We start from the raw sequence: 546,736 nt of genomic DNA, 5'->3' as shown, positions 1-546,736 counted from the left end.
CAAGCTGCTCCTTACTCATGGGCTTCCTTAGGAGTAATGTCTGCTCTGGTTTCCTGCTGTTCCCTTTCCCTCTTCTTTTTTTTTTTTTTTTTCCCCTTCTTTTTTACTTTTTTTCTTTTTTTAATCCCTGTGTTCTCACAATGTCATGGGGAAGGAGATGAGAGATGTTGGAGTAAGTTACATGGCTAGAGTATGAAACTATTTGTGAAGTCATGGGGAATACTGAAGGTATCAGTCACCAGAACTGGGAACACATGCACACGCCTGTGTGAAATGAGCTCAGCTGCCAGGAATCCATATTGTAGGAAAGTTGACACGAAGTCAACATAGGTTTTGGGCTGTAGAGCTGGAGCCAGACTAAGGGTTCCCCAAAGGGTCAAGGATGACAGAGGAGATGAGGGAGAGCCTATGGGAGGCTTTTTCTAAATGCGTTTGCCTTGGTATGGCTCAAGGAAAAAGCAGTAATTCTGGGCGGCATGGCAACTACAAGCAAATATACCAAAGGACACAGGAGCATCATCTCTTAATATCTATCTCCTCTGGGACTCGGGCATGGAGGAGTCCCCGTTTGATCTCCTGCACACAAGTCTTCTCTAAGGGGAGTGCCTCCAGGATTTCCTGCCTCTAGAAGGGCTTTCCCATTACACTGGTGTACAGAGGCATCCAGCCTCAATTTTGTCAAACCAGCTCCTTTGGCAGCATATACCTCCTCCGCCCCCTCCCAAAAAAAGGCTAACGGGAGGATATGTTCTTGCTTGCCTCCTGCCAACCTGAAGTGCTCCCTAAGCTCCTGTTTGCTGACAGCGCCCTTCGGAAAGGCTTAATATTGCTTGTCTGCAAATGCTGGTGGAGAGGCCAGGCCTCCCACTTGATTTTCTCCCAGCACTGTCTGATTGCAACTGCCTTAATCATCATTAGCTACCAGACCCTGGAATGTCCACAGCAGTTACTGTAACTTGGTTTTGAAGGATAATATTGCACAGCAGAGCAAACTGTTTTCTACCATTCTTCTAGATGTGGGAGGTCAAATTCTACCACATTGACATGGAAATTATGTTTTTCCCAACATCCTCATCTTGTTTTAGATCACTTCACATAGGGAATTTCCCCTCCTTCTGAAACAGGCTCACTCTCCCTCCACCCTACAATGCCCTGACCTTGTGATGTGAGTGAGAGATCTGTGTGTTACCACAGGGCATGCAGAGTCCTGCTGGAAGAGAGATCACCCATTCCTTTTGCAAGAAAGGTTTGTGAGGGTCATCTGCACCAAAACCTCTTCCATCAGGATCAGCATACAACCCAATGATGTTTTTAGTGTGTACAAGAATTAAAAGAGCTCCCCATTCTTTTTTGCCTGTCCCCTTCCCAGGATGTGAGACTGATCTCTGGACTTTCCTCATGGTCACATTTCTTGGTGATTGAAGAACTGGCTACTCTCTCCAGACAGCATGTGTGGGTAGCCTGGTCTTTTTACATGGAGGGGAGACCCCGTCTGAGACAGAAAAAGCAAGAAAAAGCTTTCTTTTTGGCAAGAAAAAGCCCAAAGGAGTGACCTGAATATATCATGCTAGAGATGTGAGTTGTCCAATGAAGGCTTTTGGTGTTTTTTTCTTTCACTTTTTAAATTTGGTCTAGAACCTGGAGGAACACTGTAGAAATTCTGCAGCCAATGGAAAGAATAAGCGTGTGTTAAATCTGAAGAAATCTTAATGGCAAGCAGAGCTGGAGTGGGAGTGTGGGGGAAAGGAGAGCATCCAGAATGCTGGTTCAAAGTGATGTTTCCACTATCATGTGGGAAGGATGTGACAGAGAAAAACAGTGACATAGTTATTGCATCAGATACTCCAAAGTGGAAAAAATGACGCATTTAAAAAAAAACCCCAAACCCATACTATATGGTCCTACTCCTACTGATGTCTGTGTCTCCTGAAATTTCATGTTGTCATAACAAGAGTTTTCTGCACTAGTGAAGCAGTGCTTGGCCAGTGTCAGGACAGTGGACAATGCAGATGGATTATCAGCCTGGGTGGAAGCTGCCGGCACCCTCTTATAAGGCTGAGGTTTAAACAAAGGCTTTTCATGCATGTTCCAGTGAGTGAGATCCAGGACACTGCAGGAAGGTTTGCCTTGATGAAGACAGGACAAGGCTGGGAGGAGAGGCTGAGAGAGCTGGGATCATTTGGCTTTGAGAAAAGAAGACTCAGGGAGAATCTTACTCAAGTGTGTGAATACCTGATGGGGGTAGGGAGCAAAGGAGATGCGATCAGACTCTTCCCAGTAGTACCAAGTGACAGGATGAGAGGCAATGCTCACAATTTACAATAGGGGACATGAAAATAACTTTTTCATTGTGAAGGTGGTTAAACACTGGCATAGGTTGACCAGGGAAGTTTGTGGAGTCTTCATTCTTGAAGACATTCAAAACATGACTGGACACAGCTTTCAGCACTCTGCTCTAACTGACCCCACTTGAGCAGAGGGGTGGACTAGACACTCTCCCATGGTGCCTTCCAACCTCAACCATTCTGCATTTCTGCTTTTGATTACACAGAGTCCTGAAGGACTATATTGCGAGCATATTTCTTTCCCCCTTGCATTGCTATCTCATTTGAACTCTAGAATTCCTTTGTACTAAATATCAGCCTTTTTGATGCTGGCTATGCAAGGTCAAACAGATAAGGATTAAGCTGGGAGGAGGATGTCATGGCAGACAAGAATGTAAACTGTTCATCCTGCTGCAGTGTGAGTCTCAGATTTCCCTTTTTATGCTCCATTCCACAGACTAGCATGGGGGAAGAGAGGGAGACAGGCCTTAAATGGCTGTAATCTAGATCCTGCATCCCCCAAATGACTGTGCAACTCTGCAAGTTCACAGGCAGTGCTAGGAACTGTTGCCTACTTGCTTTTTTCAGGCTCTCCTACCATTTTTCCTCTCTTAGACAGAAGTTGTTTTTCAAGTTCCCTGGAAAGGTAAGTAAGGATATACTGCTGATGATCCCAGGTGAGCTCGTGGGTCAGGCACCATCCATCAGCTGAGCAAAGACATCCCCCTGGCTCCTCATCCCCTTTCTGTAACCCTGATTGGGCTCCCAGACTCAGGTATATTCATCAGTGGCTCCCCATGATGACATACACTCCTGCTAGTGATTAGTGATGTGAGCAACCACAGCAGGAGATGCTGGGTTTGGGCAAGGAGAAGAAATAGGTCAGTTCTTTTCCTTTGGGTAGATCAAGTTATTCAAGCACTGGATGCTCTAATTCGCTAAATCCTGTCTCAGTTGCTTACGTCAAAGTACCACTCTGAAATGTTCTTCACTTAGTTTTGAAACTGTTTGTCTCATGTTAATGAGGATACAGCAGCAGATGCCAGCCTGTGGGCTTAAAAGAAAACTTACATGCCAGAGGCCCATGAATGTCTCTATTAATCCAAGGGGAAAGGTGAGCTCATGACCCCTCCACATCTAAGACTGCCCCCTGGTCTAGCCAGGCACAGCCCTGTCCTGACGCCTCAAAGCCAGGGCTTGGGGTGGGACATCAGCACCAGCAGCAAACAGCACCATAGCCTTGTGCAGCAGCAGTCAGCAGCTGTAGCCTTTGTTCCAGGCCAATGATGGCTTAGAAAGCTGCAAACCTCTGCTCCTCCCTGGCTGCTACAGGTCACAGGAGTGATGGGAGATGTTGGCTGCCTTTTGTAGCCTCCAACTGAACATTGTGTTTGGGAGCCACAAGGACTGTGATTAAATCTCTACTCTGAGCAGTGTTCTGAGGCCATACTGGTATCTAATTACATTCCTCACCTCTGGCAGCTGGGGAAATGAAGAACTGCCTGTGACACTGCCTGTGGTAAAAGGGAGGGAATAGGAAAGGAGAGTGATGCCTTCAAAACATCAGCTTCAGGTGCTTCCCTTGACCTTGGGTGTCCTCTTCTGTCAGCACCTGCAGCTGGGATGGGTGTTCATCCTGGGGTGATTTTCCTCCCCCCCGCTCTTGTTGTCCTGGTGGAGGTGGGGGCTTTGCAGAGGCTGCAGTTGCTTGTGGCCAGGCTGTTCCCAGGCGGCTGCAAGGAACAAAGTTGTACTGTGGTGACACAGAGCAGGAGCTGTACAGTGAAGGTCTTGGCAACTTGAAGTCCTCAAAGACACATCTGACTGTAGCAGGTCCCTGATTGCATGGACCTGCCTGTCCTAGAGGATCCTCCTGGGGAATTGCTCCTGTAAGTGTGGCTGGCTGCCTTGGTAGGGTAGGTCTATCCTCCACCCCTGGTGACTGGTTCCAATTTTGTTTTTCTTTACTCACATGGCCCCAACTCTTGATTTCCCCGTACAGCTGCTGCCATTTCTCTGTTCCCCAGGACCAGCAGCTGCTCCACAGGCACGTTCCTGGTGACAGGGAGGGAGGCAGATGGTTTCCACCACAGGGCTGTACAAAGGACTGAATCCTGTGACCCGGTGCCATAGGGAAGAAAGTCATTACTAATCCCTACCATACAGCAGCTCTGCCTGCCCAGCAGGATCAATGGCGCCATCTCGGCCCCATTATGTTGACTCTGAATCAGCAAGGAACGCCAAGGAGCTGGGAGGAGAGGGCTCCTCCCTGTGTGGGGTACTACTGCCTGCCTGTGGGACAGTCAGGTCCTCCTTTCCTCACCCATGATTTTGGAAGCGGTGGTGAAGCACTCAGTGCTGCTTAGGCCCACAGTCTAGCCCAGACCCTACAGGAGAACAAGCAGGGCAGAGACCCTGCTGGGATGCATGCCAGGCTCACTAGCCCCAGGATCATGGGGTGAGAACAGGAGCCATACACCCTCCTGGCTGAGGCCAACCAGTTCTTCTGGAAGGTAGAGGAGGTGGATCTTGGAGTCATTTTCAGGGAACAAGCTGGTGCTGGGGAAAGCAGGGATGCTGCAGCTGCCTCCTTGCCCCCAAGTTCACACAAGGCTGGGAGTCCAGCATTTAGAAAAGGGTCCCAGTGAGAACTCACCCATTCATCCCTGTGCTGCTTGCAAAGACGAAAGGCAATGGCTTTTCAGACTATGCCATTTAAGGAGTTCCCCAGCTCAGTGAACCTCAGTTGACCTTAGGGTATACTGAGTTTCCAGCTCAGCAGAGCAGCATTTCAGTTGAAAGCACGCTGCCCAAAACTTCCCTCCTCGCATCTGGGGGAAGGGGGGGCTGCAGGAGGGTGGGCAGCAAATGAGGGCACACAGGAAAAAATATCTAATCTTCATTACTGACTCTCATCAGATCCCTTCCTAGGACAGATGTTACAGTCCAACAGGACCATCTTGAATGTGAAGCAGCTTCAGTAGCTTTTGGCAGGCCCTGGGTCAAGGGAGATGGGAGGGTGGCAGGCCCACAGCACCACTGGCTGCTGCATGTTGGGGCTCAGGAGCATCGCCCCAGCAATGCAATGTTTACAAAGTTGAAAAACATTAATAACATGCGCTATGCTCCTCCTGTTGTTTCAACAAGATCAAGGTGTGTACAGGAGAGTGTGTGTGTATATACATGTGCACACACACGCACTCGCTGCGGCTGGCGTGGGATATCGTGCAGTGCAGGATTATTCCAGCCAGGCTGCAGTCAATACTGACAAATACAGTATACGTCCTGTCTTGCCCACAGCAGAGAGGGAGCTGTGGCAGGCCTAACGCTTTCCTCCCTCTTGTGAAAGACCTGGGGTGTTTTGAGCAGTATGGGGAGCTCAGGTCCCAATTGCCTCAGGTCCCAGCAGCGCATGGTCTTGCTGCTGCACCAAGCCAGTTGGAGGGGAGCGAATCCCAGCCAAGCGCCTTCCTTGCCGCCAGTTCACCCCTCCATGCTCTGCCCGCTCAATGTGCTGCAGGAGACAGGGGTTCAGTGTAAGAAGAAAAAAAAAAAGAAGAAGAAAAAAAAATAGCATGTGAGATCATATAATTAAAGATGGTATCAGAATGTCTAATTAGGATGACTGAGAGAACTTGGCTGGGAGACGCAGCCAAGAGCTGAGTTAGTGTGTTTGCCAGTCCAAAGCTCCTTAACAGTAATTAATCCTTAAATGTCCAATTGTTCAGAGTTCAAGGAAACACCTCCTACTACTGTACTTTGTGTTCCTGTTAAGCAAGGAGACACAGCAGGGCGTGTGCCCTTATTCTGTAAGAGCGACACGCCTAGGGGTGTTGTTAGGAACTAGACCGAAGGTTGAGTATAATTATTAACTACCTAAGAGTTCCCAGCATTGCACAATTACCCAGCCCGCCTTGCAGCTGTGTGCTCGCCCCATTTGGGTTTTTGTTGTTTTTATTTTTTTCTTTTTTCTTTTTAAATAGAAATGCTGAGCTTTAGTGGTGCATATGCAAAAATTACACTGCTCCCCTTCCAGTGTCTGTCATGCCATTGGATGCATGTAGCAGAGGGGGATGAGGACAACATATATACCTGTATACATACTGTATGGCAGTCAGTCAGTGCTCTTCACTGAAACTCAATAGGCTTATTTACATCAGTTGCAAATTTGACCCAGAGATTTTCCCTTTGTTTTGATGCTGTCAGCGACTCTTGCATTAGCATAAAAGCCTTGACTATTTACTCTTGTGGGGGTTTTCATTCTGTTTGCATTTTTGAGGTGAGTTGTGTTGGGTTTTTTCCTTTGTTGATATTAAGAGAGGGGAAAACTTGGAGGAAAGAAATGTGGGTTTGACATGGTAGGTGAATTGATCTGCTCGTCCTGCTACAGGTCTTCTGCTGTTGTTGCACCCTGATCCAGGGGGTCACTGGGATGGTTTAGAAAGGGTCCTCAGGTGTGGGCAGCTGGCACTGCCTGTGGAAGGCAGGTGGGCTTAGAGGTGCCACTGTTTGATGCCTTCAGGAAAGCCCAACTCAGCAGAGGCATCACAGCTCACTGGCAGATAGGAGGGGGTATTTGTCATTTCCTCAGGTGCAGCATCATCTTTTAAGTTGTTTCTGTGTTTTTTATCCTCTCCCATCTTTTTTTAATTGACCCTTTCTGGTGGGCGTGGCAAGGGCCCAGCTGGGAGCTGGCTGGCCAAAGTCGCTTCTGCAGGGGATCATTAACTCGGGCGTCAGCCAAGGCCATTTAGTGTTTATAAAACGCAGACAATTAAACACTGTCGCAGCCCTGCAATGCTATAATTGGAAAGCAGACTGTGACGATGTCCACCAAGAGGGACTGGCTCCCCAGCATTGAGGCGGGCAGGGCCGTGCCATCCTGCCAGCCCAGCCAGACTCCAACAGAGCCACTCTGTGCAAACGCCCAGCCGGGAGGGTCCTGGCCCTACATGCTATGGATGTGAAAACAAAAGCTTGGGAGGGAAAAAGAGGAAGAAAGGGATTTGCCCAAAGTCTGGGGAGGGAAACAGAGGAAGAAAAGTACTTGACTGAGGCCACCCAACAACAAGGAGCTAGCTTGAGTGCCTGCCTGGGTCTTTGGGTTCAGGCTGCACTGTGCCTCTGTGGGGCCATGGTGGGGATAAAAACGTTGCTCCCACAGGCATTTTTCAGGGCATGAAGGCCCTCCCCTGCCAGGCCGCCCTTTTGGGAGGGCGAAGGGACTTGTCTTGTCCTGTGGTTGCCACTTAGGGATTTGGAAATAATCATTAACTGAGCCACGGGCCCCAGGGCAGCTTTGGGGTCACAGTCAGTGGGGAGTGGGGTGGTTTGAGCTCTTCCCAGGTAATACAGTACTCCTGCAACCCAGGCTCCACCCTTAGCTGGTCTGGGTACCACAGTACCAAACACCATTAATGGTTGTTTCCCACTGGAGGCTGAATGGCCATTGGGAGCTGCATCACGCAGCTGTTGAACTTGCTCTCCAGGCAGATACAGGTCTTCCAAAAACTCTGTCAAGTGGAGGAGATGCTGAGTACTGGATTGGGATCGCCATAACCCTGCTCCAAGCTCTGCAACTGACTCACTGTTGCACCATGAGCACATCACTTCACCTTTTTGTGACTCAGAATTTTCATCTATCAATTAGGGATTTATGAGGTTTAATTAAGGTCTGTGAATCCCTTTGAGATCCTTGCTTGAAAGATGCTGTACAGGCATAAAGTGCTGTACGCAATGAAGAAAACAAGAGAAATTAAATGCTCCAGACGAGAGAGAAGAGAGGGCAGGTTTCTCACTGCTTGGTCTCCCAATTACATGCTCCTTGTTTGGATGGCAACCTCACTTTAACCTGTGGACAAACGAACTTGTTCACCCCTTCTTGCAGCAGACAGGCGATGACGTGCAGCAGTGTCTTACTCATTGGTTAGCCTTCAGTCATCTTTCCAGAAGTATGAGCAAACTGGGAAGGGGGAAGGGAGCAAGGGCGGGTGAGGAGTATGAATTCCAGAGAAAAGGGAAGTATCAGAAAGCAAGCTAGGATGTGCAAGGGCCTTTATCACTGCTGTTGAGATCTAGCTCTGCATAGTAACAAACAGGAATAGATTTCATCTGTCCCTAGAGGTACGTGCCCCGGAGCAGGAAAGAGTTGATGAGTTACAGCAGAGAGGAAGCAAGAGAGTCTTCTTATGCAAGGCATCTATTTCAGCATCAGAGAGGTGGTAGACTCAAGGAGTCTGAGGAAAATGTTTGAGTTTAGCTAAACGAAAAGTTGTTTCGTCTATGTTTTCTAAAGTAAAGGCCTTGTTTGCCGAAGTCCCGGAACACACTCAGTTTGAAGCTTGTGCTTAAATGTAAGCATAAGCTTAAGGCCTTTGCTGATTGGGGACATGACCAAATTTCCTTAGGTACTTGGTGGAAACAAGTCTAAGAGGTGGGAATCTAACAGCTGCTGTGAGATTAGCAGGACCACAGAGGTCCCCAGGAGCAACAGAAAGCAGTAATAAGTGAACAGCTGTGTTATGCTATTCATAAGGTCAGGTTGACCTGGGGAGGAGTGGGCAAAAAGGAAGCTCCATCTCCAATCTTTATTTTCTCCTTTGCTTGCTGTACAAACAAACCTGTGGAAGCTGGCTCCAGTAGGTGTGGTCTGTGTATGCACTCTTGGGTGTGTTGCTTTGTTGTGTTAAGAGGACCATTCCTCACCTGAAAGCAAATTTCCAGGTTGTCACAGGCAGTCACATCAAAACTCATGACTCCTCCCATCCCCCACCTGCATACCTTCCCTCTTACATAAGAAAAACAGAACTGCCTGTTGAGATGAAACCCAAACTAGTCCCAGGTCTTGTGTCTGCCTTTTTTCCACACTGGGACCACTCTGCCTGTCTTTCTTCTGAGTTGCCAGGGAAAACAGATGCATGGTAATTGCTGCTGGCTAGAACAACCTCCTGCATTCAGAGTGGCCGTCCTCACTCTCCTCTTTCTATCCTGGAAAAAGCTCACCCAGCCTATCCAGCTTTCCCCAGGGTTTCTTAATCTTCCTGTTGAGCTAGCTGGTCTGCTCTAAACTCCCTCTTTCTGAAAGCACTAGTGCCCCGAATTTGGCACAATGTTTAGCATCAGTGAGCACTCTTTCGGAATAAAGCATATTAATGACCTTCTGTGACATACTTATGACACTCCATTAACAAATCTCAAAAGAAATGTTTGTTTTTGTTGCAACTGCAGCATACTGTTGACTCATTATGTGATCCACTCTAATTCCTCCAGATCCTTTTGTGTAGTACTGCTGGTTAACCAATTATTCCAAGTTGTCCATTTTTGCACTTAATTTCTCCTTCCCAACATTGCTGTGTTTTTGTTGAATTTTATCCAGTTGATTCTGAGCAGCTTTTGCCATTTATTGAGATGACTTGAAATAATAACATGCAGATTAATTGTTCAGAAAATCCTATGCACAGGCCCATGCCTGCACTCATAGCTGGTTCCAGAGCCCAGCCTTTCCATCTCAAAAACAAAGGCCTCTAGCACTTGATGGGATTCTTGCAATATTCAGCTGAAATGTCAGAATGAAGCCTGGCAGAGCTGTGAGTTTTGGAAGGCTCTTTCAATGGGAATAAGAGCATCTGTTCAACTGGCAATGGCTTTTGGTCTCCGACCATCTAGCATTGGTTTGAATCAGTTATTTTCTGTATTATTACCGGTCTTCAAAGCATGCAGTCACTGAAAATATGCAAGCTTGAAATTGCCTCTGACTGTAAAGGAGGAGGCAGAGCTAGTGTTGTGTGATGGTACACCTGGATAACCACAGGTCACGTCAAGAACTTTCCCTCCTAAGGACTGGTGGTATAGCTCAATTGCCATTCCATTTTTTTCCCCCACTCTCAGCCAAAGGGTCAGGATACTCGTCGTGTTCAGGAGTGAAAATGTAGGAATTTAGTGTCCTCTGGTGGCAACTGTGAGAGTTACAGCTGGCAAAATCAGGCGTGATCCTCCTCATGCAGTTTGCCACTCAGGCCAACTGGCCATGTGCTCCAGGCAGAGCACTGATACTCTTTTCCACCCTGCACTATAAATATTCCTATTCCAGTCTCGCCTCTGTAGTTTCTGTATGCTCACCACTCCTATTTATTTTATGCCTGTTTACCTGCTTCCCTTCCTGGAGTGCTGAGCTGTGTGTGACTTGGGGTTTAAGACTGACTTGATGATATTTGCTTGTCGTTCCCCCGTGATTTCTTTGCCTCACGAAAGGAAATTGCCTTCTGTAAGCATTTCTTCACAGTTAGTAAAGACTTTATCTGCTTACCCTTGCTTGGTCCCTTAGTAAAATAAGTGTGTCTGTGTCCAAAGGCCTTTTAACCCACTCCTCTAAGCACTGAATCTGATACCCTCAGGCTTGCCTCAATGCGGTTCCACTCAGAACTTATGAGCAAGAAGACACAGAGCACCTGGACAGCCCGTGTTTGACTCTTTCAGCCACAAAACAGGTGAGAGCAGCTCAGAGCATTGCATAGATGGTGAACACTATGGTGGGAGGACGTGTTTGGCACAGTTTGTGGTGTGTAAAGTATGTGAAGGGAGCATGCCGAGCCATACGTTCCTGGCACCAGGTGCTTCTTTCTGCTGGCAATGGACAAAAACTGAGCAACCTCAAGGGCCTTGAAGCATAAAGGTCCATAAGAGTTAGGTGAAACAGCAGCCAGAAGAGTCAAACAGCCTCGTCCCTTAAGAGGAAAAGCAGCCTTACCCCTTCTCCCCATCTCAACCAGTATGCTACCACTTGAGAGTCTTCTCTTTTTCAAGAGCAGCACAAGTATTAATGATGAAAAAGGAATATAGCACAACTGAGGCTGGCTCATTGAGGTCAAAGGGATGTGTTTTCTGACATGTAGAGGCAGGCTGAGAAACGAACTTCTGCAGGGAAGTCTGGTAAACAGAGGATTTTTGGGGTGTGCATAGATGGACTAGCCAGTCTGGTACACCATGGCACCTAGACAGGTTGACCCCACAGAGTCTGTGTATTGCACCTTCATGTGGGAAGAGCTTCAGAGAGCACAGGAGCGTCAGGAGCTTTCCACATGGCTGCTGCAATTTCAACACTGGCTGAAAACAGAGCCCCTTTGTGGTGTGAACACAAACAGCAAAAAGCTGGCACTGCTTTGGCACTGCATTTGGAATTTTATAGCTTAATGGAAAAGAATTGGAGAAAGGGAATACTCGTGTTTTCACTTTACAGAGAATCAGAACACTTTGAGACTTGGGCTTTAATCCACAGAGGCATTTATTTAGGTGCCTGATTTTCATGCAAATCTTTGAGAATTAGGTATTTTGGATGTGAACGTCAATGAACTCACCCAGAGACTCATGGAAAGGGAGCATGTATTTTCTGGTGCCTACAGTCAAATGCCATCACTGTCTATCAGAGGCAGGCAGACTGCTTCCCTTTGCTATCTGCCTTCCTGCCAGCACCACTCTCTTAAGGCTGTGGTAGTGGTGGTGAGCCCTCTGAAGTCTGTGGGTGTAAACAGGGCTCCCCAGAAATGAGCTTTATCTCCTGATCTGATAACCGAGGGGCCAGCTTATGACGAGGCTGCAGGAAGTATCTGGTCTCCAGCTTCTTGCTGTTTACAGACTCAAACTAATCCTCACGCTACAGAAAAGTCGGTAAAAAGTCTTTAGCAGAGGATCTTTAAATCGTGGCTTCTGCTCTCCGGATGTTCAGAGCCCTCAGCTGCCTTGCAGCCATCATCAGGCTTCAGAGCTCCTGCCCCTGGCAGAGCAGGGAGGATTTCAGCCTATGGCATGATCTGCATCTTGCCTGTGTCAGAGGCCTGGAAGCCACTAGAATAGGCAGTGAGGAGCAGTTTCAGCTTTTGCTGCAAAGGATACACCATGTTTTTGTGACAGGTAACGGGGAATGAGGGACCTGTGGCAGGTATGCAAGCTGCAAAGGTAGGCTGGGCACCACCAGCCTCTCAGCGGCACCGAGCACGGTCTGTGGAGGTGGACTTTGTGCTGTATTTTGCCTCAGGTCAGTGGCTGCAGGGCTTGTGCCCTTGCCAAGCAATTAAACAATCTCTGTGGGAGGTTGTGCCCTCCTGCAGGCCCAAGGAAGAAATTTTGAGGTTTTTTCACTTATTAACATTGGACTGGGGTGTTTGCACATAGGTGTTTGCAGAAGACTGCTGCTTCATAGCTCATCCAAGACCTGGGTGTAACTGCAGCAGTGACCTTGCTTATTTACTTGTCACCATAGCTCAGGTCTCTATAGCAGCTCTGCCCATCTCAAATATCCAGGTGAAGGCTCCAGTCACTGCTGAGCTCAGAAAAATTTAAAGTGTTTTTGAGACTTTGTGTTTGCATTTGTTTCTACAAGCATTTTTTAAAGCCATTCTAGAAACAATTTATATTCTCTTCGCCTGCAACTCCAGAAGCTTGGGTTTTTTTCAGGAGGGCACCAAGTACGCAAGCAAGGCCGTTTGCCCACTTTCAGTAACCTGACCATACACAGAGCGCTGCTTTCCCGTTCTGTATTGGCATCTGTGTTCTTTTCCTTGGAGGATTTGCGCTCTCTCCAGCAGGTGGTAGCAGCCTCCTTCAAGCCGTGCAGCTCTCCTGCTTGCTGCCGCAGAATTGCTGCCCTTGTCCCTGGCTGCCCTTGGCCTCACTTCATCTCCTCACCCTCCACTGCAGGCCTGAACATTCCCGTGGAGGAAGTTCTGCTGTTTAGGTCCAGAGTCTGCACTACATTTACCAGCAGAGTGAATCACAACAACAGGAGGTGATGGCACAATATCACAAGGACACGTGAAATGTCTCACTGTTGTATATGATTTACTCCCACCACTTTCACAGCACTATCATGTTCTACACATTATGGAGGGGCGTCTCATAGTGGAACAATTCAGGAATATCCTTCCCAAATACAAAATTCAAGACCTAAGGCCTTGTCTAGGCAATAGGATTAGCTGAAGCAGTGACAGGTCACAGACAGGCTGTATCTTCAAAGGAAATAGAAAATCAGTCTACTTTGTATTTCCACAAGAAGTCCTCTGCTATGCCAGTGTAATGTGACTGATAATGCAATAGCATTATCCTCTGATATATATGGCCTCTGCTTGTTAGCAGCCAAGTGAGCTACTTTCCTAACTTATTCAATAAAAGGTTGTGCTTATAGTGACAAACATCTTGGGTTTAATTGGGAGTGGTTGAGTGCTATGGGATTTTTTTGTCTGCTTGTTTTTTTTTTTTTTCTTTTAATATGCAGCCATACCTTCATTATTTGTATTTTAAAACACTAGTCCTACAGGTGAGGACCTAGGTCAGTTGAAAGAGTTTCTGGTTTTCCATATTCTGTATAAGTAAAAGGACTGCAGGAAAGAGCTCTGTTTAACTGAGCAGATAAGACAGAAAAATTCCATTGCTTTCCAAGCTATAGCTCCCATACCAGGTATAAAAGGTGAAGATTTAGATACATTATAAGCCACCTAAAAATTTAGCAAGGGGCCAAGGAATTTGGCTAATATGTTTCAACACATGTTTGAGTACCCATTTGGGTGTTGTTTACTTTAAAACTCTAACTGTGACTTCTGTTTTTGTTGGTTTGCACTGTTGGGTGTAGTCCTGTGTAACAGGTCCTTTGCACGAGAACATGGCAAGGCACAAAACTTCTGCTCCTCACCACCAACTCTACACAAAGCATTTCTGTGTCAGTTGTGTTATGAGCCCTCTCCACCCAGGGCAGGTGACAAGAAGACTCTCATAATTCAGGCAGGCTTTACTATGAGATCCAGCTGTCTCCTTGTCCCACCTGAGCAGCAGCAGACACTTTAGGGAAGACAAAAGATTTTCTGTGTTGATCATTAGGTAATCAGCTACATGGCTGCAGTTCCCTAGGTTATTCCTAAATACCATCAGCTGGGGTTTGGCTTGTGGCCAGGAACTCTTCATGCCTTCTTAGCTGCGTCTAGCTTTGCTCTTGAGGTGATGCAAAAGCTTTCATTTTTCTCTGACACCTTCTATATCTAATAGAAAATTCCCTTTGCAAACTTCTCTAATCTTTTCTACCTCTTGCTATTTGCTATTCAATCTAGGAGCTATTTTGATGCTTGGGTGGTGGGAAGGAGTGTGTACAGGAGATTTACAAGCCATGAAGTTAATGCTGTTTTGCTTCTGGAGCATGTCACAGTGTTTAAAGGCTAAACTCTTACTTTGGAGCTGTGTTTTATGGCAAATGTATGAATTAATGCTATCTTCTTTTCCTTGTTTTTCTTTGCGTACAATGAGGAGGAGACTTTCTGTGATTTCCAGCTCTTCAAGAAGGCTGTTTCTCAGACTTTCAATAATAAAAACTTTCCTTTGAGGAGTGAAGCAACCACAAACTCTTGTATGGAATGACAAAACCCACCAAAGGTAACTCCCATCCATGCTGAGACTGTTCAATGCCACCTTGACTGAGAGGTGATAATGACCCTGACCAGCTTCACCTGAGACCTCTCTCATCCTGTCCACATGCCCGGGAGCTCCACTGCAGCTCAGCCCAGGCAGGGGAGCTGCTGGCTGGTGTGGTGCTGTGCCCTGACAGTGAGTAACCTTTTAAATTTTCATTATTTTACTGTCAAAAGAGCCTGGGTGTCAAACTGTGTTTCAGGTTGTGAGACCCCCAAGCAGAATGAGCTCATCCCTCTCAGGTTTGAACATGCTGATGTGTCTGAGGTGAGCAGCCCCTTGTTCTGGTGAGGCCTATGGTATGTTTTTGCAGAGTTGAGTATGGAGCCTCGGGGGGTGGAGGAATGCTTTCCCCTATGAAGATTCCTCCTTGTATGTTGCTCTGCACAAAAATTGTTCATGTTCAGAATTAATGTAACATTCCTGGTTTTTGAAAAGTGAAGCAAACATAAGATTTACCTCCAATATTTACCTTCAAAGAATGTGAAATTTCTATTGTGAAACAACAGAAAGCCAAAATAAACAAAACCCCCTTTGAAGGATGAGTTAGACTCCCTGAGTTGGGAGTGTTAGTGGCTTATTTAAGCATTTAAAGCTATTTACTTAAGCAGACTCCAATTATTCATGTAAGAGCTCTATCTGGGTGTCAACGGGCTCAGAAGAGACCAAAGGTCAGGCTGCTGTTTTGTGTGAGGACAGCAGGCTGCTCTTCAGAGGTTTGATCCTGACAGTGTAATTGAGGCATAGTGGAGTCTCACTGAGGAGTGTTGTATCACAGTCTAGCTGGCATTTCTGCACACTCTTTGACTCTGCAATAGTGACTGGGCTACTGTGATAGCCTTGTAGCTAGGGGTTTGGAGACCTGTGCAGAATGAGGGCAGACTTACTGATCCTGCTTGTCAGCCAGTGCTCTGCCTTGACAGATACCAGTGAGGCATAACCCAGTGAAGGAAAATCCACCAGAAGGGGAACTGCCTCCATCCCATGGGCTGAAGCTGGAGGGGTGTTCTTTAACCTGCTGCCAGGACCAGTGATACTCAAAGGTTTGTGTTACTTCCTCAGTGCCTCTGCTTCTTCTCTTGCTCTTAAGGGACTTTATGGTCTGAGGTGACCCATCCCTCATGTTGCCTTACTTTAGAACAGGGTTTCACAGCATACCCCTCTGGCAGCCAATTTAGGCTTTTGGAGTTTCGGTGAGTTGACAGCTCTGGAGTTAGAAGAAAAGAGACAGGCATGAGTCCAGCTGAAGGTAAGGAAGGAGCAGAGGTAGGGAAGGAAATAAAACAAAGAGCACAACCTTTGCTACCCAGAGCATCATCTCTGGGTAGGTGTGGGCTGCTACATAGGGTTCAATTGCCCTTTTTGCCTCAGGAGCAGAGGCTCCTTCCCTGCCTGATAGAGGCAGCCTAACGCCAAATTAATGTGTTATGTATTGCCTGGAAGAGCCTTGACCCTGCTGGAAGCTGACTCATGTGATCTTGGTCCTTAGATTTGCTGAGAGTTGCCCTGCAAAATGGCCAGCTGCCTCTGAACAAGTGAGAGAAGCTGTGACACTTCTTTGACCCTTGGATGGGCAATGAAGTGTCATTGTCGCTTTGCTTTCCAAAGGTAGAGGCTAATAGGTTTTATGGCTGCTGAGTTATCAATTTTTAGGATATAAAGGTGAAAAAAGAAGACAATTTCTTTCTTCACAGTCTAAAGACCTAACAAACAGCACTACAGGATTATCAATTCGTTCAGGTTCTTACCATGAAGCTATTGTTAGGCGCATTGTTCCTTTGGTTGCTCTCCTCAGAAGGTAAGTTTCTAAAGGCTCTTTGAAAATTGGAGTTGTGCAGTATTTGGGAATCTCTATTTTTAGTTATTGCAAGGTGGGTGTATAGCAGGAGTTTTAGAAGGAGGATTAAGAAAATCTGTGAGTGAAACTGTGATCTTACATGTGATTTTGCGTATGTTTGATAATTTTTTTGACAAAGATGCATGCATTGGTTTACGCTGTTCTGGGGATGAACTGTGTCTTAGGCAGGCACTAAAACTTTCTGGTGAGAAAAACATCATCAAATAATTAGGCTGTGAGATCTGTGCCAAAATGATGCAGAAATCTAAGCAAAGGACAGAGGTTTTCTCTGAATTTATAACTATGATCATCTTCTCTTTAGTGATAGAGGATTGTCTGAATGGTTAGGCAGCATCCTGTCATTCAAGGCATTGTTGTTCAGATTGCTGCAAGTTTCAGGGTAGGGGGAGCCTTTTTTCCCTATACTGGGTCTCCAAAGTCCATGTTTGGTGCCAGATGCCAGTTTTGTAGGACTGAAAATATTGTGTATGTTTTGGCTTTATTGGCTTTATGCTTCAGCTCTCTGCCTGTAAGAAAATAATGATAAATAGTAATAGTGCTTAGCCTTAACAGTAGGCTGGGATGATAAATATCTTCAGATATCAGGTGCTCTGATAACTGTTAGGATGCTTTGGTTCCTTAAGTAATGAGAAGAAATTATCATATCTGAGCTTTTTAATTTATGGAAAAAGATGCATAGTGGCTGCAGTTCCTCTGAAAACTTAATTCAGGAAAAAATGTGGATTGATAGCAGCCTGTAAGAATTATTTGTTGAAACAGATTAATTTTAAGAGCAAGGGAGGAAGAAATTAGAACATCTCTCCCAAATTTTGGGGAAATTTTCAGAAAAACAATTTGGTTTTGTTGAGAAAATTGAAAATACAAGCTAGAAATATTCAACGGTAGAGTAAGGGAGTAACTATAATATTGGGAGCTGCAGGAGTTTAAAAAGTCATCCTGTGGAAAGCATAAATCCAAAACAAACTAAGAAAACTGAATAGGTTAAAACATAATTAGCCAAGCCAAAAGTTAATCTGAGGGGAAACAATGAAGGAGTGAAAACCAATAAATCCTTTTTCAAATTCATCTGAAATATGGAGTCTGCAGGGCTGACTGTTGTATAAAAAAAGGCTGAAACCTGACAATTTCTTTTTTTAATGTTCTCTGCATAACAGCTTAAAAAAGGTCGTGCACTCAGAGCCTTTCAGCACAGGGGGCAAGAGGAGTAGCAGTTAAATCCTTGAACAAACTGATGGAAAATAGTAAAAGAACTGCCAGAATTAGATGGTATCCACTCAAGGGAGTGAGCCAAGTAGAAATATGAACATGTCCGTTGTAGTAGCTGTGATGCTCACATTGATCTGGATTGTCATGTGGGCTCTCCACATATATCAGAGCTGATCTGGATAAGGGGGCATTCTAGCTTGCTGATGCAAAACTATTCAGGATGCTCAGAATGAGAACTTAGTATAAGTTTTCTCCTTATATATTACTTTTATCTATGTGTAAACAATGATGAATTCTAAATAGGATCATGGAATCAACCGGGTTGGAAAAGACCTCCGAGATCATCAAGTCCAACCCTTGATCCAACACTGCTGCAGTTACTAGACCAGGGCACTAAGTGCTACATCCAATCTCATCTTAAAAACCTCCAGGGATGGAGAATCCACCACCTCCCTGGGCAGCCCGTTCCAGTGCCTGATTACTCTCTCTGTAAAAAATTTCTTCATAATATCCAACCTAAACCTCCCCTGGCACAGCTTAAGACCATGCCCTCTTGTCTTACTGATAGTTGCCTGGGAGAACAGACCAACCCCCACCTGGCTACACCCTCCTTTCAGGGAGTTGTAGAGAGTGATGAGGTCTCCTCTGAGCCTCCTCTTCTCCAGGCTAAACAACCCCAGCTCCCTCAGCCTTTCCTCACAGGACTTGTGCTTGAGTCCCTTCACCAGCCTTGCTGCTCTTCTCTGGACCTGCTCCAGCACCTCAATATCCTTCCTGAACTGAGGGGCCCAGAGCTGGACACAGTACTCCAGGTGTGGCCTCACCAATGCAGAGTACAGGGGAAGGATCACTTTTCTGGACCTGTTGACCACACTGTTCCTGATCCAGGCCAGGATGCCATTGGCCTTCTTGGCCACCTGGGCACACTGCTGGCTCATGTTCAGCTTCCTGTCAATCCAGACCCCCAGGTCCCTTTCTGCCTGGCAACTCTCCAGCCACTCTGTGCCCAGCCTGTAGCACTGCTTGGGGTTGTTGTGGTCAAAGTGTAGGACCCGGCACTTGACCTTGTTGAACCTCATCCCATTGGAATCAGACCATCTCTCCAGCTTGTCCAGGTCCCTCTGAAGAGCCCTCCTGCCTTCCAGCAGGTCGACACTCCCCCCCAACTTAGTGTCATCTGCAAATTTGCTAATGGTGGACTCAATCCCTTCATCCAGATCATCAATAAAGATATTAAACAGAACTGGCCCCAACACTGATCCCTGGGGGACACCACTAGTGACCGGCTGCCAACTGGATGCAGCACCGTTCACCACCACTCTCTGGGTCCGGCCCTCCAGCCAGTTCCTAACCCAGCAGAGAGTGCCCCTGTCCAAGCCGTGGGCTGCCAGCTTTTTCAGGAGTGTGCTGTGGGAGATGGTGTCAAAGGCTTTACTGAAGTCCAGGTAGACACATCCACAGCCTTCCCCTCATCCACCAGGTGGGTCACCTGATCATAAAAGGAGATGAGGTTGGTCAAACAGGACCTGCCCTTCCTAAACCCGTGCTGGCTGGGTCTGATCCCTTGTCCATCCTGTAGGTGCTGTGTGATTGCACTTAGGATGATCTGCTCCATAACCTTACCAGGCACTGAGGTCAGGCTGATGGGCCTGTAGTTTCCCAGGTCCTCCTTGCAGCCCTTTTTATGGATCAGCGTGACGTTTGCTAACTTTCAATCATCTGGGACCTCCCCAGTGAGCCAGGACTGTTGGTAGATGATGGAGAGCGGCTTGGCGAGCTCTTCCGCCAGCTCCCTCATCACTCTAGGATGGATTCCATCTGATCTCATAGACTTGTGAGGATCCAAGTGGCTCAGCAGGTCACTGACTGTTTCCTCCTGGATTACAGGGGGGCTATTCGGCTTCCTGTCTCTGTCTACCAGTTCCGGAAGCCAGTTGTCCTGGGGACAACCTGCCTTACTGTTGAAAACTGAGGCAAAGAAGGTGATAAGTACCTCAGCCTTTTCCTCATCTTTGGTAACTCTGTCCCCCCCCCGTCCAACAAAGAATGGAGGTTTTCCTTGCTCCTCCTTTTGCTATTGCTGTGTTTGTAGAAGCACTTCTTGTTATCCCCAGCAGAAGTGGCTAGATTGAGTTCAGATTGCGCCTTTGTCTCTCTAATTTTCTTTCTATATGACCTAACTATATTCCCAAATTCTTCATGAGTAGCCAGACCTTTTTTCCATAGTCGGTAAGTTCTCTTTTTTCCCCTAATTTCCTTCAAAATCTCCCTGTTCAACCAGGTAGGCCATCTTCCCCTCCAGCTTGCCTTTCAGCACGCTGGGACAGCCTGCTCTTGTGCATTCAAGACTTCCTCCTTGAAGCACATCCATCCCTCCTGGACCCCTTTGTTTTCAAGGGCTGTTTCCCAAGGTACCCTCTGAACCAGTCTTCTGAATAGGCCAAAAAGATAGATACTGCTTGATCCCAGAACACAGCTGTCTGAAAACATCAGTGCTAGCCACGGTCAGAGAGACAAATAATTTCATGAGTCAGGGAGAGAACAGCATAAAACTCATGTTGCTGCTGCTGTGTACAGGGCCATAGTTCACCCGCATCTTGACAGCTGTCTAGACTTTTCATCTCAAAAAAAGATGTGGAAAAACCTAGGAGGAGGATAAAGGGGAAGAGTGGTCAGACTTATGAAACCACTTCTACATGAGATCAAAGAGACTGACTCTTCAGCCTGGAAGAATGGATAGGTATATGATAAAGACGTACAGGCACATGCAAAATGGTAAATTTTGCAGAAATAGGGAAACGACTACTCTTTACAAGAACAACAAGTAAACAAATGATGTTATTAACATGTGAGAAGTACTTTTTTCCCAATAATTAAATGATAAAACACCCTTGCCAAAAGTGTGAAAGTGTTAGAAAAACAAATCGGCAGATCCATGGAAGAAGGGTCTCAGGGAGTTCTTCAACATTAAGTAATTCCTTTCTCAGGGAGCACAATAGCACAGATAGTTAGGAGGACAGTTATAGAATATAACTGCTGTTATATGGAAGTATATCTGTTTTCCTTATTCTCTGCCTAAGTATCTACATTTGGATGTTGTCAGAGGCAGAACTCCAGATTAGATGGACTTTCAGTCTTACATAGTAAAACTGTTCCCCCAACTCCCTGAATCCTGGAAATTGGAATTGGATCCTGTTTCTCCCTCGGTGTAACCTGTGGAAGTATTTTAAAATACAGTTGAAATTAGTGTTAAAATTCTCTAAGATACTGAGCTTCTGCAATAGATTTGTGTGATGCAAGCAAGTCCCTCATTGCTCGTGCCTCCAGTATCTCAAACAGAGCTGGGTTCTGGTTATTGTCCTGAGTAAAGCCTCATCAAAAAACACAGATTGAACAGGCAGAAATTTTAAATAAGATGTCCCACAACAGTCAGGCAGCAACTGTCTCAATCTTCTACCAACCACAATAAAAATAATATAAATTTGCAAATAGCTCATGGTTGAAACCTAAGTGGCAAAAATAATCTCCATATGGAAGTTGCTGACAGTTATCGAATAGGTCACGTAGTGTGGCACAGGAGAGACAGGCTGAGGTGGTCATGGGGAGCAGTATGGCTTCTGTCACCACACTGACCTCTGTATGCACCCATGTCCACAGAGGCTGCCCAGAGCTCTCTGCTTGTGCCAGGCACATCACCTCCTTGCAGTGGGATCACTGCTGGCTCCACTATACCTGCTGGGCTGAGCTGGCTCTGCATCTACTGTGTCACTGACATGGAAAAAAAAGATGTACAAGCCAGAAGTACTCAGCAAGGCTAAATATTCCGGAAATAGCTCCTGGATGTTAAAGGGCAATTATTCTAAGCACAGCAAGACCCTTCATGCTTTGAAGTTCAGCTGACCTAGGCCTTGTGACCATCTTTGTGGAAATTTTAGGATAAACCAAAATCTATGTGTGTAAATTCAAGTGTAATCTCAAGGGAAGAGAATAATGTTTACTGAAATAGCTATAGGCCCAACTTTTGGCACCACAGGCTATTTTGTCTGCTAACGCTCTCCACCAAGTGAAGAAATCGCAGCTGTTTCTGTATCACTATGGCAAGCTCACAAAGGTGTGATGCTCCCTGATTATGGAAGATGTAGATTAATGTGAATTGCTCCTTTCTAAGGACTTTCACCTTGCGCATGTTCAAATTACCCTAAATTTGGACAGAATAAGACTACATCAATATATTAAATGTGCTGAAGGGGAAAACAGTCAGAGAAGACCTGTGGAGGATAGAGTTGGTTGAGGAGATCTGCAAGCAGTTCATCACCTGTGCCTATGAATTCATTGCATTCCACTAATTTCAACAGGTTTCATCTGCTTATGATAACTAAAAGGTTATTCTAGCATAGCAAAACCAAAGAAAATTTATTTGGTTGTTGGGATGAGCCTCAACTTGGGAAAGTAGGGCAGATGAGAAAGGTGCCTCCTCTCAGGATTCTGTGGTTTTAGGTATATTTAGTCTTCTGAAACTTTTTTTCCTACAGTAAAAAAATATAATTCATTCTTTTAATGTTTTTAAGGTAATGCAGATGATCTGGAAGAATATGGGAAACTAGAGGTAAAGTATGAGTACAGCTTCCTTTTTTTTACTATTTTTGACACCTATCATTGCTTCTCAGGCTGTTGCTTCCTCTGAGTCAGGCAGAAGAAGAAAAGATACAGCCTGGTGCCCTAAACTGCTTCTGCAAAGAATAAATGCTAAGTGAATGAGTTGGCAATGTGATAGTACAGCTGCAAGATTACAGTACCTAGTCAGGAAATAAGGTTTTCTCTGAGCAATGTTTGTTATTAGGTTGTGCCTCCTGTATGTTGGTCGACTGTGGTTAGCACTTCTTCCTAGATGCTCTGTTGCTCTCCTACAAACAACAAGACTAAACCTTTCCTTGCTCTATAATGGTGCAAAGTATGTGCACCATTAAAGTCCATCAGCTGGGCAGTAGGGAGTGTGTGGGGACTGTGGTGGCCCCTGTCACAATACAGATTTCACCTTTATGTGGTGATGATGGTCAGCTGGCCAGACATGGCCATAGTAACCCGGGGGCAAGGGGTTGTCTTTCATATCTCCATTTAAAGCACTAGATGTTGGGCTATACCTACAGTAAGGATGTAGGATGGCACTGAATAATGTTCCTAGTGGTACTGAGCTGTGTCTCATGCTGATTGAATAGTATCACTTGCATCCTTGCCTTCTCTGATCACCTGGCCAGGTGTTGCCAGTTATTAAGGAGCCAGAATTGGTTCATTTTGCTTTTCCTGTTGCATATTGAAGATGTAACTTTTTCCAAAATTAGGTGCCCTTTGGCACATGAAGATGTGGGCAACAGCTGTCCTTATGACCTCTTCCAGATTAAGCACTCACTGTTTGCAGCAATCAGTTAACAGCATGTGTTCAGCACATTTCATTGTTTGCTCAGGCCCAGTTCTGTGGCAGTTGGTAAGAAAACGGAGCAGAAAGTGTTGTTTTGGAACAGTGGATTGAAAACACAGCTGTCTGGATCTGTGTTCCCATGTATCCCTAACAGAGGTGTAATTGTTCTTTAAAATTGTTTACACGAGTAAAATCTTGGTTCTGTGTGAGAATGGAGCCATAGGACCCCTTTTTCCACAAATTTCCTGGTTAGATTGAAGAAGTTAACTGTATTTGTTTGTTTATGTCAAAGGCTCTAAGAAGCTTGCAGTTTTCATGTGAGCAGGCGACATTCCCTGAGACCCTTTCATCTTCAGGTTTGTGTTTGATATTGTCCTTGCTGAGGCTTTCCCTCTCAAAATTATTTGTGAATGGGCTGGGGCAGAAATCAGCTGTTCCAGGAGATGCATATGTTTGGGATGTGACTAAAGTGGAGATAGGCTCTGTAAAGTCCTTTACCTTTTTGTTGTATTCATGATTTCTTTTCTGCTTCACTTTCTTCAGCTGGTAATTGGGGATGCCACTTACTTAAATAATTCACAATAGTGTTTGTTTTATCTTCTCTTGCTTGATGGTTGAACATTTCAGTGCCCCTAAATATCCAAGGTATTTACTGAATACCCAAGTAAAATTTCTCATCCTCTCTGATGAATTTAAAGCCTGAAATCAAAATTATCATGATGAGTATAAACTTCTTACATTTTAGTCAATTTTGTTATGTTTTAGTATCCTGGTGAATGTAACTTTCTCTCAAGATTACTGTTCATTTTTGGTGGTATTTTTTTTAACCTGAAGTTGTCTTCTTTTCCTCAGTTCATGCTCTAAGGCCAGCTGACATTAAAACAGTCACTGCAATAGGAAATTTTCAAAGAGTAAGTACAAGCAGGAAGTGTGCTGAACGTGACCCATTTCCTCCACCATGATGATGAAGCAAGGTGATGCAGTTTGGGGTCCCAGTTAGGACATTCTGGACCTGAATCTTTCCACGAGCATCAAAGACTTCTGGTGAAAAAATGACTGGAAATACCTGTTGTTCAGTGTTCCAGTATACCCTGAGTCTAAAAATAGCCAGCTGACTTCATGCAGGAGGAAATGTGATCACAGTACTCCTGCAGAGAACCATGATATTTGATTAGAGTGCTTGGATGTTCCTAACAAAGAGTATAACAGATTGGATAACTGGAAGAAAAAGCTGGGAAAATTCAAACTGGAAAAAGTACAAATTGTTGAGAAACGTGGTAGATTTTCCATCTCATTGAGTGTTTTCTATAGAGACTGGTTTCCTATCTAGAAGGCAGAAGGTCTACAAGGATCACAAAGATTTGCTTCTGATGTATAGATCACTGGGTAAAGTTTTCCTGCTGTTCTAATCTAATCTGCAGCCAGAACTGGATGATCTTTACTTGTCTTAATAGTTGAAAGCCAAATTAAAAACATTTAACCACAATTCTCAGGCTTTGAGGAAGTGTAGAAATGCCTGTGGAGCAAAAATTGATAGCTATTGCCAGGGCTGCAGCTATGAAAAATAGGGGAGATTCTCCCTTATCACTAAACAACTTTCAGCTTTGAGATGGTATTCATCAAGACATCATACTTTTCTTTTAGAAAATCAGCACTCCTGGACTCCTTGTGAATACTGCTTTTGAAGAAAATAATTGTTCTGAATGCCAAGGTGCTTCATCTCTATCAGATGCATGGCCCTTTAGAGCAAGGGCTAATGTCTTTGTTGCTAGTGGATGGTGCCATAGAAAAGCATAAATGATCTTCTTTACAGGAATGTCTGCTTTCCTAGAGCAAACATATGTAATTGTCTCCTCTTCAAACTCTCTGAAATCAGTGAAGTTCCTCTGTTGATGTCAAGGGTTGTTTTTTTTAACAGACACCATTCTGACTGAGTGCCATGTAAATTATCTAAATGACTTCAGGTCATGTCTTTTGTTGAAAAAGAGTAGAACTAGCTGCAGAGAAATTTGGTTTAGAACAGCATTTCATTTGATGGCATTTGATTTCAGCTATTTAAACTTTATTTGAAGCCATATGTAAAAAAAAAATTAATGAAAGCAGAGACTAAGAAAGGATTACAAGAATATGAAAATACACTGTAATAGGGAAGCTTTGGAAAATAATTTAAATCTGTGACTGATTACAACACAGTGATGAAGAATATGTAGAAAACAATACTATCTATAACAGGAGTGGAACACGATAGGGGAACAGCATATGTAGGTCTAGTTTACACTTTGTTGCTTAATGTTATTCTTATGGCTTCTTTGTTCACAGACACCAGGATCTGTTGAGGATTTACTCCAAAGGTAACAATAAACTGTTAGTATTTACAAGTGTCATTATACTAATCTATACAGTATCACAGTGCAGGAATTAGGCCCAAGCAATTCTTATTATTGTTTTCTAGAGAGGAGGAGAAAATCTATTTAAAATATAAAGGATTTTGAGACACTGTAACTTTCCCTGACCATAGGTAACAGAAATTCTTTGTACTTATGCAAGATATAGAACTAACTCAGGGTTGCAATAACCTTGATTAAGAATCATTGCTACATGATGAATCCTAGGTAATAAATATCATAATTCACTAGTTAGAGACCAGAAAGTAGGGATTTATCAAAGCAAAGAAAGAACCCAGAAGTCCTGATACCCTGACCTCTGTTTGACTGATTCCCAGTGCTTCATGGACAAGCATTACCCTGTTTTCTTCCATGCCCCCTTAACAGATCTAAATCAATGAATGAACATAATGCTAAACCTTGTAGTTGAAAGTCTGTGTAGCTCTTGAGTCACAGCATTCCAGATGAGGATTTAGCCATGCCCAGATAAACTTTAAAAGGCTAATTTTTCTTATGATTGCATAAACATCTGTGTCCACTTGTAGCTGGGTGTACACAGAGAGGTCCCTGCATCACTTGTACTTATGCATGAGCACAAGTACTGCAACATGCAGAGCTCAGAGAGACACAAAAAAAATGAGCTCTAAGACAGTGTTCTTACTCAGCAGTAGCTGATGACATGACAGTTTTCGGGAAAGAAAGGCCCCATTCTTACTTCCAGCAGCTGCCATGAATACACACTCTGAGATGGAGCATAAGTAATAAGAAATTGCGGCTGTGCTGTAATAGAATTTTTCTTTGAGAAATGGAATAACAGGAACTTCCTGTTTTCTCTCCCCTTTCTATAGCACAGGAAAGAGCTTCCTTGAAGTAAGCGTGAAAACTTTAGCAGGTGCGTCTTTCTGTCACACTTAAAACTTGAGCAAATTGATTTAACAGCTCACTGGCGGGAGCTCCAGGCTCTGCTGGGCTGCAGAGCAGGTGCAGCACAAGCACACTGCAGGGGAGTAAGGGACACTTGAGGGATGGTGTAGCTGGGGGACATGAGTACAGTCATCCTGGGTTACCCATGCTGGCTTCAGAGAGACCATCTGGGTAGGCAAATAGCAGTGAAGAAGGCATGCCACAGGCTGCTGCAAGATTCTTAAATGCCCAACTGGGGGTTTTGGGCTGCTATTACTACCCATGATACAGTCTCTTCAGGTGTGTGCTTGCTGCCCATGCTAGCTCAGTGAAATCTTGTGTGAGTTTGCCTGTCCAGTGCTGCCATGCGTTTAGGATTTACACTGGGGCTGCCAAAGATGCACCACATCTCTGAATTCATCACCTATCAGCTGGTTCCAGCTGGCTCTGAAGGCAGCCTTTACTTGTTTGAAGGGCAGTGCAAGTAAAACCTTCAGGTCCACTGAAATGCTGAGTAACATATATTTCCATGATGCTTCTCTCAAAATCATCTTCCTAGTGTCTTAACTCTTCGACATCATCTCTATTTCCCTGTGAAAGGGGTTTGAAACCTGGCAACTCATCAGTTCTTCAGGAGGTTGCCTCTGTAGCCCTTTCCAGTACCTTCATCTCTATAGCTGCCTGTATTTAAGTCCACCTACACTACTTGAGAGATGAGAATGGAGGTTTCTGCCCTGTGTCTGGAGGCAAACTCAGACATGAAGCCTTCACTTCTAAAGGTGAAGAGCAAAACCAGGAAGAACAGCTGCAGAGGGCCTTGGGCATACCTCTCATGTCTGCCAAAAGATCACCAGACTTTACGTGTCTGGCTGTTCTAGTTCTGTTGGGTTTATAATGAAACAGCAGAGTAGCAGTCCGTTGGATGCAGAAATCACCTAACCTGTGTTTTGTCATTCAGTTCTCATTAGCAGTTTTAATCCCACGGTCCTACACCTGTCCCCTCTGCCGGACACAATGGGAGCAACGTCAGGCAGTCAAGCCGTGTAAGTCTGAGGGGCTTTTGGCTGGGCAGTTTTACAGGTGATTTACAGATTTACAGCTGGAAATGTGGAGGATGGAAACCTTTGATGCTGGAGCACTTCAATGGACACAGAATATGTTCAGTACCAGCAGAGGCTGCATAAACAGTCCAGGGACAGACCCTGCCACTGTCGCTCAATTTCCACCTCTCAGAATCAGGACGAACAAAGCCCAGTGTGTGCTTTGGGGTCTGGATCACCTGCCTTAACATCATGTCTCCTCTTTACACTGCAAAACAAATTTTTGGCTCAAATAGAGTTAGAGGTGTGCCTACCAAGCTGTGTCTGCTGTTTTCTCCTAAGTGCACATGTCTAAAAGTGAGATACTTGAATATGAGCTAATCACCCCAGGCTCTCTGTGTAGCACAGATGTCTAATCTTAACACATTTAGGAGAGAAAAGATTAATCCAACCTGAAGCCTTAAATGTCATTTGATTTAATGGTAAAAAATCAGCCTAAGCTTTACCCTTACTGACGTTTTCATAGTTTCTCTCTTCCTTTCTGCTTTACAGAGACCTCCTACATCAAGCTAAAGAAATAGTGGAGCTCATGAAAGAGAATCAGGTTTGTTTAAAGCACAGGACAATTCAGAAAGCATGGTGTTGAAGCAGAAAAAGGCAGAAAAGTGATTTAATGCTTTAAACAGCACTCAAAAATCTTTTCAAAACAGAGAATGCTGTTTCTTGAGGTTAATAGACTTCGGTCTTTCTGTGCCTTTCAAGTAAAGAGTTTTGTTCTTGAAAGTATCCTACCTTGTTTACATTTGTAAGAGTGGCTGAAGAGTTTGGTAGGGAAGCCAATATGTTTATTTTCTGCTGGCTAAGGATGTGAGATCTCTGCTAGCTACACTCTGTAACCGTGCCAGTGTTTCTGAGAAGCCAACCCAAAATAATAATTCTTAGTATTTGTCTCTTCAGTTCTTTTTTGGTCTTTTAAGAACATGTTTTCAAAAAGGACAGTAAAGGCCTAGATATGCTTTGACTGATGCTGGTGAGAGCTTGAATTATCACTCATGGCTGAGTGCTTTGTAAATCCCATCCTGGAGTTTTAAGCATTCATTTTTCTTTTATTCGTAACCACAAGGCATGTTATTTTGTAAAATGGTCTTGAAATAATGGGAAAATGTAATTGCCAAGGCATTTCTGCTGCTGGCTCTTCACTCTACAGGGAGCCCATCACACTGTTTGTATGTGGACTTGGCATACATTTTTGTGGAACTGTGTGGTTCTAACCAGTGCTCTTCAAGAGTGTTGAGAATTGACTAATAAATATAGCACAAGCAAACAGGGCTCTAGCTCTCAGATTTTTAACTCCAGTCTATATCCCACTGATGTGATCCATTCTCAGCAGTTCAGGAACCTTAACCCTACTGGTAAGCTGCAACAGTGATGGAAAGAAGCAACATCATGCTGTTCATGCCCATTTTTCCAATAGAGTCTCCACTGGCAACAGTAATTTCAGGCTCTATCCTGAGCTCTTTGTAGATGTGCATTCAGCAGCATCTGATGATTGCAGCACTTGCTGCCTAACCATCCATTTACTGACTCCTCTAGGGAAAAGCTGGATGGATTGTCGAATGGAAAGGATTGAGATGGCCAGGGATGGGCTGTGGGCTACTGCTTGGTCTTACTGATTTAAAGCTAAAGCATGTCATGTGTGAGAAAGGAAAATAGCAAATAGATCTGCTATCCTCCTATTCCTTTATTCTTTTTTCCCTTCCAGTTGATGGACTTCCAAAATGACTGGAAACTAATCACAGTGTTTTTTAGTGCTGAAAATCCATGTTCCTCCTGTGCTTCCACAAAACTGGTAAGCGTTTAGTTGGGTGGTTTAGCAGTCAAGGCAGATGGTTAAGATACTTTCCCATACTCTGCTGTCTGCCACAGTGAACTAAAGGAGTAGATAGGTCTGGGATGCTGGAATGGTTCTATCCGGTGATGTAAGCTCCTGACACACTGTGGTTTGTATTTATATACATCTATATTTAATTTGTCATCTCAAGTCTGAGATGCCTTAGCGGAACAACTGTTTTCCACCTTCAAGTAGAAAGTTACTTTTTTTCACATCCCTGTCTTTTTTTATATATATGTCAGGTTGTCTATTTGTAGGCAGTTAAATTAGTTCCATGTTATTGTTGTTGGCTAAGGCTGAGTTCTGACTGTAGTGGTTCTTAATAGCCCTTCAGTACACAGCTCAACACACAGGGTTTGTGACTTATAGACAATGGATAACTTTGTTTTTTCTACTAGTTTTGATAGCATTTCTCCTCTCATTTACAGAAGAACTGCACATTGGAAAACCTGGAACAACTTCAAGCTGTCTTGGATTTCTTGTATAAGAAGGTAAGATGTATTCATCAACCCTGAATAGCTGAATCCTTTGTGTATTTTTCCAGTCTCCCTTACTAGACTAGGGCTGGTACCACTCTTCACGTGGCTTAGAACACCCGTTTCATTGACTCCAACTCACTGGACTTGTTTGTTTTCACTAAGTGTGTTACTCATGTTTTTAAAAACCTGATACATGCAAACAGAAAGAAGGGATGGGTAACTGCTCTATTTTGCAACACAAATTGACATTACCACTCAATCTTTCTTTAAGTGATTTTTAAGTACTTACATTTTTAAGTAATTTTTAAAGTAATTTTAAAGTAATGTCTATGAAAAATGGAGTACATCTGTCTAGGCCTGAAAGTCATGCTTAACAGGACTGTTGGTGAAAATAACTGATAGCTAATTACTGGATGTGTGGAACAGGTAGGCAGTGTACAGGCAGCTAACTACATAGTGATGACTTTTACAGACCAGGGAAAACACGTATTAAAATAAGTATAATGGATCTTTTTTTCCTATTGTGTGTCCATTTTAAGATCTCAGCCTTTCTAAAGATTTTCCAGCTGGCTGAGAAAAGAATTATCTGCTTATCTAGGATGGTTTCTGGGAAGCATTCTGTGGTGTGTCTTGGTCTGCTAACAAATAGTACACTAGACAAGGATAGATCACTACTAAAGCAGACTATAAACTGTTTATCTGAATTATTTCAATAGTATTTTCCAATAATTTTGTTTTGCTGCATTGAAGGCCTACAGTGTATTCTAAACCTGTTACAGTTTGATTGCATCAGGCCACAAGCACTTGTTTTTCTCCAACTGACTTCAACAAATGCTGTGCATGGGTGAAGTTCCACCCACGTATTCTCTTCAGATTCTCTCCACTATTATTTCCAGAATTTGTTTATGAGCACTTGTAAAAGTGAAATATCATTATGTAAACAAAAAGCTGCTTTCTGCTTGGGGGAGAGGTGAGGTGGGTTGCATGAGTGCTTGTGCTATTGTACAGCATGTTTCATCCCCAGCTTTGCATTGGTATGTTGCCACATAAATAATAGTTCCTAGTTCATTTGAGTTTAAATTAGTTGGCTGTTGGCCATTTTGGTTATGTAAAATTAATTACTGTGTCTCAGTCAAGAAGTCATGGTCCCAAGTACTTCATAAATGATGATCCTAGATGGCAGGCACAGGAGCAGGATTCAGGGCAGAATTGGCAAAGATCATTGATTTTATGCAGGCAGAATCCCAGGCTTGGGAAGCTGTAGACATGATCTACTGTTATTGCTACTTACTGATCTTTAATTGCAAAAATAGCATGATTAATTTTTACTTTATTACTGCAGGTTCCCAAGGCCTTTGTAAATCTAGTGGATTCCACTGAGCTCGCAACTGCCTCTCCTGCATGCCAAGATTACAGCAATGCCAGGTAGCAGGTTTCTTTAAATTCTGTCTCCTGCTGGTGTTCAACATATAGCTATGTATATGTATTGATTTCATAACTGAGCTAGAGTCTTCTGAACAGTTTTTCTGCCCTTAATACAAAAGTATGTAAAAGATTTTAAATCTTCACTTTGTTTCTGATAAATTCTTTCAGAAAGTTTTTTTTTTTACTAGGAAGAGTAGGTGCTTTTAATCCTGTCAAGTTGGATAGCATGTTTAAATAGTGAGTCAAAGTGAGCGGAAAAAGAGAAAGCCTTGATGCTGTACAAACTCTGTTCACCAAGAGCTAAAGCATTGGTGTGTTATCAACAGTTTTAGCCACAAATCCAAAACACAGTATGGTCTGCTATGAAGAAAGTTAACTCCATCTCAGCCAGACTCAGTACTGAGATTATGGCCATGAGGGTGCACAGTCTAGCTACCCTCAGTTCTTTATTCACTATATATATACTATTTCTGTTCTGCAGTTCTCAAGTAAAAAACACTGTAGGCACTTCAGAAGTTTAAGTTTCTAGATATCAGTGTTCACAAAATGAGTAACTGACCTTACAGGACATTGTTAGGCTATTGGAAAGCTACTACTTGAGCTCAGGATATGGTAGGATGGATAACATCCAACTTGTCAGTTCCTTATGATAACTGCATCCATCTCTCTTCTTTTCTCAGTACTTTGTAACAAGCGTGTGAGTAGTTTGTCCTGATTTAGTGTGGAGTAGGAGTGTGCACATGGGCTGTTATGGTGGAGTAGTTTACAGCTGATGAGATTACACTCCATCTTACTCCACAGTAATTTTTTTTCCTGTGCTCATGGCATAAGACACCATACATACAAATATAATCATCCTGAAGTGTTTCACAAGCTTTGCATGTGTACAATCTCGGAGACTTTCTGGTGGAAAGGGGGAAGAGGTCTGTCTGCCATGTAACCGTGTACTTAACAACAAGTACAAGCAGAGGAGAAGCTTTCCTTGTTAAAAGTGACTACATGGAACACTCTACTTATTTCTCCTGCACAGGCATTAGAGGGAAAAATGTGAGAAAGGTGGAAAAGATGGATTTAGGAATACAGGCCTTGCCATATACTGAAGGTTTTAAAAATAAAATTAAATAAATCTGTTTTTTCCTCTGAGAAATTTTTATATTTCCCTTTTTATTTAAGGCAATTTGCTTTCTCATTGTCAGCATGCTGTGTTCATAGCTGTGTTTATCTGGTTGAACAGTTCCACCAGTTTGCAAGTCTTGTGCTTTATTGTTTGGTAAACTTAGCCTCCGGCACAGAACTTCTCCCAGATAAGATCCTCAGCTTTTGACCACTAAGTCCTCATTTTGAACTGTGCTTTGAGAAAAAAGCATAAGCCCATACAAAAATATGAAATTTCAGGAGTCCAAGAGGATATCAGTGGTTGACACTCCCAGTCCCATGTCAGTACTGAACTTTAGGCATTGAAGTGTGGGACACAATAATGATTTAAAGTTCCTTTCCTTATTAGTTTCTTACTAACTAGAAGTGTCTGCACTAAAAGTAATGCATGAACCCTGTTTTTAGTCCTTCTGTTAGGCTTGGGTAAGATTCTAGTCCTGAGTTGATAATTCTTTCACTCACAAGTATTGATAATAGCACTTTAACAGAAAACTCTCATTTTATGGTTTTAGCTAGAGTTCTGGGAAAAAATGAGAATCTGATCCTGGCACGTACTTATTGCTTATATCTGCAAACCCTATAAAAAATTTCTCAAATCCCAGTCCATTCAGGAATTTTCAACTGAGTATATCTTTGCTGGAACCTGGCTAATCTTACATGTATCTCATGTATCTTATATTGTTCCTGTCTACAGCCTTGGGAGCTCTAAGAGTTCTCCAACCAGCTGCAAAAATATGCAGTATGCACATCTCACCTTGCAGGTCAGAAATCTGACTGAGACTGGTTAGCTGCCCGACAGTGCATAAATCCTTTAGCGTATACAACCTTCAGTGACATCGAGCTTCCATCCACATTTCGAGACACAAAATACTAAGGAAACTCGATGCCAAATACAAAGGAAAAAGTTCCTGTGGGAGTATTTTGATTTTTTTTTTTCAATTTTACTCTGTGACTATAGAGAGGGAAATGTTTGAAAACTAGTGTAGCTGCTATTTTAAGTTTGAGCATGCTGCTAGCTTGTGAGACCCTGTGCTAATCAAAGTCTGGCATACTTGTCATCGGACTAGGCTTTCAAATCAAGAAGTGATTCAAAGCTCTGGACATGGAAATATATATCATTCTATGTTTATATCAAAAAAATCAGTGTGTTCCATGTAGCTTTCTCAACATATGCAACAAATTAATCTTCAATATGTGCATGTCAGTGGTTTAAAAGAGTTCATACTATCTGTCTTGTTTATTGAAATTTCATAATGTCTTTAATGTTCTTCATTCTTTTCTGCAGCAATCCAGACAAGAATCAGTGCAATTGTGTTGGTGAATGCTCCACATTAGATGATAACATATTGAGGTGGTCCTATCAGGTATGGCATCTTCTGAGTTGTTTGGCTCTCAAAGTGCTAGACACATCTATTCATTTTCCAGATTGGACTAAAATGAGGAGTTAAGGGAGGAATAGCAGTGAGGAAGTTGAGTAGCAGTTTTTTTACCACATATCCATAATAATCCTGATCCCTTTTCTTACATCAGGAATATTGATGGTAAGTTCTCTCTATACCTGTGTAATCTTAGTGTCTCTTGAAGAGGCAAACTTTCTGTTAAGACAGAGACAGTTCTGCTGGAGTTCTTTTTAAACATGTCAGGGAGGTAAAAAATGTGACATTTCATTGCCTTGCTAAGCTTGCTGCCCTTTCAAAGAAAATTATGGTAAACCAATGTATCTTTCTCACTGTTACAAGGATTTTCTAGTTGTTGTATAAGTAGACTTCATTAAATTACTGTCTTTGTTCTCGATTACACAATTTTATTTTTGTGTTTTATTAGGGATGGGGATAATTTCAATTTACTTTAAGCCCTGATGAGTTGCACATATATTAGGCTCTATCTGATAGCACTCATCTGATTAAATGTTGTATATTTAGGATGCTTGGGAAAAACTACTGGAATCTGAGAGGTTTAATCAGAGGGATGACTTCACTGTTGTTCTTCAGCCTTCTCTCCAAGAAAGAAATCTGCTGCTCAGACTGGTGAGTAAACTCAAGTTGTTCCTTTCTTTCTGCTTTGTGTCTGCTGAGACTGGATGCAATATTTAGCTGATTTTCCTGTCTATGCTGTGTGTAATGCTAGAAGACAATGGTAGTGAGGCACAGGAAAAACACACATCAGGATCAGATACAGAGGTCCTGAGAGTGGAACTTGCTTCAAACAGCTCCAGCCAGAGATCCTGTGTTTTTTTGAATGCTATGTTCCTGGAGAAATCAAGTTATGGGCCTCTGTAGCCTAGGTCACAAGAGTCTGGAAATTGTCAGTGCTGCTAATCACTGATCATGCTCATGTGTTTGGCAACGAAGGCAAAAAGTGGGTAATGTGAACTATTTAAAAAGGGTTAGAGGGCCAAAAGATAAAGGCATTTGTAAGCTGTGTTAGAAAGTACGGTTATTTCCCTGCAGTGAGATTAATGCAGCTTGGGAACTTGGGAATTGATTTTTTTCTGGTATAGCCAGTGGGGAATGAGTATAGCTAGTGTTGCCTGGGATGTCAGGCATGATTTTGTCATGAGTGACCTTTAAAGGGAAGTTCAAAGGTAAAGGCTTTCTAAGGTCTGGCAATGAAGAAGGAAAATATTACTTTCTAGATAACAGTTCACTTAGAGTGATGTATCAAAATCCAACACATCAGGTGATTATTTGTAAAACAGGTTAATGGTGAGTCATGCTCTGGTTTCTGAGCATCATAATAGCTCCTTGAATTTGAGGTAATTCCATTGCTCCCCTCAGCTCAGTATCAGAACAAAGTGAACTGGAAGAAGAAATTTGTCGTCCAGGAAGGGTACAGTCTGCTATGTTGCAAACATGTGTCTTCTTGCTGCTGGGTCATCTTTCACCAGGCTTGTTTTGTTGGTGGCTGATCCATATGCAAATGGCAGACTTCTAACTTTCATGGCATTATTTTTTCTCTTACTGAATTACTCTGTTATTTCTTTAGATGCCATTGTATGTCATAGGAGGATTCTTTATTTCTTCTGATTTGTGATATGGCTGCAGGCCACCATGTGTAACCTTCCAAACTCTTCCAACAATTACGTTTACTTTAAAATTGAGCATGTTCTCTTAAGGCAAATTCTGCATATTTGCACTATTTAAATGCATGTGTTAGCTAGAAAAAGTGTTGCTTATTCCAAATCATTCAAATGATCACACCTGTGTGTCTTTCTGCTCTACTGTATGTCACTATTGTGATCATGCTGTGTTGTTGCTGTGGTCTTCTTGTCCTGTTGATGTGCAACAATCATTTACAAAAACAGCATCTTTCTGTTTTGACACACCAGTAGTAACTGAGATCACTAATAAGTGGCTTAAAGAGAATACAAGAGATTGATTTTCTTGTGAATATGAATATTATTTTATAGATTAAAAATGTTTGTGGCTGAATATTTCATTTTTCCATACTCTTAATTCTTTTCTCATGCTCAAAATACTTTCTCTTTCAGGGCAAGGACAGTTTGACTACCACATCAAAGACACAAGTGAAAACTCTGGAAGACTATATTTTCATGGCTGTGGGCCTCTGGAACAACATGGTAAGCAGTACCACAGACACTGTTTCTTACTGGACTTAGTATGGCTGCCTGGTAGCAACTCCACACCAGCCAGGCTTTGAGTAGCAAGGAGGTGGGGGAAGAATGTAAGAATTATCCCATGACTTCTATCCTCAGCTGTGCAGAGAGACTGCTCTTAAATAAAGCTAAATGTCCTATGCTCCCAAGACTAATCTCGGTCTTTTCAGTGGCTGCTACTTAGGATGGAGAACTTTTTAGAAACGTTTTCAAAGTAGCCCTTTGGGAAGACTCATGGAGTAAATGAGCTGTGACAGACCCTTCTTTTGATAGTCCTACCTCTGTGACAGCACAGCACAGGACAACTGAGGCTCATCCTAACCTGGGATTATAGCGATTATACTCCTCTCTACTCTGTCCTCTCTCTATCCTGCATCCCCTGGCACCCTTTACTAATGAGTCTCATACTGTTGTCTCCTCCTCAGCCATTACTTTTCTGCTGATGATGCTCATAGTAAAAAGGTGATAGACAACCTTGAGGAGCTCTTTTTACTTCCTCAGGGGTTGGATGTCCTGTCCAGCTGAGGAAAGCCAACAAATGGTGCCTTCTACTAGATGGGAGAGATTGTCTGAAAGAGACACGGACTTTCTGACCCACTCAACCTTGAACACAATGATCAGTTCTATAGGAGGCTGTTTCCCACTGCAGACTTGAGCTGCTGACACACAGCATTTATGTGTGTGATTAAGTGGGTGCATATACAGCTAGAGGTGTTTCATTTTAAAATTAATGGTAGGGGCAAGTGAAGAAATGTGCATTGCTTTTCAATGTAAATGAGACAAAAAGGCAGGCATTTGGAGTTGAACTCAGCAGACCAAAGGAAGATATCGTTGCTTAGTGTATATGCCCTGATATCAGTTGTTTTGGATAAGATATTGATTTTTCTATTCCTTCTTCGAAAGGTTCAACATTTTAAGCTTTTTTTTCTAATAAATTTATAACACATCTCTTTTTTATTAAAAAGAATCTATAATGGTCAATTAAGCTTGATTAAATATAAAAGACTTTTTGCTTGTTTTGCAGTCCACGTGTAATAAGATTTTATTCTGAGAGCCGCTGCTATTCCTGTGTCTGTCTAAATTATCCTAAGCATGAAGGAAAATGACTGTACTGCAACTGCCTTTTAGTAAACCACATTTAAAAATAAATTCTTGCAGTTTGGCAAGTTCTTGTTTCCTTTTATGCTAATTCTAGCAGTAGTAATGCTGTTGTAGCCCTGATCAATTGAAGAATCAGGATTTGCAGGAAGAGGCTTCTATTCAACCAGACGATATATCTAGAAAAATGGTAGTCACTTTAATAAAAGATGTTATCTTATAGTTAAAGTTAATATGACTTTAGTTAGTTAGTAGGAGGCCTTGGAACACCCACGCTGGCTCCAGTTATCTCCTTTGCTGTTATCTGTGATATTCCTTGTGATAATGTCAAAGTTCTTACCTCAGTTCTTCTATCATAAAATAGATTCATGATAGATGCATATTGGCACCTTTATTGTTGTTCTACCTTAGTCCCACTAGGCAATTAGTTTTACTAGTTGAATGAGCAAAGCAAATGCTGAAGGTGAGGTTCCTGAAGTGTCAATTAAACATTTTCTCTGTTTCTGGCAGTTCTCTGTAAAGAAACTGAGTTACTTCACCTGCCTATGTCTGTCCACATCAGCATTGGAGATATTTATCTGGATCACACAATTACAGTCACCCAAACATGACCTATAGGACACTAGAAAGCAATGGCATATCCTCAGATACTAACCATCGTAAATATTGAAGCTAGGTGGGAGCAATCCACTCTAAGTATGAACATTCAGTTTGCTGTGAAAAGTGGTCCTTTACATCTGCTTAGCATGGTTTTTCCATCAGCAAATTTTTGAAATGAAATGCTGAATATATTTTCGGCTAGACCAGAAAAGGAATGGTTCTGACTGGAAAGGAACCGCAGTGCCACCAGTTTGCCAGCCCATTTTGTGCCTCTCCAGCAGGAATTGTTTGGGGCCAGTTCAATTCTGTGTTGGATTCTAAGATCCATCTAAATGTGACAACAGATCAGGGCTTGTCAGTGGTAAGCTGACCTCCAACTTTGAGTCATGTCCCTTTCTGTTACCAGACTGCAATTAGCAGGCTTCAGGTGCTTCTAATGGGCTTTGCTTTCATTTTTTTTCCAAGTCTAGACTATAGCATATTTTTTTCTTTTTTTCCTTATGACCTCTTTCTGTCCAGCTTTTAGATTTCAATTCATGCAGAATCCAATACTAGGCATCTTGAATAGTCTTTATAAGGAGTTGTGAAAGTATCATCCCCATCTGAAACAAGTGTGTTTGCTCCGCCAAATCCAGGCTCTGTAGAAGGGGAGAGGGCCAGGATTTATGTTCTGAAGTTCAATAACTTGTGCAGACATAGTCAGTCAACTCAGTCCTGGTTTTCTGCCCTCTCAAATTCTTATACTAAGATTGCAACAAATTCTTTCTGTCCCTTCAGGTGACATTTTTTTATTTGCATCTTCTGCCAGCAGAAGAGCCTTCCTCTTTCCCTCTGCTTCATTTTTCTGTCTCTAAACCTTTTCTGCATAGACTTTATTTGTCCTCCTGTGCTCTGTCCTTGAGCAAGCCATCCTTTGGCATGTTACTCTATTCTTGTCACTTTAATTGTTAGGAGCATTTTGTGTAAACAGCAGAGATGAAAAACCATAAGCAAAATGAAGTGGTGCTTTTAAGGATGGTTGCATTAGGGCCAGTAATCCAGATTCAAGTAGTGAGCCTGCTGTGGAGCCACCAGAACCAGAGCACTGTCATAAAGGAGACAAATACCAAATTTGCTTTATTTCAGAGTTTTTCTTCAGTGTGAGGTGATTCTTCTAGTGAGGAGACAGCGTAGGTGATCTGGAGGAAGAGCAAAATGGGGCAAACCCACATCTTGCCACCGGTGTGAGGGAAGACAATACGAATGGCAGCATTCCCCTCAACTCATTTTCCCATCTGTTTTCCTGACTCCTCTTTGATTTAGTGGAATATTTGTAGTACAGCTGGCAGTCATCAGAAAGGGATGTCTGTGGGTTGATTTCTTGTTTGCCTGTGATGGTATTCTGCTGTGATGTAAAGGCAGATACGAAAGATGCTTTCAGCATAAAAAGCACTGGCAGGTGGCCTCACCTGATAAAGGCGACTCCAGTTCTACTGGAAAGTCCAGCTAACAGTTTATGCTGACTTCTTTAAAAACTAAAGAAAAACCAAGCCATAATGCAGTCTTGGGAACTGATAGGAAGTCAAGATCATGACTTGTGTAGCAGAAACACAGCAGAATGAAACTCTTCCTGCTGTCTGCCAGGCTGCCTTTACCTTCCTTGTTTTGCAGCTTGATATCAGCCTCTTTCCTGGAATAAATATCTGATTATTGGCCAAAGGGCAAAATCTTGAAAATCTAGTGGCAATTGGCCATAGGGCTACACTTCAGCCTATCTGAGAAGAAGCTGAGCTAGCAGGGGCTATGGGCTTGTCCTAGGCAGGGCTGGATATTTTACCAAAACAGTTTGAGCTCTCCAGGAGCGGTGCAATTCATAGGCTAAGCACGCCAGAGACCAGTCAGCTAAATGACATTGGGCAGCTTGGAAAAGCTGAGGGAGGTTGGCTGTTTACTTGGACAGCTTTGATGTTTACCACAGAGAGGCTGATTGATTAATTTTGGTGAATGCCTACCATTTTACCTGCGGATGTATATCTGGGGCAAAGCTCCTTTCATGTGTGTTAAGAGCTTCATGTCTTTTACCATTCTTTTGTGTATCAAACAACCAAAAACCAAAACAATCCTATCCTGCAAGCAAGAGAGAAAATGAAACCAGGCAAGGAACTGGATGGGAGAGAACAGCACCAGGAGGCTGCCTCTGCCTCTCTTCTGTGTTCAGGGATTTACACTGACTTAGAACCTGCTGCAGTACCAGAGCAGACTGGCACACCAACCAGCCTGCACAATAGATGTGCTGGAATCCAAGGGAGGTTTTGTCTGGCCACAGTACAGACTTGGCATCCCATTTCCCAATCAGGACCTTGCACTGTGCTGCACAGGAGCTGTCAGTCTTTGCTGGAAGAACAGTGTGTCTGAGCCATCTGGAACTTACTGCCTTCTGGAGAAATTTGTTCTCGTCACCCAAATCCCAACAACATACACGTGTCTAATACTTGTTTGAAATTGATTTCCAGCCAAGAAATACCCCACTGACCTGTGTTCCGCGTGATGATTCTGTGCTGGAAGTATATATTTTCTTTCAAGAATGTAATTAAATAGCTGTTATTCTTCTTATTCCTTTTATTCTCCTCTCTCTCTCTCTCTCGCATACACAGTAAAGCACAGACTGTTTCTTTAATGCTTCTCTAGAAGAATATAAACTCTGAATTTTCTCATTATTTTCATTGATGCAACAACCCAAATAGAATATAACATTCCTGCCCAGAGTGTATTGGTAACATCAAGCCTGCTACTCTTGTATTTTCCAGTCCTTTCCATCCTGTTTATTACGTAGTCTGCTGCTTCTGGCAGCTGCTGTGGTGCCAAACTGAGCAGACATACACTGAGGGATCTAAACCCTAAGCCAATTCCTCTGTGTGTGATTGCAATTTAATTAGCACCCAGCAAGCTTCCTGAGCAGGTGAAGTGATTCTTTGTGGTATTTGCCCCTTTGTACTGTCAGTGTTGAGTTTTGAATCATTCCATAATTTTTCATTACAATCTCTTTTCCATCTTGTTACAAGAAGGCCAATAAATGTAAATGCTATTAAGCCTCTATGTGGAGCTGGAGTGCACCTTTTGATGTTGCCTAACATGTATGAAAATGTAGATAATGAAACAGTTCTGGAAGGTAGGATAAATGAGCAGCACTTACAGGGTCAGCATTCCCAAAAGCAGAGTTAATGTGTGGATGGAAGTTTTAATGATGATGGGAGGACAGTCTGCACATGTGATGAGATGCTTTGTTTTCAGCTCCTTGCTTTTGTAGGTATACATGTGATATGTTATGCATAGATAAATGTTTATCATAAGCAAAAGAAATTTTTAAATATATATGTTTAAACATATATATATATGAACCTGATGGAAGACTCCAGGCATTAGAGCCTTTGCATTGCTGCTGCTCTCCCTTCTCTCCCACACAGAGCATGTGTACAATTTCCCTGTTCTCTCCCTTTCCAGATGCAGCCAGTTGGACAGAAGCAGCCTTATGGTGTCACAAACATTGTTCAGGTCCAATGTCCGTCTCAGGTAAAAGGGCTTCCATATTATTTTGAGATTTTATTCACTCTGCAGAATTTCCAAGTTTCCAAATATTATTTTTGTTTTCTGAAATTCTTGGGAATACAAACATGCCCAAGATATTGTGCTGTTAAAAACTGAGTGTTCTTAAACTTTGTTGACACAGACTCTTTATTTTATACAGATGAAACTGAAAACAAGAACTTTTGAAAAAAAACCAGTTAAATCATCTGTGTCAGCTTTTTAAATTCAAAATATACCTAGCTAATCTGAATTTAATAATTGCATGTATGAGATGCATTATCAGTATTAAAACATATGTCACCAATAAAATTGAATCCATGTATTTTGTATAAGCTAGATTTTCTGTGATTTGACTCTGCTGCCAGGTTTACCTATTTTAGTTCCTGGAGCTGTCAATAATCCAGTAATATCTTCAGGATCTGAGCATGTCAGGTTCAAAGAAGAGGTTCTTGAATGTTTTTGCATTTAAGCTCTGACTTTAATAATTGGATAATGATAAAATATTACTGGCATCCAAAAGCTTCTAAACAGCAATTAAAACATCAAGGAAATTGAATTATGTGTTTTATTTGATATTAGGTTTAAGGCAAGAGGTGGTGCTGTGCCTAGAGCATACCTAGGGCAAGGCTTCCGACCAGGGCTTAACTTTCAGGTCTAACCTGGTTTACTTCACTAATGCAATGTTCATTCAAAAATTAATACTGTAAAGATTATTTTTTTCTCTTTGAAAATGTAGCCAGAATGCTTTAACATCAGCTGACTCTGTTTCCGCTAGTGTTGGTAAACATACTCTCTTCACTCTGCAGGAAAATCCGTATTTGTTTACATATAGAAATAGTAACTATTCATCTTCCCTGAAGACATCAAACACCAAAGAAACATCTCAGGTACAGTAGGACTGTTTGCATCTGATGGACTGAGTGTATTCCAGGGAATGGGGCAGGTGGGTGAGAGTGTGTTATAGCCTAAATAAACAGTGCTACCTGGGAAAACTAAATACAAAGTTCCAGCTCTTTGTTCCCATGCTTTACTAAATAGTCAGATGCTTAATAGCACATTTTCTCCTTGGTGGGTTTTATAAAGTAGATGTGTTCAGCCACCCTAAAGTAAGTAAGTTTTGCCTTCACTGTTAAGAACCTATGTTAAACATCTGCATAATAATGTTATTTTCCCTGGGATAAGAAGATAGTGGAAATGGAGCTGTTTAGTCCTACCATGGAGAAAACTAGATCAGATCTGACCAGTGTGTGGGTCTGATTTAGTCTCATTTACACTATAGTAAAACTGAAGACTAATGGATTTTTCTTTTTTTTTTTCCCTGAGGTAGTTTCAGATTAGATGTGTGGAGAAAAACAGCCACGATTGTATTTTTTAAGTAGTAGTACTCTGATTCTGAGCAGAACTTGATGTTCCCAAGCAGCTACAGATAATGTTCATTTTAATGCCTCAGAACACAGTGTCTAGACCATATCTGCACTCAAAATGGCCTGTTCATCATTGGAATTGTAATAAACATTTCCTTTTATTTTAACATAATGCCATCTGTTTTGTTACTTGCTTGGGGTGTATGGACCTCTCCACAGGGCAGCGGTATCTACCACTCTGATTTTTGAAAGTAGCTGTAGTGTGGGAGGCGTTAAGGAGGCAAGAAGCAACACTGTTGTGTTTGTGATTATTTGGTTAGGGGTAGTTAATAAAAAATTAAAAGCCCAAACCAGAACAATGGGACAAGACACACAAGTATCTTTTCCTTAGGCAAGTTAGCCTATGTAAGGAGTTCTGCCGAGAAATTTGGAGCAAAAATGTATCTTTGGGTCTTATTTGATGGTTTCCTCTGGTATACTGATCGTCAGCCTTCACTAACAGTAGACCTTGGGAGTGTTTCTCTCAGTAGGCTCAACCCAAGAGCCAGGAGGCAAATCCCTGGCCACACATACAGGGCTGCATACAGAGAAGGCAGGCTCATGACCTGCTGGCAAAGGTACAGTTTTGTGCTGGGATATTCAAACACTTTCTTGCAACAAGATGTTCAGAGTATGGGCACACAAAATGTTGCATAGCTCAGCACAGCATGGCACAGAATTTGAAACAACTGGCTGTGCCGTGTTAGTAAGGCCGTACAAGTTCTGAGCAGGCTGAGCTTGTGTCTGCCTTCAAAAAGCACAGACTGAGGACAGGATGAGCTGGGTAGTTGGATACAAAGTACGTGGGAATTTCATTAATTTGATGGTCTGACACATAAATGGTTTATCACGGCCGGAGTATAGTGAGACTGATGTGAAATCTTGCCCTGTCTGTCTTTGCAGGAGAGAAGTTATGGAACAAATATTCCCTGTACTGACTGGGAACCCTCTGATACGATTCCGGTTTCAGGTAAAGTCCTATGCATTTTTATCATAGGGCTACTTCACTTTATGATAGAGGGACAACAGGAACTGGGTTCCTGTCCAGTCAGGAGAGGAATTCTTTTCTTTGGAATAGTGGTCTCTGTTGACTGTGACTTTTAAGATCCTTTTCGGAACAATGTCAGTAATTGTATAGCGAGATGCAAGTTCTCCCTCAAGGATTGTGAGAGCTTATGCAACTACACTTTCCATGTACAAACAAAGAAGTGACGGTGGAAAAGACAGGAGGCAGTCAAGTACTTCATTTGCAGAGTGGTAAAACTGTAGGGGCTCTTGTTAGTGCACTCTGAGATGGAAAAAGCCACATGGAGTTCTGTCCTTGAGTCAGTTTTGTCTTACCTGAGAATCTGTAATTGTCCCCAGATATCCGTTCTGTGCTGGCACCAGAGCTGCACCTGCTTTTCAGCAATTTTTGCCAGCTAAAAGGAATCTAAGTAACAACAGATGCAAGACTGAAACCTTTCTGTCTCCTTTGTCACCGTAGCTATGGCCCAGATGTGATACCAAGAATCATTTCTGGTTTGGTGCCTATCAGTGTCTGTGATTCCGAGTTAATGCTGACATTAATGTTAAAAATGCTGTCTTTACAATGCTTTATTATGCTTATCCTGAGGAAAACTTCTTATAACCATCACAATTTGCAGTTTTCTTTCTTTCCTTTTTCCCTTACACCCTTTATTTTTTATTTGTTAGTTCATAATTTGAAACCGGCAGATATCCAGGTGATTGCTGCAGTGGGAGATTCACTCACAGTAAGTAAAGATCACTGGATAACCATCAATAAAACTAGTAATGAAAAAACATTTCTGAATTTTTAACACAGGAAACAGAATACATTCTGTTACACTCTATTGAGCCAAACACGTTTTTCATATCATCTTTTCCATGCTCCGCCTTGGCTGGCTGATAGGTAATCAGATTACGAGTCTAATCTGAGTGCACAGTTCCCAGTTAAAGTCCACAAGAGTGCCACACAAGGAAGAGATGCAAGACTAGATTGTGCAGTGGCAAAACCAGTCTGATAGAGTGGACTTACAACGACTGCTCTCATTTATAGATTCTAGGCGGCTCCCAAGGTATTGGCCTTGAAACCTGTTAGTAAGCAGCATGAACAGAAAGAAAAAGTTCTGCAGCTACTTGTGTATATCTGTGTATCTATATGATTTGATAAGTATTTATGTGATAATATCAAAGCCTATAAAGCCATAGTAATTTATGCTAACTAAATATTTGATTAAAATTGCATTAGAACATCAGGTGTGTCAAGTGTAACTTACCTTGAGATTTTTTTTTTTAAGATTATTCCTGGAACTATGTAAACCTTATATCCCTAGACTGGATGTTATTCTCCAATTAGTGATGACTGCTTCTCTGCTCATATTATAATTCATGTTTCTTATGTGTTCTGTGCTAATTATCACATTAAATCTGTGTAGTCTTCTTTCTTGGGGAAACTGGGAGAGGGAAGACGTGAAATCACTGTACCACTTTTTATTGTGAGGAACATTTAATAAATTATTCATTTAGAACAATTGCTATCTTATTTCTTCCTTATGTAAGTTTAGAATTATATGAATATTTTGAACATTCTCTACCAATTTTTCCCCACTCGATCTAATCACAAAGTTGATAGAAGAGAGTAATTCACTGAAATAGAGTGAATAAAATACCCTAAGCCCTTGATCTTGAAAACAAGGATCTGTTCTATTTTGGGAGGATGATGTAGCTTGCTTGGTTAATATGCTTTTTAATTCTTTTCACTACGATCAGTGAGAGAACTAGTTACTGTAGCAAAGTTTATTTTCTGAAGATGAACTCCTCTTCTGCTTCCAGGCAGCTAATGGGGCAGGATCCAGACCCCATGATGTTCTGAATGTCCTGGTTCAGTACCGAGGTCTTTCTTGGAGGTGAGTCACAGGAACTTCCCCACAGTGGGAGGAAATCCGTTTTCTTATGGTTTGATTTGTATAGTTGGTTTTTGTACCAAATGGAGGCTTGCAGAGAACGAATTTGACTTCACATTTTGTGTGGAGACACAGGGCTGTGCTGTTAGTCATGATAAATAAAATATTCAAACTAGTGGCTATCTAGAGTACAATGTAGCATGGCTGGAGTAGACCTGGGATCTTTGGTAAGATGTTTTTTTCTCCTCTCAGAATTGTAGCTATTGCAAAGGGGACTTCAGACCCCAATGCCATTGCAGCACTTGCTCATTCTGTGTTTCTGTCCCTGCTCTTTCTATATCCTGTCTGCTCTTGCCCAGTGTGGCCTACAGCACCCATTTGTCTCATTTAAAATTAGTGGTCTACAAAAAGCCAAATGGGATCTTTTTTTACTGCTGCTTTGTACACAATATTTATTTTCTTGACTCTTTCCCAGTATTGCTTACATTATGCGGGACAGTTTAATTATGAGTCAATACTTTTACTTTTATGAGTCAAAGACTTTTACATAAGCAGCATGTTGTTAAACGTGTCAAAAAGACACTCTGAAGAAAGGCAATCGTTCATTTGTTATTCTGCAACTGTAAGATTTAACACCAAACCTATCAGGCTGTTTTCTGTTCATCATTTCTTACCAACCTAAACCACTGCAGCTCTAGAAGTTTAAACAGTGACCTTAAAGACCATCTAGTTCCAACCCTCATGCCATGGACAGGGACAGTTTTCATGAGACCAGGTTGCCCAGAACCCCATCCAACCCGGCCTTAAACACTTTCAGGGATTATTCTAGTGCACTTCAAAATATTCTATTTCAGATTAAATGGATACTATAGAGGTGTTCTAAGTCAAACATTGTATATTTTGATCTTTAATAGTAATATACTGAAATTTTTGGGGAAAAAATATGTACTAGTATATTCTATTCTACAGCATGAAGGAGAGCAAAGAGCACAAAGACCTAATGGTGAATATTACCAGTCTAGTAGTATTCTTCCAGCTGAGTCAAAACAGGGCAAGGGGAGGCAAAGGTATTGATTATACTTATCACTCTGAAATATATGCTGCCAGAACTTTTTGTTATGGGCACATAAGTTTTGTTAACTGAAAGTAGAAGTAATAAGTATTTTAATAGGTGCAACAACAGCAAAGAGAACAGTTTAAAAAAAAAATAAATAATTTCTTTCAGCTAGGTTTGAACATATGCCAAAATACGTGAAAGAGCTGAGAGGACAGCTAGTGTACAGGGCTGCTAATATGATGATGACAGTGTCTCTGATGTCTGCTTCGGTTTAGCACAACCACGAGAGTGTGCTGTGTACATGTGCAGAACCCCCAAAAGGGGGCGATCTCTTACCTAGCCCGCTGCCTTACCGAGTCCATCCTACCTTGGAACACTTTTTTCCTGTTCTTTTTAACAGTGTTGGAGGAAATGAAAACATAAGCACGGTCACGACACTAGCAAGTAAGTGACTTTCTCCATAAATTTGATAAATATCTGGAGCTGTTTATTATTAAAACATCTGCTATTATAAAAGGAGACACAGGAAAGAGTTACAATTTGTAGCATGACACAACCAATCCCTTTGTGTTTAATGTCCAATGCTGAGTAAAAGTTGCATAACAACCAGACTATAGTATGCTGTCCATGACTTAACTATGTATTTTGTAATTCCTAGGGTTTGGTTGCTTCAGTATTCTTCTGTCTAATATATGTTTGGGGTCAATGAAACAAAAATCTTAGCGCACAGCCTAAAGAAACTATTTTGACTGTATGGGAAAGTTGTTTCAGGCAGGAGCAGAATCACATTACAAGATCAGATTTTACATGCTTTTTAAAGGTCAGGACATTTTAGATTGGAGGTGTTTGTAAGGCTGGTTTGTAACCTAAGATCTAGAAGGGAATCTGGGGTCTTTGGGGTTAATACATCTGGGGAGATTGGGCTAAGGGATTTGATTCCAAACCATTTGCAGTTAGAGCATGATGGCATGAGAATCTCCTGCTTGAGTGTAGGGTTACCCAGCCTCATTTACCAGGCAAAATGGCATTGCTAGCCAAGATGATTGTGTTAGGTGATCAGATATCTGAATTCATGAAATTCAGAGATCTTGAAGGCTGGGAAATAGTTGTATGGTGATGAATCTCCATGTTTGTTATACTTAAAGATGTCTGGGTGTTTTTTTTAAGGTTTCTCCTAAAGCTTTTTAATGGTCTTTTGCTAAGGTCTAATCTTTATAGCCTCATTTGCTACCTGCTGCAGGAAGCAACATTACAGGGTGCTGTCTTTTCTGCAGATATTCTTCGTGAGTTCAACCCATCCTTGACAGGGTATTCCACTGGCACTGGAACGCAGAATTCAGAAAATGCTGCACTCAACCAAGCTGTGGCAGGAGCTCGTGCAGAGTAAGAGGAAAACTCTTTTAATTACTAGAAATTTGATTTTTTTTCTGTAAAACTCTTTTGTGACTAAAAAAGGCCCAAATCCTGGACTTTAGCAGGAGCACAATAAGTCAGATAGGCGAACCCAAAGAGGTTTCTTTAGCCCAGCTCTAGCATGAAGGCCAAGAAATGTGATGAGCACTTTGCGGTGTTTCTAATCTATGTCAAATAAATTAGCAACAAAAGCAATACTTTCTCCAGTATTTTCAACCAAGAAAGCCAAAGCACTTTACAGGCACTGATCATTAAGCTTCACATCCCTGTCCTGTTATGAGTCAGAGAAAAGATATCCCCATTTTATAGGAGGTATATTCAAATGCTCTTGTCAGCAGGACCAAGAGTTTGTGTAGAGACACTAAGAGAAAATTGTGGATTGTTTAATTCCTGGTCTGGCAGAGCTAGGAATTAACTAGAGATCACTATGCTCAGTCCTCAGTGCAATTTTTATCCTATTTTTTTCCATTGGAAACGCTTCTTATAAGACAAATTTCAGTGGCTTGAGGCCTTATAATAACATTGATATATGCACAGATGTTTCAGTGATATGTGTACTGTCTGATGCTGGGAAGGAGAAAAGTGCATTTCCTGTATAGCTTGTAAAGGTGTAACTGTGCAGCATTTGCAAAGTGGTCGAGTGCCTGTTGGATGCTAATTATTTTATCTTTTTTTTTTTTTTTCTTTTTCCATCACTATCTCAAAATATAGCCTATTTTGGGTATCATATATTCCAATCAATGAGAATTCAACTTTCTCAGGCGTTTTTAGCCATTATATGAGGGTTGTCCATTCATCAGCTTTCCTCCTTGCCCTGCTGTCTATGCAGGATTCCTTTTTTATTTTCATTATTTTACTTTTGTGATTTTACTTTTATTTTTAGGGATGTTCCTCAACAGGTTAGAAAACTGGTGGACCGCATGAAGAACGATACTGTGAGTTTAACATGTCATTAATATCTCTATAATGAAGTTACATGGCTTCATGATTTCTAACAGACCAACAGCAGATGCCAAGAGTGAATGCCAAACATTAAAGCTGTAGGTACAGCAGTGTAATCCTTCCCAGTAAGGAGTGTGAGTCAGCACAAAATAAGCTATAACTTTCTCTTAAATGAATTTGTACCAGCATGTGATAGTTACTATCAAACACAGATAATTGTAACCTTCTTATCATTGTTACTGGAAGTGGCCATAAATTCAGTGCTGTTGCTTCCCCTCCCAACCTTTGTCACACTGTCAGATGATAGAGCTTTTTCTCTGTGAGGATTTTGCTGTGTTGCTATTAATTATCTTGTAAGCAGATGGTTTTACCAGCAATAATGATATATGCTAGGATGTTGAGGGCAAGCTTTTCAAGTAGCAAATCATGTGGAGTGAACATGTGAAGTGAGGAAGGGACTTGTTTTCTTTAAAAATATTTTAGTCCCTTCTTTCATCTAGTCATCAGCTGATTTTTGACTTACATGTTTGTTGTTAGGAATTATTTGATTAATGGTCTGTAAAACACACATTAAGCTGAGGATTGCTTGCATATTTTTCACCTCAGCTCGTGTTTGAATGTTTGCTATTTGTAATTTGACAAATGTGCTATGCAATCACTGACCTAAGTTACATTATAATAGTTTGGCTTTCCAATTGTGCATTTGGAAAGCAGCCAAAAAACCTTCAAGATAACTCTGTGTGCATGTCTAGTGTAAATACTCTGGTGCATACATATTGGCAAAAATATTTGCAGTACCTTTCTTTTCGGTTCACTTTCTTGTAAACAAGATTTCGATCTGATGGCTGTATCTGAAAAGAGATTAAAAGGAATAGCAACTAACAATGAAGGGTTGGATAGTTTTCATTCTAACAATTCATGCCCTCTAAGCACTATTCTGTCATATTTATCAGCCTGAGAATGTTATACAACAGAAATACCTTTTATTTAAATAGGAAACATTTTTATTTAACTAATAAACTTTCTGGTAGAGGTCATATACCTTTGATTTAAGAGTTCCTTTTTTTCCACTCTTTTTAGAACACCTGTTTTTTAAAAGGAGGAAAATTTTCCCCTCTTGTAATTTGGATAAGTACGTTTTGACACCAAACTACTGAACAGCATGTTTACTAGCTGGGATATGTTGCCTCCTGAGTTTGAAGAAAGATGTTTTTAAGCCACTTGAGGCTGATGTTCTATTGCTGCTTTTCTTACTACTGTTTTGCAGTGAAATTAAAGCATTAGGATACTGAGCACAACCACCACTACATGGTACTAAGCATATCTGAACCTTTCCTCAAAGCTAAGAAGGTGTTTATTTACAGTAGAATAATTACCTTGATTTAGTTATCTATCCCTTTGCAAAATCTGTCCAGAAGAAAAAAGTGCTGTAATTTTTTACCATTACTGTTAGAGTTAATATTGCCCCACTATTCTTTGCAGTTTGTCTCACAGCAAGACTAAAATATATTGCCCTCCAGGGTTTTCCAGCAGGATAGCTGCATTATTTATGACACAGTAAACCACATACCATAATTTTTGCAGTGAAGATATATTTCTAGAACTGCAGGAAGAGTCACTCTGTATACACAAGATATTACTAAGAAAAGCATATAGACAGATTTTGAGCAACAGTTTTCTGAAGCAAATAATTTTACATGATGCCACTGATATTGTAAACCTGGTTTAGGTCATAGTACTTTGTACATCTTCAGTCATGACTACCAACTTCTTTTTGTTCTGGATGCTTAGAGGATGATAGCCAGGTACCCTGAGAAATGGGGAAATTGTATTTAGCGTGTTGCCTGCCTCTTCCTTCTTTTCTTTTTTTTAATTAATAACTTTCATTCCATCTCCTTCTGTGTGCAGAGAATAAATTTTCAGACTGACTGGAAGCTCATAACACTTTTCATAGGAGGAAATGACCTATGCAGATTGTGCGAGGATCCAGTAAGTTCCCTGCTGCCTACAGCATGAACTAGGCATAGAATTTTTATGCATTGCAGGGGTGAGAGGGAGGAACTCAGTGGGTGAGACCAAAATAATTTAGGTCTTTATTGTGCAGCTCTGGAATGTAATTCAGCTCTGGAATGTAATTGTACTGAGACCTTCAGATTGTCCAACCCAATGTTTTGATAAAGTTAGCGATATCTTTAGAACGCCTGTAAATTACATAATTGTTGCTACTTTGTTTTGCTGTTAACTAAGGTTAGCTTTTTGTTACATAGCCACTTTACTTCCTGTGGATAAAAGGTTAAGAGTTTTTGCTCCTCTCTGCCTTGTGCACAGTCACACTCCTAAGTCTTACTCGATGCTCTCTTACCATTTTCAGTACTATGGGAAAGGTTCTAACCACAGCTCATGCTAATGTAATTATATATAATATAGTATATATTGTAGATGTATATAATATACATACTGTATCTACCCTTTGATATGTGTGATTACAGAGGAGGTGAAAGGCTGTGGCAGACTCCTCACTTAGGGATGAAGGTTACCTACTTATAAGCAGTTGAGCACATACTTTTCATTTTGCATGATTAATTTCAAATCAGGAAAAGCAGCAAAGCAGCACAGTAAGATGGTTGCAAAACAAGGAGGGAGAAAATTAAACATTCCTACCTTCTGCTCCTGACCCAAGCACAAAATGGTAGTTGCACATAACTGGGGTGGATGGAAAGAGATAATGTCTCCATCCAAAGATCACACTGACCTTTATGTTGCACAAGTACAAATAGCACCAACCACAGTGCTCTTGGTGAGCTGTGGTTTAGGAAATGAATGAGATCTGAGCTGTCTAGTTCCGTAGAGTTGGCAAGTGGGGCTCGTAAGGAACTTCTCCTTGAAATTAAATGAGAGAGAAATAAGGCTGACAATCAGACAAGTGCTTCTCATAAGAAAGTTTATTTGACTGTTGAATAGTTCCTCAAATGAAAAAATAAATGTTGGATTACCTGAGACAATAAAATCAGAGGGCTTAAACCAATAAAATGGAACAAGGAAATTTTGGCAATAAAAGTATTTGAAGTCATTTCATTCTCAGATAAACACCTAAGTTTTGCCAGTTGCTTTTTGTGGGAGGCAGGGAGCATACGGGAAACATGTTCTTATATTCCATATAGCAGAAGCAAACTTACTTTTACATAAAGTGTTCTCTCCAAAATGTGGTCCCTATTAGTGAGTTGTTAGCCATGCTTTAAAGACCAGCCCAAGCAAGCCTGGGGATTGAGGATGCTGTGATATCTGATAATATCCCCTGAATTTTCACCCTCACTGGTATCCAGTGACTGCTAGATCTTTTCTTCCAAGTGAGAGAGCTGTGATGGGAAGGAAGAAAAGCAGAGGCAGGACAGTTTTGCCTATGACTCTGTTGACCCAAGAGTTAGAAACATCAACACTGCTGTGAGAGACTCTAGCTAGTCACTGTTGTGCCTATCTCTGTAAACTGGTAATAAAATTCAACCCTCTTGCTTTAACAGGCTCACCATTCTCCTGAAAACTACACCTATAATATACAAATAGCTTTGGACTTACTTCACGAAGAGGTAAATCAAACTTTTCTAGTATGTGGGAGCAGGGGTTGTGTTCTGTTTCCAAAGCAGTCACTGATTATTGATTAAGAATTTGTTTTGTTGGTTTCATCTGCAGAGCACTGCTGTATGCAGAAGTGCTTGCTTGCAGGAAAATCTTCATGAAAGGCAAAAAAGGCTAGAGAAGTATTTTACCAAAAATATTTACAAAGGCTGGAGAAGTATTTGGTTCTAGCTGATGTGCTGTGGATAAGTAATGTAAAAAGTATTGTAAAAAAAAGTGTTGTAAAAAAGTTGAACAAACATATTATTCATTGACTAGAAAATGCTTTGCTTGTTCATTAAACTGCAAATAAATATGTTTTTGTGGTCATTAAGAGAGAGATTTTGATATTCCACATAAGGGTAAGAATGATGAGAGTACCTGAAGAATTTGCAGGTGTCTGAGTCATGCTGAGACCTACAACAACTTGTTTGGCCCTTTTTGAAGCCATCATTTTCAAGTGACCAGCCATCAACATTTAAAATAGAACTAGGTAGTGCAGGCAGAGGCTGTAATTTAGTATTGCATGTGTAGGGGATTAATTATTGAGAAAGTACTTTTGGACACCTCTGTTATAAATAATGCAAGCTGCTTGAATCAGCAGGCTGCTGCCCAAGGTTTGCTGTGGCTGTGCAGGAGCAGAGGCAGCACTCTGTGCTCCAGGAGTTTGCTCTGAGTTTGCTTATTCTCTTGGCAGGTTCCACGGGCATATGTGAACCTGGTGACGATACTGCCCATTGCAAGCCTCCGGGAGCTGCATGCATGGACAAACAATAGCTGCCCCAAGCGGCTTATGAGGTTTGAAGGCTATTTATGTTGCAGCTCTCATTTTTGCTCACAGAAGGCTGCAAGGTCTTCTTGGGAAACTTTTTTCTTAAAGAGAAAAGGTTCTAGTATTTCAGACCACCAACCACTCTGTGCATGTGCATGTACCTACATTTTTATTTCAACACAGCATTTAGAAATACCTGTCTGCCTGACGCTGTCTCTGTGTCTGAGCCCTGCTGTTACCACTTTTAGTGGAGGTGCCATTTTAATGACTCACCACTTACCCTGCAAGTGAGTTCAAGCCAGAGCAGAAAGAGCTCAACTGTGCACTCTTTGGCAAAGATAGAGAAGACACTAAGACACAAGGTTTTCTTGTTTTATTTGCAGATTTACCTTTCTGCAGTCTTTAAACTCTCCCTCTTGCTTCTGTAGTTTTCAATCTCTGTAATCTCATTGCTGATTATTAGTTTTATTGCTAATCAGTCTCTCAAGTAGATGTCAGGGATGCTTAATCATGCCACCTGTTGCATTATGGCTCAGCAGTCCTCCCAGGTCAGTGTGAGTCCACCACTGAAGTGGCAGGTCTGCACCCTCAGTGGACTTTAGGTCACTCAGGTAGGGTCCTGCATGTTCCCACAGACTTGTTCTGGCAGGACTTGCTTGGTTTCAGAAAAGCAAATCTCTGCTTTTCTGGACAGACAGAGAGAATAACTTCATCCTGTGAATGTAGACAGCCATTGAAGGTGGTTTTACAGGAGGAACATGTATGCAACCCTCTTGCTCTGATTTAAGGGCTCTCTCGTGGCTGTCAGTGGAAAATCAGTTTTGAAACTCAAACTGCTGGTGATCCTGATAACCATTTGTAGTTTTGCTTTTTAGCAAAAGCTCCTGGCTAGAGCACACAAGTATCTGAAGGCCCTAATCATTGGACAAGGGTAGTTAGTGGAGCCTTTAATATTAGATTATCTCATGATAATTGTAACCTTTCCCCATCATTTCAGGTGCCATGCTGAATTTAACATTTGTTTGTCTGGCAGCAAGCTGAATTTACAGGGTAATAAGCAGACCCTGTGTGGGATGATAAATGCCATTCTATCAAGTTGAAGAAGGACCTGAAGGAGGCTTTTGATCTTGAAAGCTTGTTTCTTTTTCTCTGAGAATAGCAAATAGCCTAAAAAGAAGCTATGTATGTCTCTGATAATTTTGCCTTGCTTATGTTACTGAAACTTCTGAAAACACAATTTAGATTTGTATTGCCTTTCATATGGATGTACTATGGAAGTTAAATCTTTTGTTAGTTGCTCTCCATTAAGACAAGTTTGGAGGTAGTAGGGATCTGTGTATGCTTTACATGTATCAACCGCATCTCTATAGAAGATGTTTCTCTAAGAGCTCTCTCAGGGATGCTTTACTGTGGTCATATGTCAGGATTTTTTAAAGGAGTCCTTTTTCTTGATTGAATTTCTCAAGTAGTAATGCGGCATGCCCAGGAAGAGCAAGAAAAATATTCATGTGCTGGAAAGTTAAAAATTTCAGGGAGGGATAAAGGTGGCCAATACGAATTCGTAGAATCTTAAAATTGTTCAGGTTAGAATAGCTCTGTAAGGATGGAGATTCCAGCATCAGTCTCGATGACTCCCCATGAAACGTCCTGTTATCTCTGACTCTCTCAGTTGATTAGAATGGATTCGTGAGAATTCAATCTTGAAGGATGCTTGCATAGTTCTGCTGAAGCAAACCATGTTGCGCAGGTACACCTGTGAACAGTTTTTGTGGTGGGTTCGCCCCAGATGCCAGCCAAGTACTCAGTACAGCCCCTCACCCCAAGGATTGTGAGCTAGAAAATTCATGAGTTACACTAAAGACAAGTAAGCCACTTACCAAGTATCATCAGAGGCAAAACAGACTTGATTTGGAGAACTTAATTGTAGTTATTGTCCATGATTATAAGTGTTTATTTAGCAATTCAGGTATTGGGAAATAAACAAACGAGTTAGGCAGTTAAAGCTCCTATCCTCCCTCTTTCTCAGGTTCAGCTTTGTTACAAGCACTTCTCCCTCCACCCTTGTTACTGCCATAGGGTACCCCCAGTCCCTTCAGTGAGGCATGGGTAGCACAGGGGCTTGGGGTTTGGATCTCCTTCCTGCTCACTCTTGTCCTGTGCTCTGAAATGAGTCCTTCAGAGGTGTGTGTCCGCTGGTTGTGGTTCCTTCCAGGAGTGCCTGCTCTGCCATGGAGCACCTCCTCCTCACCCCTGCTGTTCTCTCCTCCTCTCCCTCTCTGGTGTTTTCTGCTGTTTCTTAAGTAGGTTTTCACAGAGGCACCACCATCCTGGCTGAGAGGCTCAGCCATGCCCTGTGGTTGGTTTGTTGAAGCTGTGTCCAGCAGTCAGTGCTGGCCTCTCCTCACAGAGGTCACTCCTCATGCTGAAACCTTGCCGTGGGTACCCAGTACAGTTTTTGCTTTGGAGACTTTTCCTCTCTTTATCTTCATTAATTTATCCCTAATAAATGTGTTTCTGCTCAAGAACTGAGACTGTGCAGTAACTCTAATGAGATCTAATATTCTCATTGAGTGGCCTTTCAGAGAAATCCCTCTCAGAGCTTTTAATCCTGTAGCTTGTCAGCTTGGGAAGAGGGGGGGAAAAAAGAAGAGCAGATCTCAGCACCATGCTCTTATCCCGCAGGATCCTGTGCCCTTGTGTCATAACCCCTGAGGACAACTCCAATGATTTAAAGATGTTGATCTACTTTAACAGAAGGTATCAGGTAAGGCACATGGCATTTGTTACAAGTTCAGTGTCATCCTCCCATTGATCAAGGGACCACAGATAGGCTAATATTTGGAAGTGGAGGACAGTTGCCTCTCATTTTAATGATATATTTGTAGTTGTGATTAAAAAAAACGAGCGGGAAATAGGAGTAGGCTCAAAATCTTTGCAACTCTATTACCCTAAACCAACAAAACAGATGAAAAGAAAGCCATAGAAAGCCTTTACAGAGCCATAGAAAGTAGAGTATGACAGACAGTGAGCAGTTTTTTTATCATTTCTGTTATTGGAGATCAGATGAAGTCAAACAACATGTTAACTCAGGAACAAGCTTTCAGACACGGCATGTCAGGCAAACCAAAAATGCTTTGGTGGTTCTGGAAGATCTTTTTGACAGAAAACCTAATTACTGAGCAGGCTGCCAGTCCTTGTCAGCCAGTCAGCCATTCCTGGGCTGTCTCTCTGCAAAGAAGCCCAGGGTGCATGTCAAAAAAAGGCAGCTGCACTGACTGCCTGGGGCAAGCCAGAAACTGTGGCCACATCTGGGAGTGGGAAATCCTGGGTGAGATGTAAATGGATGGAATGACTTGATGAGATGAACATAGAAAAAGGAATGATGACAACTTTTCTTTGACTCTTTAGGAGAGAACCCGCCAGTTAGTGGAGAGTGGAAGGTATGACACTAAGGATGATTTCACAGTGGTTATGCAGCCATTTCTGACTAATATGGACATGCCAAAAACACAGGTAAAAACAACCAAAAATACACACCCAAAATTAAATCCTAGTGCAATTCCCCTGAGTTGTCAATATAGTCTTAGCAGGTTTTTTTACCTAATAATAATCATTACATTCAGTTAACATTCGAAATTGCAGAAAATGTTTATGGCATAATGGAGATAATAGGCAACAGAAATAGAGACCTTATAGACACAATTTAGGGCACTGCAATTTAGTTCAAAGTTTTCATCAGGGAGTACTTGCTCTATATTCCCTATGCATCAACAAGTCCTTTCCAGTACTTTGATAAATGACTTTTGGTAGGAAAACCCACATGTTTCAAAACACTGTAATGTGTGATTCTCAAGGAAAGTAAAGAATACAATCAATATCTGTGCCAAGGTATTCTGTACTCGAAGCCACAGTGATCTCTATTCCTTATTACTTTGGAAATCCTATATTAAAAAGCTTTAAAAGGCTTCTTAGTTCTGAGTTACTAATGTTCTTATGCCTGGTTTAATTCTCTTGGCCTCAGAGGCCTTTGTGGCTACTTTGATTAGAAGTCAACTGATATCTCGCTGAAAGAGAGAGGGCATAATGCACAGCTTGTTGCATATTTACTGTCTCTGTGACAGCACCCATCTTATTCTCTAGGAGGGGTGGCCAGATGATTCATATTTTGCCCCAGATTGTTTCCACTTCAGCCAGAAGACTCATTCCCAGGCTGCACGTGCTTTGTGGAACAACATGGTAAGATTTTTAAAGGTTGTGTTGGTCTCGCCCTGTTTACTCCATCCTGCCCTTGGCAGCAAAACAACCCCCAGGGAGCTACTAGGTAACTAGCCATTTCTCTTCTCAATTCTGTTTACAAAGGCAAAGAGTGATCATATGAAGAAAGGTCACCTGAATTGTTAAACCAGTCATATCAAACCAGTAAATCTCGGGGTATGTTAAGGCTGGGGTTGTTGGGACTTCCCTCAGGGAGATGCCTGTCAGGCACATTGATCAGCAGGTCACATTCACGAGTATATGGGAATTAGCCCTTTCAGCACTCAAAGAAGCAGTGCATGGAGGCAGCATTGGTGCATTGCAACCACAATGGTCTTGCTGTGCTGCAGAGGTGGTTCCCAGTGGTTGGCAACACATTGCTCTCTGACACTCATCTGCTTTTCTTCTGTGCACCCTGCTTTTTCCCACAGGTGGAGCCCTTAGGGGAGAAGACAGATAATCTGCGCATAGAGGATGAGATCGTTCTCAAATGTCCAAATGCAGTAAGTTATGAGGGTGTCTGTGTTTATATGGGGGTGCTAGGGGTGGCTGGGAATCTGTGTGAGCCTTTACCAACTGCCTGCAGTGCTGTCTCTGTGAGCGGGCTCTGCTCTTCCCCATATAGTTTGTGCCACTGCCACCAAGAGCAGTATGAACACTCCCCCATGAGTTGGAGGGCAAGCTCATCCCAGGAGTAAGCTTCCTCACAGTCACACGTCACAGTTGGCCAAAACACAAGGGAATGGTGTTTGGCCTACCTAGTCAAGATTGTTAAGTATCCACACTGACTGACAGAGCTTCAATGGGGGGAATAGAGCAATGATGACACCAGTCAGCACAGCTCTGTAGTTGTCACTGGGGCTGCCTTGCAGTGGGACCACAAGCTTCTTGTTAACCACACACGGAAGGGTGCTGTGCAAATTGTCTAATTTCTAGCTGTATAAAAATATAGCCATAGGTTTATACTGTTGTTACAAGGATTTTTAAAAGGCCATTTATTTTCTTTCTCTCTTTTTTTTTTTATTTTAAATCTTTTTATTTGTTTTAAATCTATTTATTTGTTTGCACCAAGCTACTAATCATATACAGACATCTGAGAAATGAAGTTTGGAGAATGGAAATCTCCATGCATCTCTGATGCTTTGCATTGACTCAGATTGCCTTGTTTTGTAGGGTGTGCCGTTCCTGAGGACGTATAAGAACAGTAATTACACATACCCTAACCAAACTCCAGTAAGTGCTAACGTCACCATCCCACTGTTACTCTGCTGCATCTGTTCCTGTATGGTAACCAAATGAATCATTTTCTGCAGCACAGGTGAAATCAGTCTTTGGCCGAAGGGGCTTGGGAGGCTGAGTGCATGGTGCAGAACAGGGATGCACTCCCTGGGTTAGACAAAATGCATCCAGAAACTCCTGTAAGAACACGTGCTCAGACAGCAGTTATCAGTTATCAGTCCAGGATGCTATGCTGTTCTGAGCAACACTGAATATGACTATTGAATTGAGCAACCAAGACCTGTCTAGGTTAATTACATGCTAAAGAGGCTCTGGTTTATCCACCTGGCCTCTGCTGGGAAGATCCTAGTTAGTACTGACTGTATTTGTTAGCCAAATGCTATTCAGCTTTCTTCTTCTCTTTAGAATTATGGAAGCCAGCTGCCATGTGAGGACAGGTCTCCATCCTCCCCTCCTGCAACTTCAGGTAGTCTTGCCTGTTTTATGTTAAGAGATTGAATTACTTCCAACTGTTCTTCAAGATGAGTGTTAATTTTTGCTGAAATGACTGCTGGACTGTGAAAAACACTGCTCAGAAAGGATATGAGGTTTCTCAGCAGCTACTTAACAGATACAATGCCATGCTGTCACATAAGGTAGCTGTCTGACTAAGTAGCTCTACTGAACTCACAGCCAGCAGAGAACTTCAACGTATCTTGTGATAAAACCCAAATTTGAGTGCTGACATAGCCTATAAGTGATACCACCTAAATCTCATGGAAAGAAACTGTAAATCCAACTTCATGCATGTTAGTGCAGTATTCAGTTTTTCAAATAACTTCATATTGTCTTCTCTTTAGTCCTCTTATGTCTTCTTGCAACTTTAATATACTATTCCTGCTTTGTGTAATTCTGCTTTATTTTACTGTCACCTTGGTGCTGGATGTTGTTTGCCACTTACTGTTATTTGCTCCTTGCTCTTCTGTCTTTTCAGTAGAAATGTTAACCATTGACATATTGAATAATATGCATATGTTGCTGCTACAATCACATGAGATGAGCTGGAAAGAGCTCCTGATTTATCACTTGGGTATTGCAAAAGCAACGTGACAGAGCATCACAAGGCACAAAGGCATATTTTACAACACAAAGTAGCGGAAAAGAATAGCTATTTCCTATCCAGGTTCAACTGCATCTCTTTCCTTTGCAGTGCATTCCCTAAAGCCAGCTGATGTGAAAATTATAGCAGCCCTTGGGGATTCTTTGACGGTAAGAAGATAGTGTTTTTACTATTCCCTTGCTAAAACTACAAACATGTGCCTGCTCTGGTGGAGAGGAAATAGCTGTTATGTCTATAAGCAAAGATCAATTCATTCACGGATGACAATAAATCTAGCAGCTAGAACAAGAAAGAAGGTGTCAGTCTTCCAGCACTCTATTCCCCCCCCCCACATATTCACATGCTTTTGAACTTATGCTAAGACAAACACAAATCCTTTGAAGAGGTGCCTATGTAGTTTGCTGAATTGGAGACAGAAGAGATCAGATGCTGTTGAAACTAATGGGACATAACACAAGGCTTAGGTTACTGTGCTTTTCAAAGACTTTTCTAAATAGGAATGGACTGATGAACCTGCTCTTCTGCCTCTGTTCTTTCAGGAACAGAATGCAGAGGTGTTGAATAATAGCATTTTATTTATTTGAGCATTAATGAGTTAAGGATGTATGGAGTGAGACCCCTCTGACTTCATGCATTTCAGAAGATACTTAGTCTGATTTTCTTTATCAAGATGTAGTTCTTACTGATGATGATTATTTTTGGTAGCCAGGAAGGAATATGTCTCAAAATCCAGACATTCTGTGTTCCAGTTATGTCTTTCTGTCTAATGTTTTCGTACTGGTCAAGGACTGAAATTCTACAGCCAGGTTAAAGGAAACACTGGACAGAAAGATACAATTGGAACATAGGTTTCTCTGAATCTGAGCCTTAACAACAAAGACATTGTTTGTATAAACCATGAAGCCTTTACAACAATCTTGCAGACATATTGTCACAACTCCTATGCACAGGAAGCTACTGAAATAAATAGAAGCACTTGAATGCAAACCTGCAATATCAACAAATAAAAGATATTCCCTACTTGGTTGTGGTTGCCATATTGTAATATCCAGAACCCGGCAGCTGTTTCTGCTTCTAAGTATAGTCTATAGGAACTGGGAATAAAATCTGCTTTCATAGAATGTGCAGTGATGTATTGCTGTCTGAGAGCTGCATTTGGCCTGTGTGTGGTTATTCTGATCACCAATATTCTCTTAACTCAATAAAGCTTATATATATATAAGAAAATGTAATAGTGTGGTTTAATCTGAGGTAGTAGCAAATAGTCTACCTGGTCTTGTGCTGTACTGAAGTACAGACCTGTACCCAAATTTAGAATGAAATTACAGAATCACAGCTGATAGGAAATACTCTCCTTCTGAATTCTGAGGTGTTTTAGGAGGGATGCATCTGCTAGCTTGCCTCTTTCTTCAGGATGAGTGTAGAGAGTGCTTCCTCCTTTCTCTAGTACTGCTTTAAGTCTTTCCATTTAGCACAACACTTTTCAAAGTGGTATGTAGGTATTATGGTGCTTCTTTCTGATATATGTTTTTTTTTCTCTTGTGAGTTCATATAGTGTTTCTTATCATTAGCTGAAAAGTTTCATCTGTTTGATTTAGATGTCTTCATCATTGTTGAGTAATGCAACCATAAAAGAGTTATTTAGCTCATCTAGACCCATAAGAAGAAAGTCTTTGTTCCACAGCTCCATCATACGTTTTGTGTGTCATATATACAATATGATGCTTGTAAATAATTACAAAAGGTATTGTTGTGCTCTTCAGGAGAAAGGTTGGGGAAAAGCCGGATGCCTTCTAAAGCTTCAAAAGTAAACAAAACAACTATGTAATTCTATTTAAATTAGTAAATTGTATTTGTTACATGTTTGTATTACAAATTACTATTGCATTAGTAATTGTGTTTTAATTTCATTTGGTTAATGAAAAATAATGTCCAGGCTGGTGCAGGAATTGCCTCAGATACTCTTGAGGATTTAGCCACTCAATACCGGGGACTGTCTTGGAGGTAAGTCTTCAGCCAAGGTGATGAAGAGATGTGTATTCTTTCCTGTAAATAATGCTATTCTCTTCTGCACGTTTTGGGTCTTTCAGCTGTTAGAAAGTTGAAAAAAAAGGTTGCTTCTCAGGCTGGAGTTTCTTGAGAACATGCATCAAGATCCAGGATTTGTCAAAAAGGTGGCTTCACAGAAAATGTTTTCAGTAGTGGATTTTAAGCTAGCCTTTTGATTTCTCTCATGCTTTCGTTTTTGGCTCTTTGCAACAGTTTGTATTTCTGTGTCAGAATTTCAAGTTGGAAATCTACAAAACTGCTGAAAAATCACTGAAACAAACAAGTCAGATCTAGTAGGTTTTGGAACTTCTCAAGTTTTCTATTTCTGAACCTTTTATAGTACCATGGAAAACAGTTTGTTTAACCAGAAGACTTTTACCATATGCTGCATATAGTTGTAAAAGACTTAAGTTGTTTCATTGTAGTGATGTAGCTCAGTTGATGCTGATTGAAGCAGCTCTGCGCTGTACTAATACTTCTCTGTAAGGGTGTGGCCTCAGCATGTCCTCAGTCAATAGGAAAGCTGGCGAGAACATATCCATCCGCAGGAAGAAGGAAAAGAGAGTGAGGAGCTGCTGTTTAAGCTCTCTTGTCACCCAGGGGCTGTCTGGTTTTGGTGTTGCCTTAAAGTGCCTTCGTGAGGCTGGAGTTGGCCTCAAAGCTGACCTACTAATTTACAGTACTTAAGGGCTTGATCTTTTGAGTATGCACCTATCTCAGGTATTTTTCTGCCACTTGGTGAATGATTGACCATACCCTTCAACATCTGCGAGATCATGCAATCCTTCTGACAAGCATCTTCACCACTGAAACTGCAGCCATTCTACCCAGTAGCATTTCCACTTTTGTCCTCTCCATGTATTCTGATATATTGATAGTTACCAAATTAATCACTCTTTGCTTCTTCCCATGATTTGTGGTAGGTTTTCGCTTTGCTTATTGTCTGTGTCCAGATAAGAGATGAATGACCAAGGTTTCTCTTTCTCATTTTAGTATTGGAGGAGATGAGTTGTTAAAGAACGTGACAACCCTACCTAGTAAGTAATTGCTTTGCCCAATATAACTGGCAAAATTGAAGAAACACAATGGACTGATTTCTGACATGTTTACAGAGACCTCTTAAGTATCTCAAAGCTGGTTTAGTGTAATTAACAAGAACTACTTTTAAAAGAAACAATATTCTAGGACTAAGGAATAAAATGTTGCCTTCATCAGTGAAGCTGACAGGAAGCAGCTAGAAATTCCCTTACTTTCTTTTCCCTTTTCCTTTTCAACTGCTTGGAGAGTGTTATTTGAATTTCTAAATAAGCTTGCTATGTCCATGCTTGTGATGCACTTAACATTTGCTTTTAATAAATATTCCATCACAGTTTTTTCCAAAAGAAATGTTTGCATAGAGTAGGCCTCTTTGGTAAATAAAGCTGCCTACTCATACATGTAACCTGAAGGGAATAACTGTAACTTTCTCTTCACTGAAACATGCAACTTTTCATAGCTCAGTCTATTGTTAATGTAAAGCCACTTGAGCTTCAGTTTGGATCAGCTGTAATAATAAAATCCCATTTGAAGAGGACCAGTAAACTGTCCTTTTATGTGTTGACCATTATTTTCAGCAGAATGTAACAAGAATATAATTAGAATAAACAATTAATTGATTCATTGGGTCTTATTAGATTTGACAAAGCCTTCATTAAAATATGATTAAATTCAGAGATTAAGATAGTTTTATAGTGTACAATACGGTCATGTTCACTCTCAACTATGAATTTTCCTGCCAACTTCCTTTTGGAAACTGCTATGGAGAACGTGGTAGAACTTCATCAGAATCACGCATCTGAGGCTTTGTTCTTCGCATTTGTCAGTAGTATAAGATTTTGCACAGCTGTGAAGCAGACCCAGATCTTTTAGCTGAAAACAAGTTCCTGTTGGGCTGAAGGACCCTTCAGGCTTGCTTCACAAAGTCAACATTGTATGACTGAGAATTTTATTTTAGGCTTTAACCACTACAGCGTGAGAGATAACTGCAGACAATAGTCCTCAATTCTGCTCATCTTGTCCGCTGGTGACAGTGCAGGGCACTGCAAGCACGCTGCTGTCTGAGTCACTGCCAGCTGGTGATCCCTCTCACCAGCTTGGTGAATCCATCTAGTTGACTGGCAGCTGCAGCAGCTGTGCTGTGCTGTCAGAGAGCAAAACTATGGCAGTGCTGCTGTGTGCTAGTCCCTGTAGGCAGAGAGCAGATGTAGTCATTTTCCCTTCATTGCCATCTTTGTTTTTCAGACATCTTTCGAGAGTTCAATGTTACAATCATGGGCTATTCAACTGGCACCGGGAGTGAGAATGATTCCAACGCATTCCTTAACCAGGCAGTTCCTGGAGCAGAGGCTGAGTATGTAGCTTTTTGTTTTACATTTGTAGGTGATGGATGCTTCATCTAATTGCCTTTCAGCTGTCTCGTGTGCTGTCACAACTTGCTCTGAAGAGCAAGCAAAACCAGTCTAGTTGAAAATTGTCTCAAAACCTGTTAAATGTATGGGTTTATTTCATAGCAGAACTTTCAAATGAAACCAACAGTCCTGGTTATGAAATCCACAAACAAGAAACAGGCAGAAACTGTTTGGTGGTTTCTACTCTTCCTCTTCAACATCTATTAATTTATCCATTTATCTGTCAATAAATTCCTGAGAACATGAATGTTTTCAGAAATTGAGCATGTAGTGAATTGATAAGGAGAAACTAGGAGTAAAAGTGGATTAAATCTTCCATAATTCTGGCTTCAGGTTTCTGGATAAGGAAGCAACAGTGAACAAGAGAGAAGCGAGGAAAAAACAGCCTCAGTCTAGAATATTAAGAGAATTGCTAATGGTCATACATGGGTTTTGGTGCATTGCAGACCTGGTGCAGTTGCAGCCAGTTCTGCCACTATAAAAGGGATTGTAATGTCTTGCAGTCATTTGACTTTGGCTCTTTGCTTTTAGTCACACCTGAGAGGCTGTATAGTTGTTTTCCTATACTGCTTATCCTAGAAATCCCTGGATACTTATTGAAAGTCAGTGCTGTTTAATTAACAAAACAGATGGCTGCTTGAATTCAGTCATAGTTTGGGCACAGGTTCTGGCAGACCATGCCCGGATTTGACATTGTGAATTGATATTATCCAGACCTTAATTTGTTAGTTTAAAGAAAAATTCATCTTGCTTCCCGAAGGGGTCTTGGAACTGAAGTTCAGAAGCCAAGCGAGGTGTTTGACTTCGCTGTATCTAAGCAAAGATTGTTAGGATTTGTCAGGGGTTTTTATTGCTCTCTTGTAGGCCTTGAGCAACTTCTGACTCATTTGAGCAATTTCAGTAAATGCTTGGATTTCCTGTCAGAAATAGTGTGCTAGGTGCCCTGCTATATCCTCCTGCCCCCATAACTGAGGGAAGGCATTTTGTTTCCTGGTGATGACTAAACGTATCTGTGTATGTCAGTGAGATGTGCATCAGCCATTAATGAGAATTTATTAACATACTTCTGTATGCAGCATATATCCAGATTACCTTGAAAGAATGAGATAGGTGCCTGTCTTGTATTCTGTATCAGTTAAATCCTAAACAGGCTTTTTGGAGTGATGGGAGGACTTGAAACAGGACACACAGCCCCTTAAGTCACCATTATGACTTAAAGCAACTTGCATCAACAGCAACTGAGGCATTAGTATTAAATAGTTATTTGTTAGCTGTATGAAATGAGTCGATGGATGTTAGTCTAATGATGAATTGCCTACTTCATCTATAACAATTAGTCTTCTCTCTTCCCGTGCAAGCAACTGGACTGGATAAACATAATGAACTGGAGCTATCCTTGTTTTGTAACCGTATTTTGTAAATATTCAGCAAGGAGATAGAGACAACAATTGTGCCAGATTTCTGCTTGTCTTCTATTGTTTCTCTGTCTCATAACTCTCTGTAGAACGCTCTGAGATGCTTCTTTTGGGGGTTCTGTTCTGTCGTATTTTGGCTCTTGAGGTACCCGAGAAGAAGAATGTGTCCTCGTTGACTATTGAAATGTATTGCAAGATACGGAAATGTTTCTCCTGCTTTAGGTATTTGGCCCTGGAATGATGATGATGCAATTCAGCATTTATTCTTCAGCAGCCAAAAATATCCATTTTCTAAGGATTCATAGGGCAAAAAAGTCCACCAGCTAATGCTGGTATTTAAGAGTTGTTAGCTGGCCTGTCTTGCTTTATGGTGCTAATCTGGAAGGTGCTTTCCAGAGGTGCTGGAACCTTTCTGAAATCAGATAATTTTGCAGCCTTACCAGCTTTTGGAAACCCCTTTGGTATAAGGGTTTCTTAAAATAAAATCCATGGCTGCTATGAAGAGCTCTTTAGTGAACTTGATGGCAACATAATAATGCAGGTCCCATTCAGCAAAATATTCCGAAGTCCATCTGCATTCATTGCTAAAGGGTTTAAGTACATGATAGAGTTAAGGATAGATGTGAAGAATGTTGCTGAAACAAAGCCTATCTGAAACCTCTGATTTCATATGAAAAAAAAGGAAGTTAAGGAGAAAACCAGTGACAGGAACTGTGAATATCTGTATTTCCCATTAGAAAACTGCTTCCATTGATCAAGTTCTAAATTTGGTTGAAACTGCAGTTCAAAGATGGGTGATTGCTGGCACTATTTCATTCAAGATGTTGTTAGATCTTACTGACTGCATTGGCCCAGGATACATCAGCACCTCACTGACTGCATGAGAAATCAAAGATGTTGTGGACTGTCAGATCAAAAAGTGGTGTTTTCCTCTGGATCAATATTGAAGTCAATGCCCTAGATTAGGGGTTTCCACAGTAAGAACAGAAGGAAATTGTGACCACTTGTGGCTTGTGATAGGTTTGGAATATAAATAAGTTATGACATTGGACAAGGGTAACTGTGATCAGAACTATTACATGCATACAGTGTCTGTGTCACAAGTAGGTGTACGACAGGGCTCATTCCCCAGTAGATACCCTTATGTCAGTGTTAGATCAGTGTCCAGCTGGAGGAGGGTGGTGAGAGGTATCTCTTTTTTTCTACGGTAAACAAAGTATTGCAAAGGAGAGCTAGACTCTGGTTGCCATACAAAACAAGTGCCACATTTATTGATGTCAGCTGATATGCTCCCAGAAATGATAGACCGTCAGTGAGAGCCTGGAGGGAGATGCAGCTCATTGCATACTACAGAGCTGCCTGGAAGGCCAAAGCTTTCTGACCACATTCCCTTTATGCACATTTGAGGATCGAAGTGTAAGGGCAGTCAAAGTAAGTTGAAGTGCTCAGCCTAGGTAACCCAAAATTCATTGCACTTGGGATATATATCTGTGTGTGTATATATATAAAAAAGAGAGAGAGAGACTGCCTATCTGGCTATTGAAAAACAGCGAGTCTGTCAGCTTGCCTGAGTAATCTTGAAAGTTTCTTGGATTTTTAATTACCCTGGAAAAGTTGTGTGCACAGAGCTGTTACACATAATGGAAAATTAAGTATTGAGTCTGGGTGTGGGCTACAGAAATGAGGGAGGGGTGCACAATGAACTCTGAAACACCTAAGCTTTGCAGGGGGATGTTGCTGAAGAGGTCAGCTAAATATTGGGACTGGGCATTCCCTTGTTTTAGTCTACAAGGAATAGGTTGATAGCAGCCTAGTTGTAAACAGGTCATCTGCTTACAAACATTACCATGTCTGGGTTTTCAGCTGTTTTAGGTGCTAAGCACTGTAATAGGAGCTAAACTTATGGTTCCAGATTAATTACTGAACTTGAGTAAAATCAGTGTTCAAGTTCGATGTTGATTTTCTCACCAAAATGTGATTTGATCAAGTAATTTGTTCACAGCAACATAAGTATTGTACTGTCTCCTCACTCAACATTTCTGGTATCTGCAACTTGATTTAAGGTGTCTGAAGAATGCTAATGTTGATCTCTCAATACGGGTGTTTCTTTCACTCACTAGTTGTCCTTCTTTACAGGCACTTACCAGCCCAAGCAAGAAATCTCCTGAGACTTATGAAAACTGATGATGTAAGTTGTTTGGAACTCATTTAATCTTACAGCATGAATAGAAATAGGTGTTGATCGCATGAAGGATCCACCTGCAATGACACCTCATGCATATCATAAAGTCAGAGAAATTCAGGCTCAATTTTTTCTTCTTTATTGCACAGAGAATTGACTTCAGTGCTGACTGGAAGATCATAACTGTGTTTATTGGAGTCAATGATTTGTGCAACTCTTGCAAAGACCCTGTGAGTAGTAGAACTGGTTAACTGAAACTGTAGTGGGACTGTAGTGCCAATGTAGAAACACATGAAGGGAAATCTATGGATCCTTAGCAGCCTTCACAGAGATAACGTGAGTTATATATGGGCTGCTGTATGTTTTGATGGGGGTTGTTGCTGACAGTACCGTGATATAAAATGTTACCAGCAAGAGAGTAGGATGGTTTTGTTTTCTCTGGCTTACTCCAGGGTCAGAACCACTGTCTTTGCTCCTGTCTTTTGACATGAGCAAAAAATGGAAGGGAAGAAAAGCTTCACTCCTCTGATGCGAAAATTGCTCTGCTGCTAGCATGGCCTCTTTAGACATCCAAGAATGGCAGTGGTAGTTCAAAGCAGTACAATCCTACAGTTGTCATCACCCCATAACTCACAGCTAGGGACATGCTAGGAACAGGTAAAGGTATGTATAAGAGGACTTGCTGCAGTGCTCAGTCTTACTTGAAGTTTATGCTTCTGTGGATTGTGGAGAAGCCTTTAGGGCTGCCATAAGGAGATCATGGGAGTTGAGTGGGCAGGTGGCAGGGAGAGGCCACCTTTCACTGCCAGCTCTCACTTTCTTGCCTTTAATGCTAACTTCTCATGAGCATTTTCAATTCTCCTGCAACCCCTTCTGCTTGCAAAATTTTCTACTTCTGCACAAGCCTTGCTAGGCATCTTTGCTGCTGCTGCCAAGTTTTGTAGCTTTATTTATAGCTATGACCTTGACTAGCAATGATTTCACCTAATTTTATGAAAGCTTATCAGCTGACTGTGAGCACACTTATGGGGGCTTGGTTTATGCTGTTCAGCATGCATTCAGATTGGGTTCCTTCCTGCATTTTTACGTGAAGGGCCCAGTGGAGTTGGGTTAAATATACTGCTGCTCAAGAAAGTTTATTTTAAATCGAAAATTTCACCAAACTTTTCTACATTTTAGATTGATATGCTTAAAATCCCTGATCTCTAGAAAGAAGCAAGAACATTCTACTAACCATAGTGTTGTATGGCAGAAAAGGAAGTGAATTACTGTGATTCTCCAGCCTCCCAACCTAAATGCCTTAGCAGTAATCTCTTCTATTTCTATCAGGAACACTACTCAGCTGAGAATTACATCAAAAGGATCCAAGAAACTCTTGATATTCTGCACAAGGAGGCAAGTGCTGACTGACTGATGTTTGTTTGATTTTGTGTTTGTTTTTTTTTTCCATTCTGGTACCAAACATACACCACTGACTTCTACTAAAACATTTTGTTTTGTCTTGTCTGTCTGCAAGTAGTGAGTGCAATCTGAAATGACAATAACACTGAACCATGGTGTAGGAAAAGGATCAAAAGCTGAGCTGGGGGATTGTGGTGGTGTGTGTGGGAGGTTGTTGATTTTTCATTCTTTTTAATTATTTTTTTTTCCTTCTAACAGTGGAGAAAGGGAAGGGGTGTCAAATGGTTCGACTTCAGGGTAAAATAAATGCACTGTGGGCTTTGTAACCAGTTTCTTCTAAGCTAAAGTCTGACTTACCTTTCAGGTTCCAAAAGCTCTAGTGAGTCTGGTTGACGTGGTGGATGTCCTCTCTCTGAGACAGTTATTTGTGGATTCTCAAGTTCAGTGCCCAACTTACTTAGCAGAGTAAGGCTTATTTAACTTCCTTTTGTTCCTGAGCTTACTGCTCGTGATGATAAATCATGTTCTTATTCTATACTTCTCTCATGATTTGAATTAATGTTCAAAGGTAGCAGCACAGTGCTATGGACTTCCCATGCTGTGCTTACATCATGACCCTGCCTGATGGCATTTCCTTCTCTTGGCTTTGACCCAAGTGTTGTCAGAAGAGCTGTGTATTTTTCGTATCTAGAACTGTCCATAATGTACACCTCACTGAGCTAGGATTAAATTTTCTGATACAGGGTTCTTCAAGATGGGGTTGAAGCCCACAAACATTTGCATTTGCATGCCTTCTGTGGGAACCTGAAATATTTGCAGGGTAGACAGGTTTCTCCTGTTTCAGAGGCTTTAGTGCAATGGGTAATTTGCATTATTTGCTGACCTTTTAGACAGGGACAAATTCTGTGTCTTGGGAATGCAAAAGAAATTGTTGATTGGAAAGGTATCAGCTCAGAGGTAACAGAGACAGTACATTTCAAAGACCTGTTTTCTAGTTCCAGGGGGACTGATGAGCAGCTCTGTCAGTCTGCAGGGCCTTTGGATTCCAGGGTGTAATTAATGCAACAAACTATCCTCTGTGCCACGTGCATTACTTTGATATAACTGGGTGTGAACAAAAATTACTTAGAGTAGTATCATTGATGTGACACAGAAGATAAGACTAAGGGTTGAAATCACAATAGCAAGAACAATAAGATTTTTTCACAGAAACATGACTGTATGGGTTTCCTTATTACTCCCATGACATGAGGGCATTGGGTGGCAAAGGGAGACATCTGCATTATCAGATGTCTAACTCTCTCTATTCTCATTTTCTCTCCCACAGTTATCTGTGTAGCTGTGTTTTCACAGGAGAAGAAAACTCAGAAAATTTAACGATGGTGAGGGAAGCCACCAGAGCTTACCAGGTATGTTTACCAAGAGTGATACAGTTACTTTATTTCCAGTTGAGATGAGATCTTGATTACCAAGCAACATATCATATCAGTATTTTACACAAATGAGCCCTATGAACTAAGCAGGAGGTTATTTGAAGTTATCCAAAATGCCATGTGACCAAAACTAGCAGCAGAACTCTTCAGGAAAATTCAGTTTCCTAGTAGAGAAATGAATAGGTGCGAGTTTAGCCACCAAAATCCTGTCCCTGACAAACTGTTGCAGTATTGTGTTCCAGCCTTCTCAGCCACTTTGCAAGGCACACCTTTTACCAACATCTGTGGCTATTTCAGTTTACAAAAACTTCCTTTTTATTCTCAGGCTTTCAAAAAACCAAACCAAACAAACCAGTTATGATGCAGATATGTTGCTGGAGTATTGATTGTGGTTTTTTGTTTCTTGCAGCTTGGCATTCAGAGACTAATAGAGTCTGGCAGATATGACACTCATGAAAATTTCACGGTGGTCATCCAACCTTTCCTCCAAAATGTGGAGATTCCTCTCGGTCAGGTATGGTATAAAGTGACTTCTCCGTTTAAAGGACTAAGTGTGAATATCTAACCTGTAGAGACTATATGCAAAATAGTGCTTTTCTTATTAGAACTTGTTGCTTTTAGTATAGTACAACAGATTTCTTCATATCAGTTCTTAGTTTTACATATTATGCTGTTGAGATCAATTACTGTTTTGGAAAATGAATCAAAACTTGATTTAAGAGGTTTGTTTGTGTATGTTCTTAAGGATGCATAAATATTTTTCTTTCTGAAAATGCAATATATTTAATAAAAAACAGAGTTATTAAGTTACAGTACTTATAGCAACATAGCGGAATTACTCAGTGGAGACTACATCATCAGCTCCCCTTCATGTCTCATAACTCATTCTTCTGTGTCTGACAGAAAGAGAAGTTTGCCTATGATCTGATGGCAAAAAAAAGTTTTATGTAGTTCATATGTGTATGTTTAGGTATGTTTCAGTTCCTTGAATGGCAAGTTCCAGTAAACTATAAATCTAGTAAAAGTCCCAAACGTTCTCTAAAATTGAAACTGCATTTGCTAAGTTTCATATTCACCTGCACTTCCTCATCTCACGTGGAACTAAGAGCAGGTGGGACATAATACTGAGCAGGGATTACTCTGGTATAATTGAACTGGACTAATCCTGAAAATGTTCAGATGCTGCTACAGACAAATTTGGAAAACTGACTGAAAGCTTCACAGGAAAAAACAGGCCTTTTTTCTTTTTTTTTTTTGTGTGTGTGTGAAGCTGGTGCCTGTGAAAAAAGTCATCCCTAGGGATTTTGGTACTGAGCATAGGGAACACAGAAATAAAAACAGAAGAAGCAAAATATTTGTGAACTTTTTTATAGTCTCACAAGCATTAGTTCAGGTTTTAAGAAAGTTCAAGATGCTGTTTTTCCTTTTTATCTCACGCAATGTTCAGATGTTCCTGAACTGAAAACTCTGTCTCCAAACTTGGCAAAAGATATGATATAGATGCAGATTTTGGCAGTAGGTCTCTAAAAAGCAAATCCAACCACCACAAATCAAGACCTGCTCAAGTTTTGAGGAAGGACTGCTCTGACCAAAAAAGTTATGTCAGTCATCTCTGGCCCTAATCTCAGTACTTGTGTGAAAACCAAGATATTTGTGTTAAAGTACAGCTTTGCTCAGAATGGAGACTGCACTGGTGTGCTCCATCAGTCTGGCTGCCCTCCATTGAACAATTACTTGCTTCTTGCTCCTTTCAAAACTCACAGCTGTGTAAAAGCATTTGGGCTCTGTTCCTTCTGCTAAAGTCTCATAACATGCTTGTTACCACATAAAGGCACTGCAGAGCATAATGGTGCCTGTTGCCTGTGGTGCCAGTTCTGATGACATGCAGAGGAGAGAAACCCATCCTTATTTCAGAACCTGAGGAGGAATTGCACACGTAACTGAAAATGGTGGGTTTGCTGCTTCTGGGTGGATCTGCCCATGGAGGCACATAATTATCTCTAGCTAAGTGTTTCTGTAGCTCATGGAGCTGCTGAAGTACAGTTTGTATCACCAGATAATCATGGGCCTTTCTGCAATGGAGCAAGGAGAACAAGTAGGATTAATGTCTCATTGCTGACTCTTGTTCAGTCTCAGCAATCCCAAGCTGGAACTATGTGGATTCTTCTACACTCCAATGTCCTTTATGCTTTCATTTGTAGGATGGGCATCCAGATGTCTCCTACTTTTCACCTGACTGCTTCCATCCAAGCCAGAAAGGCCATTCTCAGCTTGCCAAGGCTCTCTGGAATGCCATGGTAAGGTGACAGGCTCTGCACACAACGAGGTCTTTACCGAGACCTGACTGCCATTAAAATGATCTCTGCAATAGGCATTGCAATTAAGGCCTGGATAGCACTGAACCTGGTGTTTGTGTCTTCTTAGCTAGTCAAATACCCTCTGCTTTTGACACTGCTCTCAGCCTAGAATCTCCTGGTTCTTAAAGTGTATGGGGAGGAGAGGGGTGCTGTAAATGCATGATCACAGTCATTTGTGACTTCAGCTGAGCAACTTCAAGTCTACTTCACCAGCTGTCATGAAAGGCAGGATAGCATTTAATAAGAATGATGTTTCTATGGGCTGGGATGCGAAACCACCAAATAAAGAATTGTAACTGCATACGTCAGTTTAAAATGGGTTACTTCGAAGTTTGTTTTAAATCTATGTGTTGTGAATGTCTCATTAAGAATTGAAGTGGCTTTAATTCAGTTCAGTTTTACTACTTTTGGAAATGAGTAAAGCCCCATAAAAATAAGTTGTTAAAGGTTGCTTAAGCAAACCCATTTTAGTTAGCATTGCAGTGCAGGGGGATGACACATGCAGTTGGAGGCAGTATCTTAGATCCTGAATATAATTTCTATATACTTTGGGGTAATATCTTAACAGCTGACATGATTGCTTGCAATCATCAAGCAGTACCTCTAATTAGATTTGGTTTTATCTTCTACACATAAACAGCCTTTTGTTGGAGATGCCATCATGCAGCTTAGCTATAAAAAAATGAGGCACTCTTAACCATCTTTTTTGCAAGAGAAGAGAGTTTACGACCTTGCTTCCTGGCGAAATTCCAAGGTACTTCATGTGCCTGCCAAAATCCTCCAGGAGTTTAAACTGATCCCACTGTAGCTTTCCACTTCCCATTTTAAGCTTCTTTCTAGAGTTGCTCTTTTGTTATGCAGTTGCCATGTTCTTTCTGAGAAGTAGTTGCATTTCAGCCTTGGGTAAATCAAAGTATGTAAATATAGACAGCTTTATATAGATGTGACAGGTATATTTAGTTTGGTTTGGATTGGAATTGTTATACAAATTTAAGATGAGCTGACACAGTTGTAGAATAGGTTCTTTTGTCTTTGTTTCCAGTTACAGCCTGTAGGCCAGAAAGCTGACTCATTTGATTTTGCGGCTGACATCGTCCTTGGCTGTCCAGCTCAGGTAAATATACCCACATCATGGAAGCTGGCTATCAGGAGGCTGTGCGTGCTTGTACTTGCTGCAGAGAGCAGAGGTTTGGTATATCTGGAACAAGTTTACTTAAAGCTTTTTTTCTCTGCTTACCTCTGAGTGGCAGGTGCTCTCATGTACCTGCTTTGGTGTCCTGTTGCCCTTTTGTTGTGCCATGAATACTGATTGATAACATGCTGATTTGTGTGTTTTCAGTTGTAGCAGAGGTGGTGTTTTGTTGTTTGTGAAATACAGAGGTAACTCAAGCAGCAAAAATGAGAATATGCTGCATTAACTTTCCTATCCAAATCAATGGGGTTTGGGCACCACAGCAGCTTTGAAAAATCCAGATTTTGTTATCTCTTGAATTAGTAGCAGGTTGGTTTTCCCGGTCTGATCCATAGCAGGGATACTTCAGACTCTTTGGAAGCTGCTTCTGTAGTTACAAAACAAGCTGCTGAACTCGCAGTACAGTTGCTAGGTATCGGTACATGGAAATGACCACTGCAGGCAGCGATAATTGGCTCCCTTTCTTCAGCAGTTTCAACAAGGAAGCTGAAGAACTGAATAGATCAGGGAGCTGAGTTGCTCTCTCAGTTCTGGAGACAGGTGTTCAAGATATATGGGAGGATTTTGTCCATATTGTGTCCATCCTGTCAGAAAAGGATTATCTACTGAGTTATTAATCAGCATGTTTCAGAAGTCCTCATATTCACTCAAATTGATCACACTTCCTTTACCCAGTAATCTTTCCAGGTAGCTTAAATTGTAAGCAACTTCTTCAGTGCCAATAATGTGGATTTTATACTTCTTTCCCTTCATCCACTCTTATTCAAAGATGTTGCTGTTCAGAAGTAGGCAAAGAAAAGTTTTATATCCCTTGAAAAGCTATACCCCTATGAAAAGCCATTGTTTGCAGAAATGGTAAGATCACAGTGCTTTAAAAAAGTCATTGATAGAAGTGCCAGTAGCTATGGAAATTTATTTGTTTGAGGCAACTTCACGTACAATAAAAGCTTGCCCTGTAATTTTAGTGATTTTTAAGATGTCCTTATGCAGACACTGGAATTTTTCTTAATTGCGATAAGTGGGTATCCAGGTGAGATTTTTTAGCCTATACAATGTACATGTCTTCCTCAATGCATGCTGCGTTGGTAGGGCAAAAAAATAACTAAGCAATCTCTACAGCCTCTCTTAGAGGAAAGAATGATCTTTTCAGTAAGTAATCTTTCATCTCCCTTCTGCTGACACGGAAGATCTGCCCAGGTTTGTCTAGACTTTACATCAATGTCTCTTGAAAGGACTAAACAACCTTTAAAGTCTAATTGTGGAAGGTTAGGAGAGGAAAATGTTAAACTGCAGTTGGCATCTGGCATATGTAATTTTTGCCATAAGGTTCTAAACACAAATTTTGCGAGTTTTAAGGAAAGAGCATGGTTTCAAAATCCAGATTCCAATTTTGCAACTCAGGCAGTTACTTTCTTGGTGATATGATGACTTGATATCACTTGCTATGGTTTGTGCTATGTGCTTATTGCCTAATTTCTCTTATTTCTCTTATTTTTATTTCCTCTTTCTCCAGGACAAGCCATTCCTGGGAACATACAAGAATAGCAACTACACACTTGTGGAGCCCACTAGTGAGCCAATAGAGGTGATTGTTGCATCTTTTGCTACATTTTAGGCAAACTGTGCAAAGCTGCATCTGGTGGCTGTTAACACATCATACTGAATTTATAGATTACATAAACTATTACCAATTTTTGAAAAGGAAAATCTGTCTTGCATTGCGCTTTTTCCTTTGTAAACAAATGTTTACCTAAAAGCTAAACAAAATTAATCATATCAGTGGTGCAGTTGTATAGGTAAGTAACCTGGAATGCATCATTAATTCAGATAGCAAGTTCCACACCTTATGGAGAAGTTAGCCTAGACTCCTAAACCCCAAACAGAGTTCAGGAGGTGTGTGAATCATACTCTCAGGCATGTGGTGTAACTAAATCTTAGGGATGGTTCTGTGCAGGATCAGAAGTTGGACTCGATGATCTTTGTGGATCCCTTCCAACCCAGCATATTCTGTGATTCTGTGATCTGAGCAAGGTTTAGGTATTCTGTTCTTGAGCCACTGTACTTCCATATACTCAAGTAAGCTTAACCTGTAGAGGGCAGTCACCTTTACATATTGAAAATGTGGCTGAATACAAAGGTGAGAGGAATCCCATTTTCAAAGGGACTCAATTTCCACCATGACTGAGCAACTACCACGAGGTAGATTAAACAAGCTGCAGAAACAAACTTTGTGTGTAGGACTTGAAGAAATGGAGCCATTCTTTATTGGCAGTCAAAATGGGCTGGGATAGTTTGGCTTACTGGGTGTCCTCATGACTAGCCCAATTATCAAAATCTCTGTGTGCCTTGAGGGTTACAAAGAGCAACAGTTACTGTTTTAGCAAGCTATAGTTTGCAGGATTGCAATGGGATTTTTATCTGTAGAGCTAGAGTTATACTTTTAGTGGGTTATTCTTGCACTTCCACTGAATCTCAACAGCAACAGCTTTTGAAGTGATAAAGGAAAGGAACAGCAGAGAAGGAGTAAAGGAACAGTTTCCTCTCTGATCTAAAAATAAGCCCAGCTGTCTTTTCTAGCCTCTGCAACCAGACTTCAGTGGCTGACAGAGGAGACTATTACACCATTTTTTGCAAGAATAGATGAATTTGTTGTGATTTTTTTTACCCAAACCATGCTTTCTGGTCCATGTAGTTTTACTCTGAATGGCAGAATTGTGCAATCACAGAATAATTGAGGTTGGAAGGGGCCTCAGGACATCCCTTGTCTGACCTCCTGCTTCAAGCAGGGCTGGCCCTTAGATCACTGTAAGCAGCTGTCTTTGCTCTTGCAGGGACTGGCCATTATAACAATTGTAGTTTTTCCCTTGCTGCCTTCTTAGCTAGTATTGTTCTCATTACCAAAAAGCACGGGTGGCACATTTCTCTGCTATCTCTGCTGGTGAACCAAGATGTTCTGCCATGTGTGGTTGATTCAATTTCTTCGGTTGGTGGAATACACATAATAACTATTATATCACCTATATAAATGTACGGTAAAGTACAATTATTTAGAGCCTGACAGTTTTCTTTACTGAAACTTTTAAAGCTTCAAAGTTTTTTCAGGGAAAGCAAGCCCTTTTTGAAAGTTTCTGGGAAAAGAATATGTTCCTAGCAAAGTACATGGGGAATGATAATATAGTAATAAGATTGGAAAAGACAACCAAGATCATCAAGTTCAAACTTTTACCATGCCCACTAAACCATATTGCAAAGTTCCAGGTCTACTTTGTTTTTTGGACACTTCTGGGGATAGTGACTCCACCACTTCCCTGGGGAGACTGTTACAGTGCTTCAGCACTCTTTCAGTGAAGAAATTTTTCCTAATATCCAACCTAAACCTGGTGCAACTTAAGGCCATTTGCCCTTGTCCTTTCGCATGTTACCTGGGAGAAGAGGCCAACTCCCACCTCATCACAATCTTCTTTCAGGTATTTGTAAAGAGCATTAAGGTTTCTCCTGAGCCTCCTTTTCTCCAGACTAAACAACCCCAGTTCTCTCAGCCACACCTCATAGGACTTAAGTTTCAGTCCCTTCACTGGCTAATATAATAATACATTAATAATATAGCACATTAATATAACATTATAACTTTGCAGAGAATTTTTTTGTTTGTTTGTTTTTTGGTATTTTGTTGGGGTTTTTTTTTGCATCTGATATCTTTCAAGACAAAGCAAGACTTCAAACCTGGAGACCCTACCTTCTAGGTCATGGTCAAAATCTCCAGACTGTAGAGAGAAGAAAAAAATAATCCTCCTTATGGAACTTTGTCATAAGCAATATTTGGTGATGAAGTGTTTTGCCTTTGGAAAAAATTTTATGCTTTGGCTAGAAAATGTCAGCAAAAGTAATTATTGTTTGGATAGTATTCCACTAAGAGGAAGAAAAGACTGTTGAGCTATATAGGCACCAAACTGGGATCTGTGTCTTAACTCGGTTTTGCCCTTCACTGTACAACTAAATCATATATGAATTCTGTACTATCTTTTAACCACAAGGTGAAACAATTTTGTAACTTGCCATTTCAGAATTGGGGCAGTGAGCTATCATGTCCTGAACAGTCTCCATCTAGTCGTGTCCCAACATCAGGTGAGAAAGAACTCCTAAGCTAAAATCAAAAACAGGAAAGATTTAATCTTTTGTTTTTAAAAACAGTAAGATGTTGAAATGGCACATCCTAGGTGGAAAGTAAACAATAAAAGCTGGTATATTTAGCAGCAAAGGAAGAAAGTCTGTCTTGCCATACACAGTAAGTTCTGCATGACAGCAGGTGTGCTCTGTGGATAAATGTGATCACATTTATCATACTCATGTATCATTTATCATACAGCAACATGGCAGATTAAAATTACCTAGGAAGGTTAGTGGCTCAGCTAGCTGGAAATGTTGCATGTATTTGGAAGGTTTTACAGGGAGATTTTTAATTAAAATACATTGATCTATGACCCAAACATGTAGGCCAGTTAAAAGAGATGAAATGTATGCATCTGCAAACATATCTAAACTGTTTCCATTTTTTCCTAAGCTCTTTTAAATTCCAGCTTTCCATGTTAGTTCAGTACACTGATGCAAGCAAAGACAAGAAGGCATAAGCCTTTTGCCTAGCTGACAGACAGAACTTGAACCTCATTCTCCCTAAAAATGCCATCAGATTGGAACCTAAGACTTGCATCTTTATTCTGTTAAACAGTATCTCGTCAGTTGTCAATAATCCTGCTTTTATTCTCCTACTGTTTTTCAGTACATGAGCTACGACCTGCTGACATCAGAGTCATAGGAGCACTGGGAGATTCCCTGACTGTGAGTACTGCAGCATTCCCATGTTTAGAATGGAAAGAGCAATTGTCAGTTTCTGCCTAGATGTTGTCACATCAGGCATCAGCAGATAGAAAGCAAATTGCTTTGGCTTGGCAAAGCAAAACTCATCTACCTGGTTCCCTTTGCAAAGAAATAGCCTGAAGGGATATGAGTGACACTGGCAATTGTGAAATCTGGTAATGAATAATTCAGGCCAGGGCAGAAATGGGATCCCATTCTCTATTGCACACAGTTTATTCAAGTGTTTTTGAAAAGGGAAGTGGCTGCCTTATAGGAATAGTCTTTTCTGACATAAAAAAAAAAGACGGAAGCAATTGGAATTTTTTGTGCAATGAGAGATTTTGCTGAAAATTCCCATGAAAATAATTGATTGCAGAATGAAGTGCTTCTCACTTGAGATAATTCTAAAACCTCTATATTTCAGAATTTTGCTTTCAGATGTTGCTTGCTAGATTAGAAATCTTCTAATCTAAATCTTCTAAATCTAAATCTTCCACTTAAAGCTCTGATGTATTTCAAGTGCCAAGGAATGCAAACTGAAAAGAAAAAATTAGGCACCAAAAGAAAAAAAAAAAACCAACAACAACAAAAAGCCCCAGAAAAGAATAGCAGGGAATACGGCAGATCTGCACTGAAGTTTTCTGAGAAAAAGTTCCAGAATTACACAGCACTACAGAACTGTTCTGGCATGGGATGAAAGCAAACATTTGTGTCAACAGTTCCCATGAATTTTAACTCCTGAGCTAAACTGATGCTCATTCTAGCAGCTTCAGCTCCTGTTGAGCTCAGAGGGAGTTGAAGGGACTGAAGCCCTTAAATGATCAGGCTTATTTTCCAGGCTGGTGTCCATGTCTTCATTATGCATCATGGACCTCTTCATTAGCTTTGAAACTGATTTTGTCTGACCTGATGTAATCCTGGGTTTCCCCCCTGCTGCTGAGCTTTGAGCTTTTCTTAGAAGACCTCAGTAAAGACCTACCACTCTCCCTCCTATCCATTGCAATGACTCTTAAATTTAATTGCTTTATTTCCTCCCCCACATCTAGTGCTAGACATGTGCACTAGCACATACCTCTTATTTTAAGAATTTAAATTCTTTTAGTAAGGGCCACACTATGATGCTGGAGGTCTCTGCCTCGAGCTGAGCAAGGCAGAGTCTCATATTGCCATTATTCATGCAGTTCCTATTATTTGCCATTGCCACAGCAAGGTGTGATTAGGGGTTTTATTAAGTGACTTATCTGGGAGGCCAGAAAAAATGACAGAGCATTTCCCACATGGGTACACATGCACACACTTCCTGCACACAAAGTACATCAGCAGCATTGTGTGGTTTTTAGTGCATAACCATCCCTGGCACAGAAAGACTGCAGCAGCAAAGTCCACTAAGGCATTGATTTTCCTCCTGGTATTTCCCACCAGGTCTCTGAATGCAGTAAGTGTCTATGGCTGAGTTGGTAGCATGGCTTTTTGAAGAATACAAAATCAAGTGAAACCACTAATAAACAATAAAGCTATAGAAGAACCCCTTGATGGAGGTCTGTCCCAGTCCTGTGAGCTACTCAAATTCATCACAAAGGTCTTTGTTCTGATGGTTTTATGTATTTATTTGTTTAATTTTGAAAGATAATAAAAGTTCATAGTACAGGAAGGAAGGCTGTTCTCAGTCTGGATGCACTTGGGAGATTAATGAAACTTTGAGCAATTTAGTCATGTCACTGGCTAGAATGCATCTGTTTGACTTCTTAGCACCAATGCACAGTGAAAGCAACAGATACGCCAACATGCTTATCTATGTTGGCAAAAAAAGACCTGTCATCAAGCCCTCACCAAGACTGTATGTTAGACTAGCAGGCTGGATCCAGGAGAGAAAAAATGGATTTTACACCAAAGATTTGTTTTCTTGGCAGATTAAAAAGCATCTCCTCTGATTTATGTACAGCTAAAACTGGCTGGGAATTTTTCATCAGTGTTTAGGGCTTTTTTTCCTGGATTATTAAGTCTCTCAGAATCATCTTTCTTTGGGAAATGCCAAGATGAAGCATTTTCCATCAGAAAAGTCCAGACAAATACAAAGCAGTTGATGTTAATCTGGGTCCCAATGGGTTGCTAAAATAGTTGTTTTAAAGCCTTCTGTCCTTGACCTTACACTCTGATCTCCTCCGATGCTCTGTGGTCTACCATCTGGATGAGTTGCTTTTGCATATGAGGGGAAGCCTGCGAAACTGAAGCATGAGAGATGCAGGGCTGCCCAGAGGCCAGTGTGTGGTGATGAATAAGGACACGGAGCATTTATTCTAAAACTGGGATATTGCAAAAGCTTGGCTGCTTGCAGAGTAATGTTACCAAAATTGTTCAGCACTTTCAAAATTTGATGTGTGTCTTGCCTAAATTTGTAGGACATTTTCCTATTACCATTTTGTAATTGTTCTTTCCGTTTTTTCCAGACTGCAGAAGGAGCCAAAGCACCTGACCTAGAAACAGACTGGAGGGGACTTTCCTGGAGGTGAGAATGCTCATTTTTGTCTTTCTCTATTTTTGTCCACACAGTTAAAAGTGTGTGGGTCACCTGGTGAAAATGAAGGGGTAGGATGCTGACAGCAAGTATTGCTTGGTGAGGATTGGAGGAGTCAGGACTGGAAGAGATTCTTGTGGGCTTTTTTGGTGTTTGTTTTTGCAATTGCAAAGTGGACAAAGACCATGCGCATCAGAGAGTATGAATCTCAATATCCATGCTAGAGTGGAAGGAAATTGCCTGCTTCATATGGGCAGGCATATGGCTTATAAGCCTTTGCATGTGTAGATATTCTTTTCTACGTTCTTTCTTCCCCCCTTCGTATTTATCTGCAGACATAGATTATTTTTGGGAGGGGCTGCCAGAAGTGGTGTAATGGTGTAGTGGCTACACACACAGACAGCTTTTAAATAGTAGAGGCAGAGGATCTTTTCATAATCAGCATTGCAGAATTGCAGATAGATGGTTAATGAGCATTTCATGCGGTCTCTTCTATGCATAACTGCACATAAATGTAGTTTCAGCAAGGTACTGTGTAGCAACTTTAGTGAGGAAATATGCTCTTGTATGGTGAGCATCCCAGCATTTTCATGTGAAAAATCAGTTCTCCAAGTATGCTCTCTTCCCAGCCTGAAGGCATAGCTTCTATCCTAGCTGATGCCCTGCTTTATTTAATGTGAAATATCCTTTCACTACTTTCCCTGAATTCTTGTGGTTTATCTCCTTATTATTTGAAATTAGTGTTTTTGGTGGAGGTTGAATCTTCCTTCTTGGGCTGCTGTAACAACATATGGTGACAATAGGACAGATGGTTGCAGGATTAACTCTACTTGGTGATCTTGTTTTTTCCCTTTGTAGTATTGGAGGTGACGAGACCCTGGAGATCCAGGCTACTTTACCTAGTGAGTATCATGGAAAATAAGCATGAGAAAAGCAGAAATTGAGTATTACACTGCAAGTCTTTTAAGTGGGTACTAGGAAACACCTGGAAATGGTCATTCTTTCCTTGCAAACAGTGGGGATATCCATCTTTTGTAGATATGAGCAGTTCATATGAGTCACAGCTGAAACCCAGACTGACCTGATTAGCTATAGAGTCGATTCATCAGGACATGCATGTGATTGTATCATCCTTTTGACCAAAATTATTAGGAATAAATATGCTGAAGGTGACAGAAGTTCATGGCAGTCCTACTCCTCCCTTATTTTGTGCTTTCCAGTGATTGACTGTAATGGCTGTGTGCAAATGAAGGGTTATGAGACAATTAGCAGTCCATCTAGGCAGGGTTGGTGACAAGGCTATACTTCTTCCTGATGATTTCAGGTTTCTACGTAGCACTGAAAAAAAATCTAAAAATACCATAAATTTCTTGCCCTGGTGTTCTATGTAATTGGTCCCTGTAGTTGCCATAGAAACCATTAAGTGGTCAGTGTGAAAATAAATTGGAAAGGACTTGATTTACAATGGTTGATCTATTTGTATGTGATCCATGCTGTGAAGCAGTTTGACAATACCTGACACTGTTGGTAATAAAATCTGATATGCTTTGTCTTGTGCCATGCACTGTGTTCAAAGAAAAACAGAAGGCGCAATTCATTTATGCATTATAAATGAGACTCTATAAAGAGGTTTCAGACATCACTACAGGCACAGTAACAAAAACAGTGCTCAGGCATCATGCTTCCCCACTGAGGGTTTCAGTGAAATCTAGAAAAGTGAATAAAATTCATTCTCTACCATAAATATTATTATCTGGGAGAAGTGAGGCGTAGATGACCATTTTCAGAGTGTTTGCTTCTGGTATATGAAAGAAAGTAACCACGAATACTCTTTATTACAAATACACTTGAATTCAAGACTGGTGAGTTGCCCGGGACCTCTGCATCCCCTGGGCCACCAGACCCCAATTCCTCAAGTCCATGGAGAGAAATAGTTTCAGTGATGAAATTAAGGCAGTAACTAGAGTCTCCAAAGCAGGTGTGCCTGTAGCTTCTATAAAGTCACAGTGAATAAGGAGAACACTCAGGTCCATATTCTCACCACTCAACTGGCTTGTCCTGCAGGAGGCAATGCTGCTGTTTGTGCTGTGAATGGTTAAACACTGTGTTTTTTCTTTTTAAGATATCTTGAAGAAATTCAGTCCAAACCTCTTTGGCTTCTCCACTGGCATTTCTAAGGAAACAGCTGGATTCAACGTTGCAGAGAGAAATGCCACAGCGCGGTAAGCACAATCACAAATGAGAAAGGGCAAAGGAGTGAGAACTGATGTAGTGGCAGGTTACCTTTGAGACACATGTCAAGGTTGAGTTAATACTGATGATCTGCTTGTACCGAGCATATTTCTGTGATCTCATATTTTTGATTGTGGGTTTAATTTTTTTTTTAAATGCAATTCAGTGTTTGGGGGATTTATGCGCCTATTTTTCTAAATCAGAGACAAACTTTCTTTATTTATTTGATTTCTGCCCATAATTTCTGAGCCAATGCCTTAGTTATGCTTCTAATTCTACCAGTACCTTTTTCTGCCCAGTCTTCAGTTTGCAAGTCCCTGATTCACTGCCCCAGGCAATATCTGTAATGAGAAAAAATTCATGTGCATCTCTCATTTATTCCTTGATTTCTGGGAAATGTGGCTCAAACTAACAAATAGAAGGCCACTGCTACACTAATGGCATTAAAAACTATCTCTGTTTGCAGTGCAAAGGAAAATAACAGAATGAGCATCTAGGAATTAATTCCTTTGTCCTCCCAAACTAAAAATCTACTAGTCTGTTAAGAACCAAAATGTGTAAGAGTTTGTATGACTGTGCAAGGGTTTGTATACACTGTGCCTGCTCCATGGATACTCATGCAATTTGTTTCCAGGACTTTTTGTGACACCTTTAACAGCCCTTAGATTAGCTGCAAGAGAATTTTAGGATAGCTAGCAAAGCCTGTGTAGCTACTAAATATTTCACGGGTGCCCCAAGCAAAGCTGACTCAGCATGATCAATATGGTTCTGGGAATCCAAATAATGTAACTGCATTTGTGTGAGTGCTGGAGAGAGGAAGGGCTTATTAGCTCAAGCATAGTCTTCTTCTGGTACATCAGGAGCTCGTTTCCAGCTGGTGTCTCAGCATGGTTTGTGCTTTGGCCTGTGGACATTGCATCCTGCCCAGAGCTGGACTGGGACTCTCTAGCCTGGCAGTCCCACAATAAAAGCAATATCTTTCAGCCATAAAACAAGACATAGGAATTTAAGGCCGGATCAGAAAGGCTGGTTACGTGCCCAGCTTCTGTGTAAGCACCAAACTGCCCCACTAGGTTTTGAAGGGACTAAACTAAATGTCTCTGTGCATCTGAGTGTTAGTGCTTTTTTCCAAACAAAATGCACTTAAGCCAACTCTGAGATGGGAAGAACTCATACCAGTTGCCTGCCATTTGGCAGCCATCCCAGCTGAAGTCCTTTCAGATCAGATTATTCACTTGTGCAGCTTGGTCCTTCAATGTTTGCTCATCCTTTTGAGGCATCACTTTCCTTATACTGACTTCTGCTGATCCTAAAATTCCCTGAAATGAGGAGTGGGAGATCAAGAAGATGATGTGTTTTTGGAGCACACATATAAAATCTTCTGTCCTCTCCCTCTAGCAATATGCCAGCCCAAGCACGTGAATTAGTGGAGCTAATGAGAAGCAGCTCGGTAAGTGGAATTTGGGCAAACCTTCAGTGGTTCCGTGGTCTCTGGGAAATGATTTTAATTGATGGGATGCTCGAGTCATGAAGAGTGCTTTATTGATGAAAGAAAAGTCAGTGTCCTTGTCTCTGCTGTGCTTTCCAAGGTGAATGTGCCAGATGAATTAGCCTTTAGTAGATTATAATTTACCTATACAAATCCATGCAGATAAGATGCAAACACACAAGGCAGAGACTAATGCAGGGTGCAGTGCAACCAGAAGATGTAAGGATGGGAGTGAGGAAGAGAAGTCTGAAGGTTCTGGTGAGATCACAGGACTGCTTAGTTGAGCAGCAACATTCAAAGTGGAGGTCATAAAGTCTGAATGTAAAATTGGTGGAGCAGGTACCTGCAGACCAATATGAATCACACTATTCACAATACTGGGAAGAGGGACTACTGAAGTCTTTGCGGGAGGATAAGCCATCTGAAACTCTGGTTTTGAGTAGGTAAATAATTAATCAGTGACCAGAAACCTCAGAGTTGGATGAATCCCTGTCACATCACAATCTCAATCTTTTAAGGAATTAGTAGGGGATCTAGTATTGTGGACCACTCTGCTGTGCCAACTCCATTGAGGGCTACGAAGGGCACCAAAAGAGTGACTTGCTTTAATTCAGTGGCTGCTGCTGCAGTGTGGGGTGGGGGGAAGAAATCTGTGAAAAACCCAAGGTTGCCCTGCGCCAAGTGTTGGCTGAATTTGTGTGGATGACTGCCTGGGTGTGAGCTCTTGGTTCAGGGAGAGCATTCCTTCTAAGAGAATAGGAGTGCCTGGTGCTCCTTGGCTCAGACTGAATGGGAAAGGAAGGTACTGAATAAGCAGGGTTTGTCAGAGCATGTGTTTCTCCATGCCAGCATTCTTGATGGATGCTGCATGCTCACCCCACTGTCAGTTACTCTGCATTACCAATTGTTTGGCAGAGTGAAGGGAGCTGGCGTAGATCTTCAATAGAATAGAAGAGGATCTAGAGCTTTGTTTTATTCACAGCTTTTTATGCATTAAAAAAAGGGGGGAGGGGGTGTGTCCCTTCCCCACTGCCTCTTCACTAAAGGCTTTCCAAGCAAAGTGCTTGTTTAAAGAGGAGAATTCAGACCTGTGGGTGATTCCCAGGCCCTCCCTCTATTTGTGGGATCCTTTCGCAGATGTTTGTTATGTAAATGCACCACACTAAAAATAGTTGCCTTTGATTCCTTTCTTTGTACTGAACGTTACAAAATGTTTTGATGCGATCCAGCTCTCAGCAGTGCCTATTGTTAGCTTGTGGTGACGTGGATGCTGCAGCTGCCCTTATATGAGCTCAGTGAAGTCACCAGCCTCCTGGACTCTTCTATTTTAATACAGCTGTCTATTCCCCGGGGCACCCCTCGCCCCTCCTGGCCATGAGGTAGTACTTGCCCAGCTGGCAGGGATCCCCAGCAGCTCCAGTTCCACAGCTTCATGAGTCACTCCAGCCTCCACTCCCACACTGCTTTATCCCCACGCTGCCTGCAGTGTTCAGCCATGGCTGGCAAATCTCTGCTGTCCATCCCTGTCCTGAAGGTAACTTTCATTTAGGGACGCTTGCTGTCACAGACACATTTCCATGCTTGGTTACACTGACAGATCTTGTCTGCTGAAGGGAATTTTCTCAGAAAAACCAAGGTGAATTGCAGTAGACTAGCAAACAGTTCACTCTTTTCCCCTGGAGAGATGCTTTTCTTTTGCCCACTTAGCTCAGCATACCTCTGTTTTACCCTGCTGTCTGTGCCCCATTTAGCCCCATCTGTGAATGTTACCTCTTTATGCCTAAGCAATGGATGCTACAATCTGTTTGTTTTATGTGCCACTAGAAAATTAACTTCAAGGAAGACTGGAAGCTGATCACTGTCCTTGTTGGAGGCAGCGACCTGTGCCAGTACTGCTTGGACAAGGTTTGTATCTCTGAATTAGGCATGCTTATCCAGGTATTTGGCAGGTGACCAGCCCTGGAAATATAACCTTTCTCTCTCTCAGGGAGCCAAAGTTCCTGTTTGTTTAAAAAGCACTTAAAGTCCAGCTCCTTTCATTTGTATTGTATCAGAAACAAGTGCACAGCTTTTAATACTGGGGCACTGCAGCTCTGGAGAAACGCATTATTTAAAAATAGGAACCTGCCCTATATCGAACAAAATACCAAGAATAAACTCCCTGCTTAACTGGACAAAGCAATCAATGTGATGTCTTAGGAATGTTTTTGTGGGACACAAATGAAGTTTTCTGGAAAGCATCTCCACACAATAATTACTAGGAACGCTTCAGAGTGACACCAAAAGAAATAATATCAGTTTATAGAGAAAAAGATGTCTTTTCTCTAGCTATCTGTGGTCATTCCCTCTGAAACAGTCTATGTGACACAGACTGGATGTCTGGACCCCAGCTTACTGAAATGACCAGGCACTGTTCTCTGTTTTGCTCTTTTTCTTTTACAGGCTGCTGCCTGAAGCCTTTGTCCCCTCAACTTCACCTCTATAACTATAGTTACAAAGTTGTTTTGCTTATGGGTTTTGTGGGGCCTGACTGCCTTCATCTCAATTTCCCCAGATTGGCAGTTTGGGAAAAAAGGTATCATTCTATTCATAAGGCAATCAAATCTGTTCTGGGTCACGTAAAAGACAACACAAAATCCAAAGATGTGATCTATATAGTCATTCTTTAGGGAAAGATTCTGCCAAGGTAATTTAGGATTTTCTGCAGGGATTAGGAGAATATATTAGTGACATAGAAACACAAGCACTATATAACCTCTGTACATGTGGCAATAAATTTCTTGATCTGAAAATACATTTGCCAAAAAATGAAAAAGGAACATTGAGTTGATATATCTTCTCATAGACCACCTTCTTGGTTCCTGAAAAAAAGACTGATCCAATTTTTTTTTCTTTCTTTTTAACATAGGAAACCAATTCAGTGCAAAAGTATGTAAAGCACCTTCAGGACACTCTGGATATTTTCTATGAGGAGGTAAGCTTTTAAGATATCCTAGCAAGCTATGTTCCTGGCAAGCACACTGACGTTTTTTCCACCTCTGGTAGACTGTCAGTGATTATGTTTCATACAAGGTCATCTTTCAAATAGCTGGAGTCAGACTGCTCCTCAGTGCTGCATTTCAACAACTGTATTAGCTAATGCCCTGAGAAAGCAGGCTGCAGTTTCAGGAAAAGTGTGTTTCACGGTACTTGTTCTGTGAACAAAACATACATGATCCTACTGCCAGTTTTGGTGACTAAACCAACCCTTACACAGTTTCATCTGCCTTTGAGCAAATGGAAATGTCCCAGGGAGTGAAGCAGCATTTCAGCTAGTTTGTACTAGCTGCTGGAATTTTTTTTTGGCTGACATCCACTGTATGTGCCCCTCCCCTTCTCTTTATGCATCATCCTTTCACATGCCATTGGCTGCAGTCAGTGCAGTTTGCACTGACTCCCTGACCTACGGATGGCACTTCTTGCTCCCTTTGTAGTGGTATCATGTTCTGTTATTTGGTATGTCTGGTTATTATAATCCTTGCAGCTCCCAAGAGTCTTTATCAACATGGTGGAGATGCTAGAGTTTTCTGGACTGCGTCAGATCACAGCAAGCTCTTCAGGGTGTGCTTTGACAGCAAAGTAAGTGAGCAAAACAGGTCTTTGTCTTTAAAGTGATAATTCTTTGGCTCAATCTCAATTTCTACAGTAGGTATCCACACTGAACTTTCCAAGTTACTTGCATTGCAGCCTTTACCTGATGCACTAGTTCCCATCAACTTCCTATGACTTCTTCCAATACTTCACCTAAAAGGCATGCACCTGTAGATAGTGGAGTTATCACTTCTCAGCTCTAAGGCAGCATGTCACAGCACAAGTCAACATATAACTGTTGTACCACTGAATTTCAAAGCCTTTTTTGCCCAGCCATTCTCTGGTCAGCAGCATAGGCTGACATCCCTGATGCCTCTCCTTGTACCCAGTGCTGCATTACCTATGGGACAGGCTGGGCTGCACACAGCAGAGTGCACAACAGGGAACAGCTTTTCACACCTAATGGAGGACACCAAAATCCTACCTCAAAGAAGGTTGAGGGTCTCATTTTGGAAAGCAGCAGTGCCTTTACAGGAGCCAGAACGGACATGAAAAGGCTCTTTAATCTAGCAGAGAAAGGTACAACAAAGGCCAGTAGTTGGAAGCTGATGCCGAATGAATTCAGATGAAGTTAGGCACAGATTTTTAATAATAAAAGTGATTAACTACTGGAACACACTAGAAGGGAAAATAACAAATTGACTGTCTTGCTTGATGTCTTCATATTCATTCCAAGCACATTCTTAGAGGATGTGTTTCAGTGAAGCACAAGTTATTACCTCTTAATATAGGAGTAACAAAATAAAACACAGTGATGCAAGGACTCAGACTACATGAACAGTTTGTCTTTTTCAGCTTTAAACTTCGACATCTGAAGATCTGCTGTAAGCTTATTTGTAGGGTGTGGTTTTTTTAACATCCTAACACATGTGATTTCCTGCTAATATGTGGCATACTACACACTTTTGTGTTTGACTCAGGAATTGTGGATCTCACAGCTTTTACCAGCTGTGACGGGTGTTCATTTTGAACAGTCAGTAGGGATTTTTTTCTGAAATATCTGTCCATTTCTAAGCCAATGAGGTGGTTCTCCCTCTGCATGTGAGCTTTGAGCACCCATCTTGAGCTTCTTGATGTGAAGCACACACTGCTGAAGAACTGCAAATAAGCTATTCAAGATTGACTTTTAATTCTAGTATTTCTTTCATTGAAGGAAAATTTGTCCATGTTTCTTAAACCCTGAGGAAAATTCTCCTGAACTACAAGAAATTAAAAGAGTTAACAGAGATTTTCAGGTAATACTTTGATTCTGTAACTGGTCATCTTCACTTGTGTCTCTTTATATTGCTTCTCTCACTACCCTTCCTCTCATGCATATCCTCAGCAGGATAGAGAGAGGTAACCTGGAAATAGCTTGGATACAGCCTAATCAAAACTCTACCCAGATAACCAGATAGTAGCAGTCCAAGTCTTTTTACGTTTCCTAATGATTTGTCCTCGGTTCTGAGCTGGATGCAGATCAAGACCATTCATGTTTCCAGCTGCTGTTTCAACAGCTGAGGAGTTAGTGATGATGGCTGCTTTGCTGATATGTGTTTGCCTGTTACGAACCCAAAGAATAGCTCACATGAATTAACATGTCATTGCAAGAGTGACAAATTACCCTGCATCAGTTGCTTTGTGGTTACCTTTAGCAGAAAAAAATAACTAAACCAACCATGGGTCAGCTTGCTATCTGAGAGTAACTGTTCACGGCCTCAGGCATGAGATTGACTCAAAATTAAGAGGCTATAAATAGCTATTGGAGTGGAAGCTTTTTCCATTGATGTTCTATGAATACAGGAATCACTGTATCAGATCACATTGAGTTATCCAGTCCTCCATTCTGGCTCTGGCAGCGGATGTTGTCCAGTGAATCTGACAAAGCTCAAAAAATTCAAAAAAAATGGATAGTGCTAGTATAAGCCTACTAGAGGGGTCATTTTCCTTAACTATGGAAGTGGGATCAGGAATGTTTTGAGAAATGATCAGGAGCATTACAGTTTATACCCATAAGATGGCAAGTAATAATGAGATGGGGTTTTTTGTCCATCTCAATGTCTGTGACCATAGTTTTTGAAAGTGGTAGGTAATTCTTCAATGTTTAAGTTTTATTTTAATTCAAGCACACCTTTCTGGAAAATCAAATGCACTTCAGCCTCAAGTTGCCATTCTGAACTCATTTGTCACATCTAAAAATTTTGGTCTTATTCCTTTTTTATAATTCTTTGTAAATTTTAATCTCATTACAATTATGTAGCATTGGTTTCTATGAGTAAGGATTGAATACCTTTTTTCCTTTTTTTTCTTTTAATTAAGCAGCTTTATTAATTTTTTTATTTTTATATTTGTTTGAATTAACTCAGCTTCTGTGCATTTTCCTCATGAAAATCTCTTAATGAACCAAATTGTTTTCTTAGCCATTTTCTCGACTGCTTTATAACATTTAACTGGATTTACACTAATAATTCACGGCTTCCTACACTGAAAGAAGTGTAATATGCATGTTTTTGATGGCTGACAAATCCTAGATGAGCCTTGCAAGTAACTTTTCTGTTTCCAATAATTACACTCCGTACAGGCTGAAGCCTTGCAGCTGATCAACAGTGGTCGGTATGAAAACCGTGAGGACTTTGCTGTTGTCACACAGCCGTTTTTCCGAAACACCTTGTTGCCCCTGGATAGCGTGAGTCCTGTTTTTCTTTCCCATTATGTAAGGGCCAGTGTCTTGATTTCTTTTAAGTCAGTAAGATCCATGCCACAAGGACTATGTTTTCTTCTCTTTGCACAGTCTAGCAGCACAGGGTGGAACCTGTGATAAGAGGTGACAGAGGAGAAGACAAGGAAAGACTGTGCTGCCTGTGAATCAAAATAGCTTTAGGAAACATTCATAGTTGTGTACACATTAAACCTAGGCACTCTGTCTCCCTCTAAACTGCATGTTGCTTCCCCTGTTGAGGGGGTTGATTGGCACTCAATTTTCTTCTCATCTAGGTTATGGAATATGTTCAGGATTTCTCCAAATGGAGACCAGCACTTGAATGCCTGACTCGTTCCAACCTGGAAACAGGAAACAGCCTTTGAAACCAAACACTGATTCTCCTTCTTTTCTCCAGCCTTAGTATTACGTATGCTGAGTAGTTAAGGATACAAATGTTCAGCATGAATCCTGGTCAAAACCACCCAGTTTTGCATAATACTGATCTTTTTGTCATACCATCCCCGTTTTTTTCTGTCAGCCTTCAAGTTTGAACAATGGTCACCATACAGGTATTGATGAGGTGAGGCAAATTCCTCCTAAGACATACATTTGCCACAGCTGGATAAGCCCACCATTTTTATTGTTGCCTGAAATTCAGCAGAAATTTCAACACCTGAAAGGTTGTAAGTCTGAGTTATGGAAGTTTAAAAAGCCATAATAAGTAGTTTTCTATCAGTTCTGTACAAAGTGGAGTGTGGGTCAATGGCAGTGTAACAGCTGTGACTGTTGTTTAAAGAGAAGTTTAGTTTTGCTATGAAAATTGCTGTGTGAAATTGAGCAAGCTGTGTTACACAGGAGGTCTCAAGGTGCAGTAATCATCCCTCAGTTAGGACTACCTAAGTTGATTTGCAGTGTCAAAATATGAACATATTGCCTTTAGGAAGATAATCAAAATTGTGAAGAGGGAATACCAAGTACAGTACAATATGAGATATAATATGGCAGATCTCAAAGATTGAAATGTGCTGAGAAATACATTTTTGCTTTTATTGCAGACCAGCAGGCCAGATCTGAGTTTCTTTGCTGCAGACTGCTTTCATTTCAGCGTAAGAGGCTATGCTGAGATGGCCATGGCTCTCTGGAATAATATGGTAAGAGGCTACAACCCAGTTCCCTATGTGATTGTGGTAGCAGTCCCTACAAAGATCATGATAAAGGTGTTTGAAACAAAAGAGCAAGGAAGACATAAAATTTATATCCGAACAAGGGGGGGCTGCTCAATTTTAAAACTCTTTTCAGTCTGCATTGCTTAGGAACACAATCCAAAGTGATCATGTTGCATGAAACAGTGTAGGTCTTTGCTCATTCAAAATGAGAAATCCTGAGAGTCTTAAGGTAAGAAAAAATTCCTTTGTGATTTGGTAAATAACTTCTATTGAAGCAAAAAATCAGCCTAGATAAACATTCGGTCCTGTAGGTTTTCTGAAAATGTCTGTTCAATGAGCTTGCCCTTCTTCAGTGAATTCTGTAACATTTAACAGGAAAACATATATGTGACTGAATATTTGCTGCCATTAATAGTGTGGACATGTTGTACCACCCACTCTAGTATCTGAGATAACTCTAGTAGAGTCACTGAAACTAACGGGGAGCTCATCAAAACTAGGATGCCTCTGCTTGTAGTCACATTCCTTCCGTCATTTTGGGGAAAATGATAGCTTTTTAACAGCATTGGAAGAGTGTGTAAGAGGCACATGCTAGACTTGATAACTCCAAGATCACAGTTGCTTTCAGAAACATAATGTTTCCCCATGCTGGAAGGAAGACTATGGTGTTTTCATGCCACAGCAACATTTACTCCTCTTGTTTCATAAACACCAGTACCCAAATACATCATGCAAGCAGAAATCCTGTATCCTGGTTTGTACAAGAAACAACCATAAATGGAGGGGAATTTTTTTCCATTGAAGTAAAAGTTTTAGCAAGATAAGAAACTTACAGGATACCCCAGAATAAGCTGGAGCATAAGGACTGGGAAACACAGGGCAGAAATCTTGCAGTTGCCCAGTATGGCATAAGGAGCTGTAGGCTCAGGGTTATAGAAAGCAGTGGACATACAATGCACACATGCACTCGGAATAATCGATTTGTGCACATGCAGCAAATCTGCCTGTTTTCCATCAGCCTTCCCTGTATGGGACTCCAGATGACAGCAGGGTGGTAGGCTTCACTGTGTTTCATAGCTTAAACAGGGCTAATGGTGGCCCAGAAACCCCAGGCAAATGTAGAAAAAAAATTCAAATTGAGTATGGCTGAAGGTTTCAAGAAGAAAAAAGATGATATCTGGACATATGGTAGCCTTAAATTGGGTTTCTGTTGCCATGTGGTATTCCTATTGGCCATTACTCATTCCTGAATCACCATCAGTCTTTTTTTCTCTATGCCATCGGAGTTTTATTCTGTCCAGACTGTCACTCAATTCCTACGCATGTAAGGATATTGACAGAAGGCTTTCTACTGCAGGAGGGATCAGTGTCCTACTGATGTGAAGCATAACTATTCCCTCCCGCAGGGATCTGTTGGTGTATGCCAACTGAAGACATTACTGTTTACTATTTAAATCTGGTTCTTGTAACACATCCCTGCTTTTCACTTGCAGTCCATGTACGGAAAGGCTGTGCAAGCTTACAGTAAGGCTGTATCGTTTCCCTGTTCCCTGAAAAGCTCAGCAGGCTGTAGCCTTATGGCCAAATGACATGGGTTCTTGTTAGTGCACATAAAGGGCCAAACTGTGCCTGGCCACTGTGTGGGTGTACAGGGATTGGGATGGCTTAAGGAGTCTGTCCCTCACCATGATGTTCTTTGCCCCTTTTGCTTTGTGCAAAGCCAAGCGTGCTCCTGCTCTCTGAAGTCAGAGGACTCTCCAGTCCTAAGGGGCTTCCACTGGTCCCAAATCCACCTCTTCAGTTCTCTGGCCCAGGTGAAGAGCACATGGACTCTGTGTGTTTAGCTCGTGTTCTGCCTCCATGCTTGGCACGTGCTCTAGAGGAGCTGTGTGTTTCTTCTAGAAGTTGTCCTGACCGCTCGTGGACTTGGGGTTACTGTCATCTTCAAAGCTCAGAAGCTAATGCTCCTGAAGAACAGATTGCATAGAGATGAAGTAAGCATGGATGGTTGCAGAATTTTGCACTTTATCATCTTTCATCTGGGCTCTGTGCCAGAATCCTTACCAAGTGCCCTGGCAAGGGAAGTGTTACAATTATCTACAAATAACCAGTCTCACTGCAGGCAGAATGCTACAAGACATGAGCCACACATCTTACCAACAACCACATCAGAATCTGAGCTGTTCTCTTTAAGATGAAACAAAACTAGCAGTTTCAGTCTTCACTACCTTAGCTGGTGGGCTGGCCAAGGGATTAGGACTCCCTTACATCACTAGACAAGTGATGTAAAAGTCCAGCAGGAACTCATAACCACCAGCAAAATCTGGCATTCTGTTTTGCTTCTCATCTTCTCTTCACCAGTTAGCTTTCTTCCCTTCCCTAGTCATATTTTAATGTGGTTCATCTTTTTTTTTTTTTAACTGAACTAGAGAGAGGAGGTATTCCCAGTATTTCCATATGGGAATCCTATGGATAGAAATTGGTTTTTTCCATGTTGTGTTGGGCTTGTTGCAGTATTGTTTCTTTTCAGCATACAGTTGACACTTTAATCCCTTGAGGACAGTAAATGCCTGTATGGACAATAGCAGAAGCAACAGCAGTCCTCTGTGCTATATTCCCTGAAGTGCTGGATGACAACTCTGCAGCTTCCTATGGGCCAGTCTTGAAGTCATTACTTCAGGCATGTCCATACAACAATTGTAAACACTTCAGTTAACATGACTGAGCAAGCCTGTACTCGTTAGTTTAACGATGGTAACTGGTGGTATGTGCACTCCTAGCCAACCACAACTGCTCTGCTATTAGCCTGGACATATTTTATGTTGAGTTTGAAATGGACTTGAGGTAAGCCTATAGTCAGCTATTGCAACTTAGCTGACAACAGATAATATAAAAGGCTCTATTTAACTCACTTCTTGCAATCTTGTGAACCCAGCCTCAGCTATAACTCCCAGGGAATTTCTTGTCTGAGTGAAGACTGCAAAGGTTGGCACCATCTCATTCTGTCTCTGCAACTCTACGTCATTTCTGAAGTCACTCACATAGCCATGACACCTAGGCATCTTTCTTTAAGTAATGTGCTAAGTAACATGCCTAACATCTATCATGTGGGGTTTTTTTCATTGTGGTTTATACTGCCATTTGAGATGTGCACACAGGAGAACCAGATAGATAGTAAACCACCTTGTTTAGCAGAATATTTATGTGGTATTCAGAGTGATGCAAAAGGAGGAAAGGCTTCTCCTATTCCTTGCTTCCAAGGGAGTTTTTCTGCAGCCAGTACATCAGATTCTCAATGTCTTCAGTTCATGAGGGTTAAAATGTTTGTGAACATTCCCATGCACTTTCTACCACATTTCTTCATTATTGCAAGCACCAAAAGATTGGATAAGAAGTTGTAACTGCCTAAGTTAAGAGAGTCTGAGAAGGAAAAAAATTCATCGTTGTTTACTGTTGCTTTTCTCTTCTTCAGTTGGAGCCAGTTGGTGAAAAGCAGACTTACAACAACTTTACCTATGACAGATCAAAACTCAAGTGTCCAAACCCAGTAAGTAAAGGCCAAGGTGTCCTCTCCATTAATTACTTCTACTTTTCTCCTTTCTTCTCTTTAGTAAAGCTCTTTAAGAGAGTATGTTTGTGAAGGCTTTAAATAGCTGAAATATACTCCTATTTTGTTAGAGACAGAGAAATCTACTTAAGATTTAAGACCAAAAAATTATCCTCATTGCAGTGGAAAACCTCTCATTTAAGTCAGTTCTAATGAGTCTGTGTATTTCCATTTGGTTGTCTGCAACAAGCAAATTAGGAAATGATGCCATCACTCCTGATTCTGAGATGGCTCCTTTTTTTTTGTACTAGAAACTTTCAGGCAATAGAGCAGGAAAGAGTTTGTTCTAAGATAGAGAGAAGGCAGCAACAGCTGATTGTCTAAAGATCAACAATTCCTTTCTGGGAAGGTGTAGTGGCATATTGTTGGAATGCTGCCTGTTGAGTGATCTGTGGTCAATAAAACCTTTGCTCTCCCTTTGTAGGAGAAACCTTTTCTTTTCACACGGAGAAATAGTGGATTTGGAAATTCAGACCTCAGCTTGGAGAAATCTGAACCTTCAGTCCCCTACTGGGCTGTCATTGTGGCTGCAATAGCCGGAGTCCTGTTGGGTTCTTTACTTGTCTGCATTGTGTCTCGAAGAAGAACCAAGAAGCCCCAACGTAAGACTGACATAGAAAAGAACATTAAAACAACCCCTCTATAACACAAGTCGAACAAACATCTTTTTCTGGCTGCTCGTTGCTGTGACACAGAGTAGCAGAATAAAAAACCTGTTGGATATGAATGAAGCTTCTTGGTTGCCCAGGGATTTTTGGGCCCAATAATCTTAGTAAGAAATGTACTATAGAGTTAGCTTCTGCAGATCAGTCAGGTGGAGGATGAAGTTCTAAGTACATTGTGGTCTAACTCCAGCTGGCAAATAAGTACCACACAGCTGCTTGCTCACTGCCCCCACTCCCCCTCAGTGGGATGAAGAGGAGAACTGTAAAAAGGGTTATCTCAACACACAGGTTGAGATAAGAACAGTTTAATAACTGAAATAAAGTGAAATATAATAATAATAACTGTGGTGAAATGGGAAATAACAAAAAAGAGGGAGGAGAATAAAACCCAAGAAAAACAAGTGACGCACAATACAATTGTCATCACTCGCTGACTGATGCCCATCCCATCCCCAGTCAGTCATCGGCTCCTCCTGCCCTTCTTCCCCAAGTTGATACTAAAGGTGATGAATTATGGTATGGAATATTCATTTGGCCAGTTCAGGTCAGCTGTCCTGGCCTGGTTCCCTCCCAGCTTCTTGTGCTGGCAGAGCATGGGAAATTGGAAAGTCCTTGATTTAGAGTGAGCACTACTTAGCAACAACTAAAATATCGGTGTGTTATCAACATTATTCTTGTACTAAATCCAAGATGCAGCACTGAACCAGCTGCTAGGAAGATTATTAACTCTATCCCAGCTGAAACCAGGACAAAGTCTTAAAGCTTTTTCATTCTGGGGTGCAATTCTCTGTTTTATGAATATTACTCAGGATGTCAATCGCTTGCACAAAGCAAGAAAACTTGTTAATGCATCTTGGCACCTTTATTATGCATCTGTCCTTTTGTCTTTTAAAACTATATTTAACATGTTAGATCCAAGTCCATGATTGCAACCTGGTATTCCTCAACAGCAAGATGTGAGATAAATAGCAGCTGCAATTTCACATTAGATTCCAGCAAGACCGTTGAGCTGAAGGTGCTAAGGTGATTCTACAGGGGCAAGTGTAATGCCTTTGAAACATCTTTAAGCCAGCTTCTGAGCAACTTGGATCATCCCACATGGCATCCCTGGTGCAGTGCTGGGCAGCACAGATAAAATAACTGCACCCTCTCCACTGCCTTGGACTCCAGGCTCCATCCATCTGGGACTGGGTGTGAAACTGGGCCATGCCCATCACTTCTTCTCCTGGGGTAAACAGCCGAGGGGCAGTCCTGTACCTTGCTGCCCACCACTGTATGGCAGCTGGTTCCAGAACGACTTTTTCTATGATAAAGGAATTTCTTCACTGGCATGCAGTACAGGGTCTAAGCAAAAATGAGATACCTGCTTAGCTAGCCTCGCTTAGCATTTGTGTTCTGCTCAGGTCTCCCAGGTGGGAGACTCCATGGCTGTTCTCCAAGGAAGAACTTGCAAAGTTGGTTTTTTTGGTGGGGTTTTTTTTGGTTTGTTTTTTTTTTTTTTTAAATTCTGATCAGGAGTTCAGAGAGCATCTTTCCTGGAAATTAGATTTTATTTGTTTTATATCTGCAGTGCAATTAATATAATCTGTTAGTACAAAAGATACTTCACAAGTTCCATGTGATCTTCTTTTCCAATATCTTTCTTATTTTCTGTGTCAAATACTTTACATTTCACTTTTATTGAAGCCAAAGTGTGGTTTGCACTGGTGCAGTTTTTTTGTGAAGTGCAATACATTTCCACTCCAAAAATACAAATGAACAGAAATTTAAAATGTTTCCTAGAAGAAAGTGTTCTGGGGTTCCTAAATCTACTCATTTTGCATACAGAAGGTATTTAGACTCCTCTTTTTCCATTTCACTCCTGTCATTGTCCTTGCTAAGATAAAAAGACGTGGGTAGAGTACAAGTTATATAGTCAGGTTTCAGCAGCTGTAGCTCCATTCACCTCTTCTTTGATCTGCTCTCAAAGGTTGGGCTATTAATAGTAGGACTTTTATTTACCTAAGTCTTATCCACAGATGTGTGCCTGGGAGATCTATGTGCAGCCAAAAATGCAAAACAGAACCGCTTTGCATCTTTTTCCAGTGCAGCACAGGCTGCTCTTCCTGTCTCTGTCTTCACTGTAGGTCATTAACTATCTCCCTGATCTCCCAACTGATGATAATTATTTTGCTCAGTAAATGAAAACAAACACAGCCTCCAACTTGCAGGAGACAAGATTTACTGTGCTCCAGTCTGTTCTACAGCATCTATGCCTCAGACACATTGGAAAATAAAAGCCTCACAAGTGAGGAATCTGAGCAAATATCCAGTGGATCAAGAAGGCTACAATCTCCTCTCATCCTTAAATGTTGTTCTTGTAACTCCTCTTCCCTACTGGGAGCTTGGATAGCCACTGCTCATACCGCTCTTGGCTTGGGAAGAAGTAAAAAGATAATAGTTCTCTGCAGAACCTTTCACCAGTACTAGATGTTTCAAAGGAAACTAAAACCGTAGTTCAGTGCTGATTGACCTTTTAAATCATGTGTGTATGCAGGAAGTGGGGTAGGGGTCCTGGAGCATGAGTTAGAGCTACTGCAGTCTCTCACATCAGGTTTGTCCTGCCTAGAGATCGGTACAAGTGCATCCTGGGTTTCAGGTGGTGCCCCCTGCTAGAATAACTAAACATACTCTTTCCTCACTTAGAAAGCTAAATTTTGTTCTGAGCTTCTAAAAGCTAAAACATAAGTGCAGTCAGTTGAGAAGTGAGACGAAAGATGGCTCTTAGCTTAGTCACTATTCTGAAGGATTCTAGGGTGGAAATAATTCTTGTGCAGAAGCCTGGGTGATTCTGCTTTGGACTGTATATAATTAGTTCCCTGTAGTATGTAGCCCTGTAAGAAATGCTGCTTTTACTGATGCTTTTGGGAACTGAGAAGCCATCAAACTTAAATTATATTGGCCCTGTTCTGCTAATGTGACAGGAGACTTTTCCCCTAGTTTCTCTAGTTGTGGTGTAGCTTTAATGCAGTAGTACAGCAGGAGCTGGAGCAGGAACTGACGGGCTATGATTTAGTCTATGGAAGTATCTTCTGGCATCTTTCTTCTGTAGACTGACGTATGTGATGAACTGCACTGACACCTAAGAAAAAAAAAATCGAGAATCACGCAGTTTGCAGCTGCTCCACGAGCAAAAATATTTCCCTGAAGATGTTCCTGCTGAGCATTCCCTCCATGCTTATTAAGCATAAGTAACATTAACCTGGAGTGAATGACAAATGATTAGGTCTGGATCTTTGACTGCATTCAGTATCACATTAAATCAAGAAGTAATCTCTACATCTTATCTGTCAGTTGTCCATTCCTCCTTTTTTTCTGCCCTTGATTTCAAATGCCCTTATGGCATTTTGCCTCAGTGGACTGCTGCATAGGCCAGATTGCCTACTGATGCACAAAAGAAGAGAGGCTTAGAAGGAACTTCAAGTTTGTAGGGAAAAATGCATGAAACAGATGCCATCTTAGCCCAGGATTTTGCTTTGGCCAGTAGTGGTCTTGCCCGTCACTGAGAAGCACCTCTTCTGTGTAAAGAGATTTTCTAACATTCTGAGAGAACAAGCTTTGTGAATGCTTCCTCTGGAGAAAAGCCACAGCTCAGCCTGCATGAGTGGTCACTGTCTAAAGGACCTTTGGGGGTTGTGGCCTTGCTATCCAGCTCAGGTTGTCACAAAGGATGTTGCGGGTAAGTTTTGTGCTGTTCCCTGGCCTTAAGAAATAATCTGTTCTTCAAACAGGGAAATGATGGAGCCTGACAAGTGTTGGCAAACATTTGCCTGCAGCTTCAGCAGTTCTGGAGCTTAAGTTCTGGCTGCCTTTTTTGCTGCTGATGGACTTTCTTCTTGACATGGTAGAGTGTCTGTGTTTTGCTTTGTAAGGCCTAGGATCAGTTTGCCCCAAAATCCAGTTTAGGTGCCCAGAGAACTTAAGGAAAAGTGGAAAAATTCAGAAATCTGCGAGAATTTTGTGTGGCTTTGGAGATTGTTAAATATTTCCTCCAACCACCTTCTAGATGGTGAGATGTGCTAATGACAAATTACGTCATTTTAACAGCTAGACAGTATGTAATTTCCTGGGACATCTGGGCAAGAATTTTGTTACTTTAAGAGGTATTTGGCTAAAATATTGAGGTGAAACAACCCCACCTGAAAAGAGGGGTATGGAAAAGCTCTGGATTTTTACAATTCTGAATTTGTGTGATTCATATTCCCTGAGGTATTTAAAAAATTTGCTATTGGAGGATCATGCGTTTGCAATGTTTGCTCTTTCCCCTCCCTTTTTTTAGAAGGAAGGTATCTGGGATTTTGGGACAAGCAAGACAAAAATCTATTCATAAAGTAGTTCATAAATTACTTAAATGAAACAAGTTTTTTGGGTATTATAGATCTTTGAGCATGACAGGAAGGGATGATTGTGTTAAAACTAATTCTGTCCCAAGTTTGCTGCACCAGGGACCTGAGAAGCATCTCTAGCACTAGGAGTTTGTAACAAAAAGGACTAGTGGAAGAAGGGAAAAAGGCTGGCACATATTAACCTAGAATATTCTCGGTATCTTCCTTGTACTTGCCATCACTTTGCTTTGGTGGACATCAGAAGTTCCTCCATCTGAGATCAGTAGATTTCCCTTTTGCATTTTGAAACTCAACACTTTAAACACACACCTGACTAAGATTATTAACTTTAGCTGCTTTTCATGATACTCCTAGCACAAAGCAAAAATTGTTTGGGTTTGACTATTGGAGAGAACAGTAGGCCAAGGGAAAAGACAGAAAAAGCCCAGAGCTTGAGCAGTTTTAGAAAACAAATCAAATAAAACACAGATGAGCTTATTTAAGGGGTAGTTGGAACTACTCACTGGCTAAAAGTTGGAGGAAATTTCCCTGTCTTTCCATTTCTCTGTAACTGTCATTCATGACAAGGTTATAACTACATTAAGTTACATGGATTTTACTGAGAAAATTTCATTTGCTGAACTGTCTGGGGTTTCCCTTATTGCAGGCCTTCAGCAGGATTTTTAGAAGTTGGGTATGGAAATGTGCAAATGTCCTTCGGATGAAGTATGGGATCCATGAATGTGTTTCTGGGGTAGGGTGTTTGTAGTTTCCAGGCCTTCTGCTTCCTTACAAGGATTTAATAGTCCCTTTGGACTAGTGGTGCTGCAGGGACGAGGCTCACTGAGAGACAGTCAGGAATTTCTGCCACTGATCCATAGGCTGATCATGGAGTGAGTTATTTCAGCTGGAGAAACCAATTTCCAAACCTCTAAGAGTGCTTTCTCATTGGTGTAAAATGATTATGGCTGTTAAGAAAAGGGGCCTGAGATCTTCAAAGTGTCTCTATCATAACCATCAAGGATTTTATAAAAATTCCTTTCAATGTTAAAAATTAGCCATGAAGGAAAACCCTGTAGCTACCGTTTGTGTTGCTTAGGTGACTGGAAACACCACCTGAAGGACCCAATGGGCTTTGGTTGTGACAGGAGATAATCTCCAAAGTGACAGTGGCCAAGGGTGCTCAGCCAGGTAGTTCAGTTTAACAACAGCAGGGGAGCTGGGCCTTGGGCATTCCAGAACAGTATGTTTAACACCTTCACAGTGTGTGGATGAGGCAGAAAAGTACTTCCTGTGTTCTTGCACCAACTCAGTTTTGCAGTCAGTACCTATGGTTAAAGACACAGGAATTGACTGGTTCAGCAGCTTTCCACCCACAAGGGATTTACCTGCACTTTCCAGGTTGCCCACAGGTATCCTCTGAATCAGCTTTCAGATCAAAGTAAAACACAGGAGTTAGGAATAAGTGGGGAGGACACAGCTTCTCTTGTAGATTAGACAACAGAAATTATGGGTGCATCTTCTGAAAGTTTCCAAGACTGTCTTTCTGCTTGGCTCTCTCAGCAACCACCTTGTATAGCACAGACTTCAGCATAGACTTTGGGACCCTCAGAAAGATTACCTGTCTGCAAGTAGAGCCTCAGGGGCCTGGAGTGCAGCAGCTACTTAACATCTCACAGCAAAACTGAGTGACTTTATCAATCATCTAGTATCCCTGAGTATTTGTCCCAGACCATCTGGGGATCTGAGGTGCTGACATACCTAGGCTGTGAATCCCAGACAGCCTCAGGTGGAAGGCAGACAGTGAGATGCTCACCATAGGCAAGAAAAAAAAATACATCTGGGTAGGGGTAAAAGCAGAACTTCAGGTGCTTTTTAAGTCCAAAACCAGAGTTCAGCATGTACTCTGAAGGAATGATATGGGACTTTGTGGAAGATAGTTAACAGGATTAGACATCCGTATTGCATCACTGCGTCATCTACATAAGCTTCTTGTGCATCTGGGCTGAAAATGATACAAATGCCACTCAGCCTTTGACATAACATTTATCTATCACATACTTGTTTTGTGGCATGAGCTGACCTTTTCCTGCTGCTGCTCCTACTGCAGTAGTCAAACAATCTCTTCACCCTTTCCCCTATCTGAGACACCCTTTTGGTACAGCTGCCAGAAATCTCTGGTACAAGTTAAGTAAATAAGCCAGCATGGCAATTAGATCATTCCCCTGGCTGTAACTTATTCAACGACTAAATACTTATTGCCTTTGTTGAAGCATCATCTGAAGTATTTTACAAATATTTATGAGGGTTACTTGTGTCTCCTTACATTCTTGTGAGATAGCCTTATTACCCTCCAACTAAAGATGATGAAATTTATGTGCAGAAAGGTGAAATTATGTTCTCCAGGCTATGTGATGAGTCAGTGACCGAGCAGGAGATTAAACCCAGCAACCCTGGCTCCACAGACACAGCCCAGTTGTGTAACCACTGTTCAATTTACCACTCAATCACTAACACAGAGAGACTAGTGACTGTGCCAACTTTACTCCTGTTTTCCACCTTACCTTGAATGCAAATACAGCAAAACATCAGCAGTGTGTCCAAGGGGGGAGAGAGGGTTGGGGAGCAGCGAACTCTGCAGTGTGCAGGTCACTGGGGTCTGCCCTGGTGCTCCATTTACACAAGGGGCACTGAGCACTTGGCAGTGCTATGGTGGAGGCCCAGGCCGGGATTATCACAGGGTGGGGAATGGAGAGGAAAGGGAAATTCACCGCTCTCCCATCATGCTCCCACTTGCATTACCCACACCCAGTAATTAGCTCACCACGTTCCACCTCCAGCCTGCAAGGTGCAACGCTGCAGGTTGCACCCTCTCCTCACCTACTTCTGAAGGGATCCTTGCACATTGAACAGAATAGGAAGAGGCAGCACTTTCTGGGATCTAATCTCAGGTCTGTTTACATAGTGATGGTATGTCATTTAGAACAGAAGAAAAAAAGATCCTATTGAGACGAAATTAGGTTGCCAAAACGGAAATTTTGTCTTGTGTTGATTGTCTGTTTATCTTTCATTTTTTACTTGATGGAAGACAAATTATGGGGTAAAGTGGACCTAAAGTGAAAATTTTCATTTCAGAATGTTATTTCAAAGGCTGTTTAGTTTCAGAATATTCAGCAATGCAGGATGTCTGACTTTTGGCTTATTTTCCAGCTGAAAGCATATAGTTGAAAAATATCAGTGATTTGGAAACTTTTGATTTTTTTATATTGCCATCCTGACTTTTGAAATGAGAACTAACACTAAATCATGTCTGAGGAGAAAGAAAAGTTGTTTCTTTTGAATAGTTCCAGTAAATTCAAAATTGTTATTTCAGTGCTTGCGAGGCAGCTTCACTGCGGAGCTAACTCCTGTATTGATCAACATGAGCTGTCTGTACCAAATAACTTTGCCAGCTATGGGAGTGACCACAGACCAAAGCCACTGTTCTGCACAGTCATCATCCATGCTGCTTGACTGTACCAGTGTCGAGCTCTAAAAACAGATTATCAGCAGCCATCTTCAGTAAGAAACCCTGCTGTGTAATTGTTGTAGCAGTTGCAGCATGTGTGTGACCACAGTGATTGGGTAAGCCTTTCCCACTGACTCCAACTGTAGTCCAGAATAAAAAAAAAAAAGGTATTTTTCCACATAGGGCTGCCTCACAGCAGCCACCATCTCCAGCCAGGATGTTCACAGCTGACACCTTCAACAAAGTGCTTGACCTAACTGGCACTGCCACTGCTGGAAAGGGATAAGAAGTTAAGGAAAAGGGGAGCCTGCGGCACTTCCTGTAATGGTCCAGCCCAGGGAAGGGAGATCTGCTTCAGTAGGAAGCCTAGTACTGGCCCTGCTTATCCTCTACCCTGAGAATAACACCATGAAGTTGGGGAACTGCTCTTGGGCATTTTCCCATCCAGAACATTTTTAGCAGAAACCTGTAGCTTCCTCCTGTAGCTTTTTTGAGTTTTGAATCATCATGACTTTATATGAAAGCAATTGTGAGCTGGAATGAATCCTCTTGATAGGAAACAAGTTATTGAATCCTGAGATGATGATTTACCCTTGCACTCTCGTTTGGTCCTCCTTGGAGCTGCTCCAGCAGACTGTTTGCTGTGACAATCTAATTATGACTTAGTTTGGCCGCGAGCACCAGCTGCCTTCGGCTTCTTTTAACTCACTGAACTGGGCCAGCAGAAGTTAGATGTCTCAGAGCCTGCTCCCCGCATAAAACTGAAGGAATTCAGAAGTGTATTAGAAAGGCATTAGCTTCTCCTTTTCCCTCTTTTTTTTTTTTCCACTGGAGCCCATCCAGATGGAGCACAAACAAGGAAAGGATAAATGCAAAGTGCTCTGCCACCCTGAAAGCACGCGCTGACGTCAGCTTTCATGAACTGGCACTTTAATCATTGCATGGGGAATGTTTCTCTCTCTCTCTCTCTCTGCAGCCTCCCTTTGGATTTCTCAGTGCACCAACATTAGCATTTATGGCAAGGAAGATTTAGTTTCTTTGCTGGTTAAAAGAATAGTAAATTCAGAATGCTTTCACAAGCTGCTAGATGGAGAGCCCTGGAGACTCAAAAGCCTACAGGCTCAGACTAGGTTCATCAAGGGTAGCAAAAGGGAAAGCTTCTTCCTAGATGTATTTCCAGTTGTATTAACAGCTAAGCTGAAAAGCAGGGGGCTAGTCCATCAGCATACGCAGAGAAGTTGTCAGCTTCTCCAAGCCAAACTGCACAAAATACTGTGGGGGAGGAAAAAAGTAGATGGCACCAGACAGGAGAGACAGATGGATCAGGGACCTCCAAAGGTCTTTTTGAGGCATGTAAGCTAAATTTTTCAGAATTAAGCACTGTAAATTAGCAGACTCATTTTCTGTTCATGTGTCATGCCTCAAAGAAGCAACTTGCTCTCTTCCTCTATCCCAGTCTTCCTGAGTGGACTACAGGTAATTGGATTTTGACCCCTTCTCAGAAGAGCCAGGACTGATGAATTCATTTAAGTGTGTGAGAAGCATTGTAAGCCTGGTGAGGAAGAGCTCTATGGAAGTGCCTTTCATTTGTTGTTACCTTTCTGCTGGGATTGAGCATAGTCTACTCCTCTGCATCTACTACTGCCTACTCGTATTTTCTCTATTTCCTGCATGTCCTTCACACGTGAGGGAGCATGTGTGAAGCAGGAGTAGGATACAGCCATCCCTTCTTGGCTGTTTGCCATAGGTGGGCCCAGAGGTGAAATTCTCCTCCCCACTCCCAACATACTGGCCATCACAGCACAGGAGTAGGGGACAGTCCTCAGCAGAGCAATTTACTAAGGATTTTGGTCATTATAGTGTGGGCAGATTACCTCACTCTATACATGCAGAGATGTGCTGGGGCGGGGGGAAAAAATGAAGACAGATATTAATGATGCTAGCAGGCTATTGTCGATATAGACGCAGTCAGCTGGTCTCATCAGCTGCTTTCATTAGACTGCCTGCTTTACAATGAAGTGGTTTCCTAATTACAGCCTTCACTTCACACTGTGTCCTGTATAGTCCTGCGTCATCAGGTGCTGCTGTTTCCTTTATGCTTGCTGGAGCACTCTGCAGCACAGAGCTGTCTCGGCGTTAAGGCCCCACTCACCCGTGTAATTAAAGGAGGATTAAAGATGGATTTGTGGCAGCTACATCCTTATTTTGTAACTCTTGCATGTTGTGGCTCTTGCTTCTTACAAGGCAAGGTGACTAAAGGGTTGCAGACATTTAAAACACACATATATGGATATACATGAATATATACACACACGTGTATGTGTATATATACCTCAGTTAGTGATGCATTTCCCAGGTATCCAAAAACTTCTGTAGTGGTATGTAAGAAATGCAGACAAAGAGATAGTGAGCAAGTAAAGACTGTCATTAAAGATTTAGCTAGGATCCACTTTTAGTCTTTCTCCTAGCTCCATCCCTCACACACAAGAAAAGCCAGCATGAAAACTACAGCTATTCCTTCCTGTCAGCCACACAGCCACCATATTTTACTCTCTTATCTTTAAAAACAGATACTCCCTCTTAGTCAGCTCTCCCTCAAGAAAACCAAATTTTCACCAGTTGAGCAGCCAGCAGCTATCAGCTCAACTCAGACCATCACACTACATGAGCTATCTGCTGGAAAACCCTGAGAGTTTTGGAGGGGTTAATAATTAGTTTGATGTGCCTTTTTCTTTTCTTTTTTTTTTTCATTTGGAGTGCTTATTTAATGGTAAATTTTAAAGCAATTACAGAGTTGCCGGAGCAAGGGCTGTAGAAAACAGCACCAAATATTGTGAAATTAATGATGTAATCATCCCTATGTTCCTGATGTCAATCCACAATTTGACTTGCTAATACTGGAACCCTGGTTTTGTTTTCCTGGTCTCTCTCAGCCTGCTGCTTGCTCAGCCATTTCAAAATGCAAAGTTGCTCAAAAGGACCACTCTGCCCCAATCTAATATTTTGATATTGTCCACTGCTTACTAGAAGGGACTTGATGGTATAGCTCTTCCTGCAGTTCTAGCATAGGCTCAACTGGTGCCTACCAGCCTTTTGCTGCTCTCCAATATCAGCCCCTCCCAAAGTGAAATAAACTACATTTATCAACTTCATTCTTTTGTCATTAGAAATACATTATAAGTACATTTTTGCTGATATAATGCGATATAATTTTTCAGCACACCCTGTTAGACATTGTTACACTGATTAGAATTGGATAGAAGGACAATAAGCAATTACAGCCATTGCAGGCCAGTAAAAAAAAACGAGAGTTCCACAGTAATTCAGGTTTTGTAAATTTTCAATGGTGATGGTTTCCTGCTTTTACTTTTGGGGACTTTTTAGAATACGTTTCCTTTTTCCACATGAAAACTTTGTTTTCATAACAACACAAAAACTCCATAGGCAGATTAAAAAACATTGCTTCTGCATTATGAACAATCCTAAACAATTATTTTTCAGGGTTTTGCAACATTCAGATTTATTAGAGTGTGAAAAGAAAATGCATTTCCAACTCACCATTCACACAATACAGGTCTTACCCTCTAGGAAGCTCTATTGGTGGCAAATATTCATGATAAACTGGTACCATTTGGTCAGAGCTGGTAGCAGCAGAAGCACTGATGATGGCAGAAGACCTGATACAATTGAGATCATTGAATGTTTGGGTTGGAAGGGACCTCTGAAGTTTGGACCTAGTCCAACTGCTTTGCAATGAGCAGGAATATCTTCATCCAGACCAGGCTGCTCAGAGCCCTGTCCAACCCAACTTTGGATGTGTCCAGTGATGGGGCATCTACCGACCTCTCTGGGCATCCTGCTCCAGTGTTTAATCACCCTCGTCACAAAAGAGACATTTGCAGTGTCACAATTCTCCCCCACTGTTCAAGCTGTTTAGATCAAAGGCTGCCAATACGTGGGTTGCTAGCACCCAAAGCAGCTTCTGCTTCTGTGCTGCGCCCTTGACACTTCCACGGGGTTCATGGCACCCTGTGGGACCCAGGCCATGGTTACGGAGCTCAGGTGGGTTTTTTATTTGTTTTTTCTGCAGTACTAAGTAACCTCAGAAACACTTGATGACTCCGTTGCAGGAAGATGTTACTGTATAAACAGTGTCCTGAAATACCCACCTCTTGGTCCAGGGAAACAGTCATACTCTATGGCTCTGCAACACTATATAATCAAAAGAACTACCTGGCATGTGACAAGCATGGTGGCTGCTGGTGTCTTGTGGATCTAAATAGTCATCACTAGAAAGCAGTGGAGAAGTGACTGTCAGCATTTCTTCCCTTACTGACTCCTGCTGGGTAGCTGATCCTCCAGGGTGACCTCATGTAATCATTCTAAGCTGACCATGCCAACTTTATTGGCATCTACATGCTGGCAACTTTTATTTCAGAGGCAATAGCAGCTATTCAGCCAGAGCTGCAGATGAGCTGGTAGCTCATCCTGCTGAAGCTGGATTCAGATCTCTCCTAACCTCTTTCTAGAAATGAATGTCTGAAACCTTTGCATCAACCCTATTGTCTGCCTCATTTGTGTTCCATGCTATAGGAGAGAAATCTTTGTTCCCTTCTCCTCACTTTGGCTGTTCTGGATGAAAGAACACAAGGAAGAATGGGACCAAACAGAAGTGAGTCTCGCTGTACATGCAGCTGTCTGTATACTCCTTGCACCTGTTTGCCCTCTCTATTTCTGGCTGTAAAAAATCCTAGGAATTCTTCATCAAAGGTTTTTTTCATTAGCTATCTCCTAACAGCAGCCAAGACGGCCATCTGTTCATCCAGAGGGAAAAGAAAGCTGGGTATGGTGTTTTCCTTTGTACTAGGGGCTTCTTGCTGCTCCCTGATCTGTGGCCAGAGCTCTTTCTGAAAGTGTCCCCAGCTTCTTTGATCTGGGCCACTGCTTGCAGGTTACTGCTCAGGCTCTGCTCTGCGTCATTCCATGTGACACAGTGACCTACATACCTGTCCTTGCCAGTAATGGGTCATATCCTGGCTTTTCTGACCCTCCCTTTTCCAAGAGTGATAAGGAGAGATCTTTAAGTATTTGGTGGTTTCCACCCACCAGTCCCCAAGTTAAATGTGCTGCTGTCCTCCACCCTTGTTTTTGTGTTTTTGAGTAAGAACTAGCTAACCTAAAGGGTTTCCATCCACCCATCTCTGTGGAGTCTTAAATTTTAATCCGTTCACAATCTTAACTAATTGGATTTGTTTGTAGAAGAAAGCTGCCTACGGTTTGACTTTCTGCAGAACAGTTAACAAAAAAAAGGAGGGAGTGAGGGGGAAATAGAAACAAATTACATTAATGAAGGAAAAGCAAACTGCTTTACAGCTTACCCTGTAGCACAATAGGTATAGACATTACTTAAACTTGCAGTGGAGGTTTTGCATGCATAAGAAAATCAGTGGCCTACATGATGCTTAATATTCCTCTGCCTTTGTAGATTAGTTGTGCAGGGAATAAGCAGAAGCATTCCTGCAACAAGTTACACTAACTTATGCCTTATTTCTGCTTCTAGCACCATTGCTCTACTAAAACTCAGAATGTAAAATAATTCTTCTCTTGAGAACAGCTTGTAAGTGCTATCTTATCTTTTCAGACAGCACTAATGAATTGGTAAATGCAAATAATAATACGAGTAGCCAGGGAAACCCAAACTCAAGAGGTTAAATAACTAATTTTAGACTTAAGAGTCAAAATCAGGACAACTGTGATAGCTGTGCCTATCACACTGTTAGTATACTAGTACTGCCTGCTGCTATTCCTAAGTCCTAGGCTATGGGATCTCTGCTAGAGCTGCATGAATTAGGTTCAGATGACCAAAAAGCAAGTGTTCACCCAAGGAACTGCACCCCTGCGAGCACTCCAACACGACCTAAAATGCCATCACATCAAGAATGAAAAATGCTGCTTACAGCTCATTTGGGAAGGTCTGTAGTTCACATATGTTTTCTGTTTTGTGCCTCAGACTTCCCCCAGGCTGGAGGCAAGTGGCGGGCACCCAGCTGTGCCCAGTTATGGTCAGAGAGAGGGAGGGGGGAAGTTGGAGTTTAAAAAGAGAGTAAGAGGTCAGCTGTTTGCCTTGGCTTAGAGATAGGGCTATGCTCTGGTTTTTTTTTACTGGTCTAGCCTATTCTACACACCAGTTCTTTGTGCACTGATGTTATGCCACTGAATCTTGATCTCATGAAGGTAAGCCCTGCTCCCTGTAACACAAAGGGTTAGTCTGAGGTTGCTTCCTGCTGTCTCTGTTCCTCTCTGTGAAGGATACCAGCAACAGGCACTGAGCCTCAGTGCAAATCAAGCCCTGCTGAGCATCGGAGACCTATTTGAAACCATGAGATTTAGGTGAGGGCTATAATGATATCATTTTTCTGAGCTGTTTTTAGGAGTCTGGAAGAACACTGGTCTTTAAATGAACCTCAATTTAATGCATTTAGGACCTCTGTGATTGGTAGTGTCTATAAATACCACTTAAGCACACAATAGAATTTTTAACATACCATTTTCAGCAGGCAGTGAGCCAGGCTGGCTGCCTCACTCCTGCAGCAGCTTCCCTTGGCTCTGGGGTGACCCTCTGGGTGGCATGTCCTTGGCACCAGGGACATACAGCTGAGGGGTTCCTCAGCATCCCCTCCCCCCTTCATTTTAGCAAAATTTTTGTCTAAATAGCATGCTGGGCAAGTGAGGTACACAGGACTACTGGGGAGGGGATTTCTGTGCTCGGAGGACAACTCTAAGTCATGGAGGAAATAACCCAGAGGGCAGCACAGGCAAATGGGGAAAGTGCCTCCAAGGAAATAGTCATGGGAGGCACATAACAGGACAGGGTGAGTGAAGAAAGAGGTAAAATCTCTTGTCCTCACCCCCCTCCATCCTCCTGCACATATTTCTCAGAGATCTTGGTGGCATTATTTATAATATTAATGCTTTTCTTGGGGTGGGGGAGAGCAGGGAGAAGCATTTAATAGGAATCTGATTATATGTTTCTATATTTAAGAAGGGAAGTTTTTTGATGTTAAAGTAGAAAAAAATAGTGGCAAGTACTTAGCATAATCTAGTGATTAAAGCAGTCTTTTACTGGTATGCTTGTAAATCATAAATTCCCATTGCAGAATGGCTCCTGTGGCATTTTGCCAATTAACCTTTGCGTGCTTTGATCTTGCTTTGACTCCAGAAGTTCAGGCTGTTCCCTGGCTTGTTTAGCGGTTGCTGTTAACAAAACACTTGCTGTTTGAAATACACAGTGCTTAGCATCCATGTATTTTTTAGCATTCAGGTCTCTGAGCACATGCAATATTGATGTTTTGTGGATCATAGAAAAAGCCTGACTCATTAGTGAAGAGATATTAAATAAACATCCCCAAAGAAAGCAAACAAACTCAGCCATTACGAAGACTATTTTTCAGCCTGAACTGCACTAGCAGAGGCATAGGAAATGAGAGTTTAGTGAACTGGAGAGAGGAATCGTGTTATGTTCACACAGAGCCAAGCTATGTATCCCCTGCCTGCCTTGCAGACTGACACGGCAGTCAGCCGTGAGGTGCAGCTGGGAAAACTGGGGACCTGCTCTGCTTGCTATCCTGCCTTTCCCAGAGGTCAGATGGTGAGGATAGGGCTTGCAGGAAATCTTCATGCCTGGTGTCTGGCAACAAGCAGCCAGTAAACACAGCATTTCTCCAAAGCCCTGCAACCGTGATGGCTGATGTGTGCACAAGACCATCCTCATTCCTCCTGGGTCTCATCCAAGTTCTGCCTTTGGCTTACTCCCTCTCTTGTCTTTACCTTTTAGGAGTATAACGTGTAATATTGACCTTTCTCCTTCCCTTCCATAGGCAGTTCTGTGGCCAATGGCTGAAAACACTAGTTAAAACCAAAAATACTTTAAAATAAAAAAATTGCCACAAGCATTAAGTATTCTTAAATAGGTTGGATATATATTTTGCAAGCTATGTGACATTTATTACTTATAACTAATGACTATCTGACAGTTGAGAAATATGAAAGAGAATTTTCTCTCCATGTTCAGGGACTCTCAGTTCACATGAGTCAGTCTCAGTCTGAAGTCTAAAAAAGGTCACTTTGCAATCTGTAAGTAGCTTTAAAGCCTTCACGGGCCCTAAAGCATCAGGCTTAGCCAGTGAGTAAAAAAAACCCTCCTGGAACAAGGTAGCTCTGACAGCAGAGAGCTGGAGAAGGGAAAGAGCTGATAAGACTGCCATCTCCTGCTCTTGATGCAGGTAGAGGAAGGACAGCAGAAGGTTTTCTAGAGGAAAAGCATATGTCTGATTTGTCACAGCTTCAGCTAATAATTCTCACATTTATCTATTCCAGGCTCGTCTCCAATTGACCAAATGGAAAACTTGACATTGCCTTATGGATACATGAAACAGTCAAACCTGTGAGTAGTCCTAGCTCCACAGAACCTCATAGCCTCTCCTGTCTTTTGTTGTCATTGTGGCCTATGTATCCTACCACTCAGCCACCAGCACCTGTTTTCTGCTGCTCCCCGTTAGACCGACATCAGCCAAACTACACCACAGAATTTCTTTACATTCAGATTTAAATTCAGGTTTTCTTTCCATCCAAACCTCCAGTACCTACCTGTGAGGAAAGCGAGAGCCCAGATGTCTCCCGTAACACAGAAAATACCAGAAACACATTGAGATGTCTCTCAACGCACATTAATTTCCTTTCCCTTCCTCATAAAACCCAAGCATTATGCTTTTGTAAAGATGGCACCTAAAAACACAGTCCCTCCTCAAGACCAGTTTCCCTGTGGGGGAGATGGACAGACACCCCTTTTGCAAAGACTGGAAAAAGTTACTGTGTCTCTTGACTTCCCACAGGAGCAGCTCTCCACCTGTTCATGTCTGTAAGCTTCCCCCTGCTCCATTTGAGCTGAGGCAGCAGCAGTGTTTCCTTGAGCTTCTCAGCTGGAAGATGAGCCCCCAGGCCAGGTCACATGTGAACAGCAAGCCATGGGGCAAGGCTGGAAGCAGGTCATTCTCCTTCGATCAGCATTTGGATCTGGGGCTAAACAGCTTGTCCCTGCTTATTTGCCATAACCACCTTTGCTTGCCCACCTCCTAATAATTAACTTCTCGAGTGGAGTTTCCCCCTCTGGCACTGTACACATATAAGATGATCTGGGACAAAACCCCATCTTGCCACCTCCCTCCTGACTGCCCATCCTTCCTTTAAATGCCTTGCCAGGCTGCAAAGCTGGTGCCAGCTGTTAGCATTGGACTGTGACTAAGGTTCATTTTCTTGCACAATAGAATGCTTGGGTTCTTATTACCTAATTTCAGCCTTTCTGCCATCTACTTCACTTCTCATTTTCACATTTAGTTCGTACACCCATTGGAAGTGATTAGCTCTTAGAAGTAGGAATTGCTAGTCTGGTTTCCTCAGGAAATAAGGTGATCATGTTCTGTACATCCTCAGATAACTGTTGAATACACCGGTTGATTTAATTTGGCTGCTGGAAAGCAGGCTCAAAGCTAATTGAATTTCTGAAAGTTTTGTGTAAGTACACAGCTAACTGGAGCAGGGAGGAACCCTGAAGTCACACACCAGAAAGAAAAGTATCAGATAAATTTGCACCTCAGTAGATACCAAAAAATTCATAAGTAGTTAAGTGTCAAAAAAAAAGTGCCTCAGTTTGTACCTGCAAATAACCACAAGAGACAAACCCATAAGAAATCTGGACTCTTCTAGTGCTTGTTGAACTACATTTAAGTTGCTTGCACTATGATTGGGACAATAGTTTTAGATCCCTGTGAGGGGCTTCTAGTGTTACTACAGATCATGAAAAAAAGAACTGTAATAATAGTGATAAAGGCAGATAAAGGAGATCTAATCACCAAAGGTTTAACAGACACCTGCAGGGCACAAAATCTCACCCACAATTTTGTTGTTTTTTTGCTGGCAGTAGATCCTAAGTCCTCACCCTCCCCCCATTCCCCTTCCAGGGGCAACCTTAAAAGTAGCCATATGACATGTAGACATGTGTAACCCTACTTGCAAATGGCAAGTGACCAATCTAAACCTATCTCCAGGTTTCCAGCTCCTGACTGCTTACATAGCAAAGGTGGTAAGCACAGTACTGAAATCAGTGTGAGGTTTTGCATGGTGACACGTCTGCCCAGAAGTGGACAAAAGGGATAATTTAACCACAGATTAATTCTATTTTTTCTGTAAAAAAAGGCACTTTTCCACTATGAGCCAATTCCATAAAAAAAAAAATTTAAAAAATGCTTATGCAGCAGTTTTGCTGACATGTTTCATGCAGTAGTGCCATGCTACAGACATAAACATCAGTGCTTAACTTACAGATTGTCTCAACACCTGGAAGGCTGTTATAGAGACAGGTTTAATAATTAATTGCTATTTCTCTGAGACAATGTACCCTGAATCTCGTAAGGTGCATATTGCACTCGAGGTAACAGGAGGAGTAGGCAAAAGAGACAAAAGCATCAGGAAAGATAAAAAGACAGATCAAATAACATTATTCCTCATGTCATAGTGGAAATGGGGCTGTATCAGCTGATCCTGCATGGAGGTTGCCTGGAAGTGGTTCAAAGTACTTGAGGTCAAAATACTTGTATTCCAAAGTTGCTTTTAAGTAAATGATATACGGCTGATGGCAGGAAAGATGGGAGCAAATCAATTCCTTGATGTAACTATGTTGGGTTTATGTCATGTCACCCTGCACAGCTAGGGATATGGAGAGGTTGTTTGATAATCAGAAAAATATAGTATCTGAAAATGATGTTGAAAGGTCCCTACAGGAAGTGTTTTCTGTATGTGCTATATATTTTTCTCATCCATGTTTAGCACTACATTTTTCTGTGAAAGCTATAAGCCTAACAAAATTGAATGCTACAATGAAGTGAGAAATAAGAAAAAATGTTAGTCTGCTGTTCTCCTTAGTGACCATGACCCAAAATATAAATGTGGCCTGTATTCTGACAGCAGAGGAGCATTAGCACCAATTTCTATTGGTGTCTCGAGCACCTTCCCATGTCAGTTGCCATCACTTACCACCTTAGAGGGGGCCTGTGTGTTACGATGGGGGTACTTAGAACACAGCTAATGCCTCTGTGCACACATGTACTGGGGTGAAGGTTGGGATCCTGTGAAGGAGGGTGGCAGGCAGGAGGTGAAGTGTGAGTGTAGACCAATCCAGGCCTGGAGTACAAGTGGACTTCTGTCAGGGTGGACAAATGGCATGTTTCAAGGTGCCGTGGATAAAAGCATCAGATGTGTGTGTAGGGAAGGAAAGACCCCCAGAGACCTGTCAGCTGCACTTTCTCCAACTAATGCTTATGTTTTTTAAATAACTGCAAATGCATAAGGGATTTCAGCTGTAGGGATATTAATGTGCACCGCCTTAATTCAAACCTGAGCACAGGTACAAACACTGGGAGGAAAGGGTATCTGATAAAGTGGATGAGCAGCACACAACAGCTGATGGCACAGAGCTGCACATTCTGCACTGTTTTGCAAACTCCAGTACTGAGTGTAATCTTACCATAAAAGCTTATTTGTCCAAATGCATATGTTTACTGGTGTGAACATTCTGATCTTAATGGAATTGATTAAATGAGTGAAATTATGAACACATTTAAGATATCTACAAGGATAGGACTAGCTGATGGATGCCTGCCGAGCTGGGTTTAGGCTGCTGATGATCAGTGTGTCTTTTGTCATTGAGCAGATCATCATGGGCAAGATGCAAATCCTCTTTTTCTCATGGTTTGTATTGCTGAGGAGGATCTTGATTTTCGTGGGTCAGATAATGTCCTTTGGTAAATGTGTCGGCTCAGATGCCTTTGAAAAATATGTTTCCTTATGAATTGAAGTTGGGTCTCAAGCTTCTTTGACAAGCAAAATGCACAAATTGAAATACTAATCATGGATCTGTGTTGTTAAATTACTGGTACAGATGAGTCTGATGCTGTTGGGCTCATTTTCCCAGTGCTGCTGCAAAAGGAAGGAACTCCTAAACTATAAGAGGGATTTAATAGGGGAAATTATTTGGGATTGCACTAACCTCTGTATGATAGATAGTTGCTGAGGAAAAGCTCTGTTAGCAAGCTTCCTCTTGTATCCAGATCCTCAAAGTATAAGTCACCCTAAGCCAACAAGTTACTTTTATGCTACCTGAGTTTCTTACCCTGTGCTTTATAATTTTGGTAGCTTTCCTCTGTTAATCTGCAATGGAAAACCGGCCTATGCTGAAGCACAGAATTTATCAAACAAGTCTGTAAATCTCTCCTCCATAAGACTTTTGAACTAATTCATTGTGCCTGGTGTAGATATTTTAAAATATGTAATGGCAAGTTGCACGTGAAGAAGCAGTAGGAGCAAGATTGAAGTGTGTTTGTGGAGATGAGGGAGTCACTCTCTTGATTGTGAAAAGCAGCAAATAACTTGTGTGACTTCACAATGTCTGCGGTTTTAAGCAAGTTCTGGAACATGCAATTGTGAAACTATAACTGGCTAGTAAGGATTTAACCCATTTCAATTTTTGTTCCGTCTCAATAAAACAGATTTTTTTCCCTATCTCTCCCTTAGTGAAAAGTGCTGGCACTATTACTATCCACAACTGTTCCAGCACTGGTGATACCATTCAGCATTTGCCGAGTACTTTACATACTTCCAGTGTTAGAAAAACATTGGCTTATTAAATCTTCCAGTATTTCTGTAATAAGAGCAGTCATTAAAATTGTCTTTACTTTATGGGCAGGAATGGAGAGTTTAATTGACCTAACCATAGCAAATTAGTGGCAAAATTTGGATGGTGCTATTGGTTTCTGCATATCCTCTAAAGACTCATGAAAATTATATTTCTTACTCATTCAGCTGAATAAACTTGAACTTTCTCTTAAAAAAAAAAAAAGATAAATCAAAAGGACTAGTGTTGACCTGGATCCAGTAGCTAGTGGGATTTCAAGTTTCTAGCATGGATTTTTTTTTTTCTTCAAAACTTCTTGATACTAACTGTGAGACACTGGAAAATTTTTAAGGCTGTTGGGTTTTCATGTCGTACTTTGCTAACTCTTAAATGGAGTAGTAAATCCATACCAGAAGGAGTTAGGGGACTTTGCACATCAGTGTTTGTAAAGCACACCATTCCTGATGTAGCCATGGAGGAAGCTGCCCAGTGCTCTGGCCACTTTGCCATTGAGTCACGCAGTGTGTGTGCTGTGCCAAGTGGCGCTAACAGCATGGGAAGGGGAGTATGGTCCTCCTCAGGCCTGGCAAATCTACTCCTATACAGAGCTTCATGGATGGGAGGGCTTAGGACAAATCACCCTTATTTAAGTCACAGTTGCCCTGGGTAGGTTCCTTCTTGCACCCTGAAACAACTGCAAACTACATTAAAACAAAAAATACTTCAAAGTGTGGGAGCACTTCCAAATCAATACAACCTTTTCCAACTACCCATCTTAATGTTTTCTGTGAAACATGGACTTTTAAACTTTGATTGCCACTCCAAGGCCATTTGTATTTCTCACTGAGGCCTGTACAATTATTCACTTTTTACTACATTGCCACTGCTAAGAATGGATCATCTTTAGAATTCGATTTTCTCTGTGGAGTTTTCTAGGAGCTAGAAGTTGGGTGATTAATTTTATTGGGACAATAAATTTTAAAGAAAAGAGTATGTCATTCTTCAATGATACTTCTTTCTGAGATGACAGCACAATAAATTATAGGCATACAGCAAATTCCTAAATGCAGTCAGTTGACTTGTGCTGGGTGGATGGAATAAGAGCAATGCCAGTGAGTTGGGTCACTGAAGTTATGTGGAAGTTTTACCACTGCTTTAAGTCAACTTTGGGCGATCTACTTTTGATAAAGAGTTGAACCTAAAACTTCACACTGAAAAAATTTTCTTTTGTCAAAGTCAACTACTCTGCATGTTGCTGACAAATATCTCCTAATGTACCATAGTTTAAAAATTAGGGTTTGCCTTTCTAGATCAAGCCATTAGTCACTTAAGATTTTCATCTTTTTAGCAATAGGACAAGGGGGAATGGCTTTGAACTAAAACAGGGTAGATTTACATTAGATATTAGGAGGAAGTGTTTTACTGTGAGGGAGGTGAGGCACTGGAACAAGTTGACCAGAGAAGGTGTGGCTGTCCCATCCCTGGAAGTGTTCAAGGCCAGGTCGGATGGGGCTCTGAGCAATCTGGTCTAGTGTGAGGTGTCTCTTCCCATAGCAGGGGGGTTGGAACTAAGTGATATTTAAGGTCCTTTCCAACCCAAACCATTCTGTGATTCAGACTTGAATAATGGTCAATGTCTGAGGCTTCGAAGCAAAGAAAGGAAAAACATTAGGAAAAAAAGATAGCACAAGAAATCCCAAATGTCTGCTACTTATGCAATGATAGGGACAGGAAACATCTGTTCTGGCCCCCTTGATTTTCAGCTTCCTTCTTGAAGATTTGCTTATTCATGACCAAAATGCAAATATTCTTGAATAATAAAATCATGTAGCCTCTTCTGTTGCTTTTCAATGCCCTGTACCCCAGCATCAATGTATTGATGGTATATTTCATCAGGGATGCAATGTGGGCAGTAAACTGCTATGGCTTGGGAGGGGCTTCATAAGGGGGGCAGGAGATGGAATCAGTAATCACATGAGCTGTCCCACTGCATTTATCCCTTCTCCTACCTTAATTCATGGATACTCTTAGGCACCTGGTGTGCCTCTTGGGGATGGTCCTGTGCAGGGCTAACAGTCACACTCAGCAATCCTTGTGGGTCCCTTCCAACTCAGCATATTTGGTGATTCTGTGATATTATGTCCATCAGGGACTGTTAGGATCCCCTACGCTGAAGTGCTTGTGTTGTACAGTTTAACCTTGTAATTCCTGCATTGGACCAAACAACCTGTGACCTTACGAGTTTGTATTTTTAGAAACACCATTAATCCTGATTTAATCATTTCACATCATGGAGAATTCTGAAAAAAAAACCTTGGCAAGCATTCACTGGATTTTCCTAAATGTAGCCAGGGTGATCTGCTCAGGGTGATGCTAGAAGTTGCTAGCTAAGGCCAGGGAATAGAACCAGATGAGTGCGCTCCCAGCCCATGCCGTCAGTATAAGAAATCCTTCCACTCCAACATCCATAAAATGTTCTCAGTCAAATTGAAATACACAATTTGTCCTTCTAAAGCCATCAGGTGTTAGTTTCATTAGTGCCCCTGTATGTGAGATTCCGCTGTGGGATCTCTTACCGTTTTGGACTGTGTTCTAAGGTGAAAAGATGCTCTTCACAAAACTGACAGCAAAAGTAAGACTAGGGTTCAGAAATGCTTGACTGTTTTTGGTTCTTTATATGACTGAACAATTAAGTACCTGAGATGCAGTCTTCTGTAACATGAGGCATTCTGGACCTGAGGAGGCAGAGGACACAGCTGCTGGCTTCTAGGACCCCCTAGCTTGTACTATTCATACTTTTGACAGAATTAACCAACATAAGGCTACAGAAGCAGCTGTATGCAAGTGCTGAATGCAAGGCAGGTACTGATAAGAAAAACCAGAAATCTATTGGTACTCTTGCTCTTACTCAGGCAGATTTCCACTGTTTCTTATGCAAATGCATCATAATTTAGCTCATCAGCTCTGCTTTTTAAACAAACATAAACATGTCCTCTGTCCTTTTAGGGAGCATAATGTGTGTTCTTAAGAATGTGGGCCACCGGTTTTGAAAAGAAAATCTGCTTAGTGGCCCAGATATTCATAAAGCTGCTAGTAAACATAGAGATGAACAACAGATGTGCAGATGCAGTTAGGAGGAATTGTTACAGGCGTGAGTTGTTGTTTGTTGCTGGCATGTGCTCCCCTGCTCACTCACCCCACTTGCAGTGTGCCCTTTGTAAGGTATTTGCTGTTCTGTGGTTTTGTTTTTCTGGCAATGTCCTAGAGAATCCTGCTTTAGGAGTGCTGTTGTTGTTGAGGAGGGAATGAATCCTGTTCCCTCGGGTTCCATGGGGGCTGGATGCATTTATTCTTCAGACCTAGTAACAAGTGTTATAGGGTGAAGGTCTTTGATACCAAAGCTAATAAGAAAAGGAAGGAGGAAGAAAAGTAAGAAGGGGGTATCAAAGACTCCATTTACTTATTATAATCCTAGCTTGAGAACCACTGAACCGGAGCCTTCCCTAAACCCTGTCAGAGAGGTTTCCTTGACAGAGCTACAGAAGCAGCCAACATGATATGGTTGTGGGCACTTAGTTTCTCTGAGACTCAGGCAGTTTTTGCTGTCTAAAGGCACGTACAGTATCTTAGCAATTTAACAAAACGAAAAAAACAAAAAACAAAAAACAACTAAACTTGGGATTTTTCTAATTTGATTGTTGATTAAATGTCTTTGTCCAAAGCACCAGCTCAGGGACTCATTATCCACTTAAAACCTCAAATCTTTTTCACACTTATGAATTTGAGTCTAGACTAGCCCACAATTTTGTGTATATAGTCAAGGTTCCTGAAATAATTTTTTAACCTCTATGTTCACCCCATTGAAGTACATATTGTTTCTTTATGCCAACTTTATCTTCAGATAATAATCCTGACATACTCTCTTCACAATCTTTGAGTGTTTGCTGCAGAGAAACTTATTCTTTCTCCTTGTTGGCTTCTATATGGTTATTTATTAAGTAGGTTATTTAACCTTATAAAGGTTAAATCATAAGAGAAAAAAATCTCTTCCATACTTAATGGACTTTGATGAGCCATAAATTTACACTCACCTCATGCTTTCAATGTATTGAGAGTGAGGACTCATATGGGCTTGGGACTGTGAGCCACAGATTTCCTTTGCCTGAGTTAATAGTGATAGTAATATAAAGATCACTATTCAAAAAATAAACATTCTAAAAAGTGAGTCATCATACAGAATACATATATTCCTATGAAATAACACTAAATCAGTTACATCAGGCTCTATAAAATGGTTTGGTTTTTGTTCAGAGACAGCCTCCAGACAGCATAAAGCATTCATTGTATTTCTCTGATCACCATTCTCTCCAGGAGCAAGTAATTTATTGTATTGTAAATCTGGCCACCTACCAGCAGTGAAAACCTGTGCTTAAGAGTAACCTAGCTTTCTAAAGGACTAAAAAGCTGAGCTAGCATGCTAGCTTTGACAAGGGTAGACTATTAGTCCTTCTTTGGAATTAGACCATATGATCAAATTTTGTTGTTGTTTCATTTGATGAAGCAAAATATAGCACAAAGATTGTAAAGCAAGTGTGTTTAATAATTTAATAAGCTGTAAATGTATTTTAGGGTTTGATCCAAAGCCCATCGAAGTCCATGGAGAAGAATGGTTTCTCAAACACAGCTTGAATGAGAGAGAGAGGGAGAAGGAAAAATAGTGGAGAACTTTGGGAAAAGAAGAACAAAGGAAAAAAAACAGAATAAAGGGATGGGCTAATCAGCATTATGTCACAGCTCTTCCTCGTTAATGCCCCTGTATGTTTGCCACTATTCATATTATTTCTTCATATATTCTCTATGGTAAGGCCACAGCTAGAACCCTGTTTCTGGAAGAGGAGCTCCCTTGTCCAGCAGTAAGGTTCTTTTGTTGACACCAAACCTTGAAAGAAGATCTCCTTTTCCCCTACCTCAGACTGCCCTTGACAGGTCTTTGCTTCTCTTGGGACCTGCTCCTCTGTCAGTCCCCTCCCAGGACTGTAGGCTCTTCATTCATGTGCTGTTGTGCTGTAAAATCCCCCTTTTGTCCTCTTCTCATTGCGAATTTGGTTGTGGCTCAGAAACAGAGAAAGCCAACTGCAACCACTTTCTCCATGAGTTCACAATGAATCTTAACATAATATGTTGGCACCAAAGAAATTAACTTCTTTTGAATGAGACTGAATAAAAATTAATGTGAATCTTACCCGATAAAGTACTTTTCTGTTTCTGGAATTGTTCTTCAGGTCTTGGCATGTTTTCGATTTGCCCTTCTTCCAAGCTCAAATTCAACCCAGGTGAAATATTACATTATGATCATAAAACTTTTACTTCAGTAAACTTTCTTCCTTGAAGCCAGAGTTGTTTCTATGGTTCAGCCCATTTTATTCTCAACTCCAGTCAAAAGCACCAAGTCTTCTTAAAGTACACAGAACATATATTTGTTCCAGTGTGAAGCCAGAGTCACTAATGATCATGGAACTGTTCATTGACAAGATGGGTGTTTGCAAGAGAAAGCACTATTTGGAAAAGTTGTGTTTTACTTGAGTAAACCCCCCATCAGGAGATCAGGCTGCTAAGCCACTGGAAAAGTAGGGTACTCAGCAACAGATAAGCTTTTGGGAGGCTAACTGTAATCAGTCTATTTGACACTGAAGATCAATAGTAGATCAATAGGTCCCTGCACCTTTTTCCCAGAAAAACAGTTCTTTGTTGAAAAAATACCAAGTAAATGGTAAGAAACTGCATACTGCTGTGCCTGGGATGAGATGCTTTGTGATTTTATTTCATGTTTTGTGTGTTAAAGGCTCTAGGTGGGTGAGAAAATGTCTGGCACCACATTAATATGAAATAGTAATGGCAGGTGCAATGATGGAAAAGGGACACTGGAACATCTTGTTTAAGAATATCAAAAGTCAAACATGGTGCTGTTTACCACTCTGACTTCTGCTGTTCAGGTTGATCCCAGCACGGCCCACAAGCCAGCCCTGAGCCATGGCCCCCACGCCGGATCTGTCATCACCCCACATTCTCCAAGGGGAGATGCAAATCCTCTGCTTGCCCAGGCTCTTTCCCCAGCTTGTCCTCAGGTGTCTTACAGCACTGAAAACACACCCACACCTCTGTTGGCATGCATGCTCCAGAGGTGTGCCACAAATGGGGAGTTTGGCCAGCAGCCTCATTCACGTGGGTTTTGTGTCCTCTCCTCCCGCCCACACTGGAGCAGACTTGAACCACTGGGGCATTACGGCTCACATCCAGAAACTCAGGGCAGGGAAACACGGAGTTTTATTCACGTTTGGAGGAGTTTGGGTTTTTTTAATCTGTTGTTCAAACATTCAGTGAACATTCATAAAGCTCATACTCTCAAAATTATTTATTATTACTTTTTATTAATAAATAATTCCCATTCCTTTGTCATATGGGAAGTAAACTGCTTGGACAACCTAAATACTCGAATCGGGTTGCAGAACGTTTTAATTAATTAATTTCATTAATCACACAGCCTGTTGTTGTTTGCGAGCTGAGGAGGAGTAAAAATGGCTGTTCTTAGCAATGAGACTGCACCTGTACTTTTTCCTTCAAGACAGTTAAAAAGGTGTTCTGTCCATGTCTCGTAATATGTAATGACAGGTGTACTTTTTATTAGGTTTTTGTCTTACAGTTTAACATCATTAATATCTGGTATATCATTTGTTGGGGACACATACCTTACACTAGCAGGAGAATGTCTTATATGATTTATAGAGGCAAGTTAAAAGTTTGCAGTGAAATGGGAATTCTGTGACTACTGTGGTATGCCCTGTTCTTATCTATCAAAGGTTAAGAAGGACAGAAATATCTGAATTTCAGAGTGGATTAATGAATTCACACACAGAAGAAAAAAAAAGAAAAGAAAAAACTCCACCCAACTTTGAAAGTACTTTCCCAGCAAAAACACCATAAAGCACTATAAAAAAAATCCAAACCCATGTGTTTTACTCCAATGTGCTGTAAATTTAATGTGGAAGTTTGAAATCTGGTGTAGTAAAAAAGTGGAAAAATCCAGCGCAATTAATTTGAGAAGCATATTTTTAACTTTAAAAGATGGAAGATTTAATCTATAGTAGTCATATTTAAGAAATATACGTAGTGCTCATAAAAATCTTCAGGCTTACATCAATGTATATAAACCTGTTGGGATACCTCCTCTGTAGTGTATGCAGTGGTAATTGCTCTGAAATCAATGACCCAAACTCTGACAATTTGCACTGGCTGCAGGTCTGTCTGAGCTCATTTGTCATACCACAGGTACAGAATGGGCAATGGTAAGACTACTTCCCGTGCAGGACAATTGAGTCTCCACCCTAATCAAAAGGGATTATTCCCACAACAGAGTCAAAAGAGATGATTAATCTGTGCACATTGTTTAGTCCAGGGTCTTTGTACTGTGGTCAGCAGCCCATCAAAAACCTGAGTGGGACACACCACCTCTTCTCCCCTTGGCTGCCAGATAACAACTTTTAGGCACTACTCGCCTGGTCCAGATTCACACAGTAACCTGGAGATAAAAGATACATAACCACTAATGAATCTGGAATTGCCTAGTTCCCACTTCTACAGTTCAATTATACTTGTTAAGGCTATTTACCAAAATTACACAGTATTCTTTGAAGACAAAAATTTCTACTTTTCACAGGCATCATTCCTTATGCCCTCTCTTGGAAAATTGCAGGTGCATTATATAACTGCTATGGGTGTTATTTATTATTATCTCCACTGGGAAATCAATTGGTGCTGCAGCGGATAATAGCAAACACTTAAAGCAAAGAGGAGATTATATTCTCCCGTGGTGATACTGATGACACTGATAGATGGTAAATAGATGGTCAGAGAAACCCTACTGTTAGCTTGGCAGGATTGACCTTAAACAGTTATGTAGGCTCATATACATTTTGCTTTCAGTCTGCCACCAAAGCAAAAGCAATGGGTGCAGTAGACATGGAGGCCACATGACAGCATTGATATAGCATTGGCATCTCTTCTGTTTGTGTTTAGAAAAAATGCTCTTGGGTCTGTTTGCTTGAGTAGTGAAGCAAGAATTTCATTATTTCAATGTGAGGCTCTGGCCTGAAGTGGAATAGCAGCTGCTAGTTCTTCTCTGTTTTTGCAGGCAAAAAACAATACTAAAATATATCAAACTGTCTGACCTCTCCCCTGGTCCTCTGAAAATGTCAGCCACTATGTCTGTTGAGTATCCCATGACCAAAAGCATGTGCCAAGGCTCCACTGCACTCCTGGTTCCTGGTTTGGCCATTCAGTTTGTCCTTTCCATAGCTTTCAGTGCTGGTGTGATCTCTCCAAGGATTATCTTTACATAAAGCCCTTCAGAGGTCACAGTAACACGACAGACTTTCTTTGCCTGACACAGTACAAATGTATCACGAGCCATAATATCTGACTAGGATGAAGCACAAGTCCTATCTGTGGCAAGTAGGAATCCCCTGGTATTTTCTGTAATAAAGATGCAATGCCCTAATTTAATTCCATCTCGACTAATTACATTGTCTAGTCGCATTTGCCAGTGCCATCACCAGGATGTAGCATTGTGCATTTACTGCTTTGATTGTTGCTAACAAATTGTTTAGCTGTCACACTGTTGGCTAGTGGTAACACAGGATGATCATGGACATTCACGTATCTGTAAAATAAGTAGAGCTGATTGAACAAGTTCATATCACACTGCAGAATTAATTGCATCTCAGAGAAAAATTAGGTTTCTCCTTTATTTAGTATAGGCCTGAATCTACTTCCTCTGAATTCAGTAGCAAACTGTGAGTAATTCCAGGGCAAATCTGGTTCCAGTCCTTCATTAGCAGATGGACTTTGGATATCAGTGAGTGAAATTTGAACTGTATATGGAAGATAGTATTGTCTTTCTGTGGGATCTAATAAACAACTTTCTGTGACTTCTTCAGGTCCTAGCCTTGCCAATTATAAAACCTTATGTCATTGTTTTCTGAGGAGCAGCATTTTCATTTTTGAGGAAAGCTAGCAACATTCATGTGCAAGACAATTAAAACATGGTAGACTATTATAAATGCAAGATTGAATTACTGTCCTTTGGGGGAAATTTATCTGAGTGTGCCTGATGACATCCTTTAGCAAATGACACTCAGCTGAAAAGATATATTGTCATTTGTATTGATAATCTACTATGTTAATGTTTGAAAATAGTTTAAAATAAACAATTAAAAAAATGTAGGGAGTCTGAATTTAAAGATCCAGTGGAGTATCCATCAAAGTGACAGACATTTCTTTCTCATTGGTGTCTCAGATATGTTTACTGTTCATGGTATCAAAAAAAAATGGAAAAAGCCTAAAAGGAAGAATGACTCAACACACTTGAGATCACAACCAAAGTAACAGGTGTCAGAATAAGTATGTCAAAAAGCCAGTGAAAAATCAACTGACATAAAGCAAATTTCACTCTGCCACTATTAAAATTAGATATAGGCAAGTTGAATGATCCTTGTCCAACCACAGCTATGCAAAAGTCAAATTCGATTATACCACTCCACATACATGGTTCGTTAATATGTTGCTAAATGGGATTTAACTTCGTCTCTGATGACTATTCAGTTGTGGTCAGCATGTTTTAACAAATCTACCTTGATTTTCCATAACTGTATTTAAAGCACAGTAACATCTGGCTGGGTAGACAAGTTTTCAGTTTGCACTTGAAGGCTTTGTGTTGTGTAGGGTGATTTTTATGACATAACTACTTCAAGAAAAGCCCTACAGTAGACACAATTACACTGGAGAGGGGCGAAGTGGTTTTGATGTTATGGCTTATATTGCTTGCCAAACTGGAATGCATTTTACAGGCAAAAAGCACTCTAATTATGTGGGAGGAGTTTACTGGCAGAACTCTACATGACAAAATTTTCAAATGTAAATGGTAGCTAGGTGCTTATTTAATTCACTGTGTCTTCTAACCACTTAACAAAGTATAATTTGTTTTCCAAAACCTCCTCTTCCCCAGCCATGCACTGGGTGTGACTCTTACCCAGTTCAGAAGTCAGCAGCAGGATGCCAGCCCATCTGAGAGGGAGGATCAGGCCTGCTCCTTTAGAGAAAGGCTGCACTATTGGCATTCCCCCACTAGCAGACGGTGGTATAACAAGAAAAGCAACACCCTGGGAAATACAAAAACGTGCAAAAAATTAGTCCTTGTCCTACACTCTTCTCTGCATAACTGACAGCTCTAACTTCCTTACTAATCAGTGTATGGGTGCACCTGGGACAAAAGGGATTTAAGAAAAGTGTGTGAAATGTTACCCGGACACCAGGCAGGCTGCACACTGCAGAGGGTGCAGAGAGCAGGTTCTGCCTCACACCACAGAGCCGCCAGCTCTGGCTGCCATAACCAGCCACAGGAGACTTTTTTCATGTCTGTGGATGGGCTGCTGGACTAGACTGCATCTGTGTGATGCTGTGGAAGGAAGCCTTACCAGCACAGGTTGTTGAGAGCTTGGCTCATTCTTCCAATTCACAGTGCAGATTTGCCCAGGAAGGCTGGGCAGGAGGTCAGGTTTAAAGGATTACAGCAACTGGACTTTACTGTACCTGCCTTTTATTTTTTTGACTGTTGTCATCACTATTTCAATAAGCTCTGCATTTACCTTTTCTGCTCTCCCCTAACCAAAAGAATCCAACATCAAGTCAGATGTGGAAACACCTGTTTTGTACTTTTTCTTGCATTTGGGTTGAAAAGGGCAAAGTTTAAAAAAAAAAAAAAGAGAGAGAGACAGAGAGAGAGAGAAAACTGTAAGATCACGTTCCAGAAATATTTTGGAAATCCACAGGCTTAATGAGAGAAAAGAACTAAACGCATGAATGTTGTCACTGGCAAGCCATCTGGAACATGGAAGCAAAAAATGCTTTCAAAATCTTGAAAGTAAATGATCATGCAAGGCACAGATAGTCTGTTCTTGAGGTAAAAGGTGTTTAATTAGAGTGGGAAAAGTCTTTGTTCTAAGTAATTAAAGGTAAAATTCCACAGTAGATGAGAGAAATCCAAACTCCTTAAACATTTGACAGTTTTAAAGAGAAATCTGAAAGGGTTCAGGCATAAACCTGCAAAAGTAGAGGTAGAGGAGGAGCCCAGACTGCCTGCTTAGGCAGCTCTGCTAAGACATTGCAAGGGCTGAGAAGTCAGTTCCTGCCCATGTAGGGTGATTCAAAGCACTCCAGTCAGGCTCTAGGCATTCCCGACAACCACAGAGTAGAATAAGCAGCCTCCAAAGTGTGATGAAAAATCCCACATGCTGACCAGGGAGCTGCCTTGAACTAGTTGGGCAGTCCTTCCTCTCAGAGCTATTAATGGATTTTATATTAGGTGGCATCTTCTTTACATAGGACACAAATAATTCTGGCATCAGGGACAACTAATGCAGCCAAAGGAATGGTAAGCTCAAGGATCCTCATGAAACAGATGTTGAGGTATCAGTACTGACCGTGCAGGACCACCCCTGGACACGCTCAGAAATAGGACTGCAAGCACATGGAGGACATCTCAAATCTGAGATTTACCAACCAAAGCCTTCATTTGGAGGTTGATAGGGCAATTATGGGCATCACAGTTTTGGAATTTGGCATTGTCAGAAGGAACTGTTTAGGAGTGAGACACCTCCACAATTTTGGAGGTCTAACTATCAAGATGTACACAGTACAGGGACTGTTTTACATGACAAAAGGTTTTAGATGATAAGGTTCAATCTCCTAAGTGAAAAAACCAACCAACCAACCAAAATCCTAGGAAAAATCCTCAGTGTGCTGAAAATGTTCTTTTTTCTTTTTCATTTGTTATGGGTACAACAAAGTCAGGTATTAATAGTACAATCTTTTTATTCCAATTGTTTCCAATAAAATCCATACTTCACAACAAGTTTTGCTGAATGAAAGTCATGACTAAGCTTCAATAAGTTGGATTCTACTACAATTTTTAATAGCATTTTCCAGTTTATACTTTCTCTGTTCTCTGTAATGGTTATCATTATAAGATTATATGCAGATTTCCCAACAAGAGGATTTCTTACCACTCAGAGCTTTCCTACGGAGACACTCATCAATATTAGCAACATTTTTTGAATTATACTTTTGACACAATTATACAGCTACCAAGTGTGCTGCATTTCTCCTCATTAACAAGCACACTGATGTTTGTTAAAATTTGTTTCATTTGGTTTATGAATATAAGAGAGGACACTGTCAAAAGCTCTGTCTTTTCTCAGTGCTGGCCAAGCCAAAGCTTTAAGATCCCGTTCCAGCTTCTCACCAGCATGTGGGAACAGATTCATCATTATCTGCACAGAAGCCTAAACCATTTCCTAGCTCATTATTTTAAAAGGCTTTCCACAAGTGGAAGTGTGATTACCTAGGACTATGTAGTGAAAGCTAATCAACTAAAGCAGGTATCAAATGGTATGAAAAAAACACAGATGGTTACCAGAAATCTTTCTTTCCTGGTGGAACAGAAGAGCTAATTTATATGTTAGCAAACAGCAAGTCATATCACTGCTGTCTGAAGAAAAAAGACAAATGTTGAGTCTTATCAAAGATATTGCAGCAATATTTCTGACCCTTGGGAAAGAGTTAAACCTACCTGGTGGTAGCTGAAAACAGCCAATTACAGTTTGCTCTGATCAGAAAAGGCTCTTTTGGAGATCCCTAAAGGGGTAGAGGACTGCAATGCCTGTCACCCTTTTGACTTTGGACCGTACACAAAATGCAGCCTTGTCCTTTTACTTCTGCTCCTGTGAAAGTCATGGAAGTGTTTGTAAGAAAATGTTTTCTTTTCCAGTTGTGATAGAGCCTTGGTAGATCAGCTGAAATTGCCTGCATGTTCTAAGCTTATAAGCATCATCCCACTAGAGATGTGTTCTTGAATGTTAAATTTAGGCTAATTGGAGGCATATCCTTTAATTTAGCAAGCTGAGGTTACTAATACAGATCAAGAGCTAAAAATTAACTGTGGAACTGATGTATGCTAAATGCTTAAGTGATATCTTAACCTATAATTATACAAGTTCTGTTAATAGTGAATAATTCAAATCTTCAGGGATTTCAATAGTCTAATGGGTTGTAGTTATTTTGAATTTACATTATGGTTGCTAGGTTTCATTAAAATGAGCAAAAGGCTGTGTAGCATAGCAGAGGAAAATTGGTGTTTGAAGTTATCACCCAGAAATCAAAACACAAAATTTAAATTAGAAGGTGTCCAAGCAACACAATGACACCAAAGCTGAGTGCTGATAATGCAAGTAGGAAGACAGTGAGTTTGCAGGGAATATTGAAGAGAGATGGCACTACTAGCAGCACACTCTGTAACAGCTATGCCTTGAATTCTGCACTACTGTACGTAAGGAGTCCAAAACATATTACAATTAAGCCTTACAATTACGATTAAGCCTTGCTATGTTCTTCTGAATTATTTAAATTTTGTTATCACTGATTTGCAGGTGGCAGGCTGAGGCACGAAAAAGCACATGGCTTATCTGGAGTCATGCAATGACTCAGTAGGATGCGAGAGCCACAGCTGGGTGGCTGCAGCCTCCTCACTGACGGGTACAGTTACACCACACTATGGCTTTAGAGGCTCAGAGAGCCCCCTCCACCAGTGGCCACTGCCAGTTTCAGCCTCATGCTGCAGTCTTCAGCTGAACTGAGACACGTGTCTTTGGGAGATGTGCTGTATGTCATATCACTCAAAGCAACACGGGCTAAAGCCTGTGCTTTCCGGAGAGCCAGAGGGAGTCGTTATTCATATGGATCACTGCGGACATCTGACTTGCAAGGCAGCCCCACAAACACATCAGCACGATGGCAAGGCATTGTCATGGAGTGGAGGGACAGCAGGAACTTGGAATGACCACCTTCAGCCAGTGCTGCCACCAAAGAAATCGCTGTGTGGCCAGCCAGGGCCACATGTGTTTCTACAGACCTGTGGCACACTTTTGGGGGCCATGGTGTACATCCCCCAAACTGAAATGACAGCTAATGGCCTCCTCTGAGCCAAGCCCACCGAGGCTTTGAGAGTAAGTCTAGGTTTTGCTGACTCAAGACTTAAACCTGTCAGTGTGACTCATTGCTACTAGTCACAGTGATGTCGTTTCTCTCAGCTCCTGCTCTTCTGAGCCATACTGTATGCAAACGAACTATTTTTGGAACAAGAGGGATAAATTAGATTACTTGATAGATAATAAAAATACCACGTAAGTTAAAAGGAATGAGCAGCACTTGTTACAATTTGGTGGAAGTCAAGCTGTCTGACATGTTTTGATATCTAAATTTGACTTTAAATTTCTTTTTCATTCTTCTGGAGTGTACTGTAAATATATAGTGTCTCTGTTTCTTATGAGCAGAGTAACAACTAAAATAAATGTTCTTTTCTACCTAAAGATTAGCTATTTCCCTAACATTTAGTTAGTTGTTCTTGCTACTTTACCTAAATTCAAGTTCAAATTCCACATTTGTATATCATTTCAGTTTCTGAATCTAAATTTAAATATCTGAATTTCTCTAAAAAGGCAGAAATGGTGTTTTGGTATTGCTCTTTTTGGGTTTCTTGGGGGGAGGTTTTTTGTTTGATATTTTGTTGAGGTTTTTTAAATTTAAACACATTGAAGCTCTGCAGTTTCCATGTTAGTGAATAAGCCATGAGATGAAAAGTTATAAGTAGTTCTTTCTTTTACAAAATAGGTCTTCGCGACAGCTCCTTTTTATTTTATTCTGAATCAAAGTAACATCTTACATCTCAGTCTGAAATACATGTATCCATTTTGCAATATGTTGCTAAATCTCTCTAATTTACATAAGAAGCAACAGCAAAACTCCACGTACGTTGTGTTAGTTAAATTATTATTATTATGTAATTACATAATGAAGAAATAGCAAATTCAAACTCTTAAAATGCTGATCATGAAGTATATTAAATTATAGCATTGCCTCAACTGCAGGGCAGGTGTGCTCAGTGGCACACCCTCCATCATGCAGAGAATGGGACAAACCAGAGCACAACACAGCTCTTCTCTGGGAAACTGAAGGAGATATTGCAGGCCTCTGCTGTGTCCTGCAACCAGGACTAGAGGTGCTTTAGGACTTACATTTGTAGGTCTTAGAAGAAGAAATACCTAGTGATTCACAGTAAATAATACATTTCACTAAGTGATCCAGAAAATTGATGTGCTTCTGTGGGAAGGTTCACTCTGAAATTGCAAGTAAATAGAGATCCTTCCTAAGCCTACTTTTATATGCTGCAGATGACAAGGAGTCAGCAGGGTCAGATTTGGCTTTGGAACATGTACTGCAGACATCAGTGACTACAAGGCCCAAAGCCCCTGTAGCCTTGCCCTCCAAGCTGACTACCTCATCAACCTCCCAGTAGTCCAACAAGACACTTTACCTATCAGAATCACATACTTTAATAATTCATTGGTTGAAAACCACTTCCAGATTGATAGATGCCTTGTTACTACAGTCATGTTAAGCAATAACAACACAAATCAATAAAAATCATCAAATAATTCAGTCACTTAACACCCGTTGCAACTGCCATTAGCAAGAGGTTTGAGAGCTGTTCATAAATCTCTTTAGCATATTATAAATTCCCCAGAGAGCACTCAGGTGCCCCAGCTATGGTGATAAATGGTGCACACACTCCAATCCTGCCCCTGTACTATTAACTGTAATAGTTTCACATTTAAAAATTGTGTCCTGGGAATATGGCTGAGGACACAGCACACTGGAGACAAGTTAACAAGAAAAGACACGGATGGTCAGAGCACACAGGAGACCAGACCATGACTCACCACATAACCCTGAGGAACTTATTTACTTTCTCATTTTAAGTGTAAGCCTCTCTGATAAATGTATATCAAAATGTAATCACTTCATGGGCTTTTATGTAGTCTGATTAATGATATTTAGAGAGCACTTGGAGATCCCTGGGTGGAGGTTGGGGGGTTTTGTCAATTTGTCATTACTGCCTTCAGAGCTTTAATTTCTTGTGTCAGGTCCCTCAATTTAGAGAAGTTCTTTCTAATGCTCTGCATGTACTTTGTGAAACTGACTGCTGGTGTCAAATGCCAGCATATTCACAGGGCGTAAACCATCTGGTTTTGCTGAAACTAAATATTCCCATGTTTACTGAGGAAAATAGATGCGGACACTTTCAATTCTTGCAGCTGTTCCTTCCTGACAAACAGGAGGAGAAGATTTTTTTCTCTCCAAAGCAGAGGAATAGTAAGCTTGATTGACATTCTGCAAACTGCAGATCCTGCAGGGCCAAAGTATTTACCTTGTTTTGCTTCAGAAGTCCTGCCCCCTTCCTCACTTGGGAGTAACACTTCAGCAGGTGTTGTGTATTTCTGATAGTTTGTGGGCAGTAGGACAGGCTGTCAGGGGAACTGAGATTGTATCACATGCCAACAAATATAATCTAAAGAAAAAAAAAACAACTCTTCTCACACTTTTAAATAGTTCTGATATGGAGAGATGAAGTAACCTGTGATACAAACCCCTGATTATGTCTCACCTTGTCCTTATTTTGCATGTGGCTCCTGGAGGGCTCTCTCCTGCCTTCCAGGCAGTGCCTGTCTCGCCCAGGCTCTCTAACCCAGCTGGGAGCTGTCAGGATAGGGCAGGGGGAGCTGCTCTTTTCAAAAAAAAAAGATTTTCGAGTCACACTTACTGGATTGAAATATTTATTCTATTTTATTAACTGTTTCAGCACTGGTTCTTGACATCAACAATCTGTTTTCTTATTTTAATTCCAAATACAGGAACATCTAGACCTGCCTTGTCCTGCCCTGCCTTTTAAGTAGGCATAAAAGGCAATGATAGCATAACTACATTTACAGGAATCAAGGGTCAGTATTAATCTACAAAAAAATCTTGTTCTTCAGAAAATACTATTAACAAAGCTTTGATGAGTACAGCATGTGTATTTGTGTATCAACCAAAGATCTCATAATGTGTTTCAAATAATAGCTACATCAAGAGAGATGGACCAGCACTACTGCTGAATGACTGGGGCATTCACGTGGCAGAGATCCATAATTGAGTCCCTGGCCCAGTGGATATTTAATTGTTTATACAAAGTGTTTCAGCTCCAAACAGTGATACCAAGAGAGCCGGTATGGATACAGCAGTTCAGAAGAAGATACACTCTTCTCTGTCTATCTTAGGTATGTGCCTTCAAATCCAAACCACTGGCTAGTTTGGGACTTTTCTCCTTCTTTTATTTCTCAGGAATGTTGAGAAAGTCTTGGTTTTATCCCAGTGTAGAAGATAATTATTTATTTTTACATCTTAAAAGGATATAACCCAAACCAACTATTTACCCAGTTTTAGTGCAAATACTGACAAATGATAAAGGGTCATAAGGTACTACGCAGTGGGATCTGTTGGGTGTTCTCCACCTATCTATGAATCTAAACTTTTGGGACAAAATAGAGATAATTTATCTGCAGTCTTTGTTAAATTTTGAGATTACCTTGATACAGTTTCCTGCCATTTCTGATTAAAGAAGCAGGATCTGTAAGTATTTTTGTAAACAAACTCTCCTAAGAAAATACATTGGTGATTTGGATCAGTAATTTCTGCTTCAAGTAAGAAACTGGAGAATAACACTGAGGAGGCAGCAGTGGTTCAGCTATTGCCTCCTAGGGAGAAACTGCTCCTAATTACATGATGGAAAACGAACCACATGGCTCCTACTGGCCTCTCCCTCCCATCCACACCAGAACTGCAGTCAGCCCAAGTTACAGTTTGCAAAGGTTATAAAGTACACTAGAAACAAGCTGTAGTGACAGGATAATGTAAAATACTGCCATGTGCTATCTAGTAGATAACTGATGACAGACCTAGAAGGGCAATGTAGCTGAGGCCACGGTTTTTGAAAGTTACAATGGCATAATAAATAACTTAAAAGTGCATGTAGTGCACTAAATTTAAAGTGCAGTGAATAACAGAAGTATTGTTTAAACCAACATAAGGTTACTAGGAAAGAGTAGGTAACAGAGAGATGCTGAGTCAGTGCTCTGTAGCTGGGGAAGCAACTGTTTCAAATTTGCAGCAGCAGACAAAGTGAGAACTCATGTCTAGAGAGCCACAGTTTAGGGAATGGCATTAAGTAACATATAATTGTTTTGCCATCTTCTTTGGAAATTTCTGCCCTGCAGAGCTGACAAACTCAGCAGAAGAACACTACAAATTAAAGGACACCTTGAGACAGCATGTGGACGAAGAGAGGAAAAGTGACATACAGGGTATTAACAGTAAATGAGGGTGAGACCACGTAGGGCAAAGTTAAAAGAAAAGCCATGTTGGTGGATATGAGAGGAAACTTCAAAATGACTGAAAGGCAATTTAGAAAGGTGAGCATTACTAATGGGATTTTGACAGAGGCATCAGTGACGCTCAGCTGCCCTTGCTACTTGAATTGCCAGTTAGGTATCTTTGGCCTGTATCTGTGTACCATATAATGCCAAAAATTACTAAACATCTCCCCTTGATCAAAGAAAATTCACTCATTCCACATTAACTGTTTCTTTCTGAATCACAGAAGACAATGAACCTCATTCTCTGATCTTTTAATTCTGTTTACTGTACTTGGATTATGCCAACATGAAAAACGGGACCTGTCAAGTTTTACCCACTGAGGGGGAAACTCATGTACTTGTTTCCCTGTTCAAGCTATGAAGAAAGGGGGGGGCAAACTTTACAGGATTATGCAGCACAGTGAGGTGACCTTCCGACTGCTTGACAACGCACGTACAGCTGGGGAGTAACAGTCACCCAGCCATGTTCCCAATAAAATAAGACACTGGCACAGAATCTACAAGGAAATTAGTGAGGTATTTTTTGTAGCTTGTTCTGTTTCACAGCATCTCTGCTAATTAAATTATTTTGTTGTTTTGATATGCTGCTGAATTGTTTCAGGAACACGCTGACATGCCTAGTAAAAAACAGTTCTTAGAGAATTATGTTTTGCTCAGTGTATCTGAAACTTTAGCATCTTCTGGAGTTTTGGAAGATATTAATTGTATTGTTATGCCACAGTAAAAGATAATTTCATATCCCCATTTAATTGTCAATGCAGAATGTTCTGTGATAATATGATAAATAATTATGTCTGAACCTGATGTTGTGATGGCTTAAAATAACCCTCAGGGCAGTTTGGTTGTGTGAAACAAAATTGGGACAATTCCTAAATGCTCAAGAGGGACTGCGGATCTATTAGTTTTGGCAGCAATAAAGTAACTGGGATAAGAAAGAATCTTTTAAAAGACAAATAATTATTTTTCTTACTTAATAAAAAATGAAAGAAAAATATTTTAAGATATCTTTTTTTATTTAGATCACAGAATTTGAAAAATAAGAAAGAATAGCTGTATGTGCTTTCAGCAGATGAAATTATATTTCCATATATCCTGTCTACCTGTGTAAGTATTTCAAAAGGGTGTTCTTTTATTTGACTGTCTGGACACCTGGCATCATCTGATGTCTAATCATAGCCCCACCTTGTCCTAATTGCTTTTGTTTTGCTCATACTCCCTTTATTCTAATCAAGAGATAAAAAACTAGGTTTCGAAATTATGTAAGGTGACAGGATTTTGCTGGCTTGTATGAACTGATGGAAAAAATTCAAGTTCAAGCTCACAGAGATAAGTTTCTCCATCGACGTCTATATTTAGGCATATAAAGAAGTGGTCTGTTTTTTTCTAGAACATCTGCACTTTGTTACTTTGTCAGCGTACATGTATTTGTGTGCTGTCCCAGCTCACAGTAAGTTTTCACCACCTCCATTTTAAAGCACTTCTCTGTCCAATCGAGGCGAGCATCTGTTGACAGAAGTATGTAAACACGTCTTTAGAGAGCTCATCTTAAAGAAAAAAAAAAAAAGGTTCAGAAATCACCAAAAAAGTACTCTTAGCAGATCTAGCCGCGATGAAACACAGCGGTTACGAGTTTTTTCTGACAACTGCGCGAGAAAAGAGCACAACTCGTCACTCCGGTCATGACAGAATTTTTTTAATCAGCTGCGAGATTTCACAGGTGCAGCCTTAGCACAGGAAGGGGTGACACGCGGCCTCCTCGGACTGGTTTCCCAGCCTTTTGCCCATAACGGAGGCTGCCAACGCCCCCGATCCCGGGGGTTCCCGGGACACCCGCGGGGACGGGGCACCGTGGGAAGGAGCGGTGGCTCCGCGCACGCGCCGCGCTCTCGGGCGGGCTCCGCGGCGCCTGCGCGGTGGCGGAGCGCGGAGCGGCGGCGGCGGGCGAGGCGGCACATGCGCCCTGGCGGCTCCTGGGGCGGGGAGGAGGCGCGGGGAGGAGCGGCGGCACTTCCCCTGTTTTAGCTGCGAGACAGCGGGCGCAGGAGAAGCCGGGCGGCCGCCGGGGACCGCCGGAGGGGGGTGGGGGGAGTGCCACTGTCGCTGCGGCCGCCGCTCCCTGCTCCTCCTCCTCCTCCGCGGAGCGCCCTCCACCCCGCCCTCTCCCCGCCCGGGACCGAGTCTGGTGGCCACAAAATGGCGGACGGGGAGCTGAACGTGGACAGCCTCATCACCCGGCTGCTGGAAGGTGAGCGGGCCGCCGGGCAGCCTCTCCCGCCCGCCGCAGAGGGCACGGCCGCCGCCGCCCCCTGGGACAAGGCGAGGCTGCTGGCGAGGTGTGGGGGGAGCGAGGGCAGCGCCCTGCCCGCCCCGCCGGGCCCGGGGTGGCGGCCGGGAGCGGGCTCGGCGCGTCCCGCCGGTGCCCCGAGCCCCGGCCCGGCCCCGCAGCCCCACGGAGGGAGGAGGTGCTGGTGTGCGCGGGGGGTGCAACCACCTTGTCGGGGTGAAGGGGCTGCCTTCCTATTTAAAAGGAAAAAAAAATTATAAAAAAGCCTAATTTTCCGTCTTCACTTTTTTCACCTGGCTGCAGCTGCCTGGCTAAGGGGCGAGCTGGGGACCCACCTCTAGCCGAGCTGAGGACGGCCTTTTCCCCCCCCTCCCTCTGGTCGCGTTGGTAGTCGCAGTACTCCGTGTGTAAAATTACGTCTGCGAGCAGCGCTAGGTGTGGAGTTGTGTGTACGTGAGTGTCGGCGGGAGCAGGGGGATTTAGTGCGCTGACATTCCTCAGCCTGCCTACGGGGCAGTCTCCAGAAGTGGCTCTCATGGGTGGCTGATAAAGGCTAGAAGCTCCTTTTGGAGAAGCCGAGGAACTATTGCGAGCATTTTCTTTTTATTTAAGTTAATGTTCTAAATGTTAAGTCTTCTTGGGTCTCTTCTCCCATTAATCTTGCATTCCATATTCGACAAATACCTGGTATGCTGGAAATGAGAGTACTTGCATGGGTATGTTCTGTTCATTTATTTGGTTGCTGTACTCCTCAGATGGTTGGATCACATTGCAGAAGGCTTATAGAAAGGAATTCATGGAGTATGTAGAGTTTTAGAAGTGAAACGAGTTTTGTAAGGCTGAAAGTTTTTTGTAACTACAAAGCAGAGTTTTTAGGTCTTTGAGGCTATTTTAATACCTGCTATCTGTTCTTTTTTCAATGTCAAAATTATGAACAGAAAAATCAGTATTTTAAAATACAAAAAGGCTTTGGGCAGTTGTATTTATGTTTGTGATTTAAGGCATGCAGTTTAGTATGAAGAAACAAGTATTATCAGTAGATCACTATTTCAGATAAAACTCCCTTTTTCTGGATGTTGAAACAGATTATTAAGTAGGTTGTTAAGACAGACCACAGAGTAACCTAGTAAACGTTTACTCTGTACGGCAAATTTTCTTTTTGGACATCAAAATGCAAATATAATTGTGGTGGTGGATTTTTTTGAGAAATGCTTTAAATAATATATTTGAAGGATACTTGTTGCTCATCAGTGGAGCTATTTAAATATAGATTGCCTCAAGAGGAGGGGATTCTGCAGTGTTTTGGTATGCAACTTAGATTGTTCTGTTCCCTCCTAAATATTACTCTGCTTATCCTTCTTTTTTTTACAAGGTCTTTTAAAATACATGTTCCATGCCTTTTACATAAACCATAAATACTTGTGTTGCAACTTTGTAGCTTTTTGGGTTATGATCGGGTACCTTGTTTTGGAGCAACCTAACCTGTGCTTTTTGTCTTCTGTAGTACTTTAATCTTTGGGGATATGATGTGCAACTTCTGAACCAAGCCTTGTGTATAATTTTTCACCTCTTTTCTCAGTCTGTTTTTCCCTCTGAGCAGAGGTTAGGAGGATTAAGGGAAATGTGTTTTCTCTCTGCTTGTCATCTACTAACAGAAGTGCCTTGTACATCATCTTGTACCTGAAACGTAATAGAATCTTAAGGGTTTTATTTGAAAAAACACAAGATTAAAAGATTGCATTGCATATGCATTATCTTTCCTTCCATTTAACATCCTTTATTTATAGCACTGCTAGCTATAGTATTCTAAGCTGTGGTTCCAATAGTAATGTTTCACAATGAAGCTTTTTTTTTTGTGTGTACAATTGGCAGCTCACATTCTGGAGCTCATGCTGTTGCTTAGCTGACCTGTTCTGGTAAAGTGAGTGTGAATCCTCCCCACGCTGGTTGCGCAGAAAAAATTCTGTTGACTCTTATCTGCAGTTAAATCGTTTAAAGCAAGTTTTTTGGCTCCATTGCTCCCTCTTCAACTTTGATTTAAAGGATAAGGAAATGTGGCTTTTGAGCTTTCACTGTAAGCACAGTGAAATAATAAAAGGACACTTTCATAAAATGTTGTCGTGCAGTATATATTTAGTCCTTTAAGTGAAATGGATGGCTTTAAGTTTGAATAATAGTCTACAATTATCTCTCAGTAGGTGCTGCACAAATTTTTCAAGGGTAGCAAATACGTATCAAAATCCACAGCAAAAGGAAGCTTCCCTGCTGTCATTGGGTTGCTGGGTGGTGACATCTGTTTCCAGGCTGTGATATTAACTGTCAGGAGTTCTTGCTCTTTAATTAGGCTACTCTACCTGATTTTATTGTTATTGGGTTTGGGTTATATGACATGTTAACTTACCTTTTAACTGGGTTTACCTACTTAGATTGTCTCACTTTCCACGTGTTCCATTTTGGTTTTTTTCTGGTTTTTCTGAGATACCAGTATGACGTGGCCTATAGCCGGGCTGTTGGGAGGATTCATCAAGAACATCTTCCCAATCCTCGGCGAGCGTGCACGCCTGCTTATCTTGAATGTATACTTATTCTGGAGATCTTCTGAGTGCTGAAAGCCAGATTGATTAACTCTTGAGTTAAATTGGAAATAGTTTTCATAAAGACTCAACTGAACCATGGTGTAATGCGTGTTGATAGTCTTCCAGGATATTAGCTTTTAATTTCCATGTTCTTTTGCATATACTAAGTTCTTATCCTCTACTCATTGGTCAAGTGGTGAATTTAGGAATGGTAAGAGTTCATTTTGAATTAACTCTCTCTTGAAATGTGTCTAGTACTTTGTCACTAATTAGTGATACCTTATAAATAACTTCTGTTTGAAGGAAAGTAAAACTAAAGTGTATGCTCTAGGCATAAAGTCTGAACATAGCAAGGCTTTCTCTTACTTGTTTGACCTCTACCAAGTACCTTCTGTCATTCCTGTTTCTTTACTAGAAGAGTGAGGGAGATGCTGGTGCTCTTACACATGTACCTCGCTGTCTTGGAGCTACTTTGAGTTTTATTATGGGATTTCTCACAGGAGTGAATCTGCAAAGATTTGCAGGTCATATAAAGACAAAATTCCATGGCTTTGCTAAAATCCTTTTGTACTGGTATGTGACCGTGAAAGTGAGTAATCCAAATCCTTCTTGCCCTGGTAGTCAGAATCTTGGGTCAGGCTTAGCTATGTTATGGGACACAAAGATGATAGCCTTATTTTTGCTTCAGTGTATGTGCTTTTTGCATGTTTTTATTTTTTTTTCTTCCTACCTTCCCAGCTATGCCATCTGGTGGATAGATTTTTCCCAGCCCATTCTAGCTGTGGACAACACAGGAGTATGCAGACACACGAGACTGCCATGAGTACAGCAGATGTGGAACACAGAATCATGGAATGGTTTGGGTTGGAAGGAACCATTAAAGGTCACATAGTCTAACCTCTCTCCAGTGAGCAGGGTCATCTTCAACTAGATCAGGTTGCTCAGAACCCTGTCCACTTGACCTTGAATGTTTCCAGGGATGGGGCATCCACCACCTCTTTAGGGAACCCGTTCTGGTGTATCACCACTGTCATTTTAAAAAATTTTCATCCTCATATCTAGTCTGAATCTACCTTTTTTTAGTTTAAAACTGTTATTCCTTGTCCTATTGCAACAGGCCTTACTAAAAAGTCTGTCCCCATCTGTCTTTATAAGCCCCCTTTAAGCACTGGAAGGCAGCAGTAGTGTCTCCCCGAAGCCTTCTTTTTTCCAGTGTGAACAGAGTTTTTCTGCTTTCAACATAGTTTTTCTTCCTAGTCCCTGCAGCTGCTACTTGTGTTTTGCTTCATCTTGGAACACCATGTATCCCTATGGAGGAAATGCCCTGATATTTGCAACAATGCTGAGCTGAGTGGGTACGTCAGTCTTACATTTAAGCCAGATTCTAAGCCAATTTAAGCTTTGGCGATGTGTGGAAAAAGTTCCCTCAATATCAAAGCAAGGAGACTGGAGTAGGGTGACCTTACTAGTAAAAAGTGCTGTGCAAGGTGTTAAGTAAGGCTGCCATATTACTGTCCAGGTGTTGGGCTTCCTGTTCCTGTGCAGTCTCTTAAAATTTCTGGATATAAGGCAGCCCAGCTGGACTGGATTTCTGCTCTTTTAAATGTATGGGTGTCTTGGTGAATTCTAAGAAGTTTACTGTGTGGCAGAGAGCGTGTACTTAGGGAAACACAGACATATAGTAACCTTAAATACAAGATGGCTTTCTGGAGTTTGGGTTCATGTATATTGCTGTACAAAAAAATTTGCCTTGTCTAGGGAAGACTCCTTGCTTGCCTAAATTGGCTAACCTATTTAAAATTAACAATGTAAATTAATTTGATGGAGCTTAATGTGGATCTTCTCTAAAACAAAATTGTATTTGGTGAGGCTGAGGGCTACTGGTTCTGGTGGTACCAATCCACCAAGAAAGCTGGGAAATAGTTCTCCAAGAAGATAAGTGTCAGGCTGCCAGTAGTTGTGGAGAATGCTTACTGCTTCCATGTTCAGCTCAAAGTGTGACTTTTTTTTTTTTTTTTCTGATTGCTGCCTTAAAGCTGGTTGCATATTGTTCTTGCTGTGTTGTGTGATGTCTTCTAAGAAAGCTACAAGCTTCATTTTCTTCTGATTCCAGAGTTCTTACAGGTTGACTTAAAGATAGAAATTTCAATATTACTTGATTTTTCACATGAAAGTTGGATTTTAAATGCTTATGAAATAATTGGAATTTTCTTTATTACTTTTAAATGGTATAGAGCTACTGGTCTAATGTATTATGGTCAATAACATATTTCTTGTTTGGTTAGTGTCTTAACTAACTAACATATCCAGCCACCCAGGTGGTATTAGGATATGGTAGTAGTGCCTGGAGTTCCAGGCTCTGTAACTGATGCTGAAAAAGAGAGGCCATTATAGAGAAGAAAAATAGACCTTAATGATCTGTTGCAAAACAGTACAAACAAACCATGGAGGTGAATCTTGAATAAACAGGAGTTGTTACCTGGTTTGGTGTGAAATCATTGGATAATCTGCTATTAGAAAAAATAAACAAGGAGAACTCTAAGAGGAGTTTTTTGCCAAAGATCAAATGATTTTTTTTTTCCTTTAAATAGTCTTTAAAAAGAGAAAAAAAATAGGCAGTTTTTATATGTTTCTAGGAGGGTAGGTATTGTATTAACCAGGGAGAAGGGGTAGAAGAGTGAAGTTTGTTTCTGGGTTTGTGTGGCAGGGCAGATATGAGCCAGTTCATCTTTAGCTTTATAAGTGCGTGACAAATGAAATGGTTGAAAAAATTGCACTGAAGGCCAAGAGCTCGGCATCAGGTAGCGTGTGCTGGTGTTCCTTTGTTCCGTCTATTTGGTCACTTGAAGGTTACATGATTCAGTAACTGTTTCATTTAGATACTCTGTGGCACAGGCTTTGCTTGAGTCATTCAATGTCTTGCTCATAATACAGCTAAATCATGGTATAAAAGGAGAAAAATGCTCTTCTTATTTAATGTAGATAAGAGGATTTTTAATTCTTTACAGTTGCTGTTAAATACTCATTAGTTACCACTAAATGTAGGTATGTAACTTTTTAAGAAGTAAAACCCCGCCACGGTCTGTGGTCTAGCAGTGTGAAGGCAAGCATACTATATTTGGCTATTACTCAGTAAGGTCAGATGCTGTACTTGGTGAAGGGGAGTGTGTAGGGGAATCCACTCTTAACTGCAGCCTGAGGCACTTCTAATGCGACCTGTATCTAGTTCCTAACTTGAACATTGAAATTAACCTGTTTACTGCCTTCTCTTCCTGTTGGGATTTGTCTTAGTACATCAGCTAGGTTGTCTTAGTGTCACAGTACCATCTTTTCTGTGTCGTGTTGGGTTCTTTTAATACCAAGCTCAATACAAAACTTTTGTGTGTATATCCCACGTTAGTTAAGTACCTGAGACACTGATGTGCAGAAGTCATGTTAAACTCAGCTTTTTGTATTATAACTTCAGTAACTTCTCTCCTTGTTACTTCTTAGGAGTTACTTCATAACTTTGTAATTTGCTTTTGCCTTCCTTGAGTTTTAGGAATTTTTTTAGCACTGCTGTAGAGGAAGAGAAAGTCAGCTTTTGAGAAATAAGCTGAAATTTTTTGTTTCATGGAATTTTTATGCTAGATTAATCTTCCAAGTAGACTAGAACAGGAATTGTTACTGGTCTGTATATGCGGCATGATGAGAAGCTTCTACCTTTACTCTGCTGGTTGGCTTGAGTTTTAGCTTCAGGTGTAATTAAGCAACCAGTAAATATAGAACAATAACAGAGATTAGAGTTATACATTTTGTTTACGGAATGGAGTAATTCGTGTGATCTTGTCCTTGAACCTTGAATTCAGCAATTCTGGGAACCGTGTATGATACAGAATGACTGAGACATCAGTTACTTTATAGAACTCTGTATAAAGAAGCAAGTGGTCCCTAAAAGTTGGTGTAGGTAGACGTGCATGTTTTCCTGGGCTTATTTGAATATCCCCTGAAGCAGGTTTATGGACTAGTTTCTAAAAAAGCTCCTCCTCCACAAGCATTGATTCCGCTGGATAGCGTATGTATTAAGAACATAAATTCAAATTTGGGTAAAAGAACACCACTTCCTTGTTTGGGTTTTTTTCCTAGTTGAAAATTAAAGGTTTGGGCAGTCTGTTACTCTGCAGTGGATTTGTGTTTGATGGTAGTAAGTCCTGCTAAAATGAGTCTGCAAGCAATCACTGTCCTTCAGCAAAACACTTAATATCAAGGGCATCCAGTGAAGAAATTTTATAAAGATTTTAAGGTTACTTGGATATAAAAGCACAGTTCTTCAGGAAAAAACTCCTTGGGAGACTGATTCTTCTATTTTTAGTGGGAAGTTTGGGTGAGGTACCCTTGGGAAGGTACAGGTCTTTGCTGTGTACACTGTGTGGAAGAGCTGTACGCTCAGCAATATGTTCTTGCTGAATTGAGCAAAGCTCTAGCAGAGGTTCATTTATATTATTGTTGTCCACCAGTGTAACACATGGATGAAAGCCATTCTAAGCTTAGTTCTGTTACAGCAGTTCTGAAACTTTGAAAACTTATGTTGCTGGCTTAACTCTGTTTTGCTGCAAGATAGGGAGTCGTTGCTTCTGGATAGCAGCTGAACAAGTTAAATAACAGAAAATACTTTGAGGGAGTAGAAATTCTGCTTTCCAAAATGAAAGATGCATTTAAAATCCAGTGTAGGATTCCTGACTTAAGCTCATGAAAATATGTAACTTGGATTTAAAAAATACTGAGAGCAGATAACTTCAGAACGTATTTCCAAAATCAGTGTAAGGATTGGGGTTTTTTTCCAAGTCGTAGGTGACACCACCTTTGGCTTTCAAATCCATTCTGCTCCTGCTTGTGACAGGCTGTTCAGGATTCACCAAATACTCAGAAATACTCTGAAGTACAAAAAATAAATAGTTAAATGTAGTAGTGTTTAATCACCAGTGATTAAACATCCCACAGAGTGTGGGGGGAGTGTAAGCTTGTAGGAATTGCTTATGTGCAATTTGTAAAATTGCATGCTTGCAGTCTCGTGTTGTAGTTTTGGAATTTTTTTAGATATACTCTGGCAAAATAGATCTGTAAAGCCATAATTTCAGAAATAAGCTTGGCTGGAGCTACTGTGAAAAGAAGCAGAAACAGCTGCTTATTCTTTCACTAGTCCTAGCCCAAGCTCACAGAGGATGCATTCTTCGGCTTGGGGAACTATTTAGAATATGTTTTTGATTTGTTTTATCTTTGTACTAGAAAGAAAATACCAGTTTGCTGACACAGTTTACTGTGTGGCCACATAAATGCATATGTCTGCAAAAAAAGAGTGCTTCTTAGCAGTAATGCTGACCTAATTTTTTATGAGGCTTCGGTGAAGTCTGTCTCGGTTTTAATGTTATGATAAAACCATGAGTGTTAAGTCCAGTAAACAAGACGTGTGATGTTGGAGAACAACACTATGTAAATGCTTAGGACAGCTGTGCATACCACAGCTGACTTAGTAATTGAAGAAACTTGTATTAGTGATGCCACAAAATGAGCAGCTTAGTTGCTTAGAGAGGCACACCAGAAGCAGTGTGACAGAAGAGGTTAAATGTATTTTCTCCATTTCATGAAAGACTGTGGCAAAAAGGGATGCACACAGAACCTCCAACAGCCAATTCTTGACGCACTTTCCTTAGTGTTACTTATTTTCTTCCTTTCCACTATTGCCCTGTGCTATCTGCTACTCTCTGGCATGAACTTGGAGGGAATAAAAAAAATTATTATTCTGACCTGCCACTGTGCAACTCATGTCTTAGATTACTAGTTACCATTAGTAAACTTGTTAAAGTTGCTTATCCAAGACTGTGTAGATGCAGAGACCATTTTAATATCAATTAGAGCAGCTTATGGATTACTATCAGCTCTGTCGTGCTTCCCAGTGTACCACATATATATTTGCTTTTATTTCTCCTTATTCCCTGCTACATCACTCTGCTTGAAACCCCTTGCAGCAAAGGCTTGTTCTCTTAAAGCACTATGCACGTATGATTGTGTATACAACAGGAATTGCTGTCCCTACCGAAAGGCTAATTTATGTAAATCAAAGATTGTTTACAGCATCTGCATTTTAGATTAAAGAGAATTAATTTACCTCTAATGTCAAGACGCTGTTTCTGCTCTGGGTAAATGACAGCCATTAAAAATGATGGTTTTCCCAATACTGTTAAAGGCTTTTTGCGAGCTAAAGATTTTGCAATGCATGAAGCTATGACTTGCATGTTTTAACAGTGGTTAGCTATAGTAATTCATAAATGAGTCTGGAAAAATCACGCTCTTGATCTCATTCTTATAACCTCCTCTTCAATCTGTTCTTGAGGATTTGGCTTTTGAAAAACTAAATGCGGTGTTGTTTACAATCCGTATAGGGCTCAGCTGAGTCAAGAGAACTTGAACAAAATTCTAGTTGTAAGCTGGTGAAATAAGTGCTTAGTCTTGCTTGTGTACTTGTACTACAGCTGTGGCACATCTGTTCCGGATGACTACTTGGCAAACCTTTCAGTGCCTTTGTGAATCCAGTGAAGTGCTGAGGCTTTCAGGATGGGTCACAATAGCTTCTCATTTTCAATATGTTCTACTCTTATTGATGATCAGGGAACTGTGGGAGGAAACTGCTTTTCTCTTAACTCTATTACTGATGATTATTCCTCATGAAACCCTAGGCTTTGTACTACTTCAAATGTAACTGAACTTACGTGTTTACTACGTGGAGCTGTGGACTGTTTGGATGGAGGGTGGAGGGTACATTTGCAAAGGTGCAAAGGCTCAGATACGCACCCTTCCCAGGGGCTGGAAGTGATTGCAATCATGAGGTGTGTGTGTTCTCCTCATCTGAGAGTGATATACTTGCCATAGTTGTAGAAATGTCCTACCTGGAAAATCTGCAGTGTGGTAATAAGTTACTGCCTGGTTTCTCTGTTAAGAACTTGCAGCATTTAGAGCTTTACTTGAAAAAGTAAAGAACTAATATCAAGGCACTGGAGGCACTGGCTCTGGCTGGTTAACTATGAAGTCAGAAGCTGTATGTTCACCACATCTTCTCATGCAAGAATCCAGCAACACTTAAAGCATCAATCTTATAAAGCAAATGTTCCAAGTTTAAACCTCCATGTGAGTTTCAAAAGGAGTTAAAGGCCAGTGTTTTAAGAAATATTGTTTGGATCCAAGTTATTTTGAGTGTTATGGGTGCCCTCCTTGAACTGGTATCTCAGTTTTGGCCTCTGCTTAGTCTGGGGCTGCTTCTCATAACATGAATGTTGCATATGGTGGACTTTCCTGGGTTTGAGTTCCAAAACTAGAGTGTATGTATTAAGTGCAGTTAAGCCATTTCTTGTGTTTGCTCTCTGTGAAATGGCTTAACTCTGGTGTTGCAAAATGCTATGAAAGTAGGTAAATACAGAGGGGAATTTCATTGCTAAGCAAAACAGGTTGAAAGAATGCACAGTTTTTAGTGGGAGAATGGCTCTGGAGATATAGTTGTGCTGCATGGAGCTTTGGTGTGACTATTGCAAACTATGGATTTAAAATACATAAATTGTTTAAATAAAATTATAGCCATTGTAATATGAAGACTGGTTGTGTGGGTGGAAACTTTCTTTCATATAATCACAGTTTATTGTGCCCATCAGAAGGAGTTCTTGGTCTCTGAAAGGCATCATTATATAATCTATTGGAATGCAAGCATTTGAAACTGAGATTATTAGAGCATCTTGGTACCTCACAAGTTGGATAGTCCTGTGCAAAGCTGTGAAGCCTGAGATTTATTTTTTTTTCTTTAATAACAGGGCTGAAGATATATCTGTAAGAACATCACTTAGATGTTTGTGATGGGATGAAATGGAAGCCCGCAGGCTTATATTGTTTGCTAGTCACCTTGATTGTGTCTAATGTCTGCCTTTGTATTCTTCTAGTATGTAAGCCAATGTCTTAGTGCCTGAAGAACAACACAAAAAGTGTTCCTAAAAAGCTGTTTGCTTTCTCAAGTATAGTTGAAATCTTAATTAGCAAAAGGAATGTGACTTACCATATGGTAAGTATCACCTGGTACTGATTCAGAGCTTCACTGAAAGAAGTCCTGTATGCAGCAGCCTTTTTCTCGAGGCGTTCTAATGGGCTAAGTAATTCCAATGTATCCTCAGCTGCAGATAGGCTATCCCTCTTGCTATTTTGGCTCTCAAACTGGCTGTCCCAGGATCTAGTTTCCTGTCTCTTCCCTGTTTTTGAAAACCACTTTTAGGTTCTGCCTTCTCATGTATTCCTGTGATTGCTTCCTAACCTCAGTTTAACAAGTGTCTGGTGTTTATTAAAAATAGATATTCATAGCACAGTGTTGGAATGGTCAGATATGCAGTTACACTGGGACAATTATGCAGTGATAACCAGAGCAGAGCTTTTTGAGCTTAACACTGTGGACTGTAGTACTAGGTGACATAGGACAAACTGTTATCCCTCACATCCTTTTTTTTCCCCATTGCACAGTGTAGTTAATACTAGATGTAATGATACTGATCTTCTTTATAAAGTAGGTTTTCTAGGAAATAAGCAGAAATAAAAGAAAAGGGAACTTATATTAATTAATTTTTAAAAAGTTGCAAGCTTTCTCTTCTGTTTTGGAGGGGGGAAGCAGGTGACCTAGGAAGTATGAAGAATTAGTTTCTGCTCTTCTGTTTACAAATCTTATTAAACTTAGTGAAGTTGCAGCTAAAAGTTTGCAAAGTAGTCTGTTACAATGCTTGAATTTGAAAGCATTTGGATTTGAGCTGCTAAAGTTCCATACCACCTTCCCTTGTAGGTACTGCTGTGATTCAGTGCTGAACATTGCTTTCATCTGAAACAGATGGCAGGACAGGATGTTCGCCTGTTGTACACACTGATACATCCTGGCTTATTAGTTTGAACTCTGAAGTTTGGTTTATGCTGAGATGCAAGACTGAACTGGATCAGCCAAAGTGCAGACACATTTGTTCTATTTTGCTGCCTCATTAAAGACACATTAAAGCCTCTGACAGAGGAATCATGCAGATATTTGTAGAAAGAAGCAGCTGCAGATAAACTTGCCAGAGGATGTTGGTTGGAGTGCAATGACATGCAAATGCTTTTGAAAACTTAGTGCTAAATATAGGTCTGAGTACCTGACTTACAGGTTTCGTGAATTCAATTTCATTCTAATTAGAATATCCTTGGCTGTAAAGGTTTCAGTAACTTAAGAGCCATTATATATGATTGAAAATTTCATCAAACTATCATAGTTTTTTGTGTGATGTTTCTAATATGGCAGTTTCAGCTGCCAAAAATGTAAGAAAACGTGCCTATGGTTTTTCTGTGGTATTTACTAGCCCTGTTGAACGTAACAATCCTGAAGAAATTTATTTTGTGCTAATATGGAAGTGTTTCCAGGTTTGGGATTCCCAGGTTGTTTTTTTACTATGGTGAATACTCTAGCATAATGGGATTGTTAAATTTAAAAACTTTCTGAAGTTGCTATTTATTCAAATATGGACAAAAACAAGAATTAAATTGTTTTCTTCTGAGAACCTGATTTAAGAGGAAGGCATACAGACTTTAAAGCACAGAATACCACACTGTCAGAGATTAATTTTAGAATTCATTGGACTACATACTTCCAGGGCATTTGGTAAATATGTGGAATGTGCTGCTCGCTTTTTGTCAAATATAGGTTTCAAATACAGATCATTTGGACTTTGCTGTATATCTGTGTGATAGTGACCTTCAAATGTTAAATATCTCATTTCAGTACGAGGATGTCGTCCTGGGAAGATCGTTCAGATGACAGAAGCAGAAGTTCGGGGCTTGTGCATAAAATCACGAGAAATATTTCTTAGCCAGCCTATTCTCTTGGAACTAGAGGCACCTCTGAAAATTTGTGGTATGTCAAATTGATATGTGTTTTATGTAGATGTTTTAATCTAGTTGTGTGCTAGGTGGGTTGGAAGAATACTGAGATGGGCGAATGAGCATGAGTTGGGATTGGAGTGAGGTCTTCAAAATCTTAAATGTAATTTTCAATTTAGATTGGATTAAGTGAAGAAAAAGCAGCTAGCTGTTGGTAGATTGCTGATGCTCCTGGTACTATTTGAGAGCAAGTTCCCTTGGTGAAAAGGGGTGCTTGTACCCTCATCTAGTGTAGATTTTGCAACCTGTCCCTTGCTTGCACAGAGCTGCTACTCTTTAGATCACTATTTCAGAAAGAAGTTAGCTGCTTTTAAAAAAAACACATGCATGTTGTAGTTGCTCACTTCAAAGCATAAGCAAAAGAAAGACCTTGTGAAATGGAACACTTGAAAAACAGAAAGCATTGGTAATCTTTCAACTGAGAAGGTAAAATGCAGACTGTTTAATTAGGCTTAGTTGCCATGTAACAAATTCCTTGAGCTTTACAACAAGTTTTGACAAACATCATTATTACTGTGAAACACGAATAAAACTGAAATGTGTGTGTTCTTTACCTCTCTAAGCCTGTATAAGATGCTAGACTTCTTCCAAAGTACACTCTTGTTAATAGGTATGTGAGCTTGTAAAAAAACTTAACTGAAGTATTGTAAATACTGGATTGTAATCACCCTTCAACTTATTTATTAACAATAGGCATTGTCTTGAAATGCATAAAATTCCTTGAGTTAGGCTTGCTAAAGTGTCATAGTATTAAAGTGGAAGCAGTCTCTGACTTTGTTATTACTTGCATGCTCAAAAGATACATTAGTCTTCCTGGCAGAGCTAATGTAGCAGTGTTTCTTACATTGAGAGGATGTTACCAATTTAAAAAACACCCTACAAAACAGCCAAACCCACAGACAAACCACTAAGGGCAAAGTCATTTTTAAATGACTAATTGCTTGGAAGGGTGGGGAGGAAAAACCAGACTAGCTTTCCTACTGACATAAAGTTGAAGGTAAATCCAGCTTTATCACATCATGTTCACTTGAGTCTTTTCAGCGTGGTACAGTCTCATCGTATTCCGAGATAAAGAAAACACAGAAGCTCAGGTAGATTGAGCATAAGTCAAAGTCTGCAAAGAATAATTAGCCTACTTCAAAGTTAGTTTTTTCTCGTTTGCTTGAATTGAGACAGTTGAAAGCACAGTTAGATGAACAGTAATAGGGTGGCTAATGCACAGTTAACTAAGGCATTTGTTATTTTTAAATCTGATTCCAAACACAGTGAAAGCACCAGGAAGTGTCAGGTGCATCTGAATTTAATATTAGAGCAATTGTCACAGATGCATTTAGATAAAAGTGAAAGGAAGATGATCTCTTTCACCAAAAGCAAAATATGCAGCTGGTACAGCTTTGAACTGTTATTTTAGTGTGCTCAGGCAATGCCTGAGGAACCATTATAGGATTGTCTTGTCTTACAGTCAAGGCAGTTCAAAATCAGCTCTTACATCTTGAATGGCTGTTTTATAATGTAAGATGAAAGAAACTCTTATGTAAATGTCCATTTTAAAATAGATGTGGCTTTTACTCTTAAGGCTTTGTATCTGGTAGACTTCAATTCAACCTGTGCTCATATTAAGCTGTATTTTAAAATGCTGAATACCTTGAATGGAACAGTAAATGCTTTGGTCCCTCTACAAAATTGTTTCTATAAAATGTTCTTTTACCCACTAAGTGCATTGCTTCCTCATGTGTGGGCTCGTATGTAACTGAAAATCGTTCAAGGCTATGAGCACAATAATAATATTTTCTCAGTATGCTTACTTGGTAGGTAATTCTGTTAGTGTTGAAGTCTGGGGAATGTATTGCTAATGTGATTCTGGAGTACTACACTCAACATAGAAATGACTTTTTGGGGAGTCTGTTTTCTTTGGATTGCAACCTGGAGACTTCTAAATATTACTTAAAATAGGAATCATTCTTGTTGCAACATACACAAAAAAGATTTTAGCCAGTGAAACTTCAGGTTGTGTCTGGAATTGGGTAGTGGATAATAGTCACGTTTATTAGATGAAAATTGGAAGGTTATTCTTCTCCCTGAGTGAGAAATAGTTATGGAAGAATGCTGCCTGAAGAAGGAAATATTGCATTTCTCATGGAAAGTGTAAAGAGGAATGAAATATAACATGTATTCTTACCACTGTATGCTTTAAGAATTGAACTGGAGAGCATACAGGTCTGGGAACCTTTTTTAGGATGGAGAAAGTTGTGTGGGTTTTTTTTTCCTCTTTTGAGGCCATAGGAGAAATTGAGGCCATTGAGGCTCTGCTAGAGAATAACTGTGCTGAGCAAAGTCAGTATTTTGCCACTGAACAAGCAGCAAAAGTGAAAATGCATTTATGTAATGCTTTGTGTATGGGACCAGGAGGTACTAAGTTTAAATAGCATACAGCTTGCACTGAAGGCTTTTTGCATATCTTTTTTGCATTCAGTCACTCTGGTGATGAGTCCTGCAGTCAGCTGGAGTACAGTGCATGTGTTCTACAAGTTACCATAGAGCAGCTTTGATATCTTCAACCGTATGGACAACACATGGATAGTTGGCTTTGACTAGTATGTGGTGATGTAATTGCTGCACAGAGCTGTTCCATGGAAAACCTACTTAATTTTAAAGCTGGCAGTGTGATGAGTAACATGACAGTTATTTTTCCTAAGAACAACCTGCAGGGTTGAATATCTTGTAAGAAATATCAGTCTTTGAGTCTTTGTATTGTTTTTACGTGAATAATTGCATCAAAGGAGGAACTAGTCTAAATGCTGGGGGGTGGGAATCTTAGTACAGGGAGCTGACCTTTAAAGTAAGTTCTCTTTGCCAACACAATGTTCAGTTTCTCTCCAGTCTGTTTGAATTCTTGACTGATCTGTTTTTGCAGTAAATAATGTGACTTTTTCTTAATACATTTGCTTCCTGGTTGTATACCTGTTTAATTAGAGGTTGTCTTTCTGACCTTGTAATTTGAACAAATTAAAGGTTGGTCGGAAAGCTTATGCTTAATTGTTTGAACTAGCTTTTAGTTTTCATATTGGATTCATACCTGACATAGCAGTTCTGCAGATAGTATGAGCTATTTATATTTAGTGAGTACTTCAGTTTTTAATATTAGCATAGTTCTTACTTTTCTGATTAATATTGCCAGTTTTAAAAGGCAATATTAATGCCTTTTTTGAAATCAATGAATAGAAAGTAATTGGCTTAAGTTCTTGACTTGTGTAGTCTTTGTTGTTGCACTAATCCTTGGTAAACATTTTTTTATTCAGGTGATATTCATGGTCAGTATACAGACTTACTTCGATTATTTGAATATGGAGGATTCCCACCAGAAGCTAATTATCTTTTCCTTGGAGATTACGTAGACAGAGGCAAACAGTCTCTGGAAACAATTTGCCTATTACTGGCATATAAAATCAAGTACCCAGAAAACTTCTTTCTCCTCAGAGGAAATCACGAGTGTGCTAGCATCAATCGGATCTATGGATTTTATGATGAATGTAAGCAAAACCCATTACTTTTGAAAGATTGTAACAGACTAATATTGTGTTTTGAAGATGCTTCTAGTACTGACTCATGCTGCAAGGGTTTCAACATTCTGTGAAGCTACTTTGAAACTTTCTAAAAATACATTTCAAACCAAGGTTAAAGTCACTCAAGAGCATTACTGTTTTCTGCTGTCCTTGAAATGCTATTGTAAGAGATTGAGACTTAACTATGCTAACAGAAATAAGACCCTATGAAGACAGTTTGCTAACATTTTTGGTCAGGTTGTGATATGTATTACTGGTTGGCTTTAAAAAACCAGCCTTCTCTTCCTAATGCCACGCACTGTTCTCGCAGGCAAGCGGAGATTTAACATCAAGCTGTGGAAGACCTTCACAGACTGTTTTAACTGTCTGCCTATTGCAGCCATTGTGGATGAGAAGATCTTCTGTTGTCATGGAGGTAAGCTGATGGCTGCTTTTAAAACTGTGTCTACACTGATCTTTGGGTTAATGCTATACCAAATGGGGTGTGGATGAGCATACCTGATATTCAGCTGGAGATGTTTAACCTTGTATTGTCTGTAAAGGTCACTTTTATGCCTTGAGCTTTCCTATGCACTTGGCAGTAGACAGATGTCATTCTTACCTGATATTCATGGCCCTCTCATTCCTGAGGGAGAAGTGCCTCTGTAAATATTCCCTCAGTGTATCCCTCTCTGAAAAATACTGAATGCTAGAATTATTGCCTAATTTGCCACCTGACTTTTTGCTGTTACTATTAGCCTTAGCTAATGTTAGCATCCTTAGCAGTGAAGAAAACTTTCACAAGCAAAGAGAGCTCTACAGTCTTGATGTCTTTAGCTGTTTTCATAACATGTTGGTGGAAGGGACTTCTAAGGTTACACAGTCAAGCCTGGGGCTTCAAGCAAGACATTTGTTAACATTGGAGCGGGTCAGCCATGGCTTGCATGGACTCCAGAAAGCCTTTGTTATTAGAAAATCTACATTCTGTGGGCACCTGTCTCAGTGTTGCTCTATTCTTGTACTGAAAAAAATGCTTGGTATTGATCTGACTGAGGGTTGTGACTTGTCTGAATCTGGGAACTTACCTGGGCTCTCTTCTTTGTAGAACGGGCCCCCCATGACTTTACAGGCAATGATGCTTAACAGATTTCCAGGAGCTTGCAGTGTCAAAACAGTTGACAAGAATTTAAAATTACTTGTAATAAGAGCCATCCTGCCTTTTGCAGCTGTCTTTGCAACTGCCTCCCTTAATAAGCAACTTGATGCCTTGCACTGAATGATCTAGAAATGTTTTGGTAGGTGTCACACCTGTGTTGTCAGTGAGATGGAAATTAGTGGAAGTGAAAGCGCTGCAGAAACCTCTAGTTGGAACAGATCCATTTGGAATTAAGAACTGTGTGATCCAGAACTCCTGAGGAGAATCTTTGAGGTTGTATTGCTGGGTTCCATCCTGCCTTTATTAGTTGCAAGAGCTCTGCCTATATAGGATGTGCTATTAAGATGATGCAGGGTGTTCTTGCATCTTGTTTTCTTACAGGTCATCTTTTAATCTTGTTCTCATCAGTATGGTGCTTTTTTTTTCAAGAACTATCTTATGAGCTGGATCAAGTTTTAAAAATGTGAGATACAAAAATCACTTCTGCACCGAGGTAGCCAATTATCAGTGTCTAAAAACACTTGTAATAAATTTGTCTCCAAAGAAAGGATGTGAAAGAATTACTCTCTTACTATCATCCTACCTTTTTGAATTTTGTGTTTTTTGGGAATGAATGGTGACAAAAATATTGGACTTTTTCAGGCAAACAATTAAGTTTAGGTGGAGGGTAATCGAAGCAGTTTAGGAGGTGGAGTGGAATGCTGTGACAAAACTGGTAGTTTTGTGTGTGCAATTGAGACTCAAATTACGAGAAAGAAGCTTAGAACGGTGTTTTTCAAGAAAAAAGATTTAAAGTTTTATTGTAAATGGGGAGGGAGAGAATTAAAATTTTCCTACTTGATTAAGCAAGAAGTTATTTTGTATGTAGTGTGCTTTAAGGATCCTCTTAGGAAAAGCAGTATTTACTGATTGCTAATTGCCCCTTAAACTTGTATGGGCTTCATCTGTAACCGAAATTACTATCACTCACAACTGATCTGCAGCTGTGAAATAAAGCAAAAAGATTACTAATGTGCTGTGTGCTCCTAATAAATGGAAATGGACGTTCAGCACGTGAATAAGTTTTGCCCTTTTTCCGCTCTTCTCCAGTCCTATCCAAACTGCATTCCAGATCCAATGAAGTAATGGACTGTCAACGCCTTTTCATGATGATACTACTGTAATAAACACTGAGGCAGCAACACAAACCATTCAACTCTGCTGGAGGTTGAAGCTAGCATGTAGTATCAGGTAGGTGCCTTTTTTACTATATTGCGCATTTTTGCATAGTTTATTTTAAAAATACTGTCCTCTGGGATATATAATAAAACTTTGCAAAACCGCATAACATAGTAAAACAAAAGGCACCTAACTTAACTCCAGTAGGCTATCTACAGTAACTTAAGATACTGAGTTATGTTTTTTTATCTAGAGTTTTCTGGGCATGTGTTGTGAGTTTTTTTATCTCACAGTATAAGTCAAAACACTCTTGCTATCCCTGTTTTTAAATGTTCGTGCTGCTGAAAGGATCTTATATTGTATCCTTCCCATTGCCTCTCTCTCCATTCCCACTCTTTCTACATTGCTCATACCTGTCATAATTTGTCCTTTTTTTGGCTGTCCTCTCAATTGACTTCTCACTTTGCTCTTTATCTCACTTCATTGAAGCTTATTCTGTAACTTTCCAACTTTTTCATTTTTCTCTGCTTTGTATTCTCTACAGTTTTCCCCTTTTACCTGTGACACCATTGTCTAGTCCTAATCTTTGGAGAACTTACATGATTACTTTCAAGTTTTTATAAATTAAGTCCATGTTGTAGTGTCATGTTGATGAAATATATTCGTCTGATGTTGGATTTAAGCTCTGAGATGGGAGTTGTGTTAGTTTAATAAAATACTGCATTTATATACTATTTTCAGGCTCTGGAATTCTGTTTTTCTTGTGACATTAATGACAATGAAATGTATGTTGAAGTTTAAGTCTGCCAGCAGTAATGACAATTCTTTGTCTTCTCTTATGGGAGAGGAGGTCTTACACTTCAGAAAGATAGTGTACTGAAAGATACTTTTTCTGTGCTTAGCTGTATGTTACAAGAAAGCTTAATGGTGTACTTTTAGTACATTGTAGGTGGCAGCAGCTTGACAGTGAGCTTTAGCCTGTGTTTGCATTCTTATTTCCTTCATTTAATACTGATCATGTGTAACTTTTATCTATAGATAGGAATTTGAGGCATGAGGTATTTCTTTTTGTGCAGGAGGAGTTAGGAAAATACTTGTAAAAAGAAGACCTCTTGGGTGGTTACAAAGAGATCTACAAATGTGTAGGCAGTTTTGTGGGATTTAACTATTTTACACTAGTGTAAAATAGCACAAAAATTAACAGCCATGGGGTTCAGATGTGTTTTTTGATAAGATTTCCTTTTAAAGAATCATAGAATGGTTTGAGTTGGAAGGGATCTTAAAGATCGCCTAGTTTCAACTCCCTGTTTGTGAGCTGGGAACCTTCCACTAGACCAGGACGCTCAGAGTCCCATCCAGCCTGGCCTTGAACACTCCCAGGGGCGAAAGATGTTTTGGGTGCAACCTGAAATGCTGAGAGCTGTAACTTCATAGAAGGTCACAAACTGGTTGTGCTTATTTCACCGAGCTTGTCCATTGCTCTCAAAGTGTGGTGCTGAGTGCTAATGTAATGTGTACACAAATAGAGCAGATCTGGGGAAGGGGAAGTGGTAGGTTGGTCAGTTTAAAAGCTGATTATCTACTTGAATTTATATTAGTATTCCTGTATTGTTTTTTAAGTAGACTTGCCTAAAACTCCTTTCGTAAGCTGTTTAATGTAAGACTTCTGCCCTCTCTTACAACCTCAAGGTAGCATCATGAAGACAGCTTTAACAAGCTGGTGATGATGATAAAAGGCTTTTATTGCAAAAGTGCTTCAACAAAAATAATCTACCACTTGGAGGAAAAGTTCCTCAAGTCTTTGTATCCAATTGAAGAGCGTTGACGTTGTTGCTCCTGTAACACACACATTGCCACTGTGCAAACTCTGTTACCTGAAATTATTGTACATGGTAACTCCTTTCCAATGATAAGTTTTCTTCTGTCTTGTTCAGAGTTCTGGACTGACTCAAATGGATATGGCTTGTTAATATAAAATATGTTTCATCACAAATTGGGTCTTGATGTTCTAAAGTTTGCAATTCTCTTAATTAGCTAATTTGGCCTAAGTCATTTCTGTCCTTAAATAAGGGTCCTAAGTGACTTGTTAAGATTCTAGAGCGTATCTTTCATGCCTGTGTTCCTCCAGTAGAGAAGCTTTAAACTGTTTAAACTGCTCAAAGGGTGGCTTTGGAATCCCATGCTTAAGGTTGTAATTGCATGTTAATGGCAAAACTTCAGAAAAATAACTGTGGCATTATTGTGATTTTTTTTTTGAGTAATTGAAGTACTGTGGTTTTACAAATGACTGAGCAGCTGGGCTATAGTAGATGACCACCTCTGTGGTCCTTAACTATTGCAGTTGCACAGTCTAGTGTTTGTTTACAGAATCCAGTGAGTGCTGCTTGGCTGTTGTGTGGTAAAACTGTGCCATTCAGATCTGACTTATGATTCTAGTTACACTTCCAGGCTACTTTGTCTTGTAGTCTTTCAGACCTTGGCAGGGGATTTTCCTTTAGCTTTTATAAAGGAAGGTGGTTGTAAGGAAAGCTGTCTGCACCCAGTTTGTGTTCAATAATGGGAATGCTATCCTTCACTGGTTCTCTGTAGTGTCCTTGGCAGTGTTAGGTTAATGGTTGGACTCAGTGATCGCAGAGGTCTTTCCTAACCTAACTGATTTTTATGGTTGTAAGCTGTTTAAGATAATGTCCTTAACTGTAGAGGTCTGTGCCGCGTGGCTAAAAGGATGATAATTAAAACCCCTTGCTAATTTCACTTGCGTTAGTATCTGTCCCTCTTTTCAACAACTTGTCTTACAGCAAACTGCCTTTTGTTTATATTGCAGTGGAAACAATGGATGCTGTATGATTTTGAACCTGAAATTTTGTGTTCTCTGGAACTTTTTTGCAGGTAAAATACATATATAAGTCACTTGTTTTCTTGTACTTTTACAGGACTGTCTCCAGATCTCCAGTCAATGGAGCAGATCCGGAGAATTATGAGACCTACAGATGTTCCTGACACAGGTGAGTGGCATGGAATTTACTGTAAATAGATCTTAATGATGGAACAGGTTTAATCAATTTGTGTGCAGGCAGTATGGTGACTTAACACTACCTTTGTTCACAGTACAATATTCCTGATGCCTGTGTAGGGTGTGAGTCTTGTTCCTCCTGATGGCTACTTTATCTGATACTTTTAGAGGTTATTGCACTTTGACCAAGATTGTTATTGCCTGTTATAACAGAGTAGGATACATTATTCAAGTTTGGATACATTTTTCACAAGTTGCCCTTAAACAGCTGGGAAATCTAATGAAAGATAAAGGAAACTGAACAGCTAGTTCTTTTTCTTGCCTTAGTTAGGCACACGCAAACAAATCTTTTAGTCTATCAAAGAACATAACTGTTCAAAGATTCCAGAGTGTTAAAGTATTTGGGCTTCTCTCTACTTGAGACCTTGTCTCCTTTATTTGAGAATACAGCTCCTACTTCACTGCAGATTTCAATTGCATCTATCAATGTGATAGTTGTGAAATTTTCTTCCAATGTTTAGAAATTTTGGATGCAAGTTGCCAGTGCTTTCTGTACAATGTTCTTTTGAATGGTTCAACTAATAATACTCAGTGTCCCATTTATTACAAATTTTTTTACTAGTGGATTGAAAAGACTAGCAGTACAATGGGATAGTTTTTAGTGTTGATTTCGACAGTGGTCTGAATTAACTTTCAGAGGAAATACGAGATCTAAACCTTTTTTAAAACGTAAACTACAATTACAATTAAACCTTGGAATAGAAGAATTCTGCTTCATGTAATTTTCCTCAGTGCTGATGCATGGCAATAATTAAGGGACTAATTAATATATCTACTGTCCCTTAAACAACCACACTTGTATGCAAGCTAGTGTAAATACGCACTTGACACCGAGAAGTGTTATAGACTAGTGAATGAGTGTTTCTGTAGTATAAATTACTACATTGTTCTTCCTTTTATGCTACTTATTCACTCAGTGCATAACCAAATAAATGTCAGTACAAATGAGTCAATCTTTACGTTTATCAGAGCTCTCAGGAAAGATAGTTCTGTTCAACAGACGATTAGTGCTGTTTTAGCCACCCCCACTTCAGGAATGCCCTTTCAGAATGTAATTCTGGTTTCCATGGACACTCCACTGTAGTCATATGTCTTCTTAATACCTCCTAAAAATAAGTGTAGAGGGTTTTTTTTAAAAAGGCTTTTGTTTTGTGTAGTGTTTTGTAGTCTTAATGCTATTGCTTGTGAAAGTAAAATTATGTGTACTGTCAGAGGGAAAATGAAACATACCATGTGTGCATATGATACAGTGACATAGAAGGTCTTGGCCTTTTGGATTTACTTAAGGAAACCAGTATTACATAATGGAAGTAAATCTTGTGGAAAATGAAAAATAAACTGAAGTAGTCTCACTTCCATGAAAGTCACAAGCCCTTAAAAGCTATCCCTTTGTGGAGAGGTGTCACTTGGTGAATGTGTAGATATAGAAGTTTTTAGTAGATGTTTGTGAGGCTGTGCAAAGATTAGATCATCATGAGGGTTTCTTTTAACCTGATGGAAAAAAAGCCTTTTTAATTTGAACTGCAATTTAAAGACCTCTTACTTAGGTGGCATTTTTGTGTGGTTTGGAAGCTGTTTTCTCAAATCTGACTTTTTATTCCAACTTAAATCACTTGCCTTTGATAAATGCTGGACTACTTGCATTTTGTGAAGGCCAGGACATAAGTTATGTGTTTTGGTCAGCATTGCCAACCATTTGCTTATTAGGAGATTGTAACTCCCTGTTTTGTGTAATCTTGAATGCCTTGTATCAGCCAAATTATGGTGTGCTCTTGGTCAACCTAAGCTATTGCAATGGTAGATGTTGCATATTAAAATATAAACCTACCTGGGCAGCACAGTTTGGACAAACTTGTTGCAGGGTTCTTTTATACCACTGCTAACGATTCTAGCCTATTGCTCTGTATAAGCCTAAAGATTGTTTGATTTTTGGGGAGAGAATAGAAGAGGAAGCACTTCCTAACCAGCTGAGACAAGCAGCTTCTGTCACTTACTGGAAATTCATGGTAAGAAACCATTAGGGATTGCAGTGCAACTGTTGTTTTGAAAAACAAGTTACTCAATATAGAACTAAATTTCAGTAAAGCTAAGCTTTTTTCATATGCTGTCTGTATTCAGTAGTGTATTTCTAGGGAGAAATTGTATCTAAGATGCAGTTGTGCTTGTTCTGTTCTTTGTCTTCTAAAAGCAAATAAAATTTTAGCTTCTCTTAGAGAGCAGCTGTGTCTGGCGCCAAAGACCATTTGTTAACTGTATTAAATATAAAATGGTCTAGTTGTGCAATAGGTTTCAGACATTGGTTTGCTTGACTACAGCTTGAAGTATCTCCTGTTTAAGAAATAATGTCTTCAATATTTTGTTCAGCAAATAACCAGGTGTAAATCAAACTTCTGAGTGCTTGAATGAAGGATAAAGGAGCCTGTTGACATATCTTTCAGATTATGACAATGGTCTTAAGTATTTAAATGTCTATGGGTTAGTCATCACAGGTAAAGAAAGTACAGTTTCATGGCAAGCTATGAAATGCCTTTTGAATGTTTTTGTGTTTGTCTGTGTTATAGTTAAATTGGCCTGGTTCTTTCCCATGTGAAAACTCATTGAAAATTCTATGTATAAAGGCATTGCAGTTGATCTAGAGAAATCTTTTTTTAGTACCCAGTTTTAACTCCAGAGTTAGCTGACCTTTTGTTGGCAGGAGAAAAAAAGATCTTGCTAAAACACCAGAGAGGCTTATTGTTCCAGCTTAGATTCCAGAGTGGTTGTCATGAGGCTTTTTGAAAAGTCAACAGCGGTCGGAACAAACTGACAGTGCTACCTGAAACAATATATCAGCATTTTGCTGTTACGTTTTGATTTAGTCAACTAAGGTTCTTCATGTACGGTGAGAAAGGTAAGAATCAAAGCTGTTCCATGTTCAGAAGCTTATGGTACAAGTCTATTTGCTGTATTTATGACAGGCCTTGCACAGCATGTTTTAATTTACTGCAGCTTTCAAACCAAACTTTCTTGGTGTGCTGCAAAATTGATGGTTGCCTTTTAATACCCATGCATTTCAGTGTTTTTAAACTCCTCAAACACCGTGAGTATTACAATTAAATATTATTTCAGAGAACTGTTTGGCTCTGACTTTTTTCATCTCAAGGTGTTGTCATTGGTGAGGAGGAACAATCTCCAGACTTACACACAACATACCCTTTGAGTTGCAGTGTAAAATGTTGCTGCATTTGTTGTTAAAACTTATTTTCTTTAGCAGAATTGCTCTGTTAATTACGATAGAACTGTTTTACATTATAAAGTGATACTTCTGAAGACTAGCATCTTCACTTGTGTTATCTTTCAAAGGTTTGCTCTGTGACTTGCTGTGGTCTGACCCAGACAAAGATGTGCAAGGTTGGGGTGAAAATGATCGTGGGGTCTCTTTCACTTTTGGTGCTGATGTGGTCAGTAAATTTCTGAATCGTCATGATCTGGATTTGATCTGTCGAGCTCATCAGGTAGGAACTTTGCTACTGTTGCTTCTTAAAACCTCTCCTAGTCTTTCTGCCTCTTTGGTGCTCCTTATAAGCAGGATATATTTGAAACTTAATTTGCATTGTGTTACTTCTAGAGAAAAAAAGATCTTCCTAATAAAGGGACTGTACGGCTGTGTCTGTTGACTCATGTTGAACTGCGTGTCTAATGTCAGTGAAGTAGAATACTAACACTAGATATCTCCATTGATCTTTTCCTTTTGTACTGTCTGCTAAATGTTAGATTGATGTATGTAAACATCAGAGGTACAGTGTCCAGCTTAAAGTGGCGAAGTGACTTGAATTTGAGATTTACACTGAAGTTTCAGAGTTCTTCCATTTCAGTAGTAGACAGTTGGTAGTTGTGGCTTACACTACTTCTGCTTCACTTTGTCAAAGTATTAAATGCATTTTGAATATTTCTGAAACAAGTCTGTACATATAATCTTTCAGTCTTGCCTTTGTTTCAACTGTGTAGAATACTTTGGCATAGACTGTTTTGCTTTCTGCACATTTCAGTAAATCAGGTTGGTTTTGGCATTGTCCACTTTTAGTGCACCTTTTTTATTAAGTTATTTTAAGCAAGAGTCCTACCTAGGTGGACATCAGGTTTCAGTTTCCTGTATAATATTTCAATTTCATTATTTAGTCAATTTTAAAAGCTTTTTCCTGCTGTGAAACAAAAATAGGCTCTTTATTCTGTGTCACTGTTAGGCTTAGGTACACTATCAGAACACTTAAATATTTATCTTTGTAATTTTACCGCTAAAACATTACAGAAGATTTAATATTCATTCCACACACTGGCTAGATTTCTTAACTGCTGATCAAAATTGCTACCAATTTCCTGTACTCATATAGTCACTTCAGTTCTTTGTAAAAGAAGTATGTCTTTTAAAAGATCGTGGTGATTGCACCAAAGTGAGCAATCGATGCACTGGTTTCACTATGTTGTAACATGAGGCTTCTATTTTGGGGAAGAGGGAACATCCTTAGCTGATGCATCGTACTACTTGCATGACTTTAAAGATGTGTTATGCTCTTAGGCAAAATATGTCAGCCCCACTTTGCTTTTGGAGCATCAAAATTATAAAAAAGCCTACACTTGAGATTTGTAGGATCAGCACCAGTGTAAGTGAAACTTGATTGTGACAAGTTGCAATGAAATGGTATCCAGGTTTTGTGGGCTCCACACTAATTAGGTCAAACATCCACATGCTGTGTGTAAACCATAAAATGCTGGGAATACTTAAACTAGCAGTGCATAATTGGACTTCAGCTATGAAAATACTGAACAGTTAAGCTGATGAATGTTTAATATTGGAAGTGTCAGACACAGGGTATGCTACTTGGCTTGGCATTCAGTGTCAGGTAAGACAAAATGAATGAACCTGTCCTGCCTGTCTGAAAGTCAAGATATAAAATACTGTTTTGATGAGTTCTTGTCATCTTTCTAATATAAAGTCCTGTTGGCCTCAAGATTAGCTTTTTTTCTTCAAAATTTGTCTTTTCTTATGTAAGCTATATTGATTTCTCTGATGTTGACAGGTGGTTGAAGATGGATATGAATTCTTTGCAAAACGGCAGTTGGTCACCCTATTTTCAGCTCCAAATTATTGTGGAGAGTTTGACAATGCAGGGGGCATGATGAGTGTGGATGAAACTCTGATGTGTTCCTTTCAGGTATGATATATTTGTGCATTAAGTATTACTGTAGGTGTTGGGCTGTATGGACCAAGTTAGTCTTCTTGTTGCGCTCATGGTTAGTGTAGAGCAATATACTTGAGCTACAGAAAGGACTGTGCAGGAGGCTGGTGTTAGTGAACAAGTGAACTGCAAACCAACTGTTCTCCAGACAACTGGGATTTGATGTTTTCCAAACTACTGCATAATAAGTTATTCGCTCTATTCAGATGCTCATTTCAAAGTTTAACTGGGTGGTTATTTTTAGTCGTACCTAGTGACTGGTATGCGATTGGTGTGTGACCCGATTATGCGAACTAATAGACTCTAAGGGACCCTTTTATTATGGTTACTCTGATCAGATTTTAGTCCCTATTCCCTCTTGGACATGTTTTCAGCCCCTTTTCTTTCCTGTTCCCACCCGATTGTAGTGGTAGCACTGGAAGGATGTAGAAGTAGTATTATTGTTGTATGCAGAATTAAGAAATCTGTAGGATTGTGTTGTGATTTCCCCCCTACCATCCTCAACCCTCTTGTTCCTGCAGAACAAGGTTTCATGTTGGCTTAACAGTATTTGAAATGTTCTTAGTTGTTGCTGACTCAAAGGAACTTCTTTATTTTCTCTAAGATATTGAAACCATCTGAAAAGAAAGCCAAGTACCAGTATGGTGGACTGAATTCTGGGCGTCCAGTCACTCCACCTCGCACAGCTAATCCACCGAAGAAGAGGTGAAGAAAGGAAATAATGTAGAAAACACCATCAGATCTGTCAAGGACAAAACTCCATATTACAGTATATAATAAGTGTGCACTGTAAAACCATCCAGCCATTTGACACCCTTTATGATGTCACACGTTTAACTTAAAGAGACGGGTAAAGGATCTTTATTAATTTTTTCTAGTAGAAAGATGTGCGACACTGTATTGTAACAAGCATAGCTCCAAGTTCTAATATCCAGCATAGAGTGAAAAGAAAAATTAGGAGGAAAACTATTGCAACTTACATACTCACATTTACCACGGTTTTTAAAGTTGACCAACATCCCAGTTAAAACTTGATGTAATAGTTAAACCAGATGAGAGCATGATGTTCCATTTGTGTAATGTGGTCTTATTGTTGCTTGATTGCTTTTACTTTGGTTATTTTGTAGCTAGAATGATGCGAATACAGTATCTAGTCTTATTTCCTGGCTCTGTGAAATTGAAATGAGGAAGGGGCGTTTTAGAACAGCCATTGATCTCTTATCCTCCCCCTAATCCCTCGTTTCTCATAATAATGCCGCCCAAATGTGTGCCCTATTATAAGGCAAAGTTTATAGTACAGTAGTGATTAAAAGACAAACTAAATCCCAAATGCCCAGACTGGACATCTTGACAGCCAACATATATTGAGACAGAAAAACCTGTCCTGACATTTTAGCTTAAACTGCCACACAATGGATTTGTGCACTACACTATTTTAAATTATTGACGTTACACTGTGCGATGGCACTTCATTTAACTTAGATAGGACAAAAATGGTATTGCCTACTAGTTGGTAACTTGATTAAGTGGTACCTTGGCTTTAGTTTTATTAGCATGAAACACCTTTGGCATGCTTAGCTTCCAGGTAACTCCCTACCTGCATCGAAATTCATTTTACATAGTTCCACAGAACATGAAGATCCTTATTTGCTAAGCCTTTAAAAGCTGACATTCTTTTTCATAAAGAGGGTGTGTTTAAATGGATGTTCATCACTGTAAAATAGGCTAGATGATGAGTGATGAGCTGAAAATGCTACAGGAATGTCCAACTTCATAGTAAGGCTTATGTCACTAAAGATTATATCATTTGGATTTTCATGATCAAATTTCATGTACTATTGTATAGACTTCTGCTTTGTAGTGTACTATAGTAGCAATAATTTCTGTACGTGATCAAGAGTTACGCAGTATTTCTTTTCACTTCTCTCCTTTCTTAAAAGAGTTAACATTGGCAAACGGCAAGATATAGAGAAGATACAGACTATAGTAGGATAAATGAAAGGCACAGATTTGTGATGCTTTAGGATGCAATACTTATTGGACATAACTACAAAAGCTTTTACTGAATATTGTCAAATTTGTAAGATTCTTTGGGGGAAGGCTGCAGATTTATACCATTCTAAATGTGCATCAGTAGATGTAAAACTCTTGACTTCAGTATTGTCTTTGAAAATGTTAAATTGAGGATTCTGGTAACTTCCGTTTTATGAACTGGCACATTATATAGTGCAAGAGATATATTGATTTCTGACACTGAGCAAGTTCTTTAAAATGGATTTCAGTCTCTTTTCTAATTCCATTTTGTTTTAAATGCATATTTTAAATGTAGGTTTTTTCATTTAGTAAAAGTTGTCTAATTCATTTGAATGAAGTCTGACTGGTTATTTTAACATACCTTACTGTTACTCAAAAAGTGTGGAGTTGGTTGTTTTTTAAAAAAAGGAAAACTTACAAAATATATATCTGTTACTGATTTATATTGGATTGGTCTGTGGTTTTGAACAATGGTTTATTTTACCCCACCTTGGAGCAAACACCAGTTTCAATGCTTAGAATAAAATGTAGAAGTAGATTCCTTTTGATACTGTTTGAAGACACTTGTTCTTGAAAGTCAGTGATGAGAGCTGTGTGAGAGTAACTTCAGTTTGTGACAAGGCAATTAATGAAATCTAATCTGTAAGCCTTGACATGGTAACTTCCTGCTCTAAGTCATTGCTTACTTGAGGTTTAATTCTACAAGTTTTGAAAATGCTGGGTTTTACCAAGCACCAGCCTTTATGTTACCAAACATCTGGATTAACACTTTCACGTTTTTTTTTTAGTTTCTGGAACAATGTCTTCTGTATCATGAAATGTCCAGGTGTAAAACTGTATGTTGTGTGAGTACCTAACATGCTCGCTTGTGTTACAGATGCTATGTCAAAAGAAAAATAAAGTCTTTGGGCCTTCTTCTGTGTCCTAAAGAAATAGGAAATTTTCAGTTTATTTTATGGCACTAGAAAGCCAGATCTGGTGGTGGTATTCTGAAGAATTGGTACTTTTATGTAGCAGCAACCACTTGAAAAGTATTTGAATGGTGTTTTGATTTCTGGAGATCTGAGATGTCTGCTAACATCCTTCATCACCCTATATTGTGGAAAATATACATGATTTAATAATCTTACCATAGATTCCATACTAAATAGATATTCCATACTAAAAGCAACTCAGATACATAATAGAACTCGCCACTTCAGCTTAGGTTTACAGTGTTGATATAGATCTCTATTTTTAATATTATCCATTCTGAAAGAGGTAGAAAAGAGAACCTGAATCTAATTCTACTCAGATAAAATCAACTTTCTTCCATGGAAATTGCTAGTGGTCTGATTGCTAAGAATTTTTTCCACGTAAACGTCTTGTCTATACAAACCTTAAATGCTGTTAAATAGCACAGTGTGGTGTGCTAGGAATTAACAGGAGGATTCTCAAATGAGCTGTGAGAGGCATATAAAACATTACACTATTTGAGATACATTTTTGTATATTCTCCCCCACACACCCCTTTATCTGACAGTAATACTCATTCCTGATTTCATCGTAGAGTACACCATGGCACTTGTTTCCTTCTGGTTGCTGACCATTTTGTGATTCCCAAACACTAATTTAAAGTGTGCTGCAAGCAGTGCTTCCTTGGTCTGTTCTCTGTTGAGAACAATCTGATCTGAGATTCTTGTTTTACAGCTTTTTTTTTTTTTTTTGTATACTTCATAGTTTTTTATGCATGGAATATTTATGATTGATGCTTTAAAGGAGGAAAAAGTGTTTCATGCAGTTGTGGTTGTGCTGCTCTAATACCTTTAACACTATTTCTGTTTAGGTAGCATTGTTTGTACTGAGCTGATGTATTTCCAAAAGATACTGTAGAAATAGTCTCACTGAAAACACTGTAAAGGTTTACACTAGTGGCCTGTATTTGGTTTGCTGCATGTAGGCACATAGAAATACTTGTGGCCACTGAAGTCTGAGTTGATCTTTTTGCTTCTGAGTTTAGAGTGCAAGTGTGCTGCTGCCAGGCATCAACAAGCTTCATGATCCTGTTGTGAAGGTAAATCTGCATTTGTACTGCGCTCTCTGAGAGAGGAGCATCTCAACAGATGTGTCACACCTATGTAGGTGTGACACAGCTTGTAACACCCTAGTGCTGTCGGTGCTGTGTACTTACTTGCCTGGGAAAGAGATGGAAATTCTTCAGATCTGAGGAAGGAAATTGCTTTTGTTGTCAATAACCTACATCTCTGTGGTAAACTTGTTTGAACATAGAGATCCACCTTGCCATGTTTCTACCAAACTTGGAGTTGATGAGCAAAAAGGTATCTCTTATATGAAGAAGTGTTTCTCTCTGTGGCTTATCTTTTGATAAGTGCAAGAGGATCTTGCCATCATACTGTGGAAACTGTTAGATTTAATTGCTGGAGCTCTATGTGGTTAGTTTGGGGTTGGAAGACCCATTTTTGCTTTGTTGTAATAGAAGTATAAAAGACAGAGATTACTGTTTTGTATGGTTAAACTGAAGGTGACCTGAGAGTAACTGTTATGGATAGCTGGAATTATCAGAATATGGCGATGACAAACACAAATATTTCGTGCTTGGCCTCTAGTGTAAAGCTCAGAGGTTAACAGAAGAGGGAATCTGCTTTGTAGAGGCTTATGGACATAATAGTTGTAAAAACCTAGTCTTTAACCAGGTGCTGAACTTCTTCCTGGCAGACTGTTGGTGTTGTATCCATGGCTGGTGTTTCTGGGACTGTCCTTGATGTCAGGTTTGTTGGAGATGAAGATGCCTTAAACAAACCTGACAGGTAACATGACAGCTTAGTAAAGAGCAGAGACAGCAATACTGTCAATGCATTGTTGCTTTTGAACTTATTTGAGTTGTAGCTTGATTCCATGATTAACATCCATCTGCTTTGTAATGTACATTAGGATAAAAATGGACATTTGATTTCAAATGAACTGTGAAAAAAGCAAGGACAAAAGAATATCTCCTTATTCTGGAGCAGAGATGACTACAGCACAGTCAAATGTCTCTGAGTCCACGAGGGCTAATATTCTTTAATAAACAGCAAGGGGTTTTTAATACAAACCAGAGTTGCAGTGAAGTTCATGCACATAGCCATTCTTGTCAATAAAAAGGAACTCAATCAATACCAGGGTTGGGATATTTAGGCCAAGCCCTGGATGTTTTTTCTCTACTGTCATCTGTTTCTGCTAATTAGGAATAGAAGCTCTCAAGCTCACTCTCAGTGGAGCTGTGTACTTTTTGCTCCTGGATCATACACTGATTTGCTTGCCTTGTTCCAAAGGCTTATCAAGGTTTTGGGGACAGCATCTAACCAGGTGGCTGCATGCAACTCATGTTGTGTGTACCAGATGATGAAAGCTGAAGGAACCTCAGGCCACATTGGACTGAATATTGGAAAACCATGTGGCAGTAAGTCAGTGTTGGGACAACAAGTAAGTTTTATGCAGGTAAGACACAGGATTGGGTACTTGTTTTAGGCTTGCCAGATTCTCATCTTCCATGGATTTCTGGAACTGGTAGTACCTGAGCATCTTCCCTGCAGATCCCTTGAGCTGTTGGGAAACCAGCAAAACTGTCTGGTTACTTGTTATGTATCTTAGTGTGCCTTGTTAAAATAAATAATAATGTTAATTGGTAATAAGGACATTTCGTTCTCTTCCCCAGTATCCCATTTCAACTCATATTAATCTCTGCATCTGTATGTCCCAAGAAGTGAGAATTTAAGAACAATTCAAAACAACTGTTTGCCACAAACTCTTGCCAATACATGGCTCTAATCTTTTCCAAGAAAAGCATACTGCTGCCTGAAACAGTCAAAACAGGTGGAGCTTTCAACAGGGAATACGTATTGCATGTGGCCTAGCACAGCTCCTTTCCTGGGTTCTGCTGCCTTAGTTAACAGAATCTGCTGCCCAAGCTTCCTTTTAGTCTGCTGCAGACAGTCTTAGAAGCAACCATATCAGAAAACAGGTAAATAACTAGATAACTAGCTATTTTGTATCTTCAGGTAAGCTTTATGTTAAAGATGAGAAAAGCTCCTAGGCAGAGCTGTATAAATGAGCACCACCAAATCCTCTTTAAATAGGATAGACATGCCCAGATATTGAGTTTCAGTGCTTTAACTTCACCTGAGTTGCTGTTAAATGGAGGAAGTAGGCAGGATAATAGTTAGTCTACTCTTACAGAGAGCTGGTTTTCAAAAATTCAAAATGTATTTGCAGAGAGCAAAATATAAAGCTACTGATTTTTCTCCTTGGTAGAGAGTTCTGCCTGCTCCTGTTGTTTTAAAGGTTTGATTTTTTCAGGATGCAAGAGAGAATGCTGTGGATGGATCCAATTAATTACTTAAAAGGCTTAGCCAGAAAAAAAACCTGGTATCTTGAGAACAAAACTGTTGCAGCTCATGACATGAAGCAGAGGAGCGCACAACATCGATGAATGCAGAGGATAAGTGTAGCTAGTAAATATATTCCAGTGTAAGTTTTTTCTCCATTGTTTTTAAGTCCCAACAAACATAATGTGAAAATAATCCCACCTATTTCGCATTATTCCCTCTGGCTACTTCCAAGCAGCATTTCTGCAGTTCCTCATTGTCTTGTCAAATTTCTGACCATGTATAAATTAGTAATTTTCCACTAGCTGGAATATTTATATTTCAGATTCTGTTCCTCAGTGGCTTCTTGCAACTTCCCCAAAGACAGAATGTATATCATTACTGGGGAATGCTGGGAGAGGGAACATGTTAGGAAAACTACATTTTTATAGATACCTCAACTGCACCTTAATTGCATCTAGTTTCCATGAGGCTAAGTTAAGAAAATGAGCTAAAAGATGTAATGCCCCTTTCTGTTGAATCAATAATGGAGAAGAAACATTTATTTCTTTCCTACTTAAGGCTCTTTACCTAAAGGTACAACAAACAATTGACTTGCTAGGCTTAGAGGCTCTCTCTTTGCCTTTACCACCTAGAGTAAGAAGACAGATATTCTTTTCCTTGGTCTGACTTGTTTAAAACAATACTATACGAGGATTTAACACAGTTAATGAAAAAGATGCAATCCAGTTGACATAATTTTTTCGTGTTAGAATTAGTCTGGCATGCAGATGCCATCTAGTGGTCGAAGTGCAGTGAATGGAAAGCTGTTCTTGCAGCTGCAGAATTGACATTTTATTGCATGTTTATCCTGCACTTGTCTCACATGGAAACGTTATTCCTTGGTGAGTACTGAAATATATCCGTAGTGCATGACTTCGTAACGACTCAGATCTTGCTCCTTTGAAACTAGGCTTACCTCAGATAGATGTACAAATTTATTTCCCTTAAGTTTTGCAGACTTTGTGAAGTCTCTTGACTTACCTGAGGATTCTGAAGGGCTGGGGGGCAGAAATCGGAGCTGCCATGAAAAGTGTAAAAAAGTGAAGCTTTGTCTTAGGTGAAGGTTTCTGGGTTTATTCTCTAGGCTAGAATCTTCTGTTTCCAAGTTTAGCTAAGTAAGGTGGGATTATTTGTATTAATTTCCAGTGATTAGATGAAGACTGGTGGCAAATATGTAAGAAAAAATATGAAGTGTGTTTAGGTCTGGTATAAATCAACACTACATAAAAGGAAAAAAAATGGGTTTGGCTGAGATGGGGAGATGCTATCAGAATAGGGCTGGTATTAAATTTTAATATCTAACCAAATATTGCATGACTTTTGTTGTTTTTGATTAGACAGTTCTTCTCTGCTCTACTTATGGGCTTGGTATTACAGACATGTGCTATTGAAAAGAGATTTGTACAGTTTAGACCCAATTTGAGGGAATCATTGTTTAGCCACATTTCACTAGTCGTCTACAATGAGTTGCTCTTGAAAAGCTGTATCTACACTAGTGTGTTAGTTCAGAGCAGTGATGTGGTATTGAAGTGAATCTTTCTGATTGTCTCCATGTACTGGTGTTGACTGCAGAACTCGTGCTGTTGTATGCAAATTATATTTTTCAGTTCAGTTTCGTTAAGCAGAAGTTTGTTCCTAGTGTATGGCCGTGGTGTCAGGGATCCAAACTACTGAATAGGCCATATGGCTGTGAAATCCCTCAGCAAGGATGGATGTTACTTAGGTCCATCAACAGATAGAATGGAATCAAAGTGTGAAGAGCTTATGTGACACAGAAGTGTCACAGTGCTGCGTGACGTCAAATTGACATCTGCTCTTCTGACACTGTCAAGAGTCACACTGCTGTTCTACAATATACCCAGCATTTTCCTCAGAAGGCCTTTCCATTCCTTCTGTCGTACTTTCTGTTGCTCTGATTTTTTCTTTATTGTCTTTCTTCTGGCTTTTTCTACCCAATGATGGCAAAGTCTCTTTGGCTTCCCAGGTGCTCCAATATGGTGGCACCTTAGGCTGCAAGGAAATACTCATTTTTCAGTCTGTTGTGAGGACTGAAATTTTTGGTGCCTGGATAACCTCTCAGCAGTAGGCAGAGGCTATGCCCCTCAATAGTCACCAACTACCAGAAGAGCAGCAATTGAGGGATGTGTACAGTTCAGAAAGGTTGAAAAAGTCTTAAGACCAGGGCAACAAACATTTTAAGGTGTCATAGCATGTGTCTACTACAACAATACTGAAGAAATCTCTTTGGAAGTATTCAGCCTTTTGTGCTTGTTGCTACTAATATTCAACCCAAGCAAACCTACTGTTTTCCTATACACCTTGTTAAAATGGACGAGGGGGACAGGCACGTGAGGCTTCAGGTGGAACTAGTGCATGGGCCTGAGTGTGTGGACAGGCAATGAGTTGCTAATCTGAACAGGAGGGCTGTTTAGGCCTCTAAAAGCAATTTGATATGGCTGAGAGCTGCAGGAGAAATCTGCCATGGAATAATTTTGTCTCAGAGTGCTGGTTTCCTGCCATGTGAGGTCTGTCCAGTGAACTGCACCAACTGCACACAAGGATAAGGTGTTTGTGTAACCTTCCTCAACTTCAAGAGACAATACAGCATTTCCCCCTCTATAAATGCTGAAGGGTATGAGCTGATGACACTGCACACAACCCTACGAGCAGTAGCAGTGACAAATACTGGTTGAGGTGTCAGTTTACTTAGAATGAAAGGCTGACCCTGTAGTAATGCTTTTTCTCTTCCACATTCCTGAAGAATTTCATGGCTGCCCTTCCTTAGTCAGGCCCTGGGAGCAACAGCATGAAGTTTGTTTTAGAGGAGATGCCTTGTACTGCTGTGTGGTCACTTCAGGATCAGAGACTTGGATATCAGGTACAGAGCTGTTATTTCAGTAGGCAGCCTGCAGTCATGGATTGGTTTTGTCCAACTGCCCCTGGGGTGGCAGGAGAAAAAGGATGTGTTGTCCTGCTTGCTGACATGATTTTGCTCCAGATATGTAGGAGTCCAGTGGAAGGTAGACAAGCCGGTGTCACAAGAATTTCAGGTGGTTGGTTATGAAGGGTAGGCCATGCTGGAAGGTGTGCTGTTCACAGCTGCAGTCTAAGGCAAAAGTGAGAAGGGAATAGAGAAGGAAGAACTTGTAGACAGCCATGGTCCTATCTACCTAGAACTTGTAGCAGGCCTGACAGCAGTTCTTGGGCAGCCTGTGTGCCAGACACTAAAGTTCAGGAGACTGGAAAGGTGGTAGGAAGACCAGTATCTTCAAGAAGCATTTGATTTCCATCCAGAGTTTGGACATCCAGCTCTTTGATAGCGAGTCACGGGCCAGCTACAGAAAGAAAGGAAAGTGAAGGTCAGCCTGATCATTCAAGAAGCTTTCATACACTTCTGATCATCAGATACCCTCTCTGCTCATGTAGGTGAGCATGAGGTAATGTGGTGTGGAAGTGCACTCTATACAGAATGCTTACTGGTCCTTCAATCTTCCTCAAAACTGGGAATGTGATACTTGCCCATTACATGAAGCTGCACCGTTGAGTTTGGGCTGTTAGTCCCCATATTGAACCCCTAAGAGAAGTTTGTATTGACCCACTCATTCCTATCTGTACTTTCTCTATCCCTTCTGACCACTCCTATTTTTGTGTTTCCACCTCAAATTACCTGACTTGCTGACTTGTCGTTTTCTAGAGTGTGGGCTGAGCCACGCATAAAGCTGGAAGGACATGATAACTCCAGAAAGGATGTTTCAGCAAAGACTAGGCTCAGAATAACTGGATGCCTTCAGCCTTCTGCATGGGATGAGTATAGCATGTACTTGTTTTGGCTATAAAATATGTTCAGCTCTTCTAGTAGTATGTGGTAGTTCAGAACAACAAATAACTTATGCCCTCAGGGCTGTGCAGTGTTGAACTGAGGAAATGAAGAAGCTCTGAAGCTTGTGGCCTGCATGTGGAGATGGGATTGAACATGCCTCACTGGGTACTTCTGGTAATCGTGCAAGAGCTTGTTTGTGACATAGTTGTCAGGCATCAGTTTGTTCCCATACAGTGCTGCATATTCTTTTTTTAGGTGAAAATAGAGAAATCTTAAGTATTTTTGCACTCAGCTGAACTGCTTAAAAAAAAAAAAAAAAGCACTAAACAAAATTCAGTAGTAGATGCAGGAGTTGGAGTTATTAAAATGGCCAGGCGGTGGCATTAGTGCACTGCAAATAAGCATTTGAACCTCACTTAAAGAGAGACCAGGGCTTGCTTAGTCACCCACGTCTGTACAAGTAGGCTTTGTTAGGTAGGTGAGGTGCAGCATTTTTATGTAACTTAACTAATTATTTGCAGGAGATTATGGTCAGCTATTTTTCAGGGTGTTTGGATGTAATTTTTGTACACAGTTACTCAAACTGTACTTGTGTGGTTACCAATTTGTGCATGTAGGTTTGTTATAGTGATTTCTTCAGTCACTGGTTTTGGTATCCTAGTCTTCAAACTGAAGAAGATGTGGGTGGCTGAAGTTTATAATGTTAATGCTTTATGAACATGGAATGTTTGCTCTCTGCTGCAAACATAACTCATTCCTATCCCTCTTTCATGTTAAAGTAGTCTATAATCCACAAACATCTGAGCAATAGATCTGCTTCACAACCTTTAAGGTAGATAAGTATGATGGTAGAAACTAGAAATATCAAAGGATTTTTTTGACAGTAGAGTGATAGTGAGGATTAGAGTGAAGATGTGAGAGTTCTTGACTCTGGCCTACAGTCAGGGTTAGATTTCTGCTTAAAGACAGCAATAGTGTCCTGTGTACAGTACTGGTAATGCTAACCAGCATTTCCTAATAAAGGGTTGTGGTTTTTTGCTTGGTACAAAACCAACACTTTGGTTCTTCCTCAGTCTTTGTTTTATCTTTTTATTTCTTTCTTCATTTTTACCTATTCAAAGAAAGCAGTAAGAAAAATCTTCTCCACCTATATCAGACACTGCTGTGTTCTTGTCTTTTTGCTGTCCCACAAATAGCACTTCTAAGCAGTAGCTGAAGCAAACACTGCAGTTCCTCCTTCACAAGTGTCATATTGACAGTAGCACTGACCTGCTGCAGTGTTAATGTGCAATGTTCTAATTGCCTTAGATTGTTGTCTTCTCATCTTCCTATGCTGATTGCTGCTAGTTTGTCCTTGGAACTGATGCCTGCAATTCTTAGAATCAGTTCAACAGAGGAAGAAGCATTGCGAGACAAAAGGAAAAAAAATTGTGATCCTTGCTCAGCTTTATCACTAGCACATCTTAGAGGATGTCAGGCTGATTGTTTGGCACTTCAGTGATCTTGCATGTGGCTTTGATAGATAATTACTACAAAGACTGGGGAGGAAAGCATCTGTCTGCATTCTTCCCATTGGAACCATATGTTGATTCCTGTGGAAGATTCCATGTCATCATGCTGTCAGTGATGTAGGAGTTGGACTTCCGCAACTTCATGAGACGCTTCTCGGTGTTTCTGTCCACAAACTTCAAGTGTCTGTAATTCTCTAAAACCCAGTTTTGCATTTGTTTTGCATATGTCCCCATTTCTTAGAAAACCAGCATGTATACTTACATTTACATGGTATTAGCCTGTGATATCAAGTTATTGTACATCTGTCCATGTAGGAGATTGTACCCAGCAACATGTACTATTTACAAGAGAAACAAGAGCAAGTGAAACAAAAGGAGACCATTGGAGTGATACATATGCTGCTTTGAAATAGGCATCTGAGCCTACTGCTAGCTTTTACTGGAAACCACTCAAAATTCTTCTCTGAAATAATATTTGGAAGTCAACTGGTTTTATACATTTTCCTATAGGAAAAACAAAAGTGGTGTGTGCTGCAATTGATGTTTACCTCTTGTTTCAGAAAGACTGCCTTTTTTATTTTCCAAGAAAATTGTCCACATATGACTGCAACCAGCTTTAGTTATTTCCTTTCTGGGAGTACTAAGCATTGTAGGCCTGGTGGGAAATAAGGTACTTGTTTCTCACCCACTTATGGTGGTCTTTATGTATTCACTTTCTCCTGTCTGAAAATCTGCCTGTATTTCTGTTACCTCTGCTCCATGTTTATTAGTTTGTAGCTTCTGCTGATATCCTTTCTTATAGGTACGTGTTTGTGTGTGGTTATATATACATTTTCAATTATCACAGAAGATTGTAAGATCACATAATCACAATATTCGGAGTTGGAAGGGACCCACAAGGATCATTGAGTCCAACTCTTAAGTGAATGGCCCATATGGGGATTGAACCCACAAACCTAGGTGTTATTAACACCAGACTCTAACCAACTGAGCTAATGTCAGGGTCATCTTCTGCCTTCTTTGGCTGGAGTAGAAAATTGGAATGGCCAGCTTGAGAGTTTGTTACCCCTAAATCCCCCTAGACACCCAAGCTCATTAAAAACAGTTAAAATAAGCAGTTTAATTGTAGTTGCAAAAAGTAAAGGTAATATACTCTGCTGAAGTGTTTATATCACAGATTATGCTGCGTTGGAAGGGACCCACAAGGATCATCGAGTCTAACTCCAGGCCCTATCCCCAAGACTCCCACCATGTGCCTGAGAGTATCATCCAAACACTTCTTGAACTCTGTCAGGCTTGGTGCTGTGACCACTGTCCTGGGGAACCTGTTCCAGTGCCCAACCACCCACCTTTTTCTTATATCCAACTTAAACCTCCCCTGACACAACTTCAGACCCTTCCCTTGGATTCTGTCACTGGTCACCACAGAAGAGATCAATGTCTGCCTCTTCCCCTCATGAGGAAGTTGTAGCCTGTGATGAGGTCTCCCCTCAGTCTCCTCCAGGCTGAACAGACCAAGTGACCTCAGCCACTCCTCATATGGCTTCCCCTCAATGCCCTTCACCATTTTTGTAGCCCTCCTTTAGATGCTCCCTGATAGCTTAATATCTTTCTTATATTGCGGTGCCCAAAACTGCACACAATATTCAAGGTGAGGCCACCGCAGAGCAGAGCAGGACAATCCTCCCCCATTGACTGGCTGGTGATGCTTTGCCTGATGCCCCCCAGGACACAGTTGTTCCTCCTGGCAGCCAGGACACTGCTGACTCATATTCAACTTACCAGGGACCGGGACCCCCAGGTTCCTTTCTGTGGCACTGCTTTCCAGCATCTCATTCCCCAGTCTGTCCGTACATCCAGGGTTGCCCCCTCGCAGGTGCAGAATCTGGCACTTTCCCTTGTTGAACTTCATATGGTTGGTGATTGCCCAGCCCTCAGATTTGTTGAGGCCGCTCGAGGGAGTCAAAAGCTCCTCCCAGTTTTGTGTCATCTCTAAACTTGCTTAGTGTCCCTTCCAGTCATGCATCCAAGTCATTTATGAAGGTGTTGAAGAGCACAGGGCCTAAGATGGACCTCTGTGGAACCCCAGTAGTGACAGGTTGCCAGTCTGATATAACCCTCTGTGCTTGAACAGTCCAGAAGGACACATGTTCTGTGCTGCTTTAGCAAATGTTTTCCTGGTATCCAAGCTACCTATTTTATGACTCTTCAGCTGCAGGTGGTTATGATTGGTAATACTGTTTTATAAACAATATAGCTCAGTGTGAACAACTCTAAGAACAAATATATCTTTGAAATGTGTGATGCTGCTGGCCAAAAGAGTAGACAAAGTGGCCTTTCATACAAAGTTAGAGATATGCATTTACTCTCTTGAATTTGATCTGCAGATATTTAGGAAAAAAGCATCCAGGTGTTTCTGTTGCTACCTGAAAGAATTCTCTAGCTGAGTTCTGTAATCGTCAGCAAAGATAGTGATAGAATTTATATCATGCCTCATTGATCATTTACCACAGGGAAAGACTTTATCTGGCAAAATGATGACCTCTTATACTACCAGTTAGTACTTCCCAAGAATTCAGTGTCCTTCAGCAATAGTCACTTGTATAAGAATGCCTAGATACAGAAAAAAAAATGGAAAAATGGCTGTTTTCAGTGGCAGGACATCCATATATCAAACACTTTTCTTCCTCCTGACATGATGTTCTTAAGGACTATGGAGATGCTGCAGGGAGATTGGAGGATTGAACCGCAAGCCTAAACACCTAGAGTTTGGTCTGTGTGTCCTGGACCTAGTGTATTTCTAAACATCCTTGACTTCCAAAGAGTTGAACTCTTTAGGATGTTAACCCCTCATGCTTCTGTTGGAACAGTTCACACTCTGTTTATGACACAAGGTAATACGAGACTGTCTTTTTTTGAGAACTCCAAACTGTCACAGATTGGAACATTAACTGCAGTCATGTACCATCTGTTGTTGTCTCATGGCCAGTCGCGCATATGAGCATGTTCCTGAATGTCCCCAGTGTCAATATCCCATGTATGATAGGTAGAGAGATTTAACTGTTTTTTGACAAAGCATTAGTGTATTAATATATTTTTAAAGCAAGTGACTGTCTTGCATTAAAAGGAGATTTCCCTGTATCACATGCTGCTTTGTCTCAAACCATTGTTACAGTAGATATTTTGGACAAAAAACTTGTATTTTGCCAGGCATGTTAAATGTTCATTGATTTCAAATTCATAAAACTCACATAGTTACAGAATATAGCTGTATCCACAACCAATGTATTTCTGTAGTTTATGACTTTTTTGAAATGGTATTTCACTAATAAGAGCAAATGTTGTTCCATAAAAAGCAAGAAGCTTATGTTGATCCCTGTAATTACTTTTTAAGCAGATGGAACATACATGTCCAGCTCATTTCAGGAGCCCCAGGCACAGCAGTCTTGCAGTTATGAGAAATCAGTCTCACTTCCATGAAAAGGAATGGCAGTAAATATAACTTGTTAACTCTTCTTGATCCTTACCATACAGCCAAGTGTATTATTGAAAGGACATGGAAAGCCTTGGAAAATAGCTAAAGAGAAATGAATGCTGCACAAGGTGCCCTGGGCGCTGAAAAATGCTTGTTTTCAATGTCAGCCATTCCCAGCGTGAAGCTTTCATTGCTGTGATAGTTATATTTTTGAGGCAGGCCAGCCCTGGTGAGTCAGCTTTTCTGGCCAGAATGCTGCATGGATCATTAGCAAGTAATATCCAAAAAAACCAGGGGGGCAAAGGTTTCATCTCACATTGTACAAAAGCCGTTTATTTGGGCTCAAGTTTTATCTACTGCTGCATGGAATCAGCCTTTTATTGAGCATAAAAGTCTCATTTGAAGCTTCTCTGATGATTAATAGCTGCAAATTGTCTTTTCTTGGATCCCAACAAAAAACCTGTCAGGTCATATATTAATTGAAGCATGACAACCAACTGTTTTTTCTCATGGATAATGGCAAAAAAGCAACAATGTAAAGTTGCTAATTTGAAACTAAACTAAACTAAAAGATAGGATCTGGATTTCTTTTTTTTTGGCTTGTACTTTAACACTGGGATTTCTGAAAGCAGCTGGAACTTCTGTTAAACAGAAACAAGGTCTGGCTGGCTTCAGCTGATGAGATGTGTGTTGTACTGCCTGTGCCAGCTGAGCCCCACGTCCCAGAGGAAGAGTTCCGCCCTGTGGGAGTGCACATGGTGGTAGCGCCTCCTGTCCTCCTCCTGGCTCAGCCAGAGCAAATCCCAGCTCTGTGGGAGTCCAGGAGATGATGCCCAGAACCTTTGCACTCTGTTGTTGCCCTGGTAATAGCATCTTCCTTTCTGAGCTGCCTCTCTGCCACAGCTACTGTTGCATACCCCAAGGCTGCAGCTACCTTTTGCTATGTTCTTTCTGTCTGTGTTTCCAGTGATGCAAATCAGGTTATGCAAGACATAACCTTGCTGGTGAAAAGGTCAGTGTTCTCTTGCATATATTCACCTCCCACTTGTTCTGGTGAGACAGCATATCCAAGAGAAGAGCTAACACTACTTAAGGATTGGATTTGGTGATCTTGGAGGTCTTTTCCAATCTAAATGATTCTATGATTCCACATAACCATGAAATGAGAAACTAAATTTACTAGCTGGTTCCTGTAATATGTGTGTGTACATAATAACTCTCTTCAGATCAAGCACTCACCTCAATCTGTTTCTGTTGTCTTAGGCGTTTTGTTAAATATTTACAAAAGAATGTCTGTAGTGAGATGTAGCAAGTCCAGATATGTTCTGCCCTCTCACTCTATAATAGAAGTTCTTGTGCATTGCCAAATCTTTCTTCTGCAATGTGGAAATGGTACATTTGGATGTTGTGTGTAAATGGCATTTTGACATGGGTGTGTCAAAATTTGTGCTAAAAATTGAATAATACAGCAGCTGTATGACAGTGCTTGGACCCAATCTCAGGCCCTCTCTTGTTTACTCCTACAGACTCTGTGAGTCCTGCAAGACTAATGAATGCATCCAGAAGGGAGCTGCATAATGTGACCTATGCAACCTCTTTAGTCATAAATTGTCAGTAAGTTGCAACCTCAATGAAGCCCTTTCCAATTGCTCCTCTCATTGTAGTCATCCTGTTAGGTATCTAATGACTGTACAACTTGAATTCCAGGAAAGTTGCTCCAAAGCTGAATCCTATATTTATGGAAAAAAGGTGACCTGGAAACCTCAGAAACCTGAAGATTCATTTAGGTTTATCTCAAGACTGTTAGTAAGGCAGAGACAGCTGCCTCCTGAGAGGAAAAGGTCTTCATTGAAGGGAAAATGGCTTTGGACAGGTGCCATGCAATAGAGCTGAGCTAGTGGAAGTAGGAACTGCACTTGGAGATTGTGTATATGATGTTGTGTAACCCTCTGCTGGTATGGGAAGAGCAGTGTCTGCCTCTTTACCTCTCGGGAAAGTGGCTTGGAAGTGTTTGAGATAAGCTGCTCGCATTCCCAGGGACTGTGTTAGATGCTGGAACCTGTGTAAGGTGTATGAGGAAGAGGAAGATTATGCCATGGGAGCTCCACATCAACACAGCCTTAAGAAACTGAATTCTCACTCAAGCAGTCAATTGGCTACTCCCTTGTGAGATTGTTCTCTAAGGAAGAGAAAAAAATCTCATGATAAACCTGACTGCCTTCAAGTTGCTGACCTGTCCCAGGAAGATGCTTTATTATGCTGAAGATGAAATAAGGTGATATTGCTTCCTCTCTCCTTATGATGTTTCCAATAGAGGCCAGATCTTCTTCATCTGCCTTTCAGTAATCACAGGGTTTGGAACTTTGTAATTGTTGGTGAAAAAGTATTGTAGCCTTTTCCACATATGGACTTTGGCTTTGCAGAGTCTGCAGACAGTAGTACCTGTCACTTGTTCAGATAGATTTGTTTAATCAGATTAGCTTGTGCGAGCAAGAGGACAGGCCTTTCCTTCCACTTGGGTAATCAACCTCTATGAAATAATTTGCATGCCAAGAGGAATAGTATATAATTTAAGATTTGAAGTAGTATATAATTAAGGATTTGCTGTATATGCATTCTTCTCTAGTGTGTAAGATGTTACAAAAAAGAAGGCTTTGTGCAAATGTGAGAATTAACTGGAGATGAAAGTGAAACCAGAAACATCTGTCATTTCACATGGTACTACCATCCTGTGATGTGAGTGCTGCTTCTAAAGCCAATAGGCCTTGCTCATGTTAGGGTTCAGTTGGTTTTGCTTTATCTTTTGGTACTTTTGCACTATTGAAATGTAGTGTAGAACAGTATAGAAATTAGCCTTTCACATTGATTTATTCAATCAGATTCTTCAAGTATGTAACCTAGAAGGAAGCTTTTGTATGGATTAGCATTCCTTAATCCTTTTAAACACTGATTCTGTGGAGAACCTAAGTGTGTATTTAATTAAACACAGAGCTAGTTCCCTTTCGGTCATTAGGACTATTTGTGTACTGAACTTTATGGAAGTGTTCAATCACTTATCCAGATCAGGATCATAAACAGGAGCAAAGTACAGTAATGCCAGCTCTAATCTTGCCTTAACTGTTTCACATGCTTTCTCCAGTCAGTAACTAGAGCTTCTACATGTCTGATCTTGAGAAGTTTCCTGGTCCTTTAGGGTTAGCAAAGCGGTGTTTTGTCACGCATTCCACACGTCTCTTCTTATTAAAAGTAAATAACCATCTTTTTTCCAGTGTTCTTTGACCTCAGCAAAATTACATGGTTGCATTTCAAAGCAGAATGTGGCTTTTGACCTACTATTTCATCCCCCAAGTTATGCCATTAGTTTTAATTTCATATATATACTGTGCTAGAGGAATAGAAAGCTCTTCCATCTGGTGTACCCCTAGTTATGAATCAACACCAAATAGGAACCAGATGTTCACCAAAGCTTATGACGTCTGTGTTCTATAGACAAGTCTCCCCAGTCCTTTCCCATATATTCTCAGAATCACAGAATGGTTTGGGTTGGAAGGGACCTTAAAGATGATCTAGTTCCAACCCTCTTGCCATGGGCAGAGACACCTTCTACTAGTCCAGGTTGCTCAAAGCCCCATTCAGCCTGGCCTTGAACACGTTCGGAAAAGGAGTAGGATACTGCATCTCTCACATGAGCTTCTTGCAGTGCTGGCACATGTAGAGCCCTGGCTGCCAGTGAAGCATAGGTCATGGTTAGCAGAGAGCCCCTAGAATCACATACTGTTAACTTTAGCTACTGTTCCCAAAGTGGTTGTGGGTCTCTGGGGTCCAAACAGACCTAACACCATTGCATCAAAGATGACCAGCCTTTAAACAGATATGGTCTGGCATCGTATATCTCATGCTGCATTTGAAGACAAGATGTTTTGCGGTGCCCCAAATCAGTTTACATGAACGAGGGTAACCCCTGCGCATTTCTGACCATTATCTGTCTGACTGATCAATCTTTTAATCCTTCCTAATGCTAACTTTTGACATAATTTCCCACATTTTTACAAGTTGTGATTGGAAGGAAGGAGATGGCAGAGATGGTACCACAGTATGTCAGAGCCCAAGCAGCTGTGGCCAGCCCATCCAGGCACCAACTCCAGCTCCTGGGGCCAAGGCGACAAATCCTCCACAAAGAGATGGGGAATTGCCCATGCTAGGGCACTCTTTCCCCAGAGCCACATCCTAGACTCCAGAGAAACTTTCTTCAATTTTCAAAGCCTGTTCTTATTCGCAGGATTATTTTTATATGGGCAAAATACATTTTTAACATCATCCAGAAAAATTGTTGAAGTGGGATTGTTTGCTAAGAAGGCAAAAAACGTCACCCTGCAAAAACCTAAACCCAACTGGTATCTAAAGAGTTAACACTGGGGTAATTAGCAGTCATCCACCTGCGTGTCTGTATACTATAGATGCAGTTTAAGATCAGAAGCAGGTCTTAAAAAAGACCTATACCGTTTCTTGAACATATTTACTGCAGTAATTTGGTATTATACTGAAAATCTCACAGAATCATGGTTCTCACTAGCATTTGTGCATTTGCCTGCAGGCTCTCTTCTACAGTTTTTTTTCCCAGGATTTCCCATAACTCAAATGCCTCATTAAGTTGCTGTTTGTCATTTTCATGAGTTTCGTAAGTTGAATGCAGACCTTAAAAAAAAAATAAATAAAGAAAAGAAATTGAATGCCTCAGGCCATTTGAGAGCTGTAATTATGTTCTCCTTTCTTTGAAGGGATAGCAACTCATGCAGGAAACTTGATCCAAAGTTTAGAGAGGGTGGTAGAAAGGCGAGGAATCTTGTTAGCATTGTATGAGATATATGCAGGTGCGGATTTATCTCTGGGTCAGTACCTTGCCCATGCAGTGTCCATGTGTTGCAGCCTTAACATAGAATTTTACTCTCCCTTAAATATAGCTGCATGCAGAGGTATTGAAGAAACTTTAAGAATGAAATTAGAAGCAATAGTAAATGCTGGTGTCACAAACTGTTCGCAGAGGAGGCTTTCAAGTCCTTTGGAGTGATTTGAATGTCCAATTCCTCTCCTTTCTAATGGGAAGTACATGTATACCCAAGAGGCATCGAGAATCTCAGTCTCTGTTTATACTTAGGTGTAGCCTCTGTATGTGTGACAATATGTGTTACATATGCAGTCTTTCACAGGTGCATGTTGCCAAGCTAAAATTGTCACGTTGTGGTACTGTTCCCTCCCATCATTGTGATGTCTGTTTTATTTTGGGAGGGGGGAGGGCTGTGGTATCTAACTAAATAATGCATCTTGTTTATTGCCCCTGAAAATATCTTGTTTTCTATAGTAAGTGATTTTGTTTGCATCAACAGCAGAGTCAAGAGAAGAAACACAGTGTATCTTAGCCAGCTTCAGTAAATTTAGTCTTGTTGATGTTTGAGTAGTAAAGGGAAAGAATGCAGAAGAAAATGAATGAAGGAAAATGTTCAAGTTTTGCTGTATAAGCCTGTAGCTTTGTAAAAGTATCTGTAAGTTACAAAGCTTTAAAGGAACATCAAGAACTACTGGAAAAAGAGCTGAAAGCAATTCTGTGTATATGGATCAACTTGCAAAGAGACATCAGTATTGCATTGTGACCAGCATTCTTTGTTATCTGTTACCTAAGTGATATTGCTGTCTTACATTGAGATAATGAATTAAGACTATTTTTGTTTTTTCCTTTTTAAATGTATATAAACCACTTAGCTTGTACAGTCAAAGCAAACCCTTTTACTGCTAGAAAAATTTGGTGTGTTTCTGGTGCTGTAGTGATTGTACAGAGCAAAAGAGGCTCCAGGCAGCTTCACTGGAGCATTTTGTTAGGGAGACTTAGCAGTAATTTAGTACAGTCCAGGTCAACATCTGGGAAGTTCTAAAGTAGAAGGGAAAAAAAAAACCAAAATTGTACAGGGAAGGCTATCCATTGGAACTGCAAATATATATAATAATAACATAATATATAATAATCCAGAATGCAGAGCCTCATAAAAATATACCAAGAAGTGATCAGCCTGTGGTCCATTTTCTGTGTGTGTATGGGCAGTGTGTATCCACTTAAAAAATTAAAAGCAGCAAAAAGAAACCAAAGCCTATGGTTTCTAGCTGTCTTGTTCCACTCCCCGCAGTTTTAATACAGTCTGAATGTAACGCCCAGTGTGCACGTCAAGCTGTCGTGCTTGGTGCTTCCTTGTCAGGAGTTCTATAAGCATGTTACAGCAGAGGGCAGTAGGAACCTATCTCTGCTTAAAGTTGTTTTGGATCTCAAGCATGCAAAGTACCTGTTTTCTCCTCATTCCTCTTCCCTGCTGTAATGATGTTCAAGGACCAGATAAAGCTTACAGAGGGGACCTGCCTCAACTGTTGTCACTGTAGTTGTCACAGCAAATGCAAGGTCTGTGTTTGTAGATCCATTTCTAGTCAGTGAACTGGTTCTCTACATTCGATGGATGCTGCAAAGAATCCAGGCCCAAGCTGGTGGCAGAAACTGGGCAGTTTTTGTCTCAATTCAGAATCCTCTAGCAGTTTGCAGAAGAGAAATGATGTGGCAAACTATACAGCTTATCCTCAACTCTATTTTCCTGATAGTTGCTGAAATATCTTAATCTTCTCCTGGAAGGCTCTTTCTTAATTTCCCAGTACAATATCTAGGATCTGAATACGAGAGACTTTTAAAAGTGCATGCATTTAGGGAGGGGGAAAAAGCTGCAAAGCAGCTTCTGCTTGGCACCTTTCGGATCCACAAAGCATGATGATGTCAACAGCAGTGCCTGGATTACCTCCCCTCTGTGCATCTTCTCCTTTAGTCTTTGCTCCCCCTCAGCATCTTCTGCCAGTGCTTGGAAGCCACTGCAGTTCGCTTGGGCTTGGTTGCCATTGTCTCCTGTCAGTTCAAGTTAGTGTTCCAGTACTGCAAGCCCCTTGAGTAGGTTTGGGGGTTCCCTCCCATCTTGTTTTTATTTCCTGAAGGGGGGCATGCTCGTACACCTTCTTCTCTGGCTCAGCAGACTTCGTGTCTCGGCAGCAAGCACAGTCATCTCTGAGCATAATGCCAGTTCATAGCAGAGATCAGCAGAGGCTTTGAACTTGCTCCCTCCTTTATTTGGAAGTAGCCTGGATCCGATGAGCTTCCAGACAACATCGCAAAGCTCAGCTTTCCCCCGCCCCCGGCTTCTCCAGGCGTGTGAGAGTGTAGGTGTGTGGGAAGGAGGGAGTTGTCATTGTGAAGAATTGTTCAGGAGAGTGGGGGATTACTCATTTCCTAGTTTTACTGGTGAGGATCTGCCTGATGTATTGCTACACCTAGATGTATTTTTAACTTTCCTGTGGTAACTATAGCATGCGTACAGATGGATTTACTGAAGGATGGATAAAACATACTACGAATTACACAGACTGTGCATAGGGATACTAGTAATGTGGCTGGCTGTAAAAGTACCTAGCTCTTGCAGTCACTTACATTTTTTAAACTGAGACAATATTAGATAGTTGGGTTTCTTTTTTGCCTTTTTTCTCTTCCTTTGTCTATATGCTGTAAAGGACAGGTTGAAATCAGGACTCACATAGCAGAGCTATTCACAAAGTGGGTTGCTTCTGAGGCCAGACCAGTCCCATCTGTAAAGGACAAAGGCTGCTCACAGCATGGTTGTTCAGAGCCATTCAAGGATGGAAAACACAAGGAATCATAGAGGTGAGCTGCAACTTCCAAAGATCTCTTATATCTTGTTCTGGTGCTTTTCTTTCCCTATTACTCAGATTAAGCCCATACTAGGTGAAGACCCATTTTGGGCAGAGAACTGTCTTGTAGGATAAGCAGTAGAAGGAGAGACAGGGAAATGAGTTATTAAAGTATTTTGCTTTAGTGATGTCTGCAGCTTGTCACATTAACTCTAGCACTGCACTATTGCAGCTCCATGTTCAGAGAGTTATGCCCTGCTCTGATACAGGAAATGTCCGCTAGGTACTGGGTGGGGAACACTCTTCTCTCTAGGCTATATATACTTTCAAAGCTTAATATTCCTGCAAAATTCCTTTTAGACGCTTGTTTCAATATGTATAGCTATAGAGATTGCTTTTACAAACCTATATTTAAAAAAAAGCACTCAAAATTGACCTACACACAATCATTGAAATTATTGTAACGAAGATACTCATTTAATGATTGTTCCCCTAAAATTTAATCAGGTGGACAGATAAATATGTATTGAAAATATGTGTAATTTTAAATTTCAGTACTTAAAGTTTAAGGAACATCAAAGGGCATAAAACAGACCTGTACAGTTTATTAAGTCCTTAAATAGGCCTTGTGTGATATAGTATCACAGTTTCACCATGAACTGTGAAGAATGCAGCTTGAACCTCTGTTCTCAGTCCAGCCTCTTGGACAGATGGATGTCAAAAGGCTGTTTTCTTCTGTGGGCATCAGAAGGCTGAATGATTTGTCATGTAAAATGTACCAGGACTACAAAGACAAAAAGCATAGCTGGTTAAATATAAAACTTCCCTTTAAATTTGAACATGCTGTTTTGTCAATGTGATTTTTAGTGTGAACTCTTGCACCAGTCTTTTTGAGAGAAACCAGAATCACTGAAACTCTGGGTGGAGAAGCTAAACCACACTATTCTTATCTAATTCAGAACCCTCAATATGCTGTGTGATACCAGTGAGGTAACTCCTCTCCCATCAAGTCATGCTGCAGTGGTTAACTTGTTTATGTTTAATTATGTGCTGCTTATTAACTGCAAATTGTGAAAACAATCAGCTGTTCAGAGGACAGGAGAAAAAGTACTAAAGCAAAACAGCTGAAAATTTTCAAGCAAACAGGTTTGGTGTTAGAAATTGCTGGTTAAGTAAAATAGAAGTATTTCACATACACAGACACATTCTGTTTAAAATTTCAAGGAAAGCTTTTGAACCTTTTTTAAATTTGACAAGCCAAAAGCATCTCATTCCAATTATAATATTAGATGTTGCATACAATCTAAGTTGGTACAAAGCACTTTGAAAAACAATTTCAGTATTTTATTTTGCCATTTTTTGTATTTTTAATTTTAAAGCAAACTAGAATGTTTTGACATCTTCCAGAGAGGATGGAAAGTCTATTTTTGAAGTTGATACTGCCTGCGGTTGGTCAGTATCTTATGCAGATGTGAGATAAGCACCCTACATAGTTGGGTGGAGGAATTAGATTGCAGGACTTAAGAGAAAATAGAGAAACAAATATTCACATTGAAGCTGCACAGCCTGTCTATTTTAAGCTTGGTTAGATTTTAAGGGGTGGCTGTTCAAATGTGACTACCTCTAGCTGCATCTGAACCAGAGGGATGTTAGAAATGTTAAAATTCCTAGCGTAGGGTCTTAGGACTCCATCATCATTGGACTTCTCCACATTATGGAAGTTTTGATCAGCTTTTACTATACAGAAATTTGAGGAAAGATTCAAAGTGGTCTCAAAAAAAATCAAGATTTATTCACTACACAGGGAAAAGCACTTGATGAAGTAGAGCACCCAACTGTTGAGCATCAGCTAGTATGATGGTATTGGCTTCATTATATATGCTTAAAATACAGTAACCTAGAGGAAATAATCCTGTTTCTACAAAAGGAGAGGAGTGCTCTATTATCTTATAGGTCTTCTGGTTTTCAGTGTCTGAGATCCACAGTCAGCCCTCCTCAAAGTGGCAGGTGATGAAAAAGGAAGAGAAAAGCTGGAATGGTTCCTCTACTACCTGACTCCTCCTACTGAGCATGAATTGAGAGGAATTTGGGCACTGTCACTCTTTGGGGACTAAACTGCTAAAAAGTATACTCTGTGTTCTAGTTCATTCTCTGGTCTGCTCCTGGCAGAATGCTGAAATGTTGCTGACTGGATTTGTGACCGCACAGTTGTGGCAGTGCCCATAAGGAAAAGCACTGAGGCAGTAATTTGTCACACAGGTCTCTTGAATATCCTTAATAAGAAGCTTCTAGCACATGATTAAGAGAGAAGAAAGCAGCAGTACAATTGCTTCTTTATATTCAACTGTTGTTTCCCAAACTAAGTAGTAAATTCTTAAGACTTACACCTTGAGCTAATCTCCCCTGGAATAGCACTCTCTGCTATCTCAGAATAGTTATGATTATTACTATTGCATGAATATATAGATGCGCTGAGGATCAAGGTGTGCAGCATATAGAGCAAGAGGGGCCACCTGATGATAAGACATTCAACCTAAACAGAGTGGCCAATATCCCAGAGTGCTGTTCAGCTCTCCGGAAGGACCTTGACAGGTTGGATAGGTGAGCAGAGAAGAACTATCTGAAATTCAACAAAGGGAAATGCAGGGTCCTGCACCCCAGGCACCAGTACAGGCTGGGGGCAAACCTGCTGGAAGGTAGCTCTTTGGAGAAGGACCTGGGAGTCCTGGTGGACAGCAAGCTGTCTACAAGCCAGCAGTGTGCCTTTGTGGCCAATAAAGCCCATGGGGTCCTGGGGTGCATTAGGAAGAGCATTGCCAGCAGGTTGAAGGAGGTGATCCTGCCCCTTTACTCAGCCTTGGTGACACCACAACTGGAGTGCTGTGTCCAGCAGCTGGGCTCCTCAGTACAAGAGAGACATGGAGCTCCTGGAGCGGGTCCAGTGGAAGGCAACAAAGATGATTAGGAATCTGGAGCATCTCTGTTACAAGGAAAGGCTGAGGAAGCTGGGCCTGTTCAGCTTTGAGAAGAGGCAACTGAGAGGGGACCTCATCAATGTGTATAACTGTCTGAAGGGAAGGTGTCAAGAGGATGGATCCAGGCTCTTCTCAGAGGTGCCAAGCAATAGGACAAGAGGCAATGAGCAGAAACAGGAACACAGGAAGTTTCACCTCAGCGTAAGGAAGGACTTCTTTACTGTGTGGGTGACCATGCACTGGAATAGATTGCCCAAAGAGATTATGGAGTCTCTCTCACTGGAGATACTCAAGAATTCTGTGCAGTGTGCTTTAGGATGACCCTGCTTGAACAGGGAGATTTGAACCACGGTAGTGCCTTCCAACCTTACCCATTTTGTGATTTTGTGATTCTGTAAATGGAAAGACAGATGAAGGAAAGCATATCAGTATGCTTGAGTCATGTATTATCTCACTGGCATTTGATTAACAGGCCTTACTGTGAAATACAGTTTTTGCTTTGCACCACTTCCAAATTCTTTAAAAAATCCTTTTAGAAAAAATTAGGCAGAGGTTAATAGTGGCTTTACTTTGAAATCTGCTTATGCTTTACATAACATAAAAGCCTGCCTGTCTAGGTTAGATGTCTGCTTAGTTCTGTGCCACCTTGTATGAACATAACAAGTAAGACTCAGTCTTAAACAACAGAAGGTCAACTGAATTCCAGTTAATCCATTTCTTTCAACTGGGAGAAAGAGGGGGAGAAAAAAAAAAATCTGTGCAGAATAGAATGACACTCAAATGGTGAACTTCTCATATAAATTCAGAGTTCAAACAGAGGTAAATTTAGCCTGTTCATCCACAATCTCTGCTTTGGGATCAAGCACAGCCTTTTTATATTCCAAAGAAGAGAGTTCACCTCATTGAGAACACCACTGTGGCCAGCAGACAGCATCTAGCAGATCTTCTAACAGCTATCAAGAACACTTCAGCTCTTCAAGTGAGTGCAACCACCCATGACAGTCTGTACAGATGATTCCTGGGTGTTGGTGTTTTTTTCCCACAGCCTTTCGTTCAGCAGCTGGGAAAGCTCATGGAGACCTGCATGGTAGCTGAAAATCAGTCAGTCTGGGTTTTGCCAGCACGCAGTTCTGCTGGCCACGCTCGCAAGCTGCTCTGATGCTGCCTGCTACTGAGGTAAAACATTCTGCTCCTCTGAGATCAAATGGGGTGCCAAGCAAACATGGCCATAGAGGTTTTGGTTACACAACTACCTCTTTTAGAGCTAGCCTGGATCACTTGGCACAGCACCACGTCATGTATGCATATGTGTTTGCAGCCCAAAATATATTAGCTGGCATAGCTGCCAAACTGCATGACATAGTCATACCTAGCTAGCTCCCTCCTTTCACTTCTACTTAATTTTCATTATTGTTGTTTTTCTGATTTATTTCTGGGCTTAGAGGAGCATCTGCAGCTTCGTTTCCTGCAGAGAAAATGCTAGTTTGAATACTTCTCACTTAAGAAATATGTAAAGCATCACTGAGTCAAGGGCTTTCTACACTGAATTCAAGAGACTTCAGGTGAGGTCCTAAATCTGCTTGTGTTCCATTTTCTTTCTACTTTAACCACGCTTATATTACTTCCCTTGTAATATTTCTTGGCCCTTGGTAGCACTTGAGAAAACTTCCCCTTTAATACTGTACATGACCATCATTATTGTGTCAATGACTGTCTTACATATCACCGAGGGAGGATGCTGAGAAAGATGCCTGGAGACGTCCTCCTCTTTTCATATTTCAGATTCATATTTATTTATACTCTGTTTAGGGAGATCTTAGTTCACATGACCTGCCTCATATCTGAGATATTGTTTGCTGGGAGTATGTCTAAAATGAAAGAAACAGCAGCAATATCAGCAACTGAAATAACCCAAAGATTTGTGCTTTAGAGACCCAAACAGTAGATTAGTCTTACTTCTCTCTGTATGCCTATAGGTACTTTTTTTGCCTCTCAGAATTTGTTCCTTTTTATTTTATTGGCAATAGATGCCATCATTACTGCCACAGAGCAGAGCTCGGCAATTTTTCAAGGATGCTTTGCTATATTGCATTTTCTTTCCCAAGATGGAAGTCAAATGTGCTGGCAGAAATTTAGGAGAACCCAAGAGACACTTCCTCATGAAGAAATAAGATGCAGCCAGACAGCTTAGCAAAGGTGGTGGTCTAGCTCTGGCTGAGTCCAGTGCTCAAAGAGCACTAAGAGCCATTGCCTTTCATTGAGGTTTCCATAGGTGCTGTAGTTCCCAGTTCCTTGCACATGGTTCAGTATTTGTCCATGTGAGATATTTGGTATCTAAGTGTGGTGGAATGGCCATAGCTTGCAGCCAAACTCCCAGCAGCTGCTGGCTCGCTCTCCCCCTCAACAGGGGTAGAGAATAGGAAGGTCAAGAATGAGAAAGATTATGTGTTGAAATGAAGACAGAGAGATCACTTTCAGTGACCATCACAGGCAAAACAGGCTGGACTTGAGGAAAATTGACTTAATATATTTCCAATTATTTATGTATTTAATGATTTGGGTATTGGAAAGCAAAAAGACAAACACTAAAACACTTCGAGAAAACACCTTTTCTTCCCCCTTTCCCAGGCTCAGTTTTGCTCCTTCACCCTGAGTCCTCTCTTCACCCTTGTTATCACCACAGGTTGTGTGTGATCGGTCCCTTCAGCAAAGCAAAGGGGAGTGGACTTAGGATCAGTACATCGCAGTTCCTCTCTGCTGCTTCTTTCTTGTCATGGTCCTCCACTCTGCTGCGGGTCCTACCAAGGCTGCCATGAATATCGCTTCCCCAAATCATCAACTGATACAGGATTCGGTATTCCAAACACCCAGGGCTCACCACTTTGCCTGTTGCTGGGTCAGGTCTCCTAGAAGTGGTGGCACTGCTGAGTGCCACACAAAGCAGCAACGTCAGGAGGAGACATGAGGATGCTCCATGGCTGGGAGGCCTGCGCTGGCCCTTGTCTCCATGTCCATGGGTGAGTGGGAAGGTGCTCAGCACATTCCAGCATAAGGCTATCAATAATAAACCATTTTAAATATCTCAAAAGCAGTGCTGTGATGACAACCCAAGTAATTAATTGCATTACTTTTAATAGACCCTTCATATACTGCCAAGTCAGTGACATCTGCTGCAGTGTGGAAGTACCTTCAGTGAAGAACATTTTTAATACAGTGATATCTCAAAAGGCAGGCCATAGATAGATAGGGTGAAAATGGCCATGCAGGGGATAAAATGCTTTAACAAACTGTTAAGCTTCCCTGCTTTTATTGCTCAGCCAAAACAATGACCATTTACCCACTTACTGGTGGATGATTTAATTGCAACCTATTTCTAAAAACACGTAACCTTTCTGCCTAAGATGCACTCTGCCCTTCTTGGATAGCGCCATGTTCTCCTGCACCTTATTTCTGTTTTGTATCAGTATTACTATTCCTCATTTTAGCATAGTTGTCTTTGACACCAATCCAGGGGAGGCCTCATCCTCAGCTGATGCAAAGAGGCTTGTCCCAGAGCAATTAAGAGCACTGATTAGCAGCAGCAGAGTATGTGGAGCTGGAGTTTTCATACAAACACAAATTCACTCGCTGCTCTGGTTCTCTTGGGGGAACAATGCAAAAGAAGTTATTAAAATAGGGTTTGTTTATTGACCTTCTCTAATTTCTATGTTCATAAAATAATCTTGTTTATTAACAAGTAATCTTTAGCTGAGATGGAGTGTGTTTCCTGAAACATCTTCTGCAGAATTCATGGATGGAAGCTGGAGAAACTGAATACCAGGGAATTAATTTCAGAGGATATGATCTCATGATCTCACTATTTATCTCTGGAGATGGAGAGATTTTGGCTGGCAGCTGCAACCCTAGAGATAAGTGCATTTAAAGGAAATGGAACCTTTTAAAAAAATATATTTACTGTTACATTTTTATGCTTGTGTCAAGTCTCAGGGTTTGGATTAAAGGCCAGGCTTGTTCTTGTTTTAGTGCTTGTACCTGGCCTACTCTTATTCAGTGGAGGGATTTAATGTGGCAATAAATAGCGACCTAACTTTATTATCCTGCTCCAGTGAATCTCAGGAGGACTGGCAGAAATGCAGTTTCCTAGGGTCTCTTTTCAAGCCCTCATGACTCTCTCTGTACCAAGAAGTGTGTGCTGCAGTGGCAGTGCAGGGCTGGTGGAGTTGGCTTTATGTCTCATAGTAGCGGTCTTGTACATCTTTTTTTTTTTTTTCTGCAGCCATTCTGCAGCCCCTTCATTCTGTACACATAGCAGTGGTGAATCACAGATCCTACTGTGCTTCAGAAATGCACAGAGGGAGAGTGACAGTGTCCCATGCCAGGTGGAAGTTTTTTATTGTTTAAAAATGTCACCATGTAGAAAATATCGGAAAAGTTGTGTAAAAGCAGCATAGAGGCAGGGGAGGACTGTTCAGTGGAGCTTTGTTATCTCTGTGGAATGGAAATAGAGAACTGGCAACAGTGTTTCAGTGACTGGAAATCTCCAAGGCAATTTCCAAGATTTGCTGATAGCTAACATGGAAATTGGACAAATAATTTTACAAAATAGTACTTCCCAGTTAATTCCTCTTCTCTGTATGCTGTTTCCTCAGTAAATGGCTGTTTTATTGCCAAGATTTAGTTATTTGGCTGCATTTTTTGTGCAATCTTCCTTTACACATTATGTGCCTAAATTTTCAGACAATTCCAAAGGACTCATGATTTCCCCTGACATTAGCTAAACCTGCTGGAGTTCAGTATCTGAAAAAGGCTGCTTGCCACGGTCCTTTAAAGCAGCAACCAAAAAACTGAGCCTCCAGCATTTGAATCCAGAGCCAAAGCTAGATCACATCAGCTCTGATGCAGTTAAGCATTTAGGTAGGTGAGTAGGCAATGTCACTACTTTGATTCCTAGGGGCTGTTCTCATGTTTCAAGTTAAGCATGTCTATCTGCTTTGCTGAGCTGCAGCCAATGTCCCGGAAGCTTGGGTGGAATGAGCATTTCTATGCCGATGGACCAAACCAGCAAATGTGCCAACCATCCTGTCATGTGGTGAGCTGGACCCCTCAGAGGAACAGGAGTTCAACCTTAATTCTGTTTTACTCATCCTACGTGAAGGGAGTGGACACAAACTCACATGAGGAGGGAAATAGTCTTGCTGGGAGATACAGGACATCCATAGGAATTAAGACTGAAGATCTGATAGTGAGGACTCTGTTAAGGAAGAGAGGCCCTTGTTACAAGGGCATGAAAGCCTTAGGCTGCTTGTAGGTAGAAGTTTTGGGGAGAGACATTAGGGAACAGTGCGAAAATGGGAATTGCAGAGCCTGATGCTTTAGAAACAATGGCTCCTAGGGTCTGCAATGTGTGGGAGTTACATAATGCTGCTGATGCTGGTTTGCTTGCCAGGAAGGGGGAAAAGTCTTCAACTGGGTTGAAGACTCAGGGGTTGGTTTGTTGGGGTTTTTTTCTCTTTCTTGGACTTTGGTTCTGGAAGCTGTGGAACAATATTATCTCATGACTCTGTGATGACAGAATCTGATATAAATGAGCCTATGGCTAAACTGAATAATACCCTGCTTGAGTAAAACTTGTTCCTGTTCAGTGTAGTAGTAGTAGGCTATGTTTTACTAAGTCCGGTGGAAGTAGTCACCTTGCTCTGCACTCACTGCTATGTGAACTATCCCACCATCTAACATATCCAAAGTTATGACAAACTAAGTGGGAACAAAAATATTTTCATAATGTGATGAGGAAACAGCACTAAAAAAAAAATGTAAGCCACCTTGAAATGCTGATCTTCTGCTGAGGTATTTTGCATGTTGTAAATTGTAATTATATTTTCAGAAGTGGGAGAAGAAAGAGCAGCCTCAGAAGAACACTTGCAAGAAGGGCTGTGACAGACGCTGAATGTGTTCTCCTTCACAGGCACACCATGAGTGAGAAGTGTTGCATGAGATTGCAGGATGAAAAGCAATAGGTATTAAAAGAGCAGAGATAATTAAACCCCCTTTTTGCTACAAACTGCTACAAACTTCATAATGTACTAGTACTTCTTGCACCTTGTAGCTGAAATGCTGCAATTGTCCTTTGAACAGGTTAATGGGTGAACAAGAACAAAGGTGAGCAACCACATCACTTGGGGGAGGACTGTTGGTGCCTCTGTCAGAGGTTAGCAAGAATTACACTCTATGACAGCAAACGCCACAGAGAGTAGACTGGTAAGAGGACTGTCTTCTCCTTTGCCTTCTGACTGATTGCCCAGCAAATTAACTGAAATACCTGAAGGCTTTTGGTGCTGGTCACTGATTTGTTGAACCCAACAAGTCCTTTCTCACCATGGTTGTTGAAGACTGGAAGATATAGACCTCTTGTGTGTGTTGCAAGCATGATTCAGTGATTCAGAGTGTTTCCATTTATTTTCACTTTGGCAGCTGTAGGCCTATGGGATGTTCTGTAACTTATGCAATAGACTCAAGTATTAAAATTTTTTCTTAAAAAAAAGTCATCTAGTCTAAAGTAGATCTTAGTAAAACTGCACAAGCTGGGTTTTGTAAGGGCTTTTTTCAGTGCCCATTGGAATCCATAGAAACGTTTCAACTGATTTTAGTGACTACTGATGAGATGAAGTAGGTTGCTTCTTGGAAAACCTGGAGGAGAATGGTGATGATGCTATATTAAGACTGTGAACAAAACCCATTACTCTCACTAGCATCCGTAAATAGAGGAAAAGATTTTTTTTCTTAGTCTTTCTTACAGTGAAAGAATATAAAGGTTAGGAAGAGAAAGTATGAGAATGAGTGAGAGCTTTCAGCAGGACCTGACTCTGGCTGGGGTTTTCGTCTTTGTGCTCAAAGTGAATACAACGTACAGAACAACTAATGAAACCAAGACTTGCAAAATAGCTGAAGTGGGTGAATTTGGTTTGTATGATATCTTAATTTTTTGATCTGCAGAATAAAATGTGACAAACTTCCAAAGAAAGGCAGTCATCCATGTTTCAGTACTAAGCGCTCTGTGAGAGGTGCAGCACAGATTAAGTTGTAGTCTGTGGGTGTCAAGGGCCCATTTTTGAGTTTGGCAGTGAGTGTTGTTGATAATGCAGTTAAACTCCACATGGAAACCAGGTGATTCAAAGGAGCTGAACTGCAATGCTGCTTTCTGCACCATGATCTGTGCCCTGCTCAAAGGCCAGCTGGAACAGGCAGACCTAGGAGAAAAGCAGCGAGTGAAAGCCAGTTTTAATTTGCCCTGATACAGAACAAGAAAGGAAACTTTGCCCTCTTCACTTCAGTTTTTCCACGGTTGCACTGCTTTGGCAAAGAAGGTACATAGAAATTTGTTTGGGGTTTTTTTTGTAACACACTAAGTTTTACTGATGGTCTTGCTGATGTGGACTCTGTGCGCAGTGAGCCACAGTGAAACCAGAAATGTCTATACAAGTGTGGAAGTGTCCTATGCAGAGATCTCTGACACTGTAAGGTTTTAAACAGTGCATGACATACAGATTATTTGCTTCACAACAGGCAGTTTTGTGTTTCAGTGTGTTTCAACAATATGACAGACTTGAAAAAAATTGCTCCCAACTTTAACTAAAAAAATAATTGCTAAGAAGAAAAGAATGGAACTGCTGCTTTTCTTCTGTGTTACCTTCTTAGTTGGCACATCTCCAAAATCAGCTGATACAGAGATAAATCTTCGTTTTTTTGAGAAAGCCATAAGTAAATCGAATTTCTATACTTGACTATGCATTCCCAATCCACTCAAATTCTTTTTTGATAAATGCACAAGAAATTTGAATACAGTGCGGAGGAATAAATGCTGCAATAATTTCAAAGGGGGAAGAAAACCCACGAAGCATGCTGAGCTGCTATTTTCCAACTTAAGAGTTAGATTTTTTTTTTTCCTGAAGCTGTTGCATTGGTTTCCTCTCTCGTTCCTTTCTCTGCCTGCAGAAGGATGAAATGAGCCCTGGTGAAAAGAGAAGTCAATGGCTTTAAATCCTAGTCTATGGTTTGAAGTGGGTCTTCATTTCTGCTTAGACTTTGTACCAACTGTCTCCCAAGTGAATTTCATTAATTAAAAAAATACAGCTTTATTTCTCTGTTTTATGCAAATTAAGTTTGGATAACGTTCAGACCCAAATACTGTTTAGCTCCATGAAGAAAAGTTTTGTTCTTCGTTAACACCCACAACTTAATCAGTGTTTGTGGATATATCATCTTTTATTTTCTCTTTAGCTCCATTTTGACCCACCCATATTAGATGTATGATTTTGTCATGTTCCTTATTTTTCCTTCCACCAGGCACTGTGTTGTATGCATGTGACAGAGCAGGATGGAGTTGCCAGGCACAGTCTCATGGGCAAAAAACTCCAATTCCCTGCCTTCCTGTTAACCAGGATTCAGACAGATCCTGAAGTATTTTTTTCTAAATTTCTCCTTCAGTAACTTGTTCATACCAGGATCAATTCTGAGAGAGACAGAAAATTCCAGATAGGTGTGGAAGGGTCTATCTGCCGTCACTGGGCCAAGGCCACCCTGCTCAGAAGTGCACAACACCACACCAATACTCAAATACTGGTCCAGTTTCTTCTTAATTGTCTATTGGAGAAAATACTTCCCAACAGCTCAAGGTCAGAAAGGGGAATCCAGTTTTTGGCCAAGAGCCAAACTGAGAGAAACCAATGAGTCTTTTGTGCAGGAAATGTGAAATGCTGCATTTCCTTCCCTAAGTATAAATAATTATCTCTGTAACCCCAGTTGCATGATCCCTTGTAAGTGAGATATATATATAGTACTTTCCAACAGAAGTGATGAGATGCCAGCTTTTGGGGGAATGTAGGTAGGCAGGCTTCTAAGACCTATTTGAGTAGTGCAGACAAAAGCTGGCTTTCAAAATTCATGTTATCAGCTTTTTCATCTGCAGAAGCTTGGTTTTCTTCTAAGGCAGGTTTTGAAACATATTATTACAGTAAATGTAGGGCTCTAACAGTGGTTCTGAGCTGATAATCCTGGAAACCAAGATTTCAGCTTACCCAAGAAACCCAGCACAGGACAAACAGCAAAAGTGGATGCTTCCCTACCTTAGTCCCCTCCTGGGAGGGGAGAGCATAGCTGCCTCCCTATTCCCAGCAGGCGCTTTGCCTGCCGAGCTGCAAGTAATAGAGTATTGACTCACTGCCACTCGAAATACCTCGCATGCTGATGTTGCCCAGAACCCAAAGTGTATTACCTCTGCATTAATTGAAATGTAGCTTTCAGCAGCCCTTATAAACGTGCTCAACTGTAGTGTGAAAGCATTTGTTTCCAGCGGAGATCCTGATAACTAGTGAGATTCAGGAGCGGTGACTGACCTTTGATCATCGGCTTTCAGCTTGGCTTGCTGCCGTGCTGGAAGGAGGAAGGGAAAGTTCTTCCTTATAAAAGCCAACTTCATGTCAGTGTCTCCTGTTAACATTTAGTTTGTTTAGCTAAAAACATGCAGCTTTGAAGCTCCCTTTGTACTGAATTGCTTGGCTCCTTTTCCCAGTGGTACTCGTAGCTCAGAAATTATGATTTCGTTTTTAGTCCATATGTGACTTAAATTTCGATGGATACTGCAGCTGCTGCATTTCCAAGTTTGCCTGTCTCCTAGCTTTCCCCTCATTTTACCTCAAAAACTGCCTTGAGATTTTCCTCAAGGCTGCCAAAATCAATTTTACCTCTTCCTTGGAACCTCCTTAGCCCCACTGTTTAGGGACAAAACCTCTTCTTGGATGCTGCCCAAGTGCAGCTCTGGCTGTGCTCCCCAGAGGGCTGGCACGGTAAGAGCCAGCGGCCCTTCAGACTGCTGCATGCTTTTGCAGTCCTCAGACTTCTGGGAGAACCAGGGCTCTCATGCCCGCTGCTCCTGCAGGATTCGTTCCCGTTCATCCTCCCCTTGTGCTTTTTCTGATCGTTCTTGATGGCAGGAGAGTCAACTGACACCTGTTCAAATCTAGGTTTTAGATTGCCGTCTGCTATATGACCTGGTTCCTCCTGTGACTTTGGAGTAATTTATGCAATCTGAGCTTGACTCCATGTGTTTCTCTGAAATTATTCTGATTTACCCTGATTGCACAAAACCCCTTTAGCCCATGTCACTGGTAATGTAGTTCAGTATTAGTAGAACAATAGCAGATAAGTATGTTTGACTTCCATACCCAAAACCAATACAAAAATGAAAACTTACTAACACCCACTTTTAAGGCAAACTTAAAAAATGAAATGCAGAAAGGGGATCAGAAAGGTCACAATATTTAAAATAAATGCAAATTGAACACACAAAATGATCTCTTCCCAGGGTGACAGTTAAATCTGCAATGGCAGCTGCCCACTTTGAACTGTGGTTTTTTGCATTGCACTATTACACTGTAGGTTAAATAACCATGACCTAAGGTCAGTGGCCCATTCAGGAGCATGCTAATTTCACACTGTGTCATGATTTAATGGGAGTAACTAGTACTATGGTATCTAGTCTTCTAAACAAATCCTAAATAATTTTAATTTGCCTTGTTAAGAGGATCAGTTAATTGTTTCTGGCAATTTTCTTGTTTGAAATGTAGTCTAATCTTTAAATACTAAGAGAGATATGGGTTGTTATTTCTGTTGGTGTTCTCCTCTGCTTTAGTGTCATGTTTTCTGGTGTTTGACAAGGTCCATACAAGTAGATGTGCAGAAAAGGGGGGAAGGAGTAAATCTGTGATGAGGTTAACTCAGCTCTGGGATGAGTTTAGAAATGCATCCATTTTCCATTTTTGTGAACATTTTTGCTATCACCTTTAATGGTATATTTTGAATCTGCTTTGTTTAACAGGTCGTGAGACACTTTGCATTTTGCCTGAGCCATGGATTCTTTGGAAACCTGTGTTAGTGTCTCCATTTAATCCATTATACACCACCATTATATAGTTTCCTAGAGAGCACCAAATTTTGATCTGGTGTGATGATTTTGATCTGATACAACTCTATTGGCTCAACCAGTGCTGCTTAATTTTTATAGTAGCATACCTAAGCGATATTTTGCATTGTACTTATGAGAAGAGGCTGGCGACAAAGGCCACCTGCCTGTGAATCTTACTGCCTTTTTGGTCCCTCCCCTGGATTTTGCCACCTCCCTTGGGTTGTGAGTATTGCCCTTAATGACCTGCTGAATGAGCATTAGGAAACATTAGGGCAAGTACCTTCACCACATGCCTGTTGTTAACTGGAGATTTATGTGCCACAGCAATAGCAACCAAACTGAAGCCAGGAGGGCCTTCTTCTCAAAAAAAAGAAAATTGAAGGCCATTCAAATTCTGGATTTAGAAGCATGTAAGTAATAGGTCAGTGAGCCTGTCAGAATCTGATCAGCATATTTGTGTATTCTGGTGACTTACATATTAAATTTTGGCTCACAGTAACATCGCTCAGTAGCCCTCCAGGGCTGAAAGGCCCATCTTTACTGAGCTGAAATCCAGCCATGTGCCATCCTTGCTTAAGGGGAGTTTCTGAGCAGAGGGTGTGGTCTGGCCTGGATTTTGATGGCTCGAGATATGGTGAGGCTCCAAACTAAGAACCTCTGCTTTTTTAGTTGGTAAGCACATTTTGAAGGTCTGCAGCAAGAGAGCATTTAACAAGCCTCTGCTGGAATGAACACCAACAGATTGTAAATTGCAAAGTGCAGTGTAATTGAATCTGATCTCTGGCTTTTATAGACTGTAGTAATTGGAAATTGTCTTTCTTTTAAGTATATGCCATTCCTAGGATGGCTCCTTCTTGAAACTGTGATCTGATAATTTTTAAAGGCATAATAATGTGGAGTAAGGAGTGGTATGCAGTCCTTTTGGTACTGGTAGAGAACGGCGAAGTACAGACTTTTGGAACTTCCTGCTGTGTCACTGGTATTAAGCTAAGTCCTACACTGTAATTAACAGCTTAGCAAACATGAATTCAGTCCTTGAATAGCTACGGCCTGGAGCCCAAATATCAGTGCCCTGTTCAGGTCCAAACAGATGACCTACAGCAGGGCTGAGTGGAAGCAGCCCTGGCTGGCACTTGGCAGCAGGAGGGAGAGAACTGCACACCCACCCCTCCAGCCAGCTCCCCAGGCAGCTCTGTGCTCTCCTGAATATACTCTGCACACCTCCTTAGTCCCAGCCTTTGCCTGAACACTGCCCTGCCCAGTGTCTAAGCACTTCTGTCTATAGTGCAGGGGGTTTAAATTTTGTCTTCAGCCATGGAAACACAATGATTTCCCTAATTTGTTGTTCCTGTACGTCTAAGAGATCTAAAGGTAAGGTTTGAATATAAGGAAACAAAGTAAAACAGATGAAGTCCAGAACTGAACACTGTCTTTTGTAATGTTGTAGACTTCCTGTGTGGAGTGCACACTCTTTCTCCTCATATGTCCCTTTCCTGTCTCAATATCCTTTATTTTTTGGTATGCAACGATGGATACATTAGTTGCCTAGGTATTGATTAAAGTCTGTTTGTGCAGAAAGCCACGAACAGATTTGAGGCCTGAGATCTTTAGTGGAGAACCTCAGTGCAGAGCCAGTTTAGCTCTATCAGAAAGAAGATTTAAAGTTATCTTGCTTAGTATAAAGTACTCTCATGGTAAGGTGGTATTGGTCACCAAAAAATGATTGAATGGCTCAAGAGAATGTGTGGAGACTCGTGGAGTACGTCTCAGACATCTGGAACCTGAGGGGTAATTTTAATTTCAAATTAGAAATTTGGCTTAACTTTGAAATTATTTTTATTACTAATAAAAACCTCCTAACAAGTGATTGTTCATATGCTCCTCTTTAAGACAAGACTCAATAACTTTTCAGAAGACACATTTTAGCCATTCAAATAGATGGTTATGGCATTCTTTATAGGGTTACTAAGTTGAAAATAAATACATTGGAGATTAGAAAGAGTGATTGTAATGGACTATTTTTGCCTTAAACTCTCTGAATCTGTAACAGACCAATTTCTGACCTGCATGTGCCAGATAAGTGGAAAACTGGCTTTAGATCTAAGCCAACAGCTGTGAATTCTAGAAAATTCAGGATAGGATGGAGGGTAAGAATTCCTGTGAACCTTTCCCCACATCTACCTACATTTTCTATAGGGGAAAGAAATATTTACAGTGCTCTTACATGATGCCACAGGTAGAGAAGTTGGCTATCACCTTCTCTTTGTCCTTAAAACTGTTGTTGTGTTGTCATCCCTGTTGATGAGGACATAGCACCACTTCTATTGTTGTGCATAGTGAGTAACAGGAAATATCATGATTATGAGGTGCTTTGGAGGGTCACCATGGGAGAGGCTGACTAGCACCTATGTGTTCCAAAGGCTGAGTCTCTTGTAGTTTCCGAGTAGTTCAAAGCTGCCATCCACCTGCTCTGTCTGCCAGTCAAGATGATCATGTTCTCAACTTTCCATTTCATGGACTGGAAAGAGCATGAGAATTTGGGCGGTGAAGACAATTATTACCTGCAAGTGCATGCTGCCAAGATATGGTTACAAGCTGGGTTTCAATTTCACATTTCTTCTTTGCTGTAACTATTTGGACTGGCTATGGCATTTTGCTCAGTGTTTTTCCTTCATGAAATCCATCTGCTATGGTATCTTCTTACTTAAAAAACGTATTTTGCATGCAAGTCCCCAAATAGCCAATGCTTCCCCAACTCCCACCTTTTTAAGGAAATACAGCTTGAGTAGCCATGTGTGCTGAGCAGTGGTGTTTGAAAAAGTGGGAATGTGTTACTGCAATCATAGGGAAGGAGAAGGAGATGGGATTAGTACATATTGCCCATTGCTTCCATTATTTCAGTTGGAGTGAGATGGAGGTGTGCAAACTTCTAGCAGTTGGGTGGTTTCAGTGAGGCACCTGAAATTAGAAACCACTTTTAATAAACACTGTATAAATAACATTAGTATGAGGGATTAAAGAAAGAGCCCTGAAGGAATTTAAGGGCATAGGGTTGATGGGTTCTCCTTACAACACTCCTTCAGACCTGTGACCAAATCCCACCATTTACCCTGCAGTATTACTTACTCTGCTGTGCCAAGGCAGTTGTCTTTTTTGGAAGAGGTAACAGTTGCACATATGTACCATATTTTAAGAATGATTGACTGGCTTCAAGGAATCAGTTTTAGTTACACCTAGGTAATTCTGCTAACTAATAAATATACTTAGCACTAACCTCTTTGTGGACACTCAGAAATATCTGCACACACAGTCAGAAGGATTTTCTGTGCTTTTAACTCATTTTTTTTCCATGCTAATGCCAGCATTGGGATCCACTGTTCTCCGGTAAAGGTAGAAGTGGCATTGTTTCTCTTTCTAGGACACAACGTTCTGGCTGCACATTTCTACCTCTGAATTCCCAGCGAGGCTTCACCTAAGAGGTACTGACATAAATTATTTATATTGTGTTTTGAAGGTTCCCTGTGATCGTATAAAATATATTCCATTTGAAAGTGTTTTTCATAATCAAATTTGCTTTTAGCATTTAAGCCATACAGTTGTGCTGAATGCACTTGCATAGAGCATACCCTTTCAAGTAACTTTTGTGTTAAGAACCTTAAATCAGATCTGCTTAACAAATGTTCAATGAACATGTTCTCTGCTGCTCCTGTGGTAGTGCAGTGTTGTGAGAACACTTTCTACAGAAAGGCAAACTGCAAGCAGTTTGGACCTGAGAGTGGTTAGCAATCTGTGAAACACAAGTCAAGGCTCTGCTGTGAATTCCTCTACAAAGCTGTTATGTGATCCTAAGGAAGTCGCATTGCTTGTCCATTCCTGTGTCTTCCCCATGTCTCATCTGCTGACAGTACTCTACTTAACATGTTTCCTTTGGAAGGTAGTAAATATAGCATTTTATGGTCCAAAAATGTACATTTTTCAACTCATTTTATACCATTTGGATTAGACAAGACATATGAAGAAGAATTTGGTCTTTACCTGTTGGTATCACACAACCTGAGCCAGTCTTACAAAGAAATTATCTCCTGCATAAACAAGCCATAGACATATAACCTCATGAGGGTGTTTGCTCAACATATGGTTTTGAAAATGCAGCTCACTGTCTTCAGGCATTGTGTTAAATATGTCTTGCTCAAAAGTATCAAACGCATTCCAGTGGACAATTACTAATTGCCATGAGAATATAAAATTCATGAGCATGTTACATCTTACAGAACAAAAACTACCACAAAACTCCTACATTTGATACTGATACCTCACCCTGAAGATTTCTTAGTCAGCCACTGATCAATTCTGCTTAGAAAGTTAAAGTGCTGTTTATTTATGCCTTGTTTATCTGCATAATAGAAGGTAGCAGTTTGATTTTGACTGAGTACCACCATACGCCTTGTGCTGCAAAGTAGTAATTGAGTTGATGAAGTTTCTCAGAAAAAAATCCACTGTTTGCAACTTTAAAAATCATGTTGAATGATTTTAAAAATGCAAGTTTGCTTTTCCTCAAGTTTAGTTACAGAAACCATTTAACTGGTTAGACCTTCAGAAAATCAGTCTTTCCTAATAATGCATAAAGATTCTGCTCAGTACTATGCACTACATATATGTGTGTGTATATCAACTTACATAAAGTGTTCATGCAAAACCTTATCTTCAAATTGTGACATGAAATATGGTCACTAGCACACATGCCAGTAGGCTGTGCAGTGGAGGCAATGCATTGATAGCTGCCCTAGCTTTCCCTGTAAATCTGAGGTGGCATTCACTATATTAATTTACATCTGCACAACCTATGCAGGCTGTGCCACACAGAGCACAAAATGCTTCATCTACTAAATGTATTTTACAGAGATTTCCATGGGGAAGGAAGCATCTAAATACCTTAGGAGCTCTGCAATCAAATATATGGCAATTCTGAGATTTTTCAAATGGTCCTGTATTTGCTTCCTTTTGAAAATGTAGCTTGTTAATGCCTGTGCCTGTCATTCAGACAAACAGCTATTCTGTTGAGCATTGCTGATCAGCTGGCTGTGATCCAAAAGCAGAGCTCCCACTTCGCCAGGCTCTGCCATGCCGCAGCCAGCGACGGACTCTCCTGGCTGTGATATCTTCTGTTTCCTGATCAATGCCATTCCACTAAGCAAAAAGAAATACAGTATTCATAGGAAGGGAGTAAGCAAGGAGCTATGTCTCTGTTTCTCAATGATGCTAGCCTGCAAGAAGGAACGCAGACACCAGGATTTTGGTCTCCACTATCCTTTTCAGTATGCTACACATAACCCAGGACCTAAGAGGGAAAAGGAAATCTCTTTACAGATAGCAAATTCCATATTTAGAAATTAGCATCAAGTCCTGTTTCTGTGCCAAGCAGCTCCTGGCTAGCTGAAGAACCTATCTTGCTACTCCCACCTGTGGATCTTGTGGGATGAAACTAGGTACAGATTTCTTTAAATGGTCTCTTTAAATGAAAAAACAATCTTCTTGGTCTCCTAGAAAGATTTTGATAGTTTGAGCATCATTTTCCATGTAGGATTTGTCCAAGACACATAATCTACTGTCTGCAAAGTAGTTGAAAGCTTTGGGGCCTTAAAATAACCATTCAGTAGTATCTATAAAGCTCAATATTTGTCTCAGCTAAATATCTGTGCATGCTGCTGCTCTTATCATTTAGCAGCACTGTTAAGCACTGTCTCAGAAATGTTACTGTTGCATCACCTCAACTCAGCTGCAATTGCAGATTAAACAAGAAGGAAAGCAAAGCTTTCTCTACATGTTTTACAGCTCATATGCTATAATCATTACCAGGACAAAATAAATAGAGAGGGGGAGTGGGGAGAGAGCATGAGGGTGTGAGCAATAAGTATAGCTGTAAGCCTGTTTTCTTTGTGCATTTTAATAGAGATCTCCTGCTACACTGAAGCCTGTATGTGGCTCAGTAATAGCCTCCTCTGTGCTGCTCTAGCCACGACTCATCATTTGCTGCATGTCTAGTACTAAAGGCTGGACCTTGCCTTGCCCTTCTACCCCACAACAGCTGCTTTGTTTCCTTTCACTAACAGTCAGACATTACAAATTCCTTCCCTCTAAAGCCATTATAACAGAACCGGCACCACCCCAAGTGGTTTCAGAACTAACTGATTTAGATGCTGGAATCTGCTGCAAGGCCAAAAATAACTCCCCATTTCTTTCTCCTTCATTGGTGAAAGTAAGAGAGAAAGTGGCCAATGACAGAGACACAAATCCCCTGTAGGCATCGGAGACAAATCTATTTTGTGTCAGAAAAAAAAAATAATGCTCTTGAAAAATGTTTCTTTGCTCAGGCCAATAGATACAGACCTGCTGCATGCAATTTTGCTGAACCGATGGTATCACTTGAATGGCTCACAGACTACATAAAATGCATTACATAATTATATTTTTAAACACTGTCCCCAGCTGTGCTGATGCACATAAAAGCTGTGTTTACAATGGACTCTGCACATGTAATTATTTTGTGGCACTAACTCTGTGCATTTCCTTGATGGATGCTCCACGGTGCATAAAATTGTAGCTTTTATCATAGATTCTTGAATGTATTCTTTGGATGTTCCAGCTTTAAATACTTTGTTGTCCTCACATGGGTGAACAGGACTGATGCCTGAAAGGGCTAAATTATTACATCTGAGGGAACACCTTTAAGTCCTCCGGGAGCAGCAGAGGGGGAAACATGATGAGTGTTGGATTTGAGGCACCTGGGTCACTGGAAGCACTGAGCAGCAGAGCCGGCTGCTCCTTCATGAGAGGTTTCCTGTGTTGATCTTCTGGACAGAGCAAGGGCCCTGCACCTATTTGGCTTGCACAGGTTCATCCCAAGCTGATTAATGCTGCATCAACCCAGATGCTTTGTAGGACAGGGAGGCTAAACAATGCCTGGTGCCCGTGTGAGTGCAGGAGCAAAGGGGCTGGAGGCTGCCCGTGGGGAGTCAAACAGAACATAGCCTGGACTGTTGGGATCAAAGAACAGCTTTGATTAATTTCTATTCTGTTTGTATACAGTGAGTGAGCTCCCAGCATTTCACTGTGAGCTCTCCCTTCTCTGTTCTCCATGCAGTTGTGGAATACCAAGCATTTCTTCATGCTAGAGCAGTAGTTGATGCATAGGACCCAGCAAAGAAGACTGTGTATTTATTTTAGATCTGTTCCAGTATTCTTGAGTATTAATATCACTGTGAAAACCTAGATGCTGAAAGGATTGGTACATAACACAGTCCAAGAGTTTTGCCTGCCAAACAATAACACTTGGAAATAAATAAAGACAAAAAGTAATACAATATCTTGAACAACAGCTTCAAAATTATGGAAGAGCAGCATCATGGGTAGCTACCTTTATTTTTTTTTTTACTATTGCTGCAAAGAACTGGCAGACTTTTATTGTCAATAAGCAAAATGGTTTGGCATTTTACCTCTCATGTCTGGCTAACCTTAGGTATAAGACTGCACAAAGGAAATGCAGGTTTTATTGCAAACTAGTTTTTAATGGCAGATGTTTGTTGGAAATCAGGTCCGCTTTCTGGTAATAGATAGCTTGAATTCCTTTGTTATCATTCCTTGCCCTTTTCAGTCCTCTGTTTGGTCATGGAAGCTGGAAGCCTATGCTTTCCCAAGGACAGTTGCACCATTTAAAGTAGTAATTGGTCTAATGCCAGTAGTGATCAAATTGTTCCAAAGCAAATGGCTTGACTGTTGGTAAACCAAGTTTTCCACTCTCACATGAATATAGTCTTCTCCCATCATAGAAACTCTTCAGCTATGGATGTCCTTAGCATTCCCTCTCTTTGGCATGTGAAGTTTACATACCAGCTTCTAGGCTGTTGATGCATTTTGCACCAAAATGTCAGGTGATGGAAGAACAATCTCTGGAGTGGAAAAAATGTGGAACTGCATAAGTTTATTGTATGTTCGTTTGCATAGTCTACCTTTCAGATAAACCTTATCCCTGTAAGTGTACTGGTGCTTGAAAAAGAGTCCTTGAATAACCTGCACAAAAGCTGAACCACCAGAGGTGCTACTTTGGAAAAGCAAGCAGAGGAAGGTATCAGAAGCAAGGCAGAAGAAACGCTTCTGGAGTAAGCACCCCCTGGTATTGTTCACTATATGTCTCTATCCTGTTTTTGCAACACAAGGTGTTATTATTTTATTAGAGATAACGTGGCTTGTACATATGAAAAGAGGGTACATTCTCACTGGGTAAGACAGACATACATTACTGAAGTATGTATTATTTTCTAAAAGGGCTTATTTCCTTCTAGTCCCTTACTCTAGAGAGCCCTGCTGAAAGTCTGTCAGCCATCTAGGCCAAAATATGTTTTTCAAATATGTGATCATCTTATACAAATCAACATAATTCCATGTGCTTTCATAGAGCTATGACTTAAACCAGTGGAGGATCTAACTCCTCAGTATTTTATGTAACACAGATAAACACCAAAATTTGTGATCAGAGAGGAAATATTTCTAGGTGTAACATGCTTGCATCATTACTCTTCCACATTAGTTACAGTCCTTTGCTGCAGCCACTTGTGCAAGACTTTTGTGCTTATCTTTACAGTACATGGAGATAAGGGTTGCTTGTATTTTGCAAAACGTTAGTGTTATGTACAGATGAAGGCAAGAATCCACACTGAAATTAGTACAAGTTTTGCAGACTACTGTCTGAACCCCGATCTTTCCCTTTTTGTGTCTAAGTCATCAGGGACTTCTCTTTCCAAAAGCAAAACAATGCTTTGAGAAGTCACAGTTCAGTATAAATTATGTCATCACTATTAGGTGTTGAGGTATCATCTTTGTTGCATTAAGTCCCTCTTGGAAACGTCCAATAAAGCCAGAAAGAAAATGAGACTTATTTTACAGATTTTTTGAGCACTCTAATTCCATTTTTGCTATAATATTATCTATGAGAAGCTTTTTCTCTTTTAATTCCATAAAGCTCTATCACTATATTATCTAAGCAGCTAAGTACTGAGATTATGTAAGTTGAACATAATAGGATGTCTGTAAAACTTTACTCCTTCCAGCTTTGGAAATTTCTACATTGCTCTTCTACAGTGACTCAGCTGAAGATCTCCCATATGATCTAGGAGAATGTGTGGTAGGGTGGGATTTCCACCCTTTGGAGGAATGTAGAAAGATCCTCAGGTATGACCTCAGCTTCAGCCTTGCTCTCTTCTCGTGTCCCCTTGACTTTGCTGGGCAATCTTTAACCACTGAGCAGCAGATGCTTGCTGTAGTTCCTGCCAGGCATTTCACTTCTGTCTTTCTAGGAATGTTTACCTAATGTTTTCCTAGGAAAAAAAAAATCCACCTTTTGATTTTGCACAGCAGGAGAATTTGCCTGTTGTACCAGATAATAACCTCAATATGTACTTTCACAGTCTGCTTCTTTTAGAGGATATTTTTGGCCCATAAGTGGTGTTTTAAGAATAATTCTACCAGTACTATTTTTATAATATGTATCACTTCATGGTGCATTACCAACCATATGGCCAAGCACACTACATGCAGCTACATTGCAAGGTTTACTGCCCAGTAGGCATGAGAAGCATTTATTTTGAATGATATGTATTGAGGAAAAAAATTCGGCTTCAAAGGTACAAGCTTAGGACCCTTATTTCTCTTCTTGGTTCTCCCTTGGTTTTAAAAGAGGTTCAGCTTTTCTCCCTTGGAATCTCACTGCAATAATGTGGGCTCAGAGCAGCTGTTTTTACTTTGCCTTGCTGATAACTGGCAGGAGATAAAATACGGAGGAGTAAATTCTGCCTGGCTGCTACAGGTTGCATCACACAATCACTGACTGGTAGGTCTCTGAGAATTGTTACTGATAGCTAGATTTTATCATGGTAGGGGTAAGAGCTCATGAAACAGGATGACTCAAGGAATGACTAATGAACAGTTTATGATGAAACTTCTGTCTAAGCCATGTCAACTGTGACCAAAAATTATCACCAGGGAGTTATTTGACAGTCTAGGGTGAGTGAGCAGATGCCCTGAGTCCACCTTGTTGTAGAGAAGTGTCTTGAATGTAAAATCCACTAACTCAGTTTGTATCAATTAATGTCAGTGGGGAAAACCACAAATGGTGATGTGGCATGCTGGTGAACTATGCTGTTACCCCTCAAGTGGCTTCTCCCATTTAGAGCTGGCCATTTAATGAGGTAGATGATACTGCCATTACTTTGCGTTTTTCTCTTTTGTAAATAAATCATTCCAGTTAGATGTATACACACAGCTTTGTTTTGTGTGTTCATACAGAAATGCAGACTCCCAGGAACAGTTCCAGCTACTCAGCTGGGATTACATTATCAACACAGGCATCATCATATTTAGGTGGGCCTCCTATGCAAATGTCACGGGGAGTTCCCCTGTGTGACTCTAATTTATGACTCTACCAAAATATCCTTCTTCAGTTCCTTGATCCTAGGCCCTTTATATATGGTTTACAGGTACCTTTGCTTTTCTTGGGACACCAGTAGCTCCTGTACAATCCCAAATCATTAGTTACGCGCCTAAGTCAATGTGGAGGTATCAACTACTGTATTGACTTAGCAGTGCTCAGTAAAATTACCTTCTGCCTTCTTATGCCAATGGTCATGTCTTGCTTTCTGTACATCAACATCCTGCCAAAATGCATTATTTCCCCTGGAGAAGAACAAACTCCCCCTTTTGGGCAGGGTACAAATGAGTCCAGACGTGCTCAAGGTGCGGGGGCTAGAAAGGGGATATGTGCAAGTTTTGCTCTGGGCAGTCAAGAGATGAGATGGGGATCATGGGAAGTCAGAGGCTTAGCCTTGGCTCTGATAATGATTTTTTTGTGTGGTCTTTTGTAAGCTCTTTCATGTTTCCACCTCATTTTTCTCAATCCTAAAATGGAGTTCAAAATCATCACTTCTCTAACACCTCCCCCTCCACACACACACATAGAGTTGTGAGAAGCTTTAATGTTTATCTCAGAGGCTTTGAACAGTATTATACATCCAGGGAATGTATACAGGCATTTAGACCCCAGAATGAGCTTAAGAAAAACATCAGTAAAGAAAACAGCATTTATATTTTAATCATATTTATCATAAATTTAGGATTGGAACAGAATATGTGATTAACAAACCTGCAAAACAAGCTTTGTTTCATTGGCTTGAGCTGCTTTCTAGTTCTGTTTGTGTACTTCAAAGTGATGTTCAGTCTTTTTAAATGAGTCACAGGACTGGAAGAACAAAAATATTTGATGGTAACATATAGCAGCAAAACAATTACTCTTTTCATTCTGACAGGCATGATAACCAGAATAGCAAGTTAGAGCTAGAGGTCTAGGCTGGTAGTTTCTTTCCACATATCAGGGATTTTAGATCTGCTTGCAAGACAGTGAAATAGAACTGAAATGTCATAAAAATTAAAAGATAACACCAGATCAAACAATAAAAGCAAGCATGCCTGTTAGGATACAACTATTTACACTTATAAAGGCACTACTGGTCAGTGAGTCCATGCAGTATTCTCACACAGCACAGCCTTGTCTAGCAGTTTTCTGTACCTTTATCCAGAGGAGACTCCTTTCCACCCTGCTTGCTGCATTGCACCACTGATTTAGTGAAGACATCATCCTCATAAGGATGCTCTTCTAACTCACCTCTGAAATCCGCTTGCTTTTCTCCTCTGACAATTAGGTTTAAATGTGCTGCAGCAAAGTACTCATCCTTAGCAGTCGTATGGCTTTTTAAGTGATAAACTGCATTAGCAAATTCCTTATTAGATAATCTATCAAATGAGGTCATACATAATTTTAGCAGTCTCATCTTGATTTATAGCATGATCACAGCAAATTATGCACACACAAACCAGCATGCTAGCTGTCAAAGTCAGGTATTTTCACTCTGCTAAAAACTATTGCCAGGCCAGCCCAGTGGCCTACTGGTAGAACTCTGCATCACCATGGCTTGCCCAGTTTGCAGGATAGCCCTCAGGCTCACCCCTCACCTTTTATTAGGACTGATGAGAGTTCAAGGCAGTGGGTTAAGTATTTGCTTCATACATTCTAACAATAATCCTTAATGGTGTTTATTCTGACAGATTTTCCATACTCCTCTTAAGTAAGGGCAAGGGTAAGCTTAGGTATGGGGAAACTGGGTCTGCGGGGTGCTGATCTTCTCCCTGCCTCCCTTCTGTGTTCCCAAGGGAATGAAAAGCTAGTTGGAGTGAATCATCAGGCAGCATTGCGCACGACTGTAACAGAGTCTGCTTCCCAGTCCAGGCTGCTTGGGCTGGTAGAGACTTGGTTGCCTGCACCCACTGGCACTGGAGGAGGCAGTGCTCCATCTCCTACAGCCATCTGCACTGGGGAGCCATGCCACCTGCCTTGCTACAAGCACAAGTGATGAGATGCAGAGAAAAACGGGAAGGATCTTCAGGAGAAAATGCTGTTTCTGAACTGCCCTTCGCTATCACTGCTGCTCTGTTGTTCGCTGCAGCACCCATGTTGGAAGTAAATTGCTCCCGGGATCCAAAAGGGACACGATTCCTATCCCCCAGCTTCAAACTTCTGCAAGTAACATTTCATCCATGGAGATTTATCTGTAACTACCATAGGGGGGAGCTGCAATAAATTATCTGATCTTGCCTTTCTGTTCACCTGCTCTCAACTCACATTGCTATTTCTAGGGTTTAAGCTGTGCAAAGTGGCAAGAGTACGTCATCTCCATTTCCCACTGGACTTGTGGCCAAACTCTGTCTGTGAAGGACCAAGTGGGATGGAACAAGATGTGTTGTTCGGCATTCCAGGTATCTTGCCCCTAAAATGTAAAATAAAAATTAATTGAAAATCTGAACAAAAATTTCCCCTGGAAATATTAGATCATAGAGGCCTAACTATCACTATATGAAAACTTCTTGAAACGCTTAATACAAAAGTCTCCATGTTGTATTCACAATAATATTGCTGGGATGAGAGTCTGGAAGAAACCAAAGTCATTCATCAAAATGAGCTAGCAAAGGGCATGCTTTCAGCGGATGGCACTGCTGTTTTGCACACACTATGGTAATTTGGCCTAATCCTGCTGAATGAGCTTTTCATGCATATGTGTGTATGCATATCTGTCATGAGTGAAATCTATTGCATCCTCAGTTGACAAGCTGTGTGTGGCAGATTGCAGCAGGGTTTGGGGAAAGAAATTCATGACCCAGGCTAAGAGCAGAGCATAGAAGTTCCCTCTGGAGCTCACCAGCCAGAACAGCAATTGCACCCCCTCCCCAGAGTGGTACCAACACCAGTCTGGGGTCCCTCTTCCCTCTGCTCCTTTTACCCCATGCCAGAGTGGCTGAAGATGCAGCAGAGAGGATGATGAGAAGGGGTTTGTTTCTTTGGGGCACAGGTATACAGTGAATATTGGGCAAGTGATGGAGAACCTGGGTTGTGCCAGCCCTGCAGTAAGGTATGCCACAGGATGGAGAGGGGTGAATGGGCAGGAGTGGAAAGCTGTCTGCAGAAAGTGTGAAATGCCCCCATGCACCTAAGGATGAGTGCTGAGGGAGAGTGAGAGGCTCTGTGGACAGCCCTGCAGACCACGCAGCACTACCGTGCAAACCTTCTCACCTGGGTCTGTGCTGCAGGGGCATGTCCCACTGAGCAGCACTGACCAAAACTGCAGCTGGAAGCAGGGCAGAAAGTCTCCTTTGATGCAGTGGGCACTGGGCTCCCTGAGTGCCCTGGCTCCTGGATAGGGACCCCCAGGTGGGCAGGGAAGGGGGTACAGCCCCATCTCCCCACTTCACCTCTGTAGGAGTCCCCTGGGGGAGCAGCTGTGGCGCCCCCCGACTCCGTGGGGTGATGGGGTCCCCTCAGCAGCCCCGGGTTGGCCGCTCCTTCTGTAGACCTGCCTCTGCAGAGGTGTTTGCAGCCATTGGCACGGGCGCTGCAGCGCTGGTTGCCTGGCAGCAGGAACGCGTCCTCTTCCCCATGACAAACATCATCTCCATCGACCCAGACCACCTCCCGTTTCAAATGTCTGTCCGTGCCGGAGAGCCCAGCAAGGGGAAACGTAGCTCACCGAACAGAGTAGAGCAAGCCTCATTTCATCACTGGAGCGATGCAGGGACCCTTGCACTGATCAGCTGCCCCACAGGTGAATTCATCCAGCACCATAAGTAAAATTCTGTGTGCTCGGCCATTCAGCACAGATTAGCACTAAGAGGACAAGCCCCCTTAAAGAAGTACATGCTAATTAGGTGCATGAATACTTAGCTTTCTACAGAGCTGTCAGAGGAAAAGTAACTGTGAAGCTAAGCCCCACATCTGCCTTTTTGTGTCTGGGTTTTTGGGTCCAGCTGAAAACACACTAATGTTCTTGATGTGCTGAAAGAAGGCAAAGTGTGGTATCTGATCAGGAGCACGGTGTTGCTACAGGTCTCTGTGGCTTATAAAGCATGTGCGGTGTGTTTCTTTGCTCCCAGCTTGGCACTCAGCCCCGAGTGTGCCGCTGCATCCAGCCTCTGTGCTGTAGTAACTCTAGTGCTGAACATCATCACAATCACAGGATTATGAATTTGAGACACAAAACCCACCAACTTCAGAGATATCCATCTTCTTTAAAAGAAAGCAAGCCATTATGAGTCAGGCACATTATCTACCAGCAGCCCACTGAAGAGAGCTGTCTTCTGCAGGGAGGCGGAGGATAGGAGGATGCCTGATGAGTGCAGCAAGGGCGAGGGCACAGGGAATGGAAGGGGGGAACACAGGAGCTGTGATCTCCATGACATGGTGCCAGTGCTGTGCAGGGAGCACCCAGGAGGAGAAGCCAGTGAACTCTTTGCCCAGGGGACTGTGGTGTACAGCAGGGATGTGGATTTGGGCTGCTCAGGCTCTGAGAGAAGCTGGGTTTGATGGAAGTGCGAAGGTGCCCAGCGGTGCTGAGCTCCACACCACCACAGCTGATCGCTGCCTTGCAAGGTGGGGTGGGTACCTCTATGCTGGGGTGTAGTTATTTGTAGAAACAGAATATAATGAGACCCTCTCTTCCTGCCTGCAGGAAGGCTGAAATTAGTGTGGCCTGTCAGGCATTTTCTCAGTCTACTCTGAAACAGAAGATTTGTCTCGAGGAGGCTCAAGCTACATGAAAGCACTCACAGCAGGTACAGAGGCAGCTCCCTCCTGACTGTGACTGGTTAATATAATGTGGGAATAAGCATCATGCCATTTAGGAGCTGTAACTTCATCCTCTACGACATCAGCATCAGCCTGTCCCCACCTAGTGCTGTGGCTCAAGGGAGCCAAAGACAAGGCAAAAGGAGAGGGGCAGGGACTGGCTGCAGGGAGGTACCTGGCAGGGGAGTGCAGCAGCTTGTCTGTTTTCAGGAGAAGAAGGAAATCTCTGGTAGGTGCTGCACAAGAGGAGCTGTGGCGCAGGGGTGTAGCTGTTGGGAGGAGGGTAGGGAGGAAGGGCTGCTATTTAATTGCCAGCCCTGGTTCTATCAGCAAATAGGAGGACAAGCTGTCACTGGTGTGCAAGGTAGCAGATGGCCTAATTGTGAGATTTCTCCCTTGCAAGAGCAAAATGCTATACTGTTTTTAACATCTTTGCCTAAAGCTGAGTGCTAGCTTCAGATACTAGCAAGATACACTGTACAGAGGCACTTTGTGCCAGAAATGTGCTCTAGTGATAATCAGGAGAAAACGGTCCTTGAAGTGACATTTAAAAAATAATTATTATGGCCTATTGCTGTTAGTCACACATCCCGAAAACTGATCTGGCTAACAGAGCTTTCCAAAGCATCTTCTGCTTGACAGATCATCTGGAAATTATGCCATCATTGTGTCACCGTGTCTCGCCTTATAACCCCCAGGACACTCTCTATGCACACCATTTCTTCCCTCTTCTGGGGGGAAAATAATTCTCTCTGGCTTCTGATTTTTCTCGTGCTGTTTCAGCTGGTTTTGTGCAGATTCTTGTCTCAGCCATTTGCTGGAGAGCACAGGGCTTCCTTTCCCAGAGGCAGCTATGAAGCGTTGCCACCTCATCTCTCCTTGGGTGCCTCATAGAAGCTCAATGCTCTGCAAAGCTCCAGGCCTGCAGACAGAGACAGCAGAGCTCGCCAGTGTCACACTAATATCAGGTGCTTGAAACTTTATATTGAAGGTGCAGGGTCGTCAGTGGTGAGTCGTTATGGCAGGTGCATTTTGTCAGCTCCAGCTCTGATCTGACAACAGGGGAGAGGGCAGTGAGTAGCACCTCTCTCAGCTGGATCAGGTTTGCAGAGAAAACTCTGATAAGGACTTATGTGGAGAGAAAATTTTGACTAACCTGTAAATGTGCTTAATATTACTTATCGGTGAGGGCAAAACTCATGGCAAGCATCAGCTTGGAATGGAATCAAGTGAATGCTCTGTTTGAGGATAACAGCCCTTGTTGCTTTTTTTGCAGGCCAATGACCATATTTTCAAGGACTTTTGCCTGCTGAGTACATTATGTATTGCCTCTTCCTGCCAGGCCTTTAAACTTCATGATGTCTGTTGGGGTTTTCTGTTAATAAAAGTGTTTTAATGGGTTATCTGTAAGCTTTGTCTCCTAAGTATTGGGATGTATTAAATGTTCTTTAAATCTACCTTTCCCTCACTGTCCCTCTTCAAAAGACTCTTATCTATGCAATAGATGTTTGTGCTGCAGCACTGTCCTCCTTCCTCTCCTCTGACTTTCTTTCCCTGTTTGCTCTCCTGCTAAAAAACACACAGCTGTGACACACCAGCCCATCTTTCAAATCCCACTGATTTCAGGTCTCTCTCAGTCTCTATGTAAATCTCCCTATCTTCCCCTTCAAGGCCCTCTGTAATGTTACTTTGCCTTTAATCTTGTTCCTCCCACTCCTCCTCCTGCCTGTATTCTCCCAGTCATCCCTCCTTTCTGCTCATTTTATCTTGTTCTTAGATGGTTCAATCTTGCTTTTTTTCTTCATATTCCTCAGACACCTCAATCCATCTCCCATTTGCTGTTAGACAAACATTTTTCCTCTTGTTATGTCAACTCTACCTTAAATTCCTATCTTTTCTTCCTTACTAGCACTAAGACACCACATACACTTATGCAGAGTCACCTGAGCTGTTGTCCCACGTGGTTTTCCTGGAGTGCACGTTCTTCACACCAGGAATTTGTAGTTCTCCTACAGTGCACACCCCGCAGATACAAACGCAAGGATCTTTTGAAGAGCAGCAGTTATGAGTAAGTAACTATATATTATTAATCCCCTTGCTTATATGATACACAGAAAACTTTAAACTCTCTCTAGCTGGGTAATAAGAAGAATCTTTTCTCTGTTGATGTGAAGGCACACTTTTTAAAATTGCTGTTTAACTATTTATTAGCTAGATAAATGCATAAAAATGCATTTAAACTTACAGTGACTTAAACTTCCTGTAGGCAGCGAAGCCATTTGAGGACCATAAATAAGAAGCAGGCTATTAGAAGAGGTTTGCAGTCTCACTGTACTACATTGCCTTACACTACCACGTCACCACTGGCTGTGTTCAAATTGCCTTTAACATCTTTACATTCCTGCACATGACAAACAATGGGGACCAGCTCCCATAGGACAGAGGAAATACAGCACCGAGTGTCTTGAGTCCATTTCTCAACTGTCATCAAATAGCTTTTATTCATGGCATAGCACAAGTGTCAGCCAACTGGCAAAGGCAGCCTATATTAAAAATGTTGGGGATTATTCATGTCAACAGACACAAGGCAGCTTTTCTCACTCGGTGGATCTGTACCAGCAGTGGTATGAAAATGCAGCAGGTTCTCTATAGTAATCTCAAATCTGAATAACTTTAGAAGGAGGCCAGCAGCAGACTGTCATTTCCAAGTACAACTAGAAAATTAATCTAGCACAGTTAGATGAGAGCTTGGATAAGGTGAGGGGTTTAACTGTGTGGTTAGATAGAAAAGGCTATACCATAAGGATGTCATCTAGAAAGACTAGGATGATTTTTTTTAAATGCTTAGATTGAAGATGGTCTGCAGGTTGTGAGCTGATGGTGGCTTCTCAGGTTTGCTTCTGATTACATAATTAGCTGTTAGGTCCTTGGCCTCTTTGATTGCAGGCATTTACTGTGCTATTTGGAATATGATTTCCGTGGGCCACATGATTTGTCTTTTATGGACAAGGTGCAATTTGGAAAGGGATTCATTTTTTTCTTTTTAAAAGATTAAAAAAAAATTGCTGTTTAACTAAAAATAACTTTTATTAAATTTTTGAGACTATTAATAGAAAAAAAATGAGATGGACACAAACAGTAAAATTGCTTACCTTAAAAACATCAGGCAAAGGTGGAAAATGATGAAGGTTTCAGATGTCTCAGGTTAACTGTTAAGGCCAATTCCCTGACCAGTTCTTTGAGTCCCACTGTATTTGCAGAAGACTATTATATTCTGTCATCTTGCATTTTTAAATTTTTCTTTTGAAACATATGGCCTGCTTTTTTCCTCCCCTCGATTATTTTTCACTAGTTTAATTCTCTGAACTCGGTGATGTTATGTGGATATGAAATCAGGAGCAATTTCAGTGGAAAATAAAAAATTAAGGCCCATGCAAGTCATCATGAATAAGGTGACCTGATCTGCTCTGACACAGATCTATGTTCCACTTATGCTCTGGAAAACTTTGGATACTGTATTTTTGTGGAAACCTAATTTCTGTACAAATGTGTGATGCAGAAGAAACCCAACTGGCAAAACCCTCAGACAAATCCCATGCCATCTCCATGACAACATATAGATGCATAGTCTGCTATATACATCCTTACTGGGAGACTGACTGCTCCTAGATTTTTTCCCACGAGGAGCTGAAAGGCAGACTGACCAACAGGCTGCAGAGGATGTTGCTGGGGTTTAAATGTGGAAACCACAGATTATGTTTCATGCAGGGTAAACCAGAGGCAAATGGAGAACCCTTACAGAAGAGGTGAGCCTTGCACTACAGATTCCCTTGCTGAGGCTGCTTGGTCGAGTAAAGGAATGGGCACTGGCAAGTCTCCACCAAGTCTGAAAATTCATGCGGAGGACTTTTGCAGGGCTCTGAAAGTCTTGCTGAAAGCCCGTCAGTGTGACTCACAAGCAGGATGAGATAAGAATGGAAGGTAATTTGGGTTAATAAGTTATCCTGAGAGGGCTTTTTTCCTGCAGATGTAGAAGGAAAAGAGAGAGTGATCCAGTCCTCTCTCCCTAGTAGAGAACTCTAAATTCTGTGGCAGGAGGTTTGCTTTCCACTCACCAGCAATGTGCAGGAAACTAGGGTCAGGGAGCCAGGCCAGTGACATGTTTCATGTTAAATCAAAAAATAAACGTTGCTGTGTCATTTACTTGCTTCCCAGAGCAGTCAGGAGCAGGACCATGGGGTCAGGAGACTGGCTCTGTCCTTTGGGCTGCTCTGCAGAGCATAGAGTGACCCTGTGCAGCTGCAAACACCGTGCCGGGTCTGCCTTAGGCACTGGTGCTGCAGGGTCCCAGCTCCCAGGTGAGCAGGAGTTTCAGAAGTGTGGTAAGGATGCACCCGCTGGGGTAGCTGAACAGCGATAGATTCAGTAAATCCCCCGTCCTGGCTATCTTCCTAACCTTTCCCCAGCTCCGTCCTGTGCCGGTGTGGTTTACATGCCTTCACTGAAGGCTGAGCGGCCTGGCCTCGGCGGTGGCGGCCCAGTGTGCGCGTGGCCGCTTCTGCAAAGCAGCTGAAGTGCTGTAATTTCATACTCCAGCTGACGGTGCAGGAACTTGTTCGTCTGCCTGTCCCCTACTGTAGGGGTGGACCTGGCTGCCATAAGCACTCCCAGAGCTGTCGGTGGAGCTGCTCCATTCCTACTACAAACAGAGTACTGTGTAACTACCTGAGTAAAGCACAGCTGGCCCCTTTATACTTCTGACTTTTGGACTGGAGAAGTCTTCTGCACTCCTATAGCCTTCTAAGTAAGGCTCCTTAGGCACCTTACCTCCACTCTGCTGCTCAGCTTTCCGAGAAACGGAGATAACCATATTGACCTCCTTGGTAGAGCACTTTCTCACTTTTTTATGAGATGTGCTACATAAAAGCTGATTGTTAGGTTTTGTTCAGCTATAAAAAGTCCTTAACAGTGGGGCACGGTACGTTATCAGCCATAAAAAAAGCCCTTACACTGGACTTTAGCATCTGGGGATAGACCTTTGTTCTGCTTAGTTACTTATAATCTTTGGAGTGGTGTGGCCTGGGTTTGGTTGTGGTTTGGGGTTTTTTTGCTGCTTTCTGTGTGCATATGTATCGTGTACCTATGGTTGACTTTTGCTTCTATTAGGGCCAAAGATCACTTGGTTTAGCTTAATGTACAGATGTCAGTTGGCATTAGTCGAGTGACTGGCCTGTGATCTGCCACTCAGCACATTTCCTATGAAATATAAGGGAAATTAGCTTCCCAGCAGACAAGAAACTGAGTAAAAAACCCCACTGTACCAAGAAGGACTATGATCCCCAAAAAATAATCTGCCTTTCCTTCAGCATACACTCTATGAACGTTTTTTGCTGACAGACAGATCTTGTCCATTTATTGCAGATAGCCTTTTCCTCTACCATAATAACACATATTTCCCTCTCTGTAGCCTCTGAAGAAGAAAAGGAATTCCTTTTTGTCTATAGGGCAGTTGAAGGCTTTGTCTCCAGCCTGAACAGCATGGTGCAAGGGTGGCGGTGTTGAGGATTGCTTGAATTCATGGCAGATGGCATCTGGACATGATGGAACTCAGGAGCCTTAGGTAGGTTCCTATTTAACAGCATTTCCAATGCAGTATCTAGCTCTGCATGTCGCGAAGATGTAGACAGTCAGAAAGACATCACAGATAATACTAGTTCAAAGTCAAGACTGTAGCAGAAGCAGCAAAGGCAAGCCCCAAATAGTTCTCCATGGCCTAATACTTCTTGTTCTGAAAAGCAGTGTCTGGAAATGCCAGAGGGGTGTATAAAGTGTGGGGAGGTTCTGGTGCTGAGCTAGGTGATACTGGAGCCTCAGCTCTCAGGCTACAGTCTCGGGAGTAGTGGTGGGACAGCATTTACAACAGTGTTGATTGAGGTTAGAGTGTTTTAGAAAGGATTCAATACATCCTGCCAGCTTGAGCTGGCAACTATTTTCAACTATTCAAGTGAGATCAGAATAATTAACCGTTCTTTGTCTTAACAGATCACTTAAACAACTGGAGCTGGGCAGGCTCCCCATAAGGCTCTTTAGGAATGTGAACCCAGCGGCAGGGTGGTTTGGTTAGGCACTAATCTATCCATTCAGGTAGAGATTAACTCGAAGGCAGCAATTTCCTTGGGGGGTAGAAGAGAGACAGAAATAGCACAGAGAGCCAAGCAAGCTCACATGTAGCTGGAGGAGGCTACATGTTTGTGACCCCAAACAAAACCTGAGGGAGGGATTTTGGGCACAGTACTTTCAAGCAAAAGACACACAGAATTGCAAACAAAACTCCTTCCTTCTTGTTTGGCCTTGATTTTAAAAGTTCAAGGACAAAGGGCTTTGTGCATTCAGTGTTAATCAAGAGCAGTGTTGTAAGGAATTACCAACTCCATCAGGATTCTTATCCCAATGGAACCAACCCAAAATAACTCTCACCCCAAACTGATTTGGGCTGCATAACTGATATGGGCTGAAAATAACAATGATTTATATATTTCTTAAGAAAAGTTCTTATTTTAAAGAGAGTTGAAGACAGCAAAGAGTTGGATAGGCTATTATTCTCCAATCAATTCAATTTTTAAGTCTTACTTAAAAAATGCTAATTTTAAATGAGATATTCTTCTGATCATTTCTACAACTGAAGGGATGTAAATTCACATTCATAATGAATGCTTTTTTTTTAATATTTGATTGCAGTAATCCAAATGATCCTATTTAATATCAAGGACAGAACTGGTATCTATTTTTTGATAACTGCTTTGCATAGCATACTCCATACAGTTAAAATTTCTTTGAGAACGATTTTAGAAGGCACGGCTCTTTGGTAGAACAGTCCTGGTGGGTGGCATGAAGAGGCTTCTCCTGCACACAGAGTGCTGGAAAGCCACAGTGCTAAAAGTCACAAATTCCAGGTTCTTTATATTTTGTCCTAATGATCTTTTACTGCCTTGTTCTAATCTTGAGCATGAACTGTTCAGACTTCTAAGAAAAAGATGTGCTCATTATACCTGTTGGCTCTTTTTAGTTTCCCCCTTACCCTGTTGTCAGAGGCTACAGGTCTTAGTTTGATTCCCAGTCTTCCTGTCCAGTTGTACCTTCTCAAATCTGAAAACAGCCTCCTTCAACCTTGCAAAGTCCATTTGATGGGCTTCCCATCCTCAAGGTGATGAGTTTGAAAAACTACAGTCTCTAGAAATTAAATTAAATCTTCAGTTCTCAGGACTGTACATGTGAAAAACCCGGGAAAGGAGTTTTGGAGGGCTATTGGCCAATGCAATTGAGCATGATAAAACTACTTAAAACTGTTTAGCTTTTGTATGGTAATTACATGCACTTAGAGTCAGTGAGAAAGTGTAATAAATGCTTTTTGTTTCTATGTCTAATATGAATAGTCATCATTATCATTGTTACAGAATAGGGAAGAAGACAAAAACCAGATATTGTAGATATGTTGATGATAATAGGCTGTTGATAGCAGGAATATATTTATGTGTTCCATGTGGTCGTATGTAAATATATTTCAATTGGGCAGAGTTTTAGGTCATATATAGCTTTCTATAAAAAGAACAAGAATCAGATTTGCAGAAAAGCAGCAGTTGGGTGTAATGCACATGAGAAGCAACACTGTCCCCTGTGACACCTTCAGGTATCCTGAGCTGAAAGTTACAGCTAGCCAGATCTCAGGTGGTTACAGGGCAACTGTGTACCTGCTAGCCACTACAGTGCTTTATCACGAATTATTACTATTCAGACACTATGTTGCCTGCAGTTTGTAGATACTGAAAGAATTTTAAGAGGGACATAGTCAGAATTTCTCAGTATAAGATCAGGAGCCAAACATTTCACCTCTAACAGAGACTTGCTTCATGGCTTCAGACAAAATATCCACTCTCCCTTCATTCTCTCTGTAAATGAGGGCTAGGATTTGTGTCTTGTGGGATGTTGTGAGATTAATTTTTTCTTGCATGCATAAACTGTTTTGAAGGTGGAGAGGTCCAAGTCCTGCTTCACAACAGCCTTGAAATTACAGCACAAGTGGAGCAGACCCCATCTCTCCTCAGAAAGGGGCAAACAGCTTGGAACTCATCAAGTACTCTTTCCAGCTACGACAAATACAATTTTGCAGTCCACTGATTTACATTTACAATGCCAAGTTTTATTTTATTTATTTTTTTAATATTTATGTGCCACAACACCAACTTTTTTTTTCCTTTTTAAATGAATTGTCACTGGCATGTGGTCCTCATTAGTTGAGATAGATTTTCAATAACTTAAGACAAAAGATCAGCAGGCAAACAAAGCAGGGCCATTTTGGACAGCATTGATGATGCAGGCCATAATTGTTTTCTCCTCACGTGAGAGAGTTCAGGATTTCTGAGCATATTGGACTACTATATAGATGCATGGACTATGTAAGGAGGCCTCATACATACACATTTAGGGCCAGAGTTACACATCTGCATCCCAGGTGTTGTTTTCATAACTCTTAACAAATAATGGTAGCAAATGCATGACTTGTACGCAGAGAGAATTCTGTCCTCCCATGTGACTCTCCCTGCACTCCCCTAGCACTATGTGCTGCCCAGCACAGTCCTGCAAAGCATCAAGCCAGAATCCTCCTGGTGTTGAAAGGCTGGTGCTGAAGAGTGGATCCTGGTTTGGGATCCTCTCCTCAGAGCCTGGTTTGGGGCCTTTACACCAACTGGGTATGCACCCTTCCAGCTTCCCTTTAGCTGGTGTATGGGTTGCTGTCATTGATTGTGGCCATGACTAAATAGTGCCTGCCACAACTGAATGAGCAGAGAAGCCCGAGGCAGGAGGGTACAGGTGTTGTCTCAGCCAGAGAAAGCAGGATATTGCAGCTGCCACAGGCAGTGGGAGAGGTGGAGATGGCTGGGGAGGGAGGAGGGAGAAGGGAGAGAGAGGGAGTAGCCACTGTGGACAGGAGCCATGCACTGATACCCTCTAAACTGTTGGAAGAAGGAAAGTTCTGGCTGTTAATAGAAAATACACACAATTCTTCAATGTTGCAAAGAGAATTTGACCTATCAGTGATTACAAATATAGGGAAACTTGCATTGTCACTGCTCACTCCAACTGGTGCCTTTGGGTGAATGGAAGATCAGGCTGTCAGGCTGTCAGCTCCTATGAGCACTAACTTTTCCCAACAATGGCCCCAACTATTTCAGTTACAGCCAGTCAAGTCCCATGACATCAAATATTAATCTGGCACAGAACTTGGGCTGTCCGAGTACATTTTATAACTAACAGCGTATCAAATCCTTTGGACCTGATGACATTCGCTCCTTTGTTGTCACGTCAGTCAGTCACTTTAACCCAGATTCTCAGTCGATTCGAAGGAAAGAAAATGGTGCTTCAGAGGACTCACTGCCACAGAAGTACTTTAAAAACATGAACTGAAGGAAGGTAGGACCAAAACTCGTCACAAAAGATCCCACCATAAAATCAGGAGAGCGCACAAGGAGCCTTAGATGACCTCACAGCAAGAGGCTGTGGTGCTGTTTTGCATACAGTTTCTCTGCGGGGGCAGACCTTGGATCATCCCAAATCTAGTCGTTGGGTTTGAAGTTAGTTAAGAGCCTTGGGCCTGATCTGTTTGCATAACAGCAGTTATATTCATTTTATAATGGAATTTCTGTCTGTATAACAGACATTTCTAATACTGTGAAAGCAAACTAAGTTCAGAAATCAGATTTCCCAGGTGGAGCATGAAAAGGCAGGTCCAAGGTACTGGTCTCTTCCAGTTGTTGCCACAGCCCCTCTAATCTGGCAGAGAGATGCCACCTTCAGAGGGACTCTGTGTCAGGCAGCTCCTGCGTATGCTGTCCCTAGCATTCAGAACTGGCATGATGCTTTGATTCACCTCTGATTTTGCAAGGAAAAAACAACTCTTAAGACAGTTAGCAGAGGGCTGAGCATACAAGCGTAACACATTAACAAAACCACTCCAATTAGCTGGAGGTGGGGGCAGGGAATGATAAAAATTAGAAGAATTTTGCTCTTCTCTGCACAAGCCTAGAGACAGTGAGAGAAAATTATAACTTGACCCTAAATTATTCAAAGGAAGCAAAGAAATAAAATATAGGCTAAAGAAGAATCCTTCCTAATAACCGGAACTAAAAGCCAAAGCACATTAACATATGAGGACTGGAAGGTTCAGAGAAATAGCTGGAAGGGAATTGCACTCCTATAGCCATGGTGAAAATGTAGGAACTCAATTCAGTAATATACCTGGCATACCTCAAGAAAGGGAAAGTTTCTACATTGTACTAGCACCACTCTTGACCTTATCATGTGCAGAATAGATGGCTCAAGGAACAGATAAGGAATAAGAGGCAGCTTTTTTAATGGTCAGAGGGATTCTGCCAAGGAGTTTTCTTTCAGAAGGTGTTTCTAAGTGGGCTGGAGTGCAAGAAAGGGTTGGAAGCCCAATGTGATCATTCTCATTTGCAGAATTGCCTACCAAATGATGCTTAGAGGCATAAGCTACTCCAGCTATGGACAAAAGTGTGTTTTCTTTAAGACACATCAGCATACATTCTCCTGAGTGTCTCCCCAGTTCTTGGAAAAATGGTAAGAACCTTTGATATTTCCAAAGTTAGGTACAAGTACCTGAGCCTGAACTGTTTATATTTAAGAACAAAAAGTCAGCAAATAAAGAAAAAATAGACCTGAACATATTGTTTAAGGATGTGTCAGAGAACTCATGATGTCATGTGAAAAGCTACTTCTATGGCAATGGAGTGCAAAATCCAAATGGGCTGCTAAAGCTTAAAAGTAATTACTGTCTGGAAGGACTGATAATCTTGTGTCTGTTCCAGCAAGTGTTTAAACAACCAAGCACACTCATCCACAGGCCATCTTAGTTGCTACAGCTTCAGCAGCAAGGACAAAGGCAAAATTAGCATATGGATGGGAAGACCCTCTCAATCCTTGATATTTCCCTTACAGGAGTTTGCAGCATAGTAGTCAATGCAGCAGTTATTCTGCAAATGGAGAGCTCTGGTCTAGTGCTGTCAGTCTCACACCCACTGTTCGTGAACACCTACATTCCCTTTAAAAATAAAATCGTAAGAGCTGTGAATACAAATGTGCAAAGATTTTACTATTTAAAGGGTTCTTCTGGAGAAACTATGTCAAATATGTAGCTCTTTCTAAAATGCCAGTGATGCCCATGATTACTTGTTCTGCAACCTTTGCTTTCTGTGTCCAGCAGATGGATGAAGCTCACATCTGGTGTGGAGCTACCCCTTCTGTCAACTGCCTGCCTCCTGCCATGCTCTGCTTCATTATTGCTTAGGCAAAACCATTTGCCAGGGACTGGGAATTGCATGGTTTTCCAGCTGGCAACCTTAGTGGTTGCCCTGAGTGGTCAAAGCCAGTGGCCTGGGGATGAGCAGCAGGTGGTGCAGGAAGTGTGATCACTAATTCAGAGGGATGCTCCAGAAAGGGAGAAGCAGCTGTAAAAAGAATGCTGTGGACAAATGCCACCCACCCTGGGAGCACAGCTTTCTGGAGCTCTCATAGCTTCAGACAAGTGAGGTTGCAGATTATCATGTTGTGAGGAGTTGTAGAGGTGCGAGGGGAGTGGAGGGAAGGCAGGATGGTGGAAGATGAAAGTGGAGGCACTATACTAGGCCTGTAATGGTCTTCAGAGGTTCAGGTGCCCCCTCGACCAACCCTTTGCTCAACGTATGTTGGTGAGTTTTAGTGGGCATTTGCACAGTTCTCAGCTTTCTGAAGAAGTGAGATGACTTCTACTTATGCATTACTGTTATTTAAGGAAAGCAGGGTGTTAGAACATTGAAGGTAGGTATTGAAGGCATCAATACCTGATATCCCTTTCACCAGGTAATCCCATTCACCATTTAATGCCAGTCTCAAGGCATTAAATATTTCTGCTCTGACTTGACACCAGCTCCAAACTGTTGTCAGAAAAACCATTAGCTGTTTACATCCAGAAATTAAGCCAAATTCTGGCTCCAGTGAGGCCAGTCATAAAATTCAAATTGATTTCAGCAGCAATAGAAATTAGTCTCCTAAGTGGAGGTGAAGAGGGAGGAGTTGCATGGCAGTTTGCTATTGCCAAACAGTGCAAGTGCAAGTTAAATTCACTCAAGTTTGGGACATATTAAAACTTGGTGTGTGAGTGTGCATACAGCACCAAGGCACGGCAGTGTGGCACTAGGAGACCTAGTGTTGGTAGCTGCTGGAAGTGATTTCCAGACTTTCTTGCAGATACAGATGACTATTTTAGGAATTGAGGGACATGGCCATCCTGGCTCCCAGCTCTGCATGACTGACAGTGTCTTCTCTATCTCATATCACTCAGCACTGATATTCTCTTAATTTAACTACTCAGACAGACAGAAGTATTAAATGGTATTTCAGAATTCTTTATTAAGATATATGCTTTCCAGTAACTGCCTCACTTATTCTCTGATCGCAGCGGGGAAAAAAATCCTCCTCCTGGGTATTTCCTGCTTGTAAGACTACACACCTCTTAGAAATGGATTTTGTCCTTTAGCCTTTTTTTGTTTCAGGTTGCATTTAGATTGGTCTCAGGAAGATGTGCAAATCACTGTGAGTACTCTTAAACGTACATTTACATTTTCCTCTTGCTTTTAAAGAAATGCACACATATTTTTCTATTTCCTCTTTGCTTTTTATTTCTTTGTAATTTCCCATTGTGACCACTTTTTTAACGCATTATTTTCAGACTCCATTCTGCACATATATGAAATAAGTAAGATTTTGTTCTATGCTAGACCTAAATTTTACATTCACCATTAATCTGAACTGTTTCTCTTAGACTGCATAAAAAAAAAAATCTACAATTCAGAATCCTGTCAGCTCTGCGCTGGTAATTCAAGTCTTAGATTTGTTATAATCACCAACAGTAAATATTGTATCCATTTTTAGAGAATGATCCAATCTGCTTGTATTTCCTGATCTTTCTTCTCATTCCTTTGTTATGATATGTTTTCTGCCTCTTAATTGTTTCCTTATGAAATGGCCTCAGTCAAAGCAGTTACAATGAAGAACGTTCATTTCAAACTGTCAGCGTTTTAGGCACAGCAGATAACCACGAGCTGGTTACTCCCTGCTTCCAGTAGGACTCCTTAAGGCCAAGTAGTAAGTTCTGAAGCCTTGTTAAGTGAAAAACAGCAAAGACCAAACATCACAGGCAAATGACAGCTTAGCAAATGTGACTTCTGTCCTTTTAGACAATAATCTCGATCCAATTTTTGAGTTCTGCACAGACATAAAATTTTACTTTCATTGTAGCTGAATAGCATTAGGAATCAACTTAGGTTCTCTCCCATGAACTGTGTTTAAAACATCTTTTTTTCAAATAACTCAGGAGGTGCCTTTTATGTTTTCAGTACTGAGGCTGCTTTATTGAAGTATAAATCCAAGCCCCTTCATCGAGGCAGAAAGCTCTGCTGGTTCTTCTGCATTTCCACAGCTCGGTACAGGGCTAGATGCACTTAACTAGGAGGTGTGAAGGAGCATCCTGGAAGAGATGGAAGCTAAATATATTCTGCTACAAGATTTCTTCCATTCCACTCTCCACCCCCAGATCCCAGAGACTACAATGGCTTATGCAGGGTTTTACATATGCAGCTAATGGTGGAGGGAGGAGAATTCCCACGGATAAAGAGCTTTAGCCCAGTACCAGCACAGCACACAGCTTGAATTGGTGCTGGGGTGGATTTTGAGGGAAAGCAATCCCATCACTGCTTCCAAGGAGAGGTCCTACACAATTATTTTTAGGAAAGGATCCCTGGCTAGAAGGAGATCCTTCTCTACAACTTTGATATAGGCACCTGGACAAGGTGAAGAGGGGATGGGATTTCATCTAGATCCCCTGCACTTAGTGTTTCCTTTTGCTTAGCTCCAAGGGGCTTCCCAGTTTGAGGAGTTTATTTTGTTTCAAACCACTCTCTAGCACCCAGCTATCTGTGTGTACCGTGTGACTCGCAGGTCTGAAGTGCCATGGCTAGTCCTCCTGAGGCCAGGTGCCTGTTGACACACTTTCCATCTCTTACAAGAGTATCACCTTACTTGTGTTTAAGGAGCCCAACTCCATAAAAATATAAAAGAGCAAACAAGAGTTTCCTTTCATTTGCCCCTGATTCTACGCTTATATAATTCCACTAATTTTATTTGCAAGAGAACAAAACCAGACCCCTAGTCTCTTGGTAGAAATGATTTTACAGGGCTGTTATCCAAACCAGAAGGCTGAGCAGGAGTCTACTTCTCATGCACAAACCACCACAGCAGAAGTGACATGCAAAGGGGTTATTTTATTCCCACTCTACCTTTTTATGCACATTTATGTACGTTGTGTGTAGTGGGATGGAGGCAGAGAACAACAGCTGAGCAGCCCTCCATCTTCCACACGTGATTGTCTAGCTCACTGTTTTTATCTCCAGGTACACAAAAGGAAATGAAACCATTAAAGGGGATACCTGTGAGCTGTAAACTCCGAGAGGAAGAAATTACTATCAGTTTGACAGGTTTGTCGGTGAATTACTTATTTATGTAGCTCAATAGATTTAATATTTATCACAGATGACAGACACAAGTTAAACATGCTTTGCAAACACATGCAGTGCCCTCTCCTTTACTCGAGAATGGGTCAACTTAAAATTGCTTCTGGTAGGGGCACAGATAATCAAGTGGGAGAGCTGAAATGAGAACCAAATGAAAGCAGCCCAAATTGCTTTTAAAAGTCTCAAATGAGTATGCTGTTGGAAGTGCTATAAAGATAGCACAAAAGAGCCAGCTAAAAATCGTGGCTCAAGCTCAATTTTTTTGCAAGCAATCATAAATCTTAACTTCAGCAGCTTTACGCTCATCTGGGGGCACTGGAAAAATGAAAAAAAGTTGACCTCATCATCATATGAAGTTTCCTATTCCTGTCCTAAGCTGTCATTGGTAAAAGCCAGCAGCAAGAATTCCAGTTGTAAACAGTGATGTGCTGCCAATGTTTCAGCAAGGGTAGCTCAAATTTTTCCTCTTTGCATCTGTGTGTAGTGCAGCTTGTGTGTGAGGGGCTGCATGGCTCCAGAGGAGAAGGATACAGACCAGCCCTCTTGGCTCTCCCTTCCTTTGCTTCTCTGGTGAAATATAAATGCCCTTTTTCAGGTGTAATTAAAAAGGGAGGTGCTGTAATTTGGCAAATAGACTTTGAAAGTCACAGGGTCTTGTTTCTGTGCATCTGCTATGGAAATAGGAGAGAGAAGCCCTTGTCCTCTCTTGCACCCAGTGCAACTGCACAGCATAAAGATGCATCTGCAGGTCTTGCACCCTCACGACTCATTCTCAGAGCTTGTAACCCTTGTCCAAACCATCCTTCTGGGAGAGAGGCGAGATGCTTGATTTTTGGGTGGCTGGCCGAGAACCATATGGGTGAGGTTGCAGCCCTTCCAGCAAGAAGATATTCCCGAAATTTGGGGTGAAATTCAGCTCATCCAGACCACTGTGGATTAGACTTTGGTGCAGAGCTGAAGGACATGATGCAGCAGAACAATTAGTTCCCTTCCAACACATCTGCCAAAGGCAGCAGGCATGTGCTTCAGCATGCAGCTCCCACTCTTACTTGTGGGATGGCTCCCTCAAATTTAGTTTTAAAAACATAGGGATTAGCGACTACCTATTAGCTATCTCACTACCTGCCTGACTGTTTCCTTTGGTGCAATTAAAAATGTCTCCAGAATGCATAATGAGAGTCAATTGAATTTTTAAAGCATCATGTAGACAATGTACATCATGTGGAAAAATACACTTGGGCTGTGGTAGCCCATGACTGAAACAAAAAGAAAAAAGCTCTGGGTAAAGGAAACCAGAAAAAAAGAGTTTTGGAGAGAATTTCAAGCATAGTGACCTCCCTTTGAAATGTGTCTGTGCAGTCAGTGTCTTGGAGAACCTTGAAAATGTTTGTATATTTTTTTCTTGCTTTATATCCTTAAAAATATCCTACTAATTTTTTTCTTCACTCTCGGGCCTAGTCAATGTTGTCATTTAAACAACCGAAGGACCTCTTCTAAACAATGGAAAAAAATGTGTTTGTAAAACTGCGCAAATACCTATTTCCAAAAATAATTAAAACTGCTGTGGTTTCAGGGACACAAGTGATGCATTTTGAAATAGGACTAAATGTTTATTTACATGAGAGAGCATGTTAGCTCTGGTCTACTGAGAAAATAATGGGCATTAAACTCTATACAGCATTAAGTCCACTGAATAAAAAGTAGATTATATTTTAAAAAGAGGTCTGTGGTTTAGGGATCTACTTTTGCTTTTTAAGCAAAACAATTCACTTTGAGACTTTGTAAAAAAATAACTATTTTGGTAAAAACTTATCTCTTTTGATTTTAAAACTCTTTTAAGGACTTACTTTAAACATAACGAAAAACAATGAGAGGGGATAATAAGTCACAGCAAGAAGTAGATTTATTGTGCCCTATAGAAAAGTATCATCCAAAGTCTTCTTGGTGTCACTGAGTTGATGTAGTGAAGCTAGTGGTGGATTTCCTCCAGGCAGAGGATGTTCCCAGAGGTAAGAAAGCTATCTCATGCCCCCACCTGCCTTCATTGCCCAGTGAAGGAGATGGCACGAGAGGTTAGAGGCAAAGGGATGCAGCCTGAGCAGAAGAGGGCTGTGATACTTGACTGCTCGAGCAGCTAGCACTAATTTGAGCAGCCCAAAGGTCACGACTATTTATGCAGATAAAAGGTCAATGGCAAGCTGGCATGTGGCTGCAGGCTATCTTGGTACGCACTTCACCCGGGGCACTGATACAGGCTTCTGATTCACAGTTTGTCTTTCTGCATGAACTTTCAGGCCAAGCTTTGGCTGGGAAAAAAAAATCTCTGCCATGGGAGTTGACACAGTTAGGATCCAGATGCAATTTTTTGTGGCTCAGGCTCATCTGTAGCTAAATCAAACCTTTGAATCATTATTTATAAAAGCAGCCAAATTCTGAACTGTTTGCTCAGTATTTAATCAGCCCTTGTGTGCATAAACCCCTCTGAAAGTGTGCCTGAGCATAGAGAAAGGAAAAAATGAATAAGATGCTCAGGATGTGACCTGCTGAAAGAGAGCCAGTGAAAAGCCTACTGAATTCAACAGAGATAGGTTCTTCAGCTGCCAGTGTGTGTGGATTTAATCACTTTAAACATGTAGGACCTTAGAGCACAAGACTAAATGGCATGGCTTGAATTTACAGAACAGTTTCCGTTTAGGTGAAACAATATCTATTTGAGTGAAAAAGGGAAGTAGGTATACTATGTTTAATCTAGTCAGATTCTACACTATATTTGAAGTTTTATAGTCAATAAATGCTTAATCTTGTACTGTCATTAGAAAATTAAAGTATATTTTAACATTCAGTTCCAGCAGCTGTCTGCTGCACTGATTTTAACCAAAATCCTTTTGCTTTCTGCTGTATATCAGTCCCATATGCTCTGATCTCCAGTAGGAAGTGTGCAAAATATTTTGTGACATTTCACTACCCCAAAAAAAGGTAATGGGAAAGCATCATTACATTGATTTGCTTTTCATCACAGAGGTATTTGGCACTATGCCTTAATTAAGGTTGCAGCAATAACTCTATTATAAGCACTGTTTTGCTTCCCCCGGTAATTTTTTAACTGCAGTTGCCTATTATTCTGTCATTTTTGCTTGTTAATAAAGAAAAAATATGTTAGGATGAGAACCTTCCATGTAGAAAGCCACTAAAACTAAGAGTCTTCAGATATAGAAAAGCGTATTTTTCTTCCAGCCATCTTTTCCTGTCAAAATGGAGAATTACCAAGTTCTTCCTTGACCACTGTCTTCCTAGATCTCCACATGAGGGGAAGTTTAAACAGTTGCTTGGATACATTTTGTCAAGTTTATGAATTCCATTATACTACTACTTCACTCCATATATTGTGGGCTTGGTTTTGGATGAACTGAAACCAACCCATAACAGTGGCATAGTCTGGTTGGGAAATAAACATATTTTGTCTGTGTTTTCCCACTGAAAATGGCAAAATCCTGGCCACTGAGCATTTGCTAGTGCTTTCTCTGTCATATTCATCACACTAAAGAGAGTCTCCATTCTAGACTGAGGTTCATTCCTTTGTAAGCACCGATGATAATCATTGGCTGGTGGTTCTCATGGACAAAGGCTTCTGCCCCATGTGTGGAAGAGCAGATAACCCTTGAGAACTTTCTCTTTCTCTTACAGCTTATCAAATGAAAGAAAAAGAAGTCTTTGAAGAATCTGAAGGCATTGGAATACATTATGCAATTTCCTGGACTTTATGCTACCTCTTGTAAGTGCTATGATATTATTTCCAGTCCCTGGAAAACAGAACTGTACTATAGATGATGACTGTGGGATTTCTGTTATCTTGGAGCAAATATCGGTTTTATGCTTTCCTTCCTATTAAGGCATTTTAGAAAATGAAACACGGAAAAAGCAAGATCTTCTCATAGTGTTGAGGGCCATCTATTCTTGTACTTCAAGAACATGGTTTAGAAAGGGGATCTCCTACTGCCTCTGCCCAGGCAGCCTTCTCATCTTCCAGAACGATATGCTTGTAAAACAAAGACCTACAGCTAGGTTTCCCTCATAGGAGCACAGAAAATACTGCAAGTTTATAGACAGTGTTCCGTCAGAAATCCTCATAAAATGGAAGCAGTTGTTTATCTCTTTACAATAATAATAATAATAAAAAAAAAGATTCTGAGTCCCACTGGCTTTTTACTCTTAAACCTAGTCTAGAGCCTGTGATTAGATCTTGCATCTTCCTCCAGCCTCTCTCAGTTTTATGTGAGTGCACCCCTCTACTTTTTTGGACTCTCCTGTCTTGTTTCATGTCAGTGAATGGTCACAAGATAGTTAGAGTCAGCTTTAGGTCACCTGAATCAGCTTTACAACATCTAGCCTCAAGTAGGGGAGCCATGTAATCCTCACAATAGAGCTCTGTATCTGCTGGCTTCAAACCTGAATGGCTTCTTGAGAGGGTCTGGCAGTCTGTGGTAAGCACTACACTTCTAGAGCTACCTTGCTATCCATATCTGAGTTACCAAATGCTGATTGGGATATGCCTGCATTGCCTTCAGCATTGACACAGCTATAGGCATGTTCTGAAAGCGTGTAAGGCAGTCCCTTTTGCCTGCGACTCAGACCATGTAGTGTTCTTATCTGTGCGCTTCCTACAGAAACTGAAGTGTGGGAGGAATCTCCTGTACTATTCTGTAGGGGAAGAAGTGCCATCCCTGTAATTGATGGGTACTATGTAGTCCAGGTGTGAGTCCTTCAGGGACCAGGCATAAAGGACAGGGTAAGGTTTTCAACATGCAAGGGAAAAATGCAGCTATTCCCACAAGCATGTTTATATTAGAGGAGGTGTCTTCCATCCAACACCATCCATAAACCTCTGTTTGTTAATATCTGCTGCTGTCCTCCACGTGAGGTGAGGGTACCTGGATGAGCAGTCACCCCAGCTCCTCCCAGTTCTCAGCATTCTGGGTTGTTTGATCAGCAGATGATCTCAGGATACCAGAAACAGGGATGTCTCATTTAGCATCTTAAAATTTGCACACAACTAAGTTTTTCCTTGCTAAGGGCTGAATGGGCCTACCATTGGCTAAGTGGCTAAGTATTGATTTACACCCCAGTTTTATCCCCATAAAGTTGGAACTGAGGATAAAGGCCTTTCTCAGAGAGGCAAGTTCTCTATTACAGACAAAGCAGGAAAAAATCAGACCCATTATGCAAAAAACAGCCATGAGCTATTTTCCTTCAGTATGTAGCAGTTAGTTAAATGCTGTGTTAGTACTCACTGTAGGTAGAGAACTTTTGCTTCTTATCTCAGAAAATCACTCATAAAATTTACAGTTAATTTCTAATTAGGTTGTTCAAAATATAACTATAATCTTGAGGAAGCAGCTATAGCATTTTATGCCACTGCACTGTGGTCTGTGTACATCAGTCCGAATGATCCATTAAAGTATTACTAAAACGATAGAATAAATTGCATTTTTACAATATTAAATATACCACAAAGAGTAACCGTGAAAATTGCTGGCATATGCAGCTCATCTAACCTTGGAACTCAAATTGCTTTTCTAATTTGCTGCCATAATCGTGAAAGTAGACTTCTGTAAAACTATATTTCTGCGTTAGGAGAGGGGACAGGGGGAGAAGCACAGCGGACAAGCATTGACAAATCTATTAAATTACATACCAGAGAGAGAAATTATCACATTAAAAAGCCCAAGTCGGAAGAGCTATACCTGACCATTGCAACAGAGAAATTACCGTCAGTTCCCATTATTGCTCTGTCAGAGGTGTCAGTCGCAGCCCGCGCCTGCGGCCGGTCATTTGATGTATTTCCCTGCCTCTCACGGCACATGCAGGCTGCGAAGAGCGTCAGCTGGGCTGCTGGAAAGCAACTCTGCTTCTCTAGGCTACTGGGAGAGGACCTCAATATACCTGAGAATCTACCTCAGAGTGCCAACAACTCGTTTGTGAGACGGGAGAACTTCCCCCCCTCTCCCATTAATTTCACTGGGTTGTTCACTTTAATGCTTAGTAATGCCGCTGGAAGTGTTGGTGTAATTTCACGGGTAGTGTAATTGCAAGTTAACTTCGTGGCTGATCTCTTCAACAGATGGAAGCAGGGTGGGGGTGGTGATGAAACCCACAGGAAATGGGTGCTGCTGGAGGAAAACGCAGATGGAAAAAAGGAGACACATAAGAACAGAGAAAGGGGAGAGAGAGAGATCAAGGAACCAGGGGGCATAAGAAACATATGGCAGAGGGAGGATGCTCTGAATGACCACTTTAGAGAAAACTGAACACAACTAAAAAGAGTATGAAGAATTAAATATAAATTACAGACACCAAATACTTTAATGGACATTATAAAAACCCAAATGCTATGGTGGTCAGATCTCTGGGACCAGACATTCTTGCATTCAAGTACCTGCTCCTCAGCAAACCCTTAGGCCATAATTAAGAGCCTGCATTTTATTTATGCTGTGGGCCTCATGTTTTCTACAGCCTCCATGCTCCTGAGACTGCAGGAACAGGACTCAGGCAGAACTTGCTGTCTCAATACAGCCCTGCCACATACTTTTCATCAAATCTCTCAGGACCAGCTTCATTCAGAAATGTTTATATACCTCATCTTAATAGATCACTTGAGACTTGGCACCTGAGTAACCCAGGCGTCACAATGTTTTGCCTCTCCATGGTACTGTGAGGATAAAGGACAGATGCTGAGGAAAGGGCCTGGCACATCAGGCCCAGCACCATGCACTCGTGGGCGTTTTGTTGCCAGGACCCAAGCTAACATCTCCACAGGAGATAGTTTTGCTCCACACAGACACGCCAGCACTCTGCTCTGCTCCGCTCCAGATTTCAGGGTGTGACACGCACTCACCCTGAGTGCTGCTATGCCACTTTTATCCCAAATCTAGAGCAGTTGATGAATTTTTTTGGTCAAGAACTTGTCTGCAGTGATTCACACCTCTAGAAATGTATAGAAGTTGGGAGTGTCAAAGGAATCCTTAAAACTGAACCAAAGGGGGCATTGGGGAGGAGGAAAACTCGCTTGAAGCTCATCTGTCTGCGTGGAGCATAGCCTGACCACAGGTGGGGATTTGCTCCTGCTTCCCATGGCAGAGGCTGGAGGGGGCATATGTAACAATAACCTTGTCAGTCATTGCTTTCTCAGGAGAGTATTTTGTTCACCTAGGTACACACTACCTAGGTTATCAGAGTTATCAGATAAAAAATATTATCAGAGTATACAAAGACAATAGTTCAATGTGCATGATTTGTGGACTATAAATACAGTAAGAGGAAAGGAGGCCTAACAAACTAGTGCATCACAAAAGAGTAACTGCAGATTGATTTCAAGGCTGAAGGCCAAATTTAAGTGTTGTTTTCTGTGTTCCCTATGATCACAAAGTGAGGAAGAGAGATGAGAGCCTGGACTCAGTCAAGGGGTGCCTAATTATTTTAAGAAATCAGGTCTTGTTCTGGGTTTGGGGGTTTTTTTATTCCCCTCTTTTTTGCTGAATTTGGTGGACACAAGACTATCCGGAAAAGAAATCAAGCTTGAGGATTTCCATTAATATTCAGGGGGAAAAACCTCACAAAATTTCTGTTAAAGAGTTGGTTCATGCCAGTCCCCGCCCAGGCACATCCTATTTCTATGGCCTATAAACCAAAGAGACTGCAAAGAGCAGAGATGACTGAAACCTCTTTAGCGTGCGAAGTGAGAGCCATTGCTCTAGTTTTTGTAATAACAGTGAGTAGATAGGTATAAAATACTGTATAAATACCAACTAAATAATTCCTTCAGTAGATTTGGAAGTAGGTAATTTGTATTGAAATGTGATTGGTAATTTGTATTCAAACTTAGGTCAGAAAACTTTAACTCAGGCCCCGCAAGTTTAATAATGGATTTATCGTCCCAAAAATGAGTGTTGTGGTTTTCAGAGATGGCAGGTTGGTCTCCTTTCACTGAACTCAGCCAACATTGCCGAATTGTCTTTCAAAATATACATGCAAGTTTGAAAGTTATGTCTGGAGCCATTTTGCCCAAATACATCTTACAGAAAATGGTGCTAAAGACTCCAGATTTCAGCTCAGAATTTCTGGCCACCTGTTCTCAGGCACAGGATTTGGGTGTACACCATTCCTAACAGGGAGAAACGGGAAAAATGTCTAACTGGGGAGGTTTAGGTTGGACTTTAGGGGAAATTCTTCACAGAAAGGGTGATTAGACATTTGAATGGGCTGCCCAGGGAGGCAGTGGAGTCACCGTCCCTGGAAGTGTTTGCTTTCAGCAAAGTCTGGACGATGGCACTTGGTGGTATTCGGTCAAAGGTTGGACTCGATGATCTCAGGGGTCATTTCCAACCTAACTGATTCTGATAAATCTGTTCTTTTAAACAACGCTACCAAACGACGAAGCATCTCTGGCTTGCAGCGCGAGATGGGAATTTTTTTTTCTGCACTGTGTTGGATGCGGAGCGAGTCTCATTTAGTAACTCTGTGTGGGTGAGGCTTTCCGGGGCACAGCGAGATAAAGGCTCCAAACATTCTAGCAAACGCGGTCCCAGGGATACTGTTCCCGCTCGGTGCCCAGGGAGCGGGACAGCGGCCGCGTCCCGGCCACCGTGGGTGCCGACGGGGCCAGGCCGGCCCCGGCCCTGCCGGGCCCTCACGCATTGCGGGCGGGGGGAGGGGGAACCGCGTTCCCGGCCCAGACTGTGCATGTCCGAGTGACGCATTGCAGGTACGAACCCACCAATCAGCGCCCTCCTTACGGAGTCTCTGCACTCCTCGGCATTTTTTCCTAAGATCCCCTTCCGCCCAGGGAAATAGTCCCTCGCCCTGCCCCCCTGCGCACCCCCGCTCCTCACCACACCGTTTCACAAGCGCAGACCCCAGTTTTTCCTGCACCTCACCCTTTCGTGCGCCCGGGCTCGGGGGCTTAGGGGCACAGGGGCCGCGCTCTGGGTGCGGGGGGGCCCTGCCTAGAAGGGCGCGAAGGGCCGGGACTCGTTTCGCAGCTCCGCTCGCTGCCGGGGGAAGGGGAGGGGGGAGGGAGCGGCGCGGAGCGATCCGGGCGGGCGGTGAGGCGGTTTATGAGGCGCCGGCGGCGGGCGGGCAGGGCTCAGTGTGAGGCGAGCCGTGCAGCGGGCAGGTCGCGCAGCGTGCGCCCCGTGCAGCTCTCAGCTCCCACCGCACCCCGCAGCCAGGCCGGGCCACCATGGTGAGTCCCTGGGCACGGAGCAGCCGCAGGGTTCGGCGGGCGCCACGGCGGTGCTCGGCGTGTGAGGCGGGGGGTGGGGGCGGCTGGATTGGGTGCGGATGGGGGGGGGAGGTTGGCTGGTGTGGGGCGAGGTCGCCTGCAGAAGGGCGGGGGGGAGGCAGGGTTGCAGGCGTCCCTCGCTGCGGCCGACGGGCTTAGTCTGGCGCGGATGGTCCCGCTCGGAGGCGCCGTGTGCGTGGGAGGAAGTGGTGGCGGCGGATGGGTCCCGCCCGGGTCCCTTTCCCGCCCTGGGGCGTTGGTGCGGATTCAAATCCAAACGGCCCCGGGGTCGGCGGGAGCGCCGTGAGGCGGCGCTGGGCGCGTGCCGGGGGGGGAGCGGTGGATAGCGGTCCCGCCTGCGAGGGGACCTGGGGCGCTGGGAGCAGGGGAAGGAGCTTGCCACGATGGCATCAGCTCCGCGTTCTTATCGCTTTCCCCCCCTCCCTGTCCCTGGCGTGTGCGGCTGAGAGTGCCTGGGGAGGCAGCCTAAGATGTCCGGCTCGCTAGCGAGGTGTGCTGCGCCTGGTCATAATAATGCACTGCGGAGCCCTGCAGCTTCTGAGCAGCATGATGATGAGGGGCAGGCTGTGCCTCACTGCACCATCGCCCTCCTCGCTAGACCTGTTGTCAGCTCGCGTTGGAGCCCCTGCCGATTCCGTGGTAGCGCCTTGGTGTTGGCGGCTCTGTTGGACAAGGGATTATTTGTGTTCTCTTTTTTTTTTTTTTTTTTTAAGTCAATTTTGGCTTCCCGTTTTGGTCACTGCAGAGGACAGTCTCGCGTTTATAATTTTTTCGGTGATGCCTTTAGGACTTTAATCCGCTGTCGAAATAAAGTGCGTTTTGTGGGATCGGAGAATTGTTTCAAATTCGGTCTAGACGATGTGAAATTAGGTTTTGTTTTTGGTTTTTTTTTTAAACAAGTGGATAATGAGAAACGTACCAAACCCAATTTTGTTGCAAAAGCAGCAGCACTGATCACTTAGGGCTATCTCTGCATTAAGATATTATCTCTGCATTAAGATAAGTATTGTGGAATTGTCTTTTCATTCATTACGTGCTTCTGAGGAATCAGATCACTGTCAGGTCGTCATGTCTAATGTGAATGATGGATACTTAAAATTTAGTTTTTTTGAAGTGGTCTTTCTGAGCAAAGAAATTAGGTGAATTGAAACCTGAATCGGTTCTTTTGCTTGAATTGTGAACCTATACAGCAAACCATCTATTAAGGAGGGGGGAAAAAGCAATGGATCTAGCAAGCAAAAGACTTGCTGCATTTAATCATCATCTGTAGAGAACCAAAAATGGAGTATCTGCAAGCAAGGTCTGTGTTAAAATGGGTGTGTCCAGGAGGCACAGTGACACTGAATGTGGTTATAGTTCATCCCGACAGACCAAACTGGCTCAACCTGTGACTGAATGTTGTCCAGTACTCCCCATGGTAGATAAGGCAGAATGATCTGCTCCTAGAATAAGCTAACCTACCATAAGCCTAATTTTAGTCCGTGTATGCTAGTCTGTCTGGTTCTTGTTCCACGGTTAGTCCTGCCAGAACAGAACTGTCCCTTCAGATCCGATGCGTGTGAAATACACCGAAATGCCGAGTTTCAGAGAGGAACAGTGTTTGCGATTTGCTGGTGGCTCTTTATCAGGCAGTGTTAGTCAGTCCTGTGGAGGATCTCCCAAACTGGTTACTGCAGAGCAGCTACGGCTGTAATGAAACACTACCTCTAGAGGCTGTATGTGCCACAGAAACCGCCGCACACACAACAGCTCCCCTGCTTTTCTAGGAGGTTTAGAGTCTTTGTCAGGGCCTCCGCACAAACTGGGGGTGGGGGGATGGGAGCTACTGCAGTGAAAATGAAAGTACTGCAACGTGAATCACAGAATGCCGTCTCATATCTGTGATGGCATCAGGAGTTTTTCAGGTGGGTCTTGGCCATGATAAAGGGCATGTCAAACCTTCAGCATAGGCACGTTCCAGTCAGCATTTAAACGTTTGGATCTGAAGTTGCGTTGCCTCGATCAAAGTGCGCACCCCGTCACAGGTATGGTGCGCGATAATCTAGCTTAAATTCGGGGCATAGAACTCCAGGAGGCCCCTCTCGGAAGGGCACAGTGGCCTGTAACTCGCGCGCACGGTTCCAGGCTGATAGTCCTCCACCTGGGTGGCACGGGAGGCTGGGATCTGGCAGGCTGCTGGCTCCGCCCTTTACTGCTGTTGCGCAGCAGTCCCTGCAGAGCCCAGCACTGCAGAGTGCAGATGGTGTTTGTTCAACCTTGCCCCACCTCCCCCCTTATCTTTCAACTGCTCCATACCTGTGCCTTCTAATAAGGTTTGTGCTCTCCTCAAACAATGTACCTCTTACAGGTACTGTCAGAGCTTATCCAAATTCATGGTTAGGGTGTTTTAAGTTTCTGGAAGAGTTAGAGAGGAGGAAGAGCTTGAGAACGCTTAACAGCTCACACATTGCTATGTCACGTCTTCGTATAAAATTGTTTGTATAAAACAGTACGTGACTCAACTTGGTAACCCGTAAGTACTGACCTAAATAAACTAGGTTCTTGTTGCTTAAATCTGATCTACAGCTTTCTGTGGGTATGAATGTCTTATGGAAATGTAGCACATCGTTCTCCTCACTCGAACAGTAAAAATGTAAATAGCATGCAAAGGTAGGAGCCTGTGTTAATGATACTCTCCAGACAAGCAAAAATCCGTTAGGCTTCTGCCAGGTGACCAGCAGAATACTTCCATCCCAAAGCCTAGAGTTGAATCGGTGATGTTCTCAGCAGTGTTACTGCCACCCTAGTCTGTTTTTTGTTCCTTGTTTGTTGGTTGTGGTTTTTTTTTTTTTTACAAAAAGTAGAGCCTACATGGGGATACTTCCTACAGCAGCTGAAATTTGGACAAGTGGAATCTGTAACTTCCAATACCCATTGGCTGCTAGTTTAAAAGTTGCTCAGCAGGGAGGTCTTGGTTCTTAAAGTGGGTGAGCCCCAGGCAGTCTGAGAAAGGAACTGATAGAGGCTTTTGTCTTGGGCTGTTGCCGTATTGTATGCAGATTTTTTTTTTTTTGGTAAGCAGTTTAGCTCTTGTATGGCTGCTTGAGTAGCTGTCTTTCCTTCTGTTGTAGGAGGAATAACCAGCAGCTGGTAATTTCTAAGTTTGTATGCAATATAGGAATGTAATTCAAATTGTAGTTACTTAAGTAAAAATTGACAGGTGGTGCATGTACCTTTTTCTAAGTCTTCCCTTGGCAGATGGTTAATGTGTAGGGAGAGTGTGGTGGGCACGCCTAGTGACTGAAAAGTTTTCTGTCAGTATTGCATTAACTACAAAAAGGGTTGTTGCTGAAATGGTCACAACAGGAACAAAACTGAAAATGCACTGTTGAGCTTAGGCAGTGAACGTGTCTTTTCTGTATTTTAGTGTGGGTTTTACTCTTCAGTGGGGTACTATGAAGTAAAGAGTTCAAGAAGCTTCCCTGAAGGAAATGTGTGGCCTTGTTACTGGAATTGAATTGAAGCTATCCAGAATTCGTTTGAAGAATAAGCTGACTTGAGACCCTGGGAAGGTGTTTCTACAGTCCTCAAACACTTTTGTGCTCCTTCAGGAGTGAAGTCCATTTTGGGTTTGGCCTGAAAGACTGAGGATTTTTATTGCTGTCAAATACAGTTGATTCAAAACTGGTGATAGATGCAGAAGAGGTATAAACTGGGGTTTACCCAACTGATACAGAAATTACACCCTAGACTACAAAACCTTTCTTTGCTGGCCCTGTTAACTACCTGGTAGCTGAGTCAGTGCAGACAATGGTCTGAAAAGGTCTAGACAGGTGCATGTCACTGAAATGACTGTTTTGGGCTGAAGCTGGTGTCTTGTGTTTTACAGCCAGGTCTTGGACATGAAGCTTGGACATGTTCATCAAGGGATGATTTAATTCTAGCAAAGAGTATATTTTTCTAATTTTACCGTTGTAACTTAGCAGAAGATACTAGTCTGCCTTAAATTTGGCATTTGGGAGTTACTGCTGCATTACTTAGACCTAAAGTGTTTCATTTGAAGCTGAGCATGGTAGTGTGCTGTGTGAGGTTTTTAAAACCAGTCTATAGAGAGGGGCCTGTGTGTCCTGAGCTTGGTAATGTTGCTTGGGCAATTGATTGATAAAAGTGGTAATATATTACTTGGGTGTATCAGATATTTCAGGGTCAGGAAATGAGGATAGGCTACCAGTTTTACTTAGCAAGCAATCCCGATGACTTTTGAGCTGTATTAGTTAGAACTATTTCAGAATGCTATAGATAAGTCATGAAGAGCAGCTACCATATTTAGAGGTTTCTACAAGTCTTATTTTGCCTTGAACTTTTGCTACAACTATAATCATATTTTCTTTTATTGCAGGCTGATCAACTGACAGAAGAGCAGATTGCAGGTGAGACTTTTGTGCTGTGTTGCTACTCCTACTTGACCTGGCACATCTCTTAATCCAGTGACAGTCTTGTGTTACACAATATATTTTGCTTTCTTAGATACTAAAGTAATATGGTGGAATGTTTTGATATGTTACCTAAGTTTTAGAGGCTCATCTGGATACAATGAATGTGTAGGTAAACAATCCTCACATCTTTACTGGCTAATAGACTTGTGACTCTTCATTTTTGTCTCATGACTACAGAATTGTCTCAAGTGCAAACTGAAAGGGGGGTGAGGCAGGGTGAGAGTGACGAGTCTCTGGTGTGAAGGCTTGGAATCTGCAGTACTTTTTGTAACAGAAGGCAAAAATAATGTACTGTGCTGTCTCCTGTCAGCAGAGATGTTTCAGAGTGGCTCTTGTTGATGACAGCAGAGATTGGCTTCAAGATGACAACTCTTAATATTCCATATTTGGAACTGCATTTTGTGCTTGGACACAAGTGTTGTGTGTGTGCTGTTCTGATGGTTTGGCACTTGCTCTGAAATGCTTAAATATGCATCTCTTATATCTTAGTATTGGCCCCTTAACTATGGGTTACGTGCACTTATAACTGCTTATTAATGACAAAAACTTTGCATTATCGTGTCTGCTACTCATGCAGGCTGCACAAACTTGGGTGTTGCTTATTGTTCTCTGCAGACTTATTTGAACTCCAATAATTGATGTGACTTAAAGCTGGTCATGCAGAATTCAGCTTTGCCAAAGACATTAAAGAACTTTAGGGTTTTGATCTGACAAGTGTATGGTGTTAATACTAGAAAGTCTTAGTGTGCATAACTGTCATGTGAATTTATTCTTGAGGATGTTAGGGTTCTGCTAATCTAATAGTGCCAGGTCAACCATACAAATAACATCCTCTGAGAGGTATTGCTATTTAATGGTGGTGTATCTCTTAAAGACACTGTATTAAGCAGAAGTGTCATTATGAGCTGGTTTGTTTTTGCCATAATTGCCAAATCTGAAGTGTAAGAACATTCTTCTGTAGCTTTTACACTTCAGAAGCTTGCTTTTACTCAAAGGAGACTAATTATGGTTTTGTGGAAAATCCTTAGTCTATTTACTTGTTGCCATGGTACTGTCTTGTGAGTAAGCACAAGCCAAATTTAGTTCAATTTAAGATTTATTTTTTTTTTCTGGAACTGGCCTACATATCTTAAAGGTTTTGTGATGAGTTTAGTTGGAGCAGGCTTTATCAATTGTCACTGCTGTCTTTTCAATAATGTTGTTCCAGTTCTTAACTGTAGAAGCTTTATTAGTTGATGTAGCTGATTATGGAATATAAACAGGAAGCTTGTTACCTTGGGATTAGTGCAAATTTTAGCTATTCATTTATGATGATATAATTCTTGGAACAAAAAGTGAGTATTGATAAGCGTGTCATGCTGGAATAGAGGTTTTCATCTGCATGGAAGGAATAAAAGTATATCTTTAGTGTTAGTGTTCAGGGTAAAATGTCCTATCACTTTCAGTTCAGTTATTGGTTTTTCATTAAGCAAATGTGTTTGCAAGAAACCATAAACCATGAACCTCAGAGGTGAAGACATGAGCCCACTGGTGGTCTGTTAGGGAACCGTCCCCAGTACTGCTTAGGAAGGGCTGCAGCTGACTAAGCAGTCTGCTTAGTTTTGCTGCTGAAGGCCAGTGTCTTCCCATGAAGACTTCCAGGTAAAATTTGTGTGTTCTGCATACTGTGGCTTGGAAAACTTGAGCCACTGCCACTGTAACTGAGCTTCTCTGAAGATACCTAGCTTTTAAGTTGAGGTAAACTTAGTAAATGGTACTGCAAGGTAGTGACAACTTTACCTTTCCTAAATAAAAGGCCAGAATACTTAATGCAGCCACTTCTCCTGGGCTTAAAATCTTCCACCTGTGCTGCAAAGCACCAGAATAGAGTTGTTAAAGATTCAAGATGTTATTTTCCATGGAACTCATTAATCATATAGGACTGAAGCTCCTCATCAGTGTAAGAAGAGGTGAAGCTTCCCAGAGTTTGTTCATACGAGAGACTGAATTTTGAAAGCTGAGTAGGTACAAAAGTGAATACTGGCTGCAGTTACATTCAGTAAGAATTGGAGTTGCTAAGTCCAGTGGCCATCCCTTTGGTTAAGCGCTGTATTAAAAAGGTACGCAGGTCAGGACCACTTAATGTGGGTGGTCGGGTGGGGGAGCAGCCTGAAGATGCCTTTGTCCCAAAGCCAACTGGTCTGCTGAGCTATCCCTCCTCCCATTAGACCTCAGGGTTCTAACTGGGCTCTGAACAAGTAGGCCTATGTATGGTGTTTGTTATATCTTGTTCCTTTACTGTGCTGTGCTTCTCTGTTGGGGATCTGACCGCAACAGTGATTTTAAATTGATGCCATAATAGAAATAGAGATGTTTAAGTGTTGAGCTCCTGGTAGCTGTGAAGAGAACAATCGACATTCTCCTATAAAAGTTCCAGACATAGCTTGCTAAACTGTGCAAGAGTGGGAATGGCAGTCCTGGTTCACTGAACATATTAGGTCACTGAAGACTGCTACTTCATCTGGAAAGGTGATGTGGTGCAGAGGTGCCTCAGAAGCTGTGGTGAAAAAGAACGTTTTGAGCTAGGGTGGTGGTGTTAACATTCTGTTGGATTAGCCTTTCTTTCATGGGACCTGGAAGTAGTGTTTTTCTTGATGCAGGACGCTTTTCAGAGGGAGGAGACCTTGTAGCCTTACGAGAGAGTTTTCGTTTGCAATTTGGTATGGAGAAGTGGAATAGAGAGGATTTGCTTCACATGCTACTTGGAGTCATAAAGTGTATGAGGTCTGTTTTATAACCTTATGTTGCAGGAAGCCAGAACTGAATTACTCACTAAACTTTAGTCATAGCTGCCTTCACTAGCCATGGCTGCAAATCTTCAAAAGCTATGCTACATTCCTCTTGTTCTCATCTGAACTGTATCTGTGTAGGTTGTTACTCCTTTGTTCTAATTACTGGAGGTGGTTCCCAGAAGTGGTTAAGGAGGTATTTTAATTATATTCCTAACTTGATTCAGCATTTCAAATGGGAATATGCTGCTAATCTTTGACTTGCTTTATTTTCTTTATGGTTATGCTTATGATTTTTAGCTGGTTGCTTCTTAGCCTACAGCATCTTTGAGTAAAAGAAGGGTAGAATTGTCCTTTGAGTGGTTCCTTTCAAGTGTTCAGAGCATACCACTGGAAAGCCTATTTTTGTAGAAAGAAAGCTTTTAAATTTTGTGTTAAAAAAAAAAGTTAAGTATTACTTCTTCTAAGCAAGGTCACTGCAATGCTGAGAAGTCTGCTTCATGGTTAGGTTAGTGATGGTTGACCTTCATGTGAAGGACAAAGTTGTTAACAGCTAAACATTTTGAATAACACTTGAGCACTTGACTCTTCAACTTTCCCCTTTTGAGGTCCTTCCATGTTTGACTATGAACTTCTGTAGTAGCCTCGACCTGAAAACCTTTCCTTCCCTGGTGTAAAACATAAACTTATTTGTTGCCTCTAAGATAACTGAAACTAATCCCAAAGACTGTTTGGGACTGACTGTAGGTACAGGTGCTTGGTGATTATACAGTACTGGCTTCAAACAGTTTTGTTTGGTCCTGTAGTATCCTTGCTCCAATTCTTATGGGCTAAACAGTGGGAGTTGGCTTTTGGAACACTTCAAACTGTTAGATGTAGAAGAGTAGGGCTTTTTTCCTGAGACTTGATTGTGACTGGTATTATAGCTGCATTCATGAACTATAAAAAGCCTATTTTTGTAGTTTCATTTTTAACACTTGGCAGCTTGTACTTACCTCAAGGGTTTCAGAGTATGAAGTGGATGAAGTAAGACTTCATGCAGGTCATGTGAAAACACAGTTTTTACTGTGACTAATTCTGGTCTGGGAAACCCACCATCTGGGAAGCTGGCTGCTTGGAAATGTTGGAAAAAAAAAATAATACTTGGAAGTATTTCTGATGGAGTACCCTTGAGCTGACAAGTTGTCCAAAGGCATGATCTTAGGTGCTTTGGAAGCTGTAAAAGGATCTGAACTCTAGAAGTTAAGATTTTCATGTTTAACTGTCGTGTGTATGAGCTACTACAGCCCAGTGAGCTCGTTTAAGGTCTGTGGCCAAAGACAAACAGATGGCATGGATTAAAACCAGCTCCATTTTTGGACTGGACAATTAAACATGTTATGCTTGTATTAATATTCCTGGCTACAGTACAGCCATTGTAGGGGTTTAAGAGGTAATGTTGAAACACAGCTAAAGCAGTCTTAAAACTAGTCAGAAACACTTCTGTGAGTGCTGTTTCAGGATGCAGTAGGGCCAAAGCAATTTTCTAAGCAGCTTTTCAGAAATGAAGACTCCAGTGACTTTCCTCCTTGAACAACTGTGGTAGCATTGCATTGTTCAGACATCTGTGTCTAGCAGAAGTGGGTTATAATGAGAAACTTGGTTTTAGTTTGGTCTGACCATACCTTTTTCTATTGGCTCATCTCCTCAATTAGTAATAAAGGTGCTGTTAAGCTATAGCATTTATATTTTAAGTACCAATTTTCAATTTTCTCATTTAATTCCATGCTGTTTTCTGTTGAGATACAGTTCCTACCAAGAATGTGGATCATTCTAGTTCCAGATAGCTATTTCAATTCTGTGTTAAGAATCCTTTTCAAGATAGATAGTAACAAACATCTGAGTACTTCTGAAATGGATGACCTTCCATCTTAGTTTAGGTCAAAATGTGGTTGATTAGTAGACTGGTGGGTAGTTTTTCAGATGTTGGTGCTTTGATATTGGCATTACAGTTACGCTGGCTGAGCAGTATACCAGAATTTTCTTACAAGAATGAAATCAAGTACCTTAGAACAATAGGCAGCAGTGAATTAAGTTAACCTTTCAAAGCTGAAGGGATTAACTTTCTTGTTGTTGTACAGAATTCAAAGAAGCTTTTTCACTATTTGACAAGGATGGGGATGGTACTATAACTACAAAGGAGTTGGGGACGGTGATGAGATCGCTTGGTCAAAACCCCACAGAAGCAGAGCTACAGGATATGATCAATGAAGTAGACGCTGATGGTAAGACTTCACTAATAAGTAATTTAATGAAGTGCATGAAACACATTTTTCTAACAAAGTGATTGTCTTTCAGGCAATGGCACAATTGACTTTCCAGAGTTTCTGACAATGATGGCAAGAAAAATGAAAGATACAGATAGTGAAGAAGAAATTAGAGAAGCGTTCCGTGTCTTTGACAAGGTACTATAATGTTTACCTTAAATATTCCTTTTGAGAAAACTGTCTGACTTCTGATGTGCTTCCTCCTGAAGCTGAGGGGTATTTGCAGTCCTGTTATCTGGAACCTCTAGATTGACCAGTCACCCTAAAGTTCAGTCTACTGTGGTACTGTAGCTGAAAGTCAAATGAGGTGTCAGGATAGTAGCAGGTGACGCTGTTTAAGGTACTGCTTGTTATGATACTAAAATACTCGTACACAACTGGCAGGGAAATTGTTTTAAGTACTTAAAATAATGTTTTAAATCTTTCATGTAGTCTTTGCTAAGTGAATCGCTAAAAGAGTCTAAAGTTACTTGATTTACTTAAGATGCACCTTTGAGCCGAAAACATACGATGTGAAGTACCTTGGGTGTTGGAGAGGAAAGTCAGTTGAGTTCGTATACACTAGTACTTCAATATTTGGTGTCCCAGCTAGCGTGGAATATGTAAAAGTAGTCTCTGAAGGCCTTGTGGCTTTGTGCTGGAATCCTGTTAAATAGGCAAATCAGATAAGTAGCTTGTTTTAAGGACCACTTGAACCACAGTCACATAAGTTAATAGACATCCATCACCTAAGATGGTTGCAAAAGGTGCTGATTGCATTGTCAGTGGTATAAAAATGTTTGAATACGACAGCCAAAGTAGACTATATTGGATAAGTTGATCTTAAAATGTCTTTTTAAGACTAAGAGATTGGACAATGTTGAAGGTATGTTTGCAGCTCTCATTTGCCTTGTGCAAATGCTAGTGGTTAAAGCTATGTTAACTTCTTAATGTTCAGTTTGCTCTGCAATGTTCTTAAGTTATAGTTAAGTCACTAGGCCTTAGGCAAGTCTATTCCAGTGTTCCTTTTATCCCTCCCAGGATGGCAATGGTTACATTAGTGCTGCAGAACTCCGTCATGTGATGACAAATCTTGGGGAGAAGCTAACAGATGAAGAAGTTGATGAAATGATTAGGGAAGCAGACATTGATGGTGACGGTCAAGTAAACTATGAAGGTAAGGAGTCGTTAACTGATTCTTTTTGTGTAGCACTTCTCACGCTGGTGCTTGGGTGGTTGCTTATAGCCACACCAAGTTTAAGTAGGGTAGTGTTCAGACAAGTTCATCTGAACACGTAGTGTTCCTTTAACTAATGTTCAATTAATATGTACATTGTGTACCTCTCAATGGGTTCAAGTTTGAGTGTTATTGCTGCCTTTGTGCCAAAGGCAGAAAAAGACTATTCATCTGTGCAGTACAAGAATTAACTTCCTAAATCTAATGATGTCTAATGACCATTAGAATAAGCAAGTTGTCAGATGTTCACATACTGTTCTGCTCACTAACGAATGTTGATCTGACTGTAGGAATTCACTCACTTGTCATAAATGCTTTTAAAATTGCTTATTAATCAAAGGGGAAAAGCCTCTCAAATATGCAGAAGTTTCAAGACCTTTAGAAGACCTCTTCAATATATTTCACACAAATCAGATGTAACATTTCTATTTCCTCCTTTCTTTCTGGCATTGAAACTTAAATGAAGTAATGTGAGCAGGAGGAGTTCTTTCAGACAGGTGTTTGCAGCTCAGACAAGCTAAGCTTGTTTTCATTTTAACTTTCCAAATGTGCTGTAGGAAGGGTATTTTCAGATAATACCTGTACTGTTTCTGAGGTGTAGGTGTGCTTTTCCTTTAAGGCCTCTTTGGTTGTGGCCTAAGGACGAGCACTCATCTGTGAGTGAAGAGTTATTTTTATGTACAAGGCTGCTGTTTCATCACTGTGCTTATGGGTTCAGAGACTGGCACTAGAGAGGATCATCATCCCTCTTGTTTCCAGTTGCTCTTCTGAAACTTAAGCAGCCAATTAAGTCCTTTTAGGTTCCCAATCCCTTTTCATTATTGTATCTGAAACTATGTTCCAGCACAATAAATGAATCCTATTCTGTGGGTTCTGATTTACTATTTGCCATGAATAAGCATTAAAGCAGTTGCTTAAAGACAGGCAAAATTGCACGACTTGGGCTGTTCTGCTTTGGAAAACAAGAAATTCAACACTGTACACCTACTTAACTGATTGTCACTTCAGTGTGATTTCTACTCTTAGTCATTCCTGGGTATCTTGTCCCCATCTGTAAGTCGGTGGACATGAGTAATGTTTTGTTTTGGAAGTAAGGTTGTTCTCTAGTTAACTGAGGGACCAACTTTTATAAAAAAGTAGAGGCCTCTTGCCTATTAAAAATAGAAGGGGGTTTAGGTGTGATTGGTGAAAAAGGGGACTGTCTTGAGGATGCTTTTATTTGACTATAACTGAAAACAGTTTTCAAACAATGTTCAGCACCAGTATGGTCACTTTTCAGATCTTGCAATTCAGTTTTTTTTCTCTGAATAACTCATACAACTCTTTCCTTTTACAGAGTTTGTACAAATGATGACAGCGAAGTGAAGACGTTGTACAGAATGTGTTAAATTTCTTGTACAAAATTGTTTATTTGCCTTTTCTCTGTTTGTAACTTATCTGTAAAAGGTTTTTCCCTTACTGTCAAAAGAATATGCATGTATAGTAATTAGAAGGCCATTCCTCCATGTTTTTCTCCTTTATCTTACTGTCATTGTTCTGATTTTTGGAAAATTGATCTAAGTAACAAATGTTGCATGTGGCTTACTCTGGATATTTAAGCCCTTCTGCACATCTAAAGTTAGATGGAGTTGGTTAATTGAGGGAACATCTGGATTGTCTATTAAAGTAGCTTTCTTTAGGAGACTTAGGTATGACTAGTGTGACAAGTTACATTAAGTAAGCTAGGGTTTACCATGCATTAGCAATTCCTTAGTTAAAGCAACACGTTGGCTCTCCTTCTCTAGTACACAAGAGTTTATTCCCCTTTCTGTGATGGAGGAGGACTCTTGCAGTAAAATGAGGTTAATAGTATCTGTCGTGTGGCTAATGCACTGTAAAAGTCATTCCCCTAGCTTACTTCACAGTAACTTGTTTGTGGCCATACCTGTAACATGTTGTTGAAATGTGGAGTCTTAACGTTGTGGACGATTGACAGTCAACAATATGAAACTTAAGTTGCACTAATGCAAAACGGGTGATTTATCCAGGTACTCGTACACAAGTTTTTTTTGTACTGCTGGTCCTGTACCAGAAAACATTTTCTCCTCTTGTTACTATGCTTTTTAAACTTTGTTTAGCCACTTATTTTAAAAAAAAAATCTGCTTATGGCACGATTTGCCTCAAATCCATTCCAAGTTGTATATTTGTTTTCCAATAAAAAATTACAATTTACCCATACTGTTTCAATGTATCCTTGAATTATTTACAGGAATTGTTCAATGCAGTTGCTGCTCTATGTTTCAGTCTGTAGCAGTTCGGTTTGCTTATGCAATGGATTGGCTGTCTTAAAATAGCTTGGAAGGTGAAAACTTAGTCCTTAAACTCTGGCCCTTAATAGTATTGTTGACTTGAAGAAGCTTTCTTACTAGTAGTTTAAAATGTATTTTACAGTCTTGTGTGGAGCTTGGTGCTTCAATAAACTTACGTAGTGACTGGCTATGCCCACTATCTGTAGACATTGTGAACTGGATGTTGACCTAGTTCAATAGTTGACCTAAAATTAAAATTCCTTGTTCAGACAACTAAACCTGTTTGCTTTCTTTTAATTATTTTGGAGTTTATTCCCTGTCAGCTGCTACATCGGGGTAACTTAGTCTCACACTTGGGCTTTTCTGAAACTGCCATATCTGAGTTCCCATTCAGGATGCAGCCAGCTCAAAGAACAGAAGAAAAACATTCTCTTACTCATTTGTTAATGAGCATAATTGTGCTTCTTGCACTAGTTTTTTGTCATGGTTTAAATTTTTTTTAAAGCAGAAAACAAACCTGGTTTTGACCAAGGACAGATCTAAGAACTCAATGCCAAAGGCTGCTTGTGCCTATTGCCTCTCTACTCTCCTGGCAAGAACTGACTTGACCTTACATATGCTATATGGTTATCTTGTTTGGGGATTCTGGTGGCCTTTAAACAAAGCATTGGCCCTTGCATCTGGCTACCCTCACTGGTCCCAGCAGAGCAGTTACCTGATGTTTTAAAACTGTTTCAGTCATCTTTGAACATGTAAAATTAGGACAACTGTTCAATCTGAATTCAGGAACACTTAATCAAATGTTTATGGTCACCGATCTTAAAGCTCTGCTCTCTAAGGACTATGAACAGCTCTACTGGCTTTTCAAAGAGGTTTGTCAAAAGTATTTAGGTTGCCAGCATCAGAATTCCTTAGAACTGTTGTTCGTGCACTGGCAATCTGATTCAGGAAGCTTATGCAGTCTAAATTTTCTAGCAGTTAGGGTTTGCCTTCTATGGAATAAGTGACTGAACCAACACTTCCCACCCAGTCTTCAGCTTATGGTCTAGGAGCCTGGGGACAAGACACAGGTGTTTAAGCTGGCACTGGTCAAGGATAATTTGACAGAACCATCAGAACAACCACTTGAGATTCTGAGTTGCTGGAGTATGGGAAATCTCATTTTTAAAGGTAAGTAATGCAAACAGGGATCTGACAAGAATTTGATTTTGCCGGTCTGGTGTCTTGACTTTGAGAGTAGACTGAGGATCACAGTTCAGCCTATGCAGGCTTCTACAGCTCCACATGCCTGTGGAAGCATCTACAGTAAAAAGGAGAGGGCCCTCTCCATTATGAAAGACTATCGTGGCCGAGTTACTTGCCTTTCATAAAAGGAGTGGTTGAAGAATAAGTGAAAAGGCCACCTTTATTTATGGCCACTTTAACTGCTCCCTGCTTGGGGTGTTTTAGTCACAGGAATCAAAGCTGCTGGTTCTGTTTAATTTGTTGTCCATGTTGCTGTTATGTAAATGAAATGCCTGATTTCTAGGTCTGTATTGGAGTCTTGTAGCCCTGTTTACATAATTCTTAAGCTGCAGAATGGGAATGGTAGATTTCAGTACTGGCTGCTGATGAAAGGATGTCTTCTCAGGTACAGTGGGCCAAGTGTGATGGAAGCCAGTGGCATTGGTCATGAACCTTTTGGCTGAGGTGCACTTCCATGTCCTTTTGCAATTGTGGAACAGTAATCCTTAGCTCACTCTGGGCGGATTTCTGGATATATGTGTAGGAATACTGAAGTTCCAAGCTGAGCTTCTGATAGCTATACAAAACAATCCTTCATCCTGTCTGATAAATATGGTGGAGGTTCTTATGTTCTGTATACTAGCAAAAAACCCCATCTTCAGCATGACACTGCAGTAAAATGGCTGTTGGTGTTTTATTCTAAATGGGGCAGTGAGGTGGGAGATCTTAGGCCTAAAGACTAATGTTCCCTTAATGTGTAGGCTTAGGGGGATATCCTATTGATCCTTGATGGGAGGGAATGAAGACAGATTAATCTCAGTAGCATCCACTGGCAGAACAAGGGGCAGTGGGCACAAATTTGAATACCAAGTTCTGTCTGAACAGGAGAAAAGACTTTTACAGTGAGAGTGATAAAACTTAGGTTGTGGAGTCTGTGTAGATTTAAAACCTAGCTGATGAGGTGCTGGGCAAATGGCTCCAGCAGATTCTGCATTGAGCAGAGGGTTGTACTAGGTAATCTGAGAATCATTTATCTTGGCACACACCTCTTGAGAAGTGAAAGTGCCCCTGCTAGCTTCCTAGGCTTACCATGATCTAACCCTACTTCCATATGGTGGTCTTCCCCAGCAAGGGAAGATGCACAATTGCTTGCTACAGCCTGATAAGCTTTGGAGTATGTCTCTCAAGTCATCCTAGTAGTGTTAGGAGTCACAGACAGGACTAAGGCACGGTACCTCAAGGTTGCAAGCTGTCCTGAAAAAAATACTTCCTTAGTCGCTTGTGACTGTGGAGTTTTGAAGTGGTAAATATGTGACTGGATGAGGAATAGTAGCTGACAAGTTTGCATCCTGTTAAGATAACTGCCAGTAACTTAATGATAGCTAATGGCTAAAGGAGAAGGTAAGTGAGGATTAAGGGCCTGCTAATAAGATCAGTCTTATTATTTGAGTGATACTATAGCTCAGAAGGCAGATGAGCATGTAATGCAGGAGTGCAGCTGGTGGACCTGCTACAGGCAGTGCACAGGGGGTATTTATTTAGTCTTTTGGCCATTGGTGTCCAAAGACCTGGCTCTTAGGAGTGAGGCAGCTGTGTTTATGTCGTATTGCGCTGGCCCACTCAGAAATTGTTTGCTAACAACCTGGACTCAATGAGAAGCAAAATTACTGCTTGCTTGTATTTATGTTTATCACCTCCATGACTATACCATGTTTATTGGACAGTGACTCAGTCCACTTAAAAGAAAAGCTGCGTTAAACTGGTTTACTGAGTAAGTGGAGTTCCATAATTCAGGATTAACCTCATTGCTCACCATTTCCAGTGAGGGTGGGAGGGAAATAGTAGACACTTTAAAATTTCTCCTTGAAATACTGTGTTTAAAAATGGCATTTCTGTTGAAGTCTTCATGCTCTAATGGACAGTTAAGGAAGTTTGTCAGTCTGTCAAACAATAGACTTATCAGTTAAAAATTTGCTGGTCAGCTCAGCAAAACTACTGCAAAAATGACTCTTGAAAAGTAATCCTTTTTTACCAAGTGGGAACAGTAGGTATTTGAGATGACAGTGAAGATGAATATGCTGGGGTGTGCAGTCAGAGTACAAAGAAAAAATGTTATGTTCAGCTAAAAGGGGCAGTTCCAAAAAAACTTGGGTACTGCATGTTAAACCTGTGCTTTAACAGAACCTTGAAGAGATTGAATCACCTTTAGGTTTGTTAAAGTAAGTGTATAACATATCATAGCATCTCCCTAGCTATCTCTTTTCTACTTACACCTATATCATCAGTACAGATTTGTGATTGGAATGAGAATAACCATCTGCACCAGTTTCTGGTTTTGAAAAACGTTCCTGCAAGAATAGTCACAGCCTGTCAGGTTATCTGTTTGCTCTGAGAGCCTTAATTTTCCTGTATCCCATAAGGGTGAGTCTGATGTCATAGTGTCATCTTCAGATGATGTAAATGGCAGTTTGTATTTGAAATCCATGACTCCCTTTCTTTAGCTGCTCCATATTAAAAATAATTCCTGTGGTTTTTTTCAATATGAACTGTGGAGAAGAGGGCATTTATTTCGCTGTCCTAAACTTGAGATTCCTGAGATACTGTTCAAGAAGTTGTGCAAAGATCAACTGGGATACCTTCAGATGTAGAAGATTGGGTAAAGATGACTTTAATGGCAGTAGCCTAAAGATAAGGCATATTCCTTGCAAAATTCTGATTTGGATGATGTGACACAATAACTCTTGATGACGTTATCGATAAGTTTCAGCAGGCTATTGAAGAATGGGTCTGCTTTTCTCTGCATGCTGTGTGTATGTCAAGTAGCAGATAGTTCCTGCTCTTAGATCCTGCCATACAAACAGGATGTCATGCAGTGTTATATAGTGACTGCACACTGATAATTGGCTTTTTTTAGGAGGAGCTGAACTGGAAGTAAGAGTGAAAGAAGGGGACAAGAGTGAAAAAGACGATAAAAGAGTGTAGAATTAGGAGAATAGCATGGGAGGAAGAGAAAATAGGTTTGATGCAACATCTAATAATTGGTGCAAGACAAAGTCCACTGCTATTTTCTTAACAATAGCAACACCCTAGGGCTGGAACCCCTGCCTTACCCCTGCAGGGTGTTCTCAAACGGCAGGGGTGGTAGCTGGGTTTGTTGTTAAACTTCTAGTAGCTCCCATAGCTGGAATAGAGTATTTAGGTTGTTCCAATTGCATAATTGTCATCTTGCAGATCAGACCTTTGGGTAGGCATGTGCTTGCTCAGGAGTTCAACTTCCCTATTAGTAAAACAGTACTTTTATCAGTAGGAATTGACACCTTGATCAGCAAACAGTATCAGTTCTCCATTCAGACCTCTCCCTTAGTCATTTAGGTATCACCAGCTTGTGGTGCTGGCTGGTTCCTTGTGTGACAAGGTATTCCCCTTCCTTCCAGGTCTGACAAGCTCTAAATTTGGATTAGTCACTGATTGTATTGTCAAAGCAGCACATCCCTGGTCCTGTTGTACCTTCTTAAAAGGCACATGCTTTTTGGCAGCCAGAAAAATGCCCTTAAGAGAAAGAATTTCTGCTAGCTTTTTATGTCTCCGGGATTATAGAAAAGTTATCTGTTTCTGGGATGAGAGCTAATTATTTTTTTTTTAAACTAAGAGGTTTTTTCCACTCTGTTAAAAGACACTGCTATGGAGATAAAAGGGGGAAGAAAAGAGGTTCAGTGGTCTCCCCTCCTCCCAATCTGTCAAAAATTGTGAAAATCAGAAGATTTGCAACCCCAGGAAGACTAGGGTGTTTCACAGTTTCCTCTGTTTCTAAGGTCTTCCAGCCTCTGACTACTATAATTCTTTTTTCTATTAAATGGACTCTTTTTCTACTATTTACTAAACCTGAGGCCTTCAAAATACCTTTGAAGCTCCCTGTGTGTGAAGTGGAAATGCAGAGTCTTGTTGCAGCCAAATCAGTCACACAGACTGGAAAATTGTAAGTCAAGGTCTACTCTGAAGCTCTGTGGTCAGTGCAGTCTACAGTGATTCAAAAGGTCTTGAATATGCTTAAAAATAAAGCCAGCTGATGGATCAGGATGTGACAGTTTCCAATAATTTGGAATTGATTCACAGAGCAGTGTAATATGTGATTAGAATTTTTCCTTTTTTAAAAGATGGTAGAATTAAGACAGAACTGCACAATTGGTTTGCAATTTCAACTCTGAGAACGGTAGGCATTTTTCCATGGAATTAATATTGGCATTTATTTATACATATGTTGCACTTTAAAAGGCTGCCAAGATAAAAATTATTAGAGGATTGTCTTCTGTTGACTCTCTGTGGAAGCCATCCCCACCACACAGGTTAACAAGCCACTTTGCAGGATCATCTGAAAGCAAGAGTGAAGGAACACTTTCAGAAATTTTTGTTGTTTTAATGATTCATTATTCTGCCAGTAGGACAAGTTTTCTTCATTTCTGAAATGGACTGTGATGCCCAGGCTAATCATGCAGGGAAGTTACGCCTGTCTGCTAGCTTTTCCATTCTCTCCCACCCTCATGCTATAGCAGCGTAACTGGATTGATGCTGTGGGGTTTCTGCTGGCAGTGGCTTCCCTAAAAGCCTTTAAAATCCTTTTGTGGTTCTTTATTGGGCTTTGGGAGGAATGCTACCAAATAATTTCCTTCTGGCAGCTTTTTCTTTCCCTTGAATTTGCCCACGTTCTGCCCTTCTGTAAAGCAGCATTAGCTAAGGAGACCCATTTCCACATACCCTGAAGAAATCTTCATATGACCTGAAAAAGAAAAGCTGGAGGTCCCTCACAGGATGGTCCAAATTGCCATGGTGTAGATTCACCATTTATCTGGCATAAATTACACTTGAGCATGGGTTTTATTGGCAAGGTTCTGATAAATTCCCTTTGGCTACCGAAGAGGCTTATAAAATGTTTTTGCTGTTTTGCTCTTGTTAGAAAGCAATCTTCACTACAAAAGCAATGAAATTGGGGAACACTGGGGAGTAGGGGGGAGGTTTCATATCCATGGCCCTTGCTTTCTTGGCTGCCTCTGTCTAAAGATAAGCCTGTGGGCTATGCTAGCAGTTAAACAATATAAAAAGCAGTCATTTGCTCCTGAAGCAGATTGGAAGTATCTACATCAATCCTGAGACCTTATTGCTCATCTGCATCTGAGAGAAAAGTACCTCCTTGCAATCTGTCTGTGAAGTGTAGGCAAGCAGCTATTGAGGGAATTTGCTGAACAGTCTTAAGCAAACTGGCAGTTCTCAGAGAACATCTGATGCAATTACGTTTTATATCAGAAGCCTGGGGAAAATGCATCCAGTATTCAAATGTGTGTGTTTATTTCTTCAGCCCCCATCCAGCCATCTCTTCTGCACCCAGCCAGAGTAGGACGTTTTCACCAAAAATGCTGATAGTTATATCCATTCACTGTTGGCTTGGTAAGATGAAAGGAGTCATATAAATGGTATCCTCTGCTTGAGTTGCACCTTGTTTCCTCAAAGGGGAGAGGCAGACTCTATCTTGCCAGTCATCCTCTTAGTCTTATTTTCTGCTCAAAATATTGAGCAGGTGTGTTTAATTGTTTGATGAACTCCAGCAATTCTGACCTTTTCTGGTCCACAGCCATTCTTGTGAGATAAAAGCATCTCTGTTTGTTGGCAAGATGAAGTTAACTCCACTGCTCAAAAGTTGTCTATCCTTGTGAGCAGTATTTTTTTTTGCCGTGAATCTCTGTGCCTGAGATAGCATAGGGAACAGGAGACTGGTGTGAAAGGTTTGCAGCAAAGGAGCTCTTTACCTCTTGAACAAAGATTTTTACCTCTTCAGTAAAGCTTAGAAGGCTGTTCAGGGCACCTACAGAAGACCATTGATTACATCCTGTGTAAACCTGTTACCAGGCAGAAAATGGCCCCAGTTCAGATCCTTAATGTTGCTCACGATACATGTATATTCTAACTCAGTCATCGGGGGAGGGCCCATCTCCTCTGCTGACTTGCAGCCTCCAAGCAGATCCTAGCCAGGAAATTCTTTTCCCAGCTTACTTGCTCTTTGGCACAGCATAGCAATCTCAGTAATGTGGGGATGAAAACAAAAGTGGCATATGAATTTTGAGCCATTCCATCAAGCTACCCTGCAGCAATGAGTCTGACAGTCTCAGCTCAATTGAAATTAACTTACCAAAGAGGTTTGGATATTTGCCTTCTATAGTTCTTCCATTTTTGCTTGAAGACTTACATATTTAATTTTTATCCTAAGGTGTTTATTTTTCCCCCAAGCATCCTCAACTATACAGAGCACTTTTGTACAATTGTTTAATTATGAATAGTGCTTTAGAAAAGCATTGGAACTTCAGCTCTATGGGGAGCTGTGCTTAAGCAAGATCAGAACCTTGAAAGATACCTCTGCAAATGATGGGACCTACTTGTGAACCAGTTTCTACCTTCAGTTTCACCATATTGTTCTTCTCTGTTGTGTGGAAGTCTGGGAAGAATCAGTAGCTTGAAGGTCCTGTCATCCTCCTGTCTCTGCTGACATTTTATTCCAGGATATTAACAGTACACCAGAACATTAAGTCCTCAGCTCTCTTCCAGCTCTCGGGTTCGTATGCAAGTAAGTAAATCAGATGAAAATTATGTGATAGGGAACCTGATTTATGTATTTCAACACTGAAGCACACCTGTGACTCCCATTTATATGCTTCAACTGAAGGCCACTGGAGTCTCCTGGTAATTTCAGTGCTCTCTGGATCAAGCCCTCAGTTTGACAATCTGTGTGGTAGGTCCTGGTTCAGCATATTCTTAAGGATATGTTTAATTCCATCCCCATTTAATAAAGCAATTAAGTGTGTGATTAACTTGAGTAAGAGGTTGAAGCCTGTGCTGAAAGTCAAGCATGATCTCTGCTGAACTGAGACTTAAATAGTAATTTACACTAGAGGCTATCCCCATCCAGCATCTGGTAAATAGGGCTTCTGCAGACACACAGCCCTGGTAGATATCGCTGTGGATACAGATCTTTTCAAAACAGAGCTATCTAAAATCCAACCATTTCCAAGAAAAACACTCTGGCTTGTTTGTGCCCTGTCATGTACACAGGCCCTTCCTTTTACAGTAAATATGGCTACATGAGGGCATTCGTAATGAAAACCAGTTATTTTGAAGTAAAAACTGGTAGAAGCGATTAAAGAAATAGGAACAGTGACAACAGTGCCTCAGCTCACCATAATTGCTTCTTTTACAAAGTCCAGGTGCTTCGTTTTGTTCTGCAGTCCAGAACCATCCAGTCCATTTACTTTGCTCCAGTACGTATTATGCAAATAAATCTTTCTTCTAATAAAATATGCATGAACATCTGAAATGCAAAACATGTACATAAATTGCCATATGTTGGCTGAGGCATAAGAGCTCTATGTGTGACCTGAGCACATGAGAAGCAATTCAAATCAGCTTAGCACTAGCTGAGCTGGCAATCTAGAGGGCTATGAGTGCCTCATTTAAATAAACTTGCACTTGCCAGAGACTAGAGATACTGCTGAATGAGATCCAGTGCATCTCTCTGTGGTAGCCTAAGAAGTTGCCTCCCCCAGTTACTGACAGTAGTACTGTCTTGGAGGTTGCCCCTGTCCACAGTAAAATTAGCAGAACTGCCCCACCTCAGTTGCTTTACTGCAGTCTCCTCCTTTCTTTAAACTGCAGGTGAAGTGAAACTTTAGCTAAACTAACAGACTTCACATTGAAGCTGTTAAAGCATTGACTGTGTTCTCTTGACTTCACTGTGAGCATGACAACCACAAATATAGTATTATTAGCCCCTTACATTTTTGCATAAAGGTGTAATAAGCTCATCTGTTAATACCCTAACAATCAACAGCAATTTCATCTCAGCTGGTGGGGGATGTCCTGTTACCCTCACAGCCTAGGCCTGGGCCTTTTGTACTCTGTGGCACAGCAGGGCATCAGTCTTTTAAGCTTGCAAAGAACTGTATTGCAGGAAAATAAAATGTCTTTTTAATGGCAATGAGACAGCTGCTGGAAAAAAGGCAACACATGTTTACAGGATTTTGGCCAAAATGTCTTAAGGTGGGTAATAAAATACTTCAGCTTTCTTTTTGTGATAATTCAATAGTGAAGGTCCTTTATGTGGGGAGCATAGTGAAAAGCAATATATGCCAACCATCCTCTAAAAAAAAAAAAAGACAGGATAAACAGTGTTTTATTTCTTCCCTTGTAAGGGTTTAAAAGAACTAAGAGTATCTGCCAGACTTACAAGGAGGTGTATTTTGGCGGTGTGGCTAAGACAAATTCAGATTGTAGATGAGCCAAAGCGTGAATATTTCTGCAGCTGAAAACAGGAGTGAGCGCATTGGATGCATATTATGTCTATGTGGTAGAAAAAAAATTATCTGTAAAAATGGTTTCTTGCTTAAATTGCAATTGCATAAAATTTAAAATGCCTTCAACCCTTTTAGTATTGAGGCCGATTCTAATTTCTTCAGTAGTAGCATGACTTCTCTGGCCTCCGTAATACAATTCATAATTTGCTTCAAGAGATCAAACTCAAGGCCACTGCAACTCCATTTTACTACTTCATTGAATATATTGTGTATGTTGTTCATTAACTTGTCAGCTATCACTGCACAGGCAGGATCAACCCGTGTAACTATACTTCCCATCTGTGGGTCCGGCACTCCACTGAATAGCCTTCTAGCCACACTACTCCCAGTAAATAAAAAAAGGGGGAAAAAACCCCCCAGTTTGATGTGTTCCCTCTGAAGAATGCTTAAGTTACCCTACCACTGGAGTATTACAGAAGGGGCAATTACTTCAGATGGAAGGATTCAGACTTAAAGCTGGCATTTTCAGTTTTACCTGGCTGAACTGGCTAAATGGAAAATGCAAGTATTACTGCAGTCTCTTCTTCCAGTAGAACTAGATGATGGGCCATACTGAGCAGATGGAAAATGGCAGTCTCCAGTCGTTACTACGGATCACAAAATGGACATCTGTCATGGCCAGAATTAGGCACCTAAGGGAAAACCTCTACATGATCTTCTGCAGGAAGACTTGGGCTTTCTCTGCTCACACCCCAAGCAGGTACATGCTTCAGACTGAAGAAAAGCTGAGCTACTATGATAAGGGGTCATAAGCATGAGTTAAATACTCCCAGCTTCCCAGCAGGATTACTAGATCAGGTTTGGCACTCCACTAATGAGAACTATGCTCCTGGCTCTAACTGGCTCATGTCCAGGAGACCCAGTTCAGCAGAACCAGTGTGTGACATAGGTGGGATCGGTGCAAGAGACAGCCAAAATATTGCCTGACCGAAGCATCTTGCCTCCCAGGCCCCAGCACACTGTAGACTGTAAATCCAATTCCCAGGTGCTTAAATCCCCTCATTCACTTCAGAGGGATGACAGGCACTTACCTCCATGTTGTGAATGGCAGCGTTTCATTTTGCTTTTAGGTATGGCATTATTAGTGTTACAACATCCAAGATGGCACCAAATATCAATGTGTTATTCTGGAGCTTCCCTGAGGACCAGAATCTGACTTTTTAAAAATTCATATTTTGTTAGGAAATGTGTTCAGGGGTCTATTAATCTCTTTACAGCTGACACTCAAGGCCGTCCGTGCAGCAATTTGTTACAAAGCCACTAAACCTGGCACTTAAATTATGGGATGCCTGTTCTTGCTTCTCTGTTGTGAAGTGAACATGAAGTCATCACTTGTTTCTATTTTTGCCTGAAAATGATTCATAATGTAGAATGTACTGTACTACAAAAGGGATGGAAGAAAATAGTTCCATGATACATGTTGGGAGACAGAAGCAATGGCTTGCTGCTGTGATTCATGCTTGTACTGCCCAGGCTTTCCAAAAATGGCTTTCCTCACAATTAGCCACAAAATCTGTAAACCATAAAAGGAAAACCATCAGTCTAACAGCAAGTGATTCTGGCTGGCTGCTGGAAATAAAGGAAGGTGATAATTCATAGAGCGGGTGAAATGTCAAAATTTACTGGGCATCTTCTCCTAATTACTTCATAATTAGGCAACCCAAACTGGCTGTCTTTGCTCTGAAGCTGAAAAGACCTACTGTGCTTCAAAAATCAATACAGTGTAGTGAGAACCACTCCCTGCTAGTTATTAATGGTTTGTCTATGGCATAAGAGCCCTGTATGCAGCCACTTGTTGAGGATAGGGGCATGTAAGGGAAGGCTGAACTGCAGCCCTGCTCCCCTGGGCAGCTGAGGGGCTGCTGCCTACATACTCCCTGTGGAACAGACTTGGCAGAGAGAAGGCAGTGAGTAGGCTGAGCCCTGGCAGATTGCTCTTCCCCCAGCACAACCAAAATCAAAACCAACACTGCTTAGATCACTCAGCTGGATGTCAGCTGAAATATGAAAATGTGGGTGCTGCTTCCTTCAACAAGTCTGCATCTTTGGGACCTCCTCAAGCTTGGCATAACCAGGTACATCTTGAGGACAACATGCTTCTTCCAAGGCTTTTTATAAGATCTGAGGATCTATAATCTTTGACTAGGAAAAGTTTACAGGAACGAGACAGGGTGAACTCCAGCTATAGCCAAGACACCCCTCTTACAATTTATGAGCAGAATATTTATTAACACGTGCCTCCTGAGAGCCTCTGACGTGCGCTCGGCGAAAATTTACATACGTAGCTATAACTACAGAAGCAAGGGCAATTTGATTAGAGCTACTAATTCATTTTTTAAAATTAGAATATTGCTTGTGTATGTTCTGCCCTGTGTCTGTCATACCTAACTCAGCCATGGTCTTGACTGTATTTCTCACAGTACACAGGGAGGCCCTTTTACCTTTCGCGACTGAATTTATTTGCTGAAAAACAATCTTGGGGTACCATTAGTTTCTAGATATCTGATGGAAATGAGAAAAGGGGTTGGTTTGTTTGTTTGTTTATCCTGCAAAACAAATTCTATGCCTTGTCATATTTATAGTTTTAGAAAGAATAGTATCCTTAAGAAAGGAAATAAATATCACTGCAGTTCCTCAGTGTTTATTTGAAAGTATAGCAAAGAACTGTATTAATACCAGTTATCATGGGACAGACTTTCTCATTTAAGTAAATGCTAACTTTTTATATGAAAATCCTTTAGGATCTCATTATCTACTCCATGCCGGGTAACCTATTGTGGTAGGAGAGCCATTCTGAGTAAACAGCAACTTCTTAAATGAGTTACAGATGCTGCTATTATAAAATAGTTTGCAACAAATTATCTGTAACACCTTTCAGCCTTGGAATTTCAGCCTGATTCTGGTGTGGTTTATGGATAGACTAGAGCTGCTTGGCTGCTGATTTGGAGAACACCTTTACACTTTCTGTTTATTTTGCTGTGTTATTGTTTTGTGCCAGAAATGTTCTCATGTGACCTCAAGCTAACAACTAGTTATAAATGGCTTCCCTGATGATGTTTTTGATCATATACCCTAAGTAATCTCCTAAGCAACTGCTCCCCTTCTCAATTTCATCCTCATCATAATGACACAAACTGATGCATTAGTACTGTGGAGGCTAGCTTTTCAATTTCATAAATGCAGAGCAACATCCTGGGAGTGGCTTAAAATACAGTCACGATCAGGAAAAGGATTTTGGGAAGCAATAGCTCCATGTTCTATATTAATTCTGAATTATAAACATAGCAGAATATACACAAGTCCAACTTTCCAGATGTTTTTTTTTTTTATCCTGGTATTAACTGTCAGGAGAAAGCTCTACGATATTAACAGTCTCAAGTCTATTGCTAAATGTCAGCTTTTCCACATATTTTTTTTTTGTCACTTCAACATTGCTGGCATTCTTTTAATTAAAAAAACCCCCAGTCTTTTAACAGTCATGATCCCAAGGATCTGTAACTGTCAGGATTAATGGCTCCTGGTTTTTTTTTTTCCTGGGGGCCTGTCTGTGCCAGGAATTGCCTTTCCACTAGTCACCTTTGCTTAATTAATCATCCCCAAGTCAAATTTGCTAGGCTTATACATTAAGGGCCCAATCTTTTGTTAGCTGTTATCCAAGGAAGTTGCAGCACTTTCTGGTTTAGCTCAGTGAGAAGGATCATGGGCCTCCAAAAACCAGTTTGGTTATGCTTTTCCTCTTCCCTCCTGCCCATCATGGAAAGCCTAAAAGACTCTGAAGCTGCTGTGTAGTTTCAGGACAGCCCTGCAGCTGCTGCTGAGGGTCAGGTCAGCACTGCCCCAGCAGTGCTGGCTGCTGCCACCCAGCAGACTACAGGCTCATCTCCTGCATTCACCACGCTCTTCCCTTCTCTGTAGTTCAGTTACAACTGTCATACTCGTAAGGCTTGTGCCTCAAGCTCTCTAGTCCTTTTCTGCAAGGTTTCGAAGCTTGTTTTTCTAGTGCTTGGTCACGGCAGTGTTTGTTTTACCACTTGAGTGGCATCCTGTCTTGTGGACTATTTCTATGGCTGCCTTTCCTCAGTTGCTCTGCTGCTTGCTTTCTCCAGCACACCAGAAACTTCTGCTTAGCAGGAAACCTTCTTACTCTTCCATATTCCAAAAGCAGAAGGTAACTTCTGTCCCCTTTGGCCTTGCCCGACCAATTTATCTTTTCTTTGATGAACGAGAAAACATACATAATTTATGAACCATTCCCACGTGGCTTAACAACATCCAGCCAAAAGAATTTGTTCCTATCTCCCTCTGACCACGATATCTGAATCTGACAAATGTATATAGAAATGTCTCTGCAAGCATAGGAGAAATGTGGCAAGGCTCACCACTTCTCTGGGAGACTGCTGCATGCCTGTTTCAGTTGGTGGCTATTGGGTGTGATATTAAGGTGCTTGTACCTTCTTTGTTATTTCTCTTTTGAAGCATACATAATAGCTATTATTAACCAGCAGCAATTGAATCCTTGTCCTAGAATAATAACCCATCAATGAAACAGTTGTGGAATGAGAACAGCAGTATTTGTAATGGCAGGGTGCAGCGAATGCTGGCTAGCTTGTAGGTTGGCACATACTCTACCTACTACCACAGACATCTGAGGTCAAAATGCTTCAAGAGCCAAGAGAAATCTATTAATATCGTTCTAAGTGCTGTGGCTAAAGTCCAGGTAAGGAGAGCATCAGGAAGGTATCTTTAGAGAAGCAAAATTCTGTATTTCCTATCTATATTATGACAACTAATAATCCACTTTAATTGGTAGTCATTAAATGGTCACTGAATCAGTATCAGCATGGTTTATCTGCCGTGCAAGTATCAGTAACTGTGTATGTGAAATCTGCCAAAACTGTGGTCTGCTTCGAATGGAATGCTTTCCATTCATAAACCTGCCACTTCTGTCACACTTTTCCCATATTGCTCATTCTTTTTTCCTCTTCTCTCTCTTGTCTGTAGGATTATTCTTAGCTTCCTACTAATTTTTATTTCAAACATACCAACTTTAATCTATCCAATCTTTTATTCTAAATGATCAACGTGAGAAAAATTATGACACAAAATCTAGGGAAAATGCTGCCTAAGTTTAAGAGAGAAGTCCAGTAAGCTCCTTTCTTTTGTAATTATTTAGTGTATTTTCTGTTTAGTATTTATCATAACGTTGGTCTTTAGGATACAGGAGTCTAAGCTTTCCAGCTAAGATGACAGGAGTATTTGATGGCACATTCATTTATTCAAGCTGATAAAGGCTTATTCTTTGTTAGACTGCAAAGGAAAGACATCATGCAATTTTTTTACCATGCATCTCATAACATTTTAGATTCAAATGGGACTTATGTGGTTCATGAATTGCCCTTAAATCATCTACATGCTGTCACTAAGCATTTTCTTAACAGCTGTTCTTTCCTTTACTTAATTACTTATCAAATGTCAAAATGTGATGGCTGAGTGAAATGTCCCGTTATCTGAACAAACCCTAACTTCAAAATAATTTTCTGTAGACAAACAAAATGAAGTGCTACATGAAAAATCATGAGGTGTTCTGACTGCACAAAAGCTTCATTTTTATGCCTGACTAAACCTGACAATCAAAAAACAAGGGAGGGGAGCAGGGAGAATTAATAAATGTGCACCCCCCCTATCTAATGGTTATTAACAGGCTCAGGCTGGACCACAGCTGTTAAAGACCAAGTTGTGGGATTTTTTTCTGGACATGAATATGAAAGCCTTTTATGGAAGATTATAACTCAATATTGGCTGGTGGAAGTTGTTGGGGTTTTTTTTAGATGACTATTTCAAAATCTCCTCAGATACAACAAAATGTATGTTTTCATTTAAGATGGATCTGAAACTTCTGGAGAAGCTGGCATGGCTGTAATAACTGATCAGCATTACCTACATCTGATACGGCTATAAAACTATTATTTGGGTTTGGTTTGGAACAGGATTGAGGATAGAATTATCTATTCAAAAACATAGTTCAGCTCATTTCACAGTAAAACAATAACGTAGCCATTAGAAAGAAACATATAAATGCAAAAAAAATGCATTACCTAATATGCTAAGGCTATTTTAACATGTGTTTTTTCTCTTCACAGAGGTGCTATATATTTTCTTAGCAGCTGAGATCCAAATATAACTAGGAATGCCTTTTCTGAATTGCTTTCGATTGCTTCGATTACAGAAATCTCAAGTTTGGGCTTAAAATGAGGTAAGAATATGGAGAGGAAAGCTTGAGTAATGGTGTAGTTTGCTGTCAATGTCTAGAAACAAGTGATATGGATAGGATTTCAGTTTCATATTAGGAGGAACTTCCCTAAATACTGTTCCCTGTTAGTTCTCCTCTAACCCCAAAATAACAGGAGATGCTGAAATAATGTTTTATTCCAGTGTCTATGAAGTCTAATAAGAAATAAGCCTTTAATGTGTCACTGGCAATAAAAAAGTGAGGCCAGAATCTGTTATATATTCAAAAGAACTGCAGCTTAATAGGATGAGTCTACATTTATTTTAAACCTTGTATTTATTCTGTGAATGAAAAGCAGGGATCAGAGTATCTCAAGAATGAAATATCTGTTTGTAGCTCTGCCCTGCAAAGTGTAGCTCTCATTTGCACATCTAAAGCCCACCGGTGAAAAAGCTCTAGTGAAACAAGCAGAGCCTCATGGTTCCCCGCAGCAGCAGCTCTGGCTGTCCAGCAAACAAAGGCAAGAGGACTATGGTAAAAAAAGATGACAGGTAGTGTTTTGCTCTGAGGACTGGAAAAGAATGTACCAGCATGCGCTGCCTTACTCTGAGACTGTGTTAACTCACAAAATGTGAGTAGGACTCCTTGGGGAGAGAGAAGCAAGGAAGTAATATGAAAAGTGTTTATATCCTTACCAGGCATTCACAACACCAAGGAGGGGAAACTGAGGCAAAGGGCTATTGCCTGCGGTGCTGTGAGCAGCCACATTTTCCTTTCATTCTGTATAAAACCAGGAGCTTATTTATCACTCTTTTGTTACTCCTTTCCCCTCCCTTCTTTACTTGTTAGGAGGGAAGTATGGCCTACCTTGGGGAGTCCGGGTAAGATATTTTCTTTTCCAATACCCTGAGCAAGCGTTTCGTAACAAAGGAAATCTTCCTCCTTTTTATTGCTATACCTAAGAAAACAGTTGCATCTACTGTTTATAAGTAGCAAGGTATTCTGTGCAACCTGCATGCAGTCTGAACAATGATGAAGTATTTAGAAATTAGTTGGTAGTGACGCATTGGCAGATGATGGACTTCTCAGCTTCTTGTTTACATTGCACCATCCATACGTAATGTTCGATAATGTATTTGCTGTGACATTGGCGTGATTATCTGCATCAGTTAAAATGAGTGTTAATTTATAATCCACTGTGATTGGAATACTGTTCCATGGCATTGAGTTATTCACAACAAGAAATGTTCCATTAATCAATCCAAGAGACTAAAGGACAGGGTTTAAAAAAAAAAAATAGCTGCCTAGAGATTCTAATGATGTTCTTAGTAATTTCTTTTAAATCCTGGCATTTCTTCAAAATACCCACTTATTCTGAAACCAGTACTCATAAAAAGTTTCTTCCTTATGCATTGGTTTCCATGAAAGTGCTTGCATAAATAAAACTACTATAAATAGTATAGAAGACTCAAAAATTAGGACAGTCTTTTAAAGAGCTATTTGGAAATTAGAGAGACCCCTGAACTGAGAAATAACGATCTCCTTTTACTCCTGGACATGATAATTTAGCATATACACTGCAGGATGTTTTTCCTCAGTTACATGCTCATTCTCTGAGCTGCACTGAGGACGTGCAGGATGCGTAAAGCCAGGCTGCTAGGAAGCAAAAGTTCCTCATCAACATCAGCGCTCATTCTTTATTGCTTGATTGGGGTGATCTTGTAGTTTCCAAGAGCTATTAGGCATGTTGTTTGTTGCTGCTTCATTTTTTTAAACAAACAAACTTTTAAGTGCATTGAGATGATTCACATCACAGCTACTGGTGCTCAAGATATTGTGAGCTACATATGTTAAAGAATACATTTGGAGGGCATTTATTTAACTCCAAATGTCTTTTGCTGTTGATGGGTAATGTAAGGTCTGTGAGTCACCCAGTGCACTTAATCACTGCAGCTAATAATTAGAGAAAAGGAACTCCTCATGGAAGCTGCTGTGTAATGTTGATTTTAATAGGCCCTTGCCCAAGCTTACCCTTTTCTATGATGTGAGGGCTATCTCCTGGTGTCTCTGCCTCATGAATAACCCCGGTGACTTCACTGTAAATGAAACACAGAACGTTGCGAAAGCCTGACTCCACCAAAGACAGTGGTAAAACCTGCATTGCTTGCGGTGAGGACAAGATCTCACCTGCAAGGTCTCACTCCGCCCAGCTCTGGCAACTGAGATGAGAATCACAAGGCCAGTGTCCTCTCATGTCCTCACTGAGTGAACAGGGTGAAATGCTTGCCAGCTGTGCTGGTATCAGTCTCAACCTCAGAGACTTCTTTACCTCTTTGAGTCTCAGGTACTTTCTATCGACTTACACAATCTGTCTTTTTTTGTACCTCAGGCTGAATCCTGCCTTCAGCCAAGTATTTCCACAAAGTCCTTGCGAGCTCTAATCCCTGCTTCAAATCTGTCAGGATGGGGTTATGGAAGCAAATCTTGCAATCACTGCACTGAGACTTGCAGAAGTGGTGCCAAATTTTGCCTGGCTAACTGTCCCCTGTACAGTGAGAGGGGCTGTGTGTTCCTCATGGGAGGGCTGACACTGATGTGGCAGAGCAACACCTGGAGCAGGATCCCTGATGCAGCTCACTTGTAAGATAGGCCTCACGGTGTTGTGACTCAGCTGGTTTTATTTGTGGCAGAAATGTAAATGTCTGGGCTGCAAGGCAAGAGCTACACGAGAAGCTTTGCATTCAGCAGGCTTAGAAACCCAAAGCTGCCACTGTGTTTGGGCACATAAATTTCTGAGTAAATTTAATTCAGATTTTACTCCTAGCAGGGGTTGTTCACCCCCTCTGTAAATAAAGTCACCTTACTTGGGTAGTCAGCATGGTTTTTAAAGACTAATAATAGAGCCCCAGGTTAGAAAAGTTTGACCTCAAGTTTTATTTAGGCTGTAGGGCTCTCATGCAAATTGTAGCACAGAGCAGGGAGAGAAGTATAACATCTGGTCTGGTTTTATAGCTTCTACTCTAATGCATCGTGGCAAATCCATTTAAGTAAGCTGTACAAAAACATCACCACTTCTGCTTAATTATAAATCTGTTGCATATCATTTTGCGTTTTGAAAATGAATATGGATAAAGAGACTTACCTCTAATCTATATTGATCTCTATCAAGAGATGAACAGATGATGAACTTAAACCATCCAGTTCTATTCCAGTGCATTTCCAATCTGTACAGAAATGGAGAAATATTTACTGTAATTAAGACCTAACACTTCAAGTAAATGATTATGGTAGTAAGAGATTAAAAAAAAAAAAAGGGAAAAAAAAAAAAAAAGCAAAATCACATGTGAGAAAATGTTGTTGCATATTGCCAAGGTCAGTTGACACCAGAATACAGAAGGCAGGAAATATGCTCATCAGTGTGAGTAATGGGCTGTGTTCTTCCTCCTGGCAAAATGCATAAAGGTGAACATATTACTTAACATCTACATGCTTCAGTTCTGTCTCCTCCAAAATGGGGATAATTGCTCTCTAAAATGTATCTGAAAACACTGGTTTGCTTTTATTCTGATACCATATTAGTCAGAAGAAACAATCACTCATCTTTCAGGCCTAGCACTACATTGGGAAAGACACACAACTAGAGAGCTGGAGAAGTGATAAAATTCAAACATATGAGAGACAAAAAGGCAAATGACACCCATCATAAGCTGGAAAGTCCAAGAGGGCATCAACCTCTGTTCCTTGAATGCAGATCCTCACTGACTTACGTTTATAAATATCACAACGTCTTGACATGGTACCTTGAGAATTCTGTCTGCTAGGAAAATATTTAGTGTGTTTAGTGGATGAAGAATCCTTCAGTAGGATGGTGGAATTTCAGTTCCAGAGTAGTATGTCACCTGGTTGGCACTTGTGAGTCCTATAATCTGTCACTCCCATGTGCCTAGACTTGGAGAAAAAAGATCTCTATTTACTCTACTTTCTACTCCTCATCACTTGTCTGATGTAACTTCTGTGATAAGTATCTGAACAAGCAACTTGATTAATGTGACAACCATAAGAATACACATCCAGAGATTATAAACCTCTATGACAACGGGCTTAGGTCTACTTAGCCAACCGTGAGAAGGAAATATGAAGAAGGACAAGACTGTTTTCAGTTTAGCCAAGGATAAGCATAACCAAGACTTCCTTATCAGCTGTGACTTGAATTCTCACCAGTGTCTGGATACTTGAGGTAGCCTTGGGACCAATTAGCATGTGCTGTACTCTGCACTCCTGAATAGCCCTTCCTCTGATGAACGTTACTTAGAAAACTGCAAAACTCAACACAATGATTCTTTCTCTGGAGACAAAAGTCATCACAGTACATTTATTTCTTCCTCGGAGAAGGAAATATATACACAGCTCTGTTTTCTTCTTAATTTCTGAAGCTGCAGGAGATCATTATCTTATTTCAGTGTCCTATTCCAATTACATTCATTTTACAATCCTGTAAAATTCAAAATAACATAAAAAATGCTTCTATACCCATATGGATATAGAAGTGTTATATGTAAGACTTTGTACATTTAAAGCCAAACAGTTTAAAAAGAAATCCATTGTCATTTATTTGTGCTTGCTTACTTGCATTACTTTTCAGCTTGGGTAATACCAATTAGATGGTTTATGATTATTTCACGTTGAATTTCACTGCAGGCTCCCTCTGCACCAGCACAGCTCTTCAGTGGTTCACTGGTTGCAAATCCTGTGGGGAGAAAATTTATTTCTTTGTTGGAAGATAGAATTTCTTTTGGAATTTGTTTAAATTGCTGCTGCCTGCTGATCAATCCTGGTCTTTATCACAGACTCATTAACATGTCGGCCCTGGTGCTGTGATGGATGCCTTGGCAAATGCTAGATCTGGTTTGGAAATCCCTGCGATGCCAAAGAATTAAATCCCAGACCCACTGAGTGCCAGGAGTGAGGAATGAGTAAAAGAAAATAAGTTTAAAAGTATAAGTACATTAAATAAGAATTTGGTTGTACTTCCTGGACATGTTTTCTGGGCTTTCTGTTTGCTGGAGGCAGCGTGGCTCAGTGTGCACGCAGCAGAGACTGAAGGTCTGTGAAGACCATGGACAAGTCATTTCATCTTTGGTATTTTGGCCTCCCTACCCATCTGTGGAGATAATGGCACCTTTACTTTGGAGCTCTCCATGTGAAAATGGCTATTCCAAGGCATTAGATGTTGTGGAGCAAGACATGGCACAAGAGAGGCTAGGCTGTTATTTCAATCTTTCAGACCCTTTTGCAACATTCCTAAAGGAAGTCCTTTTCTAACAGCCCTGGGAGTTCATGGCTCGCTCTTCCTTCCTTAATCTGATATTTGTTTGCCATTTGTGTGGGCAACACTAGGGCCTGGAAGCTATACACCCACAGGGTGGTTTCCCAGGCAGCCATGAACTATTGCAGGCTTGGGTCAGGAGCATATCATCTTCATCAGCGTGCAAAACAGCATCAGGAATACAAGGGGGAAGGCAATGCTGCCTCTCGGCAAACAGAATTTCTCACCTGGGAGAACCTAGGAGGTGGTTCAGAGGAACTGTAAATCAAGAGGGAACAGTAGGCCATGAGGCTCAGGGGAAGGAAAAATATTCGGGGGTGTGGGAGGAAAGGCAATCGAAAAAATTTTCTAAAAAACTTGAACAGCCCTCTGGCAGGACAAGTAGAAATAAGCCTGACAGGAAATGACAAGAAACTGCAATTAGGTAAATGTTAATAGGAAAAGAAGGCTCTAAACTTAAGGGAATATTGTTATTGATGGTAATAGAAGAAGGTGCAAACACTGCAAGTTTTGTTTTCTGGCCTGATGTACTTAGGTCTATGTATAATTTAAAGTATTGACTTTAGTGGGAATACTTGTGTTCTGAGAGCCTTGTGTGTGTTTTCTGTGTCTGTTGGAGCCAGGGGCTCTGGCGGGAGTGGTGCTCTCTGTGCTGGTTAAGGCTGCTAAAATGTTTTTAATTCTATTTTTACTTCTTCTCCAGTTCTTACAATTGCTTATAATTTTCTGAAACTTTATGTACTGAGCTGAACTCTGCCAGATGGTTTCCTTTTGAAACTGGTTTCATGCATGTGGGCAAGAGGAAAACCAGTTCAGCCATTTAAAAGCAGGAATGACCTTTATTTCCATGCACTGGCTTTAAATATTTCAGAAATGCTTTCCAATCCATACAGTTTCCAATTAGAGGTTACCCTTGCAAGGTGTAAGGACCCTCTCTCCTAAGACTTATAAAACTGAGCATTTCATGGGGATGTAAAGTATACCTTTTTTGATTTACCTTTTTTTTTTTAATAATTTTCTTGAAGTAGTCCTAAAAATTCATCATGCATTGTTCATAAGATGATACAGTGTGCCATGTTCCCAGTGTGGGTGGGGTTTTAGATTTCTGCTTAGGTGAGTGAAATAACCAACTGGGCCTTAATACTACAAGCCAAGTGGGACACGGCCAAGGGAAACTGTAGAATAACCTTCTTGAAGTGGAATATATAAACTCATAGTGGATTAAATTCATCACCATTGCTCTTGCTGAAATTAAAAAATGTTACATCAGTGTAATTCTTCTCTATGGGAACCTGAGCAAAGTCTTGGAAAACTTTGTATTAACAGAGAGGGATTGGTGAGACAGGGTATGTCTTTGCCAATGAAAGGCAAAAGCAAGCAAGAACCTTCATGAAGGTGTTTTATTTATGTGGTTACTGGTGATCCTTAGGCAGGAAAAGCTTTCCATACAGTGCTGTGGCTGAGGCTCACTCAGAAAACACTGAATTGCTTTTAAAAGACAGTAAAATATTCTGCTCTTAATTTCATGGTAGAATCTGTAAGGTAGCTTTGCTGTCCTGTGTGTGACTGCCTCATCTGCTGACTGGCGTTAGCAGCGCCTGTGCCGTCCTGATGTACTATGCCAGGAAGGTGCCTGGCTGCTGAGAGAGGGAAAATTCCTTCTTCTCTCAGCTGATCCTTTACATCCTTCTCTGGTGGCACAGTTTCCTTTGCAGTGGTGAGAACAGCCTGTATCACCCTGGTACTCTGTGTGAAATGGAAAGAAAAGAAATTTGGATGCTGTGGTGTCCTCAGGCCACCATGCTTCCTCAGGAGCAGAAAGGTGAGCATGGCCAGGGGTTGCCACCCTGTCCAGGGAAGCTCTGTGAACAAGCCACAGCATCACAGAAATGCCTTTTCCCCATTTCATTTGTCTCTCACAGTTTTCCTAAATCTTCCTCCCTGTGAAGTTTCTCTTGGCTGGTGTGATGCTTTCCACCTAGCCAGGAGTGGAGGTGGGTTCGCCTGATACACCCGAGGGAAAACACATACTGTTGTGTGTCATTTCTTTTCCATATGGAAAGACAGGGCAGAAAGAGGGTGGGGCAGATGGGTGTAACTGCCTCGAAAGAGAGCAAGGACAAATGGAGAAACATGAGAGTGGGAAAGCCACCCTCATCAAGCATCATAAATCGCTTTCATTGTGACACATCAAAGTAGAAAGCTTTAATATCTTCTGGTATTTCTTGCTACAGGAAGCCTTCAGAAGAGTGGAGCAACCCTAAGCAGACTTGCTCCCAGCATCAGATGGGCCTGGTAAATGTTCTTGTCCCTGGGATGAAGGATGCCTTCGCAGTCTGTGAAGTATCTGTAGTGGTGTTATTGGCTCTGGTAATCAGTAACTAGCTAAAGCCTTGTGATAGAATAGAGTGGCTTACCGCACTTAAGGACACGGGAGACATTTTAGATACTGGCAATAGCGTGGTCTAGCACTTATCAACCATTTTTGTCTGTGCCCTGTCTGCCATTTCTGCAGCATGGTGTTCCTAAAGGGGCAAGGGAAGGGACTTGTTGCTTGCTGCAAGCTGCTTCCCAGCTTGCCTGCAGTTCCGTGTTGGTATTAACTAAACAGAACTTGTATTTCAGCCTGCCCTCCATGCCCTGGTGTTTATCTTACGAACAAATTGCATTCCCATTCCCTTTTAGCAAGCCCAGGCATTATTTGCTTAGGCTGTATACACTGAGAGAGAGGCCCCTGCGGCTTTATAGCACCTAGCTAAGGGTGAATCCAATCCTTAATCAGACTTTGGACTTTCTTTAAATTTGAATAATTCTAAAGGTCACTACTCCTGTGGAGGTTGGGAGAAACTTGCTCTCAGAGGAAAGGGAGAGCTTAGGCAGCCATCTCCTCTGTTGTGAGCACTCCTAACAGGGAGGTTTGCCCACGACCACACTTTTTGTCAGTCCTTGTAAGTAATAGATTACTTTTTGCTCCATGTAAATGACTGGGCCAAAGTGTATGTTGAAGAGTCTGATTATGCCTACATGGCTTTCTGGGCAGACAAACTGTATGCCACTCCTTATTGTCAGGAAGTCAAAGGTTTCTTGACTTGCTTTATTGCACAATGCCAGACCTGCCAACCGAGCTGCTGTTAGGACACATCTGCCCAGGGGATCTCTTGCTCTTCTTGTACATGAAGGACCTGAAAGAGCTTTCAAGAATCATTTAGAATTGCTAGTCCAGGAAAGAAATTAAGTCAGGATGCTGTAACCAACCTGATCCTTTCCCTGTTTGCAGCAGTGTTAATTAGGTGTGGCTTTACTGTGGTCAGCAGAGTGTTACCACTATAGCACCAGCAAGAGCCCTGCTTCTGCTTGGTGGGACATCCAATGGCCCGGGGAGCTGCTGTCCTTCCTGCTTACTGTCCTTGGGCTTGACTTAGTTTTCTAGGAAAGATCCTAAGATCCCAGTTCTGAAGCCCTCCCACCACCCTGCTTGCCTCACTGTGGAGAAGTCAGTAGCTTACGTGCTTGTGCCTTGCCACCAACACTTCAGCTATTGTCAGCTGAAGACAGCTCTTGACTTGTGCCAGGTTAAGGGCTGGCCTTTGCTCTCGGGTTACCTTCACTGTGAACAGATCTGCCATGCCTGATTTAATGAGTGTCTGTGAGAAGCGGTTACACTGCCCTCTCCTTCCTTGAATGGAAGGAAAAGGCCAATGAATAACTCAAACCTGCAACCTGATCTGTAGTATTTTAGCCATCAACTATGTTTCTGCTGGTGTAACCCTGTGGTTCCCCTTTGAGTGTGTGAGGTGGTTCTGCTGTTCCCTCATCTCCCTTTTAAAAACAAACCTCATGGTCTGTGACACTGATATTCGTACTGTGTACTGAAAATACATCCTCTGATGAGTTCAGAATAAACAGATATCTCTCTAAAATGGTAGTGCTGAGCAGAAATTGATAGAGATCAATGCCTGTGAACTTGGTACAATAAACCTCCTTGTGTTGCTGTTTGTCTGAATGTGGCTCCCATTGTACTGACGTGGCTGTCGGGTAGGTAGCAGGGAACGCATGGCTGAGTTTTCTTTATAGTTGCTTTCAAATATTTATCTGCAGGAGGATAATGGGAGAGCTGTGTTTCCCCTTGTCGTCAGAATTTCAAAAAGGATTTTAATCCCCTGCGCTCCTGCTGCTTGCACGGCCCTGACAAAAGTGGCTTGATCCTGCTGGCACAGGACCACTTCTCCTTCTTCCCTGCTGCCCCCAGCAGGGATGTACTTGGACTTGCCAGACTGAGCAGCATACTGTGAAAATATCGATATTTTGGAAACTTGACTGATAATGTTTTTCTGGGCTATGAGGTACAATCACTGAGATCTAACAGGGACTCCTGGTCTTTCTCTTCTTTTTCTTTTCTGTGTTCCTACACTTCCCCTTTTAACTGGTGAGTAAATGAGTGAAGCTGGAGATGTACAAGTTTCGACTCCAGTGCAAGATGTAGGTGTCCAGCACATCCCAGGACTGAGCACTGATTTCCCTCTTGCCAGCATGGCCATTAACCATGAGCGTGTATTAACATGACATAGACTCGACTGCATATTCTGTTCCAAGTGCTTATGACTTATGAAGGGTCTCAAATGAATAGTTTAAAACCTGGATTAAAACCTCAAAAGCTGCTGCGAGTCTGGTATACTGCTCAGTTTCAAGTCAGCACTGAGATGACACTGTTCGATACTGTTTACAATGGGTCTTTCCACAGGGACTGCCTTAACTTTCTCTCTGCTGATTAGTGTCTCATTTTTCCTCCAGTCTGAAGGTCTCCTCTTCCTTTGCTGTAACTTCAGGTGGGCATTAAGAATTTTATTGTGGCTTTGGAAATACCCAGCACTGCAGTAAGGCAGAGAGCATCAGTGTGCCTGGCCTTTGCGTTAATGGTTGTGTTACAGGCTATGTGAACAGAGATAAGGTTCGTGTGGGGCTCCCTTCTGCCTCCCCAAGCCCTCAGAGTGACAGTGTGAGCTCCTGTAACGTCATATTCAGCAATTACTGTGAAACTAGGGGGAGAACCTATGAACAGCCTGTCTCTGCTTCTCAGGCTGCCCCGTTTGTGAGGCACACGCACCAGTTCCCTGTGGTGCTGGTACACAGGGTACACAGGGAACAGGGCATGCACAGAGGCAAGAAACAGAGCCATGTGTGCATTGCTGCGTTGTGATATGCCACACATGCTCTGTGTTTTAATAGAGCCTGTGACAGGAGGGGCTGCAGTATCTGTCCAACAGTACTGGGTTTTTCACAGCTACTACCCCCCCTTTATTCAATGCATCTCACCCCTGCACTAGGCAGGAAAGTGGTTCATCTCCCCTGAGTCCAGACATGAAGTAAAATTCATCTCTCCTTCCTATTTCCTAAGAGAAGCGGCCAAGGAAAGGCTCGTTTAGCTGCAGAAAGCTGCTGTGAGCTCTCCATGGAAGCCTCCTTGCAAAGCACAGTCACCAGCCGCTGGGGCTCAAGGCTGCAAGGAGGTGAGAAGGGCCCACGTGCTCACACGTATTTCCAGGCCCAATTACTGTGTAGTTATGTGTTATGCTTACGTTATGGCTCACAGTGGTAAAGTACAACCTGGTGATAGCAAGGGAAAAAATTTATCTGTGAGGTAACTGAGAAGTAAAACCTTGGACTCTCAGATGCAACACAGTTCAAGGTATATTAAACTTTGCTCTATTAACTGCTTGATAGAATAGTGGGTTGATAGATACCAAGATGGTATCTAAAAATCATATTTAAGATTGTGTATGTGGTTTTTTCCAAAACAGGGCTCTTCATCAGTATGCGCACACGTAGCAGTGTGTCAGGGGAACACCTAACACTTGCTAGATAAACACATCGCTCCTCTCCACGTGGGAGGAGCAGCCACAGAGCTGCATCATGCCGAGCCCTGCTGGGTGCTCCTCCGTCTGCAACCTACTTAGTATGCAAAGATACCTTTTCTGCAGTGAAAAGGCTTTGATTTGCCCAGGTCCAGATCACTCTATTAGCATTGCAAAAATGCTAAGAGCCTATACAGCTCTTCAAACAACAAACCCTTCTGCTTTGTTAGATCATCTGCTACATATGTGATACTAGCAGAGATAATTTGGAAAGGTGTGTTTATTGCTTTGCACTTAGCAGATAGGGATATACCTGGCAGTTTCACAAACATGCCCTTGGCTAAAGTCTGTTGCTAAGCAATAGCTTAAGATAATGAATATATACAAATCCCCAAATGTTCAGTTTTTAGGACTTCAGGTACTCATATGAGAGAGGTATAGCAACATCCTACCTTTGTCCAGAGCCTGAAAAGGAATGTTAATCTTCATTAGCCTGGGAACAGCATTAAAATGTAAGGATTTGCTGTGTGTTCCACCTCCTGCAGCCAGCTGCAGTGCACAGCAGAATAAACAGGTCAGATGAGTAACCAGCTCTACTCCTCATCTGAGGTGACAAGGTACAGAGAATGGGCAACTCCTTCTCCTTGAGCCTTTATTTATAGCAGACTTTTGCACATGGAGGTGGTAGAATCACAGGTTAGTTTGGTTGGAAGGGAGTTTTAAGAGTCTTCTAGCCCGACCCTCCCTGCAGTGAGCAGGGACATCTTCAACCAGATCAGGTTTCTCAAAGCCCCTGTTCCTGACCTTGAAGGTTTGCAGGGACGGGGCATCCACCACCTCTCTGGGCAACCTGTTCCAGTGTTTCACCACCCTCATTGTGAAAAAACTTCTTCCTTATATCTAATCTAAACCTACTCCTCGTTCAGTTTAAAGCCATTCCCTTTGTCCTATCGCTCCATGCCCTTGTCAAAAGTCCCTCTCCAGCTCTCTGGAAGGTGCTGTAAGGTCTCCCTGGGGTCTTCTCTTCTCCAATCTGAACCCCAACTCTCTCAACCTGTCTTCATAGGAGAAGTGTTCCAACCCTCTGAGCATCTTTGTGGCCCTTCTCTGGATTCCCTCCAACAGGCCAGGGTCTTTCTTGTGTTGGGGGTTCCAGGCACTCCAGGTGGAGTCTCATGAGAGCAGAGTTGAGGAGCAGAATCACCTCCCTCAACCTACTGGCCGAGCTGCTTTTGATGCAGCCCAAAATACAATTGGCTTTCTGGGCTGTCAGCTCACATTGCTGGGTCATATCCAACCTTTCATCCACCAGATGATGGGAGGGAGCCAGAGCCTTTCACTTCTTATCTCTCTCTCTCTGCTTCTGTGCATGCCATCCATGTGGCCCTTGTAGCTGGAGGTCACCTCAGTAGCATGTCTGCCACCCATGTTGCCTTGTGCCCATCAGCCAGTGAGTCACTTCATAAGCAAAGGGGAACTCTCCCGTGGTGGTTCTCTGCTGCTTGCATCTCATGGATCGTGTCACAGACTTGGGCTGTTTGCATCTGAAACTGAGCCTGCTTCTGCATTCTTCACCTGCCCCATAGCTCTAAGTCACCCAGTTTCACCTCATGCCCCCCAAACAGTTTTCTCTGCTTTATGGCCTGCCATGGGTGGATCCAATCAATGCTGTAGGGCAGGAGGCAAGCCCCATCCCTGCATTTCAGCAGAAGCCTCATGGAAAGACTTGTCTTCTGCTCTCCCCGTTTCTCCAATGTGTGTGAGGGAATAGTGAGTAGCTGCAGGAGCTTGGCAGTAGCAGTGGACAGAGCTGAGCTGACACACAGGGTGCAAATAGAGTCATAAAGTATATGTGGCAGTGTGATGCATATTAAAGCAATTTGCAGGGTAGTGTTTCCCTGACTATATTCTTAGTAACAGAGAGAAGCAATCTTCCCACCTTCCCACCTTCGCTATAGGCACGTTACAGCCCCAGCAAAGAGGCTCTCAGGAGCTGGAGGTAGTGCTGGCTCCAGAAGTCTTCAAAGCCTGGGTTTGCAAGGCCCCCATTCCGCATGGCCAGACTGTGTCCTGCAGCTTTGCTCTGTGCAGAGGCCCCATGCCATAAGCCCATGAGTGAGCACATGCCATCTCCTGTTCCTGCCTCTCAGTGGCACATATAACAACACGCCCAAGAAATGATTGTGTTCCCTCAGGAATAAGGAGGGACCAGCCTGGCTAAAATGAGAGGAGAAAATTTTATATCCATGTAGTTACTAACTCTTTATTTGGAAAAACAGAGCTGTTTGTCTGGTGCTTCTTGGACCTTTGGCTTAACATTAAAATGACCTTCGCACAAACCTTCTCCAGCTCCTTCCCAGAGGAGGAGAGAAGTTACCATTTTCTTTCCATTGGCTCTTGCTTCAGAGCAGAGGTTTAAAAACTGGGCTGCAGCTGCCCTCTCCAGTGAGGCAACAAATGAAGCAACTGCAATTTAGCTCAGGAGATGTTAGCCCCTCAGTCTGCAGGGTGGTCACTAAAACGCCAGCTGGCAAGAGGTCAGTGAGCTTCCCTGGGTTATGTTCTAAAGCAGGCAAAAGGTCTTCCTCTCACCTGCTCTTTCCAGGTGTGACACCTCCAAAGCTCTGGCCACGAGATTGGCTTTTCATCTTCTCCCTCCCTCTGTGCTAGCACAGAAGGTGTGTGTTGTGGGGGGTGGGTGTGATGGCTGGAAAGAAGGAAAATAAGGTCTTTTCTTTGGTATATGCATAGTTCCTCCAAAACCTGCAGCCAACCATCAGAAAATCATTTTCTGCCCGTGGTCTTGCTTGGTGAGCTTCCCTTTCGCAGAATCACAGCATGGTTGAGGTTTGAAGGCATGTCTGAAAACCATCAAGTCTCACCCCCTTCTCTAACCAGAGCAGGTTGGGGTTTTATCTGTGTCCAAGGGTGTATGCCCCACAGCCTCTCTGGGGAACTCATTCCTGGGCAGCTTGATCACCCTCACTGAAAGAAGTTTGGTTTCATGTTTAAATGGAATTTCTGGCATTTCTCTATCACCAACAACACCCCCTTGTGTGAGCTGGGCCAGGAGTTCCTGCCTCCGTGTATCTGCTCAAAGAAGGAAGGATCGCCTTTCTCTGTGTGCCGTTTCTGGGATGCTACATTTGTTCCCATGTCAACCATCTACCTTCATCTCTCTCAAGCAGAAAGAAATGGCAATATCTTCTCTTGGCTTCCAATAGATTTAAAGTCTGCTTACATGTTTCTTACAGGCATGTGAAGTTGGATGTGCAGAGCCTAAATTAAAACTCAAGTTCGTCTACTTAGGATGTCCTTTGCAGTCTCTGGTGATGGTGTTCTGGATCACCTTCACGCTTTAATGCCACTGTGAACAAAGGCATCTTGAGATCATGCCCTACCTTTCCTGCAAGTAACTTTTTAACCTGATAAGAATACTATTGTCATACAGCCTCTAAAGCCCAACAACACAAATGCCTGGGCTGCTGTTAACAAATATGGTGGAGCGTATTCTCCTGGAACGGTTTGATCATGGAAGTTACTTTCGTTATATCCAATTCCACTAAATATATCTCCAATTTTCCTGTCTCTACATCAAACGTTACATGTTAAGGAGCCTCGAATAACAGCTGCTGCCACTCATGTTAACTGAGAGGAGCATAAGACACTGAAGTATCTAGTTTCTCATCACTTTACGGGACGGATAAAAGTATCTGTTGTACTGACTAGTCCATCAAATATGAATGATGCAGATAGAGTGGCTGTTAACACACAGCGATCTATTTTAGTTAAATTGAAAATACACACAGGGGAGCATTTCAGCTTTGTGGGTAGAAAACACTGGAAACGTCAGGACTGGAAACGTCAGGAGTTTCTTTGTTTTGTCTTTTCTGTTTGCCGGTGACAATTAGCATTTAGGGGTGCCCGGTCTGTGGCTAGGACAGGATGAGCTCTCTTCGTCTGCGACAAAGGTCAAAAATATTGTGAGTTATCCAACCAAATCTCACGAAATTGAGGACGAGGTGCTTGCCTCATTTTACCATTCTAATTTTACCAGAATACTCAGCTCTTTTGTACATCATTAACATAAGCATTTACAAAGCCGGTCCCTCTGGAGGATGACAGCAATTGTTTTGCTTAATGTTTAATGGCTTCCTCTCCCTCTGGACTCTGTGCCAGGGCATATTGTAATGAACAAGCTCTGCAAGAATATTATAGCCTCACTTCATTTATTAGGACGCTTTACATAGAAATTTATTTTGCACAACCATGAATTATATAAACACACAAATTAAAGATACATACGCAGTAACTGCTTGCAGAGAGCATTGTCTGCAGCAAACTCATTAGGAGAATGAATTGCTCTGTAGAAAATCACTTAACCTTTGTGGATTTCCTGGTACTGTGTTTATTAATGCCCTTGCTTTATGTTGAAATAATATCTCTGTGTTATCTGAAAACATGCTCCAGACTTGAAAATTAATGTATAGCATGAAGATTTCCTCTGAATATACTGATTATACTGAAAACAAAAAGTAGTGAGGTCTCATTCTGCGCTCCAGTGTCCGTGTACAGAGGAGTACAGATGTGTCCACCTGTGCAAAGACTTTTGAAAGCAGAAAGTGTATCAAGTGATACAGGGCTAAACTCATTCAGAGGAGGAAAAGAAAAAGAATAAGACTAAAAGGCTGTGGTTTCCCAAATGGGCGAACGTTAATTACAAGCGGAAGGCTTCACTGAATAGCCTTTATCACTGGGCTCAACGGCTAACGTTCTGCTGTGGAAAATATTTCTCCAACAGCAAATGGAGATGAAGGAAAATAGCAGACTAACTTTTTGGCAAAATGTCTACTTCAGTCAGAAAAACAATGCTCAACATGCACATGTTTCTGTCAGGAAGGCTGCTAGCAGGAATATGGCAACTCTAGTAATTTCACAAGTAGTAAAAACAGGATGTATCAGGAATAGCACGCTGGGTACAGAATAACTCGCACCGAAATGCTCGGCTGCAGGAAGCTGTGTGTGCACGGAGACCTGCACCAGTAGATATTTTCAGTGTCAAAGCATCACTGAAGCCTTATATAGTAACTTTGTGATAACAAAAGCTAGTGATTAGTCACTGAAAATTTCAAGTGGCCTTGGTAACCTGGCTGCCGACTCATTCTGTGGTCTGTCTTGTTTATTGGGACTGCTGTGACCCAGGTAACTGAGGAGAAGCTGTTGCAGGTACCTATCAGGGGTCCTTACTTGCCATCATGCTGCTGACTGCATGGATATATGGGACTATGAAAGGAAGGCAATGGAAAAATTTGGTTCAGTAGGCTTTAAGTCTGTAGCCTTATTTCAAGAACATACTATGGAACTAAAAGCAGGCAGTGACACTGAGGTTATTGGAGCAGACCGACGTTCCTTGAACCCGTTGTGGTTTTGGGTTTTGATGCTGCTTCTGTGGCACAGAGTTGCTTCTGCCTTTGCTGTGAGAATACTCATCATTGTATGCATGCTGCATCGTGCTTATATCTTATATAGCTACAATTATAACCCTGCAGAGTGAGTCAGTAGAGAGCAAAGGTTATTGACTTCCAATGAGAGCTTCCAGATGATATTAATACAAATAGAAGAAAACTTTGGCCTTGAGGGGTAAGCTCCAGCAGAAGGCTACTTGGAATAATTAAGCCTATCATACAGGTCATGTCTTCCTGAAATGAGTTGAAAAGCAATATTAACCTAACTGAAACTCCAGCCTCCTTAGAGGTTCGAAGCCCTGGAACTGACTGCAAAGGCATTGGGGTGGGCTGGAAGTTGGTCCTGAAGATGTGTATGCTCCAACTGGCAGCACACCTGAGTCTTGCAATCACTTAACTGTGAAATAAGAATTAAAAAATAAATAAATAAAAAAATTTGCTGCTTCTGCACATTGGCATCTAGTGCTTTATCCTTTGCACATTGTGGATTCAGCATGGAATGGTTGCCAGCAGGGGAAGGAGCGTGGGTAGGGAAGGTGTTGCAGATACTGCCTGTAAAGTAAGTAGAAGAACTGGAAGGGGGCAGGGGAGGAATCAATGAGATGGAGAGAGGAAGATCTGAACTCCTGCAACCCTGGTGCTCTGGTGTTTCACTTCCATTTAGGAAAGGAAGCAGCTTGTGAGAGACTGCTAATGCTGATAGGTTATGGATCAACAGACTTCAGTTTCCTATGAATTACATGAACAGTCTTATTTATTGCTGGAGGTTATACGAGGTTAACCCTGTGTATTGGGGCTGTAAGATTTCTCAAGAGCAATACAAACAAGGGCTGAACAACTGAAGTGTCGAGTCTGCAAAAGCTCCTGATCTAAACACAGTAATTTACAAAGACAAGTGAAGCAAGGTTACATATTTCTGGCGGAGACTTACAAGAAGAATATCCCTTGTAACTATTTAGATTTTTCTCCTATAAGAGCAAAGGGAGAAGAAGATGATGCTAAAGTCAGTTAGTGGTATGTTGTCCTCTTCTGTAAGAAAAGGCAATGAATTTTAGAGCTGTTCTTTCTAGTGATACCAAAACAGCTCTGATTTTGAAAGCACCTTCATTATTCTGGAGCTAGATTATAATGATTTGTAAGTTGAAACAAAAGCATAACTTTGTTTTAGTTATAAACTGACATAACTGATAATCTTATCAGCATTATCTGGTCACAAATGAGTCTTTTCTAACTATAAAAGTGAAATTCAACTCTGGAACAAAAGTGCTTGCTTGATACTGAGCGTCTCTTTATATTTTAGATTTTGCATAATGAAGTTATCCACTATATGTGGATGAACATTTCTGTTTTCACAGTAGGTTGGTAACATGTTTCTGTCATGTGGGATGACTGGAAGCACAGCATTTTGGTTTTCCTGGTATAGTTATTAACATGAGTGAAAATGTGCATACCCGCATTTGAGAAAGTGGATAGACTGTCAAATCCATTGGTCAAATGTTCGGAGAGATAAAAGCTGAAGACATTTTTCAATTCAGTAAGACAGACAGCTGTTCACCTATAATTCAGTAGTGAATGGTGAGTTGTATATGATAAATCCTCTAACTGCTCTATTGGAAATCATGCATGCTCATTGTTTTTACATAGGTTTGGGGGTTTTGGTTTTTTTCCTAAAAGCTCTTCAACATGCACACGTTCCCGTCTTCCACCTCACTCTTCCAAATGCAATCATCTCTGTGCGTGATTGACCTAAGTGATCACCATGGTTTCCAATTCAATTCAGGTCCCCAAAGAGGTCTTTTAATTAAGAAGCTCTAATAGAATCTCAGAGAAAACTTCTAAGTCCCCAGTCTTCAGGCTGAGCTGGAGATCTCGGGGGTGTCTGTGGCCAACTAGTACGAGACCCTGAACATGTCCTTTGTGGAAAGGTTATATCCTACACAGAAATTTGTGTTAGTGGATCTTAGAGATGCAGACATCCCATGGAAAATTCCTAGGGATCACACAAAGCTGAGAAGTTCTGTAGTAGGCTGCTGTTGAGCAGTGGGTAGTGACCAAGAGACTGTTGAGGTGGAAGCAGGCGCACACAGAAACGTCTGTGTATCAAACTCCAACTACAGTTTGTGTAAGGTACTCAGCCCAGCTCGCAGTCAGCTCAGTAATTGCAGATGTGTACACAGGTGGGATTTCCAAAACTGCTCGGGATTGGTCTCTGTTTATTTCAGTGGGGACAATCCCACCTTGTGTGTGTGCAGGTGTGCAGAGCATCGTGTGCTGGTGTTTACTCAGCAGTTGGTACTAATCTCCAGGAAACAACCTGTGCTTGCTGGACTGTGGTTGCGATGTTTGGTAATGTTGTGCAGAAGCACTTGAGAATGCTTTCACACCAGGAACTTCAGCATTAGCCATGTAGGGGAACAAAAAGTGGAACTGGAAAACACTTCTAGACTCTTAGAAGTATGGCATTTGCTGAAAAGTAAAGTTCCAGAAAACTGAAGCCACATATAAACTTCAGATAACTTTGATGAATAGTTCTTGGCTGGAAGACAGAAAGGAAAATTTAAATGGTTTGTGTTGATTGTTTTAGGATTAAACATCTTGAATTTTTGTTTCAAATGCTCTCCCTTCTGGCAATTCTCTCAAAACTTCTGGTCATATAAATCTGAGTTACTGAAGATACTACTTGAGGAGTCCTGTCAGAACAATATTTTGTTTAATTGGAGGGGTTTTTTTAAGCTCTTTATTTTGTTGAAAATCTCTGAAGTTTTTCTTTGGAATGTAGCTTGAAACAAATTTTTGTTTTCAACTTCTCTGTTAGCTGACTGAACAGAACATGATATTTGCAGATACCCAAGAGGGGACAGTGGGAGAACAGAAAAAAAAATAAAAGCTTTGGTTGTGATAAGCCATCCTCTTTGCACAGCAGAACTCCAAGACCAGACCTGGACCACTTGTATAGAGGCACCTGTACATTTCTACACCTTGTAATTGCACCAACATGTGTCTAATATGGGCCACTCTGATGATTTATAGAAGTCATTTATACTGCATTTATATAACAAGTGAGTGGAAATTTCCATTAACTCCCCCTCCACAGAAGAGACCTGGGAGAAAAAAGGGTGTGAAGGAGGGCTGTGCCATGCAGTGATGGGGACATGGTAGTCAGGGGTGGGAGGCAGACTGCAGAAAGGAACAGTACCCGAGACACAGTGAAGTGGCCCGTTCTGCACAGAAAAACACCTCTCCCTTGGCTCCACTCCTGACTGAGTTGGTTTTTCATCTGGTGAAAAATGGGGATGAAATACCTCCCTTGCTATCCTTTGAAAAACACTTCAGTATCCTCAAAGGAGATATAAGAGCAGCATCATTATAAGTGGGAAATGAATTGCTCTCTTGCTGGATTTAGCAGCTTCCTGTTTTGGAAACCCAAGATACCATCTCAAATTTCTGTTTGTTGTCAGCCTAGAAGAAGAGACTCAGAGGCTGCAAAGCTTCTGGTGAGGCAGCACTTCATTTGCTAATTGTCTCTGCCAGACAATGCCATTTATACTGAGCACAAAATCACCTCTAACCTCCACTGACCAGAAAATTGTTATATTCTTGAACTCCCATCCTTCTGAAACAGTATCGGGCATTGCAAACTCAGGCTGTGTGTGTCAGCCCCTCTCATGGGGCAACAAAATACAGGGATACTTATTGCTGGTTCATTTACAAACATCCCCATTTCCAGGCCTAATTACAATATCATAAACATCTGCATTATAAAAAAGATGTTTTGACTTGCCATGCATAATGTAATGATGCTTTTGCTTTGAGGACTGTTCTGTCCTTTGAGAGGCACAGGACTGGCATCTGCCCTGAGCATGCTGTGGAAGGGTCCAGGTCCTGTGCTTCAGGCTGGACTTGGGTCTCTGGTGCAGGGTAGAGGTTCAGGGTTGGAGTCAGGAGACTGGGGAAGGGCTGCTTGACATCGGCTCCCTCACAGATGGGTGTTTTTGCACGTTTCTGTCAGAAAAGCTAGTGAAGCTGAGCTTTGCCTCTGTAAGAGCTTTGCAGTAAGGAAAATGTTTCCTATTTTACAGTTTTCATTGCTCTTTTACTGTTTTAGGCCATGTTACAATGATTGCCATTTTTGCTGTATAAAATTCAGATGTTCTGTCCACCTGCTTCTTCTCCTCCATCAGCTGGATGATCACAGTGGCTACATCAGTTTTAGATGGGATCAGACCTGAAAGTGGCAGCTCTGATACTCAGGGCAATGACCTGCAAGGCTTTTCCCCTCATTATTAAACACTTACTGAAGTTGGAGCACTGAGGAAACCATTGAATCACGCTGTTCAGTTGGTGGATGGTTTTGGCTGTAAGACATTGCTCTTTGTTTTGGAGACAACATAGCAGAGGAATCTGGCTTGACAGCCATAGCTCAGTTAAATGCTATGGTGACTGCTGAAGGCAACAGAATAAGTCAGTGTTACCCAGGTCTACTTCCTCTAACAGCAGTCTTTAAAGAGCAGGAGGTTATGTGTATAGTTTTCCTTTGTTCCAAGGACTGGTTCAGGCATGTCTGACTGGGATGTGACATCTCCTGAGGGATGTGGTTAAAGACAGACAAAGTAAACACTGCTGCTTTGGTGACTCCACAAAAATCTGATAGCCAGAGACTGTCATGGAAGTGAGCACCTGGGCAGCAGCGATGCTTCTCATCTCTTCCTTTAGGAAGTTTATGGGACTGCTAAATGTAAGGAACTGCTAAATATCTGGACCTCACATGAAGCAGGAATATATTGTATGTATCTGAGTTAGTTTTACCCATTCTGCAGCAGAAAGAACTGGAAGTATGAATAAATTATTTTAAATTATATAAAACATAGAATAAATTATTAAAAATTATTAAATTATTCTTAATGACCTTTCAAGAGTTTCATGTCAAAATTACCACTTGGCTCTCGGCAAGGGAAGAAGTGATTCTGTATTAAAGGTGGAGCTCCTTCCAGCAAAAATGAGGGGTGAAAAGGCTTATTTAAACAGAAAGGGTATATTAAACATCTGTGTGATGCAGAGAGGATAACAGACAATGTGCCAGCATTAGAATGGAAGCAAAGATGAGTGGTGTCCCTCAGAGGGGACTGAACAATGAAATGCTCAAGCTTTTGCTGGGGTCCAGGTGCATGCCTCCAGTTGGGCTCCTGCTTGGAGGGGCCATGGAAGCCTTCTCCCTCCATCTCCCACACCAGTGTTTCACTTCCTCTCTGTGAAAAAGTTACAAAAAGACAGGGGGAGAGTCAGAGGTAAGTATTTTGTTTGCTTGGATTTCCAATTTTAAGACTGTACAAACAGCTGAAGGACTTAATTCTGTTACTGCTGCAGACGAACCTCGTTCTGCTTGAGTTATTCTGAATACACTCATAAACCAAAGCAGCCACAGTTATGAAGAAATGTTGTTCAAAAAACCCCATCCTTAATCTCATTTAAGTATGAAACTAAGGGGCTGACTTTTTAAGAAGGCCCTCTTGAAGCTTGCCTAAAAGATTAATGTGTAAATGCAAAGAATGCTCTGGAAGCTCTTGAATGGAGACATTTTATTTCCAAATAACCACAGGAGTAACTGTTTGTAGCAAAAAAATGATTAATGGCATTGCCACCAAAATAAGGTGAGTCCCTAAACTTGATGGCATAGTATTTGCATGTTACCTCAATGTTACAGTTTCTCACACTACCTTTGTTTATTTTTACTGGAAGAAGCACAAGAAAAGCATGATGCTTGCTTAAATCTCCATAAATCCAAACATCTGAAGCTACATTACTCCTTTTTCCTGGCTCTGTTCCTCTCTGAAAGCACGCTGCTTGCATGCTCACTCTCGTTTTTCCCATGAACTACAGGGTGTAGGCCAAAATACCCTTTGCAACTGGTAACTTGCTAGGCACACTAGGTTCCAGTTAATATAACAACTGAACGTTTCATAATACTCGAAGTATCCATGGCATGAATGTATTAAAAGTCCTGAAACTCGCAGGAAATATCAGCAGCGTTTTTTGTTTTCCACAGGGTCAATTTTATTCATCTGGTGAAAGCATCTTACAATGACAAGAAAAAGTTAAGTGACATGGAAAACTGACACTGACACCCATGTTAACAATATTAGAGTGGCGTGTAGGACATGCTTTCTATGTGCAAAAGCTGAGCACCTCTCTGTGCACCAGCTCAGGGAGGTTCTTATTTGTATCATCATGGGCCACTATGCAATGGTGCAGTGTTGCATCCCTATCAGTGGTTTTAGCTACTGACTGGCATGTATTTCTGTAGGAAAATCAGCTGGATCTTTTAGTATCCAGTCACTTGGGAACCTGCTGTGGTTTGCTGGTGCTGAAGGCACAAGCAAGTTCATTAAAGGCAAAGTTGGAGGAACCATCCTGGCAACTGCTGAGTCAGTGTTTACCTGCCCTCCTGCCAATGTCACCAACTGACGGATGACTCGGCTTCTCATTTCTAAGAAAATAACTTAATATCTGACTATGCACTGACATCCTGCAGCACTGAACAACACCTCAGCAGTAGGGAGGCCATTGCCCGGAGCCAGGCTTAGGGAACAGTCTGAGCATCATTAAACCAGTGTGAGTGAAGGGGTGTTGGTGAACACGACTGTGAAGTTGGCACCAAGGCAGTGCTGAGAGGCACCCAGACGGGCACTGCAATTGTCCCTTCGGGCATAAAGCAGCTCCCCTTAGCCAAAAAAAGGAGGGGAAGATGTCTCAGCTACACATGCCCATTGCATAATTGTCAAATATGCCTGTAATACAATTCCTTCAGAGGCAATTACTGCTGCAGTGTGGTTGCTTTGGGAAGCCTTCCTCTCCAAGGCTGAACTGCAACTATCAAACCTCTGTTGGTTTGGCTGAAAAAGGATCATGGTAGTGATGTCTTTTTACTAAAAAGGATTATTTCCCACTCTGCTGTCATTAAAACGATATACAAACTAGCCAAACTCATTCTTCACCAAGACTCTCTGAAAATGAAACATTTTTTTGATAAAATAACTGTAATTCAAACTGCAGCAGCCAGTGCTGTGCCTGCTTTGATACCCAGCCAGTGAATTTTAAAGGAAACACCCTCCAGGACTGTTCTCCATTTGGATTTATTAGTCATTACCAAGAAAAGATAATTAGCACTTCTGAAGCATTGTGATAATCAGTAGCATGAACTGTTACCAATAGAAACGGACTGGGGTACTTGTGCGGCGCAGGAGTTTGCAGCTCTGCTGTACTCCCTGTACGGAATGAATACATGGGTGGGCAGATCCTCAGCTGGAGGAAATGCTCCTAACTACCAACTGCTCCAATGGAGCTAATGACACTTTACACAGTGTAAAGCTCCACTTTACAGGGGAGCTGTTCCCTGTCCTATTGGGTTTCTCCTTCTGTTATCCTGGAGGCAGATTAATTTTTTTTACAATATTCTTGTTGGCCAAAGGCAACAGCACATACTACTCCTTTACTGCACAACAGGAAAATAGAAGGCAATTATTTTTCTTTTTGTATGCACCCTGCCAACAAAAAGGAAAATAACCTTGTGGTGGAACAAGAGGAACCTGATCCTTTAGGCAGCGATGTGGTTTTTTTAATCTCCCTCTTTCAAAACTAATGAATGACAAAACTGTTGGATTCAAGTCTGTGCTAAAACTCAGAGAATTGGTTCCCCAAACTTATTGTTCCCCAAACTTCCATTACTTACGAACTGTAATAATCATGAGGGATGGCATGTAAATCTTGTGTTCTTAAATTTCAAACCCTGAGTATTAAACATGCCAGGCTTCCTGCCACACAAGTATTACTGAGCTCAGACAAGTAATTCTATCAGATTTATCAGTGTTGCTATCTAAATAAATATCACAATACATACGTTTGTCTGAAATAGTTGTCTTTGTTTTTCTGTATCTGGAAGTGTGAGCAAAATCCATGCTGAATAAGAGAGGTAGCATGTAAGCTTGGAAACGCTTCTGTTTTGGTGAGCATGAGTAACAAAGACAGCTAGAGGATTTACCCCCAAAATACTTGTAAGTCTGCAACAACCTCTTTCTTTCCTGCACTGTACAGAGCATTTCAGGCCAATACAACACCCCTCCAGCCAAAAGGCATTCTGTATCCCCTGGGAAGCACACAGCAAATCTCGAGATTAAGGTCAGTGTGCATGCAAAGTACTTTGTCTGCAGGTGCTGCAGGGGCTGTGGTGTGGTGTGGTGGTAAAGGGTACCTTACCCACGGCGATTCCTGTTGATGCTGATGGCCTTTAGTCATGTACATCTTCCTGGAGCAGAGGCTTTCAGGACTGCAATTCCAATGCCAGTAACACTCATTAATGCACTTGAGAAAGATGGGACCACGCTGGCAACATCTGAGTTGTTGACGCACTCAAAGTATTCGTGAATGTTTGCCCCTCTCCTAGGAAGATGACTGCTGTGGCAAGTCTGATTATTGCCAGGATGAAGTTTGCCAGATAGCAACAAACACGATGGGCTGGTGGCTGTTTACAAGCTACACATACAGAAGTAAATGGGTCTATAAGTGTTTGCTTTTCAGCCGCTGCTGGGAAACAGGCACCCTCCTGCCAGGTCACAGACCAGCTATGTTACAGACCTCTTAAAGCAGTTCCTTGGTCATGGATGCGTAGCTTGTACTCAAATAGCTGTCCAGTACACAGGAGTTGCTATGGCAGTGCTTTACAAATATACATTGCACAACGGATCGGTGATGTTGGACCACACTGACTCTTTTTTTGTGTCTTACACAAAAGGTTTGCTTCCACCCTGGAAACTGTGGAGCAGAACAAATACCAGAATATAACACGTATCTATACCTGTCTCTACTTAAGTGTATTGTCAGATTGCATCTGACTGTGGAACTGGGTTTAAAACACCTGGGTAACAATTTGCATATTATGCCAACAGCAGCATCTCTACCCCTCCCCTTCCCTCTTTCCCACCTGCAGTGCAGAGCAAGACGACTTCATAGCATCCTTTACACCAAAATAGGCCTCGGCTGTGTCTTTTTGTCTGCATGAAACTCATTTAATTCTGGTACTTTAACACCTACTCTTTCCTCTGCTGCTGGTGCTATTGCAAACAAGAAATGCGTCCGGGTAACACTGTCTCCTTGGAAACCTGCCTCTGGCCCAAAAAAGTCAGTTTTGGTGCCTGTGTGGTACTGGAAAGCCAGAGAACTCATGGCCCAAGCACCTTTTCATGGCTGGGCTACTTTCACCTGGATTGAAACCAGCCTAGATCAGACCTGGAATCCCTCGGTGAATAGATAAATAATCTGGGCTATTGCACCAGGATGATTTAATGGGAAAAAGTAAAAATATTGGCCTGGCATTGCACCAGGCTGCTGAGAGAAACCTTAGAACAGTGTAATTCCCTTGGTGAGCACATCTTGAGGGAAGGCTGGGGGCAGGAGCTCTGCCATGGTGTGGTCTGGGAGCACTGCAAGGGCCTAACTCTCCATTACCCCGCAGATTTCCAAATAATTGTAAACAATGCTGACTTCAAGTCTGCTGCCAGAGCCTCAGGCTCTTTAAGAAATAACCCCAATTCATTTATTGCCTAAGGATATTATTATTTCCAGAGTGAACTAGTTAAGGATCACAATACTGGGCGGAATTATAGTACAAGGTATGTTTTAGTGCAAACTTACTTATGAAATAGTCACAAATCTTCTTTGGACGAAAATAGGCACAAAGCCCCAACATTTTTTTTTTTTGTAGAAAAGTGCCTGCAGCAAATTTCTGCATCATTTTTATCTTGGGACTGGTCTGGACAGGGCTGGCTCCCATGGGTTGTGTGACAGCACGGTACAGCTCCACCGTGCTGCCAAGGCCCCAGGGAGGTCAAGCAGAGCTAAGGAGCAGCTTAGCAGGGGGTATTGCCAGCTGTGTCCCCTGCCCTGGCTGTGCCAGCCATGGGGAGGCTGTGCGGATTAGAAGCTCTTCACTCTTACATCTGATACGATACGCAAATTGATCCTGCTCCGCTGAAGGCTCAACTCCATACCTCTCATGTGAAATTTCTAAGGACAATCCAAAGATTTAGTTTCAAGAAAGAAGTAATTCATATATACACACACTGCCTTCAGCATACTTTCCCTTAAGAGACTGCTGGCATCTTTTGTATCATGGAAAGATGGATATGAAAATGTTTTGTGTCAGGAATGGTAATGCAGTAGAGTACAGAGACACTATATTCCTCACTAAAAGTGATGCAAGAGGTGATTAATAAGAATGAAGCTTAGAGTTAGCTACTTCATGTAAAGCCTTTCAATAAATATGTAAGTGGAGATACATATATGTTTTTAATACTAGTTCAAGTGTGAACTGATTTGGTCTTTGGTCTTTCTGCTTTCGTGAATTATACTGCAATATTAGCTTTTTTAAAAAATAAGTATTTTTAATTTAAATTGGTCTAGGCAAGTGCTACACTAAATACAGTGAGCATATGCAGTATATAAAAGCAAGGCAGGAAAAAGGATTATCAAAATAGCTGAAATAATTTTGTGAACAGCATATACTACGTCTATTTGGTGCAATTGTCATTCTTGTCCTGTCAGATCTGTGGGGAGGCAGCCACATGTTTAAGCACAACTTGGTCAAATTAGTTGGTGCATTTACTCCTGTTTAGAGCAGGTCTGGGCTTTAATTCAGGGCTTGGGGTTTTATCTTTAATGAACACTGAAGGTGCAAGTGCTTTGAACAGCTGTACCCTGGCATGATCTTTCTACAGTTACCTTAAACCAACACTTTGAAATAAGCCTTGATACTAACTTTAACAGGAGGTTAGCCAGGCACCTGTGAAGAAAAAGGCATTCTCTATTTCTGCGTGTTGCAAATTCTTCTACAGTTCAGCTTGTCTCAGCTAAGCATGTAGACCTGAGCCCCATCCTGGAACTACTTGTCCCAGTTCCAGGTTACAATGGCACTTTTCTGTTGGGCTTTTTCTTTGTTTATTTATTTGGTTTTGGTGTCTGTCCAGGGAACGAAGGTGCTTAGCTGCAGGGAAAAGCTTCAGAGCTCCCTGGGTATGACAGTGAATGGAATGACAGGACTGGTGGATTCAAGGTCCAGTGCAGTAAGGAAGCACTCGATGGCTGCTTCATTTTTCCCCTGAGCTTGCAAGACCTCTCCAAGGCTGTTCCAGGCAATGTGGCTGGTGGTCTGGATACGGATGGCATCTCTGAGGACTTTCTGGGCCAGTTCCCTCCGCCCAAGTCTGCTCAGCACCAGGCCCTGTCAACAAACAAGTGATGAACAGTTAACAACAGCACAAAACAGAGGAGGAAATGGAGCACCCCCAGCTGCCACAAAGCTGAGGTGCCGTATGAGTCCTATGGAGGGGTTATTTAAAATAATAATTGTGAAAGTAATTTTTTTTTAAGCAGACACTGATCCAGCAAGTGCTCCTGCTGTGTGTTACTGGGAGAGCGTATACTGGTGCTATACAGAAGAAAGGTTACAGGCCCTTTAAGTACCCTTCTCTCCTTGCCCAGAAAACAGAGGTTCAATTACACCCCATAACTTGCACATCTGGAACATCCAGCTGAGGTTGAGGTAAAGTCTCTCATCTCCTACATCTCAAGCATATAGAAAGATCCTTCTTCTTAACAAATAGGGGGCAGAGGGATGTGGTCCCCTTCCAGTCTTCTATGGGCAGGCTGTATGTAACAGCATGGAATGTAAGCTCTGTCCTCCTGCACTCCAATGTAGATCCTAAAGCAGTGTGGGGGAGGAGAAGGATGCAGGAACCTTGTTTAAAAAGCTGTCCTTAGGGTAAGAAAAGACACAAGTGGGTGTAACCATCTGGAAGGAACAGGAGGGGGAGGATGAAAGAAGTGTTAGGAAGAACATGTTTTCCTATAGGGCTCTCATGGATGTGGATCTGAACCCACAAAGCACCTAATGAGCCAGACTCCATGTTAATTATACAGCAGTCAACCACACTGAGCCCCGACGGGTCATGAGGGCTTTGCAGGCCACAACGCATTAGTGGCACTTCTCTGCTTCCTCCTGAAGGTGCACACAGCAGGATGAACCTCCCACCAGCTTCACCCAGGGGTGGCCTCTGGAAGAAGCAGCCAACACTGCCATGTTGCCTGCCAAGCTCTGCATGGCCTCTGCCTGCACTCACCCATGGAAATGCTGGAAAGTGGGATGATTACCTCACTTCATGCTTTGCCTGGGAAAACATAGTTGGTGGATGCATATATTTATAAAGAAAGTCATTAGCTTAATCTTTAATGTGCCTAATTGCTTTTAGTTCACATGAAAAGATGGAAGAAACCTGAAATCTCTTGCAACTAGAACCCAAGTAAATTTCTGACGAAAGAATGGTGACGCTTTTGGAAATAGTTAAGATTTTTCCTTTCCTGTTTTCTTTGATTTTCCAAAAGTACCACTAGACACAGTGTGCATCAGCATGACTAAGACCTTAAGGCCAGTGATAATATTAATACCTACAGAAACACATTAATTTGCCTGAGACAAAAATTAAGAAACACCCATTTAATCAAGTACTGGTGGTGCTATGAAAAGTTTCAGTGCCTCCTTCTTGCCCATAACCTTGACCTGAATAATCAACTCAGAATCATATCTGATAATTTAGAGATGCAGTGGGGGTGTTTTTTCTTTAAGTTTCTCTCTGTGTAGGAAAACAACAAGGCAACGGAGTCTAATCTTACCATTGCCTTGGGAGCAGGCACACATGGCACAGAGGTACCCTGGTGGGAGAGGCTGGTTCCCCTGGAGGTAGCTGCCTGGAGATGACTGCAGGCACGTAACGACAGACTGGAAGGAATTTGTGCAATTATAATTTGAGTCACCCGCTTGACAGGGATAATGAGGCATAGAAAGGGCAAGTAGTGTGGCCATAGCAAATCTGCTGCTGAGCCAAGAATAGACAGGAGTTATCTCAGCTCAAGTTTGTCCTCAACCACAAACTCACTCTTTCTAAAAACTCTTCTTGTTTCACTGACCGAGCAGAGCCGACTGTGCTCTCTGGTGGCCGGGGACCCATCGCTGTCCTCGCCCTGACACTAAGCAGCATCCAGCTTCTCAGTGCTCTCAGAGGCTGCTGGCCCTGGAGGCACAGAGGCCAGCGAGCCTGTGCAGCTGCTGCCTGTCAACCCTCTCCAACGAGGAGGAGAATTCCCTCCCTGGTTGAATTCCCTCCCTGGTTGACATCTCGCGCCTCTCAACAATGCTGCAGTGAAATCCACCTCATCGTAAACTGCTCGTGCAGCACAGCTCCCTTGTGCTCCCCAGCACCCTTGCTGGTCAAGAACCAAAGACTGGCCTGGCTTCCTGGTGTTTACTCTGCCTAGGCTTGAAGTCCCTGCAGCTGTTCTGCAGCACTGGAGGAGGCTGTATGCAAACCCAGGTACTGGGGGAGATGCTAAAGCTGACACCCACCAGTAAGTGGAGCACATGTGAACATTTGCTCATAGGTATTCAGTGCTTTCAAATTTGCCAGTTTAGCTGAAAAAAGATCTGTGAACTCTCAAAAAGGGCAACTCCAGGCTCTTCAAAGCCAGGGGAAGGCCTCCTGTTGACGCTGCAGTATACTGCATGAGCAAAAAACTGCTGTGTGGTTCTGGAGAGAAACACAGGAAATATTTGTTAAACAAGTTTAAGATTTCCTGCCTCCTCTTTTCTTACATGCATGGCTGTTGGTACCAAAGGCTGCCCAGGTTCATGGCCCTTCCAAGGCATGCCCACCATCCTGCTTCCCTCTTCTGATCAGGAACAGCCCCTATGCCCTCTTCTTGCACACTTGCCTGGATTTCCATGTAGTGTGGGCACATGATGCTGTGCTTCAGGCCTCAGCCCAGGTGGAGGTCAGGGTTTGGCCAACCCACTCTGCAATCCCCATCCTTGCCAATATTCCCAAACCCCAGCACACAGACCTATTTCTTTGCCCCAGAGTGAGCTGTGACAGATGGTGTCAGCCTTTTCAGTGAGGCTTAACTGAAGCGGCAGAAATATGCTGCTGGATGTTTTAAGGACAGGTTGAACATCATTAATTCTGTGTGCAGGAGAGTTTCTTGCTTTGGGTTTCCTCTCTCTCCTCTTCCCCTTGGAAACCACAAGCATTTTCTGAGAGCTGGAGGCTGCACAAACCCCAAGCCTTAGGAAGAAGCAGCACCGAGCACTTGAGTTTCTGTTTCCCTGAGGTATTTGCACTTGAGAGCTTCTCCTTGCTACTGAATTTCTTATTTCCCCATGGAGTCTGGCTTGCTCTAAACAATGCCTGCATGTTGTTGCTATGTAGGTCCAGTTGGAATCTGCCTACAGTGCAAAAGAAAAAAAAAATTATATATAAATTCAGAAAGCCACCCACTGACAGGCAATTTGCATTTTTATCTGGAAGATTTTTTTTTAAAAACTAGATTTTTCTAATGAAAGTTCATCTCATGAGTTTCTATGGAAACTCATCTGCTTGGTGTGCATGCATAATTTCATAAAGTCAGATCTCAGGAAGATGAGCAATTAGTATAAATACAAGCAGCAATGTGATTAAGGGTTTCATCCTCTTATTCCTGAAGATGGAGGGTGGGGGCTGGGTTTTGTTGTCTTTCCTCGGTTTCTATTTGTGTTTTTGCCAAACTAACTGCAGAAACTGGTGCAAAAGGTAGCCTGGCTTCTCTGCCACCTCCTGGCTAGCACTGGCACTTCTGGTTTTGCCCGGTGATTTTCCTCCCCAAGATGACAAGTACCTCTAAGTATGGCCTTCTCTGTCAGTGATGTTGGTACTGAGTCAGGCCCTAAGGAGCAATGAGGCTTATTTTTAAACTCTAGCACATTATAAATAGGAAAAAATCCCAAACCAACTCAAAAGGAGAGTGGGAATAATTTTTCTTTCAAACTCCTGTGGGCAGCACATCCCCAGGGCTCACGCCCCAGGCCTGTGCTAGCCATGCACACAGGCATTTCATGTCCCGTTTGTGCTAATACAGCTGCACAGTGCTCGGATGCTCAATCACTCATTTACTCACTCACTCACTCACTTGAGAAGGTCTGAGGGTAACTTGCACAGATTAATTTAGTTTCTTCTTTAGGTCTGAAGATGTACTTTAGATCTCGTAAAAAGAGGCAGACTAGTGAGGCCAGAGCACTGGAAGAAATTAATTTGAGGTGAAGGGCTGCGGCACAGCAATGCCGGTACAGTCTAGCGGTGTATGAAGGCTGAGGGGGGATAGTGAATTTGGTCTGCTGATTTAGGGTGCCTTTTGCTGACAGTTGGACTCCTGAATTGATGGTTTTTAAGTTCAGGGAACAGAGGGTGCCTATGGGAAGGTATTTTTGACCTCATCTGCATGCAAAACAAACAAAACCTAAACCACTTCTATGGTGACACTGGGCTGGACTCCCTTGCCTTCAGTGATGTGATACTTAGTAACTGATACTTGTGTGAGGCTATTTTTGTTTTAAATAGGATAGCCATATTTCAATTTAAGTTAGATGAGAAAAAAAGTTACTTATTTTCAATTTCCACGAATAAAAAAGTGAGCATAAACCACACTTTCAGAAGGTTGTGAAATTTCTGATGTGTGCCTTTATTTCCTGAGAGTTTAACAAAACTTCCTTAAAGGTTGTTAGCTCATAAAATTCCCCGAAAATAGTGCAGAAAAGACATTATGGAAGACTACAAAATAAGCCTCACATAGAGGCTGGAGTTTATTTTTAGTAATGAAAATCAAAACTTCCTTTGCAAATGTTTAGTTCAAACACCTGATGAGCTGCAGGGAGTTATCCTGAGTCGGCATTCTTGTCTCTTTGCATTAAGGTGGCACAGATTTGCTTGTTCTTTCCTTTGGGGCTTGCATTGGTAAAGAGATGTCCAGACAAACATTTTATTCCATTCCTGGAAGGTTGCTTTTTGTTATATTTTCATGGTCATCTCATTCTTGGAGAATCTGTATAGGTGGACTAGACTCTATCCTTTACAAATGGATTTTAATAATTACATAAAATGTAAGCTCTCTCTGTCTTTTCATGAGAGACTAATTCCAAAGTGAGGTTGTCTCTGATGCTTGTCTCAACTGAGCAGAGCATTTTCACCTATTATTGTCTAAATACCCTAGGATGTTTCCAGAATAAATCAGACTTTGCTGCTGGGCTTCCTTTAGTGCATTATTTAATTAATTTCAAGGTAGATGCAGTATCCTTACTATCTTCTCCAATCTGTAATATGGACATGTCACTAGTGGTTAGTAGGAGGGTAATCAGCAGCTGGCAAGAGTAGGGCATGCTGCAGAAAAGTGCTCGTTCAAAAGCGTGCTTATTCAGCAGAACCCTACAAAAAGCCTTTCAAGATGCATTTGGCACTTGGTGATAACAGTCTCATGTAACAGAAAAATCCGCACTGCTACAGGGCAACATACACTTCTGTAATTATTTAGCAATCAGAATAAGTTGTAAGCAAAATCTGTTGCATAAACCATGAAATATCAGAGTGTCCTTTTGGAAAATGGCAAATATTAACCCCGGAAATTCTAGGTCTCCTAGAATAAAGACAGACATGCAAGTAGTCAATTGCTCTGCGATTCTTTCCCCCTACATTCATGACCTTTGCATTTCTGAAGAGCCAGGATTTTTTTAGCTGTGAGCAGTGAAGTGAGTTTTTGTTGTGCTGTCACTTAGCCACGCAGTGGCTGGCAGTGTGGGGGTAGCTAATCATCCATTTTGCTGATTCAGTCCAGGTTGTGGCAAATCTGAGCCATACATCTGAGCTTTGTTCCCTGAAAATACACTGTAGGTGTACATGGAGCAGTCAGGCTCCTCTCACCAAACTGAATTAGAGACCATATCTTAATTTGCTGCCCTAACAAAGGGTGACTGGCACACAATTCTGGGAGAAAGCTCATCTTTCATTTTTTTCTGCTGCCTCCTTTGTTGAGAGCAGCTTTTCCTTCTCTTCCTTCCCCCTCTCCATCTCCTCTGCCAAAGCTGCTGCATCCCCTGTCAGTCAGTGACGCTGAAGTGCTACATTTGATAAAGCAGAGGAGGGGAAGGAAAGGGGAGGAGAGGGAAGGCAGGCAGGGCCACTGCAAAACGCAGCATGTGGAAAGGAGAAATGAAAGAATAGCACCAGAGGGGGGAAACTGGCAAGTGCTGGGAAAAGCAAAAAACCCGAGTTTGCATCACAATTTGTAGCACTTGTGTACCCCACTGCCTGTGGGTTTCAATTCAGTAGGTTCAGCCTCGAGACTTCAGCTCCAGTACTGCAGGCACCAAAGGCAGCCTAGCCTTTGCTGTTTAAACTTCATTGCAGCAACTTCGTGTGCTACCGAGGAGTGTGAGGGAAGAGAAGAAACGAGACTGCAAGGAAGTATCAGAAGAAACAGACTAGCTGAGTGTGAAGATAGAGACATCTAAAGCCCACCAGAGACTTGGGCACATGGATATGCTTTATAAACCACCTAAGGCAGCGCTGGCAGGGAGAGAATAAAAAGCAGAAGAAAGAAAAGATCAAAAGTGGTGAAGACTTGAAGAGAGGGCCATCCCTTTCATAAGCTTGTCAATATGTTTTTCAAGGCAGTGAATAATTGCAAAGGCAGCATCTTGCCCAGGCCCCTCTGAGTCCAAGGCAAGCCCCCCCCACAGAAGAGAAGCATTGTGTCGTGCTGCACATTGCCCTCTATTGCTGTCTCTATTTGAGTTCATCAAATGTTAGCAGGGATGTTTCTACGGTGTTTGAAGCTTAAATGTGATAAAACATTTATTGACATAAAAAGCAAACCCTAAGGCAGCATTTCAAACCAGGAGGCTCTGATCTCTTCACAGGGAGGCTCATACAAGCCTAGGGAGAATGAAGAGTTTTTCTGCCTTGTTGGACTGTCGTCACTTAAGCTTTGTGCAAAGCAGAATCATGTGCTGCATGCTGAATATTCTCTAGACAGTTATTCCTTTGCTGAGACCTACATGGAGATGAAGCAGGAAGCAAGGAAGCCTACCAGGACGCCTCAACCACACGTTTGAGAGTAACTAAATCCAGTATTTGTTTCACACTCTCTTTTCCTATGGAAGGCAAAATTTCTCCCAGTCCTGATCTTAGCAGTTGTCATGGTAATGTTGCAATAGAGGACACAGTTGCTTCAACTAGGACTCAAGCGCAGGGTGTTGTCTGTAAAAATATGCACCAAAAGAAGGTCCCAAACTAATAATAAATAATAATTTAGAACACATAATTTATAACTTAAGGTCCCAGTTCTGTTATGCATTGTACTGGCTTCCCTGGCAGAAAGCCTTGTTGAAAATAGTGAGATTCAGCCTAGGTATTTTCAAGTATTCCAAAATCCATGCAGAATTGAGACTGATAAGCATCAGCAAAGAGAGAAAAGGCATGCAATATACGTGTTGGATGCTGAAGAGTGGCAGGTAACCTGCTGGCTAAAGCACTTGACTATAAAGCAGTTGCTGTGCTTCATCGGCTGCTAATGCATTTCACATTGAATAATCTGTCATTACTCAGGAACAATTCAAAGAGCTGGGATGGGGTTGAGGGCCTCAGATGAGAAGAGTTGAGAACTTGCCTCTCTTGTGCCCAGGGGGTACATGCTAACTGCTAGCAAATGTTTTTAAGAAGGCAGGGCAGCTGTTAAGCACTCCCATTGCCTCCAGGGGCGGAAAAACCTCTGTCTATATTTTGATAGTAAGCAGGTGCCTATGTTCTGTTGCACATAACAAGTTGTTGCTGCATATAGCTGGGGAATGTCTAGGCTTAAGTCTTGGGCACCCAATTAATTCAAGTGCCCACAGTATGCAGTGGTTGATGAACAGGGAATTTCTGTCTGCTTAAATATCCTCCAGTGCTAGCGCTGGATCTTTCCCCAATTTTTAATGCACTGCTTTGTAACAAAGGAGGGGCTTATATGCACATTTCCCATGTGTGTTATCCTCCCCTCTCCATACAGAGTAAATTTTGTCTGAATGTATGAGTCATGAACAGGTTCTCCTAGATAATAGCTTTAGCTCTGCCAAGCGTCTCTAGGAACCTCAGTCCCACAGAACTAATCACCAGAACAAGTGCTGCATTTGGTATGTGGATGAGCAAGGGCGCAGTGTAGTTGAAGACATGGCTGACAGAAGCACACAACATGCCAATGTAGATTACAGCAGATGTCTTCTGAAAGGAGAGCTAAGATATTTAAAATATCTTAATTTGCTTAGTTTTCCACTACTGGCAGTCTCTGGGATAGCATATGATTAATGACATCCTCCACACAACTACAGAGCCGGAGCCTCCAAGTGCAATATCACAGCTGAGCACTAACCTTAGTGGAGCTGCTGGGAAAACACATAGAGAGCTGGGCAAGAGCACACAGCTACGCCTCCAGCTTCTGCTCCAGTGCCTCTGATCCTGCAAGGAATATGTTTCCTTATTGTCTCTTAACACAAAATCTCTCTTAGATCATGAACCTCCATGTACAAAGAGGTTTTACTGAATTACAGACAGCATTTTCTGTTACATACTCAAAAGAAAATGAATGAAGAAACTCACTGAGAAGAAAAAGACTTGATAAATACTTCACATAACATTAGTGTAAATGGAAGCTCCAGAAACACTGGAGAGCTGTGATGTTTTCATGTTTCCCATTTGTTTGGCAAGAAGGGACTTCTGCTTCCTTTTCTTGACTGTTGCCAGCTCAGTGTATCAGGAGAGCTTGCTGAAAACCTGGAAGTCTTGCTAGTTCCCACGCCCCTGTTTGTGCAGCTGTGTCTTGTGTACCAGGAGGCAACAAATTCTGTTATTGTGCTACAAACTATTTTATATACTATATTATTATAGTCTATGACTCTGTCCTGTCTTTGGTGTGATAACAAGCAGCCTAAATAGCACAGAATTTAAACTAATTATAACTGGTTTCCTTGTTTGTGAAAAACAACGTTTGAAGGTTGAAGTATAAAGGGGATAGTCATTCCATCCCTTCTCCCTTCTGACAGTTCTGAGCACTTTCTGAAATACTATTTATGAGTTCAGCTGCAGACCAACTTGACTACTACAATTCTTAGGCTTTAATTTGATCTCAGGGCAAAGCACAGCATGAGGACAATATTGCTTAGTAAAGCTGAAGTGGTATCTCAAGGGCTGTGTATGGGAAACCACAACTAAGCTAGTAATCATCTGGAAGATCAGTTTGAAGCTCAGTGGAGAGGCATCTGCTGCAGGGTGAGATCAGGCCAAGGACTATGTCTTTAGACCCGGATGCAAGTTTTATTCTCCAGAGATCATTGAACCGCCCCAGGAACTCAATGGGTTTAAGAAATGTATCAGGTTCTTCTCTTGTAAGGTGTTACACACTAGAGAAGAAATCAGAGAAGAGGTGGGCAGTTTTGTCTTTCAAGATTTTATTTTGGTTCCTAAAGTTATATAAACAGAGCCTGAATAATGTGGTAATGAGCACCTCAGGGATATGGAGAATAACTTACCACAACAGAGGAATACAAGTGACTGGCACAGAAAAAAACAGCCACAGATTCTCTGGAAACAGGGATAATCCACCTCTGAAAAGCAGAGCACCAGCCCCCTGCTAATGGACTGAAATCTCTGTCCTGTGCAGTGGATCAGATTTGCTTCCAGCGACCCCAAATGCCCCAGCAGGTCCAGTCTTTTGCTGATACGGGAACTGTGCAGTTCCCCCGCGAGAGGAAATGGCCACTCATAGTGTCTAAGTGATGGCTTTGGTGTCAGAAAATCACTTATCACCTTGTTTGCGATGGCTCCACTGTCTCCTCTGGATGGAGGAAGGAAGCCTAGCAACTGCAGAGGAAAAGAGCAGGCAACAAACCAGCAAAACAACTCTGTCAGCTCCTAACTGGTGCTCGGGAACCATGATCCCGCTGCAGAGCCAGGGATTTGCTCTGATGGCTGGGCTACAGAAGCTGCCAGCTAACTAGTGGATTTGCTGGGAGGATGGCAGTGGGGGAGGGGCGTTTCTGCAGCAAACAGAAATGAGGAGAACAAAGTGTTTGCAATTCCTTAGACAGTGAGTGAGCTGACACACAAACTTATTAATGTGAGCATCCAAAATGCTCATTTCTCCTCTGGGAGCCAGTGACTAGAGGCAAAGCCAAGTTCTCTCCCTCAAGCTCAGCTGCTTCAACACAAAAATTTGAGTTAAGAGGCTGCTCTAAGGATTGCTTTTCCCCAAGGAGGGCTTAGAGCAGTTATTTTTGGATATCTGAAGTGCAAGAACATTCCTGGGATTCTGCAATAAGCCTCAGAGTTGGGAAAATAGAATCTGCTAGCCAGCCATGGTTTGGAAGGAGACTACCAAACATCTCCAAAAGCCAAATGTTGCTCTACTGTTGCCCTGCCTACTGAAGATGCAAAAGGTATGTGCCAGACAGGCATCATATATCCATTGGGAGAGCTTCTCTCAGGGTCAGATTAGAATTACTTTTGATGGTTCTCTCCACTCCAGCCCATAGCCCACCTATTTGGGACTTGCAGAGTACCACTGCTGTACTGACTGGCAGAAAGCAGCTGTCCTGATTACACTCGGCATGACTGGGGATGCTTCCTGCAACCACAGCCTTATGTACAACAAGAGCACAACCCCTTGCTGGGGAATTCCAGTGGCAAGCACCATCCCACAGGAGACTGCGCTGATGGTCCACCAGCAAGTGTTGCGCTGCTGAAGTGCCATTTTTGGGAGGAGGTGTAACTAGCTATGTCACCCTGCAGAGCAGGCTCAAAATAGGATTGCACTCAGTGTGCCATGTGGCTCAGTGGTATGTCAGGACATGTATTTTTAGGAAATTCCTCCTTTGGGCAGAAAGGGTGAAGTGCTTGGCCTGGTTTGCAGGCTGCTGGCTTTGCCCAGATCTTTTGTACTAGAACGTGGGAGCATGTCAGCCACCAGTCGATCTGTGGAGGCTCTTAGAGCCTGGATACAGTGCTAGTCCTGGTCACCTCCTGATCAGGGTGGCTGTGAAAGGGTAAAAGACAGCTGGTCTGCCGCTGTGCTTTTCTTTGTTTCAATGCATGAATGCTTGCTCTCTCTCTTTGCTGGTGCTTTTCAGAGAGGGAACTGACCTCCAACAGAGCAGGGATGGAGAAAAAAGTAAGGAAGATCAATGTGTTGGGAAGACTATGGTCTCTGAGGAGCAACAATAAAAATGTACCTTTCAGAATGAATGTGTGAGGGGAATAGGGAGCTCAGAGACGATAGCTCATGCAGAGAAGAAACAGAGAAGGAAAAGCAGACGGTAAGTAGAGGATTTAAATAAGCTTCTGGAGAGGCAAAGAGAAGTCTGACTTGGCGAGCCACTTTTTGGGTGCAGCACAGTGAAAAAATGCAGTATATCTCCATGCCCAGTCAGTTGCTGATGCACAGACAGTGCAGCGAAAAGGACAAGGTAAGGCAGTGCTGGACTCTAGAATCAAATTCTTCTCTCTGACAGATACTTGCTGGCTTCCTCTTTTCCCCAGAACATCATTCCTATCAGGCAGCATGTGTTCAGCTCCAGCATCTGGGTTGTGATTTTTTGGCAGCTGCACAAAATTTCTGCTATTAAATCCCACCTGCCAGTCTCATGTCTGCTCCCAGAGACCTTTGCCTGTCAGCAAATGTTTCAAAATCACACTGCCAGGCACAGCACATCGTTCTACAATCCTACCTCAGGCAAAAACCCTCATGCAAGGACTCCTTTTAACTTCAGTGGGCTGCAGGAGGGAAAGGCTAGAGGACAAGCCTCTAGATAAGAGGCAGAAATACTCATTTAGGTCATGGCTTGCACTGAATTCCTTTCAGCACTACTGTAAACCAGCTATTTTCCCCTGAAATATCTGAATAATACTGTTTTGCCTGACATTTTAAGAAGCTTTGTTTTGAGACATGTTCCATGCTATAGCTGTGCAGTAAGAGAATTTGTGAACTTTGTTCACTAGAATCTGTTCATATGAAGTTTTTCTCTTTAAAATTTTTCCTTTCCCTTCTCTTGCTTCTTAGCAGTCCCAGATAGTAATGCCACCCATATGATGTGTGCATACTGTATGTTGCTCCACTGTTGAAAACAGTTCCTTAGTAAACAAAATGCTGAAAAATGCTTAGTAAACAAAATGCTTGCTCATCTGTCTTGGATAAGAGATCTATCCACAGATATAACTGCAATTTTTAATTCTGTACAGGGAGAAGGGGCCTAAACTTCTACATAAATCATCTGCTGTAATATTTCACAGTCTGAGTTTGAACCTAGGCAATGAAGGCTGTGCTTCTGGTGCAAAGAACAACATCTCTTGGAGATGGAACAATCTACTTGATTATGGTATCTCTAAAATTGCAAACAAAAGAGACAATCAGTGCTTTTTGATGTGGACATCTGTCAGCAGAGAAACAACTGCTAATTGTCATGTAATAACCATACCAGACACTTTCATAGCAGTCATCCTTCTGGAATTCAAGCATGAAAAAAGCTGTTACTCATCCAAGCACCAAGCATATTTTGTCTGAATCTGGCTGCATTTCCGTAACTGTTTAAAAGTCAGACATGATATGATGCTCTTTTATAGATGGATACCTGAGATCAAAATACTTAGCCAAAATACAGCAGTCAGTTATTGTTTTTCTTGGCATGTGGTTAAGGTATTTAGCCTTATATTCTAATATTTGCATTTGAGTTTTAGAAGCAATGTAGGTGTACTGAGAAAAGGTGCTAATATCTCACATAAATACAAGCATGTGGGATTTGCAGAGAATTGGTTCAGCAGCAGAACTATTTAGTTGCACTTCATTCAGAGAAGTCCTTGCTCCTACAGAAGCACTGTAGGAGCTGTCACTTTGGCAGCTACATGGCTCTACATGAGCTCTGAACAATGTTAAAGCAGTACAATGCTGTCTAAAAGCCATGTGCGGGGAGGAATAGCTAATTCTCTTTTTATGAAAGGATTGACTCTAGACAGCCTGCCAACTATAGAAACCATACATGTAATTTCCTAAAGCATCTGCATACCTCCCTTGCAAGCATGGGCTCATCAGCCCGTCACTTAATTGAACAGAATGGAAAAAATAGTTGCAACTTCTCCAGATACAACAGGCAAATGGATGTCTTTAATGACTAGTAACCTGAACCAGGTTTGAACTGACTGAAAACTTCTGTAGAGTCTCTCTTGATTTGATGACACCAAAGGTGCCTGTACTACAGACCAGTTATTTTGCTGGTTACATAGTTTGGCAGTAGTCTAATGATGAATACACTGTACTTGGGAAAATACAAAGGAGAAGGGAAAAATGAATTTTCTTGAGAGCTGCCAGAGAGAAATGCTGGATCATCAGGAAAGTGAGTAAAATCAATCTCTCATGATTTTCAGCAAACTAGGGAAAAAACTCGACTGACTAAACCTAAGGAACACGATAACTGCTGCAATAGCACAGAAACATACACATAAGATACATTTTAGCACTGCCCAGAGTCCTAAGCAAGAAAAATAAAATACCAAACATTATGAAGTGTTTTTTATCTATATGGAGTGAACAGAACTCTTACAGACCAATACAACCTCTGGTGCTGCATTCACTCTCTAGTCTAGCAAAGCCCTTTCATTTTTATGAGGTTGGTCTGCCTTTATTCTAGGAGGAATGGGCATGAGTATGTTAAATGAACCAGTCTGCATCTTCGAGATGCCTGGGGAAGCAGCAATGTGGAAAAGACCCATGGTGTCTGGGGAGCACTACAGACAGAAAATGAGGGAGAGGGGCATCTTCAGTTGTTGTGTCAAAGCCTCAACAAAACACAGACTCCAGCAGCAGCAGCCCCTGATGGGGATGATGTACTTGTAAAACATTTACATTTTCAGCAGGATGTTTCTCATTAAACTCAATTGGTTTGCACACCTGCTGGGAATGACTGCTCTGCACCTCATCTCCCTCTCCTACTTGAGCAGAGAGGATGCAACTGCCGAGGCTACCACACAGCACTGTGTTCCTTTTGTGCACTGACAGTAATTGAGAAAATGGATGGCAACAGCCTGTTTTGTGTTTGCTACTGTTCTAGGAAGTGCTTTATTTTTCTCTCTATTTCCCCCCCCCCCCCCCCCCAGCATCAGACTCTCAGGTTTTACAGCCCTTTTGTGAGACTGACAGGGCCTTGAGCAGTTTCCCGACTGCAGGGTATTCCAATTGATGCTGGTAATAAACCACTCAGGACCAAGGAAAGTACCCATACAGATACTGACTGTGATCAGATCGAAGGGGAAAGGATGGTATTGAAGCATGCCATGGTTAATAGTGCAAAGCAGAATAGCCAGCTGTCACTAAACACTTCTCAGCCTGTTTTATGAGCACAGCCTGACTTGTACATTTTAAGAAAGAGTTTTATTGATACTGTGTTATACTGTCTGAGGCATTTATGGTTTTGCCCAGAAAGGTCGGAGGCAACCAAACCTTCAGAGAAAGCTGCTAAAACTGTGTGGACAGTCAGCAGGACTTCTGGTTTAACACTGCTGTCCTAAGGCTCCCTTTCTGCATGTTTAGGGAGCCAGCACTTGTCAGTGAGATGTAAGTCATACCTCAGAAGAATACTTGAATGTAATGGCCTTGTTGTACTGCAGCGTTGCCCTGCTGTGAAATGAGAAAAATGCATTTACTGTGCCGAGGCAGCAGGTCAGCATCCCAAATGTTCTCCCCTCCAATAAGCTCACTGGGTCAGAATAATTCTGTTTTGGATTGTACAGGACAGTCTCCTGGGTAACATGCTTCACAGCAGTGCTTGGGGGGAACACGCCCTTGAATGCAAGGCAGTCAATGAGGTTTATAATTACAGTGTTTCATAACCTCGCTCATTCAGGCAGGGAAGGATACTGCTGAAGGGACCTCAAACAAGAGAAATCATATATCTGCAGCTACATAAATAGCTTTTAACATGATTTGAATCTTGGGTGACAGAAGGAGCTCTTCTGTCCACTGTGCTGTCCAGCGTCATGCAAAGAATGCACATATCAGTTTTAAACTCAGGTGGCAGTAGGACATGAAACTCCGAGTTCAGCTACCCTCTCCCAGAGAAGAGGATGTAAAATCCACTCTATCACTGAAATCTTATGACTGCATTAAGCAAGGTCTTGGCTCAAGGCCAGGTCCCAGCTGTCCCTGTAGTGATAATGACCGCTCTCCCTCGGGGTGCTGGGCACAGGCAGAAGCCAGCTGCATTTTCACACACGCACACATGTAAATTGTCTGAACGTGGTGGTGTAAATGCTTCTGGGATGACAAACTGAACCCAGAGATGTCTCATCAACAACAAGACCCTTGCAGAATACATTTTATATTTACATTATATTTATTCTTGGAAAAGCCTGGAGATAAAAAAATAAAATCTCCTGGTACAGTTTATCTGATGCTTTGTTTTTGAGTGTCCTTGATGCATAACAGCATGCTATCATCTCTAAAGATTAAAACCAATCCCTTCTTATTGCTCTGCTGGGTATTTTCAAAGAAATTCATGCACAGATGAAAACAAATAAAAACAATGTCCAATGGCTCTGCAGAGATCCTAGGGCTCTAGTTTCAGGTAGTCTGGAGACAATTTTAAACAAACATAGACCTCTTAAAACCTTGGCTACACCTCCAGTGAGGACATGCTGGCAAAACTTCAGTAGCTTTAATTGGGGTGAGGCTGGTTGAGGATTTTCAACATCATCTCCGTTTTGTGGTTTTTAGGGTACAACTTAACTAGGATCTAGAGCTTATCATGTGCAACACTGGATTTTCATTATTTTTTAAATTAGAGCTTCAAGTTAAATAACAATACCTTTGTTCAGGCTTGGTTTAAACAAAAATTCAGAGTAGCCAGGTTAGTTTTCATGATGTTAAAATCTAGGGGTTTTGATGGACTGTGGCAATGGTGGAGAAAGTCACCCTCTTATCATCAGTGCAGGACTGGGGCCCAAAATGACTGAATTAAATGCAGTATAAACTGAGAGAGCCTCAGGCACTGATGAAGGAACAGTTCAGCTTGCTTCAGTTAACATGTCTTTTGCTTTTACCCACTTGGCTTTATTGTTCCAAGGATATGACCCAGTACAAGAATGAAATCCCTCCCCCAGGCCTGTTCTACTTCCAGCATTTGCTGCTGGCTCGCTTTGATGGACAGTTGCAGGAGTTTCTTAAGGAGAAATTTATGTGACAGTGCTGCACTTAGGGAAAGTCTGAAAATAGGCTTTTTTCTTTTTCTTCACTCCTGCTTGTGCACTAGCTTTGCTCAAACGGAAAAAACACTGCAAAGGTATACCTGAGTGTTTGGTTTCTAAAGCCTGGGCAAAATCATTCACAAGGTCACCTGTGAAGCAAAACAACTCCAGATGGAACTAAGCATAGGATGCTTGGGCCAAACACATGATGTTGATTACGTGAGTATTGATTTAGGGGTGCTTGTGGTATAGAGGATAACAGGGATAATGTTGAATACAAACTCATGCTCTCTTGCTGATAAACAGTCCCAGAATGCAGTATATCACAATGCATAAGGAAGACCCAGCAGGTCATGTTTGGACTGTACCTGCTGCACAATTCCATTCCATTTTTAGAAAATCTCTCTTTTATTTTTAAATTAACCTTACACCTGCTATACATTGCCACCTACTTTACTCCAGTTGAAATTTGTTTGCTCTTCAGTCTGTATGCTGGCTGGGTGTTGAAACCACCCTCAAGTTTTTGGACAGTAACATAAAAAAATCCTCCCATGGCCCTCCCTCACCACTAGACTCATTTTTTATAAAATACGTTGTCCCTGCTAACCTTGGCCATACCCTATCCTTTGCTGCAACACCAGTGCTGCTGACCACACTGCTGTCAGTTGGTTACTTGTGGTGTAAAAGCACAAGCAGCAGCATTTAAGATGTACAGTATTGCAGAAAGCCAGTTACATTCATGGCCTTCTTTGCCTCTTCTACTTTGGGTGGGGATTACTGGAAGCCCAGCGGCTTTGTTTGGGATAGTTACTTTTATCTTTTCCCTGGTTTATCTCTTGAAAAGCTGATTTCCCAGTATACTGGGGGAGCTATGGAAGCATCAGATTCTTGTGTTGTATGCAGTGAGGGACAGTAATGCTCAAGCACAGTTATTCAGGCTTGTCAAAGCTCTATGTAGCAGTGCTAGTCGCCTGGGAAAGGGGGTGGCATCCACACCTACACAGCTGCTTCTCTAACCCCCTTCCTTGACAAAAACATCTCAAGTCTAGGTAGTGTTAAAGGCACAGTACAGGTTTTTCTTCCTTGCCCCAAGCACTGGGATATTCTGCCATAGATACCTAAAAGCCATCATAAGTCCTTTTAATTTGAAAGGTTTCACCTTTCACCATCAGCTCTGCAGTATCTGAGCAAAGGAAGTCTGTTCTAAAGGGAGATCTCTTCTAACAGGAGATGGAGAGAGGCAGTCCTTCTGGTTCTTCTCAAACTGTGACAAGCTCTATGACCACTGAGATGGAAAAAGTTTGCAAATTGTCTAGTTCAAAGTATGCAAAAATAGCAGGGCTGCAATTCCAACAAGGCTGCTCTTCTGTCCTTGTTTGATGCCAGCTTGTGGGAGTGAAAATGCGTAGTCCAAAACTACTGAGATTCAATCCATTTACAGAATTTTAATTGTATGAATTTGATTTGAAAGAATTTGTGTTACATGAATATATCATGACTTGTCATTGTTGCCTGCATTGACACTACATTATGTGAACATTCTTGTTCCAGAGACGAGCTACATTGATAAAATCACTTAGTATAGCTGACCAAGCTAAAAATAAATTTATAAAAAATAGGCTGTCTTTTGGCTCAAGCATCTCACATATATGCCATTTTTACTTTGTGATGGTGCTATTTTTGATGCCGCTATTTTATATTTTCTGGTTTGGGAAAGCTGATTTCAAACAATAGGTTAGTTGCAAACCACTTCCTTTGATTGTTTTTCATTCACTATTCAAAGTAACAGATAAGTTAAAATGATATATGCTTCCAGTTTGTCTGATTTGCTGTGTCAGCAAATAATATATAATACAGAATTTTTAAGGGAATGCAAAATCTATGAGTTGAGAAAGTTGTCTAACCATTGGTGACTATGGTGAGGTTTAAACAAAAATAATTTCAAGCGGCAGAAATGTGAAATTAACACTTATCTCAAATACTTGCACAATCATTTATCACTAGTGAAAAGTAGTCTTGAGATTTCAAGGTTGCTTATTTTACATATCTGTGGTATTCTAGGAACAACACCAAGGAGTGCTAAGGTGAGAGTTTCTGCTTCTGAAGCCTGGAATTCTCCAGGGCTTGTGGGTTTTATTGGTCTCTCTACATTTATTTACTTTTCTTGCTCTCAAGGCAAGACACTTTTCAAGCAAACAGGATACCAAATGGTCCATGAACCCGGTGCTGAAGATACTGCAGGCAATTTTGCTCTTAATGTGCATGAAATATGTACAGAATCTCTTACTAGTTTTCCTTGTGACTTCAGTAAGAATATCTGCTTGTACTGCAGAAGCCTGTCCTGAACTATCCTCACGTACAAAATCTCAGTTCAGGAAAGATCTAAATGCTGTGGGGTCTGGCTGTATGTTAACAAATCTATAAACTCTCCTACAACATCAAGCTTTGAGCCTCACAATGTGGTAAGTGATTATACAGGACTTTAGAAATGCTTCACTGTGGCATTTGTTTAATTTGACCTAGCTTCATTTGTCTGTATTAGTCACTCCTGTGCTCTGCTGAGCTGCAAGTGACAGCCTCAAAGAGAAAATACCTCTGCTGGCCAATCAGATCAGAAATTCTGTATATTTTGTTTAGATGCAAGGGAATAATACTGCTCTCTTATTAAAATCCATACAATCCCACAGAAGTGCCAAATCTGCTCATCATTAGATGCTTTGGAAAACATTGCCCAGGGGAGTATTTACATAAGAATGAAGCCAAACCTTCTTGTTTAAAAAAATGATCACTATCTCAGAACTGCTTCAGAATTTATTTTAGATGCAATTCATAGTTCATCCTTCACTAGCAATTAGGTTTGGCCAGGTTGGTATGGTATGCTAAATGTGCTGAACAAGTGAACGTATTTCACTTTTCAAGGAAAAGAGAGGCAGTAGTAGGGTAGATCTGCACATTAGGGAGAGTTTTGATTGTCTAGAGCTGAATGATAGTGATGATAGGGTTTCCTGTTTATGGGTAAGAATCAGGGGGAAGGCCAACATGGCAGATATCCTGGTGGGAGTCTGTTATAGACCACCCAAAGAGGATGAAGAGGCAGATAGAATATTCTATAAGCATCTGGAAGATTAAGTCTTACAATCACTAGCCCTTGTTCTTGTGGGGTACTTCAACTTACCATATGTCTGGTGAAAATACAACACAGCAAACAGGAAGAAATCTAGGAGTTCCTAAAGTGAGGTTCCTGGGGTTGTTTAGGTTGAAGATATGGAGGCTCAGAGAAGACCTTATCACTCTGTAAAACTACCTAAAAGGAGGATATATCCAGGTGTCTCTTCTGCTGAGTAACAAGCAAAAGGACAAGAGGAAGTGGCATCAAGTTATGCCATGGGAGGTTTAGGTCAGATATTAGGAAAAATTTCTTCACCAAAAGGGTTGCCAAGCATTGGATGACAAACAGGCTGCCCAGGGAAGATGATGGAGTCACCATCCCTGGAGATACTTAAAAGATGTGTGGATGTTTTAGTGGTGGACTTGACAGTGCTGGGTTAACGGTTGGACTTAATGATATTGGAGATCTTTTCCAACCCAAACAATTCCATGGTTCACCCATATGCTGCCTCTTTAGTGTTGGTTCATGTAATGTTCAATGCAGGTGTTAAAGCCTGCAATACACAGATTGACTTGACAGGTTGTGGAGAAGAAGTGGGAACTGTTGCTTATAACACAAGGAGAGACAGAGACCACAAGGATAAATTTACTGAACAGCAACAGCATTTGCTGTACTAACATATGGAAGAGCAGCTTTTCCTGACCCTCAGGGGTCCAGGCCCAGATATGTGAGAGCCAAAGCATGGATGGTTGTTTCCCAGTGGCTCTCTGTATTTGGGTTGCATGGTGAGGTTTTGGTAGCATAGGGACTAAAGGGGTGGTTGAGGTCAACTCACCACACTCTCCATTTCAGGTATCCAGCACTGCCCTCACTCAGCCTCACACTCTACTCACTTCAGGATCACAAGACTTCACTCGTTCAACAAATTAGACTCCTCCTGCCCTGACCTGGCTAGTTCTGCAAGGAAAGTCTTCTTTAGAATCTGGCTTTTTTATTTTTCTACTTTGCTCTGTCCTGGGGCACAACCCACTTACCAAACGGCCTTGGGGACCTGTCCCCTTTCCAAAGCATCAGACCCCAACCAGTCAAGATTGCTCAGGGGATGCAGAAGCTGCTCCTTCCATCTAAGGTTTTGTAACCAAATCTGAGCCTGCTAAAACTAGCTGACACTACGCTTCTTGTAGCTCTGATGTACACAAATATGTGTGTGTACACAGAGATGCACACACTTGTGGCCCTGCTCTAGGCTACAGAAGATGCGGGAACCATTCCAGCAGCTCGCCTGTCTACAAACAATGAAAGCATAAAATCACAAGGTCACACTAGGGAGCCTCCTACCAAAGGTGTCTTCCTCCAACAGCTTCCCAGTGACTAGTGAATTCCCAACATTGCTCTGCTTCTGCTAATGTTGCCTTGAGCAATATCATTCCTTACTGTCTACAGTGTGGAAAAAGGTCTTGAACACTGTGTGGTTTTCTGTATGAAGGGGACTGTGTGTTACTGAAAAAAATCAGTGATGATACCAAAATCTGAGCATAACTCAGACATGGCAGCTCCATATTTTTAAATACAGCACTGACCAAACTTAATCTTTTACTTATTCTGAGTGTAAAAAATCTGACTTGCCATAAGTGACCATTATGTGCAATTTGCCTCTGGCCCTCAACAACACAGGTCTTGTTTGTCATTTCAGTGCCACAGTCTCCCTGGAGCTTTAAGAGGAACTGCATTTGCTGAAAAGTGACCTCTTGCACCTGGGATGGAATAACCCCATACAACTGTACCAGCCAACTGGGGGAAAGTAGTTCGGCAGGAAAGAACTTGGGGATGCTGGTGGACAACAATTGAGCACCAATTAGCAGGGCACCTGTGCAGTGCTAAATCTCATACTGTGCTGCATTAGGTAATGCCTCACAGCAGACTGGCAGTAATTATTTCCTTCTATTTTTTTAATATCTGGAGTGCTGTCACCAGTTTTGGGTTCCTCAGTGCCAAAAAGATGATGACAAACTGGAGAAGGACAGGTGTAGGGCCACTGAGATGGCTAGGGGGACCATGATATTACGAAAAGCTTGCGAGAGGAACATTTATTCAGCCTTTCCCCCTCCAGGCTAAGGATGTATTCAATTGCTACCTTCAGCTACCTGATAGGTGACTGGAAAAAAGACAGGACAAAACTTTTCTCAGAGGTGCTCAGTTGCAATGGATTAAGGTACAGCAGGGTTGTACCTTAACCTTGTTCTGGTTGATTAGCTATTTAGAAAAAAATCCTCACAAGGAGTGTGCAGCATCAGAACACTGGCTCTGTGGAGAATAGCCACCCTTGGAAATAATCAAAGCTCAGCTAGACACAGCCCTGAGCTACCTATATCAAATACAGATATTTGAAGGTGGCCCTGCTGTGAGCAAGACGACCTCTGGAGGAAAGGTCCTTTCTCACCTAAATTCTTCTATAATTCTAATGTGCCCCATGACATGCGCGCTAAGATATTAAGAGCACTTAATATATCATCACTGGTGTCAGGTATCATCAACACTTTCATCAGCTGGAACACTGCCGAGCTGACTCAAATACTGTACATCTTGTCTAACTGCAATTAAAAAGGCACATGGCAGTTTCTGTGTATCTTAATTAGCCTTGTACCATACACACTGACATTCAAAATTAGCTGACTTGGGGGGTCCGTTACCCACTCAATTCAGAGTTTACACGGAGCTTGCCTGTTTTGTTGTAAATCTTACTAAGGCTCACAAAATAAGGCCCTCCTTCAGAGTCACATTAACCACGGTCTGGGTTTCGAGGGATCAAAGCAAAACTCACGTAGTACAAACCTAATGAATCAAACCCTACAAGATTAATGTTCCTGCATAAAGCAGCAAACCTCACATAAGAGCTCCACAGACCTGCCTCTTATTTTATTGCTCTGCTCTTGGGATGTAAGAGGAGCAGCAGGGCAGTGACGTCTCTCCCACATTGGTATCTATTATTGTAATGCTAAGTGCTAGCTCCTGTCACCCCCGTAATCCTGTTTGGGAAGCTCTGCTACAGCATTTATGTTCTTATCTTTGTTTAGTCAATGCTGGCAAATAAAAGCATAAACAAATAATCTCTGCGGTACAGCTTGGCACTACTGAGATGCTGCCATTTGTGTTCGAGTTGATTTTTATTTGCAGTCTCTTATGTTGGTGACAATCTTGGAAAGCAGATACAGCCTGGTAAGTGATGCAATTGTAAAACTGATGTTTTTATGAGTTTACTCCTTTTATTTAAATGAATGCTGAACAGGTGATCACAGGCAAAGAGAGAACTGGGCTAATTACAAAAACATCAGTGCAGTATTTTCTCTGGAACAAGTCAATATAATTTTACCTCTTCCTGCCTTAAGCCATGCACTAGGAGATACTCAACTGCCTCATGTGATATAACTTAAAGAGGTACGTGATCTATACAAACATAGGCACCCACTTTAATTGCACAGTCTCTCTATATCTTTAGGGCAAGAACAGAGGGAGACTCTTCCACAAGGCAGTGCAGAGCAGCAGCCTAACAAAAGATGCTCTGCACCAATCTTGGAGAATACCCCTCTCTGGGCAACAGGTAGAACGAATGACCAACTCATCTACCTAAGCTAAAGGCTGAGAACTAGGCAATGTAAATTTTCCCCCCATAAAATGGAATTACCACCTCAGACTCTGAGAAGCAAAGAGGAAGTATAAAAGTCCATTGTTCTGTTTATTTCTTACAAAGCCAGTGGCTATTAAGTAAAGCATGACAGAAAAATTACTACCCATTCAATTTCCAAAAATACTAATCATGAGGACAGATTTAGGCAAGCATTGTATCTGACAATGCCAGTGAACTGCATGACTCCAGAGAGCAACCACAAGACAGAGATGCTCCAGCCCGTTTCTGATCAAGCAGCTCCCAGTTGGTATGCTGCACCCAATGGTGGTCTCCGGTCCATGCCCTTCCTGATGGTGGAAAGGCTTGGCTAACTCCAGTGCTCATAAATTTCCCCACTGAAAGGTGATTAGCTTGAAAATCCCCTGTTGTTCTGTCAGGAAGCCATACAGAAGAGGTGCAAATCCATTAAATTACATCTGGCAGACATGTATCTAAGAATACATGGCATTTGATGATATATGGAAACTACCACACTATACCTTCAGACAGCTTATACGACTATCTCTTTCCAAATTAACATTCTTGCCATCTGATTCTCATTAGACTCACTCAACTGTTCCATTAATCTTGTATTTTTCCTCCCAAGGGATTAACATTGATTTTTTTTTGTCTTGCGCACACACAGGAAGGTCATACTGTTTCCTACAGGGTGGATTCATTCAATAAGGAACTACACTATTAAACCTGACTTGATGTTATTGTCAATGGAGCTGAGCTGCCACAATGCTGCTCATTTTTAAGAGAATCTCAATGCAACTCTCCTGAGTCCAGCTACATCCATCATTCCACTCCATGATACACACAAGCCGCTTGACGACTCATTAAGAATACAGATAAAAAATGGAAGTCAGGGCTGCATTCCAGGGAAGCCCTACTGACATTCAAACTCCACCTCTAATTTAAAAATTAATAAACAAAATAATTACAAAATACTTCTGGGAATAGACGTTCTTCAGCAGAAAATAGAAATAGGAAGGCAGGACAACAGGTAGGCCTGCAAGACATTTTAGCTGGATACTCTGCGCTTTAGGTCGCAGGTGAGGACATTATTAATTCAGTCACTGGTGACCTGGACAGGGCAGCCTGCATGCCTGAATGGGCAACCACTGTTTTGGGTTTGGTTAAGTCCTACTTACAGGTACTTTCGGGGCTGTCCACTCTCCCTCATAAATTGACCAAGCTGCAGTATCAGATGACCTAGAAGACTGCTTCAGAACCTCCCTGCACTGATGGCCGAGAACCCTCTTCAATCTCCAGCAGCCATTTATAGCAGATCAAGCTGCCTCCTTTAGCTGATGCAGCTTTTTTCCCCCCACAGCATTCACTATTTGTTTCCATGTGTACCTGCAGAGAGCAGGAAGATCTCTTCGCAGTCTTCGTTTTACTACCCCGACAAGTCGAGATCTCTCTATCCCACCCCGATGATCATAGGCCATTTTTCCCCTAAGGCTTTCCCCTGCCTCCATCTTTTTCCAGCCAGGGATTCTCTCTCTTGACCCCTTTTGCAAAAAGATAAGCAAGAGTCACATTAGCAATATTAAACAGCAGCTCATTGATAGACTGGAGATTTATAGAAGCATGAGGAAGGACAAGAGGAAAAGAGCAAGAGGAATGTTTTCAACATGTAAAAAATACACGAGTTTAGATGTCATGAAGAACAAACACAAAGTGTATATTAAGTTCCTGCCTCAGGAGTTGATTTTTCCAAAGGGCTGAGGACTTCCACCTGATTTCTTGGTCCTGGATTGTTTGTTCTGTTGTTTTCAAATACTCCTTCAAAACCACTGGAACAAGCTTCTAACCTAAGTGCACTTTAAAATTCTTTGTAGTGAATTTTACCTTGGATTAAATAGCAAATAAATAGCATTGAAAAAGCCTTCTGGGGCAAATCAAGGTTGGGTTCAAGTCCTGCAGAAATCTACAAGGCGAAGAGAGATGAAAAAGGAAGAAACAAGCAACTGAACAGGTTATGGAAGAGAAAAAAATTATTTTAACTGTCTCTGAGCAGTCAATGCTTTAACTTGGTATTTTTAAAATAAGTAGCAGTCTATGCTTTTTGCTGCCGATTCTTTCCCCTCCCCTTCTCTTATACACCTATATATCACCATCTGCTTGTTCTCCAAATGTACTGGAGAAATGCAGTGAACTGAACAGAAAAGAAAAAAAAAAAGAGAAAAATTGTTCACAGCATAGTCCCCTCATCGAGGGAAAACTTATGGGGTGGACTGAAATGTTTAAATGTTTTGTACTATCAGAGTAGTCCAAAAATATCCTACTGGAGACTAGGGCTTTGCAAATTCACCCTTGCAGTGTTTTCTTGTGCACTCCATATTAGGTAGACCTAAGAGAGTCCCAGTGTGTGTAGCTCTCAAAGCTGCATCAGAGAAGACGTCACTGGTCTTCCTTTGGGTGGCTCGAATCTCCTGTTGACTGTCACTATTACTTAAGGAAGGGGAAAAAAAAAGGCACTTCGTTCAAGGTTGCTCCATTTTTGGAATGGCTTGTAATGACTGTCTGCTTGAATGCTTTTCCTACCTTTAGGTCTGTCATCTCTCTCTTAAAAATCCAGCCCCCTTCTCACCAGGGAAAAACTGCAGAACTGTACTGGTACAAAGATGTTCTGCTTGCACTGAATTTGCAAAGCAGGAGAATACATTCACTGTCAGAGAAAGGAAGCACCCTCCCTCCCCCCTGCGAAAAGCTATTTTCTGCAGGCGTTGTCATATCTTATCCCCAGGAAGAGGAGAGGGCTGTGCTAGAAAGCCATCAGATTCACATTTGCTTCTGTTTTACTCTGTCCTTCACAGCACCGCTATAACAATTCATCAATACAGTAGAGGGCAAGGCATGACACACAGGCACAGCAGATTCCTCTAATGAAAACAAATCCTTGCTAGAGGAAGAAATAGTTTGCAGGTCTGCCTCCTAAATCCTGCTCCCACATCAAAAATGTTTTCATCACTGCTTACATTTAGGGACATAAGGGTACTCAGAGCTCTAAAGCACATCTTTTGCGCCGAACAGTTGCAGTACTTCGTCCAAAATAATTTGTGGCCCAAAATCCCAAATGAATACGGGAATCATGACATACAATTAGAATAAATAAGATTTTGCATTTACAGAGCGTCTGTCATCTGAAAGTATGTGCAGATATTAATTAAGCTCCACAAACCCCAGATGAAGCAGATTAGTAGCTTCATCCCTGTTTTACAGAGGTTTAGAGTAAAGTGTGACACATGATCAGAGCTGAAAGTGCAGCAGAGCTGGCCATGCCAGGGATGGTGAGAGCCAGGGCTCCACCTCCTCTCTGGCCTCTTCAGTGAATTGCCTTCAATGGAAAATGACTGAGTTGCAGTTCTTTGCTCTCTCTAAGAGGAAGGACCCACCCTATTGCACAACAGTAGCAAAGTCCCAGCCTGAAGTGCTTTGATAAATACCATGAAATGGTGCCTAGTTTGGGAAGAGAAACTTGGAGCTCGCTCGCTTTCATACATTTGCTTTGGGTGCTCTATCTTGCTCTTTCTAAAACACCAAAAGATTGCCCCTGCAGCAGCACCCCCCACAAACAGTCCTAATAGCTTGGCTTGTGGCTTCTCAGGATTAAGGGACATAGCATATGGAGTATCTGAAGTACTTTAGTAACTGATACTTGGTTTTATATTTCTATTTCTATGCATTTTTACTATATTTTAACTCAGAAGCCACACCAATCTTGAGTCACACAGACAGAATGTAATTAAAAAACTAGTCAATACATACATCAAAACCTTAAAATAACCCTCTCTTGAAGCAGGTTTTACATACAGAAATTCTGAATAATAAACACACCTGATACCATCCAAAAATATTTAAAGTAATGAACACAAAGAATAGATGTATTAAGATAAAAACTAGTAACGCTTCAATTGTTTTGTATGTTAAAGAATAGTAAAAAATTTATTTTGCAGACATTATCTACTGAAATTTGAATTCTTATGGCAGTAGTTTCTCCAAGATTCCATTTAAGTATTTGTTTAGGCAGTAGCTATGATAATGAAAACTATTCTCAGCATCACAAAAGTAGTACAACTGTCCACTTCATCAAATTGCCCAGTCCTTAACTCTGCTTATTACCTTCGCCTAAACAAGAGCGGGGGGACCATCAAATGCAGCCAGGAAGAAGTATCTTCAGAACAGATAAAAACAGGTTGCTTGCTGTGTCTCTAGATGCAATTATCCACCTAATTACACGTAGGACAAATGCACAGTTGTTCTAACTACTAGAGGATGAATTTTAATCATGATGTTCAGTTCTCTGTACACAAATATGAAAAACTGAGGAAGAAATGTCACTGTAAATGGAAACAGATCATGGCATACCTATCTACAAACTAGCAAAAATATGCATAAACTACAGACAAAAAGCAGCTTCTCAGATGATAACTAACTCTATTAAATAATGTGAAAATTACACTCTTTTGTTCTCACATTTAAGCACAGAAAGCATTCTAATTTAGTTTTCAAGGTAAAAATGGTTTTAATTAGGGTACTAGCTACCTTACAAGACATACAGACCTTGGTATGATGGAGCTGTGATAATTTACCCACGCAGAGAATCTGCCCTGTGATTTATATCATTACTCCAAGGCAGCATGAAACAAATCCCCAAGGAAGTAACACATGTCATCCTTGAAAATATTAAGCAATCAAACCATGTTTTTATTATGTGAATGGATGCTTTTGAAAACAAGGATGCATGCACCATACTGTGAGGTAAAATGAAATAAATGAACAGAAATAATTCATTTCCATGTTCTAATCAGCAGAAACTGTAGTCTTCAAATTATCCTGATCCTACCAAATGTGAGTCTGGACACAATAGGTTGACTCTCCTACTAAAATGAACATGAAATTGCATCCTAAGTACACAATGAAGGCCAAATTAAACAGTCCTAGACTCTTTGCAAAGGCTTTCTTTTTATTCAGTCCTTGCATCCCACTGAACAATTAAGAAGTTTTAAATACAGCATCATATAGTTTTTAAATGCTCAGATCTAATCAAGAGCAATGTACTTATCTTATACAATCTATACAAAAATCTGTTCTTAATCAAGGTCTTCAGCTTCTAGCATTACCAGCAGAGAGAAATCTGTGTTCCACCAGGTAAAAGGATGTCTCTGGCAAGCAAAATGAAGTATATTTATCAAATACTAGAACTACACACTTCCTGGCTGTGTTGCATTCACAGATGGGACACGGACATCTCTGCAAGGTCCTGAGACAAGTATTACACTGCTTACTGCCATTATAAATAACCATGCATTTATTAGAGATGCTGACCATCCAGAAAATAAAATCCAGCCCCTACAGGCACGAGGAGATGGAAACAGACCTTTGATAACAAAATCGGGTTAATACAAAACAGTTGAAATAGAACATTGTATTTCTACGAAAATGTACATAGACATAATTATGCGAGTAAAAGACCATGGGCAGAGAGGTGCTTTTTAAACACTGAGTCCACAACACTGCCTTTGAAGCTAAGCTATTTTTTGTAAGTGCATTATTTGCTCTAGCCTGCCTATCTTAAAAAGAACTGTAAGAAGTTCACAGAGAAGTAGTAGCAATAAAAGAAAGGAAGAGGAATGGTTCAGTGACAGATACCTATAAAATCAGTAATGGGAGCGAGAATAAGAATCAGTGGGGTGTCTTCCAAAATAAGGACAAGGTGCATCTCTATGGCCAAGAACATACAGAATGTGGTGTTGTCAATGATGAAAGCTCTAACACAGGCTCAAGACAAGCTCATGAAGGAGAAATGCACTGTGAATTACTATGCAAGTAGAATCTAACTCTACTTCAGGATGTCCCTGAGCTAAGTCATAACCTTAGAAGTACCACGTATGCCTGCCCTGCCCTCATTCTTTCCTAGGCACTTCTTTGGTGCTGTTGGTGAGAATGACTTACATAAACCTCTGGCCTGACCTGGTACAGTCATGCCAATGTTATGTTTAGTATCTACTTTCAGAAAAAAGTTCCTGGTAATAGCTTTAAATTCACTTTGGAGGGGATGACTGGATGGAAAGCAGCTTTGCAGGAAAGGCCTTGGTGAAAGAGCAGCTGGCCATGGGCCGGTGATGTGCTCTTGCAGCAAAGGCAGCTAACAGCATCCTGGGATGCATTAGGAACGGCGTCTCCTGAGTATCTCAGTATGTTTTTAGTTTATCTTGCAATATTACGTATGGAGCTTTAGGACTCAAATCCAGCATGCTGGAATTGATTTTCTCCTCCTCTGAATCAAAAGTGGGAATGGTACTGAATGCACTGGGGCTGGAACTAGCAAATTTCAGTGTCATTCTCTGGTTACATACAGGTAGGTGGATTTGTGTATCGCTTTACAAGGAGGTATCATCTGCCCCAGCTTGTATTATATTTTCTGACTTTGTTGGGCACATGTCAGTTTTGTTATCGCTGTCCCAAAGCTGTGTATAGCATGATGTTATATAAACAAAATTTGGTACATACTGCAAAATGTAAGCCATAGTTATTGGTTGTAGAAATGTGCTGTCAGAGGTCACAGTGTAAGACAAGGGGATATGGACTAAACTCTTGTTTCTAGACCAGCGAAGACACCTGCTCAGTAGAAACTCCATCAGCCTCCCTGGGGGAAAGAAGTGCTCTGTGATCCTTGCAAGCAGGCCCCAGAAGGAGCCTGTGAAAGGGAAGAAGGAAAAAACAGGGCTGTTCTAATAGAAATGTGTGAGACAGAATCAGAAGAAATGTGGAAAAAGAACCTTAGCAAGTTGTATTTATGAAAGAAAACTGTGGTCTCACAGTATGTACAATTTTTAAAGGCCAAGCTAATTGTTTCTGGCAGCCAAAGGAGTAGTTCCACACCTCACCAGGAGTTCTTTGGTACATAAGTATGCTCCAAATAGCCTCAAAAACTGACTGTGTATGTTTTTTCCAAGTGAAAACAGAACTCCTCAACAAATATGCTTCCTTAAATTAGGTATTAGCCAGTAGTATTTACTTTGTAAATGCCAATGGTGGATTCCTAATACAGGCTTAAGGATCATGTGACATCACTCAGAAATTGCAAGTGTTACAAGAAGCAGCACAACTATGTGGTATTTTCAAAGTGCCTGTGGTTTCCTAACCACAGTATTGACACCAAGTGCCAAAGGCCCCTGTGATGAAGCAGAGCATGTACCCACTTCATCGGATGTGCTCAGCACGGCACTCCTGGCGAACAGCGCTGCTCTTCCATGCAGCACCGTGCTTTATATGGAAAGCTCACTGATTTGACAGCTATTGTAAACACTCTACAGTCACAGTAAAACACAGCCATTTTCAGCTAAGCAGAGAAAGAGCTTGTGTGTATTATGGTGGTGACTGTATTCTGTGTAAAGGTGAAGTTACTGACACCCGGTGGACTCATTCATTGCTAGATCTGTGCCCTTCATTTAAAGCCAGCAACACTCTTCAGGTTGGAACTTTCCAAATATAGCTTTGACAACCCACTTCTGAGAGCCCAGGGGAAGAGACATGACTACTTTGCTAATTGATGCTGATACACCAGGGAGGATCAGCACTGTCTGCAGCAGAGTCTTTCCTTAAAGTGGACTAGGTCAGCTGGATGGCACCAAGTCAAACAGTAATTCTCATAACCAGACCATCTTTCTCTAAATTATTACATATCCACAACAGTATTACTACAGTGGGAAAACAATGTACTCAATTTGGGAGGACCAGCACTGAAACAACATGTGTGAATTTAATTCCAGCTGCCTGTGTATGTGTCTTGCATAATTCTGAACCCCTTGGAACTAGGTGATAATCTGTTTTGGTCTCTTGCATAAGCCAAGACATATATTTCCCTCTGGTAGGGGACTGAACATACTGTGCTCAAAAACTTGTATTTTTAATAAAAGTACAGCTAGCACTTGGCTAATTCATACATTTCAGAAAGGCATTCAGTTTTCTTCTGATGGCCTTGAGGAGATTCAGAATTTACCACTTGTTACATTACATCCTCAACTGCATCAACCCAGTCTTAAGTTCTCCATGGGGACACTGTCTCATTCAGTACGCAGGACAAAATCACTTAGCTAGCAGCCATTCAATATTTTATTTTTGCCCTTTTCATTTGATGCATAGCCCTAAAAGCCTTGTTTACTGCACATTATTCCAGCTCTATTCTGAAGGCAGAATGATTAATTTCTTTACAGGCTTTTCTATAGTGCTCATCAGATGTTTCTAACTTGTTATGTGCAATTTCCTAGCTTTTGGAAAAACATACAAAGGAGTGCCATTATGTGGCATCATATAACTACTGCCATGATTCATATCAGCAGGGATAGACCAGACCTTTGCTATCTTAGCTAACAGGTGTAAACCACAGGCTGCCAGCATGGCCAAGATAAAGGAGATGAGGCACATGCTTAAGCAAGTGATTTTCACTGATATTTGCTGGCACCAGGATGGGAAGAATCAGAATCTTAAGGAGATTGAAGGATATGGAAAGAAAATACAGGTTCCTGCTCCTTTGCCACTCTCATAAGATTGATCTCTTTAATTTGCCCTTTCCAACAAGCCCACCTCTCAACCCATGTGTCTTATCTATCCAGTCTTATCCAGTTTACCTATCTTACCCTATTTTCCACCTATCCTTATTTCTCTCACTTTGTTATTGAGTTTATCTTTCTTCCTCCCCACTTGCTTACAGACTGAGTCTCTGCCCCCAAATTTCCCATCTCATTGTCTTTTTCAACTCTCCTGAATTTTACTTCCATCCCTTGACTAAGACATCATCATAGAATACTCTGAATTGGAAGGGACCCACAAGGATCATCAAAGTCTGTCTCCTGGCCCAAAACTGCACAAGATAGCCCCAAGAATCACACCATGTGCCTGTGAGCATTGTCCAAACACTTCCAGAACTCTGGCAGGCTTGGTGCTGTGACCACTTCCACAGGGAGCCTGTTCCAGTGTTCAACCATCCTCTGGGTGAAAAACCTTCTCCTAATATCCAACTTAAGCCTCCCCTGACACAGCTTCAGGACATTCCCTAACATCCTAACACTGGTCACCAGAGATGCACCTCTCTGCATCCCCTCATGAGGAAGCTATAGACAGCTATGAGGTCTCCCCTCAGTCTCCTCTTCTCTAAGCTGAACAAGCCAAGTGACCTCAGCTGCTCCTGGTAGGGCTTCTCCTCTAGATTCTTCAACATCTTCATGGCCCTCCTTTGGACCTTCCTATACTGTGGTGCCCAAAACTGCACACAATATTCAAGGTGAGGCCGCCCCAGTGCAGAGCAGAGTGGGACTGCACTGGCTGGTGATGCTTGACTTGATGCCCCTCAGGACATGGTTGGCCCTCCTGGCTGCCAGGGCACTGCTGACTCATGTTCAACGTGCCCTCAGCCAGGACCCTCAGGTCCCTTTCTGTGAAGTGGCTTTCCAGCCTCTCATCCCCCACCCTGTATGTACACCCAGGGTTGCCCCAGGGCTTGTGCCTTCACAAATCCACCCTGGCTGTGACCAATGACAGCATTGTCTTTCAGGTGTTTTTCAGTAACTCCCAGAATAATCTCTATAATTTTACCAGTCACTGAAGTGAGACTGACAGGCCTGTAGTTACCAGAGTCATCTCTCTTGTCCTTGTTGAAAATTACTGGAGTTTGAGGGGAAGGAGCATTCACAGACACTTTAGAGCTTTCAGAAATACATATCTACTAAGCACATACAAAATGTGTTTTTTAAAGGTTACAACTTGGATAACCTGGAAAGGATTTTCTTAGGGATGGTAAAAAGTGCATTAATATGTTACCCATTCCTTGCAAAACCTGAAGACACTAAGGCACACTAAAGAAGATGTCACAGAAGCCTTTAAGGTCTCTTCTGTAGCCTCATTTTCAGTAACAGTTATGACATTTTCTGAGGTCAACTGGGCCAGAGCAGATTTGCATCTCAGAAATTTTTATTCCAAATTACTATAGTTTCAGAAAATTTCAAGCAACTGAAATAAGAAGACACAGAATGTGGTTGTGTCCACAAAATAAGACAAAAATTAAAGCTGTTAGTACCATGTTGGAATCTAACTTGATGGCTGTTCTGGTATCGGTGACATCTGAAATCATGACACTGAGCAAAGAATATAATTCCATCTAGCTAGGTTTTTAATGACTGAATTTGTAAAGGCTATATCAGAACATCAAAGTAATATTATTACCCCATAGAAGCTTGAAATGTGTATAGCATATGTCTCCTGACATATGCATCAGCTATTAATTTGCTATTTTTGTACTAAACATTCATTATTACCAAATATCTCATCCCTTGTCTGTACATTCTACTATTTTCTCTCAATTAGAACTTCACATTTGTCCTCTTGTGCACTAATACCCCTTCACTTTTGGAGATACCAGCAAACCCCATCAGGACCAAATTTATGCCAGGAGATACAAATCTGCTAACAAAGACACTAAGCAGTCACATGGATATAGAATTCCTGTAAAAAATAAATTAGTCAAGACAGACTTCTAAAATCCCAGAGAGACCTAGTAAGGGCTACAGTTAAAAAGACAAATAATTGATGAAATTTGATTTACTATTCTAATTTCACAAGAGAAGTGGGTTTTGGTCTTCCACAAAGCTCCCTGTATTACAACTACTGTTATTAAGCTCTAGGCCCTGTGTCTGGAAAACAGTTTGTTTTGGGTTTGGTGCCACAGAAAAAAGAAAAACTTGCTGGGTAGGAGTGTTACCAAAAAAACCCCACAAATGTGGAGTCACTGCCCCTACACAAGGCTGAACTAAGCTGCAGCTTAAGGGAGCAACAGATTAATTTTGTTGTAAACTCATAGTTTATCTTGATCTGTGTAGACACAAGACACCAGTCCAAGGTTTTCAAACCCCACATATATCTATCTATATCTATATCTATATCTATATCTATATCTATATCTATATCTATATCTATATCTATATCTATATCTATATCTATATCTATATCTATATCTATATCTATATCTATATCTATATCTATATCTATCTATCTATATATATCAATATATATCTCCACATTCAAGAGTTATTTAGCTCAGATCTTTCGAACATCAGTGTACTGCTAATTTAAAATGCATAACAGTTAGTAGAAAAAGCAGCAAAGACAAAGCAGTGAATTGACTTCCAAAACTATCAGCCTTTGTCAATTAAAATATTTACTTTTGACACAAGTGCTAATTAGTTAAAAACATTCAATCCAGTCTTAAAATAGAGGTTCAAGCTACCCAATTTATGCTTGGAACAGTCACTTGCTCTCAGGATTAGGAAGACAATGGCATCCAGAGCAAGCATGTGCCCTCTCCCCTCTTATTACAGTTAATCAGGAACATAAATACTATAATGGAGCTGAGCCCCTGCAAACTCACCAGGCTGTTCATAATTTCCACTCCAGCTGGATTCACTGTGAGCGCTTCATCATACAATTGCTTAGCCTCCTCCAAATTGCCTTTCATCTCTGCAAACCTCCCACGCATGTACAATACAGCATGAGACGTGGGGAAAAGACTAGCTGCCTCCTGGATACAAAAGCCTGCTTCTTTGAGATGCTGCTGTTCCATGAAGAGTTCAGCTAAAAAAACCAAAACAGCAAACCATAAAAATAAAGTAAAAAACACCCTACCATTACAGGAAATCTAACAGAGACCTTTTCTTTGTATTAATTATAAATAATTTCCCTTAAGCATATTAAAACATGAGGCCATGATCTGGCACAATGCTTACTACTATGGTTAGTGCTTACTATTATGACAGGATTCACTGAATGGATCTTTTCCTAATGCAAAGGGCTCTATACAGATGTTCATGGACATCTTTAGGTGGTGTCCTGACAGAGGACAACCTTAAGGATTCGTCCATTGAGAATGTAAACAGTGCTGAACTAAGCCCTAAGGAAGCAAGGCTGGTAGCTACTTGGCGTCATCATATGTATTTCCAAATAATCTGGGGAGGGGGGAAAAGAACAGAATAAGATATCACTGTCAACTGAGAACTTCAAACACGTCAGAGTAATATGATACATCCGAGCCGGACATTAGATAACTTACCTTAAAAAGAGCATTTCCACATTTAAAAATATGGTAAAAATGTTTCTCTCTGTTTATTTGTCAAGTTCACAAGATAGTTGTCTCTTAACTTTTCAGAGACTGTTAAAATCAAAAGACTTTTATAATATAGATCTATTTATATTGTGTATTCACCCATTTACTTCCTCATACTTTACAGAAAAACGAAATATAGCTCTTGGAAGAGACCACTCATTTACTTTCTTGATCTATCAGCAATTGTCTTAGTGTTTTTTTTAGGAAAAAAATGTAACAGGCATACACTCATGTGCTTGAATGTCAACTTGTTAATGAAATAATTTCTCATGATCGACATAAATTTCATAACATATCTCATGGTTGAACTTTAACATTTCTCAGGATTTGGTCTATATGATTGTCTGACTAGGCGATTGTTGTGTTGGACTGAATGGATGATCATTGTAGGTCTCTTTCCACTGAAATAGTCTAATTCTAGATTTATTAGATATTAAATTCTTTCAAAAGGTCAGAAGTGATACTCAGTTTTCACTGCTACACATAACTGAAAAGGGAAACTGTTTTTTTAGACAGATATATATATATACACACACAAACCTGTATGCATGTACGTATATAAAATAATTCTCTTCATGCAGCAGGCATTGCTCTTTGGTCCACAACCTGTTTGTGTTCTATGTGTTCTCACTGCAAAAAATCAGTGGTCTCTTTTTTTTTTTTAACTGATGTGGTAATGCAGTAAGTATTGACAGTTCAAGAGTCCAATTCAAAATTACTAATTCAGGCTCCAGATTTAGAAAAAACTATTCTGAAATTAGACACAACCTTAAATGCCCTGACTTTTAAAGGCAGTGAATATTCTCATGAAGTCTCCGTGAGGAGGGAAATTAGTGTGACAATTTCTCTTAAACAGATTTAAGAAACTCTGCCAGTTTCAAAACACTGGGAGACCCAGAAGACTGTGGGGACTTGGCATGATGACATCAAGCTTACTGGCAAGAGGTGATCAGGAAAGCATCTCAAAGGCAGTCCTGCCTGACCATGTAAAGGCTCCTCCTTGACTATCTGACATGAGACTGGGACCACAGATAGCATTTCCATTGGCACACTAAAAACAATTCTGTACTGAAGTGACCGCATGGCTGAACACCCTTCCACTTCTGAGGTGGTCCTCCTAGAAGAAGGGTGAGACATTGCTCCAGTATTCCTTGGCCATCCCTAGGTTGTGCTACAGATAAATGTCATTCTCCAAGGCTGTCAACATGAGCATAATATTAGTTCCTTCATAAGAGTTATACTCTTTCAGAATGACTCATATACATTTCTCTCTGGTTAATCATAAAATCTCTGCATGCATCCCTTCCCTTGGCTCCAAGAGGCTGCAGCTATCTATAATAACAGAAAGCAACGCCATGTACCTTGTCAAGCTGAGTATTTGCACAGCCTTATGCAAAAATTTGTGGGAGGACAGTATTTTCCTTGCACTTCCAAGGAACAGAGCATTTTCCTGCCAAGTGCTGCATAGCAGCTGATGCTGTGCATGTGGCATTAATGAGGATGGTGATGTGCAAAGAGGCAATCACTGCCTGAAGATGAACACTTCATTTGCAAAGTTAGCATAAACTTAACAGCACAAAAGAAGGGGTGAAATCCTGGCACTGTTTGAAGTCAGCAGAAGTTCTGGATACTGCCATATTAAAAACTCTATTAGTAACTAACAGCATCATGTGACTTGTTTCATTTCAGAAAAGAATTGGGAGCAAAGGGGTTTAGATGTGAAATCACGCACAGCCGGTGTTTCAATGCATACAAAATGGAGAGTATTTATTCTTTCAATGGTGCCTGTAAATCTTCCTCAGTAATAACAATTATTTAGAGGAAGTGCAGCAACACAGAATCTAAATAAGATCTACAAATTGTATTTTATGGTATGGTAATGTAGCATATTAAAGTTCAGTCCACTTCTTTGCAGGCTCAATAGTCAATAAAAATGATTTAATGGTGTGGGAGGTCTAATTTGCATAAAAAAGAATGAGAGGGGTGCCTTTTAGTTATGAAAGGAAAGGAGTGCTAAAATTTTTAGCTACCGAGCTAAAAATAGACATTAAAGGACGTCGTTTAAGCCTTCATTAAAATGTGTTTTCTGCAAACTCATTTTTCACTTCTATTACACACTCCTTTTATTTACAGATTAACAAGATAAAGCTTATGTAACGTGGAATAAAAACATAGCTAGAGGCAGAAATCAAACCCAAAAAAGAGTACCTATTACATTTTTCATGGTAATACCCTCAGTGGTACTGAAAGTACTGAAACACCTGTTTTTGTGCTACCTGGGTTAGCAGCTTCCTGACCACTGGATTAATCAGCCTATCTCCTTATATAACCTAATTATGCAGTAAATAAACACCTAACAAAATTAGCAGCCCTTGTGAGGAAGTTCTATTATAGAGACATGGCACCCAGCTCCACTCCAAAGCAGAGGATATCTTCTTAGGCTGACACAGCTACCAAAGATCTATAATTCTTATCCTGTGAAAGGGTCAATGCTTCAGGGAAACCATGAACCTCTAATTGCTGGACTACATTGTTCTTGGTACTGACATTCTTCAAAGCTTTGAATCTAAAGCCAAGCTTCCTTGCCTCTCTCACTTAACACCATCTTCATAAAAATTAAACCAAATCTACATTCTGTTTTTAACTAAGTACCAACAAAAGCTCTCTGAATACTACTGAGCAGAGAGATGATGATCCTGTGGAATCCACAGGAGTGGAAGTACCACTCCTCATTAGCCTCTCTGGAGTAATGCTAGAAACTCTGAGTGTGAATGACATTAGGAAATATCTCAGCACTTCTACCTACAGGTATGGACTGAGACGATGCACTGCATGGCTGGGCAAAGACAGTTTGAATCATGTACTATCTCCTTTCATTCAGCAATTGAAGCCTGGGCCTGCACTGAGACCATGAGCAACTATCCACCTAACTTCAAAATCCAGCCTAGATTCATTCCTTTCTCAAATCCACTTTTATGCTTCCCATCTGTGCTCTCTTTTAGTACTGTCCAGCCTACTTTGCTGTTCTTCCAAACAACTGTTGTCTCCTCTCATGGCTACGGCCTCCTTTGTCTTGACTTGCAACTAGACTGCTACACCAGTTTTAATGCTAGTCCAGTCCCTGAGAGTGGCACACATCTCCACTCAGATTATTGTTAGCTCCTAACATGAGCTCCTAGTTCTTCCAGCCATTTCTGCCAGAAGCTCATCTATAGTGAAGATCCTCAATCAAGTGAAAATTGCCAGAAGTGTATCATCTGCTTGCCCTGCAAAGAGCAGTAACAAACACACAGACCAAGAGCAATTTCCAGAACACTGACAAAGCTGGGTCTCCTACAGTCGGCCACCTTATTTTGTCTCCAAGATAAATTATTTGCAGAGTTCTGTTAGGTAGTCCATCAGAGGCATAACAACAGTGTAATTTAGTCATGTCTGCATCACAGTGCTAGTCTGAGAAACAGAACTGCTTAACATCACACCTTGAACACTGACTCTATTTCCCATTTCCTAAGTGTTTCAAAGCAGTGTCAAGAGTGACAGTGCTTGTCACTGCAGCAACAACTGTAATTCTAGCCTAAAAAAAATCAAACAGATTTGAAATGTTTTTCTGCACTGTTAACAACCCGAGAGTTAAAATTTCATTCCTTGTGAATCACATTTGGTGTTATCCAAGATGCTGCACTTAACTCCCACAAAGAAGACTGCTTCACATCACTTGGTTGTGTGTGCCTGCCGGATTTACAGCACCCTACTCTCCCCAAAAATGTTACTGCATAGTGACGCAGCCAGGGTAACACAGCCAAATACCCAGCAGGATGGTACAATGGGGAGTAGCCCTTCATACTTAAGAAAGTGAGAGCATCTGTGAGGATGTGTAGGAAGGTGAATTCTGTTCTACATCATCTGCCTTCAAGAGCTTTACTGCAGGAGCCCTTAGCCAGTTGGAAAGACCCACTCCTCAGAGAGAAGCTCTGCCTTCAGCAGTGACTACAGAAAATTACCATGACAAAGGGTTCCCCCACTGCCTTTCCTTTCTGGCAGGTGAGGTTTAGTCATTGTTCCATGCTATGGAACCACCCTACATACAGTAGCTTGACAATTTGTGGCAGCTTAGTCAGAAGATTCCTCAAACTGTATCCTACTATCCAAACATGTAAATGTTTGATACAGAAATGAAGTACAAAACCTGCCACGTGTTCCCATCCACCTGAGCTCAGCCACTTGCTCTTTTGAATGAGGCAATAGATTTACATCCTCAAGGGCTCTCTTTGCATGCAAACTGGTAACTGAAGTCTGGGGACTCACTTTAAAGTCCCAAGCTTTGGGTCTCACAGGGCCTGAAATGTCCAAGCTTCTTTATTTACAAATGCAGCATGAGAGTGAAAGTTTTTGGAAACAGCACAGAACTGCCACAAGCTACCTTTGGTACTAAATGGCACAGTCAAAACGTGACTTGAAATATTACAAGGTAGTTGGTTCCTTTATGTGAAATGGGGCCTGGTTCACTGGTGCACTCTTTCCCAGCAGGGAGAAGTAAGCCACCATCTTCCTGGTAATTAGGCCACCATTAATAAGAATGACATCAAAATGCTTCTGTTGGAAGAGCACTTTTTGGGCTCTTTTGCACTCTCTCTCAAAACATGCATTGCTGGTTATTGCCAAAGAAAGGACTTCTAAGCCTTCATATTTCAGCCCAATCAAGTACAAATTCCTATTAGGATTCCTATGAACAGACGTCCTGTCTCCTTCTTCATGACTGAGTACACTTCATCATTTGTCCAAACTCATTGAGCAGCTGAGGAAATGCTAGTATTTGGTACCCTCACTCACTCTCTGGGTATGACTGGCAGTGTAACAAGTTCCTCTCCATCTCGTGGCAAAGGATTCACAGAATGCTTAATAAAAAGCATTGGTAGCTGCTGCCTGTTTCCTCCACGAGCAAGTGTTTGAGACACACATGAATGTTTGCATGTCCCAAATTTAAAGAAATAGTATGTGCTCTTTGAAGCTTGTCCATGCCAAAGCATTATCAGTCCACAAAGTTTCATGTCCCGCCCGAGCAATGAGAAACATCCAGAAGCCTCATGAAGGGAGGAGGCAATCCAAAATGCCCTGTGCTGATATAAGGCTATAAGAATCCTTTTGACTTTTTAAATTCATTGTTGATAGAAAGTAAAATAAACCAAGGTGGAGAGTGTAGATCAAAACCTAGTATCCCCCCCCTTGAGGATGTTCAAATGAAAAGAAATGGGGAACTTGGTGACTTTAGCCTCCACCAGAAAAGCCTAGAACACAGCTTGCTAAACCAGGAGGCTCAGCAGAATGACTGCTGGTTTCTTAACTTCACTAACAGTATTTCAAAGGGGACCAAACCAGCTCACTTTACCATTTCTATCTCCAGTGTGAAGCTTTCCTAATCCATCCTACTACATAAATACTGCAGAGGAGCCACACCTTTATTTTCCTCAGTAACAGGTGTCTAATAAAAGACTCCCTCCTGCTCCCACTCACCGGGCTCCAGCTTTTCATAGTGCTTTGTGTCACTGTAAAGAGACACAAAAATTAGCAGCGTTTATGAAGCTCAAGAACTCAAGCGTGGATGGGGAAGTTCTACATCCAAAATTCTAAAATTTGAAAGCACTTAAAAAAAAAAAAAAGAAAAATATTAGAATTGCTTCAACAACCACTGCTGCATCACAGGACAGTATCTGATCCACCTACTCTAGCAATGTCAATAAAGATGTCTCCCAAACCTGATAAACACCTTTAATATCAGAGCTAATAACTTGTCGGGGCTTAGGATCACGGAAAGCTTTGAGAAGGAAGAATGTTAAGTGCCCATGCCCAAGCTGTGCAAACACAAGCTATGCTGGGTGAGCTGAGGGGCACAGGGGAGGGCCTGGCTGCACCCTTGGCTGCTGCCAGCATGCCAGCTCTGTGGCTGTTGACCAGCTGGGGTAGGAGATTCCAGCCCACTGGCCCCAATGACTCGTTCTTGTGGAACAAAGCCCATCTCCTCTAACACAGCTTTTTCCCAGGAACTGGCCCACATCAAATAAAATAAATAAATCACAAGTGTTTTGTGAAGGGGAAAAAAGAAAGTTCCTGCTGTACATAGCTCGGGGGAGCAGATGTTTTTCCATTAGCTCACTGTTCTGTGCTGCACTGCCTCTCTTCACATTTCTTGTTTGTGGCATGTTCGTTATAATCTTTTTTTTCCTAGGGTAAACTTTAGCATGTTACTGAGACAGCAGGTAGCCCACTCCAAGCCCCCATTATTTTTCTCTAAATGCTCCTTTAAATTAGCCTTAGGGTCTACCTGGTGAGGTTCACAAGCTGAGCTTAGCAGGCATTTAGCCAAACTTAGATCAAATTACCAGACCTACTTTGCTGTGAGTGGCCATATTTGGTAAAGTATTGGGTTAGTCAAGAAGCTAAATTGTCAGATATAAAGTACTAGTAAAGACAAACAAAGTGGACATCGTAGTTAAAAGTAAAGCTTAAAATAATATAGTAACGGAAGCTGGAATATCAGAACTCTTATTAAAACTGGCTTGCAGCATTCTAAAATGCTCTGTGTAAATAGAGCATATGGTTATTACTGCCTGGAAATATAACCACATGTACTTCAGATAAGGAATCACTCCAGTTACCCAAAGAGCTTTGAACTATTAACACTATTTCTTTTCAATACTGACATGCTTTGCTCTCTGGGTCAAAAGTGATCTTATAAAAACGTCGAATGAAGGTAATTGTTGGTCATAAATTTGAACGATTTCAAGTATATTTTCCTTAGCCAAACAGCATGACTCTATTTTCTAAACAAAAAGGAGGAGTACTGGCAGGATTTTAAAAAGTATTAGCACCAGTAATCTCTAGGATTCCCCTTGCAGCTCTTCCTGCAGCAAGAGGGCGGAGTTAACAAGCTTTACCAATGCCACAGAAGTTCATTCTCTCTTCTTGAAGTTGCGTTCAAGCTCTCAGTTACAAAAAGCAGAACAAAGAGGAGAAATGAGCATATTGATTACATAAAGACCACCTCTCCTGGAGCTGCACCACCGCAGCATGTGCACTGTAGCACCGTTCCTAAGTACTCCCTGAAATGAGCTGTTTCTCAGACTTGGGGCCAAGAATAATGTTTAGGCTTATAAATGTTGAAGTGTTCCAAGATGACTCTTTTTAAGAAGCCATTACATTACATTTCAGGAGAACTAGGGGGGGTTATTGTTAAAAAGGACCAGACAAGCTGTGTTAACAATCTTTGCTGCAGAACACTTGAAAACGGAGTATGCCTATTAATATGCCTGCTGCAGGGATAGACCACCTCTCTAGTCCTTGGGGACAGCACACCTCATACTCTTCCAAAGCTGACTGTGATTGCCTGCAGAAAAAACAGGAAGCTATGGAAGGCCACAAAAGTAATGTTTTAAGTTCCCTGCTGCACATGACTGCACTCCCAGGTGGTCCTATAAGAGATAGCTGGACAGAGGATTAACAGTGAGAATTCACAGTTTTATTTTGATGCATGAAAGAGAAAATGACTTTCTAGAGATCACAGATCCATCAAGCAGCTCTTTGGGGTTTACAGGAAGCTATAAAAAACTATCTTGCAAAAGATCACTAGGCATTGCTACAGGGAAAGACAAGGTATAGCATCTGTTACAGTGCAGCACATTTGGACTTAGCAGCTGCATATCCAAAGCTGCTGCTTTATTATCTTTCCTACAGAACTGTGCTGGTCATAAACCCAGAAAAGTTATAGATAAAACCACTAAGTTTCTGCCCTCTTACGTGCAGTGTAAGTATCTTTATCACAGCACAAAAGAGATTAACTATTTGCATAGGGTTCACAGCCTTGCCTTCAGCCACTACTAAAGGAGCACACATGTTCTCATGAGTTCTCCCTAATTGTGAAACTCATTAGGGAACAAGGGCTCTCCAGCTTGGAGGGACTGAGGATGCTTCTGTACAAGGCAGGAACTTGTATTGCAGTTGCAGGTGGAGGATGATCCAGTAAGGATTCCCCTGTATAACCACCACCAACACTCCCTTTCACAAGTATATGTGCTGATTTTGTGGCCTGTCCTGGCTGCCAACCTGCCTGGTTGTTCTTACAACCTCCCATAGCTGTGGGATAGCTGGTCCTGTGTGCCTCTTTCCTATATCAGTGCAGAAAGCTCTACAAGATCATTTGGTTGCCACCATTAGTTTTCATGTCCTGGGATACGAAGGGGCATTGCAACTGCAATGGCTCTAATGGAACACAGACAAGATTGCAACTTGGCACTCTAAATCCATACCCTCATACAGAGATGCAGCCAGCTGCGTCCTGTTAGTGTCTGAAAAGGATGGATGTTTTGTTATAAATTTACTGTAGTATGAGGTTAGGAAATTGTAATAATTTTATCTAAAGATTTATGAGTCATGCTAAAAAGGTCAAAGTGTTAATGACAACAAAAACAACAACACACAAGTCATTTCCCAAAGGCAGACTAACATTTTTTCCCTTTAGAGATAGGACACTGAGGTATGAAAAAGTTAGGCAACTTGCCTGGAGTCACAAGATGAGTCATCGATTGAAAAAGGACAAGTGCAAGCTAAACCTGATAAAAATCTACAGCATACTGATGCAGCTCTTCCATGAATATGAAGAGACTCTGTATGCAGCCATCAGAATATTACACTAATAGCCTGTTGCTTTCTACAGCTGTTAATTTTGGGGTAACCTGTAATGCAAAAGCATGTGACTACCTCAACTGCCATTAGCCACGCATTTCTGTTTAATTTGTTGTTTATGAAATATCTCTATTCTGGAAGTTATTACCTGCTTACAAATATACTTGTTTCTCCTTTCCCCTCCTTCCAAATGGAAAAGATTCTAGTACTGAAGGTCAGTGATACCCTTCTGGACTGTTACACTCACTAAGCCCAGCGTAAGATCAAGCCACTTCCAAGAAATTCTAATTATTCAGGCACAATGCCCTTCTCCATAGAGAGTAAAGACTAGCCCAAAATACCTGCTTCTCTCTTTGTCCCTCAGGATACCAGAATGCAGCAACTTCCACACTACTGTGCAAAGAGAATGGCCAGTACCTCACCAAGAGCTCATTAAGCTGCATCCATAACAATAACTGACTTCAGTAATGAAATTACAAAGCAGTCACAGTGTGTGTTTTGAAAATATCAATCCTGATTCAAGTCCAGCTACAAGTAAGCATGAAGCAAAACAAAGATTTAAAAAATGATAGGACAGAAAAGTTACAGCCTATAAAAATAAATTCTATCTAAATGAATTAATTAACACCTTTGAGAAAGGCACTCGATTCACACAGAAAAGCAATCACGGCAATTCACAGCTAGGTCACAGCAAGCACTAGGTCTTTATTGCTTTTTGTCTTTTTAGACAGCATCGAAAATGTAAACTGCCTAGAGCTATTTGCAGGGTGATGGACAAGGGACATCTGACTTTTCATCACAATAACCTCCATCTATTTTGCTCCCCACCAGCCCTCTCTGCAGCCTTAAATCAGGAGTATAAACTGACTAAAGCAAAAGCTTACTGGTGATTTTGAAGCCCACAGCACATGACTGACATTTACATGCACACAAGTCATAAAAGTGACCATATGTGATTAACTTAAAGTATGATGCATTCCATAAGGTGACTTCTTTTGTTCTTCAACATTAGTCAAATTGTAATAAAAACAATGGCACATATTTTGTTCTAGAACTAAAGTTCAGTTGGTAGGAAATAGCCCATAAAAACAGCTACAAAAAATCTTTGCTGAGAAGTACAGTGAGACTGCCAGGTTTTGTTTGAGAACTGTCAATTGCATAAGTTAGCTAAACGAGAATTTGAAAGGTTCTCCTGCATAAAGAATAAGAAATTATTAGCAAGATTCCAGGGGGCCCTGCTTTTTTTTCTTCATTGCAAATGGTGAGACATCTAATAAGCAACCACAGCACTCAAAGGTAATTTCAGACTCACAGCTGTGGGCCCAGTTATGGAAGAAAAACTGCGTCTCATAAGAACAAAATTGCAGGGTCAGAACTTCTTCTATCAGTTCCAAAACCCCGGAATGCAAACGGCAGAACGTGTTGGGCAGCTCTCTTCCTCATCAAATGTCCTACACGAAACCCTTCTATGAGTTTGGAGATCGCCTCTGGGCAAAGTCTCTTCTCACTGTTCTCTTTTCCCTTTATGTGCTCTACTGTAGCATCTCTGCACTAGTGTCTCAAACTGATAAGCAACCTACAAGCCCTTGGGAGATTCAAAGAGTCAAAGAGTGAGTGAAGCGAAAGACTTGCTCTTTTTAAAAATTTTCACTTAAGCCACAGCAAAGAGTGGAAAGTTCCCAGCCTAAATCGCATTTAATACATGGTTTACCCAGTCTTTTTACAGGGAAGCATGTAGGAAAAAGCAAATGAAAATAATTGTCCCTATCAACTACCATTTGCTAATGAACTACCTAACCTCTTTTTTTAAAAAGCATATTGTAGTGATGACTGAAGTTTTCTGTGTGTTTTGGAAAAACAGAGGTGAGCTGAAAAATCATACTACTATAGTATTTTTTGTCAAAATCAAATAAGTGGTATTTCAAAAACCATCTGGGATAGATAAGCTGATTTTCAGCTGGAATAAAGTGATTTTCAACTTACAGTTTCAACTACTTGGTTAATACTTATGTCATCTTATTCACCACTGGAGGGAAAAAGGAACCCCAGGTGGTTCAGGACTTACCAGCTTGTAGCCAAATTTGTTCAAGAGTTGTCCACAGTTGCATAGGTCCCTGCTTCATTGTGCTGCTCTGCATAGTTATTTCAGACATGGCCTGTTCCAGTCTCGATGCAGCAAGGGAAGAGGCTCGTTGTGACCCTACGGACCAACAAAACAAGAACAAAAAGGATATTTCTTTGACTCAATAAGGCAGCAGGTCCGATCCTTCACACAATATAATAAGAGCTCTACTGAATTCTGGCATGACCAACTGGAGAACTATGTTTTAAAAAAGGTTAATTTACTGAAAAAACCCTGCTAAATTACCCAAGGGCTGCAGCTCAAATAAGCAAATTAAGAGACAGACAGTAATTTTATAAAGGTCTGCTTAGCATTCATTAAGGAAGCAACCATATTTTGCTCATTTGGGAAGCAGAAGTCTACCATCAAATATTTCCCACAAATACCTTTTAACAATCCATTTTATAAGCACAGTCACCATACAATTCCAAAATGTGCTCCACTAATGTAAAAACTTAGTACAGCATTACAAGGTCGTTCAGCTCCATTCACACAGCACACACGTTTCAAGGGACATCAATATTGTTCTACTGATTTAGAGGCAATGTGGTTTTTCATTTAACCTTAGGGGGCAGAGAGTTCAGAGCTTTGACTACATTAACCTTTAGTATGCACTGTAACATTTACGCAAGAATAAAGTATTTGGCGCCCACATCTCTGGGACAAAACATCACATCAAAAGCTACTCCCAGAAGGAGTGCATGGGCGGAGACCATGTTCTCCAGTACAGCAAGCGGGATTATACTGGTGAACTGATCTCTTACAGGGGTACCAAGAGGATGATAGCAAAATAAGAAGCTACAAAATGAGATTTCAGAGTTGACTTTGTAAAGCTTTGAGAAATAAATATTTTAATATACATAGATTTAATGTGACTTAAGGTTGATAAGCTCTTCTCTGGAGAGCTGCTGTGACTGAAACACTTGTGCTAATTAGCATTACTCTTGAATCAATCCTTACACATTGACCTCACAGATCACAAGATCATGGAGTTCAAATCCCGCTTTCTCTCACTGCAGCCACCCTGAGGGAGCAGCAAAGCCCAGAAACAGGTACACAGGGAAGCTGAGATGGCTCTGGGCAAGGAAAGGGAGAGAAGGGTAAAAAACCTGTCACAGGGCCTATGCATTGAATGCTCTCTCTGAGAGAGACAGCAGCTTTTCCCGCTGAAGTGTGCTGAAGAGGGGGTTGCCAAACCACACCTCCTGACCAGCAGACTGACACATCACCCCGGGCCAGGGTGCTGGCAGGCACAGCAGTGTGGCCCCCCAGCCATGGTCTCCTGGCCATCGCCACTCTGGATGCTGAGCAGGGACCCAGCCTCCTGCCAGGCATGAGGGGAGGCACTTTTTCACCTCATGCTCCTGTGCCAAGACACCTTTGCACTGCGAGGCAGGACATGGTTGCAGCTTCTACCAAACCCGCAGCAAGAGTGTCATGGCTTGGGAGAGACCACAAGCCCAAAACTGCTCCAGGAAATACTTGTCCCATTATCTCACCGCTAATTAATGTCATTCATTTTAAACAGGAGAACGTCAAAACAGTCCCAAGCAAGGGCAGGACACTCCCATAGCTCCCTTGGAAAATGCAAATGTGCTCTTCCTAGCTGCATTTCTAAAGTTCCTACATATTTTCAAAGACATTCCTTTACTAATGCTCCTCCTGATCTAATGTTCCGAGAGATGACAGTGCAGTAATGTAGCAATTACGACTTCAGCAGTAGGGTAAAAGCCACTCAGCTTTGCAGGGAGAATTCATTATATTTAACAGTTTATTTAACAGATCCATCTTCAGCCTGTTCCATTGCACGAGATTCCTCCCCCCGCCCTGCCCGCTTAGTCTTCTCCCTCATCCCTACCCCCACCTGGGAGAAATTCCACCAAAACTCCCAAAAATTCAAGTCAGACTACAGCTGTTTGACACAGGGAAAACTACCATTTAATCCCAGCCATCCAAAAACACAGACAGCTTCTCTGAAGTGCAGAGACAAGAAAATGGACACATGAACAAGCTAGTGATGTTATTAGGAGGACTTTGAAATGAGGGCAGACCTCTTGCCTTCTAGATTGGCAAACATGGAAAAAATTACATGTGCTTTGAGGATTGTGCTGTCAGCCTAACCAGATTCTTATATTAGCACTCCTGATAATGTTAGCATGCTTTGAAAGCAACTTTCAGAATCATATTTTTCTGCCAAGACTGCCCTCTTCCAGAGAGGCTTTCTAGAGCTGTGTTTCTTGCAAGCACCCATACATGATGCTGGGCTCTTTGCATGGGGTGGGCATATGGGCCGGTGTTTTATTCACATCCTCCCAGAGCTCAGGGAAATCCTCTTTTCCTTGCAAGTCAATCCAAGAAAACTATGTCACTGTAAGGCACCTTTATGCATTTTGAAGAGGTTCACACACTGCCTAAGTAGATCCACTTAGGATCGACTAAAGCATCCTTCCCTCACAAAGCAGGCTTTACAGGAATACCACAGTGAGCTAATTGCACACAAAGGAACACAAGTTAGCTGCTCCTTTTCTCCTTTTCATTAGCCTGGTAGTTGCTAAGAGGGAAATTTGACATTGAGACTGATGTTGCCCCGTGCAGTGGGCTTCTGCACAACCATAAAAATAAGAACACAGGTTACTCAGAGATTTACAGCAGAGGCTCTTTGCATTTAACAGCCTTTGGCATTCCAGTCCTTTAATCTTTACTTTCTTTTCCTTCTCTTCCAGCCTACATGAGAAAGCAAACCACACGAGGCAGAGACCATCCCATCTCTTCCCTTCCCATCCCTGCCAGGCCTCAGACACAGATATGCTCCTTGTTCTAGACACATAAACACCAGATGAAAAGGCTCTGTCCACCACAGCCCATACGTCCACTTTTGCCACTGATGTTCTTGCCCATCACTACTGGGCTGCTCCTAATTTGGTCCTCTGTCTGACCAAATAAACTCTTTAAGAGAAGGTTTTAGCCAGCCTGGCCCTTCTGGACTGAAAGGGGCTCAGCCACAGCTCTGAATCTCAGGCAAGCAATATGGTGACCCTGAAGGTGGGCTGATGGCTACTGGACCCACAAAAGAATATCCCCCTAACACACACCTTCTCCTGAGAGAGGAGGTCAGCATGTATTGCACTGGCATGACTCTGACCTCAGGGTAGTTGGGGGAGATGGAAAAACTTCAAGCAACATTAAAAAAAAAAAAAGGCATCTGAATGTCTCATTCTTCCTAAAGAAATGTAGATCTTTATAGGCTAAAAAAAACCTCCCCACAGAACCTGTCTCACAGAATTGTAATGTCATGCCTCAAAATACATGCAAATGTTGGCATAAGAAGACATCACATCAATTTGTTATTTTAGTGCAGTCTCTTTCTCTATTTAACAGCTCCACTAGACAGAATATAAACTTCACATTTTACAATAAAGCCCTTCACACATTTGGGAAATAACTCATAAAAATAACAAAACTGATTTTGTGGTGATGAGCTCTGCATATAAGCCATACAAAATCTATCCAAATAATTTAAAAGCACTGTTCCACTGTTATAAGACCGAAAAGATCAAGTTTAATATTTTGCATCTATGAAAAAACTGCTATCAAAATAGAAATGTACCTCAGTAGATTTACTAGGCTTATAAGAAACACAGAATTCCCTAGCCTAAATCACTTCAGGCAATAGCATTATAAGATAAGACTAAATCAGAAAAAGAATGAAACAGCAAGGCAGCTGACTGATATCAGTGAATTTAGTTAGAAACATTGCTTCAGCTAAGAGAAGATGAAGAAAATAAAGAGGAATTAATCTTTCTAGCAGCAAACCTAAAGTTCTGGCACAAGAAATAATCTCATTGTGGTCTAATTGAAGGAGAGGCCAATGTCAAGCCTGGCCACAGTAACCCCCTGCCCCCTTCAGTGATGAGTCCAGAGATCAAAGAGTGCCTGTGCATTACAGCAATACTGCTGCATGCTCCCAGGGGATTTCACGATGGAGACCAGTGCCTGTTCCAGAATGATGCAAAAATATCAGACCTCCTCCCTCTTTCAAAACAGCCAGACACAGTCACAGCTCTGGGGAAGCACAAGGGTGAGAGAGGCTAGAGCTGTACCCTCCAATCTCACCCCCTACTGTCTTCAAAGAGGCTCCCAACCAGGACAGCAGCCTCAGCTGCCTCTTTTCTGCAGATGGAGAACAGCAGCATCCAAAGCCTGCAGAGCAGGGAGCCACAGACCCCTTTTGAAACCAGCCAGTGCCAGCCCTGCACTAAGGTGGGTGGTGTAATTTCAGTAGGAGCTCCATCCTGATGTCCATTGGGGGGGCAACCATGTTAGCATGGAAACACGGATTCTCAAAGTAGAGGAGGAATACATTTCTTGGCTAAAACCAAACTGCATTCAGTGCAAATCACTTAAGGTGCGTGAAAAGCTGCTTTAAAGCTTGTACTGTACATTAATTTGCTCTTCCTGGCAGGCAGCACCATGGCATGCAGCATTTTCTGCTGAACTACAACTGCTCTGTTGCAGGCTGGCTGCTAGAACTGGGCTAAGAGAAGGCTGGAACAGATCCCCAACCCAAGTGCTTTTTGAGGAGGGCACTATATAAGAGCCCAAACATGCCTGAGCTTTGCTGTGACCCTGAAGAAGATGCTGCAGGTCTGCAGCAGAAGAGTGAGCGGGAGTCAGGTCTTTGAAGGGTGATACACCAGCACATCAAAATATTACAGGCTCTACTGGTGACATTTTGGTCTCAAAATCTCAAACCATGCTGTAAGTGGATGCTGCCCAAACCTGGCCACACTTTCTACAAACAATTACAAAGCAAGGCAAGGGATCTCCAAAAGCACATGGGATCCACACCCAGAACACCTTTTACACACCGTTAAGCTCCAAGCTAGAGTTGAAGACATAGGGATAAGACCAGGCTCAACCTGGGCTCACAGTCTAGACACCACAAACCACTCAATGCTTTAGCAGCAGAGTGAGAACTGGATGAATAATAAAAGTACTGTAGCAAATATTATTTTGGGGGTTTTATTACTTTCATAGTAATCCCTAGTGGCCGATGGATTCTGCAAACTACCTACAGTGTTTTTCAAACTATTTTCACATATTCACTGAAAATGAGAGTTCATTTTATCACCCAGCATCAGAGATGATAGGATATATTTCACAAATCTTCAGAATTATCTTCAAGTGACAACTATCCTAAATGGTTTTGTATTACCAGGAAGTTTTCATGATATATACACTCTCTTTTCCTGTTTATTTTTAATATGCCGAACAGCATATCCTCTTCATCCATCTGTGTTGAATTTGGTCTGTTCAATTTAGCCAAAGACTCTAGAACACTGCCATATAAACAATGAGAAAAAGGGTCTATATAAAATACAAAGAGTCATCTCAGCAAAGAGTAAGAAAAGAGAAATGAAATTTAAAAAAATTACATAAATATGTGTGCATAGAATCAGTAAGATAACAATGTCATAAATATAGACCCTAAGGGTTTAACACCACAAACAAGAGAACAGACATGCTGAATAATATTTTGATGTTTGAATGCTCAAAACCTAACCTTGCAATACTTTTTAACCATTAGTGGGTGTAAATGGGAATTAAGCACACATTATTTAATAAAAGCCATGTACTTAACACATATGAACTTGTCGTCCATCTCAGCCATATATGCTGAGCATGTGATTTCAATTTTATGAATTCCTGGTGTTCACGATTTAAGACACAGACAAACCCTAATTCCCCAGCCCCAAAGCATGTGACTTGGTTATGTGGGGTTTTTTTTAAATCAAGCTTCCATATTCTTCTTTTTCAATTTCTGAGTTTGAGGTTCACTTTTTTTTTTTTGCAAGTGTTTCTTCTACATTCACAAGGATAGAAATTTGCTTTCCTAAAAAATCCTTCAAGTTTAAAGTCAAGTTTCTCACATAATCATCTGATTTTGAGAATCAGGGTTTCAAAGGAAGCACCAAATATCACGAGACCTATAATAAAAATCACAAGTCGGCAGCAATCTCTGAAAGCTTCCTTTCCCCTTCTGCCAAGATTAGCTTTGATGCCTCAGTTATTTCCATCTGACTATATCTGTTACTGTGAATATGTATTTACCATATAATAAAACATCACAAGGCTTATGCAGAAATCCCAAAGCAAATCACCATTTAATAGGAATTGACACTTTCATTCAGCTTTCCAAACCCAACAATAGCAGCTGGCTTGATCAGGACATCTAAAAAGTATTAAATGGTGGGGGGGGGGGGTAGGAGGAAAATAAGGACTGAATTAGACAGTTCTTGTAAAAGTGTAGTGAACTCCCATCGAATACTTTTCATGCTTGACTCAGAGAGCTTTGTAATAGAAAGCAGAAACTCATCTCTGTTTTATGCCTGGGGAAGCCAAGGTACAGGCAAACCACAGTGGTTTCTGCAGCAGAGCTGGCCATGGAGACAGATTTGGACCTCCTAACCACCAGTCCAACATGAATATGCACAGCCCCGCCACCCTTGCCAAACAAAATAAAACATTCATCTCTCACAAATGCATGTGTTTAGCACAGGAAAGCACAAATCTTGCTTCCTCACCAGAATCGGTATCATGAGCATCTGGGAGAGTGAGATGCAGTCCGTTATGCCTTTTGATCATCGGTGTCTCGGTCACACTACTGCATTTCTCAGAGCCACTGTAAAGAAACAAAACTGTGTTACCTGGCCATCTCTCAGTGAAGAACATCTCCTCAAAGCAGGTAATAGTCTAGCTGCCACTAGAACTGAAAAACCAAGGTTACCAGCTGCATGAAATCAGCTTCTTGAATGTATTAACGCCCCCCCCCCCATCTGCCAATGGACAGGAAGCTCAGAGACACAGTGACCAGCAAGGGCTCCAGGGCATGTGCTGGTATATAGTTTATTTGGCTGTTGGAAGTCTTTGCAAACCACAAGGAACATGTTGGCAGCTAGAAGCCAGATCAGAGGAGGCCCACCAGGAAACCCTCTTCCAGCAAGAATCACCATCCCTTGGACTTGTCTGCAGAGTAATTTGTTCACAGGTCTCCTATGCTAATCTTTTTGAAACAGACCAATTACCAGCTTCCACCTGGGTGCTAATTTCTTCATTTTTTCATTTCAAAGGGCTTATTTTCTCCTTTTCCACCTTTGTTCTGTTCAAAAAGAGGAGGAAGATAAAAGCTACCACACAGCACTGCTTTATGAAAGGGTGAATATCTGGTCTGCTCTTCTACAAGACTTCTGTCCTCATAGGAGAGGCCTTCCAAAGGGAAACTCGAAAAAAAAAAAAAAGTCATGTGCCTTCCTGTGACCATATAGTCTGCCATCCCCCAAGGATCAGTGGTGATGATACCTCCTCTCATCATCTATTAAGGGACAAAATATCAGAAGGAGAAGTGACTGCCCTGGCTACTTTTTCTGGCACACTTCCAAGCCTGCAGCTCAGCCTTTGGACAATATTCCTTCCAGGAAACAAGCTGTCAGAGAGTCATGATTACTGTGGATGCCCCCGTCTTTCAGTCTGATCAGTCCTTTGGTAGGGATTGCACAGAATTCCCTTGAATTTGCATTAATCTAGCAGAAGAATTAGCTTGGGACTGCTATTTGGTGTTAAACACGATTAGTCTGTTACCACAGAAAACAATAGCAAAAGATAAACCAAATCTTGTCCTTCGCAGTTAACAATCTGGGAGGCCACTGAAAGCCACTTAGTGTCATTTATCATAGCAGAAATCATATTTACAATACCTAATTAATCTTTTACTTGGGCTTTGGGATCAAACATAATGGTTCCTGTTAATGAACCCTGAATTCTTGGGCTTTTGACTGCACCAAACTACGTCCCTGAATGGGCCTCCCTGTCTTCCATACTTGTTTCCACACTGACACCTCATTTGAGACTATCATGTGGTGACAGATAGAAGGAAAAATTAAATTCTCTGTCCTGTGCCTCAGCCTTGCCTAGCCAGGATTGACCCAAGTGTAAGTGCCCTGACTGGGAGCTGCTGGTGGAACTGTAGGGGCAACTCAGTCTTACTGGTGCATTGCGTATGCAGGAACAAGGCAGCTGCACTTCCAAATAGTACTGCCATGAGGTGAGCGCTGCTTCGATGCAGCAGCCATCACCACAGGATCATTGTTTAGGCACATGCTGAAGCACTGGCTTATACGCTGTACTCCTACTCCAAGGACCAGTGAGGAGATTGGAAAATCCCAGGCTGAGAACCAAGTGGAATGCATTGTGCAAAATAGCCACTCCCAACAGCTTAATCTGTTATCCTGGAGAAGGGCTGAAAATTAACTACTCCTTAACAGCTGCAGTAAAAGGCCTTCAGCCAGGAAAGCCTTTCCATGCACCATGGAAGGAATAGTAGCCAGATGATTTGCCTTCTGCATACAGCACTGGAAAGGCTGACAGCAGGACGTTTTGCCACTTTACTGCCCATGTTTTTGAAAGGTAGTTGAGACAGTGGACAAAATGGTGACAAAAGTACTGAAGGGAACACTTGATTGTGAGAGACTGCAGAGGCACAAGTTTGTCAGAGAGAAGACAAAAGGAGAATTGAGCATGGAATACAAATAGCTGCCTAGGGGTAAAATATTGGGCCCTGAAAGACTTTTCAAGTCTGTCAGTCACAGTGAGACTGCAAAGCCAGGAAGCTTAGGCCAGACAAATGCAACTAAACGTAACTAAAACGCCATTTAGTGTGTAGGCAGTTATCTACTAATTAAACTAGTAAAGAGTACTGGGTGCAACAGCTCTCATCTTTCTGTAAATGCAAGCTTTTTTTTTTCCCAAGAGGCCCTAAAGAATGCTGAGTCCAAGTCTCACTGATAAGAATTCCCCTTAAGTTCCTTTGCAAGCCCTACCCAGAATACTTTACATATTTGTTAGCTGATAGTGCTGTAATTTGCTTAATATGAGAGCCTTCCTGTGTCACTAAATCCAGTCTAGAACCACAGGTACCAAGTTCATTCTTGTTACCTTTCAATTAGTACCTCTCAATAGAAAATACTTTATGATGTATTTTTTGAGAAATTAAAAAAAAAAAAAAAAGCCCTGCTGGGAATAGAGGTGAAATACACACTGGGGTTCCTAAAAGCAAAAGCAATTTGTTTGGTTTAGGCTTCCATGGCTAAAGCTTATCGAAAGCCCCTAAAGCTATCGCATCTTGGGTTTATAAGTATAACTGCCAGAGCACAGCCTGGGATCCAAATGCAGTCCAAATGGCTGAACTGTTAATTTGTCTGTTTTCCAAAGTACTCTCTACAGTCCCAGGCTTGCAGCCCCCCCCCTTGCAAGAGTACATCTTCCTCAGTAATAATTGTTTAGCATGGACTTGATCAGCTTCACAAGGACTACTCATGTGTATGAAGATTATTCATGTGAGAGGTACGTGATTGAATCCTTAGCTAAAGAGACTAAGGCCTAAGGAAATCAATGATTCCAGTCTGTAAGAGACCATTTCTCTGCTGCTATGCAAATATCTTGATTTTTGTGTTTGGTTTGCTTCTCATTAGCTAAACCAACAAGAATTACTAATAATCCCTCAAGGACAACTTGTATATAGACATACATCATTCTGTACATATATTTCTGCTGTTTATAAGGCTTATGTAAATACATACAGAGATCGGGGAACAACACAAGCTACCTCAGCCTGCTGTCATGCCTGTTGCCATCAAGCATGCTGTCCTTCTCATCAAACTCCTCTATGGACATTACTGGTGAAAGATAAGTACAGTCTTGGTGTAACATTCCCAAGACAGTTGTACAGTGATACCTTGACTAGGACAATATCCAAAGGGTGTGGGAAGGAAGAAAACCCTAGTAAGTATCTTTCACACTTTCTAAACTTTACCTTTAGGTGGGGCAGCAGATAAAAGGAAGGAAACCAACAGGGAAGGCAGCATTGTTTAAACGCAGATTTACTAGGACAAGGGAAGGGAGAAAGATGCTACATTCTCCACTTCCTTCCTTGCCCAGTTAGTACCAGGCTGTGCAACCAGCATGCGACTACAGCATATGATAGAGTTTGGCAATGTGCCTTTCCTTGGCTTACTCACTTCGGGACTGTCACCCCCACACTTTCCTGGTGCCAACTACTGCAGACTGTGAACAATAGCTGATGAATGCTCAGCACTCCTGAAGAAAAAAAAAATCTGCCCTCTATTCTGGACATCCAAATATGGATAGAGATGTTTAGACATTTGGATCAGAAACTCTTGGTTCAAACTGCTTCTTCAATATTAAAATAATGAGGTCTTGTTTTTGTTGGTTTTTTTTCTTTTTTTTTTTTTTTAAAATAATAGCTATTAAAATCTTGCCTTTCTTTATCATAGCTAGAAATATTATTTATGTTTCAAACGGTAGTGTTTATTACTCTTTTTTCCAAAAAAACTTAGGTATCTAGAAAATTAAAGAAGATAACTGCATCCCCAATAACAAATCTGAACTTCCTACAGTGGAGAAAGCCTACCTGTGCTGTGAAACATTATATACCATCTGCCACATCTGCAACATACGTCTGCATGTGACCAGAGCCTCTTCAGGTCCTTTATGTATCCATTCCAGTTTTACTTTGGTGAAGAGTAAGCTGCAAGATGAAAAAGAATAACTCCTGTTTTATTGGCATCTCATAAATGTAAAGAATCAGTATCACTCTAGTGAGACCTTAGCAGGTGGCATTTTTACTTCCTTTGTATGTGCAGGAACAAAAGAAAACATCAGAGCACAAAACATTTCATTTGGTTCAACTTTAGATTTCCCACAAGGAGATGAGCGGATTAACAGTATTCCTCAGCTGCAGTCAAATTTGCGTCACAAAGCCGACAGGACAGTGTTAAAAGCAATGCATTGCAAAGCTAGCAAGGTGAAACATACACTGGATCTCACTTTATTTTAGACAGTATTGAAAACAGAACAAAAAGTAATTGCTATAATACATATGCCAGGCTGTTTTCTTAGTCTGGCATCTTCTTATAGTACTGGCTTACATAATAAATTTCAGGCGAAAAACCCAGCACACTTAATATACACAGATAATTATGTAATGCCTCACAAGAAGGAAATGCTTTTTCTTAACCCCAGCTGGCAATCATTTCATGCCCCCAGGCAAGACAGCTGATAGCCTTGTACATTCTTGTTCTAGGTAGTGTAACTGCTGCTACTATTCTTATACCTAGAGACGGCATACTTGCACAGACCACTGGAATTCAGCAGAATTGGGTCACGCAGAGGTTAGAAGACAGATTTGGCAATGACACAACCTACCACTTGCTGCTAGCGTGGATTTTAACACCATCCTTGACAACACTCATTCTATTTTAATTGCCAAGATGATATGATTTATTTCTTATTTGCTAATGCAAACTTACTTCTCACCTTTAAATTTTTCTAGAAAGCCCAATATCAACGCATTTTTAATGCACTCAATCCGGCTAGCGATTAGGCCACTGAATGCACATATGTGTACACACATGCCCACAACAAGAGCAGAATGTTAAAAATCCTAAAATCAGTTTTGCGAATGTGACCTGCAGGCTCCTGAGGAATCCAAACAACTTCAGAAAGAGACAACAGCAATAGGATGTTAGAGAAGACTTTGTAGTTGAGTAAGAGATCCTTCACTTGGAATAATTAGAAATCTGCAGCCAAGACACTGTGGTGTATTATCTACAGTAACGTGCTAATACCGCAGTCCCATTTGGCACTAATAAACATCAGGCTGGGGATTTGGGTTTTAGTGCATTTTTGGGGGAGGAGGGCAGGGGGGACTGCTATACAGGGATGTCTGTAAGTGAACTGGGCTCATAAGAACAACGCTTATTCCAATGCAACAGAATACAGAATTAGTCAGTTCAGTGCAAGAAATATATATCACAGTAGAAAGATGGGAGGCTATGCCCTGGAGTGTACTGGTATTATAAAAGATAGCTTCATGAACGTGAAGTTCCTGAGCAACAATGCAGTTTTCTGTCAAGAACCCCCAGCATTCATATATGGAAGCACAATCAAGTAGGAGCTGGAAGATGTGGTTATTACTGATCACAGCATCAGCAAGACACAACAATCCTGTTTCTAGTTCTTGCTTTTTAACTCCAGAAGATGACTGAAAATGGGATGAGGTTAAGAAAAAGGTTATGCGAGTGATCTGAGGGCTAGAAAAACATATTTCATCAGAGGCTTAAGAAGATCAGTTTATTTGGTTTAACCAAGAAGCAGCAAAGAAATTATTTTGCCTCAGCCTACAAACACCTACATGGAGAAGCATCTCATTGTGAGTCCTGGATCTAAAAGAAAAGCTACCAGAAAATCTAAGAATTCACTGGAAGCTGAAACTAGTCAAATGGAAATGAATAAGTAAATGCATTCGCATAACTATTAAGGAAAATAATCTTTGCAGGAACTACATGTGTGCACAGTAAATTCTGTAGTCATTAAAGCCTTTTCAGCAAGACAGGATAACATCTGGAAAGCAATGGCACTGTACAAACAGAAGCTGTGGGTTTGATGCATAGGCTTGTGAGTAAGTTTCTTTGGGCTGCTCTGTGCAGAGGGGTAAGACTGCATTATCACCTTCCTTCTGGAAATTATGCTATTAAAAATATTCTTCTAGTCCTAGAAACAAGCACATAAAAAAATCTAGGCTATTTTAATCATAGAGAATAATTTTTTAAACCACTACAAACTTGCAAAATGAAAGACCTTCTGAAACACTGTACAACCCTCCTTCCAGCAGAAGAATGGTGGTTAAGGAGATCGCGGCCCAGAGACCAGTCGTATTACATTCCTGAATAACACCATGCTTTTGAACACAGTAACACACTACTCAATATTCATTACATAGAAGAATCTATTGACAGTCAAACTCCTGTACTGGAGGGTTATATTAAGGATTCTTTCTCCCTTTCACATTAGTAGGGACATAGATGGCTTGTTATCAGCAAGCAATTACAATCACCACATAGTATATTTAAACATTGCAGTTAAACATTAAAAAGATGAACCAAGTACTTCATCACTCTACTGTTTACTGCTTACAGTGAATATATGTCAACTACTTTAGATGAAGGTGCAATCTTCTATCTCAGTAGAGAGAACGATTAGTGAAACAGGAAAAAAAAAGCAACTCTCACAAAAACATAATGAAGCCTCAGCACAATACTACCACCAGTCATAACACATGAGCACACAACAAGATCTTGGAGATACCATGAGCTGTTAGCTGTTGTGGTAATTCACCTTAGGAATAGCATTATCCACGTTACTGTGTAGCAATATAAAGAACCAAACCAAAAGGCAAATGGGAAGAATGTAAGTGGCAAAAGGAATCAAACCATACCAACGGCAGCAGTAAACAGTGCAATTAAACATGACAACTAAAAGGTGGAAATACAATGAGGATATTAGGCTGCATGTGCTATATGCTGTCATTCTTTCTCAGTTACTAATAAGCTTTGTAACAGTGAAACCAGACAAACAAATACATAGAGAAAACACTGAAGTAGTATCACTTATCTTAAGCTTGTAATTTTATTACTGAGACAGCAGTCTTGTTACACATAAATCTAACGAGTATTGTGTCCTATCAGTGTCTGTGCACAATTTCATGGACATAAATAAAAATTATTTATGCACAGATCTCATTATATTTTCTTAATACCATTGTACATTTGTATGATGCTTGTAGTACTAAGCAGCATAGACTCTTAAAAAGATTCAACATTTAAAAACAGCCCCAAGATTATCAATATAGTTATTGATAATTCTGTTAATCTCTAAATATGAAAACAAATTTGGGATAAAGCAAGCATATAAATTGTTACTACATAAGCACAGGAAAACAGAGCAAAAAATCCACGAATCAATCTTGTAACATGTGCGATTTCACGGACAGTAACAATGGAAAATAACTAGTACTTATTCTTGATAACAGACTCTAAGCTCCTTATCAGAAGAGAGTTTTTTTATAGGGTATGTGGACAGTATGCAAAGGCTTTTATTCCCTGATGTAATGTCAAGCTACTGCCACAAGCAAACACACACATCTATCACAATAACATTAACTATGGCAAATTAAAATCTGTAAAAATTTGCTGATATCTGAAGCTCTGAAAATGCAAAATTAGGTTTCCCAAGTATCAAAATTTCAATAGTATAAATAACAATATGACTACAATATGACACGAGACCAGAATACTGGAAGGCTACTTTGGTTGATTTCAGAAGGTATTCAACATTTGTCTTCATAAAGGCTGATTTCAGCCACCTACCTAGCACTTCCAAGAGTCTTCTAATCCTACATGGCTCAATGCTGAGCCTTTAAGTTCTTTAATATTTCCCATGAAGAAAAGAGGCAGTTCCTTCCTATCACTGACAATCTAATTACTGAGGTTTAATAGCTAATACTTATTATCAGAAGATTTCGCATGTGCATATGGTATACTATAAATGCTTATGAGCACATCTGTGGAAGTCGTAAGTTGCTATGTATAGCAATAACTAATTGACGACTTTATGGATGCTCTAGGACTCTATTAAGATTTATTAATCAGTTAATTATTGTGACTTTTAAAAGCTGCTTTAAAATGGAGTTTTTAGTCTCAAATGTAGCCCTTGAACTACACATTTACACAGCATCACAACGGGATCTCTGTGTGTTACCATCTGACAAGGAATAAATAATGCCAGTACTATAACAAACAATAACACCTTCCACTCATTTCAAGGTTGAGAGATTAAATTAGGACTAATGAGTATTATGTAGTCATTTATCTATATATTTTGCCATTCACTGTCTGCTTATAACCCCTCCAGTTCTTCAGAGCTTGTGAGCAGCTGCTCAAAGATCTACATGTCTTCAAGCTTTACCAGATCAGTGGTGTCATTCCCCAAAGTCTTTCATTATTTACACAGATTTGTCTACCTACACACACAGCTGCTGGGTTATTTTGGATTCCTAACACAAAGGAAAGAAAACAAACCACCAAAACCTGTAGCAGTATATCTCAATTCATGGAGACAATTGTGTGCATTAGCATGAAGATACTGACCTTCGGTAACTAAAACGCGTACTTTGTTTCATTCTTTTTTAAATGACAGGATGCATGTGGCAGTTTGTACAGACACTTGCCCGGAGAGAGAAACCAGAATGCTTGTGACTGCTCCGAGAACAGCAAATACACTTTATCCAGTGACTGATGGGGTGTGGAGCAGCATGCAAGTGCCACTGGACAGCAGCGACCAGCTCACCCTACTACCTCTCTGAACCCCAGATAAATATTCCACACCAGCTCTAATAAAAAGCAGGGGACTGCCACAACCTGGATGGGTAGATGGCCCAAGTCTGCCCCCTAAGGAACTGCAAGGCATGGATTCAAACTCCCAACACTTCAATCACTGAACTCTTGAATTGGTTTCTTCTCCTTTAAGGTAATGGATGCAGAAGGAGGATACAGGTGGATACAGAACATAAACTGATCTAACAGAACTGGAAAGAGGATGTAGCAGACAAGAAGAATGATCAAAGTTTTGGAATGCTTTTGATATATGGAGACAGTAAACAGACTTCTCAGCCTGAAAAAGAGGCTGAGAGAAGAGATGACATTTATAAAATCATTAACAGCACAAAGAAGATCAGGAAGGCAAAGCAAATCTGTGCTGTTTCAATGAAAGAAGGAATATCCAATAAAGCAATCAAGCAGTGGATTTAAAATGAGCAAATAAAGTGCTTTTTCATACAACACAAAAGTAAAGTGCAAAACCCATTGCTACAGGATGTTCTGGAGCAGAAACATAAATAGGTTCAAAAAGAGATTAGATAAATTCACAGATGACAGGGCCATCAGGGGCATTAAAGACAACCTAATGCAACTTCTGGCTCCAAAAGCTCTGAACCACTCTGCTGACAGAAGCGGAGATGATATATGAGGGGTAGGATCATCCTACTGCCACATTTCTACATGCTTTTCCCTGTGCACTCAGCACATGCCCTGCTGAAGCCAGACAAGCCCTTAGTTTGATCAAGAATGCCCACTCTTACATTTTGATACAGCAGAAACACAATTGCAGCCCCTGTTCTTTTTATAACCCAGATTGTCCGGTCTTGTTTTATCTGCCAGTATGAGAGGACAGTGTATGTGGAACTGTAGTATCTTCACAGAAAAATCAGTTGCTCAGTTTATCAGCTGCTGAGTTTAGCTTCAGTGATGAGTCACCTATACAAGTCAACTAGATAATGTATACTCTTTCACTGTAACCATTGTGGTTTCATTTACCTTCCCACAACACTTACTAAAGCCCTAGTCATGTTATCAATAAGAAAAAAAGTAGGCAAAATTGTAAAGCTGCTTTTAATCTCCTGGGTTTTTTTGTTGATAAAATCAACATCAAAGTTGCTGTCTCCTCAAATAACTGTGCTTCTTGCAGTCTCCTGACATTTAAGGGTACATTCTCTAGTTAAATTAATGCCAGCAACTCTGACTGCAACCTCCTTTTATAACTTCTGCTCTGCCATGTTATCTATCACTTTCCCTACAAAAATAAATTGATTGTATACTTCTACAGGCATACTGTCCTATTTTTTTTGGCTCCCTGTCCATTTAACCCCCAAATATGAACAAAAAATCAAACCAGGAAATCTGTCAGCATGCCCAAAGAACTGCTGGCTTCATCTTCCCAGCCCAGCAAATCTAGCAGACTCAGAGCTGACATCTACCTTATAAGAATGCCATGCTTAGAGCCCCAGTCTTGCATGACAATTAGCCATTCAGCTAATGTTTCTCCACGAACTGTAACAGCAGGGGGTGAAAACAGCCTCCGGAGTGGTAGATTCTAGTCTATTTAAAAGTTTACATGATGAAGGCAACTTGCTAGGCTTAGCCTCATGACACAAGGCATCTAGAAGGTTCTCGCTCATAGAGAAGGAAAGAAACAGAAGAAGAGATGATCAGAAAAGCCAAGATTGCAGCCCAACCTGTCCAAGACTGCACAGCAAAGCCAAAGGAGCAGCCACTGGCATGGTTCCAGCTCTGGGTGTTTTTTCTTGGACAGTCTCCTGCGAGCTGCAGCTTGCAGCTGAAGGGAGAAGGGCCTCCTGTCAGTCAGCTGACGGTCCTGCCCATGGATTACATTTCCTATCTCTGCACAGACCCAGATGTCACTTCCCAAGACAAACATGTCTGCAGCCAGTCCAGCAACCTCATGCACTTATTTCAGCATTCAGGTCCATCAGATTCACTTGTGATACAGAGGGCAAATATGAATCTATGAATATTTATGTGGTCCATCTAGAAAGTGACCCTTACATCAGAAGGAGGTCTTGTAACAAATCTCCTTTATCTGCTAAATCCAGGCTGGTTGTCACTTGAAGGAAATAATAGTCTGCTGAAAGAAAAAGCAAGCTTATTTCCTGGGAAAAAAAAACCAACCACAAAACCAAAACCAAAAACCAAGCACTGAAAAGTCCTCCTTCTCTTCACCTGTCTTCAGAATTAAGCCATATGTAGTTATACCCAAGAACACAAGGCACAAAAAAGAGTGATCAGAATTATTGTCTCCTTTCCTTTTGGCTAAGTCATTAATTTTCAATGCCAGACGTGGAATTTTTCTTTTTGTTGAGAATATAGGAATCAGGCAAATCATTAGCAGAGCTGATAAAAACCCTTGCCTCATCCTGTGTTACACAGGATCCTTTGGGTGATACACCTGAAAAGATTTTTTTATCTTCCTGTCACCCTGATAAGGAACCGCCAACAAAATAATTTTGTACCATCATAAATCACATGTATTTCAGTCTATAACTTGTCTGAATAAAGACAAAATTAATTTTCACAATTACAAGTTTTACAGCAAAACCTAGAAAATAAAAGTTTCTGGGTTTGCTATGAAGAGTGTTTACATCAGCTTTTTCCATGTAATATAAAAATATATCTCCTCTGTAAGGACAGTGTATTAGACTTTCAACACTTCAGATGTTAAACTGAGGTTTAATCTGCAAGTGCCCCCACACGTTGTTTTGTGAATTGTTTCTTCTCTGACTCCAACTACATGCAATACTCCCCATTGTGCTGGACACTGTATGATCACACTTGAAAATCAGGGCCAGGTCTCAAGTATTCAAGGCAAGGAGCTTAGAGGTCCAACACCTATTTAATTTCTATCATCAATTCAGCTGGAGTTCAATGCACAGCTTCCCCATCCATTGGGTCCAAACTCTGGCACTTTCTTGGGTGACTCTGTGGTGCAGTATCTCATTTGTAGGTGAAAACAGACACCTGCATGACAATGTGCAAATGTCAGTGCAACCTCAGAGGTGTACTGGAAACCATGGTCCCCTGTATATCACCCTTGGGGGCAGCATGGCCAGTATCCTATAGCTTGGGCTGGGGACCTGGGAGAGCCATGCTCCATTTCGTGTTCTCTCGCATGGCTTCTTGGCCAGTGTCGGGCAAGTTGCTTTAGGTCCCTGTGCCTCAACTCTTCTAACTGCAGAGCAGATAATGGGAATGACCTTTGCAAAGCATTTGGAGAACTAGGTTCCTCATAATCACCTTCCCCGTATACTTTACGTTTCATCTCTTAATACTGGTGCTCTCAACTTCAGAGCTATTTGGGGATAGGAAGGAAAGCACACTGAGTTCCTCTGTAACTGACATCACTTTTAAAATACTTTCTCATCAGCTGGGTCAGATTCTTCAGAATTTGATCAGATGTGCTCCGAAATAAATTCAGCCAGCCCTGATTAAATAGGAATTCATTTGGAAGGGCAGAGTTGAGATCTATCACGCTGCCACAACCACTGGAATAACTCTTGATTTACAGAAACGGAAAAGGAAACCAGGCCTAGGGCCTCTAATTGCTGAGTTGAGATCCTGCCAGACAAGAAAAGAGCATTAACAGTGCTAAGTTGAAATTCTTAACATGCTGCCAATGCTTCCTATCCCCAAAGACTGCAGAACTGGATGCTTCACTTACAAACTTTGTATTTTTCGTAAAAGCTTCTACTATGTGCAGTTCAGGCAGCTTTTAGTGGAAAGGACTCTGGTTAATGAAGCAATGCTCAACATTATCTCCAAGTCACCTCAGTCTGCAACCAAGAACACACCTTCTGTTTGGGAAGTTATATCAGAATCCTGATTCACCTATTTAAAACAGAGTGAAATACCTTCTAATTAACCTAGTGTCATGGTAATAAAAAGTGACAGCATACTCATATTATTGATGTATAAATTATGCAACAAAATACACTAAAGCAGAACCCCATATAAGATTAATAAAACATTTCTACCCAACTTGACACATTTATGAAATCTTGCATGTTACGGATACTGGGAGCCAACAGTCTGAAAGTGCATCATGCCCCCCACTGTATTAGTAAATTAGAACCACACAAAATTTGACTTTGCTATAAAAATAACAGGTGTAAATTAAGATCTTTTCCAAACTGCATTATGCAATGTTGTTAAACACACCTCACTCTTTCTTTGATTTTTTTTTGGGGCAATGTAATTTATGCCACTTTGGCACTACTCCAGTAAAGCACTTATAAAAGGTCTTCATCTTTTAAGCATGAGTAGTCTGGCTGAAATCAACAAGAAATCAATTATTCCTCTCCTTAAGACTAAGCGTGTGCTTATGGACCTTGGTAGATCCAGCTCTTCATAAGGAGAAGAATTTATGAGTTTCTCTTCTAACTGCTTAACTTTGCAGAGGACGAGGTGTTAACGTGAGTAACACAAGGAGGGCCAGCATCTGCCCTTATTTAGAGCTCACTGTCTCAGGAGAGGTGAAAAATCAATCTGTCAAACACCACTGGATTTCACTACAGGGTACAGGTTCTGGGGCACGTGAGGGTATGTTTTAACTTACGTTCTGGATAAGACAACCCACCATATGACAGTTTAGAGGCAGTACTTTTTAGAAGATGAGCTTGTTTAGTAAGATATGGAGGAGCAGGTTTCTACGCCAGCTTGAAAAAATACAGGGACAGACGTGCTTAAAAGGTGAAAATTACAGAAGACAGACAAAAGCTTCTTCATTTCTGAAAAAAACAAACAACAACAAACCCAACAAAACCCCAAACAAACAAAACCACAATATCTAGAATAGATCTGTGTTGTGTTGAGTAGAAAGAAAACTGCTGGCTTCACAAAAGAAAATCCCAGAGAAATAAATGGCTATTTTGCTACCAGCAGGAATCATATTTGTCTAAGCCTGCAAAGCAAAACCATGATGTAATTGTAGCCTATGTCAGCACCAGTGCCAGCTGAACACAGCTAGTGCAGTAACCACAGCATGGAGACAACAGGAGCGTGACCTTTTAACGCAGAGGCAGCGATTAGCGTTACAGACCTGGGTCTGTGATTCAACAGACAGATGTGCTGAAGCTTGCACTACTGCAGTTTCATTCAATCCTTCACCAGTATGTATTCATGGTAGTGCTGGGTTGCTTTTTCACCACAGGTAGTGTTTTGGAGATGCACTTAATTTTCTTATTAAGTTCCTTTGTAGTTCCTTTTGATCCCGTACAAAGCTAATTGCAGAGTCAGGACTTGTAGCCTCTAATCCCTGTTAGGTTTGAGACCATGCAGACTGGCCTTAGCAACAATGGCACTTCTTGTCATGTTGTTGCCCTCCCACACCGTACAGGCTCCCCATGGATGTCAGGCCAGCTGACTGAACTGATAAGGTGATAGCTCTTTTTAACCATTACTCTGAGTTAAAAACTCAGGATATAACAGTGAACAGCTCTATATGTTTCCTGCCCTTTTCTTCCTAACAATTTCCTAACTATATACATCAATCCAAGGACACTGCCAACCTAGAGAACCCAGTTCCACAGCTTGTATCCTTGACTACTACTCCAGTGTAAGGTTTTCCTAGCAGAAAGCTGTATATTAGATGTGAAGCTTCATTCCTTAGCCTTGCTGTAAATTTGAACTTCACTGATGCATGTATGACTCCAGCAGGTACATCTTACATTGTACGGGTAAGCTCAGTCACTGCTTATGAGTAATAATCAGCAGCCTCTCAAACTGTCAGAAATAAGTAACAAATTTCAATAAGAACTGCTAACAAAAAATAAACGCCTTAAGAGAAAGGTGAGAAATATATGCATGGTAAAAAAAACAACCTGAAAAAACCAAAACAAAAGGAAAAAGAGAATCCCTGGCAAATTGAACCTAAAATCAGATTAATGGATTATTTTTCTGCAATATCGGTTACACCCCAATGTGACAGATCTTCTAGATGTGCTGACAAAAGATGACACAATATTATACATCCAAAGCACTGCATGTGTGATTAAAGAAAATCCTTTGAGAAAACATGCATAGTACTTGCATTTTAAACATTCAAAAATAGCAATATTTGGCCTTCTTTCAATAATAGTCTGAAAACACATCTTAATGTAAAACTGCAAAAACAATTTAAATGCTGGCTGGAATTAAACAAGCTTGACTGCTGAAAAATAGGTCTCATTTATACAGCAGTGCAGGTGAAAAGATTACTGGGTTTTTTGCTTACTTTTGGGTTCTTCACCCACAGAAGGTGGGGGTTTTTTTTGTTTGTTTGTTTGTTTTTGTGTGCGTGTGTGGTTGTGGGGGGTTTTGGTTTTGTTTTGGGGGGTTTTTTGTGTGTATGTGTGCTCCTTTTTTTTTTTTTGTTTGGTTTTGGGTTTTTTTGGTTGGTTGGTCGAGTTTTTCTTTTTTGTGACACAGTCCAGCACTTAGCAACCACTGACCTTTACAAATTTTTACACAACAGTGCTTTATAAAACCAAACTCTGTTCCAAAATTTAGAGCTAGCAGCTGTAATGAAACAGGTAAAAGGAACTAAACATTCAGGGTCAGACAGAAAGCTGAAGGCAATCAGCTCTGCTCAAGTGAAATGAATGGATTTTTGCCTTCTTAAACTAGCTGAGGATCTGGCACTCAAGCTTCAAGTCAGAAAAGCTCAGGCAACTTCAACTCCCTAAAAATGAGCATGCATCAGATAAACACAGAAATGAAGTGCAGAGTCAGTGCAGTTTGATCAGCTTGTATCAGCTGACTCCCTATCCCCTTAAATAAACAACTCATTTGCTCAATTTGAACTTTCCATACTTCCAGAAGGATTCTGCAAATTAAAAAAAGAAAGGAACAGAAGCAATGATGCATAGCAAGCCCCAGCTTTTCACAGGAAAAAGCTTGATACTCTCTCCTTTGTGGAGAGAACCCCATGTGGAAATGCTCGGCTTCTGCAAGGCTGCCAGCGTCAGTCATGGAGCAGCCCTGCAGCAGAGCAGCGAGGCACCCGAGGTCATACTCTGCACCTCTACATCTCAGCCAAGAAGAGGGACAGAAGGAGGCCGGGCTGAACTCATTCACACCTGCTCCTGCCGACAGAACACAATGAAATCTCCACGTTTATCCTGTTTCATGTATTCTTTTAATTCAGTACAGAACTCTTTGCAGAGTAAGAGATCAGAGCACACTAGGATAAATCAGAGGAGTCTATTTATAATCTCTGTCTTCTGATAAGTTAGCAGCATGTACCAGTTTTTCCTTGAAGTATGTCTGAATGGAAGAAACAGATATCAACCTGGAAGCATAAGAGTACTGCTCAGTTTACCATTTACCATGCTTTGCATTTATGTATGCCTTTACTTTTTCTTCTTAAAAGGCCATGGTGCAAGCCCACTGGAATTCAGAGCTCAAAATCTAAGTTTTATTTCCTTTCTAAGCCAGTATGTCCAAAACACAGGTATGGTGTTCCTCTCCATTGCCACCACACTGAGGGCAGTGTATTTGCATTATTATGTCCACACCTCTCCTTAGGTACCGTTCTGAAAGAATATCCAAAGCCACTGTGCAGAACTTCGTACTCCAAGGCAAGTAAAAGTGCTCAGGCTCTGTGCTGACCTGATTGGTAGTTTTGCCTCCGGAAAGCTTAACAGAGCCTGTCATTATGTATGTGATATATCCTACCATAATTAATTCCCTCAGGGAATGACATCCAGAGGAAGCATGGTTCAAATACACAGCACACACCTGAAATCTGACATTTTGAAACAGACTCACAACACCAGGATGCAAGCGTGGAAGAGCTGATATTTTTATTTTCCTTGATTGTAGATACATAGCATAAACTAAATCCTGTCATAAAGAAACTGGCTCAGAAACTCTTGAAACACACAGACAAAAATCAGTGTTCTTTGCTCTTGAACAGATTTGATTTAATTCATTAGAAATCCAGAAGGTGTTTAAAATTACCATGTGCCATTTAATATATGACGAAGTAATAGCTTCCTTCAGCCTTAGCGGAAAAGATTCAGAGCTGCAATCTTTTTTCAAATAATTACCCTGTTCATCAGTCTTCAGTATGACTCCGAGCAGAAGAGAAATGGAAAGACTGGCTATGAAAGCCTCAGTATATAAACGTACCAATCTGAATGGCAATGAGAGCACTTTGCAGGTGTTTGTCAAGTCACAGGTCAGAATTAGGCTAAAATTAGAACTGCTGCAAAGGAAGAGTAAGAGCATGTGAAAGTATAAAGTCCATCAGCCATACAAAAGGGTCTTTGAAGACAAATGTATGAAGGTTGGGTAGAGATGCTCACTGAATGAGGCAGCTTCTCAAAGCTACAGCAGTGAATTAATGCTTTCACACACATAATTTGTGGTTTTGACTCAGCCATGAGTTGCTCTGTGTGGCTACCCAGGAAATGAACCTGTAGAGAAGAGAAAGTTAGTGGTTGACACAAAGAGCTGGGACAGCTTGGTGCTACCCTGCCTCAGGAGACATGTACAAGTATCTCGCTTGTGCAATTCCAGGACAGTGCAACTATATCCTTACTCAAGATAACTGTAGTGTTTCCTACCCAGGGGTCAAGGTAATCCTGCATCAGCTTGCACGAATGATTCTCTCCAACGGAAATGGCAACATAAAATCCAACACACTGACTAAATAGTACTGCGAATTACATCCTTGAGGTCAATTCCTGTACAGAGTATTCAGTCAATAAACTTCGAGGGCATCTTTTTCCTGGAGGCCCTAGAGACTTTAGTTAAAGCAGAGACATGTGAGCTGCAGTACAGTTTAAGCATGAATAAGACAGAGAAGGAATTAATTTGGAGAAACATCAGCTTTGTTGGAATCTGACAGATTCCTAATGCATCAGATTTGTGATTGCTTATGGCATGACTGATTCCCCCCCCCCGCATGTTTTTCTTCCACTTTGTTCCTTATTTATAATGAGGTTCTACAATAGCTATATTTGGCAGATTTGATATAGATACAGGCCTTTCTATTAAATTTTCCCCAATCCCTTTCTCCTCCCATTCTACGCCAAGATCGCCGCTCTATCTGTCAGGTCTCTCCAGGTACAAATTTATTTCTCATGTAATACCTGCCATTCAGTCAGCCTCAATGCAGATTTTTTCATGTGATTCCATCTACCCAAACAGTTTTGCTTCTCCACTGAAAACTAAATAAAAATGTAATGTACTTGATTCACTCAAATCTTCTGAAGTCTGCTTCAGTAAACCCTGGAGATCTACATACTTCAGACTGTCATCTCTTCTGAGCAGCCTGCTGTTTCCAATGGATACAAATTCTGGTATTTATATTCAGGAATACAACCAATGGACAACTGAAGCCTCAGGTACAAAAATACTACTGTTGCAAAGCCATGGCATCACAAACACCATAGTGCATAAATACCCAAGTCCATAAAAACTACCATGAGACACTAAGCAGTAGAACACATCATCTACTTGGTTTGCTCTGTAATACAATTCTATAGAAGTTAACCCAGCAAAGACCACGTTGGGAAATGAATTAATCCACTGAAACATTTCACCTCCCTGTAAGCTGTGTGTTCCCTCTTGTTAAACCAGCTAACCACACTGATAGGGTAGCCTGGTGTGGCTTGGTACAGCTCTGCACCACTGCAAACTGCTTCATCCCAACTGAAGGCACCACGTTTCACTGTGGGCAGCATCTGCAGTAGCACAGAGGCCCTGTTTGGCTATATTAGCCCTCCCTGATTGAACTACACAACTGTGAGGCTCTCCATGTAACTGAGAAAAGACAGCCAGGGCACTGGACTATCCCTTCCTCTCCCCTCCCATGGGCAGGACACATCCACTTGTCAAATTTTTCTTTTGCTGCCATAAATAAAAGTTAAACTGCAACTTACCTTGTCAAATGAGTCATTATTGCTACTCAGGAAGCAAACCTAAATTACAAGCGTGGAAAAAATACTATAACTGCTCTAAATTGTGTTTCCGCATGGGTCCTCAGACAATTTTTCTTAAGTTCTAGAGCACTGACCCCAAAGCACCTATGACTACATTTTTATGAACATGGCAGACTGGTGGAAGAAGGCAGGGACAACCCTAAAAGCAGTGATTACAGTAGCATCTTAGGCTCCTGTATCCATGGAATGGAGTTACAGCAGCTGTTCTATTGCTACCTATGTTGAACATCACCACCATCCTGCAGGGAACTGTGATCTACAGCTTTGGAAAGTTTGTTCTAGAAAAATCCAAGGGATGAACCTGTCCAATCCATAAGCATTAGTTTGTGGACCACAGATCACAAGCACAGTTATGCAGGAGACACCATGCAGAAACTGCTGTACTCTTACAGAAACTACGTAACACAAACTTAAATGCTCCTGGTAAAACAACACAGCAGAACAAAGCCTGAAACTTCCTGCCTACATGAACTCATCCTATAATTAATTTATTAAAACAGAGAGAAAGGCAAAAGCTAAGTTCTTCATTAATAACCCTAACCAGAACTGTGCAGCAAAGATAGAAAACTCAGCCAGTTGTACTAATTTTAGAATGTTCTATTACGGAATTTAGTGCTGTAGCTGATTTAGGGGAAGTAAAAAGAAAAAAATCTTTCCAATCATCAAATGAGAGGTGAATTCATTTATATATGGCCAGTTTTCCTTAACACTTTGAACTAAATTGCTTTTATTTGGGGCTTTTAAGATTACGTTTGTCCTCTTACGATTCAAACATTTTAATACCTGTCCCGTACCTTGTTAGGATCATTAATTTATTTAAATGAAATGTAAAACCCAAATTTTAATTAACTGAAGATATTAAGGAGCCTAAATCACATTTTTCACACAGTTTTTAGCTCACATGATATGGTAAAACTCCAGCTCTGTTCTCTGCATTCTGCCTCTCTACAACCATCTCATCAACTTAACTGGCAGACTGTTCTTCCTAACTTCACAGCCTAATCTGGTACATACTATTGTTAGTCCCTGTTAAAGAGCTGTTCTACTCTTCCCCGACCACAGCTGCATTTCACCAATGTACAAAGTGATTACAAAATATTTGATGCATCACAAGGTCGCTGCGAAATTCAAAAAGAATATCACTGCAAGGAGTCTGGAGCCAAAATGGTTTACTACAGTTATGAACCATCTAGGAAATGTGCTTTTGCAAAAGAATAGCCTTTTGCTTCCCGTCTGCTGGTGGAAAAACAGCCTCTTACTACGCATAAGAGGTGAATTACTCAATCTTCTGATTTACAGGAACAGCCCCATAAAACTACACAGAAGAGTCCGATGGATTTATTTTTCTACCTTCCCTCAACTCAAAAGAATATACTTTTTGCTTTCTCTTACTCTCTTTTTCCTTTTATTTTCCACACCTCCCTTTCCTTGCCTGGTGCTTCAAATACTCTGCCACCAAATGGCTAGAGAATTAGTAGGAGCAAGAAGCTGTTGCTTGAAAGAGGAAATACAGTGCAGTAACACATTTAGTTTTATTGGAGGCTCATAATGTGAATTTACATCTCACAATCCATTTGAACAGAAAGCCACTCAACTTTAGAAAAGACAATTATTCACAGACAATAGAAGACAGGGTCAGGGATCACTTCAAAAAACCAACACTTTTTTATGAAGTCAGGATAAGGAAACTCACACACAGACTGTCCAAATGCAGTCACAGCTTTGGGGCCATTCGTGTGCTTTCAGTTTGCTTCAGCAAATGTCATGGTTCCTTTAAAAACATCTTCCTGTTCCTCATAAAACACCAGTTTGGCAGCACAAAAGCTGTCCACTGAAGTTTTAAAAGACCTTTTTATTAATCGAATAATAATTCTTTCTCCTGTTATTTAACCAGATTGTCACTTCAAAGTTAGAAAAACCTAAGAGGTTTTAGGTTCCCCTGTTTCCAAAGGAGGTGGATTCCTGTGGGCCATGGTGAGACCCCAGCTTTTTACCCCGCTTCCCACACATGCAGGTTTTGTTAAGCCGTGCTGATTACCATTTGCACCATCCCTCATTACCTTACTCATTCTGCTATCACTTGTTAGCCATGCAAATGAGCATGTAAGACACAGAAACAAACAGCACGTGTTTATGTACTCTTCACTTAAATGCCACAAACTGTCCCTTCCCAGGTTGGTATAAGACTTCCTACAGATTTGCATCCTCTGCACCTGTCCCCCATTGCAACCTGTCTCTGTTCCCCCCAGCCACCCCTTCTCCCAGAGCCACCACCCTCATGGCAGTGCTGCTGCCATATCCCTGTGTGGTGCACCCACTGCACAAGTGCTCATTATCCTGCTGGCAGCTGCCAACCCCAGCACCACATGGCTCAGCTCTGCCTGCCCCCTCCAGCCTTGACTCAGCAGGCTGCTTTTAGAAAACTTGCAGAAACTTATCTTCAGGACTTCTAACACACTGTCAAAACTTCTTTTAAATCAGCCAGCATTTTCAAAAGTGTTCAAGGTATAAAAAGCCCAACTGCATAATCCCCATTTCTTTAGGAAAACAACTTAAAAAAGCAGAAATATAATTAGAACATTTCCATTTGAAGGCAAAAGGAGCGAGTCCCTCCACAGGTTTTAGGAAAAAGAAAAAAAAACATAAAAGCAAACAAATGAAAATTTCTAAATAGCTTTGAAAAAATATAGTAGTAGCTATTAAAAAAGCATTGCTCACAAAACTGATAAATAAGCATATTTCAGGGGCTGGATCAGAGACTGATGTCCTGTTCATTGGCAATACCCCTTCATTAGCTAGAAACTTTGTTTTGTTACTATAGTTACTGTCACTACAAGTGGCCCTGACTAAGGCATGAAGTATTTGTTACATAAAACCTCAACGCAACTGCAGCCTTAAACTTCAGAAAATACCAGCTCTGTGCTCAGACCCACTTGCAAATTCTATTCCAAGCCCAAACTCAAAACGCTTTCATACCGAGTGCAGTGTACTCTTGAGCAACAGTTTAATAGCACTATTTAAGTGCTGAAAACATAATCCACATTGTTCACAATACACACTACAACTGTGAAGGAATTTAGATGAACTGTGCAATGAGCAAGGGGAGTAGCGACTTCCTCCCTAGGGAATTACACTCTTAGCAGTGCCTGTGAGGTGCAAGAGAAACTGGCAATCAACCTTAATAAAATTTGCTGACAGGTCATTGAATTTGATGGAAAAAAATGCTTGTAGTCAGTAATAGCACCGTGTAGAAAACACGTATCCTGCAGGACTGCAATTTTTTTGTTTCATTATATTTTTATCTGCTTAGTTTGATGAAATTTAACATCAGGAAGAAAAAAAATAAATATACTCTCTTCCTTGGCCTTTAATATATTCTGGTTTCACATAATTTTTTCCTTGTTCTTCTGGGGGATATTTTCAACCAGACAAACTGCTATTATGGATAATCTTGGAAAAGCAGCTTATGAGATCCCCAGTGAAAACAGGGAGATGACAGAACCTCACTTTTTAAGGTAGTCATCTGATGCTGATACTCCAGTACAATGCACCAGTCTGCTTCAGGCCATCTGCACCATTCTCAGCTGTTTTTCCCCCTACTTGGGTAGGAGAAAAGAGTGTAGCTTTCCTTCTCTTCAGAATGAAATCTAGACACTAAGCTTTTTCTTAAAAGGCCAACAGCCCACACAGAACCTGCTCACAAATGACAATAAGCAATTAATAAGTACCGAGGTCAGAAAATACTTCCGTTTCTACACTTGCTTTCCTGCAGTAAGCATTGCTCAAGGTTTGGGTCAAGTCAACCATCAGGGATATTTCTACTACAGCGCTATTTAGTTAACTTCTGAAATGGCAAATGTAGCCATTTATGCTACATATTTAAGCTTTAAGCAATTTGAATGCTACTGAAGCCCGGAAAGGTATCTTCTCTTTCCCTTCCACCCTTGGTGCTGACACCCTGTACTATTCTTAGCGTGCAAAAATCAGTGGTGTTAATTTCAGAGTTCACACATCAGAGAAAGCATTCAGAATTTATTCATTCATTTGTGAGAACCTCTATAGGGCTTTGTTCTTAATGACTGAGCAACACATGTGACATTATTTGCAACCAGCCTTATAGCTTATTACAGCCTCGTAAGCGCTTAAGAGCAAATCTGCCCACTCTGAGGTATAAGAAACATGATTTCCTTAAGGTGCTGTTTAGAAACAGAATTGCTTCCTTGGTTCTTCCATGTAATAACAATGCTCACAGTGACATCTAAAACCATGATTCCTGTCTCTTGCAAGTCAGGCAACTAATCCCAGACTAATGTCCTAGTCTTTGTAGGCAAATAATGAGTGCCTGATGGAATACGCAATTTGTGAGTGCAGCTTCTAGCTTTTTGTGGCGCTGCAACTTTAAACTGTACTGTTGCTTAGACCGTGTTAGAGAAAAAAAATAAATTGTTGTTCAGCTACAGTATTGCTTATGCCCAGAAATCCCAGATTCAGGGTGCATGTTGCTATACCGTACAAAATGAGACACCGGCTCTGCCACGTGCAGAGGCCAACTAGATGAGATCAGTAGATATTGCCATATTGCACTAAAATACAGCTTTTGGATCAGAAGTTTGCAGGAGATCAAAGTGGAGAAATTAGTGAAGTCTAAGTTAATAACTACTGAACAGCCGATAAAAACAACATTGCAAGGATTAGACATGTTTTGAGACAGCAAGGCACTTGAAGTTATTTTATTCTTTTAAGACTAGATTGACCTCTAGAACATCAAAAAATCTGTACTAGCATTCTCTACACATTTTCCAGTGTTGCTATCACAGCTGCTGAGTTGAATAAAATCCCCCTGCAGCAGATTATTTAGATGCTGTCTTTCACAATATCATCATAAGGTTTAAACCATAAACTAACATTGCAGAAGTTTAAGATATTTGTTTCTACATCCCACTAAAAATTAACTGAAAGACTAAGTTTTAAGTCAAGCTTGCTTTGCTGTCTTCCTTTCTCTATATATCAGTTCATTCTTCTAAAACAGGGAAGGTTTGATTCACATGCATTTTGCTTCTGTAAAGTTCTTTGTGTTTTTTTAAATCACAAGAAATGTAATGGGGCTTTGCTAAAAAGCAATCTCACATATGTAGGATAAAATATGTCTGCAAAACTAAGAAATGCACCCTTTCTAGGGCTGTGCAGAGAACAGAAATGACACCAAAGACAACAGGCTTTCAAATGCAAGTTTTCCTGCCCTGCAAAACCACAGATAGTGCATGACACACACTTTAACATCATTATCCTGCAGGATCCCCCTTCCACTTCCCCACAGACATTTTCACAGAATCATAGAATCAACCAGGTTGGAAAAGACCTCCAAGACCATCAAGGAAGACTATGCCCCTGCTATGCAAACCTGGACATTTGCAGGTGGCCAGTGAAACAACAGGCAATTGCTGGTTACCACTGAGAAAGAAGCAACATAATTCCAGAGTTGCTGGTAGAGCAGGCTTCAATCCCTATTATATTTGAAAATCATCTGGTGTGAAAGCCCCAAAGAATGCATATATATTGCTTTTTTTTTTTATAGTGGACTTGAAGAACAAAAATCTTTTTCCATTTGGCATTTCCAAACTGACAATGTGCAGGCTCTTGATTAAGATGGAACATAGTTTATACTCCTGGCAACAAAGGAGACTCCAAACATTTCCATCTGCTTTAACAGCAGAGCAGTAAACAAGAAGATGTACCATCCAGTTTAGTTTCAAAAGAATGTTTTCCCTTGAAAGATAATTTAGTATATATATCCTGACTTCTATATGTAATTGTATAAGAAAAAGCATTAATTCACACAAACACTTTGGATGCAAAAAACCCCAAACAAACCATAAACCCTTCCAAATAATAAACTCTCAATGTACTGTGCACAGCTCTGAACAAACCTTTCCATAAAACAGCACTATAGTGGTGGCTCAAGGTAGAGGAAGTCTCTGTGCTCTCCCTCTCAGGAGTCATTCCTTCTCGAGATGTAGCAAGAGCACAGATTAAAGCAATCCTACATAGATTAAAAATCCTCCAGGGGTGAGATCTGTACAGATGGATGGCAGCAACATGAACTACCCCAAATGAACACTGGCTCCATGCCACCTACCAGTGGCTTCCCAAGGTGCATGTTACTGGTAACTTTGTTTTAACACAGTACATGGGACATGTAAACCTTGGAGACTGCTCTGTGCAGGCCAGGAAAATCTCTCACCCTTTTCCTCTCAGAGTCCTTGTCTGCTAAGTAGTGCTAGTTACCACGGATGCTTTGCCTGCCTTGCTGGCAGTTGCTGCAGCTGGATACAGTTGGGCTCACCAATGCCCAGCTGAATTGCTGCTGTGTGGTTCAAGCCAGCCCCCTGGGTCCCAAAGGCTCAGGGGTGTGAGCACAAACAGCTGGGCACTTTGCCCACACAGATCCACATCTCTACGGAGACTCTGTTAGCAGCAGCCCAAGGAGCTGGGCTGAAGCCAGCCCCACCATATCTCTGTGTGGAGCAGCCCTGGCAGGGTGGACATAATCATTTGCAACTGGTACGCCCTTGTATGCACCAGCTGTTTCTTGCTACTGGTGAGGACGGTCTAGCAGCCAACACCTAACAATTCTGCATCCTTATCTGGCAGGGAGCACCACTCCTCGTGGTGGGGCCACAGCTGCTGTCATATGCAGCTGGGGTGGGAGATGCTGTACATCCTCAAGTGCCATTTTTGCAAGGCCACATCACGTTGGCCTCTCAAAGCCTTCTGCTGCCTTCAGCACTTCTGCTGCAGTGGTGGGGGCAGGGCTGGAGAAGAGTCTAAAGATGATCCACACACATATATAGTATTCTTTTGTTTCATGTTGAGTTACGTCATTTCTACTTTATTATATTGCACACTTAAACATTACTGAAAGCCAAGCAAAAGTGTTTTTTCCCTTTTCCTCCCAACACAACAAGTGCCCGCATTTTGAAGAATCATACAAAATGACTGGTTGATGAAACTCATGGGGTGGGAGGCAGGGCTTCCGCCTTCACCCAGTAGCATAGCTCCTTGTGGCTCCCTTGCCAACTAGCCATCTCTCCTCTTTACTACACAAACTGCAGTGACATGTATACTTTCAGCTGGGTTCAGACCCCACTGTACTATATAACCTACCAACAACAGAAAGACGTTGACTCTGTCTTGAAAAAATATAAGTAAAACTATAGAATAGTCTCAAGTCATCACAAGTGCTCAGATGGTAGATACAAACAGCCAGACTCAAGGAGAGGAAAAAAATAAAAGAAAAAAATAATATAATAAAATATCTAGGAGTCTCTTCACTTTGAATTTCAGTTCAACTGCTTACTGTAATGAACTTCATTTGAGTTGCTAGTTATCAGCTTCTGCCACTTTTCCAGCTGATAGAGACATATGGAAAAGAGGTCACTGCATTTATTTCCAGCAGTTCACATGTCCAGCCACAGCACCCAGAAATACAATTCTGTGTCATGCTTACATCGTGCTGGGTTGACAATTTCTTTTGGTGTATGTAGGAAAAACTCTGCTAATGACTGCGGCACTTGAAGAGACCACTTAACTCTCCATCCTCATGTTCCCCCTTCCTCGTAAAATACAGCCTTTATGACAAACTTCCTGCTAAGGTATATACATAACAGAAAGCTTCAAGTTAAGGTAAAATTGAATAAAGATGAGTAAAATGATTCATATCTGCTTTGCGTTGTAAAAATGTTAGCATATTAAGAAATATGTCAGGATATTTTCAAAGACACATTGGTAACAGTCTCTCTCTCTCCATGATAACATCTCCATCTATCATTATCTTTCCTTTACTGAAACTAAAATATTAAATAACATGAATACTGAGTAATATCAAATAGTATGACTGTGCCTGATGACATATCTGGTTCTGCAGATATTAATGACAATGGCAACAGAAGCTGACTTACCATCTAAGAGGCAATTATTACTAGTATTTCTAAGAAAGTGAAGAGTAAATACTTCCCATTCTCAGAAGGTGAAAACCACACCTGTGGTTGAAAAATTACCATATTTGGCTTCTGTTTCCTGGTGAGTTCTTCAGAACATTTGAATCAATCCCCCTCTCTTTTCTTTTTGAAGAAAATAATACAAATCAAAACACTTTGTGCTCTTCTCATTAGATAAATAAATATTCCTAGCATCTCAGAGTAGAAGTCACTCAAGTCTGAACATCGATGCCTCTCCATATTTCAGGATCTGTGTTTTCCAGAAATGATTATCATCTGTAATTCTCAGTGAATCCTAACAAAGCTGATATTCTTCATTCTCAAAAATCAATTCCCCTCCAAAAAAAATGAGACTCTTAAGCATCCTTGCATTTGAGGCTTTTTAAGGGTCTCAGAAAATCCAGAAACTATTTCCCCCTACTTCTCGAGTGATCAGCTTCTGAGAGCCTCAGAAAACAATTTCAGATTATTGGATATGTATGTTTAACAGCAGACCTTCCACAGCTTTCACCTCCACTAGATGTAAAGAGATGAAAAACAGACAAGCAGGGCATTTTGTTTCCTTCCTTTATCCATATGAGAGTGCCTCAAAGGACTTCAGTTCAAGAAGATTCTAATCATGTTTTCTAGCAGAGGTAATGTCTGAAGGTGCTAATAAAAGATGGCAGTCTATTGAATCTGCTGTATACATGTGGGGAAGGGAAAGTTTTTTCCCGTAGCCAGAAGGGGAAATTTAGACCTAGGCTTCCCACAGTAACACCACCACCTTTCTCCCTTGGTTCTCTTTTTGATTTCCAGGCAGCCAGCATCCTTAGGTCCTCCTTCTGATCTCCATGACACAGGTCTACTCTTGGAGTTCACAAAACTGCCTGGTAGAAACACAGGGATCTCAATTACTAAGTCCCTCCTCACCTTGGATAACTTCTACACGCATGTACTACGGCTAAACTCCCATTCACAAAGGTCCTACTGATAACTTGACTTTGCTGCCCAGATGATACACACATGCTATTTTTCAGTATATTCTGGCATTCAACATAGACACTTCCTTTGACTATAAAGTAGAACACATTGCAGCTGTTCAAAAGCAAATGGCATGTAGCAGGGAGAAAAGTAAGTGTTGGGGGAACCATCTCATTGTTATAGAAGATATACAGAGCTTTGAAGTACAGAACCTGTGGCTAGTAACTCAAATCAGCCATGCTATTCCTGAATTTTGGAATTTATTCCTGAATTTCTGAAGTGAAGCCTATGCATTTGCATAACTAGTGTTACCTCTCCAACATCAAAACAAACATCTAGAAGCACTGTTGTTGACTATAAAGGTCTTAAATGTATGGAGGCAGTAGACATTTACTCAGGTGGTAGAGGGAAAAAAGTTATTATGAAATAAAATTCACTTTTCATCCAGAAGAAAGATTTGAACCATTGCTGCTAAGGTTGGAAAACCATGTATCTGTTCCTTCTTTTCATATGATACAAAGAAAGCAAGTCTGCAGTAGGCTCCTCTTTAAGCTCCGTTTAACTCTTTTTATTCATAATCTGAACTCTGTGCTATGAGGGAATGGAATTCTTCCCAAGTACCACTGAATCCATCCCTATAATTTTAAGATGGATTGATATGTACATTAACACAAATCCATTCCTGGCACAAACAGACATGAACCAGCTAGGGGGACATTCCTTCCCACTGCACTAAGGTGGTAGATGGAGTGCTATCATGCTCATCTGCTGAATTTTTGTCTTAGGTCAGACTGCGACCCTTAGAAAAGCATGCATACGTCAATTTGAACCTGCCAAAATAGGAATCCAGTCTTAGATACCGTAACTCATGTTGTTTATTCATCATATTGGGGGCAGGGGGAAGGAAAACAAAGAAAAGAAAAAAAATAAACAGCTAAAAGTGTGGAAATAAATCCTAATCCAAAAAAACCACTCTCAGATTTCTATTTTCAAGGGGTTTTTTACCTTTAAGTATCTGTGTTATCTTTAATAAGAGCCAGGAGTCTACCTTAAAGCTTTCCCTTTATATATTTGGCATACAAATACTCAATATCATTACTAGTTCCACAGAGTATAGTCCTGATTATTGCAATATTTCATCAAGGGTTTTTTAGATTAATTTTATAAAAACAACAAGGAATCATAACATGCCAACAGAAGCAAATATTATAAAGTAAAAAAACCCAGCTCAACCCCTCTAACTCCACATCTTGCTTGCTTAAGTGAATCATAGATACCTAACATATTTCGTATTCTTGTAGCACAGTACTGCCATATCACTCAGGTACATACTTCTGTTTTGTATTACTCTATATTATTGTCTGGGGTGTCAATAAAAGAAATAAGAATATTTTTGGGTTACTCTTAGCAGCCAGAGTGTGGACACACCACTACAAGAAGTCAGCTTACAAAAGGTCTACTCTTACAAGTTCTGAATATCCTATTTATAAAAGTTGTCTAGCATGATCAAATGCTGCAGCCAAAACATTAATCTATTCCTGCTTTAGATCCTCATATCTTACACCCTCGAGGAATTCAAACAAAACAATATTCTGAGAATTTTAACAAGCTGTTCTATCACCAAGTCTGCTCACAAGTTGCACCAGGCTTCCTTGCCTCTTGCCTAATGATGAACTTGAATCATATAAATGGGCTAATCTCATTCTTTAAAGCCATACTTCTAAAGCCAGGAGGGGCCACCACCATTTCTGTGGGAAAAGTGGTAAAACCATTCTATGGCATGTGCAACTGTATTACCTGGGGGTGAGGTGAGATGGATAGAGGTACAACTCGATGCAACAATGACAGTGGAGACTAGCCACAACACAGAGGTGTGCAAACCATTAACTGAGAGACAACCGACTCTTTATTCACCATGAAGATTACAGGCAAGAAGAGAGTTCTACTTTACTGCTGTTAACAATATTGCAGTACTCTACGAGTGCCCATAAAGATATGGCTCAAAGAAACCACGAGTTTTTTATTTTCCACATACAAGAAAGAGCCTGACAAGCAATGGAAAAAGAATTCAAACTGGAAATGCCAGTTTAATCATGCATTTGAGATCCAGATTTTACATCAGGGTTTTTTAGAGGTGAGTGGAAGCATCTGGTAAACGACATTGCTTATATACCACAGAATGGCTCTCCCCACAGTAAGTCTGCACCAGACTATGACAAATAAATCTTGCCAGACGATTACTTCATATGTCCTTAATGAAATTAACGTAGAAGTGATGAATTCAAGGACATTTTCTGTCAGTAAACCACGTCTAATCTAGAAGTGGACTTTGTATTTTGAGGGCTGGCTATAGCAAAAAGGACATTTCTGCTAAAACAACACCAACACAACATACACAACTCCCCATGAGAAACTTAATTCCTTTTTTACAGACAGTCTCCAGGATACGGATTTAATATTTCTTGGCCTTCTGAGCTTTTTTTTGCACTACATTTACAGTAATTACTTTTGTGATAGCAAATATCTTTGTAGAACAAAAGCATTTGCATTGACAACTACGTTGCTCCAAAACACCAACCCACCTGGGTTTTTTTGAGTCTTTATGTGCAGAACAGCAGTGCTTACTGAAAGTTCTGTTATTTCTCTTTATAACTAGTTTTGAGACTCTGAAAGCAACAGAATAGTGACTTACAGTTTAGAAAGAGGAGGAATATTAGCAGCTGTTCATTTAATAGAGTTACAACTCCTCTGCAATATGCAGAACTGCTACAGATATAAAGACGTGATCATTTAACAAAACATTCACCATTCACATTGGGCAGCAATTAGAAGATGCTGCACATTATCTCAGAGGATTGTATGTTCTATCTTAATGGGGAGCCATCCAGGAGCAGCAAACCAGCTGGTGAACAACAGAATAGTTTTGATAAGCTGTCTGGGAGCAATAGAGTATCCATGAAATTGATATCCTATTTCCAACTTTAGACTTCATACAGACATTAATGTTTTTCCAGTGCTGGAAGCTAACCAATTAGAGCTAAAAGATGACCAGAGAACAAAACCATCTCTGGAAGAGTGGATGACTCAGGGAGGCAAAGTCAATTTTACACAAGCAAAACTGGAAGGAGGAAATAGCTGAAGATAAAGGACCATGTTAGACAGGCTCTTCGGTGGGTTTTGCAGGCTGCCAGACCCGTGGGACTTCTGCCTGGAACACTGTGAGGTGTGTATACAGGCTTTAAAAAGGGAAATTCTTTCTAAATAAACAATGCATTATTTTAAGAAGATCTCCTGGAGGGCAAGAGGGGTGCTTACTAGTATTATTTCTTCCCTGAGACAAGCCTGTGGAGGTAATCACTGCCAGACTCAGGGAGAACACTGACCAAAAGGTTGGCCTTTCAGCTGGAAAAAAATTGAAGGACTCCATCTTAAGGAAGGCTTATGATTAACAATACTGACCTTGAGGGGAGATACCTAATGCTATCTTCTCACCCAAATGGGCTGAAGACAGTGCTTTAATATACATACCAAAACCAACTGTTGGTGCTGCATTCATTAACTGCTTTTGAAAGCACACTGTCATTGACAGTGTGATAAAACATTAAGTTTTATCCTGGGCAGTCTCCCCCCATAGGTGTCAGCAATTCTTCAGATGATAAATTCCATGTAAAGGTTGCTATTATTTCTATCTTTTATAGTAATAGCAAGGCAGTGTATTTCTTCCAGTTCACTCCAGCTTGCAATATGTCCAATGCAGATAGCTCTCATTCTTCCTTTATGCAGTCTTCCTTTGTCACTGCTTGACAGTACATTCAAGTGTTCAAATTCAGTCATTCACTGACTGTAATATAATGGATTTGTTACTATATGTCACCTTTCAAGAAGCGATCTTGCCAAGTTCATTTTGTGCTTTTTGGATATTCAGCTCTCCATCAGCTCAATCCAAAACACTGCATCTCTCTGTATTCAGTGCCTAGGTTTTGCATCCCTCCTCCCTATGCACCACATCAACCGCTGAAATGCCAAGTAAATGTTTAAGTTTAAACATATGAACAAGGGACACTTTCAGATATATCTGGGTCAATATTATGAGCTCCATGCCAAAGGATGTTGTGTGTTAGCTGAGCAAGGCAGTATATTTTCTTCAATTGCTTCAGCCACTAGCCAACCACGTGAACTATCCTGAACAAATTCTTCTTTAAAATTTTTAATGAAAGAATTTAATACAAAACCCCAAAGAATTTGATATAAAAACAAATTCATCTTAATTACATACAGAGACCAATGAAACAGCATGAAACATCTGTCGTTTGGGCCAGCTAGCCCTTAAATTTTTACACAGTACGCTTTCTTTTATTTAGGATATACATCTAGGCAATGTTTCTGGGGGTTTTGCCATCTACAGAGCCCTAAGGTCCCTTAATGCAGCTTTCATCATCCTTTCTTGATACATCCCATCAAACTCTATTTCCAAAAAGAGTTGTCATTAGGAAGGGAGCCCCCAGGCACCACATTACACAGTAGCCTGGTTCATATAAATGTGAACTGGGAAAAATAATCAACCACTTTTAAATACAGCTTTTAAATCATGCAGTTGAACTAGCCTACACTATTTACATGAAACATCTTGTAGTCATTCCATACAGTAGTAAAATTTATTAGCATTTTCCTATAAGGCAGTAACAACTGGAGATACACAATAGCATCAGGTCTTTCTCCCTTCAAAGAGATTTTATGAAGCAGTAAAGCCCTTCTAGCATAAACTGTACTAGAAAGCCTGAAATGGTTTCAGATTTGGTACAAACTATAGATGTAGTCTGTTACTCTTCTTGCTTTTCCCTTCCTCATTGGATTCACATTCTCTTTTTCAGAAACACTTTTTTCTTTTTTTTAATTTTTTTTTCCTGCCTTGCAAATCTATATTCTTTCTCTGTTCCTTCACTCATGAGTTATTTGCAGGCTGGTTTAGAGAAAGACCCATACAGACAGAGGGTAGTCACAGTAGCAGAGGCAAGAAGCCAGCCCCTACTCCTGCACCTGTGTGTATCTGTGAATGAGTCCCACTGTCAACCGTGTCACACACCTCTGTGCATGAAAGGAGCAAAGAGGGGCTCTTCCAAGGGCACATACTTTAGTCTGTGTTTAGGAGTAAGCATGAACCTGTGGCTTCACTACCAATACTAACTGTTTTTATCAAAAACAGCCTATTCTGCTATTCCTTGGCAAGGTCTTTCCGCACATGAGGACTGGCACTGATAGAAGCATAAGAGATAATATTATTTTCAGCTTTGGGGAAATCAGATTACCAGACAGCACAAAGACAACCAACCCAGTAATCCTCCAAGTACTTTGCATACCATGTTTTCTATGTTTTGCCCTCCCCTGAAACATAAATTATCATAACTGCTGGAGGAAAGATGTAGGATTTGACGGACCAGCTGGTCAACTGGACATGGCGAATACTCTTTTCCTGACATATACCACCTCTTCCTCCTCAGCCACCTCTGTCTTATGTATCTTTAAGTGTCTATAGTCCTCAATGAACATCTAACCCTTGACTGCACAATGTCACCTTGGACTGTAAGAGGGTTTTTTCACTATCTTTAGTACTTTCAAATGCTAAAATACAATTTATCACCCACTGGGCTATTTCCTGCTTCAGTTACACCTATGCTCACACTCTGAAAGAGATGTTGGCATCATTTTAAGAGATGCCATTTCTAATTTTCACTTAATTCTCAAAGATGTGCACTGATAGTCTTAGCTCCTCAGGTACATAAAGTAACTAACCTCAAAAACACAGGCAGCAAAGCTATTTTAAATGGCAACGTGCAGCTTACAATAAAAAGCATTATATGTTGATATAGCACCATAGTTCTAAAAGATCCTAAAGCATTCAAGTTGACATTTAGACAGCCTTGATCTTACCTGTGACCTTCCTTTGCTCTGGTTCAGAAAATATCCCACCTGATTACTGGACTATGCTTGTGGAGATTGTTCCCTCTCTCCATTGAGAATGCAGGTTGTCTAAAGACAATGCTCATGGGTTTAAAATGCCATTTAAATACAGGCAATTCTGAATGGAAGTTGGTCTTCCAGCAGTGCAACAGGATTTTCTACAGTTTGGCTAAGAAACTCAGCTGGTATGCAATCACCAGAAAATATTACAGAAGCTTTAATTTTTGTACAGAACAGACAAATTCGTTGTTTTGAAAGGTCATGACAGTAAATTGCATGGAATTCAATTTACCTCCCTCAGATGGATGAAGGTCTGAGTCAAACATAGAACAGTGGAAGCCTTTGGCTCCAAGAAGTCTGTGCTGATTCAGACCTGCTCTTAGGCAGGCAAACCATCCTTTCAGCTCTGCATTATTACAGCTTGTGATTTTCAACTGATCTTTTTCCTCAGCTGTGCTATTGTAGCAAATTGTGCCATAGATGAACATCAAAGCAATGGTCAATGCAAGAAAAATTTGTTTGTTCTTAACCAGGAACTTACCAAATATAAAGTTATTTGTGAAACAGAGATCATCATAGTTGTCTCACACTCATTTCTCCACGTGTAAAGTGAAATATAAAAACTACAGGGAGATGCATGGGAGACAATATCATCAGTACAATACAGAAAGACAAATACTGGAAAAGTAAACAAGCACAAGGATTAGTTTCAAAAACAGAAAGACCATGAAGGCAAAGTCAAAAGATTACCCTGAACATGTTTTAGCTTCACAGTACACCCAGGAGGAGAGTGCACACCTGCAGCACACCTAATTTAACAGGCTCCTTGTGCATAACTGAAAACAACAGAGTTAGTGAGCAGATCATTCCTGACTGGATGTATCTTATGAGGCAGTAACTCTTACCTAAAGCTTTCTGGGTATTCAGCAACAGCCATGTTGATAACATCCAGTGCATGCTGATAGTGCTTCTGAGCTGAAAAGAGGAGGGCCAGTAGATGAAGTGAATTCATGTCATCTTTGCACAGTTGCAGGGCTTCTTGAAGATGGTCTATAGCATCTGAAATCTAGAAGGAGATGGCATAGAAATAAAAAGAGAACTCAGTACTCCTTCAGTCCTACATTTATACCTCAAAGATAAGAACAAATACAAATTCTGAAGAAATTCTACTTAGATGTCTTCTACTATTCAAACAGTTTGCCAAAATTAACAGACTGCACTGCTTGAAAAAAACAAACATTCTAGAGAAAGGAGTCTGCAGCATTACTAAATCACTGCTTATAAACAAGAGCAGCAGATCTGATCCAATCAACCCCCTCTTACTTTGGTTTGGTGATTCTATGCTGTAAACAGATGCACTACAGAGGCCCAATTCTCAGCTCTATTTTCTAGGATGGGTGGCTGGCTCTTCACCTGGGGGAGAGCATTACACATTTCTGCTGTATTTTGTCTCTTGTAATAGCTGTACAAAGCCTTTCATGATTTGGATCAAGAACATAAAAATTGAGTTTGAATGTTCAAGGGAAACACTCACAACAGTAGCATGTCATTAGAACCAAGTCTCATTTGGCAGAAAACTTAACATCTATAATGAATGCAAGTATATCACATGCTCTTTGTGATCCAGTACGCTACTTTAGGCTATCTGTTCAAAAGGGAACTTCTTAGCAGATTCTCTTTTGTTTGTTTACCAATAAGTTTTATGCAGAGGATTTTTAAAAGATTCTCTAGTGCCTGAAATTACCATTACATACATTATTCCAGATCTGTGTTTGGCTCTGGAAATCTGCAGAAAACAAAACGTGAAAATGTGTACATTTCTTTTCCTCACGTATGCTTTCCCACTGCTTCTCTTATGGATGGAGAATGTAGTTCCTTCTTCCCTACTATGAGAAGTTCCCACCTAGCAAAGTTTTGCAGACATTTTTCTATCCTGGCATATCAACAGTGTCAAATTCCCACTGCCTCCACAGCTCTCTCACAAAAACAAGTAGCACATCACTAATGAAAGCAACAATTACACTGCCTGCAGCTATAACAGAAGTTGCTGATTATCTAGATCCCAGGTATGCTTCTGGGAGCATGGTATATATATTCTATTCGTGGGACAACTTCATCCTAATGTCCAAGTGACATTTCACTCTTGCTGTTCATACACGAGCCACAGTACTTAACTACCCTATTACTGGTGACTCCATGCAAGCCTGGAGATCAGTGTGACTGCTCCAGACATAACCCCAAACTGGCATCTGGCCCACAGTGTCAAAACTGCTGAATGTCCTGGCTGGGATTCAGATTGGGATACATGACTGAGTGCTCAGCTTTAATGAATTACTGCTTGTCAGTGGAGCTACTTTAACCACATGTGTTATTACAGCTTACTGCAAAGGTAAATGCATTGGCGTAAATCACCAGTGTTCCCCCAGCAGCTCACTAGAATACATTTTTATACAATGTAAAAATACTAGCAATGACAAGACAACTTGAAACCAGGACAACAAGCATGAAAACTATTGTGGGCCCAGATCTGCTGTCCACAAAGCTCTTCAGTAGATATATCAGAGATATATAAATTGACTTGCTAAAACAAAGCTGCTATCAAGACTCTTTTTACACTCAGGACTAAAAACACCTCCTATTTTTTCTATTCCTCTGTCTCAGACCTGCACAAGTAGGCATAAAGAAGATACAAGCTTGGAGAAAAGTAAGTTCATTAGACGAAAAAGAAAACCTGTAAACCAGACAACTGGAGGGGACTTTGAACAGCCTGTTCCAGCTGACCCTTTTTCGAGCAGGATTGATCTGGGTGATCTCTAGAGGTGCTCTCCAAACCCGATTATTCTATGATTCCAAGACTTGGGAAGGTGATCCTAATTTGCTAGTATGAATCAGACAAAGAATAATACTTGCAACTAGTGTTTTTAGTGAGGGGCTTCAAAATTGTAAGGGTACTTGACCTTACTTGCACGTGAACATGCAAACTGAGTCACAGACTTTGCTCTATGTGTTGCAAGGGACTTACAGCCACACAACTGCAAGTCCATACCCCTAACAGAGGCCTGCCATCAAAGAAGCTCTCTGACTGTGTTGCAACATCCATGAAATAAAGCTGCATAAAAGTCAGTTGTGGTCTCTCCTACAAACCTGTGCCTGCTGGGCAGGCAGTCATATACTGCTGATATAGACATAATCTAAAATAATTTCCCCCTGTTCTGTAGTATAGGGCCTGCAATGGTTACATCTCATTTCAGTGCTTCCCTCTAGTACCATCAGAGTCACAGGCAATGGCTGGTTTTGAAATTTAATTACGCTTCTCTGGCACCTAATTGTTTAACTTGAGTCCAGAAAGGTTCCTTGGTGCTCTAAGACCATTAGTGGCCTACACCGTTCTGCTGCATAATTAGAAACACTGAACAAAAAACTTTTAATTATATGAACTCTATGCCTTTATGGGAAGCATTATATGAAACAACAACCTGCAACAGACCAGAAACAATGAAATACAAACTAAATTTCTAGAAGAACAAAAGCAACATATCTGGCAGCAGTCAAAGCGAACTTCTTTTGAAAGAGGTATTTTTATTTAAGTAACTGCATAATATGAGAAAGCTGGAAGCTGGCAGCCCAGATGGCACCCTGAAACTTCAGGGCTTTATCAGAGGTAGGCTGCCAGTTTAAAATTCCCTACAAGCACTGAGCTTTAAAGTAATCTTATTTCAGCTGGACTCCAAGTCCAAGTGAGGCCTGTAATTAGAAGATGCTGCACTTCCCTGATTTATCTTTCTGTTAACAAATATACCACACGTTTTGCATGGCACACAGGTAAATTCACATCACACTGATCAGGAAGCAAAGATGCCGCACTAGGCCATAAATAGCATCTTGCAGCACTACCAAATATAATGACGCAACATGGATTGTTTAGGCTGCCTCTCAGAGAATAGGATTTATCTCAATAATGCCATATGTTTCCTTAAAAACAATGTTGGGATGTTACAATTATAGGTATAAAAAGGAAAACAGTATGAGTGTTAAAAATAATTCCCAACACTAGAATGTGCTTGCATATTTAAAATGGTAAATGAAATAGAAACTTGTAAAGAGGAGTTTTCAGGCCTTGTAATTTCACATCAGTTGACAGTTACACTTAATTAACCATTAAAACAACCCACTCCATCTCTTTTTATAGCATGGGGATTACAGAAAGGAGGCAGCTTTATCGACTGGCAAGAGCTTCCATTGAAAACAGACTTGCTACAGTCCACCAGAACTTCAGGAAAACTGGAATAGATGCATCTGCACATTATTATTTAATTCTTACTACAAGCCATTTTTGATCACCAGAAAAGTCTAGGCTAGGATGTAGGCAGAAAAGCAGCAAGCTGCTATTCAGCAAAGAGGCACTAGCTGGTCCAGAAGAAAGACAGAGATCAGAACTACCCACATCCAAGCAGCCACTGAAAGAAGCATCTCTTGATACCTACTAAAAAAGAGTTCCCCTTTTGGGGCAAAGGCAGCAGTCTCTCCTTCTTGAAACGAAACTAAAACCTGTAAAAAATAACTGAAATATTTTCTCTGGTCTCTTAACTGATGTTTATCTCAGTTTTAGATCCAGACACTCTGGAAAGAAGCAGGTGTTTTCTGGATATTGCCACTTGAAACATGAGGTCTGTTGGAAGCCCATACGAAATTGGTGAGACTTCCAATCCTCAGCTGCTGACCCCTTGCTGTCTTTTCCTTCCTATTTTCATGCAAAGAAAGGGCAAATCAGATCAAGTATTAAAATGGTATGAAACTACAAACGTTGTTTTTATGTATTCAATACTGATTTACATGGAATTCAAGGTCAAAAACACCACCACCCCCAAAATGAAAAGGGAATCAACATTTAAAATTAACAAGAACGCTGCTGACTCTCTAGAGTCATTTCCATAGAAACTGGCCTGCTAAAAAACAAGGCAATGCATTAAAATCAGTGAGCTTTAAATGTTCATTCTACCTTGTTTTTGCTGATCCAAATGCTGTTACCACAGAAACAGGAGAAGCAGCCGAACCAGCCGCCGGGAGTTGGGAGTTACAAGTTTCATTTGTCAATCGGCTTGGCCGGCTGCCAGCCAGGCACTGCAGGTGGAGATATCCACTGCAGCAGACACTGACCTTGGCCTCATGGCACTTCAGCTTTGGGGGAAAATCAGACTGAGACCTCCCTAACAGAAGAGGGTATTTACTCTGCATTTTGCTGGAAAATCCACCCTAAAACACTGTGTGGCTGACCTAGACCCTCCAGGAGTCACTGGAGTCTTCCCAGTGACTCCAGTTGTCTTTAAAAGACATGGACACACACAACACACACATAAGCACAAAGCACATCATCATCATCTTTCATTTCGGTTGCTGCTGGTTTCAACTGCCAACTCCGCAGGAACCTTTTATAACCATTCCTCCTCTTGTCACATCCTCATCGTATGTCAGAGGGAAGCTTATGTTTTTCCATTTCCCCTTTCCCTTGCCCAGTGGTGACAGAGACAAGTGCTATTGGAAATATTTTACAGCCTTCCAAGGAAGACGAATTGCTCCAGCTTTGCTTGGCACTCTACCGGTCAGCTACCTTCCTTGCTTTGTTCCATGAAAACACTCTCTTATCTATGCAAGCTGATACCTAGATTTTTCAGTGCTGGGTAAGGTTACCTCCTTTATTGATTCTGACTAGGGAAACAAAAAGGCCTATTCGTTGAGAAAAACATTCAGGTATTATACTATAACCTACTATGTAGAAATGGCCTGATTTGTTGGTACTGTAGCATTGCTTGATGAAAGCCCTGTGATGTTCAATAGTTAATGCAATCTATCAAAAAAGGTATCATTTATCTTTCAGTTAATCAGAAAGAGAATATATTAGATACTTTAAATAATTAAAGATATTAAAAATGCATTACCAAATGTTTATCATTAAGTAAACCGGCAAAAGAAGAGCAGGATATTTTACAGCAGTCTAAAAATAAGGATGTCTCAGGTATCTCCTCTCTCTCCAAGCATGTGTTAAAGATTTATGGCTCACTTGATGGGAGAAGAGCAAGAGCAGTATCGCAGGGGTCAGGCTGACACTACATAATACACTTAGATCATAGAGCTATGCTAACAGAGGCAACCGGCAGAACATCAAGGATGAAAATACACAGGTGAAGTAGACAAAAGAGAAAAGTGAGCATGAGGACAAGAGACTTAATGGTAAGAACAGAAGGGAACGGAAATGAAGAAATAAGACAGATGAAAAAACATTGCAAAGACAGGCTGCAACCAGAGAAAAACAAAAGGTAACAACTTAAAAGGCAGTGGACCAGTAACAGTGAAAACAACAAAGAGCCAAGGACCACAAAAATCTCGATTTTATTTTTTAGGATAGCAGCTGAAAATCTGTAACGCTTTTACTCATGGCAAGAAGCAGAAGAATCAGCAGATCAGACAATCTTCCCCTACGAGGTAAAAGCTGTGAGAGAAAAGAAGGGTAGCTGGATATTTTTTAATGAAAGATCCTGAGCAAACTGCATCATAAAGCAGCCAGTAGGCAGATGAGAAAGTTAAATAAGCCATTTTAATTATCCTTTCTTATTGCATGCTTTCTCACAACACACTGCTCTCATTATGAAAGGGTTACAAAAGTGACATTATCAAGAGGGTGCTCTCTTGGAACAATTAGTTTAATCTAATGAACACACAACTCCCCTAATTAGCTCAGGAAAGTAAGGATCCAACTGTTCAGCTCTGTAGTATAGACTAAGGAGAGAAAACTGCAGCAAGCAGAAAGCCTGCCAAAGAGAGAAACTACGATGAAGAAATTTCAAATCTAGCTAGAGTCATTTAAAAAATAGAGGCTGCTCCAATAAAGACTTTGGGTTTTAAACAGAAGGGACAGAGAAATAAAACACAACCAAATTTTAAGAAGGGGCAGAAAAATAAAGCACAGCCCAAATGGTTGTGTTTTTTTCCTGAAAGGCAATGCAAAGTATTTTCTTATCAGCTTAATTTTTATGAGTTAACACCTGCAGCAGCATTCAAATGGCAACTAATCCCACTCACTGCAGAGCTCCAACGCTTGTCAAAGCCTAACGTCAAACGTGTCCAAGTATGGAATAAAGCAATCCCCAGTGCAGGGAGTGTGCGATCTGGCTGATATAGAATCGGGCAGTAACGAGAGAGGCTTTGGAGCGGCCTGCAGCAGGACACAGCATGATACCCAGGGAACAGGAATAAACACACCTCGCTCAACCCACACAAAGTTGCTCCAAGACTGCTCAGGAGTTTGAGCTGAACACATGTCCTAGAGAAGGTCATTCCATGTGCTATAGAATTACTATTTTAAAAATACGAATTAAAAAATATTTTACATAAGCATATTCTGATTGCTTGATTGATTACAATGTAGGAAGGAAGGGACCCCGTTCAGCAAGCCTGGGTCTTGTTCAACTGTCCTTCCAATGTACTGTCCTTCCACCCTCTCACAACTAAGTGATTTCCAATTATTGCACATACCTGTCTGACAAGAGCCAGCTGCAGTGAGAGGTAGAGGATGGTTTGGTGATCTTCTGGGGCCAAGTCCCGTGCTCTTTAAGGATGACCACACAACACAAAAAGAAAAGTGACTGTTAGATTGCACTTTGCAGAATTTCTTCACCATGAGCTACACACAAGGACAAAACAAAACCCAGTCTTCCCCCACAGAAACTAGTCCAGTAACAGGGGAGCACACTGAAACTAGACAAAAAGCAGAACAATGTTGTCCTGGCTAAGCTAGAGTCACAGGAACAAGTATGTTCCTGTGAACATACTTCAACTGCCAGGATGTTATACAACTTACGTGCTCCTTCATTAAATGCCACTTAATATTTTGGAACTTGGATAACTAATATGGAAAAAGTAGCTCTGAACTCATAACAAACCCATCAGAGCATTCTGTTAAGTAATATAAAGGTGATGCACACAGTTGTCCAACTTGTTCCTACACTGCCACTTTTCAAACAATACAAGAGGGTTAGATTAGCATGGGAAAAAGTAGTCACTATTGTGACTATGAGCATGTAGAGGAACGACCGAGTAGAGGACTAAAGACAGGAGCCTGTGATAGAAGCTGGTGCTCAAATACACAAAACATTCTCCATCCTGCAGCTTCTAGTTTAATCGTTGACAGTAGATTCCTAATTTGGAAAAAGAAGACACTGAGGGAGGAATGATTTGATGACAGGAGCTGCGCCTGGACCAAAACCAAGGCTCTTACTTCTCAAGCTTGGACTCTGAGATACTATCTTCTAGTCCACAACAGGCAGCATGCATTGCAATGATCCCTTGACTAGTGAAGGCTGCAGTGTCTCCAGAACCACATGTGGAGGCCCTTAACAGTGCAAGGCAGGGAACAGGGATGGACAGCCTGGGCAGAACTGTCCCCTCTGAGACTATGCTAAGCATGGAACTGCAGTCTTGAGTTTGCTAGCCTATGGAGAAGCCATTAACCAAGTCAATGAGAGGATAGTGTTTTGAGGAACCTAGAAGCAATGTGGGGCACTGGCTCACGCCACACTGGCAGCCCAGTCCAGGAACTAGTGGTTTATACCCTCTCTGACTCACAGAGCTCACTTATAGCTCTGCATTACAGGGAAGTAACTTCACATGGGAGAAATAGGGAAGAGGAAAGTCCCTCGCAGCCAACTGACATTCGTGACCTCTTTCTGGGCTGTGTTCCAGAACCCCAGGGAAGCCTGCACCTGCATTGCCCTGACCAAAGCGAGCACAATTAACGTTCTTATGAGGGAGAAATGACATGCTGACAACACTGGTGGTTAAAAATCCTGACAAAACTACTAATTTGCTAATATTAAAACAAATAAGCAAATAAGAAAAAAATTACTTCAGGAAACAAACTACACACCGCTTTCAGGGTAGCCACTTCTCAATTGCCATCTTGGCCTGTGAGCAAGAAGCTGTTGGATTTGACTTTTATAACTAATGGCTCTAGAATAAATTAGTTTAGTATGGACTGAATCTGTCCTGTAATTTTGCAAGTCAAGGTAGCACTCAGTGATTCTGAAGCAATGCCAAAGAGATCCAAGTGCAATTAGTGAAGATAAGTCACTTCCACTTCAAAACACACAAAAAAACCCAACCAAAATAAACCAAAAACAACTCCCCCAAAAAATCCAACCAAACAACAGTAAGACTCCACAAGACAGAACTCAGCTTTACCCTATGCTGTTGGAGCAGGGTGAGCCACCTCTTTAGAAAGCAGCTCCCATGAAACCTTCAGTAGCCTCTCCAGCAATAAATACCAGGGAAAAGTTCACAAGAGCATAGCAGAAGAGATTAATGGTGCTTTTGAAAAGAAACAAAGGGTTGTTACTTTACTGCTCAATTTCCTCGCAAGGAATTAGAAAAATATTTGATGCAATCTTCCAGCTGAAAAGGGCCCTTACAAAGATGGCTACAGGCCAAATCACGGCCTGAGAGATCATACTTCAAAAACAGGTGGAAAAACAAGGAAGATTAAAAAAAGAAAGAAACCAAACTCAGGCATTTAGAAGAACACTAGTAATCAGCTCACCATCACATCCCTGTTGGCTGAGGTTTGAGTAACAAACGCTTGGCTAAAAGCTTGTCTGCTTCCTAGCTAGAGTTAAGATACCATGAAAACAAGTCACAGCCAATGGGAAAGGTCAAAGGATAAAAATAAATGCAGTTTAAAAGCTCTGCAGCACCACAATTACACCAAAATTAGTCAGTAGTGAAAGTATTACATTGGAGTGCAGGAACTAGTGTGACTTAGAAGTATAATCCTGATCTAAATAGAGAATGAATAAATGGCTTTTAAAAATTTTATCTCTCAGATCTCCATAGGATAAATATTGAGAATTACATCTGTGGTTTCAGCTCTTGCAATCACTGCAAAACCAGTGCAAGACAAACACGCTGGACTTCTTGTTCAGCATCAGAAAAAACAGCTAAGATCCATTAACATCATTCAACCTGCTAAATCTGTACTTTGAGATACTACAGATCTCAAATTTTCTACACTTTCGTGACGTATTTATGATCACACCAAACCCAGAATTAGATACTTCAGCCTAAGACTTAGACCATATAAGCTTCCATTTAATTGCCATCCAAAGTCTGTAGGCATCTACACTTAAAATAACTACCCAAACATCACCCTGTGTATTTTGGGTGATGTAACTTAGTCATAACAGGGTCAGGAAGTTCACACCTCATCTCTCTACCTCACAGAACTGACAAAAAAGGGGTTGAACCCAAGCAGTTTTACTTGAGGTAACTGTAGTTGCAAGAGAGCTTAATTCACATGTACCTTCAGGGCAGAGCCATTGGATCAGTCACCCCCACAAAACAGAGTGATGAAGAACAGGTGAGTAGTGATGTTTTGTATGCTAGCTCTGTAGCTCCTCATAGAACTGCTCATATAAACCACTCATTAGGACAGCAATTATCCCCCCCCTGGTAAGTGCACTGGTGCCAGGTCACCCCATAGCTGCCTATGTCCTGATGGTGAAGGTACTTTCCCACCATGAGGGAAACAGGAGTTTAAGAGTGCTTCACACAGGAATTAAGACAAAATTAGCTATCCATGTTTGCCAGCTGGCATCATGTGCATCATGTGAGGAAGCTGCATCTCCCAGCACTGTAGATCTTACTGCAACTAATTTGGGCCTAAGGTTATTTCTGTTTAGTAGCAGAACAGGTACTCTTACCTCGGACATTCAATCGAATAATCGCCGCATTTAACCATTACAAGAATGGTTTTGACAGACTATTGTTGAAACCTAATGAACTGTTTTTAAACTTTCAGGCAAGGAAGTCTTACGCAGAGGGAAAAAACCGCGAACATTAAAAACAACAATTATTCTGAATTTATGCAAAGAAATACACAATGCAAGTATCTGCAAGATTCCTACTCACCTCTCCAAAGTCTGAAGTGCCTTCTTGTTTAATTCATCCTGAGTGCCCTTCAGAATAGCTGTAGAACAAGATATAATGCCATTTAATAGTTGAATTCAATGTTTCATGTTACCTAAATAAATATATAGAGTATTTCAAAATGGGAGCATAAAACCTGTGGAAGTCTGGACGGGGGTGTGTGTGCATGTGTTCATTTTAACATGAATTCTGAAATTCATTTTTATTAGATTCTTCTAACTCTCTTGTTTGAAACGCTGAAGCATTTCTTTATTCACATATGTCACTGAAAGGGGTTGGGAAGAGAATGGGCCATACACTAACTAGATACCAAGGGTATAACATGCCCTCTGCCAGGCCAGTGTAAATGCTAAAAGCAGTAACCTGCAGCATATTCTGACTCAGATACAGACTGCCTCCACCACCATCTTCATGTAGGAGGGTGCTGCAGGTTGAACAGGGAACACAAGGAGCCAAACTGACAGCTTTATGACAAAAACCTTGACAACACACCACATTCCTTGAGACCACAGACTTTTAGGCTACTTCAGGTGTGACATTAGCCACTAATTCCCTCCTTTGGGCCTCTAATTGATTGAATAACAGAACCTGCCCACTACACTCACTCCTCACCATATAAATTCATTTCTAGCCAAAACCATAAATGAAAGAGGAGAGTCAAGCTCCTGTTATACCAGGGTATCATAGGATATCATCATCAAAATCAACAGGAACAGAGGAAGAGCTTAGAGAAGCATCACTTTCTCAGATCCAAAATATCTGGAAGCCTAGTGATAAGTTTTCAGAAACGCACTGGCTGTGTTGTGCTGGTTCTTAAGTTTTCAGATTTTGCATAGCAGTTGTTTCTTGTTCTGCCTATCCTGAATTTGAGAATGACTGATCAACAACACAAAGAAGTGATAAGTAGTTAATCCATCAGCAACCATCTACCTATGAATATATTTGATTTCATACATTAACTCAATGTATGCTCCAAAACAGAAAGTTACTAAGTAGTATATACTTAAGCAACGAAAAAAGATAAAATTCAAGCATTCTTGAAAGTTATTAAGAAGAAAGAGTTGTGTTCTTCTACAAGACCTAAAAAGGTAATCAGTTTCTTGGGATTCTACAACATGTAAGCAAGTGAAACTTTGAAAGTAACTTGTTCTGCTGAAATAATTATAGTGATCAGACCTTTTTTTATTCCTACATCTTCCAACAGTTCTTCAAAATACGAGGTTCATTTGGAAGGAACAGTAATCTTCAGGATATCCCACATAATAAGGATTATAACTTACTTACTTATACACAAAACTACAAAACCTACTCTAAGTATTAAAAACTGATAAAAAATTTGCATTTTGAAGAATAAATTTGAAGACATGGGCTTTCACGTAAAATGCAGCCTTTATTAAAAACACTTCGCCCTCAGTAGTCTTAAATCAGGCCACTACAGAATACTGCAAAAAGGTAGCAAAGCAAGAAAATTTAGAAAAAAAAACTTAAAAGAATGAAGATTGATGTAAACAAAAATGCTTGAGAAGACATTGGAAAGGATTTGATCACACTTATAAACATCCATACAGAAAAAATATGTCAGGTTTTGTTTCTCATGGAAACTACAAGATTTCTTAATTAAGTTACAGAGCAATTCTGGAGATGACACAGTAAGGAAGACTGAAAGAAATGTTATTATTTGCCCCTCACAGAAAAGCAAGAACTTCTAGTTGGTAAGACATTTGACTAATGTTCAGCTTGTAGTCAGAAAGAACACAAAATGTGTTATGGAAATGAAGTGATTACTCCACAACTAGTCAGCTTTGCCTCTGCACTACTGGGAAATAGCATGTGACTCCCACCTCCTACAATATGGACTGCATCTTCAGCTACCACTAAGTAGAAAATATGGTTGTCCTTCTTTGGATTTGTGTCTAACTTGGATGAACACATTGAAATTTGTGTTTGACAATACTGAGCACTGATGCTGCACATTAACTATGCCATTTACAGGGCCTTTACAGCTAAAGGAGATAAATAAGGAAAAAAAAAAAAGGCAATGAAAAGTGATTTGGGGAGAGATTCATAAAAAGAAGCTTGGCCAGCAGGTTAGGGTGATCTTCCCACTGTCTCTGCTCTCATGAGACTCCACCTGGAGTGCTGTGTCCAGCTCTCGGACCCACAACATAAGAAAGACATGGGTCCATTGGAATGAGTCCAAAAGAGGGCCATGGAAACAGTGAGAGGGCTGGAATACCTCTCCTATACAGAAAAGCTGATAAGAGTTGGGGGTTTACAGCCTGCCCAAGAGAAGGCTCCAGGAGGCCTTACTGCACCCTTTTAATACTGAACGTGGACTTATAAGAAAGACAAAAAGAGGGATTTTTGGATATTTTTTGTTTGTTTGTTTGTCTTTATTTTTCTTACCAGGGCCTACAGGGATAGGACAAGGGGTAATAGTTTTAAACTAGAAAGATTTAGATTAGATATTGGAAAAAATTCTTTATGATGAGGGTGGCAAAACACTGGAATGGATTGCCCAGACATGTGGTGGATCCCCCAACCCAAAGAAACCTGCAACCCACTTCTACCACTGAAAAGCTCTCATTTCAGACATAGAAAAGCTTGCTAAGGAGACAGAATTAGGGGGGTCTGAATAAACTTCTAAAATTTGCTCTCCATTCTCTGAGGAGCACTAATGAACTCTTCAGCCTCTAGCCCAACTTTATCCACTGCGAGCATGGCTGCTGCAAGTTCTAAAACACAGTATGACTTATTATTTAGATTAAAACAACCTGCAAAACAGTCTGACCAATGGGAGAATCACACAGGGGAGCTTAAGTTTCTGAAACTTCAGCAGGTACTCCCGTAAGACTCAGTACTTTTGCAAATGCCACCTGAGCAGCCCAAGATTTATTTTCTAAAGCATATTGGGTTTTTAAAGGACCTTCAATCTTACAAAAATTCAACAGGATCTTGAATATTGGTACTTAAATACAAAACTCTGAAGTCACATTTGAAAACAGAGAAGGATAATTTTTGTGTTAGTAAGCAGGTTGTGCATTCACATCTACCATGCTCTGAGTGAAATACTTAATGCTGAGGATCAGTATCAACACTACAAACATGGGGACAAGCATCTTCTAGTCTTGTCCAATGGACTGAGTACCCATTAGCAGCTGAAGCATCATCAGAGCTATTTATGTAACATATTAGTTTTATGGGAAAGAATTCAGCTTGTAATGTGCAAAACTGTTCCATTATGTGAATCATAACATAAGAAGCAGGGATGACAGACAGATGGGACTTCAAAAATACATTTCTGATCCAAACACCGATGTGCATGCACCCTTTTGCAAATATCAGTGGGTTTCAAAAACTATTCCCTTGTGTTAAGACTCCTAATAAATACAGCAAGGCACACAGTTTTAGCACCCAGAATTATAATTAAAGATTGTATGTGCTCTTATCTCCAAAAGCAAAAATGATGAGTTTGTTCACTAACAATTTATTAACTTTCTAGTGAAAAAATATGAGGGTCTTTTAACATTAACCAATGCTGTCAGTACGCTGTTTGTAAAATCCCCATGGACTGACAGAATATCACTTTCCAATTTAGTCCCTGATCCATGGCCTTCTACCAAAACTCTAAATGAACACAGAGATACAGCACGGTCCATCTCTGAAAAAAGAGTGAGGGACTGTTAAATCTACAAAGATTTCACAACTTGTGAGGTGGTCATGTGAGATAAGAGCACTTGTATTTCATAATACACCCTCAAGCCAATCTTTACTCTTTAGCCTTTGTTAATTTCATCTCACTTTTCCCTGGCTTCAAGGGATTCTTCACCAGACCTAAGGGAAGCAAACTTGATAATACAGCTTATGTTAGAACTGGAACTACAAGAGGAAGAGAAAAGGTTTGCTGTTGGTATTGACCCATTGGGAACAGATCTGCAGAAAATGGACATTCAGTACAAACCAGAGGTTTATGCTTCTAAGAGTGGGACAAAAGCGTCAATGAATTCCTCTGAGGACACATCTTTCAGCTACTTCAATGCAACTTTTTTCAAGAAACCTGTAATTAGACATTAAAAACAGGGAAACTATATACTGCTACCCAGCATAAGCTTCAGGAAGTCTTATTTCCTCCATGAGTAAATCTAATAGTTGTAGAGTGACTTTTTATCAAATGCTCCCACTAAGTTGTTTGAATTGTCATTCAGCAGGATTCTCTCTTATGACTCTGTTTTTTACCAAGTGCATTTTGCAGGTCACAAAGAAAAGGCTTTAATACAACTCCTCAGTGCCTTTGTCACAGAGGAGGAGAAATAACTACTGAAAGGATATATTAAATAAGAAAGTCTAACCTTGGATGGAAGGCATCTTGATATAATGTTGTAAGCTTTAGAAGGCAATTGGTCAAATGTCTCCGAAACACTTAGCTACCATTGAAAATGCTGATTCACTGAAAGTCAACTCAAGTGGAAAGTTAATAGAAATCATATGTATACATACAGATGTTTGACTGTGTCTGCATATGTCACTATGAACTGGTATAAACACAATGATAAACAAGATTGACAATATGAGGCAGGATTACATATGGGAGAGGAGCTGTCGTCTTCCTTTCAGTATGTTCTAGCCTTGCTTCCTCATTGTCATATGCTATTTTTTTAACGACGCTAATGAAAAATGTCTTGCTAGTACAGATTTGACATTTTCTAATTCCATATTCATGACCATCACATGTATGCTTTTGAAGGACCTAATCCATTTTATTAAAATATATTCTGAAAGATGGAAATACACTCTTCCTATTTCCCTCAAATAACTGACTGGTCCTGTTGACTTAAAGGCTAGAGAGATACGAGGAGAAGACAGATATTCCACTGTTTCACAACATAAATCAGATGCTAATCTGGAAAAGAATCCAAGGCAGTTGTTGTAAAGACTGGGGTTTTTTACATTAAAATGGGCACAATACTGAACTAATCCCTTGAAAACTCAAGAGACTACCAGAAGAGTTTCCAACTCTAATTTTGCTACACCAAAGTTTTTTTAAAGCCAGAGTACAGCACATGCCTCTACAACTCCATTCTTTAGAAACCACCTTCTTTTCATACTGAGGATAACAAATAGATCATAAGGGACTAACATAGAAAACCTCCTATATCTCTGAAAATAGAACTGGAATCTTGTATAGCTATAGGAACAGTTTAAACAAAATCTAGAAAAAATGCCCTAAAACAATAGGCTGTTAAGCATAACTTTATTTCTAATTAACTTGAAAATATGTAAGAGAAAGTACAGGCTAGGAAGGATGCATTTTTTGACATGAACTTTCTAAGGAGAACTATTTTGACGCAGAGAAAAGGGGAACTGGAGAGAGGTAGAGTGCCTGTTATCCTCCAGGATGAAAATCAGTTCTCAGAACAGCTGATCAGATATGGCTGCCTGAAAAACTACACCAACTTGCACTACTGAAGAGCACAAGCCCCTTTATCATGAACATGTCTTGGAGAATTCTGGTGTAACTTGAAAGGCCAGCATACTTCCATGACACCATAATACAGTCATTTTAGCTTTGTTTCAGGCTTCTTTGCTGGAAGAAGTTGGTTTGTTTCTGTGGAACCCATCTGACAGAAAAGCCATTGTTTGCATGAGGGCAGGACTGCCAAACTGATTAAGAAACACACTAGCCCAGCCATTATTCAAAGAAACTACGTTATAAGGCCTTCTACCTATGTTAGAAGTCATAGAATAAACAAAGACTGTTCCCACCTGTGAGCTTGATGAAGGTCAGAGCTAGAACTCTCCTAAACACTGAGACTTCAAGCCCTTCTGGCTACCAAGGACCAAATCTGCAGAAGCCTGTTGTCCAGTCATTCAAGACCCAAGCAAGCAGCATTTAAATAAAATACTTCTTACATTCAGTGGTCTGCTTCTAGTCAACATCCACACTTACCAGTGAGGTAGATATTTTTATCTTGTTTACTTCTAAGTAGAGAAAGAAACGACATCACAGAGACGTTGAATCTCTGTGGGGAATCAGTATCATGCCAAGAACTGAAGTCAGGCATCTCTGACTCCAGTTCTTGGATTGTATTTCTTTGTGATTTATGGGTGGGTGACAAAAATATGAAAATAGATGGAAAGCCTGACTTTTTGTTGTGTAAATAAGTGAAAGAAACGTATTACAAATATTCAAGTAAAGCACACCAAGCACTGGCAGCTACACTCAGATTATCATCACCTAAGTATTGATCTGCATTTCTTCCTTTACCTAAAAATTTCACTTTTACTACCACAGTTCTCTGAGCAAGAGAACAATCTCCACTTATCTTGCAATCTGATTGTTTTTCATGTCTAGTCAGCACTGAAAGCAGATTTTCTAACAGATTTCCATTGCTTGCACTGAAGACTTTGAACAAATGCTCTCCATACAACACACTTGACAAAGAGGGTAACTCACCATCAGTAGCTTGAAGACTGTATGTCAGGCCCAGTGCCAGGTAACCCTTTGCTAGGGACTCTCCGGCATCCTCGCCCAGGTCTATCACCATTTTAGCAAAGTGTTCTCCTTCTTCCAGCTGCAAAAGAGGTAGGTTGAGATTTACAGGCATTTCCTCTATACTTGCTGCAATAAGATTATACCACTAAACTTACCTGGAAGTGATCTGAGAGCCGTTCACACAAGGGCTTTCAGTGATCTCAGTGAACAGTCACAAAAAGGATGACGTAGAAGGTCAGATTAGCAGACCTTGGTGCACATGCACAGTTTTGAGAAAAGTTTTTGTTTTGCACCCCAAACTATTTCCAGATGTTTAAGATTAATCTTACTTCTATAGTTCCCTTCAGACACACTTCAATCATGCAACCTTAAATACACAAGTTGGACTAGCTGGACTATCCTAGCAGTACATTGAAAAGTCTAACGGGTCTCTTCCTTAAAAATAAACACCGTCCAGTTTTATATTTATGGTTTTTTTAAACCTTAGCAAATTTTACCTCCTTTTAAAATGCTACTAGAGTAAAACAAGAAAGCACTAATTTCAGCACATTCTCCTCCCCACAACTTTCCTTTCCAGCTGTCCACACAGATTTATTAACATCTGTAAAATCTGAGTTAATGGTAATTTTAAACAAAAAGAATAAATTGACTATTTTATTACAGAACAGTGTTTCTTATTTCTAACTTTAGAGTCTCATTACCATCACTCACTCGTCATAAGTAGAAAGGACTAAGACCTGTAGATGGTACATACCTAAAAGGTGCAGGTTGGAGAGGTACAGGCAAAGCTGTAAGTAATGCCTGAAAGACAGAGCCTACTGGAAGATCTCCTTTCTGTACAAGACAGTATGCAGTTCCTGTCAACCATGAGAGTCATCCCTAATCAAGATGCAAACATCATTACACTATCGGAAAAATCCTCCTTTTGGAAAGTTTTATTGCACGACAACTGACTTCAAGGAATGGGGTTGTTTAATTTTGAGAAAGTACTTTTTTGTTTGAAAGCCATGTGGTTTAGGCACAAGTCCTGCAGACATGTGCCCTCTTAATACTCAGCTTCATCAGACTTCAGTACCTAATGGTTCCTTAACATCTAAAATGACTCACCCATAACAAACTCCAATCAAAATGTACCAGCAGACTAGAAATTTCCCTTCCACAGAGATCTGTTAATATGCTACCTATGAACAGAATCTACTTGACTTGACATAATATCCTGTCAGTGGGCCTCCAAGTCACATCACCTGAAGACATTCAGGTGACAATATTAACTAATGGTTTCATAAATAAAGGAGCTGGGATTTATTAAACTCCCTGAGGCCATACAATTCAAATTAGATGCAGACTGATAGTCCCCAAATTTCTGAAATCTCAAATCAGTCAGTCCAATAACCAATGTATATGTTATCATTAAACTCTTTCCTGAAAGCACTTTGAAATCATTACAGTCTTGCTCATTGCCCAGTCAACTATTAATCTGGAAACTACTAACTGAAACAAGAATATCCCCTTGGGGAATACCTGGGCTACAAACTAAACTGCTAGGACTGTCTTTGAGTCCAAAGTCTACCCAAACCACCAGAAATAGTCCTACTGACTTCAGTGATGTTCAGATGAGACCCTTTAAACTCTGATCACATAAGGAAGACAGAGATTCATTTCAAGAGATTTCTTAATATTGTCAGTAGCCCTACTGACTTCCCTGCCACAAATTGAAGTGTGTTCTGGACCAGAGCCTAGGACAATAGAGAAGAAAATGTCCCATGACTTCCCACACAGAAAAAAAACAAACCAAAAACCAAAACCTACAAACCAACAAAAAAACCCCTTCTATGAAAAAACCCCTGAATTCTTCAGCTCTCAGGAACTTTTATGTAAGACATGAAATCTCTGCAGCCCAAAAATTCATTATGCACCTCTTTGTCACCATAAACAGCTATATTCCCACTCTCTTTCTTCATTGCTTATCCTTTTCTCCCCCCCACACACTTTCATTCAAGAAGTCTCCATTAAATGAAGAAAAGAACTATACAAGGAATTCTAATGACTAGTGAACAAGGGTAGGGGTGGGTAGAGTGTATGAAGAAAAAGATTAAATGACAGGTTTGGAGCTGAAATGGAGACATTTAAATTGGAGAGATTTTGCTCCATTGTTTCTCTGAATGGTCACCTGATGGTATTTCCAGCCTCTGACTGACGGCCTATGCTACATAAATCAGCAGTACACCATTCAGCCTTCTTGCCTGCCAGTTATCCAGGGCCACCTGTCAGTGTCAGATTAATCTAATGTTTGAATAATTAAAACTACAACTTTTCAGAATGGCTGAAACAGCACTTCCAGCACATTCTTGTAAACATTTATTCATATTAAACACTAATGGCACTTTGACTAGCCACAAAGATTCTTATGAATGCAAACTTAGGTCAGCTGAAGTCTGCTTTGAAAATAAGTGGCCTTGCAAACTCCAGCACAGCTGGTTCTGTTTATGAGAACATTTACTTTTCTTTCTTTCAGCATTGAGACACTTACCCCGCCAGCCCTGCTGCGGCAGCCATCTGCCCCCTCTTCTCCCATTTTCCTACTCTTCAATCATCCTGGGCAAGTGTGAAAAGCCAAACCTTTCACTCACATCACCCACTGTGAGGTTCAACTCTGCAGTGCATCAGTCTTGCTGATTGCCTAGTCAACTGTGAATCTGGAAACTACTATCTCAAACAGGAATAACCCCCTTGGGACACACTTGGAGCTACCAACTAAACTGCAAGGAATACCAGATCGCAGTCCGGATGAAAACTCCCTCTCCACACACCCAAGTGAGGGACCAGCAATGAGCCTGAGCTGTGATCTGCCAGTAAAGCTGTGTCTGTGGGGGTCCTTAAAGATATGAGATGTCTCCACTCTGTATTGCAGTGATGAAAAAGGGAACGGGGAAGCCATCAAATGAGGCATCAACCCCTTTGGTGACCCATCAGATAGAATCATTCTCCTCCATATTGACACATGACCTGAAGCAGGAGCTGCTCCCTCTTTCCCCATGTGGTGCCAGGTATGTAAAATCTCGCCCTATGGGACTCACAGAAGTTGTGAGCTCAAGGTACACAGAAGTGAGCTGAGTGGCAGAAAGCTTATCAGGAGAATCAAAATGTCCATTCCTACTCCTGCTGCACAGCCAGGAGCCAGCCTCAGTATGAAGGGTACCTAAGTGATTCATTCACTTCAGAAGAGTACTCCAATGTTAAGGTGACATAATACTGCATTGGAAGGGCAAGAAACATCATCAAAACTTCCTGTTGCAATTTACAGGCCCTTGCCAGTAAGCTTCTGCACAGCAGGCATGGCACAGCATCACTTTGTGATTAGGAAATACACAGTGTCCTGCTGTTACCTGGTTGCTAGCAGCTCCCAACACCAGAGAAAAGATACTTTTTTGGGCCAGTAAGAGCTAGAATTCAGTTTCCTTAGTGTCACTACTTCTTATTCTCTCAGAAGCAAGCAAGAAACGAAGTCTCAAAGCCATACAGACATACCTCCAATTTGGCCCTTACTGTTCTTACACTCTTCTGCATACCTGGCACTGAAAAGCTGATGGAGAGAAGGGCAGCATCCCAGGTTGCAGGGAGAAGTTCCCTGCTTCCAAGACTTGCATGGAAGAAAGTTCAGAAAGCATGCATAGAGGAAAAAGAACCTAAGAGGAACTTTTTGCACTTTGAACTCAAGCTGTATAAACTGTCAGGAGGCACCTGGAAGCACTAGCTAAGAAACATCTCCACCACACCATTAACAGGCAGACACCTGGCACGTGGAGAGAGACAGACTGCTAAACTGAACTCACACCAATGAGGTGGTAATACTGTGAGGCTGGTTGTTTTTTTTCCCCCTTCTACTGCCTCCATCATGTTTGATAGAAAAAGAACAATTGCTAGCTGTGTTACCCTGAGGGCTGTTTCCTCTGGTACAGAGACTGGCTGTTCCAGCCACCCTTGTTACTTGACTGCAGCTTTTGGTGTGTGCTCCAGCCAAGCCCAGGGGCATACTGACAAGGGAGTGGAGAACAGCAGGTGCTGTCCCCTGGCCTAGTGCCACCCAGCTGGTTTCCAACTGCCACCCAGCTTGTTTTTAGAAAAGCTCAAGCCCTACCCCACTGAATCAACACCCTCCAAGACTAAGTGAGAGCTGCAGTTCTCACCAGCACACATTTAGAATAACTGAAGACAAGCAAATTGATGATGTACAGCAGCATGAAAATGGCACCTTGCTGCACCAAAAAAGAGGAGCACACAAGGGAAGAGGCAGGAAATACATCAAATGACACTGGACTTAGGACAGCAGACAAGGTTAGTGAAGTAGGTGAGTTTGGAACCAGTGACACTGAATGATACCCAAGTACTTAAGTGACCCAAATCCTATGAAAAGGTTATCTATGCAAAATTACACATGATATTACCTTGTTGAATTGACATCTTCTTTTAATTTTCATGACACTGGGTTGTAGGTATAGAGAATAATTCAAAGAGAAGAAAATAAATATTGTGAAAAGAGAATGTTAAGTGGAAAAATTATAGGAAGAAAGTGATCAATAAGGTATAGTCTAATGAAAAGGTTTTGTCCCACAGATGTTTACAGCATATAGAGCTAATGACATGTTACCTGTGTCAGAAAAAAAAATCCTGTGTTTTCTATGGTTGGTCCAGTCAACATTTTCTTTGTGTCACTATTGTAAAGCCCAACAACTTACTCTGTGTCTAAGATCAGCCCTCAGCACTTAGGAATACTCAGGCCTTTTCTCCACTGTAGTGAGAGTGGTTTGTTCATAAAGAAGATGTATGGAAGGAAAAATTCTTCGTCATTTTTAATGTTTAAAACCCATGGGATTGCCCCAGTAACAGTAGCGGTGATGTAAGCAAGAATGTCTTTTAAAAGACAGAAGAAATCTCTAGTAGCTCCTTGCCATTCATTGTTTTCTCAGTAGCCTCTCACCCCAGGGATGTCAATCCTCTAGAATGTCCACTCAGCAGGCAGAATAAATCTGGGAACAGGACTAGATTTGATCTTTCAATACTATTCATACTGCAATAAGACCTAAGCATTTCCAGGCAACTTCAGGGCTCCTAAGTGACTGGGTACAAGCACATGCACAGCACTTCTTATCTACAGTGGCAGGGTCAACAACAGACAGAAGGAGAGAGAAGCACTCTCTGATTAAGTGGTCTTTGAAAGTAATGAATGATAAGCTATTACCTCAGAAGTATGCAGCTCTAAATCTACATCCTGCCAGCCTCCCCCAACACACACACACACCCCCCATGATGTCCTGACCTCACAGTATGTCTTACTCAGTTTTTATGACTCCACGCATGGTCTGCCCTGGCCCAACACCACACTTCTCCCTTTTCCCTGACATTCCCGGTCTTCCCAGCAAAGTGCTGGAGCAGAACACTTTGCTGTGCATATCAGTTGAAAGAAATGAGGGAAAAGTCTCAGGCACAGCACCATCTTGTGCTTCAGCTTTCGCCATGGGATGAAGTCCCTCCAAAAGTTCATACCAGCTGGTAATTCTGGCATCATTCAGTGCTACGCAAGTTCTACACAACACCACTATTGCTATTGTATCAACTGTGGTGCAATGAAAGTTGCAGGAACATGCCTCATGTTGTCCTGGTTTCCGTCAGAGCAGAGTTCCAGAAGATTCAAGCCTATCCTAGCACTGCAGTCCATTTCGCTTTGTGTGTATTTACAAGGTTTTTAATGTGTCTCCATTGAAATCAATAGACTAAAAGACACAGGAAAGCATCACAGTAATCCAAAATGCTTTAAATAAGGCTCCTAAAATGGAGAAATTCAATATCTAACACTTGCCTGTAGGCAGAAGTCCCTTTTTTAGTATTTTCACAAGACCTGCCATAACAGGATCCTGGAGAACCTAGATTAGTAGTGAAATTAACAGTACTGTACTATTAAAATATTAAAAACAACAACTCATGCTGCAACTCAAAGTCACTGCCAAAATAGGCAAGTGAGCATTCAGCTGAGGCTGCGCCAGGGAAGGCTGAGTGAAAGAGGAAATTGCAGGAAGCCTTTTAGCAAGCAGAACTCTGAATTTATAGTGGAGCAAGGCAGGACAACCTCAGTATGGACATATTCCAACGAAAGCTACTTCAACTTTTTTCCTATGAAAATTTAAAACAATACTCTGAACTACAATACTCAAAGACTTCCTAGTGCATTCTAGAAAGCTAAAAGACAGCTGGCTAAACACAAATGGGCTTTGTGTTCACATGACAGAAATCATCCACATGCAAATTCAGCAAACGGCATGCTGAAACCCAAGCAAACTGGAAGGCTCAGCAGCATGACGCCTCAAAAGTAATTCTGAGCCCACTACAAACACATTTGTAACATACAGTATATAAAAATTCAAACTTTGCTGAAAACTTTTGTATTTGTATTAGGTACAGGCCTGACTGCATCCTGACCATATAAATGTGGTTTATATAGGTGCACTAGTTTTGGAGTTTTCTGGTCCTCCAAGACTACTGGCTTAAGCTTTAGAATGAATCAAGTATTGATTTATTGTTTACACCTTTTTTTTTTTTTAAAGATTTTGAAAACCCGTAATTCTGAAAAAGGTAACCAAAACACTGCTTATACCATTCAGTTGTTTACTGCAGGTCCCATCCTAAAAGCTAGTGGTTGATGGGGCAGATCATCTCCTGATGTAAGCCAGCATGGTGCCACTAATATGCCAGTGGAGTAGTGCCAACTTACATCAGCTAATAATCTGGTCATACTGTCACAACAGAAGCTGGGGGCGGTTCAGTTCTTTTCCGCATCAGGCTCTGTTATACATTGATTTGCATGGCACTGTATGAATGTATGCATGTTTTCACTTTGATTTGTTCTCCATTGAGGGATTATTTCATAGATGTGATCTGAGCATCCTCAGTGTTGTAAATCACTACACTACATTTCAATTAATTTTTTTTCCCCTGGTTTTTAAAGTGTGCTGAGACATCATGTACAAAGCCAACAAAACGAGTTAAGTGATCACTAGATTAATCATGAAAGAAACTGTTCTGTGCTTCTTATGACATTCTGTAATTATCCAGCTGCATAAATGTTGTGTTTTGGGGTTTTCTTTATTGCTAGTAACTGAAAAAAGACTAAGTACTGTTTGCCCATGGGCTATAAACAAACTGGATATAATACTGCACCAAAAGGATATAGTAGACAGATGCAGGACATAAATCAGCTGTTTAATTTGGATAAATGTTGATCTGATTTCACCCTTTTCCTGCCTAGCCAGCAATCAAATACATAGATATATTTCCTAACTGAGAAATTAATCGTGTTTTATATGTTCTGAAAAGCAAGATGTATTTGAGTATCTGCAACTGTTAATATTTGTCCATTAGACAGTTCCCGTGCCATGTCTATCCCTCCTTTCTATTTATACTGGCATTGATCAACTTGTTCACTTCCAGTTTAAATTATTCAATTCTGATTTGATTGCCATGTAATTTAAATGCAAATAATTACTGTAAGGATGACATTTAGAAAAACAGTTCTGCTAAGCAGGAAGGTCTTTATTAGTCACAGGAGTCTGGCAGTAATATCAGAAGCATCCCTTTGATTGTGAGATGTGGGAACCTATCATTTCAGTTCTTTTAAAAGATGCTCTGATTTCCCTCTGACTCCTCTTAATTAAAACTCTTCTATTCCATCATCTAATTTCATATGAGGGTAGATCACAGGCCAGTGACTGAAAGGAAGAGGGGAGAGGAATATTTTTAATTTGGTTTTAGTTCATAAGGTTGTGCTCTAGATAACTGCAGTAAAATTACCCTCTTGTGAAATCATGTTTTCATTTCATACTGCACTCCGGTTCTAAGCCACAGTCTGATTAAGTAACACTGAAAAAGCAGTAGATAAAAGAAAAAACCCTCTTGCTTTGCAATAGTCAAAAAACCAGCTCATTTTTCCCTTCTTCCCTTTCTTATTTTTTAGGGTTTGCCTTTTGCTTTACCAGCTCTGCCATATATGAGAAGTCTGAAGACACGGGATTGCCCAAGGACAGAGGTGGAACTGAATTACAGCCTCACTGTCTTTTCTAAGTGTCTCTATAACAAGCTATTTTTTATATCCTAGCTGTGCTTTGAAAACTTCATCAGAGACACTAGTAAGCCTGGTCAACACAGTTGTAATGCCTGGCTTTCACATTGTTTTACATCTATATGAACAGAAAAAAACCTTATTTGCTTCATTTTAAAAAATAATATTCACTGTGAACATTATTTTATATCACTGAATGACTTTCAGCCCTCAAAATTTAGATACTGAGCTATGGGTACAAAGCTAAATTGCTCATATGTAGAGCAGAGGTAGGTTGGGTAGTTCAGGAAGGATTCTCTGAAGGCCCTCAGACCTAGAAGATTTTTCCTAGAACAAGATGCTGCCCAGTTCTTGCTGACTTATATATAAGTTTAACCATTACAGTCTGAACAGTTTAGTTCATTCAAAACCATACATAACCAGATGGCCTTCCTCATGGTGGTGTCAACTGATAGAACTCAAGTTTAGCTGAACACCAGCTTTCACCATATAGGGATGGAGAGGATGGGGAGGCAGGGGTAAGAGGGCACAACAGCAAATGTGAAAGAACTTTTCACCAAAATCTGGGCAGATTCTTTTAGTGTTTTCTTTCATGTTTTCTTGCATCTTTGTTTTACTTCTACTAGCAATTGTAATCCTTCATTGACTGCAGGGACACCTCGTGGTGAGGACAGGTGAGAACAGCAGGCTGCTATTCAGTTAATTAAACCAAGTAGCAAAAGAGTGACAGATGTTTCTGCTCCTTTGGATAATCACGGGCACCAACTTCCACTCCCACTCTTCTTCTGGGGCATACATTAACACATCCAGAGCACAAAATACTGACACATCAACTTCAAGAACACAGGACTGAGTTGTCCAGTGGACTCAAACTGTCTAACAGTCCACTTATAACTATTAACTTTTTTCTTCCAGGGGCTACAAGAGTGGCCAATTCAACACAACACTCAATTGAAGAAGCAGTCCTCAGCATGGCTGTAACGGCTTTCCACCCTCCTCCTTTTTTTAATATGCCAGTAAAACACATTTCAACAACTCGCTGCAAAATTTCTTGCTGGGATTTACACTTTTTTTAAAAGGCACACATGCGCATGATTTTTAGCAGGGATTCCCTTTCTTCCCACTGCAACTACACTATGGCACTGCCGCTGCAGAACCTGATCCGTTACATAATAAGAATTGCATCAGCTTGCTTACCCAGTGCAGCGACCCAATGCAGACCTTGGCAGCCAGAAGAGGAACGGTGGGATCCGTAGGTCGCAGTTTAGCACATTCTTTGAGCACTGACACAGCATATGCCGACTGGAAGAGAAGTGGGAGAGAGAAGGAGGAAATAAAAATGCTGATTAGACAATGCTGTTACAGAGTCCAAGCAAGATATTTCAGTGACATGTACAACGAAGTACTATGGAGGAAAGAATCACGTCAGCAACAAGTTAGCAACTTTATTCCCATCTCCACACACAGACACATGTGTGTGCACATGTGCACACAAACACATGCCCTTCCCACACTCAGAGGAAACACACCAAAGAGCCAGCCCTGGCTGTGCACAAGAAAGTTTTCCTTAGCTGTTAATGCACTGGTTATTTTAACTCTGCCCTCTCAATATACAAGAATTCTGCTATAGTTTTCTTTGCACATAACCATGTCCCAGTAAGACAGATCATAAAGATCATAAACAGCTTATCCTCCAGTACATTAACATTGTAGGCCAACTCTACTCAGAGAGGTTTATGCAGCTAAAGTAATCTGCCTGGTAGGTTGCTTTATGTCTTCTTCAATTCCAGGACATACAAGAATACAACTGGGACCCCATCATACAAAGGGTGGAGCAAGCAACTGCAGATGAATACACTGTTCAGTGGGCAGTCCAAGCAAGATACTTCTTAGAAAGAAAGCCCATAAAGCTCTTGCTGTCTTCCTGGTGTTAGGTTACCATTAATGAGGACACTTATTAAGATTAGCAGTTACACAGCTGTTATGATTCAATGTGCTCTGCAAACATTGCTTTTTACAGCACATACTCATGGCTGCCACATTTCAGATGGTTTAAAGGAGAACGAGAAAAGCTCTGGTCTGAGATGGTGGTATGAAGACCTAGTCAGCTGATGAGGAGGCAAAAGAAGTTACCCTATCACAGTCTCTCAGCCCATCCCACCTGAACCACAGTTTCTATCATGATTAAACCTTCCTCACTACTGATCCCTGATCCACTCAAATTTTCTCATCCTTGAGAAAGGAGAAGTTTTATTCTTTTAGAATTTCTCCTTGCATGCCCCTTTCCTCCTAAACTCTTCCACATAGTCCCAAGACACATGCAGGCCTCTCTGACTCAGTGTTCCTGCTCAGCAGCACATTAAATAGTCATGGCCTTTCCATAATACAGGAGAGCGGCAACAGAAGCTTGTAAAGTCAAAATAACAGCTATTCTTATCAGGTCCCAGGCATCTCCTCCTGGCTCCCAGAGGCTCTCCCTACCAGAATTCTGACCAGCACAGGCATCTGGTGTCTGCTGCAATTCCCTGCATGGCAGCTTCCCACCAGACATCAGCACTTCCCCTCCCTCCCGCCAAACCAAGTTGGGCTGCACCTGCTGACTCCTTTCTCCACAGAACTGAAGGTCCACCTCTTGCTACTGCATTTAAAAGCCTGGTTAGGAATTTGCTTAGAAGGGAGTCTGAAAAGATGGAAAAACAGATGTACACCAGCCATGCTCATACTAAGAGGGGTTTCATAATCAAAGATCTGAGCTCCACGGCAGCAGAGAGCAAACCCTGCCACTTGAAAAGCACACTCTGATGCGTGGTCTGAAGAAGAGCAACGGCACGCCCTGTGTTCTTCCTCTTGCTTCCCCTTACCTAGAGCATCAGGTATGATCAATAAAAGTAAGGAAATAGTTGCCATTTTACAATTCAAAACGCACAATTTGCCTAAAGCCAGAAGGAAGCTTGTCTCAGAGCAAAGATGGGAATCAATAAACTTTGTCCTGGAGCTTGAACCATTACCTCATCCCTCTCAGAAATAAAGACTGGGTAATTCAGCTCTTAGATACACGAAGGAACACATCACCGGGCTTTGCTGTCACAAGGTGACTAGCATCCCTCAGAATGAACCTCTCTGACATCTATTTGTTCAGAACAAGTGGCATCTCAGGTTTTAATGGCATCTTACTCCTCTCTCTCACAGAATGCTACCTGCATTGCAAGCAGCTGGTATTCCCAGTAGCATACTGGACATGTTGGAAATCCAAGCGTAACTCCACAAGGAACCTACCTGGCACATCATCTTCTTGCTCTTCTACATATAATCCAATCTCACAGGTGCTTCCAGAAAAAATAAATGTGCCAGCGGGACAACATGCACCATGACAGTCAGTATATCTGCAACTGAACTCCACCCATCCTTGTCATCTCACCATGCAAAAGTGAATTAAAAAGGCCAGATATGTAAAAGACACTGTCCATAGTCAAAGGTTGCAGAAACAGACACAAACTGAACCCAGTGGTGGTTTTTCAGCTTCCCATCAGCAGCGTGACTGCAGGGAAAGCAGGAGGCACCTGGGAGCTGGTGACAGCTCTCCTGTGGGTCAGCACAACCAGCACTAGCACAAACCAAAGCAGTGACAGGCCTGTCCTAATTTGGGCCACAGCCGTAGGACTTCCCCAGGTCTACATCAGAAGAGAAGTGATACAAGTCCCAAGCCTGCTCAGGAGGCAACTGCAAAACAGTGACTACTCAATGCTGCAAAGCAGAATGTCCCAGCCTGTGCCTACACCCAAACACCTCAAATGTGGAGTCACCTTATTACATGCACTCAGGAGCTTCTGAACATGGGTTTACAAGAGTGAAAGCCACAGTTTCCACACTGCTTCTTAAACATTTACAAAGTTATGTCACTTTAAAGAGGTTTATAAAATTTGCAACTAAACATATGGAGCAGAAGGGGTTTTAGAAACAGGGTGATATGAAGCCTTTCTCCCCAGCTGCATTTTAAAAATTCAAGAGCCATTATATAATTTCACCTTGAAAACTTTACTCAGCAGATATTTTATATAGATGATGAAAATGTTAGTGAAGGAATGACAGGAGAAATAATATCCCACTTCCACAGTGACCTTACTTAGGGAGACTGGCATGACATATAGTATCAAGGTTTCTTAAAGATACTAATTACAGACATTAATATCCAGGGGAAAAATATTATCCACTCATTACTGAATACAGATGTCATTGGTCTGTAAAAATACTTAATATGAAACAGTGTTTGTACAACATTGAAATAATCTGATAATTAAAATGCACATATTCTTTCACTTTAGTGTGGGTGGACCAGGCAGCTAAGCACATTGTTTGTGAGATTCACTGCAAGGCAATAATAATTAGATTTATTGGTGAGGAATGTTTTGAGAAGAGCAGAAATTGAACTCCAATTCAGTGCATGCTTCCTACTCATAATTCTGAGCTTTAGAGGGGCTCACATCATAATTCAAGACAGGATTTCAGTTCTTTCTGTTTAGCTTGCTAATTGCTGGATTTTAATGACTGCACTGGAACCAGTTCCCAAGGACTTCAGAAAACTAGGGATTTGCCTCTGGGTCTCATTTGGCCTCTCTCTGGGAAGAATGCTTTTAACGTTCCCTCAAACACACACAGACCTGTTAAACAGACATGGTTTAAAAAAAATGGCAAACTTGCTGACAGCTGCCTCATGGGGGTTTAAATTTTGCTTATGGGAGGTCTAATGTAGAAGTTCTCAGCCTTGGGATCTTCATCAGATTTAAGATTCATGACCGTCCTCCCTTTGTTATGACCAACAAAGCACACAATTCAAATGAGGATATGGAGTAGAAATGCTGTTCTAATGAGAATGTTCAGCCATCGAAGAAATTTCAAAAAGAGTAAGGGACTTAAGAATTTCAAATACCTGATTGGGCATCTCTATCCTTCACATAACAACAACTTCAGGGTTTTTAAAATGGAGACAAAGATGAACATGGCACTACTGTTGCATATTTAAATCCAAGATCTGTACAAAGCTGGTTTTCTTTGTCAATTTTCCCCTCATCTAATCTACTTACATACCATAGTTTTCTTCTGCGGAGATCACAAACATCCTTTACAACAATTTCTGAGAAAAAAATTAGGCAGTTTCTGGGAAGTAGAAAGCAATACTGATAAATGGTTGCTTTTGATACAGGCTTCTGAAAGAGCTGTATGTACCACATGCAATTTAGGGGCAAGGGCACTTCTTGATCTCCAGCAAGAAATCACAAGGAAGCTATGGGGAAGGAGAAGGAAGGAGAAGACACCTTCCCCTAAGTAATTACAGCAGCCATGGTTTTGAATCCTTTAAGGGAGTAAAATGTAAAGAAAAACAACTATCCAAATACAGAACACAATTCTCATTCCCCATTTACTAATTCAATAATGCAGCATGAAGACATACTCCTCAAAGATTCTTGTACATGAGTAATGTACATGAGTCTTGCCATCAGTTATGATAAACTCATAGATGCTGCCCAAATGCTGGTTTTCCTAGCTTACTCCAGCGTAATTTTCTTTCGCCTCCTCTGCTCTCTCACTATACCAAAGCAACAAAAGAAAGATGTTAGGAACTTGTTTCATATTTAGAAGATAAGAAACCACAGATATAAGTAAAAGAAAGAAGAATTCCCAGACAGTAAATCATGCCAGACAAACTCTGACACGCTATAAATAATTGCTCTCCTCTTGCAAAGGTTCCAAAGACTTTTCTAGTTTTTTTGCTTCTTTGGCAATACTTTTTAGCTAGAGGGAAAAACTTTTCACCTCATGGTGGTGGTTTTGGTAGACAGTCTCATTCCCAGTTCACCTGGCAGTTTAGTACAGAGATGAATCTCCACAACCAGTACTGCTATATTTCTAGCATCATCCTATCTGACTTTAAAAACTGCATTATTTCAGAGGGATTGTGGGGAAGGAGAGGAGATCTTTCATCACTATACAAGAATTAATATTCCCTGTATCCTGGGATTCACAGACCTTTAACTATAAATGACCTTGAACCAACACAGAAAGATGACAGTGTGAGCCAGCAATTGAGAACCCTGGAATTAGTTGTTTTGGTGTTACTCTTCCACTGAATTCAGAGATTTCTGTGAACCTCTCAGCATTAACATTATTCCCCTAAGATATTTACTTCTCTTAACACAAGGACCAATTCTCTCCCTTTTCTTTTACCTCATATTTAGCAAATTACAGCATTGGAGTTAAGCAGCTTCCAACACTCCCTCTTAAAAGTACCTCTTAAATTCTAAGATCTAGAAGCATACATTTGTCCTTGCTAATTGTGACAAACACCTCACTTCACACTTTCTGTCAAGGAAAGAGAGTTAAGCCTGAAGGTAATTATATAGCCCACCTAGGTATTCTGCTTGTCAGCCAGGCATCTTAGGAAATTTCCATTTTTTGTACTATCTACAGCATACAGGCAAACTCCCTTCTAATCTTTCCTTTGCGCCAAACGAAACCAAACTATTGAATATCCCCTAGATAGCTGACCTTTGTAACACGATCTTTAACCAATGGATGTTCAATATTTTAACTTTCGTTCCCCAGCAATGCTATTTAAGGAGCCATCTGAGGCCTCTGTTGCTCCCAAGGTTCCTGCCTGCAATACAAAGAGAAATGTACTTTTTTTTATGCCAGTTGCCTAGCAACAGCCTAAGCTTTTGCAAGGAAACCAACAGAAGGAACAGCCTAAATCATAAAATTTGTCTGCTGTTGCTGCAGAATTATGTATTAAATATATTTATAACTTTCCTTCTAACCTTCTGGAAAGCTGTATGTTGGCAGTACAGGCATGGCTGAGTCAAACTTGAAGCTCCTCGAAGCACTTAGAGACATCTGCTTTTGCTGCACTGTTTAAATAAGGGGAAGATTCCTTTTTTTTGGGTGCAACACAGATATGAGCAGCTCAGACATTAGCGTGTCGTTATTTGGCTATGACCAGTATGTATTAGCAACTTGCTAAGGGCTCCAAAATCAAAGTTCATGGCTGTGTAAGACTGGTTTCAAAACCCTAAAAATGCTGCCAGAACAAGCCCTGGGCAAGGCTGCAACATCTCCAACTGCTGAGCAGCCAAGGCTAGCACAGTGACACTGCAAGATTAGCTCTGGGAAGAGCTGGAGCCTGCTCCCTCAGAAACACAGCTGAATGACATAAGCCAAGGAGGATGCGATTATTTTCCCTTGTATAACACAAGACACCTCTTGAATCGTTATATGATTAAGAAAACCATTCAGGTAGACAAGCATGATGATTTCTTCCTCTGTGCCTTAAATATGAACAAATATAAAGGGTACGAGCAGAAAGGAGCACTTCATGTAGTTGAAAGCTCCTTTATCTGCCTGCTTTTGCAAGGTACCATGCTTGGAGCTTATATTCCCTACTGCCAAGCCTATCTATCTATCTATCTATGTGGTAATGTTGACCGTTGTTCCTATGGTGTCCTCAGTATGGGCTATCAGGGGCTGGGGGTGATGAGCAACAATGCAGCTGTTTCTGAAGTCACACAATTGCTATCCTCAAGGCGAGCACTGAGCTGACAATGTTCCCAGGGGCTGGAGAGCTTTGTGCCAGGCACCCCAGGAACACATCAGCAATACAAGGCCTGCTGAACACAGCCCTTGCCTCCAGGTACCCGCTTCCAGCTCCACTGAGCTCTCACAGAGGCTTTTCCCCACGGACCCTTTAATTGTTCCTGAGCTCTTCTTTAGTCACTTTTTGATGCACTTCATCCCCTCAAGGAGTATACAGTATGAGGGGTAAAAGCAGATTATCCTCTCCTAGTAGATGCTCCAGGCTTCCTTCAGCTGGCTAAGGCTATATTGCTCCCCACCCCTCCTCTCAAAAAACACACATCCTAAAGCTCTTAATTCACTAACCAAGTTGTGTTGTGGGGGTTTTTTGGGTAGAAACATTAAACGTGAGTGTGAAAATGTTTCTATGCACTCCATACACCAAACAACAATAAACATTCACTGGACATGAGAGATTAAGACTCATGAGAGTTGAATGGCTCAGTCAGGGCACCCAGCACTTTTAGACAAAGTAGACTCATTGTTCACAGAATAATTTCACAGCTATCCTTGAAGAATCTCTCCCTCACTACCCCTAGGAAAACAGCAAATCATTGTCACTAAATACAAATCTCATCTCCTTGGGTAGTAGGTAAAAGAGAGGCATTGGTGTTGCCTCATGTTGTCGAAGGCACATATTTTCACAGTTTATCTTTCCCTTAAGCAGTTTGACAGGTAAAAAAGACAATGCAGATCTAGAAGACTTTCTTAAATACCATAAATTTAACCTAGAGCCCACTCACAATGCACTCCTGAGTCTCTACTCCCAGAGAGCTCCAGTGACACTTTGGAACACCAAGGCTAGGTCCTGTGTGAGGGTATTAGGTGTGGAAGGGGACAGAAATCTGAACAAGGAACATGTAACTGATCCAACTGATCCAAGGCCAATGAAATGCTTGTGAGTGCACAAGGACCCTATTTCACATCCCTTGTGCTTGTAATACATCATCTAGACACTATGACAATTTTGCCTCCAACTTCAGAAATGTCGGTAGAGCTACCCTAGTCTGCAGGAGAGCTGTGTGCTGGTAACCTGCATGACCTCCAGTGGAAAGTGTTTAGCTGGAAAGCAGCAGCACAGAACAAGTCTGCCCCAAGCAGCTCTCTTTCTCTTCACCACTGTCAAGACTACAAAGTCATCTCTACTCTGTAAATGAGAGTTTGGTCCTTCCTTTCCCCATGCTGCTGAATACTGGTCACTTTTTCAAAATCTTGAGACAAACAGATGCAACTGTCTGCACTCATTTTACTCTGGCAGCAGGACAGTGGCTCATCTCACTGCCTGAGGACTCTGCCAGATGGCATCCGGCTATCATACCACTCGCCAATCAGGCTCCAGCCTGTCCATGCACGGCAGCAGAGCCAGGGAGCTGCTATGCCCACTCAGCCTCTAGCTGTTGTATTACCACATTGCCAAGGTTATTACCAGCTGAAGCAACTTAAAGCATCTTTGAAGAACTCAGCATTCAGTTTTCCAGCACTACAAGAACAAGGGTACAGCATTAGACTAATTTAAACCTCTTTTGCCTATCCAGAACTGCACTTGGTGACACAGGACAACTATCACCATGTCTTTGCCATTGTCTAGGGTTTCTCAGCATTTCATCTAAAATTGCCTACATAAGTCTTCCAAATGTAATGGTGGATTTCAGTAATTTAAGTATACATGCCTTCTTTGTTTAGAGAATATACAGCTCAGTATAACAGGCATTTCTAAGAACAGGTTAAAAAACAACCAGACCACACCATCTTTCTCATTATGCAAGTTGCTGAGAAACACAGAGAAGTGAAATTGCTGTTACTTCATTATATCCACCACTTAAATGGATAAAAGACAGACAGGAAGGTTATGCTTCTCTGAGTTTTTTCATTCACTGTTTTAGAAGCCCCAAGGCCTGCAGGAACTTACTGAAGTGATGTGCCTATTTTTGTTAAGACACATGCTTTTCAGAATAATGTGTAAACTCAAGCCTACATGCAGTAATGAGCCTAGGTGACTGGCTTGACATTCAGACTGATCACTTGTGAAAAATGACAATCACCATTTGGCAATTTTTGGCTGGCAGAGGACTAAACGACTTTGAAACTCGACTCGATTGACTTAATCTGAAGATGAATAAACAAAATAAAAGTAACACTAGTTAAATTCAGTGTAGAATAGAAGGCAAGATAGGATTTTACAGCACTTTCAAGAAGGTCAAAGTGTAAAAATCCTAAAAACATATTAAAAAAAAAGATAAACCAAAGTTTCCAGCATTTACAGCTTGATAGAACTGTTCCTGTTGTGCCCAGGATTTATGAGCATGATTTGCTGTACTGCCGAACGAGTAATGCTGCAGGATGTGAGATTTCATTACCAAGAAATGAGATCAGGAATTGGCTGTGACTGAGACAGGTGAAAACAGATCTTTACCTATAAAAGCTCAAGTGTACTCTGCATTCTGCAGTCTAGACAGACCACACTGTTTTCTCATCAGTTCTTTCTGCAACGCTGGAGCACTTACTTTTAAATGAACTCTGTCCTGCTATCAAGCTCCAAAGCAACATAAAAATGTATGCCACATTTCCCATTAGCAAGATGACGCATTGCAGAGTATATAACAGGAATCCTCAGGGAATACTTTGGGATTAGAAGCGAAATACTGCACAGATGGGACTGCTGGGTAAGGGAATTCCCTCTGACCTACATAGGGCTCAGAACATTTAGAGTTTTTACATCAACAGGCAAGATTAGGACATTTTACCTTGTAAATATTTAAAGTACAGGCAAAAAGACATGACATACTTGAAAATCTGAAAAGACAGGGCAGTTATAGAGATGGATACTTGTGTTGCCATTTTTTTTTTTTTAAAGTACCAAATATTCAGTAATTTCTAGGGAAGGTGAAGAGGTATGCAAACATATAGGGACAGGGACAGAACTGCCATACAAGTTATTAGAAGGCTGCATTTCTAATCATCATACTAACCTACGACTGAACCACAATTATTCTCTGCATACACTCACTCTCAACCATTGGCAGTTAAAAATCTAGATTTGCTCTCCAGCAGATTACTAGAGCTACAGCATTATCTGCTGTTGAGAAACAGGTCACATAACTTGTAAAAAGCCAGTAAAGCTCCCAGACAAGCCCTGTGTTTATGGGAAGATACTGTGTCTTTCCACCATAGCCTATGTATCATTGTTGTCCTCAGTATCAAGAGATCAGGTATCCGGAGGATTTGTAAAGACGCAGAGGGCAGGACTGTGCTAACTCCAGCTGAATGCCAAGGAGAGCTGGACATGACTTGTAAACCCCCGACCTGACACAGACCAGTGCAAGTATTAGCACCATGTCACCAAGCTAATTGTTTAAGTATTCCATTAGTAGCTTCACGTTTCCTTATACATGATTGAGTCTAGCCATTGTTTTCATACTTGGATTTGGATTTTGAAATGCTTGTACTGAACTTCTGTAGGAATCTGCAAGGTTCTTTCTGTCTAAATATCTCCCTTCAGCTCCCTGCTGATCTAATATGTGTTGCCAAAGCTTTAGTATCTCATAAATCACCTCTATCTGTTCTATTCAAAAAGAGACAACTGTAGAGTTCCACAACAGAGTGAAGAGTGTGCAAGGTCCCACTGAGTACACCCCTGGTGTCTCACAGAGGTGGTACTACATATTTGCCCAGGGTGTTCTACAGATGCCCAATGATGCAGGCTCCACACAGCCTCCACAGGGCAATCTTTTTCCAGTGTTCCACTATCCTTTTTTGCCTCTTAATAGGACACATGAATTTGTGTTGCTGCAACTGGAAGACATCACATCTTGTCCTAACCACCACAAACAAGATTAACCCCTTCTTTTAAGAGCTCTTGAAGACTTGTTTCTCTTAAACATTTCAGTCTCTCCACAGTCCTGCTTACTGTACCCTTAGCCATATTTGATGCTCTTTATTAGACTTTCTCTTGGTTTTCTGCCATTTTCTTGAAGTAAAATGCTTAACAACTGACAGTCTTCCAAGATAAGGCCTTCCTATGTTCACAGAAGTCAAGGAATCCCTTCAGACATTTTCAAAGTTTTGCAGCCACTTATACATCACAAGATGACAATTTCTTTACAAAAGCATACCCCTGCAGATTCATCTCCCATTTCCATGCCAAAGCCACTGTTTCCAGCTCAGCTTATATGCATAAAAGGACTGTAGTACCTGCAATGTGCCAGATGACTGCTAGTTGGTGGTCTCCATGGATTCCTGTACACTGCATGGGCACAGAATATATGACCACATTAAGTGGTCTACCAGTGCATAGCATCAATTCGCTCATACCTCTCAAAAGTGTAGGTGGGGACTCCAGGAAGGTTACATTTTGTACCATCTACATTTCTTACAGTAAGTCCACTCTTTTAACACTAATAAAAAACCAGCTCCTGCTGCCACTGTCTACCTTTCACAACCAGATTTCAGCCATCTCAATGGTTTACTGATAACTTTGACAAATATACTAATTTTAAAACAACACTTATACTAAAACACACGACCATTCCAATATTCACACATGCCTTCTTTTTCTAAAGTTTATTTTGTACCGAGCATTTCAAAAATATTAAACCTTGCAAGCTCTCTATGACAAAACATGAACATTTCCTTGATCATATGGAGAAACTACAGCTTAAGTCAACTGCCCAAAGACACAGAGTGAGTTGAGTTTTAGACATCAGTTCTTTCTTATGCGAAGCACATTTATGTTGAACCTGCAGAGAACGGACAGCTGTATAACACTTAGCATCCTGCACGGATGCACAAAACCCATTTTCTCCCTGATAATGAGAAACAAACATGACATGGAAAGAACACTACTCAATACCAAATACATGCAGCTGACCACAAAGTGCAATCAGAGACTAAAAGGAGAGCACTGTCCTTCAACATAGTTGCCTGATGGCCCCTACTCTCACAAAATACATGGATTTGCACATTCAAACAAGTAATCTAGATACACTCTGCCAGAGGAAAATGTGCCCTTTCTAAGTCTTTCAGTTTGAACCTTACCTTTCCACAAGCTACCATGGACAGGGCAAGCTGGTACCAGAGGTGAAACTCATCAAATGCAAACTTCATGGCTCTCTCCAAGCACTAAGAAAGAAATGACAGGAGAAATATCAGAATTTTCTTTATTTATTTTCCTCACTATACCTTTCATCAAGACTGCTGCTTGGGTCAGGAAACAATCTGTTGTGGCCCAGGACCCAGGTGTTTTTTGGGGGTTTGTTTTTTCTTTTTTTTTAAGACACCATTTTCCTCTTCTCAGTTAATGGGACTTGCTAGCATACATCATCACCTCAAACGGCAGCCACTTTGTTCAAGTGCCCCCACAAATTATGTCAATGTCTCAAAAGTTCTGTGTGTACTTCATGCCTGTGCTGCCACAGGTCTGCAGCTTTTTCTACTAATTGCCAACTGGTGTGCTTCATTTTCATGTTCCCCATCAAGTTACTGCAAAGAGGGGCTTTGCCAGCACGTTTCAAGGGGCAGCTGAGGCAGAGTGCGGAGGAGGTACCTCAGACAGCATCACATACTGCCCTCTTCTGCCCAGTGTGATGCTGAGGAGGTCGTAGACTGCAGAGGCATCCTGGAGGCTGACGGCTCGGTCATCCTGCTGGTCTGGGGCTCGGCTGATCACTGCGTCCCGGTTTGCCTAGGCACAGACACAAATGAAGCATCAGACTCCAAAAGAGAAAAAGAGAACTGACTCCTCCACAGCAAGCTACACCCATCACCCATAACATTTTGTTTAATATCATCTCAAGATTTATTTTTTTTTTTTTAATTTATCCTAACATAAGGGAGGTGCTTCCACAGAGGTATTTTATATCCACATGAAGCAAACTCAAGAAGATAGCTGTACGTACAGAAAGGAACTGCAAGGAATACCTCATCTGGAGTTGTGTCGCAGAATTAGAGCATTATGAAACAGACCTACCAGATCCCATTTCCTCAATAATTAGAAATTCAAGGCCATCCTTAAACCATCTTCCTTATTTCCTCAATAATTAGAAATTCAAGGCCATCCTTAAACCATCTTCCTTATTACTTCAATTGCCTGCAACTGCAATAACTGCTTCCATGGTTGATAATTTATCTTCTGTGTCCACACTTGATTTCTTCACAATTGTATGTGTTTTTGTTGTTCTTTTCTGCTACTCACTTTTCATTTTTTAATTTGAGCAGGTTGCCTTTAGTAATCAGATTTGTCTGTCATCAATTTAAAGCAATTAGTGGTTTGGGCAATGCAATACCAAATTTATTTTTTTTTTAATATATGTGTTAATTTTGCTAACCTATCAGTGCATTACTTGGCCTAGATCAGGAAGAAACACTACTTTTGACAGAAAATAATCAGTTTGAGTATTTGTGAGGATGTCCCAAAATACCACATGCCACAGACTCAGATTTAACTCAAGATCCCAGTCCTTTGTGTTTTTCAGAACACAAAGGGAAAGATTACGATCCCAGAGTAAACTGAAATGCCCCTCTAACTTCCAAATGCAGAGGACCTCACCCAGACTGCCCAGCCTCTGAGAGAGAGAGTGCTAGATGCCACCGAGCCCTAGCACCTACTTATAGCACAGACACACTGCCCTGGGCTCCTCAACTGAAAGGGGTGCAACATCAGACAGTCAGGTCTAGACATCTAAAAGATCAGAAAAATTAAGAAAATTGCCAGCAGTTTCACCTCAGGCAAAGACAAACAAAATGTTCCCTCCCTGAAACAGAAAGGTTATGAGATTTATTTTATAATATTTACTACTATAATCTTACATCTATTTCTTTCTAATTGTAGGGAGATTTTTTTTTCCTAAAAAGGTTGAACGTGGGAATTAAGTGTAATAAAAATTTCCAGAATATGCAGGCCTTAAAGCCCACACATACTTCATTATGATTAAGTTGCAGCTGTTTCATCATGATTTTATCTGTGTAATGCCCCAGTTCCAAGCACTCTTCATCACAGCCTCTAGCCGAGACTGCAAACACAATTACTGACAACTAACACAATCACAACCAAGACCTAAATGGTGACTGCAGTTAAAGGCAAGCTGACAGATCAGACTGTCTAGTATTTGCACAAATAAACTTACACCAACTCCTGCAGCCACAAAAGTAGTTTTCTTTTTCATGCTACTGCAAAAGACATAATTTGTGATTAAAAAAATAGTTCAGAACAATAGGTTGCATGAGAGGGTGAAACCATCTTCAAAGAGATAATCCTGCTGTCACATTACAGGAGCACAGCTTGTCTACCTTTATTAGCAGAAATAAATAAAAATAAAAAAAAGATGTTTAAGATCCGCTTGGATTTAACACAAGACTGCTACTTTAAAAGGAAAAAAGGAGTTAAAGTAAAGGCATATACCAAAGGATCCTCATTGCCAAGCGAATCCTCCTACGTAGATACAATAGCACTAACAATTTTTTCTGCACTGGTTACATTTTTCTGACAATTGTTTGTAGAAAACAGCTACTGAGATAGCACCCCCACGCTCTGTAATCTCATCATCAACCTCCCATTAGAGTCAGCTATAGTCTGATGCCTTTTTGGGTATCCATCTAGTACCAAGCCATGATTTTCAAGAGGATACATTAGCACAGACAGAAAATTGATCAGAACCGATGACTGCACATTAAGTTCTGCCACAGATACTGGTACTAGAGGGAAGAACGCACCTCAATCCTGCAAAGCAGGAATACAGGACATATTACAAGGATGAAACATTCTAAAATTGCAGTCATACTGAACATAGTGTACATATCGTACTTCACCCAAGCAGTTAGCAGTTAAAAACACCATATGCATAGGCATGATGAATATTCTTTCCATGAAGGTCATAAACCTGATGATTTTGTTCAAGCTTTCAAATCTCAAAGCCATAGGTCATCTCTGCAAACTATCACTCTTCTATGCTTGCATGCATAAAAGTTGCCACTGGCAAATTCATCATTACTTCTATCCCAACAATTTTTTTAATGCTGACTCTATTTACAATTGCTAATTCCGGCTACTCTAAAAAAAAAAAAAATTAATCAAGAAGAGCCCTCACTATCACAGAGACACAAAAAAAAAACAACAACCCAACCACAAACCAAAAGATGCAAACCTCCTAAGAAACTAACTGAATGGTAGCAAGAATATGGAGTGTGTCTAACACAATAATGTAAACACCAACCCAAAGCTCGAGGTATAATTTACTACTGCAGTGTTACATACAGGAGGGCAGAGAAGGGAATATGAATCACTATTTCCTGAAACCCACTCAGGGAAACTGGCATGTTTCTGTGGCCTGCCTCTCACAGAAGGAAGTATGCTGCGACCCAGATAACTATTAGGAGGGAGATTTTTTTGTCTTTACCTATGTTTATGTTTTTGTAAATGTTAGTTTTATTAGTGAGAAATCCTGACAGTTGTTGTTGCAGAGGATTTGTAGAGTTACTGCAACACAGCATACACCAATTCTGGTGGATGGGGAATTTTACTTAGTGAAATGTATAGAGATACTTCCTTTTGCATTTGAGAATACAAAAATTCTAAGCTATTTACACCAACATTTTTTCGGTACCTCTGTTTCTGTTGTTTCAGACACTAATTTTCCTGAACACAAATGGAAAAAAGGTTATTTGTAGAACACTGGTCTCAAGCAGTGTATCAATAACATAAGCAGCAATTTCAATTTGTCCTACCACATTACTTCCTCCTCCACTATAAGCAGCAGTAAAACACAGCTACAAATACATTTTTAACACCCCCAGCATGACTATTCCATTTAAGCTGTTCCCATTGTCACACAGACATGCCTCACAGCACAAAAGCAGGATGGAGAGAGATGATGAGTCACACCATCAAAAGAACCTCTTTTCAAGACTCTTTTGAGGGATGGAGAAGGTCACTAATGCTACCAACATAAGTTTCACCATTGGGAGTTAGTGTTACTTGCATTATACAGAGCAAACATATACACTCAATGCCCCTTTATTTGAGATACTCCTCAGTAATCAAGCAATCCAGAGACACATCGCATTTGTATATTCTGGGATGCATTAGGCACAATTAGCTGCGCACGCAGTGGGTCAGACATCACACCAGTCCTATCTGTGGAGACCGGACACATTTCATAGTCAGCCCTGACACAGGACAGCGAGCATCTTCAGCCCTCCCTTTCCACAGGCCAGGGACACAACCCATCTGCAGGCCACACACCCCCAAAAGGTTCCAGCCCAGGCTGGCACCCCCGAGCTAAGCAGCATTCAGCCACTGTGTCTGCACCGTGCCAGATGCCCAGCTCAGGTGTTCAACCTGACAGGGCACAGAATCAGCTGAGGTTAGCAGGGCTTTTCAGGTCTGGCTCCAAACCGCAGCAATACCACCATATGGGACTTTCAGACCTAAGCTGGCTCTGAAAGCAGGGAAGAGACCTGCCTTTCTGGGCATCTGCAATGTAACTAACAACCCGGCAGAGCTACAGACAGCGTGTACCTTCCTATCCACATAGGCAATATATTTACCTGCAAACTAGATAAGCCATCTATCCACAGAGGATTTGCGGATTATAAACGACCCTTATTTATGGCATGTTTATTTCACAAAGAAAGGAAAAGAGCCACAGCAAATCCAAACAGCCATTACTTCAGCAGTTATTACGCACGCAGTTACGCAGCAGAAAATTAAATTTTACCACAGTACAAAGATGTGCTTCTTAATAAAACGTCAAGCAATCATACGAATTACAATAGAGCATATTCCATGTAGCAGCCCCTTCTCACAGCAATTAGCTATGAAGTATCCTTTAATTGCTCACTTTGAAACATGGCTCCCCCTGCTTTCTTCCAAAGAAGAAAACGAAAGCAATTAAAATCTTTAATGAGTGCCTGCTGCCTGCCCCCTAATTCATGGGCATTCGAATGTTTAACTTGTGTCTTTCCATAATAGACATAATTGCCAGATTCACTGCAACCCATCTATACAGAACGGCAGCATGTTTTACACAGTGTACTGTAATAATGTAATTGGTGTGATTCAATACTAGCATTAAGAGAGAAAAACAAATGCTATGCATGTAAGACTGACAACAGGCCTTTGAAATCACGCAATTGATGTCTTTACTGCTCAGAGCTGAAAAATATTTAGCCCATATCCTTCGGGTCTCCGTTCTGGCTGTTCTGCCTGTATTGCCAACAAAATGAATTAATTCCTCACAGTGGCAAGAACCGATGCAATGGAAGAGGCTATGGACTTCTTGCTTTGGTTATTGATCACCTCTACACAGCACCTGAAGGCTTCCTTCACCAATATAAACAAAGAAAATATTCAGGGTTGACCGCAAAACTGCTGTGAAAATGGGAAGTCGACTGAACAGGGAGGACACACCATGCCCCAGGAACTCAACAAAACTCCTCTCACAGAGATACCACAACTTGTTCCACTTAAGACAGAAGCACAGTGAATGAAAACGTAGCTGTTGTGAACTATACGGCATCTGTCTCATTTCCGGTAAGCAACAGACCACAAGTTACTGGTGCCCAATTCAGATGTCTCAGCAAAACAGCCTATTATTATTGTTTAACCAATATGACCATATAGATATATCTTTTATGTTTCAGGTGTATTTTAATGCCTTGCACTGTAACAGAACTAATTCTGGAAACATCACTGAAAGCAAGACAGACATACCCACCCATCCAGAAGCACCCAACAACCCTACACACAAGGAAGAGAGAAAGAAAGTAAGGAAGTCTGTTTATGGATACTGTTTTGTAGTAATCTGGATTTAGATAGCTATCTTCCAAGAATTTACATCCCCCTTGCAAGTTTGAAAACAAGACTTCCTACTGCAAAGCAGAAGAAAAAAGTTCTCTACTCTGCCTCAAATAACTCACATTAGAACTATTTATTCAAGAGGCAATTAACAGAGGTAGTGTATTTCCCACCAGAAACATCCTGCAATCCATCTCTGCTAGTCCCAAACACTTAGCTTTGCCTTGCAAACCAGTTAAAGAGACAGTCAGATTTGCTATTGTAAGTGCACAACTGTGATTTGGCAGGAGGGGGCAATCCCATCCCCAGTTGTCTCTTTCAGCTGCCATAATCTGACAGCCCTCAAGAAAATATTAGTGATGGTCACCTAGCTGTTGTATCATCACTGGTCCTGGCACCACTCAAAAATAACAAACAAACAAACAACAAAGAAACTCCACAACCTATAAAAGCTACAAGAGATTATTCTCCTTTGCCAAGATTGTTCTCCTATAGAACTAGGAAATGGAGAGCTAACAGGTTTTAATTATTTCTGTGCTTAAAAATACATGAGTTTAATCTTATTCTATTAAAGACATGTTCACAGCCATGAGTTTGTTCTCACCAGTAAAAAGAACAGGACAATTCCCAGTATCTTACTTCCCCCTCACCATCTGTTCCATGCTCTCAGGCTCTCCAAGGTCAAATCGCCTTTAGGGATTCAAATCAGAGATAAGATGGGGATGACATTTCTAATCTTTGTTACACAGGCACAGAATTTATTAGTTTTGGATACAAGGAGCTTCATTTCCAGTATGAGTGAAGTGAATACAGAGCCAAAAAAAATAATCCATGTTACCTGGTATGTTTGGTGGATCGCATCAGCCAAAATCCCCTGTTGTAAGAGACAGCACTGAATAAAGGGATTTCAGATGGTATGCTGGACCTCAGATTCAAGAGGGGAAGGTTTCTACATAAACTAAGAACTTTTTCTTTTGGTTTTTTTTTTTTTGTGAGTTTTTTTGGGGGGGGGGTTAACCTCAAAAGTAAACACAAAAAGCAATAGAAAGTGTTCCATTCCTGGCTCTGAGAAACTTCTGGTTAACTTTAAGGGCAGTGCAGTCAATTCTGAATACTCTTGAGAACGGCTATTAAAATAAACAAAGCTGTAGCTAGGGGTTAGTCATGCCAAACCTCCTCTGTCTACCCCCTGCAGTTCAAAGCACCAGAGTCCCTGATGGCAGAACCAATACCATTCCCACTGGCAGTGTAATGCAGAGAAATCACACTGCAGCAGGTCATGATATGTCCTCAGTTCTCCTCACAAACAGTTATCACTGTTTTAGCTGGGTTAAATGCAGTAAGAAAGAGGACTAATGGTATAAAAATAGACCAGTCCATTTTTTTCTAGTATGTGATATGAATGCATCATTCTACCACAGCCTGAGTTTGTAAAGGCTGTCACCAGCTGGCCTTCTCGGTCTGAAGGAGAGCATTTTCATCCTTTCACAAACAGAGCCCATCCACACTATAACTTAGGCCATACAAAATGAATGATATGGTAGCAAGGAGGCCACAACTGCCCCTAAAAGACCACCCTAACTGTCGCAATCTTCAGGCTGCCTGATTTGTTTCACTAAATTCCTTCATGAGAACTCTGCAGCCAGAGACTGTGACTAAATAACAGCTGGCACAGAGGAGGAACATTTGCCAAGCTCAACAACCAGTATGATTTTCATTGTTTACTGAGACGCCTTGGTTTACGAAAAAGGCTCCCATTTTTAACAGGACACAAAGAATACAGGAGGCAACTCAGTAGAGTGCCAGGACAAAACAGGCTACAAGCTTTCACTGTGTTATTGTATCCACAGAAGCATCTTCAAAGCAATGAAAGAAGCTACCATGTTATTTTGTCATCTGAAAACCTTTCACATACTTAGGCTCAGAGGCAGAGTGAGTGAAATACTGAAGGAACCCTTAACTGTCCCTTTAGAATATACTCTCATTTCATCCCACTAGAACATGCAGCATGGCTCCCTTGCAATGCCAGGGGAAGGGATAAGAAGAAATCATGAGCCAGAACCCTGCACCACTAAGAGCCAGAGAAGGCTTGCTGAGAAATAGGGTCTGTCTCACAATAGCCACAAGGCAATTTCCCCCTTTCCCCGTTACAGGAACAGTTCTACCTCCTCATAACAACTTCTAGAGAGTCACACAGATCCTGGTAAAGTAGATGTCAGCTTCACCTTAGGAAGGCAAGTCAAACAGAAAAATAGAATGAATTTCAGCAGCAAAAGTGTCCAAGGTCACTACTTGAAAGAGCTACCATGTTTCCTTTTCATTAAATTTATGACATATTTGCTTTGAGGTTCTCTGATGATTTATGCTCCTCCCCAGTACAACTTTGCTCTGTGTCCCCTCCACAGGCTGGCAATTCTTCCATCCATCCCTCCCTTAATTTTCCCCCCCCTCAAAGCCTTTTTGGAGTGGCAGAAGTCACAAACAGGCATGAGAAGCAGCTGTTTGGCTTTATGGTCCTGTGAAAGAGTTACAACAGCATGGCTGCTCTTTGTCTCTTTAAAAATCAGACAGGCAAAGTACCTTTCTGGTGAGTTTTGCTCTGACAGAACACAGTGTCAGAGAGGCTGGAGAGCTCCCAGCAAGCCAACTTAATTGCATACTTCTGTTTCATTTTAAGGGGCTCATAATTGTAAATACTGAGAGAACACCTAATCCAGCCAAAATCCATGAACACCAACTATGTTGCTTACTGGCCTACAGAAACATATCATTATCACTTGCCATTGACACTCTTTCCAGGAAGGAAAGTATATTTTATTCAGTTGTTAACATTATATTATTAGGGAGAGGCCTCAACTGGAAATCTGCTTCTTTATTAACTCATTCCATGAGCTCCACTAAGTTGTTTGTTTTTGTCGAAAAAACCACCAAAACAAAAAACCAAAAAACAAAATTTCAAACAAACGACACATTTGTACATGAGAAAAATCACTAGCCTACAGCAATGCTGTTATGGAAAACATGTCTTATGTCATAAATTAAACAAAATTTTCCCTTCTTCATACCATAATAGTAAAACTACAGGAAAATATGGATGGCAAACTTATGTAAGAATCAGATTGCTCCCTCTGTTCTTCACTTAGGAAGCACATTCCTGTGGTTCCTAAGTGTATTTCTATACACTGGCCTGAATTTTATTTAGAACAATAAACTCATGGCAAGGCTATTGCTAATGTAAGAGGAAGACTCTAATGTTCCATTTCCCCGAAATCAGAAAGACAGTTACATGGTTCCTGCAGTGCTCTACTATAGGATCTTTGATTAAGTGTTTCATATGCAGCAGATCAAAATGCCTTGCATCTACCTCCAGAGAGTTCCTATATACTGGAGACCGTGCTTAAGCATACACAAGCTTATTTTAATCTCGAAGTCAGCCCAGTAGTCTAGTTTCTATCAATAGCGTTTTTTCACTGCTTTATCCATAACTTAGATAAAGGACCGGTTAGTTCACCATTTTACACAGCAGTGGATAAAACAGGGATAACTTTCAGTCTCCTCAGCAGAAGAAGATTGTAGAGTTCAAGGTCCTACAAGGCCTTTTTGACTGCAAGTCCAGTCCCAGAAAAGGCTGGAGCAGCCAGTACTGTTGATGCTCCAGACTCTCATCCTTCTGCTTGGATCAACCCTGACAAGCCACACTGACACAAGTCCTTTTGATTTTAATAGAAGTGCCTATGATACTCTACAAGCCCTCACTCCACTTGCAATTATGAAAAGCCCTTCTAACTGAAGAAAAGTCCTTGAAAACACAAAGCAGATGTACTGTAGAGGATTAATCTAGAAGGCATTAAAAAGCACAGTAATACTCAGATGTACATGATACATGAAGTCAACTTAATATTTTGGGGTGGTTCTGCTTCTTCAATTTCTCCCCAAATTTTAAAAGCAAACAATATTAAATTGCCACGTCCTGAAGAAGTTGCAGCAACAGGGAAGGACTTGAGCCAGAAGAACCAGACAAAGAAAAACTGAAGGAAGCAAAACCCAAGAAGTTTCCACAGCACTCTTCAACTTGTTTGAAAGCTGTTTAAAAGCTTTTAAGAGGGTCACTGATGCTCCAAGGTTTTGAAATCTCACTTTGAATTACAAGTGACCACACTGTATTTAAAGCAAAATACACATTCCTCATATATTTTCAGAAAGCATTCCTTACACGTTTTATGTTTGTGTCTTCTCAGAACATGAAAATTATCAAAGGTTACCATGCAGTTTTCCAAGCAGTTTGCCTGCTTTTAAATGGATTTTTTAAAGCCAGCAATGTTATAAATAGAAGAATCTAATTATTTCAGTATAGTTTATCATTAATGTTTTTGCACGTGACAAAATTCCCTGTATCACCAGCATCAGAAACTGTCAAAGATCACTCAGGACTGAAACAGCTAAGGACTGCAGGCTAAGGCATGTAAGCACAGTACTGTATCCTGCAATGCCAGACAGTGGGTACCACCATCATTCCTGGCTTTAGGCAAGGCTCCCTTCCTCTCATTCTTGATCCATAAATCCACACAGATATTTTGAATGGAAACATCTGTCTACTGACAATGTATCTGGATGTCAGAACCTGCATGCAGCTATGATGAATGCAGTCACTTCCTCTTCTAGACAATTCCCAAAACCCTTCACTCATGTTCCACTTAATAAAAATGGTCTCACTAATAACAGAATAGATAGCATTTTCCATTCAGCATCCAAACCTTTGCTTCTGTTTATCCAGGGAAGACTGTAAACAAAACCAACTAGAAGACTTGACGTGGAAATGCCAGATATTACTTTCCACTATTAATATCACAAGCTTATTTTTGGCTTACCATAGATTCACTGATTAAGAGGAGAAGAAGAGCCTCTTCTACGTTGTCTTGAGGGCAGTACACACTGAAAGATAGAACACATTTTTCTGAGGAAGGTCAAGAGTTATCCTGTCAGCCTCTTTCTCATTTCACAGGAGAAGCAGTAACTTGAAACATCTCATGTATAATTCATTTGCCAGGCAATACTTTCTTTTGCAGGTTTACACAATTAAAATATATCTTAGATGAGTTATACTGAACCATAAATGGATTACTTTAATTTCACAGCAAAGACAGCTATTTGATTGGATTTTCTTCTTCCTGGGGAAAAAAAAATCCAACACTCAAAGTTTAAGTTTTATTTTTCCAGCAGACTTTTTGATGGGATGTTAAAAAACAAGAAGATACAAAACTACTACATGAATCAGTGACATAATTAGCAGTACCAACAAGTGTTCAAACTCCCTCCTCCTGACAATAAACTGAAATAAAAATGAGCGCTTACTTCTCTTCTGTGTACAGCTCAGGCCTCCGACAAAGAAGATTGCTAACATACGCCTGATATTCCTTGTTCATGAACTCAGGAAGCGGATCAGATAAAGGGCTCCAGTAACAGTCTTCACTGAGGGAATGGAGAAGTACTTGGGCTAGCTGTTTAGCTGCAGTCTAGACATCAGTGAACAGTACAGAAAAAGACATCTATCAGAGAAGCCTTCTCCAACACAAAAGATTCACCCCTCCCCATGTTCCACCTTATGAAGGAGATGTACTAGCATGACAGTACCACTTTTCAGAAGGCCAGAGAAGCTAAATCAGCTGCTAAAGTGTACAGAAGTGGCAGTTTCTTCCCTCCTCTGAAAAGGCCAGACTTCTGCATTTACATGGTCTAGTTGCAATGTTGTGGGAAAAAAGTATCAAGAAAGCCTGACAGCAAGGGATGCTTTGGTGAACAAAGACAACCTCCTGCCACATGGACTGCTGAGACAATCTCACTAAAGTCACTATATTAGAGTATGATGACACTACACTGCACTCTCAGGCTCAGAATTTTGTATGCAAGTCTCAGACCAGAGGTCACTTTTATGTTAGGTTTAAAAGATCAACCTTTTATCTGTTAATACTGCTCTTCCTGTAGCCTTTTATAGGTTCATCTCAGTCCTGCTTCTCTCTTTCTGTTGCAGTAATGGAGGAAGGAACTCTATATTGAGACAGAGACATCATATGCACTTTTTTAACCATAAGTGGCCGAGGATCTTTAAATACTTGCTTTCCAATTCATACACAATCTGGCAAACTGGGCCCAAAAGGGGGCAAATTTTGCAAAGTCAAGTTAAAACTATCTTTGGCATTTGTCCTTGTCTTCCACCCAACAAATCACTGATTTTTTGCATTATAAATATATGAGCATACAAACAAGCTCAGAGACGTCAAAAGTTGTGGTATCTTCTGTGAATTCTAAGCAGAATACCCACTGTAAGCTGTAAAGTAAATACTGTACAAAACAGAGGCAGGCTGAAACTTCAGCCTTTCTGTCCTAATACTTGTAAATAGTATTTTGCAACTTCTCTGACTATCGCATACGTATTTTATATGCAATTTACACTTTGAGATGTGTTAAAAGATCACCAAGAGTCATTTTCTTTTAAATACCAGGACAGGTATGTTAGAAATCTACATCAGTAGGATCGAATAAATCACACTGAGGTTAAAGTTCCTGTTATCGGTTTCAGAAAAACAACTTCTTTTGATGCAAAGCTCTTGATTTTCATTCACCTTACCCACCACACATGAATTCATTGCACTAATCTAAAATGCAACCACACTAGTGTGCCCAGTTTCTTAACAGCATAAAGGGAGGTTTCACACATGTACCCAGCAAATGGCAGTGATTTGAATGTATGACCGTGTCTCAAAGAAATATTGTCACATACAACTCTCTGGAAACCCCAAGACTTTCCATGCACTTCTACTGACAAGTTACAGAAAGCCCTCTGTTTCTAACTAAGCTTTTCTATGCTTTTTATAGCAAATAACTATGAGCAAAATGGCCTAGGGCCCTGCAACATTAGCCAGTATCATTTTATCATCTCAATGTGTAATTATTCAGCCAGTTTTACCCTGAGGAGTCAACTCTCCTATAGTTTTTTCCTACAGTCTTAGGGGGGGAAGGAAAATAATATGCCAGCAATAGAAAGATCTCTACTGGTTCATACAGAAATAGGAGTACAGTTTGTGGTAAGCCTTTCAAAAGGCAAGCACCAAATACTTCTAGTGTCTTTGATTTTAACATACAATACAGTAGCTGTGTAAATTAGCTTCACTCTTGTTTTGAATAAGACCAAACAAACCAGAACAGGCCAAGACTCTGATTTATGTTATTACTGCCTTTGGCTAAAAAAAGCATCATTATGCTTGAAGAACACTGTGATCCCACAAATTAGGGAAAAAAATAAATCGTGTGTTTTACTTTCATGCTTGAAAAACTTGTTTAATTAAGAACGTTCCTCCCTTTGCCCTTTTGACAGCTCTTTAAAAAGAAATAAGAAAATGAAAATGTAACTTGCAGTAAAATAGAAATCCCAGGAAAAACTATTGAATGAACACCCTCAGAGTTTCCCTTAGGGAAAAATCCCCCAGGGGTATTGTACAGCTCTCCCCAGTCACACAGGGACAGGAGCAACTGAGCCACATTCTGTCATAATATAGGAGCAGAATAGACTCATTTCAGCAAAATGACAAAACAGGCAAGCATGAAAATACCCCTGAGCCCTGATCTCAGTTTGGAAAAGGATGCAACCATCTGAGTGGACTATTATTGAAGTCACCTCTTCTAATTCCCTGCACAAGCTTCCACATGCATCTATATTCTCCAAAATGCTATGCAAACCCATGGCCCCCTCCTTTGCTGAACTTCTCTTGAAATTACATAAAACACAATGCTGAACCAAGCACAAGTTTAGTTGTAAGAATATCAGTGCTTTTAGGGCTGCAGAGCTCTTATTCACATTCTCAGTAGGACTGTTATTCTCTATGCTGTTGACCTTGTCACCTCCTGAGTAACTTCAGGACAAGATGTCTTAAAGGGGAGACAGGGAAGAAGCCGCTACAGGTTTAAGAAGTTAAACAGGCACAAAAATAACTCTCTCCATGATTTCTTTACCAGAGGCATTCAGAATAAAAGGATGCATGCAGAATGCCAACACCAAAAACAAATTAAAACTATTAAAATCACTCTGTACTATATTGAAGAGGGTTTTACAGAAGGACTTCAGTCTAACAAAGCCTCGCTTGCTGCAAAAGCCAGAAGTAATTCATGTTTCCACATGCAAATCCAGAAAGGTGTGCATGCACACACTGAAACTGAGAAAGAAAACAAGACAACATCACCTGAGGACAGCACTGTAAAACTAAATACATCTCTATTTCTCTGGGGATCACTTGACACATCACTTCCAAAAGTAAAAAAAAAAAAAAAAAAAAAGAGAGAGAGAGAAAAAAAGGCAGCAATCAATTGAGGGCAAACATTTTTTTGCAACTGCAATGGTCAGTAGAGAGAATTCCTGCATACCAGACAGCCCCACCTTCCCATCTCCCAGCCCCTTACCATTTTGAAGGTCTGAGTAGCTTTTGTTTCCACAGTCCGTAGTATTTCTCGCAGACTCCTCATTCCTTTCACAATATTTCTATGGGGAAAGACAGAAAAAAAACCCCAAAGCATGAAAAACCCCCAAAACCAGCACATTGGAGACAAAATGCTTTTATGATGTGCCAACGCTTGGCAATAAACTTGATGTTCAAACAACCCATGAAAGAATCACTAATACTGGGTGTGCAGTAGCGAGACAAGTCACTCTGAGGCACAGACAGGACAATGGCACAGAGCAAGGCAGCGACTGTAGCATGCCTACTCCAGATGGCTTTCTAAGAGAAGATCACATTCACATTTGATGAACAGAGGGGACATTTGGAAGCCTTTCATAGCTCATATTTATAAAGCAGATGCTGCTCCTTAAAAGCATCCACATCTCCTCTTCACACACACAGATTGTACTCGTTTGAATTATATTGAGCTTACGTGATGCTTTTAAATGACGATTCCTTTTAGGTGGTGCTTAAACGCCTTATGTCTGATGGTCCAGCCACATGACGAAAATACAGTGGTTTAAACAGTTTATTATAAGGCAGCTAAGTTGCAGTAACTGTCTGCAAGCACAGCTTAACCTGCAATAAGAGGGTTAGGCTAAAAAAAAAATAAATTAAAAAACCCCCAGAACACATTACTCTGCATACACCATGAGCGATTAAAGCTGACTGGTTGCCAAATGGTATCTTAATCATGTATCTGTGCACTCAGGAAGATTCAAGGAGGAAAGATTAAACACTGTACATGCTAGTTAACACACTGTCAGGCTATAAGCTGTTCAAGGCTGAGGACATGGCCCTACCACCACGGCAACTGCAAAATGGTTCAATGCACATTCACTGCAGGGTGGAAGTTACCCAAAGAAATACAGGCTATCAGAAAAGGAGCAATATTGGACAAGAAAACAAAATAAGCAGTTGTACTGGTACATTAACTGCCACTTCAGCTTATCCAGGAGAATTTTCTGTGCAGAAGAAAGTTAAATTTCATTTAAAAAAAGCTGTAACAATCTTTTCTGTCAAACTGATTAAATTTTGAAGGTAAGCAGTACAGACTGCATTTGTGCCTACTTTCATGTACTGCAAACCTTCCTGCACTCCAGAATCAGTGGCACCCATTTGATGAAAATAAAAGGTGATTATTTTGAGGGGCAGGGGGATAAAAAATGATCATGTTTACTGTGAATCTTGCCTACACAAAATGCCACCCTAAAGCTTGTGGTCATCAAGTCACAGAATCCAAATGCATGTGGCCTTACTTCAATACTCATCTCAATTTTAAACTGAGGTAGTCTGTAGATTACCTAATTGTGGGCAAGGTACATACCAGTAAGAAAGTAAGGCAAGAGCAAAAACACCAGAGACTTGCCCCTATAGAGAAAGTCAGATGTTGTCTTTCTTTTTTTCAGTTCACTTTCTCCTAAGTAAAACATGTACTTTGAAATTATCAAGAGGAAAAAGCTCAAGGAAGTTTTTTTAAGTTGGACTTTAACGCTTCAGCATGCTCCCCAATTACAGGGTCAAGATACCATGCGCTTTTTAGTGGGTCTAGAATAGAATATACCCACAAAGGTGCAGTTCTGGACATTAAACTGAGGAAAGCAATAAGTCATGTGGTGTTATTTATGCACGAGTAGTGACACTAAATCCAACGGAACTACTCACATGGTATTTACTATTAGACAAAATCAACAAATTCCCCCATACCAAAAAAATACACCTTCCCAACTGCCCTCCTTGGTTATTGAAAACTACCGGTATTTCCCGTGCATCCATGGGCTCCTTAAGAGGCTGGACAGAAGAGTTATGGTGTATAACAGTTTTACAACATTTTCAAAAATGCATATGTTCAAATTTCTTGTTAGCATAATGGTATTTGTCTTAATAAAGTGCCAATGAATTGCATTAACTACTATAAGAAAGAAGATTAGTGATCACTTGCAAAGCCAATTAATTTCACGTTTGGCACATACTAAAGAGATGAAAAACCTACAGAATGTGATAAAAAGAGACATTTTCATTCCCAGAGAACTAGACTGCCATTACAGTTCCACTTTTTAGACAAGGCCACAAACCAAGTTAAGCTTCATGGTAGAAACACCTTGCTCTGGAGGGAAGGGAAGAAGAAAAGGAAGAAATATCGACACATTGAAGTGAATGAAAGAATAAATAGCAAATTGCCAGGGTTGAAACCATGAAGCACACAACAAATGCCTAGGAATGCTTTCAACAAAAGCTAGGAGAGCAAAATGGGCAGCGCAGGAGGAGCACTCAGCACTCACCACCTCCTAGACAGATGCTCGTGTAGTCAGGTTCCATCAAAGAGCAACCACTCCATTCTCTGAGTTCCCAATTCCGAAACACGCAGAGCATCTGACAACAATATCAGTTCTACAGGACTGAGGATTTAGTGTGGCAGCTTCTATATTTTGAACTGTATCGAACATTATTGAGCCATGACAGGAGACAGAGCACATCTGCCAGCATTCTGCAAACATACCTCACTACAGGAGTTTGTCTTTACATTTAACTGTTCCAAGCCAGGAGACCATCTGAGCATACATTTCATTTTGAGCAAATGAATTGCTCTACTTATAATAAGGAACTTACTGTCCCATTAATGGATGTCCTTTATATACTAGCTGTGGACTTGAAGAGAATTTTTTTAATTAGGGCCTGAAGAGGTTAACAAAAAGTATTTATTTGAACAGAAATACATGTACATAGATGAGTGAATGAGGATTCAAACACAAAACCTCTGGCAACTCCTGGTAAATCCATCTGATCTTATGCAGTTCAGAAACTAGAAAATCTTGAGCCTCTGCAGAACCTGGATAAAGGACTACCTGGAAATCTCAGGTACTGCTGCCTCAAGCCATGGCATTAGTGAACATCAGATCATGGAAATTAAATGAGCTAGAAGAGTCCATAGGCCCCTATTGTAATGCTAAGATGCCAGAAATAGAAATGAGGAAGAACAGGAAGGGAAAAGCACATGATCATTAAACTGCTTTGGTTTAGCCACAGAAGTGGCCAGAGCGCCATTTAGAAAAACCATGATGAAATGCAGTTTAGTATTCAATCACAGTTAATCTAATAAAGAACAACACAGACAATCATGGCCAAAACTGTGACAAAGAGCACCCTGAGAGTCCAGTCAGTCCACCCTGGCATGAAAATATGTTTTGTTTGTACATGTACCCTGTTAATACAGAGTAATTAAACTAACAGTTCATGAATCAATGCAGTCGTACTGCATTTATGCCATACAGTTTGGCTAACATTATACACAACATTTTAAGATACAAGGAAATAAAGAAATACACTGTTTTCTATGCAAATTTCTGGGGAAGAATATTGACAATAAACCAGAGAGCACAGAGGTCTGCAAAGACAGTCTCCCTACAACAAAGACACCAGAAGATCATGTTCTTATCCCCACTGATTTACTACTAAAACAATTAGCTGCTAACACATGGAACAGACCATCTTGAGAAGATTACATGGCAGTTTGCAGAGTCACCTCTCAAGGGTAAAGCTGTACCTAAAGCACAGAAACAGCAGCAACACTATTTCCTCTGCCCACCTCTTTTTGCATCTTTGCATCTCACCCAGGTTTCTAAAAAATCATACTCTTTTCTTAAACAGCTGTTCATGCATAGACACAAAACACACCTGAAGAGGTAAGCCTCAGATTCCTATGAATAAGATAAGACATAACCAGTAAGTACAACAAAGCACATTAGTTTCCTAATGGCAGCCTGTCTAACAGAGAGGGATGCTCAAAAGAAAAAAACCCCAGCCCAATACAAACCAAAAGCTTAGCACTTATCTAGATCCATCCAGCAGACAATAAGACTCACTTCCAAATTACCAGCTGCAGTGTCCTGGATAAGGTGCTAGATTGAGATGACTAAAGAGGAGATAAATGTCAAGAAAGCCCACATAAATTCCTCAGAAGAGATGAATAGTCCAGCAGAGACTGTCCTACCTGTCTTTATACACTAGATACTACTGTGAAACTACACATACATGAAGTTACTCTGAAAAGTGTCCTTGCAACAGAAGCCTACAAAATTTCCAAAAGGGATCTAAGCACTCTAGAAAACTGACAGAAGAGAAGAGAAACAACTATGTAAGCTTTCCCTATTAGGCATTTTTGCCAGGGTTTTCCAAAGTAATTTAGGTCCTAACTTGAGAGATCATATGGAAACTCGAGCTCTAATAAATGCTTAATAATTTTTCAGAAATTCTTTTTCTTCAAAAGTGTCAACCACATCCTCTAGAAAGCTCTGACTTTGTCTTGCTTGTGGAACTCCATACATACTTCAGCTGCAATTACGATAGCAGTATACATATCCATTACTTCACATAGGTGAAGTATGCTTAAAAATACTACAAGCATCTTGACCAAAGACCCCATAACAGCAAGAAGTGGTAATACCTGTTCAATATTCTGATAAAAAAAGCAGCAAGAAATTAGCCTAATCTTCACATATGTGCATCAGAAAAAAACCCAAGCAACCAAATAACCAAAACCAAAACCTAGTGCATATGCTAACATGGAAGACAACTGGCTGCCTCCTACAGTATGACATCCTATATTCTGCATCTACAGTATCAATACTGCTCACTGGAGGAATAAAAGAAAGCTTTTTTTGGGTTGTAGCAAGGCAAACAACTGCAGGAAACGTGTCTTCAGCAACACAATGTTTTTAAGTTAACACCTTATTAAAAGCATCTGGGACTTGTACAGCTGCAAGACTTTTTGGTCCTTACAGCTGGCAGCTCAACACCTGAAGGGCAGACCAGACCTTTCTTTCATCCTAGTGGCTTCTTTCCACTGCACACTGTAAGAGAAAAGGGCACCCCTGACCATGCTCCGAGAAGATAATGTCTGTTCCTGCCAGCAGGAACAAAAGCATAACATCACCGTTTATATCCCTCAGCTCTTCTACTTGCTGAGACAAGAATAAAGCACTCACCATTCCTTTTGTACACACATGCCACTGGGGAAGGACATCCCACCTGATAGGACCTACCCCCCAACAGCTTGAGTAGTCATCATCCAAGGCTTATTTCCTACCAGAACATGTTGGAAGCAATAAGGAGGACAAAAGCATTTCTTTGAGCTATTCAATATCGGTTAGAGAAATTTATTATACTCATGAAGCATCCTTAAAATCTTCTTCCTACTTCCATCCTCTTTTCTTAATATATCCCAGTGCTGCTTATGCCCTCTCGTGGCAGAAACTACACATCAGTATCAGCTGTGGTGGCAAAGACAAGCTGTGGTGTCCCACCAGGCTTTTTATCCCACCGAATCTTCCATCCCTGGCTGGTGCTTCTCACTTGCACTGCAGGAGGTGATGAACACGTGGGATTTCATTCCCATCCCAGCCACAGAAGCTCCATTGCACTGACTGGGATGCTCTTTCATCAGGAGACAGCTACAGAGAACATTTTGCTGCTATTGCAGCAATTCAATTTATAATCAAAGCCCTGCATAATTCACATCTGTATTTTGCTTCAAATTGCTTTCCTGTATGTTTTTTTGAGGGTTGTTTTTGTTCAGGGTTTTTCTGAGGGGGAATTTGTTGGGTTTTTTTAAGGCTATCATTAAAATAACACGGGAACGGAGCAAGCAGGGCCCACAGTAGTAGCTAAAACATCCCACTAGATATATTGAACTCATCACTGATGAAGACTGAATTTAAAATGTGCTGATTAAAATGAACATGAGTGAGTTTGATATTCAAAAGGTGCCTAGAGGACATCAGTGCCATATGTTCTAAATGAGATTTTATTACATAGTTAATGAGCTTAATGGCAAGACCTGAGCTTTTTGTCTGCCATGAGAACAACAAAAGGTTAGGAAAGCACATGCTGTGCCACAGCTGGTCAACCCTCAGCTCACCTGGGAAAACCACATACCTATCCCCTGCTGTCAAGCTGATACTGAGACTATGCTTTATAAGTCCATATTTTCTTTATGCGTAAACTTGTACTTGCCTGACTAAAGGGGGTCACTTCACAACATAGAGCTTCAGGTTTTGTCAGCCTCCAGGTTAAACAAGGCTTACCTGAAGGCACCTCTCATGGATAGCTTAAGGATACAGCTTCACTGTATGTGCAGGCTTTTAATGAAAGAATGAGAAACAGTGGTTATTCACAGTTGTATTTAAAGTAATTCCTGGAGGATAAAAAAGCAGCAAAAAATCCCTAAACAAGAAGCAACCCTCCTCCAACAGAATCAAAAAATGGTACCAATTTTCTACAGAAGAATTTAAATTGATTTTTGCTGGGATTTTTTTTTCCTCAATCTTTCAATCTTTTCTCATTTTTTGCTTTCTTCTCCATTTTACTCAGCAGGTAAAAAAAGCCAAAATTAAATACTTGCAAAGATAGTTTGCCATAAGAAATTCAGTATCTGATTCCTTAAGAATAAATGGGATATTATGGTGCAAGAACAAGATTAGGAAAGAATGGGCTCTCACAACAACACATATGGAAGAGACACTCTCCCACATGACAATTTCTCCATCAGATAACCAGAGCTGATTATGTTTTGAATGCACGGCCCGGTTTAGGGAACAGCATACCCTCAACTGATGGCCTTTGGAAGTGGCAATTTACTATGTCTTTTCTGCTGTTCTTGAGAAGGTTTTCCACAGGTGAAATTCATTGTAGGCTTGCAGATACCAACTCCTCTCGCCCTTCTGAAGTTCACGGGAAGATGTATTTCAGATGCATAATAAATACCACAGAGCAACACTGTTCCTGCATGTATTCTCCACAGTAAAACCATACAGATTTGGGGTATTGATTGGGTCATTTAAGAACTTAAACAACCACACAAATAAATGAAAGAAACTACCTGTAAGACTTCAGTGAACTCTAAATCAGGCCCTGTAGCTGCACATTTTAAGAGCACACAGCCGTGTAAATTCCACTCTCTCTTTACGGTCTAACTCCCCTCATCTCCACAGGGAGCAAAGCTGAGGCAAGACAAGAAAATTGTTCTACTCCACCCTACCTGTGGATCTGGAGAAAAGAATCTTAGGACTCTTAAGGGAGGAGAACAGGGAAAGACGCTGAGGGAGCTTCAGGTGAGTCAGCAGCAAAAAAGTCATAACAGAATATATAACAAAAAAATAAGCCTACATCTGTTCTGAGACAAAACGTGCAGTATTATCTATTTTTATTAACATCTGCATCCACCTACCCCTTCTTTAAATGAGTCACATAGGCACTCTGTAGAGCTGCTTCCAGAAAGTAGGAAAGTTCAAACTCGGAGTAAGTCATGTTGCTGCCCTTCATACTTCTTGAATGTGTGTTGTTTAAGGTCTGTGAGGGGAGGAAAGAAACATCTGGGATTACAGACAACTGTTTGAACTAGTCAAGTCCTCATGAGCCAGTGACATCTACAACAATAAAACATTAGCTTCTGCCATCAGATTCCTTTCAGATTACTTGAAAACTTTCCTCCATTAAATATACAAAAACCTTTCAAAGTCAATTTTAAAATAAACTACACAATGACTTCCATGATATATTCTGCATGCGATAAGAGTTTTGAAACACCATCATTTATTACTTTCCAACCTTTAATAAAGTAAGTACAAAGCCACACATTAACACCAACAGCTTCAGAAGTACTACTCAAACTACAGAGATCCAGCATCTTGCCCAGAAATATTAACGCAATGTTTGAGTAGGTATATCTAGTTTTATGTAACATAAATATTTGTAAAGAGTTAGTAAGCCATCAGGAATACTGATGGAAGAATCTTACCCTTTCCTGTTTCTCCTATCAAATCCTTCTTGCTTTTGCTTCCTTACTAGTAACAAGCAGCTTTCATTGCTTAAAGTTGCCCTGTGTGAACTCTCCAAAGCAGGGTTTTACATCTAGGACTAGAGAAGGACTACGAACTTTTACATCTATCAGTACTCCTGCACCCTTGTCTCCATGTCTAGAAGACAATCACATGAAAGGAGATTGTAGCGACGTTGGGGTTGGTCTCCTCCCAGGTAACAAGTGACAGGATAAGAGGAAATGGCCTCGAGTTGTGCCAGAGGAGGTTTAGACTGGATATTAGGATAAATTTCTTCATTGAAAGGGTGGTTAGACATTGGAACAGGCTTTCCAGGGAACTGGTGGAATCACCACCCCTGGATGTGTTCAAAAGGCATATGGTCATGACACCTGGGGATAGGGTTTAGAGGTGAACCATGGCAGTGTTAGGTTAATCACGAACCTTGGTAATCTCAGAGGTCTTTTCCAACCTTAGTGATTCTATGACTCTAAGTGAATGAATTACAGTTCAAACGGTTTCACTTCTTTGCAGAACCAAGCTGTCAGTAAAAAAATTTAGCGTCCCGTACTGGCAAGAACTCATCCTTCCAACAATGGAAGGACATTACTTAATTGGAAATAAAAAAGCTATTCATTTTTTTCCTGCAAAGAAACAAGACCAGACAATTTGATAGCTGGCTTTTTAAATGAATTTTTATACATGCACTAAGCTCATTTTTTCTTGTTTCAATGCAGTTAAAAACAAAACCTGAAAAAGAAACACACCTTTGCTACTGAGAAGAGCAGAAATATCTGGTCAGAAGGCCAAAGGCCTTTAAGTTAGAGAACAGATAACATGCATTGCTCTCAATACAGCTGATGTCAACCATAACATGTGGCAAAGGAACAGCATGGAAGCATATGATATGTCCTGTAAAATCAGCTTGGCAAAGCTGCAGAGTCAGAGACCTCTAAGCATGTACCCGGCAAATCAGCGGCTCATGTTACCTGCACGGCTCAGTGGAGGGTTCACAGTACTCATCTTGCTCAGCACCCCAGCCAACCACTGACTAAGCAGTTGCTACTAATCATAGAATCATAGAATGGCTTGGGATGGAGGGGACCTTAAAGATCACCTAACTCCAACCCCCCTGCCACAGGCAGTGACACCTTCCACTAAATCAGGTTGATCAGAGGCCCAACCAGCCTAGCCTTGAACACTTCCAGGGATGGAGGATGTAGGTTCTAAATGATCTAGATTCCTCCTGGTTCACTTGAAGAAGGTGAAGCACCAGCAATTAAACTGCTATGGCTGACCCAAAAAGGTTTCTTTCAGCTTGTTGGGGATCTCTATATCCACTACTGTATATCATTTATACAGCAGGTAAATGATACACATTGATGCCAGCACTTGCCATGCAAGTTTGCAGTCCCTCCTTAGTACAAGTTAAACTTGAGATACAACCTGAGCATATCTGAAGCATTTGGTGTTTTACCACAGGTAAACCAGCTAAACTGCTGTTCTGCAGCTGATTTTACCAAGACATCTCACTCCTTCCAGCTTGTTCTCATACTGTCTATGATCACTGTCTACCACATGACATTCCCCCATTATTTTTTCATTTTTGCTGTCAAACCCCTGAAAATTCCACCCAGGCCACCAGGCAACACCCTAAGCACATTTCTTCTTACCTTCTCAAGCTCCTGCAAGTACACCTGGGCAATGACACACGCTCTCTCAAAACAAGCCATGACTTCCTCCTCCCTTTCACACAGTCGAGCACGTGAGGCAATTGAGTTGGTTGAGCGCTCCAGTGACATACCTGCAAAATGTCAACACCTTCTTTAACTGAAGCCAACCAACAGCAGTATGGCCATATTATTCTTAATTTACCAGCTGACAGGAAAGTTTTTCCATATGTGGGTTTCCCTCTCATTCTGATGACTTTCAGGACAACACCCCCAAGGAAAATACAATTCCTACACATGCAGGGCATCTTTGTCATGCTGCTCGAACACACAGTGCCACTGCACACTCCTACGGTGCCTTTCAAACACTTTATGAAGAGAGGACATACAGTCCCTCTGGTAGGAATAAGCAAAGAGAGAAACTAAGGCCTATATTTCCAAAGACAGCTACAGATTTTGGGTGCTTCTATTCAGTGAAACCCTGGCACTGAATCTGATAATTTCTAGGCATCTCGTACTTCAAGTGAAGCTTTCAATAAGGAGCAGTTTTGAGAGGGAGGGGGGAAAAAACAACAAAAAAACAACTGGAAAATGATACTGAAACAAAGCTGGAAAATCTGAGGCCTCTCTTGGAAAATCTGAGCACACGCAATCTGCTCATGGACACACAGCAAGCTCTTGGCAAGGCACAAGAGACTCTTAACCACAAGATCACCCTCTTTTCCAAAGAAAGGAAAAAACCCTGGGTTCTGTACTACTAAAACTCTTTCTTGTGTCATGATCCAACACCACTGACAACAAAGAGTATGTGTTCCTGACACAGATCCACAGAGGTGATAAAAGAAGAGAGTTCAGCTGTCCAGACAGCCTTTCCAAGGAATCTGTTTTGACCACTACAGCACGTGGCAAAGGATTCTGCCCCACATGAGGAGCCACCATGCATACCTGGAGCCACACTTTTCTGGGTTCCTGCAGTCCCAGGAGGCACAGCAGCTCAACACTGCTCATTTCAGGAGTCTTGGCAACAAACTGCTGTGAGGCAGGAACAGGCAGCCAGGTTTACAGTACAGGCACTCATGCTGGAGGAGCCTGACGTTCCTAGGCAGTCTTAGCTTTATTTACTTCTAATGTTCAACATTTGTTTTGTCCCCTTGGTTACTCTGCTAGGAGTTTCCCTATCTCATGTCTTACATTTGAGCCAGACATGAGCAGTCAGTTCAGTGGGCTGGGAAGAGAAGATGTCTCACTGCTTCAAGCTCGGGAGGTGGCTCCCCACTCCTGCCTTCTCCCAAGTCAGATGCGCACACCGCGTTCCCTCAAAAACCTGTATCTTGGTGGAACATGTTAGTACCCTCCACCTCTGAAAATCTGGACCAAAGTAGAGCAGGAGGACTGGATTTACTTCAAAATGACAGTGTGTGTGGGACAGGGTTGACAATCATTTTGCTCCTTTTAACTAATGCCCGTTCTGTGTTCTCTCCTTTCTTCTGACGTACACCTTGGACATCATCCAGATATAACAGATTTCGTCCCAAGTCCATCTATGAAGTCTCTGCCTTTATATCATGGGTTGTTTTCCTATTATTTCAATGCTTCTATCTTCCAACCCTGTCGCTATGCAATGAATGAAGGGGAAAGGAGGACATTAACTCTCTCTATAGAAAAAAAAAACACCACAAGTATCCAGTGCTACAGCTAGAACAAATAGCCTACAAATATTCTTCTTAGATCTGTCTCAGTTTTATCCACCTCTAAATTTGTAGTCATTCCCCTTAACTGAAAATAAATTTTAACAAGTGTGCATTTCAGAGTCACCATCCCCTTAAGTGCAAAGTGAGGCTCAGGGCCCTGAAGAAAAATCCAGTATAATCCACTGATATTCATACACATGCAGCATTTAATCAAACTGCAAGAGCCATCCTAGCACAGTCGGTATGGGGGTGTTTATCGTGGGAGATGTCACACAGAGAGAACAGATAAAAAGCCATTTACATACATGGTACAGCCCACTGCAAGGAGTTACTATCTCTAAGCTCTGACACAGGGGAGGAAAGCAAGCAGCCTTTGCCAGTATCAAGTACTGACAACAAACATGCCCATCCATGCAGTCAGAAAAACAAAGCTGGGGCTAATCAGAGACAGGGGAACAAACATCTCTAAATGGGTTCTTGCCACAGTAAGCATACAGCAATATACAGTGTATTAAAGCAGATACTATGCTACACAACCCCGTAAAGGGCAAGAAGGAAATATGACCCACATGATGTGGCATTAGTCATGGTTCTTTCTGCTAATACCATATGCACTGACCTGATGTCATTCAAGTATAAAATATTCTACAGAATGTGAACAGGACTATTCTTCCCTACCACAGAAATGCAATGAAAAGAAAAATTAAAGCAAGCAGACAGCAAATCCAGCACACAAGGGGAAAAAAACATAAGAAAAACAACATAAGTTCCCTATCCTTGCAGCCACCAATTCAGTTCTCACAATACAAAGCCTCAACAATTACAGATTTGCTTGGGTGTAGCTGGATAAGACTGTTGACAAGCCCTCCAGTGCCGAGAGCACAAATTCCACTAACTCTTCTCCATCCCCCTGATAACTGGGGAATATCAGCACAGAAAAAAATTTGCAGCACAACACACATTTTAAATTCAACTCAGTTTCCAAAAAGTGTCAGAAAGCCATGAAAGCCATTTCAACCACGGCTTGAAACCAAGCATGAAAGCCATGCATGCTACCTCCACACTAGATTTAGCAAGAAAAGTGGAGCTATTGCTAAGACAGAATTAGCTTCCAAGTAAAGCATAAAGCCATATGCTTTCTTGGTAGCTGGTAAAGGTACTTGGGTATTTTTCACAAACCAGTTGTGGTAAGAGAATACCAGCTTAAAACTTATCTATGCTAAGATTTTTTTCATATGAATGAGGTGCCCAAATTTAAATATATATTACCTACGTACCCTAGTCATTTTTTATATAGTGGAGACACAGATTTCTAATAGCGTATGGCCCAAGCCCAAGATTTCAAAAGACACATGTTCCCAGATGATCCTTTAAAAGAACAAACTCTACCCTCTTCATAAGCAGTGACTTTCTATGTATAGAAACACTGCTTTTCTTTCCTGCATAAAGATAAGGCTTTCATTCACCTCCTCTAGTTCTCCCAAAGATTCATCTCTGGCTCTTCACCTTTCTGTAATCTTTGCCCCTTCTTCTCTGCTCCCAAATTTAAGCCGCATTTATGTCGGAAAGAAACCCAAATCCATAGGGTTTGTAAGACCTATCACTGAACTAATTTCTTCCTAGAGCTGAAATGCCCTGCTCTCATTTACAGAAATCTGAAAGGGGAAATTTTATGAAGGCTTATTTCCACATTAATCTCACTCAGTCCTTGCCATGGGAAGACATCGCATCATGTAGCTCCAATGCTCTGAACTGATGTTATTTATTACCAGAACTAGAACATCCATGTGCACATGGGCATGTGGTATCTGATTCTCAGCAACACAAATGAGACGAAAATTCATACTGGAAGGAATCCCAGAAAGTTTGTGGTCTGACTTTCTGCTCAAAGAAGGGCCAGCTCAGGGCCAGCTCAGAGTGTTATCCAGCCTGGTCTTGAAAGCCTCAGTGTATACATGGAGATTGCACAATGACTAGGGAGAAGAGGAGGCTAAGGTGGCTTTATTTTCCTCTGGTTCATAAACCAGTTCACCAAATACCAGCATTCCTCCTTCCAAATAGAAGGAATATACCAATTCTCTCACAGCTTCTTTTAATATTCCTTTTTACATGGACTTCGAGCCTCCTGTATTTGGATGAATTTAAACAACTGGGGAATGGTAGGTTCATAGGTGTAAGAATTTCGGGTCAGCAGCAGCGCACAATTTTCATCAACAGTCATGCAGCTGCGAAAGCCCCATAGCCAAGGAGCATGAGAGCTACCTGGCAATCTAAAGAAGGGATCAAAGAAACACAACAGCACAAGGAGCATGAAGCCAACCTCTTGTGCCGTGTCCCAGTGCTACACTCGTGTTGAACACATCTATGGCAACCTGAAACAAAAGATAGCTTAGGATACAACTTACAGCCCTGCCAACAGCACCAGCCCCAGTCTGCAGAGCAAGGTTACAGCATCTAAACTCCTGTGCCACACAGACAGGCCAGCCTGGCCAGAAGCCAGCACGATGCTAAGTGCATGCAATAGTTTCACTCTAGCTACAGGAAGGTTAAGTCATTTGTCTAGAGGTAAGCCATGCGTGAACATGCTGCACGGTAACTGCTGCAAGGAGACTGGTTGTGTGCACGTTCTCACTCTGACAAATGCCAGGTCATTCTGGGTCACTGTTCTCAGGCAGAGGGTGCACTTCATTTCTGGCATGTGGCCTTCAGAAGTGTCGCTCCAGGAAATCAATTAGCATTGAAACAAGACTATTTTTAAGACTAGCTCTTCAAATATATACACATGCATCCTGACTAATCAAAGTCCAGCAGAATGCTAAACACTTTTCAAAGTCAGAATTCAAAAGCACAACCAAACTATTCTAGAGATGGTATTACAAGCCTGCCCCACCAGCTAAGGTTTGAACTTCAGAGTGCAGCCCTCAACCAAGCTACTTCATTACGGTGTCTTGGAAAGCAAAATAGCCTGGATCTCAGTAAGCCAAAGCAGCAGTCAAGATTAGGTTGACATAGGCAAGATCAATACACTATTTCTGCCACAATTCACAGTAGTTTAAATTATTCACAACCTGGTCTTGACACTCATCTCCCCAGCAATCAAGCTATGATTTTTTCAGCAGGGCTTATTTGCAATGCAAATAGAAGACAGGGAAGAAAGGCCTAGAAGCCCTTGGTTTTGAACACATTCATTCATACAGTACCCCATGAAAGGTGGGGAGGAAAGGACAAGTTTTATTTTTCAAGAAAGCTGCACATGCTTCTTTTACTGCTGCTTCCTATTATATAGGATTATTGCATATTCCCAGCAATCTGTTATAATCTTGAGGTACTTTTTATGTAAAAGTCTCAAAGGTAGAAAGGCAGAAAATTCCAGTAACCCTAATAAAATTATCTGAAGACCTTTCTGCCCGTTAGCTGGGAACGAAGCTGAAAATGTCAGTAACCTGTGCATAGCTGCTCAGTTGCATCAATGCAGAACTCAAGACCCCTACTCCCAGCCTCCCTGCTACCTGCAATAAACCAACACTAACAATGTTACTCTAATTATTTTCCAGTTAAGAACTCTATCTGGTTAGACTTGTAATTACAGCTAAAGCTGATTGCTAAAACTAGGACAGCATTTTGATGGAGTGGCTGTGAAGCCAAAAGGCAGCAAGCACTCCCCTGACATGCAACCTTAGTCACCTACCCTTGATCAATGCCATGTAGGCTCTGCATCACACTTATGCATAGCAGAAATCAGCAGTCTTAATCCAAAGACACTCATTTTTCGGAGCATATCCAGACTTGCTGCCTATCAGCTAGCTGCTCTTAAGCTTCACAGCATGTCTTTAAACCTTAGCTTTAACCTGTAATATACTGGTCTCCAAACTTCTTTGATCATATACCCTATAAGGAAAAAAAATATTGAGCATGCACACCCAAAATGCTACATATATAGTTATATACACACATTGGTTATATTTATGTGTTTATTTTTTAAATAATACCTGCTAGGTAACATGCTACTGACAACCACGCGTCATCACTAAAAAGGCCTGCAAATTCAGAACATTTGACCTTTTGCAAAAGCAAAAAGGCATAATTTGCCTTGAAGTTTGACAACTATTAATTCTATTTAAAAGTCTTGTATTTACAAAGTTAATCCCATTGATGATATCCTATAGCACTTCGTGCACTTCTGGGTCCCACTGTGCTGTCAAGTAGTTCTCAGTGTATTTCAGTATTGGATCAGAATCTGGCAAACGCCTTAAGCTGAGACATGTTAGAAACATTTGTACTTCCATGCAACTGTATACCAAGTGTCTCACGCTGTGCAATTTCTTCTAATACCTGTTTTTTCAAGTCTTTGGCAATGTCTTTTGTGAGTCTTTCAAAGGAATGCATTTTAGTTTGCTGCCATATTGCTTTTTGTGTATTATTTCAGCTGTTTTTCCACAGCAGGAAGAACATGTGTTTTCCCCAATGGTATGTGGGTTTTCATATTCTGCTTTCGCATAAGAAACCTCAAAAGAGGCTTCTAAAAATTTAAGTTTAATGAATTTTTTAGAAGTACTGAATTGAGTACAATTGAACTTCAAACATCATTGACTGCATCCAATTAGACTGTCATTGTTTTTACCTGATCGAAGAGCTCATGATAGGAGTAGTGTACGCTCTGCCATCTTCTTACTGGTCACTTGTGCTCCTATTACTAGTATTACCTGAAATCCACAGTTTCTTTGAGGGAATTTTTAAGTGACTTGTCTATTTCATAAGGGTTAGTTTAATTAAAACTAAACAATATAATACATAAATCCACTTAACTAGGCACAGGTGAACTGCAATACACTGGAAGTGAACGAACAAGTGAGGATGCCCTTGTGAGCCCCTCTGCACTGTGGAACACCCTTCTCTTTTGCAAGATATTTTCATAGGACCTACATGACATGGGAACCTCTGATGTACAGACTGTGAGAGAGTGCCACTGGCAATACAATATATTAATAAAGCTTAATTTCAATGTGTTGGGTTTTTTTTGGTGGTGGTGGGGGGGTTGTTTGTTTTAAGAAAAAATAATAGATACAGTATTTTTCTCCTGCACCTCAGTGGATCATCATGCTCACTCACTGGGTCACACACAACCCACTTTGGGGATCACTACTATAAAATATTAATTGTTCTGGCACAAGAGGCCACCTCCCACCTCTGTTCCATGACATGAAGATACATCTACTAGAGCAATGCTCTAAGGCACAGCAAACACAGCAATCTCTTACAGTCCCATATCTGAAGACTTGGTCAACACCATCCAAATCTATAAACTTTCAGGGTATGTTGCAAAAATTACACTTTTTTTCCCTGGTCTAAATACAACAGGAAGAAGCAGAAGAGGAAAAATGAAAAGTGGAAGAGGCACAAGGGAGTCGATGGTGCTGATGACCAAGTATTGGAATTCTTTCAGCTTGAGCTTATCTGCATCACACTCAGGCAGCATCACCAGTAAGAAAGTTCTCTTCCAGCTGCAGCCAGAGCCACTGAGTCAGACTATCCCTCAAATCCTGCGTTCCCTTTTGGGTCTCTCTGTTCACTTTAGTGGTGAACTCAGAAGTGCTGGGTTAATGATTGGACTCTATGATCTTAGAGGTCTTTTCCAACCTAAATGATTCTATGATTATATGTGTATTTTGGGAGCAGGAGGGAGAAAAAAGAAGGGTAATTCTTATTTTACTATGCTGATTCATATCAAGCACTCAGGCCAACTCTACTTAAAGTTATTAGAACTGACAGAGCCTGTGAGGACTAACAGGCTTGTTGCCCTGTCTCTTTAAAAGATGGTCAGAGACATCTGAAGCTTACTCCAGGGCAAACCAGCACATGGAACTTTCCCACAGCCACTGGACACATACCATGCTACACAACACAGCCCCAGCATGACACTGGCATCATAGCCATCTAAAAGCTTAGGCCATCTGAGAGTACATTTGTATTTGTTTTCTTCTAGTGAAAGTAAGAGTATAGCATGTTGCCTCATGTAACCTTATAAACACTGTGCATTCCTTGTACCATTTCCTCAGAAAACCATGTGCAAATAGTCTTGTACCTCCTGGTGCCACTAACCCCCCAGTTTCAGAGAACCAAACTGTAGTGCAGAAGGTGGAGAAGGTTTTATGCATTGTGTGCAACCAGCACCTGCAACTCTGTGGAGAATAACAAAACTTTACCGTCACGGAAACCAAATCACATTAACAAAAGTAATCAGATGTTATTTCCTTTTTCCACTTTCCAAATTTCAGTAATCTGCATTTAGTGGCCTGCAACTAACTCTCCTCAGAAGTTGAAAGTCACACCCATGCTGCATTTGTGCATAGTTGATTGTGCTAAACAAACTACTTCCAAAAAAGTGAAATATCTGATCCAACAGCAGAGAAGAGCTCAGGGACCATAACAGGAAAGTCTAAGAGCACCAAGAACATCAAGGCTGGGCTTGGCAACTCTTTCACATACAAGCTGGAAAGCAGTGGCACCAAGGTATACAATTCACCAAATGCAACACTTTCAAGGTCATCACTGTCACAACTGAAGAGCAACTCCAAACTCTTACCCTCCTATTGTGAAACCCCAAATAAGACATGCTGATACCAGGCCCTTTTATCAAGACATCCATATCTACAAAGTGGGGATTTTGCCTATCAGACAGCTACTCTGATGCCAACATGAATTAACAGCATGCTTCCCGTCTCACTGTCAGAACTGTGAAAACTAGCACTTTGAAGTGCATACCAGGTATAGAACAAAGCCTCTCTCTCTCTGATGTGGATTAACATTTAAAAGATGCAACTTTTGCAAAGCAAAACTGAAAACAAGTTTTGCCAACAAAATGTCTTACCCTGAGTTACTCACATTTTAATGTCCTATTGAATCACACATCCTTTTGGCTGGGACTCAATTTTTCTAATGGTCAGGAAAGAAAATTGATTTTATTTTTTAGGCTCTGTTTAAAGGAAATCATCTCCCCATAGATCTTCAGTGTTCAGAGAGCTGATTCTTAACCCTTTGTTGTCATCAGAACATACCAACAAAAGAATTTGTGCCCTGCCCTGCCCAACCCTTTAAAAAAAACCCCAAAGCACAAAACAAAAAAAACAAACCAAAATAATTTTTTTTCTTCCGCTTAGTGTCCCACTTAGTGTCCCACTAAGTTCTACTCAGTCACAGCAGCAGCTGAAATTACTGAAGGAAGTAACCTCACCAAGTAGCTGCCAGTAGAGGAAACAGCAGTTAACGAACAGAGACTAGTGCAAGCCAATGTAACATCTCAAAAGCAGTATACAGCTTAACACAGTTGCATACTGGCAAGTGTTGATCACCCTCATGAAGCCCACTATCACTGAAGAGCTATATATTTGTATGAAAAAAGTGAAATCAAAGTTTTAGATAACTTTTCCTTCAACTATCACCCAATCTTATGTTTTTCTCATCTTAACTTCATGCCCCATATAATTCTGGTTCTTCACAATCAACAAGCTTTTCTAAAGACTATGAAGAACACTGGTGTTGTCTTTAGGAAAGTGCTAGCTGCCCTTATCAAGACTGCAATGAATTCAAGCACCTCAGCCAGCACTGGTGGGCAGCTTCCAGACAGTAGTGACTTGGGACTCCTGGGAAGTCAGAACATGTTAAGATAACAACCCTTCTGGTTTAAACAAGTTTATCAGGGTAGAGAAGATTTAGACTTTCAAGTAAAAGCCTAAAGTATACATGCCATAATGTCAAGAGTGCCTAAACAACATCATACTTGACACTGAAACTAATGGGGAAAGACAGGGAGAGAATTCAGGCGCTCGGGATTTTTTCCCCTGCACCTTACAACCTACTGCCCATTTCTGCTGAAAGGGTACATTACAGCACATTGCCCTCAGGTCAGTCAGTAATAGCAATGCAGGCAGGATGAAAACTCAGCTTCTAAGGAGGGTGGGGGTGGTGCATCAGTTGTACTGGAAGGAGGGAAGTTCTGGGTTCCCTCTTTTTTTACCACTAGCAGATATGAGTATTCTCCTTGTAGTTATGTGGCTCCTAAACTATAATACAGAAATGAACCATCTTTATCTTGACTTGTGCAATTACAACCTGCTTTTACTTTTTTTACTTTTCCCCATTTGTGCCCAGAGAGAACATAAAGCAAATTACTTACTTGAACATGTAAAAAATGTCATCAACCTTCCATTAATCCATTTTCTACACTTGTCTCAGTTGACAAGACAAGGTATGTTTTTACACAGTAAGATACACACACACCATCTCTACCTAGGTATTACAGTAAAGCTTTTCTTAAAGAAGTTCAAGAACTCTTAAAAATGAGCCTGCAGTAAAGATTCCAAGTACAAAAAGTACGTATAACCACCGGGAGGGGATTTTTTGGCATACAGAAAGCAGAACAGTATTCCAAACACTTTTCTGGAAAAAGGAGAAGACATCTTGAAAACCGTTATGCCATCTGAAACAAGAAGCAGGCTCAGAAAGAGCACGTACAGCCCGTTAAGAGGCTAAGAGGTTTATAATACATGGCCTGAATTAAAAATGCTTCCTGCAGTAAAGGAAGTTAAAAGTGTAAATTCACTTTCAAAAGAAGATTATGAAATAAATCATGACCCTGCAAAACTACACAATGTTTCTAAACTCAGTTTATCTGCACTTGAAATTGTTCAAACTGCTGGCACTCAGAATCATTGCACAGTCTGTATTCCAGAACACTCCACAGTTTATTACCATCTCGCTTATCAAAAACTAAGTGGACAAAAGTCTCATCCCAGAGAAGCTAACTGGAAACTCTAATTAAAAGTAAGGCTGCTTAAGTTAAGCCGATAACACACAATAACTTATTAACATTATTTGAATGGAATATATCCTTGCACTATGGGATCGGTAGCATTTAGTAAAAAAACTGAACTGGAAAAGTTAGTGGTTTAGGATCTGAAATAAAGACTATTTCAGTACTTCATCAAACTCTTAAAATAGAGGTGCTCTCTTCCAGAGAGGAAAAAAATAAAACAAGGAAAAAAAACCCCACCTACCTTTCTCCCTTTCAGTTTTTTCCACTAATTTAGTTCAATGAGCCAACAAAGCTTTGACTAAATAAAACCAAATAGGAAAGCTTTTTTTTTTTTCACATTTTAATCTACAAATTAAAAAAATGCACACATGACAAGAAATCTATCAGCTTTAATGCTTATCAGAAACACTAAGTTAATAAAATTCATTTGTTAAACTGAGAAGACTCTTAATCAAATTCTTTAGTGAGGAGGGAAAAGTAGATTCATCAGAACACAGCTTTGCAATAACTGTACATTTTATTCTAATTTCCAAACAAATGCAGCTGAATAAAAATCTCACCCAGGAAATTCATCATCATATAGAAAACCATATTAGAAAAATTAATGACACACAAGCATATGTCAAAATTAAAGACTCCAATGAAGTGTATGAACAAGTGCGTGATACATCCTCTGATTAGCCAGAATGAACAACTTTAATATCAAACTTATATTTACTGAATACAAACCTACTGTTTTAAACAGTAGTGCAAGCCAACGAAATAAGAAACTAATTAAGCAGTGCAATCACAAAGGAAGTTTAAAACAGATTATTCAAATTTTGAGGCTTCAGCCGATCAATTTAAAACCATGATTAAAACCAAGCAAGTAGTTTTCAAACCATCTGACTAAAATGTCAGGTTTTCTGTTTATTGTCTCTGTGTGATATCACCATTTTCCTTCCAGAACACCACCTTAACCTCCAAACAACCACTTCCAGTACTACAAACCCAAGACAAAGATTTCATATGGGGAGAAAGAAGAACAATATACTTCCAAGCATACCAACCTCATTGTCACTGAAGTTTTAAAAGATATAATCACAAAAGAAACAGGAACACATGTAAGCTCAGCAATTTGTCCTAAAAATGAACAAACACAAAATAATCCATAACAAGTTGGACTGAACTCAGAACCCTGGAAGCATGTTCCAGTCTGTTTATTATTCTCAAGCTCAGGAAAAACCTTCACGTGGTCGATTGAGGGTTTTGCATTCAGCAATACCACTCACAGCTCTTAGGAGAGCTCTAAGACCAGTAACTCAATCCAGCACAGTTTGTTGTCTCATGATCTTATGGTTTTTTGTCACACCACAGATCTTAAACCCCTTAAAATGACAAAAATGGGTCCAAGAACAAAATATATATAACTCCAAGCCACTGCCCTAATGCAGTCTCATTTCCTCATACATATGACTTGTGGTTGGGGTTGTTATAATAAAACACAGACTATGATCAAGGCTTCTTACAGATGCAGTATGACCTCATTCTCTTCCATATGCATTTTTCTAAGATCTAAAACAACCAAGCTCACACTGCAGTCTTTTGATACAAAGGATGTCTTTTCTAAAGTTAAAAAACAAAACTAAACAAAACAAAAAAACCAAACAAAAACCAAAACAAATCACCAAAAACTTTTAGAAACAAATTTACAAGGGATTCATCTCCAATTAGTCCACAGCCTCTTCTCACAGTCACTAGACAGAAGGTTGTATTGTTCAATACCATGCACTTCATCCACGTTAGATGCCACTTGAAGAGGAGATGAATCACCCCAGAACAGCCAGCTTCTGACTGTACAAAGAGTTCAGACTGAAGCTGCACAAATTAACCCACTCCAAACTGCAAATGGCCAATAATACAAAAATTACTCCAGGATGGACTGGGAGAAAAGGAGAAAAATAGAGAAAAATAGGCAGTGAGACATTTAAAACTTTAACTCACTAGAAATCCATTTGCAAACTAACTACCATTTGCAATCCCATGTTATTGCTGTACAGCTTCCTATTTCCAGGCTACCCCACTCCAGGTAGAAAAAGTCCACTGCCTGGCCTGGCAGCTGGTCTGACAGACACCAGGAGCTCCTCAGCACAGAGCTGACTCACGGCACAGCAGCTCTGATGCCACACATCCATGACCATAAGGCAAAGTCCCTCTCAGTCATTACAAACATAAGACCCACACGTGAACCCTGCCTGAGGTTCAGTCAGGCTGGCAACACCTTACCCAGTTAACACAGGTCTCCTCATGCTTACAGGCAGCACAGAAAACATTGCAACATCATAGAAACCTCTTTCTTGGAACTTAGGTATGCTGAGGCCCTGGCTAGAGCTATACCATCCTTCGCAAGGGTTAGGTAGTGACCTACCCTACTACCAGGAAGATTTACTCACTGGGAACAGAGAGAGATCTCTGTGGGGTTTCTGCAGCAAGCAGGGACGGAGGGAAACCAGTGGGCTCTGACAGTTCCACATGTTGTTCTGAAGTCTTTTTTGCCTCCTTGTTTCAAATGGACAACACCAGGTAACAAAGTTACAACATGTCCCAAGTGAATTAGAAGCAAAAGTTTGCTTACTCAATACTGTTTTATGCAACACAGAGAGCTGCTTGCATCAGAGATTACCTGCAGCACTGTGAACTGAGCAGAGGATTTGAGGAGGGATTAACTTCATGGAGGATGGGGAAGAAGGAGACAAGTACGAACCAACCACCTATTAACTAACCATAGATGGTAAAATTAGTCATAGTGAAAAATCAAACTGTTGTCAGAGCTCCACTCATAATGCTTACAGAACTTCTCACAATATGGGGATTTAGAAACAGGACAGGAAGCAGCAGTCAGCTGAAAAACTGGAAGAGCCTTGCCCTCTCTGCCATTTCTCCTGTGCCTGTCCCCACATTTATAAAGAATTTTAATATTTACTTCTTGATACTCACTTTGAGTGGAAGTCTACTGAGCAAGGCAAGCAAGAAACTTTTTCCCTGTTCAGCACCTGCAGTTCAATCACGAGGGTGCAAATCCATATTCCTTCTTACCATAATATGAACTTACTATATACTCTGGACCTTCAGAGGAAGACTCCAGAGATTTAGCTCAATATCCAACCTTCAGTGCTGTGGAGGTTAAAAGGTGCTCTAAAGAAGAAAACTCGTTTTTGCAGGTTCACATTTCATTTCTACCACTGACTTCATCTACGCAGCTCCTCCCAGTGTATCTCACATCTTTCTTGTTACATTTTTGTTTATTTCCAACATTAAGAGTGCCAGCATTAAAAAAATAAGCCTTTGATTTGACTTTTCTTTCTTCTGTGACCTTTCCAGCCTAATCCCCGGTGCTTGAGAACCTACATTGCCATTCTGTATACAGGCACAACACAGCAGTATTAACTACACAGAACCAAGGTAGTTTCAAGTTACTGCTATGAGGTGATACAAACTTCTAGTGTTCAACTAATGCTGGATGAACAGGGATATTCTATTAAACCAACTGCTTTCTCCCATTTCTGAAAACCTGAATAAGAAATTCAGCAGGAAACCTAACTTCTGCCCTGAAACAGACAGGACTATAGCTTTTCTGGATTTTTGCCTACATGACTCCTGCAAAAATTTTACTACCAGTGACATTCAAGAGCATCTTTAAAGAAGATTTAAAGCAGGTTTCATCTTTAAAGAAGGTTTCAGATTGCATAAGTAACCAATAGTTCAACCAAAGTCAATAATATGGTATGGATCAACATAATTTCTGCAGAGATACCAAATTAAAAAGAAATAAGAAAAATCTGTAGCATAAAGCATATATTAATTTTAAATAATTCAACACCATATTGTTACTTGCCCTGCAGACGTAGCCCAGAAACACGTTTTAAAATAAAAATTTAAATCTACACTGCTATTGCCATAGCTACCTGTACAAAATTCTAACATAAAGGATTATTTCTTTAAGACTGGGAGGTTGAGTAAACAGCATGAGGGAACAGTGAGTGTCCTCTCCAGACTCAGCTGGACAAGCTCCACTCTGCTGCACTTTTCTCTGCCAGAAGCTTTGGTAGAATACCGAGTGACTTACTATACCCTTGCTATCCTGGCTAATCTGAAAATAATCATCACGGAGAAAGAATAAAGACTGTGGAGCAGTGACAGCACAAAGGTTGCTCTGCAATGGCAGAGGCTCCACATAGTTTATAGGAGCAACACAGTATTTACATTCCATGCTAAACAACATGGGGAAAAAACAAAAAAAAAGTGCAGCCTGATGCTCTTGATGCAAACACCTCCACATCTTCATATGCAAGTTAGGCAGTCATTACAATCCAAGAGGTATTACATGAACGGTGTTATTCCATCACTTTCCACACACCCCTTATGATTACACTCACACCTCGCCAAGGGTCTTATCCAGTTCCCAGTGAGGACAGTGCATGTCCTGGAGTGCACCAGCAGCTGCTCTCAAATAAACTGCTAAGAATGCACTGGCAGTTACTCGCTCCTCTGAGCCATGCAAGTGTGAGCATGAGTTACAGGTAAATTAGTCCTGCTCCACAAAAGCTCATTAATGAAGCGGATTCAATCAGTACCACAGAAAACAAAAATCAAAGCAAGCAAAGCAGCACAAGCAGGGTTTCAAAAAAGCAGAATGACACTGAGATCACGAAACACTCAAATTATTATCAGTAATACTAGCAGCCCAATCAAACAGTATTTTGGGTTGATTTGGTTTCACTATTTTACATACCAGTTGAAGGTATCTGATCATCAGAGTTCTCATTCACCTAATTAGTTGGTGGACATGCTGAAAAGAGTAGAAAGCAGTAGATAGGTAGCAGTACTTGAGCAACATTTACAAAGGAACTGAAAGCAAATGAAGGAGAAGATTACTGATCTTTTTCTCCCCCCAAGTCAAAAACTGACTAGGGTCCTCCTCTCCCCAACTCAAAAAGGAAATGCAATTTCACTACCCATAGAGGTAGTTTTATTTAGAATCTCTCAAATAGTGCAATGTCTGTAGAGTTACAAGGGGACGGAGAGACTCCTGTTTGTACATAAGGTCTAATACTGTGTGACATGCATTGCAAAAATATACTACCTACTTTGAAAGCACATATTCTGTTAGTCCAAAGTTTAAAACTTGGAGGCATTGTCCTTGCTTAATTCACATAAATCACTGAAATTTACAAGTAAATGAACTCTTTGTAAGACAAAGTCCAGGCCCCAATTCTGCCAAATGCTTGATTTAGATTTTCCCAAAATGGACACACAGCTAAAGCATGTTGCTGACTTACAGCCAAGAGTTATCACAAAATTTCCAATTTCAAGCTTTCCTTTACAAGCCAGTCAAGTTTAAAAACCATGGACTAAAATTCCATAATGCCTTTAAGTTTAAACTACACAGACGATATCCAGTAGGATTTTCCATAGCATACATCTTCGCCCTAACTCTGCTCTAATTAAATCACTTGAAGAAATATCTTCAACTTCACCCTAAAACCAGAGTGTTTCAAGTACACATACATGGTCCTTTACCTTTAATAACAAAGGCTTCAGTTATCAAACGCAGCACGTACAGAGGTTCGTCTTTGGTTGAGAGGTCATCAATGCCTGCTCTCGCATACATGCTGATGGCATCTCTGTAGCATCCCTCCACATAATGAAGCTTTCCTAGGATCAGCATAGCTTCAGTCATATACTTAGGCTGAAACAGAGCAGGGAGAGAAAGAATGTTTACGTGATAAAATAGAAGACAGCAAAAACGAGGTATCCCAGAACACATTAGCACATTCAGAATGCTTTCCTCTCACAACTGCTAGCTCCACACGCCAGAGTAGGAAGGATTTAAGTGTCTAGAGATCTTAGGGCTGTGCTCATGATAGCAGCGGGGAACAAAGGTCAGGCAACCACTTTGGAGCTTCATTTACAAACACACAGTTCCAAGACACGTCTTTGGTTTCAGCTGACCTGATCTGTGGTTGGTGAATTGATGGACATCACATAAAAGGCTGGCATTTTCAGAACTACCTGCACACAAACAAAGAAAGCCTCCTGCTTTTAAACTAAGCAGAAAGCATGACTTTTTAGGCAAGTGCTCCCCTCTCCTCTGTATATTTAATTAGACAGTGAGAAAGCTCTCCAGTTTTCTTAAGCTGTCAAAGAATTTTCATGCAGCAGTAGAAAAAACAGAAGGCACATCTACTATTTCTAAGATTTGTTTCCTTGAAGGTCTGAAAACACATCTAACAAAAACCTCAGTAAAATACATCTGTTCAGACCCTCTGGAAAGCACGAAAAGGTTCCTAAGCCTTCCCACCCCTTTTTTAATACGTGTAATCAACACAGGGTCAGTGCTGCATGAGCGGCTAAGTCACAGTTCACAAAGAAACAGTAATGGCAATTCATGCAGCCAAAGTAAACATGAAGACCTGGAAGAATTCAGTAGTTCTGGTTGTCAATGGGGCTAAACTAGAAAGAGGGTTGGACAGACTCCCCTTCCTTACTAGCTCCATTTTACTTCTGAATAGGTTGACTTTCTAGAAGATAAGAAAAAGGAACTCCTCCAGAAAAGTGACTGCACACTTTCTCCTTGGAAATTAACATGTTAAAAGTATAATATACATTTCCAGGCTAACTAGCCTGTCAATTTTGAACCAAAAGTAATACAAGTCTAGAACAGACCTGTAATTCATTTACTTCTAAACCCGGTTATGAAACTGTGTGTCCAAGGACATCAAAACAGCAGCAGACATTGAGGCACAGTATTAAAACACTCCTGAAGCTCTGCAATTGAGTTGACAAGCAGCCATCAACCATGAACCCAGACCACAGAATAAAACGAAACCATAACTTCTCTGGCAGAGACTGAAAGTAGTGCAAGGCTGCAATCCTGGACTCACGACACAACCCTAAACTCCTGACAGCAACTTGCAGCACATTCTTCTCTGATCTGGAGCTGAATAGGTATACACAGCTCCCTCAGATCAGGAGTAGCAGTAGGTCATGTTATGTGGCCACACCCACATCCCAGAGAAACCCTAAATATTTATCCTGGTTCTTTCTAATGAAAAAAAAAAAAAAGAACAGGATATGTACTATTTGTTTGCATATGAAAAAGCAAGTCTCACAACAGAAGATACTGCCAAGGGGAATTAGCAGTCCCTCAGTAATGCCTACAATACAGCACTGTACATACAGGGACATGAACAGGCAACAATCACACCCTGTATCAGACTAATAATCATATGAAAGAAACATCCAGTTGACAGGAATTACGATGACAGAGCCCACTTACTCTTAGTTTTCCTCTGCTTAAGATACTGGTCAGATACTGTTTAGCTTCACTCAGTTTTGGTTCATTCTTCTCTGTCAGTGGAATGGAGTCCTTCAGTTTGGCAAAGTTTTCCTTCAAACATTCTTCCAGCAGAACCTCTGCTAGCAGCATACTCCCGTGGTCCTCTGAAAGCACACACCAAACAACAAGAAACATTGCTTAGTTCTGTAGGTGATAAACAGAATTACAAAAAAAAACAACGCACCTTTGAGACACATAAAGGGCAACTCAAATGACAGAAGAAGGAAGAAATGGTAGACATAAAAAAAAAGTTCCATTAACTTCTATCTGTTGGAAACAGTACGTTGCCTAAGAAAAAATGAAACTTCACTTCCTTATACCTTCAAGACTTTTCCCTAGAGAATCCTTTAATTTTGGCAGCACCGTTCATTCCTGCATTGCCACTAATACAACAGTTCAGAATTTTCAGCACAAAACTCACTTTCAAAAGTATAAGACCAATCTTCACAAACACATCAGTGCATGCTTTAGATCTACAAATGTACAAGCATGAAATGAACGCTTTGGACGATACAGAAGCTGTGAATTTCACTGCAAAACAGTAACAAATTTACCTGAAAGTTCACAGAAAAAAGACAATTTAGATACTAAAGACACACAAGGCTTGATCCTCTACCACAACTAACGTGCCACATTCTTTCTACATTAAAATCCATTCCTGTTCACACTTCTACAGAAGAGAAACTCAAACATAAGCAGCAGCACTGGATACAGCGTGAAGCATCATGCAAAGTGGCAATCATGTGCTGAAAAGAAAGTAAGTTTCATCTGTCAGAGTACTTTGATTTCTTGCATGACGGGCCCAGTTCTGCAGTTACCTTATTCATAAAAGTCATACCTCAATCAGTGGGCTACTGGGTCTAGCAGGGTAACAAAATCTTTGTATATCAAAGAGCCAAGCCCTACATTTCGTATATACTCCACGTTTCAAAGTCTGGAATTCTAGAATATGGGAAACATGACAGTGTACCTATTTCCATATTTTCAGGCCATGGGACAATTTATCCCCACTTTCCACCTATACACTACATACAGCATTAATAATCAGCTCTGTGTGCGGGAGTGGTGGTGGTTTAGGTTTTTTTGTTGCTGTGGCCTAACTGTTCAGCTGCATATCAAATTATAATGATAGCTCTTCCTGCTCAATTGCAGGTCTGCAACTAACTCGCATAAACAACGTACAGGTGTGTAAAATGGGAAGCATAAATGTTCAAGTATATTCCCCCCTAAACTTGCATGCAATAATTTCTACATACTAAAGACCTTTCAGGTAGTCTTTAATATCTTAAAACAAACTTAAGGACATAGGTAAGACTATGTACAATTAAGAAATAAATACACACAATCTCATGATGCAAACACTACTATTAAAAAAATCTAATCCAGGCAGACAATGGTTTTTAGAAGCACAAAACTGTACCCAGTCCCTTGCTGAAAGAAAAGTTCTGCAGCAATAACAAAGCATTACTCTTTCATAACCAGCAAGTTATGATGACATAGCAGCAAATTAACAAATCGTGTTTTTACAGCAATCATACTGTTGTTATGCCTCTTAATTACAAGGGAAGAAACTACTATGAACTCTTCAACTATTAATGCCCCCAAACTGCAGCGAGATCTCTGCACCTGGGAAGCGCTGCTGAAACGCGACTGAAGTTCAAAGGTTGGCCCTGTGGTTCTCAGCACAGGGTTCGACCTGCATCATGTACACACTTGGAAAGCCTCACAAATAAACACGTATTAAGCTACCAACATCTCCCCCACCATGCTTCCCACCGTGAAGTTTAAGGAACCCCTGGCAAGCTTCAATTAACTCTAGGGCCACATACCAGGAACACTCCTCTACAGAAGGGCTTTATTCATAGATGTAGCTCCTGTGACTTCAGTGGCAGAACCCTTTGTACCAGTGCCACGGGTAGGACCAGGTCCTCTTTGCAACTTACCTGCTGACCACAAACATAGATTTTTACACTTCCAAGTTAGGCTGCCTCACTTATTGCAAGCGATTTAATTTTAAAAAAGAAGCAAAGTAGTGTGTTGTAACAGGGAAAAAAAAAAGAATACATTTGCTATTTATGAAACCTGTTTTACATGTGAAAGGGTACTTGGACGAGCCCAAGCCTTTTAAATAAAGCAGGGCCCTTCAGAAATGGAGGGAGGTAACACAAGGGCGTCCAGAACAGGGTTGGGCAGGGGGCAAGAGGGAACGAGCACGACACGTATGGAGAAGCTGCAGACGGACATATCCAAACGGGGCAGGTTTTGGTGGGTGGCCCGGCCGGGCTGGTTGCATCAAGGGCCGGCTCGGAGCGGGGCAGCCGCCACCTGCGGCCGGTGCTGACGGCGGCGGGGGCGGCATCCCGAGCGCTCGACAGCCGCTCCTCGCTGCCCGAAGGGCTCGGCAGCGCTGACACGAAGAGGAAGCGCGGTGTGATCTCCCCGAGCGCCGCTTCCTGGGCTCCCACCGCCTCTCTCGGGCATCGTTCCTTCTCTCCCGCTGCGGAGCCGGGGCGCTGACACGGGACAGCGGGCGATCCCCCGCACCTCAGCGCTCCCCAGCCCGCTCCCGCAACCCCGGGAGCTGCGGGGCAGCCACAGCTCCCGCCCACGTCAACCCGCCGGGCCGGCGCTGCCGAGCCCGGGCGGCGGTACAGAGCGACCAGCCGGCCCCGCCGTCGCCCCGCGCCCGGGCGGGTCGGTACCGGCGGCCGCCCCGCTCGCCCCCCGCCGCCGCTTACCCGCGTCCTGCGCGTCCCTCGCCGCCTTCGCCTTGCGCGGGGGCCGCGCCGGCGGCGGCAGCAGCTGCTGTGCGAGGAGCCGGAGCCGCCCCCAAAGCCCCTCCGCTCGGCACCGCTCGATCTCCGCCTCCAGCTTCACGTGCGAGTGCGAGCCCTTGGCCGCCATCTTAGCGCCGGCACGGACCCGCCCCGCCCCGGCCCGCGGGGTGTCCCCGGCGGCAGCACCCGGGAGGCGCCGGCGGGGCCGCGGATCCGCCAGGTGCCGGGGGGCGGGAGCGGGTGGGACGGTGCCCCGCCCGAAGGCTGCGGCCGGGGACGGCGCCTCTAACACGGCCGCCACTCCCTGACACCTCTCGCCTGACGCCCGGTGCGCGAAGCCACGTCCAGCCGGGCGGGCGCTGTCCGGGCGTTGCGGAGGCGGCCCCGCGCTCCCTGCAACGCGCGAGAAGGGCCGGGGGTGCCGCTCCCCCACTGCGGCCCTCGGGAGTCACCTAAACCCCGGGGCTCCCTGCCGGCTGCGCCCCACGGCCACCCCCCCCTCCTGCAACTTCGGCACAGAACTCCCGGCTGGTGCGGGAACGAGCCGAAAGCCCGCCCGGTTGTCCGGGCCCGGGGTTTGCTCGGAGATTGTGACCTCGGGAGGCCAAAGCGGCGGCTGTGTAGGCGTCAAGTATGGGAACCACCAGACCTGGGGCGTTCGGTGCGAGGGGAAGCGCAGAGCACACACAGTTTATAAACCACAGAGGGCACCGGCGACAGGGCGCAGGGGTTTCCCAAAGGAGCAGCGGGGTGAGGAGTCTGCAGTCCTTTGTGGACGGGGCTGTTGAGGGGTTGGGGGGGAAGTGCCTGGAGCAGGAGTGGCCGAGGACAGCCCTAGGAGAAGGACACACTGCCCCACTGTCCCACTCCCTCTCGGCTGTGCCTAGGTGGTGGGATCCCTGTGGTGTGCCCTTTGGAAGGGTGTTCTCTACATATGGGGCCAGAGCGGCCGAGGCCCTGCAGCACTCGCACAGAATCCCAGAATGGGTGAGGGTGGAAGGTACCACAGTGGAACATCTCCTCCAGCCTCCCTGCTAGAGCAGCGTCATCCTAGAGCAGATGGCACAGGATTGCATTCAGATAGTTCTTGAACATCTCTAGTGAGGGAGACTCCACAGCCTCTGTGGACAACCAGTTCCAGAGCTCAGCCACCCACACAGAAAATAAGTTTTTCTTCATATTCAGCTGAAACTTCCTGTGCATCAGTTTCTGCCCATTGGCTCTTGTCCTATTGCTCAGCACCACCAAGAAGGGCCTGGCTCAATCCTCCCTCCCCTTAGATAGTTATAGACATCGATGGTGTCCCCTCTCAGTTGTTTCTTCTCGAGGCTGAACGGGCCCATCTCCATCAGCTTTTCCTCATAAGAGATGCTCCAGTCTCTTAATCCTCTTGGTTGCCCTCTGCTGGACCTGCTCCAGGAGCTCCATGTCTCTGTGCACTGAGGAGCGCAGAACTGAACACAAAACTCCAGATTTGATCTTACTAGGGCTGAGTAGAGGGGCAGGATCAGCTCACTTAACCGGCTGGCAATGCTCTTCCTGATGCACCCCTGGATCCCGCTGGCTTTCTCGTCCCCAAGGACACGCCACCTGCTCCTCGCCCTCCGGGATCCTTCCCCGCGCACCCGCGGTGGGCGGGGCCCCACCGCACCTGCGCCGCAGCGAGGGCTCCACGTGGAGCTCCGCGAGCGGTGACGTCGGCCCGCGGGGCGGGACGACGCAGCCAATGGGAGGGGAGCAGGGGCGGGGCGCGCGCCGGGTCAAGGGTAATCCGGGGATGGTGTCCCGGGAATGGTGTCCCGCCTGCGCCTCTCCCGGAGCCCGCGCCACGGCCCAGACCCGCCCGACGGTGCGTATCTTGGCGGCGGCGGGGCCTCTGCCCGCCCCGGCAGCCGGTACTGGAGGGCGGTGTGATGGGGCCTGGGCGGTGTGCGGTGGGCCCGGCCCCGTCCCGCTGTGGGGGGGACTTTCCCGGGGGATCCAGCCGGGTCGGGAGCTGGGAGTAGGAGGCTGCTGGCGGCCAACGCTGTGCCGGGGAAACCGGGGGTCGCTTCAGCTGGGGCTGGAGCACAGAGGGGCCGAACCCCCTAGCCCGCTCCTGGGCTCCCCTGGCCCCTCTGGAGCGCTGTATCCTGTCACTTCCCCGCGAAGGGAGCACGTACATGGCTGCATGACGTTTTCCAAGCTGTACGTTCCTTAGGGCATGCAGTCTTAATAGAGATACTAATTAGATGCGGCCGCTTCGAGCGAAGGTAAGCGACCTTTGCTCCCATGGTTGTGGGGCAGGTCTGCCTGAGCCTGGCGTGATTGGTTGTCTAGAGGGTACATGAAAACACAACCGCACCTGAGGAGTGCACATCTGCTATGTGGGAAAAAAAAAAAAAGTCATCTGAAAATTACTGCATGATACTGCATGATTCTGTGAAATAGGGACTCTCACAGAAATCCTTAATTGGAGCTCCCTGTTTTTCTGCTTCCTAAGGGCTTGAAATGAAGCGAGTTCTTCTATTCTAAAACTCAGTGGGCTTGATTCTAAGTACTAGGTAAATCTGCTGAAAGTAGATCACATTTTTCATCTGTTTTTGTGTTTTGTTTTGTTTTGTTTTGTTTTGTTTTTTTTGGGGGGGATGTTTTCCTTTTCGTAGGAGATCACAATGGCCCAAAGGTTGTTTAGATCACATTTGCTCTTCTGCTTTCTGGCTGCATTCTTCATCTCTGCCCTTGCTGAAGAACACGTAGGAGAGAGTCAACATGCAAATATTCGCCTCGATAAGAATTTGGTACAAGATAAAGAGTATGTGTTCCATGTTCTAAAAACGTAAACTTTACTTCTTAATGATTTTCTTATCTCTGAAGTCTTGTTACGTTGGACTTAAGCCTAGGGCACCCTGTTTCCTCAGAATGTTGTATGACTAGCTAAAGCCAGATATGAGACGTGCTTGCTTGATAAATTTGTAGAGATATGAGACCTAGAAAGGTCTCTTTGGAACCTTTAGCCCTACTCATACTATAAAGAACTTCTTACAGAGGTCCTGCTTACCCAGATCAGCATACTTTGGACAAAATCATATTCTTAACAGGTAGAGTTAGAGGGTTTTTTCTCATTTTCTTCTTCATACATGCAGAACAGTTCTAGCAGTAAATAAAACTCCCTAGAACACTTCATGGTTGACTGGGAAAGGTCTTTCTCCAGCTCCTGTGCTTTGGAAGACAGCCAAAGGAGATTTTGGGCACTGCTTCCATTGTTTTGATAGCCTGCTAAGTAGGCCAGAAGAAACAGAAATAGCTATCTAAGGTGTTAAGGCCACTACAGCACCTGTAACAACCAACCTCTGTGTCCCCTTCATCTTAATATCAAACTGTAGCTTTTAGTGCTTTTAGAAGAATAGTATTCGATCAAAGACTAAATTTGATGTAAACAGAGCATGACATATTAACTGACAGAAATGTTGTAGATTTTGTTTGTCTTTGGGGGTTTTTTTGTTTTTCTTAGGCACATCATGGAACACTTGGAAGGTGTCATTGAGAAACCAGAAACTGAGATGTCTCCACAAGAGTTGCAGCTCCATTACTTCAAAATGCATGATTATGATGGCAATAATTTGTTAGATGGGTTAGAGCTTGCTACTGCTATATCACATGTCCACAAGGAGGTAGGTGTAATTTTGTAAGGGCATGTGTGTTTGGAAACAGTTCTGACTCTGAAAGCAACTTACAACAGAACAGAACAATTGCAACACATCTTCAGTGCAGTTAAGAGTTTTGCCTGAAAATGAGATCTTTTTCTTTCCCCCTGATAGTTCTAGTTGCATTTATAAATGTACCAGCTTTATCACAGCTTTTCATGTCACACTGCGGTTTTCAAGAAGTTTCCATTGTAGTTTAAACTTTAGAATGAGGAAGGGCTGTAAAGTGAAAATGATTTTACAGAGGGCTTGTTTTGGTATGCAGGGATGGGGAGAAAGGGAAATTATCCAAAATGGGACATGAGGGTTTATAGAAACAGCATGTGATACGACGCTGTTTTCAGTGTCAGACTGTCACTGCTGTGGATACACAGGCTGTAGGAGATCTCTTGGATAACGTTAGTATTAGAAGAACCAGTTATGGGCTGCCTCTTTCTAAACAAATTCTTGTTACAGCCACGAACATTTAAAGACAAAGTAGGAGGATACAGCCATTAGGAAGACAATATGAACACATTATCTCATATTGATCTGGAAGTTACAATTCAGGATAGCATAACTTCCTGCATACACCTGTGGCAAAAAAATACCGAGCCAAGAATAGAATAATGACTTGCTGTTTCTTGTGCAAAGGCACCATCTTCTCATTTGTTTGTAAGGGGTGTTTTAAGAATTTTATTGGCTTTAAGCTACAGTGCTAGATTTTTTCACTACTCCGTTACTGTAAGGTGTTTCTGTATTTTATAGAAACCATAGTGTCTATACTACATGAAGATCCAAATAAGAATACATCTGTTAGATGGTTATCCATCATTATACATTGTGCTATTCAGCTTTTGGAACTTCTGACTAAGAATGTTAACCGAAAAGAGAGTGTTTTTTCTGAAGTCCAGAAAACCTGGACTTCATAGCTTCCACCTGATAAAAGTTGCTTATATTGATATAAATGTTTATATAAAACTTAGTGCCAAATTAGGCACCAAACATGAATGGCTTAACAAAAAATTACTTGTCAGTAATCTGTTATATGTGCCAGTAGGTGGGAAAGACTGCTAAACTGTTCCATGTGGTTTTGTTTTTGTAGGAAGGTGGTGAGCATACCCAAGCAATGAAAGAAGAAGAGCTGATTAATCTAATAGATGATGTCTTAAGAGATGATGATAAGAACAATGATGGATACATTGACTATGCAGAATTTGCAAAATCACTGGAATAAGGTTTTGCAGGGTGTTTCTCCTTCTAACCACATAGAAATGTGAACCAGTATAATGTGATTCTTTACTGTCTCATATCAACCTCTGTGCTGTGAGAAGGAGAGGTGTACCACTTCCAGCTGAATTTATTTAAAAGTTGTATTTGTTAAGAGACTGGTTAACTTGGAGTGAGAGCCATGTTTGACTAAACATAGCTACACATTTCAATCATGAAGCATGGAAGTGTCAACAGTACTCACATAGGGTACAGCTGGCAAACTCCTAAGTAGCTCTATATGAATACTAAATAGAATCATTAGCATCTAAATTTCAAGTTTTCAGTCATTGGGTTATATAGTACTTATTTGCTTACATCATCTTCAATTTAAAATTATAAAATATCCAGAGAGCAAGAAATGAGTACTGCATATAGTTGTATTCCAAGGATAAATGTTCTTACCTTCCTTCTAATTTACAAGGAAATTTGCAGATAAGTACAGGTGCTTGAAACAGCAGTTGTAGGGGAAAAGCATTTGAGTCTGTGTTACGTTTGAGTTCCAAATGATACCATATGAATTTAAACACAATCTTTGAAGAAATTATGTATTTTTAAATATATGTACTTCCTAGCATACCCTTACATATAAATATATATACACGTGTTTTTCAATGTCTTGTCCTCCACAGATTTACTTTTTGTATCTTAATTTACTGATTTTTTTTTTCATCAACCTTCCATGTTTTCTTAAGAAAATGAAAGTATTTTTATTATATTTATATGTTGTATCCCACCCTTCAGGGGTGTTTTGAAGGTCACATTAACAGTAAACCAGTTGAATACTAAAGCTTTTGTTCAATTTGGGTTTTACAGTATTAGCCAGCAGAATAATCTAAGTAAGCAAGTAACGCTGCCTTGTTAAGGTTTAAGTCCATATTCCTTGGCATTTAAATTATGGTATTACTTTCAGCAGGTATTTCATAACTTAACAGTTTCAAGATACTTGAGTGTTTGCAAATTATCATGGCTCTAGGAACGTTTTTACTGCCTTGACTCTATTTGGTAAGTCAAGCAGTTTAGGGATATTAGAGCAGTGATGTATTGCTGTGTTATTGATGTTTGGTGACTCTGAAACATAACTGAAATCTTAAATTGCATTCAATCATTATTCATTAATAAAGAATCTAAATGTTAGCCTATTTCTGTAAAATGTATAAAGAGCTATTTTCTATACAAAATTATTCTTATACAAGAGAAACATGTTTGTAAAAGAAATTATTTCCTCTGTTTAAATGTTTATGCAATGAATCCTGTGTGTCAGATTTTTTTTTTTCTTGTAGTAATTATTTGTTTTGAAATCTTTGTGGCCAAGGTTGTGCTGGTTGTACAAGCAGTAAAATTGAGTTGGGGTTGTGCACACTGGAGATAGGTACATTTCTCACTAGGACTTCTAGCCTTGTGTATCCTAATTTGCTGATGTGTTTCTAAGCCCATCTCTGTTACTAACAGTCACCTTAACAGAAAATTCCTTCTGTTACAGCTGGGTTTTTTTAAATATCTCTTCTGAGAGTGATTAATCTGGACTGAATGTTCAATCAGAAAAAAGTGTAGTACATGCTAGTGAGTAGGAGGGCAGAAGAGGTTAAGCTCTTCAGCTCTGAGCACTTAAAGCAGGTTGCCTGTAGACCTGCCAATTCCTTTATGTTACTGCAGTTTAACCCCAGCTGGCATCTAGGGAATGCACAGCCCCTTGCTCACTCTTCCCTGGTTGGGGGGGGAGAGAATCAGAAGGGTAAAAGTGAGAAAACCCATGGGTTGAGATAAAGACAGTTTCATAGATAAAGCAAAATCCATGCATGCAGGCAAATCAAAATAAGGAATAAGTCCTTCACAACTTTCCATGGGCAGTGGATGTCTGGAGAGCAGGGCTCCATCATGGTTACTTGGGAAGACAAATGCCATCACTCCCCCCCCTCTTCCTTGTTCCCCCTCAGCTTTATATGCTGAGCATATACAGATTATTCCTTTGGTCAGTTGGAGTCAGCTGTCCTGGTTGTGTGCTGTCCCAGCTTTCTGTGAACCCGCAGCCTCCTCCCTAGTGGGGTGGAAGGCAGAAAAGACCTTGACTCTGCACAAACTTTGCTCAGCAGTAATGAAAAATCCCTGTGTTATCAACACTGTCTTCAGCACAAATCCAAGCCACGGACCCATACTAGCTCCTGTGAAGAAAATGAACTCTATCCCAGTCAAAATTAGCACAATGCATAAGGCTCTGAATTTTGGGTTACTTTGGGATGATCAAGGAACTGACTTTTATGCACGGCTCTTAAAAATCGTGCTTTTCTTTGAAGCCTGTAAGGCACATTTATATACACATATGTTGTATTTATATACATATTTATCAACTGCTGTTGTATGTGGAAAAAGACATGCACCATAAAAGCTTTATATTTGAAATTATTGTGATAAACGCAGGTAATGTGAACATTTTCTGCCAACTATTTGAAACTTGGTTTTAAGGGTTCAGAATGATGTATGAATAGAAAAACAGTTTAATGAAACATGAGAACAAAATTAGTACCTTTGATTTCATGATGTGTGAAAAAAGATCAAAAAAAAATTTCTGCTTTTCTAGAAAGAACAGTTCAAGAAATGTTACCCAGCATGAAACTTGCATCATCATGTCTTTACTCAGCCTCCTAAAACAAATACACATATGTAATTAAGTGCACTTAAATGGTGTAACAGTTGACTAGGGAGCTTTCTCAGTTATTAAGTAGAAAAGCACAAAATTGCTGAGGGTGATGATGAATCAGACTTTTTTTCTAAAATATAAGTTTTGTGCTAATTGTAACTCGTGAAACCCCTAAATGTGCTAATACACGTCATATATATATACACTATTTCCTATATACATATATAAATAATAGAAAATACAGCCTTTACAACAGAAGTACTCATTAACTATAAAGCTGTTATGGCTTCCATATAGCAGTACTACCTCGATTTTACAGAAAAATAACAAAGCAGAAGGGGTGTATTTTTTACTGAAGGTCAGTCACACCCCAGCAGAAACAGAAGACTGCTGTTGTGCATGGTCTTCACATCTTCCCAGTCTGTGATCTCAAGGGATGGAGATTAGCTTTCCCCATTAGAGGAGAACACATCTGGCCTTGCACTACTGTATACCATGTGCACAGTTTAAAGTATTTAGATTATCTGCTTTCAGTTTACAAAATACTGTATAATTAGCAACTAAAGAAAATACTTAACCATTTGAAGCACTCCTAAACTGAGTGGGTTTTTTTAGTAGTCAATCTAGAACATAGTCTGTATACGACAGAGAAAGATCTTTACTGCTTGACCAGCGCCCATCAGAATGCTGTTAGTGACAGGAATGACTGCCTAGAACTCCCCATCAAGAGTTTTGTCTGCATATTCACACAGGCTTTACTACCTTTTTGGGTTTTTTCATTATTCACTTATGACCTCAAAATGTCTTAGATTCATTAGGGAATGGTTACAGACTTAGGAACCCTGATTTCATCTAACATAATTTTTAATACTACAATTCACAAGCAGAAGAAGAGTAATTCAGGGATAATGTCATAATCGACAGAGCCACTAGATAGCGTATGGACACCACAGATCAGGTCCCTGTGGCATGTAATAGAGTGGTTCAACAACTACTGGATTTCTCTAAACCATCACCAGTATTCTGATTACAGGAAAGGCTTGCTCCTCTGTCTTCCAACACCATATTGATAGTATGATGCCCACATTTTTATTAGTTTATATCTGTCATAAAATTGACTACAGCTAGGACTCGTTACTGGTAATCAATTTTCATTGTTAAAGGAATCCAAATCAACTTGAAGTGATAGTAAAGAAACCCCCATAGTGATATTGTCATTAAAATAATTGTGTAATAGGAAGCTTTCCAATATAAGTACTAGGCTTGGCCTGACTTCTTGACCATTTCTAGTTGACCTATGAGAGGGGCCATGAGGTATCTACGGTGGTCTCAACCAATATTAAAGAGTTTTGGAGGGTTTCGGGAGGACCTGAAGTCTTACTGCTTTTGTATTAGATGTCAGTAAGAGCTTCTGTCACTGTTCTTACAAGGCACAGGTCCAGTATGGTCTGATCAGCTTTTTTGCTTAAGGTGATGTTTATTGCTTGTTACTTCCTCTCCCCCATTACAGTCTCACTGTCTGTCCATTGCACCATGAAATAGCTGCATAGCATTTGAAGTTTTTAGTAAACAAAGAAGGGCAAGGATCATTGCATACCTTAGTCTGGATTATTTATTATCACAAGGAATTTGTGTTCTAAACACTTCATTAGTGCAGTTCCTCTATCCACATTAATGGAGATTCATTTTAAGGGCAGTTATTAATGCCTTACAGAAAGTTTATCTAAGTTACATTTTTTCTATGATAAATTCTGAACAGCAGCCTAAATCTTAAGTGCCAGTACAACTGTAATTGTCACAACCTCCCTCTGCTGAACAGCAGTTTTGCATGTAGGTAGAGGGCAGTGTAACATATGACTCAAAGTCTGCTGCCAGATATGACATTTTACAAGGAATCAGCACTGCAGCAAACATAGTGTCATCTTCTGCCACTTGATCTGAGTGACTGACAGCACTAGATTTCAAGAAGGCAGATGTCAATAAACTCAGAGAATTGGTAGGGAAGATCTCATAAGAGACAAATCTAAGGGAAAAACAGATTATGAAGAGTTGTCAGTTCATTCAAGAAATGTTAATAAGAAACCAAGTGCAACCTATGGCATTTCAAGGGAATGTAAGGAAATTCTGCAGAAGTCAGCTAATTCACAACCTTTTAATTGACCTCCAGCAGAAGAGAGAGAGATATCTGTAAAGCAGAAACTAGGACAGCTGGTTGAGAACCCAGCACAATACTCCATTCATGGGAGGGTGTGTGTGGGGGGAGTTTATAGAGTTAGTAAAGACAAAATGCACTAGATGCCACTAGCAAAACTTACCAAAAATAAAAGAAATTTAACAGGTAAGGTGTTGAGAGAAAAACAAAGGGAAGTTTGGACCAGTACTCAATGATGAGGGTGTGCTATCAGCAGAGAATGTTAAGGAAGTGGTAGAGTTTAATGCCCTTTTTTTCTCCCTTTTTCATCAATCTTTACTAAAAAGGTCAACAGCAACCAGACAGTGCAATTATTTAGATGGTAAAATTTCAGCCTAAAATATGCAAAACTTGCTTAGAGAATAACCAGTTATGTTAGATGTCCTCCTGAGTCTGAGCCTCAGCAACTTCACTCTAAGAGTCTTAAATGGACATTAAAGTACTAGCTGCAGATGTCACATATCTTGAATTTATTTTTTTTTATTTAATTTTGCAAGGCCTTTAGCAGTACTTCCTATAATATCCTTATGAGCAGGCTAGTGAACTGTGATCTAAATGAAACTGCTGTGGGAAGGGGCAGGAGGTCAAGTCTAGTTGGATAATTGTATACACAGGGTAATTCCATCAAAACCTATCAAAATATGTGTGTTTTGCAAGGAATTCTGTGGGCCTTGGTCTCAGATCAAGTTTCATTTAATGTTTTCAATGAAGGCATAGAAGATGGAATATGAAGTATGAGTCTTGCAGACGGAGCAAGGAAGGACTGCAGATGTTACAGATGATAAAAAAATTAGAATTTAAGATGATCTTGATATATTTAGAGAAGTCATCAAAATGGATGGAATACAGTAGTACAAAGTGCTTACACAGAAATACTCATCTGTACTTGCAAAACTGTTTAAGTACCACTTCACAAGAGAAAAGATAGGGTACTATGGTGGAACAAGCACGAATGGCAAAGCCATTGGGATGTCTAAAGGGTCTTAAAGACTACTGAAAGAGTCTATGTGGGCCGATCCCCACAGTCAAAGATTCACCTGGAAGACTGCGACCTGTTTAGTGCACTGTACTTCAAGAAAGAGATGAAAGAATTGGCAAAGAAGATGGGCAAAAATTGACAGAGGTCCAGAAAACATGAGGGAAGACTGTGAGAAATGTGAGTTTTTTTTCTGAAGAAGTAACAACCAAGAAGAAGGAAGGTTAATAATCTTCAACTAAAAAGCTGTTGCAAAGGAACTAATATGTCCTTGGTGGAAAGATCAGGAAGAATAAAACATGAAGAAGCATAAACCAAACAGCTTGGGAGATTTAGATTAGTCATTGGACAAAACTTCAATATCAATGATAGCTTGGGATGACATGATTGCAGTTTGGTCTCGGGATAGAAGGGTGGAGTTAATGATTCCCTCTAGTGAAAGCCTGTCTCTCAGTGAGTCAATAACTGTCAATAACTCAGGAATCCTGTGCTCAGCTCCAGGTTTCAGAGAAGTCTTCTCCAGAATCACACAGTCCATCCTACTCTCTCCCTGTTGTGAGGCCTTTCTCTTTTCTTTATCATATCTGTAGACTATTATGAAGCCAGCCATATTCCAGCTCCCCCCTAATTCATCTAGATGTCAGTTTTACATCTCACCTTCTTACCATCATAGCCCATTTTCCCTCTTGAAAGCCCCTGAAAACTTGTTTGTCATTTCTGCCTTCCCATCAGGCAGTTCTCCATTCCCAGGAGACAATGGCCACTGGGAGAGTCCTGCTGCAGTCAATTCCTGTGCTGCATGGCAGAACAGTCTGCAACCAGCAGCGTCCTGCTCAGTCCTGTCAGGGTATGATCACTGTCAACAGCACCTAAGTGCAAAACCCCTCATAGTTCCTACTGAGCACATTCAAAATGGGGTTGCCAAGAGCCAGAAGTGAACACTTTGAACCAGAATGGGAGAGAAAAGCCTATCCCTGACTTCAACATAATGCTTCACTTGTGATTCAGGTCCTAGATCCAGAGCACAGAAATACCAAATCTTCTTTAAAAAAACCCACAAACACAACAAACCCCCCAAAAAACACACCAAAAAACCAACACTAAAACGACTGTTAAATCTTTAAAATGACAAAGAAAAATCCTAGCCCTGTTTTCAGCAAGTAGTCAACTATTTAACTGAGAATATAGTGTAAGAACATTAATACTGAGTAAAAACCAAGGTCCATCTAGCCCAAGAGCTTGCTCCAAACAGTGGTCAATAACAGATGCTGATGGAATAATAGATAGAGAAAGAATGGTATCATACTTCTAATTACACACACGGTTCCAGCAATTTGTAGGTCAGGGGCTTTACTGCAGCGACAACAAAACCAACTAAGTCAGGAGATCAGAAAGATCAAGGCTTAAATGTTAAAGTCTGGGAACATTATTAACTAAAGCCAAGGTCTCACGGAACATGTCCCATGTCCCATTGTCAATGGTACGTGCTGGGCAGACCTGACTGTTTACGTTGCTCTGCTATAACCTTCAGTACAAACTAAGGGGGTGATGCAGTGGGTGAGTGATCCAAGGAGAGCACATTAGTGCAGTGGCATAGCACAACTATACTGTTTCCAGATTTCATGTTCTTTTTAGAGTGAGAGATGCTGAAAATTGTCTAATGAATGTTTGCTTCTGGTTTTGGTCACACTTCAAGAACCATCTTTAAAATGATGCAATTATGAGAAAGTTCTAAGCACATATTTTGAAATAAATCCTCTTTAAAAATAGAACACTGTGCCTCAGAACTTACTTTGTCATAAAACCAGAAATAAACCACAAAACACATATGCTGAAAAATAATATTGACTTAAGTCTCATCATGTGTGGCTCACAGCCATCACAGACTGACATATTGGCACAAATCAGGGCAGGTGTGAATTTTTTGACACGAAAAAACACTGAGATGAGTAGAATGAGCTTTGAATGCTGTAACCTTTGGGAGAGGTCTCCAGGGACTGTGCAGCATGACTGTAAAGCCACGCTGTCAGCTTCAGCATGGATTGCAGTGCGAGTCAGGAAACACATAAGTGAGGATTTTAGACAGCAGTACCTGCAGATAGGATGAGTCTCAGAGAAGAAACATGTCTGTTTAGAATGCATGCAGAGTTGTTTAGAAACCTGACATATGACACCATAAATTTATGAGCACATTGGCACTGACTAGTTGAGTTAAGATCTCCAAAGAGCACATAACACATATACGTACACACTGAGGCAGGAACCACTTTCAATAACCAAATAATTCTGTCACCAGACAGCCTAAAACTGTTCAAAGGCACCATTTCTAGCCAAGACCAACAGATCTGAAATATTTTTTCAATCTCTAGGAAAATGAATTTTGAGGATATGACAAACTAAAAAGTCTTTAGGAAACTCTCCAAGCAGATGATCTCATTTTTTTTAGCCATCATCTCTCTTAAACACCTTGACCAATTTCCTTCAGCTCTTCCAAAAAATTGGTCCCAGAATAAGATTATGCCTGTGAAGCTGTAGGTGAATAGGGCTGATTTTGGCAATGTGAGGAACAGGAATAAAATAAAGTTTATAATGAAAACTTAAGGACATCTGCATTTTACTGAATACTGTTCAGTGGGATCTATATAATGCATGATCTTTCCATTGCAGCAAAAATATAAAGTACTTTTATTGTCACCAAGGGAAAAGACCACTTCCTCCATATGAAGTCCTACCTATAAGCCAAAAAGATCTGTCAGGTCATGCAAGTATTTTTGCTTCCTCCCATTAAAATGTTTATAGGATCCAGATTAATTTCCTAAAGTCTTGGCTTAAGGATCTGCACAGTGTATTACACCATGTTGGTAGTGCAGAATGATGAAAATTTCCGACTGCAGATGTGCCTCTACCTTATTAAAACTGCAGCATGGCACTGACATATTGAACTAGCATTAAATGAGCCATCCAAGGTACTGGTAACACCATGGCACTGCCATAACAGAACACAGCACACCTGCAAACCCCCCAGCAAAGCAGAGCAGTCAATGGCCAGCTATTGTTGGCAGGCCATCCAGAACACTGTCTTCCTGAGATAATGCCACTAATTGGATCCAAGCTATCTAGTTTAATGGGAATTCAGGTTTGTCAGAGCTCTAAATCATGTGAAGGTCCAGTAGCACGGGTAGTTAAATGAAAGCATTCTGTGTGGTTGTAAAGTCTGCTTCTAGATACTTCCTAGCCAATAGCTCCTACAATTCACATTGATGCCCAGCCTGGGAAAACATAGCATACACAGTTTTTACTGAAATCCGGAAATTTTCCGGGTTGGATAATGTTAAGGAAAAACTGCTCTAGGGACCTTACATAAGCCTTCTCAGATTCTTGTGACAGGTAGAGGTTCTTTCTAGGTCCTTGTAAAGCTCACTTAATAAAAATATCTGTAGGGAATGAGAAAGGGTTATATAGGCTGCAGATCAGAGAGCATGTTTTCACCCAATGTGGAACTGAGCTGTCATCTGCAGATACTACTCACAGAAATACATATCATCCTCAAAGTTACATTAGATCTGTTAAACCCCACCTCACTCCTGACCCACACCCATGCCACTTATTTCTTGTCACCAAATGTCCTCCCAACACAACCACCTCACCCAGGGACAATGCTGTTGTACTTTTCAGCCCAAAAGCTCTTCCTGTTGACCTCTGCAGTACTGTTTGGAAATGCAGAGGAAAAAATACCAACGTTGATTTAGTGGACCAAATAAAAGCCATTCTAAAAGCTGCCAAGCTAACTGACCTCCAGGATCTAGCAACATCAGCCTGGTGCTCAGACCAGCATGGAGATCTGAAAATCTGGTCCCGATCCTATATGACAGGGATTGCTGGTCAGAAATATGACAACTGGACAGCTGTGAAGAAGGAAAAGGGTGAGCAGAAGAAAGCTATAAAGCCATAATACCATGTGCTAAAACTTAAGCCATTTAGACGCCATCTTCCTGAACTGTGCTCTCTGGTAGCATAATCTCAGCCTGCTTAAAACAACTTCTGTTGACAACATGGACTACAATATGGAACTAAATATGTCAGTGGACAAAGTACAACCTCAAAAGACATTGGTCAGTTTGCAAGAGGTTACAAGTGTCAAGAATATCTAGCAACTTGACAGCCTTGGATATGGAACCTCTTGCTGTTTAGCAGCAACTCTAACTTCAGCCTGAGCACAGACCACTGGGGAGCACATAACTCCAGATGTTTTTCCTGCTCCCTCAAGAAATGAGAAATGTACAGCTATTCCCTGAAAACTTGTGTTCAAGTGACTTTTCAGTGATGCATGAGCTTGGCAATGCCATGACTATTCATCTAGGCCCTTCCACACAAAACTTCAGTTTCTGGTGACATATGGCATGGGAAAATTCAGCTCAAGCAGCTGAAGTCTGGCAAAATTATAAACAACCAAAAAGAAAGCCTTCTAATGGAGACTGTTAGACAGCATTAGCTATTGGACCACTGTCATCATCACAGCCAGAGAATGATTTAATCTGTCAGTTATGTGAGCACTAGGAGTGATGAATAGGTCTTTGTGTTCATTCACAGCAAGCATGTACCCAGAATGACATACAGTGTGGTGGGTTTCTTTTTTGTCTGATAGTCCACTGGATCTCTAAAGAGCCAGGAATTTGCACAACACAGCTATCCAAAGCAGTGCCACAAAAGATATCACTTGTGTTCATAAAGAGGGATTCCCAATGTGCTTGACTAGTGAGCTTCTTCTCCAACTTGTCCATCATTTTCCACACAACTTAAAAGTCCCATGTCAACAAAGTTGCCCAGTTTTTGCCTCAGTTTTAGCCATTCCAGATGGCCACAATTATAATCAGGGTGGCACAGGGGCACAAGTGGAGCTTGTCCATGACTCCAGCACCTGGTACCACAGCAGCCACAGGGCTTCTCTGCAGAGCCATGCCACTTAGCCCTGCCACTTAGCCCTGCCAGGGCTACGCTAGTAGCCCAGAGCTTTTGATGACCACACTCCCATTGGTGCTCAGCTGTGCTGTCAGCACGAGGAGCAGAGCAGGGGCACAGGGCTGCCAAAGAGATTCCTTTGCAGTTTTCTGACTCCTTTTGTTGCTGCAGTAGCACAAACAGACAAGAACAGGGCCAACAACTCATATGATGTTTTTACCTGGTATAAATGAGAGTAGAGAATGCTCTATCACCTTTCCTTAACCTTCAATTAGCAGCTGGACCTAGGGCCCCATCAATCCTTACATGGGAGTATCATGAAAGATTTGAATGGTGTTGCCCATCTCTACCAGAAAGCAAACTAAACCCCAGGCAGAGGACTGTCAGATCTGGCTCCTAACTTTTATCTTATCTGACCTCTGCAAAAGAAACTGTTGAAGTTCTGGCAAGCCATGAACTATGAGTAGTCACTTAAGTCCATCCCTGTTCAGTGAAACGACAGGAGTGAAGTGCTTAGAGCCAGGTGTGTGCTTAAGTGTTCCACTGAAAGGCATAAACCTTGAACCAAGGCAGTTTTCAGACAACGGGAGATAAGGGAAAGCGGGAATGTTCACCTACAGCCATTATTTCTGAAGGCACACAAAGGAGTCTACTGTCCAATGAGAGAGAAGCCAGATGCATTTGGAAAACACCAGACCAGAAATGAAGTTAAACCAGGACACTACACGGGGTAGAGTTTGCCATTTAAACACAACAAAGAAAGACAATGCAGTCCCATACCTGTAAAGATGCAAGTCACTTCAGGCAGTTAATAGGTTCATTGAACAGCCATCAACCTGGAAAATTAGAGAGAAGGTACCAGCTTCTCAGTATGTTGTGTGTTCTCTCCTTTTGATAGATGACTCCCAGAAGTCATACATGATTTTCATAAGGTGAGATAATAAGCTGTCAGTTGTAGGAAGACTACAGTGAACCACACAGAAAATCATCATGGTCTGAAAATCAGAAACATGCCAAACAGCAAAAACAATTTCTTTCTTTAAAAATAAAATGAGGGAGTGTTTTAAACAAGCTAGCTTTGGCTTACAAGTAATATTTAGCCATCAACAAAATTGGAGGAAAGTATCTATTTGTGTGATTCCTGAGTGAACAATACACAGTACATCTGTATACCTTACCCCATATGTCATATACATGTTTCGAATCTCAATAAATATACTTATTCACATATTTACTTACAGAAGTGACAGGGAAGACTTAGATTGTATCAAATCCTTCAAGCACAGGACATAATTTTGAACAAAAAATGAGGTAACTCGTGTAACCCATGGCCATGACACCACATGGGATGTGCTGACAGGATGGGATGTGGGTCTGGCTCTGTGGGGCCCATGGCCAGGGCAGATCTGTGGGCAGATGGAGCCTGGCCCTGCTGTGACATCACTGGGGCAGAGGCTGATGAGATCAGGGGGCTGACATGGGCTACTGGTCCTTGGGAAGGTTGAGCAGGGACTGGACACAACAGTAGGGCCCCTTGGTACCTCCAGGGCCCTGGCAGCCATGGCCCAAATGCCAAAGTCATCCCAGGCCTGTGTGAGGACACATGAGTTAGAGGCAGGTTGTGCAGATACAGCTATCTCCTGCTGTTTTGAGGTGAATCCAGCAGTGCTGGCAAGGCAAGGATGTAAACTCCATTATCCTGATCCATACGGCGAGTTGCACCAAGCAGGACAGACACTGTTAGCCACGAAGCACCTCCATTCCTAGCAGTGGGGAAGAACAGGTTTTTCATGGCCAAGAGTGTCAGGAGAAGAAAGAACCAACTTGAGCCAAGCAGTGTCATCCTCCGCTGCTCCACTCTCACCCCACTCTGGGGCTGTCTGTGACTGCACTTCCCAAGGGACTAGAGGAGGAGGTTGGAAAACTGAGACTATTGCTGCCTTCTCAGCACATTATTTGCCTTGAGGAGGACCAGACACTAGGGTTTACTCAGGTGGAATACCCTGCATGAGGCCTTCATGTATTGGTTTTTTGGTTTGTTTTTTTTTTTCATAGAGAGAGTCAAAAAATTGTCAGCAAGTGACAGTTTGGGTTGCTGGGCTTTAGTGGCTTTTAATTTTCTCCCCTTGGTGATTTGTGCCAACTGTTACTTCATGCATATGGAACACACAACTTCCAGCCTTTTCTCACTGGTATGAAGTAAGAGTTTGGCACGTGCTGAAAACTACAAACAGAAATTCACTCACTCTCTCCCATCTTTAATGTCAATACTCACCAGTAATTATTTGGAGAATTAAACACGTAGTCATCTTGCCGTCACCTTAATTCTCCACATTAAAAAGGGATTATATAACAAATTAGGCTGATTTAGTCTATTTTCTAGGGACTTACCCACTGGTTCACTCTTTATTAAATTAGCAAAGAAGCCTTTGGCTTTCAGACATGTTATGAAATCCTTCCCAAGCTGAGACCACCGGTGCTAGGAATTGCTGAAGTGCTTAAACTGCTCTGGAACCACCTCCTTGGAATTTACAGAGCCTGAACTCCAGCTGACCCACCATGAAAACATTCGTGTAGTCACTTGTAATCTGATCTTCCGACATTTGCCTTCCAGTTTAGAGAAAGCAATCCCCCAATTCACCAGGGTCATAGAGTCTTCAGACTCTTTCCTATGCTCGTTTAAATATAACCCAGGGTTCAGATCTAGGGTATGTGACAATGGAGTCTCTGCTAATTCTCTCTCTAGTGATGGCTTAGCGGGAAGCAGCAGTTGCAAAGCACAGCTGGATGCCTTTTCACCAGTTGTGCAAGAATATCTACATCACCCTCAGTGATGGGGATGTCTGCTGACCAGAAGGGTAAGTTGCAAAGACACAGCATGTCTTATTCCTCCTCAGCTGACTGTGTGTTGGAGAACTAACGCTTCTTTCATAAAGAATTACACAGCATGAAGTCTGCTGATTGCCAGTCATCTGAAGGCCTGATGCAATGCCCACTGAAGCTAAAGGCTATTTTTCTTCTGCTTTTATAGGCTTTGGATCATTGCCTTACTCAAAACACTAAACCTTTGAGTATTTTGGGCTTTAGGGTCAAATGCTCTTATTTTCTGCATTCTTTGCTTTTAGCTGTAACAAGTCCATGTCACCACCACAATGACAGATTTGATGGCAAACAGATCTGTGAATCAGCACAGAAACAATCATGTACTCCCATTTTTTCCCTTTCCTTTCCCCAGCTTCTCCCTTGAGTGTTTAAACCCAGCTGCTCCAGATAGGCCATTCATTGGAATTGTAACTTACTAATTTTAAGCAATCATTTCCAGGTTTCTTATAAAAGAAGTTGCTTATCTATTTTAAAGAAAAATGCCTGATAAAAACAGAAAAAGAAAAAAGAATATATATTCTGATTTTTCCAAGACTAGACAGTAATTCTGACCTCCTGTACACTTCTCATTAGTTCGAGCTGCATGCCTTTGAAGCTGTTCCTGAAATGCTTGTGAAAGATGTTGGCCTGAAATATGGGACAATCGAGCTCACCCATTTATGTGCATCACTTTTACAGCAGGGGCAGGGAAAGGGTGTCCTGTCCTCCCTGTGTTTGCAGCACTTGCTTGAAGAAGTACTAAAGGACCAGTTGCTGATGACAGCTCCAAGTGCTGCCCACCATCAGGGTTTTCACACAACAGATGTGCACTCCTGGGTACTTCATCAGGCACTTCAGGGGGTGGTTAGGTGACCATAGCTTTTGGTCACCACTGGTGGCACTTGTTCTCCACTAATGATCCATCCCCCACTCAGTAGATAAATCAGAATCTGAAGAGAGAGGAAAATAAAATCCCTTGTTTTCAGAGTTACCGATACTCAGTTGATTGTGACAAATAAATGTTCTGGTTAAATCTGACCTATATACAGAGAACTGAACTTGACTGGCAAGGTTTGGAAATGACCACAGTGGGTCTAAAAAAACCTCGTTCCTCTTAGTTTTGATTTCTGTCATTCTCTGCTATGTATCTTTTTTGCCCATGCAGTCATCTCATGACTTGTTAAACATACTGCTTTGAGAAAGCTCAGTTAAGGAAAATTCAATATAAAGCCACATTTTTTTCCAGTAGCCTCATGCTCTACCACAGTTATAAAATAATGGTGTTTATCCAGCTGCAGAAATTATCAGTAACGTTTAAACAGCATTGAAGTTTCCTAAAAAAATGTTTATGGGGGTGCTTTTTTTTATTTTATGAAAATCTGATTCTGTCAGATGCTTTTTTTTACTCCCAACAGCCTCTGACTTAAGAACAGCTAAGCATTCTCATGGGAGAAACATACTGTACCATGCCTCAATAATCATTAGAGTAATAAAGTCACTCAAAGGGGAATTAATTGATCCTAAAATTGCATGCAATTATTGGACAACTAAGTAATATTTCATCTGAAGTTGTTCATAGTTAGAAAAAACTATATGTAAACATGCTATGTGAGATTGAAACTGTGTACTTCTTAAGGAGTCATGGCATACAAGCTATCTGCTTGTATAAAATGAAAAAAACAGCCCTCAAGTGACCAACCACATGGGTAGCAATAGTGGTTCTATTGAAGAGATCTTCACACTCAGAAATGAAAGAATTTGCAGTAATTTTCCTTCCAATCATGCTATTACATGCAGTGTGAAAATAGCATATTTCAAAATCTCTCCCATCAAAAACTAAAAGCTTCTACCCAGTCGGAGTGGACACAGAAAATAAAGAGGCTATCTTAAAGAAATGGACAGGGATAAACAATCTATTTCTATAGAAAGGATTTCTACACATATCAAAGTACTGACTCAATATTTGGATAATGTACTTTTTTCCCCCTCATTTTCTTACACTTCTTCAGGATTTTACAGTGGTGATTTAAACATCTCCAATTCTGCAGCCTGCTTTATCGTGATCTATATGTAACATGTCCCAGCAGAGATGTGAACTACATGCTCCCCCTTTCCAATACACACAGCTTCAGTTCAAAATGCAGCAGTTTCTACTCTTCCATTAAGTATTTTTCTCTTGGTCCCCAGTGTCAGGCAGTATTGTAACACTTAAATGTGATATTGCTAATATTACATAAAAAATGTCTCCTGTTCCATAAAATATGCTAGTCCTGTAAAAGTGAAACTCTGTTGAAATATTGATGACTCAAATGGGTGCCAGGCAATCAGACATTGGCAGCTTCTGTAGAATATTTGTGACCTTCAGTTTTAGTCCAGCAGCACGGACAGAGTGGTGTTCCATTGGCAAGCCCACACACTTGCCCAAAAAAATTCAGCCTTTCCCCTGGTGCAGTTACATGGGATTCAAAACACCACAGACAACTTCTGGCCTCTTCAAGCAGTGATCACCCCCAATTATGGCATTCTGCAAACTGGGAAAACAAACAAAGAAAACTAAACTAAAGAAAACTGGGTTTATAAAAAATACAGTAAGGGATGCACCTGGAGAGGTTTCATGGAAGTTCCTTGCATTATCCCTGTTGGCAGCAAGCAGAACTTGTGTTGCAGGGCTTCTGGGCTTGGGTCTACAGGATTGCTACAAAACACCAGAGCAATGCCTGCAGCAAGAAGAGAAGAACAACTCAAGAGTACATAGGAATGAAACTAAAGAGAATGACAAGCAGATTTCAAGAGCGCAATGTCAAGATGAAGACAGGACATTGAAAAAATGGAAGTAGGAAACCCTTTCAAAACCATAAAGTGCTAAAAGATTCATTCAGAAGTGTCTCCTCCAAAACAAAATATTCCTATTGCCTCTCTTCATTGACATGGACATTTCCATGGGGTCTGGAATCTGATCTGGCACATCTAATTTACAGCTTATAAAATTTATTTACTAGAACAATATACGATGGATTTTAGATTTTAGATTAGTATTTCGTACTACGGATTTTAGATGAGTATTTTATTTTTCCATGGAATTCAATAAAGTCATGCCATCAGAAAACTTGGCTTTGCATTCACATAAAATATTTTATCCTAAAGAAAAATAGAAACTGCAATCAGATTGCATCACTTTATATTGTTACAAACTGCAATTAATCTGTTCAGACTGAAAAGCCATATGAGTTTTTTACTGAAAGGCATTTCATTAAGTTTCTCAGTTGTTTACATGTAATGCAACATGACAGGAATTTGTGTGGAGATGAGAGAAAATGAGCTATTTGACATTAACTGTATGGAATCCTCTCTATGGCTGTTTACAGTCTGCAGTGTATTGGCAGGGCTGATTACATGGATAAGTGTAGGATTCGTAGGAGGATTTCTCATATTGAGTTGTCCTTTAAGGAACAGTTGGTGAAAACTCACAGTGTCTTTGGGTATTCAGGTCTAGCAAAGTGAGCATTAACATCATCAGTTTCTAGCAAGAGCAAACAATAAACCTAAAAAATGGAAATACATGAATTGTATTAAGCAGGACAGGTAAAAAGTAATGTGATTCACACCTCCCACGTGAAACATTGAAGTTACCTCCTCCAGTCCCTTTATTGTGGAATGCCGAGATGGGTGATGGAGTCCTGCAGAATGTCTGGGCAAAAATGATCAGCTGGGCACCACAAGGTCTCAGCTGTGACCACAGGAGATGCTGTGCAGAAAGACAAGAAGCAGGAGATTTGTGTTAGGCAGGTACAGAAGATCTGCCACCATGCCTGTACAGTAACTAGCTGATGTTAGCTTGGATGTAGAGAGTCAAGGTGAGTAAAGGCTCTAGGCTTTGTGCTCAGGCCTGGGCTGTAGGCAGGTTTATCCCATTTAGCACAGTTCCTTCAATTGTGAATTTTTTCTATATATATATTTTTTTTTTGGCAGGTTAGCCTAGACAGTTACTTAGTTAGAAACAAAGGGGAGAGGGAAACCTTCTCTCTCCAAAAGCCAGAAATAATTAGATTGAAAACATGAATCCTGAAAGTTCAGGAAACATGAAGCAATTAAAAAGGTCCAAATATTTACTTATCTGTTTGTTTTAAACTTCATACTTGGCAACTTTCAGACAGCCTTCTGAACTGGGAAAGAATTAGAAGTTTGGGAATGAGATTTTTGAATGTCTGAGATGCTTTGGGTCAAAAATGAACGATGGTCTTCTATGCCAATTTAGGACACCTCAAATAAATAGCATCAGGGATCAGAGGGCAGATATCCAACATTTGCTGTCACTTTACAACGCTTAAAATTTAGTACTTGAAATATTGAGAACCCCATAATCATCAGACACTTTTAAAATCTTTGTTTAAAACTTTTTCTGTGTCAGAGAAGAGTCGTTTTCCTTTAGAGATGAACCTCCCCATCATCTGGGAAAGTGTGTTTGATGATGGGAAAGGAGGAAAATTCATTAGACTAATCAAGAACTCAACTGGAAAACGTGAGTTCATTCTCAAAAAAAATAATATGCTCATGGAAAACCAGCTGAAACTTAGGGCATCAAATGAATCAATTTTGGAAGAGGAAGAAATTACGTTACTGGTGTTAAAAAGACAAGTTTTGAGACAGATGTCATTATTTCTTCTGCTGGCAGAGATGGTGCTGAGCAGTGATGAGAGCAGTCATGCTTGGCAGGTCCCACTCCTCTGGAAAGTTTTGAGACTGCTGCTGAGCACAGAAGGATGTTGGGATGTCTCTGCCTATCCCAGCAACCCAGCTACCTATCACAGAGATGCCACACTGACCTCCAGGCTAGTGGCCTGTGCCCAGTAGCTTTGCTGTGAGACTGGACCAGTCGTTGGCATGCTCAGGGATTTGCTCAAGACGCAACCATTGCCTGCCTTCACCTGGGAACCCTCCTGGTGCAGGGGCTGAAGGGTGACATGGTTTGCCTTATTTACTTCCATTGGTTGTATTTGGAGAACTGAATTGGTTACTGGATTTTTTAATGGATTTGCTTTTATTTAGGACTACTGATACACAGCACGTATTGCTCACCATCCTCAGCAAAAAAAAGTACTCCTCAATTAGGTAATTAGATCTGTAACAAACTGAAAATGGCTCTACAAATCTAGCAAGATAACTCCTCCCCATGTCTCAGACTCTGAAAGAAGACAGCTTCAGTAAAGGCAGTGGAAAATTATTAATAAAAAAGGTGATTTATGTGCTACTCTAGTTTCTTTGCCTAGCTCATTCTTGCTGTTTGACTGATGTGAGTTACAACAACTGGATCTGTAAGTATAAATATTTCGTGCCTACTTTGAAGACTGAGTCCAGTGAGTGAAGACCAGTGAATTTATAAGGCATATTCAAGCTAGTCTGTAAAGACAAGTTTATGAAACTATGAACCTCTGGCAAGCATCTGCATCTGTTCTATTTACTCAGATAACATAAGAGAGGCCATGCTACTAAAACACATCATAAACGAGTTACTAAATTAAGTCATTCAGCCCAAGCATTAAGACTGGTAGTGATTATATATTGGTTTATTTTATTAATGTAGGCAGTTACCTCTCTAATGGAACTCAGATGAGGATGTTCCTGCCAGTAATGTGAAAAATAATAATCTCTTTAAGTTCTTACTGTCTCCTCTCTTTTCACTATGTATCTGAAATGGCTGAAATCCAATGGCTTCTGAAAATGTAACCTCTAAAACAGTGCTTTCTTAAAAACAAATTAAAAAAACCAAACAAACCAAAAAAATCCCCTGACAAACTAAAAACACTTGGATTGTACACAATACCGTGAGAAAGCTTCTCTCTAAATAGTTCCTCTAGCAAATATAATGATAGAAGGAAACAGAGTACGCTGAACAAAATCTATCCCATGTTAATTATGTTGGGTTTTTTCCCTCAGGAAAGAGTGTTGGGTGTGTGGCAGAACACAAACTGCTGAAAATGAAAACTGCAGAACTGGAATCTTGTTAGTCTCTGCTTCATGTTTAGCCTTTCACTCATGATCTGGGAAGAAATGGCAGTTCATGTAGGAAACACCATGTCTCTGCCAGGCTGTGCATGACAGGAGTGATCAGGCAGTGTATACACATGCACTCATCCATTCCAAGGCAAGAAAATGTTTCTGTGGTACAAACACACAGGCAGCTGCTACAGCAGTCTGAGGTACTGCTCTTGGTACCTCCAACCTCCTATCTATGCTATGGGTGTGCAAATGAAAACACACCTCCATGAAATTCTGTATATTTGAATATAACTGAAACGGAGATTTTTGTCCAAATTAAACTACAGCTGCCCCTTTGTTAGTGTATTGTTAGTATCTAGCTACTTATGTAGCTAGATAATGAGAAGTCATCTTCTTGTTCTTCAGTTATAAAAAGCTGCTGTAAGTACATAATATGGTTAACAAAACACATCCACAGTTAAACTTAATTCCAGAAGTTGTCAGTCTCAATTTTGAAATGTTCTGTGACATATCAGAGTTCTAGTGATATCATAGCATGAATTATGGGCATCACTGGCCATGTTCCCACATAAAGCAAATAAAATACCAGAGCTGTTCCTTGAGTTTTGCTTTTCAGCAGGGAATACTGATGTAAACAGCAATCCATTAATTTATCCACTGCAACATAGAGCGTTACCATTGCAATGAAGAGCCAACAGACAGCTTTGTCCCCAGAGAATCCCTCAGGAATGCTCAGAGCATTCATTTTGATCCATCCCACTGCCATTTGCTTGAAGCTTTTTCCTGTAGACCAAGTTTCAGCTGGGGAACTGGAGGCTTTGAAAATTTGGGTCAGAGCATGTATGAAAAAGCCTTTTCACAGAAACTAATCTCTTGCCCTGATTCAAAGCATCATGAAAAGTTCAAAGGTATCATCTGCCAGTGCTGGATAGGACAAATACCAGCATTTATTAGTGATATGAGTCAGCAAATAATTTCTTGCCTTCCAGAGCCAGAAAGTTCATAGCTGTCAGGTTCCCCATAAAATTTGACATACAGTCATGAAATACACTGAATTCATCAGTGACTCCAGTCTAGTCATGAGTCAGATACTCACAGTACCTCTACCCTCAAGCATGATAGCTAAGGTCCTTCCATTGCCAGCTGTAGGATCTGACTCAAAATCACAGAATAATTCAGGCTGGAAGGGACCTCCATAGTTGGGGCAACTACTTGCTCAGAGTAGGGCCTGCTGAGGTCACATTTGTTCTTGACTGATATCCAGTCAAGATCTGGTTATTTCCAAGGCTGGAGATCCTGCAGACTCTGGTCATTGATTCCAGCGCTACATCACCCTCCCAGTGAGAAAAAAAATCCTAACAAATGAGAATTTCCCACATTGTGCTTGGTGCACTTTGCCTTGTCTCGTCACTGTGTTCCTCTTAGAAGAATCTGGATTCAACTTTAAACACGGGCTACTTTCTCTAGCTGCTTCCAAGTCTCCTCACATTCTCCATTCTCAGACAAACTGCTCTCTCTCTAAAACATTCGGGGAAGATGACCAGGTTCCTCCTTGCCACTACCCTCATTCATGATTTGCAGTCTTCCTCCAGTCCTCGCTGGAGCCACGCTCACTTCATTACATAGATCAGTGAATGAGTTCAATGCTGAATCAGAGCCCTTGTCTTCTTTTAAAGAAGTCAGACAGTCAGCAATGCTCTACAACAAGGCAAACCTTTCTGAAACAAATGTACGTGTCTAGTCCATTGGGTAGCAGGATCCAAAGTTCCTCAGGCCAGAAGGCTCAGGCCGAAGTTGATTAAGCCTTCAAGCAGAAGTCAGCATATTCTTTTCTTCGTATTTTTTCCTCCAGGCATTTAAAATCTACTCTTTTCTCTCTTACACTCTCTGTAAACTTTTCCTCAGCCCGTATTTCCCAGGCAGCTCATGTGTGTGGAAATAATTTCTGCAGTGCCAGTATTCCTTTGTCGAGTCTGCCTCAGCTCGAGGCAAGTCTGCCTCAGCTCAAGTCTGAAAGGCTATTCTGCATCACATTAGATCAAAACATACAAGTGCTCTCATATTTTCTTGTCTTTCAGCATATTATGAGGCTCTTACCTATTTCATCCACTTATAAAAAACACACATAAATGCAGGGAAAGAAAAGCGAGCCCAGTAGTATGAAAGAACTACAAAACATTTTCACATTCTGCTTATTGGCAGGTCCAGTCGTGATCAGGTTTTGATGTACAAAACAGGGAATTTATATGTATCATAAAAATTTACCTATGGTGAAGTTAGTAGGATGAAATTTGTATGTCCTGAGGTAAAAAGCTGCTGCAGTAATCTATTCCGAGATTGAAGTGTCATGTCTAACAAGTCCAGGCCTAGTGAAGACATCAATATACTGTGAGATAAGCAATATCTACCCAAAGGGCTGCTACTAGCCACTGTGTCACAAGCTTGTTTTGTATCTCTGAGCCACTAAGATTATGTTCACATACTCTATTATATTTCACACAGTGACTTCATATTTTTAAAATATTTTTTCAATATCTGACAGTAGAATTTTCCCTTTTCTAGTTTTCAGAACTAGCCAAACTTATATTTTGGTCCCAGAATGGTAGGGTTTATTCATTTTCTATCCTGTCATTAGAAAAATAATTGAAAAAATATTTTTCTTTGTCATTTCTTGCAGTCAGGAATTAATGGCAGTAATCAGTCAGCTCATTATTATTGGAAATAACAATTTTGGCTATAAGTCAAAGCCTGCATTACAGTCTTAAGGATGCTTCTGTGAAGTAAAAGCACTGGAAAGCATTTGAGTTGCTTAGTGAGATTTCCAGATGGCTATAGGGAGTAGATATTAAGGAAACTCTGCAACCTTTTGAAAGAACATTGCATGTTCTCCTTTTTCCTCACAGTTCCAATCTGCAAGGTTTCATGATTAAAGCCTCAGCTTACCCCAAATTATAAAGGAATCACGTGTCACTCTACACCAATATCGAGACTCCATTTCACACAGTTTTTGGCTGGTGGCTGGACGGAGGCACAACGATAAAGCAACACTCACACAGCATTGCAAAAATCTAGTCTGAAGTTTTTCACACTTCGGCAAAGCCCAAGGCTATTTATGTTCTTTTCTAAACACTCTGAGTTTAGAATCTTTAGTCTGGAAAGTACATGGAAGCCCACAGGACTCAAAACATCTGCTCACCATAACTAACCATTGCAAAGCTCGCAAAGGATCAGGGATCACAGCCTCCATCGATGCTCTACCTGCCAGAGTGCTCTTAAGGGTGCTTTGGAGTTGAAGATCTCCAGCATTTGGAGTCTAGGTTTTCTCCACCTCAGCTTGGGCTGACTATAAATTCAGTCTGCTCTTGACCAGGACATGTCGAGCCCTTTGGAAAGTACCAGGATTCATGCAAGGATCTGGGTAATCCTATCCTGCCAGACATTGTCACTAGAAGACCAAAAGGATGGTGGGAAACTGCACAAACTGTCAGGACCTCATGATGCTGCAGAAGAGCCTTCAGGTAGTAGTGTGAGAAAACTATTGAGCCCTGGATCTATCAGAGGCACAGAGCCCAAACAGACTTGAGATTATCTGCTCCACATCCACAGGTTAGCTTTCTTCTTCCCATTTCTTTTACTGGCTCTAGATTGTCACCGCTTTCTTTGACAATTAAAAACCTTCTAATTGCCAATGTTCATGTATTCCTTTTGTGTGTGTGCACTTTGCTTAAATAGGTCTTGAGCAGAGGGGTTGGACCAGATGGCCCCCTGTGGTCCCTTCCAACCTTACCCATTCTGTGATTCTGTGATTCCTCCCCACAGACGATGCCTCTAATGTTCTCTCAGAGAGCTTCTGACCTTGATTTGGGCAGCTAATCCCAATCTTCTTGCTCTGCTGTAGGCAGAATAGAAATACCACTTCTCCTGTCGTTTCCTTGATCCCTGATATTGGTTCTGGCTCTGACTGCTGCCCACTCTAGTGGAGGCATCCCTCTAGGAAAAAGAGATTCGAGGGAGGAGGATACACAGTCTTAGCAAAGGCCATTGTCTTCCTGTCAACCAGCCCCATTAGGCTGAGATCCTCTTAGCAGTGCTATGATGTTTCACTGGTGACACTTCCCCTCCCTGGGGAGCCTGGTTCCTGCTTGGATTCTTCCTTCTTGCCTAAATAGAAGACACATCACCAAGTGTTGCTTATTCAGGGAAAATTGCTGTTATTCCTTTAATATGAAACAGATCAATACACCACAGACATAGATTAACTGAACAGAAATTAATAGAAAAAAATTAGGAAGATGGAGAGAAAAACTCTCCAAATGAAGCAACCCCTGCCCTCAATCTTACATTTAAGCCAACAAATATATTAAAACTTGATTTTAACTTGTAAGTATTGGCAAGCAAAGTCAATCTTAGAGCAATCACGGAGAAATAAAATAGCAGCCATAAAAACCAGATTGGGTACTGTGATATAAACTCCTGCACATCAATTTACAAAATTAATAAGTGCCAGAATAACTGTAATTCATTTAGGCATTTAAATCAAATTGTAAATCAGTCCTCAGCCCTGTGTTGAACAAAAAATACCAACTTTAAAACATAATTGCTGAGTGTGGCATTAGTAATTGTAAGCAATGTTGTAAATACAGATGCTTATCCCTTCATGTTGCTCATGGTTTTATGTACACATTTTGCACTAACATTTTGCCCCCAGAGGCGTTGCATACCATGGTATTTATTCCCAGGGTAGTGTATTACTACTTGCTGATTTCCATGCACCTAATTGGCCTATTGTTTAATGAACTTGTGCCATATCACTTGCCCAGTGTTCATATACATGGCTAACAGCTCTTCCTGGAGTCCTATCAGAAGAGAGGGTTTTCCAGGCTGCAGCAGTGAGTTTCTGTTGTGGTAGAACAGCTTCCAAGTACCACCCATTATTACGATGACAAAGCAAAACACATGATTCCTGTTTGTCAACTATTATTACAGGCCATTAATATGTGTAGTTGTAAAGCTCAACCTTCGCTAAAGGTTTTACTTGCACTGCAATACTTTATGCTTACAGTTTGTTCCAGAAGAGAGGGAATGTGTTGCATCTGTGACAGACATGCAGTCTGCAGCCTGTCTGTAATGGCTTGCTGCTCCTGAGCAGATGAGGTGATGATTAGGCAAAGGGTCATGCCTCTTTTCCTCTATTCTTTCTCTGGTTGCTCCTGGCAGGTATGGTCTAGGGGCTTCTTATCTTCTTCACCTGTCGCAATTCCATGTAGAGAGCCTTACAGCGTTCTGTGTCCCATTGGACATGACTCTGGGGAATGATCCAGAAACCAACTCTATCATGTTCACCTTGAGAGGGAAACCAAATCCTTCCTCCCTCTTATCCCATGTAACCCTCATGCAGAGCAAGACTGAGGTTTAGTGGAATTCTTGTGTCTCTGCATTTGACGTAATTACTCTTCAAATAAAGAACGTCCCATAACACATGCAATATTCATGCACCATGGGGGATTTTCTTAAGCTTCACTGAGCTTTGGATCAAGCTTCATATAGCTTGAAACTTTCTACAGTCTCAGACCTCATTGTTTTTGGCCTGGCTTCAAGCCTTCAAGGGCCCCAGCAGCACACACAACACACATCCCTCCCACTTCCCCACTCCCAACAGGATTTCACTTAGCTCCCATCTCCATCACCTGTTGATCTAATGATATTTTGAATGAGACCAATTCTGTATCTGCTCATTAATACTGCATCTCACATCTCAGCCCTAGAAATTTCTATGTTTGTCTTGCCTGGGATTACAGGGAGGACATAAGGAAACTGTATATAGTTTGCACCATTCTGCTTGACTTATCAAGGGCTTCTGGTATGGGAAAGAGTGATGGCTGTTTGGAAACCAATTTGCAAAACAAGAAGACTTACAGACAGACGTACGAAGTTCCAATAGAATAGAATAGAATAGAATAGAATAGAATAGAATAGAATAGAATAGAATAGAATAGAATAGAATAGAATAGAATAGAATAGAATAGAATAGAATAATATGGCTGAAAAATGTTTTGCTCACATTTGTTTACTATTATGTAATTGTAAGATTACTGTTCACAGAAGAGCAGGAAGTATCTTTCTACAGCATGTCTCTGATGAAAATTAGGTAGGTACATCTTCAGTGCACATCTACTATGAATAACACCTCATGCATGACATACAATAATCTGTATTTCAGGTGAAATCTATAGGACACATCTGAGGGCTTGAGACACTTATTTCACCTCCATTTCCCTTAGGTTCACTCTGGATTATGCTATCTAGTTATTTTGTCTTTGTATGATACAATTTTTAAGCACTTACTTGGACAGCTATCAAGTATCCTTTAAGACTCCCACAGACCGAGAAGCAGATGCACTGTAGCCATCTGGAGCCAAAACTATGATTAACTTTTAAGTCAATGCCCTGTAAGAATGGACTGCACGTTAGAAATGTTTCTTCTACTTCAACAAGAAAAAACAAAACAAGGTTTAAAAGTGGCCTCTAGATTCAGATGCCCAGCATGAGACACTTTTTCTGTTAGGCATACAAAAACCAGTGATACTTAAAAATTTTGAAAACTGGTGGTCTCCTGTCCCCAAACCAACAGAGATCCTCCCTCCCCACTACACTGGCAACTGAGTTGCATTCACAACTCCTACAGAAACGACTCTTGGTTGCCACACTGGAATTGGGTTGAAAATCACAATGTCCTTTTGTAATGCTATGACCCACCTCTCCTGCTGGTTTTCATGTCATTAATCTGCAGGTTTTGGTTTTATTTACTTTATCTGTCATTTCAATTTACAAAGAAATGAAACCAAGACAGGCATCTCAGCCAGCTGGGGAGATTGGGATGGGTAATTGCTCCTTATCTGCCTAGGAACTTTTCTAGCTGTTTCTGTTACACTGTAAGAATATCTGGAGACCTCTAAGATCTAGACCTGCAAGCTTTCCTGATCCTATAAGCCAACAGTTCTCTGACCCCAATAAAACAGGATTTTTTTGTTGCTTGACAGAGAGCATCTCCTACAGCAGCAGCCTGTGTGCTCACACCTCGCAGACATCCCTCTCGGCCTACCAGCACAACAATTACTCTCACCATCAGCAACTGTATCCACTTGAGCTTTCAGGAAAGCACGAAAGTCATCTCCTTCCCTCCTTCCCCCACCTGATTGTCGCATTTGACTGCCTTTTAACTTCATGGCTCATTCAATGGAACATAAGCTTTATAGATAGATGGTGAGGAGTCTGAATGAAAATAGTCTGGGAAAAGTCCAAGTAATGACTATTTAGCCACAGGTAGACCAGCCCAAAGAAGATCCTTGCTAAGTGACTTCATGCACAGCTCATTGTGCTTAGCTTGGGAATGGTGTCAGTGCTTTAAGAAATGTAAGAAAGCTTGTTTCTGACATATCCTTTTTTAGTCCCTGAACTCTTCTCTTTCTCTCTCAAGCCCAATTTCAGTCAGATTACTTGTGTGCCAACTTGGACTGGATGCAAGAGTGGGACAGAAGGGGCCATATGGAAACAATGTAAGCCCAACAAACTTCAGTTGTGGGGCTGGCTGACTGGTGAACCAAGGGCTGGACCGACCAGGCCAGAGAGATGTGGGTGTACACATGTTCCCTGGTTTCCATCAGCTAAGACTGTTGCACCTCAATGGTGGGCCTGAGGATAAGATGCTGCTGTCTCAGCTTGTGTCAAAAGACAGAGATGCAAGGGCATCTTACACCTTTGTCTCAAGATTCCATGCAAATATTTGGAAGGAATTTGGCTCAGTACTTTCAGAGCCCACATACTATGGATGTGGTAGCAGGTGTCTACAATGCTGAAAATAAGCTGGCACTTTGCAGCAGCCTACTCTTGTATGCCCAAAGTGCCAGTAAGAAGCCAATGAGAAGCAAATGAGGGGATGAAAGGACCCCTTTAGCCACGCTGGTGTATTGCAAACAGTGGGATAGCAGGGCAGTGGAGAGGCTGTGTAACTGTGCAGCTCCCTCGTTTGCACTGTAGCTGTCGTGAGCCTCAGAGCCAGCCGTCTACTGCTGCCGTCGGCAGGCATCAAGGACACAGGAAAACTTCCCAGAACTCTGAAGATGCCTAGACCAAGAAAAAGAGGAAGAGTGGTTCTTTGGACTGTCTCTGGCACGAATTGGGATGAAGAACTTCAGTGAACACCAAGCATGCCAGCTTGTACACACATAGCTTCTCTTTCAGAGACTACAGCTAAAGTATCAGGGTGTAAAGTAACATTATGGTTATAGTTGGAGGTAGCATTTTCAGCCAGGAATGTCAGATGCTTTGTAATCACTAATTAATTAATCTGAATGACTTCTGCGAAATAAAAAGGCCACATGGACATGGATCACTTCACCCCAGCCTTGAAGTGTAGCCACCATTGGAGTAGAGACCATCAGCTGGGTAGTAAGATACAATGGTATCTCCTCATGTTTAAAAGGAAGTGAAGACTATCACCTCTATTTCAATTTCATGAGGAATGAGGGAGGCTGGGAAGCTGTGTGCAAACACGCAAACTGGACCTGGTGAGGCTAAGTTTTGCTTTGCAAAGCAGCTGTCACTCTGTCACAATAATATTGCTCAGGACTAAGAGTGATCAGGGCAGCAAGACAGGTCAGAGTCTACATTTTGCAAGACCTATGGTTTCTCTCTCAATGGCTGGATCAGCCTGGAAATAATACTTAATAAAAAATCCTCAGCACCCTGCCAGGCTGCTGGAAGCCCACACAGGACTAAGAAGTACTTGTCTGCACACTATCAGAGTAAGAGCAATCTCTGGTCAGTTCTTCCCTATTTAGGGCAATATTTAAGCATGTGCTTACCTGAAAGGCAGTTCCAATGCTCATTCCAATGCTTCACATCTTGGGTCAATAATTTTTATAGCAGAAACAAATGAAGACACACAAAGAGATTAATGAAATCAGCATTCTCTCACATGACTAATAACGCTTCCTGTTCAACAATCAGCAGGTGAAGAAACCCAGCAGTAAAATTCTTCTGCACATAAGGATCCAAGATATGACAACTCCTGCCTTAACAAGAGAGCATATGCATTGAATCAATTCATTTCAGTGAAGGCAGAAGGGAAACTGTTAATTATTCTTTGTGGGATGAATGAAATGCACTGTACAATTAGCACCTTCTGTGCTCCTGCCTAATGACAAGCTTAACTTAAGAGAATTCTCCATACTGTCCTACGTATCACCTTTCCTCTGACATTATCTTCCTTTTCTTGGCTCTCTACACAGAATTTTAATGAGATCCTAATTGTTTTTCCATCAGCTGCAAGGATTTCAATCCCAAGTCATATGTTGGTTGTCATTCCACAGAAGGTGGTATGGGGAGCTGTAGAGATGTTCTCTTGCTAAAACGGAGCAGGAGGCAGCCCCCACACCTCCCACTGCATCCCAGGGAAGGGCTGTCTCTATATTTCCAATGCAGGCCTAGAGACTTCAGCTTGGCATTTCTGCAGTTACACAGTGGGGATGGGAAAAATCAGTCACACAAATGACTACCACTACCTCCCTGCAACTCCACTCATTGCAAGGAGGTTTGGGGTGTTGGTTCCTGTGCCTGCCTCACCAGGGTTTGAGCTCAACACAGCCAGAGGACTTGCAGGTGCCAAATGAGCTGTGCATCAGCCTTCTATTTTATGTCCTTTGCCTTTTACTAGTCACCTGCACACTTTTGTCTTTTGTTTCATCGTTCAGGTCATTTTCAGTAATGCAGCCTATTTAAAGCATGGGTTTACTTACTTCTCTTGCACTTTTTCAAGGGTAGTTCTGAATGTATCACAGATTCCCTGAAGTATCATGGGAAAAACAGGATGTTGCAAGAGCAATTGGGTAGAGCTCACCATATCTACTGACCATGGGGAGCATAAAAGGTTCCTAAAATACAGAAACCCCTGATGCGGTGCCGTTATGGATGAAGATGCTACATGTTAGGATTACTCCTTATGGTCATCAGACTGCAAGAAGATTAATTTATTACAGACTGGCTGCCCTAGGATTCACTACTAAGCCATTTCAACAGCTGACACTGCCTGCAGGAGCCTGGCACTAGGCACGAGGGTGTAGGGCCTGGGAGCAGGGAGGTAACAGCCGGGGGGCATCGCAGCAGGCAGGCAACCCCTGAGCACTGAGGCTCACGGAAGAAGTCCCAGACACCAAAAGGGAAGCTTGGTCTTTATACAGGGCTCTTATAGGACTGCAAAGTCTGACATCATGCAGAAAAGGACCAGGAGCCTAAAAACAATGATGATTAATATCTCAGACTTCCATAACTATTCACTCCAGGGTCCTATATAGAATTTATAATCAATGGTCTGGAATTATGTTAGCAAACAGCAGTATTTTAGAGATGAGGAAACTGAGGCACGTGTTGCTGGTCCAAAGAGTATGAAATCAGTGGAAAATACAACTTGAGATCATAAAGAAAACTCGTTTCAGGGCCGGGAGGAAAACCTCAACTTCCCACTCTGAATCCTGTGTTCCTCAACTGGACAATGCTGCACAGGCTAGCCAGCCATGTTTAATCAATTCTTACATACTTTTGTTACTCATCTATGAACTTAATGTTTATTAAAATATTTCTAACAGCCTTGTTCCTGCACACCGCTCCATTTCAGCATGAGGAGCATTCAATGACAGTTTCCATGTCGCTGTCTCCTGTAATCACATCATCTGCCCTCCCAAAATATCTCTCTCCCTTACAGGAAACAGTATGGAAGCAATAGCATCTTTTGTGTCATAGCTTCTGTATGACAACTATGTGGTTTCCATCCACACCTTACACTCATTATATTCACTTTTTGACAGCTAGGTTCTTCCTTTTTGGGCTTCAGTGCCAATCCAAATCTCAGTAAAGTATAAGAAAACAAATTAATTAGCAGGCACTGGAGAGCGTGAATGTCGCCCAAAGGTATACACTGGGAACTAAATATGTGACTTGAGCTTGACTGGTTTTATTTGCAAAAACACAGCTCCTGCACCAGGAAGCAGTGGGCAGTTCTGTAGCTGGAAGCACGGCCAGAGCTCTGAACTGCATCTTTCTGTACACTGGGCATATCTCCTGCTCCACTTAAAGATGGCATCAGGAAATCACCTCAGCATTCAAGGCAGGCACTTTAAATTTGATCAGTTGCTATAAACAAGATAGGCCAGACTTGCCACATTAACATCCAAGGCTGCATGAAGTGAAATCCCCTTAGCCATGGGCTGCTACCCACTTTCTCATCCTTAGAGCATCACAGCCATTCACAGAGGGCTGTAATTTTGACCACTAGTAAGAAGAAGATGCAAGTAAACTTGCAAGAAGATGGGACCTGGAAAACTTGCTTTCCTCCCTCTTTCTCAGTCTATCTTTCATTAACCATGACAAATATTTAAATTAAAGCAAACACTGCAGATATGAGGGAATTTTTAATTCACTGACAAGAAACGCTGCCTTCAAGACCTCTTTCATGACCATTATAAATAGAAAGCCATAGCACTGCAAAACTGAAATGAATGCTGACAGTCCAGCTCTTCCCTTATTTAAAGAAATTGCCAAAATGTGCAAAAATTTAAACATTCAGAGAGATAACACACTGCTTGCTCAGTGCACCTCATCTGTAATTTACAGATTGTTATTGCTGGCATCGCTTGAACACTCCATGCTTGCTTAAAAACTGTGTCCCTTGCTTAGAGCTTTAGACAAATCATCTAATTTCCTAATGAGGTGGTAACACACAGACAAGTGCTGCTACTGGAGCAGAACAAAGTATGTTCCTGTTGTATCATAAGTAGGGGACTGCTGACCCAGAACTGAAACGTAAAGGTGCAGGCAGAAGCTGATGCATTTATCATAACTTACACTTCTGGGTGATCTCCTTTTTTAAAGCATAGTTGTACTTCATAATTGTACTTCTGAGCATGGGAGATATGCAAAAGCCAGTAAAAAGGTAGCTACATCAGCTCTGGCCCGCACCACCAGATACTTTCTTCCCTCTTTTCCCTAGAAAAAATGTAATACTCCTGTAGAAAGAAAAATCCAAAAAATTTCAATTTGAAAATTCCTCTGAATGTCTTATGCTGACCATGTTCCCTATTCTCCTTTGTACATCTTACTCCCTCTCCCAGTTACATTTTCTGGTACCATGTACCTTTTAACCAGAAAGAAGAACGTTCAAATTTTTCTACACAAAAAACTCTCAGCAACTTTCTGAAAAGAGTCATCTTTCACAAACAATCCCAAATTAAATTGCAAAAGAGTCCCACTTAAAAAGCAAGCATGCAAACAAAAGTCCATAAGTCCTTGAACAAGTCCCATCTTGAGAGAGAATTTGAGAGAGAGCCCAGCACTGGGTTTGAGGGTATGATTTAGCAGTGATAACCCTGCGGGCTGTAAAGGATCCCAAGGGATTAAGAAATCGTTAAAGATAATTCCCCCTTCAACCAAAAGCAGAATTTGAACTCAGTTCTCTGGAAGCGAAACTCTAGACTATTCACTCTGGTAAGCTTGTGTTAAAGGCACCATGAGAAGTGGCTGGCTACAACTTTCCACATCTGTTGCTGGAGAGCTGCAAGACAAACGGTGCCCATGTGGAGGAGCTGGGAGGTCTCCGAAGGAGGCAATTAGCAGCAAGCTGATGCCCGCTGCTCATTCCTGTATGGTGTGTAAGGGTTAAAATGCAGGTAATGTGAGTAAAGCAGGAGCCCATGCATGTAAGGAGGGGCTGTGGGCTAGTGAGGCTTGGACAGCTAATGGAAGTAACCACTGCAGTGCCATGCAGCAAGGATATGCCCCTAGAGCACCCACTGCAGTTGGCAAGGCTTTTGGGTCCCTAGGAGGATCCATCCTCAGGAAGTGTATAGATGGCTGATGATCACACAGCAGAAATATAACTGGCTATACACATGCCAGTATGGAGGGTGGGGCGGAGGGTGGCATGTATGAATCTCATCCCCAAGCGGTACATAAAATACACACGCGGCTCACATGTGCCTCGCATGTGCTTTCCTTCACATGGCACACAGGGTTCATGGTCTGCCTGTGTGCCTTACTGGCTTTATAAGAGGCTGCTTAGATCAGTTTGGAAAAGTGTTTGGGTTCCTCACCTTCCAAGGAAGGATCAGAGAAAATCTCCAATAGATCTGGGATTTTGGAAAGTTTCTAGACCCACCTAAAGTAAATCACAGAAAAGCACATAATGAAACACTGAACATGTTACTTTTCTTCCATTAGGGTAATTGATGTCTTTGCCTGTGCTGCAGAAAACTCTGAGACAAATCTAGTCTTCAGGTCACAGGAAATGGTGACACATAGGCAAAAACCCCCCAGCTTTCCATTCAGTTCACATTTGTGTGGTTCCCACCACTAGAGCCAAGACTATTTTTTTCCTTTAATTTTAATCATGCATGCAGAAGATGAGAACTATGTAGCACACTCCTTTCAGGCCAGAGTGACAGACACCCTGTCTCCTGTTCCCTACCATCAACCTTTTGGGAACACACCATCCCTGACCATTCAAGGGCACAGTTTTACTGACAGCGTACACAACTTGACAAGTAACAATTACAAGATGGTGAAGGAATTTTCTCCTCTCCCCACCCCCACCTTTTAGTTGCACTGAATCTATATAAACAAATTATATCATTGACTTTGCCAGTAGATGAGCTTTTCCATCTGGGAATACTATTTCATTTAAAATAAAGGATTGAAAACCCTTCACAAGAGACAGGTAAAACTAGCACAAAATAGGAAAAAAGATAGCAAGAGGCAGAGACTGACTAAGAGACCGATGAGGGCTTTTCCATTTCTAGCTGCTATGGGCTTTCTTGGAAAGAAACAGTTGCTGTCTCCCAGAAGTGATGGAAACCCTGGCTTGCCCTGTCTTGAAGCTGGGAGAAACTGAGTGGGTGAAATAACTTACAAGAAGTACTGATTCATCTCCCTGCTTAATTTTAAGATGCTGTCTCAAAGGGCCCCTCCGCTATTCCTCAGCAGCCAGGGCCAGGCAGTGACATAAGTGAGAGGAGCAGAGTGGGAGGCAGTGCTTGACTTGCCCCAGGAGTCCCACAGTGGCCAAACCAGCTGCTGGGGAAAAGCAATACCTCACATTATCCCCTTCTTTTCTCTTGCAAGGAACACTTCGGGCAAGCAAGCAGTCTGCCCCATGTGAGTGAGAGGAGCTCACTGACTCAGTGTGGCAGGAGTCAGTGCTCCCCCTTGCACTGCAGGAAGATGAGGGGAGATGTGCCCCCATCCTTTCTTAAGGGAAAATGCTTTTTCTTAAGAAAAATGCTTTTCTTAATCATTTCAGTATAATAATGAAACCTTCCACTCAGGCAGAGCATACAAGACCTTTCAGATGCTCTCAAAACTTCTTCCTTGAATTTGTTGCTGCAAAACAGCACCACAGGTAAACCCACAGGTCTTCTCTTCGTGCTGGGGGAGACCTTATTTTAGTGCATCCCCACTGGAGCTTTACAAATCCTGTGAAAATCATTCTCTTTTGTTTTTTTCATGATGCCATGAAGCCAAGAAATAACACAATGGGCAACTAATTGCACGTATGAAGCTTCAAAAGGTAACAGCTTATATGATCTCTGACAAGTTTCCATAGACGTTTTCTTTTGCTACTGTTTAAACCCACTGCAGAGTTCTTATGCATCTGTACAGGTGCAGGTAGTCCCAGGGGAAATTTCATGAGGTAACACAAGGTCCCCAAGACAGACATGGGTCACCCTGGGCTGACAACAGAAAGGGGAATATAGAAGAAGATTACAAGATAATTTCCAATAGCCTTTTTTTTTTCTGTTTTCCAATATACACTGATTAAATTGCTGCATCTTGTTAGAAATACCTTGACACAAATATCTATTACAAAATTTTCTGTTCATATCATGTAAACTTCTATAAAAGTTCAGCAAAAGGTTTCACATGAATTCAATCAATGCCCTGGAGGATAGGGGGAAGGGCACAACCATTTTTTTTTGTCCTAGTACTTTATATAAATTCAGCAAAACAAATGCACTTTAGTTTCAATCAATATACAAGTTCTTTGTATGATTTGGGGGGGGTGACGACATTGAAATTGCCTAATTTCACTGATTCAATCCATCTTCTGCCAGTCAACAAGAGCTTTCAGCCTAGACAAAGACTAAAATAAAGCATACCAAATAAAAACCATGGACATATAATTGTCATTTCCCAAAAGCTTCTTTCAGTCCCAGCTTCTCAGAAAACTACCCAAGCATTAAAGCTGCTGCCTCTCAGGGAAACTAATTATAACTCAGAAAAAAAAAAAAAAAAGAAAAAGGAGGGGGGAGTGCAACCCACATGTCTAACTGAATATATAAAGGATAATTGTGTTATTAAAACTAACAACATTTCAGATGGTGAAAGACTCACAAGGCAAGAATGGATGTGTTGGACACCATCAGGCTCCCATCAGATTATTCACATAAAAATGCAGCCATCACCAAAAGAATCTAATCCTTGTGTGCTTCCACTGATACAGCTCAGATGTGCATGCTGGTATTTTTGAGCCCTTACAGGGCTGAAAGTGTCAGCAATTCATTGTTTACTGTCTGGACTGAATTGACTCTTAGAGCTCCTTAATGATACACAGACAACCAATGCTTCATCTACCAAGGCGCGTTGATTGCCATTCAAGTAAGTATAAGCTTTCACATAGTTGTAAAGCAGGATCCTCCCCTCATCTTCCAAGGAACTTCTCACAAAGACTCTGTTTAATCAATGCACCTCCAACTTTGTGGCACGGGCAGAGCAAGACAATTGTCCTTTTAAGAAGAACCAAGCCCTGGAATCAAGGAAGTGCCAGTGGGTGCTGCGAGGAACACAGGCGGCAGAGGATAGGTATACTTTCTGGCCATAATTTATCATGAAAAAGAGTTGTTATCCCTATGGGTACAATTGCACAGTCTCAAAGAAATCATGAGAGAATGTTTTCTGGATAGCTTCAGTCATTCCCTACTTTAATTTTGCCAACAAAAAGCTTGATAAAACAAGTTCTTCGCAGCTAAGCTAACCAAACTCGGTGTCCTATGGATTTCTGTTACATACCCCCATACTACTGCTGAAACTAGCCTACTGCCACCCTGTTACGCCTTTGGGATTACTCTGCACCCCTCACTGCCACAATATTCTCAGGTTTTCTGATGTTTGCTCATCCTTCAAAAATAGTCATGTCCCTGAAAAACTGACAGTGCATGATACCTTCTAGGTATCCCTCCCTTGTTACCATCACCTATTCGTCATGGTAGTCTCACTTATTTCTCTTTCCCATCAGACACCCTGAGTTCCCCTCCAATCCCTTGAAAGTCTCCAGTGACATCTTTGACTCCCACAAAACCTTTACTTTTCCGCTGCTTTGAGGCAAGCAAGAAACATCTTATACTAGAGATGGTTTAAAACCATTCACATGATGATAGGGCAGATGGGTTTTGTACATTTGGGCATACAGAAAGGACAGTGGCTCAATGATTACAGCTTTACCTTGAGAGGACATTAATCAAGCCTTTGGAAAATTTCCACCAGTCTTCACGAAATTCATAAAAATGGTAATTTCTTTGTGAGGCTTTCCTTTCTTTCCAGAATGGCTGAAATTTGCTGACAGTTCAAAAAGTTACATGAAGGAGTGAGAGGGGACCAACAGATGGACAGACAGCCATGGTGACTATATAAGCCTCATTTCTTTAGAAAACCAGACTAAAAATAGAAAAGTACAGTGGCCGACAGATTTAATTAACACAAACATACAAGGTTTTTAGTCCATTAACCCTCTTACTGGTCTAACTATTGCGTTAGAGGTTTGGTTGCCATTTCTGATAGAAAATAACTCAGCTGTGCAACATTTTGTCTGCAAACAGTCCCTCAGACTCTGACTTCCTAGGCAAAAGACACCCTTTCCCTCTGCTTCTTTGCATTAGTGAAGAGTTGTCTCTAACAGACACACAGAAATCTCTTAAACTTGTCTTGTGGGTTTTTTTCCTTCTCTCTGTTTATTCATATTCAACTTGGAAGGGCTGCAGACTGAATAAGGATATTAAGACTCACATTTGAAACAATGTGTTATGTATTAAGGGTATAAATCAAAGTCATGATGTCAGTGGAAAGACTCTCATTAAATTCAATCAGTTTGGAGTGTCAGTTAATAGAGTCTCAAAACTCTTGGTGAGAAAGTATCAGAGCTTCTCATGTGACTGAGGTCCTCCTGAGCTAGACCACCCTTTGTGTGCTGGAGCCAGGCAGAGTAAATCCATGCAACACAATGCAGTAGCTTGCACAAATCCTAATCTGAAGGAAGCTCTCCAGCAATGCAACTGTTAGGGCTGTTTTTAGGATTAGTGGAGATTGTGGTACCTCTTCTTTCAAGGCATATGGTCAAAAAAGTATACCTGGATAACACACAAAAATTAATAAAAATCCTCCTTTGCTCAATCTCTGCTTTTGGGATTAAAGTTCCTGAGTTTATCCACTCAGCTTAGGCAGTAGCTAGGATGTCTGTCTGAATGCTGCCTTGGATTTTTAACACCTTGAGCACAGATCAGATAAATTTTTCTTCAGTAATTCAACACAACCTTTAAAACACTATTAGATGACCCACTGGGTCAACTAGGGACTTAAAAGGAATTGTCCAAGTGAAGCGGAATTTATCCAAAGGAAAAAGCCAGTACAACTCCCATCTAAAATTCACCTTGAATGTCTTTGATAAGTGGTGAGCAGACCTTGTTTGGGCACAGGTATTAAATTAATTCATCTAAATATCAGAGGTCCTCATCCTATGCAATACTGACATATCAGACACGTACACAGATGGAGCAATTTTTGGCTGAACCATTACTAACCTTTTTGGCTCTGTGATGGCAGCAGGGCAACTGAGAGACCACACTGATAATTGCAGCAATATGCAAGGACAGCAGAAACTAAAATGACTGTAATTCATTTAAGAGTGCTTAATCTTCTGCCCAAGGAAATTAATGTCATAGGAAAAGATTATCTGAGATACTGCTGGGAGGGCTCAAATCTTTTTTGATCTGCTGCTCTGCTCCAGGCAGGCTTTTTTTTCAGCTCATGCAGTGCAATCACACTGAGTTCTTGAACATTTTGTGACCCTAAAATTTGTCCCACTCTTTGGTTTCACAGATGCAATCATCTTACAGGGGCCCCAGCCTTCCCCAGGGTTATGAGCAGACCTTGCAGCCGTACAGAGACTGTGAGATAAACCCTTACAGCCTCACTGGTTTGGGTTAGCACCCTGACAAATGCTCCAGAAGCAAACAGTCAACTCCTGCTCCTCTGCACTGGCACCTACATCCATTCCCAACATGCCAGCTTGCAGCCCTCAAAGCAGCATTCTTCAAAACTTCCTCTCTGCTGCTTCTCCTCCAAAACATTGTCTACCAGAAAGGAACAGATGCCAAGGGCAGCCCATGACTGACAGTCAGCAGCTTTAACTTTTCCTTTGCTTACTCTTGCTGTGTTACAGACAGTTCAGCCTTTCCACAGCCATTAGTTTCATTGACTGCCATCCCAGCCACCTATTTGGATTGTGAAAATTTGAAGGCAACGACATGAATACAGGTCAGCAGCCAAGTCAGAGACATGGGACTGGTTGGGAATGGAGCTCACATGACATACGAGAAAAATTCAAGTTCTTGCAGAGATCTCTGTGACAATTAATAAATTCCACCTCAGCAAGCCCATCTTCTGCTGTGAGTATTTCAGTGGTATGATAGCTTCAGAGTGAATTTTTGATTTTCACTTATCTTTTGATATTTGTCCCATGAATCTGATATAAAATCTTGCAGTTATTTCTTCAAACTTCTGGGTGCATGCAGGAAGAAAACATAAACAGCTTAACTACTTGTGAGATCTGCCTGGGGAATGAGACATAGGAAAACTGAGAGCTAAACTTAGCTATGGAAAAGGAAACAAGCTATAAAAACTGCTGTCAGGTGCAGAGGACCTGCTTGGGAATTGCAAGGGTTCAGTCTTTCCAAAAGGAGAAGTACATGCAATTGGAAAAATAGTCATAAAATTATTTATCTTCAGGAAAATGGATGAATCCTCAATTTTCCAGCTTGCAGAGACCTGAGGAGAAGATATGCATGTTTTCACAATTTGTATGTTTTCACTTTTCTCATCAGAGAAAGTCAGGGTTTTTTGACAGTGTGAGTATACCATAAACACTCATTTTCCTCTTGCATCCACTACAAATAAGTATCTTCTACCTTCCTCTTTCATCTGCTGGGTTTTAAATAGGGAGGATAACTACTCAGGAAGAGCATGGACACGGCAGTCAAGTTTGTGTAGTAGCAGCTGGAAATTTTCTGGTTGTTCAGAAGGAACCTAAACCTACTTAAAAGGCATACAGGAACCTAAACCTACTTAAAACCTATGCCTTACTTAAAAGGCATACAGGTGCTGGAAAGGAAAACAAGAGGTGTGGGTGGGCAAGAGGGGAGCCTGCTGCCCTCAGAGGTGTGCCATCTCAAAAACTCCCTGACAAAGCTCCACAACTATTCAGCAGCCAGAAAATGCTAAAGCTGACTGAAAAGCTGAAGGAGAAGGCAATGTAGGGAGAAGGAGACCTAAGCACTGTATGCAAGTGGACACTGAATGAACATTTCACCAGAAACCTCACCACATTTCTCCTTGATGAATGTGCAGACCAGCTCTACAGGAAATGCAGTAAGACGAGGCAGCCTCTAACTTTAACTTACCTTTATGTCAAAATCCCAGGTAATGTTGTAGCACTACAAAGCCCCTTTGAGAGCTCTTGCTGAAGCAGAAATTTTAACCTCACAAGAGAGCCAATAGCAGGAGTTCCTGAAAAAACAGGCCAAAAGCAGTTTCCTTGTAAATAACACTAAAATCAGAAAGTCTCCTGAATGTCAAAGAAAAACCAGTGGGCCAAGGACCTGGTTGCTGGCCTGAACTAGTCCAAGGGATGCTGCTCAGGATATGAATCATGGAAGCAGGACAGTTACATTCTGTTATGAGAGTGCTGTTTATTTTTCCTCCTCCTTCAGCCCTGGACCTCTCTGCTGTGCCTGCCACCAAGGCTGCCAGCTATAGAGGCTGTAAGGTGTATGACTGTTGACAGGAACTGAACTATAATCACAGCAGCTCCTGAAGCAGCCATCAGCTGGCAGCCGAGTTCGGAGAGGAGCCAGGAACCTGTGGGTCAAAAACTTTTCCCGATACTGTTTTTTTTCTGTCAATGGGAGTAGAAAGCATGGGAAGGTAGGTACTGTTCTGATTTGATTATCTCTCCATAGCCACTTGCCTTACCTAGAGATAAATCATTGGCCAAAACCAGTAGCTGAGGAAAAGCAGACTCCCTACCTGGTATACACCAGCCTTGAGGTAGTTTTAGTATGTACAATCAGTTAATAGAGAAGGCCAACTCTGCTTCCCTATCAGCCTCTAAGACTGACAGATAGAGTCTGGAGCAACAAACAGATTAATTTTTGCACTCAGGAATTTTATTTGTGATTTTCTGTTTGAAGAAACAGGACGATGATGAGCACAGTATTTAAACTGCATGACACAATGGTAGGACTCTTAGCACCCCTTGTGCTGTTTGTCTCATGCCCCTCAGTGAAAGACTAAGCGAGAAAGCCCTGGCTAATTTAAGCACAGTAGGAACTTTACCACTGCCTTCCATGGGAGCAGAATCTTGTTGCCCAGTTTTACTAACACCTTCCTAGCCATTGCAGTTTTATAGAATGCCAGCAGACCTAACATGGGTGATACTATTTTTCCAGAGAGTGCCCTTATTAACAGGGACACCACGGCTTGTCCAAACAACACAACTGTGCAAAGGTCACCTTGAAAGGAATTGTACTGAAGATCACAGTCCTCTCTTAGCTAGAAGATGCAATTAAAAATATATTACTTTAAATAACTCCCAAGGTCGTGTCCTCATTGCTGCAGGATTTTGGGAAAGCAGGTATTTAAGGGACTCCTCTTTCTTCATTCATTAAGCTCATCTTAAGAAATGTTATTAATGCTTAAAAAGGTTTCCTTTGTGAAATTAGCCATTTAGAGCAGAAAGGACTTTATACAAGCAAGCATGCTCCATCAAGAGCAAACCTTAGGTTAACTGGTACACACAGCAGAGCGTCAAATAAGGCCAGAGCTTCTGTAAGGAAATAATTGTACAAGATACACCCTCTGAAACAAATTAATATTCAGTTTTCCTGCCATGGGTGTAATTTCCCCTGACCTCAGCAGGCTTGAGCCCAAAGGGTGCACACCTTACAAAGCCCTTTTTCTCCCCTTGCTCCTTGAAGGAGAATCGGTCCAGGTGTTCAGCCTGCTTGTGGCTTCTCATGGGACCTGGGGAACCAGCAGACAGGGAATTGGAATAGTGAAATACTACCTTTGTACTCAGACAGAATAACCTGGCCCCCACTGGACAACTTCACAGGCATTTTATAGGGAGCCTCTTTTCTTCTTTTCACTCTTGCTGTTAAAGCATCACTCCGATGTTTCCTATATTAGAGCTTGCCACCATCACTTGTCCAGAACTCTCCTTCAGGAGGTATGGCACATATGCCAGTCCTCTGGGAACACTCTGCCCTTCCCAGGGAGAGACCATAACACCAGCTGGTAAAATGGTGAAATGAAGAAAAGTGCTGTTTCTTCTATGCACTCCAGAGAATGCTCTTGACCGTAAGTCGGGGTCAAGCAGCAGTTTCTAAAATCATAGGGCTGCCTGTATCAGGAACAGCACCTTCACCCACGCTGTCTGCTTTTGCAGGCCAGTTAAGGTTTGTAGCTCTGTGAGCAGAGCAGCAAAAGTTTTCTAGCCCTGCCAGTATCCCAACAAAAAAGCCCCAGCGACTTGCCAGGTCATCTTCAAGTCACTGGAAGGGCTGGTCCAAGATGCAGTGAGACACTTTCATTCCCCAGGCACTGAGGACTAGTGTCCAGCCATTCCCAAATTCAGGGTCATGACCCCATTTGGGCTGTGGGAATTATGAGAGTATTTACAACCCTGACTAAAGTTCAGTTTCATCCAATATCTGTGCTAGTGCTACAGACCCAGAGTCACCCACACCTACAGGAAAACTTCTGCTTCCCATCCCACTGGAAGCAGTGTTCTCCCATCTTAGTCTTCTTGCTGGCTTTTAAGCCAGGTGAAGAAACAGGCATAGTAATATTGTACTTCTAGTATCCAGTTCTCAAAATTTGTGTTACTATGAAACAATTCCCCAGTTATTCTAGATTCACATCAGTATTTCCTTTATCTTAGCAAGTACTTTACCTAAGAGAAGAGTGTGAATATGAGAAAATTTGGCTCCCTTGGTACTGTTAATATAGTTGAAAAATTGTCTGGTAAAAAAGCAGTACCTGTGTCAGTGGCTTTATAGATAAAGCAATCTCTCTCAAATAAATTACAAGGACTATACATGTTATTAGAAAAAAATAAATACAATTTCCCTGTCAAGGATCTGTAGAACCCCTTTCTGAAGCAACTGTCTGGGGCCATATGACAGCAATCTACTTATGTACCACCAATATGCTCCAGCAGGGAGCAGATAAAACAAACATTAGATAAAGGATCAACATTTCCCTGCGGGAATTTACAGATTCAGCCAGAAATTCTCTATGTACCAGGCTTGTTAGGAAAACATTTTTTTAAAAAACACATCCTGATAACAGCTTAATGCTAAATAATCCTAAATCCTGTAGAACTGCCTTCCACTCTCTGCCTTGACAAAGTCTCATTACTCAATTTTCACAATGTAAATGGGTGGTATAGAGAAATGAGGAAATATGGAGGGGAGGAGAAAAAAAAAACAGAAAAAAAATTGTATGAGAACAATATTTATGCCAGCTGGTTCTGTCATTCCCTAGAATTAAGGAAATCACAGCACTCTAGTAACATCAGCAAGTCCCCCAAATCCTTCTGTCTTTTGCTGTGTGCTTCAAAAAGCTGTCATTGATTTTAACAAACTCAGATCCAAAATGTTCAAATTAAATCCTCCCCAGAACCATTCACCCACTTTTCTATGTCAGCTGTATTGCTGTGTGCTATAACTATGCCACAGTTAGTTCTTCTTGCATGACAATCTACCTGAAAGACAGACAAGTTTGATTTACAGCTGTTCCATGGATGCCCAAAACCACCAGGATGCTTCCATGTGACACTGCTAAAAGGGCTTCTACTGTGCTCCTTGGAGGTGAAGTAATAAGGAAGCCTTGGTGCAGTACAGGACTTAGTTTTTATGAAGGGGTTTGTCCATGAAATTCAGACAGACATATGTAGATCATGCTGGTACTACAGCCAAGAGTCCTCATTCTTCACTTTCTTCTCTAATTTGAAATAATTCACAGCAATTTATACATCCTAGACAGTTTCCACTGTGCTTGTCATTTTAAATCATTTCAAGCACATAGACAACTAACAAAGATTCAGGAAAAGGGCAAAATGCTACAGTGAAAGAAAGGCTTATGCTACTCAAAAAGGCAAGAACCATTCTCGCAAGTACCGGTGGCGAGTGACACAAATGTGGTGCCTCATCTACTACAAACAAAGATTCAAAGGAAGTTTAGGAAGAGTGCATGGAGCTCAACACATGCCCGAGCACAAGGTCCAGGCACAATTCTAATGTCCTTTCAGATTTTAAAACTCATTCGTAACAGGATAAGACAGAAGGAGAGCTGCAACCTCTTTGAGATGATGTAGGACGAGCCAATCTGGAAGTACCCCAGAGACAGGCTGCTGCATACTGAGCCAAGGCAGGCAAGAGCTTGATGGTACTAACTAGTCCAAAGAGGAAAATATGGACAACATAAATCAAAGATCAGTGACACTTTGGAAATCGGCTAGGACATTGCATCCTGCCAGCCCAAAACCCTGTATCTACTCAAACCCAGAGGAACTGTCAAAGTCATTATTGAATAACTGAGGAGAACAAAATATTGACTTTAAGTCCTTTGTGCTCATAAATCGCATGTTTCATTTTCCAAGCTGCAACATTTTCCTTGCCTATGCAAATGCAATAGCTCAGGAAGTCTTTCTGCACCAGTTTGTTCCTATCAGTGATCATTTTGGTAGCAAAACAAAGCATTCCTGTTGTATAAACTTCCTTTGGCAAAACCTAATTATTTTTTTTACTATTGCATCCATCCTTCAAAAAATAATCAATCAAAACAAGTATCTTCCCATTCATTTTGTTTCATTTTTATCTTCATACTCATTTCTGGCATGAACACTCAAAATGAACAGATGATAGCAAACTACTTAAAATCCAGGGTCACATGAACACTGGTGCAAATTTTGGGCCCAAATGCTGAAGTATTGCTCCACCAAAAACCTCCCGGGCTTCTATTACTGGTTTGAACTACAGCCTGTAGCATGAAGGTGACAACACTGGTAGTGGAACTTGAACAAAATTTAAGTATAAGGAAGCACAGATATAATCTTACAAATGCAAACAGGTTTTCTTGTACTGATGGTGAATTTAATTCATGATAGTGATTTCATTTCCCTTAGAGGTCCAGATAACCATCTGGTATAAATCGAACTGATTCCTTTGACTTCAGTAGGATTATAATGCTCAAAGCCAGTTACAGGTCATACCCAGTGGCTAAGGAATTTTCACTTAAAGCTGGCAAACACCGAGAGCTTTAAGTTCCCAACCAAAGGCAAAGGGGAGCTGAAAAAAAAATATTTTTTCTAAACAATTCAAAAAGGAAAACCAGATATTATTTCAGGTCAGTCTGAAAACTTTAATTCAAATTAAATGAAAGGGCTTAAACTGCAAAATGCAAACCAAAAGTTAAAAGCTTTTCTTCAAAAAATACCGAAACAAACAGCTGTGGGACAGGGGGCATGAATCTCTATGCTTAAGGGCACTGGGTCAAAATAGAAAGGCAAAGTTTTCTTTCAAAAACACTTAATCATTTCATTTAGGGAATCACAAAGAAAACAACAGGGCAAGTTCTACTCTATATGATATGCAATTCTTCAAAAACTCACTTTTTTCAGGCTCCATATGATACGGCCAGGGGGACAGAAATGTATCCTTTCAAGCAGTAGCTGATTTGCCTTTTCTGTGACAACAGCAGCAGTAGCACAAGAACCTCACAATCTCACTCATCTCAGCTGCTCCGCTTTCAGAGTCTGTCCTGTGTCTTTGAACCCTTTGTAGAATGAAGTCTTATAGCAACCTAACATTAGCAAATCTAGGAACTTGAAGAGATCTGGTTTCCTACCGCTAAGCTGTGCTTGATACAAGAGATAGACCTGTTCACTTGCATTTGAATAGGATCATGCTTAGCTGTTGCATTCACTCCCTACATCACCAGTTGTTTCACCAGGTACTTACACACGACACTCTGAATGCAACCACAGGATCCAACAGCCCTGGCACAGCAGTGTACAGCTGGCACTGGGAGTGTGGCTGTGTCTCCAAACTAAGTCACCTGGAGGTGCAGGTCCAAAAAATAGGACATCCAGCATTAAAACACAGACCCCTTATAGCTCAGTAGCATCAGGAATAGACAATTATGTCTGTTGTGAGCTAAAGGCTATTCAAAACCCTGTATTAGTTGAGAGAGACCTGAATGCCTGGCTCTTTCATATGTTTTTGATGCCTGACATCCAGAGATAAGATGCTGCTTCTGAGCAAGGCAGCCTTTGAAAAGTTCATATGTTGAAATCGCAGTCGTTCGTGGTCCAGCCTACCTGCACCGTGCTCTCAGCTTCTGCTGTCTCCTCTTCCCTGTGCCACAGCCAACATGGCTCATTTTCCCTCTCTCCCTCCCCATGCACCTTCTCAGGACACAGCCAGACACTTCTTCAAAAACAGCTCCTGCCTGCTCCCAGTCCTCCCTTTTCAAGCTCCTTGCCTCCATTAACTAACGTCCAAATGGCTGGATGTCCCCTATACATCATGGTTAATACAGTTTGTCTATATAAAAAAAGGCAGCAACTGCAGTTGTTTAAAATTAGGCAAAATTTGAATAAAACAATCTCTCACCTTGCAAAGACAGCTGTGGATTCTCTCCAAGTGTTGTGAGCTCTTGCTTCCAGGGAAAACGTAACCAGAGCCCAAATGACGTGGCTGCTCCTTGGTATTGCTTGACAAAGGTTTCACTCCTACCAAAATAACATATCTTTTAGTACATGCTACATAGCCTGATGTCTATCAGGAGGAGGATACTCCCACCAGGGACTGTGCAGACCCTGGAATGTGTGTGGCCTGTAAAACCAGCTGAATTCAGCAGACACAAAACACCCAAGTGCAGCAATAGCAGCTTGGCACTGCCTATTTTTTTTTTAAAAGCAGAGTTTATAACCTTCTCACAGCTGGTGCCTGGGTGGCATCAGCCATCTGGTTTTTGAGCTTCTCTCCAGGAACTTTGTTTTACCAGTTACATTTTCATTTGCTCTTCAGAGCTAGAAAGCAAGTGAAAATGAACGGTGAGTCTGCTCCAGGATCCTCTGAACTGCGCTTCCCATTTGACTGCTGGCCTCTACTCTCCAATTTTTTTGCCAGGTATTTATCTTCATAATGGATGGATTTGTTGCCACCTTTCTGGAGCTGTTTTGTGACAAGGAATTTTAATTTGAGGTGACTCATGCAGAGTCCCAGAAGGACTGATCCTGAGAAGTGCTCAGTATGAGTGTAGTTGGCTCTCCCGGAAAAACAAGACTATAATTTTTAATATTTGAGGTGGGAAAAGACAAAAGCAGCAGCCTCTTGGCCCTAGGAGACTGTGATTTTTAGTAGAAAACAAGTAAAATTTGGCAACAACTTTGAGACATAAAAGTAACACCTATTTATTCATTAAATATATTTCATGTTAAAATAAATGGGATTCACCTGATTCAAGAAGAAGAGATTTGTGTCAGCTGGACAGTCAGGAGAGACTCTTTCTTTTCTTGTTTTTTTTTTTTTTTTTTTTTGGGTGGCATTTTATGCTTTACCTGCAAACTTCAGAGAATGGCTCAGCTGTGGCCCAATCGATTTGTTTAAAATTAATTTCCAATAAAAAGAGATATTTCAAATCCTACATGTAGGGCCTGGAAGAGAAAGAAAAATTGAGAGAGCAGTAGAGTAAAGAAACAAGGGGGTTGCCATCCACAAAACCTTTTAGACAGATAAACAAGCTTCAAGAGCAATATAAATTCAGTATCTGTCCTGGCCTTATAAGATATGCCTGGGTTGGGAGCACTAGTTTTACTACCCAGCTTTCAGACACAGGTGGCTATTCCAGCAGAGTGCAAAGGTTACCTGGCAAAGGTCTGCTCACCTTGAGAATAACATCCCCCAACATGCCTGATCCCTGTGTGCATCATACACTGAGCAGCTGCAGAGTTGGTCCTTTTCCAAAAGGCTGAAGCAATGAAACTCACTGTCTAGTGAGTTTCTAGTTCTCTAGAACTAGAAACCTAGTTCTCTTATCTTCAGATCTCACATTTACAGTGTTTCTGGAGGGTTTTTTACCATAGTCTTACACTTTGCTTCTCCTGTGAAGACTGCCTTGTAAGTGCTCTTACCACCTGTTTGCAAAAAGGGAGACAAATGACATTTCCTTGCAGTTGCATAATCTCATCTGTATTCATAGTTATAAGAATTTTGATGCAAGTCTTTCCCTATCCCTTTCTTTTTCCCAATACAGAGATCCTGTAAGGAAGAGTCCCAAGGAAAATCTGAAAATTACTTACAGTGACTCATATTTATTATGCCCTAATCAGACTTTTCTTATAAAAGGCTGAGTCACTCATTAGCTGAACCTTTGCAAAGAGAGAAAAAAAGTAAGGTTTGGATTTTTTTAAACAAATATTCAGATCTCAGTTTTCTCTGTTACAGCAACATGGATTATCACTTCAGCAGAATTTTGAGTAAATTCCTTTTTTTTTTTTTTTAAGTATTTCAAGTATTTTTTTCATACAGCAGCATCCTCATACCACTGAATTGACTTGAGTCTTGGGCTGCCAGGCAATATATTTTCGGGTGAAAGTGGTTCTCTTGAAGCCTCTTCTTCTGTTTCACATGCTCTGCATGTTTCACATTTATTTTCCAAACCCTCAACAACACGTATGTGACCAAGATGTATTTCCTCCTTGCACAAATAAGTGCAGTTGCTTGACATGTTATTCCCAGTTCAGACCTCCAACTCATATTGCCTTATATACAGCCCTCACCCCACTGGCTGCCCAGCCTGCCTGTTCTGGGGAAACCGAGCAGACCTGTGTGTGTCTGCTAATTTGCTGTGAGCCTGAGCAAGCCTCCTAGGGACTGTGATTCCTGCAAAACTCCCCTGCAAATCTTTCCTGCTGGTCTCTGTGAATCCAACACATTTGAAACAAAATGCTAGGGCACCTCTGTTTCTGACCAAACCTTACTGTGGTCAATTACTGCAAGCAAAATTAGAGGGAATTGTCATCTTCACACTACTCTTACTATTTCTTTCATCCTTTGGGTTCAAAGCACTCATGTTTTTGCATGAGAAAAGAAATTGTTGTCCACATCAGTTGCCTAGGATTCATTGGCAAATCTTGACTATGATGTTGTGGGTACTATCTAGATGGCAAAAACTAAAACAGATTTACCAGATTTTCCCAAGAAGAGGTTTTAGGAACCCATGTGACTTCAGCTACCCATGAAAAGATGATGTAGAAAAATAACCTGCCTTGACCTTTTATAATTATATACAGAAAACCAATGCAGTGCTTTTGTCCAGGGGGAAAAGAGAGTAAACAAAGGTGTGCTGGCTTGTGACTGGCAATTAAATCATGCGTGGTAGAGCGGAGTTTGTATCTTGCAGAGATTTGATGCTTGTATTTGCACATATACTGCTCAGTAGCCAGCAGTATAACTCTGTACAAGCTTTTGTGTGTAGTAGCAATGACCTTCATATTTATTTGGAGGGGAAGGTCTCTGATGTTAGGCACAGAGTTCAAGACCCATATTTAGTTTGAACCTTGCCCTGCAGGTGGCTCCCACACCTCTGAGATTTCCATATATCATATCATATCATATCATATATCATATCATATCATATCATATCATATCATATCATATCCATCTTTCTTCGAACGAGAAGCTGTCCCAAAGTGACTAATCACTGTCACATCTTCTCTCCTTCAGGAGCCAGTCAGGAATTACACACGTCTAACTCAGACAATTGTCTCTGTTGATAGATTGACACCAAATATTTGGCTCCAATCATGGAGACGCTTCAGGCAGAGACAGACACAGTGAGACCACAATTTCAGAGACCTTAAACCAGGATGTGTCAGTAGTCCCCTCCCCAGCCCTGTGGATACCTCTCATTCCTGCCCCTCACTTGTCCTTTGTTGGTATTGCCCCAAGTAATCCTGCAGCTTCACAGTCCACAAGGTCAAAGTAGCAATCCAGGGAAAGATAAACTCACAACAACAACAAATCTCAGCATAGACAGGTTGTCTAACCCCCACCAATGCACGACCCCACCAGCATGTCCAAGGCCACCATGGAGGAGGTAGAAGGGCAGGACTCAGTGGGTAGGCACAGGAAGGGGGTAGGATTGTTCCTTGTGGTGATAGTTAATGTCAAATTGCTGGTGACCTGTGGAAGGGATGCAAAGCCTCCAGCAAGGGATGCATTAGGAAAGCACCAGCCAGGCAGCACATTAAGATGAATTCTCAAACGTTCAAGCATGTGTACTATTTTTTTCCATTTAAGACTCACATGAATAACTGTGACCGTTTTTCCTACCGTGCGTGCTGTAAATAAATACTTCTGCTTGTGTTTTATTTTATCTTACCAAAATAACTATGGTGATTTCGCCATAGATAGCAGACACTTCTTGTTCAAAAGGTGTAATGAAGTGTAGTGGATCTGAAAGCCTTCAGAAGTGCCCAAGCCCTGCAGGGTATTTTCCAGAGTATCCAAAGGGTACAGGAGTGTGCCCCAATTAAGTTGCAGGAGATGGCCTGGCAGATGTCATTGTGGGTCAGAAGAAAAACACGTGATGCCTGCCTGGATCCTGAGCATCCCAGAGAATTTGACTCATCAACAGTCTTACACAGAGGTAAGCTGCAGCAGAAGAGATTTCAGCCTCTTAGCATCAACACATCTAGTTGCACTGAAAGAGAAAGAATATACCAAATGTTAATTTTGAAAGTGAAATTTGATCTAACGACAGCCAGTTTTGCACTTTCTTTTCTGTTGACACAGAAGAGTGTCAATATTTGCTATTCTCTGGCTCCTATTTGCATGAAGCTCAGCACGACCAAGGCTTTTTGACAGCAAACTATAAGAGCAAAAATGTTATCAGCAGTGCTATAAATGAGTGGGAAACCTCTCCCCAGACTAGTAATTCTTGTGGACAATTGTTTCAAGGTATTTGCCTCACTTAAGTACTCTGCAAATATGACTTCCAAGAAAAAAAACTGCTGGATTTCAGCTCTAGACCAGTCTGAGCCACACCATAGCTCAAATGTTGAAACAAACTTGTGAAAAGATCCCTGTGAATACAATTTTGTCAAGCAGAGTTGGTGCTGCAAGCCAGGATCAGCTAAGAAATGTGGATTACATCTGCCTCATTGAATCCTGTTATTATCATTATTACTTCACAGCTCATTTTTTCTTCCCAGAGCGAGGCTCTCCAAGCACAGGAATTTGCTGAGCTCCTGGTAACTTGCCACACACACTAACAAAGCTGGCATTTATCATGGCTTGTCAGAGCAACATTGCAGCCGCTGTGTTCTTGATCCCTGCTCCTGCAAGAAAAGCCCTGGGCCCTGCAGGCAGACAGGCTGAATCCACACACTGAATATTGCATATTGCCACACTGCTTATTTCTCCCTTCACCACAAGCTGTTACCTGCACTTTGCCTCATTCCTCTTGCCCACCTGCTTTGGTGAGACATGCCTGCTTAAGACAACTCTCTCCGCTGCAAAGGCCGCTGGTCTGGTCTCCCTTCCTTCTGTCCATTTTCACCAGCACAGCTCTGTTTCCCTGGTTGGGCTTTTCCACGTGGTCCCACACCCTGCAGTGGCAAATACCAATGCTGTGACTGGACCCACTGCTGATGGTCAGGGCTGGCACCGAAGGCAACTGTAATACTGTAAAAAAAAAAATTTGACAAGCACCAGAAAGATCATGTCCTACAGCAGGCATTCCCTAAGGCTAACGGCTTTGGTGTAGGTTTATATAAAAAGGAAATCATGGAACCCTGTCAGCTCTGCCTCCTGGCTCAGCTGGCAATGGTAATGTATAAATGAGCAGTCCAGCTTCTTGAAAGTTTCCCCAGCAGCTTCTTCAGTTCATTTTTCCATTTTTGAAACATACATTTTTTAAAGGTCATGATATCACAGGCTTGTGGTGTTTGCAGCACACCTAATTCCACAGAGGCGGCATTTGGTTTGGCTGTGTCTGCTCATCACAGAGTTCGCTAATTCTTATATTTTCTTTTGGCAGGATTAACGAGCTCATGGCTCACCTTCATATTTCTGGTGCTTTTGCATTAGGATACTTTGGAAGGAACTACACAGCTCCTAAAAAGTGTTAGAGAGACCTAAACTAGTCATGAAAGAGATGACACATTCAATTTTTCTTTGCCTTCTTAAGAGCTCCGTTGGTGACCCCTGAAGACAAGGCAACTCCTCCCATTAACTTGCAACTTGTTGAGTTGCCTTTTCAGGCGCACAGTATTGGGGACAAACACTCAAAACTACCATGTCCTGTTGCCTACACTTCACTCTTCTGTTGAGATGATTATCACAATAATTATCAATATAGCCAATTCTGTACAAGGCCTAAGATCTGCTAACTATCTTGAAAGTAAAACCCGACTCCAGAGAGTGACTATTCCCAGCTTGTCATTTGCATACATTAAATGAGGAATGAGAAAAACAGATGGGGGAGAGAAGGGGGTCTTTTCTTTTTCCCTCACTGTGCCCCTCACTGCAGCATAATTGCTGAAGGTGTTAAAGACACTGTCATCCTCAACTATTTCTTTCCCACAGCTGCACATGGGCTTGTGGTATTGGTGGGAAAGTGGAAAGACCAGTCCACATAACACGTGAACAGATATCTTGGGTTTCTTTCATTGGCAGCTCTGGGGACTACTTCCACTTTTTCTGTTTATTTTTTACTTTTACCTTAAAAATCTTGGATACATAAAGTACCTATTCTTCATCTTCATCTACTCCTGTACCAGGCAATATTTTTACTACCTTCTCTATCTTTACCAATGTTTAAGTTTTTAATGGATGCTTGTCATCCTGCTCTCTTTTTCTTTCAGCTGGGGTATGCTAAAGCTCACACATCCTCATGGGTCAGGATTAGAAGGTCCCACCATCCACCCCATCAGCCAGAGGAAGAACATATCCCAGTGTGAGTTCTTCTGTAGCCAGCTCTGCATTCTCTCCTGCATCCAGCTCCTCTGGGTTCTGCAAACTTCACTAAGATCCTCAGTGGGAGATTGTGGGTGTCCAAAAGTACACCGAAAAGACAACTTTTCGAATATTCTCAAGGCCTATTTCCAAAATCAGATTACTTCAGAAAATTCCACTGCTATCACCTGCAACACCTGGCTTTTTTAAAAGCTTTGAAACCTGGAGGACAATCTCAGTGTAAGACATGCTGTGATTTCTCCCTTTTCTGTCAGCTCTGAGACTGGGTCTCACAGGCTGCTGACATTTCCATCCCCTTTCCTCGTCATACAATTTTTCCTGTGCTTTAAATGACATGTCATTTGTTAGTTTGTTAAATGACATGTCATTTGTTAGTTCCACTCATCCTTACAGCTTATGCAAACCACACGCAGTGTTCGGTACCATCCCACACAGGTAAGTACCTTATCCCTGGACTGGCTGTGTGTGGAACAATGATTACATGAACAACCTTGCTGTGTGGTGTGGTTTGTGTTAGCGTGGGCAGGGCTAAGGCACACCTTTGTATACAAGTAGTGGAGCAGACCAAGAAAGGGCTGAGGTCCTACAGGAATGTTTTTCCATGGCTCCAGACAAGCCTGAGAACACACTGCCTCCTGCTCAGGTGAGATTTAATATTGCCACTAGGTACAATACTCTTGTTGCAAAGGCCAGGGATGTTTCCCATCCACTCTGCCTGCTCCACAGCACCTGGCAGTACCCTGGAGGCAGCACCAAGCATGATCCAGTGCCTTGCAAGGGTGGCTGCCTGCTCCTGCTGATGCAGTTGCCAATGCATTTGTTGCACCTCCATCAGCTGTTGTTTTAGAGGTGCTCTTGGCAAAAAGGAAAAAGCACGACTGTCTCTATGCCAGGGCAGCCTCCAGGCTCCCATTATGTATGGCTGCTGCCACCGGTGAGTGAGTCTGCAGCTCCGAGGTCAGCCATTCTTGCTGAATGCCATTGCCATTAGGCAATTCTCATAAATACTGTGAAAAATGGGCTGGCTTTATCCTGATAGGCATGAACAGAGCACTCAATAGCAACATGTACCTTTGGGACAGAAGAGAAGGAGAGATCTCTCAATTTGGCCAGATTTACACACAATGCAACTCAAAGCTGTAGATAGATATTGCTGCCACAGAAGATGCCACAGTCCACGGTAAATCTGTCTGTGCGCATCCTCACTGGAGCCCAAGGTGTCCAGAATAACAGGTTTTGTCATTTTTGAGCAAGAAAGGATCTAAGAAACATTCATCAAGGTATATCTCCATCCTATCAAGCAAGTCTACCTCAAAATATATCCCCTTCCAGCAGGGAGAACACTTGTTCTGAGGACTGAAAATTGCCTTTAGACTTCATTGATTTCTGTGTTTTTAAGTTTCTCTTTTCTCTTTTCATCGTGAACCTAATTTTTGTGTTAGTCTCTTGCATTTTTTATGTATCTGTTGGAGGAATGTGATGAAATAAGGTTGCTGACTAGATGCACCCAGTAGTCCATACCTAGCATGCCTGTAATATATAAAAAACCAGTACTAACTCTGTGAACACAAGAAACATGGTGGTGGGTTAAGCAGTTTCAGACTGAGGAACTTAGGAAGGACTATATCCACTCCGGCATATAATAACCTGTTTAATAACCTGTGACTGGAAAAGATGGAGTTATAACAGACCCTTCTGCTGGAAAGACAAAAGGCTATATCGGACTTAGAGCGTGGAATTTAACACAATACTCTGAGCTCTGACAGTCCTTTTGTAACACCAAAGCTGGAAAACAGTATTCTTGGCTCTCTGATGTTCAGCTTTCTCCCTCTGTAAAAAGGGATTAATAGTACTTACCTAGCCCATAGACATGTTGAGACAATTTGCCTACCACATTTTGAAGTCTGCATCTGAGAGATGCTTTACAAAAGCAGACTATTATTAAAAGCACAGTCCTTTTGGAAAAGCAGCTAAAAATAATTAGTTGCATATTCAAGTGTGTTCTGTAGTCTTTTTTCTTTTCATTGCTGGTCTTCATTGAATATTTCTTGTGTATTTTAAGCATGACATGATTGAAAAATAAATAACATCTGCCTGAGAAATCTTCTTTCAAACAATACCAAAAAATTGGGCAGATCAAACAGAAGGAGGTCTTTGCCATCTCTTGGATCTTTCCTTCCTTATCAGGTACAAGCTTAGAAGAGGATAAAATGGAGCACCATAAATCATAGAGATCTGCATGGCATTATCTCCCTTGATGTTTACTGCACAAAACATGCATTTTGCTGGGTTTAGTCATTCATCTTCACATGAGTAACAATCCATTTTGTTACTAAGGATATCTATTGGTGGCAAATTAATGTAAGTGGATTCATTAAATATGTTTTCCTTTGAATATGTGACTGTTTCACTTCCCCCTCCTCAGAATACAAATGCTGCTCTGCATCACTGCACTGTGAATCAGTAGGGTTCTTCTAATTTTACAGGCACAGCTAGAAAACAAAAAATGGCATCAATTTAATTTTTTTTACTGCAAGTTAAAAATATCTCAAAACAAACCCCTTTGTCACACAGGGACAGATTCTGATCTAGGAAAAGCATGAAGTAGGAGTAGTTTCACAGAAGAAAAAGCAATTATTCTGTACAGCTCCTAACAGAAGTGAGGACTTCAGTACTCTGAAGATACAAAATCTATATGGACCTCCCTCAGCATCTGCCTCTTCCCTGCATTGCTCCACTGCCAGCCCAGGCCCCAGTGGCTGCCACTTGATGCTTTTCCAAACCAGCAGCTGCTTCTCAGCTACCACCTCTTCTCTGGCATCTTTTCACCTCACTTTCCCCGGCCACACAGATGATCTCAGGCAAAGAGATCTTAACTTGATGTTATATAACTACAGGATTTCTCTGCTCCAAAGGAAACCCAGGCAATATAACTGGTCTATTTGCCCCTGCCCCCAAATTAGTATTGAAAACATCTTTAAAACAACCTTACTGTACAACCTAAAGAAAACCCTCCCAAGCAATTTTAAGTTACTCTGTGTCTGACACAGATTTCACTTTTTTAAGTAGAAAGACAAACCGTGACAATGAGATGATAACTCATGGTTAAGCGTGGCTTTGAATTTCCTGGCTGAACCGTTGCTAGCTTATGTCAGAAATTCAGTTCTTTTGTAAACAAATAAACAAAAAAACCCCCAAAACAAACAGCTCCCTACCTCCCTCCACCTCCAAAAATGCAAGGCCCAAATCCCTCTATCAGCATATTTCCTATAAATCTTGTAATATTTAGCCTGAGGACCAGAACAGTTCATTGGGTAAGTTTGTAATTAGAAAGTTTTACAAGGTGCATTTCGCCTACTTCAGAGACAAGAGCATCTCCCCCAGAGCCCTTCTGGTCTGCCAACTGCATAAATTTCTGTAATTAGATTTTTTCTTTTTACTAGACATGTTATGAATCCACTGGAAAAGAGCAGTCCCAGCCCTAGTCAATATATCCACTTGACACTTATATAGTATGCCATTAATATTTTGAAATTATTGGATCTCAGATCTTTTTATGAACAAAAGATGTCATCTCCCCATCATCAATGAACAAATGTCATCTCCCCATCAACATCAACATGAGACATCAAACTTCTTAAACACTGTTATTCCCCCGTCCTCTGTTTCTTAGAATATCTTAACACTGACTGCATTGATGCATTTAAAATTACTAGGGAAAATCGTTTCTTGGCTGTCACTTTGCCAAGTTTCACTGTGAAATGTGTTTTTATATCTCCATTATGAAACCTTGGAAGTTGGGAGCAAAGAGCAAAACTAAACTGGGAGGGATATTGAACTGCAGTCACAGTCCAGCAAAGCAATTCACTGCAGCTATAGTTCATCTGATCCTGTTCCTTTGATGCCTAGACAAATGTATTAGCTGAAAGACAAGGAAAGAAGCAATACAGGAGCTTTCTTGGGAGATGAGAGCATCCAGGTGAGCCTGACTGTGCTTTGCAGCTGCCTGCAAAGGATTCTGAAGAGCAGCAATTGCAATTTTGTGATAGTGCTCTATGGCACAACCATTTTCTTTCACGTTGAATTCAATCTGAGGCAAGAAGCTGAAGAGTCAATAACTATGATACTGAGTGTTACGTTCCACATGTTTTAAGAATGTCAGTGTCACTTGCTTTTTCAGGAAGGCTCATACACACATTAGGAAAAAGCAAACTGTTTCACTATGAAAAACATCTAAGCCACTGTTTGCTTAAACCCTATTATTTTTAACTTTAAACTCCCCAAACAGCTTTTTGTCCTTGCATGTGACTGACATGCTACAACGAGATGCACAAGCAATTAGGAAAAATTTACTGTTTCTTTCTATATACCATTGCTTCATTATTTCTAGCTGTTGAACTTGGACTGACTTGGTGGATTGAACAGATTTTCCAACAGGTAATTGACTTCAAGAGAAGGCCTGGAATAATTCTATCTGGCTGTTACACTGGGAATGAGTCTCCTTTCATTAATTAATCACTTTGAGGAGAATTTTTCTTTCTGAATAAATGCATTATTTTTAAACATATGACATTTAGCTGTATAAATAAACTCTAGAACTGTGATTTAAAATGTGTGCTAACTGCAGGCACGGCATGCCAGGGATAGCAGAGCCTCCTCTGCATTTTCTGGAGTGACTTTATGTTCTGATTACAAAGAAATGGGGGCAGGGAAATGAACTGGCTTGTGATTTCATCCACTTAGTACCAGGATTTCTTCATTTGCATGACTGTTGCATTTAAAGACACACTCAAGGAGACATCAGCTGTCAGGGAGGACCAAAGTGTACTCAAAGAAAAAAGAAGCATACCCAAAAAGGAAAGAAAACCCAACCAAAAAAAAAAAAAAAAAAAAAAAAAGAGGCAACAAATTGGTCTTTCAAACATGCTCCCTCTGGTTCAACTGGATTCGTTCAGCGAAAGTAATTCAAAGCTTTTTTCATTTTAAAACCTGTTTTTCACAGTATGAGGCTTGGATAGATGTTCTCTCCCAAATCTGGTTTTAAGATCTGAAGATATTGCTACCCACATTGCTAACAAGAGGTTACCATCTCCCAGCTAATTTTATCTCAAATGGATTAATATTTTTCAGCAGCAGGGCTGGGTGGAAGTCTGTCTCTAATGAAGAAGGTGATTCTTAAAAAAATCACCTCCCTGCTAAAACAAACACTGAGTGTCTGGCAACACTTTCTGTCTGCAAGTCTAAAAACAGCCAAAGAAAAATTTCATACAATCAACTACTAAAATATACAACTCATTCCTGTATCTGACTAAGGGAATGGGATTAGTCCTAGTGCTCGTTGTTGACCAAATGTTGTGGTGGTGAGAAGTTTTCATTGAATTCCAGAGATGAAACACGTGGATGGCTGGCAGATCCATTGTTTGCTGGGCCATGATGCTGAGGTCTGAGCCCCTGGCTGCTGAAAGGATGTACATCGATGTGCCTTCTTTAAGCGTTCACCACTGGCCAACATCACCTACTGGGCATTACCTGACCATTTCTGTCCTCACAGTGTTGCTTTACATTAGTTATTCAGAAACACTAGTAAGTGAATACTGGGTTTGGACTCAGCATGGGGCACTTGGCTTTTGCCAAGTTTCTCTCTCTCTCTCTCTCTGTTTTTTTTCTAGTCTTCTTAGAAAGGAACTCAAACAGTTCCCCACACCTATCCAGGACAAACTGGACTCAAGGCAACTCTGCTCCAAAAACCTTTCCCTGCAACTTCTAACAAAGAAGAAAAGCCATCAGTCACAGCTCTATTAGTACTTCATTAGAAGTCACAAAAGTACTTTCCATGCCTAGCCCACAGCAGACAGGAGTGCATGTGGTTGGCAAAGTGTCCAGACCCTTTATGGACTAGCAGACAGGCAAAGCACTCGACCCACTGGCTACAAGTGGGCAGGAAGCCATTAAAAATAAAAAGTCTCTGCTTCATCAGGTATTAACATGATGCTCCAGAGTGTACGATTAGAACAAACATTAACATAATCATGCTTTTTTAGGGGTCTCATTTTAAAGCAACATTTTTCTAGTAACACCTCTTCAACATCTCTCCTACATTCAGCTGCACGCAAGGTATTAAACTGGGGCCAAGCCAGTAACAACAGCAGAGCCGTCCTGCCTGGCAGTCCCAGCAGTCTGCTCCATCAGTTCCCACAAGCCTATTGAGCAATACATATAGGAAGAAAGCTGCAGCTGTAGCTCTGGCTGCACTTCACTCAGAAGGTATGCATTCCCCATTCCAAAACAGCCAGGGCTTTATTAAAGTGCTAACTAAAAAACGGTGGAAAAAAGAGAATGAACCCCAAATTCATTAAATTCATTTAAACTTTTTCCAGTCACTGGGGAAGCTCCAGTTTGCATGATGACTACAAAAGTAAAGCATCTAACAGCCTCGCCAAGCAATTTGAATGTGTCTGTACAAGACAAAAATTCAAAGCTTTCCTACTCGAGCTATCAATCAAAGTGAAGCTAAAATTATAGCTTAACAAGCAGGTATACACATTTTAGTTAGCAAATGAGGCAAGCAGGGCACATTATTTTTAGTTGCAGTGATGAGGAAAAGAGTGAAAAATAGAAGGAGGAAGGAAGGAAGGAAAAATCGTGTCTCTCCATTTGGCTCAAGCTTCTGAAGTTTTAGTTAATATTGGCAGCATTTGGATACGATATGTCTCCTAATGGCACTCAAGAAGTCTCTTGGACAGAACTATTGCTGTGCGTGTAATTATATAGTAATTAGGGGTTTTTTTTAAAAATGAGCTAGAAAAGAATGATTGAACTCACCCCAAACTTGCAAATTAATTTTTAACTGTTTTATTAGACGAGCCCGTGGAGCCAGGATGACCGTAAAACACTGCTTTTTTCAAGCAGATGCTCACTAAAATCCAATGTACATCAACATGTATTTTCTCCTTGATTCCAAATGTTTTTCAGCTGAACCCACAGAAAACTTTCAAATTATTTATGACAAAATCTGGATCAACAATGAGCTGATTTTCTCTCTCTTAAATTATGGAAACAATTTGCCCAAACACAGCCGTCATTCATCTTCCCTAATACCATACAATAACACGCCAGTTGCAGGATCGCTAATTGGACTCTTTAGTCTGGTCCCTCAGACCCAAAGTTAGCCAAGTTTCCATTCTCTGCATTGTATCAGCAAAACAGCTTCTCATAACACTGGATGATGGAGGAAGACATCCAATTTATCTTGCAGGTACATGTTGCTGAATGTATTAATGAAAGTCACAAACACATTCCTACCTACCAAGGAGCTTCAGTTCCAGCAGGGTTACGGTTGCTGTTGTATGTTTTTCCTAAAGGCTGTTTGGTAAAAGTGCTCTCCCTTAGAACTTTAACTCTGCCCTCCACATACATACACCGTCACAAACACAGTGTTAGGAACAAACAAGTTCCTCCCAGTGCGTTTTGAAATGTAGAAGACCATGACTGTGGATGCCAGAACTCTGTCCTGACCTCATCTTTTAGCACATTTTTCTCCAAAATCATGATCCTTTGCCCCGGCTAAGGCCTATCCATCCATGACGGCACTGAATTCAGGTTGCAGAAACTGGATGTTTTTGTTAAAACTTGACTTAAACAAGAGTTGTCCTGGTAAACTGCTTATCCTAAACAATACAAGGCTGCCTTCTCAAAAAGATGTGGCAAGACCCTTTTTGCCAAAGACAAAAGGTCACCTGTGAAGTGTAAGCTGTTTTTCACAGTAAAACAACTTCATTTTTGCTAATGTTTGGTGGGAAAGACTCATGGGTGCTGCTTAATCCATTTTCAGAATAATCAGCCAAACAAAACTGGAAGCAAAGACTAGACTGTGTCATGATATCAGAATTTTCTGAATGCTATTCTCATTGGTTTGATGAACGGGAAGGCAGGGGGGATCTCTTTTCCTTTTCATAATTCTTTCCCCATAAGGAATATTTCCCAAAGAAATTTTTTAATCATAAATTGCAGCCAGTAACTCACTGCAGAGGGAAAAGAAACAAGTCAGTAGTGAAGAGTCAGCTTTCTGGTCCCAGCAGGGAACCAAAAGAAGCAGCTTTTTCCTATTACTATTTAGCCCATTCTGGGGTGTGATTCCTTAGCGCCTTCATGGCTCATAGGGATGTTTTGGTCAGTCTTTTAATTTTAAGAACAGTTTGATCTGTGTTTCTGTTGCTTTCAGGGCACACACTGTATTTTCTTGCTGCTTCTAGAACTCTCCTAAATGCTGGAGGTGCTTCAGGCTCAAGACTGCACTTAGGTGATAAAAAGGTCACTGAACTGAAAGGAACAGCTTTAGGGAGCTTATGTTCCCCGCTAGAAACCAGCTCAAAATTTTCAGTAAAGCAGAAGTTTGAATTTCTGAGCAGCTGTTACCCCATGGGCATGAGCAGACTCAGCAGAGCAGGAGTGTCTGCTGGAGAGGATCTTGAGGGTTTGGTGTGCTGTGACCCTGAGCATGAAAAACGGCCACAAGTGGAGTTCACAGAACAGAAACGTGGGTGGGCTGGCTCGCTGGTCTGACAAGAGACTGTTTCACTTAAGTGCAATGTGTGCAGAGGAGTCTGGGGGTGGGTTAAGGCCATTGTGTTTACCAACTTTGAAGGGCTTTTGATGGGTTTTCAACTCAGAGGTTGAGAGATTTCAGCCAGGACTGGCAAGTGTCCTGGAAAAAACAGACTTGTCTAACCGTTGTTAGTATAAACAGGTCCTCTCCTCAGCCAAAGCAACCCAGCAAGCAAACAGCATGGGCGAAACAGGAAAGTTTGAGAATGAAGTCAGAGGTAAGAGTTGCTGGAGAACGGAAAAGTGACAGCTGAGAGCCAAGTAAACTACCTGAAATAAAATCAAAAGCCTCCATTACGTGACTGCTCACCCCCCGTCTATCCAAGCGTCATATTCAAAGTGTTTCATTATCTTCTGAAACCTGGTGAGTTCACAGCCTGGATAACAACTTGGACAGTGAATCTAAGAGTTTCATGGGCCTTTTGCCTGTATTGACTTTCTCTATGCGGGAACAAAGCAAGTATGAGTAGGATCCAGGTATGGAGAAAAACAAAGCATGGAAAGTGAGATGGAGATTTTCAATAGCTTGGGGAGAAGCAAGAAATGTGATGGTCAGAAAAAAGAAATGTTTGATGTGAAAGAAAAAAGAAGACGGAAGAAGTGCAGGCTGTTGGACACATCAAGAGTACCCTGAGGCATGTCCCTGCAAGATTCACAGGTGTTGGCTGGGGGCCTGACAGCCAAGAGCTGCGCTGGTAAACATGCATTTAGAGGGGGATCAACCCAGGACACAGCAGTACTGGAGAGGAACGCTCCCCCGAAGACCAGTGCAGAGGCTGCCTTGGGATTTTCTGACTGAATTTTGTCCTCATGGTTGCAGGGAAAATCTGTTGCTAAGCTGCTCCAGCCGCAAACCTTAATAGTGCATCTCGTCTACGACATTTATCAGCCTGGAAAATTACGAGATGACAAAAACAAACAATGCCATGCTATGCTCCACTGGGTCTTCCCCCGTAGCATGGAGTGTCACCACTGCCAGCTGCAATGAACACAGGAAAGAAAATTTGGGCAGCTGCAACCAAGACTCATTTGTGCCCACTAAAACTATTACCCTGGATACCACAAGAGCAGTTAACTTGAACTCATCACAGCTGAAATTAGAGCTGCCCCTCAGGAAACAAAACGACCACTAAAGAGTGGGGGTTTTGTTGCCTCTCTGTCATAGGTGGATTTTTACTGTTGTATGTTTTCAGGCACTCCAGAATAAGTACTCTAGTAACCAATTACTTTCATATGGTGAAGCCTGGTACTCAGAGCTTCCTACTCCCATTTTTTTTTGCCAGCCAGACTGTAACCACTCAGTTTGAACTGGCCCTGATGGCCTTTGACTGATTTTTTTTTTATTTTTCAGCAAAATGGTTGGACTGTTTCCAAAGCAGAAGCTGTTGTTTGTGATTTTATGCTTACAAGATCCTCACAGAAGCAACTCCAAACCACATGATCTGGAGCAAGGACCTGACCTTTGCATCTAAAAAGTAAAAACTCATGTAAAAATTTACCCTAACTATGAGTCTTTCGGGGGTGAGAAAAAGAAAGTGCAAAAGCAAAATTCTCTTTCCATAGTTCACACAAGCTCTATAGAAGCTTCTAGAACAAATTCACATCCCAAAAGTTCACCCATGTTTGGCATATTTCTGTTTTTTCTGATGTTCTGGTGGAACAGAGCACTCTGGGGGGTCTGAATCCAATTAACAGCTAGGCAGAAAAAAAGGAAAGAGAGATTTTGCTTACCAGAATAGTGCACTGCACTATACACTCACACACACTGCAGAAATGAACCAGATGTGCATTCACTGGCTTTTACAAACACACATAAAGACAGTACTATGACTACAGTATGAAGCAATTAAAACTGTTTAATTCTCCCTGGTTCCATGATACATTTCCAGCAACACAGGAGTTAAACAGGCAGCAACTGAGCTGAAAACAAAGACCAGTTGTTTGGATGCAAGACAATAGGCTATAGAAAGAGATGCAGCTACACAGGGAGATCCTGTGATCTGGACTTGGAGAGAGTATTGGGAAGAAAACAAAAGAAATAATAATGAATTGTAGTACTTCACTTTTCAAACTTGGTACAAACATTAACTGATGAGATTACCTTGGAGGCAAATTGCAGACAATGACAACGTAGGTAAAGAAATAAGCACAGAGGAGCATTTAGCCAGGAAAAGGAGAAAGGAATTTTCTCTGGAGAAAGACCCTGTTGGCCACAAAGGGTCAACCTGCTCTGGTGCTTGCCTTCAGAGGGCTACTTCTGGGAATCTGCTGAGAAGCTGAGCACAGCAGTGGGAGGTTACAGAGGCCATAGGTCAAGCTCCTTTGCCAGCCACTGGAACAAGAAGTTTCACATTTTGCTTTTAGAGTAAGCAAAGGGTCCTGGACAAGGAGGCTGAAGAGCCTTTGAGCTGCCATACTAGTATAGATAAATGACCCATTTGGTCTGCTATCCTGGGAACATCTATCCTGAACTCATAACTCTGTGTTAAGGGAATTTGACATCATTAATCCTGGATTAACTTCTTTTTTTTTCTTTCCCACAGCTGCAGAAGGAAAGTTATGACCTTGCTGTGCCAATGGAGTGAAAGCATCACCACTGTTGACTCTCCATCACCAGTGGGCTCCTGGAGAACACTGGTGTTTATTGCCACAGTAAATCTCTTTCCCTTCCCCTTTCCCTGACCTAAGGGTGACCTATCTATTAGATTAACAGTACTTCAGTGGAGTGTGCTAATCAGTTTGCACACTACATTGTCAAGAGAAGCATGTGCAAGTCAGAAGAAGGGAAGAACATTGTATTGATGGTCTGATAATCCTGTTACAAACAGGAAGGAAAGCTAGATTAATCTATAAATATACAATATTTTTAGAGCCGAACTCAAAAAATTTCTAGTTTGGTTTACTCTCATGTTTTCTATGGTTTCAAAGGTAAAAGTCTAATTTTTGCAGAGAAGTCTGAAAAAAATACTTGGATACAATGCCCACTTTATTATGGCTATTGAAAGAAGGTGGAGTGATGAAGAACAATCTGGTAGGAATTATTGATTTATATGGAGCATAATACATAGAGATGTATAATAACTGATTTGTCAGCTTAACTACTGGCCTGGAAAAATAGTATGGGGAGAGGCGAGCAGGAATCAATTTCAGGTTGGCCTAAACTTATCACGGGTCCGAATCATGGGTCATTTACTGCCACCATCTGCAACTCTTAGAACGCTTCCATCAATGCTGGCTCTGTACAATCCTAAACATCCACTGGTCAGATTATGTGACTAATATATCTGTTCTAGAACAGGCAGCAGTTTCAAGTATTGAGGCCATGTTACTGAGAACACAGCTGCGTTGGGCAGGGCACGTCTCCAGGATGAAGGACCACCACCTCCCTAAGATCATGCTCTATGGTGAACTTGCCACTGGCTGCTGCAAGAGAGAAGCCCTGAAGAGGAGATACAAGGACTCCCTGAAACAACATCTCAGCTTTGGCCATATTGATCATCATCACTGGTCTACTCTGGCCTCCAATCGGGAGGTCTGGAGACACACTATCCAAACACTGCTGCTTCTTTTGAGAACGCACGCAGGAGGAGAAAAGACAATGCAGAAAGAATCGTGTCTTTCCGATACCACCTAAGGAGTGTCGTAGTTTGAAATTGGCCCCTCTTGAGAGTTCAAGGGGCTCAGAGGTGATTGGGTGCCAGGACAGTGTTCCCTGGAGAGCCAATCACCACTCACGTTGTTCGCTTCTGCTCAAAAATCAAATATCACAGCACCGGAAACGGTTGGCATTGCAGTCTTGGTTGTTTTGCTGTTGGTGTCTGCTGCGTGTAGGTGCACAAGGCCAGGGGGTGGCTGGGCTCCCTCTCTTGCCCTCCGGGGAGGAGAGGGGAGCCCTGGGACCCCCCAGCTCAGCCTTTGGCTAGAATTAGAGTCAGCATTTGGAGTGTGTGCTGTGAAGGAAGAGATTCACAGCACCTGAGGTAAGAGGGAGGAGGCTAGGCCTTCTTTCCCCCCCCTGCAGCTGTGGGACGCTTGGGACAGTGCATAACTGAACCGAGCTGCCTGTGGCCAAGGCTAGGGGGCTTTTTCCCCCACTGCATTTAGGCTGGTGGGGGGTGGATTTTGAGGCTCAGCGCTTGAGCAGAGCCAAGTGGACGGGCTGATAAAATCAGCTCAGTGCTTGGGAGAAGAATCCCAGGCGAAACTGGAGACGGGCCAAGAGAGGCTCGGGAGTTTCCTGCCGAAGCTGACCGGGGGCAGCCAAAAACTGACTTGGAGAAATGAATATTCCAGGACACGTACGCTTGATAAGCTACACTGCAGCAGCCTATGAACCAAGGTGGGACACCAAGAGGGAGAGATCACCAGCAGCAGGAGAGCAAGGACTCAAAACTATCTTCTCGGACTACATGAGGAGGAGAGACTACAACAAACAACTGCTGGACTTGGTGAGGAGGGAGTGTTCAGGAGCCCAGAACACTCCCACAGCGAAAGACTGTGTTACATATCAGCCTTAAAGGCTGCTCCTGGACTAAAGTTAAAGGAGGGGCTTGAAAGGACTGACTGATAGTAATGTTTTATATATATATATATATATATAGTTGCCTTTAGTTTGTATAGTATTTATTTGTGTAAATAAATGTATATACTTCCCCCTTACCCTACAGAAGCCTCTGGCCTGAAAGTTTCTCTCCGGTGTTAGGATAAATTGTTGAGAAAGGGTGGGGGAAGCCTAAAAATTGGATTTTAGATTTCTAATGTGGCTCAAACTGCTACAGGAGTCTTTCTGCTGTGCCTTTTGCAACCGGACTTGTCTATCTCGTATTGGCCTCTTTAGCCACCAGCGCACTTGCAGCAAATGTGGGTAGAGCCCTTCCCAAATCTTCGTTTGTGAAGCCTAGCCATGATGATGAAACTTATTTTCAGTTATTCCTGCCAAAATGGGAAAAAAATTCGGAAAAAAAAATAGAGAATTTCAATCCAGAATAGAAGCTTGGAGCTGACTTCCAAATTGCAGCTGCTGAGCAGAGGCTGCCGTGCTGCCAGTTTTTTGGCTTCTTGCCTAATGGTCACAAGAAAGAATTTATATGAAAACCCATGCTAATACAAGTCATATTTTAAACATTTGATCAGCAATTAAATTTTGACTTCTCAAGAACTGACAACTAATTCACACTCTGTCCCAACAAACTTGGTGTCATTGAAAACATTCTAGGCTAACAATACCAACAATGTCACCAGCATGGTTTCTTCATGCCAAGAGTTATATTAAAAAGAAACCCATACATAACTGGGAACAAGAAACATATGTAGGTGATTTAGACACACACAGTTGTTTGGGGGAGGTTTGTTTTGTTTTATGATGTCTTTCATTATAAATTCACAGGAGATCAGTGCAAGTATCAAAATGATCATAATGAAATATTTAACTTCCTAGATGGTTCAGGCAACAATAATGACAACAGATGCTGCCACATCCAATCTCTGTGAAGAAACCAAATGGTTAGCAGGCACTTCATTGCTTGTCAGGCTGCAGCTTTCTCCTCTGAAACCAAATATCAGTAGATACAAGGGAGAATGAGTTGGCTGTTATGATCATTTATATATAAAATAACTAAATATTAAAATGAGAGATGATTTTTTTCTTACTAATTGTCCTTGTCCTTCAAGATCAAAACCTTATTAAAAGTATTAGTCAATGAAGTTCCAGAGCACTCCAACATGAAAGACATCATAAAAACCTTCTTCTCACTTCTCAAGTCAGGAAGCTCAAAGAAGACAAACTAGCTCTAAAATTAATTTGTTTTAACTTATATGGCACATGGGTTCCAAGAAAAGATCACATTGTGTGATTTTGGATTATTTTGGCCCAATTTATCTCTTCCATGGTCATAGAAACAACAACACAGCGAGCAGTTTGGAGCTGGAAAACAAAAGCATCTGCCATTAACATAGAATGATCTGCTCTTACTGGAGTTTTGCTTGCCCCTCCCAAGTCCTGTCAAGAGCTGAGCCTGGGACAAAGGAATGCTGACATCCTGCATATTCCCTCCCATCCCTATTTCTTCATCCACTCATGTTCACCTGCCTTGTACTGCAAACAATTGACCAGACTGGTCTAGAAAAATTAGACTGCAAATGGCCATGCAACAAAACGACAGTTTGCATTTGTACCTGGTACTATAAAATCAAAAATAGAGCAAGCAGAGTCTTAAGGAATTAACTCAATAAAGCTGCATTTATACAAAATAATGCTTCTAATCACTTCCTACTAATACAGATTTTTTTATATTAATTCTGAAGTCTGACCTACCCTTTAAAGGCTGCTCTGCGCCTCAAGAACAGTGGATGGCATGCATGCACACACACTTCTTTGTACCCATGGATGTCTTGAAGCACACTCATACTTTCATGAAATGGATGTGGTGACACAGGAGCAACCTGATGACAGTGTGCAAACCAGCATCACACCAATAGGGTGACAGCTTCACACCTGCACACAGACAGCAGTCCAGTGGTACTGTATTACCAGGCAGTCTGCAGTGACAGCTTTGGTCTGACAAGGGAATACACAGGAAAAGTTGTAGTTGTACACATGCACCAAGAGGCATTTTTGCTTTGGTAACAAAAACTGGGTTTAGTGCTCCTCATTCTGTCAAGCCTGTGAGGCAACACTGCAGAGGAGCTGTGAGCTCACGCTCAGCTCTCAGAGCATAAGTCTCAGAGACTGCTTTTAGCAAAAAACTTTTGTGAACATTGATACTTACCTTTATTTCGATATTTTTAGATCCTTCTTATGTCTGAGCTGATCTGTTTACTTCAAATTCAGCTGTTGGCCAGCCAAGCAAAAGCAGGAGAGTAAACCATGCTCCTTCACTGCAAAAAGAGAAAGTGCACTCCCATTTGTCCAGTGCAACAAAGGCAGTGGGATTCATAAAGGTAATGCAGAGATATGCTGCTAATACTCAGTACCCAATCAATACTAAAGTTTCTGCAGCTGAACTAATTTTTTTAATTATTTTTAAAATGGGGAGGAAAGGACGACTTTTTCATTTCCAGGATCCATTTAAACACAAAACCTTCCCAATAAAGAATAACTTTAACAATTCTTTCCTAACACTCTCATATAGAGTAAAAAATACCTTTCTCGTGCACATCTCTATGTCTGTTCTCCTTTTGCACTCCACAAGATAAAGAAAAAGCTCTGCCCAAGTTTACTGTGCATGTTGTATGACAGGTGTATGCAGGGAAAGCCAAAATGACCTCATATGTGCCAGTCCTTCCAATGAGCACTTACACCATGTCAGCTTCAGGTGATGTTGAGTTACATATTCTGCCAAGGCACAGATGGACAGAGCACACCTGCAGTCTTTAATGGGTTTGCTTCTTGAATATCTTAGGACAGCTTTGGTTCACTTGTGTCTGATGCTTATATCCAGGACTACCTCAGGATCTTAAGCAAATTCCTATCAAACCATCCCTTCAGATAGCAGCTGATGAGTGCCAATGTATATTAGCTTGTGAAATATTATATCTCAAAGATTTACATATTCACTCCAGACTTGTGTTGTATTATATTGCAGTAGTCCTTAGAGTCATGCACAGTTTTCCTGCATGACCTACCTGAAAGGCCAAGGTACAACTTGATATTCAGGATCCCTATTAGTTAACTTTCCACATTTTTACCTTAATGGCAAGTTGGAAAAGGTCAAGGCAAGGTAGGATTTTAGGAAGTGTTTAAAATACTCTCAGTTATTGTGTTTCATTTGTGTAAGATGACTAGGCCTGAAACTAGGTTTTTACCTGGCCTTCACATCAATATTTTTATCTATCTTTCAATCAGTTTCTACGTTTTATGTACACATTTGCACACATTGTTCCAATACAAATTCTTCCATCATTATGAAACCATTTCTAAGCCTCTTTTACTGATGCTCCAATCCAAATCAATGTCCCAGGAAGAGATCCAATTCACATTCTCCGTATTAATGCTGTCCCCATTTCTGCTCCTCACCAAATGTGTATTACATTAAGTCTTCAAATACTCACTATTTGCGCTGAATGCATTTGAATGGATTCTGTGATGTACAGTTCCCTGCACAGTTCCCATCACATTGATTTTGTCAGCCATTACTTCTGAAGCTAGACAAAGTGCTGACTGCAGTATTTAAGCTCCATTTCATAGAAACTTGTTGTCCCTTTTTATTCTTGAGTTTGAATGAATTCTACCATTGGAGCAGCCTGGCCTGTCTTTGGGCATCCCCAGATCAAGTCTTTCAGTTCTGTACTAAAAATGACACAGCCTACTTTTCTCTTCAGGACTCACCACCACAGTGTGGGACAGAATTATTTACTTTGATGATTTTCTTGTAGGAAACTCACAGTTAGTAAGATGTAAAGTGACAGAAACAAGCCAATGAAAGTATAAGGTTCATCTTTAACCGAATAACCTCTAGATTCAAAACATTAGTCAATGATCCCATAGTACTGCAGAAGAGGAAGTCAATAAATGAGGGCCATTAAGAGGATCAATAACAGCATATAGAGAAGAGAATGGTATTAGTCATCATTTTGATGTTGAAATGTTCTTATGCTTCTCTCTAAAGCTTCTAAGAAACAGCTATTTTGCTGGCACTGAAGACCATGCAGACTACCTTGGCATTATTAAAGATTTTACAACAAGAAACCTGAAATACCTCTTTTCTCATCACCTTTCTTTCACCAGAAAATCCATAGGACAGAAGCATTTATGTATTTCATCACATCTATCAGTTGCATATTCCAGTAGTCAGGGAAGCCTGCTCTTGCCTCTAGTCTGTCACTATGTTCAGTTTATCCCACATGGGGTCACTTGAGCTCATTTCCTTGGTTTTCATCACCTTTCCTTACTTGATGAAACTAAAGCCAAGTGACAGGTACACAGATACTAAACAGCTCGAATGAGCTGGACCTCCAAAGGGCCCAGACATTCTGACAGTGCTCTTTTCATTTAGTTAGCTTCTTTGAAGCTGCAGCCACCTGAGAAGCCCTTGAATTTCACCATGTGTGTTTGTCCTTGGAGGTAGCACAGCCTCTGCTTTTATATAGCCCTGAGCAGAAACCCACACAAAGTGATGCTACAGGAAATGATGTTTGTGACTCACAGCTTTTCCACAGCATCCACAAGACCTCACAGTTTGGTGACTCCGGCTGGGCATGGCACTGGGCTTGGAAGTGGGAGCTGGTTCTCGGACCTGGGACAAAACCACCTGAGTGAGGACCTCTCCAAATGGCCCAGAGGCCAGGTGCAATACCGAGTGGCTAATGAAGAGTCCATGTCTCATTCTGAATTATGGGGTTCTCCCACCTCAGACCCTGCAAGGTTGAGGGCTTGAAATTAAATTCCTTTCCACTCTTCATACTTGTCATATAAAAAGTTTACAGAAGAATTTTTGGCCAGATTCAAAAAAACGAATCCTATAATAGCACCAGTTACTTGAGGTAGGGAAGAAGCATTGCTGTGGTTACACGGCTTCCTAAATTCCCCCAGACTGTGGCTGGGAGGAGCTGCACAGGCACTTATTTGTCCCTAACAGCTATCTCCTCACCTGCAATTATAAGCCGTTTTTAGAAGTTTTATATACAAAGGGAAATGAAGACCTCAAAAAAATAAATTCATCCCACTTACCCGTGCTGTTTAGAGCTTGCCTAAGTCTGTTCACCTCTGAATGGGAGGTGAGTTCAGCACACCCTTGGAGATTTCATGAAGTGGGAAAGGGGAGAAGAAGTGCCATTTCTCAAGTAGATCTAAGCAAGACCAGTGTCCAGTCCAGGACTCACTTGCAATGAGCCCAAAAGAGGAGAATGTAAGATGGGAAATGGCAGAGAAAAATAGGACACAAAATCCTTTGCATTATATCACACATGCTTGTGCTGACTTCAGGGTCACTTAGTGAAGCTTTGGCTGGGTAGGTCTCTGACCCCAGCAATAGCTCTTCTTCAGTATTAAGCACAATGCAGAGCCCATCACAGCACAGACTGTTGCATATGTACCTAATTGTCCTAAGTTGAATAAACCCCCAACAGACACTAAAAAGCACTTGATAATTAAAATGTGTATGATGCTCCACAGCCCACCACTTCAGTCATGCACTGCCCATCCTGCCAGCCATAAGCTTAGTTCCCAGCCCTTGCTTATGAATCTTGTGCCTCTACATCTTTCAGCATACTGCTCACATTAATCTTACAAGATCTCTGCATAAGTATGAAAGCTGCCCTATGTTGAATCACATTCATAGGGCCAACAGCACATGCAGCTCAATTTTTTTGTAAGCTTAAAAGTGTGTTTCTGTGTGTTTGCCCTCTTACCCTCTTCATTTCTTAATTTGCTGCAATTAAATTAATGAGTGAGACTTCCAGCTCTGCAATTTTAACTTCAGGACTCGGCCACGATGAGTTAACCAGCTTGCTCTACTGTCTGGCCATGCAGGTCTGCTTATCTGCTCATGGATCAAGCCTGCAACCTTGATATGTTGCTCCTTACTACTTTCACTTATATGATCTATAAAATCGCAAATAGGAATGAAAAGAAAAAAGAATTAAAAAAAGCAGCTGTTTTGAGACCTTTGAAGTGACTGAAATATACCTTACAAGCAGCAAATGCTTTTTGCAGGAAAACCTAGAAACCTGTACAGACATTTGGCAGTCTTCTGTCAACTAGCCAGGCACTGGTGAAGCATGTATAAAGAATACCCCTCTGAGCTGAATTTCATTTATTAGTGAACTTTGTTTTTACTAAAGAGGAAAAAAGAGAACCTGAGAAAGAGTTAAGAATTTCCTCCTGTCTGATTACTGCTGGCCTTCCATTAGTCACTGAAAATGAAATGGCTTGTAATGGGATCTTGTGGTTTCCATGGCTCTAAAAAAGCCATTTTTACAAGGTTGTTGTTTGATGACTCTGATTAGTCACACCTCATGAAAAAAAAAAAAAAAAAGATTTGATAGCAGCCAGTTCCAGCAGTTGTGGGGATGTGGACCATTCCCAGGGCCTCTCTCATGATGGAGCACTGTCAAGGGCTGGGGAACAGGCCCATCCTAGTCTCAGAGGGCCAGCCCAGAGCTGCTGGGGATGCTGCCAGCTCACAAGTACTTGGTGTCAGGGAGCACAAGTGGAGCCACATTCACAGAAAGTTTGAGCAGGAACAGAGAGGCAGCTTCTCAGCACATGCTTGCATTTTTTTCAAGCAACTGTATCAGACAGCACAGCAATCATCGTAAAATTACGTTTTTCTCTCTCTTACTATGGACTACTATGGCATACACAGTAAATTATAGAATCATTTAGAGTAGAAAAGATGTCTGTCTAAGATCATCAAGCCCAACCACTAATCCAACACTGCCAAGTCCGTGCCTAAACCATGTCCCTAAGCAGCACATCTACATGTCTTTTAAATACCTCCAGAGATGGTTAGTCAAGCACTTCCCGTGTTCCAATGCCTGACCCTTCACCAGCTTTGTTGCCCTTCTCTGGATGCACTCTAGTGCCTCACACCCAGAAAGTAAAACACCCAGAAGAAAATAAAAAGGGTGAAAATCAACAGTCTCCCTGCTTCTGCCACCACCACCATCACTAAAATCATCTCAGAACCATTGTGGTACCTAATAAGCAGTACAATATACTGAATGTATTACGTGCATCAACTGATGTTATAACAGTCACTTGTTGTTGCTCTAAGTTGACTATGTTATCCATACATACCTGTAATATCTATTAAAAAGAGGGAATTACTTTTTAGCAGGAACTTAATACAATAACACTCCAAGGATGAATGTGAATGAGGCCTTGAACTATTTAACTATTACGGAAAATTTTAAATACTTTTATGGATGTCAGCTGCTTAAATTCAAACCATTTCTGTTGATGATTGGAGCAGAAAAAACATCCCTCCAACTTCAAGAATAGGAATAAGGAAAATCAGAGGAACTACAGACTGGTCAGCTTCACCTTAGTCCCAAGGAAGCTGATGGAGACAACTGTCCTGAAAGCATTTCCAAACACCTGAAGGATAATGTGGTTGGGAACAGTCAGTATGGATTTACAAACAGGAAGTCTTGCTTAATTAAGCTAATAGCCTTCTACAATGTCAAACACTTCCTTTGTATGTCTAAATTCAGTCTGGCACTCCTTGCTCACCATACAGGCTTCCTGCCACGTTTGCTTGATTTCCTACCCTTGGGAATGGTCCTTTTCTGAGCACCCACCACTCCTGAACTCCTCTCTCGGGCCATATTCCATAGGATTCTTCCAAGCAGGTGTATTTTGCTCTTCTGAAATCCAGGATTGTGATCCTTCTTTTTGGCCTGCTCTTAGGGTCTTCAACTCTACAGCCCCACAGTCACTGCAGCCAAGGCTGCCTCTGACCTTCATGTCTCCAACCAGTTCTTCCTTGTTCATAGTCTCAGGTCCGCTATGAACCTTTCCTCGTTCACTCCTTCATCACTTGTTTGTACACTTTGCTCAATACTGTTCTGCATTAATGGATATCTCCGTATGAATATTGTTTTGAGTTTGCAGCACTGACAGTGAAAGCTGTTCTCAGTTGGCACAAATGCCAGGAAGCCACATGCTGCATTACTTTGTTTCCTGACTGTACCAGCACAGCTCTTCAAAATGAGACTTTTGGCACAAATAACCAAAATTGCACTGACAGGATATTCTATCATCACTGTTTAAAATGTGATGTTTAGTGAAAACTCTGCCTGATGTATCTTTATAATTATTTACACAAAAAAAAAAATCAAACAAAAAATAAGTGTTAAGGCCCCGATTCAGAAAACCACAGAATATTCCCCTTAAAGCTCTTTTTTATACCAATCTGAGTTTGGCAAAATATTAAAGTTAGCATGCTCAAGCCTACTGTATACTGTAAGGTTAATTCTCATAGAAGTTAAGATGAATGTTTTACAATCCTCATTCACCTCTACAGTGAGAGACTAAATACGCTTTAAAACTTCAGCTCTGCAGCACTATCAACAGAAAGCAATAATTTTGGCTGCCCAAACTCAAATAGCTAAGAGAGACTTTGTTTCCAAGGATGGGTGCTCAAAGCTCATTGGACATGAGACATTTTTTAAAGGCATCTGAACTGGAGTTCCAAAAAAACAAAGGCAATGAAAATCACTAAATAGCTATGGAAAGCAGTCTCTAACTTCAGTGTTGCCTGATTTTTAACAGTTGAAAATTGGAATCTTAATGTTATACTAACACGTTTTTACATTTTCCCTAGAAACAGATGGAATAATGTTGCTCATGCTATGCCAACACCATGTTGTTACATAGTCTTTATTAAAATTGCTCCAAGGCAAAAAAACTGTATGCACAAAGGCAAGGGGTGGGGAAAGTTGGCAACTGCCTTGGACATTCAGACTTGAGTCCTTTAACTCTCAGCCAGTCCTGTGCATCATGGAGAAATCCCCACAGTTTCACAAAGGGTAGGGAGGCTGGATGCAGTGCTGGGTGTTGGGTGAACTGTGTCCATGAGACCCTTGCCAAAGGCAGTGGGACACACAAATAAAAAGGGAGGAGAAGAGGTAACATGTACAAAAGGAAGAAAACCAAGCTTCACAAATTAAAGCAACAGAGAATAGTATGGATTTAAAGGACATCATCGAATTGGGAATTAACATCAGCTTTTCTTTAAATGCAGGAAAACCCCCCAAACTTTCCTTCCCTGTCAGAAATTAATACCAGTTACGACAAATGGCATGCAGAACAGGTAAGCATCTGTGTATGTGTATACATATATAAATGTGTCTTGAATATGTCTTTCTAAAGCATGATCCAAAGCCACTGAATTAGGTGGAATGATTCCCATTTGGCTTTGGTGGGTTTTGGACCAGGCCCGCAGACCCTGTGATTCAGCTTTGAAAAAAAGAAAGGGACAATAAAATGCCAGATTAATCCTCATTCTGAAAAATCTGAGTTGATTTACCAGAGGGGGGAAAAAAGGGGGGGAAAAACTCCAAACCGAAACAACAAAACCCACACAACTTTTAATTTCCAACCATGTAAATGCCTTCAATTAACTAACATTGATTTCCCTTTGGTTATATGGAGAATTTTTATGTCCCAAAAGGAAGCAGTAAAAACATTTCCATGATAACCATAAAGATTACTGGAAAGAAAATAAAGTTTTCTGTTTCATTACCTTTTCTGTGTGGTAATCAATTACAGAGGAAGAACAGTGCAGGTTCAATTAAGTAACTAAATAAAAAGGAATTAAAAGCCACAGGGGATCTTTATTTTACTTATGTTTAAGTAGGGTCCAACTCCAGGCCTCATTGACTTGTTTGCACTGCATAATGGGGTTTAATTTCTGTGAAGCAGTCTGCCAGCATTAGCTGATCATAATTAGGAAACTGGGGTTAGAGAAAACAGAGCTACTGAAAATAGCTTTTCCCAAGTGTAGCCTTCCCTCCTCTCTTCTTCTCTCCGAAC

The 546,736-nt window shown here is 41.3% G+C and overlaps 5 protein-coding genes and 6 long non-coding RNA genes across 28 annotated transcripts; 6 read left to right on the top strand and 5 right to left on the bottom strand.

Moving 5' to 3' along the window:
- The first annotated feature begins 16,279 nt into the window (after nt 1–16,279).
- On the top strand, nt 16,280–97,479 carry PLB1 (phospholipase B1). Its single transcript, XM_064648432.1, has 58 exons — nt 16,280–16,569; nt 22,404–22,441; nt 23,544–23,607; nt 24,104–24,162; nt 25,571–25,602; nt 26,484–26,527; nt 27,497–27,581; nt 28,131–28,182; nt 29,341–29,427; nt 29,898–29,960; nt 31,291–31,373; nt 33,814–33,892; nt 34,451–34,555; nt 36,019–36,108; nt 41,323–41,391; nt 42,213–42,293; nt 43,713–43,779; nt 44,505–44,563; nt 45,645–45,718; nt 47,173–47,216; nt 48,047–48,155; nt 49,069–49,120; nt 51,036–51,116; nt 52,646–52,711; nt 53,437–53,537; nt 56,194–56,275; nt 56,920–57,024; nt 57,652–57,747; nt 58,197–58,268; nt 58,939–58,998; nt 59,410–59,470; nt 60,194–60,252; nt 62,040–62,107; nt 63,146–63,189; nt 64,433–64,541; nt 68,151–68,202; nt 68,346–68,426; nt 69,526–69,591; nt 69,962–70,062; nt 70,925–71,006; nt 71,440–71,544; nt 73,232–73,327; nt 74,430–74,501; nt 76,093–76,164; nt 78,644–78,704; nt 79,357–79,415; nt 81,881–81,939; nt 82,807–82,850; nt 84,071–84,170; nt 85,579–85,630; nt 87,494–87,574; nt 88,578–88,643; nt 89,193–89,287; nt 90,453–90,534; nt 91,860–91,964; nt 93,035–93,130; nt 96,618–96,692; nt 97,177–97,479. Exons 1-58 carry the CDS (start codon nt 16,521–16,523, stop codon nt 97,396–97,398), a joined length of 4,413 nt encoding a protein of 1,470 aa, XP_064504502.1. The 5' UTR covers nt 16,280–16,520; the 3' UTR covers nt 97,399–97,479.
- Nucleotides 97,480–138,342: 40,863 nt separating this feature from the next.
- PPP1CB (protein phosphatase 1 catalytic subunit beta) lies at nt 138,343–167,767 on the top strand. The gene is made up of 8 exons (XM_064648425.1): nt 138,343–138,677; nt 151,098–151,229; nt 154,555–154,785; nt 155,129–155,233; nt 160,045–160,116; nt 163,527–163,678; nt 165,242–165,376; nt 166,005–167,767. The coding sequence occupies exons 1-8, from the start codon at nt 138,626–138,628 to the stop codon at nt 166,107–166,109; spliced, it is 984 nt and encodes a 327-aa protein (XP_064504495.1). The 5' UTR covers nt 138,343–138,625; the 3' UTR covers nt 166,110–167,767.
- Nucleotides 167,768–169,111: 1,344 nt separating this feature from the next.
- Nucleotides 169,112–179,989, bottom strand: LOC135411171 (uncharacterized). The gene is made up of 3 exons (XR_010429026.1): nt 178,954–179,989; nt 172,822–175,175; nt 169,112–171,016 (listed from the first exon to the last, which is right to left on the bottom strand). It is a non-coding gene; the product is annotated as an uncharacterized LOC135411171 (long non-coding RNA).
- Nucleotides 179,990–193,201: 13,212 nt separating this feature from the next.
- On the top strand, nt 193,202–238,088 carry LOC135411169 (uncharacterized). Of its 8 annotated transcripts, XR_010429024.1 has the most exons (5): nt 216,616–219,591; nt 221,292–223,143; nt 230,129–230,168; nt 232,025–232,108; nt 235,829–238,088. It is a non-coding gene; the product is annotated as an uncharacterized LOC135411169 (long non-coding RNA). The 8 variants fall into 8 exon arrangements; XR_010429022.1 differs by adding an exon at nt 193,202–205,785 and having other exon boundaries at nt 219,433–219,591; nt 221,292–232,108; XR_010429021.1 differs by having other exon boundaries at nt 221,292–221,504; nt 222,991–232,108.
- A 3,144-nt stretch (nt 238,089–241,232) lies between these two features.
- Nucleotides 241,233–254,774, top strand: CALM2 (calmodulin 2). Its single transcript, XM_064648427.1, has 6 exons — nt 241,233–241,382; nt 245,821–245,851; nt 250,806–250,949; nt 251,023–251,129; nt 252,012–252,147; nt 253,544–254,774. Exons 1-6 carry the CDS (start codon nt 241,380–241,382, stop codon nt 253,570–253,572), a joined length of 450 nt encoding a protein of 149 aa, XP_064504497.1. The 5' UTR covers nt 241,233–241,379; the 3' UTR covers nt 253,573–254,774.
- A 12,109-nt stretch (nt 254,775–266,883) lies between these two features.
- On the top strand, nt 266,884–320,365 carry LOC135411174 (uncharacterized). Its single transcript, XR_010429029.1, has 2 exons — nt 266,884–270,366; nt 318,952–320,365. It is a non-coding gene; the product is annotated as an uncharacterized LOC135411174 (long non-coding RNA).
- On the bottom strand, nt 292,545–468,269 carry TTC7A (tetratricopeptide repeat domain 7A). Of its 9 annotated transcripts, none has more exons than XM_064648409.1 (20): nt 466,638–468,269; nt 463,840–464,003; nt 462,081–462,249; nt 446,022–446,152; nt 443,760–443,881; nt 436,497–436,575; nt 433,398–433,558; nt 432,914–432,977; nt 422,799–422,936; nt 422,291–422,374; nt 410,831–410,935; nt 401,485–401,602; nt 395,013–395,070; nt 391,587–391,659; nt 384,962–385,122; nt 354,376–354,492; nt 350,474–350,571; nt 343,833–343,967; nt 332,360–332,562; nt 292,545–298,254 (listed from the first exon to the last, which is right to left on the bottom strand). In XM_064648409.1, the coding sequence occupies exons 1-20, from the start codon at nt 466,801–466,803 to the stop codon at nt 298,033–298,035; spliced, it is 2,568 nt and encodes an 855-aa protein (XP_064504479.1). In that variant the 5' UTR covers nt 466,804–468,269; the 3' UTR covers nt 292,545–298,032. The 9 variants fall into 9 exon arrangements, with proteins under 9 accessions (XP_064504479.1, XP_064504480.1, XP_064504481.1 ...); XM_064648410.1 differs by lacking the exon at nt 466,638–468,269 and adding an exon at nt 465,729–465,750; XM_064648411.1 differs by lacking the exons at nt 463,840–464,003; nt 466,638–468,269 and adding an exon at nt 461,293–461,349 and having other exon boundaries at nt 462,081–462,156.
- A 14-nt stretch (nt 468,270–468,283) lies between these two features.
- Nucleotides 468,284–472,861, top strand: MCFD2 (multiple coagulation factor deficiency 2, ER cargo receptor complex subunit). 2 transcript variants are annotated; one of them, XM_064648429.1, is made up of 4 exons: nt 468,284–468,525; nt 469,322–469,470; nt 470,170–470,329; nt 471,447–472,861. In XM_064648429.1, the coding sequence occupies exons 1-4, from the start codon at nt 468,403–468,405 to the stop codon at nt 471,576–471,578; spliced, it is 564 nt and encodes a 187-aa protein (XP_064504499.1). In that variant the 5' UTR covers nt 468,284–468,402; the 3' UTR covers nt 471,579–472,861. The 2 variants fall into 2 exon arrangements, with proteins under 2 accessions (XP_064504499.1, XP_064504498.1); XM_064648428.1 differs by having other exon boundaries at nt 468,447–468,571.
- Nucleotides 471,905–490,331, bottom strand: LOC135411173 (uncharacterized). The gene is made up of 6 exons (XR_010429028.1): nt 488,842–490,331; nt 487,838–487,953; nt 483,614–486,186; nt 483,155–483,369; nt 481,209–481,320; nt 471,905–480,849 (listed from the first exon to the last, which is right to left on the bottom strand). It is a non-coding gene; the product is annotated as an uncharacterized LOC135411173 (long non-coding RNA).
- Nucleotides 490,332–490,341: 10 nt separating this feature from the next.
- LOC135411175 (uncharacterized) lies at nt 490,342–500,668 on the bottom strand. 2 transcript variants are annotated; one of them, XR_010429030.1, is made up of 3 exons: nt 500,098–500,668; nt 497,579–497,680; nt 490,342–495,394 (listed from the first exon to the last, which is right to left on the bottom strand). It is a non-coding gene; the product is annotated as an uncharacterized LOC135411175 (long non-coding RNA). The 2 variants fall into 2 exon arrangements; XR_010429031.1 differs by lacking the exon at nt 490,342–495,394 and adding an exon at nt 495,660–496,538.
- A 9,187-nt stretch (nt 500,669–509,855) lies between these two features.
- On the bottom strand, nt 509,856–521,508 carry LOC135411160 (uncharacterized). Its single transcript, XR_010429015.1, has 5 exons — nt 521,060–521,508; nt 518,561–518,810; nt 518,131–518,330; nt 517,285–517,403; nt 509,856–510,376 (listed from the first exon to the last, which is right to left on the bottom strand). It is a non-coding gene; the product is annotated as an uncharacterized LOC135411160 (long non-coding RNA).
- Between the last annotated feature and the right edge of the window lie 25,228 nt (nt 521,509–546,736).

Source organism: Pseudopipra pipra, chromosome 3, assembly GCF_036250125.1.
Source record: "Pseudopipra pipra isolate bDixPip1 chromosome 3, bDixPip1.hap1, whole genome shotgun sequence".
Classification (NCBI taxonomy): domain Eukaryota; kingdom Metazoa; phylum Chordata; class Aves; order Passeriformes; family Pipridae; genus Pseudopipra; species Pseudopipra pipra.
Note: the sequence above shows the minus strand (reverse complement) of the source record. Positions and strands in the feature narration are given on the sequence as shown.

What these genes read in the sequence shown, in the direction of transcription:
- TTC7A (XM_064648409.1), bottom strand. Translation starts at nt 466,803, where the DNA reads ATGGCGGCCAAGGGCTCGCACTCGCACGTGAAGCTGGAGGCGGAGATC. An exon ending in TGCTCATGATACCGATTCTG is followed by an intron (nt 343,968 to 350,473) that starts GTGAGGAAGCAA and finishes GTTGGTCCGTAG; the next exon opens with GGTCACAACGAGCCTCTTCC. An exon ending in TGGAAATTATGAACAGCCTG is followed by an intron (nt 298,255 to 332,359) that starts GTGAGTTTGCAG and finishes GTTTGTTGACAG; the next exon opens with GGCCTGGTGCTGAGCAGACT.
- PLB1 (XM_064648432.1), top strand. Translation starts at nt 16,521, where the DNA reads ATGAAGCTATTGTTAGGCGCATTGTTCCTTTGGTTGCTCTCCTCAGAA. An exon ending in TTGGTTGCTCTCCTCAGAAG is followed by an intron (nt 16,570 to 22,403) that starts GTAAGTTTCTAA and finishes AATGTTTTTAAG; the next exon opens with GTAATGCAGATGATCTGGAA. An exon ending in AGCTAATGAGAAGCAGCTCG is followed by an intron (nt 85,631 to 87,493) that starts GTAAGTGGAATT and finishes ATGTGCCACTAG; the next exon opens with AAAATTAACTTCAAGGAAGA.
- MCFD2 (XM_064648429.1), top strand. Translation starts at nt 468,403, where the DNA reads ATGGGAGGGGAGCAGGGGCGGGGCGCGCGCCGGGTCAAGGGTAATCCG. An exon ending in AATTTGGTACAAGATAAAGA is followed by an intron (nt 469,471 to 470,169) that starts GTATGTGTTCCA and finishes TGTTTTTCTTAG; the next exon opens with GCACATCATGGAACACTTGG. An exon ending in TATCACATGTCCACAAGGAG is followed by an intron (nt 470,330 to 471,446) that starts GTAGGTGTAATT and finishes TTGTTTTTGTAG; the next exon opens with GAAGGTGGTGAGCATACCCA.
- PPP1CB (XM_064648425.1), top strand. Translation starts at nt 138,626, where the DNA reads ATGGCGGACGGGGAGCTGAACGTGGACAGCCTCATCACCCGGCTGCTG. An exon ending in GGCACCTCTGAAAATTTGTG is followed by an intron (nt 151,230 to 154,554) that starts GTATGTCAAATT and finishes TTTTTTATTCAG; the next exon opens with GTGATATTCATGGTCAGTAT. An exon ending in TGATCTGTCGAGCTCATCAG is followed by an intron (nt 163,679 to 165,241) that starts GTAGGAACTTTG and finishes TGATGTTGACAG; the next exon opens with GTGGTTGAAGATGGATATGA.
- CALM2 (XM_064648427.1), top strand. An exon ending in GACAGAAGAGCAGATTGCAG is followed by an intron (nt 245,852 to 250,805) that starts GTGAGACTTTTG and finishes GTTGTTGTACAG; the next exon opens with AATTCAAAGAAGCTTTTTCA. An exon ending in CAATGAAGTAGACGCTGATG is followed by an intron (nt 250,950 to 251,022) that starts GTAAGACTTCAC and finishes ATTGTCTTTCAG; the next exon opens with GCAATGGCACAATTGACTTT.